Below are 552718 nucleotides of genomic sequence, written 5' to 3'. Positions count from 1 at the left end.
ACACAATACACCACATGAAGTCATACATTTTCCTGAACACATATCACTCTCACAGCATCCTAAAGTAGGTTAAACCATCAGTGGAACCATTGAGTCGAGGCTGTCTGTACAAATGTTCCCCTGATTCCTCTAACCTGCATGGAATTTTCTACTTTTTGCAAAGGAAGTATCTAGAAAGAGTTATGCTTTTCTTTTAGTCTTTTTTTTTTTGACACAGTATTACTGTATTACAGTCTAGACAGTCCTCAAGCTTGTAATCCTCCTGTCTCTGTTGCCTCCTATCTTAGTTAGGGTTGCCATTGCTGTGAAGAGACACCATGACAACTCTTAAAAAGGAAAACATTTAATTAGGTGCCTTACATTTTCAGAGGTCTAGTCCATTATCATCATGGCAAGACATGGTGGTGTGCAGGCAGACATGGTTCCTGATCTGCAGGAAATAGGAAGTTAACTGAGACACTGGTGTGGCTTGAGCATATATGAAACCTCAAAGCCCACCTCCAAAGTGACACACTTCCTCCAACAAGGTCACACCTACTCCACCAAAGCCACACCTCCCCATAAGCTCATGGGGGCCGTAAAATTACATTCAAACCACCACAGCTCCCAAGTGTCAGGATTCCCACAGCCAGATCAAAAGCTAGACTATTTTGCTAATCTATTTGCAGAAAGTTGGACTTAAACCTACAAATTTGGGTGCCAAAAATAAGAAACTAAGTCTGAAGGAAGTAGAACCCTCCCATGAATACAATCCTAGTGTCCCTAAGACCAGGGCACAAGTGGGAAACTCCTATGCCATGGGTCTAAACAGTTAATTTACAAAACAAGACACACTGATCCTCCTACTTTGGCAAAGGTACATATAAATGTTAACAATACACTCTCATTGTGATCTGGAAAGCCAAATTACATTTTTTAATATCTGGAGGTTTTCCTCAACTTGGCAATGGTGCATTTTAAGAAAATTGTGGTGACACACACACCAGTAATCCTAGCATTTGGAAGACTGAGGCAGGAGAATCTCAAGTTCCAAGCCAGCTTCGACTCCATAGTAAGACCTGGTCTCAAACAAACTAAAACACACAAAACTTAAGCCATGCTGAAATGGATTTAAAGGTTATGAAGAATCAACAGACTTCATTTTCTATCAGTTTTTAACTAGAATGTAAGTCCTCATGAAAGACATGTGTACTGTTCAAAGCTGTATCTCTTATGCCTGACACATTGTGGGCATTCAGATGTATTTTTTAATTAGTGTGGTTTTTTTTTCCTGAAGAAATTTTCTAGACTCTGTTTTCCACTCACTGATAAAAGTGAAGTAGTGGGGGCAGCTAGGGACCTTGGAGAAATGGTTTAGAAGTAAAGTGATCTGTGGTGGGTTTGCTGAGTAACTCAGAAATGCAAAGGCACTGTGGTGGCTTTGTGATAGCCAGACTTGCCTTGGTATAGAGAACTTTGTGTTTACAGTCTCCATGTTTTCTGTCTTCAGCCAAGTACTAGGATAATGAAGTCCTAGAGATGCTTGAGACTAACATCTTTGGTCAAACCTCAGGCAACTAGAGGGGGTACCCCGCTTAACTCTTCTATATCAGAAAGTGATTTCAAACTGTTCTGGAGGCTGAAGGAACTCAGTGCTCATGGGTCACATGCCTGGCCATGCTTGAAGCATTGCTGAAGTCACCTCCAAATTAATTTTGGCTAGTAATGGGTACATAAAGTAGCTTCTGGCTTTCTCAGGGATGCACCACTTAGGAAGCCTAGCCATGGGCATTTGCTGACTCCCAGCTGCAACCATAACACATAGTGTGTCCATTACTGTAGCTGAGCAGCAGTCCCTGTTTTCCTGAAAAGTGATGACATTAGAGAGGCAATCTCCTGGCAAGAGATTCTGGCCAAATCATTGGTTTGACAAATAATGACATAAAAGCATCTACAGGGAAAAATCTAAAACCATTTACAAATTATGCTTCAAGCAACTTAATTTTAGGAATGGAAAGAAATTACAATGTTTTCTATTACAGTGTACTTAAGTTCCAGCTGAGGCCTGGAGAGACAGGAAACTGGCTGAGGTTGCACAGTAACCAGGAACAGGTTCCAAAATGCCCCATCTAGTAGGAGAGGATTTGAAAGTCAATGACTGAGGGGACACACACACACACACACACACACACACACACACACACACACACATGCCTGTTCTTGATCTTTGCAATTTCCCTTAGTGAACTTTCATTGTTTCGTAGCACCCACTAGGATGTCTCACTGTTTCTCAAATAACATCCAAGTTTGTACACACAGTGGCCCAAGAGAACACTGCTATTTTTCACAGTGGCTGGATTGATCATAACCTTGAGGCCATTCTCTTTGGCTGTTGCATATGTAAGCCTTTGGGCCCAGAATCGTAGGACTCAGTCCCTACAGTGGCAATCCGAATCGTAGGACTCAGTCCCTACAGTGGCAATCGACTCCATGGTCGTCAGATGTAGTCTATGCTCATCTTCTCACAGGGAAGAGCCTGTGTCTGCAAGAAGCCCCTTAAAGAACTTAATGTGACTAGCAGGTCACAATGTTTGCATGACTTTAGAAAACAATCCATTTGTTTGATCTTTACAACATCTCTTGAAGTATCCAGGTTTTCTCAAGTTGACTTTGTAAGTGGAGAAAGTAGGGCTCACAAAATTTGAGTGACTTGTCCAAGATGACATAGCTGAACCCTAGTATTCTTGATTTTTTCCCTTTTTTCTTTCTCTTTCTCTTTTTCTTTTTTCTTTTCTTTTCTTTTTTTTTTTTTTTGTTTTTTTGTTTGTTTGTTTTTCAAGACAAGGTTTCTCTGTGTAGCTTTGTGCCTTTCCTGGAACTCACTTTGTAGACCAGGCTGGCCTTGAACTCACAGAGATCCGCCTGGCTCTGCCTCTCCAGTGCTGGGATTACAGGCGTGCACCACCACCACCTGGCTCCCTGGAATTCTTGATTTGGGCAAATGAGTGGGTTTTTTTTATTTAAATCTATTTTATGTATATGGATGTTTATGGATGTTTTATCTGCATGTATTTATGTGTCTACATGTATGTCTGTGCATCTTGTGTGTGCAGTGCCCATGGAGGCCAGAAGAGGACACTGGATGCCCTGGGACTAAGGGTACAGATGGTTGTGAGCTGCCATATGGGTACTGGAAATTGAACCCAGGTCCTCTGGAAGAGCAACCAGTGCTCATAACCACGGAACCATCCCTCTAGCCCAGAGAATGAGTGTTGTTGTTTTTTTTTAACACTTCTTGCCCACCAAGGTGATTTCTTTGTTTGGCCAAAGTTGGGTATTACTTCTGTCCCCAACTAACATAGAACCTAAATATCCCTTCATGGTGCCATCTCCACTATGCCCACTATTTATGCCTGTAGCAACCCCAGTGATGTTTGCAGGGAGAAAGAGTGCCACCCTTTGTAGGATTCAGAGCCTTGGCTCACAATGAAGATGGACTGTTCACTTCTGCGTGTTGCATGATCTACACAATGGTCCCTTCTTTGACAAATTAGAGAGAGGCCACCAAATATGAAGGGACTTGTTTATGAGCTGGAAGATCTTCAATAGGGTTTGGGGTAGAAGGTTTCATGATGGGAATCAAGTTCAGTGAATTCCTTTAAGTCAACTACTTTCATTTGAAAAAAAACAATTAAATGAACTTGCTTTCAGAATTGCCAGTGTTGTGTAGTTTTCTGATTAGACTATTGTGTAGGAAGGACTCAATGTTGGGAACAACTTCAACAGATAAGTGCCAAATGGTAGGCCAAGAAGACACCACTCTTTCCAAACTTGGAGGCCTCAAGGTCCTCTTCTAGTCCATCCTCTTCTCACCAAGAGGAACAGAAATGATAGACTGGGTCTGTGTTATAAGAGGAGATTTGTAGACTGGCTTTCACCATAGGATTTGAGTAGGTCAACAGCCAGCCATCTACAGGCTCTAGAAGCAGAGACGTAGTAGCTGCTTCCTCAGTCCTGATCTGTTACTAAAGACATAGAGGATTCCTGGAGAGCTGCTGGTATTCAGTCTGCCTCAGAGGACAGAGATGCTGCAGTCATGGCAGTGGAGGATGGCAGCCCCAGGAGCAGCGGAGGATGGCAGCCCCAGGAGCAGTGGAGGATGGCAGCCCCAGGAGCAGCGGAGGATGGCAGCCCCAGGAGCAGTGGAGGATGGCAGCCCCAGCAGCAGCAGAGGGGCAGATGCGCTTAGGAAGGAGTAAAAGCAGAGGCAGGCAACACTGCCTTGCCTTGGACCTCTGCATATCTGCGCCACCGCTGGAAAGTGCTGCCCACTCTGGGAGTCAGTCTTCCCCCTCGGTTAATCCTCTTTGGAAGGAAACTCATAGGCACACCCAGATGTCTATCTTCTAAGTGAGTCCATTCACAATCAAGATTAACCATTACACTGTCCTTTCCTTGATGGCTATTCCTTTTCCCCCTGAACTAGAAAGTAACACATGTTTATTGCAGTGTTGGAAAATGCAGCTAAACATAAAGATACTTAAGCACTTTCAATTAAAAAAAAAAACAAACAAACAAAAAACTACTGTTACTATATTTGCAGAGTTGACTGTTGCCAACCCAGGATTAATGTTCTTAGAAATCACGTCATACCCAAATTTCATAAAAAAGTCAAGACATTACATAAGCCACAGATTCTCTTGCCAAAAAGGAAATTTTAGGGACATGCAACTAAATGTGGGAAGCAAAGCTCCATGGGGATGGGAGAGAGCATGGACAGAGGACATCTGCCCTCCTCATGTCCTGGCCATCTGCAGTTCAGAAGGATCATGTGACTAGTTCTTCCTGTGATGGGAAAGGACAGGAAGAAAGGAGACAAGAGTGATGCAGATATGCAGATACAGATAAATGTTGAGATTAAGCTGAGCTCTCACATTTCATAGTGCCGGCATTGTAATCTGCACAGATAAAATACTATGTGTAGGTTCCACAGGGAAGTTAAACGGGCTGACTTAGCACCAGGCTTCCAATTGGATGAAAAGTTGCATCAAGAGGAAAGGTCAGTTTAGCTTATGTGTTCGGGACTTTTTTTTTTTTTTTCAATAATTATGAGCACAATTTATCCTGCTGTGGGCTGAAGGGAGGTGAGCTCTTTAAACGTGTGAAATCAAACACTGGTGTAGAGATCAGGGCCTTGTGACACACTGAACACTGCAGGGTGATGGGTATGATAAAAACAGAACTGCTCTGACTTCTTCACCCTGGCCACTTAGACCCTCTACCCAGCCATGCTCTGATGAGCAAGGAGTCTCAAAGTTTCTCCAGAAGCTCTCCTCTGTGCAGTCAAACCACTAAGGATGTACTGAGCCTGTGAAACTGGCGACCCAGGAAGCCAATCCATCACGCGCTGGAGTTAATTTCCACATGGCCATAACTAGTCTTCCTGCATGGACACCAAAATATGAATCTCTTCTGCCACATAACAACTCTGACAATATTTCATGTGTTAAATTTGCTAGAAGTACCGCATAAATAAGTAAAATGGGGGTTTCCAAATGTACCCCTTTATCATCTATCGAGTTCACCAGAATACTCTCTGCCCTGCAGAGATTAGGGTTATACTGGTCTGATAAAAATGGGTTGAAAAATGTCTCTCCTTTTAATTTCCAAAATGATTAATGCAGCATTACTGTTACTGTTTCCTTGGTGTTGAGAGAAGTCACTATCAAGCTAGCACATTCTTGCAGTCAAGAATTTTCTTGTTTCCTATAAATATTTTGTTTAATTATGAATTTAATGTCTTTTCTACATAGGGAATAAAGATAGTTTTGGCTTCGTCTTATTTTTGTTTTATAAAGAGTATTTCTCAAGAAAAATTTCCAGTTAAACCAAGTTGTTTGGTTTGTTGATGTAAGGTTATTCGTATTATTCACACTATGCCCCTTTTATCATTTAAGATCTGTAGGATCCATAACTGTGATTCCTCTCATTCCCAATATTGCCAGTATATATTTCCTTTATTTTTCCTGATCTGTCTAATAAGGTCTTTATTGGTTTTGTTTATTAAAAGGGTGGGTTTTGGCTTTGTTAATTTCCTTCTTTGCCATCTGCTTTTTAATTTCACTGATTTTTGTCATCCCCTGAGCCTGGTGTGGGGGCTGTGTGCACACCAGGTAGGAACCCTATCACTCAGCTCACTCTATGCTCTTTATTCTGTTTCTTAACTTCCTTTTATTTAGCATTTTCTGTACTAGTTTTACAGTTTCTCCTTCTTTTATATTTAATAAATTTATTTATTTATCTTACATCTCAGCCACAGCTCCTCCTTCTTCTTCTCTTCCTAGTCCCTCCCTGCCCCCCCCCCCCCCCCCCCTTTCCTCTCTCAATTCTGACCCTTCAATCCACTCCTCTTACCATTTCTGTTCAGAAGCGGGCAGGTGTCCCATGAGTGTCAACAAAACAAGACATATCAAGTTGCAATGAGACTAAGCATCTCCCCATGTATTACGTACGGCTGGGCAAGGTGACTCAGTATGAGGGGTAGGGTCCCAAAAGCCTGTAAACGAGTCAGAGGCAGCCCCTGTTCCCAACTGTTAGAAGTCCCACAAGAGGACCAAGCCACACAACTATAACATACAAGCAGAGTGCCCAGGTCAGTCCCATGCAGGCTCCCTGGTTGTTGGTTCAGTCTTTATGAGTTGATTGTGTGAGTTTTCTTGTATCTTGAGGATATAAAACTGGGTGGCTAGGGAAGGGGCATGGATCTGGGAGGGTGTGATGAAATGCATTATATGAGATGTTCAAAGAACTAATAGAAAGTGAGGAAAAACCAGGAGTGTATACTGCTCTTGCACAGGACTTGGATTTGGTTCCCTGCACACACCTCAGATAGCTCACAACGGCATGTAGCTCCAGAGATCTTAAGCCCCATTCTGTACTCCGTGGCATTTGCACTCACAGAGCACATACATGCACACACAAAAACTGAAAATGATAAACATAAGTCTTCTTAAAGGAGTGATATGATGTCAGGGAGCCTGAGGAGAGTTTTGATTCCAGGTACACATCACTTGGTCAGGAAATCTAGAATAAATCCTGCAGTTCAACCATCTGACAATGCATTGATTCCACATGCTATTTCACAGCCCATTTTAGAGGTGTCTGTTCAGTTCAGATATTAAATTTTCAATGAGGTGCTATCTTTGTGGTGAAGCCTGCCAATAATTTATGAATAGTATTTAGCACCATTCCTTCATGAAATCACCATCAATGAAAGACTTCCCGTGAAGATGTGACCTTCACTTGGGTTCCATATTCTCTCTTCCAGCCAAGTTAAACTCATTACCATCTCCCTCCTGGGGAGACTGGGCTAACCCCCAGCATTCTCCTGCTGGCACATTTTGAAGCTGCCACCTCTGGGGCTTTTAGGTTTCAGGTCCCCCATTTAGTAAGAGGCTTTCATTAAAGTTTTTTGTTTTTTAATCTGGGATGCACCATCCAGTACATAGGCTTGTCACTGGTCCCTAACTAGGCTGGATGACAGGGCTGACCCTGTTCTCTTCTCAGACCTAAATTGACATAAGACTTCCCTAATTCGCAGAGGGTCCTCACTGGGGGTGTCCTCCTGATGTCATCATGTGTTGTGATGCTCTGTATCCCCCAACGGGCTCTGCTGGATCAAGGATAGAATAGACACTGTGACCTTGGGGGTGTCTTTCTGGTCCTGCTTTCCCAACTTCAGGAGCTCAGGGGGTAGAGCTCATGATCCAGTCCAAATCAGTCATCGACCGTGGCATGTTCTTTGTTACTGAACGCTACTACAGGGTGAGCACTTGCCTTGGCTACTTTTATATCACCTTCACACAGACTAGAGTCATTGGGAAAAGGGGATCTCAGTGGAAAAAAATGCCCCTACCAGATTGGCCTCTGGGGCATTTTCTTGATTAATGATCCACATGCATAGGATCATCTAACAGTGGGTAGTGCTGTTTCTGGGCAGATGGTCTTGGTGTCTAATAAAGAGGCTGAGTCAGCATGGGAAGCAACCCAGGAAGTAGCATCCTCCATGGCTTCTGCTTCAGTTCCTACTTCCAGGTTCCTGCCTTGAGTTGCTGCCCTAATTTTCTTTGATGATGGACTGTGATGTGTAAGTGTGAGCCAAATATATCATTTCCTCCCCAGGTTGCTTTTGGTCAAGGTGTTTTATCACAGAGTTAAAAACCCTAATTAAGACAACACTCACCAGTCCCAAATTTGAAACTTACAATGCTCTGAAATCTAAAATGTTTGAGTTCTAACAAATAAAGAAAGTTCCTTTGGTTATGTCTCAGACCATAACCAAAAAGCATAATTTTTTTCAAGTATTATGGAAAGTGGGCTTAAGGCACTATGTTTACAGTGTGTATGAAACATAACAAACTTGTTTAGACATGGGTCCCATCCCCAGATGTCTCATTATGTAATATGCAAATATCTCAAACTCTGACATGGCCAAGAAGCCCATCATTGATGAGATACCAGGTTCCTGTAAAGAACTCGGAAGTTATGAACTTTGGAGTAGGAAGTCAAATAAGATCTTTCACTGTTTTGTTTTGTTTTGTTTGTTAAGAAGTAGGAGGAGAGTTGCTGGGTACTAACTGAAATGACTTTTTAAATGCTCCTTAGATACATAAAACTTTCAAGTTTACCACAATCCCAGAGATGCTGATGTCTACAAACTCTGAGCCTAGGAATGAGTAACCTGAGGGAACTCGGGCAAAATAAATCCATCAGAAAAAACTGGGATGTTAATCTGTGCCACACTTTTCATTCAGCAGTGGAGTGTGCAGAGGGCATCTTTTCTGCATGGATACAAAGAGGTGAAGGACAAATGGATGATGCCAGCTCCCTTGACTTCTGACCTACTTTGCTACTTTTCCCCATTGTGTCTTACTGATCCTGGCAAACACCTTCCCTGTAGCTACCATATTTACTTAAAAATCAACCACCACAGCAAATATAATCAATGCATAGGGTAGACCCTGAGCCATAAAGAAAGTAATAGAATGTAGTCACTTAAGAAAAGAAGTCATGTGTTTATGTATGTTTTCAAGTGAAATGGCTCTTTTTACAGGAGTACTTCAGTACTCTATGCTATTAATAAGATATTCTGCATCATAAGCAGGGTGGATAGGGTTACACATGGGCTACAGCACTTCACAAACCATAATGTCACAGATCTAGCCCTGGGAAATGCCTTCATGGAGGTAAGAATTTGCACATTTCTTTCCAAAGCCGAACAGCCATCTCTCTCAATGATTCAATCTGTCTTTCTTTGATTCTTTGCTTTTTCTTTTTCCTTTCTTCCTTCTTTTCTTTGAGACAAGGTCTCACTGTAGCCCAAGCTGGCCTTGAACTCATGGCAATCCTCCTGTGCTGGTTTCCCAAATGCTGAGATTGTAGGAGTGAGCCACCACATCTTGTCCATTGGCCTTCTTTCCAGATATCTACTGACATCTGCAGTCTTCCAAATTCATAGATTCAGTTTTCTTAGTTATTGTTTCTATTGCTGTGAAGAGGCACTATGACCATGGCAACTCTTATAAAGAAAAACATTTCGTTGGGGCTGTCTTATAGTTTCAGAGGTTTAGTCCATTATCATCATGGCAGGAAATATGGTGGGCTGGCAAACATGGTGCTGGAGAAGGAGCTGAGAGTTCTACATTTGGATAGGCAGCAGCAGGAAGAGACGATCACACTAAGCCTCACATGATGATTGTAGACCTCAAAGCTGACCCACAGTGACGCACTTATTCCAGCAAAGCCACACCTACTCTAACAAAGCCATATCTCCTAAGAGTGCTATTCCCTGTAACCAAGCATTCAAATGTATGGGTCTACGAGAGCCATACCTATTCAAACCACCACACTCAATAGTTCTCTGGTTATGATTCTTGTATGTAAAGGTTTTATTCCATGGATAATGAGGTACACTGAGCCAATGTCTCTGGCAGGTTTTATTTAAGGAATAGTGACTGAGATGGCCCACTCTGAAGGTCAGAAGCAATCCTGACTTAATTATATATCAATATATATATATATATATATACACATATATATATATATATATATATATATATATATATATCCTGTGAGCTTGTGGGAAAGTGTTTATACTCATACCTGTTGTTTTGTATTCAATACAGTGGCTGCACCTTAAGCAGTTGCTGTCCCAGCCGGCGATTGCAACTCTGCAGCTATCAGCAGTGGTTCAGCCACATGGGCAGCAACCAGGCGGGAATTCTGTTTCTCTAGGCAACAGCTCTATCATGGCTGCTAAAGGGAACTTTATCTAGATCTCAACCCCTCTACAGAACTCAGGAATCAAAGATTGAGGTGAAATTGTGCTCCCTCAGAGAGGCTGAATAGCAAGTAGCTAAACCTTATCTCCTTGCTTGTGTCTCCCAAAAAGGGCACCCTTCTGTTTAGCCCCCACTTAAGAACCCTAGCTGTTAGGATTCTATACATTTGCAGTTGACTTAAAAAAAGACAGACATGGACCCCTCACCCTCTCTTTCTGTTTCCTCTCTGCTCTCTGCTCTGCTCCCTCCCCCCATCTTTCTCTCTCACCAGGCCTGGTCCCCTTCCCCACACCCACTTTCCCTCCTAATAAAGCTTTAAAAACTAACATTGGGGTCTGCCGTGGCCCGTGACTTTTCCACCAACCAACCAGCTGTTGTACCATCACTAGCTACACATGGTTTCTCCCTACCACTTCCTGTCAGTTGCTGACTCAGCCTCCTGACCCCAGATTAATTTTATTTAATCAAACAAATGTAACAGGTCTTGTATCATTAACAAAAGCAGCAGAAACAAATGTAACACACCTTTACACAGTTAAAATAGTATTCCACAACACAGTATTCTCCTGAACAGCCTTCAGGAGACTACAAGCCTGGCAGTAAGGCCTCTCTGAGAACACCTAAGCTTCAGAAGCCATGCTCCTGACTGCCAGCATGTCATAAGCAAGTCTGGCCCAGCTCAGCCTCTCCTTCAGGCAAGCTGGACCTATGGCCACAGTGGCATTTGTGTTCTGACTAGAAGACTCGCTCTCCTTTGTACGGTCTGTGGCAGTGATCACTATGTGTGTTGTTTTCTTTTTTTCCACAAGTATTCAGTTTAGTTTGTGTTTTAGTTTGATACAAGGTCTTGAGAAGCCCAGGATGGCCTCAAAATCATGTAGCTAAAGCTAGCCTTTTTTTTCTGCCTCCACCACTCAAGTTCTGAGGTTACAGGTGTGCACCACCACACCAGATGCTTCTAAGGTATCCTGCATTGTCTGAATTTGCTTTCTTGTGCCCTAAGAATTCTACTGGTCATTGTGACTGTGATCTATGGATCGAGTGTGTTCACATTTAAAAATCTGTTGGGGGTGCAGAGATGGCTCAGCGGTTAAGAGCACTTGCCACTTTGCAGAGGACCTGGGTTCAGTTCCCAGCACCCCCATGGAGACTCCCCACCTCCTGTTCCAGGGATCCAATTCCTTCTTCTGGCTTCCTGCATGCACACAGTGCAGATATACATGCAGACAGACACTTATAACACAAAAATAAATAAATATTTAAAAAAATTAAATATAAAATCTGCAAGGTCCAGAGTCCTAGCTGCAGGGATCCCACTGATGCTTCCAAACAACGGGACACTGGAATTGACAGCAGTGCTGAAACAGTTGAATTAATATAATGTTTTTACATTTTTTATTTTTGACACAGGCCCTCTTTTCCTTTTGGCAGATTGGCTGATGCTTTTTCCCTCATCCTAAAACTAAGAGGCACTTTGTGCAAGTCTGTCTTTGACAGGGTTTCAGGAACCTTGATGGAGGACGTCAGTGTCAAAGCCAGGCAGGCAATTTAAAGGCCACGTGAGATGATTTAAAGGCCATCAAGAATCAGCTGGCATGGGGAGATCTGGCAAACCTTTGCAGGGACCCATCAATATCATTTCCATTTTCAGTCCTGTCATGAGAAGAGACCCCACAACAGATTCGGAAAGGCTGGCGCTAGTGCTGTTTTTAGACACTTCCGCAGCTTCTCCTGACACACACACACTCCTTCACTAGTTTATATTGAACCAAAGCCAACCTATGGGTGGCTATTATCACACAGCCCTGTTAACTAAGCATCGGGTCATTTGCCATTACACAGTTTAAAATATATTTATTTTATTTTTAGGGTGTGTGTGTGTGTGTGTGTGTGTGTGTGTGTGTGTGTGTGTTCCTGTGCACGTCTAAGAGCAGGTGCCTGTGGAGTGCAGAAGAGGGCATCAGATCCCACGGAGCTGGATTTATAGGCAGCTCTGAGCCACCTGATGTGGGTGCTGGAAATCCACCCCAGGCCTTCTACAGGAGCAGCAGGTGCTCTTAACTGCTTAGCCACTGCACCAGCCCATGTCATTATACATTTGTAAACATTTTGCTTTATACTGAGATGCCTCAGTCACCATCCTTTGTCTCCTTGGCATACTGGAAGAGAATTGTACCCAGCCAATGGATTCTTACCCTCAGCAAATCTTACCTCAAGACTCACTAAAGGTGGTACCCATTACCTACCCACAATGCCCCTCTCAAGTGTAACTGAAGGAAACTAAAGCAGAGTTGAAGGTTGCTCCGATAACACCCAGATCTCTCCCAGGAAGGATGATGTTAACACAATTCACTCCTGTGAACCTGAGCACTGAGCATTGTGTAACTAGGTAGGTGCTGCCTGCATGGATATTGGTTTAAGAAAATTACTGTTTGGCATCAGCTATCACAACATGGTATTAACTTCAATAGCTAAAGACTTACAGGGTTTGGACTTAGAATATTCTCATAAACATGACTTCTTCCTGTGGTATTGTGTCCCCCCAAAAATTGTGCAGGCTAATAAACTTATCTGGGGTCAGAGAACAGGATGGCCACAATATTAAACATGAGGCTAGGCAGTGGTATCACATGCCTTTAATCCTAGCATTCCAGAGACAGAAATATCTCTTGATCTCTGTGAGTTCAAGGCCACATTGGAAACAGCCAAGCATGGTGACTCACACCTTTAATCCGAGAAAGCGAGCCTTTAATCCCAGGGAGTGGGAGCAGAAAGAGAAAGATTATATAAGGCGTGAAGACCAGAAACTAGAAGCATTTGGCTGGTTAAGCATTTGGCTGGTTAAGCTTTTAGGCTTTAGAGCAACAGTTCAGCTGAGAGCCTTTGGGATGAGGACTCAGAAGCTTCCAGTCTGAGGAAACAAGACCAGCTGAGGAACTGACAAGGTGAGGTGGCTGTGGCTTGTTCTGCTTCTCTGAAATCTTCCAGCATTCACTCCAATAACTGGCCTCAGGTTTGTTCTTATTAATAAGACCTGTTAAGATTCCTGCTACATCTTCCCCTTTGTTCGGGATGTTATGTTGCATCCAGAACCTGTGACTGACCACATTTCAGGACTGGCTTAGACTGATAGGCCAGTGAGGCAGAGACTACCTCTCAGTTCAAAGTGCCTCCAGCTCGGTGCTGCTGTGGTGGCACTCAGTCTGCCTAACTGTCCTAGCTTCCTGGCTCACCTGGATTCCAAATGAAGCCTTAATGTCTTGCAGAGTAGGGTGCACATTATTGCACATGTATCTAGGGACTCAGTCTAGACGAGGCAAGGCCTTGGTTCTTTTCTTCTGCTCAAACAGCAAAGATGGGGACACCGTGACTAAAATCCCCACTCCTGGCAAGTGTACCAGTGGGATACTTTCCTTGACAAGCAGTGGAAAATCCATCTCAAATGGGCTTCAATTAGGACATTGACCAGCTTATATCATCATGCCAGAGGCAGGGTGGCTCCCAAGTGCATCGAGTCCATGACTCAACAATGTTCTATCACCTGTGTCCCGTAACCTCTCTGTGGTAGTTAAGTACTTTTCTAGTTGCTCTCTGGCCTTGGGACAAGAGAGATTGTTCAATAGTTAAGTGTGCCTACTGCTCTTCTGGAGGACCTAGCAGTTCCCAGCACCCACACAGGCACTCTCCCATCACTATTTCTTCTCCCTCCATATCAGATCAGGGTCAGCACCCAAAACATGAAGCAGGAAGCCATTGAACATTTCAGCAAAGAAGTCACATACTGTGATCACAGTCATCTGAAATCTCTCTTCATTTTATCATCTTAACATCAGTGGATGAACACCAGAGTTGAAAAGTTTGCCATCCCACAGTTCATCTCAGTTGGGATAATTCAGCTGTGCTATCAGCTCAAGGCTGGTGTGAAGTGATGGATCAAAAGACCATCCAAAGCCCAGGGCTGACTCTGTTCTCACTTAGCAACAGTCTGGCCTGGAGACATGTGTGCAGTAGGTTGTGCTGATGGTAGGAGAGAATGAACATCAGGTTCAAGGCTGTAAAGGCTTCTGAAGGCAAGAGCACCCTCTGAAGAGTTCCCAGGAAGGCAAAGATCAGATGACAGAGCCGTGAGTGGATACACAATGTGTAGTCGCTCAAATGACTTAAATCTAAGAGCCTACACATGTGCCATCTAGCCAACCATTTTGTCATTCAAAGGTAACGCTTGTCCTGACGCCCTGTGTGAGCTCTTTGTAGTCTAGACATGGTATATTCTTCATTTCCATCATTAGAATCTCTCTGTGTCTCTTTCTCTGTCTCTCTGTCTGTCTCTCTGTCTCTGTCTCTGTCTCTGTCTCTGTCTCTGTCTCTCTCTCTCCCTCTCTCTCTCTCTCTGTGTGTGTGTGTGTGTGTAGGTATGCATGTGTTCATATGTTCATGTTTATATATGGAAGTGCTTGTTCATATGCGTGTATATGTGGGGGTCAGAGGTCAACCTCTAGTGTCCTTTTTTTAAAAGACAGATTCTCTTGCTTTTACCTGGAGTTTCTGAGTTGGCTCTACTGAGTGGCTAATGATCCACAGGGATCTGCCTGTCTCTGTCTCTGTAGCACTGGGATTAATAAACATATACCACCATTCCTGGCCTTTCTACAAAGGTTCTTGGTATCAAACTCAGGTCTTCATGCTTGCATGGCCAGCATTTTACTGGCCATCTCCCCAGTTCCAACAGCCACTATTAGTATTCTATTGCCCCATCATAGATTACCATAACGTTAGTGGCTTAAAATCACATGGTTATTGTCTCTCAGCTCAAAGTCCAGGCATAGTATGCCTGCCCTCTCTCCTTATATCCCCATGAAGCTGAAAATAAGAGGTAGCTGGGCTGAATTCTCAACTCAAGCCTGATCTTAACTAAGGAAGCTTCACTTCCAACCTCATTTAAGTTGTTGGCTGTGTACATAAGAGAGCTGGGTTTCTAGTTGCCATAGGACCAAGGGGTCTGTGTTCCTGGTGACTGTTGGCTGAGGACTGCTTAGAGAAGTTGCTTACAGGTCCCTGGCTTGTGGCCACCTCCAATTTCAAAGCCAACAGTGAAGAAACTTCCTGGCATTCAATCTTTCTCATGCTCCCAATCTCTTTTTATAAGCCTAGAGCTTTGATATGGTCCACATGATTGCATTCCAGCTCAGACAGATACTCTCCTTTCTTAAAGGCACATGTATCACCTGATCTCTGGAGTGCACAGAGCACACTGTATTCAAAGCAGTAGATTATGCTGTGTGCATATGCCAAGGGCTAGGAATCTTAGGTAACACCCACAGAGTCCAAATCCCTTGAGGGCTGGAAGTAGAAAGAGAATGATCTAGAACCTAGCACAGTGCCTTGCCATCGATACAGCTCAACTAAGACTATTGATCTGGAAAAAGACATCTCTACCATTCTATTTAAAATCGCCTCTCACTCCTGCCACTCAATGTCCCCTCATTTTCTTTATTCTCAGCACTTGTCACAACCTGACACATGATTGTCCTTTACCCAGATATGTAGAATCAGAAGTGCTACATGTTCAAGTCTGTAATATTTATATGTGCAGAATTAAGTATCTTGGCTATGACCCACAGATGACATGTTTTATGCACAGAACTGAAAGGTAACTAACTATATAATATTTTAAGATAATTTTGTATATGAAACAAAATTTCATGGTATGAAATCATTACTGTGGTGTCATGTTGATACTTGAAGAGCCTGCTAAGTCACAACATTTTGGATTTGTAATTATTATCTTATATAAGTATATATATATATACATATATATATATATATATATATATATGTATGTATATATATATATATATATATATATATATGTGACATATTATATAAATATGGTTTTGCTCACTGTCTGACTTCCCACAATTCAATGGAAGCATCTTTGAGGCATGGACCTTTTATAGTTTATTCACTTATTTTGTGTAGATGTGGGTAGGCTTGACATTCTTTTTGTTAAGTCCTCAGCCAGAGAAACAAGGGATCTTAACCACTGAGTTTTATACACATAAGAACAAAAAGAGTCTGTAAAATCTCCATCAAAACACCCACAACCTTTTTCATTCCCCAGAATTGAAAGTCTGATCCTTAGCTTCACATGGAAATACAGAGGCTTCAAGTGTCATGACACTATTTGGAAAAGAAAACAAAATTGGATGATACACTCTCTGATGTCAAACTCACTATTGGCAGTGGCCATGTCAGGGGAGCAGCAGGTGACAATTGAAGTTCAATTGACGTACTTTCCTTGCTAGATCCCATTGATGATCAAAGGTGATGATTAATTCATTGACCTCAATCTTCTGATATAAGAAACTACTGATGAATGAGTATATACCCCAAAGATTCAAAGTTCAGCTGACTGACTGTCAGACCACCAGGAGGTCTCTCTGAAGGGAGAATTTCATTTAGGCAAGGCCATGGGACTATAGACCTGGAATGTCTTTTGCTTCTGCTGTGCCTTTACATGTTTTCTGCTATCATCTTTCTCTGGTACCTGGCATGGTGTGAATGGGTATGGGGAGATCCCAATTGCCTGTTTTTATCTCATGGAAACATCCCATTCTACTGGGCATTTTTACGGTAGATTGTCATGAAGATGATCCCTTCCTAAATGGTACTGTCTAATTGATAATAATCAAGATAGATTATATGGAGTTTTGATTAATAAAAATAATACAAGGATGTTTCACAGCTAAAGCCTACAAGTTTCTTATAAGGAGCTACTTTAGATCACAGCTCAAGTTAATGATTAAGAAGAATGATTGGGTCCCCAGGAGCCACGCTGGCTCTAATTCTCTTAATGCTGAAAAGTTGCCATTATGGGTTTTGGTGTGCACCATTAGCTGAAACAAAGCTTCAAAGTAGCTTCAGGTTAGACTAGATGTTTTGCTAATAGTTTTAAGATAACAATCTAAAGTTCACAAGGACATATAGCTGAGTTGTCTGATTCATCAGGCTAGGGTCGAAAATACCAAACAGCCTAGCTGTTGCTAGCTGATGCACTTTCCTTGATCCATGTGGTTAATGATCAAAGGTGATGATTAATTCCTTGTACCCATTTCTGACCTCAGTCTTCTGATATAAGAAACTATTGATGAATGGGCTATGTGCCCTGAAAGATTCAAAGTTCAGCTAACTGACTTTATATATAAAAGTTTAGGTATGTGACTCCTTTAAAATTCCTTATAAGATTACATTTCAAGACAGATAACTAAGTGATTGATTCTTTTTTGTAACTGCAGTTTGCAGCCTGCCAACAAAAGAGTTGGCTGAGAAAAAAACTTCTTTGCTTGCTTATGATTCTGTTAACCTGTGACAAGTTACTTAGATGTATTATATGTGGGTTATTGGGATGACTCTGTTTTTAATCATGTAAGGGAGATGAAAAACATGTTTTTACCTGTATTCATCACAATCATTTACTTGAAAAATGGAATGTAACCTCATTGTGATCCTTGTATTGCCTGAAAGATTTTATTGGGTTATATAAGCTATAGAGGGAGAGAGGAGGACAGAAGAAGAAAAACAGAACCGATAATAAAGAAGGAAACCATCAAGAGAGCATGTGAAAGTCTTTTTCCCCTGACCTCCTCAGATAGAAAAGTCTGGTATGTGCCAATGCTGTGGATTTCCCTTTGAGCACTGTGTTGCCTGGAGGTTGGACCACCAGGCGGTGATATACTATAAAGTGTGTTTCTCACAACAGTGTGGTTTTGGTGTCAGGAAAAGCACATAGACAGTGGATAAACAGAGAAACAAATCCTCACAACTATGGCCAATCAATTTGTAGCAAGTTTGGATGTAATTGGCTCCCATAAGCTCATAGGGAGTGGCACTATTAGGAGGTATAGCCTTGTTGGAGTAGAAGTGACCTTGTTGGAAGAAGTATGTCACTGTAGGAGCAGGCTTTGAGTTCTCTTATGTTCAAGCTATGCCCAGTGAAGACACAGTTGCTTCTGCTGCCTATGGATCAAGATGTAGAACTCTCAGCTCCTTCTCCAGCACCATGTGTGCCTGCACACCACCATGTCCCACCATGATGATAATGGACTAAACCTTGAAAACCCAATTAAATGTTTTCTTTATATAAGTTGCTGTGGTCATGGTGTCTCTTCACAGCAGTAGAAACGCTAACTAAGATAGATAGCAGGATGACACAATGGGAAGAATGTTCCACAAACATTCCTGAGACAACTGGATACCCACATGTAAGAGAACAGAGTTGGACCCCTATTGTGCTTATTTCTGCTCTTTTGGAGGGCCTGCCATCCAGCTCCCAAATAAATTATGCATGGAAGTTTATTCTTAATTATGAATGCCTAGCCTCAGCTTGGCTTGTTTCTTGCCAGCTCTTTTTTTTTTCCTCCCCCACACTGCCGACAGAGTTTCTCTGTGTAGCTTTGGTGCCTGTCCTAGATCTCACTCTGTAGACCAGGCTGGCCTCAGATTCACAGAGATCCACCTGGCTCTGCCTCCCAAGTGCTTTGCCAGCTTTTCTTAGCTTAAATTATCCGATCTACCTTTTGCCTCTGAGCTTTTCCCATTTCTTACCTCTGTAAATCTTACTCTTACTCCATGGCTTGTATTGTATCTGGGTAGCTGGCCCCTGGAGTCCTCCTCCTTTTCCCAGATTTCTCCTTCTATTTATTTTCTCTGCCTGACAGCCCCACATATTTCTCTCCTGCCTTACTATTGGCCAGCTCTTTATTAGACCATCAGATGTTTCAAATAGGCACAGTAACACAGCCTCACAGAGTTAAATAAACAAATGCAACATAAACAAAAGTAACACACCTTAAAATAATATTCCCCAACAGACCCCTGTAAGGAAGAATGAATTAACTATAAGAGCTAAAAATATGACACTTGCAATATAAAGCATGGGCTGGGAGTTGCATTCTTAGTCATCAATCAACAAAGGCAAAAAATAGAAAACTGGACTTCATAAAAATTGAATTTTTGTGTATCAATGGACATCATCAATAAAGAGGGACAACATACAGTACAGTATCTATGTGTGTGTGGTATACACAAATACACATGACCTGATTATATATGACTTGAATATATATGAATATATATTGAATAGAATACATATGACTTGAAAATTCATTTGGTAAATGTCCAGTATCTAGAATTTGCAAGTACTTCTTTAAGACTTATTTTATTTTATGGTATTAAGTATGAATGTTTTGCTTGCTGTATCATACTAAGACAATTTGACAACAAAAATCACACCAATTTTAAAAATACATGGAGGAAATGTGGTGATTTGAATAGCAACAGACCTCATAGTTTCATATATTTGAATACTTGGTCTCCAGATGGTAGACTTTATCCTCCTTGTTGGAGGTGTGTCGCTGGGGGTAAGCTTTAAGGTTTCAAAAGCCCACACCATTCCCAGTCTTCTAGTCAGTCTCTCTCTCTCTCTCTCTCTCTCTCTCTCTCTCTCTCTCTCTCACACTCACACACACACACACACACACACACACACACACACACACACACTTGTGCTTGTGGATCAGATTCAAGCTCCCAGTTACTGCTCCAGTGCCATGCCTGCCTGTCTTCCACCATGTTCTCTACCATGATGGTCATAGTCTGACCCTCTAAAACTGTAATCTCCTAGTCAACTCCTTCTTCTCTAAGTTGCTGTGGTCATGGTGTCTCTTCCGAGCAGCTGGAAAGTGACTAAGATAGGGACCATTGAGATGGGTCATCTAGTAAAGGTGCCTGTTGCTAATCCTGACAACCTGAATTCTATTCCTGGGTCCCACATAGTGGCAGGAGAATGCTGACTCCAATCCTTTGACCTCCACACATATGCTGTGGGGTATGGATGCATATGCAACCACACACATGTACCAAAAAATGTAATAAATTTTAAAAAAGACTTGAATAGATATTATCCCCAAAGAAGTTATATCATTTGCTAACATGAAGCTAAGGGGCCAAGGGAGATCACTCAGTGTATAAAATGCTTATTATGCAAGCATGAGTCTCTAGCATCCACATGAAAAGCTGGGTATAGTAGTGTGCACCTGTAATTCCAGACCCAATGACACAGCAATGGGAGGAATACTGGAGCTTAATGACTGGGAAGCCTTGCCAGTTCAGAGAAAGACCCTGATTCAAAAACAATAAGGTGGAAACTGACAAAGGAAAGCACTCTATGCCAACCTCTGGCCTCCACGTGCACACACACACACATTTATATCTGCACCCACATGTATATTTGCACAAACATGTACACATATATATGCTAAAAAGATCAGTGACACTGTCGTTAGGAAAATGCAAATCAAGTGGCCGGGAGGTAGCTCAGTGGGTGGAGTGCTTGCCCAGCAGGCACAGGGTTCTGGGTTCAGTTCCTTGCACTGTGAAGAACTGAGCATGGTGGTGTGTGCTTCGAATTGAGGCATCCTAGACACGAGGCAGTGGGAGCAAAAACCAAGTCATTTTCAGTTACAGTGAGAGTCTGAGGCCAGCCTGGGCTGACCAGACCCTGCCTCAAACACAAATAAATAAAATATTAGTATTCTCAGGAAAGTAAAGGAATACAAATCAAAATGATGAGATGCTTCACACCACTATAATGGGTGTGAAACTAAACAAAACAGAAAATACTGATGGAAAAATTCAGAATGGAGACCCTCAAACATTACTTACAGAAATGTAAAATATTGTTACTCTTGTATAAAACAGTTGGTGACAGAATTGAAAACAGTGTCTCAGGCAGATACTTGTTCACTACAACCAAAAAATTGTCAATCTATAGATGACTGGATAAATAAAATGTGATATATACAGGCAAAGGAATATTATTCGACCATGAAAAGGAAGGAAGTGGGGAGTGTAGAATGGTGCTGCTGTTCTTACTTAGTGTGCATGAGGCCTTGGGTTTCAGCCTATTGCTCAAATCCATTCCCTCCTTCCTCAGGTCCCAACAACAAACCAAAGCAGATTCCAGCAAAGTTCCCCTGGGCCATCAGTGAGGACAATTTTGGGAGTCCTCCCCTTTGATCATGGGTTCTGGAGAACTCAGGTCACCATGGCTGCAGGACAGTGTCTATCAGAACCATCTGCTAGCCTGATAAAAATATTCATAAGGAGTTGACCTTCAGCTTTAAGATCCTTATTAACACTCACTACCAAGTGCTCCTGGAAGCACTCCTCCACGTAACAAAACGTGTTTGCTGAGTGAGAGAAGGCATTTTTCTCCACTGAAATAGTTGCTGGTCTGGTGTACTGCCAACACCTCCCGAAACTACAAAGATGGAAGCTGTTAGACTTTTCCATGGATCGTGAATGATGAAAATTAAAAATAAAAGGATACAAGTCAAAGCTTTTTCCTAGTCACTAAAACTTTCTCTGCCTAAGACATTGCCCATATTATTCAGATGCCAGCCAACAAGTAACAAAGCCAGCAAACCCCACCAGCATCAAGTTTTCATGCATGCTCTTGCTAACACCTGCCCTCGGAGTGTTTCGTCTGCCGTCTTGTTTGTGGAAGACAGGTCTCATGCTGGCCTTGGAATCCAGGGTTGGGCTAAAGACTTCCGAGGCTTGCTCTCCCCAGTCACACTCAATGTACTAATGGTCACCTGTTCCACATGAAGGGGGCGCTAACCAGGACACCATTCCTTTTTTTGATGCACGCTGATTTTCACTGTTACAATTTTGAGGCAGGTCTCATAGAGCCCAGGCTGGCTTCAAGCTCACTCTACATTCCAAGTACTAGGATGAGAGGTGTACACCACTATGTCCAGCTTTGCTTATGATGTCTATGCTTCAGTACCTTTCAGTAGGTTTCAGAGGAGTTAGTGGTTGCCCAAGAAAGTAGAGATTTATTTCATATTTAAAACATTTTTTTTTTCACACTGGGGATAGAGCTCAGGGATTCAGCACTTGCCTACCATATGCCAAGGCCCTGGGTTCAATCTCCAATACTACAAACATAGCCTCTGTTTCTGTATATTTGTTATTATTTTTGTAACAGGGCTGTTGAGTTGGAATAGGGACAACCGAGTCACTGGTCACGCCGAGCTCCTTGTTAATTGTGCCTGCTGGGTTAAACTGCCCCTGAAGTGTGAATGCCACCATAGAACTAGATGGGTGTTGGGTACTGAGCTGTGCTTGTCCAAAGTTAGTATGCGGAAGTCCTAATTCCTAACACCTCAGAACTTGTTCTCTTTGGAAATAGAGCCTCTAAAGTTGAAATGGACTTAAAACAAGGTCATTAGAGCATGCCTTCATCTAATAAGGTGAATTTCCTTCACCAAGAGGAAATACAGACACACAGAGGAAAGACCAACAGAACACACTGGGAGAGGGCAGCCATTTGCAATCCAGGAAACAGGCTTAACAAGAAACTAACATATCCAATACCTTGACCTGGGATATCCAGCCTCCAGAACCATGAGACAATGGTTTTCTGTTGAAGCTACGCTGCTTGTGACACATGGCCACGGCAGGACCATGGGCAAATGCAACAAGCAAAGGTCTTCTGGGGAAGTGCACACTCAGGAAAAGGTAAAGAAAGCAGTGGGGAGGGTCATCTGGCCACGGTGTAAGTAGGACATCTGAGGAGCAAGAGAAGCAGAAGGACGCCTCAGGCTGCAGCATGTCTGGCAGTCCCTGACAGAATGCTGTCTGTTCTAGAAGTCCTTCCTCCTGGCTCTAACACCCTGGTCCCCCTCAGAATTTAGCTGAAGAGGCTCAAGGCCATGTGACTGGACATGAAACAGCAACAGACTTACCTACAGGCTGGGCTGACAACATTCACACTCCCCACAGTGTATTCTGGTGATAGGAACCCAGGCAGCTCATCTCTACTGCTGTTGTGTGGGATGAAAGACAGAGGGCCTGCCTCAGGTCTTTCCCTTCCCAGGGCCCCTTCTCTTCCCTGCCTTCCAGAGAACGAATGCTCATTGAGAATCCTCAGGAACCCAGCATGGGCTGGGGCGTCACAGGACATTAGAAAGTGAGGCAGGGAAGCCTTACCTGGTAGGGTTTAATGGGACATGCCTGTAATCCAGCATTTGAGAGACTGAGGCAGAAGGTCAACCTGGGATGCAAAATTAAAAGTCAGCCTGGGATACATAGCAAACTCAAACATCAACAATGCAAAACAATAAAACAGAGCTACAGATACCCCCATACCAAGGGATCCTGGAAACACACCACAGTGTGGATGTCAATCCGGCTCTTACTACCCTTGACTTGACTCTCATCGAAAACTATAGTGAACTTTAGCCCTTCCAGAGAACCATACAACCATCACACACACAGACACACACATTCACACACATACATAAACACACACCACATACAAACACACACACAGTCACTGTACAAATTAAGCACATGTACATTTTTTATTTTTGTTTTTTTGTTTTTCGAGACAGAGTTTCTCTGAAACTTTGGAGGCTGTCCTGGAACTCGATTTGTAGACCAGGCTGGCCTCGAACTCACAGAGATCCACCTGCCTCTGCCTCCCAAGTGCTGGGATTACAGGCATGAGCCACCACCGCCTGGCTGCACATGTACATTTAAAACATAAAATTTGACTCAGATGTGGTGGCACACACTTGTAATTCCAGCACCCAGGAAGCACAGGCAGGATAATAAAGGTTTATGTCCAACCTGAACTACATTCCAAGACAGTGTCTAAGGAATACCAACAAAACCAGGCAGGGTGATACACATCTTTAATCTCAGCACTCCAAAGAGAGAGGCAGGCAGATCTCTGTGAGTTCAAGGCCAGCCTGGTCTACAAAGCTAGTTCTAGGCCAGCTATGACTAAGTAGTAAGACCTTGTCAAAAAACAAAAACTCAAAACATCAACAAACTACAAGCAGCATAAAGTTAGAAAACGGACAGGCATAAAGCTATAACCCTCCCTCCCAAAAAAGAAACACAATGTAGGTCAATATAGAGGGGATTTCCTACTTCGACTCCACTTGGGAGAACACTGGCCTTTGGAGAAAGGCTGGAAAACAACACAGCATCTGGGTTCTAGCACTTTCCACGGCTTCATTTCATTCTTCTTTGTCTGTCTTTTGATTTCACTTCCCTTTCTCCCAACATGCCATGATCTTTCATGTCTTTATACATACCATTCCCTTTCTACACGCTCTTCCAGGTCCCACCTTGCCGACTGGCGCCTAGCCATGCCAGGTCAGTGGTGACAGCTCAGGTCCCATGGAGGGATCAAGGCTGGATTCAGGTTGAAAATCTTATCAGTTCTCGAAGTTTCATCTCCCTGACTGCCTTCAGAGCTTTCTTCACAACTTTCTCTTTGCATAGCTACATCCTACTCCAGGGAAGGAATTTCTGTTTTGTTTATGATTGTCACCCTAGCAACTATCATGGGAACTTAGGTCTTAGGGCTCGCGGGGCATTCAGCTGAGTCTGATGGATGAATGGGACTGCTTCATGAACTCTGTAAAAGGCCCCTAGACACTGTCATCAAGAGGTTGCTCTGAATGTACTAAATAGTTATGATGCGCTGCGGTTTCTGCTAGCCTGTGTAGACCTCTCATAGAGAGAAATGTATATTGAATTATTTCCTCACAGTGGTTATACATTTTTAATTTATAGTTTGTAACTCATGAAAAGATGAAGTACAACACAACCAGTTAGGAGGCAGAGCTGAGAAGATGGTACGTGTAAATGCACAGCCAGAGGTTCTTGCTCTAGCCCATTTTTGTGGCAGTAGAAGCTGAGATTAGCATTGAAGCCTGCTTTGCTTGACTGTAACAGAACAGCCGAAGCTGAGCAACTACTAAAGGACAGGGATTCCTTTCTCACAGTCGTGGGGGCTGGGAAGCTGAGGGCTGTGGGCCCATGGTTGCTGAGCTTTACGTGCCTAGCATTCTATGGTAAGAAGTGGAAAGGAAGAGAGCTGGAGGTGAGGAGAAGAAAGGGGCAAGGAGGAGGACGGAGGAAAAGAAGACAAAGGAAAGAGAAGAGAGTAGAGATGAGAAAAGAGAGATGGGGAAGGAATGGAGGAAAGAGAAGGGGAGAGACAGAGACAGAGACAGAGACAGAGAGAGACCCAGCTTTTTGTTGGTGACTCCGCCTTTCTTCTTCCCAAAGCACTCTATCACTGAGCTAAATCCCCAACCCAAGACCCAGCTTCTGAGGCCAAGGACGTGGCTCAGCTGGTAAAGATGTTTGCCCACAAGCCTGATGATCAGGATTCAATCCCTGTGATACACAGGGTAGAAGGGTGCAAGTTGTGATTCCCATAAGTTGTCCTCTCCTGCACACACACACACACACACACACACACACACACACACACACACAGAGAGAGAGAGAGAGAGAGAGAGAGAGAGAGAGAGAGAGAGAGAGAGAGAGAGAGGCATGCAACGCACACAAAATAAAAGTGTAATTTTTTTAGCAGTTTTGGATCACTGTCCTCACTCACACAGAATCACACTTTGAGAAAGAAAAAAAAGATTTGACTAAAAATGCTAAAGGAATGCTTACAAGATGTATTTCATCATTGTGGGTGAATGGTTGAGGGCCAAGACAAGGGCCTGAATTACTACAGGAGCATCTAGAGAACAGACATTGGAGAGCCCTTTGCCTACACATCGGGCTTTCTTAGCCTGATTTGTTGGGAGGTCAGGAGCTGAGCTGATTAAGTCCCTGTGTTTAATCTCATAACAGGTGGGCAAGGGTTGGGCATCTCCAGCACTGTGGCAAGTCACAGTGCCTCATGGGAACGAGGGGCGAGTCAGACCAGAATGTCTGCTTACACACCATCCTCATTAGAGACCCAGTGGAGGGTTCCTCTCACACAACCTTTGACTTAGTTTGTTACAGGAAATGACTCCAGAGTTGCCAACAGAAAGACAACCATCAATTGTTACTCAGTTCAGGTTAATCCTATGGAGTGAAGACAAAGTGTAACAAAGGTTTTCTTTCTCCAAGACAAAGATAAGATTCACAGAAATAATATTTAGGTTATTGACAATTGGCAATTACTCAGTTATCTGCAACTGAGTTCTGTGATCATGCATTTATTTAATTAGTTGAGCAACTATTTATTAAAAATTCATTATATGCTGTTACCACATAAAATGTAGGTATTTAAAAATAAATAGGGGACTGGCTCAGTCAATAAACTGTACTTGCATGGCAACCTAACATTGATCCTTAACACTCACATAAAAAGGTGAGGTGGCATATGTCTGTAGTCCCAGCCTAGGGGAGGTGGAGGCAGGAGGATCACTGGGCTCGATGGCCAGCCAGCCTTGCTGATTTGGTGAGTTCTAGGTTCAGTGATGGATCTGATCTCAAGAAATAAGGTGGAGAGGGATGGAGGAAGATGGCTGATGCCATCTTCTATACCCCCCTGACCACATGCATGTACATACAACATACTGGGATGGTTTGAATCAGAACAGCCCCATAGCTTCATATATTTGAGTTCTTGATCATCAGAGATTGGCACTACTTGACAGTAATTAGGATGTGTGGGCTTGTTGGAGGAAGTGTATCATTGGGGTTGGCTTTGGGATTTCAAAAGCCCAAGCCTGTGTTGATATTTTATTGTACTCTAATAAAATTTGCCTGAATATCAGAGGACAGAGCCAGCCACTAGATTAAACATAGAGGCTAGGCAGTGGTGACACACACCTTTAATCCTATTACTTGGAGGCGGAGATCCATGTGGATCTCTGTGAGTTCAAAGCTACCCAGGGCTACATGAGTTTGATCCAGTCTAGGAGAGAGAACCAGGCAGTGGTGGCACACACCTTTAATAACAGTACTTGGGAAGCACACATGCCTTTAATCCCAGTACTAGGAAGGCTGAGATAAGAAGTGAAATGGCTGGGCAGAGAAAGGCATATAAGGCCGGAAGAGACAGGAACTAGAGCCCCTTTCGGCTGAGGACTCAAAGGAAATCAGTCAAAGAGTTTGTGGAGTTGGTAATGTGAGAAGTGGCTGTGGCTTGTTCCTTTGTCTCTCTGATCTTTCAGCATTCACTCTAATATCTGGCTCTGGGTTTTTATAATAAGACTATGTAGGATTCATGCAAGGCAAGCCAGTCCCAGTGTCTTTCTTTCTTTGCTGCCTGCGAGTCCAAATGTGGAACTCTTAGCTACTGCTCCAATACCATGTCTGCCTGTGTGCTGCCATGATGATAATGGACTAAATCTCTGAAACTATAAGCCAGCCCCAGTTAAATGTTTTCTTTTATAAAAGTTGCCCTGGTCATGGCATCTCTTCACAGCAATAGAACACTGGCTAAGACAATGTTAAATAAATGAACTAGGATCAGAGATAGTTCAATAGTAGAGTGCTTGCTTAGCATGTACAAGGCTGTGGTTTCAATCCCTAGTACAATCAAATGATGATGATGTTGTTGTTGATGGTGGTGGTGGAGAAGAAGGAAGAGGAGGAAGAGGGGAGAAGGAGGAAGGGAAGAAGGAAGGGAGGAAGAGGGGAAGAAGGTTATGTAACTGGCTTGTACTTAGAATAAGGAAATTTTTTAGCAATTTAGCAATCTGGAGAAGGTAAGAGAGACATTCTGGGCAGAGAAACCAGATGTAAAGGTTCTATCAGGAGAATACAACTATGATACAAGGAGGGGCATTGTTGGGATGGCTGAAGACATGGGACATGAGAATGGATAAGAAGGGATGGCTGGGCAGAGTCGTCTGAAGCCCTTGTATTTCATGGAGAAGATACTGCAGGATCCTCAACAGATGGACCACCACCTTTTGCCTCACGTGGAACAGTTTATTGACTGCTGATGCCCTTAAGATGGCACTGGATCACCTGCTCATTGTTCCTAAGGGAGCCAACTTCCCATAAGACAAATGTGTCCCACTTAGGGCATGATGAATTAGTAACCTCCAACCCAGCACAAGGGAGAGGCACCACCTATAGGTGGCCGGGCAAGGCTTCCTGGGACCTTGGAATGAATCTAGAGGATAGCATGAGATGAAGCGAGCCCTTATACAGAACGAGCTCTGTGGAAGCAGGCATGTAAGATGGACCCAGACAAAGGCCAGCATCAACCCCAGAGTTGGTGATGGGTGACAGAGGTGAGCCTGAGTTGGAATGTCATTTGTACCCCCTCCAGAAGCTATACAATGTCTTCCTAGGGAGTTTGAGCCATACAGAAGGCACGGAACTCCTCAGGCTTTTTGAGCCCAGAATTTAGTTGTTCTTTAATAAGTTACCCTGGACAATGAACTTACACTTAGAATTTTTTCTTTTTTCATTCTCTAAATAATTATTTTAACCTACAACAAAAACCCAAACAAAACCAGAAGCAAAATGCATAACATAAAATTTGCCATTTTGACCATTTGTTAGCAAGTTTCAATCATTTCAGGGATGTTATCTATTTACACTGCTGTGCCACAGATCTCCTGAACCTTATCCAGAAAACCCAAACTCCATCCCATTACACAGTCACAACTGGTAACCCGCCAGTCACGGTGCTGATTCCAGTCTCTACGGATTTGCATTTTGTAGATACTTCATATAGATGGAGTCAGGAAGCATTTGTGTTTGTGACTGGTATAGATAGACTTTTCTCTTGGGGCCATCAGCTCACAAAAAATGACACAGAGACTTATTATTAATTATTAAAGCTCAGCCTTGGCTTAGGCTTGTTTCTAACTACTTCTTATAACTTAAATTAACCCATATTTTAAAATCTATGTTCTTCCACATGATCATTAACTCATCTCCACTGTGCCCATCCTAGTTATTCCACAACTGGCTGGTGACTCTGCCTGTCTTCTTCCCAGAACTCCTCTGTCCAAAAGTCCCACCTATACCTCCTGCCTAGTTATTGGCCATTTAGCTTTTCACTAAACCAGTCACAGTGACACATCTTCACACAGTGTAAAGGAATATTCCGCAACAGACTGGCTTATTTTACTCAGCATAAGTCCATCAAGGGTTATCAGTTACAGCCCGTGAAGATGGTTTTCTGGTTAAGGCTATATAATAACTAGCACTGCCCTCTGCCTATTCATTCATATATTCATAGACATCTGAGCTGCTATGATGCTGTAATGAACATGAATATCCAAATATCTCTGAGCACCTGACTTACCCCCATAATCCTTGCCCATCTTCTTCCCTTTGTCCTTCCTCCCTCCCTCCCACCCACTCTCTCTCTCTCCCTCCCTCTGTCTCTCGTTGCTACTCTGTTTGCTTGCTTTCCCCCTCTTGTCTATTTAGTTGGTTCAGGATGCCAGAGATTAAACCCAACGACCTAAACATGCTTTTACACTCTCCATTCCTAAGGCATACCCAGCCCCCATGCTTTTATCCACATGCAGTTCTTCAGTCTGTGACGGCTTAGCTTAGCTTTTAGACTTGGCAATGGTGTGAATGGAACACATTCAGTAGACACTGTACTTTGAATTTTGACCTTTCACCAAGCTATTGATGTACATAATACAACACTGTTTCACAACACTGGGCAGCGACAGGAACCAGCAACTCTCAGAGAGCCCTGTGATCAAGATGAGGGACAGCTAATACTCTGCAGTGTGCTGTGCAGCTAAGCCTGAGTGCTGGGAAGGTTAGGTGCATTGAATCGAATATAGTTTTGACTTACTGTGGGTTTAGCTGGGTACAATGGTGCATGCTTATAATTCCAGCACTTGGGAGGTAGAGGCAGGAAGATAAGGCATTCAATGTCATCCTCTGCTACTCAGTGAATTGGAGGCCAGCCTGGGATACAGGAAATCTTATCTCAAAACAAACAAACCCAAGAGTAGTTAGAATTTGACTTTATCACTAGTCAGAGGATCTACGTACTCTGAAATGGACTTTCTGGATCAGATGATAGGTACATTTTTAATTTTCTAGGGAACAGGATATTCTTTTCATAGTGGCTGTACATTTTACATTTCTACCAACAGTATTACAAGTGTTACAGTTTCTGCACCTCCTCCCAAGACTTGTTCTTTTGGGGGGTTATTTGTTCTGTTTTAGAAGTAGCTATGTTAACAGATGTGAAACGGTCTTTTTGTGTTTCCTATTTGTTTTTAAGTCATTAAACTTTTATTGAAGGGATTTCGTGTGTGATACCTTCGGTGTCCATCAGGGTCGCTGAAGTTCAAGACTTTTAAAGGCAGCCCTTTCTCAAAGAGTTGATGCTTATGTGGTTGTGCTAACAGCACAGAGACCTTCAGCATCAATTTCTTCCAACAATTTACTTTCAGAGACGTTTTAGGGTAGATCTATGTCTCATGCCAACACCCCATATGAGTTCAAATCATATGTGTTCCTATCATACTCAGAATGCTATGGATATGTACGTAGGGTATGCCAGGGTCAGAAGGAGGAGGAGGAAGAGGAGGTGAAAAAGCCGTGAGTCTTTCATCCTTAACTGTCTCATGGTTCCCCACAGGTGCAAGACACAGTCCTAGGATCAAGCAAAACCACAGGTTACTGTATGAGAAGTGTAGTTTTCTAAGAAGGTGTGGCCACTGCAGAAACCCTACCAGAATAATCCTCCATCTTTGTTGATTTAAGTTGAGCAGTCAGTCCCTGCCAATCCCTTCACTGCTTCTGCTTCCAGCCTCCCAGTCTGCACATCCTGCCCACTTTCCCTGAATTCTCCCAATCAACTTTTTAGAACAAACCGTGACCCCTGGGAATCCAAGCAGGGAAAAGTAAGGAATGACTAAAACCCTTCCTTTCCCAGTGCATTCTTTTTTTAAAAATTATTTTATATTTTTATGTACTTACTTACATGAGTGTGTGGGCACATGTGCACACGAGTGTATGGAGGTCAGAGAACAACTCGGGGCGGGGGGCGAGCTCTTCTTCTACCATGTGGGATGAAGTTGGGTGGTCAGGCTTGGCTGCTGAGTACCCCTTCCCAACCCACGCCTACCCTTCCCTGCCTAAACTCTTCCTTTTGCCCTTTATGTCAGGGAGGCTGAACATGAATTTAGCGTCTTTGCTAATCTCTGTGACCAGCCTTAACCATAGGACATGAACTCAGGAGAAGGCCTCTCCCTTGTCCCCTTGACAGTGAAAGTGGCATCTAGGTCCTCACAGGAGCAACTGCAGTCTGGCCAGCATATTGGTTTTGGCCTCTGTAAGGATCTGTTCTTACTGAGTACCCCATTATAGTTTTATGGTTTGGCCGTTAGGATTCAAGTCTCCAGTTGATTAGATAAGGAATTCCAACCAGGGCAGCTGAAGGGTGGAGGAGGAAGGTGTTACATCACAGCCCTCTCAGGTCTGCTCTGAGAAGCCCTCCACCCTCATGGAGTTCCCCTCACCAAGCATGTCCTTCCTTGGCAAGCGCTAATTCTTGTTTGAAAGTTTTCTGTGTTGAAATAAGAGGCCTTTGATTTTTTTTTTTCCTTCTGACCTTTTTTTCTTTTTATAAATTGCTGTAGTTAAGAGCCCCAGGCCAGATCCTGCCCTTAGCTACTATTTCTATGGCATTTGGATAACACACATAAGCAAACACTGAGTGAAGTTCATTACAAACTTTTAATAACAACTTCCATCTGCATCTCTCTTTAGTGTGTAGAAGACGTTTGCACATATAACTAACTGATCAGGGGACCCACATATGTACAAACACTGTGATCGATAACACAGAAATTAGTCCTGTCTTATGGAGCAGTCAAGCCTCAGAGGAATCTTATAGCTGGCCCTGGGCCACACAGGCATACACGGGAGTCAAGCCCAGACCTTTTGATTTTTAAATCTGTACCGAGAAGGATTCTGTTTTGTATTGGTGATTATGGAATTATAAAAACACATGGAAAGGGGGGTTGTTAAATTATTCTTGTGTATAGTGCTTGCAAAAGATTTGTAAAGTATGGAAGAAACATAATCAAATGAAAGTAACTAGATTTGTAAAATTCAAGATGCAGGAAATAATCTTACAGAAACTATGGGGAAAGAATGTGAAAGATTGCTATATTCATTTATCTAGTCTTTGACAATAGTCTCCAGGAAGGGCTGAATAAGGAATGAGAGGATAAGTGGATGGAGCTACCTAGAGTCCTAGATGAGTTCTCCCAAGAGTGTGAGCCCAAACGGTTGAACTGTTGTCTCTACAGGGAGAGAGGGTAGAGGCAATAAGGGGATTGGCTTCTGTAAGGAGCAGAGATCAGGTCTATAGTCCTAGCACTCTGGAGGCTGAAGCAGGGGGATCACAAGTTCAGAGCCAGCTTGGGCTACAGAAGAGTAAGACCCTGTGTCAAAAAAAAAAAAAAAAAAAAAGGAAAAATTAAATAAACAAAAAAGAAAGGAAGAAAAGAGGGGAGACGTGTGTATGGAGACAGCGACTCCCTGGACCCCTGCCTCAGAATCACGTGCTTGGTTAACAAAGCCAACACTGTGTGGACGGCCTCTGCTTCGAGTTTACCATTTGTCCGTATTTTGATGTATTATTGATATTAGTCACCCCCACCAATTGATGTGGAAATCTCAAGGTGATCTAGGGGCTCCCCAGAGACTCTGGAAATGTCCTTGGGTTTTAAAACCGCAAGGAACAGACAAGAGCCACCTGGCTGAGTAGAAAGCTGCTGAGAAGGGGCTGGGTTACACTCTCCCCTCCCCAGCCATTTGAAAGTGGGACTTTTGGTTTGGAAGAGCAGCCCTCTGTGGTCTAGCCTTTGGGATGGGTGTGTGTGTGTTACAAACAGGGGGCAGGGGGTACAAACAGCAAGACAGGGGCACTGGGGAGGCTTGTAGGGGACCATTTGATGATCTCAGCAAGAGTAGCTTTTGTTAGCAATATGGCATTTGTACCCCCACATATGTAGATGGGAGTTACCATGATCCATGTTCTGACTCAGTGTTTGATAACGTAAACTATAAAATTCTAAATGGGCTGGACGGTGGTGGCACACACCTTTAATCCCAGCACTCAGGAGGCAGAGCCAGGCGGATCTCTGTGAGTTCGAGGCCAGCATGGTCTACAGAGCGAGATCCAGGAAAGGTGCAAAGTTACACAGAGAAACCCTGTCTCAAAAAACCAAAAACAAACAACAACAACAAAATCACATTTCAGTACAAATAAAATATCATCATACCCTGTAGCACACTTATCACTATTGCACTGGTGGACTCATGTTCCTGGCCAGCAGTGTTGTTGCACAAAGAGTCCCTAGCTGTGTAAGGCTGCTGATGACAGTTATCTCCCAGCAGCCTGAGGATGGCATCTGCGGGCACTCTCAGGGCTCCAGAATGGAGGAAATTTCCAGTTCAGTTCCAGATTGATTTCTTTATGTCTGTGAACAAGGCATATGGCTTGCATGACTTTCTATGAGAAGTCTTGTGTAATTCTTATTTTTGTACCTCTTACGTGCCAACTGTTTCTCCTCTGCATGTCAAGATTTTGTTTGTATTCTATTTTCTGCACTTTGTGTGTGTGTGTGTGTGTGTGTGTGTGTGTGTGTGTGTGTGTGTGTCTAAGCCTCTTGGATCCGTGGTTTGGTGTCTCTCATTAATTCTGGAAACACTTCACCCGTTATTGCTTCAATTGTTTCTTTGCCCTTTATAAACTCTCCATCCAATACCCCAGGTGTGTTACATTGTCTGCAACTTCTGCACAGTTGAAGGACATACTGTGTCCGTTGGTTTTTTGTTCCCACTTCTTTTCTCTTTACAGTTCAGTTTCAGAAACTCTCACTGATGTATCCACTGATCCTTTCCCTGGCCCTGTTTAGTCTCTCCTGAGTCCATCAAATGCTCTCTTTGCATCTGTTAGTGGTTTGGGTGCTGCTATTTCCTTTTGATTTTTACGTAGTTTCTGCTTTTCAACTTATTCTTCATCTGTTCTTACACGTTGTGAAACTTTTTATAACATCATTAGCATATTAAGCATAGTTATTTTATATGCCTTATCTCTTAATTCCACAATCTGTGTCGTATCTGATGTTTCTCTTTTCAGATTGCTCTTTTTAAGCATTTCTTGTCATATTTTTTGCATTATGTTAAAACCATGGTAATTACTTTCTCACTCCTGCTACCAGAATGTTAGAGACTTTCCTTAGGTCTTCATCTTGAGGGAGAGTGGAGTTCCTGGAAAACAAAATTATCTAAAGGGATGCCAAAGGCATCAGAACACAAACCTTCACTGTCAAAGAGATTGAGAATTTTTTCACAGAAAAGAAAATTTTCTGAGGGAGTCACATAAAAGCCAACTTACTGAACTCAAAAGTTTTTACCTGTTTTATTAGCAGATATTAATTATGCATGACAATGGACTTACAACACCTTCACACCTGTAAATAAAGCATTTTGACTTCGCTCAATAGCCATTACCCTCTTCTGACCTTCCTGCACTTCTGCTAACTGTCCCGTCTTCACGGCCAGTCCTGTTTCCTTCCTTCCTTCCTTCCTTCCTTCCTTCCTTCCTCCCTTCCTTCCTTCCTTCCTTCCTTCCTTCCTTCCTTCCTCCCTCCCTCCCTCCCTCTACCTCTCCCTTCCTCCTTCCCTCCCTTCCTTCCTTCCTTCTTCCCTCCCTCCCTCCCTCCCTCCCTCTACCTTCCCTCCTTCCTCTTACCCTTCCTTCCTTCCTTCCTTCCTTCCCTCCCTCCCTCCCTCTACTTCCCTCCCTTCCTCCCACCCTTCCTTCCTTCCTTTCTTCCTCGATATGCATAGCCCAGTGAATTTAATTAGGGTTCATTTACAGTAGCATGGACACCTTACCAGTGGCTACACCACTAAAGAAAATGTTTCTCCCAGGATGACAAGATGGCTCAGGGGGTAAAAGTGCTTCCACCAAGCCCTACAACCTGAGTTCAATCCCTGGACTCACAGGGTGGAAGGAGGGAACTAACTCTCACAAATTGTTCTCTGATTACTATGTGTGCCTACACACACACACACATGCACCTACACACACACATGCACCTACACACACACACACATGCACCTACACACACACACACACACACTTAAAAAATAAGTCTTTAAAAAAGAGAAGTCTTAAAGATATTTTATTTTTAAAACTAAAATCTTCTATATTCAAAGGGAAAAGCATTTAAACCCAGTTCACTCCTCTCTTCCACAGCCTTACTCTTGTGCCCCTCTGAAAGCCCTTCAAGTGCAACTTGTGAATGTCAGTCCCAGACAATAGCGAACACTGTAAGGACAAAGACATCTTTCTTCTTAACCAAAGACAGAATTCCAGGAACTGTCCACTGCCGAGGAGAGCAGAGCACCAGGACACTTGCCGACGACAGACCCAGAGGCCCATACCTGAAACCAGAGTTTAAGGCCAGGCAGATCTTTTCTAGAAAGACAACAGAGGGTAATTCAAAGAGGAGTGAGTTCAGAGACCGGTGCAAACAAAAACATTAGGAGGCATTTTACACCAAAAACTAATTTTAACTAATTAGTTAATTATGGAAATAGTGTCGTGACTAATTAATACGTAAGGGACAAAATGACACGCTATTAGGAAGTTCCTTTAAACACTTTTGAAGGAAGCTGGATGTAGTAACATGTGCCTGTGATTCCAGCACTTGAGGTGGGGGGGTCAGGAATTCCAGCACAAGGGTCAGGAGTTCAAGGTTATCCTCAGCTACATAGTGTGTATTAGGGTAGCCTGAACTACCTGAGACCATATTTCAAAAATAAATACATGCATACATAAATACAAAAATTTATAAATACTTCAAAGAAGGAATGAAGGGAAGTAAAGAAGGGAGAAACAGGAAGGAAAGAGGAAAAAATAGGTGAAAATATGAAAACATTATGATTTTTAATTTGGTAATGGACAAACACATATATAAATTATTTATTTCCCGAGGCTGTGACAACAAATTACTCCACGCTTGGGAGCTTAAGCAATATCAATTTAATGTCTCACAGATCGGAGGCTGGAGATGTGACTCCAGCTGCCCGTGAGGCCACCTCTCCTGGAGCCTTCTTTGCCCTCCCTGCTTCCTCCAGCTCTGAGCCTTGGGCTGTGCTGGTCTCACCCTGTGCATGGTCTGTGGTTACACGGCTTTCTCCTCAGTGTCTCTCTTCCCTGTCCTTCTGCTTCTCAGAAGAACATTTGTACACACTCAGCAGTTCCTGCCCTTGGGAGGTTGATGCAGGAGGGTAGCTAGTTCCAGGTCAACCAGGGCTACAGAGTGTAGCTCAAATTCTAATTGGTCGTAAGAGTATAGATATAGGGATAAATGCTGAAAGATCAGAGAGACAAAGGAGTCAACCACTAGAGAGACTTGTTTTTTCTAAAGAGACTTTTTACTTCTACCAAATCCTCAGACCAAAGAGGGTGAGTGCCTGTCTCCTCGCCCCTTATAGTACTGTCTCCTCCTCCTCCCTAGTGCTGGGATTAAAGGCATGAGCTTCCACAGCCTGGCTCTGTTTCTCTTTTAGACTGGATCAGTCTCATATAGCTCAGGGTGGCCTTGAACTCCTGATCTTCCTGCTTCCTCCTCCCCAGTGCTGGGACTAAAGGTGTGAACTGCCACTGACTGGTCTCTATGGTTAACTAGTGGCTAGCTCTGCCCTCTGATCTCCAGACAAGCTTCATTTGTCAGAGCACAAACAGAATATCACAGAGCAGAGTGAAACCCTGCCTCACAAAATGAAAAACAAGCAAGGAAAGTAAGCAGACAAACACAAAATGGTTGTCAACAGAGTGCTGTCCAGGCCACTCAGGAGATTGCCTTAAGATGCTTAAGTTAGTTTTGTCTGTACAGATTGTTTTCCCAATTAGGGTTATATTCATGGATTCTTGGGGTTAGGAAATAGAAGGGCCTATTTGAAAACCCCATTCAATACACTTCTTGGCATGTTATGTATGTTATTCATATCCCCCCCCATCCCACCCCCGACCCCACCCATGTTGTTTCTTCTTTCTCTTGGACAGGGTTTTTCTTTGTAGCCCTGGATGACCTGGGACTTCAGAATTCACTAAGTACATCAGGATAGCCTTGGCCATCCGGTGATCCTCCTGCCTCTGCCTCTTGAGTTCTGGGATCAATGGAAGGAGCGAAGAGGGTTTAATTAATTCTCTTTGACTTTCCACATTCCTCCTATGGTTAGAAAAGTGTGAATGGGCACAGGCAGGGAGGGACCTGAACACAGGTCTTTGTACATGCTAGGTGTATTAGTTACTTTTCTGCGATTGTGATAAAACACTCTGACCAAAGCAAGTTAGGGAAGAAAGGGTTTGTGTTGGCTTATGGTTCTAGAGGGATAGAATTCATTGTGGCAGAGAAGACATGGCATGGTGCCAGGAGCTGGATACTCAAAGCCTATATCCAGAGAAATACTTACTTCACAAGGCTGCACCTCCGAAAGATTCCAAAACTGCCTCCAAACAGCACCGCCAACCAGGTGTTCAAATATACGAGCCTATGGGAGACATTTCTCATTTGGGCCACCACAATGAAAACTACATTTAATCCAACTTCAACAATCCCCATAGTCTTTAACAGTCTCAACACTGTTCAATAATCCAGGCTCTTCTGAGACTTAAGGCAATCTCTTGACTGTGACCCCTCTAAAAGAAAATATAAAAAAACAACAACAAATTAAACGTAGCCTACATACCTTGGCACAGAATACACATTCCCATTCTCAAGGGGAGGAATGGGGCCGTAATGGGGAAACCCTGGACCAAAGCAAGACAAAGCCAAAACAAAACAGGACAAACACCAAATCCTGTATACAACTCCATCTCTAGTATCTGAAGCTTCAGTTTCAAAGGCTCTACCCCACCCTCTTCTCTGCCTACCACATGCATCTCTCTCCCTTGGGCTGGCTCCATTCCCTGTATATAGCTCTCCTTGGCAGATGCCTCTTGGCTCCGGCATCGCCAACATCTTGGGGTTTCTACTGCAACCCAATGGCCTGTAGGGCTTTCTCACAGGGACCCTGATCCTGTCATTTGTTGTCTGGCCTTGGTGGCTCTCTGAAACTGTGGGGAAAGAATCTATGCTCACCTCAGTCTTTCATCTTTCTTGTCTCCAAACCCAGGATCATGTGGGTGGCACTGCCAAGTTCAGCTGCCGGATGGGGGTGGACCCTCATCCCCTTGACTCCGGTGGCAGCAGCTTCTGTCTGCCGACACAACTGCTTTCTAGGCACAAGCAACCCCTTAGGCTCTCTTGCATAAACTGAAGGCTTAGCGGTGGAGTCGTGCCCTGGGGCATCTTTCCTATCTTTCCTGTTCAGAGCAGGAGGCCTCTCTTCCCTCGTTCTAATCTTAACAATGACAGCCTCTCAGCACGTGACCTGACTGACCCTTTCTAGTGCTCTTTGCTTCTCCAAACTGCACTTCCTTTTTCATTTATTTCTTCTTCCTCACTGTAGACATGGATACAAATGATCAGTAACAACCATGCCAGAGACTCAACATTATGCTGTCTTAGAAGTCCCCCCACCAGAGATATGAATCCGTTACGTTCCGATTCCACCTCAGGCAAGTTCTAGAACATGGAAAGAAGGCAACTAGTATGTTCTCTAAAATGTCACATGAATGGCCTCCAGCCCAGTTGCTACAGAGTCTTTCTTCCCCTTTGAAACCTCACAGGCTGGGCCTCCACAGTACACATGACTCTCAGCCTGTATCTTCCAGGATCCCCCCGCCCTCGCCCCCCAGAATCACCCATTAAGCTCCACTTACAGCATTTCATGGCTTTTCTAGCCCACAGTTCTAAAGTCTTCCACAGTCCCTGAAAACACAGTATGGCGAACTTCTTCACAGCCCAGCCCTGCCTCTGCTGGTCCCAAGTTCTGTATTTGTTTCTTCCTTCCTGCAGCCAAGAGCCCTCTCACCCCTCGGCCTCAAGCTGTGAGCCAAAGCAAACCCCCTTCCTTCTTTAAATCACTTCCTGTTAAGTGTTTGATTGGACAATGAGAAAAGTAATGACCACAGAGCAGGGAAGGCACAGTCGGCCAGGCACAGTCCTCCAGGCACAGTCGGCCAGGCACAGTCGGCCAGGCACAGTCCGCCAGGCACAGTCGGCCAGAACAGACGTGGCCTCCACATGGGCTGGGACATGACTTACTGAACTTGAGCAAGGCCAGACATTTCCTTGGTCAGTAATCCAGGCTACAAAGCAAGAAGAAGAGAAGTTAGGAGGAGGAAGAAGAGGAAGAGGAGAAGGGAGAGCCACAGGCTGATGCCAAGGTGGGGTTGTGCCTGTATGGTTAAAACTCCAGATGAAGAGGAGAGGAAACTATGAATAAGGAGAAGAAAGCACCCAGTAGAGAGGAGAGTTACAGGGAGGGAGGACCACATGTCCTAAGAGACGCAAAGAGCAGCAGGCCCCTGGAGCCCATTCCGGGCCAGCTCTTACTATTATATTATAATAACAACTCTCTCTCTCTGTGTGTGTGTGTGTGTGTGTGTGTGTGTGTGTATGTGTGTGTGTATGTGTGTGTATGTGTGTATGTGTGTGTGTGTGTATGTGTGTGTGTATGTGTGTGTATGTGTGTATGTGTGTGTGTATGTGTGTGTATGTGTGTGTGTATGTGTGTGTATGTGTGTGTATGTGTGTGTGTGTGTATGTGTGTGTGTGTATGTGTGTGGTGTGTGTATGTGTGTGTATGTGTGTGTGTATGTGTGTGTGTATGTGTGTGTGTGTGTATGTGTGTGTGTGTATGTGTGTGTGTGTATGTGTGTGTGTATGTGTGTGTGTGTGTGGTGTGTGTATGTGTGTGTGTGTGTGTGTGTGTGTGTGTGTGTGTGTGTGTTGGGTTGTTGTTTTGCTGAGACAGCGTCTCACACAGCCCAGGGTGTCCTTGAACTCACTCTATAGCTGTGACTCTCCCTGAACTCCTTTTCCTCTGCCGCCTCCTCCTAAGCGCTGAGGTCACAGGCACGTACCACCCACCTTGGTTAACTCTACCTTTCTCAAGACAGTTTTACTGGGTCTTTCAGCACTGAAAGTATCCAAGCTCAAATAATCTTTCCTCCACTCCATGACATGCTGAATTATGCTTTATTTGTTCAGCTTATGTTTCTGGCCAGAAAACACTTGAGATGTTAAATTATAACCAGAACAGGAAGTATTCTAAATCCCCACCCTTCTGGAAAAACTACTGTGCTTATCAAACTGGCAGGATACCTGTGCTGAAAACCTAGCCTGGAAGTCCAGAGTGGCAGTACAAGGCTGGGGAGGCAAGGATGTGGTAGGAGTCACAAAGAAGGAATGTCTTGCCCACCTCCAGCACTACCTCCTGATGCTTTTCTTTGCCTTGTTTCTCTGGTTTCGGATCAGAACCTGGGGCTCCTGTGCTACCTCCCATTTCAGATCCTCTCTGATGACATTGCTTCCCAGTGGCTGTACAAGTCACGAAGAGAATTGAATTCTCTTGCAAACACTTTGTCTCTACTGATGTTAGGGTGGAAAGAAGAAAGAGAAAAAAGAAGGTACCTGCTCTTTATTAGAAGGCTAAAGAGATGGGCTAGCAAAATGGCTCAGCGGGTGAAGCATCCACTGCCAAGCATGATGATCTGAGTTCAAACACCAGGAATCAATGATAGGAGACAGCAGATTCCACAGGCACACACACACATAAATAAATAAATTGAATATAAAAAAGAGAAACTGTTTTAAAGTGTATCAAATATCGTAACACAAACTCTATAACTATTATCATTATTGTTACTATTATTGAGACAGGGTTTCCCTATGTAGACCTACCTGGCCTGGAACTCATATTTAGACTAGGCTGACCTCATAGTTGTAGCAATCCTCCTGCCTCTGTGTGTCCCTACTCTGAGAACTAGGATTACTGGCATGCACTATCATGCCTAGATATATATATATACACACATAATATATTCTGTATAAAATAATGGGTTTGATATGACGTCTTCATATGTACATATCATTCTACTTTACTCCTCTTTACCCACTCCCTTGTTTCCCCTCTTACTTGTTTCATTTTGCTATAGTTTGAATGTGACATATATCCCATTGGTCACCTGTTTGAACAATTGGTCCCCAGCAGGTAGCATTGTTTTAGAAGGCTGTGGAAGCTTTAGGAGTTGGGGCCTTGTTGAAGAAAGTGAATGGGGATGGGGAGGACACAACATGACCTCATACTCCTGCCACCCTTCTTTCCTGACCAGGATGGGTTGTAGTTCCTCCTCCTCTCCTCCCCCTTTTTGGGTTTTTTGGGTTTTTTTGTTTTTTGGAGACCGGGGCTCACTGTGTAGCCTTGCTGTCCTGGAACTCACTGTGTAGACCAGGCTGGCCTTGAATTCACAGAGATCCACTGGCCTCTGCCTCCCAAGTGCTGGGATTAAAGGCGTGCACCACCACTGCCCCAGTTTAAGTGTATCCCTTCTTAACTCTTAAGAAGAAACAGAACCTCCCTCTTTAAAGCTGCTCCTTGTGAGATATTTGAGGACTGACTTTTGAGACGGTTTGCATACAGATCTCAGGCTGGCCCTCAGCTCACCAAATGTAGCCAAGGCTGGTCTCAAACTTACAATCTTGCATCTATCCCACATGCTGGGATTTCAGGTATGAGCTTAGTCACAGGAATCCACTGTCATTTCATCTCTTACTGTTGGTGGTTATTTATACTCTGACTATGGAATCTCTTGCTATATAATCAAATCCCCAAATAAGGGAAATTAGCCTACATCATTTCAGGGATAGTACCACATATAGATCCTTCTTTAATCACGAGTTTCTAATCCCACTTCCCATATGAAAGGGTGATGATGTAATCTGTAATTGTGTCTGCAAAGCTGGGAATAACCTGGGAGATTAGGAGATGCAGAGCAAGAACACAGATTCCTGCTTGGCCACGTCTGTCATTAGTGGTGCTGGGCGGAGCCTAGTCCTGACTCAGCAGGGAAGAGATTTCATAGGTCAGCACCATCTGTCTTCCACATGGGCCTGATTTAGCCCAACCTTGCTTTACACATTAGAAATTAGAGCCCCTGCAGCTTACAAGGCTCTCCAAATGCTACACCAGTTGTCACTGGCAGAGCAAGGACTGTGCATTCAGCGGAAAGTTGGTCTTTTTTTTTTTTTTTAATATAACATTCTTAAGGAGGAAAGGTTAATGTTTGGCTCACAGTAGATGACAGGACAACTGCTCAATGGCCTGTTTGTGCAATCAGGAGATGAGGTAACACTAGACAGCTAAGGCTGGTGCATAAAACATGAAACTTGGTGCTGGAGAGGCAGTTCAGCCATTAGGAGCATTTGCAGGGGACCAGGGTTCAGTCCCCAGCACCTACATGGTGACACAACCATCTGAAGCTTCAGCCCCAGGGGATCCAGCTCTCACTTCTGGCCTCTGCAGGCACCAGGCACACAGATGATATATGTATATATGCAGACAAACACACACACACACACACACACATCAAATAAAAATAAATAAATCTCAAACAAACAAAAATGTTAACTTTTCTTTTTATAGGCAGAGGGAGTGTACTCAAATAGTGATAAGAAGCATAGGAAAAAGCCTGTTTACCCTTATCAGATGTTATATACTGAGCATATTGCATGTGATATAATGATTAACACCATCATCACTATCAGTTTATGAGTGATGCATTGGGCTTTGATAACAGCTATGAAGCCCCTAGGTGGTAGGAATTCCCCAGCTCCATTGTAATCCCATGGAACCACTGTTGTGCATATAGTCCACCATTGACCAAAATACTGTTACATAGCACATGATGTGTAAGTGTTTTAATCCTACATCTTTTTGTTTCTTCATTGTATCCCCTTTGGGGCAGAGGCTATTCATTTGACCAAGTCCAATTTCCAATAGCATCTTCTATGCTTTTTATAAGTCATCTGCAAACTGCTTCCTACCCTAAATTTTGTTTTGTCTTGTTTTCTCCTACAGTCTTTGGAGTGTTAGCTTTCATGTTTAAGATTGCAGTCATTATTTAGTTTGTTGTACTGTGTGTTTTGAGACAAGGCCTCATTCTATATCTTAGGCTGGCCTTGAACTCTTGGCAATCCTTCTGCCTCAGCCTCCTAATGGTTGAGAATTTCAGGCATGAGCCACCAAACCTGGATTGTTTATTTTCAAATCATAAGTAAGAAAACAATTTTTTCTTGACCTAAGTATGAATGAAAGTAAGCAGGTAGCATGGGTGTATACATTTCTCTTTGCTTTTGATTATGCACATGGTATGACCACCTGTCTCAAGCTCCTGCCTTGATTTCCCCCAAAATGATGTACTGTGACCTGGAAGTGATTGTGCCTATAGGCTTTGCAGAATGAAGGTTGCAGAATAAAGGTCACAAACTCTATGGACTAAGAGCATTCAACCAATGACCAACTAGAGAGAAAACGAAACAGAAACTCCTGCTGGTCAGAAGGGGTCCAAGCGTGGAAAAAACCACCCTGTGGCAAGGTCTAGGAGTTTTTGAGTTATTAAAGAGGAAGATGAAGGCATTAGTGTAAATGACAGCTTTCTTTCCCAAAGGTACAGCTCTTCACAGTCAGTGTTGTGGATGGGCACCTTTGTCTCTTTTGGAATATCCAAGCTCCTGTGCTGTGGAATGTCTTTATGTATACTATGAATATATGTTGTTCTGGTTGGTTGATAAATAAAGCTGTTTGGCCAATGGTGGGGTGGAATAAGGTTAGGCGGGACATTCGAACTGAAGAGACAGAGGAAGAAAGGAGAGGCCAGCCCGAGGCCCAAGGAGCAACAAGATTGGAGCAGACCGGTAACGCCATGGCCACGTGGCAACATATAGATTAATAGAAATGGGTTGAGTTAAGTTGTAAGAGCTAGCTAACAAGAAGCCTGACCCATAGGCCATATAGTTTGTAAATAATAGAAGCCTCTGTGTGTTTATTTGGGACCAAGAGGCTTCAGGACATGGGTGGGAGAGATTCACCCTGATTTCAGGGCAGGGCAGAACTGGAGAAACTTGCGGCTACCCTTCAGAGAGCCTTGGGAGACTTTGGTGACTCCTGCAGGGTCTTATCCTCTGTCTTCATTCCCTGACACATTTCCTTCTCAAGGTAATGTCTAATAAAGGACACCTCTGCAAACAATGCTGAGTCATAGGCCCTGAGGAGCAACCAAAGCAGAATATGTTACCAACTGGATGGATTACCTACTTTTGGAGACTGAGCCTGGAAAATTCTTCAGAGTTTTTCTCAAAACAACTCTTGAAGACTAGGGAGATGGCATAGTGGGTTATGGGACCTGCTTCCAAGCCTAACACCTGAGTTCAGTTCCTCAGGGCTCCACATGGTGGAAGGAGAGAATCAGCTCCTACAAGTCATCCTCTGAACTCCACACACAAGCTGCAGCATGCTCACACCCACATCCACACCCAAGCAAATGTAACTGGGGAGAAAAACAGCTCTTGAAGTAACTACATAAAAACAATGAGAGCGACAGGCAAGTTAAACTCATTGGTCACCCCTGCTCTGAGCTGTTATTTTCATACCAACCCTCTAAATCCTAGTGTTCAGGTAGCAAGAACAGACAAGGAAAGACATGCCCAAAGACAAGCACACAAAGAAAATTTTTAAAAATCTATCTAACCCAAGGACTTGAGCAAAGCTAATTTACACTGTTTATCTTTAATGATCCCAAGGGACTGCTCGGTAGGAAGAAACCCTGAGTTGTTGTTTATGAGCAGGAAACCAATGTAAAGTGAGGTCGCCAATACAAAGGGGAGTCTATCCAAGAAAATTTCTTCCCACCAGCAAGTGAACAATCAACTCTGCAGCTACATGGAGAGGCCAGGAGGAAGCTGGACAGGTGGGCCCTGCCAGCTTTCTATTAGCAAAAAATAAGTTCTTGTAGAAACATAAGAGGAGACAATGGGTCAGAGAGCTCCCAGGTAGACCAAACTGTGGAGGTCCCTGGAGGCGAGCCAGAGAAGAAAGGAAAGATGCAGAATTTGGCAAGGGAGAGAGGGTGAGTGAGTTCGACGATGCGGACAAGGTAGTGCAGAGAAAGTAGTCGTAATTGTAAAGGAAATAGGGAAGGTGCACTGAGCAAGACCACACCCACTGAAGACTCCAACTCGGGGAAAATGGCCCTTCTTGAGAGAGGAGGCAGCCTGTATAGGGAATGCCACTGAAGAATCTACCTGATCAAAACCAGCTGCCTCGAGAAGTGTTTCCCCAGGAACACAGCAGCCCCTACAGATTTGACACAATGGGCCATATTGCTTACTGGGTTGGCAGCAGAACCTGGAGATGTCATTCACGTGGTACTGGCTTTGCAAGCATGCAAAATGCAACAGTTATCAGGTCATAGAGCTTGCACCAAGATTATAGAAACTCACTAAGGCCAGGCAATATACAGCAGGTTCAGATTTCCCAAGAGGCCATTTGCATAAAGCTATGAAAGTCAAGCCTAAATTGCAGTGGAAAATTAGGATATTGGCTAGGACAAGCCCTTGGGACATCTGCTGATCAAAACTGTAGGCACAGAATAGAGGTAGCCCAAGAGGTAGGTCATGCATGTTATGGGCAGCTGAGCTGGAAGGGTGGAGCCCAGATGATGCTACCACCAGCCCAAGGTGCCAGACTTGAAGCTGCATGGCTTGCTATTTGCCCTGCTAGGTTTTGGTGTTGCTCCAGTATGATCCTCCCTTGTTATCCTACTGTTCTTCCCTTTTTGAATGACTATGAATATATATATTTGGTTTTTCGAGGCAGGGTTTCTCCGTGTAGTTTTTGTGCCTGTCCTGGATCTCACTCTGTAGACCAGGCTGGCCTCAAACTCACAGAGATCTGCCTGGCTCTGCCTCCCAAGTGCTGGGATTAAAGGTGTGCGCCACCACTGCCCAGCGATTCCATCATATGTTGAAAATATGAAACTTAATTTTTCCTCCTCCTAGGACTCTTAATTAAGAGAGTGTCTTGAATCTCAGAAGAGATTTTGAACTTTGGGGCTTTTGAGAAATGTTAGAGCTGTTAAGATCTGAGGGCCTCTTGAAGATGAACCAAATGAATTTTGCATTATGATATGTCCACAAGCCTTTGGGATGGAACATCGTGATTCAAAAGTGATGTTCTGGGGTGTCAAGTTGGCAAGGGGTAGATTTGTAGTGATCAATCTTCCTTGTCAACATGACTAGATTTAGAAGCATCTAGGAAGCACATGCGTAGGCATGCCCATGAGGATGCTTCCAGAACAGTTTAACTGAGGATGGAAAACGTACCCTAAATATAAATGGCACCACCCCATGGATAGAATCCAGACCGAATGAAGAGGAAAAGAGCATTCATCTCTCCCTACTTCCTAATTCCAGCATGATGTGATCAGTGGCCTCACATGGCTGCCGCTACAGTCACCAAGCCCATCCAACAATGATGAGCTATATATACCCCAGTCCTTGAGCTCCAATAAACCCTTTGTTCCCTAGATTGCTTTTGTCAAGAATTTCATCACAGAAATGAGGAAAGCAACTAATTCACCATCTCTGGGCAGGGAAAATTGAGAGTTTCTATCACTCGCCTTGGGGAAGGCGTTATAAAGCCAGGAACAAATTACAAGCTGTATTATATATCATAATTTATATCTTAATATAAGATCTTGGTCAAGCCCTTCATTATATCTTACTATTGTTTCTGAGGTAATAAAACATGTTTACATATGTTTTAGTCATGCCAGAAATACAACAGAGGATAAATTACTTCATCCCAGGAAGAAATTCATCCATTCATTCTTTTCCTCCTTTCCTTTTCTTTTCCTTTTTAGCAGAGTCTCATGTAGCCTAGAATGGTCTAAATTCACTGAGGATGATCTTGAACTCCTGATGCTCTTGCCACCTCTTGCTCTGTGCTGAGATTTCAGTTGTGTGTTACCTGGCAAGGAAATTTCATTCAGAAGAAAACCAACTAACTTTATAGAAAATGGGGTGGGAAGGGAGTGGGCTGCACAACATGAGCCGATTCATAGCCCTTTCCCGGGAGATTGGAATACTCCATCCTGCAGCAGAAGCTCCTTAAGTGGGAAGATAAACAACACAAAAAAGCTTCAGGAAGTCCCTGAAACTGACCAGATCACTAGGCCCCTCCCTGCCAGAATAAACAATAAAAGCTGAGAGTCCCTCTCAGACAAGGAAGCTGAGCTCAAAGAAGACTCTGAGACCAGACCAGCTGCTTGGAAGAAGCAAAAACCAGCCAAGCTGCCCGTAAGACCAACTGAGTCACTTGGAAAGCACATTCTCCAACCTGTTGAGATGCCTGCAGGCTGTGCAGTGTGCTCCAGGTTCCCACCTTTGTGAGCCGTCACCCATGTGGGCCTTGGTGATTCAGCTATCTTCGAATTATTTCTGCTTTTTTAAGTAACCCCAATAAAACTGCTTCACCACGTTGGATTTTGGCGGTGTCCACACTTTGATTTGTCATAGGTTCCCTATCAGGGGTGAGTAGGCATGTGTGTTGCATCTCCCGAGGAAAATTTTTGTCACACAACACTACCATCATCAGATGGTACTAGTATAGGTAAGATTGACCTTGAGCATATTTTAAGGTGCTATAGTTAGCATAATTTTTTAATCCCCCAATTCTACTGCATTACCCCATTTTGTTGACCTCTACCTAAGGCCTTACTGGCAATCTTAATTAGCAGAGGACTGCCGAGGAGGAAGAGGAGGAAGGATGCTGCTCCGGTGGTTCGGTGCCGTATGGCAGCACCAATGGCTTTGGTGCTGCAGTCATGCTCGTGGGTCTGTAGGAGAGTGAAGAAGGTGCTTGTGGGTGGGCAGGTCCTCCAACAAGGTATCCAGTGTTCCCTTTGTTGTCAAAGTGAGGTTTCCAGAGAAAAGAACCTATATCCAGGACTGGCAGTGGCTAATGATTTGGCCATAAAAGAGTCTCAAAACCCAAAATGACCTAGAGTAAACTAAAACATTGAAAAGAACAGAAGGAACATTGTAAAAACAAAACTATACTTAATGACTTCAGACCCATAAGAGAAAACAAGAGCAAGATAATAATAATAAAAAAAATAATGATGATGATGATGATGATAATAATAATAATAAAAGAATAAAATTCAGGAAAAGGTTCCTGGAAATAACAATAAAATAATAATAATTATTATTTAATAATAATATTATTAAAATAACCATAACAATAAGAGGCTAGTGATTTGGCCCAGTGGGTAAAGATGCTTTCTGTCAAGCCTGGCCACCTGAGTTCAATCATTGGTCCATATCATTGGCACTGGAGGAGAAGACCAGAAGAAAATAGGACCACACTGCACATGATTGGTGCACTCATATAACACTGGAATAGTCAATAAGCAGGCAGGGACTGCTGAGCAGACCAATGTAAGACTCACTGGGGTTGATTCAGGCTCCCCCTAAAAAATGATTACAGATTATGTAATTTTCCCCTCCCTAAATTCTTTGTGAGATCAACTCCACCCATATGGCTCATAAATATCTCTCTCTATTCAGTGAATAAAGCAAGCACTTTGAATGATCAGAGATTAAATGTCTGTAACACGTTGGGACCAGAATGCTCAGTGTTAATCAGGGCTGTTAAGTAAACGGTTCAAGAGTTCTTCTGCACACAGCCAGCACATCAGCAATGAAATGGACAGGCCGGGTCTAGCCCAAAGACACTCAGGGGAGCCTAAGTCATCTGTCATCCAAGACACATTCCAAGAGGGTTGTGCATCCTGCAGGCCACAACATGGAAAACTTGGTCCGACCAGACATCAACAGCTCCCTGAAGCACCGCAGGGTTGAGTGGATGGCATCACCCTGAACTATGAGAATGAACCCACAAACTGAATTTCAACTCTCAGATAACACCTGATTTCTCCAGACTATCTGATTTCCTGGAGGTAGGGAGAGGAACACTGACAGCTGAATTCCAGCACTGAAAACAAGGAGACTCCAAGACAAGAGTGAAGGTGTACCTAGACTCAAGGGTGTGTCTATTCATCAGTCATCAAATAATCCTGCTTACCTACAGGTGAAGTAGACTGTCTGCCTAGGGGACCAGCCCTAATGTCTGGGTACACCCCTGTGATGCTCAGGTTGAAACGACCTCTTTGAATTATGGGTCAGACACCATTGTTCTTAAGATGAATACTCCATTCATTTGTGCCATGTGACCACTAAAGACAAGAAGTTCTAACTTACTGTCATACACACTTAATCATCTTTAATTGCATCTTGGCAGTGAGGAGACAGAAGGCCTTATTCAACCCAGGAAAAGCTCTCCCTTATAGAGTAATGAGCCCAAGATCCAGCACAGCACTAGTGCTGTTACAGATGGCTATAGGGGTGGGGGCAAGAGTGTATTACCAATGAATGCATTGCATGCCTGTAGGGATAGGTAGCTTGTGCTAACTCAGATCCAAGAAACAGATGCCAAATTCAGATTAACTGTGCATGGGTTGTGTTGGGGGAATGTGCGTGTGAGAGATAAGAAGGGAAACCAGACAGGCTGGAAGACCCATCACGTCATCATGAGAAAAGACCCTGAGGAAAGAGGGGATGTTGGGCAGAAGTGTCCTGGTGTCATTAAAGGAAGGCCTGTGCCTTGTGTGGTCACAATCTATAATCTAGCTCTTGGGAGGCTGAGGCAGGAGCACTGATAGGAGTTCGAGGCTAGGCTGGCTTACATAGTGAATTCCAAGCCAGCCTGGGCTTCATAGTGAGAAAGAAAGAGAAGGAAGGGGAGGGGAGGGGAGGGAAGGGAAGGGAAGGGGAGGGAAGGGCAGGGCAGGGAAGGGAAGGGGGGAAGGTTCAGCAAGGCCAGGCAGCTAGAGAGACATCCTTGTCATTCAGAACTGGCTTGCTGCCTGTCCGGCATTGACCAGGAGTTGCAGCCCGGGAGATGGCATCCTCTCAGCACAGATAACTAATGGATTTCAGAGCCTAGCTGCTGGAGCCATTGGTCAGGTGCCGTTCCCTAAGTTGGAGGTATATGAGGCATAGTCTTATGGCCACCTCAAAGCAGCCTACAAGTCAAAACACATATATGTGTGCTTACAATATAAACTAGGCATATATTGGTGACTGGTGAGAAGCATGAGCCACAACCAGAGCTGTGCCATGGCATTCCTTCCAGAAGGTGAGCAGATCTGGGTGTGGTGGCAAATCCCTGTAATTCTAGCACTTGGGGCACTGAGGCAGGAGGATTGTGAATTACAGGCTAGCTACAGGGAGACAGTTATAGGCCAGCCTGAGCTAAATATCGAACACCATCTCAGGAAACCAAAGCTCCCTAAACAGCATCAACAACAGAAGCTCAGGGACAGGGTTCCTGCTTAGCATACATGAAGCCCTGGGTTTGAATGCTAGCACTGGAAGGGGATGTCCATACCTTGTGTGTGTGGGGGGGGCAATGATTGATGGTTCATACCTTGTGGGGGGGGGAGTGATTGATGGTTCATACCTTGTGTGTGGGGGGGGGGCAATGATTGATGGTTCATACCTTGTGTGTGTGTGGGGGGAGGCAATGATTGATGGTCCATACCTTGTGTGTGGGGGGGCAATGATTGATGGTCCATACCTTGTGTGTGTGGGGGGAGAGGCAATGATTGATGGTCCATACCTTGTGTGTGTGGGGGGGAGGCAATGATTGATGGTCCATACCTTGTGTGTGTGGGGGGGCAATGATTGACGGTTCATACCTTGTGTGTGGGGGCAATGGTTGATGGTTCATACCTTATGTGTGTGTTGGGGGCAATGATTGATGGTTCATACCTATGTGTGTGTGGGGGGGCAATGGTTGATGGTTCATACCTTATGTGTGTGGGGGGGCAATGATTGATGGTTCATACCTTGTGTGTGGGGGGCAATGATGGTTCATACCTTGTGTGTGGGGGCAATGATTGATGGTTCATACCTTGGGGGGTCAGTGATTGATGGTTCATACCTGGGGGGGGGGCAATGATTGATGATTCATACCCTAACTGTGAGCATAGCCTACCCTTGTGCTAATTCAGCACTTAAAACAAAGCAAAGCAGAACTTTCCTTGGCCATCTCTCCCCAGTAGTCAAATCTGACTCAAAAGGCTGGTGGTCATTATGGTTTGGACTTCGGTTTCAACATAGGAGGAGAATCAGGTTTTAGCAGATGGGGAATTTTAGAATATTTTCCCCCAAAGAACAATTCACCTGTTGACTATATTGTTCTGGGTGGAGCATGGGTAAATTTGTGTGAAAGTCTTGAATATCTGCCTATTAATTTTTATAACTAAATGCAGGCCAAACTCTGACTAAGATGGATCTGTAGAAGATCAAACACTAATGGAAATTCACTACTTGATAAAGGCAGCATTTTCCAATTAGTAGAGAAAAGGTCACTTCATAAATTGTGTTGAATCAACTGGTGGCCATCTGGGAAAGAAATTTTTTTTTGGATTTTTACCTCCGAAGTTATATTAGAATCCATTTACAATGGATTAAAGATTTGAATGTTAAAAAATGAAAGAACTCGGTGATTAGGAAATAGATCAGTGGTTGAAAGCACTTGCTGCTCTTGCACAGGACCCACACTGTAGTTGGCAACCATCTGAAACTCCAGTTCCAGGGGATCCAGTGACCTCTTTTGACCTCTGTGGGCACCAGGCATGGACATGGTGTGTATATATATATATATATATATATATATATATATATATATATATATATATATATATATATATATATACACATTCCAGCAAACACTCATAAATATACAAATAAAATAAATAGATTGGAAAATACTTCAAGAGAGAAGGGGGTGAGGAGGAGAAGAACATGGTAGCTGGAGAGATGGCTTAGTGGTTAAGAGAACATGCTGCTCTTGCAGAGAACCTGACATTGATTTCCAGCATTCACATGGTGGCTCACAACCACCTGTAACTCCACTTCCAAGAGATCTGAAGCCCTTTTGTACCCTCTGAGAGTATGAAGCACAAACATGGTGCATTCACATGCAGGCAAAACAATCATATACATAAAATAAATAAATACATCTTTAAAACATAAATAAAAGAAGTGACAGGAAATTTTAAGCACAAGATAAAGGACTTCTAAAATGTAAAGCAAAATCCAGATACCAGGAAAAGATAGAAAAATTAATTTGGGTTGGGGATTTAGCTCAGTGGTAGAGTGCTTGCCTAGCAAGTGCAAGACCCTGGGTCCGATCCTCAGCTCAAAAAAAATCATTAATTTGATTTTAAAAGGCCACTTATGTGTGTGAAAATACCTTAATCAAAAACATAAACACAAACTGTGAAAGACAGTTTGCAATTCCTGTCGCTAAAATCTGACTTCCCTGCAATAGAACGGAACCACAAATCAGTGAGAAAGGGCATTACTTAAATGGAGAAGAGGGTAAAGGAGACGGGCAGATACAGGGGCATACAAGAGCTTCCTACAGATAAGAACACCTGACTTGGTGCCTAATCTTAAAAGTGTGCTATGGAGCTGGGGACCTGAACTCAGGTCTCCATGCTTGTGTGGCAAGCGTTGTACTGACTGAGGTTCGTTTTTTGTTTTGAAACAGGGTCTCATGTGGCCCAGGCTGGCTGGCCTGAAAGTTCCTCTGTAGCTGAGGATGACCTTGAATTTCAGGTCTACCTCCTGAGTGCTGGAATATACAGTGTGCTAAGGTGTCCCTGGCCCAATTGTCCCCCAAGCTCCCCCCACACAGTTTTGGTAGAAGACTCCCAAACTCTTCTCAAGTTATCTTAACTTCCTGGAGTCCTTCGCTTTGCCTTTGGGATCACCAGACGGATGAAGAATGATATCAAAACCAACTTTATTATGTTAGGAATGATCACCACCATTCCACAACTAATTCCTTTTTGTTTCTTGAGTCGGTGTCTTAGGAGATGCAGCTGAGGTGAGCCTTCACTTGCCAGTGTGAGTGAACCTAGAATGGCAGTGGAAACGTATCTGTGGGCATGTTTGGAAGGGCATTTCCAGAAAGGTCTAATGGAGGAGGGGGACTCAGCTTGAATGTAGGCAGAACTGGGGTCCCAAACTGAATAAAAAGAAGAAAGCAAGTTGAGCGCCAGCATTCACCTCTGTTTCCTGACTTCAGATGCACTGGAACCAGCTGCCCCCTACTCCCACCGCCATGTCTTACCCACCATGATGGACTGCATACTCCAACTGTGAGTCAAAACGAACCCTTCCTCCCTTACGCTGCTTCTGTCAGGTGTTTCATCTCAGCAATGGGCAAAGTAACTAATGCAGTGGTAGCCCTGGCTGGCGTCAAACCCAGGACCCTCCGTTTAGGGGAATTCTGTCTTCTGAGTGCAGGGATTAAAAGTGTGTGTCCCGGCATCTGGATTAACAATGGACTCTGGAGAAAAGGTTCTGGTGCAGGACGCTCTTCATCTTCCCTTCATGGGCACACCTTGCCCACCAGCCCATCTTGCAGCAAATGTCCTACATGTACCCATTCTAACAGACGTCACGGTAAGGCTGTGACCAAGCTGGAGCTGCACAACAGCTCTGTCTAGGCAGAGTTCATTGGGGCTGTGACCTCATTCCATTAACAGCATCCTGAGAGGCAAGGGGGCCCTGTCACACACACAGCTCTGTGGGGGTCTTCTATTGCTGTGTCAGACACTGATGAAACCATCTCACTCCTGATTGGTAGAGACTCTGAGATTCCTATAGCTTGGGGGGAGGGGGCTGTTACTAATGTAAAGAAACTGTGTCTTTAATCACCTCTTTCTAAATTCCAGGAGAGGAGGATTATCCTATGTACATACAGAAGAAGAACAATTTTTGTTACAAATCACCAAAGACACACTAAGGCACAATTCTGACCCTCTTTCCTTGTACTTTCCCAAAGTACATTTGGGGATTCATGTAAGTGAAACATTTTTGTTGAACCTTCTGATTTCTTTGCCATGGTCATGTGTTAACTACCCACTTGTGTCTGGTCGTGAATTATTGACAACATTCTCTTTAAAACGTAATTTGCTCTGCACTGGGCTTACACATGACCTACTTCAGGCTCATTGGCTAGACTCTTAACTCACAAAAAGCATCTATTTATTGTGCACTTATTGGCTATTCAGTATTGGGGTTTCTCTTTCAAGATGTAGATTTGCATTTAGTTTTACAATATTTATATTTGGTTTTACAATATTTAAAAACATTTACAAATTTCTGTTTATCAAAACCTCCAAAAGAGCAATTTGCTACATTTATAATTGACACATCACCCTTCCTGTCTCATTTTTATGCCCATTTTCTAAGGAAAGGGAGGCAAACCTTAGGTATTAGGGCACTTTTAAAATGGGAAATTTAATTTCACAACCGAAATGCTATTATTACATGTCATAAAATCAACAGCAATTCCTTAACCATGATCACATATTCGGTCTGTGAAAATTTCCTTACTGGTCCTCACATACTTACCCTCAGTAGGTGTGTTTGACCAAGGGTCCAGTGCTGCACACGATATGTTCTGTGAGCTTTGAGCTACAAGGTCTTGCAGAAAACCTGCCACTCATCTCTCTTTTCTTAAAAAAATATGAAAGTGTTTGGACCTTGTATGTCAACAGTCTTGTAAAGCATGGAAGCAATTAATCTAAGTAGCTACAGCCTTTTGAAGATCAATAGTTGTTGTACTTCGTTTTGCTCACCGCGAGAAGCCCTTCACATAACCAAGGAGAGACTCCATAGCCTCACGCTTGCCTCCTTCCCATCTATTTTTAGAAACACGTCTGCAGGCTGCCACACGTGTCTCCCTCCACAGCAGTGCGGAAATGCCATCTTCTGAAGAGAAAAGACACATTTTAGAGTTATATTCTTTTCACTCATTTCAGAATTTTGGCAAGGCCCCCCACAGTGACACATTCTAAAATTACAAAGCCATACCTGTGGCACTCCTTGGAAGACAGAGAACCAGGAAAGAAAGCCGCCCCAAGGGCCTGGTCGGGAAATCAGAACACCTCCCCTATCCTGGGAGGGAAACCTGGAGAAAGTGTTTGCAGATTACTGAGTTCCTTCCTCCTGAAAGATAGGAGCAGCACCAGGTGAAGATGTGCAGGAGGGTTTAACCAGACCCTGGGGGCTCGAGTGTCTCATTTAGAGGGGCAAGCACATCTGAGGGAAGCAAAGGGGTCTTTTCACTCTTGAGAAAAGGGAAATGCTGGTTAAGTTACAGCTGCTTTGGGCCCAAACAATATATACATAGATCCCAGCACTTCACTGCTGAGATTGCTGTGACGGCTGAACGTCCTGGGGGACTAACTGGAGACAGATACGGCCTTTCTGAGTCCCCTCAATGCTGCCTATTGAATGTTGGCTGACTTTGCTGACTAGAGATAGTGTGCAGGTAACCATGGCTAGTTGTGAATTGATGAGTGCTGTAGCCACATCATGTCTAGAAGACAGCCCTTCTCAGCCCTGCTCCCCATCTTCCAGCTCCCCATCCTCCAGCTCTCACGTTCTCTCCACCCTTGCTCCACGATGTTCCCTGAGCCTCGCTGTTGGTAGATTGATACAGATGTCTCATTTAGGGCTGACCACTCAGTAGTTACATATTTTCAGCACTTTGATCAGTTCTCATTCTCTGTTAGCCACTGCAGAAGAAGCATCTCTGACCATGGCTGAGAGCAATACTGACCTATTAGACAAATAACATAATTTAAGAGCTGGGTGGTGGTGGTGGTGCACGCCTTTAACCCCAGCATTTAGGAGGCAGAAGCAGGTGGATCTCTGTGAGTTCGAGGCCAGCCTGTTCTACAAAGTGAGTTCCAAAACAGCAAGAGCTACACAATGAAACCCTGTCTCAAAAAACTAAAAACATTAAAAAGTCAGTTTAATATGTCCATCTTGTCAACCAACACTGGTAGGTTTTCCCTAGGGTCTATGATCTCCTGAGCCAGGAACTTTTGACGAGGCTTACAGTGGCATGAATAATTCCCTCCTGTGGAGCAGGCTTCCACTAGTTATTTTACACACACACACACACACACACACACACACACACACACACACACACACACAGAGAGATTAGATTGTGTGTGTGTGTGTGTGTGTGTGTGTGTGTGTGTGTGTGTGTATGTGTAGAATATGACATACTTCTGGTCTTAGTTTTTGGAGGAAACTCCATGCTGTTTCTCATAATGGGGCTATCACTTTACCTTCCCACCAACAACGTGCTAGCTTTCCTTCAGGTTCTCACTAACACATACTAACTCTCATCCACCTGACAATAGGCATCTTAGGGGTTCCGTGTGATGTCTCATTGTGGTTTTGATTATCTGATGTTTAGTGATGCCCAGCACTCTCCCAAATATCTGTTGGCATTGGTCCTCAGGGAGTATCTATTCAAATACCTTACTCAGTCCTTTCCTTTCATTTCTTTTTTCTTTTTGGAGGGGGCATACGATCAATCTTAATTTTTTTTTTTTTTTTTTTTTGCAGCTTCTATTTTTGCAAACTTGCCTACTCACTAAGACATGTCCCCCAAGTCAGTATTTTCAGTGCTTTTGAACTCACTCACAATCAGGACTTTGACTCACCTGAAACACATTCCCAGTGAAATTCACACGAAGTGCCCTTTTCACAGTGGATCCGGTATTGCATTTTTGCTGCTGATTTTGCTGTTTAGAACCCTTTGTGCATTCATTCATCAGGTCATTGAATTAAATCAGTTCATTTGGATTCTTTTTTCTGTTAAGTAGTATTCTCTTAATTCCTTAAAGAGCTCAGAGTCCAGCCTGAGAAACAGACAGTTAAGTCAGTTTATCACAATGGGCCCTGATCAGTACAGCTGACAATTACCAAGCGCTCACCATAGGAACGCATGATGCTAGGCATGTTATATTGTGTGATAATTATTTTTTTGTGTGTCAACTTGACTGGGTCCTATAGAGCCTCAGCATTTAAACAAACATTTCTGAGTGTATCTGCAGGTGTTTCTAAAGGGGATTAGTATCTGAACTGGTAGATGGAGTAGAGGACGCATCGTTCCCTGCTACCGTGTGCAGGCACCATCCAATCCACTGAGAGTCTAGATAGAGCAAAAGGCCAGGAGGTTAAATTTGCTCTCCCTACTGAGAGGCTGGGCCCTAGTCTTTCATCCTCTCACTGACATTAACGAGTTCTCAGAGCCTCACACTTGAAGAGGCTTCCTGAATTTCCAGCTTGCACAGATCACATCATCAACGCCTAAATTTCCATAACCATAGCAACTGATTTCTTAAAACAGACTTCTTTAATTCCATTGGTCTTGTTCTCTGGAGAGACTTTATCTCACCTCATCTTTACAATAATTCTGTAAAGTAGTCTTATTACTAGTGACATTTTGTAGGTGAGGAATTGAGACAGCAAAGTCATGCAACTCACTCAAGGTCACACAGCAGGTTCATGGATGATGCTGACTCAGCATGTTCATAGATAATGCTAAAACCTGCTGTTCCTTGGGCCTGCAGTTGTAGTTCAATTGGTAGAATGCTTGCCTAGCATACATAAGGCCCTGGGTTCCATCCCCAGCACTGTACGAATGAAGCAGGGTGGGGCATACAAGTAATTCCAGCAGTTGGGAGGTGGAGGTAAGAGGGTCACAACTTCAAAGTCATCTTTGGCTGCACAGGAAGCTTGAGGCCAGGCGGCATACAGGAGATCATGTCTCAACCCCACAGAAGAAGGCTGGTGAGAAGGGTCAGCAGGAAAAAGTGTTTACCACGAAGTCTAATGACCTGAGTTTGATCCCAGAATCCACATGGTGGAAGAAGAGAATTGAAGCCCATGGGCTGTCCCCTGACCTTCACACAAGCGCTGCGGCATGTGTGTGCCCACCCACACCACCACACTAAATAGTTCAATATAAAGCAAAAAGTACCTCGCAAACAATTTAGGATTTTTGTCATTTAAAGAGAGGTTCAGGGACTGGGGAAATAACTCAGTTGGGCAAAGTTCTTGTCATACAACCATGAGGACCTGATTTTGATTCGTAATACCAATGTAAAAGCCTGGTACGTTATTGTGTGACTGTGATTGCAGCATGGAATAGACAGGGACTGGAGGCTCCCTGGCACTCCTGGCAAGCCAGCCAGTCTAGCTGAATCAGTGTGCTCCAGGTTCAGTGAGAAGCATTGTCTCAAATATTAAGATGGAGAAAGATTCCTGACATTGACCTCTGGACTTCATGTACAAACACACACACACACACACACACACACACACACACACACACACAAGAAATTCAGTCATCCTTAACAGCATAGAAAGTTTGACTATCTAGCCTGGGAGACATGAAACCTTGCCACAAACATACAACAAACAAACCGATGGTGGCTGTTTCTGAACAATGATAGACAAGGGATGTATTGCTAGATCTTTCTACACCCTCAGAGATTTGGACCATGTGGGAGGTCATAGGACATGCTGCTGATGAGTGGAGAAGTGAGAAGAATCCCTGAAGAAGGAAGGAAGGACAGCTGGGTATCCAGAGTGGCCGAGGATCCCAGAAGCAGGAGTCCCTGGATAACCTCATTGCTTGAATATTGTGTGTGGATGTTGTATTTGTTTTTTCTGTCCAATGCATAAATTAACCTTTTGGAGTGAATTCGGCAGTAGACTAATACAGCATGTCTACGGAAGTTAACTGCCCACTGCCGCCACACACAGAGACTCAAACCCTCAGCTTTCGTTCTGTCCTTCAACACTCCAACTCCCTGCCCCTGGCCCTCTGGCTGCCTACCCGAGCCACCTACCCACCTCCTTCATGCTCGTCTATTTTTCTTTTGTGTTTGTTTGTTTTTCTGAGACAGGGTTTCTCTGTGTAGCCCTGGCTGTCCTGGAACTCACTCTGTAGACTAGGCTGGCCTTGAACTCAGAGATCTGCCTGCTTCTAGTTCCCAAGTGCCGGGAATAAAGGTATGTGCCACTACACCTGGTTGTGTGTCCATTTCTTGTGCCCAATGGACTTGGTGTTACCAATACTTTTGGTTCCTCTGTTTCTGCTGCCTTTATCGCTAACCCCTTCTCCACACCCTCACCTGAACAATTGTGACTGTAACCGACCCAAATTCATTGAGAAGACAAGACACAACAGTTGACCTTTGTATTCATATGGTCTCCATCTGCGCATTCAATCAACAGTGTGTTAACATATTTTAAAATTGCGTCTGTACTGAATACATACAGATGTTTTTCTTCTCATCATTACCTAAACAATATGGTATAGCAATGGCTTAGATAGAATGTACAGAATATTGGGCATTAGTAATCTACACTTTATAGTATAGAGGAAGGTATGGGAAGATGGGCTCAGTTCTTAAAGTGCTTGCTACACAAGCATCAGGACTGGAGTCTGGGTCCCTAGAATGTCAGGCACTGTGACCCTAGCCCTGGGGAAGCAGTGACAGACAGGGGATGATGCCCTGCGCTAGGGGAGGTGGGGAATGGGGCGGAGTGACTAGCTGAACTAGCAGGGATTGGGCAGCTCTGGGTGCAACCAGAGATCTGTCTCAGGAAATAGCAAAGTGGAGAGCCATTGAGGCAGACATGCAATTGTCAATTTAGGGCCTCCATGCTCCCATGTGCACATACACCTCCCCATACACGTGTATCTACACACATACAAATTCACATATGTACATGAATACCACACACATATACATAAAAATTGAAAGTGTGTGGGAGGATTGTGAAGGTTATATGCAAATACTGTTATTTTAGATAAGCAATGCCAACATCTAGAGAATTTAGTGTCCTCAGGGCTTTGTGGAACCAGTTCCCCATGGAAACTAAGGGGTGACTGAAAGGGCAGGCATAAGCACAAGACACCCCAAGACCAAGTTCTCAGCACAAAGGAGATTTATTTGCCCCAGAGAGACAAAGGGCAGGGAATAAGAGACAAAGGGAAGAGGAACAGGGAGAGGAGAGAAAAGGGGTGGGGTGGGGGTGGGGTGTGTGCTATTTGCCCTGCAAGGACAAAGAACTGACTCTGGATAGAGAGGAGACTGCCGTGCCCATAGGCAAACGGCTGTTTAGAAAGGGAAAAAGGAAACCTCCTGTTAGGGTGAGGGTTAATTTTAATTGGGTGTGTTAGGGTAGCCACAAGGGGGCTTCTGATTGTTGCATTTCAATACTTTGATATCTGGATCCTGGTAGTCAGCCTCAGGAGGAGGAAGTGGCCAAATAAGGGAATAGACCTTGGTGGCCAGCTTTAGGAATGTGATCTAACAGTTTAGCAAGGCAGAGGAATGGGAGAGAAGTGTAAGACAGAAACTATAGGTGCCATGTTTGCTGTGCTCGGGCCTGCTAGAGCCCCGTCAGTGATATACAACTGTTACATCTGGTATAACTTGATGCCCTGACTGATTAGCTGGTACCCGGAAGTGGGACAAGATGGTCAAATACAAACAAAGCCCAAGGCAGCTGGGTTTTGTTAAGATGTCCAAACCCATCTAGAGAGAGAAGGAATTAAACATGCAGAGAATGGGATAAAAGCCCATGTGGCTTAAAGAATCGAGGGCAGTAATCGACATTTCCAGCTGTCGAGTTCCTGGCTGAGTCCTCCACCAAAGAGACGTCTCCCAGCACCTGCCTGCCAGCTTGAGTGAGCCTCTGTGGCTTGTAATCCAGTGATTTCCTGAGGAGGATAAAGCCCCGCCTTCCCTTGCTTTGCAAACAAATGCCCCTCAGCATCCCAGTATGGCCATTAGTAGATCCCATTTGTTGTTAGATGTGGGGCGGGGCGGCAGTACTAACGCAAGTGGGTAAGAGTGGAGTAAGGGCATTAAGTCTTTCATTTATTCAAATCTTTTCTGGGTTCCTGACTGGTACCTTCCTATTTCATGGGATGCCAGTGAACTTTTGGGTTGATGGGAGTGTTTTTTAGAGCATCAGAATGAAGAAAGACTAGAAACTCATTTCTAACCTTTCCTCTATGAGGGCTTTGAGAAGTTAATTCCTGAAACCATTAAGAAGAAAAAATATGTGTGACATTGCACACAAATGTGGGAGATATCAACACAGAAGTTTGTGAGAGGATGCCCAGAATATGTGAGAATTTGAGGGGCTTTTTATGGCAGTGATTATTATAATAGCTTTATATTTCATAGAAGTATCAAGGGTTTCATGGTTCAAACAAGCAATCGCTCAGGTACTGGAAGAGGAAGTGACGTCTTTTGGGGTGGGAGGACAAATATCGTGTCTCATGTCTGAAGCACCATGCCGTAAGTGTTGTATCTGTGACTGATAACGGCCCCAATACCAATGTGTCTCAATTCTCCACTGCATGGCAAGTATTTATATGTGGACATGAAATACACAGTCTTTGGAATGGTAGTAGACAGTCTGGAGGTTTCAGATGAACTGGAGGAGTCACCAGTAAGATAGAACCTCTCAGGGGTGTGTGCATTAAGAACATTACTATCTGTGCCAAGCTCAGTAGCTTCAGTAGACCTGGACAAATACTGGACAAGCTGCTCGTTGTAACACAACCATCGTGGTTTACCCAGTTTTGATTCTGTCAGAGACTGTAATCCTTTTGATGTTTACATTAATATCATTTCCCTTTAAGCTCTTGATACTCGGGGGAGCCCCACAACTTCTACCCTCATTCTTAAGCAATTCTGCACCACTGCTATAGTCTTCTCCTTCCTCTGTCTACTTCTCTCCCCAGAGTCTCACTATGGAGTCCCAGCAGGCTTCTAAGTCTTGATCTCCCTGCCTCCATCTCCCCTGGTAGAATAAGAATCATGTACCACTATGCCTGGCTAGTAACTGAGTTCTCACTGGGGCAATTTCTAACCTGTAGTCTTCAGGTCAGAATAAACCCTCATGGCCAGTTCCAAAGCATTCCTAGAGTCCACATTCAAGAACTAAGACTGTTCTCTTTCACAGAGGTCTACAGTTAATGTGACAGGGTAGCCCAGTCAAGTTATCCCATCTACAGGCATCAGAGTGTCCCAAGCCTGGGAAACCTGTTTGAGGAAAGAATTCCTGTTTCCACAATTCCAAAGGCTGCTCAGCAAGATCTGAGCTTCCTGGTGAGGTCTCTGGGTTTATGTGGCTGCTTAGGACCTCTGCACTGGGAGAAAGTGTGGCCCTTACCTAGATAAGCTTCTGGTCCCTCTCAGAAGAGGGCAGGGAAAGAGACCTGTGGTACAGATGGTCCCTAAGTGACCAGGGATGTCCCCTACTCCTTCTCCTCACCTCCAGCTTAAACATCCAAATCCTAACAGGGATGGGCAGTGGGGGAGGGGTCCTAGTGACTGGGAAGGGAGCTCCTAGTAAACTGTACTAGTAATCTTTTTGTCACTGTGCTGAAACACCCAGCAGAAGCAATTTAAGGAAAGACAAGCTCAGTTCTGCCCACGGTCTGGAGGCTGCACAGTGTGCTCCAGGTTCCCCATCTTTTGTGAGCCGTCACCCATGCTGGGGTGGACCCTGGGGATGCAGCTCTTCCTGCATCGGTCCTGCTCCTGTGTGTGACTCCAGGGAAACTCATTGACTCTCCAAGTTGGACTTTGGTATCATTCATCCTTTGGTCCGTTGTGGGTTCCCTAACTGGAGAAAGTAGATGAATGTGTTTCATCTCTCCAGAAAAGATTTTCACACAGCAGATCTACCTGAAGATCCAGTTATACCAACCACTCTTGAGCATATGCCCAAAGGACTCTACATCCTACTACAGAGACACTGACTCAACTATGTTCACAGCGAGAAATTGGAAACAGCCTAGATGTCCATCAACAGATAAATGGATCATGAAAATAGTACATTAATACAACGGAATATTATTTAGCTATTAGAAGATGAAGTCATGAAATTCACAGGTAAATGGGTAGAACTAGGAAAAATCATCCTGAGTGAGGTAGCTTAGACCCCAAAAGACAAATTCTGTGTGTTTTCTCTTATATGTGAATGTTAGCTTCTAAACCATCAATAGGCATGCTATAATCCACATAACCATAGAGATTAGGTATAGAGTTAGGGACTAGTGGGGAGAGATAGAACTAGGAAGGAGAAACAGGACATTTAGTTATGGGGAGACTGAAATGGGAGAATTAAATGAAGATGGTGAGGGAAGAGGGGCCTAAGGGGGGATATAAGAGGGACACTAACACTAAGAACCATTTGAGGGGCCATGTGGACACTTAGGAGTAATATGGGTACAGAAGCTTCTTAAAATATATGCATATAAGAAAGAAATCTAAATGGAGTCAATAAATAATAGGGGAGAGAATGCCCCAACTAGACATGTTTACCACAAAGTGAAACCTCCAGTGCTAGGAATGGTTACATCTAATTGAGTTGTTGGCCAGTGGGGCCCCATGGAGAACCCTCAACAGCCAAGGCTATTGCCTGCCCTCCACAGATTGATGCTAAGGCTCTATTGCTGAAGACAATATCTATGCAACTCATTGAACACAAAGAAGTTGGGTTGGTGCCTAACTAGAGTTTTTATTCCTACTGACTGGTGTTCATGGTGCTGGAAAGTATTCTGCACACCAGAGGAGAAAAGTGACCACCAACCCAACTACGAAACGTATAATGGTGACCTGTCTGCATGAAATGCTGGTATAATAGTGGCAAAAATGTCATAGGAGTAACCAACCACTAGCTGAGTGGATTTAAGTTCCATTTCATAAGATGAAACCCCTGCTTGATACTGCTCAGGTGGCTGAGAACCTGAGACCAGATGAGCCTAGAGGAAAACAAAATACTATTGTTCTGCTAAAGGACCATAGCAATGAAAGGACTTCTAATGACATTCTGCTAGATCCATAGGTCAGTATCTCACTCAACCTTGTCAAAGAAGCTTCCTCCTGCAGGATATGGGGATGAATACAGAGGCCCACGACTGCACAATGTGCAGAGTGAGAAACTTCCAGAACACTCACTCCTAATGGGATGTCTCCATCAAACTCCTCCTCCTAGGGCTCAGGGAACTATGCCCAAGAGGAGGTGTAATGTTCATAAGAGCCAGAGGGGATGGATAACACCAAGGAAACAGTGTCTTCCAGACACAACAGGACTGACACTCATGAACTCACAGAGACTGTGGCAGCATGCACAGGGTTTGCACAGGCCCACGCCATACACAAGCTCCCATCTCTAACCAAGAAAGCTATCTGCAGATGACAACTTCTGGCAAAAGAAAAATTAGTTTTCTCCAATGGAGTTTCACTGCATATACAAACCATATGAAGGGCAGGTCCCATGCCCAGCAGTAGATGGTCAACACAAAATGAACTAAATTGTATTTATGTAGATTTTTTGTTTCATATTAGTTTGGGCACTTTTTATCTTACTTGTCTATTTTTATATTATGGTTTGGGGTTTTGAGTTTTTATGAGTTTTTTTCCCTCTGTGTATGTTTCTTGTGCTTTTTCATTTCATTTCTTTTCTTTTTTAAGATTTTTTTTTTTTTTATGTATACAGTGTTCTGCCTGCATGTATGCCTGCAGGTCAGAAGAGGGCACCAGATCTCATTACAGATGGCTGTGAGCCACCATGTGGTTGCTGGGAATTAAACTCAGAACCTCTAGAAGAACAACCAGTGTTCTTAACGGCTGAGCCATCTCTCCAGCCCGTGCTTTTTCTTTTTAATTCTGATTTTTTTCCTACCTGTTTGTTTTCTAAAAAGAGAGGGAAACAAGGTGTGAGATTTGGGTGGATGGGGAAGTGGGGAGGAACTTGGGAACAATGGAAGAGTGGGAGCCATGAAAAAATATATTTTCAATGTAAAAACTTGTATGCCTAGTAAACAGATTTTCAAATCTGGCATAGAAACCATTGGGTAAAGTTTTGAGTGTTCAGGAACAGGTGAAGAGATCTCACTGAAGACTTACAGCTGACAGGGTACTACGACATTTACCTCTGATGCCCCGATGTGGACCTCAGCATGAGTGGGGAGACAACGGTATCAGGAAGATGAGTTTCAATAATTCTCCTGATACAAATTAAATGTATATTGTTGGAAATGGCAGCATTTGTTGAGTAAAGTTTGGAGGGAAATTGTCAGACAAGAAAAGAAAGAAAAAGAAAAAATGCTAAAGTCTTCAACGTCCGTTGTCGGCACAAAGTAAAGAGCTGTTGGGTGATCTTTTCCTTTCCTTCAGCCCCAAAGCCAGCACTGCACCAGCTATGAGAACAGAGCCACACCTTACGGTGATAGACAGTCAATCAACCCAGGCCTTGGAATGCAGAGGACCAGAGCAGAGCCACACCCTGTGGTCATGGAAGTCAATCCGCCTGGGACCATGAGAGCAGAGCTACCCCTGCGGTGACAGACAGTCATGGGAAGGAGGTACTGAGCTTTGTTTTTGAAGCCACCAAGATTGGGAAGTTGCTGGTCACCACAGAGAACTCACCCTAGATGGATGGATACAGTTGCTTAAGCTAGATTTATAGAAAGCCTCTTAGGAAGTATTTGCTTGCCCTGGGATTACCTTTTGATTCTCTGCTGACTTAAGCCATTAGCATTTTTTTAGGTCATCCAGACAGCCTACTACTAACTGAAATAACTTAGTCTCACAGAAATCAGGTGACCCGAGAGTCTCTGGATGCTTACTGTCAAGTTGTCCTCAGAAACCACAGCTTCCCTGTTTCTGAAGTAAACCTGTACCTGCTAGAACTTTCCAGTTAATAAGTATATGCAAGAGCTTGTAGGCAAAGGCCATCCCACTGGCCGGCTCACATCTGCCATCATGGTGGGCTTTAGGAAATGCAGAGGTAGTTTTGAAGAATGTTGGGCCAGGCTGTGTTGTGGGGAGCAGTCAATGTCTATCTCATAGCCTACCACCAATCTAGTTATTGGTGAAATTATTAAGGCCACTCCACGTAGTTAAAAGGGAGGTTTATTTTGTGGGGTAACTTACAAATGAAGGGGTAGGTTGCAGGGTCTGGCAAAGGTATAGCGCAGTCCGGCGGTGTTCTCTGGAGAACTCGGTCTACCTCCAGCATCCAGGGTCCCGGAACCCAGAGAGAGACCTCCTCCCGATCCTTGGTCTTCTGCTTCCTCCTCTGCCCTGCCTTGTGGGCGTGACCATTACCGAAGCCTCAATGGGGGTTGGAACTTCCAGGCCAATGCTGGGATGGCTATCCACTACATCTAGTTCTTCTTTTTGGGGAAGAATACCTCTCCTCTACCCAAGAGCCCCTGATTTTGAGCTTCCTTTCCCTAGACTGACTCCAGAATAAGCTACTATCTGTCCAGCCTCTAGGTCAGTGGTTCTCAACCTTCCTAATGCTTTGACCCTTTAATGTAGTTCCTCATGCTGTGGTGATTCCCCCAACCATAAAATTATTTCATTGCTACTTCATAACTGTCATTTTGCTGCTGTCATGAATTGTAATGTGAATATCTGATGGTCTTAGGGGACCCTGTGAAAGAGTCTCAACCCACAAGTTGAGAACTGCTGCCCCAGAACCTCCCTTGCTTCTGTGCTGATTATTTCAGCTAGCTAAGCAAGGTTAAGAAACGAAAAACAACAACACACCAAATTAGAGAGTTACAGGTTCTTTGTCGGAAGTCTGCCCATTAGATCCCTGGCCTTCTTCGACAGATAACTTTTTGAATTTATGCTTCCATCTGCCTTTGAGGACTTTGGGGGTGGGGTGGGGACACATACCTTACATCTTACAATCAAAGCAGCTTAAAGAGCCCACTGGACAAGAGGTTTGTCTGTGGCCCCCAGTGGATACTTGGCTGTTCTGGGGAGCTCTAAGTATGGTAGGGGAACATTATCCTCTCAGGGGTGGTTTTAAGGTCATAATATGGCATACCGTGGGAACTTCAGAAATATGATAGGTGCCATCTCCTGTGAGTAATCTAGGCTCACCAAAGGTAGAAATCCTAGATGAATAAATAATAGTTGATGTTAGAGCTGTTATGATGTCTCATGTGTTAGGAACACTCAAGCTCTTGCAGAGGGCTGGGGTTTCACTCCCACAACCACATTTGTGACGTTTCTGGCCTCTGCAGGCACGGCACACATGTAGTTGCTTACATCCATGAAAGTAAAACACACATGTGAAATTTAAAAAATCTTTTAAAAAATAGTGGATGTGATGGTGGTGGTGATGCTGATGATAACGGTGATGCTGATGATAGTGATGATGATTGTGGCGATGCTGGTGATGCTAATGAAGATAATTATACTATTTGATATTTAACCCTTACCACATGCCAGATACCGCTCTTAGTAAATGTGGTTCAGCAACATAAGCGCCATAATTGTCACCGTTTTCGAGGTCAGGGAATGGAGGGAACGATGAGATAAGGACTCAAACAAGGTCACACAGTTTGCAAGTGGCCGAGCTGAAGTGTACGTCTGGGCTGCAGAACCCCTCAGTGGATTCTTTCTCGTCCTGATCTTGGTCCTTGCCACATCCCATCACACTTACCATGTATGTATCCAATTCCACTAGCCCTTCTCTGAGAGGGGCTCAGTGAAGGAGAGCTGAACTCCAGGTGGAAGGGCAGAGTCTGCACTTGTCTGTGGGATTCATTGACACTAGTCATGTAACACTCACTGTCCCCTGAGCATCTCATGTCTTCTCAGTTTCAGCCTACTTTCTCAAGTTAACGATACCCTCTCTGTAAAGAACCTAGAGTCAAGGGCATGGTTCATTCTTGGGAGCTTCTGTTAGTACTTTTCTTATTGCTGTGGCGAAGTACGCAGAAGACGTAGCTCGGGAGGGGAATTATTCTGGCTCATGGTTTGAAGTGATACAATCTGCCATGACAGGGAAGGCGTGGCAGCTGGAAAGTGAGATTACATCGTGTTGGTACCCAGAAAGCAGAAAATGGTGAATGCCGGTGCCATCTGGCCTATTCCATTTTCTTTTAGGATTTGGTCTGGGACCCCACACTTTGGGGTGGTGTTGTTCACATTTAGTTCATCCTCTCTGGAAATGCCCTCACAGACACACCAAAAGGTGTGCCTCCTAATGCACCAGATACATCTCAATCCCATCAAGCAGACAATTAAAATGAACCATCCAAGGGCTTGGATTCGAAGGCTGCGTGGTTTGCAAAGGTCCAGAGGGTCCTCTTTCCACTAAATGTCCCTGGACGACTGCTCCGCTGTCCTCTTTTGGAGCAGTTTTCCCTGGCCTACCTGGGACAATGACGACACAGCCATGCCACAGCCCTCAGGGTGGCTTTCAGGAGGGACCAGCCGTTCACCGTCTGTGATGGCAGCTTCGCAGGTGTCAGCTGATCTTATCCCCATGGGCCTATGGAGGAGCTATTTCCACCTACCATCACCTCTCCATCCTCTTGTTTCAAATTAGGAAATCAGGGCTCAGAGGAGTCCATCTGGATTCGATTGTCCAGAAAGCGAGGTTTCCGGCTTCATACCTGCCACTCTGCGTACAAGAGCTCTACCCTTACTCACCACCCTCTGACCCTCAGACTTGGATTCCCCAAAGAGAAGAGTCTAACAGATTTCGTGAGGCAAGAATTACAGTCCTGAGCAGGTAGGTGGATGGGTGGAGGGTCACGCAGCACAAACACAGCTTGCAAGGAACCGATGGGTGGGGTGTGGAGGAGGAAGGAAAGGCAGTTCTCAAATGGAATCTTCTTCTTCCTTGTGTGGTTGGAGTCCAGATTCCCCACTTGTTACTCATGAGCCAACTGAAGATTAAGCTGTTCCAGGCTCCATGTTAGTGAGTGAGGGGAGACAATGCTTCTGAAGCCTTTCTTTTGTATAGCAAGCTGTCCAGGGAGACTGGCCGGAACAGTGGAAGAACATAGTATGTGACGTGACGTTTTTCCAAAAAAAGGGTTTTAACAAGTAGTTCCTGTTCCACACGTTCCTCTTCAAGGATAACTTTTGACATTTCCACAGAGATAAGGGGCTTCGGTCCTCTGCTTGAATCCAAGAGGCCTGTGATGATGGCACAAGTGCTACCACTGGATTTCTGTGGTTAGGTCAGCAAAGGTGAGAGAAATTCCACAGGCACCTGAAATGCTTACCCTTGGAACACAGCCTCCTGCGTGGTCAGCCTTCTATCACTGTTGACAAAATACCTGAGACAGACAATGTATAAGGAAGACTTACAGTGTGCAAGGTCTGCTGTCCTCTCTGCTTGTGAATCTACGGTAAGGCAACCGTCACTGAGCTTGTGTGGCGGAGCAAAGCCACGCATCGGGTGGTGGCTGTGAAACCGTATGGAAGGAAGAAGGGGCTAGCTAGCATCCTAATGTGGTAACAACCCCACTGCTCTGACTTCTTCCCACTAGGCTCTAACACCTAAAGGTTCCCTCAGATCCCAATCTCAACACCTCCAGGTGACCAGGCCTTCAACACACGGGGTGTGGAAGTCATTCAAGATCGAAACTTTATACCCACCTGTGCAGAGAACCCATAGAGAAGAAGCTTGAGAGGAGACATGTTTCCTCAGCTCTATGGCTCCTGTCGCCTGCTGTTCCAGCACCAGCTGTATACACTCATGATCAGGCAGAACCAGACCTCTTCAAGTTCGTGACTCACTGGAACTGGCGGGACTGTTATGGCTGTCACCAAGAGTTACTAAAGTTTGAGTGGGGGTACGTCTCTCATCCCACATGTACACTGAGTTCCAGAAGTCTCTAGAGGGACGTGAATGCCACCCGCAAGTATCTGAAGATGTGATGTGTACAGGAGGTAGGCTTGGTGTATGTAGCTATGACAGGCGGCACTGAGAGCCCACGGGGGTTTTGTAGAGGGACAATGTGGTGCTTCACAGAGGCCTTCTCTGGGGACAGAACTTTCAAATGAGTCACCTGACAGTGTGCTTGAAACCGGAGTTTGGTGGATGGCAACCTTCGAGGACCTGAAGAAAAGCCTAGCAGATTTCCAAAGATACATGCAGCTCTTAAAAGTCGCAATTATTTTTTATTATGTTTATTTTAGTGTGTGTGTGTGTGTGTGTGTGTGTGTGCACGCGCAGAGGTACATGTGACGGTCAGAGGAATTGATTCTCTCCTTCCACTATGTAGGTCCTGGAGTTCGTAGCCAGGATTTCAGGCTTTGCAGTGGGCATCTAGATATAATTTTTTCCATATTTTTAAATGTTATTTTATGTACATGAATAGTTTGCCTGCATGGCTGTAGGTGTACCACAGGCATGCCTCGTGCCTGCAGAGTTCAGAAGAGAGCATCGAATCTCCTGGAACTGGATGGAGTTAGAGATGGCTGTGAGTCATCATGTGGGTGTTGGGAATCAAACCCAGGTCCTCTGCAAGAGCAACAAGTGCTCTTAACCACTGAGCCACCTCTCCAATCCCCAAGACATCATCCCATTCTTAATAAGTAAATAAAGGGGCTCTGAATGGCACATATTTAGCAAACTCTTTTCAGAAGAGATAAGAGTAGATGGGGCCTTTCATGTCTGAGAAGGCTGGAGAAGTAAGGCGGGCCACTTACATAGGAGCTGTTTAACCAGTGACACTTAGGTCACACCCCTCTCACCTGAAGACCTCTTCTTTCCCACTTAAGGGCCTTTCCTGATTGTGAATTCCTTTGCTTCCTTCACTCCTCACAGCCCATGGCTTGCTAAATCACTCCACTTTCATCTCCACAGCAAGAGTGCTGCCTCTGTTTTGTCTGCTCCATTTGCAACACCATTGACTTTCTTCATACCATTGCAGCCTCTCCTCTGAAAGTCTGCAACAGCCCTCTCAATGAAGAGAAGGCTGCGAGTGAATCACCTGGAGAGATTGCCCCCGTGTGGCAGTGCCCCCTTTCAAACCCATTCCTCTTAGAGCAGAGACCATTTCTCAACACAAAAGCTGTTGACGATGGGGCTAGTGTGCTCAAGGCCCTGGGTTTAGTTCCCAGCATTGTTAAAAATTTTCTTGATCAAGTCGATAATGAAAGAGAAGAAGAGAAAATGGAAAGGAGGATCCCCATCCCCACCCCTCTCTGAGACATGGTCTCACTGTAACCCAGGCTGGCCTGGAACTCTTGTTCCTCCTGCATAACGTCTGGAATTCTGGGATTCATAGGTGTGCACTACCATGCCTGGCTTCTTGCACTTGTTTCTTAAGATTGTCATAATATGGCTGGCGGTGGTGGCCCACTGCTTTAATCCCAGCACTTGGGAGGCAGAGACAGGTGGATCTCTGAGTTCAAGGCCAGCCTGGTCTCCAGAGCGAGTTCCAGAACAGAAAAACCACACACACACACACACACACACACACACACACACACACACACACACAGACTGCCATAATATACCATGAACATTGTGGTATAAAACAAATATCAACATATTGTTTCCCAGACCTTGGGAATAGACTTCCAGTTTCAAGGTGCCAGCAAAGCTCTATTCTTCTGAAGGCTGCCGGGAAGAATTCCTCCTTGTCTTTCCTCGATTTTGGGAGCCCCTAGCAGTCCTCAGCATTTCTTGGCTTCTGGCTGCATCTGTCCAGTCTCTCTTCATCTGTCCCTGGCTTCCTTCCTGCATATGTGTGTGCCTGGACTTCTCTCTCCTTTCTTTCACAATGGCACCAGTCATTGGATTTAGAATTAATTCCAAGTCAGTGTGACTGTATTTTAACTTATTTTTTGCAAAAACCTTATTAGAGATGAGGTCCCACCCACAGGCTCTGGTGGATAGGACTTCAATGTATTTTTTAAATTAAGGCCTTCTTTATTTTTATTTGTGTATGAGGATTTTCCTGCATGTGTGTGTGTGTGTGTATGTATGTATGTATGTATGTATGTATGTATGTATGTATACACACACACACACACACACACACACACACACACACACACACACACGCCTGAGGAGGCCAGAAAAGGGCATAGGCTGCCCTGGAACTGGAGTTACAATTGGTTAAGAACAGCTGAGTGCTTGTCTTCTGAGAGAGCAGCAAGTGTCCTTAACCCCTGAACCCCTCTCAACCCCTTGGATATATAATTTTTATTGTTGTTATTCTTTAAAGAATTGATTTTTATTTTCTGTGTAGGAGTGTTATGCATGCATATATGTCTGTGCACCATGTGTGTACAAGTGTCTGTAGAGGCCAGAAGAGGGTGCAGAATCCTTGGGAACAGTAGTTACAGATAAACTAGTTGTGAGACGCCAAGTCACGAAGGTGCTGGAAATTGGATGCAGGTCCTCTGGAAGAGTAGCCAGTGCTGAGCCATCTTGCCGGCCCTGGATGTATCTTTTTTTCCTTGATACTCAATACTCTACAACTGCCGCTGTTGGAAAGTTCAGAACAACAATCTAGCACAGGGAAAGCATCTTGTTTATTAAGTGGCTCTGGACGAAAGTGAACAGTTTTGAGAATAACGGCAGGTAATGTTCAATAGGGCCAGCCAGGGATTTAAAACAATACAAAAGCATACATAATTGGAGAATAGAAGTTTAATTTCTTGGCAGCTGGATGCAGGAGAGTATAGGAAGTAGAGCTAGGAGGTTTAGGGAAGACGATATCTATCTCAGTAATCCAAAAGTGAGATTTAATATGTCGAGTTAGACTGTGAGCCCCAGAGGCTTTGTGAATCCTGTTGCAGAAATAGCCCAGGGCCTTTAGCCAACAGCCTACAAAACTGTTGTGTGTGTGCACGTGTGTGTGTGTGTGTGTGTGTGTGTGTGTGTGTGTGTGTGTGTGTGTGTTCAACACACATTTGTTAGTAGGCTTGTACTACTAGGAATGGAGGGGGCAAACTGCAATAAGACCCCCCCTTAGATGGCCTGAGTTAGTTGGTCCTGAAACAAGGCAGAGGTGACTAGGAACACGAGCAGTGTTTCAAGTCAGGCTTTCTAGGAGCTGGAGGTGTGTGATTCAGTGGTACAGCGGTAGACCGCATCCGCAAGTCTGCCGCATCACAGGGCACCAGTTGGTGACAGACTGAATCCCTCATATTTAGACCACCTGCCACACGTGGTTTACCATAATAAGTATTTCTCTGCCCTCAGGAAACAGGGCGAACAAAGCTGTTCAGCTTTGTGTGGTCTCTAGAGCACCGCACATCAGGACGCTCTCAATAAAACTCCCCATAAAGCAGTTCGAGTGAATTTGGATATTCACGCAAAATTCGAGATTCTCCGGAGCCAAGCTCTGGCTTTTAGCGGGTTTCAAAAGGCCTGGCCCAAAGTAAGCGCCGCCCTCCAGCACTTGTTGAACCAAACAGTGAATCTGCTTCCCTCGGTTCCTCCCAGGCTGGGAGGTCTGGCTTTGGCCAAAGCACCCACCGCGTTGCGGTTACATTCTTACGTAAGAGTTAATGAAGCCTCCCCGCCCTCCGGACCCCTCCCATTGCAAGGGCGCAAGGGAAAGAAAATAAGCGCAGTATTTACAAACACACGGTTTCGGTGGTCCATTTCAAATTCATCCCTAATCTCGGTTCACCACAAAGATCTTAAAATACTACTCTAAAGCTCGGTGTGGGGCGCCGGGAGGCGGCGCGCTGGGGATTTTGGGGGAGGCGAATGGATGGCGTGGGTTAGGCCTGAGCGCCCGGCATCCGTTCCAAGCCCCTCATACCGCCTCAGTGCCCTGGCTGTGAGGGTGACAGCTGTCCCTGAAGGTGACTCGAGCTCCATGCGGTGCCCGTGAGGTTCCCATAGGCTCCTGAGCAGGGAAAGCAACGGTACTCTTCTCCAGGCCCAGCTGCTCAGAGCCCAAGGCCGATCGCCTTTGCAGGGCGCCCCTTCCCGGGTCCCAGCTGCCCAGAGCCCGGGGCCGCTTGCCTTTGTATAACGCCCCTTCCCTGGTCCCAGGTGCCGGGAGCCCGGGGCCGATCGCCTTTGTAAAACGCCCCTTTCCGGGTTCCGGGTGTCCGGAGCCCGGGGCCGATCGCCTCCATAAAACGTCCCTGCCCGGCTCCCAGCTCGCGTTTGCAGCGGCCTTACATCCCGGGTGCGGCCCCCGGGGCTGAAGATGGCGACGCTGCCCGGCTCCCGGTGGCCGCGAGGGGCCGCGGTGCTGCGCGCACGGCCCGGCCCGAGCGGCTAGAGCGGCGCCTGGGCCCGCGGCCTCCTCCCGCTGCCGCGCCCCGCCCCGCGCCCGCCCCTCCCCGGGTCCGGCCGTGCCCCGCGTCGCGCTCCCCCGGGATGGCCCGCGCGCCTCGGCGCAGCGTCTCGGAGCTCTCGGCGGAGCGGCGGCGGCCGCGCTCGGGGGGCGCGCGGCTGCGGCTGCGGCGGCGGCGGCGCGGCGCTTGAAGGGGCCGCGTCGGGCGGAGCAGGGCGCCGCCAACATGTCGGATACGAAGGTAAAAGTTGCCGTCCGGGTCCGGCCCATGAACCGAAGAGGTGAGCCGCTTTCCCCAACTCCTTTTGCATTTCTGCTCCGGCCGAGGGCGGGGGTGGGGGAATGCAACTTTGCAAACTGCTGGGCGGCGGGGGTCGGGGACACCGGGGTGGCCCGGCGTGGCCCCTGGTGGAGGCGGCGCCCAGGCTCCGGCCGCGGCCACTATGTGCCGGGGGCGCCGTCTCCTTGCCTGCCGGGACGAAGCCACGCGCGCCGGCTGCGGTCGCCGATGCTCCACTTTACAACGTCTCCCTGCCCCTGTGCTTTCAGAGCTGGAGCTGAACACCAAGTGCGTGGTGGAGATGGAAGGGAACCAGACGGTCCTGCACCCTCCTCCTTCCAACACCAAGCAGGGAGAAAGGTAAATCCCACCCCGCCGGCTCCTGCCAAGTTTGAGCCAGGAAAACCCGAGTGCGCTCTCCCATTGTTAGCGAGGTGGCTTCAAGTTTGTCCCACGCTCATATGGGAAGCGGTTGCAAGTGCAGGGTCCCCCTCCTCTCTCTGTGTCCCTCTCTTCTTGTCCCTTCTCATCCAGAGCGGTGTCCCCTAGGCAGGGAATCCTGGCCAGAGTCAGCACTCCTGACTTCCAGGCTCCCAGAAGGGACCTGATGGAGCCCTGGAGATGTGTAGAACAGGCCACATTTTACAGATAGTAAAACCGATGTCTGAAGCGTGCAAATGACCAACCCAAGGTCGTATTGATGGAGTCCAGCGCCAGCGATTCTTACGCTAGCTTATTTGCCCCCATTAGCAGAACTGCTTAGGGATGTTGTATGTGAAAGGGGGGCCGGGAGCCGATAAATTAAACACCCTGGTACAAGGCTAGGTCTTTAAAAATCTTTAGGTTGTTGGAGGCGGTGAGTTGAGATGGTGTCTGAAATTAATGCAGGGATTTTTATTTTTAAGGAAACAAATAGAGCCCTGATCTGGAGCTGTTTAGACACGGGGATGGGGAATGTCTAGAAGGGGGGCTGCATTTTCTTGATGGCAAGGCATTTGCATTTGAAAAGTCGTAACTGTGGGATCCTTATTAATTCTTCTGTGTTCCATGCAATGGTATGGGGAAATGCCCTAAAATAATGTGAATATTTGGCATTTTTCTGGTAAGCCCCTGAGAAGAAATAGGTTGGAATTCATTCAGTATGGCATTGTAGGAGCTTGTAAAAACAGAAAAGAAAACCGAGATTCAAATTCAGCTTGGAAATGAGTATGAGTTTGTCTCTGAACATCACCTGTTGATTGATGCTCTACATAATGAGTGAATTTTGCTCTTCAGAGTTTCCTTCAAACAGACTGTGAAGTAGGGGTTGTTACTTTATTGCTAACCGAGGCAGCTGCTTCCTTCTATAATCGAGCTGTGTTACAGCCCAGCCTTGCTAAATTTGGGGTAAGACTGTTATGAGGGAGAAGATTGGGGATTCTTTGCTTTTAGTGTTGAGCCTAGCATGTTTCATTCTCTTTGCAAACATTCTGCTTTTCCCTGGAGATTCTTATAGTGACATTTAATGGCTAAGTTATTTTAAAGATGTGTCAAATACTTTTATAGAAATGGATGTATCCTTGGACAGTATTTTTAGACACGTTAAAATATTTACAGTATATTTAGACCTATGGATAGCAGTGTAGGTGGTATATTTTATGATGGGCATAAATAAATTTACAGATTTAATAGATGCCTCTATCATATATCTTTTTTTTTTTTTTTCAAAACTGGATCTTGTTATATTATTTCAGAAGACTATTTCTTTGGCTCTGGTTCTTCAAGGCAGCCTGGGGAACAGGTGGACTATTTTATTTCCTTTTAGGAAGCTAAGGCTTCAATTTTACTTTATGGGTTGGTACCCAGTTATCACTCATCCCTATTCTTTAAATATTTTCAACCATGAATGTGTTTGTTTGTGTGTATATGTGTGTGAGAGTGAATGTGTTCATTCATTCATTAGTCCGCTCATCCATTCATTCTGAGATGCTGGGGATGGAGCCCAGATCCATGCTGGGCATGTGCTCCCAACCACTGGCATTGGCTCCTCTGGCCACTTTTAAACCCTAAGGAATGCCAATGTCATCCACTGTTGAAGGAAGTGAAGCCTCATCATTTGTGTATAGAAAAAGGTTTAGTTTTGTGGAATTTGAAGAGAATTGATAACTCTGGATAGTTGGTGGTAAATGCTAAACTATCACTTGGTCATTCTTATGGCCACTGTATTAGATCTTTTAAGTGAAGATTTGTAGAATATGATCTGGGCATTTATCCATTGGCATGTTTACTTGGGTAGACCCTTATCTGGAGCTGTAAGAATTGCATGGAACTGTGGGGTGCTCTATTGTTCTGGACTGACAGATTCGATTTTTCATGTGGCAGATGAGTCTGCCCAGGTACTTACTGAGATAACACTACACAACAGGCCTCTGTTCAGGTCAGGATGACTGTCTTTGCCAGAATGAAGACACCAAGTGCATTTTGATGTCCACTCTGCAGCTGGTTTCGTATTTCTTCCAGGAAGTTCCCCTTAAAGCAACAGTGCATTTAAAAATAGAAACAATTCCTCCCTTGGGCTGTGGCTTGGGAATCACATCTGTGCTTTATGGTATATTTGCAATTCATGTCTGTCGATTTTTTTTTTTTTTTGTGATAGAGCTCAGGCCAGGACAAGGGTGAGTGGGTAGAATACTGAGAATGTAATTAAATCTTCCAGGAATTCCCAGGTTTGAAGTGTAAGAAATCCTTCCATAAATATTGGCAACTTGTTGTCAGGTTGAGAAGTAGTGTTTTTCTGAAGTTGCAAAAGATTACCCATGCATTCACAGAAGCTCCAAATGGTCAAGGTTTTCAGTCTTACCAGTAAGAACAAGGGAGAATAAGTACAATGACTTCGAGGAAAATGAACAGGCTTCACTTTCGTATCTTTCTTTTAGGGGATAGTGTTAGGGAAGACCAAAAGATCAGAGGACTTCTCAGGCCAAAGATGTTTGGTTTGATGCTGAAATTCCAGCATTATAACTCTGCATGCGGGCAGGTCCTTAGCTGGCCTTTCAGACCATTCATCCATGTGAAGTGCCAAGACTTGTCTGGCTCATTTCTTGTAATGTCGTGGTACTGCTGTTAGAGACACACAAAGTTCCTGCCAGTACCAGGCTTGGCCCAGGAGTTGTGGGAAAAAGAGGAAAACATTGTACATGCACTGTGGTGATTGCAGAGGTGTGTGTTTGTCAGTTCCCTGCTCCTGTCTTGCTGTGCACTGAGGGCAGGTACTGTGCACTGCTTCTTCTTGTGCCCAGGCCCCCACACACAGCTGCCATATGACAAGGGCTATAGTTGCCACCCAAGGTAGGCAGCGTGCTGAGGTAGCTGGCATCAGGCTGCTCTTATGTAGGTTTACTTTGCAAGATGAGGCCAAAGTCCTTCGTTAAGGAAAAAGTATTCCTGGAGACTGCTTCTGGGCAAGTCTCGGTGTAGGAATATAGGGTGAGGAGTGGGATGCCCTGGCAAGGGAATTTGCCTGGGGTGGGGATTGAATGAGAATCCCCAGTTTGTCCATCTGGGTGAAATATGCCAGGCAGAATCTTCTCAGCTCTGCTGGTACCGTCCTTACCTCCACACCCTCTTACTCTATTTTATTCTGTTCATTTTGGTTTTTATGAGACAGGGTCTCATGTAGCTCATGCTAGTCTTGACAATCGTGGGGGCTGTCCTTGAACTCTCAATCCTCTGCCTTTGTTTCCCAGGTGCTGGATCACAGGCCAGTGTTACCATGTCTGTATAGGAATATATCTGTACATATACACAGAAGCATGTATCTTGCTTCTCTATATTTAAATAAATATTATTATGTCTTTTAATATCAGTATAGGAAGACTCACTTGTTTTTACATCTACCCTGGATGATAGTAGTAGTTTTAAAAGATGTAAGTCGTTGGGATATGGATCTGACTCTTACTGCTATCAGCAAAGTAATATAATAAAACACATTCCTGAGGAGATGCTGTTAGAATTTTATGTCAGTAAATTGGAAGTGAAGCATCATATTGATGTTCATATCTAGTCCTAGCTGAGAAGGAAAAAGAGCAGTCTGACTGGGACTTTGATCCCAGCTTTGGGAAGCAGAGGCAGGGGGATCTTTGTGAGTTTGAGGCTAGCCTGGTTTATATAGTGAGTTCTAGGCTAGGAAGGGCTAATGATGAGATTCTGTCAAAAAAAAAAAAAAAAAAAAAAAAAAAAAGGCAAACTGGGTAGACTATAGGCTCGTAGTAAGGGAGCATAAACATTGTTCATTTCTACCCATATTGCAAGGTGCACAGTGGACCATGGAAAATGTATGAACACTTCCTAGCCAACTACAGTGTGTTCCAGTTCACACGTCATATGATGCATGTTTCCAGAATGGTTCCTCTGTTGAAGAAATTTTAAGTATTATTGACAGCCATACAAAATTAGCAAGACAGATCCCTAAGTGTCAGCAGGGTTCCACATTATGAGGGTGCAAGTTCTGGTCTATTTTGTGTTGTTCTCCCCCCCCCCCCCCCGCCCCCTCACCCTGGCTTTATTACAGAGTTGGTTATATGAATACAAGGTGAATTTAGGTTTCGCTAGTCCAGGAGGACACATTCTTCTCACCTGATAGTGGAGTCTGGAGGAGAATGACAATGGAATGTTTTTACCAGCTGTCAACATGTCTAATTTGTTTTAAAATAAGGTTCATTAAAACCTCACTTTAAAAAAAAAGAAGACTCAAAGCAATTATCATCTGGCTTAAAGTGATTAAAAAATGATTTGGGGGAACTCAGTGTGGTGGTTGTTAACTGTGATTCCAGCACCCAGGAGGCCAAGGTGGAGGGTCACCTGGAGTGGGAGGTGGCTGTGGATTACAGAGTTCTCTGCAGGCCAGGTCTAAGGTGAGACTGCCTGCCTCAAAGTCATCAAAAGAACGGCTGGGGATGTGGCCACACGTCGGGTTCCATCCCCAATGCTGCCCCCCTCACGCTTCAGACTAGAATTTATATTATGAACCTGTGAGTATGCGTGTATTGTCGGGCTCACGGCAGGACACTCCTAACCGTGTGCAGTGGCCGTCTTATTTCCTAATTCATTTAAAAATGGTGGTTGGGACTTTTGAGTTTTTTCCACAACTTACTAATAAGTCACAAACATCTAGTCTGAGAAAGAAAACACAGGTTTAGTAAGATTGTGGACTCTGATTTGTATTTTTTAAATTTTACACTGTTTCTTGCCACCCCCACCCCCCCCCCCCACCATGGTCTTGCCGTGTAGCCCAGGCTGGCTTAGAACTCACTGGGAAGCCCAGTTGGCTTTACACTCATGCTCCTCCTGCCTCCAGAGTGCTGAGACCTTTGCACTGCCTTCTGGGAAATTTCTTCTGCTTGTCTTCCAAAACTTATGTTCATTTTTTTTTTTCTTTTCTGCCATTACATATTTGATTTCCAAGATCAGCTTTTTGGGTCTATTTTCTTAAAACAGTGTCTTGTTTGCTTGTGGTCTTTTCCTGTCTGAGGATGCTCATGATCATTTGCTCTGTGTAGTCTGCCCCCTCCTCCACAGTGCATTTTGTTTGTTCTGGTCCCCTATGTCAAAGACATCTCAGCTAGGCAGCAGCCTTACCTCATCTGGACTCTGGTGTCTGTGGGACAAGGACGTGGCCTTTGTCTTTGTTTTCAGTGCTCAGCTTCTTCATTACTAGCACTCAGAAAGCATTTTGTAAATTCTTTCTGCTGGTGTGATTGTTCACTATTCAAAGCTTTGCTTACCACCCTCCTCCCCCGTTCAAATAAGAACATAGGTAAAGGCTCCAGGTGAGCGTGGCAGCTGCTTTGCATAGATTCTAGTCACTCCCATTCATGAGGATCATTAGTTGTGCTTAAGACAAAATGCTAGGGGAGAAAACCCCCCTTTTAATCTTGTTTTTGTATTGCTATGGCAAAAAATTTCACTAAGAAATTGTTTTATCCTTGTTAATTTAAGAGGTGTATGCCTATTGGGCTGTAAAGGGGGGAAAGGCCCTAAGACAATCAGAGTGGCACCAAGCTGGCTAGTGTACTGTTTTACCTACCAGTCAGCTGCTTCTGGCAAAAATGGAGAGATAAATCGGAAACTTGGATTGTTTTCAGCTGTCAGTAAAAAATTTCACATGCCGTGCACTCAAATAAATTAAAGAAAATTTACAGCAATAAGTTAACCCTAATAGTAGGCACCCCAGAGACAACAACGTTTCTCAGAATTATATAACCAAAGCTGCCTTTCCCCAGATCTTCCTGGGAGCCAGAGCAGAGGTGGTGTTTATGTGTTTAGAATTTAAAGCTGTTTCCAGAACATTCTCTGCAAAGGAAACAGACTAGCTGAGAAATGGCCAGGACACACAGAAACACTCAGATCACTTTGTATCTCAACAGTGTGAGAAATTAACTAGAACTGACCGGAGTGGTCAATAAGGAAACAGTGCTGAAGTTTGTATGCAAACATTTTCAAACAATCAAGAGTTGACTTAGCTAGGAGTGTTGATACATGCCTATAATCCCAGGGCTCTGGAGGTGGAGGCCGGAGGATTAAGTGTTTAAAGCCATCCTTCCCTACACAGCCTGGGTTACACAAGACCCTTCCTAAAAATAAAATTAAAACTAACTTCAAATAAATAAACAAACAGGGTTGACCTGTGAGATTCATCAATTGTCTTTTAAAGGAAGATCATACTATAAAATCTTTCAGGAAATCGACACTTGAAAACTATAAAAAGAAATTCCTCTTTGAAAATTAGTTTCAATGGTGTTATTACTCAAGATAGTAGCAGGCAGAGAGTCAGGTTTTCATATCTTTCTCTAAAATTTCCATTGGAAAAAGAAGTAACTCTTGGACTTGTTGATTTGCGGTTCAGAAGGGAAAGTGGGGTGGTTGTCTTTCTCTTTGGAGTCCTGAGAGTGTCATTCCTTTTGCCCTTCTTGGAAGCTGCCACCCTCCCCAATTCTTCTGCCCTCTGTGGCCCGGCACTCTCAATTCTAAGTTCTAAATAGAAGCCCCACCTAAACGGTCAAAACGTTAACAGCTAACTTTCTCTTCAGAGTCAGAGAACTCAGGGCAAGATGGCCAGCCCCGAAAGAAGCTCGGTTCCTTTGAACCCACCTAAGCCTCTCAGATCCTGGCCTTTGAGTGGTGGTCAACATCACTGGTTCACGATAAAGCTCCTGAGAGCTCACAGGTCTGAGTACCTGTGCTAATCACTTTTGTGTAGTTGCTATGAACAGAATACCTGACCTGAAAGACCAAAGTGGCAAAATGTTTATATTGTGTAACAGTTTCTGAAGGTTTCAGCCATTGTGGCAAGCAAGGCGTGGCAGAGATCCCACAGCAGGAATGTGTGCCAGAAGGCAGCAGGCCGAAGGGGTGGGCTCTGACCTTCCAAGGCCCACCCCCTAACCACCTACTTCTTCTGGCCAGGCACCACTTCCTAAATCTGCGCTAGTAAATTGCAACATGTAGCCTTCCTCCTGCCCTGCTTCTCACTTCTCTGGCCCCCCCGAACCCATCAGTCCCCCAAGATGGAGCTCGCACACTGAGCTCCCTGCTTCCCAAGATTGTGGCCCTTCAGTAAACCGGATTCCTTCTTATCAACTCCCATGTCTCAGGTATTGGCCTTTTAGTGCTGACTCACTCTAATAACATCAGAGTTCGAGAATGAGATTGTGATTGTATCCCAGGATGATACCATGACCCCAGGAGACTGGTTGTTCAAAGTCATGGATAAAGGGGAATTATTTTCCAGACTATCCTCACCGTGCTTTTCATATTAAAGCACACTCATGTGTTTCTACAGAATCTCGTCAGTACTCGAATATCTTTGACTTTATATAAAGCATAATAGAAGAAAGAAAAAGTCACAATCCTAACAAATCAGCCATTCTGCCTTTTTCCTTGCTTCTTCGACATGAATATTTTCAGTTATAATTTTGTAATGATTTCATTTCATTTTCCTGCTACATGGCTTTCACAGTTTTCAATTTGATAATTAAATAGTTTGTTGCGTTTCACTCTTTTTAGCCATTTCCATATTTTTAGAACTTATGGTTGTTTCTCTCAGTGATTGTATAAATAACAGTAACTTCTTAACTGAAAGGTATAGGGGCTGGAGAGGTGGCTCAGGCCTTAGGAACACTTACTGCCCTCTCAGAAGACCTGGGTTTGGTTTCCAACTGCAACATGGCAGCTCATAACTGCCTGAAGTACCAGTTCTGGAGGATCTGTTGCCTTGCTTCTGCCCTCCTTGCCCACCTTGCACTCATGTGAAACACATAGACACACACACACACACACACACACACACACACACACACACATAATAAAGAAATTGGAGGGGATTTTTTTTTCAAGCTTGCTAACACAGACACCCATCTTAGACATGATATACCACATATTATTCTTTTTCGTTATAATGAAGGTAAAAGTTGATGATCTTTAGAGCCACAGATGGGTGAGTTTCTGACCAGTTACCAGGTGACCCCATGCTTGCTGATCTGAACCTTGCTTTAGGAACTTTGGTTAAGGGAAAAACAAAAAAACAACAACCCACAAAATCGATTAAAGCACTGCTTAATGAAATTTCCTGGAGAACAGAAATGTTCTGTGTCCCCACTATCCACTAGACTTACATGATTAGGAAGCCCTTGAGATGTGGTTAGTATATCTGAGGAACTGAACTTTAAACTTGGTTTAATTTCGGTGAACATAAGCAGCTATGTGCGGCATGTAGGTACTGTACTGGGTAATGTGGATTAAGAGTGTGTGTGTGTTTTTTTTAATATTATTGCTTTATGTATTTGGGAGTTTTGCCTGCACATATGTGTGCTGTGCACGATGTACATCCAATATGCAAGAATGCCAGAAGAGGCTTTCAGATGCCCTGGAACTGGAGTTAGAGACACTTGTGAGCCACTGTGTGGAAGCCGGGAGTCAAACGCAGGTTGTCTAGAAGAGCAGCCAATGAGTTTAACAGCTGAGCCCTTTCTGTAGCTCCAAGACAATGGTTCTTAACAGTGACTGCACACTCTTCCCTGGGGTGCTTACATATAGATGCCTGGTCCTACCTGCTGAGATTCTGGCTCCATTGAGTGTCTTAGTTAGGGTTGCTTTGGCTGTGATTAACCGCCATGACCAAAAGCAACTTGGGAAGGAAAGGGTTTATTTCACTTACTCTCCATCTTCGAAGGCAGTCAGGGCAGGAACCTGGGGGCAGGAGCTGATGCAGAGGCCATGGAGGAGTGCTGCTGCTTACTGGCTTGCTCCTCGAGGCTTACTCAGCCTGATTGCTTACAGAACCCAGGACCCACCAGCCCAGGAGTGGCCACCCACAAGGAGCTGAGCCCTCCCACATCAATCAATCAATCAATAATTAAGAAAGCGCCCTACAGGCTTGCCTACAGCCCAGTTATAATGTGAGCTTTTTCTCAGTTGACTTCCCTCCTCTCAGATGGCTCTAGCTTGTGTTGTCAAGTTGGCATAAAACCAGCCAGCACAGTGAGCAATACTTTACCTTGGGCACTTTTAACAAGGCTTCCCAGGTATTCCAGTGACTGTCACTTGACAAACCTCTTTCTAGATGCTGAAACAGCCATGCTGTCGCATCCATGGATGCTGTAGTTCCTGTCACTGGAGAGTAGCCATCCCAAGCTCAACTAGTTGAATGTTCAAGGGAGTTAATGGTTTCAGCAACTGCCTCTAATCAAAAATGCCTAATTAAATCGCACTTCTCTTACCTCACAAACTTGATGCTTTTCGTGAGTAGCCACTGTTGTAAACTATTAGCCTAGTTTAACAAGCCACGCTGTAAGCCCGGTTTTCCAGCCCAAGGACTCTCCAGCCAGGTGTGTCTGACTGCAACCCTCAGCGGCTGTTTTACTTGAGTTGGGGAGAAATGGGATGGACTCGGTAAAGTCTCCTGGGTGCCGTGAACCTGCTGGATGCTGACTTTTGGAAAGACACGGGTTCTTTTTCCAGGTTCAGTTCTTGGGCCCCAGTTCCCTGCTTCTCTGGTCCTCTCTGGTATTCTCAGTTGAGGACCACTGCTCAGATCTGCACTGTGGTGAAGTGAGAATTCTGGGTGCTGCCTAGTACTGCTGCTGCCATGATCTGTATCTCTGAGTCAGCCACGGACGGGCCACTTTTGCCTCGAAGTTTCTTCATTGGTACCGTTTAAGTCTGGACTAGATCATCTGTAAGGTCATGTTGGTTGTTGTTTTCCAAGTTCTAACATCTGGATTTGTCCATGTAAAATATTTAAATACAGAGCCAAGTCAGACAGAGTAGGCAGCAGACACAGCAGCTGGAATGGGCTGCCTTTTAATTTACGTCTTGTTAGAGTGTCAGGAGTCCTGAGGAGGACAGCGAGGCCATGGGCAGGAGGCTCAGCTGGTGTGCAGTAGCTGAGGCTTGAAGGTGTCAAGTGAAATAAAACAGCCACTAGCTCCAGACACCGAGGTTCTTATCATCTAGCTGGCCGGGGGCCTGGGGCACTTGCAGATACTGCATCTGTCTCCTTTCTTGCTAGAAAGGTGGCTTTCCCGTGTGCCTATATAGGATATTATAAAAACCATTTGATTTGAACTTTCTAATTAGACATGTATGTATGTGTGTATGTGTGTGGCCGTTTTGTGCAGTAAGGTATAGAACATTATATAGGTGTGTACTAAATGATGTTCTCAGACTGTTAGCATAAAGAAGCTTCCTTGGGCAGCTCACTTGCTCTGGCTGGACGGTGAGTCATCTCCCCCTCCTCCCAGAACAAGGTCTTATAGCTCTGGCTGGCCTGAAATTTACTGTATAGACCAGGCTGGTTTTGAACTCACAGAGATCTGTCTGCCTCTGCCTCCTAAGTTCTAGGATTAAAAATTAAGGCCACCATGTCCAACTCTCGTTTTGTAAAAAGGAAAAAAAAAAGGTCATTTTCTGTTTGTTTTTAGTTTTTAACGTATGTGTATGTGTGTGGTGGGTGGTCTGTGCACATGCAGTGCAGGTAACTGAGGAGGCCAGAAGAGGACCTTAGATCCCCTGGATCTGGAGTTATAGGTGGTTGTGAGCCAATGAACATGGTGCTGGCAATGAAACTGGGATCCTCTGCAAGAGCAGTCCATGCTTTCAACAAAACCCGGTTGTTTTGTTTCTGAGGGTTTTGTTACAACCCTATTAAACTCTAGTTTATCCCTAATATTTCTACACTGGATCTCAGCCAAAGAGCAGAGGAGTAGTGTCTACTAGTATTTACTGTCTTCTGTTATTGGATGTGTGTGTGTGTGTGTGTGTGTGTGTGTGTGTGTCCGTCCGTCCCCACGCTTCTACTCTGGTTTATATACTTACTGCTTTTTGTTTTTGTTTTTGGTTTTGGTTTGGTTTTGTTTTGGACAGGGTCTCATGTAGCCAGAGCTAGCCTCGAGCTCTCTGTATAGTCAAGGATGGCTTGAACTTCAGAGCTTATTGCCTCTACTTCCTGTGAGCTGGAATTAGAAGCCTTTGTCCTCTTCTGTAAGCAGGATGGAGGTTGGTTCCCCGCGGCCCTTATGAGTCTGGTCTGTAGGTGTGAGGAGCATTCCTGCTGTCAGGCTCAAGGAAGGCATCTGTTTACCATTCTGTGAGGGAGGAAGCAAGTTCTGGACCTTTCTTTCTTTTTGGGGGGGAAGCCGAAGGAAGCTTTTGGGAAAGGGAAGCTTTGCCCTTTGCGGCCCGTTTTTTTGTGCTGGCTCTGAGAGACACTCCCTAGACTGCACACCCATAGCCGGCAACCACAGACATTCACATCCCTCAAGCTGAGAGACTCAGAGGATAAGCAGGGTGGCTGAAGGATGGTGAGCTATGCAGGCCTTCTGTTTGGAATACTTTTACAGATAGATTTATCCTGAGCTCTGGGTACAGCCATGGAGCTTTGTGTAGTTTGCTGAAAAAAGGTAAACAAGCCTTTAAAAACATTTTACATTCTAATCTGGAGTTTAACGAAACAGTCCACAATCGATGCTCTCCATACCCACCCGTCTCACTAGCTCAGCTCGATGGAGAATGTTTAAAGATCTGTAGCTGAGGGCTGTAGAGACAGCTCAGCAGTTATGAGCACTTGCTATCGCCCAGAGCACCTATGACTCCAGTTCCAAGGGATCAAGGGATCCAAGTTTCCTCTCGGGGAAATTACATACATGTGGCATATGCTCATACAGACATATGCACCTGTACATAAATATAAACTAATGGATGCCTCTTCTAGATGATCCCTTTGGTTTTCCAGGACCCACTTCAGGCAGCTCACAACCACCTGGAACTCTGGCTCCAGTGGAGTCTGATACCTTTGACTTCCTTGGGTACCTACACACATGTACATACTCCCATACAGATGCGCACATGTACATAATTAATAAAAGTAAATCTTTGAAAAAATAAATAAAAATTTTATATATATATATATATATATATATATACACACACACACACACACACACACACACACACACACACATATTTGCTGTTCTTGCAGAAGACAAGCGTTCCATTCCCTGCATCTGCATTGGATGGCTTATAACTACTTGTGACTCTGGCTCTAAGTGATTTGACACCCTCTTCTGGCCTCCACAGACTCCTGCACACACACACACGTACACATACAATGCACAACAGCATATATACATTCATTTAAAAATGCTAAGTCTTAAAAAATTTCTAGCTGGGGTTGTGGTGAGAGGCTTTAAATGGACTCGGGCTTTGGTGTCGTCTTCCTTTTCCATTTTCTACCTCTAACCTCCTCTATTTGTGCAGCTACCTGGAGCGCAGGACTCACGGTGCCAGCTGGAATGGGATGGTAGAATGACTTCGTGGTGATGTGCTGGTGCGGAGGAAGGCCCTCAGAGAGTCCTCCTCTTGAGGCCATCGCTTTCAAAAGGGAGTGGGAGAGTGGAGTAGGGCAGGCTTTTCAAGATAGTGGTGTTCAGTTAACCAGCATAGATGGATCCAGTTTAAAGGTCTGAAGTCTTCCTATAGAGTTACAAAGAGAGAGCAGGTAGGAAACTCTAGCATGGTAGTGCTTGTTTTCAAAGTTGTCTTGGCGCTTTGAAGTATTGCTGGCTTTGATGGTCAAGTTAGTCTTTACTAGTCTACGTTTTTTGTCATGATACACAGTAGAGATGAATTTTCTAGAACTGCCTGTCTACTGTTATCCTAAGTCGTCCAAAAGGAGCCACTATGCCTGGTTCTTTTTATTGAAAATTTAACACATTCATTTTCTCCTTTCCTGGATACTGAAGGGAACATTAGTATAGGTGGCCCTGGACAGTGGTCTGCAGTTGGAGTTCCCTGATGTCTACTTTGTTGACCAGCAAAAGTTTGAGTTTCTTGGGTTCTGTGGGTCCTTCAGGCCATTGCAGAACACATTGTTATAGAATTTCACTTCCTTAAAATGTTGACCAGTAGGGTGTGGTAGCATGTGTCTGTGGTCCTAGCTACTCAGGAGGCTGAGACAGGAGGATTGCTGGAGCACAGAAATTGGAGGCCAGCCTAGGTAAAACAAAACAAAACAAAACAAAACAAAACCATGGAGGGCCTTTATTCTGGTCTATGTTGAATTTTCTTTTAATATTTTACATTTGCTTGTTTATTTTTGTGTGTATGTGGCCATATCACTGCATGCATACAGAGGGCAGTCTGGGGAGGTTGGTTCCCTCTTTCCATCTGAGGGATTAAACCTTGGTCATCAGGCCTGGTGGTGAGTACCTTTACCCACCTAGCCATCTCTCCAGCCTGACTTTGGATTTTTAAGTGCCAGACTATGTCTTTCTATTTGTAATTTAATGTATTGAACTAAGCCATCATTTGCAAAATTGACCTACGCAGAATTTTTTAAATCTATTTTTGATTTTATGTATATTGGTGTTTTGCCTGCATATATGTCTATATGACAGGGTTGGATTCCCTCGACTGGAGTTAGAGACAGTTGTGAGCTGCCAGGCAGGTGCTGGGAATTGAACTCGGGTCCTCTGGAAGAGCAGCCAGGGCTCTTAACTGCTGAGCCCTCTCTCCAGCCCCTAAGCAGAATTAAATTATTGTAAGTTACCCATGGACAGGTTGGACATCCCTTGATGAAAATGTGTGGGACTGGGATTACTTCAACCTTCTGATTTTGCTGAGCTGCACAGAGCTTATGTCACATACTGAGGCATCTCGGGGATGAGGCCCAGGTCTAAGCACTGCATTCATTTGTTTATTCTGCACTTTATACACACAGCCTGCAGCTAACTTCATGCACTATTTTCAGTGCACATGTGATTTGCCTGTGACCTGTCTCATGAGGTTAGGTATGCAATTTTCTGGTTGGGACATGGCCACCCTCAAGTTTTGTGTTTGGACTATTTGGATTTCAGATGTTCATGTTAGAGCCGCTTAATCTGTATCCGAGCTGCAGCTTTTATCCTGGATGAAGAGAAACTCCATGTTTGTCTTTTGCAGTGCTTTTGTGTGGAGATCAGTGAGATGTAAGACCAGCATTATGCAGTGCCCTCAGGTGTGTGTGATGTTAACCTAGACCCTAGAGGTATATCCGAGCTTTTGTCCTTGGGTGGCCAGGCTGTCATCTACAGATTTAACCCCTGAGAACCACTCAATAGTTATAGAAAATATTCATACAGAAAAAGCAACTTTACAGTTCTGAAGTGGACCACATTTAGTCATCCTTGCCACATGCAGCTGGAGGCATGTTGGACACATCTGGGTCCAGAAGTGTGAATTTGGGAGACAGGCTGCTTTGCTAAGTCTGATTGTGCCATGCTCTAGCTGGAAAATCCAGGACGGAGCCCTAACATGATTCTCAATGCCTCGGTTTCTACAGCTAAGTGGAGTAATGAAAGTGTAGACAGTAGAGAGCTGTGAGGCAGGCCGTGAGGCACAGGGTGTTGACAGTTTTATTTTTACTCTCCGGGACACGTGAGGGTCGCTAACCTGGCTTTGCTTCTCCTGTGGCTTCTTATTCATTTCAGGTTTAAGAAAAGAAGTTCTCTAGTACCTAAAAATAGCAATAAAAAAGAGAGAAAGCCTCAGTGAAGTGTAGTATGGCCTGCTCCTATAATCCTGGCACTTGGGGAACTAAGGCAGGGAAGTTGCTGCCAGTTCAGGGCCACTTAGGCCACATAGCCTCAAAATAAGGGTTAGGGTGAATAAAGAGAATCTCACAAGTTTATCCGTAAGTCTTGTGGTTTTCTGTTGACCTTTTATGTAAATAAAGCATGCATTAAAAATATTTTATTGGGGTTGGGGATTTAACTCAGTGGTAGAATGCTTAAGGCCCTGGGTTTGGTCCTTAGCTCTGGCAAAAAAAAAAAAAAAAAAAAAAAAAAAGTTTTATTATTTTTAATTATGTGTATGTATATGGGAATATATTGACTGAGTGCAGGTACATTGGGTCCCCTTGGAGCTGGAGTTACAGGTGGTTGTTAGCCGCCAGTGTGTCTTAACCACTGAGCCCTCTCTTTACTCTGCAGCATGCATTTTAAGGACTTCTATCTGGTCTGTGATCAGACACATCCTGCTTCTCAGCTGATAGGCACACTGCTTCCTCCAGACTGGGCACAATGTGTTTGTAGAGAGGGACCCACCTTATTTATGGGCATTCCTGTATCTCAGGCAGTTGGCAGTCATTCATTTAGGTGAATTTGTAGCTAGAATCTGTGTATGAATGAATACCTGCCAGAAGGAAGTGTTCTTAAGGAAATGTGTGTGCATAAAGAATGAAGCTGGAGGGCTGGAGAGATGGCTCAGAGGTTAAGAGCACTGACTGCTCTTCCAGAGGTCCTAAGTTCAATTCCCAGCAACCACATGGTGGCTCACAACCATCTGTAATGAGATCTGACGCTCTCTTCTGTCTACATAATAAATAAATAAATCTTAAAAAAAAAATGAAGCTGGGATGTGGGGGTCCCACAGCCTGGCTGGTATGCAGAGTACTCAATCCATGCATGTTACGGCCTCCCTTCCCTCTCTGCCGTGTGTGTGTGTGTGTGTGTGTGTGTGTGTGTGTGAGATCTTGGCTGTATTCAGACTTCATGGTTTTGTAAATGAAGAGCACAGGTGTACTGGCTAGTTTTGTTTGTTTGTTTTTGTCAACTTGACACAAGCTAGGGTCATCTGGGAGGAGAGAACCTCAGCTGAGAAGATGCCTCCATCAGATTGGCCTGAAGGCAAGTTTATGGTACATTTTCTTGACTAATGATTGATGTGGGAGGGTCCAGCCCACTGGGGGAGGTGCCACCTTCGGGCACACCTGGGTTGTATAAGAAAGCAGGCTGAGCAAGCCATGAGGAACAAGCTAATAAGCAGTGTTCCTCCACGGCCTCTGCCTCAGTTCCTGCCTCCAGGTTCCTGCCCTGCCTTCCTTCATGATGGACTTGAAGCTGTAAATAGAAATAACCCCTTCCATCCCCATGTTGCTTTTGGTCTTAGGTTTATCACAGCAGTAGAACCCTAACTGATAGGACAGGCGTCTGGCTCTGTAATTCACTTCGCCTCTCCTTTTCCTCACTGAGCTGCCCCTCCGCAGTCTCACCTTGGGAACTAGCATGCTGGGGAACTGGGACAGAGGGTAGAAGGCAGACCACGGAATGAAGAATAATTCAGAGAGAGAAGAGGCCTGGGCCATGATGATGTAGACTTCCCAGCCTGTCCTCCAGGTTGCCACCCAGAGGCAGCAGCAGGCTGGCCTCTGGGAGGTGAGGTTGAGTTGTGTCTGGTCCTGCAGCTGACCGGGGAAAGACATCTGCGGTATACCTTAGTTCACCTTGGGTTTCCAATCAAAAAGAGAAAGCCTTGAACTTGTCCAATTATCCTTACTAATTAGCGGCTAAGCAGAGCCTGTCAGAAACCGTATCAAGCATGACACAGAGCGCATGCGTTTGTTTGCATGGCTGGATTCTGAGAGGAGAGCCAATGCTGGTCTGGAAATAAATGAGTTTGATAGCTTATATGCCTCCTGCATGCAGTCTGTCTGCTTCGATGACTGGTTTAAAAAAAAAAAATCAATCAAACTGTAACCTCTGACTTACACATTTGGATCTTTGACAGCTTTGGACTTGAAGGTTAGTAACGGGGAACCCCTCCCCCAAGCCTCTTTGCTGAATTCCTTCTAGTCAGATCAACAGTAGGTTGTGTAGGAGCAGTGAACAGATAGGTAGAGCCACTAAAAATCCATGCACCTGTTCATTTGAGCATCACTGCGCCCCTCCTCCAGCCACATGGCCAAGCCCTGTTGCCTTTGAATAAAAGACAATAGCCTGCTCTATGAGAGAAGAACCCCCTTCTAGAACCCCTGGCAGGCCAAGTGCCTTCTGCTGTCCCTTCTCCTAGCAGTTGGTACATGCCTGTGCATGGCAGGTGCCTTTTCTAGATGCTGAGAGATGGAGTGCCCAGGACCACAGGTCTGCGGTGCAGTGATCCTCAGACTGTCTGTCATGTCATGTGGCCTTGGGAAGCCTCTAATTTCTACATTAGATTATTACATAATAGCGGACTCTGCTGTTGTGCGGCTTTGGGAATCATAGCAGGATGGGAGGCTGGTAGCTTCCTTAAGCTTTCTGTGGTGTTGGGGATTGGCTGTGGTGCTGTGTGCCTGTTTGGCAAGCGCTCCACCACTGAGCTAGCTGGAACATGGCAGTACAAACGGTGCTCTAGAGCTTGATGCCGCCACTGACAGTCACTGCTTTGGGCTGACAGGCAGAAGCTGACACCGCTTAGCACTCCGGGACATAAATGATGGTGATTCCAGCTAAAAGGTCACCCAGTGTTTGGCAAAAGTTCACATTGTAAAGGTTTACTGATTTCAGAGCCTACATGGCAGCCCCAGCCTGAGGTTTGTACGGGAACTAATGGGAGAGAACTGTTCTCTGGGCAAAGTCATGAAACTAGGAATTCATTTCCAGGAAGGCCCAGGTCGATGATGTCTTCTGACCTAGGGGTAATTTGATGGAGTGAAGACTATATCCTTTTGGCTTGGGCATTCCTGTGAGCCTCCCTTGTTGTGGGAAGAGAGGGAAAGAGAGGAAGAGTTGAGAGGAAAGAAAGACTGTCTAGCTGTCAGCATGTCTAATGTGCTCTACCTGGAGTCACGGCCTGTGAATGTCATGCCTGCTGCCATCTTCCTCCTGGGGGATGAGGACATCTCTGGGCACCTCTCACCGTGCAGTTCCTAAGTGGCAGTTGGATCTATGTTCATATTGTGCACGCAAAGCAAGCTTGCTAAAGCTTTATGCTCTTGTCTGCAGCGTGCATGCCAGTGATGATCCTGAACTTGTCACCCCCCAGGGTATTCTCAGCATTGTGGGAAATTCTCAACATGCAGTCCAAGAGTGTACACTGGCATGGAAGTCACATGAGAGTGACATGCTGCAGGGAGAACTTAGAATCTGTTTGTATCTTTAAGAAAGCCATTGGTAGACGTTTCTGTCTTTATTAGTACTTGACAGAGTTGATCAAGCAAAGTTTTACATTCATTTAACAGGCCCCTTGCCAGTAAGTCGCTGGTGATACATCCTGCAGTAGTTATGAGACATGAGCAGCATCCCATGGCTGGAGGTCACAGCAGGAGAGCAGAAGCCTGGGGCTAGCTGACAGCAGGCAACCACACTGAGATAGAGCTCTGGGAAGTGCTGGTGGCCTGTGGCAGCCTGGATGCTGGGTGCTTCATGCCCTTGGAGATGAGTAAGCGATGTCTTGGCTCCTGGCACCTGTAGTCTTTGTTAGGAAGTCTTGGATTATTTCTCCCTACCTGGGCAAATTTGGTTCCCCATCTTTTCTGGGTGGTTCAGTGTGAGTTGTGGTCTCTCTGTCTTCCCTCACCCCAGCACTTTTCAAATGACAAAGCACTAGATGAAATGATTCTAGTTCTGTTGTTGTTGTTAGAGTTGGGAATCAAACCATGGCTTTGCACATGCTAAGTATAGTTTCTCTTTCTAAACTGTATATAGAAGACTCAGATCTTCTATTATTACTATTATTATTATTATTATTATTATTATTATTAATTATGCTTAAACCTAACGATGCCTGAATGGCTTTTCAGGAGCTCACAGCTAACATCTGCCTGTGCAAAGGAAATGAATGGCACCTATCCTTTTTTTTTTTTTTTTTTTAGTAACTTTGTTTTTAATGTCATTTGTTCTCATTGTAACCATGGCACCTTTGAAAACTTAGGAAATACAGGTTGGAGACAAAATACAGTTTGTTCAGCAGACTGTCAGCAGTTTAATGCATCGCATGGTTGATGTGTAGTAATGTTTACCAGTGGGATGCATAACTCCTTTCCTAAAGCTCTGGAAATGGTTGCCTGGAGGCGTTAACAGTGTCTAGCTGGGCAATTCCGTGTCAAGTTTTCTCTCACGCTTTCATTAGCATCTCCTTTCGACAAACCTTTCTCCTCAGACTACTTCGCTTCTGAGAAAGAACTCATACCACAGGGAGCCCAGCCCCCGCCAAGCCGGACTGGGTCCTGCTGGACTGTTTGGGGTTTTCTGTTGCTCCTACTGAAACAGTGTTAGAACACTAGCCAGGAGCTTGTTGCCCACCAAGGTGTGACTCTTGGTACTTGACCTTGCTAAAGCTGGGTGACCTTGGGTGAGCTGCTTCTGCTCACTGTGCCAGTGGCTTCTGCATCTTCAAGTCAGCTGAGGTGCTGATGGCTTGTGTTAGCTCTTTTAGTGACTTACTCTGCATGAGAACCAGAGCCCTGAGGCAGAGGGATGACACAGAAGCAGTAGAATGATAGGAACCAAGATCCTTTGAAGTAACTTTTCACCGTTATCAGGTGAGAAGATTCCCCGGGTGACTCTGTGCCTGGTCCCTGTGGAAACTGCCAGGCATGGCATGTGTTTAGAGTGATGTCATGGATGCTCCGTTTATTAGTCACCCTCTCCTTTTTTGTTCATGCACAGACTGTCATGCTTGACCCACAAGACGCTGTGTGTGTGTGTGTGTGTGTGTGTGTGTGTGTGTGTCCCCTGTGTTTTCTTCCCCGTCTTCCCCCCTCCTTCCCTTCCCACCCCCCTTTTCTTTTCTTTCCTCACTCTTCCCCTCTTCTCTTCTCCTTCCTCTTCCTCCTCCCTTCACTCCACCCTCTCCCTTCTCCTCCCACTCTCCCTTTTGAGACAGGGTCTCACATAGCCCAGGCTGGCCTTGAACTTACTATATAGCCAAGACTAACTTTTAACTCCTGATCCTTCCCAGTTCTGGGCGTACAGGTGTGCCCTACTGTGCCCCGCTTGAGTGCTTTCTTCATCCTGTTCCTTTAGCTAGTCTTCAGAACTTTGGGATTTGCTCATTGTCAAAACTGTGCTCCACAATCTCGAATACTTACTTTGTCAAAATATATATCCCCTTAGTGAAAAAGAAATCAGAAACAAACTCTGAATGGGCACACTAGGCTGTTTCCCAGGTATACTCAAGTTCCTATGTGGGGCCACCTTAGAGGAAATGAGAAAATACACATAATTTTCATGAGTTAACATTGATGGTTTACACTTTAGCTCCAATTCTGTTTTTCTACCTACGTAGGCACAAAATTTTAACCTTGTGCCAAACTAGTACATTAAAAAATTACATTAATTGGCTGGAAGGTTGGTGGCACAGAGACAGGTGGATCTCAGTGAGTTCAAGGTCAGCCTGGTCTATAAAATGAGATCCAGGACAGGCACCAAAATTACACAGAGAAACCCAGTCTCGAAAAAAAAAAATACATTAAAGTGTGTGTATGTGTGTGCACCACGCTCAAGCGCCTGGGAGAAGGTGCTTGCATACCATGGCACACCTGTGGAGTTCAGAGGACCGTTTGCACCATGTGGATTCTAGGGATTAAACATAGATAGACATCAGGCTTGGAACCAGGAGCCTTAACCTGCTGAGCCATCTCTCTGGGCCCAAATCAGTACCTTTTAATTTGTTGACTTTGTGGTTATTACATTAATTTAAAGTTAGTACTAAAGTGAATGTATCTGTTACTATACAGATGAATCTAAAATAAACAAGGCCCAGCCCGATGCTGGGTCAGTCAGGAGGGTGAGCATCACAGGCATCTTGAGTTACCCTGGAAACGCCCGCTAACGAAGCACGGTCAGATTGCTTTGTTTTGAGTCACTTGTAATATTTTTCCCCTTTCCTGCTGCTAAAAAGAGAATGGAACTTTTGACTCAGTGAAAGCTATGTGAAATTTTGTAAAGACCAGAAACCAGTTTCTGTGTTTGAAGTCTGGGTTCTCTCAATAATTGCTGAAGTGCTGGCTATTGAAATGGCCTGTTGGAGACAGGACAAGAGACAAGAGCTCTAGTCTTCCCACATTTATGTTTCATATTTGAAATCTCTCTTCTGGGAGAGTCAAGTTTCAGATGGTTTATATGCTTGTCCCTGGTGAAAACATTTCTCCTTCTTCTTCTTCTTTTTCCTTCTCCTCCTCCTCCCCCCTCCCTTTCTTTTTCAGTACTAGAGTTGAATCTAGAGCTGGTGGGTGCTGTGCAAACATTCTGCGTGTGAGTTCTTTTTAGTTATTTATTTATTTTTAACTTTGGACAGAGGCTCACTAAATTGCCAACACTATCCTTAAATTTATAATCTTCCTCCGTTGGCCTCCCAGGAACTGGAATCCTCAGTGTATACCACCATACATGCTGCAAATGACATTTCTTTACCACCAAGTTACATTTGTCTAAATATCCAAAGATTCAGCATGACTTAGATATATCCAAAACAACACTAAGAAGTATTAAGGGAAATACTTAGTAATGAATTAAGTGTTTAATTGCAAATTAAGTATTTAATTAATAATCCAGACTCCTAGGAAGCCTGTGGCCTAACATTTAGGACACAAGCACTTTGCTGGATGTCCTACTCTTTAGGATTCTAAAACACAATTGGATGGGATAAACTCAAGGCCAGCCTGAAGCTGTGCAGATGTAGTGACCCCTATGTGTGTGCAGCATTGGCGAAGTACCGCCTCTGCTTACTTCTGTATTGAGAAAGCAGCATCCTTGTATTTCTATGGAGCAGCACCTCCCATATTTTACTTCTTAGAATAACTGACATTTTCCGTGGTCTTCATACATCTGTTTTCCTTGTACTTTACCCCAGTGGCTCACTCAGTAACGTACTATTTATTGTTTCCATTATTTTACCATTTTTCTGTAGTATAGAATAGTGTACAGTGAACTACACCCTCAGCTGATGATGTCAACTTTCCAGAACCACAGAGAAGATTCATTAGGCCACCTTTTCTGGCCAGCAGATGATCACAGCTTGTGAAAACCAGAGAACTGGCCTTACCTCAACAACATCAGCATTTTGGTTCTTTTTTTTTTTTTTTTTTTTTCCAAGTTTTATGTTCTATATGAGGATTAATGGGCAGCTGCAATGTAGGCAGTTAAAACAGAATTGAAAGGAGTTAATGGAACTGACTTGCCCTAACCTGAGTAATTAGGTCCTGATAACAGACTTTAAACCCAACTTTACTAAGGTATAATTTACCTAAGATAAAATGCACCCATTCAAGTGTGGCCTTCTTGAGTGTTTAGAGATGCACGTACCCTGTAGCCACTACCAGCATCAGGGTTCTGGACACTGCCATACCCAGTTTCTGGGACCCGCGTGAGTCATTGGCGAATCATCTGCCATGTAAAAGCTTCTCTACTCACAGCCCTCAGTACAACACTCTCCTCTCTCGTCCTCTCCTGAGCATGCTCACATTCTCTTGTGCTCGCTCACTCTATCTTCCCTTCTTCTCTCCTGTGGTAGGAACTGAATCCAGCAGCTTGCACATCCGGGACACACTTTACCATTGAGCTTCATTCCCAGCACTGAACAACTTTTCTCTATTTCTCCTTCCTCCCTCCCCTCTCCTCCCCTCTTCTTATTTATGTATTTATGTATTTATTTGTGTGTGTGTGTGTGTGTGTGTGTGTGTGTGTGTGTGTGTGTGTGTTTGGTTTTTTTGTTTTTGGGGTTTTTGGGGTTTTTTTTGACAGAGTTTCATGTATCCCAAGCTGAGCTAGAACTCACTTTGTGTGTCAAGCTGGCCTTGAACTCCTGACCTTCCTGCCTCTACCTCCCAAATGCTGAGATTCCACTATGATACCCAGTGCTTGTCATGAGAAGCAAGCTCGCTGTTATCTAGACTTCCTGGTTGTGTAGTTAAACTCTGTGGGATAAAGATCGTCTTTCTGCCTGTTGAGCAGGACAGCAGGTAAAGGGACAGAGAGATCTGCAGTTTAATCATCAAGTCAACTGCACCCGCATAAGAAGCTTTGGGCTGGTGGACAACCAGCCATCAATCACATTGTCATTAAGAAGCCAAAAGTAATGGAAAAAATCAAACATGAGTCAAGCCGGGTATGAGTCCAGTTGAGTGGACAGCTGTAAGCTTGGCTGTGTATGTCTTCTAACATATGGAAGCCCAGAGAAAAGTGAAAAGGGAGAAGAAAGGACCACAGGGGAATTTACTGGGCGGAAGGTTCCCTGAAGCACATGTGCAGACGGAGGCAGGCATGCCGTCCACCCCTTCCCAGGCATGATGTTCCCAGGGCTGGGTGTCCACCCATCTACAGATGCAGCCCTTTACTTCTCGTCCTGGCTTGCTCATCGCACCAGGTAGAGCCACTGGTTTCCGGCCCCGCCTCCTGGAACCACCTGCTGCCTTTTCTCTCTCTAGACTTGCTGCTTCTTCTAAAGTCTCAGTATTTCTAGGGAAAACATGACTTTTGGTGGCTATTTGAAACCTGTTCTCCAACTTTTTGCTTTATGTTCATCATCAGTGATAAGACATATCAGTGTCTGGGTCCCACAAGAGAAGGAAGAACTTGCCAGTGGACCCATTGAACTTTCTTAATTGTTAGGCGCATAGTTTCCACACTGTTACAGGGAGGAGAAAAAGACAGTACCATCCGAGTCTCACTAATCTGGAATGCTTAGGACTGGAAGTGTTGCAGATTTGGGAATTTTTTTTCCAGATCTTTGGATGTTTGCTTGAATACAAAACAAGATAGGAATGGGAGCCATGTCTAAATAGGAAGCTCATTTATGTTTGTATATATTTTATACAGATAGCCACAAGGCAATTTTATGCATAAAAAAAAAAAAGACAGAGTCTCACTGTGTTGCAACTATACAGAGTTGGAACTCTGTGTAGACCAGACTGGTCTTAAAGATCATACTGCCTCTACCCGCACCCCCCTACCCCCCCCAGTGCTGGGATCAGAGGTGTGCGCCACCACACCTGGGCACCACCACACCTGGGCTTACAGTATTTTTAGTGTGCCTGCATTTGGCAGCACTGGGGATCGAGCCCAGGGCTTTATCTGTGTGAGACAGGCATTATACACTCCTGAGCTCCAGCCCCAGCCCTGTGTGTGCATTACAGCTGTGATTATATCCCATAAGGTCAGGTGCTTGGAGTGGGAGGTAGAGCTCAGTTGTGGAATGGGTGCTTTGTGTGCACAAGTCCTGAGGGTTTGATCTCTAGTGTGAAAAAAAAGATAAAGTGAAAAAGTCTTGGGTTCTTGGAGTATTTCAGATTTTGGATTGTGAATGTGCCAGCGGTACTCTGAATTTATCACTTGATGATGACGTCAGCAAGGACCCCTCAGCTGCCATCACCTCCCATTTGCTATGTCTACTGCGCTATTCTAGGGAGGATGCACAACTCTGTGTTTCACTTACTTTCCTAGGGCTGTCTCTGAGAATGATAGTTGGAAATGTCTCTCAGGGCAGGGTGTAGCTCAGTGGTAGAGCCCAGAATCATGAGGCCTTGGTTTAATCCACAGTGCTCTAAAACAGTATTTTAAAGTCCTGTTTTGTGGGCAGAAAAGTGTTTGTTTCCATGTCTGTAAGTGCTCTACACCAATGTGCTTGGTGCAGATGGAGGCCAGAATAGGACCTGGATTCCCCAGAACTGGAGTTATGAATGATTAGGAGTCAACATGTGGGTCCTAGGAACCCAACCCAGATTCTCTGCAAGAGCAGTAAGTGCTCTTACCTGCTGAGCCCTCTCTCCAGCCCCTCTAAAACAACCTATGCCCTGCTGAGAGATGCTAATCTAATATATCCATGGGGGAAGAAGAGGTGGCTTCTCTATACCCAGCCCAACTGACTGATACTCCTCCAGCTAATACCATTGAAGGTTATTTCTCTACAAAGGCTATTTATTTGTTGGCTAGCCTGATCACATTTATAAAGTTCATTTAGACTATAGGAAGAAGAAAAGTTGCTTATTAGGGGGAGAGTTTTGCTTAGCAAGGTATATTGATATTGATTTCAACACTTATTCTTAGTTAACTTCTGTCTGCAGACACGTGGAACCAGAGGCAGATTCATCAGTGTTTCCCATCAAAGCAAAACCTGAAATTCTTTTTCACACCTTCCTGTTCAAGAATGCTTTATTGGTTTTGTTGGTTTTTTTTGTTTTTTTTTTTTTTAACTTTTAAAGGCATATTTTGCCCTTGAGTATTATCTTTTCCTCAAGATTCTACCTAGTCGGAGACTCTCACCCCGTGAAGGTCGAAAAGCCTCAGATGCCACTTCAAACGATGCACAGTGTAGCTGCCTAACTGCCCTCTTACCCTCTTGGAGAGCATGCTGGTTGGTGGCCGCATGGTTGGAGCTTTTATCCAGTGGGGACATGGGTTGCAGATGCCCCTGACTTTCACACTGAGTTTAGGCTAAGGCGGAGTTTCAGTAAATTCAGTTAAAAGTGACCTTCCCCACTCGATGATGAGTTCTCTTTACTTAAACAGACCTTGTCGAGACCGACTTGTTTGGGGTTGTTTACACTGCCTGCCTGTTTCTAGCCAGTTTATTTTTCTAAGACTACATTCTTTCCTCTCCTGCCTTCCAACCCTTGACTCTCATGTGCTCATACAGAGAAACATCTGGTATTCCGAGAATTTTATTTTTGGTGGCAGTTGGATATTTTACAAAACCTTTTGTGTGGTATCTCCAGATATAATGCAGGACAATTGATGGAGTTCTCCAGATGTGCAGAGGTGCCCGACTTTGTTAAGGGTGTGGCTGAGCTTTCTTGCAGCTTTGTGACTGCAAATGATAGTATCTGAACCTCTTGGGAGGCTTCTGCCAGCCTGCCAATTGGAGTACCAAAGTGTCCAATCAGCACTGAATGAATGATAAAGTACTTGTTGCTCCTTATATGGTGACCTTGTAAGGTGACACAAAGACCTAGTAAAATGTGCTGTTGTAGTAATGAGAGAGAGAGAGAGAGAGAGAGAGAGAGAGAGGGAGAGAGAGAGAGAGAGAGAGAGAAGTACCTATGTAGACCAGGAGAGGGCAGAGCTAGAGTTGCAGGGTATAGGGATCCACCAGATGGGAGTGCCGGAAACTGAGCTCAGGTCCTCTGAAAGAGCGGCCAGCCGGAGAGCCATCTCTCTAGCTCCTTGTTTTGTTTATATAGTGACCTGTAAAAAGGTCTGGGAAAGCCTGCACACAGACAAAAATTTTTAGTTTTTATATATTTTTTAAACAGGGTGACATGAAGGCTAAGTTGGCTTTCAAATTTTTATGTAGCTAATGATGACCTTCAATTCCTAAATCCCAAATTCTGGGATTACAGGCCTATGCTACTGTGCCTGGGTATAATTTTTGAAATTTACATATAAGTGATATAAAAATGTTAGCTTATTTATGTACTGTTATAACTTGATTTTTTTTAATTATATATTGAATATATTGAAGAGTATCAGTGATAGGTTAAAACCAGTTTAGTGTTTGGGGATTAAAGAAAAAGCTTGACAGTGATGAGATAAAATAATTGAAATTAAAGTGTGAGAATAAGTTGCACAAGAGGAATTAATTGGGCTCATCACATCATATATTCAAAGTAAAGCTGAAGGAATGGAATTAAATTCTCTGATTTGAAATACAGGAATAGTTGATTTCTTAAAAACAAGTATTATTAGAGTGCCCAAATGTAGTCCTTGCTTTCAAAATTCAAATAACAGCTGTTCTATATTTATAGAAAATACTTTACTATTTATAGCTTGTGAACTAATGTTATAAGCAACAACTATCTATGTATATGGATATTTATAGGTGTTTTATTTAACAATTTCAGATACCCAAAGCTCTCATAATATCTAGGTTTTTAGAAAGTAGATATATATAGTTTGGATGCATGCTTCCTTGGGCACTGTACAAATATAGACATTCTGTTTTGTTTTGCTTTGTTTTGTTTTGGGGACAGGGTTTCTCTGTGTAGCTTTGGAGCCTGTCCTGGAACTCGCTCTGTAGACCAGGCTGGCCTTGAACTCACAAAGATCCGCCTGCTTCTGCCTCCCAAGTGCTGGGATTAAAGGTGTGCCCACCACTGCCCGGCTGACATTCTTCTCTTTTCACATTAAATCTCTTTCTCTTTTCTTGGAGGGGGATCCTGCTTGGGGAGATCAGAGGACAACTTGAAGGAGTTAGCTTTCCACTTTCACCACATGAGAGACCTGGAGGAATCAGCACAGGCTACTGGGCTGAGTAGCAAGCCCTTTAACCCACCTAGCCATCTGGCTAGCCCCCAGTATAGACATTCTTTAAATTATTTTTAATAATGTTTGTGAGTGTAGGGGAGAGATTATGTGCACATACTGACAGTGGCCAGAAGAGGGTGTCAGATGCTCCTGGAACCAGAGTTACAGGCAGTTGTGAGCTACCCTTTGGGGGTGCTAGGAACTGAACCCCCAGTCCTCTGCAAGAGCAGTGTGTATGCTTAACGGGTGAGCCATCTCTCCCCAAATTCGGACCTTCTTAAAAGACTTTGGAACAAGTACTTCTGCTGAAAGGAATGCAAGAGCAGAGGAAAAAAAATTCAGAGAAGTTTTTGGAAACAAGCCCCAAGAGGACTTGGGTTGGCTTGAGGATTCTGAAGTGATAGCAGATGAAATGACTGTCACCAGAGACAAATATCAGTGGGTGAGCGTGGGTGGTGACGATGCCTTGGTCGGCTTTGCCACAGGAGAGCTTGACATGTAACTACAGAAGCCACAGGCTCCGCAGAGGGCGGTGTCTGTCACAGGAAGAACATCCTATGTCTTCTGGGTCCGCATGGGGTTACTGGACAGACAGGTTCAGTAGCAGGGTTTGGTGACAGCTTTTAGAGACATTTCACCATTGGCAATGTCTCCTGTGAATGTTTTCTAGAGGGAGGCGGGCTCCTGACCTCAGGCTGTGCCCTTGAGGCTTTCCAAATGTGCTTGTGAAGCTACTGTGACGTTGAACTTCATGACATTGAAGAGGGCAGGGATGTGTGGGGGCTGGGACCCTAAGTTACTGTCCCTGCTGTGCTAGTGACTGCTCTGCACACATGCTGGCTGCAGCTGGTGATAAATACTACTTCCCCTATATTATAGAGGGATAACTTGCCTTCCTCATTAAGATGCTATGGTTTTTGTATATTGGAACACTATAGAGTTTCCATCTCGGCTCCTCTTTCAAGGCTAGGGACAAGGTAGAAAATGGGTAACACTTTTTCCTACTTAATTTGTGAAGAGGTGGCCTCTTTGAGGCCCTCTAACACAAGGGTGAGGCTCTGAAGCAGGGGTGAGGCTCAGAAGCAGTGTGTATGTGCTGGGTTTTTTTTGTTTGTTTGTTTGTTTTGTCTTCAGTGTGGGTCTGTCTTAAAAGTAGCATGGAGCAGCAGCGGAAGCAGAGACTCTGGGTCTGAACTGTGTGCACTCAAGATTGACTTTTCAGCTGTGTGACTCTGGCAGGTTGCCTGTCCTCACCAAGCCTCAGTTTCCTCATTAGTAAATGAAGATGTGCACATGGGTGCAAAGCTTAGATGAGTTTCAGTGCTCAAGTGCTTGGAGCAGAGCCTGGCACTGGCAACAGCCTAAATTAGCTTGCTCTGTGTCATCCCCCATCCGTCTGTCCTGTCGTTGCTCCCTTAAGGCAGTGTGAAGAAACAGCCCACTGTGGTTAGGATCTGGAAAATTTGGAGATCAGGTAGGTCCGCTCATGAGGACAGCAGTCTCTATCAGTAGGATTATCATTAAATATAAAGGATAGTGGTTGATGATGATTCAGTTTGCTGGGATGTATTGTATCGATGAAGATGATGAACAGTAAATAGTATAAGTTAACCTTTTAGGTTAATGTGGGGAAGCGCATGGCCTTGAACTCTCCAGGCTGACTAGGGACTTTAGAAAGAGTCACAATAGGGAATTAACAGGTGCTTAGCATGCAACATCTTTGGTTTAATCCTAGTGACTGAGCCAGGGGATTCCAAGACTCAGGAGGCTGATACAGGAGGATTTTGTGAGTTCAAGGCCAGCCTGGGTATTGGATGAGACTGCAAACTAACCAACCAACTCTAATCCTACCTCCAGCCCCAAGCAAACAAATCTGGACCGTTTCCCCATGTTCTGTTAGTCAAACAGCCAAACCAAAACGATTATACCTCTTAGTGTACGGAAATGAGACAACATTTGACCAGGATGGATTCTTTATGTGTTCTATATAATTTAGTGAATGCGTGTTGCCTGTGTTCAAGAAAAACATTTGTTCAAGTGTATTTGTGAAAATTAAAGGGAGCGTTTTACTTGTGTGTATAATTTGCTCAGACATGCATCCTGGGGCAAGGGTAGAAGGGTCCACAGAAAGCTTTGCCTATTTGGTGACTGGGCTAAAAGCTTCAAAAGCAAAAGCAAGCTGATTGCCCAGTGAATGACTTGTACCGTAGATTTGTTAAGTTTGAACACATAATGACCCAAGTCCTGGTTCTAGCCCTGGCTTGTCCATGGATTGAGGGAGCTAGTACTAGTTTATAAACTACGGGAGTCTTCTTGCCCCGATATCATACAAAGAAGTGGGTGTTTGCCGAAATTTGACAGCAGGCAAACTCCTTGGTGTTCAGTCATTCACAGGCAAGTATTTCTTCCCCAAAGTACTATTTTTCATTTTTCATTACATACATATGAGTGTGGGTGTCCACAGAGGCCAGACTTGGATCCCCTGGAGCTGGAGTTCCAACCAGAGTTAGAACACTAGGAGCAGTGTAAACCCATAACGGCTGAGCTGTCTCTCCAGCCCCAGTGATGAGCAGTTCGCAAGTTTTAGAAATCCAACATTCTCTCTGTGGGTTGCTAGGGTTATTTAAGTATCTTTATGTATTTTGATGTTACATTTGTTTTGTTTTGGTTTTTTTTGTTGTTGTTATTTTCCTTTTTTTTTTTTTCATGAATAAAAGTGTATTTGAGCAGAAGATAGAAGCAGGAGGATTGCTGTGAGTTCAAGGCCAGCCTGGGCTAACAAGTGAGATCTTGTCTCTAAAACAAAAAGGGAAATACATATTTGAGAACTAGTAGGTAAATAATGATAGAGTCCCAAGATTGAGATGCCGTTTTTTGCATTGTCGTTTTTTCAGGTTCCCAAAGATGGGATAAATAGAGCATTTGTTAAAATCCTGTGGGGGTGGGGCTAGAAAGGGGCTCAGCAGTTAAGAGCACTTGCTGCTCTTCCAGAGGACCTAAGTTCAGTTCCCAGCACCCCCATCAGGTAGCTTATGGTTAACCACCTATGACTCCAGCTCCAGGCAATTTAACACCCTGCAGGCACCTTCATACACATGTGTATTCACACACACACACACACACACACACACACACACACACACACACATCTTTATTTAGTAAATAAAGGTATATTCCACGACACTCCTCTAGCAGGTAGCACATAGGAAAAGAATGTGTGTAGGGTCTGCTGTTTGTCCCTGTCAGTATCAGAAAGTAAATTTGACCAGTGAGTACCATAATCATGGTGCTTTGTTTGGCAAGTCATTAATAGATGGCTTTATCACTGTGCATGAATTTCGGTAGTTGTATTTTTAATCTTCCATTGCTCTAACCAAACACAAATGTTTGCCTTCAGATTCATTCAAATCCCCTCTCACTTGTAGGAACTGAATCAGCTTGCTCTTGGCTTTTCTTGTATTTAAAGTGAGGAAGCAAAAATTGTCAATTTTATGTTTACTGAGCTCAAGAGAAAAGAGCCTGTAGGCCACTCTGGGGCTTCTGCCTGATGTAATTTACATTTGAAAAAGGATTACAAAGGGAGGAAGATGAGGGAAACAATTAGTATTGTAGCTGCAGACTGTGTCCCCCCCACCCCAGACTCTATCCCCAGGAACTTTTGGGGTCATTCCTTTCTCATTCTCAATAGACGCTTGAGTTATGAATGGCCAGTAAACTGATTATAATTAATAATTGTTCTAGTGCAAGGCTTGCTTGAAGAAGAGTTAGCCACGGTAAATTTGTGAAGGCATTTTGCAGGAAATGTATCCTGACAGTAGACTATAAAAGCCGTTGTAATTATCAGTATCAAAGTCCAATGGTAGTGAACTTGCTGCCTCTCAACGCCGACTCATTTTGGCCCTCTCTCTTGTCATTCTTTTGGCATGAAAGGCTCGCTTTTTACAGTTGCAGAGTGATGTGTGTGTGTGTGTGTGTGTGTGTGTGTGTGTGTGTGTGTGTGTATGTTCGTTCATGCGCACTTTCCAAGGCGGTGCTTTCATCCACAAATCTGGAAAATAAGAACAAAACTGTCAAGGTAGTCTATGGTTGTGCTTCAAAACACGTTTCTTTTCTTACCCTGCCTTCCTTAAGAGGCATGCACTAAAACCCAAAGTTTATTTAGTGTCCCTGTCTCCAGCCGAGGTCTTTAGATTATCAGAGTTATTTCTATTACGGTGCCGGAACGTGTAAGTGGTGACCTATTATATCTGTGGTCTCTCCACAGCCGGAATTAAAATGTTATCAGTGGCTTTAATGCATAGCAGGAAGTCCTCTTTGTGTACACTATAAATACAAAGCAGAGGCTTCCCAAGGCTGTTAGTGTATGATCTATCTCACTAGTAGTTAACCTACCAGTGAGTGATGGTACACTCCGGTGACTTTTTCCATAAAGATTTATACTTGCAGCCATCCTGGGCGTGATCAGTTTTGCTATGCAAAGTACTTTTTTGACCCAGAGGAGATTAATGCAAATTTTTAATGAGCTGTGGTATATGGAGGCGATGAGAATCTTCTTGGTGTATATATTCTCCAGTCTTCCCTTAGGTTGTGTTGTATATGTGACTTGTGTATCACATTGATTATAATGTTGTAAAGAGAGCAAGAAGCTAGGCCAGGTAGCTCATGTCTGTAAAGCCCACACTTGGGAGACTGAGGCAAAAGGGTTGCTAAGAGTTTGAGGCCAGCATGGGCTAAATATCGAGTTCCCAGCTTAGGATATAGTGTGGAACCTGTCTCAAAAGAAAGAAAAGAAAAAGGAGAGCCCAAAGTTACTATTAGGTGAAAAATACCTACTATGGATTTTACTTCCAAAGAACCCACACTCCCACCTGCTCTTGCCAAGCCCTAATATGTTACAAAAGAACCAAAGAAGATCATGGCCAGCCCTGTGTCGGCATTTGGATGTCTCTGTCCGCATCCATACACAGCATACCTTATTTTATTGTCCAGAACCTTCGTCGTCGTCGTCGTCGAGTGAGTATATTGACTCTCGCCATCTGCCCCTGATGTGCACACATGTGGCTGAGCTGTTTGACTCCTGGCATTTTCCATTCTGAGAAAAAAAATTATTCCTTTTTTTTTTTTTGATGTGGAATTTGTGAACCTCAAGGTGCCTCTACCCTGTGACAGGCTTGTGGTGCCTATGTGGAGGTCAGAGGACAGCTTTGTGGAGCCGACTCTTTTTCTAGCTCTCTGGATTCGAGAATCTGACTCAGGCCATCATTGCTTTGCCTGCTCTGCCAGGCCACCCTCTGCCTTGGTTTTGATTTCTGTGTGTTGCGCATGTGTGTGTACAGATGTGCAGAGGTGAGGTGGTTGTGGGCTGTTCTCTAGTGGACTCTGCCTTAATCCTATGAGTCAGTCGCTCACCAAAGGGCTGGTAGCCAGTCAGCTAAGCTTTACACCCTTTTGTCTCTGACTGCAAGAGACTGTGTGGTCACACCTGACGTTTTATATGGGTGCTGGGGATCAGAACTCCGATTTTTATGCTTAGGTACTGAGTCATTTCCTCAGCCTCTGATTTTTATCTTTTTTTTTTAAATGAATGAAATTGTACTTTTAGCACCTTTACCACTTATTCGCTCAACCTTCTTGTTGAATAAATATTTAAATTAGCTTACAATCTACCTGATCTTGGTGAACGACTCACTCATATATGCGGTTTGAATATTGTTTTCACTTTACTGTAATTAGACAAGAGTTGGTAGATCAGGCTTCTTGAAATGCAGTAAGAGTGAACTAGCTTTTTAATTGGTTTATGGGGATCATATACTTGAGTTGCTTAATGGATTCCATCCTTGAGATGAGAGGTTAAAGCTTGCCGCACAATTACATATGCTCAGCCGTAGCCAATTAAAAACTTTGTCATTAAAAACTACAGAAATTCTTGCTGGAGTGAGAGAGACTTAAATATAAATAATTGTTGTTTGCCATCAAGTTAATTATGTGCCTATAAGCAAAGCCCTGTTCACACAGCCCGCTGTGAGTCTGTTCTGGAAAAACCATCCCCTGAGTCTGGCAATGGCAACAAGTTCATCATCGTCTTCATTCTTCAGGTGCATCTTGAAAGTGGGAAATGGGAATGGGAGGAGAAAGGCTGTGTGAATGGCCTTTGACCCCTCTGAGGTGGATCAGCAGGCTCACTCCCAGCCTTTCCTCCCCAGCGTAAAGGCAGCTGGACAAGTCACATTTTGTCCATAACACTTTCCACGCTCTTCCCTCTTCACTCAAGGGGCTTTACAAACCCGCAGGATTGGCCCACTTTGGGAGCTCATTAGAGCATGCAGGTGCTCAGGCCCCACACCAGGTGTGCGGAACTAAAATGCAGTATTTAAACAATTCTGAGTAGCACAGCTCTGGGTTCCAGGACAGCAGAACTTCAAGGGATTCTTTCTCTTGTTGTTTTGTTCTTTATAGAGGCAGGGTCTCATGTAGCCTTGAACTTCTGATCATCTCTCTGGCTTCCTCCTCTGGAGTGCTGGCAGGTGTGAGCTACCATTCCAAGCTTTTAATTGCTCTTTTCAGAAAACTTACACACGCTGGATTTTGTCTTCCTTTCTGTTGTAATGCATTTGTTTGTTTGTCTATTTATTTATTTATTTTTATTGGTTTTTCAAGACAGGGTTTCTCTGTGTAGCTTTGTGCTTTTCCTGGCTCTAGCTCTGTAGACCAGGCTGGCCTCGAACTATAGAGATCCACCTAGCTCTGCTTCCGGAGTGCTGGGATTAAAGGTGTGCACCGCTACCACTGCTGCCGCCACCGCCACCACCACCACCCCCCCCCCGGCCTTATTTTTATTTTTTTATTTTTTTGGTATTTCAAGACAGGGTTTCTCACTGTAGTTTTGGAGCCTGTCCTGGATCTTGCTCTGTAGAGCAGGCTGGCCTCAAACTCACAGAGAGCCTCCTGCCTCTGCCTCCCGAGTGCTGGGATTAAAGGCGTGTGCCACCACCACCTGGCCTCTTTTTCTCTTTAAAAAAAACAAACAAACATGCAAATAAAAAAGAAACATGGATAAAACAAAAGGAACAAACTAATAAGACACTAATACACACACACACACACACACACACACTTGCATGCACACACACACAAAAACCACACATAAAAACTCAAAATTGGAAACCATAATATTTGAGCAAAAGACCGGTGGGGTGGGAGTGGGGACCAAACAAAGCAATACAAGACAAAAATGTCCCAAAATAACCTTTGAGTTCATTTTGTGTTGGCCATCTACTGCTGGGCATGGGGCCTGCCATTAAGTGTGATTTGAATTCCCGGTGAGACTCTAATTTCTTAGTGAGAAACTAAGATTTCCCTTGTGAGTGGTTGTCAATTGGAAATAGCTTCTGGGTTGGGGGTGGGAGCTGCATCCACTTCCTCACCTCAGTTCTACGATCTCATCTTGTCTGGACCCGTGCAGACCCTGTGCATGCTGCCACAGCCTCTGTGAGTTCATACGTGTGTCAGTCCTGTCTGTTGTGGCTGGATGACATGTCCTTGGTCTTCTCCATCTTCTCTGGCTTTCAGTCTTTCCTCTCCCCTACCACATAGTTCCCTGGGCCCTGAAGGGAAGGATGCGATGGAGACATCCCATCGATGACTGTGTTCCCAGTGTTCTCACCTCTGCACGTTGTCCAGTTGTGGGTCTGTATTAGTTTCAATCTGCTCATAACTACAGCTCCATCTCTCCGTCTTCAGCTCACCCGGATTTTTAAACTCTGAAACCAAAGCCCCATGTAAACCTTTCAGGTGACAGCTTACTGGAGAAGAATTGTCTGTGAATCTTTTCCACTGTTTACCGTAAAGATGCTGGTAGAATGTCCCCTCGGAGAGTGGTGGCTGACACCTTCATCAAAGCAGCAGTGACCACCTACAAATGCCCCTAAAGTTGGGCTTGTTGGCTGTTAGTATCCCCTCTTGTCAGGGAGAGTCACAGGGCCTTCACCTGAGATTCTGGCCCCTCCCCCTAACACCATTTGCATGGAATTCTGCCCTAATAGCTCATGGCTCATGAGATTATATAGATTGAAAAGTTAGTGAAGGAGGGACTCCATTTATGAGGAGGTCATCATCCATGCTGGGGTGAGACTCTCAGGTGATGCCCCCGGAAGTAAGCCCTCCGCAATGCTCAGTAACGGAGCCAGGATTAGAAGGCCAGGCCTTGTTGCTGACAGCATCACATACTTTGGTGGCAGGACCTGGAGAAATCAGTCTGGGCCTGAAGTCCTACTCAGTGGTGGACCCTATATGCTACATTGTAGAAGTGCCAGGCAAGATGTGCCAGCTAGTATAGTAGTGGCATAGAGCATCAGGGATGTAACTGATTTTCTGGTTAAATTAAAGGCCCACTCTGAAGGGGAAAAGTCACATCTGCTACTGTGAGTTCAGCATGAAACTAATGGCTGGAGAGGTCATAGGTCCCAATAGGGAAGCGATTGCTATTGTTTTATTAAATGAGTGTGATGTGTCTGTCAAATTACCTTCTAAATATTTGTTTATTGCTGTCAGCCTTGGCTAGGGAAGCTGCTTTTCACAGTGAGTCTCTCCAGAGACTTGTAAACAAGTTAAGCTCCTGAGATCAAATGATGTGGCATGGTAGCCCAATGCCTGGCTAAGGAAGAAAGAATAGTCAGGCATCTTTGTCCTCCTCCAAGGCTTGGGAAACTCACGCATAATGGGGAGGAAAGAAATGAGAACGGGAGGAAGGGATAGGTGGAGAGATGTAGAACCTTATCTTCCAAGTAAAACAGCCATCATCTTCATCAAGAGACCCTTGCAATAGACTTGTTAACACCCTGACAGTCTCCCACAGAAGGAGGCGGAGAGCATCATTGAACCACCTCACCTGAGATGTTGGCCACTCCCTCCTGCACCTCTTGGCCATTTGTATGTAATTCTGTCCCAATTACCTGTGGTCATGTGGTCTCTCAAGATGTTATATGCATGGGCTGTGGAGGGGTAAGGGAAGAGGGAACTCCCTCTCTGCAGCTATGGGGATGTCAACATCCATGCTGAGTGGTATGGCTGCCTTGGGGTCCCCTAAATGCTGTAAGTAAGCCCAGTAAACTTATTGGCTCCCCGAGTTGGGTTGCAGCAATCAGACATTGGTTTGTTGTTGGGCCTTGTAAGGAGCACATAGAAATTTATGTCTCCCAGGGGAGGAGTTCTCTGAGCGGTGCTCAGGATCCAGGTCCTGGTCAGGACTTTCTTGTTTGATGGAAGTCATTGTCTCCTTATCAAGAGATCCCTGGTTCATGCTGAGACAACAGTGAGTGTGGTGGTATTGTGTTCCCCAAAATATTGTACACCCTAATAAACTTATCTGGGGTCAGAACAGCCACTAGCTATAGAGGCCAGAAAATAGTGGCACACACACCTTTAATCCTGTCACTTGGGAGGCAGAGATCCATACGGATCTCTGTGAGTTTAAAGCCACACTGGGAACAGCCAGGCATGGTGACTCATGCCTTTGATCCCAGGAAATGATGGCAGCAAGCAGAAAGGCATATAAGGCATGAGGACCAGGAACTAGAGCCTGGTTAAGCTTTTAGGCTTTGGAGCAGCAGTTCCGCTGAGACCCATTCAGATGAGGACTCAGAGGCTTCCAGCCTGAGGAAACAGGATCAGCTGAGGAATTGGCAAGGTGAGGTGACTGTGGCTTGTTCTGCTTCTCTGATCTTCCAGCATTCACCCCAATACCTGGCTCCAGGTTTGTTTTTATTAATAAGACCTTCTAACAATTCGTGCTACAAGTGAGTGCTTACCAATCCGGCCCAGCTGGCCACTGACTAGCAGTGATGCTTAGGGTGTCGTGCACACATGAAGAAAATTCAGCCGAGAAATTGTTAGTGTTCTACCTGTGAGTGTGTGGGGCACTCCCACACAGCCTCTGTGGGATTCATTTCCACTTCAAACGGTTGCACTCTCAAACTCTTAAAGATCTGTTTAGTAACAGTGCCTGTTGAAGGAATAATCAGCCCGAAGAGAATGGCCTTGAGGGGCTGTTACAAATACAAACACATCAAATGCAACACATTTCTCTGTTGTGTTGTGTGAATACATCCTCACGGCTTTGCTGAATACTGCATTTCAGAGATTGAAACGTCTGTTCAGAAGATAGACCCAGAATGCTTTATGTCTTCCTTGCAGGAAATGCTTTCTGCAGACATCTTCTATTGTTACAGTGTTGTTAATATTTGTAGCAGATGCATGGGGACCATGGGGACCAGGCAGCAGAGAGGGCGGCCTGGCATCCTAGTACATCTTAGAGTTTTTCCAAGATTTAAATTGTGTCTCTTTTCTTAATTGGAACAAATTAATGGGAGTCTTGAAGAAGGTTGTGCCAATATGATTGCCTAACGATTGCATTTATATTAGAGTTAAATGACCTATGTCCTTGTCTTCATGGGAATTATGTCATGCTGGGCTGTAACATTTCATGAGATGAGTTGGCTGCATTGAACTGGTTTTATGGAATGAGTAAATAAAAACTAATTGCGTACATTCCACTTGTAGAGAATAGCCCCCCCCCCCCTTTTTGGCTGGGTGCAGGTGCAGGTTCCGAAGGGACTTCGTTGATTCCTAAGGCTTTCCGTCCTAAGCTGACTGAAGAAAAGCCTCATATGCTGAGAGAGGTGGAGGAAAGATATGTTTTTCTTTAAAGTGTCATGTTGAATCCATAATTACTCCAAGACTAAGATATTAATTTCTGACATTTCACTGGATGTGGCTCCCAAATTTGTGAAAGGAAAAGTTATTCAAGCAGCAATGCTCCTTCATTCTTTGTATGAAGTTAGTTTTAGATCCAAGTCATAAGCACATACCTCAAGCCTGCCATGTTATATACTATGAGCTCAATTGACCACTATATAAAAAAGAGCAGGTTGGGGGAGGGTTCCTTTATTTGTGAAGTTTTTAATGATTTTTCTTTATTGTGTGTGTGTGTGTGTGTGTGTGTGAGAGAGAGAGAGAGAGAGAGAGAGAGAGAGAGAGAGACAGAGAGACAGACAGACAGACAGACAGACAGACACTGAGACTGGTTGGCCCTGGAGATCAGAAGAGGGTGTTGTGTGTTGGATTTCTTGGAGCTGTAGTTCCAGGCTTTTGTGGCTGCTGGGGTCTGAACTCCCTTCCTCTGTCTCCACCCTCCAAGCTCCAGGAAGATGGCATTCTTTTCTCAGTCTAGTCAGACCATTTTGGATGCATGTTTCTCTACCATTCCTTCCTGCCTTTATTCATTCACTGTGGTCTTGGGCGTCTTTGTTGAGCATTTAATTGTGTATCAGTCAGTCCATGTGCTCTGAGATGGTGTCTCATCTCCTGAATTCTAGTGAACACGCTAATGAGTAGCAATGTCTGAAGTGCAGATGCCTATCCCGGCAGTTCTGCTTCTCAAGCTGAAGTACCCAGTGCTGTTTCTAAGACATCTTTGCTTTCTGTATCTCCATGGAGAGGTCACTTGTCACAGCATCCAGGCACCACATTCCAATACACTGTGTCCTCAGGACTACAGGGTGAGCAAGCTTGGCTCAGAAGTTACAAGAAACATAGGGCCAAATTTGAAGTCACTTCTAAGGTTATCCCTACTCACCAGTCTGTTCTGTGGTCACAATGTGCTGTCCCCTGGGTTTCTGAACTGATAGGCAGTGACTATTCTTGCAATTACTGGATGGTCAGTGGCCAGTTCCCCCTTTTACCTAATAAATGCTACTCATTTCATTCTGAGGGGATGCACTCATCCTTACATATAATACACACATCTCCATGGACACCCCCCCCCCATGAATGTCAAATGAATGTCATGCTTATTAGGAATGAGATTTTCATTAATGTTACAGAAATCTGCCAGCATTTGGGTTTGTCACACTGGTGATTTGCACGGTGCTTATTTCTCTGAGCCTCACCAGATTCCACCTTTTATTTGTTGTATTTGTGTGATACTGGGGATTGAACCTAGGGCCTCATGCATGCTAGGCAAGCGCTCTACCCCTGAGCTGCACCCTAGTGCACTGAATCTCATGTATAATTTGGGGCAATAGCAGCCATATAACAGGATGGCAGTGATTTAGTGAGATGGTATATATGGGTACTTGGTACCAGCCTGGCCCCAAACCTGCAACCCCCTCTACCCTCTTTCCTTTTTCTTCTTACAGAATTGCTTGGAACTATGATACATCCATGTGTGTGAGATCTGAGGTGTGCATAAGTGAATTCTTGAGTGCCTGCCTGTGTGCATGTATACATGTGTGCACACGTGTGTGATTTTTCACCAACTTCCCCTGTGCACTCAATATAAGATAAAAGCAGATAGGTTTAAAGAGTAGGAGATAACTGCAATTTTGAGGTCCCTCTCTCCCCACCCCACCCCCTAGGTTTTTTTTGAGATGGGGACCCACAGTGTAGACCAGGTTGGCCTTGAACTGGTAGCAGTTTTTCTGCCTGGGCCTCTCAAGTTCTATGATTATAGGCATGAGCCACTGTGCTTACCTCTTAAGGGTCTCTTTTATGCTAATTAAACATTCAGAGTTTATCTTATTTTCTAATTTGACTGGAACTGAGTAATTTGTCTTCCTAAAAGCTTCATTTGTAGTAATCAGTGTAGGATAAAATGGCTTTTGGTTATATACCTGTATAATGTAAGAATATTTTTGTTTATTAGAAAGCAGTCTTATATGACTGTTAAGGAGAGCACCCCTACCCCACACCCATTTCTTCTCTTACATGCAGGAGAAAAGAGCTGGATTTTAAGAGTTGAATTTTCTTTGTTTTTTTGTTTTTGGGGCGGGTCTGTCTATGTAGCCAGGCTAATCTTGAACTTGTGATGTTCCTTCTGCTTCTTAAGCCTCTTGAGATATATACCACCATCCTTTACTTTAATTTTTTCAACATTTATTTATTTTTTTGGTGTGGGGGAGGACATGTCATGTGCCATGACGCATATGTGGAGGTCAAAAGACAACTTGCAGGAGTTGGTTCTTTCTTTTTACTATGTGGGTCCTAGGGATTGAACTCAGGTCATCAGGCTTAGCAAGTGCCTGCTGAGCCATCTTGCCAGTCCTGACTCTTTGATTTCTATGGAGTATAATGATTTACAGACCAGCTAGGGCTGTATATTGGAAGCTTCAGGGAAGTTCACACTTTTACCTCTGAAGGTTTGATAATTGATTTTGTTGTTTTGGTTTTTTGAGACAGTGTTTCTCTGTGTAACCCTGGTTGTCCTGGAACTTGCTCTGTAGGCGAGGCTGGCCTCGAACTCAGAGATCTGCCTGCCTCTGCCTCCCAAGTGCTGGGATCAAAGGTATGTGCCACCACTGCCTGGCCAATTGACTATTTTTAAAAACTAATTGACAGGAGAAAGGGCACATTCTCTTATTAATGTGCATAGGAGCCATATGAAGTGTGAAACTCCAAAGCCAGATGGTTGAGGCCTAATACATTTCTTATTAGGGGAAGAGAGACAGGGCATCTTTGGGTGTGTGTATGTGAGTTTTCAGGAGAAATTATGGGAGCTAGAGAACAGACAGTGAGTTGGAGAGAATCCCTCTGAGTTCCAAGAGTGATGTTGGAGTCTTCCTATGGCAGCAGTATAACCCTCCTGAATTAGTAAGGGGATTTGAAGGACAATTGTGTCTGTCTTGATGGATCTGGGGTACATCTAAGGTGAAGAAGAGAAACTCCCAGAAAGCCCCCTCTGAGCTTCAGGGGAAAAGGAACCAGAGACTATGAAAATGCAGGTTGGCTGAGGTCGGAGAGTGCGACTGACCAACTCGGCATGTCTGAATGCCACAGCGAAAGACCCTGGGTTCCTAAGCCCAGGAGAAGGCCACCCAGGACAGAAGGGCTGCTTCCAGAATCTGCTTGCAGGACAGTGATGCCCATGCACAGCAGAGTCAGAGCTGCTCCAGGGGACCCCGGCATTGAACTTCCCGCAGTGACCTGACTATATGGGGGGTTGGGGAGAGGGCTCCGCTGAACTGACCCAGGTCTTCAGCTTCAAACTGGCTGTGACATTTCCTCAGGACAACAGCTGATGTGGAAAAGAAAAGAAGAGAAGAGCCGAGAACAGGGGAGGGGAGAGAAAAGAAAAGAAAAGGAAAGAAAGAGGAAGGGAGGGAGGGAGGGAGGGAGGGAGAGAGAGAGAGAGAGAGAGAGAGAGAGAGAGAGAGAGAGAGAGAGAGAGAGAGAAGGAGAAAAGGAAAGCGAAAGCTTACAAAACCACCGAAAGATTTATGTTGGAGAATCTGATACCCGTAGAATAACAGAGTAAAAGAAAAAATAGCTTCAATCTCACCCCATTCAAAAAGAGTCACCACTAACAATTTAACCTCTTTTTCAGGTCAATGATTAAGATAACCAAAACAGCCCCAAATCAACTTGATTTATTGATTGTTTATCTTGGATCGACAAGTATAGTTGCTGCAGGCCTTAGTGAGGTGGCCTGCTGTGGCCCAGCTGTCAAGGAGTTTGCTTTCAGATTTAAGTCTGTACTCTAAGGGGTCCTGATTGCAAGGCAAAGGAGCCTTGTGAGTCTCATATTATTGGTGGAGTTTTCAAGATCTGAGCCTGGGCCCTGGTAGTCCTAACAAGGCAGACAGAGCCACCTGTCCCCAGTAATGCCGAGTTAAAAAAAAAAAAAAAAAAAGGCAGCAGGTAAAGGAGGTTTATTCAGTGTGGCAATATTGGGAGCTACTGGCTCCCAAGCAGTTTGGGAATGTCAGAACATCAGGATCAGGTTTGAATAGAGGGCAAAACAAGAGGTATGCAGTAACTAAGCAGTGCTGGTCCAGATGTGGTCCTACCCACCATTGGCCCATCATTGTCTCAGCTGTTGTCTTGCTAGTGGCCTGATAAGCTATTAAACTGTGAACTCTCTTTCTGGAACACGTGTTCCTAGTCCGGCTGATGCCGGGTTCCAGCCTTTCCCAGTTGTTTCAGTTGTGGGGTGACTGAGGACAGGGACACAAAGGGCTTGCTTTAGAAGAACTTCCCTCCTTCCAGGACCACCACCGTGCAGTCTTTACATATGGGAATTGCTGATAAAAATGGAGCCACACATTATGTTGGGTGGTGGTCATATTTTCTTAAAATTTATTTACTTTTTATGTACACAGAAGAGGGCACCAGATCTCATTACAGATGGTTGTGAGCCACCATGTGGGTGCTGGGAATTGAACTCAGGACCTCTGGAAGAACAGTTGGTGTTCTTAACCTCTGAGCCATCTCTCCAGCCCCGATGGTGGTCATATTGACATGCAGTTGGCATGATAGTGTTACTTCCGTTGTCTTTAGTGTGATGAGGAGTTTGTGTTATAAGAGTGCTACCTGCTGGGCATTGCTTTCCTTTGACTTTCTAGTAAAGGAGCACAGAGAGCAGGAAGAATTCAAAGTTCCTAATGGAGGAGCAGAGACCTACCTAGCTTGGCCATAGAGAACTTGCCTAGCATGAATTAAACATAGGAGTTCAAGTGCAGACACCACCAAAGCAAAGTTCTATTTAGAAGTGGGTTGGCACCCGGCAATGGTGGCGCACGCCTTTAATTCCAGCACTCAGGTAGAAGAAGCTGGGTAGATCTCTGTGAGTTTGAGGCCGGCTTGGTCTATAAAGTGAATTCCTGGAGAGCTAGGGCTGTTACACAGGGAAACCCTGTCTCAAAAAAAAGGAAAAGAAAAGAAAGAAATAGGATGGCATTGAGCCTCCTTTCCCCATGCAAGCTCTGGCATAGACAGTGCTCTTGCCCAAGGGCAAGTGAGGATTGCATGCTACACCCTTTGCCCCCACCTCACAAGAGCACATCAAGCCAGTTCCCTGTGGCCAGTACACAGTCGTGTAAGAGATCAAATGTAGCTTTCTTGGTTATGATGTAGAAAATCTTCCCTAGATTTTCCCCCAAAAAATGCTTCCTTTATTCTTTTCACATAAATGCTTATTTCCCCCCTATTCTAAGTAAGTAAATAAATAAATAAATCTCGACCCTGAATGACACCGTGTAGATGAAATTGAATTTCAAAAGTCAGCTCTTGGTTTCTAAGAGAAAATAAAACTCTGATGATGTGTTGCCATAGTTACGCTGCATTGTCCTTCCATAAAACAGGGCTGAGGGGATATGTGAGAAAGGCACTTGATGAACCCTGGGAGGTGCCCGTGGCTCTGAAGCCACCTGAAAGGTTACTGCTGAGCTAGCTCATGGGTGAGCTAGTCAGAATTTTCCATCAGAAGACAAGCTTCTCCGATGTTTTATGTTGCAGGTAAAGATGGGTGCAGGGAGCATGGGCTTGCTTCTGCCCTGGGGGCTTACAGTTCAGTACCCAAGAGCATGCCTGCAGAGGACTTTCCTGTTTGGACTGTCCACTGGAGTTTCCCAATACACTGTAAACTTGTAAAAATTCCAATTGTTGCATTACCTTGACCTCTGTTCCCACCTTAGCTGCCATCCATCCACTTATTGTCCTTATTCAAACACAGTACTGGAGACTTTAGGTTGAGTGGTCTTAGCTTGTTATTGCTTGGGTGGTTTTTTGTTTGTTTGTTTGTTACTGTGCATTTTGTCCAAAAATTTCTTTTTCATTTTGGAGACAGGGTCTGTGTACCACAGGTTGTCCTCTGTCTCACTGTGGAGTGGCGGATGACCTAAGACTTCTGATCCTTCTGCTTCAACCTCCTGAATGCTGGCATGGCAGGCATCTTTAAGAACGTCCTAGAAGCAGCATAGCTTGGGTGGAGGTACTGGATTGAACCCAGGCTCTGTTATGACCCACAATGCTGTGGCTTTGTTTGAGCTGCTTTGAATCCTTGGTCCCTGGCTGCTGCCTCTAGAAAGAGATGGTTGTAGTACTCACTGTGGTAGTCACTTACTGCTAGGATTTAGGATTGACTTGTATACTTAATTCTCACTTGGTTTAATTTTCTTAAAATTCAAGGTGTGTTCTCTCCCTCTCCCCCTCTCCCTGCCTCCCTTCCTCCCTCCCTCCTCCTCCTCCCTCCTCCTCCTCCTCCTCCTCCTCCTCCTCCTCCTCCTCCTTCTTCTCTCTCTCTCTCTCTCTCTCTCTCTCTCTCTCTCTCTCTCTCTCTCTCTCTCTTTCTCTCTCTCCTTGTTTAAACAATCTTTTGTTTCTATTTTGTGTGTACTCCAGGCTAGCTGGCCCAAGAACTTCCTGACCATTCTCCTGCCTCTGCCTCCATCTTGCTATAGGAGCACAGATGTGAGCCCCAGCATCTGCTCTCCACAGCTTTTTATTATGTGTGTGTTTATGTGTACATGCATATATGGTGTGTGTGTGTGTGTACATGTTACATGTTACATGTACGTGTGGAGGTCAGGAGACAATTGAGAAGATTCAGTTCTTTCCTTCCACTATGCGGATTGAACTCAGGTCGTCAGGTTGCATAGTCAGCATTGTTTAAACCCTCCAAACAGTCTTGCTGGCCCAGTTCTCATTCAGCCTAACCCACCTTTCTGGTGCTGCCATGTCCTGGTCCTGTAGGTGTATTTTGTGGTTTCTGGAATACTAATGATGTTTGCAGGCACTTGTGTGGTGCTGGGGATGAAAGCCAGGACCTAATACATGCTAGGCAAGAGCTCTGCCCCAGACCTTGGCTACCCTTTGTCCTCTGTGTCTTAGGTGGGGAATCTCTGGTAACACCAATAATATTATTGACGTTCATAGCAGACACTTAGCTGGACTCATGCATGCATAGATGGGCTGTTGCTCCAAGCACTTCATGCAGTCATTTAATCCCCATAAAGCCCTGGGAAACCCACTAAATGGGGTTTGGGATTTGCCCATGGCTTCTGCTGGAAACTGGTATAATCAGCTCTGAGCCCTGGTACTCAGCTCTGTCTGAGTTTTAACCTGGAATGCCTTCCCTTCTGTGTCTGCCATGCCCTCTTGTGCTTCTTTGGAGTTGCTAATGCAGATGGGTGCAGTTGGAATGTCTTCTTTTTATTAAGAGGAAAAATTGCTCAGTGGCACATGTTTTGCAGGTCCCATCCAGGTAACTCTTAAAGTCACAGCAGCTAATCATGCCATGCTTTAAAAAACAAACAAAAAAAACCACAAAAAGACAAGGTCTTGATATGTAACCCAGACTGGACTTGCCAGTGGTGGGGTTTATGGTGTGCTCCCGTGCCTGGCATTTCCCACTTCCTCCTCTCACTCTCTGTTGCACTGTTCTGTGTGATACTGTACCGTCACTGGGAGCCTTGAACTTGAAATGCACCTGACTCCACCTCCTGAATAACTGGAATACAGGTGTGAACCACCACACTCACTCCTCTTAGTAGTAGAAGAGGAGTCTGAGGCCCAGAAAGGTTTAATGACAAGGCCAAGGTCACAAAGTGTGGTTTTTGTTTGGTTGGTTGGTCTTTGTAGTTAATGGGTTTTGGTTTTGTTTTCTTGTAAACTAGCAATGATATACTTGAGTTTTCTTATGAATTGATTCTTTCTTCCAGTTAAGACAACACTGTTTCTTACCTTAAGGGAAAGAAAGTCAAAGCTTGACCCTTTCTTCAGCTTTACTGAATTATAGTTTTGCTAGAGTTTGTAAAAAGTTTAGAGGACATGGTATTCTAGAACTAGAGAAAATAATTTGCCAAGCACTAAATCGCGCTCAGCTTTTGCTACTGGCTCCCTCCCATCCCATTTTCTTCCTTTCTGGTCTCAGGCACCCTCCTTCCTAAGTCTCCTGCTGTGACTGAGTCCTACCCGGCAGTATGAGCCCCATCCGAGGACTATTTGGTGATGTTCTGTTATGCTTGGGGAATAGGACACAGCCAAAGTGTTTAGGTGACAGTTCCCATGTGTCACATTGACAAGCCAAGAAGTGTTTGTTCAGTGCTGGAATGTTGGACAGCAAATCAGGTTTCTAAGGAACCAAAAATAGATCTACGGACAGGGATGCAGAGAAGCCAATGCAAATGCTCCTTATTTTAAAAATAATCTGAACACCTTATGTAACTGCTCAGATGTGGCTAAAATGGCTTTCATTGGACCCTAGCACTGCTAAATGACTTTTGTATTCGGCCAACAGTGTTTTGGTCTGGCTGGCTCTTGGTGTTTAATTGCATTTGCTATATGAACCATTTTGCAATACTGCTGACCCGTGTGCAAGGCATTCAGGCATACAGTAAAGTGTTTATGCAATATTTAGGTGGCTTTCAAAATAGGAACTTGGTGCCAGGTAGTTAAATTTTAAACACTATGTGCTCTACATTCCCATTTTGGAGAGAAAGGAGTTCTGTGCATGTGTATCTATCTGCATGTGTACATGTGTACACAGAATGTAACATGCCATGGTATCATAACCTTGAGGATTTGTTAAAATACATGGCTGTGGGACTGCAGAGATGGCTCATTGGTTAAAAGCACTGGCTGCTCTTCCAGAGAACCCGGGTTCAATCCCCAGCACCCTCATGGCAGCTCATAACTGTCCAGTCTTATCATATTGGCATTATAAGAACAAAGACTCCATGGTGCATCGTATTGTCCCTGGTCTGGCCACAATATAGCCATATAGGAGGACTTATTTGAGGCTGGAGCAATGGCCTGGGGGTTCAGAGAACTTACTATTGGTGGTGTAAGTGGTGGCTCACAACCACCTGTAACTCCAGTTCCAGGGAATCTAGTGCACTCTTGACCTCTGTGGAGGACTCCTGCGTGCATGTAGTGCACATATTTACACTTAGGTGGACACATCAAAAAATAAAAATAAATCTGTTTTTTAAAAAGGACCTTACTTCTCCCAGCAATCTCCTCCATCAATTCTTGTTAGTGAGCACATGTGTTCGGTAGATGTTTAGTATAACTCTACTTAGAACAGACTCTTGGCCATGCCCTGAATGTCTCCATTGAGGCTGTTTCATGTGTATAAATTGTCTTTAATAGCCCTTTGGAAGGGAGAAGCTTTCTTCAGAACACGAAAGAAGAGTGGAGAATCTGTCTGAGGTAGTAGAAGTCATGACCAAGATAATAATTCGGCTTTTGTTATTGGCTCAAAAGCCAATAACAAAAGCCCAGCACCAGAAATAACACTGTCATGGGAATGTCTGGTCCTGTGGTCTCTGGATTTGCATGTGCATATGCTGCATTCGAGGACATCTCAAGAGCACCATGTCTCCCATAAGCTGTGTGTATGTATATGTCTCATTGATAGTTTTAGGGAAGCCCCATCTCAATTGAAAATAAGCTTGTATATCAACTAGTTGGGAAAACACAGGACTTAGAATCCAGAGAAGTAATGTTTAGATTTGAGTCTACCAGATTTCAGGCCAGTCAGTTGACCTCTTGATTTGGGCCCTCATCTATAAATGGAGATGTCAGCTTTGTGAATGCCATGGATTGTCATAAAGACCAGGTGATCCCGGGCCAGAGAGCACGTTAACCCCGCTGAGCCCTAAGTCAGGGAGTGACCCCAGCAGCAGGATCAGCACCCACTGCCACCCTCTTTGTAGAAACGGATTTATCTCCCCAGTCTCCTGTCTTGAGGAAGGTTCTGGCAAAGCTTGGCAGGTCTTAGGTTCTGGTCTGCTTTGCACTCCACCCAGCCAGCTTGGCAGTGACACAGGCTGTTGACTGACCGGTGAGGTCAGTCGGCTTGAGGAAAAGCAAGACAGCATCTGAGCCCTGTTTTCCCTGATAGCACTAAGTTCTTTTCCTAAGCGGGCCTCCAGGAAGTTAAAGTATTCACTGTCTCCATGGAAATCCCTGAGTCTGTTACATAAAATGGATCCCTCACCTGGGGAATGTGTTTGTCATTTCCTTGCCCACTGGCCCCATCAGGAAACTGAGGGCTTAGGCACTTTGTGAGTGGTCTGTAAGGTAGCTCACAGTCTCAGGCAGGCTGCTGGCAATTTGTTGACTTTCTAAGTAAATGCTCCAAAGTGGCTCAGTGACCGTGGATGAAAGTTTAAAATGAATTGTGACTTTTGCTCTGGTTTCTGGCTTCCATGGCACATGACCATAATCGGGGCAGCAGGCCATTCATGCCAACCTTCCCAGGGCAAAGTCAATACATGTCATACATGGTGTCTCCACTCTGTGGTCCCCCTTTTCATCTTTTTCTTTAACTTAGGTTTCTTTAGAGTCTCAGGTGGCAGTTACCTGATAGTCTCCTCTCTTTTACCTATGTGTCCTTGATGACTGTCGGTCATCATGGTGGTGGGATTCATGTGCAGGTGAGCCTCAATGCAAGGCCTCATCACTGACAAACAGGACAAGGTAAGACTAGGTCCTGGATTGAGCTTTACCCTAAAATGGATGTTGTGCTTTAAATGTGAACTGTCCCCTATGGGCTCTGTGGTGATTTGAATAAGAATGGCCCCCATAGGTTCTAGTCACCAGGGAGTGGAACTACTTGAGAAGGATTAAGAGGTGTGGCCTTGTTGGAGGAAGTGTGTCACTGAGGGCTGGGATTGGAGGTGTCTGTCTGCTACCTAGAGATCAGGATGTAGCTCTAAGCTACTGCTCTAGTGCCAAGCATGCTGCCATGCTCCCCACCAGGATGGTAATAGACTAAGCCTCTGAAACTGTAAGCAGGCCCTGCCCCCATTAAATGCTTTCTTTCATAAAAGTTTCCTTGCTCATGGTGTCACTTCACGGCACTAGAACTCTGACTAAGACAGGCTCATCTGTTGGAACACTTGGTCCCTAGGCAGGAGTACTCTTTTCAAAGGATGAGGAGCCTTTAGGAGGTGAAGCCTCTTTGGAAGAAGTGGGAGTGGATCACTGGAGGGAGGATTTGGGGTTTAACAGGCCTGACCTCACTTCTTGCTCACTCTCTGCTTTCTAAGTTCTAATGTCATGTGACCAGCAGGCTCTGCCCTGCTGCCATGCTTCCCCCTTATGATGCCTGCACCCCTTCTTAAACTCTGAGCCAAAATGAAGACATCTTCTCTTAAGTTGCTCCTTATTAGATATTCCAACAGCAACAAGAAAACAAATACAGTGTTCTTGATTCCAGTCATTACAAAACAGTTAAGAGTAGAAAATTAATTATGGGCCAGATGTGGTGGGACATACCTATAACCCCAGCCATTGAAAGGTCAAGGTGAGGTCATGAATTTGAGGCCTGTTAAGACATCAAAGACTTTGTTTCTAAAAACATGATGATGATGATGATGATGATGGTGATGATGGTGAGGAAGAAGATGGTGACAGTGCTGATGATGGTGATGATGATGGTGATGATGATGTATTACTATGTTTTCTTAAAGAGCTGTTTTGTTTGTTGAAGAAATTTTTTGAGTCACTGCTTGTAACAGTTCATTCTAGAATGCTCACAGAGTCCCACTGTTCATAATCTTTTTTATTATATTTTATTTAATGTGTGTGTTGTGTGTGCACATGATTGGTGCACATGTAGTGGTCAGAGGGCAGCTTTCTCTTTCTATCATGCAATTCCCAGGGGTTAAACTCAGGTTGGTGTGGGGCAAGCACCTTTACTGCTGAGCCAGTCCTCCAGTCCTGGCTTGTAATCTTGTGGTTAGCTTTTGTGTTATCTTTAGTATCCCCGATCTTACTTTAACACCCCGTCACATTTCTATTATCTGCCAGGCTTTCTAAAGTCCCACTGAGTGGTGAGTGTTACCCAGGCCATTCTGAAGTTGAAGGTCAAGATTTGCTATGACCCTGGCTATGCTTTTGTGCTGTAAATATCCTTTTAAACATGATGAAATTTTTGAAAGGTTATCTTGTAATGCTGTTTGACACATGTGTCCTTCCTCAAAACTGGAAGATGCCTTTCTTACCTGGTGCTCTGCTGTTACAGTATCATGGGCATTGTGATGTAGACCACAGAGAGCAGGTGTTGATAGGGAGGCCCAGTGTTGCTTTACAGTCTGCTTCTAGTGTACAAGATGTAGCAGAAGAAAATAAATCTTGAATTTCCTCTTTCCTTCTTGGTCCTGAAAACTACTTTGGTCAGTGACATGTAATGTATCATGGCTCCTGTGGCTTTTGGTAGTGACAAGTGATGTCCCCAGGTCCTGAGCTGCTCATTTTCTCCTGCCCTGCTCCCCACCCCACTGAGAAAGGGTTTCTCTGTGTAGCTCTGACTGCCCTAGAACTTGTTCTGTTGACCAGGCTGGCCTCAAACTCAGAGATCAGCCTGCCTCTGCCTCCCAAGTGCTGGAATTAAAGGAGTGTGCCAATACTGCCTGTCTTCCTGTGGCCTCTTCTGACTAGTGTGGAAAGATTCCTTTAAGTTTCAATGGAGAAATGTTTGAAGTGTTTTGGACATTTTGGAAAACAAACTCCAAGAATGTGTTCACATACTACCTGAGCTACGGAGACACACACACATGTGAGGTCATCATGGGACTTTACAGGAACCAAGTCCTTCAGCTGCCATCTCTGTTAACAAAAGATAAATGTTTTCTTCTCAGAATTAATAGCAACTTGGCATGAAGACTGATTCTTCTGCGCTCAGGTCTGCCGCTTCATCCTGCGATAATTGGTTTGTACAGGCTGTGAGTATGGCAGCCTCTCATGGCGCAGTGTCGTCAGTCAGGGTCAGGATAGGAATGATTGATGTGTTTAATAAGCTCAGCCATTTGTGCAGTGCCTGCTTGTCTTCTTCCAGAGTGTCTTCCTCATTAATTACTGATTTCCAGGTCTGACATTCTGGTGTCTCCTACTTCATGAGCAGACCCTTAGGACAAACAGCACTACACCTTTACCATTATGTTAGTAGGTAGCTGCCTTATTCAGAATGAATGAATGCTGTGGGCCAAACATGTTCCTTAATTATTGTGGTGGAAAACTTCTTTTAATTGCAATGTACACTGCATGTACACACACATGCCTGTGTGCATGCACGCACACACACACACACACACACACACACACACACACACACACGCCTGCCCGTAGGCAGTGGATAACCTGCTCCTTCCCATGGATGTTGTTTATGTTCCCATCTCATCAAGCTTCCAGGGATGTGTTGCTTTCTCTTGGCAGCATCCCAGAGATGGTCTCTTCAAAGTGAGAAGGCCCTGTATGTGTACACGTGTGCTGTCTGATGGACCGACCACTCTCACCCAGGTTCAGGACCTGCACATCTATTTTGACCTCTCGCATACCTACGCTGGCTGCTGCCTCCGTCATGGACCTATTTAAGTGCATCTCAGAGTTGGCACTTTTATAACCGAAGGCCCTCTTTGCTCCACTAAATCTCCCCCACGATCTTTACATAGTAAAAGACAGCTCAGTTTTCATTTTATTGAGGGGGAAGAAGTGATTCCTTACTTTTATTTGTATTTTTTGAGGCAAGATATGACTGTGTAGCTCAGACTGGCTTGGAACTCACCATGGAGCTAAGCTAGACTGACATTTCTGACAATCCTTTTGCCTCAGTCTCAGGTGCTGGGGATATAGACACGAGCCACCATGCTCCACTTCCCTGGCTCTTCTTGACCCTGCCCACTTCATACCACCTCACCAGCAAACTGTTTGCTCTACTCTTGCACATCTGTGGTATCACCGTGTCTTCTCATCTCCTCCAGCCACATCTTAGCCTGTGTGCACCCACTGGCTCCTCTAGCTTGGGTCTTGTTTTCCCAGAACAACGCTGTATGGATAGATGTGAGGCTTTATGTTTCCTTTCTTCTGGAGAGTATGTTTAGAGGAAGGGAGGGGGATAATTTGGATCAGATGTGGACCGTGTGTAGGTGTTCTCAGGAGTATATCCATGTGTGCTCTGTGTATCTTCCACTCCGCGTATCATCTTCCGCTCCGCGTATCTTCTGCTGTCTTTGATGCTGTGTGACGTGAGGTGCAGGCAGAGCAGATAACCTAAGTTCCTGTAAAGATTTATTGCTGTCACTCTTCTGAAACACCTAAGCATTGTTGTGCCCAGCTACAACCAGCAATCAGAAAAATTTGGACCTTAATGTACACCCTAGGCTAGCTTTGAAGTCACAGCAATCCCCCTGCCTCAGCCTCCCAAGTGCTTGAGTTACACTGTCTGTCATCACACTCTGCTGTAGCTTGCCCCTTCTGATCCTCTTCTTCCAAGCTATTAATGCTGTCCTTCCCAGAGGTCTTTGTCCTTGCTCGGTAGTGTTGATAACCATTGGGCAAAAGCATCTATTAAGTCCACCTTCAGTGCAAACTTCATGTAAGAGAGACTGCCCTTGGCAGAAATTTTATTTATTGGTATAGATATTTCATTTTGACCCATCAAGTCCTAGTACTACAGAGTTTACTTTGAAAAGAACTTCTATCGATTAATCCAAGGAGAAATGTCAGCTTTTTTTTTTTTTTTTATCAGACAAAGGTCACAGCTATCCATTGAACTTTGAGTTGACAGCGTTCAGAATATCCTGTGGGCACATACCACAGTTCCATATTGTACAGAAAAATCCTCAAGTTACAAGCAGCTGTAACTAGTCTTGTAATTAGTTGTCAGGAAAACATTTCAAACCACGACCAGATCCTTGTCTACTTTGACTGTGTGATGTTTCTCGGCAATCTAATAAATCAGACCTCAAATGTGTAGTTGGCATCTCTGCCCATAGTTCCTTACAGTTTCAACATATAAAAGTGAGTTTAAATTCCAGGATCAGACATTAAAATAAAGCATTCTATGCAGCCTGGTGTGTGGGTGTTGAAGGCTTGTGGCACGGCCTGGGCTGAGAGGGCTGTGGCTATTGGAGGGGCGTCTAAGCAGGTGCACCCTAGTGACTTGGGCGTTTTCATCTTCACTAACCCCCAAGATAAGAAAGGAAGACTTCTATCATGTCTGCATCTCAAATGTGGGAAAGAGCTGACCGGAGACTTAGGGGGCTTTGGGAGAGCATTAAGGGGCTTGTGTGGAATCTTTCTTAGGTTTGGGAAGAGTCTGCGCCTTAGGCTGGTCCAGGCAGTTGAAGCAGTTTGTTGGAGAACCGTGTTCTTTACTGGAGTCACTGTGAAGAGGGTCCCCTTTAATTATCATGTGTTGTCTGTCCACATATATGAACAAAGCAAATACAGACTACCTACCACCACCACAATCCTGGGAGCAGTGCAGGATACCCTCCTGGTGTTTCATCCAGGGGAGACTTAATAGAATTTCCTGTCTTAATTGTGAAGACTTAACCAAATTCCTGGGCCGTTCTTGACTTCACTGGGGTTAACAAATCTCTAATAATTGAATTCTCCTGACCCATCTACTGTATGTTTTAAATTTGTTTTTTTATGAAGACTTAAGGAGTCACTAAAAAAAAATTTTTTTTGAGAACATTATCTTTGAAAGTGTGTGAGCCATGCTCAGCTGAAGAGTAACAGCACAGACATGTACCCACGTAACCCTGTGTCCAGCTGGAGAAACAGCTAGTCTTCAGGAAGAGGGGGACACTAAGCTGCACCCCCCCACCCCACCCCTGCTAACCCGCTAACCTGACTTTGGTATCCGTCGTCCCTTGTGCTCTCAGCAGCATGGTTGTACATTGGACCACGGTCGCCCAAGTGGTTTATTTCTAGTTTTGACCTTTTTTCTTTTTAAGTCTTGTATAAATGGAATCATACCAAATACCGTATTCAAAGACTCTTTCATTCAGCATTAGGTTTGGGGGCTTTTTTCAGATAAGATGGGGAGCCATGCTGTAAAGGATTGTGTTATACACAGTGTACATGGGATCAGATTATTTCTCTGTTCTCGTGGCTTTTCACTAGTTGTGTGGCGAACAGTATGAACTCTGAATTTTTCATGTCACGTGGCCTTTTCAACCTGCAGGGCAGTTGACTCCTCTATGGCCAGACCTCTAGCCCAGGGTGGGAATTTCATTACTCTAACTGTGGACGTTTCTTTTTCTTTTTTCTCTTATCTTTTTTAATTTTCAGAGAAAGGGCTGTTTGGGGTTTTCTCCAGCTCATGACTTGAGTGTCATCCGTCTGAGAAGAAAGCTCCATTTCTGCAAAATCTTCCTCCTCTTCTCTTTTAGTATGTATGTACATGTGTATGTGTACAGATGTATGTGTATATGCGTGTACAGTGCACATGCACACGTGTGTGTACAGGTGCGTGTGTACAGGTGTGTGTACAGATGTGTGTGCACGTGTGTGTGTACAGGTGCGTGTGTACAGGTGTGTATGTGTGTCAAAGCCAGAGGTTAGCGTTACCATATTCTCTGTTCTTTGAGACAGCTCCTCTCACTGGCCTGCAGCTTACCGAATAGGCTTGGCAGGATGGCTAGTGAGCCCCAGGGAGCTGCCTGTCTCTTCAGCCACCCTGGCATGGGAATTACAACTGGGTGCTACCACACCCAGACAAAGAAGTATTTATTTAGTGCATGTGTGTGGGTGTGCATGCCACAAAGCATATGTGGAGGTCACAGAGCAAGTTGTGGGAGTCAGTTCTCTCTCTCATGGGATCTGGGAATCGAGCCTGGATCACCAGGCTCCATGGCATCTGCTGATGCTGTTTTTAAATGGGTTCTGGGGGTGGGACTCAGGTCCTCACACCAGCTCAGGAGGCCCTTCAGTGACTGAGCCGTCTCCCCAGCCCAAGCCCTTTCTTTTTGCATCTCCCTCTAGGGTTATTACTCAGTTCTAAGTTTAAGGTAGTCAGGGGCCAGCTCAGAACCCCAGAGGTGCAGGCCGGGTGCACAGGAAGACAGCGAGATTTTTTTTCTTCCTGTTCTTGGCCTTGCTGGCCTCTCCTCCCTTCCTCTCTCCACCTTGTTTCTCCTCACTTTTGGCAGATGTTCCCTTCCATTGTGTCCTCTCTGAGGGAGCCAGCAAAGGGGCACACCCATTGTTGCATTTTGAAACACCCCTATAGAAGTGACCACAGCTCTAATAAAACATTCAGCTGTTTGCGTTTATCTTCAAATTCAGAAAATTCCAAAATGATTACATGAAGGGGTTACTCATTGTTAAAATGTAGTTCTGTGCATAAGATTATTCTCTTTATAAAGCAAAGACAAGGAATCTATTTTCCCATATTATCTGGCTGGTATTACCTGGGATTTGTTCAGCTTTCCTTGTGCTGGGTGAGACAACTCCTTACTGTAGAGGCAAAAATGGCTTTAAGGAATAATAAAATTAAGTCAGTTTATTTACTGCAGAGCTTTCTGGAGCCTTTGGTATACCATCCATTTGTGGGTGCTTCTGTGGGGAACAGAGGAGGGACTTAAAAACCTGGCTGTTTGCTGAAGTGCCCCCCTGCCCCCCAGCCTGCCTTCCTGCCACCAGGCATTCTATCCTGGCTCTCCTCTCAAGGTGCCCTGAGACAGACATTGTTTGTATGTCTTCTCTTATTCACATTGGTTTCCACTGGCCAGGCTTTGGGGTTGCCTGGAATGTTTTCTAAGGAAAATGTGACCTTTCAGAGCAGACTGTTTTCAGTTCACTTTTGATTCAGACCATTTATCCCAAAGAGTATTTTACCTTTAAATGAAAGTAGAGTGAAGACATAGTTTTGCATAATGATGAATGAAGTTTCAGCTTTTAAAGAATATTCGGGGTTCAAGAGTTGGCGCTAGGGTTAAGAATGCTTACTGTTGTTCCATAGGACCCAGATTTTGTTACCAGCACCCACATGACAAATACCCGTAACTCTAGTTCTAGGGAATTGGACACCCTCTTCTGACCTCTCTGGGCACCAGGAACACATATGGTATGCATATACATGCACATAAGCAAAACATCCATGTACATAAAATAAATCTTTAAAGAATATTCATTTTCTTTGGACTGCTATGCCCACAAATGTAAAAGAATCACACACAACACACACACACACACACACACACACACACACACACACACACACACACACAAATTGGACTCAGACTTTTTTTTCATTTTGTGACTATCTAGAGAGGGATTTCGTGCAGAAAACTGATGAAGATGGCTCTTCCTTATGAGTGTGTGTGTGTGTGTGTGTGTGTGTGTGTGTGTGTGTGAGAGAGAGAGAGAGAGAGAGAGAGAGAGAGAGAACAATTCTTTAAAAATTTAATAAAGGGGGGCTGGAGAGATGGCTCAGAGGTTAAGAGCATCGACTGACTATTCTTCCAGAGGTCCTGAGTTCAATTCCCAGCACCCACATGGTGGCTCACAACCATCTGTAATGAGATCTGGCGCCCTCTTCTGTGTGCAAAATAAATAAACAAACTTAAAAAAAAATTTAGTCCGGGCGGTGGTGGCACATGCCTTTAATCTCCCAGCATTTGGGAGTCAGAGCCAGGCGGATCTCTGTGAGTTCGAGGCCAGCCTGGGCTACCAAGTGAGTTCCAGGAAAGGCACAAAACTACACAGAGAAACTCTGTTTCGGGGGTGGGGGGGGGAAGACTGTGAACTTGGTGGTTAACCAAAATGAAATGTTTTTTTTCTGCATTGGTAAAATACGCACTCCTATTTTATATCAACATGTGTGGTGGCATCCTCCTGATACACAGTTTTGAGATTCCTTTTACCTGTGCATTTATTTTCTGTAAACATTCTCTCCCACACCCAGGCAGTAAGCCAGACCCAACAGGCGAGTGTCAGCCAGCCTTGTCTAGGCAAAGAAGAGGCCGTGCCTACCACGTGCCTGGTGTGGAACAAGCTAGGGCTTTTTAAACTTTGTCTAAGAAATGCTTGTGTGGCCCAGGATATGTAGGTATGTACCACAGCTATATAAGTTAGGCACTGAGTGAATAATAAGTTTGGGTTATGCATATATTTTTCTACATATTAAAACTGAAAGCAAATTTGTGCTCTGAGACTGATGCACTTGTCTGTTTTTTTCAAAAGATTAAACCTTCCTGAATATTTGACTCAGGGAGCCAAGCATCTTCATTGATTTTCAAAGCTGATCAATATTTTGATTTTATAATTGTCACGAATGAGAACACTGCTTCATATAAACACACAATACAGAATAGCAGATGGATGTTTGGAGCCATTTCAGAAATTTTTGGAAATTCTCTTATAACCCCATGCCAAAATTTATTTAATGATTTAAAAAGAGAAAGAAAAACTGAAATTCATGCCAGCAGCTCAAGCAGCAATTTTTAAACCAAGCATTCTAACCTGGAACAACTCAAAGATACACTCATGTGATACTTATATGCTGAGGAATGAGAGCAGGAATATAGCACAATTTAATCCCAGCACTCGGGAGACAGAGGCAGGTGGATCTCCGAGTTCAAGGCTAACCAAGGCAACACAGAGAAATTTTGCCTCAAAAAAATTAAAAAAAAAAAAAAAAAACATAACACAAGTATTTGTTTTGGAAAATTATCCCCCTTTTGTTTCTAGAAGAGCAGGAAACTTTATGTGTGCAAAAAAGACACGTCAATGCCTGACACACAGTATTTTCAAATCCGGGCCACAGTGTTTCATGCAGAGTCCATTGGCATCCTGTGGTGTGCTGGCATGCTCCGTGCAGTTTTATGTTGTGTGTTCAGAACAGAGGCTGTGGTAAAGTCACAGGATGCAACCTGAGCAAGCCCCAGGAAAACTCAGATTGGCTGCACACTTGATTTTGAGTTACTATTTAGTAGTTGCATGTTCAGAAACCTTTTTCCATCGTCAAGCTTTTTGTGACCCCCCCCCTATAATTTATGTAACCACATACAGGGTTGCAACCCACAATTCCAGAAGCTGGAGATAGACGACAGTGAGCCAAGCAGACCTGATCATCACCCTGGAGCAGCTAGCTATAAAGTGGGGTGGGTGGCATTGCAGGGACAATAATCATGTCCGAGCCCAGGATGAGGAGCTTGGGGAAGGTCTCAAGAGATATGTGTATACATGCCATCATTTGTGGGAGTTGGTTTTCTACTTCCTCCATGTGTGTCCTGGGGATTTGAACTCAGATCTTTGGGCTTGACAGCCAGTGCTTTTCCATGCTGAGTCACACTGCTGGCACCTGTGTGCTTACTCTTACGGGCAGTTCACTCCTCTGAGAAATGAGGCAGTCATTTCTACCTCCTGTTCAAGTGAGGACTCATAGATAAGGTGTCGAGACCCATCTGCAGCGTACAGAAAGTGCTCGTAATGTCAGCGTCAAGCTCTCAGAGATGGTGAGGTAGATGAGGAAATTTTTCTCTTGTCACAGATACACAGCAGAGTCTCTGGTGGCCTCACAGGCCCCCTGACAGCTCTGTGAAGTTTAGGGGTACAGTGTCCAGCTACAGAACTTAAAAAAAACAAACCACCTTCCCCCCACCCATCAATTCAGAGCATTTACCAGTCTTCCCTTTCTCTTGATGTTTTTTAAGGTGGGGTGGAAGTTGCCATGTAGGCTGTTTGTTGCCTGTTTGCAGATAACTCAGGTACAGCAGAGGAGAAGCTGGCCTCTTGTTCCTACTCAGGCTCAGTTAGATGAGAAGAATTCTCCTCAGCTGGGAGTTTACATAAATTTTTCTGTTCTGAATCCCCCCCTAAAAACACAAAGCAAAACAAACAAACAAAAAACTTATGGTTGGGGATTTGGCTCAGTGGTAGAGTGCTTGCCTAGCAAGCGCAAGGCCCTGGGTTCGATCCTCAGCTAAAAAAAAAAAAACAAAACAAAACACATTAGACAAAAACCTTATACTGTTGTTCGAATCTTAGATGGTCTTTTTTTTTTTTTTTTTTTTTTTTTTTGGTATTTTGAGACAGGGGAGACAGGGTTTCTCTGTGTAGCTTTGGAGGATGTCCTGGATCTTGCTCTGTAGACCAGGCTGGCCTGGAACTCAGAGAGATCCGCCTGGCTCTGCCTCCCAAGTGCTGGGATTAAAGGCGTGTGCCACCACCGCCCTGCAAAAAAAGAAAAGAAAAAGAAAAAGAAAAAAAATTCTTTTTTAAGATTTATTTATTTATTTATTTATTGTGTTCACAGTATTCTGCCTGCATGTGTCCCTGCAGGCCAGAAGAGGGCACTTGATCTCATTACAAGTGGTTGTGAACCACCATGTGGTTGATGGGAATTGAATTCAGGACCTCTGGAAGAGCAGTCGATGCTCTTAACAACTGAGCCATCTCGCCGGCCCCTTTTCTTTGGTTGTTTTTTGTTTGTTTGTTTGTTTGTTTTGTTTTTGTTTTGTTTTTTCAGATCTGAGGACCGAACCCAGGACCTTGCGCTTGCTAGGCAAGCGCTCTACCACTGAGCTAAATCCCCAACCCCTGAGATGGTCTTTTAATAAAAAAAAAAACAAACAAACAAAAAAAACCAGAGCCAGATATCAGGGTGAAAGCTGAAGGATCAGAGAAGCAGAGCAGCAGCCACTGGTTCTTACCTCTAGGAAACCCTTAGTCTAAAGAGAGTGAGTTCCTGTTTCCTCACGCCTTATGTACCTTTCTGTGTCCTGCTACGTTACTCCTGGGATTAAAGGTGTGTGCCACCACTGCCTGACCTCTGTGTCTAATTTAGTGGCTGGTTCTGTCCTCTGATCCCCAGGCAAGTTTATTGGAGTGCACAATATATCACCACATTGCACAAATCATGGAATTCCTGCAGGACTTTCAGGAGCCTATGTAATACTGAAGAATTCCATCATGAAGGCTTTCTTTGGGTTCATGTTGGTGGTTTGCCTAACAGGCAAATGATTTGTTTGTGTTTGACCACATAAACAGCATGTGCAAATGAGATGTTTGTAATTCATTGGAAGTAATAAAAATAATGTGGGTGTCACAGCTGGTGTGCCAGGGTGGCATGGTGGGAGGAGAAATCTGTAGCTGCCTTTAGTGATCCTAAACCTTTGCAAAGTGGCCTCAGACTTTCCTGCTTGTGACTTCTGGGCCCCGTGTTACTCCACATTCTTTTTTTTTCTGCTGTGGATGGAATTTAAAATAGATCTGTGGATCTCTCCTTTACTGTTTTTCAACATATTTAGGTTTAAAAATCAAGATGAATCATGTGTTGTCTTGATTAAACAAAAACAAAACCATGTACATTTTAACCTAGAGGATGACGTGGCTGTAATGCTAACTACCGGTGTGACTTTTGTCACAGGCATGTCACTGGCACCTTCATTTGCAGCTCCCAGGTCTGTGTTGGAAATGGGATGAAAAAATGACATCCTGCCAGGTCAGCATGCCTCCTAAGATCTCACTTTGTAACAGACATAATTTCCGGCCGTGGTGATTCAATTCAATGTGACCTTGAAAGTAGATGGTTCTGCACAGATGTGGTGTGGAGTAAGTGGGCTGCTGAGTCAGGGCCTCCTGGTGTGGAGCCCTCAAGTGGCCTGTCCTGCAAGCTGTCAGAGTTAAGCAGCATCTGGCATCAGCAGTGGCAGGTGGAGAGAAGGCATTTGTGAGTAAAAGAAGTTGCTGGTAATGGAGGTGCTTATGGCCTGTGTGATGTGCATGTTAAGCTGATTCCTCCAAATTCTTCCTGAATATTAATTCAGTTAACCCTCACTGTGCCTTTTATGTGACAGCTCCCCCCACTGTCACATAAATACCACGTCCAGTGTCACCTTGCTGCAAAGTAGTGGGCTGAGACCAGGTGGAGCCCTGCATCAGCATCTGTGCCTGTGCCCAAAACCACTATGCTGGGGGCAGGCTCTCTCTAAAGGTCACTGTGGGTCTTAACTTGGACCTGCAGGAGCTGTTTCATGGAGTCTGGTGTTGGTTTCTGACTCCTTAATGGAGGAGAGATAAAAGGTCATTCAGTGGCAGAATGCTTTGCCTCAAATGTGAGAGGCCCTGGTTTTGATCCCCAGTACTGCAAAAGGGATGAATATTATTGTGATGGTATCGAGGGCAAGTGATACAAGATTTCATGTGAATGGAAAGTTAATTTGGAAATAAAAGTGATAACAGAAAGCTAAGAGGCACCATCCATCCCAAAAGGCCCGATTAATTGGAATGAAGTCTTTAGCAGCAACACATAGGCTGAGATGCATTGTATTCTGAGAATGACCTCAGAGAGTGCTTCCCTCTCGATTGGTGGTAATGACTGACAGTCATGGTTTTGAGATGGTATGCTTGAACTTGAGTAATCCTCCTGCCCCAGCCTCCCTGATAACTGGGACTGCAGTCACATGGCAACACACCCAGCTCACTTCTGCTTGAGTCTAGTGTGTGTGCTCTGTGCTTTCTGTCATGTTTTGCATACACCACTGTGTGATGCTTTTGGAGAGAAGCCAAGAAAACTGCCCGAGACCCATGTTATCTCTGCTTAATTTTGTTTTGTGGAAGCCCAGTGTGAGTTCTTGCTAGGTTTCTCCATCCTTGGGGAATCGTAGCCATGGTGATCATGCGCAGGAACTTGGAAGTTGCCAGTGAACACGCCAAAGGGATGCTCCACAGGGACAGTCCTGGCCTTGCATGTGGGCTCACCTGGCGCCTATGACTCTTGGCTGTGCTGTTGGAGAACTGATTTGGGTGTTGTTCCCCTTGATAATGTTTGGGAACAAGACAGAGAACTAGTCTTGATGCATAGCCACTACACAATACAGTATCCTATAACTGTAAAAGGTGCCATGTGCTTTGTGGACCCATTTCAATTTTGGGAAAGTACATAGAAGACACCATGGTCATCTTTATTTTAAACTAATATCTTGTGGATGTATTCATACACATTCACCCATGTTTTGAATTGTATTGTAAACTTTATTAATCACCTGAACACAGACAATGAACTAATGAGTTCATTAGCAATTAGAAACAAACAATAGCAACAAAAAGTTTTGGAAGAGGAAATGCTGCTTTTGTAGTACAAGCAAACATCACTGTATAAAGTCTGCTTTACCATTCAGTCCCAGATGTTTGAGACTCGCTTAATTCATTCTTTTCTTTTTCGGTGCTAGAGATTGAACTTAGGGCCCCCACACATGCTCCATACATGCTAGACAAATGCTCTACCTCTGACCTCTGGCCTCTGCCCTCCCCACCCCTTTTAGCTTTAAGTTGCCCACTTCTGTTCTGACCTCTCACTCTATGGCACAGGTAAGCTTTGAACTTCCAAACCTAGGAAACGGCCTTCCACCCAGTGCTTCAGGAGAAGTCTGCACCAGGCTGTTTCTTTCTACCTTGTCATCTCAGTCAGTCATGACCTGGTAATTTGGAAGGTTTGAGAGGAGGGCCACTGGGACATCATCCACGATAGAAAGCGGAGATTCATCCAATCACTAGAACTGTTACTCACATGCGCTGGGGGGGACTTCAAGATTTCATCTAGGTTGGCCTCCCCAGCCCTCCTTCCTGACTAGTTCTGTGTCTGTATCCACCACAGCCTCCATGGCTAGCCCTTCAGCTCCTGCAGACTGCTAACAGCTGGCTCAATCCATCCTGGATGAGGGCTGAGCCCTTTCTTTGTCCAACACATCCGTGTTCCCATGCAGACCCTTCCATACTCTTCACCTTCTCGGGCTCAGCCAAACCCACCTTTTGGTTCTTTGAGATGAAACGTGATTATAGAGACACAGGCAACTGTTTGATCTCACCTGCCTCAGAACAGTCACCCTGCCGTACATCTGTCCCCTCTACTGGATGGAACTTCCGGCAGAGCAAGTGCTGTCTTCCTGCTAGGCACTTCCCAGAGCGGACTCACTGCTCCAAGAGCAAGTAAAGTGCCTGTCGCTGCATGATTGTATTAAAAATGTGAAAGTCAGTCCATTGGGAGGAGAATGCCTTAGGTACAAAGAGCCCATGGTGTATAAAGTTTAAGTGTACTGGAACTCTAGATTTATGGTTTGGAAAATGTATGGAAATTTTCCAGAAATCTGCCCTGGTATCAACTTCCTCTAGCTCCCTGCTCCTACCTGTCCTTGCTATTCTGAGGTCAGAGTTTCAGCGTCAGTCAGTTTACTCTGAAGCTTCAAGGTGGGGGAAAAGGAGGAAAAGGTGAGGAGGTCTGAAGTTGTGTAGTAGTTCCCAAAAGGAAGAATCATAGGGACTTCCCCCTTGGATTACCTTTCCCATCAGTATGTCGTCAGGGCTCTGGCTGGGTGGACAGGATGGCCCTGGAAATAAGGACGTGTCTCTGGGTAATTCTAAGTCACATTATTCCTTATGATCTCTTGTCCCAGCTCTCTGTGGCTATAAGGTACTTTAACATACAGATTCAGAGGTGGAAAAGGAACACTCAAATATACGAGATATAAAATTCAAAGAGGTAACAGCCTGGTCATCGAGATTGCTCAACAGGTAAAGGCACCCGCTGCCAAGCCTGATGACCTGAGTTCAATCCCTGGGACCCACATGGTGGAAGGAGAGAGCCAACTCCCACACTCTGACCTCCTGCTCCACTCCCAAATAAATCAATCACACTCCCCCACACATGCACATATAGACACACACACACACACACACACACACACACACAGAATTCACCCAGAGCCTGCCAAGTGTAAGTGCTTAGGCTGAGGACAATAGGGAGGGAGGAAGGAATATTCTCAGAGAAGGAGATGTGAAGTATGGCTGTCCAGCTGTCTGGCTGTCCTTGTTAATCAAATCTGCTCTCTACTCTTGGTTGGTGAGGCTTATTTTGTTTCTTAAGGATGAATTGGGCACTGGAGAGTGGCCAGTAGTACACACACCTTTAACCCAGAATTTGTTGAATGCTCCGTTTGCTAAGAAGTTGCCAGCTAGTCTGTATCTTGGGCTCATAACTTTAAGCCTGAGAGTGGGCATTCATTGCTTATCAGCATGAGTGGGTTCTGTGAGAATGATCCCGTGTCATTTGAACACCATAGAGTGTACTCACACACACTAAGGTGATACAGTGTCCCTGATGATGCAGCCTAATGGGACCGTGTCCTCTGTTGGTTTGCATGGACCTGAGTGTTAGTATGTGGTGCATGACTGTACTTAGCATGGAAGGTGCTGGGTGTCTGTCTTATTCACCCACATTTTCTCCTTTGCCATATTGTGAAAGAGAAAACTGGATACATTAACACTTTAAAGGGTTTTCTAGGGCATACAGGGATTTATCAGTTGAGCTATTCCAGATGGAAAGTGGTTTGGAGTGCTCCATCAAAGCAACATGAAGAGAAATGTTTAGCATGAACACACAAGCAGAGCAAAGAAGCAAAGCTTGAACAGTTGCTGCTTTCATCTGCTCTGACAGAAAGTCCCTGATAATACAGCTAGTTCTCAGTCATCCTTGTGGAAAGGGCTCAGCTTGCTTCATTTTTCTTATATAGAAACTTGGGGCATTGGCACTGTCTCAGCCTTAAGGCCTCCTTTGAAATCATTTTTATCTCTAGGTTGTACTATCACAAAATTTCCAGCCCCCAAAGATGGCATGTGTACTGTATTTTATTATGGTGTCAGTATTACTCATCAGGGGTTAAAAGCATGCATTGCCCCTATAGAAGACCCAAGTTCCACATTGGATAGCTCACAACTGCCTGTAAACTAAACCCCAGGTGATCTGATATTCTTTTCTGGCCTATGCATTCACATGCACCCCTACACACATATACCATAATTAAAAAATAGAATAAGCCAGTGTGGTGGCACATGCTTTTAATCTCAGCACTTGGGAGGCAGAGGCAGGCTGAACTCTGAGTTCAAGGCCAACAAGGTCTACATAGTGAGATCTTGTCTAAGAAAACACACACACACACACACACACACACACACACACACAGAAGGAATTTGTTTTTTCATCATAGCCACAGATGAATGACATATAGCTGTTCCTAATCAACTGGTTGAGTCTTTAAGGTATATCTGTCTGGATAGAAATCATGGGTAGAGGAGGCAAAGCTCTTCCGCTCTTGACAACCCAAGTCATGAATGGCCAAGGCCTAGCATCTAGACTAACAGACCCAGAAGCTAATAACTTCAAGTAAAGAGTGCTTTCGGGTTTTAAAAGTTCAGGTTGGAGCCTTCTTCCTCCGGGCTTTCGTCACCAGTGGCCTCAGCACTTGGCAGACACTGCAGCCCTTGGCTTCCCGCAGCAGTGATTGGCAGCAGCAGCCAGCAGCCCTGGGTGGTACATGCCTTCTAGTGCTAGAGCTCCCCATCGGGCTTCGGGTTCTAGGATCCGCAGTCTTACTGTGGTGTGAGCACTCGAGGCAACCTGTGTCAACACTGCTCATTTCTACAATGTTGGTGTCGTCAGCCATTGACAGAGGCTGTGGTGTCACAACCCTCAGGCGTGGGGTGCCTGGGACCCCTGGTGTTTAAGGTGCATCTCCTTGGAACTGGGGCCCAGCGTTCCCTTCGTCCTTTCTCACTTGACCTCTACTCTGACATCCTTTACTGACTCCATTGTACTGCCACCCTCCCCCCATTTACCTGGTCACTCTCTTAACTCTTCAGTTCAGGGGGTCTGCACAGGAGGGTCTGGAAAAGTGAGTTAGTCTGCTTAGATAGCCGGAAAGGAGGTGTCCGTCATCTTTAGAAATCAAGGTGAGCTTCCATCCAAATGAAGGAGTTTATTTGCACCAATCACAAGCATAATCTCACATGCAAATAAAGGGTGATGTTTGTTCCATCATAGGCCTTATTATGGGCACCAGGAATAGTGCCCCCCTTTTGGCCGGGGTGAAATAGCTGCTGGACCTACTGGGAAATGATGTCCAACCCACTGTGCAGATACAGAATGGGGCCCAGGATAGCTACAAAAGCAGCCCGACACAATACTCAAAACACTATAAGATTTGTTTTGTACTGGATTGCATGGTTCTCCAGCATGAACATTATAGATATGTAGATATGACTCAGAGAATCCAAGGGTTCAATACCTAGGCTTGTGACTGAGAATGGAAAAAAAGAAGAAAAGGCTATGTGAGCATTTTGAGACAGCTTGGCTACAGTGTAGCTTTCTCCAGGTATGCATGGAGTTTCAGAGTCGCCAGGTTGACATGGGGGTGGACAGTGACGCCTCGGCAGGTAGTCAGAGTGACTTCAGCACCAGGCAAAGTTCTGACAGATATCAGCCAGGGAAGTAAGCCGTACCGAGTCCAACATCTTATTTGCAAGAAGAACAGCCAATAAAGGGGACACTTAGGAAGCCAAGTACAGTGGTGCGTGCCAATAATCCCAGAAGTGGACAGGCAGAGGTGGAAGAACTCCAAGTTCAAGACCAGCCTGTAGTACACAGCAAGACTGTTTCACAACAAACAAACAAACAGCCCACAGCTGGAGTGCTGGCTCAGCAGTTGGAGTACTTGCTGCTCTTACACACCTTGGGTTCAGTTCCCAGCATCCACACAGGTGCTCATAGCCACTAGTAACCCTGGTTCCAGAGCACTGGGCTCCTTCTCTGACCTCCACTGGGACTGCACTCAGACTTGAATGCAATTACATATACTCAGGTCTACACACACACACACACACAAAGAAAAAGTAATATATAAAATGAAACATAAAAATAAAAACTAATCATTTATGTATTTTTTTAAAGGCCATGGGGAATGTTGCATGTACAACAAAGAAAATGGCTGATTAGCAGCGAGTGATCTAACAGGACCTAACAGTGTGCTAGCAGGTGCCTGGGTCTTCCAGTTTGTCTCACAACCTCTGGGGAGTCGGGCATCTTGGCCACCCATTGCCTAATTCACACTTTCCAAAAGCTTATCAGTTAATAATGTGTGGTATATAATGCATCAGAAGACTGCTTTCTTTTCTAATGAGTGTCCGTTTTCTAGACCAAATAGCGAGTCAGTGTGAGTAGCCCCACATGAGTCTGTGGCCCCCTTTTCCTGTGGCCCAGTATGCATTCATTCGTAAGCCATTCTTCATCACAGCACAGAAAGTGGCTGGGCTGTTAGTTTTCCATGATAAATTCCTGTCTTCCCAAGTGACAGTAATGCACTTTTCAAAGCCCCTAAAAGGCTGGTATGAGATTGGTTTTTCCAAGATGCATAAAAAAAAAAAAAATCCTATTGGAATATCAGTGAAGAAAGGAGAGAGAGGAGTATTTCTGGCCAGCTAAGTACCACTGGCTACAAACCAACACAAGGTTCTTTGGTGCTGGCCACGAGCATTGTGGGACTGCAGCGGGCCCCGTGCTGTGACGACTCTGGAGGGCTCCTTGAGGTTCTCTTTAGCTTGTCTGATCTCATTAGGGTAATTGGTTCACCATAGCTAAGATGGGAAATTGTGGGGTTGGCCTCAATAGATTCTGTATCCTCAGATTCAGCCGACTACAGATCATAAAAATTCAGGGGAAAAAATGGGCCTGTACCAACTGTGTAGACACTTAGATTATTCCCTTAACCATCCTGTGCAATACCTGTTTGCCTAGCACTCAGTTATATTAGGTAGTCTAGAAGTGGTTTAAGTAGATAGGAAGATGTATGTGTGTAGGTTATATGCAAGCACTGTACCATTTTATGTACGGTAATTGAGCATCCATGGATTTGGGGATCTATCCCTATGGATACTCAGGGACAACTGTATTCTATTAACTTGACATATGTTACATCATGTGACTGCCTAACATAACCCAAGTGACTTTCTTTCGTCAAATAAAGGGGTGATTTAAAGAACTTTAAAAAAAAAAATTAAAACAAGTACAACAAGCGGCTTCATTCACAGTGTAGGGCATAAGCTCTCATTCTTGTTCTCGAAGCACAGAAGGGACGAATCCAGACAGTCTCCACTTAAGGAAGAGCTCTCAGCAGAAAACTCAAGCTTTGTGTGTAGAACAAAACTTCTGGCTTTCTTAGAATTAAAAGCACTTGTACATTTTTGTGGTAACATCCACACTGCTTGTCTTGTTTGGGTGGGTGGACTCACTCATATATTGGGACTGGCCTGGTAACAGCTGGAGATACCTGTTAGATCAGACAAAAAAGTAGAAGACAAAATCGAATTCCCACTGTGCCTCACTGCCTGTGGTACTGGCATAGGCATACAGGCTATTACCTTCTGGCTAATTCATGAAATTCCAAGAGAATGATGCTTCAGCTCCAACACAAGTAGAACGCCGTGATTTTCTTGACTTGCATTCAGAAGTCTAGAACTGCCCACCTGTCTGTGAATCCATGGACCCTCTTTCTCCACTTCTGAACTCTGAATTTTTCAAGGGGCCCTTAGAGTTCTATGGAAAGTGTTGAACCTAGTGCTGGAGAAAATGCAATGTTATTTTTGCCTGTACCTTTTGATCCTCATGCCTCCTGCCTTGAATTTATATTAAATTAATTAACTCACCTCCTTTTGAGACATCATCTTGCTCTGTAGTCCTGGCCACCCTGGAATTTGCATAGACGACACTGGTTTCAAACCTGTGGCAATATCCTTGCCTCTGTGCCTTTCAAATACTTGGATACAGTTGTGAGGTGTGTACCACCACACCTCAGCTTAGTTTTCTGATCCCCATGATTCTGATTGCGTGGAGGCATAGGAAAAGCTCCCCATTTCTTGAGAATTATTTTACATTCATGAATTGGTATTATAAGAGTTGATCAAGAATAATTACATCAAGAAAGCCAAGAACTATTGTAGGATCATACACCCTAGAAATCAAAATTTTACATGTAAGGAAAATACTTACAAAGCACATCAACCTCATATTTTCTTACTTCCATTTTCAGTGTTTCCTTTGTGTATAATTTTAGTCGTTTCTGAGTTTTTGACATGCAAAACTAAACATTGCAGAGCTGATGATGTGGCTCAGTAGTAGAGCATTTTCCTAGCATAGGCCAATCCTTTGGTTTGATTTTTCAGCACTGAAAAAAAATTAACATTATGAAAAGTCCTATGTGGTTGATATTGGGGGAAGGCCAGAACTTGTTTTAAAAGTTCTCTTCAGTGTTGAAATAGGTAAAAACTTGTCATCTAGAATCATGTTTTTGAAATCTGAATCTTCATATATATTAGGGTATATTGTATAACAATGGAAAATATGTATTTCAACACTAACCTACAAAAATTTAAATATGAGGTTGGGGATATAGCTGAGTTGGACAAGACTGGGTGTAGTATATATTCAGGGTGGTTTGGCCCTAGGCGTAGCTCAGGTGGTGGGGTGTTTGCCTGTCATGCACAAAGCCCCAAGTTTGATCCACAGCTCCACATGAATCAGTTACAATGGTACCTGCCTATAATTCTAGCCCTAAGGTGGTAGAGACAAGAGAATCAGAAGTTCAAGGTCAGCCCTTGTCATTCCCAGTTTAAGGACAGCCTGGGTTACATGAGACCCTGTCTCAAAGAACTGAGGTAGGAGCCAGGAAGATTTACATTTAAAATGGATTTAAGAGACTTTATCTCTGTGCAGGGATGGTTATAGTATCTCTATATCTCCATATTCTTTTGCTACCCTTTCTTAGAGTCATTAGAAATATCTCTCAATGAATGTCCAGATCCATTCTATTAGAGCAGGGTAGATGCTTATTTTATGTCCTGCACAACAGAAACAGGTTATTGCTGCAGGCAGTTAGTTATGTGTGATTTTTCAGATCCCATTACAAAGTTGCTGAATTTGTTTTTGTTTTTTTCTTTTCTTTTTCTCTTTCATTGTTTCCCTCTGATGTGGCCATTGTGTTGACAACCTTCTGTATCTCGGCTATTGAATTTTTTTCTTTTCATCATGAAGAAAACCTCCCAAGGTAAGTACTGGCATGGAAATGGGCATCAGTACTGACTTAGTATGCATTTAGGTTCCTAACTCATCACAGGAGCCCATGGAGAATCCCTGGCCACCTGGGAATTAAGACTGACATTCTAATTTAAAATGTACGCCTGAGTCAACAGTTCATGTTGGTGCTGGTGTAAGATCAGTATGTTACCTACTCTACAGATGCTCTCACCCACTGTTACATTTGTAGAAGATAATTGAATCTGTAGACCTATCTTCTGGGATTGGTTCTGTCCTGTTGGTATCAAAAGGGAGCTTAGCGAGAAGGAGGAAGAGGAGGAGGAGGAGGAGGAGGAGGAGGAGGAGGAGGAGGAGGAGGAGGAGGTGAAGGTGGAGGAGGAGGAGGAGGAGAAGGTGGAGGAGGAGGAGAAGGTGGTGGAGGAGGAGAAGGTGGAGGAGGAGGAGGAGGAGGAGGTGGTGAAGGTGGAGGAGGAGGAGGAGGAGAAGGTGGAGGTGGAGGTGGAGGAGGAGGAGAAGGTGGAGGAGGAGGAGAAGGTGAAGATGAAGGTGGAGGTGGTGGAGGAGGAGGAGGAGGAGGAGGAGAAGGTGAAGGTGGAGGAGGAGGTGGAGGAGGAGGAGGAGGTGGAAGAGGAGGAGAAGATGGAGGAGGAGGAGAAGGTGGAGGTGGAGGTGGAGGAGGAGGTGGAGGTGGAGGAGGAGGTGGAGGAGGAGGAGGAGGAGGAGGAGGAGGTGGAGGTGGAGGAGGAGGAGGAGGAGGAGGAGGAGGAGGAGCTGGTTCATAGACTGAGAGTATGGAGGTGTTGGCATGACTGTGCTGGCTAGTTTTATGTCAACTTGATACAAGCTAGAGTCGTTTGGGAAGAAGGACACTCAATTGTGAAAATGTCTCCCTTAATACTGCCCTGTGGGCAAGTCTGTAAGACATTTTCTTAATTAGTGATTGATGGGGGAGGGCCCAGCCTATTGTGGGTGGTGCCATCCCTGGGTGGGTGAGCCTGGATTCTATAAGAGAGCAGACTGAGCAAGCCATGAGGAGCAAGCCAGTAAGCAGCAGCCCTCCATGGCCTCTGTATCAACTCCTGCCTCCAGGTTCTCATGCCCTGCCTTCCCTGATGATAGACTTCAAAGTGTGAGCTGAAATAACCCTTTCCTCCCCATGCTGCTTTTGGTCAGGGTGTTTTACCACAGTAATGACTAAGACAATGGCCGCTCCAGAAAGCAGAAGAATAAAAACGGGTTCCCCAAGGTGAAACTTGGTAACTTGCTTAAACAGACAGACTGTCTTCTGCTATCAGAGTTCTTAGCTGATCTACTAGTGACTACTAGTTAGAGCTGTCCTGCTGCCCCAGCAAACTTTTGATGGCATTTTTACTGGTGGAATCCCCAAAAGTTCAAGAGTAAATGGAGTGGGCATAAGAAGGTATTTGAGTGACAGCCCTGAATAAGTGAAGGCTGGTGTCTTCACCAGGGAACGTGTTGCTGAGTGTTAGAGAGTTGTTTACTTCCATGAGTCCCCAAAAATTTCACCAGCCCTAGCTAATGTCACTGATTACAGCCATGCTACCTAAGATAGGTTTAGGGCAAACTCTTTCTCCATATGGTCAGAATCTAGGACACGTGAGAGCATGGGAGAAGAGAGAAGAGAAAGGCTTACTTCATAGCCCTGGAGCTATGAAGAAAACACTCAGTATAGCTCTTGGATTATGGAAAACCAATAAACTGTTATTTCATGCTTTATATTTATTGAAGCCATCTTTCATATTGTCTTTGGCACTAAGAGTTTGAACTCCAGCAAGGAAGGCATGCACTGAATAAATAATAGGAGATGTCTTAAGAAAGAGGAAGTGGCGGATGCTCCTGAAGTGAGCTGGGCCAGTCATCTCAAGCCTCCCTGAGTAATTGCTGGGGTAGTTATAATCCCTAAAATTCACAACCTTGAAAGTTTTCTGCTCCTAGAGGATATATGTCCCTTTATCTTATCTGTTTCTTTGGTCCCAGAAGTTTCAAAGCATATAGTCATCCTGGTAATAAATTAATTTTGTTTCCCTCAAAAAAGCCAGTGTGAGCCGGGCAGTGGTGGCACACACCTTTAATCCCAGCACTTGGGAGGCAGAGGCAGGTGGATCTCTGTGAGTTTGAGGCCAGCCTGGTCTACAGAGTGAGTTCCAGGACAGCCAAGGCTACACAGAGAACCCCTGTCTAAAAATAAAAAATTAAATAAAAAAAATTAAAAAGCCAGTATGTTACTGGAACCATGGAACCACCCATGGCTGCCCAGGAAAGGAAAAGCATTGAAATTGGCAGGGCATAAAAACAATTTTAACAATCACAACTACTTTCCACCCAGAGCATTCTGATTGTGTTCTAGCCTACATACATAGTGGGATGCTAAAAATCATTCCAAAGACTAGCCATGAAATTCTCAAAACCAAAATTAATGGTAAATCATATGTTAAAGAATATATCTTTGCCAGGCAGTGGTGGCACATGCCTTTAATCCCAGCACTTGGGAGGCAGAGGATGACAGATCTCTGAATCTTAAAGTGTATTTAAAAGTATTCTAAAATATACTTCATACATATATATCTTTAAAATACTTGTGAGCCACTATCTATTCTATGAGGGACATTTGGGAAGGCTAAAGATTGTCTTGAAAGCAAATAAGTGATAAAATTGAGTAAAATAGATTAAGGACACAGAAGAAGCTTTAGGGCATGTGTGTATTGAAAGCAAGTGTGAGAAGCAGATGCTTTGTGAGATGATGAGATTTGGGTCTCCATGATCACAGACCCCAGGACAGACAGAGCAATTCACCATAGCTAATGTTTCAAGTAGGAGCAACTCGTACATGAAGCACACTCAGTCTTGGCATTGTGTTGGTGGTGGGCTGAGTATGTTTGCAATATGAAATCAGTTGTGCCAGGGTCATGGGAGCCAAGTGTGTGAAGTTCATAGGATACAATTTCCCATCCTGACCTTGCAGTCAGAAATGGCATACCAGAGAATCAATATCACCTCCTCCATCAAGTTCAGCTGCAAACACTTAAAGCCTTTGCTTAGGATGCTGACCTAAGTTCAAGCCCCAGAACCCACTCACATGATGCAATGAGAAATTGGACTCCCAAATGTTGTCCTCTGACCTCCACATATTTGCCCTGGCATTCATTTACCCACCCACATACATACATACACAGATACATAAATGTGATTACAGTTCTTTAAGCCTGTGCTTAAAGAAACTGGAGCTCTGTCAGGGTTAGTGAGGGATTACTAGATGAAGGTCCAAATTTAGTGTTTCATGTGCAACACTCAAGTAGAAACAGCTTCAAGGTAGAGCAAGTTCCTGGCAGCTTTGTGGGGCAGGGAAAGGTAGACGGGTCCTTGTCACACTGCCAGAGCTAAAGTCCTTGCTAAACTCCCTTAGCTATAGCCAGCACAGTGGGTTGAGAACAGGCCTTGGGTGGCATGCAAAGGTAAAACAAAAATGAATCAGCCCTCAGGTGAATGACTGTCAGATCTAAGTCATTGTGTTACAGTGTGATGGCATTGTCCTATAATCCCAACGCTCAGGAGGATGAGGCAGGCCAAGCTGTTCAACACAGTGAGACTCTGAGTTAGTAAGATAAAACAAAAGCCTATAATGCCAGCCCTTAGGAGACAGTGGCAGGAGGATTGCCACAAATTCAGGGCTATCCTGGTCTGCATAGCCAGTCTAGACCAATCAGAGCTACATAGTGAGATCCTGGCCCTGTCTCAGAAACAAACCAACTAATAAAAACGGATAAGCAAAGCAAACACATCGCACACTAGGTCCCTTCATAATCCAGGAAGCCTCAAGGACTAAAGTCACATGACATCAATCCCAGAATTCAGGTGCCTAGAAACCAGAGGAGGAAAAAAATGTAACCCCATGTCATTGAGGATTCCGCAGCCACCTTTAAGAACATAGTGTCCAACCCTGTGGGCGTATCTCAGTGGCAGAGCACTATCCTGGTGTGCACAAGGTCCCAGGTTCCATCCATAGCAACACAAGGCAAAACACAGAGGGAAACACATCAGAGCTAAAGAAGGTATAGACAAGATCATAAGAACCAGCAGAAATAAAAGTAAAAAATAGACTTACACATGCTTCCAATATCAAATTGTCAGGCCCAAACTTTAAACAAACTTGTTATGTTTCAGGAGATTTAAAAAAAAAAAAAATTGAAAAATGTTAGCAAGAAATGGATGTTACTTAACTCAAGAAACCAATAACCCACTATAAATTCTCAGTCTGAAGCCAAAACTGGAAATTTAGTGTTGGGATTCCATAGCGCGTAGATCAAGCTAAAAATAGAGGCATAAGGAACAGGAAGATAAGTTAGTAGATCATAGTGAAATGATACTAAAGAGACAACGGGTGTGGAAGCAGCTGAAGAGCCACATTTTTAAAAAGTAAACTCAGATCTTCCATTCTTTGGAAAAATTCATTCAAGATGGATCGTAGACCTTGATGTAAAATGCCCAACTGGGATGCTTTCAGAAGGTAACGGAGGAAGTGATGTGGCTTGGTGACGACCTTTCAGAGACAAAGCAGGACATAAGAGAAAAAGATGTGGTATTTTACTGAAAGTTGTAGTGATATTGCCAGTGACAGTGTTAAGTAAAAAGAAATGCTGTATCCTGGGACAGATATTAGGAAACACCCAGTAAAGGATTTGTATCCAAATTATACAAAGATCTCTTAAAACTCAGCGAAAAAAGATAGAAAGAGGCCAGGCGGTGGTGGTGCACGCCTTTAATTCCAGCACTCGGGAGGCAGAGCCAGGAGGATCTTTGTGAGTTCGAGGCCAGCCTGGTCTACAGAGTGAGATCCAGGAAAGGTGCAAAGCTACACAGAGAAATGCTGTCTCAAAAAACAAAAAAAAAAACAAACAAAAAAAACAAACAAACAAACAAAAAAAACAAAAAAAAAGATAGAAACAGAAAAAATGTCAATTTAAAAATGGACAAAAAGATCTGAGTAGGCATTTCCCTAAAGAAGATACATGGTGTCAAATAAGTAAATAAAGTTACCATCATGTCATTAGAGAATTAACATTAAAATGACAACATACCACTGCACACCTATAGGATGCCTAAAATCTTCAAGTCTCATAAAACCCAAATGAAGGTTGTGGAGCATCGGGACCTCCTTGATTGCTGGCCCAATGAGGTGGATGGTCCAGGCATTCTGGAAGACCCCCTGTAGCTTCTAAAACGCCTAATTTTAGATCCTTACCACGTGACCCCAGCGACCAAGCTTCCAGGTAGTTACCCAAACCAACTGAAAGTTTGTATCTACTGCACACAAGTGTTTATGATGGCTAGATTCATGGTGGCCAAGTACTACAGCAATGACGACCTCCAGCAAGAGGATGGATGATGTATCCTGGTACAGTCTTTTGTTACAGTATTGTTCAAGGAGAAAGGAGAAATGTGCTATCCACCCACAAAAAGGCACTGTGGAACCTCCTGTGCATATTAATAAGTGTAAGAAGCCAACCTGAGAAGGCTCGATGCTATAAGATTCCATTGTTAATCCATGCTGTACTGGAGTAGCCGAAACTACGTGCTGATTAAAAAAGATAAAAAAAGACAGTGGTTCCTCAAGACAGTGACCACAGCCCAGATACACTACTCAGTGAGCAAGCGAGGACAGACAGGCCAGTCAGCTGGAGCAGGTTATGCCTCCCTTGCTAATGGACAGGGCCACAGACAGAGTATGACCTCGTACCCCACCCCAAACGTACCTGATCTTTTGGCTTTTTCTGTCTGTTAAGTGTCGACTTTTATAAGGTTCTGAGTGGAGAAGTGTTTGTCTCAGATACTGCCCACCTCCCTGCCATTTAAGACTTTGACCTGATGAACACTGCAGTGTTTATGGGAGCGAGGTCTGTTTCCCTCGAGAACAATAGCCCTTTAGACAAACATGGAGCCACTGGTTTATATGTCTGTAGATTCAGAAGAAGAAAGAGCCTTTGTTGTCTAAATGTCAGGGCAGGAGAGGTGTGTCTGTCTGTCCTAGTGGGAAGGGAGCATTGCAACTGCTTGTTGGGTGAGCCATCTTTTGGTAAACCTGATTTTGGCGGGCACTGGTACACGTGGAAGAGAAAGGTTGTTCTATCTTTTGTGTTTTATTAGGCAAGTTAATAAGAAGGAGGCATTTGGGAAGAAATTAAAACTATCTGCCAATCATCTTGTTTAGGTCACACCTCTTTTTAGTCAATTTACTCATTGTAAATTTATGAACAAACGATATCTTATAGTTTACTGTATGACTTAACAGTTCAACCTGTCAATTAATTTTCAGTTTAAAAAAAAAATGGTGTGAGGCTCAACCTCGGGGCTTTATCATACGGTAGGCAAACACTTTAGCAGTGAACAATGCCCCTGCCCATATTGTTTAAAGGAGTTCATTGAAGACCAGGGTTTGGTGGTATGTGTGTACCATACCAGTACTGGGGGCCACAGCAGGGGATCTAGTGTTTGAAGCTAGCCTGGGCTATGTAGACCCTGTCTCCAAAAACAAAGGTATGCTGACAAACACCAAAGCTGGCTTTATTAACATTTCTCAAGAAGGAGGACTGTGCACAGTTCTGCCATCTGAGATTTGCTTTTGTTCGGTCTGGTCTTTGGTTCTGTGATGATCTCCTGTTTTGCTGAGAACAAAGTACTGGGCCAGGCTGTTGAACGTGCACTATGTGACTACTGTGCCTTGAGCCGTCTAGTAAGTATAAAATACAGCAGTTTTCTAAGGTTATACAAGGGTGAAAGAAAAAAATGTAGCACAAATATTTAGGATAAACTAGGTTAATTAAAATGTTACTACAACACGTTTGTCTTCCTTTTGCTTCTAAGTATGTCATGAAAACAGTTTGAATTACCTTTGTGGTTGGAGTGCTCTGCTCCAAAAAAACACTTCACTTCGTGGTGACCCAGCAGTTGCAAGCACCTGGTCTTAGCTTGGGCTGGTTTCCTTCCTGGTTAAACTTCTGCCCTGGTGTCTGGGTCTCAGGGTCCTGCTGTCCTGTGAGCTCAATGACAGCCTAACCTTCCCTGTCTACCAAACACCCCCCCACCCCAGAGTGGCCAAGACACCAGACTCTGCTCTCTGGAATTCTGCGTGGTGTGGATGATCAGTCTTGCATGGTGTTTTCAGTCACAGAGGATGGGCTTTGCTACAGCCATCTGTCACCACTGTGGTCTTCATGACTTCACAGGAAGAAAAGCTCAGAGCTGAGCATGGGGCTTCAGGATGGCCCGCCTGTCCCTGTAAAGTTTCTAGATGCAGAACTTCAGGGTAGGAATCATGATGTCCACAGGGGCAGAGATAAGGAAACCATTGATGTATGTATGTATGTATGTGTGCATGTATGTATGTATGCTGTAGGTTTTTGGCTCTTTTGGGGGACCCCTTACCCAGCTCACAGATAAGACACACATGGAGGCTTATTATTTGTGAATGCCCAGCCTTAGCTTGGCTTAGCTTAGCCAGCTTTTCTTAACTTAAATTATCCCATCTACCGTTTGCCTCGGGGCTTTTCCCGTTCTCTTACTTCTGTAAATCTTACTCTTACTCCGTGGCTTGCTGTGTAGCTGGGTGGCTGGCCCCTGGAGTCCTCCTCCTCTGGCTGCTGGAGCTCTCCTCCCAGTTCTCACCTTCTGCATCTTCTCTCTGCCTGCCAGCCCCACCTGCCCTCTCTCCTGCCTCGCTAGTGGCGGCTCTTTATTGGACCATCAGGTGTTTACACAGGCACAGTAACACAGCTTCATGGAGTTAAACAAATGCAACGTAAGCAAAAGTAACACCCCTGAAAATAATATTCTACTACAGGTGCGTTAAGAAGTCATGAAAGCTGGGAGTGTGACTCAGTGGGGGAGCCCCTGCCTGGTGTGCACGAGTCCCTGGGTTCAGTCCCCAGTGCTGGGGTGGGGGAAAGAAAAGGAAGGTGGTGTGAGTTGCGCACACTTTGGTTAGCGTAGGGCGTGTGAGCATGCAAAGCTAGGAGAAAGAGGTAGCTCATAATCTTAGAGTCGGATCTTAATCCTGTGGGCCAGGAGGATTATTGAGGGTTCACACATATTCAAGTCATATGGGCGGTAGCATGCATTCAAGAAACTCACCTGGCTGCAGATGCAGGCTGCACCATGAGTAGAGAACCAGGGTAGACAGTAGTGCTGCTCTCGTGCACTGTGACTGCCTCGGGTCGCCCTGCTCATGCCAGGGGATGCAGCAACAACACCCTCAGTGCTCAGTGCTCGAGACAACAGTGGTCTGTCTCTCTAAGGTTAGTGTCAGCCCGGGTCGCCTGTGGCTTTAGTCTGGGCTCCAGTCTGAGGAATCTGCTGCTGTCTGGGACTTGCTGATGCTGTGGCAGTGGCTTCAATCCAGTCGCTCCTCAGAACCTTCGGTCAGTGCTTTGCTCAAATACACATGGCCAAAGGTGTGGCCAATCTGGTATCAGTGGGGTCAGGAATACATTCCTCTTCTGCAGGTCTGACAGGTAACATGGCTGCAGTGGGAACGTGTAACCCTTTGAAGGAGGGTGGGTAGACGTTTGGAACAGTAGTACAATTCTTTCACACTTTGTCATTTCTAACACATGTTTAAAAATTTCCAAAGCCTTCAGAAACACATCACTGTGTATTTTTGTCCTGACCTCTCTTCACACTTAATGTACACCACACCCGTTCTGTGCCTGGTTTTATGGGAGCCAATTGTTCTCTGTGCTCTGTGCCCGAGGATACCCATAGATGCCAATGGTGGGGTACCAGATTGCTTACTTCTCAGCACCCAAAGAGAAAATCATCATCTCCCTTTTCTGTCAGCCAAGGTCCAGCTTCCTATCCAGAACAGTAAAAGTCTCGTGCACCAAGGAGCGCTCTGGAATCCTGCCTAGGTCATCCCCAGCAGAGTGAACTCTCCTCAGCCCTTTCCTGTGTCTACAATCACTGCAAGCCTCAGGACCAGAGTCTGGGGACGTGGTACCTTGAAGCCAGCCTGGCTTCCTCTTCTCTCTGGTAGTAGACACTGGGCTTTATCCCTCAGTATGGAAAGCACATTAGGTGAGCTCTTTCGAGCCAAGCCAAATACCACCCGTGTTAATTGATGTCGGGGTGAGTTTTATTCTTTCTTTTGTGATAGGCAGCAGTGGCCACTTGTCAAGATGGTGGACAGGCTGTGAACTGCAAGCTTAGATGCTTGTGACTTTCATCAATGTTTGTTAAAGAAATGCTGCTTTTAAAAGTGCCCACTTCGCCTTTTGAGTGCACTATTGAAGTAGTTAATCAGGGTGTGAGAGAACCAATAAAAAACACCCACAGACCGATGATGTGGCGCTTCTCCCCACCCCTTTGCAGCGTGAACTGATGTTGGGAGTGTTGATAAACACGTAAACGTGGGCTCAACAGAGCAATCAAAAGAGTTGGAATTGCCTTCATGACCATTGAACATACACCACTAGTTTACAAACACCAGTGTTAAGTGGATGCCCTATGTTGCTGTTAAAGCATTTGGGATTTGGGAGAACTATGTAGTTGCTATTTTCAAATTTCCTTCATGGTTGGATGACAATATGGATGAGTTCCTGAAGAAGCCACTTTCCAGCTCCCCTCTTATTACATTGAGTCCCCATCTGTGGGAGTACTTTGCAGAGTGTTGTTTCCTCCTGTGGGAGATGATGAGGGCCCTGAGCTTGTGGGCACAGCTGTTAGCTGCTTTGAATCTTGAGTCAGACACCATTGACTGTGTAACCCAAGACATAGTATGTAGTTACAAGCGTACATGAAGGAAATGATTAATTATACTGTGAAAAGGCAACAGTGACCTGACAGACTTTTAAACAGGAAAGGAGGTCTGTCAACAGACCTGACTAGCGAGGCTGGTGGCTCTGGTACTCATCTCCCTCGCTGGTGGCAGCTGTGTTCAGACACAGGCTGAAGTCTGTGGTTGGTCCAATGACTTCTACAAACAGTAGCAATGAGGACAGTCCTAGAGTCAAACAGGCTTCCTGTGCAGTCTCAGGATGAGATCTCTAAGGGAGGTTTAACTTAAAATCATAATAATATAATAATAATAGTAAATAACTAGCATATATTTGTTACATATAATGATGGGCAACTCTTTATTTTATAATAATTCTGACGGGAGGAGGAGGAAAGATTGAAATGTCAACATAAAATGGAATATAGAGCGTTCCTTGTCTTTTGGTGTGACTCAGTTCTCACAATACCACGTGGTGAATGAGGACAGACCAAAACATCTTTCTTATTGTCATCTCGCAAAGCTACAAAGTTGTTTTTGTTGTTGTTGTTGTTGTTTTAAAGAAAACAAAACAGGACCCTGGCAAGCCCACCTACAACAAGGAAAGTGGAGCTTTGCAGAACAGTCTTGGGCACAGATATGAGATAGTGCAGGATGCGCTGTGAATGGCAACTGGGTCTACAGATGTGAAGAGGGGGTTCACTGTTCAAAAAGGCGAGGAAGCCAGGGAAGAGGAGAGAGACCCATTCCCTCATACAAAGCAGAGTGACTCCACATGGAGCACACTTCTTAAGCACTGAGCACTTTAGATTTGGGAGCTAGGAAGTCACGTGTTTTGCACTATATAGAGCTGAACAGTTACGGCAATGCTTTTTGCATGAACTTTCTAAAAATGTGAGCGTTGTCTTTCCCATAATTGAAGTGAAAACAGGTCTTCACTGTCTGTATTGATGAAGAGTTTGCCCTCGCTGATCCATGCTCTTATATGTGAAAATACAGATTCATAAGCTTGTCCAGATAAGAGAAAATTCACTGCCTTAGTCAGGGTTACTGTTTGATATGATGAGACACCATGACCTAAAGCAAGCTGGGGAGGAAAAGGATTATTGGCTTACACTTCCACGTTGTAGTTCATCACTGAAGGAAGTCAGCACAGGAATTTAAACAGGGCAGGAACCTGGAGGCAGGAGCTGATACAGAGGCCATGGAGGAGTGCTGCTTACTGGCTTGCTCCTCATGGCTTGCTCAGCCTGCTTTCTTATAGAACCCAGGACCACTAGCCCAGGGGTGGTACCACCCACAATGGGCTGGGCCTTCCTCCATCACTCATTACTTAGGAAAATGCTCTACAGGCTTGCCTGCAGCCTGATCTTATGGAGACATTTTCTCAGTTGAGGCTCCTCCTCTCAGCTGGCTCTAGCTTGTGTCAAGTTGACATAAAACTAGCCAGGCACACTCATCCAGAAGCTATTCTAGACTAAATGCAAATTAACAGTCTTTTTGTTTGATGGATCATAAAGCATGAGAACAAAGCCCTTGACCTCTTAGCAGCTGATAATATAGCAAAACAAAGGGAACCATACATGAGGGAGTATGTGTCTCCACATGCACAAAGCATGATTAGGCAGGCATGGAGTTCAGAGGAATTAGAAGTGTTTCTAGGCTCCTGAGGGCTCCAGGGGCAAACGTGCTTGCTGCCAAGCTGGATGATGTGAGTGTAATTCCGGACCCAGGCACAGGCAGAAGATCACTGATCCACACTTGGTGTTCTCCAACCTCCACAAGTGTGCTATATAGTACGTGGGCCTGCACACACACATCATCCACACACATCATCATCATCTACACATCATCATCATCATCATCATCATCATCATCATCATAATCATCATCATCATATTAAAGCTTTCATAAAGCAGTGACATTTAAATGATGTTGGAAAATTGAAACAGGTTTTGACTCAGGCTGCAAAAATGGATGTTTACTTTCCAAGTTTTTCTCCATGTAAACTTTAATATTGTGCCATAATACACCTTAGATTAATCATTTTCCACCTGGGAAAGTAATGAAAGACAAATTAAAATTATTTTGAAAATAATTTGTTTGGGGAATGGGTGGATGGGGTCCTGTGTCCCAAAGGTGAGGTTCGTCTTGAACTACTGATCCTCTTGCCCCAACCTCAAGTGCTGGGGTTTCAAGAAGTGCACCATTTGCCCAGTCATTTGATATTTTTAACTAGATTTAAGCAACTATAGGACAGAATATGTAACTGACAAGTATCTGAGACTCGAACTGAGAGTGACTGCTGGGTCTTATTGTTTCCTGAAGTAAATATATTGTAGTTGGAGACTTTAGTGAAGGCACAAAACTAGACAGGATCAAGGAAGGCCACAGAGCGGCTAGAGAGTTCTAGAGAGATGGCTCAGCAGTTAAAAGTGCTTGCTACTCTTGCAGAAGATCCAGGTTCTGAGGTCACTTCCCAGCACCCACATCAGGCAACTCACAACTGCCTGTAATTCCAGTTCCACGGGAATCTGATGCCCTCTTCTGGTCTCTCAGGATACTACATGCACATGGTGCACTTACACATTGTAAGCAAAATAGTCATACACATCAAATAAAAAATAGATTTTTTAAAAAGGAAGGAAGGAAAAGAAGAATGCCACAGACTCCATACAGCTGAAGTGCCTTCACATTTGGCTTTTATTACTTTGTTGAGATGGGGTCTTGGCTTCTCTGTGTAGCCCAGGCTGGCCTAAAATTCTTGACCCTCCTATCTCAGCCTCCCAAGTGCTAGAATTAGAGGCATGTACTAACATTGCTGTCTCTCATTTTGTTCTGGATTAGAAAAATGGTTGCAGACCACATTTCCCAGAACGCTGATGCCTTCTGCTTCTCCCCAGAATGTGCAGGATGCTTCTTTCAGGTTTTTTTTTTTTTTTCTTTCTAACCACAATTGAATTTTGCTGAAATGCCATTAGAGATCACAGTTCTCAATAGGCAGGGAGTTTGTACGGCATGCTGCTCACAAATTCTGGAACCTCCTTACTTCAGGATATATGTCACTCAATGAGTTTGTCTTATTAAAAACAGCCTTAGCAGCTTTGTTAGATGCTCAGTGGTTCACAAAAATGCAGAGCTAATGTTTTTTTAAGGGCCCGATGGAGCTGGAGCAGATGTACAACAGGCTGCTAGGAATTCAGTGCTGGCATGAGTTTTACACATGGGGAGCTGAGAGGAAAGAGTGGGATTTTGCTGGAGACAATGACTTTCTAATTTTAAAAATAACCGGAGAACATCTGTACCTTTGGCTCTTTTGCTACTTGGAAAGGTGTGACTAGCTGGTGTCACTCGGCAGTGATGAAATAGAACAGTCATTGTTTGTTGTTGAGGCTATCACTCATTATCCCAGGCTGATCCAGAACTTACTATGTAGCCCAGGCTGACCTCAGACTTACGGCAATTCTCCTGCCTCAGCCTCCCAAGTGCTGGGATTGCAGGTGTGAGCTGCCACACCCAGCTTCTCTTTTTATACATTTGCTCAGCTGTATCCAGGCTTTGAATGTTTCCCATCACCCCACTTTGCAGTTAGGATGCACTCGACTTCTCAATGAGTCATTAGAAGACTTTAGGAAGCTCGAGTGAGGGGTGTTAGTTCTGAAATGATACATTTCTCTAGTCTGTTGTGATGTCATGGAGTTTCAGTGAAATGAGTCAGACTTCAGACTTCCTCCTGATAAATGTTTACTAAAAATGAAAGCCTACACTCCCTAATTGTCTTGAGGGATCACTATCCTAAAGCGCCTAGGACCAACAGTTGTGAGACTCAGGGCATTGCACAGCTAAAGGACAGGCAGAGAACCTCTGTATCTTGCAATGCCTTCAGAGCCCCTTCAGCCATGGTAGCATTTTAATATTTGTCTAGACTTTAAAGAGGAAATATGGAAAATGAATCTTTGTGTTATTTCTATTTGAAGAAACAACTTCAAGTAATTAACTGTTAGAAAGTGTTGTGGAATAGGCAATGATTGTCACTGGCAGGGGCACCCTCCAGCTTGGACTGGATCTCATTTTATTTCAAGTAGTGACCATGCATATGGAGACCAGTAGATTGATGACCTCGGTATGCAAGACAGCAAACTGTTAAAAGTCAATCAGAGATGGGTATGCCTGCCGCTCTGCATAGGAACTACTAAAAAGACTCCTTGATCCAGAGGGTACCAGTCAAGATATTTAAAAATTGGAAAATGGCCTCTATTGACAATTTGCAGTAAGACTGGAGAGCTGACTTAGATGGAAAACAAGGAGGATGCCCTGAGGTGAAAGATAAATATTATCAGACTTCATGGAAGGGGGAATCGTAGAATCTCCATTTCTGGAAATGTTTTCAAACAACACAGACCTCTTGGGAGCAGTGTTGAAGTTCAGTCCTGCCCAGAGGCGGAAAGATTAGCTGGATTATGCCTGTGTGATCTTTTGAGTCCTCGAAGGGACTCTGGAAGGCAGTAAACATTCTTTACTTCATTGGTTGAAACTATTGTTTCATACCTGTTCATCTGAAAGTCGATTTTTGTGGGTGTATCAGTGTCAAACTTGAAACTGGAGTCAATGTTTAAGTTATGTGTATTGTATATGCCTGAATCTGTGTGTGGTGATAAAACTATTGTAAGCATAAGTTAGACTTTTACTTTTTGTTTTATTTGTGTGTATGTTTGAGAGAGGAAGGCAGGAAAGAGGGAGAAAGAGGGAGGGGATGAATATAGGTATGATATGTGGCATATCACTCTCCCTTATTCCTTGGTGATGGTCTTCCACTGAACCTGGAGCTAGGCTGGTAGCCCCAGTCATTCTCCTGACTCTGTACCCACCCTCTGTTGCTGGGGTTACAGGTGCAGGGGACCACATCCAGTTTTTTACATTGGTCTTCATGCTGACGCATTGAGCACTCTATCTACTGAGCCATCTCTCCAGCCTGTCTAAGTCTTTTATAATATAAAAAGTACCTGTTTCCTTGCAAAGTTTCAATGCCGTTAATCATCCGATAAATAATTCCAAAGCAATGAATATAAATATTGCAGGTTTCAAAGATGAATTAGATTGGTTCCTGCCTTCAGGGAACTTACCGTGCAAGTGGAGCTGGAACATTCACAGATCATCCTCCTGTGTGTCCAACCTGCAGCCTCAGGCTTGTGCCTGAGGGTGCGTAGGGGATTCGACCCAACACATTTGTTCATGACAGTGGCATGTCACTATATCAAAAGGTCGGGCAAACCTGTGTCATGATTAGTATATAATAGAAGAAACTGGTATAGGAGCAGAGAATAGGATTCAGCAGTGTTGTAAGATTTCAGAGAAGAAAAAAATGAGTGTGTGTGTGTGTGTGTGTGTGTGTGTGTGTGTGTGCGTGCGCGCGCGCGCACGCTTTGATTGTAACCAAACAATGTTTTCTGGAGGAAAATGCTTTGGGCTGCCCCTTCAGTATGAAGCTTTTTGTTTGTTTGTTTGGTTGGTTGGTTGATTGGTTGGTTGGTTGGTTGATTGGTTGGTTGGTTGGTTGATTGGTTGGTTGGTTGGTTGGTTGGTTTGGTGTTTGTTTGGTTTGGTTTGGTGTTTTTTGGTTTATTTTTTTGTTTTGTTTTGTTTTCATTTTGTTTTTTTGTTTCTTCGCCAAGACAGGGTTTCTTTATGTATCCCTGGCTGTCCTGGAACTCACTCTGTAGACCAGGCTGCCTTGAACTCACAGAGATCCACCTGCTTCTGCCTCCCTGAGTGCTGGGAGTAAAGGCGTGTGCCACCACTGCCCAGCCAGTATGAAGCATTTTGAAGGGTAGAAATAAAGAAAATGAGAAGAGAGCGGGCCTGTGACTAGTCATTCCAAGAGGACATGCTCCACGGGGCGGGATGGAACAGGGAAAGTGGTTGGCAAGGAGCTGGTGCTGTCCTGTCTGGGCCGCCTGGCTGCGTTTGCTCAGCGCTCGTCCCTTCTCGTGTTGAAGCTGTGGAGGATCCATGTGCAGGTGAAAAGCCACCCTGTGCAGCTGCAAAAAGAGGCTGTGGAGCCATCCCCGAGAGCTGTGACTCTGAAGCCAAAGCTGTTTGTTATGAGTGCTCCCCAAAAATGAATTCCAAGAATCGAGATGGCCACACATTTAAATGGTTCTTTACTGAAGCACCCCCGAAAGCTTTTGCCCTGGGAATCGGAAATAGGACAGTCTGTGTGTGCAGTTCAGCGTGATTTCATCTTCCTACGTGGACGATCCCTTGGAACTTGTGTTCCTTGGAACACGGTCTGGGAAGTATCTTCTGGGCTTCAGGTGACAATGCTAGAGTGCAGGTAGTGGTGTTTGTGTGGAAGGAAAGGAGGAGTCAGCACTCCGCAGCAGCCGCGTCGGGGGCTAGTGCCTGCAAGAGCAGATGGCTGAGTTATCTGCAATACTCAGCCAGGGATGGTGCGTTGTAACTGAGGAAAACGGGAATCCCAGATTGTGAAGTGGGATGACCTTCACTGTGCTAGAGATGGTAGCATGGAGAGCTAGGAGTAGGAACGGGTGTCAGTAAAAATCTACCTGTATAATGTTACTTGAGAAGGTATGGGAGAGCCAGTGTAAAGGTTTCTGTGCTCACTACTAGACTTGGAGGGGGAAGGGGATTCTTATTAAATTATTTTTTAATAAACCACATGTTAATATGTTTGCCTGTTAGAAGTCTGGATAAACCGTAGTTTCCTTATGAATTCATAACTGCAGGGACTTGCATCCAAACCTCTGCTGTTTCATTCATCAGATATTAGCAGCTCTCCTCTCCTCTTCATTGAGTATTTCCCCAGCCTGATTTCCCTCCCAGAGCTCATTCTTAAGCTTAATATTTTGTTCTTTCATTTAGGTGTTTGCCTTTGATTATTGCTTTTGGTCCATGGATGAGTCAAACACAACAAAATACGCTGGTAAGTTGGCTGCTTCGTTTCGGCCCCTGGCCGCCTCCATTATGTCTGTTTTCTCTGATTGTTCTGGAGTTTTCCTTCCTCCATGTGTCTCTCACCACTCTCGTTCTAGTGGGTGTGTTTGGAAAGCTGGCAGTCTGGCTCTGCCACGTTCTTGCTGAGCAGCAGCCTTTGACTAGTTTTGAAAACCTCAATAGAGAGGTGCGTGTGATGGTGTGTACCTGTGACCCCAGCATCGCGGAGGCTGAGGCAAGAGGACTGCCCTGAGTTCGAGGCCAGTTCAAGGCTGAGCTATATAGCTAGTATTAGGCCAGGCAATGCTATATAATAAGACTCTCACTGCATCCCACCACCACCACCAAAATTTCAAAACCTCATTAGGTTTGTAGTTGTTCACCTCCTAAGGATGTCATTGTCCTCAGGGATACAACCAGGTCCAGCCTAAACTTGACAAGTTTTAACTGCTGTAGAAAACCTGAGGGGCTACAGTTGCTGAAGGGGATATCATAGAGATGGCACTGAAAATGAGCAGAGAATTATATATAAATAATAATTAAAATATAATTAAGCCTAGAAGGGAAATATGATAAGTATTGATGTTAGGCATATGTTAGATCACTTGATTTAGCCATTCCAGAATGTATACATATATTGAAATGTGTGTATAACACCATAAATACCAGTTTTACTTGTTAACTTTTAAAAAAACAAAAACAAAAAACAAAAAAAACCCAAGTATACGATTTGAAGAGGAATGTAGGAGGTATCCAGATATGAAGTGTCATGGTACCAAGGCAAGTCCACAGACCTTGAGGTCAGATCTGTGCCCTGCTTTGACTCCTTGGGATAAGTGCTTAATTTCTCTGTGCTCCATCCTGCTTCCTCTTAAGTGGGAATGGCAGCTCCTGTGCACCTATGTCATGTGGGTGCTGGACAGGTTAACTGGGGACCATAAACGCTGACTGATGGAAGATGCCTGTAAAGGGTTTTTGTAGGGAGGGGGCTGGACATTGTGTTAGCAGGGGCCTGAGGAGCCAGTGTAGAAAGGCAGCGATGACAGGAAATTCACAAAACCAGGCTAGGAAGTAGAGACCAGTGGGGTGAAAAATTGAAGCTGTTGGCACGGACTGCTCCAGATGATGTGAAGAGGAATCCATTTTCCTCTCTCCCGCATCCTCAGCACCTCAGCGTGTCTTCTGTTACTGCCTACAGATACCACTGTAGCCTCCTACATTGTAGCGCTGGGGGTGGAGGGGGGCACAAACGTTCTTTTCAGCCAAGTACAACTTCATTGGATCCACATGAGAAAATATCTGTGGAATTTAGTATCTGATGAACACTATGATTGGAATCATAAGAGGCTAAAAATGATTTTTAATGTACTGACAGCCTAAAATGTGCTTTTGGGTTGCATGGTCACTTCAAATACTATGTCCCAGTTAACCTTCAAATGAGGTCTCTTGATTCATAGAACAATGGGTCTTTACAATGCTGGGGGGAGGGGTAGACTTTTCTTATTCTGCAGATAGCATTATTATGCAACTATTATGACACTCTTAATGAAAGGCAAAATTTGTGGTTGCTGTTCTCTCGGGTGTTTGACTGTTACACAAAATCTGTGTGGAAACTACATTGCTCGTGGATGAGGTTTTTGGTTCCTGCACCAATTTGATTTCTGTTTTCTTCACTTAAAAGAAACAGCAGTTCTTAACTGTGAATAGAAACATTAAGATGGAAGCATTCATTCTCTGGTGAGAAGTAAGGGACAGGGAGAGAGGGCCGCACATTTCCTGAAACCAACCTATTTGTCAGGCTCCATGAATAATGGCCGCATTGAGACTGAGGCTCTCAAAGCCCCTCTCAAAACCGGGGTCTAGCAGGCCGGGTGGGGGTTGGTAAATGCATGGACTGAGCGAGCCAAAGATGCCAGGGCTCTCAAGTGTCGTGTGCTGTGTCAGAACATTAAATCTTCAGTGAAGTTTGGCTGTTTATTAAAAGCTATTGCAAGATGCTCTACCCTCTGACTTCTCAACCTAAGTTCTCTGGATGTGAAAACGGCACTTCAGGGCTTGGGTGAAGCAGTTAGAATGTGAACGCTTGCATCAGACTCTGGGGTTCTAATTCTTGGCCCCCCACCTTTGTGCTGGGTGTGCTACTGAATCCTTTTACCTAGTACTTGTCCCGTAAAACGGGTCCTCATAGGTTCATTGTCTCTGTGACAGTGGCCAGCATCAGTATGTTAGCAAAAAAAAAAAAAATGCCCTGGCCTGGGATTCATGGCACCTGGTTTTGCTACAAGCTGCTAGGCTCTGGTGAGATAAAGATAACCCTTTCTCCTCATCTGTGGTCAGGATGAGGTAAAGGAGGAGCTGCAGCCATGCCTCCCATAAAGCTGAATCATCCATTTTGTGCGGGCGGCACAGCTGTGGCGACTTCTCAGAGGCAAATCAAAGGCCGGTTTGTTCAGCCATTTGCATTGCATGGGACTGTCCTTCAGAGCATTGTGCCCTTGGAGTGTCTCTTCCTCCTTTTGCCCTCTTGATTGGGTTGGTATAATAATGTTTGGCAGGTATTTTTGAGTCAGAAGCAAAAGTCTTTGTGATAGGAGTAAGTGGGAAAAAAAGACAGAGTAAATAGGCTGCAGAGTTAGAGAGCTCAAACATGGCCTCTCTACACAAAGCCATCGCTTCCCCCAACCAGTGTGCAACCACACATAAATCTCATTAAAAGTTTATAAAGTGACTGCATTAGAGTCAATAGTGATAAATTTGAGCCATCTTAGTAAATGATTGTATCTTGCTAATGGTAATTAAGATCTTCTTGATGAGGAATCAATGCATTAAAAACGTCATTTCCTAAAGTGAGCCCTGTCAGTAGATAAGTGATTTCCAACAGCTTTGTTGTTTACATCCTGCCTGCTTATCTTTAAGTCTTGCTGCAGGTATGAAAAGCAGACTGGAGGCTGGAGAGATAGTTCATTGGTTAAGAACGTTTGCTGCTCTTCCAGGGGACTCAAATTTGGTTCCCAGCACCCACCAGGGTGGCTCACTATCTCCTGCGACTCCAGCTCCAAGGGATCTGATGGCCTCTTCTGGCCTCTGCAGGCACCGGCACACATGTGGCATGCACAGACACATAGCACATAAATAAAAATAAATATTTTTTAAGGAAATAAAGAATAGAAGTCTGATAGTGTTATATGTGGGGGGTCAGTGTGGATAATATTCCTTACCCTGGGAGATTCTGAACATTGGCCTAAAAATTATGTAGTCTTTCTTGCCATATGGCATGTTGCTCAAATTTGCTGAAGCCATGTGTTCTCAGGCATTTGTTGATACCTCACAACCTGGAAGAAAAGGTGTCCAGCTGACTCCCACTCTCCTCACTTTGTTCATGCTGTGTGAGGGTAGAGGAGTGCCTTCGGGCTGAGGGCTGAGTCGCAGGCCAGTAGCCATATTTGATTCTGGTCCCATCATGGGGGTTGATGTGCTCAGAGGTCAGAGTGGTTAATTTCACATTGCTTAAGGAAAGCAAGAAGAGGAAGACGACAGAGCCTGTGTCCCCCAAAATTAATGTGCTAAAAGCCAATGTTTGCCAAACTAGAACCAAATTGTCAGCAGACTGGCACAATATGAATTTGTCTTAACATATTTAGGCCTCAGTATTTGACCATTGAAGTGCTCTCCTAGTAACTACTTGGAGGAAGCCCGGGCTCTCGGAGTCAGGCTTCTTGGGCTCAATGGAAGGCAGTCCTTCACTATCAGGAATCGGAGGATGAATCGAGACTTCCAGCAAGTTCTGTGCATTCAGAAAACAGCTGATAATTGTAAGCCATTATGTAAAGCTGTAAACGTTCTTTGTGTGGTCATCAGGAGCATTAATGGATGGCTGTTTAAACATCATTAAAGTAGACATGTATTGCACATGATGTCTGCCGTCCCAAAACCCACTAACCAAATGAAAAACTGGAGCACAAACTCTTTCCAGGATTTATTTTTTTCTTACTTTATAAATTGTCTTGTGCACATGGCCAGTTTTTTTAGTGACTCATCTTCACCAAGTGGTTCCTGAGCTCTTGAAGCTTTCTTAAAATCAGCAAATTTTCATTACATTTGTAATTGAGAGAGACAGAGAGTGATAGACACACACACACACACACACACAGAGAGAGAGAGAGAGAGAGAGAGAGAGAGAGAGAGAGAGAGAGAGAGAGAGAGAAGTTCAGAGGGCAGCTTGCTAGAGTCAACTGTCAACTTGCTCCTTCCACTATGTGAGTCCTGGGTTGTCAGCCTTGGCAGCAAGCACCTTTATCTGCTGAGCTATCTCAGTGGCCCAGAAACTCTTTTGCATTTGTTTTAATTAAAGTATATCATCACAAAGACATCCAATTGACATAAACCAGCTTGGAAGCCAATCCAACTCGCCCTCTATAAAACATGCCTCAACCGGTGGAGGCTGGGGGATTTTGCCTGCCTGATCCTGTGTCAGTTCAGGTCACTGATGTTAGTGAACCCCCAAACAGACACGGACGGTTCAATTCAGGAATATTTAGTTAGTGAAGATGCCCAATACATAAACGAGCAAGCTAATCTTAGGAACTTTTAAAACGTAGATACATATGTATATTTACACATATAGCATATATTTATTATACATGTGGTTTTGGTTTTTTCCTTACATTTAATGCCTACCCCACCCTCAGCTCCCTTTTTCATTTTGGGACAGGGTCTTGTGTATCCTGGGTTGACTGTGTTTGAAGCTGAGGATGACCTTGAACTTTTAATCATCTTGCGCCCACCTCCAAGTGCTGGAATGATAACCACACACTACCACGACAGGGTTGGCCTGCACTGGTGCTGGGACCCGGGGCTTTGTGCACACTAGCCATACAGTGTACTGACTGAGCTGCAACCATCCTGCAGATGTCCTTTTGAGTCCTACCCCAGCCCGCCTCTTTCACGATCTCCTCTTTCTGACCACATCAATTCCTTAGAGTATTTGTTGGCACCCAGAAACGCTACTTAACTTCATTGTGTTTGGAGGGCAGATACCAGTAACTGTGCTTAGAAAATACAGTCCATATGCTGCTAAACCCTTTACATGTAGGAGGGGATGTAATAACAAGAACATGCAATAAGATAGGAAATACTATTGTCCGAATTTTCGCAGATGAGAAAATCAAGGGTTCAGGAAGGTCCTGCTACCTTTTAGAAGTGAAAATAGTGACCAGTGTAGACTGAGTCAAAACCAGTGCTGCATGCTAGTGATGCATGCAGATTCGACTCCTCTCCTGGACACCTCTCATCTCCCTCAACCCTTAGAGGAGTTTTGTTAAGTCCTGGTGTGGAGCCTCGCTGGGAGTGCTAGTAATCATATCCTCCCTCCAAGCAAGTGTTGTCCAAAGTCCTGAGCCCGTGTGCTTGGCTGAGCTGTGTTTGAACGTTTCCTCAAGAGCTGTGAACGCCATAGCCATGAGTTCTAGAAGAGACAGTAGGCCTAAGTCTGCTACCTTATTGGAGAGAGCAGTTGTAAACCGCTTTCAGAGCCAGGGGACACTTCTTCGTCAGCAGCCGTCTGTGTGGAGTCGGGCTTCCCAGTTGAGCGAACAAGCTGTTTTCTTTTTTTCATCCTTGGCACCAGTGGCCGGGGAGGAGTTCTCTTGCCCCCTCCCTGTGAGTCAGCTACTTTATCCAGCATCAAAAAAGGAGCCCAGCTCAGGCTCAGCCCCAGCAGTGTCCCAGGGTTGGAAACATTGTCTGGGTAAGTCACTCCCTGCTCGGTACAAGTGACTCTTCCCCAGGCTGCAATGCTGATAGCACTTGGAAGCCGCGGTGGAAAATGCCCTGTGGTTTACTTTCAGCTCATGGCCCAGTTTCTCGAGTCCCCTTCACCAGGTCCCTTCATGGTAAACTTCTGAAGTTGATTCAGAGTTAAATTTTGCACCTCCAAGTTGAGTCTTAAAGTCTTTGTTCCTTTATCTGAACTGTAGTTTGGATTCGTTAACTTAAATATGGCCTGCAGTCTCTGAATGTGAGAAATTTTGTGAGCTCCACACACCAAAGGCCTTTGAGGAAGGAATTTGCTTAAACCCCATCCAAATAAGGCCTTTTTTTTTTCTCCCTTTGAGGTATGCAAGCAAGACCTGTCTGTTCTTGTACCATCCAGGTGCTCTGATTTGGAGCTGGGCCCCTGCCAAGTCCAGACTCATCAAAATGACCATGGCTGTCAGCCCTGTGTAGAGGGGAAAGCACCTTCATAAAGAATGACGCCGGGGAATTGCCGCTTACAAATACACAGCCAAGCTCCCCGACTCCAACTCCAAAGGGAGAAGAAGGGGCTTGCGGGATGAATTAGATTTGGGGCTGTGTTTGTATTGGTTAGCCGCCATGGGCATAGGGAACCTGAGGCCCAGGCTTTGGAGGCCCCAGTTCATGACTGATGTCCCCATTGCTTTGGAGAAAGACCACATATAATGGCAGAACTGTAAGGTAGAATAAAACCTCTTACCTCAAGGCCAAGAAGTAAAGAGGGACAACCTGAGGTTCCAAATCCTCTTCAAGGAACCCCCTTTAGGTTCCTACCCTCTAAAGAGTCTACCATCTCCCAACAGTACTACCCTGGACAACAGTCTTTAACTCGTGGCCTTTAGGGCATTGAAGATGTCAGCTATAGAATCACTGTTCCCATCTTAGATGGTCTTCCTTATAGAAGGAGATTCTATTTGTGTGTTGAGTGTGCTGTGCCCTGCTTACAAGTTTGATGACTGTGATGTGTCTGTGTGTGCTTCTTAAAATGTGGATTAGAAACATGGGTCATACCCTCTCTTTTCAGTCTCCTGCTTTCTAGGCCCCAGCCCATCATGTTCTGTCCTGTGTATCATCAGTGGGCAGATGTTGGGCATGGGACTACTATAGCTCTTTCCCTTGTTCCCTGTTCTCTCCTATCAGGACCCTGCTGTGTAAAGACTAGGATCCTTGCCTGGTGACTGGGAGGCCATTGCTGCTGTTCCCATGGGGTCAGGTGATGCCGGCATATGGAGACCTAGTGGTGTTGGCTGTTCAAAGATCTGTATCATACGTGACTCAGGGTTGGGTGACTCAGACTGTGACTCTGCTTGCAGAAATCCCACACTGGGGCTCCTGTTACCGCTCTGACATTGTGTTACAGGTTTCCCTGGGCATGCCCGTGTTTTATAACTTGTCCACATGGTGAGAGGAGGTCCGATTATAAGCCCTGAAGGAAATTGGCATCGTTGTCGTGCTTATTAACAGTGAGGTCAGACACGGCATGCCCTGCAGACTCACCACACCAAGCATGTGGAGCTGACGTCTCCAGAGACACCTCCTCCCTGGCACTGGTTCTGCTAAGAAGTCACAGGCCTCTTGGGTTTGACAGTCTTGTGGCTTTGCTCTGTTGGTCTGGGTTGGGAACAAATACCCATAGATCCTCCTGTTTCCCACAGGACTTCTGCACCTCCCTGTAGGATTTCCCCTAGAAAAACAGCACTCCATTCTGCTTGAGTGTAAACTGTAAACTGTAATTGGGGAACATTCAGGGTGGGGATATTGCATCTTTTACGAGATCTGCCCAGGCAGGATTTGTGTTCCCTGATTCCCACCATGCAGCATAAACAGCTGCTTTTTTTTTTTTTTTTTTTTTTTTTTTAATGAGCCAATGTTCAAAAAGCAATGGGTAAGTCATTTTTTTCCTGTGCTGAAAGAGAATGTTAGGTTCAAAAAATATGGAAGTAAACAAAACAAAACAATTTTTTTTTAAGTTAAAAAGCCTCGCAGCTGGGGATGTAGCTGAGTGGTAGAGCGCTTGCTTACCAAGCATGTGATCCCGCATTCAGTCCCCAGTACTGTAAAGGGGGAAAAGGCCTTCATTCATGTGGGCCCCATGGGTGGTTGTGTGTGTGTTTGGGATGGATACAGGGAGGACTTTGATGATTTGGTTAACGGTTTGGATCTTGGCCACTTCCACAGCGATTTGTCCTGTATAGTGGTTCCCTGAAGGGTACTGAACAAAAGAATTGGTTGAGCATAGCTGTAGCCCAGGGTTCATGTGTTCACGCAGCCCCAGGGTGGAAAAATAATGAGAAGTCCGTAGAATTGGTCCCATTCACCGTTTTTTTACTGATGCTATTTGTTAGATTGTGTTCTTTCCCCTTGCAACTTTCTATCCTGTACCCTATGCCTTAGTGCTCTGACCTAAATTAAGATGTCTGTTTTCTTTTGTCTTCCCCAGGTGTGTGTATGTGAGTGCACATGCACATACACCCACACCCTCTACCTGCCTCCCACCACTCACTCTTAAATGTGAGAAACACTCCCCTTACATTATCAGTGCCACACCAGGGGACCCTGAAGAAAGCTAGAAAAAAAAATGGCAATGGATGATTCCTTTCTAAGGACTGCTGTCTTACCTTCTGTTCTCTCTCCCTCAACACTAGGATGCCTCCCAAAACTCTTGCAAAGATGGAAGGAAAGGTGATCAACTGATGCTTCCTTCTTTCTACCAAGCTATTGATGTGATGATAAATCATTATAGAAAAATGACTAGGGGCTGGAGAGATGGCTCAGTGGTTAAGAGCACTTGACTGCTCTTCCAGAGGTCCTGAGTTCAATTCCCAGCAACCACATGGCGGCTCACAACCGTCTGTAATGAGATCAGATTCCTTCTTCTGGTGTACATGAAGACAGAGCACTCATATACATAAAATAAATGAATAAATAAATAAATCTTTAAAAAAAAATTTTTTTAAAGAAAAACGACTAAAATACATCCCAGGCTTTGCACTGACCAAGCCCTGTGGCAGGAGCCTCTGTAACCCATCCTGACATCCGCGCATCCCAGAGTCACTCAGCTGATGGGAGGCAGTGCTCACTCACAACTAAAACAAAAAAAAATGTGAGTGGACACTTGTATAATCTGGATGTGGAAACTGTGAGCAAAATAACATAAAGGAAAGAGAAAAGATTTTGGCATTAGGAATTTTGTTTTTAGAGCTGGCACGGTACACGCCTTTAGTGTACCCAGCACGCAGAAGGTAGAGGCAGGCAGATCTCTAAATTCAAGGTCTTTGAGTTCAAGGCCAGCCTGATCCACAGAGTGAGTTCCGGGACAGCCAGCATCTATCATCAAGCATAATAGCCTAGAAAATGTAACTGTCTTCTAAAACCATATGAATATACTCAGTGGAACTCAGGCTGGGTAATATTTCCCATGCATGTTTATTGTTACGATGCCTAAGAAATGACTGCGTCAGTAAAGAAGTAATTTTTATTTTTGAAGTTTCATTTATGATCATGTGTGTGATGTATGCCTTTAATGTGCCAGAGAACAATTTTCTGAAGTTGGTTTTCTACTTCCACTCTTACATGGGTTACGGGGATTGAACTCAGGTCACCAGGCTTGTGTGTCAATCAATCACCTTTACCCACCGAGCCTGATTTGCAAGTTCTTAAATAAAAATGGCTCAAATAGTCCAAACATATTCTACTGACCTATCTGTTCACACCCATCTGCTTGTTTGCCAGAGGCAGACTCTCAGTCTTTAGGACTTACTGAAACAGTCATACTTTGGCCAAAGTATAAATGGAAACAATCAATTACTTCTTTTTAAGCTTAAAGAACAACCTTTCAGGGACGTAATTATCACTGATTAGGGAAGGAAAGGAGCCTCGGTTAGAAATACGTAAGTCTGAGAGCAGCTGTATCAACAGGGACAATTCAGCAAACATGAATGCCTGCTGCATGCCTTATGCTTGGGGGAGTTGCAGCAGACTCATCATCATGGTTTGATAGTTGAAGCTAGAATGACAGACAGACAAACAGACAACTGTGGGATTACCTATGAAGGTTTATAACACCATGGAGACCAAGGATGAGAACCACTGACCGGCAACTCATCAGTGACCCACAGCACAAGTTCCTGACTATGGCTGAATATCCAGCTGCACTTCCCAGCAGTAAGGTCTTGCTAGATGGCAGGCTTTCAGACCCCAGTCACCTGTCATCATATGTATACCTGCTCTGTGTACTGTGAGGATCCACCGACGGAAACCTGTAGCGTGTGACTACAGATAAGACCCTGGATGGGGAGTCCTTCTCTTCCTTCTTCTCAGAAACATAAATACAAGGTAGATTCGTCATGTATTATGTAGTATTTCCTGGAGTTTGGGCATAGCATAAACTAAAATTCATTTTTTGTTTGTTTGTTTGCTATTGTTATTATTGTTGTTACTGCTATTGTTGCTTTTAAGGCAGGGTCTCAGGTATCCCACATTGGCCTTAAACTTGTTTTGTAGCCAGAGATGACCCTGAACTCCTAGTCTGCCTCCCTCCACCACTCAAGAGCTCAGGTTCCAGACAGGTGCCAAGTGAATTTACTCTTGAGGTAATAGAGGGGTAAGATCAGAAGTTCAAGGCCACCTTGCATCAAAAAATAAAACAATAAATAAATAGCAAAATAAAACAAAATAGTTCTTGCATCTTTATATACCAGGGAATCCTTTGATTATTTTTCATGTGATTTTAGCATACATAACCTGATTTGTTGGATGTTTTTTCCAACTGATTAGCTTTGATTTCTATTCCAGCCAAGGAAAAGATGTTATGTTACTTGCCCTTGAAAGCAATACAGAGACTCCTCCCATGTCCAGCCTGTCCAGGGTCAAGAGCAAAATTTGGAAATCCTACATTACACTACCTGATCCTGGAAGAGATTTAAAGTGCTGGTTTATTAATAACTTAGAGATGCTGTTCTCTGAGTCCTTTTCTCAGCTCAAACTCGGTCTCAATCTGTTTTGTGCTGTTCTAAGGGAATCCCTGAATCTGGGTAATTTATAAACAACAGATCTAAGAAGTTCCAGATTGAGGGGTGGCGCCTGCAGAGGGTCTGCTTGCTGCAGAAGGCACCAGGCGGTCAGGGAACGAGAGGCGCTGTACAAGTACTTCTTTGTCAGGACTGCCTGCCCACAAATAATGACATAGAGACCTGTTATTAATTAGGAAAGCTCGGCCTTAGCTTAGGCTTGTTCCTAACTAGTTCTTATAACTTAAATTAACCCATATTTTTTAATCCTCATTTTCCCACATGGCTTGTTACCTCATCTCTGTACAGCCCATCCTGTTTCCTCCACATCTGACTGGCGACTCCGCCTTTCTTCCTCCCAGAGTTCTCTCTGCTCAGAAGTCCTGCCTGTACTCTTTTGCCTAGCTATTGGCCATTCATCTTTTTATTACACCCATCACAGCAATACATCTTCCTTCACACAGTGTACAAATATCCCACAACAAAGGGCCATCCTTGGCTCGCTCACAAACTCACTCCTGTGATCACATTACCCCATTCATGAAAGCAGAGCCCTGGTGACCTGCCTAGTCTTCTCTTAAAGGGCTCACGTCTTGACACGCTTGCTCTGGGGATTGAATTTCCAACCAGGGAACATTGGTGGACACATTCAAGCCTCCCACTTGCTTGTTGTTTGAGCAAACCTAACAGAAAGTCACTTGAGGGGAAAAGTGTTTAATTTGGCTTGCAGTTTAGAGGACTACCTCCCATCATGGTGGCAGGAGGTATGGGGATGCTGGTCACATTGTATCTGAAGTCAGGGAGCTGATAGAAATGAGCACTGTGCACAGCTTGCTTTCTTTTTACTCAGCCCAGGAGATGGTGCTGCCCACACTCAAGGTGGATCTTTCCTCCTCAGCTAAACTTCTGGAAATACCCTTAAAGGCATGCCTAGAGGTTTTTCCATGGTGACTCTAAATCCAATCAAATTAACAACGAAGATAAACCAATACAGTATTCTTGTTTTGTTTTGCTCACCCCCCCCCCCCCCCCCCCCCCCCCCACCCCTGTCAGAAGAATTGAAGTTGTGAGTTATGGCCAGGTAGCTAGAGCTCCTGGCCTGCCTGTCTCCTACCCCTCCCTAGGGTTGGTTAATCATCATGGAAGAGCAGACAGGATTGATGTGGTCAGCTACTTGGGCTGAGAAGCTTTGGAGTAGGCTTGACTCTGGCCAAGGACCACAGGCAGTTCTAGCAAGCACAGCTGAGCTTACCCTGAATCCTCCCTAGACCAGGCTCAGCTCCAGACTAAGGCCTGCCCTGCCCTTTGGAGTGGAGCCCGGAGAGCATATAGAATAAGGGAGGCCCTTTGAAAAAAGTAGGAGCAGATCCTGGTGTATATGAAGGGAGCCCAAGAGCCTGTAGCAGACTGTGACGTAAGAGCAGGGCTTGGAGTGTGTCATAGACCATGGTACCGGCAGCACCTTCCTGTTGGAGGGCTTGTACACACACACTTCACAACACACTGTGTTTTAGAAAAGGCTGTTACAGTTCTATTTGCTTTAAAAAAAAAATCTCTGTGTTCTCTCAACATGTTTTGAGTAAGCTGTATACTAAACAGTAGGTATTAGAAATGGAGAAGTAAGACAATGTAAACTTGGAATCTTTTTTCTGATTCTTGTTGCAAACTTTGACATCCCACCTTCTCTTTCTCATTCTGGGTGTCTCATGCATTATGATGCAGATGACACTTTACATTCTATTTAACTACTGTGACATGGCTTTCCCTATTCAATATTGCTTCTTAATATTACAATTGCAGAAGGAAGTATTTTTTAATTTTTAAATGTATTATTTTTAATTCTGAAATGTGTACATTTAAGACATCCGCTCCCATACTAGTAATGGGTGTTTAACTTGACGCATGGTGAACAATGTGCAGACCATCCAGGGTCATGTGGGGGGTGGGGATGTCACTCAGATAGAGGCTCACAGTGGGCCAGACTGGAGCCTTATTCCCTTCCAACGTCAGGTTTTCTTTCAGAATGGCCACTTGAAATTTTCTCAACAGCGGCTTATAAATGATGTCTTTCTCTACAACTCAGCAATATTTGATGTTGCCAGAATTTCACTTTTTGGCAGCTTAGTGGTTGAAGCATCAGCTTTTATCCCGTGTTGACAGTCTTTGAGGAATCTTGTCCTGCGGTCTTGACATACAGTAAGGCAGTGCTAAAATCCTATCCAACTTCCCATGAAAAAGAAATACACAACCAGTAATAACTTGCAGTTTGTTATTTTTGAATATGAGATTTTCAAATATACTGAAAGACAAAGTGATTAAACTGACTCATTCTTTCAACAAATATTTATTAAGCATTTTATACAAGACACTAGGATTACAAAGATAAAAATATTGTCATCTCTGACATCAGGGTGCTCTCATGCCAGAGCTGGAAACAGTCCCTAAATCAGTAGTACCTGTAGATGCTCTGAGAGCAAATGTTCTAGAATGTTCTAGAAACCATAGGAGTATGGCATAAGGAAGTGTAATGTAATTCTCTTTGTTGTTGGGAAGTTAACGTCAGGAAGTCAACATGCCATCTCGAATGTTTAATAAACATGCCGTAATACACTCTGTCCCACTCCACCTTAGAGTAGTTCATGGGAGAAGCCCCAGGAGCTATGGCAAGGATTAATGAGAGAGAACTGGTCTTTGTCCTCATGTGAGAACACACATGAAGTGGGCCTGTGAATCTACTAATGACAACGTCTTAGTTCCTTTTCCTGATGCTCTGATACAGTCCCCTGGTCAAAGCAGTTTGGGGAAGCAGGGGTTTCTCCCAGCTCCCAGTTCCAGAGGAACTCCATCATCACAGCAGGGAGAGCATGGCAGCAGGGGCGTGAGGCCCCAGACCACATCTTGCTGGCATTCGGGAAGGAGAGAATAATGAGTGGTTATGCTTACCTCGCTTTCTCCTTTTTATTCAGTCCAGGATGAATACCAGCTCATGGGATGCTACTGCCCACATTTAAGGTCCACCCCAGGTTAACTTAAGCTAGACAGTCCCTCAGAGGCATGCACAGTGGCTTGCTGTCTAGCGGATTCTAGATCCTGTCATAGAGACTGACAATCAGTATTAACCATCACTCACGCCCACTGGTGAGCAGTTTCTCAGCAGTTGATTGTGCAGGCACCTTGCACGGTGAAGAAGTGGACATAGGAAATGTATGCCATGGTTCTCACTATTTGGAAACTGAGTCCAGGTGGGGAGACAAGGCAGTTCCTATTGAATAACATTTAGATGGGATTTCTAAGCAAAGGAAACCAAGTTTGACAGTGCTTTTATCCAGCCTGCTGACAAGGAGTGGAAACTTTAACCCCAGAGAAATGTCAGAGGACGCAGTATGGAATCATGACTTTAGCCAGGTATTCAGCTATAATTTAGGAGCAAAACTGATATTGCGAGCCAGGTGTGGTTATCCATGCCTGACATCTGAGCTACTGAGCAGGCTGGGGTAGGAGGGGCACTGGGACTTGTGAGTTTGAGATGAACCTGGGCAGCATAGCAAGACCCTATCTGCATGAAGCTGCATTTGTTCAGCCCTTAGATGTAGCTGTAGAGTAAGCATTGTGTACACCTTTCAATTTTGAGAGGAGAGCATGAGAGAAGGTTGCACTAGCACATATCTAGAGGGCTGGAGAAGTGACCCAACTGTTAGGAGCACTTGCTGCTCTTGCAGAAGACCCAGGTTCGGTCCCCAGCACCCACATGGTGACTCACAACTGTCTGTAACTTCAGTTCCAGGGGATCCAACACCCTCTTCTGGCTGCTGAGGGCACTGCACATGTGGTATACATATATATGCAAGCTAAATGCTCATACACATAAAATACATCTCTTTAAAAAACACACACACACATCTCAACACAAATCACCTTTTTTAATTTTACTTTTAAATATCTGTTTGGGGGCTAGGTAAGTTGTTCAGCAGTTAAGAGGGCTTGCTGCTCTTAAGACGATACATCACGTGGCTCACAAGTGCATGAAACTCCAGCTTCAGGGAGTCGGATCCCCTCTCCTGGCTTGTGTAGGTACCCACACATGCACGTCAAACTAATAAATCTTAAATGTTTGTCTTCTTTTCTAGGTCAAGAAGTCGTTTTCAAGTGCCTCGGGGAAGGAATTCTTGAGAAAGCCTTTCAGGGATACAATGCTTGTATTTTTGCATATGGCCAGACAGGTAAGATGTTACCTTTATTGCAGTCGATGATATGAAACAAGTGTTTGAAAGGATGTAGGTCAGTGGATGAGTGCTCTCCTAACACATGCAAAATCCTAGATTTAATCCCTAGCACTTAATAAAATTAATGAATTAATGTTTCCTTCTCTTTGTTTTTTGGTTTGTTTATGGTAGTAGGGATTGAATCCAGGACTTCCTGTGTGCCAAGCATGAATTGTGTTCCACTGACTCATGCAATCAAAAGTATCCCACTTTTTGAAAATTCACCATTTCTGGTAATTGCCTGATTTCAGTGTTAGTGAGTGTAGCTAGTTCCAAACCATTAAGTGTCATTTTCCTAAATTATAGTTTTAACCCACATTTGAACTGGAAAGCTAATCACCAGTGTCTCAGTGTAAATGTTTTAGTAGAATCAATACAAAAATTTTTAGAAGCCTCCCTCAACCGTGAGACTTCCACATTTCTGACTACAGAAATGATGGTGGGTTCTAATGAGGCAGGGGGAGCAATTGGTCTCGATGTGCAGATCCAAAATACAGTTATGATCCAGCTATTATCACTCTGAGCTATTGCTCCTTCAAAGTGGAAATAAATAATAATTCTTAATAACACTTCCTCCTACCCCATCACACTACAGCTACAAGAATCCAGAAAGAGAATGCAGATAATGTAGTATGTGATAAGTCCAACAGTGACAGCCTGTTCATGTTGCTTAGTGTACAGCTGGGATTTTGCTGTGTGTGCAATGTTGGATCCCCATAAACCTTTACCAGAACTAAGAAAATCACTCATCTTGTAGAAGGCTTGCCTTATAGGCTTGTGGACTTCACATTAATCACCAGAACCCGTGTAGAAAAGCTGGGCATGACGGCATGCACTTGCAATCCAGAGGCAGTGGCAGATAGATTTCTAGAGTTTGATGGCCAGTCAGTCTTGTTGTATGCCTGGCAAGCTCTGGGGCCAGAGAGAGACCGTGCCTCAAATAACAAGGATGACAGGAAAGGAATGACACCCAAAGGTGACCTCTGCTCTCTACACACACAGGCGCTTTCCATACTACCTCATGGAAGGTGGGACTTTATCAGGCTTGCTCTCCAAGGGTCCATTGGTAGTGGTTGCATTCCTGGGCACTCATTCGTACACAATGGATCATACCAACCTTTTGAAAACAGACCAGAGGTTCTAGTGCAAAGGAGAAAAGAGTAACTGAGTAAACATTGTTTAGGGATCTGGGTTTGAGGTCAAGCTGACTCCATTTTTTCTATATGGCTTTTGCTGTTGAACAAAAGCACCTTGTGTTACTGAAGCATTCAGCTTGCTTTTTCTCCTACCCTTCATCTCTCTGCTCGCTCTTTTCCAGGCTCCGGAAAGTCCTTCTCCATGATGGGCCATGCTGAGCAGCTGGGCCTTATCCCAAGGCTCTGCTGTGCTCTGTTTAAAAGGATCTCCCTGGAGCAAAGTGAGTCACAGACCTTTAAAGTCGAAGTATCATATATGGAAATTTATAATGAGAAGGTCCGGGACCTCTTGGACCCCAAAGGGTAAGTGGGTGCTTGAAATAAAGCTTGAAAATCAATAGAATAGAGTTAATGACCTTAAAATTAAAATTGCAAGGGTGTGTACATATTTGAGCCATTGGTCAATGCTCTGATGTCAGTTCGTGTACTGAAGTGAGGAGTTTCCCAAAACTTTCACTGTCAGTTGTATGCAGTTTATGCTAAACTGTGTGTAAAGTTAGTCACATTGCCGTGTCAAAAGATTTTTTAATACTGGTATCATTTTTTGTCACCAGGGACAATTCACTAAAATTAAATTACAGGAGCTGGAGAGATGGTTCAGTGGTTAAGAGCACTGGCTGCTCTTCCAGAGGGCCCGGGTTCCAGTCCCAGCACCCACAAGGTGGCTAATAGTTGTCTATAATTGCAATCCCAAGGGATCTGTTGCCCTTTTCTGGCATCTGTGAGTACTGCACACATATGATGCATAGACATGCATTCGGGAGAAACACTCATACACATAAAATAAATGAAATAAATATGAATTACAGAGTTGAGTGATGTGGTACATGCCTATAATCCCAGCACTCAGAGGCTGAAGCAGGAGGATTACTGCCTGTTTGAGGCTGTCCTGGGCTGCATAGTGAGTTCCAGGCCAGAGTTATGTAGTAAGACCCTGTCTCAAAGGAACAACAGAAAATTGTGCTACTAATTACACATTGGTCCTTACATTCATGATGGAAAATGGCAACTCTGAATTGGAAATAAAGCTGTGGGAGGATTGTAGCTACTGCTCTTCCCCTGGTTATGTGTTGGGAGCATGTAGGGAGCTCCTTAAGAGTCTTGACTGGCTTGAGCTCCCACACTCATTCCAAACAATTTAGGAGATGCCAGTGGAACCCAGGCATCTGCATCTTTCAAAAACTAGGTGATGCTGGCTATGGTGGCACATGCCTTTAATGCCAGCACTGGGGAGGCAGAGGCGGGCAGGTCTCTGAGTTTGGAGCCAGCTGGTCTACAGAGCAAGTTTTAGGACAGCCAGGGCTACACAGAGAAACCGTATTTTGAAAAATCTAAGCAAACAAAACAAAACAAAAAACTAGGTGATTAAAAACTAGATGAGTTTGATTCCAGGTAAAAGTTTGCTTTGATTTAAAAGTAATAGATTGTTGGGAAAAAATATAGAAAGGGCATATGTATCTTATGAACTATAAGAAATGAAGCTGACATTTAATCATACCACTCAAAAATAACCTTAGTTAACACCTGAGTATGTCTCCCTGCTGTGCTTCAGATCTGTGCCATGTGTGGATATGCTCCCATCCTCAAGAATTTCACAAATGGCAGTCCAGTGTTGTGACTTTCCTATGTAACCTGATGACCACATCCCCATATTAAATACGTTTTGGTTGTTTTAGCAGCTCTGTGATCTCTAACATTCCTGCCCACTTCCCACTGCTGTGGCTCCAAATGACAGTCAGAGTTTTAACAATAATATTATAGACATCAAGAATGTCCCCTGGTCATCAAAAAGTTTGTGTTTACTTGAAAGAACCACTAACTGCTTATACATGAGAATGTTTGTGAGGTCAAAGAATAACAAAATCAACCTCTGCCTACTGGTCACTTGTCTTAGAAAATAGAACCTGACCAGGAATTCCTAATCTTCCTTTATGTCCCTCTAGACTCCTACTCTTTTCCCCACTGATCCACAAGGTAAATGCTATTAGGAATTTTATATGTACCATTCTCTTTCTCTTCCATAGCGTTTATCCATGATTTTGTACAATTTTAACTTTTTATAAACTGCACCAGCATATATCCATTTCATTCATTTTTCTATATAGGACAATAATGTGATAGTTTTTACTGTTTTTACTACTGTTTAACATCCATTGCATGATCAAGCAGTTTGTCCCTTTTCTCGTCACTTGCGTGGATCATATTTCCTCGGGATAGTGCTGCTCTGAGCATCCATACGCAGGCCTCCTGGCACATAGATACAGGAGTTTCTAGAGGATTCATCTGCTGATAGGACTTCGAGTCACAAGATAAGGAGGCACCTGTTTCACTTAATAGAGCACCAACAGTGTGCAGGAATTCCAGATATCAGCATAAGGGCCCCTTGATAGTATGCTAGGTTACTTCTTGCTATTAAGCTGCAGTACAGCATCTGGTTGGTAAGGAGAATGAGCCCACTTCTGGGCTGTATACATCACAGTAGCTATCTTGAAGATCAGATTGGTTGGTCTCTGAGTCCAGCAGAGTTGCTATAGTTACCTCGAATTCTCATCCTTAAAAGTGAGATTAAAAGGGATAGCTGAAAAATGCGTCAGAAACTTTGCCAAGACTTTCAGAAGCACCAGGGATCTCCCACATCTGAGAGACGCCAAGCATTAACTCTTTGAAAGACGGTTAAATACCCCATGCCATGGAAAAGACGGCACCTGCACTGCAGGAAAAATCTAATAGCTTTACATTTTAAATCTCATTTGTCTGATAAACGTCTCAAATGGATCCCAAATCAGAGGTAACCATTTAAAATTCTCAAGAGCCCTAAAGGGGCAGTGAGATGCCTCATGGGATTTGCTGCTGGACCCAATGATGTGAATTTGTTCCCAGGGTCCCATGTGGTAAAAGGGGAGAACCTCCTTTTCTGACATCTATATGTGTACCATCTCAGACACATGAGTGCCCACACAGACAGAGACACATACACACACATACATTAATTAGCGCCCCAACGTTGCCATCAGCAGAGCCAGTTCAAATATCAGACATCAGTGGCTATAACTGTATTATTACCGGATTTTCTGTATAAAATTGCCAACATATGGCCAACATAAATCAGCGAAACTTGAAAAAGTAAATGAAAGTTAAAAATATTTTATTGTTGTTCAGTATTTACTCAAAAATTTTAACCTTAAGAGAGAGAAAAAAACATGGAGCTGGATGGGTGGGGAGGAGTTAGGAAGAGAGGGGGAGGGAGAAGAATATGATCTAAGTGTTTTATTTAGAATTCTCAAGAGAATAAATAGGGACATTATCAAAAAGAATTTAAGATGTTCTTGATGAAGAACATATGACTTACCCATCTCCTCACACAGGGGAGCCCAGCCTAGGTTTAGCTGCTCTGACTTTTCTTGGGATGAGAGAGAGAGAGACATTTTAAAATAGTATCTATGTTTGAAATCAGAGTCGAATGCGTTTCTCACATTGCTGTTTTGTTAGTCCATGTAAAGTGACTATTAGAATACCTTCTAATCACTGAAAACCTTTTTGAAACTGTAATCTGAATTTCCAAATGCTTAGGAGACAGCGAGTGTGTAAGAGTCATTCAGTCGGGTTCTTCTCCCCTCCAGGAGCAGGCAGTCTCTTAAAGTCCGAGAACACAAGGTCCTGGGGCCATATGTAGATGGTCTGTCACAGCTGGCTGTCACCAGCTTTGAGGTAAGAGTCAGAGTTGTCATTAAGGCGGGAAGTCAGAATAGGCAAGCCTGTTTTTGTATGGATATGTGATGGCATAGTGATGCCATTCACGATCTCAGGGTACAGACTAGCACACCCAGGGAGGCATGTCCTTCAGTCACACTTCCGGATGCCTGTTGTAAAGAGTTCACAATGAGGCCACAACATCCAGTGACCTCAGGTTACTGAGTGTTTCCCCTCTTGCCTCTGTTGAAACATCTCCCCAAGGTGGTCATTGATATCCTTCTGAAGAAATCTGGTAGTCTGTGCAGTATTTGGCAATTAACTAATCTACTTCTTGTAGGCAGACCCTGCTTTGATTTCTAACACTCTTCACCCTGCTGGCGCCTGCTTTTCTGAATCACTCCTTTACCCAGGAATTGATCTGTGTTCCTCCCTGTCCTTGACCTTCAAACCAGACGTAACGCTCTGCTATGATTTCTGTAGTCATTACCTTGAAGTCCTACAGCACAGACTACTAGTTCTTTTGCTGAAGAATGCTGAGGAATAAGAGCATGAATAAATAAACAAGCCCCTCTATTTGCTTACAATACATAAGAGATGTAGGAGACCCAGTGTCATCTGAGACTTAGAAAAGCTAAGATGAAGATAGGATCAGCATCCAGCTATTTAAACAAAAACATATTGTATTTCTCATGTTAGATTTGGACTTATTCATTGCTTTAAATGCACTGAGGTTCTGATGAGAATAAACAGCCTTTCTGACTCAAAGGTGCCCAGTCAGCACTTTGACTAAGCCCATTTTCCAGCTAATGGTGAGGGAGCTCAGTCCCTGTCATCTTGTCACATATGACTAACAGCCAGGAAACTCCATCTGCATCTACTGCTACCTCTCCCTAGATACGGGGAATCTTACTTAGGTGACCTCCGTGAACTTCAGCGGCTTGGTGTGTGGAGAGTTTCTTCCATAGCATTCATTCAGCAAATGTTTTCTAAGCGCCCACAGGCTCCAGGTGTACTAGGAATGAGGCTACCAAGATAACTGAGAAAGTCCCCTGCTCTTGCAGATGCAGGGGACAGGCAGCCATGCCTGGTGACAGGTATAGGAGAGTTGGAATTAAATGAGGTAACTACTGTTCTTGAATATGTGTAGTGCTCAGTAAGGGTCTGCTCTTCTGGAACGTACGAAGGAGCGAGTGGGATGTTAGGGCAAGAAGTGAGCTAGGGCAGAGGAGGAGGAAGACTCTGTGTGGGGAGGAGGCACAAGCCGTGCTATGTGGAAAAGAGCCTGGCTGTTTCTGTGGAAGGGGATGGCAGAGGCATGGGATCATACTGAGCACACCCCTAGGGTACAGGGTGTACCTCTGTGTTTTCTCATAGTGCTTTCTTGGTCTTTGCCTTTAGGACATCGAGTCATTGATGTCTGAGGGAAATAAGTCTCGGACGGTCGCTGCAACCAACATGAATGAAGAGAGCAGCCGCTCCCACGCTGTGTTCAACATCATCATCACACAGACGCTGTATGACCTGCAGTCTGGGGTGAGGGATGAGGCAGAACCTTCCAAAGTTGGGGAGCTCAGAGTGTAAACAGGGGACGTGTTTCATGACTGGATTCAGAAGCTGAGAACTGAGTGTTATCGTCTTACCATTTGTGTTACTTAATTCACCTAAGTTGTTAGGCTTTCCTTTCATACTGGCGTTTTTTAATTGGTGTTTTTAGGACTGGGGATATTGTTCAGTTGGTAGACTGCTTGCCTAGCATGCATAAAGCCCCGGGTTCGATTCTCCAGTGCTGCATAAAACCTAGAAGTTCAAGGCCATCCTCCACTTCTTGAGACTCTGTCTGGAAAAAAAAAAAAGTAGATTTTGTGTGTAAATATCCTAACTAGCATGATGACATCTCCATAAAACTTCTAAATATGTGTTCTTTCTTACTAAAATTTCCCTAAAAAATTATCAAGTCTATTTCATGGCTACTGAGGGATGCTAAAAAAAAAAAAACAAAAAAAAAACTACAACATTCAATCTAAAACCCACATCTCAAAAAGGTAGAATTTGACCTGAATGCAAAGGAGCTTCATGTGCTCATGTTTCCTCCAAGGTGAATAGAACCTCTAACTTGCGACTGCCCTGGAAGTCTGGAAACTTTCTCCCCATCTGCAGAGCAGAATGTTAGAGTTCTGCACTGTTTTAAATTTTGACTTAGGGGCTCAGAAGATGGCTTAGTGGGTAAAGCCCATGCCATACATACATGGAGGCCAGAGTTTGGATCCCCGTAACCCACATCAAGTCAAATGTGGTGGTGCACATCTGTAATCCCAGCAGTGAAGTGAGAGGAGAGAGCAGAGATAGAAGAATCCCAGAAGCCTGTGGACCAGCAAGCCTGAACCACTGAGGCTAACAAGGGAGAGCCTGCTTCAACAAGGTGGAATACACATGTGCCATTACAAACATGCAAAGTCAAAAGATTTAAGGTTTGCTTTCCTAGGAAGTGATTTGCTGGCCAACCTAACTGTGATTAGTATCCTGAGCGCTTTGTGGTGTTGTGGACCATAGTGTTGATCCATATGTCAATATCCATGTGACTTTGCTCCATGGCTGTTTCTCTCTTATTTCCTGCCATTAGAACTCGGGGGAGAAAGTGAGCAAGGTGAGCCTGGTAGACCTGGCGGGGAGCGAGAGAGTGTCGAAGACAGGTGCCGCAGGCGAGCGGCTGAAAGAAGGCAGCAACATTAACAAGTAAGGTGACTGGAGCAACCCGGGTGCCTTTGGGTCTGTTTGCTTTGACTTTGGGGGACGCGTTGCCTGATGAGGATCCAGTGGTTCTAATGCAAGGTGGCTTAAAGTTTGTAGCTTTGGTAAGCCAGATGGACAAGCGGCAATCTGCCATCATTCCAGTGCATGACATGTATTGAAGTCAAGTCATGTGGTGTAGCCCAGCCCCCACCCCCCTGCCAAGTGGTACAATGCCTGTGTGTATTATCATCATGTGGACAGCTGGGCCCCAGCTCAGGGTGGCTATGGTAATCCTTACTCTTATTGTCTCTTTGATTGTAACTGGCTAAAGTGACTGAAGGGGGGGGACAGTATATGTGGGCTCACAGTTAAAAGGCCATCATGGAGGAAAGCATGGAGACAGGAGCAGTCAGTCCCCTGGCTGTGACAGTGGGAGCTGGCTTTCTTCAGAATGGGTGGATCAGGAAGCAAAGAGTGGGCCAGAGGCAGGACACTGCCATAAACTCCCCAGGAGTCCACCTAAAGCTTCCACAACCTCCACACACAGCACCACCAGTTGGGGACCAAATGTGGAAGCACATTCAAGCCCTCCTAGGGGTTCAGCTCAGGATCTTTCAGGTTTTCTGGGACAATGTGTAGATGTTGAGTAGATGATGACAACCCACAGCTCACTAGAGGGAGGCATCCAATACTTGGCGGTGTGCTGGGCTGTTAAGCTGGCATGCTGGTTGGGGCAGGTGTGTTCACTGTTCTTGACTCAGTGTTTCCACCTGAGGATAGCTCTTTTTCTGGTGTTTTGTTTTGTTTTTTGTTTTGTTTTCCAAGACAAGATTTCTTTATATAACAATTCTGGCTGTCCTGGAACTCTATCTATAGACCAGGCTGGCCCCAAACTCACAGAGATCCACCTGCCTCTGCCCTTGCTGTGATTAAAGGCATGAGCCACCACCACTACCTGGCCCAACTGAGGATAGTTTTATCTGGAGCTAGCCCCACTGTAAGTCAGGGAGAACTTGCAATACAGTATTGGATAAACCTCAAGCCACAGTGTTGTAGGGGAGATCATGTCACAGAAAAGCCTGCCTTAGAGTCCTTTGTAAAGCTGATGCTGTTTACCTATGAGTGATGTAGATGAGTCTAATGGTTACTGAGTAAATCCCATCCTGGAGTCTGTGTGTGTGTGTGTGTGTGTGTGTGTGTGTGTGTTGCTTTGCAAAGTCTGAGAGAGAGCATAGTGGTGGGAGATGGGTTGGAGTTTTCTAGAGAAACAAGGAACCTAGGAAGGAAGGACTCTGCCGGATCTTGATAGCTCCTGAATACAGAAGCTCCTGAAGACTCTTTGCTCTCCAAATTGAGAAGGAAGAGGTTTTTGTATCCAAAAGTATGTTCAAGACCAGGCTGCCCAAGGTTCATCCTGCATCCACTATTTAATAGATGTGTGTATCGTGGGCAAATGACTTAGCCAGTCTGCCCCATTTTCCTCATCTAAAAAGGGGAGATTGAAGAGTAACTGCTTCCTCAGATTGCCAAAAATGAAACACTGTCATGTATTTAGAACAATGCCTGGTGTGTGGTTTGTACTGAATAAATACTAATTACATCAGTACTGCTTTTCTAATTAGCATAATTGCTATTATTATTCCAAGTCCTACAGAAAATAGTTTATAGTTGTTACCTCTTTGTGTTGATTAATTGTAATTTGAGGTCTTGTCTTGAACAGAATGTGACAAGCGGAAATATATTCAGGAGCATGTTCGTGCAGCTTGACATTTTAACATCATATTGGCACAGAAAGTTAGAAAATGATATGTGAGGCATCACCCCCATTATCAGATGACACAGCTGCACACGCTGGGAAAGTCTCTCCTTTTTAGGGGGTTCACCTCCCAGTTATCCTATCTGGGGCTCTGAGAAGGCGGGGCTTTGTTATGTTCCATGACAAGGCATCACAGGAGGCTGGGATGGACCAGCAGCTCTTCTTCCTAAGATCCCAGAAAAGGGTAAGAAAACAGACAGGAGGATGGTGTGTGTGTGTGTGTGTGTGTGTGTGTGTGTGTGTGTGTGTGTGTGTGTTTGTGTGTGTGTGTTTGTGTGTGTGTGTGTGTGTGTGTGTTCTTGCAAGTTATTTATTTCTAATGGCATTGTAGGCCTTCCTGCTGCTGTGTGAGGTGGGACCTCTGTGTTCAGTGTTCCTTGTAGCTTTCTGAGTGCGTTCACTTGTGCCCTTTTGTAGAGGGCACAGAACTCGTCACTTTGTGTCTGTTGATACAACAGGTGGTTTAAAGACTCATAAACTGATGTTCGGAAATCTTGTCAAATGAAAGCCCATCAAATATGAGTTATGCATGGTTGCTGTGCCGTCCCTACAGTGGGTGCTGGGAATGCAGAAGGACCTGACACACTGTGATAGTGAGGACAATACCAAATAGCTCCACACTGTCGATTCCAAAACTTGTGGGGATGGTACAAGGCAAAGGGATTTGGTGGGTGTAATTAGGGTCATGTCTTTGAGATGTAGAGATTATCCAGGCAGACCCTGTAAGGCTGCTTACAAATGAAAGAGGGAAGCAGGTGAGCCGGAGACACAGCAAGTGGAACGAGAGGCGTGACTTTGTCTCTGCTTGAAGATGGAGGAAGGGACCGTGAGTCAGGAATGAGGGTGGCCTAGAGAAGGCAGGAGAAAATAGAGCATGGAGGCTTCCTAGAGCCTCCCCCCCCCCCAAGGAATGCAGACCCAGCAACACCTTGGCATTAGTCCAGTGGTAGGCAGTCTGGGTTTCTGACCTCCAGAGCTGTAAGATTATAAAGCAGTGTGGATTTAAGGCATGACGTCTACAGTAACATGTGACAACAGGATGGTGACCTTTGAGGGAGCCTCTGGGTCAGGAGAGGAAGAGCATCACCACCCCGGAAGCAGAAGGCACAGGGTTTTCTTGACTAGGCCAAATCAAGATCACTCCACTCTCATGATGTAGCCTCCAGACTATCGCTCTAGACTGTTCCTGCATCAGTCATCTTTATTTCCTGACATAATGGATATTTTCATATTTATTAATAGAGACTGTCCAAGATCCCTCTAGGGGTCCTGTAGTGTATAATGTAACAAATACAAAATTCGGAAAGACTCTGAATTTCAAGACACACATGCACTCCAGGATCTCAGATGAGAGATACAAACTTGAACTTTGCAGACCCATTTTAGCAAGTGTGTGATGATTAGGCGTTGACTAGAACATGGGCTAAGTACGTTGCATCCCTGGCCTTGGGAGATAGAGCGGGAATAGCTTTGGAGCTGATGTGCTGGTATGTGAAGAACAGTGAGAAGCCAGCAGAGGTGAATGACAGTGGGGTCGGGAGTGGGGTCAAAATGGGCTTCCCAGAGGAGTCCCTGCAATTTCCTGGTTATCCAGACCAGCTCTGTGGCCTTCTCTCGGTTTCCTGCACTGTAAAACGTGACTAAGGAAGCTGTCAGACATTCACATTTACTGTGAACACTCGGCCAGCGGTTTTTTGTACTTAGTACAATGGCTGGTACACAGGAAGCTGAGTATGTGCTAACAATGTTTAATAAGATGAAACTGTTCATAGTCCCACAAATGGCTTTCTAAGCCTGATGATCAGTGACCAGCCGGATGCTAAAGCTAAAAAAATTGCTGATGTGCTTCCTAAATGCACTCTCAGCCTCCCGGCCGGGCTTCTTCACACACAGCATTAATAATCCTCTTAAGCGGGCCTGTCAGCAGCTTCATGGGGACTTCAGCATCTAACGGGCTGCAGATACAGGGACTTCACCTCGCCCAAAGCTCTTAAGTGCTTTAAAGTTTGAAGAATCAAGGCACCAAAGGCAGCATGTGGCTGCCCTGCCCAGGAATGAACGGGATGTAGTTCATCTATAGACATTATTCCCGGGGATCCAGGGTGAGAAGTTGTCCATCAGAATGCCAGGCTGCAACTCCACCTGTCTGAGACAGTGGGATGGAGAAGCCATTTCCCCACCGCTGGACTCTTGCTGCCTCAGTTTCTCTGCAAACTGATTTAGTTTATGGAGCACCCTTCCTAAGGCTCCTAGACTCCGTCCATGGTTCCCTCACCTTCTCTCAGCCTTGGCCACTCCCTAGAAGACAGTAGTGGCCACTTATGCATACTATTCCTAGTCTGGTCTCCATCGCTTCTGTGGTGGTAAAGTCACCCTAGTTACTCAGGAAGCTAGGGTAGGAAGACACAAGTTCAAGGCTTGCATGGGCTACAGAGTAAGTTCAGGACTAGCCTAGACAACTCAGGGAGACCCTGTCTTAGAAGAAAAAGAGAAAAAAGGCTCACCATGTGCAAGGCCCCAAGTTCAGTCCCCAGTTCTGCCAAAATAATTAATAATAATAATTATTATTATTAATAAAAATAATAATAAATGTCCATTAGCATTTCCAAAATTGGGTTCCACTCAAGAGATACTCAAATATATTACTTGTATGATTAGGTCCTACAACTTTTTATAACTTACAAGCTTAATAACAGTTTTTTCACTTTTCCCTCTTGGATACTTTTCCTGGTTCGTGTTTGTTTTGTTATGGGAGAGCTTGAGCCACAAGCCGGCTGCCCAGGAGTTCGAGCCTTTTCCTGACTGCCTGTCCTCTTAATGACTCCTCAGAATGACTGTTGCATAGTTGTTGTTTTTTCTCTTTTGGGAGCCCTCTACCCAGTTCCCAAATAAATCACTCATGGAGGCTTAATCTTACTTATAAATGCCCGGCCTTAGCTTGGCTGGTTTCTAGCCAGCTTTTCTTTTCTTTTTTATTAAGAAATTTTCTATTCATTTTACATATCAACCTCAGATCCCCTCTGTAGTTAGAGTTTTCCTGCCTGGCCCACAGTCAGGACAAATCTCTCTCACCTGCCAGGCCCACAGATGCTCAGACCCAACCAAGAAAGCACACAAAACTTATATTGCTTACAAACTGTATGGCCGTGGCAGGCTTCTTGTTATCTACTTCTTCTATCTTAAATTAACCCATTTTTATTAATCTATACTTTGCCACTTGGTTCGTGGCTTACCTTACATCTTTCTTGTCATGGCGGTGGCTGGCAGCATCTCTTTTCTCCAGCCTTCCACCTCCCAGCGTTCTCTTCTCTCTTGTCCTGCTTATTCTTCCTGCCTGGCCACTGGCCAATCAGAACTTTATTTACACAGAGCGATATCCACAGCACTTCCCCTTTTCTTTTTTTTTTTTTTTTTTTAAAGGAAGGTTTTAACTTTTACATAGTACAATTACATATAACAAAACAATCATCAAGCAAGAATTACAGTTACAATATTAAAGAAGATATCCTATCTATCTTATATTTGTGAGTCTAAGGTTTTATATCTAACTTATCTTTTATCATAACTGAGGAAATTATAACTATCTAGCCTTCAACCACATCAAAGACCTCAGAAGGATATAATACTACCTGAGAACCAGGAGAAGGATGTAAGCATTTTTCGGGAGTCTTGCAGGGTAGACAGAGACAGCTGGCAGCCTGGACAGTCACCTAATGTTCCTTTGTAAAGTTGGGGCATTTGTCTTCAGCCCACAGGGGTAGAGTCTCTTGGTCACTTCTCTCAGTGTCCTGTACTATGTCTGGCAGTTTCCTCTGTGAAGCAGGAACCTGAAGGACCATTTTGTCAAGCGAAGTTTAGTGGTCACCTTTCTATAGGTCCTGCATGTCCAGTCGATCAAGCAGTCCAGGCAAGAACAGTTTCTTGCCCAAATGGCTATTTTTGCCAAGGTGAAGATAAACTCCATACAAAGTGTCTTCAATGCCCATCCTCCTCTCTGAAGTAAATTGGTGCTGCCAGGAGCAGACATGTCTCACTGTCCAGAAAGTCTAAATTTTAAAAATATTTTAAATGCCATATTCTGTAGGTCTTTGAAGTATTTGAAGATTACCTATCTATCTGAAATATCTCTATGTATACCTAGAAGACTTAACTAACATGGCTATGAGTATGATTATCATAGATGACTAATTATCAATCTATTTTTAATTATCCATTACAATTTAAAATGAGCTATATAAACATAATACCTTAAACAAGAGTAGAAATATACACACAGTATAACAAAATTAACTTTAAGTTTGTATCAATAGACTAAAACCTATACCAATATAAAACATTTTAAACAAGTTGTTGCTCTTTAGAAGTAAGTTCCCTAATCTACCCATTCATCCTATTATATCAATATCATAACCCCTTTTCTTCTTTAGAAAGAGATCTCATTTATAATCAACCTGCTTTAAATAAAAATATTGGGTTTTTTTCTGTCCCACACCAGAGGGCTCTTCTGATTTGGGACACAAGAAGCTCTTAACCTTCTCTTTTAACAATGTGCTTGGGTTTAGAGAAGGAGTGAGCCAATTCCATCTCCAAAGCCAGCTGGGAATTTGGGTGTAGTTTTTCTTACTACTTCCTGTTGGAGGGGGGTGCTGTATCTTATGGGGACATAAAGAAAATTTTAGGATTATGGAGTAGTCCATGAGGGTAAACCTCTGAGCCAGTTGCCTTGAAACCATTCTGGATGTCGGATCATCTGGGCCATGGTGTCATCGGAGACCTTTCAGGTGGTCTTGGCTGATCAAACCTGATGTATCTTAATCTGGAACAAATCCACAGCCTCTGGCTTTCTGTGGAAACAAAAGCAGAGACTCTTTTCCAAAGCAACATATCCTTATATCCAAATTTTGAAGTCAAGGTACCTTTAAAATTTACATTTTTGTTTAACTCAACAGCTTTTACGATCAAATCTTTTTCTGCAGTTAAAAATCCCAAAGACAACACAAACCAGATTCTCTGTGTAATATCCATCTTTGTAAGATTGAAACGCCGCTGTGGTTGCTGGCTCCGCCCACCTCAGCTTCCCAACATGGCGGTGGTACAGTTTACTGCCAGCTCTGGGTCTGGAGCCATGTGTACCATCAACTATCAGAAGCAGTTCTATCAAAGCATCGCATAGCCCAGAAACCCTTTTTTTTTTTTTTAACTCGCAAAGGCTAAATCCAATATGCAGCAGAGCAAAGTGATGCTTGTAGACTCCTCATTCCCGCCACACTGCAGGTCAGATGCACACGCCAGGAACCTGCCATAGTAGCTCAAACCGGCAGGCTGCCACTAACTTGAGAGAGACAACTAGGAAGCTGTTTTTAGCTCCATTTTAGAATCTTTTTTCTCAGGTTTTAGATGGAAATTCTTGCCAACACGTTGGGCGCCATTTGTAGTTAGAGTTTTTCTGCCTGGCCCACAGTCAGGACAAATCTCTCTCACCTGCCAGGCCCATAGACGCACAGACCCAACCAAGAAAGCACACAAAACTTATATTGCTTACAAACTGTATGGCCGTGACAGGCTTCTTGTTATCTACTTCTTCTATCTTAAATTAACCCATTTTTATTAATCTATACTTTGCCACTTGGTTCGTGGCTTACCTCACATCTTTCTTGTCATGGCGGTGGCTGGCAGCATCTCTTTTCTCCAGCCTTCCACCTCCCAGCGTTCTCTTCTCTCTTGTCCCCGCCTATTCTTCCTGCCTGGCCACTGGCCAATCAGAACTTTACACAGAGCGATATCCACAGCACCCCTCCCCTCCCTCCTTCCCCCCTAACCCTCCCTTCCATCCCATCCCCCCATCCCCACCTCCTCCAGGGCAAGGCCTCCCATGGGGAGTCAGCAGAACCTGATACACTGAGCTGAGGCAGGCCCAAGGCCCTCCCCTGGACCAAGACTGTGTAAGGTGTCCCACTATAGGCAGTGGGCTCCAAAAAGCCTGCTCATGCCCTAGGGATGCATCCTGATCCCACTGCCAGGAGGCCCCTTAGACTAAGCTACACAACTGTCTCTCCTACACAGAGGGCCTAGTCCAGTTCCATGCAGGCTCCACAGCTGTTGGTCCACAGTTCATGAGTTCCCACTAGTTTGGTTTGGTTGTCTCTGTAGGTTTCCCCATAATTGTCTTGATGCTCATAGAATCCCTCTTCTCTCTCTTTAGCTGGATTCCTGGAGCTTACAGCCTGGTACTTTCACCAGCTTTTCTTAACTTTAATTATCCCTGTACTTATTTCCTCTGGCCTTTTTCCTTTTCTTACTTCTGTAATCTTACTTTTACTCCATAGCTTGCTGTATAGCTGGGTGGCTGTCCTCCTTCTCTGGCTACTTCCTCTTTCCTCCTGGATTTCTCCTTCTATTTATCCTCTCTGCCTGCCAACCCTGCTTGTTTCTCTCTCCTGCCTCACTATTGGCCATTCAGCTCTTTATTAGACTATCAAGTATTTTAGATAGGCACACACAGTAACACAGCTTCACAGAGTTAAACAAATGCAACAGAAACAAAAGTAACACACCTTAAAATAATGTTCTACAGCCGGGCAGCAGTGGCACACGCCTTTAATCCCAGCACTTGGGAGGCAGAGCCAGGTGGATCTCTGGGAGTTTGAGGCCAGCCTGGTCTACAGAGCAAGATCCAGGACAGACACCAAAACTACACAGAGAAACCCTGTCTCAAAAAAAACAAAATAATAATAATATTATTATTATTATTCTACAACACATCATCTATGTTGAGTTCCTTGGCTGACTCCCAAGCAGTTTTAAAGGATTGGCTTCTGTGATAGCTCTCAACTGGTCACTATCACCTTCAAAGTGGACAGTGTGAGTGGAACCTGGCATCAAGAAAGGTGTGAGTGGCTACCTCTTCTCTCATTCCTCTGGACTTCCCACTCACAGGCAGATTCCTAGGATAACTGTTCAACTTCTAAAGGGCTCTTCATCTTCAAGGCCCTTGTTTCCTTTGCAAAACTTTTTTCAATTTTTCTTTTTACTTATTCTTTGTGTCTTTCACATCATGCATCTTTTTTTCTTTTCAAGACAGGCTCTGCCTCCCCAGTGCTGGGATTAAAGGCGTGCGCTGCCATCATCTGGCCACATCATGCATCCCGATCCCATTCATCTCCCCGTCCCTCATATCCACCCTCTGCCCTTGCAACTCCCTCCCCCTAGTAAAATAAAACGTAAGAGGAAAAAAGGTAAAATCTTGTTATGGAAGCTGTGGTGTGACACAGTGAGTCATCTTTGCAAAAGTTTCGACCTACCATTGCACTTAGCTCCTTAGCCGTTCCTGGGCCACATGCTCTGTTGATGCTGCATGCTGTCTTGACCGCCCCTCTACTCTTGAGCTTGTATAAGAAAATCCTCCAATTTGCTTTTTGTCTAACACCATCTCCAAATATAAAATAAGTATAAAATTAATAACAAGAAATAAGTAATCAGAGAAGAAGAAAAGCCCATTAAAATGATGGATAACATAAATACATTCCCTAAGAATGTATTCCATATCTAACACGAGATTTCAACAATGCAGAAATCTACTTGCTAGGGACGAATTCCAATGATTAAAGTTTTAAGGTATAGCAAGAAGAAAAAAATGGAATTGCAACTCAGAGTCTTCCCTTCATCCATTATATTTACTACAGCAACCTTTATTCTGATTTGGTCCTCTCTAGTTTGTCTTTTAAAACAAAACTTTTTTTAATTCATGCGTCTGTGTCTGTGCATGGTCCTGTGCATGCAGTTGCCCACAGAGGCCAGGAGCGGGCTTGGTTGTGAGTCTTGGCGGGTGGTGCTGGGGATTCTTTGCAGGAGCAGCAAGTGCTTAACCATCACATGATCTCTGGAGCCCCTATTTGGAAACCCTTTTGGACCCCAGCTTCTCCATTATTATATATTAGGCGGGTTTTTAATTTTTCCTCCTGTAAGTAGCAAGATTTGAGGGGAGACTGTGGGTGGAACTCAAGAAGAACAAACAGCTCCTGAGGCCCTCATTCATCCGCCCAGTGCCACTAAAACCTCAATGGAAACAAAGCCAGGGCTGTTTATACATGCTGTCCCAACCTAAGGTTCTTCCTTCCTCTGCACCCAGCTCCTCCCACTTCCTCGTCCTGCTCAAGAGCTGGTAAAGAGATCCAAAAAGATTAGGAGTTTCCTGACCGAAGACTAGGAGACAGGTAGAATTAAAAAGAGCTCTAGAGTAAGCGTTCAGCCTCTGACATTGAGGAACAACTGTTGCCCCTTACCTCGTCCCCAGCGCTGCCCTTGGCTGCCAGCTTGAGACAGGGCTCATTCAAACCACCACATGAGTTAAACACCAAAGCATTGCCAGTGTTTCTCAGAAAGCAGCTTATATCAGATCACCAGGAAAGCTCATCAAATGCAGGTGGTTAAGTCCTGCTGGAGTCCACCCTCCAGCAGCTTGTGGTGGGCCCTGAAAGTCTGCATTTCTGACAAGCTCCCAAAGATGGTGATGGTTGAGGTCTCAGGAGTGTGCTTTGTTAATGATGAGCCTAGACAGCTGACTGTGGATATCCTTGGGTCTTGTCAACTGCAAGGAGTCATAATTTTGTGTGTGTGTGTGTGTGTGTGTGTGTGTGTGTGTGTGTGTGTGTGTGTGAGTGAGAGAGAGAGAGAGAGAGAGAGAGAGAGAGAGACTTCTGCAATTGTCTTAAGAGTCCTTGAGTATTACACATGCTCCTCTGAGTAGCCGAGTCTGAAAGTCTGAAAGCAAAGCCTTTCGCTGTCCTCTGCTCACACAAGTCTTCGCCTTTGTGAAACTGTGTTAAGCCTACACTGAATCATGTCACCAGCTTTAAACACTGAGTTACGGGGAAGGGGAGGGGAGGGGAGGGGGGGGGGGGGGGGGGAGGGTCCTGCAAGGTGCAAAAGCAGAGGCCAGAATGGCCCAAATTTGACCTGAAGAGTATGTAATTCCAGATTTTAATATTTGGAGTGAATTAGTACTTTCTAGTATAATTTTATAATTGCATGTTTTATAAATGCATGTACATTTTATAAATTCTGCAATTAAGCATAATATTTTCTTATAGAAATTCTAATTCATTATTTTAGGTTAATGGGTTACTTTCTTTCCTTGTTCTTGGCTCCAGGAAAATTATTGGAGACATTAACACACTGTCGATTGTTTGCATATTTTATTCTCTTTTTCTAGAAAGATGGTTATTTGGTAAAAACAAACATCCCGCAAAGCTTAATTTCATTCCTCTTGTGGCAGATCACTTACAACGCTGGGCTTGGTTATATCGTCACTCGCTGACCAGGCTGCTGGCAAAGGCAAAAACAAATTCGTGCCTTACCGAGATTCAGTCCTCACTTGGCTTCTTAAGGTAATTTGTTGACCTGGGATTTGTTTTTATCTAAACTGGGCTGTTTCCGATGTAAAAGCTGTGAAGAAGTGTGCGGAGCTACCAAAGTACACACAATACTGTCGTCCTAATTCTTCATGGTGCACAAAGAACACAGTTTTGTAGGGAGCATGGGGATGGCTAAGCAGGTAAGATTGTTTGCTTGAATACGTCTGTGTACCTGAGTTCAAATCCCCAGCACCCATGTGAAAAGTTGAGTGTGGAGATGGGTGGAGCTTGTTGACCAACCAGCCTAGCTTAAACAGCTGGCTTCCAGTTCAGTGAGGGACACTATCTCAAGGAAGTAAAAGTGAAAGAGAAAGACATCTGACATCTTCCTCCTTCCTCTTCGTGGACATGCCCACGCACACGCACTTGTGCACTCGTGTGCCACACAACAGCATACATACGCAAATTAACTCTCCTTACTATTTTTATTCTGTTACAGTGTCCTTTGTCAGGTACTATTTATTGATACAAATATAGACAGACCACGTTTCTCTTTTTATAAAATGTTGTGCAATGTGGTAACACATTTTCACCTTGTATTCTTTTTTTCCACGAACAACAAAGTCACATGTGGATATTTCCTCTCTTGTCACATCTGTCATGAAGTGGTCTTCAACAGGGTGCCATCTGAAATTCTTTACAGGACAATTTAGGAGGGAACAGCCAGACCTCCATGATAGCCACGATCAGTCCAGCCGCGGACAACTACGAGGAGACACTGTCCACACTAAGATATGCAGATCGAGCCAAGAGGATCGTGAACCATGCTGTAGTGAACGAGGACCCCAATGCCAAAGTCATCCGAGAGCTGCGTGAGGAAGTGGAGAAACTGAAGGAGCAGCTCTCGCAGGCTGAGGTACCATCAGTCTGCCGTGCCCTGTCCTCAAGTGCCTTGACCTGGGTGTCTGATGGGCGAGGGCTCGCCGGCTTACAGCCCTAGGTTCTGTCTGTGTGACTCAACCTTTCAGTGTCTGTTAGCATCTGCTCCAGGCTAAGGAGCATGGTGAAGAACGTGACTAATGCAGACTCATGCCCTAGCAGCTGGCTGACAAGGAGGGAAGTGAGGTCATTTCTGTCGCTACCTAATTGTTTGCTTCAGTTTCGTCACTTGGCCTTTGAACTTCCAATGGGAAATTCTAAGAACAGTGTGTGTGTTTTTAATTAACACTGTAGATTGTTTCCATGAGGCTTTTGGAGATGTTGGGTATCCGTTCCTCATTCTTGGAGATTGGGTCTTGTTGATGGATGGGTTCCTAATTGATTACTATAGCCACAGGATATTTATGGATGACATTATTGATTTCTGTCTTACTGACAAACAAATCTGCTTAAATAATCTTTTTCCTACTTTGATATTTCAGAGATAAACGTTAGCAATTTTTTTCGGTCTTTAAATGAAACACCCACTAGCTATTATTGCTTTTCTTTCAAAGAGAAACAACCATGTCCTCTTCCATTTACTGTGATTAGCAGAATTCCAAGGCCCATGCTGACAGTGCATGACTTCATTGCTTCAGAAAGACTTAATACTTGCTGAGGGAGAACATAAGGATGCTGAGATGTAGCCCATAACTGTATAGAACATGCCTACAACTGCATACCAAATGTGCAGGTCTTGTGTTCAAACTCCAATACCCTAAACAAGAATACCATTATATATGTACTGTATGTAATGCTAGAAATATTGTGAAAGCTTGTGTTTCTGATTTCATTTTTAAAGGCCATGAAGGCCCCTGAGCTGAAGGAGAAGCTTGAAGAGTCTGAAAAACTGATAAAGGAGCTAACAGTGACATGGGAAGAGAAGCTGAGGAAGACGGAAGAGATCGCACAGGTGGGCTGATGAGTTATCCGGAAACACTGAGGTTTACTTCACCTGGTATCCTAGACAGACACCTGCCTCCTCCAGAACCCTCCCAGGCCTCGTTCTCTCTGCCGAGCTCATTGGAAAGCAAGCTTTGAGTCTCTCCAGTCTGCATATGGTCCTGTGCTGCTGGAATACTCCACTGAGTAATCAAGGCTCGGGGGATGCCTTTCCCACTTTCTGTTCCTTACATGAACAAAGGTCCACACTAGGATTTGGTGGGTTTTTTGTTTTGTTTTGTTTTGTTTTGTTTTTTTAGATCACTTGGCAAAGTATGGCATTGAAAGCTCTGATTGTCAGGAAGTTTTAAGACATACAACACAATAGTTTTCCAGCATTTGATTCCTTATTAGAAATTCCATATGAGCATCTAGTAAAATGGACTATGCGACAGGGGTAATACAGCAGGGGTGTGTGTTTGGGATTCCTCCATGGTGCGATTCATGAGCATTTTACTTCTGTTGACACTGTCACAAGCTACCACTTGTCTCACAAGAAGATAAGCTTCCGTGAGAGGAGGACTTTTGTTTTACTAGCTGTTATGTCCCCAGCCATAGATCAGTACCCATCACATTCTAGACTATTGCATAAGTCTTTCATGGGCAGGTGGACTCAAGGCCCATCATTACACGGTCTCTACCTGTTCTTCCAACTCCACTCCTATGGCATTCCCCATTTGCGTGGAGTTCTTGTGTCCTGAAATCATTGACCACTCCTCAAACAACTGATCTTGCTTCTTGCTATGGAACTTCATCTAATGCTCCAAGAATTATCTCACACCTATTCTGAGCCCATCCTGTTCTCTAAACTTTCCATCATGATGCCTCCCCTTGGAAACCATGCAGGCCTTTGTAACCCTCCACGGCACACTGTTATTCCTTTGCATCCTAGTTATGTGGTCTTGTCCTCTTCTCCAGATTTTTAGTTTGAGAGTTGATACTGTGTGTGATTCACCCTTGGTGCCCTGGGACACTGTCGTGTCCTATACTATAGGCACTTAGCAAACTTAGTTAAGCTGAATGTGTCATCCCTTGGCATTGTCCCCAGAAATAGTGACTTATTCTTTCCATGGATACATCTTGTGAATAGAACAACAAATGGTCTCTGCTTTCGCCTGTTTCTGTGACCAGGAGAGACAGCGGCAGCTGGAGAGCATGGGGATCTCCCTGGAGACCTCCGGGATCAAGGTGGGGGATGACAAGTGCTACCTCGTCAACCTGAACGCAGACCCTGCCCTCAACGAGCTTCTGGTTTACTATTTAAAGGTGAGAAGGTGTGTGTCTGATCAACAGACCACTGTGCTCCTGCAGCCTCCCCACAGGACCTGGATGCCTGGTCCCATGATTTTTCTTTCTGTATCCAGCTTCACCCTGGGTAGAAGTAAGACCATAGATAGTAGCTAAAGTTATCCACAGTCCCACCCGGGCCAGCAGCTACTCTGACTCAAACACACAGAGGCTTATATTATTTAAACTGTTGGGCCTAATGGCTTCTTGTTATCTAGTTCTTATATCTTAAATTAACCCACATCTATACATCTATACCTTGCCACGTGGCTCACGGCTTACCAGTATCTTACATCTTGCTTTTCATGGTGGCGGCTGGCAGCATCTCCTGCCCCAGCCTTCCACTTCCCAGAATTCTCCTCTCCCCTTGTTCCACCTATACTTCCTGCCTGGCTACTGGCCAATCAGTGTTTTATTTATTAACCAATCAGAGCAACACATTCAACATACAGAACATCCCACAGCAATGGATGGTGCAGTCCCTCATCACTGACCACAAGAAACAGCTTTTGTTTTACCTAATGTTCTTGAATACAGGCTGCACAGAGACATAAATGGACAACTCAGGGTACACCTGTTGTACCCCAAGTGTAAGGTGGCAGAGTTCTAAGGTGTCAGGGGTCCAAGAGACCATGAAGATTCTTCATTGTAACTCTAAGGAGGTCTCAAATCCCACACAAGCCTAGAGAGACTCTAGGCTAGATTCAAGAGCAAAGCTCTTCCAAGTCTGTCTCAGCTCTGACCCCATTATCAGGAAAGGACTTTTGTGCTATGCTTCTTCACATATGGCCTTTTAGCATTGGCACTGTGGCCTCAGTGTGCACTGGCCATGCTGGGGACATCTCTGCAGTGGGTTTCCAGACTTCCTGGCATTAGAGCCCATGTACATTTTTTTTTTTAAATCTGGAGCTGAGGACCGAACCCAGGGCCTTGCGCTTGCTAGGCAAGCTCTCTACCACTGAGCTAAATCCCCAGCCCCCCATGTACATTCTTTAAAAGTATCAAGGACTCCAGTGCACTTTTGTGTGCCTAGGTTATAGCCATCTGTATGTAGGGCATTAAGACTGGGGGTGCTGGCCAGGTGGTGGTGACGCACGCCTTTAATCCTAGCACTCGGGAGGCAGAGCCAGGCAGATCTCTGTGAGTTCGAGGCCAGCCTGGGCTACCAAGTGAGTTCCAGGAAAGGTGCAAAGCTACACAGAGAAACCGTCTCAAAAAACCAAAAAAAAAAAAAAAAAAAAAAAAAAAGACTGGAGGTGCTGGAACATAAACACACAGCTGTCAGCTCTCAGAGCTCCCTTGCCACTGACCAGGCACCTGCAAAAGCCCTGCCATTCATGCGTGATAAAATGAGAAAGCAGGAAGAAATAACGTTTAATGTTTTTCCTAAGTACTTCTGGCCTCATGGGTCTCCTGAAATGTCAGATGTCAAGGGTTCTTTGGCTACATTGGTAGAACTACTAGGCAATTTTATTAAGCAAGAAATGGGACATCAGAGCCAAGTGTGGTAGCACATACCTATAATCTCAATATTTGGGAAGTGTAGGCCAGAAGGTTTGGGAGTTCAGGATGATACTCTACTACTTAGCAAGTTCAAGGCCACCCTAGGCTATGTGGGACACTATCCCAAAGAGGGAGGAAGAGAGAGAGAGAGAGAGAGAGAGAGAGAGAGAGATTGATTTGAAATAGGACACTTGATTTCATTGGTAAAGGATGCCCCAACTGACAAAGGGAATTCAGTTGACCATCAAACCATATTTAATTAGATCATACACAGAGAGAGTGTGTATGTTATGGTAGTTTATTTATATGCCAGAAGAGGGCATTGGATCCCATTATAGATGGTTGAGAGCCACCATGTGGTTGCTGGGAATTGAACTCAGAACCTCTGGAAGAGCAGCCAGTGCTCTTAGCGGCTAAGCCATCTCTCTAGTAGTTGAATATAGTAGTTGAATATTGAAATAATAGTCAAGGATTGGGTACCTGGAGTCTTTCTACATTTATTTGATTTGTTTTTATTTATGTTATATGTGTGTGCCTGCTTATCTGCATGTGTATAACATGCATGAAGTGCCCACAGAGGCCAGAAGAGGATATCAGATCCCCTGGAACTGGAATTACAGGCAGTTGTAAGCCACCATCTGGGTTCTGGGAACCCAACCCACATCTTCAAGAATGGCAAGTGCTTTTAATGCTGAGCCATCTCTTCAGCCCTGGACTTGGGTACTTTAAGGCAACTTACATATACTGTACATTGTAGTAGGCAAACCTGCCAATGTGCAGGAATTACCCTCTTTGAAAGGCTAAATAAGCACCTTATTAAGGATTTTGATCCCTGGGGGTATATAATATGCAATGGAGAATAAACTAGAATTGAAGCAGGGAGCCTCACTCTCCTAAGATCTTTTTCCTTCCACTTTTTGCAGAGGTAGAAACATGTTACAGGTAGCCCTTGATCTACTGAGACTCCATGAGTCAACTTAGGATCTGTTACTTAGGGAGAAGGAATTGTTTCTGAGCTGGGGGCCTGTAAACCCAGGGTCCTGTGTGTGGCAGGCAAGCACTATGCTACAGAGCTGTGTCCCCAACCACAGCCATCTTAATTTGAAAGACCAAGTGTTACATTTCCACCATTGCATACAGAAGTAATGCCATAGTGGTTAAATACTTTGTAGAGCTATGTAGGAAGCTGCTCTGTGAATGAGCAGGGATGTGCAGTAACTGAGTCTCCAAAGAATTCCTAAGACTCTAAGATACTAAAAACTACATGAATATGTACATCATATAATAACCACAGCCTTCACCACACTATGGAATGTTGATATTAGAACTGTTGATGTGTGCCAGGCGGTGGTGGTACACGCTTTTCATCCCAGCAATCAGGAGGCAGAGGCAGGCAGATCTCTGTGAGTTCAAGGCCAGCCTGGTATACAAAGCGAGTTCCAGGAAAGGTGCAAAGCCACACAGAGAAACCCTGTCTAAAAAAAAAAAAAAAAGAAAAAAAAGAAGAAAAAGAAAGAAATGTCGATGTGTGTGTGTGTGTGTGTGTGTGTGTGTGTGTGTGTGTGTGTACGTGTACATACATACATACATACATACATACATACATACATACATACATAGAGGTCAGAGATTGATGTCATATCTTCACCAATCACTTTTCACCTTAGTTTTTGAAATGGGGTCTTTAACTCAACCTGAAGCCTACTGGTCAGCTATATGGACTGGCTACAAAGCCCTAGGGAATCCCATCTCTGCCTTCTCAACATTGGGATTGCAGACAAAACCACCATGTGGGGCTTTTCGTATAGGTAGTTACTGGGCTATGTTGGACTGAGCCATGTCCCCAACACTGAGATGGGAGGGAGGGATACTAAGATAAAACTCTCCTTGAGACTGCTTTTTAGTAGTTCTGAAATGTAGCCCTCTTAAAAAGAATCCAGTCAAGTAGGTTGAATAAATAATATTGTTGGGCTGGAGAGATGGCTCAGTGGTTAAGAGCACCGACTGCTCTTCCAGAGGTCCTGAGTTCAATTCCCAGCAACCACATGGTGGCTCACAACCACTTGTAATGAGATCTGGTGCCCTCTTCTGGCCTGTAGGGACACAGGCAGGCAGAATACTGTGTACATAATAAATAAATAAATCTTTTTTAAAAAAAATATTGTGTTAGTTTTGTAAAGAGAGGGAGAGAGGGAGGAAGGGAGAGAGAGAGACAGAGAGACAGAGAGGGAGAGAGAGAGGAGTGGAAAGGAGGAAAGGAAGAGAAACTAAGGCTCAGGATGGAATGACTTGCCAGTACCCACTTAAATAGTAACTATTCAATCCAGAATTAGAACTCAGTGTCTGCTACCGCTAAGTCCAATTTTCTTATGTTTTAAAATGATACCTAATCATTGTTGATACAGGAGCAGGTTTTGGTAGAATTTAAACATTTTTTTATTTTTTCTTTCTTTTTTCTTTCTTTGATTTTTTTTTGAGACAGGGTTTCTCTATGTAGCTATGGCTGTTCTGGAACTCACTCTGTAGACCAGGCCAGTCTTTAATTCAGAGATCCACCTGCCTCTGCCTCCCAAGTACTGGGATTAAAGGTGTGTGCCAACCACCGCCTGAGTTTAAACATTTTTTAAATTTTTCATGGTAAACTTTGGCTTAAGAAAAATATCACTGTATCCATCCATCCATCCATCTACCTACCTACCTTCCTACCTACCTACCTACCTATCCATCTATGTGGAGGGCATGCACGCAGCATGTAAATGGAGGTCAGAGGACTATTCTCCTTCTACCATGTATGTCTTAGAGATTGAACTCAGGTCATCAGGCTTAGTGATGAATGCCTTTGTCCACTGAGCCATCACGCTGGCCAACGTTTGCCTTCTGATGCTTCAGATCTCCTGTGGGATTCATTTCATATAGTCTTGTGTGCACTGCTGATTTATTCTGGTTGCTTGTGACCATTTCTGGTTGAGTTACTTGTGAACTTGGTTTTCCCTCTTCAATTCTGTGCTCTAGGATCACACCCGGGTGGGTGCAGATACCTCTCAGGACATCCAGCTCTTTGGAATAGGGATTCAGCCCGAGCACTGTGAGATCGACATTGCCACAGATGGAGACATCACTCTCACGCCAAAAGAAAACGCGAAGTAGGAGACATCCGTGGAGGCTTCAGCCTCTCCCGTGTTTTCAGAAGGATGCTGGCCCTTTCCCTTGGCTCGCTTCAGTTACATTAAAGTTAAGGATACGCTGGGTATCCTAGCGGGTTTGCTTTCTGATTACAGAGCGTGTATTAGTTACCGTTCTCAATACCTTAACCAAAAATGCTTGGGCGGAGGGGTTTATTTTGGCTCACGGTGTGAAAGGGTACAGTCCATATGGCTAGGACATCATGGTGGCAGGCATGGCTCTTGAGCGTGACAGTGAGAGCATGAAGCAGCTGGCACCATCACATCTGACATCAGGAAGCAGAGAGAAACTGACCTATCCAGACACAGGGTAGCTTTATCTCCTAAGATCCACCCCCAGTGACCTACTTCCTCTAGTGAGGCTCCACCTCCCAAATTCCACAACTTTTGGATCCAGCACCACCACTGGGGACCACCTGTTCTAGAACAGGAGCCTGTGGGGTCATTGCGTATTCAAATCATAGCAGTATAGTAATTTTGAGGAGTAATAGCTTTGTCTCTATTAGAGTTCCTATTGCTGTGAAGAGACACCAGGACCACAGCAACTCTTACAAAGAAAACATTTAATTGGGGTGGCTTGCTTACAGTTTCAGAGGTTCAGTCCATTATGACCATGAAGGGGAGCATGGCAGCACGCAGGCAGATGTGGCACTGGAGCTGAGAGTGCTACATCTTGCAGGCAACAGGAAGTTGACTGACTGTCACACTGAGGGAAGCTTGAGCAAAAGAAACCTCAACGCCTGTCCCCACAGTGACACACTTCCTCCAACAAGGCCACACCTCCTAATAGTGCCGCTCCCTTTTGGGGACCATTTTCTTTCAAACCACCACATTCTGCTCCCTGACCCCAAAAGGCTTGTAGCCACATCATAAGGCAGAAAAATGCATTCAGTCCAACCTCAAAAGTCTCCATAGTCTATCAGTCTCAAACTTATTTCAAAGTCCAAAGTCTCTTCTGAGAGTCATGCAGTCTTTTTAACTGTAATCTTCTATAAAATCAAAATCAAAAAACAGATCACATACTTCTAACATATAATGACATAGAGTATACATTACCATATCAAAGCATAGGGAAGGGAGCATAGTGAGGAAATACTGGACCAAAGCAAGACTAAAACCAGCTGGGTAAACTCCAAACTCTACATCTCCATGTCTGATGTCAAAATGCTCTTCAGATCTGCAGTTCCTTTCAGCTTTGTTGACTGCAACACACTTTTCTCTCTTGGGCTGGCTCCACTCCCTGTTAGCATCTCTCCTGGGCAGCTATCCCACAGCTCTAGCATCACCAGCATCTTGGGGTCTCCAAGGCAATCCAGGCTTCGCCTTCACAGCTTTAGGCAATGGCCTCTCCGGGGAATAACCCTGACATATGCCTGGCCTCAGTGGCTTTCCTTAGTCACAGAGGTAAATTCCATATCCCTTTTCTTCTGTCCTTAACTCTAAAGCCTGAACTACATGGCTGAAACTGGTTCTGCTGTGTCCTGGGGCTGGAACATGACCCCCTCATTCAATTACATCTTCGCCATTTTTCTGTTTTTGATGGTTTCCTTCACTGCCTAAGCTTGGCTATCCTTGAACTTGCTCTGTAGACCAAGCTGGCCTCAGAATCAACCCCAAACTCTTTACTTTAGCCTCAGGCAGACTCTTTGGATAAGGGCAAAAGCAGCCACTTTCTTCACCAAAATATCACAAGAAGGGGTGCTAGGCAATGTACTCAAATTCTCCTCTGAAACTCTTGAGCCAGTCCCCCACAGTTCAAATCACTCTTAGCACTGCTGTCTTCCATGCTCCTATGGCCCATTAAGCGGTGCTTAAAGCATTCCACTGCTTTCCTAACCCAAACTCCCAAAGTCCATATTCCTCCAAACAAAAGCATGGTCAGGCCTGTCGGAGCAATCCCCCAGTTCCTGGTACCAACTTCTGACTTAGGGTTTCCATTGCTGTGAAGAGACAACATGACCATGACAACTCTTACAAAGGAAAACATTTAATTGGATGGCTTTACAGTTCAGAGGTTCTGTCCGTTATCATCATGTTTGTTTGTTTTCACTATTTGCTGTATTAGCAAAGCCTTAGTAGCCAGGGTTAGACCATGACACTGAAGGATGTATGTTTTCATGTATGAATTTCAAAACTTCAGGCTTCAGAGTTCTATCAAGCCCAGGACTCCACTAATGAGAGATTGTATGAGAAAGTAACTAGAGGTAATAATATCTATATCATCTTTTCTCATCAGATTTCCCTGACAATCCTTTAGGGAATTTATTTTTAACTACATACCTTCCTACACCCATATTTGTTTCTCACTTACCAGTAAACATTTTTTTTTCTTTCAGTTTTTCCAGACAGGGTTTCTCTGTGTAGTTTTGATGCCTGTCCTGGATCTCGCTCTATAGACCAGGCTGGCCTTGAACTCACAGAGATCCACCTGGCTCTACCTCCCGAGTGCTGGGATTAAAGGTGTGCACTACCACTGCCCAGCTTACCAGAAAACATTTTTAATGAGCTGTTGAATATGTGTATTTTTGGTTTTGCAATGCTTTAATCTCTGTGTATGGGTGCGTGCGTGCGTGCGTGCGTGCGTGCGTGTGTGCGTGCGTGTGTGGTATGGAGTGAAGATCAGATCACAACCACAGATGTTGGTCTTCACCTTCACCTTGTTTGAGGTAGAGTCTCTTGTTCAGTGCTGTGTACACCAGGCTAGCTGGCCTGGGAAGCATCCAGGGATTCTGTCTCTCCTTCCTTGTCTCCATAGGAACGGTAAGATTACAGATGGATGGCTACCCCCAGCTTTACGTGGTTCCGGGAATGTGAATTCAGGTTCTCACACTAGCTTTGCTCAGTGAGCTATCTCCCAGCTGCAGTCTGTAAATGTCGACAAACCACCTGTAGTGATGTTTTGTAGCTCTGCAGAAACTCACAGAGTTGGGCATCACTCTTAGTTTGCAACCCATCCTGGCTCATGGCCGAGAGTGTGTTTCTGTTACTCCTTCAAATGTTCCCCGAAGTACATCCATTAGGAGAAAGTTCCCTGTCCCTTTGAGTCTTGGGACTGCTGTCTTCCATCCCCGGCATCTTCGTTTGTGTCGCTTCAGATCCTGTGTAAATGGCACCCTTGTCTGCAGCACTACCCAGCTATGGCATGGTGACAGAATCTTATGGGGAAACAACCACTTTTTTAGGTAACAACTTCATGTTCTCTAGTATTTCCATTTACATTTTTTCTGGTGTCTAAGTATAAATCAAGCTGATTTTTATCTAATGATGACAACCCCCACAGAATTAATTTACCTAAGAGGAAACGGCGGGATTGGCTGAAAGACTTTGAAAAGGAAGCAGGTCCCGCAGAGCCTGACCTGGATGCTGCAAGCGAGTCTTCCTCAGAACCAGACTACAACTATGAGTTTGCGCAGATGGAAGTCATTATGAAAACCCTGAACAGCAATGGTAAGATGGGAGCTCCAGCGGCGGCTCTTACCCACACCGTTCCATGAGGGACACGGATATAGACGCAGAGTCTTCCTAAAGTTTAGACACATAAAGCCAACATTTTCCCACAGAGGCCATCGGCAAGGAGCAGCGTCAAGACAGCATAGAGAACTCGGGCAGAACCAGAGAGTCGGCAGATGGCCCCCTTTGGGGACCTCTTGTTCCCAAGCCAATAGTGATAACATTTCCATGGTCTCAGAGTATTTACAGAATCGGTTTGACAGACCTTTTTTATTTTTTTAATCAAATTTTCCATCATTGATATTGTCGTTTCTGGAAGAGTGAAAAGAATCCCCAAGAAAATATGGATCCAGAAATTTTGAATAAAACCTAATAGATATAGAAGGTAATATTTACTGTAAACTCAGTGGGAAATTACACTTCCGAAGAGACTTACTTAACAGGTAGTCTCAAGCACCTTTGATAAAAACGATGCTTAAAGTGAAATGTTCTCCAGACTCTTTGCCTCACCTGCACACACACACACACACACACACACACACACACTCTCTCTCTCTCTCTCTCTCTCTCTCTCTCTCTCTCTCTCTCTCTCACTTCCTGTGTCATGCTTACTTTTCCTGGCTCTTCCAGTGCTCTGTCCCTCCACAAGTTCCCCTGAGTGGTACTTCCCTCCGAGGCACACACACATGCTCTGCTGCGGTGCAGATGAGCTGGTGGCTGTGGTGTCCTCAGAGTTCCCTCTCCTGCTAGGTGGCTTCCCGACTGTAAGCCTGTCTGCCTGGTGGTCCTCCCCATGGTGGTCCTACTTGAAGACCCTCTTCCCCCTCCTCTGGTTCCAGACGAAGCTGGTCCACCAACACTGGGACAGAGGTTCTTAACTGTTGCCTTGGCATGTGGGAGCCTGGCTGGCTTTCAGCGGGGCCGCTGAGGGGCGTGGCGTGCTCACAGCTTTGGCAGAGTCTAACAGGCAGTATGGGATGAAGCGAAGGTTTTCAGGCTGACCATGGGGCTTCGTGATCATGACTGAGGACACCCCAACCATCTTCCATAACTGTTACCTTGCAGGTGTCTTTTTTCCTACACACCTAGCCACATAGGAACGTGTCCTCGGTGTTACTGCTACTGTCACTAATGGCTTCATTACTGCAGGGAATACCACACAGTTCAGGGCAGTGACACTTCCAGATGCAGCCTCCTCTATCTCAGTGATCACCTAGAGTCTCTGGAGTAAGTACTGACCTAAACCCAGCTCCTTTGGATGAGATGTAAAAGAGATGCTGGGGAAATGGCTCACCAAGCTAAGGACTTGCTGTGCACGCATGAGGACCCACGTTCAGGTCCAGGTATAAAAACTGGGTGAGCATGGCAGCCCACCTGTCACCCAGTACATGGGAGGTGGAAACAGGATCCCTGAAACAAACTGTCCAACTAGACTAGCTGACTTGGTGGGTTCTGGGTTCGAGTGAGAAACCCTGCTCTAAATATGAAGAAGTAGAGAGCCATACAGGAAGATACTTGAGGTCAGCCTCAGGCCTCCACATGCATGTACAGATGTGTACCCCCACACAGGTCTGAACATTGATATACACGTACACATTCATACATATTGTGTATGTATTCATACATAATGTGGCATGGATTGAGATGGCAGGCACCTGTCATTTGGCCCAGTGGCCCTTGGCTTGTGTCCTGGGCCATATCAGGGACAGGTTACCTTGCCAACTAGGATCCATTTTATTTTATTCATTTTTAATAAAAATGAGAGATACTTTATTCTGGAGCCATTTTGAGCAACTATGATCCAGGGACACGTATTTAGGTTACCCTAAGTTCCATGTTCCAACATGGAAACAGTTTCGTGACGCTTTAGCATTTTTACAGAACAGAGAAATTCATAAATCAAGGCAAGCTTAAAACACATTGGTGGGTACACCAGAGAGGCAGGTACAGCAAGATGTTCACAGGATATTCATTCAGACACAGAGGCTGGCAAGAAATGGCTGTTCCAGAAGGCTAGAACTCACCCAAGACCAGCAGCATTCCAATCTCTCCACAGTACTGAAATTCTAATCAGCCAGTCTCTGCAGACACAGCTTCTTTCCAGGCATTCTCTTTCACAGCACCCCCTGCTGGTCCAGTACCGCATTGCGTGCATGTGGGAGCACGTCTGTATTAAATATTATAATGTCCTTTGTAGCTAGAAATCTCTTTCCTAGGATCTGATATAAATGAGACTGAGGAGTGGGCAGGACAGCAGTCTTCAAGAGAGAGGAAAAGTCATTAAAGAAATTCCTGGATCATTTAAAAAACTATTAGCCATATTAGAATCTCTTTTAAAAGAGGCTGTGTAGTATAGCAAAGGCATCACACTGATCAACAGGGGAGAGAAATATTATCAATGATTTTCCCAGGCTCTGGACATAGATCACTCAGTAGTTTCATTATAAAGACCTGAATTCAGTCTCTAGCACCCACATTAAACAAACAAGCAAAAACAACACACTGAAAGCTAGGGATAGTGGCATGTACCTGTAATCCCAGCCCTGGAGAGACAGAGACAGGGCGATCCTGAGGCTTGATGGACTTCCAGTCTAGACTAACTAGTGAGCCCCAGGCTAGTGAGAAACCCTGTTTCAAAACATAAGGTATAGGGGGCGGGGAGAGGAGGAGCTGGGAAGCTGTCTCAGCAGATAAGGGTGCTTGGTAACAAGCCTGACAGCCTAAATTTGACTCCCCAAAACATATATGGTGGCAGGAAAAAACCAACCCCTCCACACAGGTGCCACAGTATGTATGCATCTGCACACACTACATAAATCAATGTTTATGTAGTTCAAAGGCAAATGGTCCCTCAGAAATTACACCCAAGATTTACCTCTGGCCTTCACATGTGCACATTGCACATGCACCCCCAAATACAAATATGCGTGTACACACATACACACACACACACACACACACACACACACACACACACACACACATAAAAAAAAATCAAAATCAAATTTAAAGAAAAATAGGAGAGAAATATGTTTCCACAGTGAGTAAGATCAGAGGTAAAGCAGGACCTAGCCCCTGAGCAGGGCTGTGTGTGTGTGTGATGAGGAGGGAACCTGAGCGTCCTGCTTGGGAGGCTCGGGTGCAGGACTGAGGTGCTCTCCTTTCTGTATTTACATCTCAGTCTGTGGCCCCAGCACAGCCTCTGTCTCTTCGGCTGCTGGTGCTGTTTTAAGCAGCCTCAGTCACTTGGCCTCTACTTTGACAAGGAACCTGGCTTGAGATTCTGATGCATCAGCCATCAGGGTCACATGTGTTCTGCAGCATAAGAAGCAGAAATGTGGATTGAATATGTGATTCAGGACCTGGGCAGTAAAACTCAATGGTACGGTTCTCGATTAGTGTGAACAAGACCCTAGGTTCACTCCCAAGTATGTCATTCAGTATCTCTTCACAAAACCCTGTAAAACAGTTTCTCAATGGCAAAAACTGATGTTACTTTGAAGAAACAATGGGTTTTAGAGCAATCTAGTTGTTTATCTTGAAGACTCTGTTCTTTGTTGAGTGCTAATATGGAGCGACTTCCAGAATGAGAGCCTTGAATGGAGACCTGCTTGTCAAGGTGACATCTCACCCTCACTCGCCAGCCTCAAAACGTGGGGCTGCACTTGGTTGCCATTTGACCTCGGTCATCTGTATGATTTATCTGAGCCCCAGTTTCTTCAACATTACAGTGGGGATGTCATTTCCCTGCATGGATGGAGGCGGGTCTGCAGGGTCCTTTGGAGGTCATGCATGTATGCAGAGTCAGTTTGCTCCCTGCCCTTGAGATGCAGCCAGTAAAATCACGTTGGCATGGTAGCTGTCGTTTTTACTAAAACAACTTACAAGTGTCTTGCAATTATATGAAACTGCTTGTTTTTGCTTTGTTAACTTCATTTTTAAGGTTAGCATGTTCTCTCCTCATACATGCTAATATAGAAACAGGACTGTTTGTGTTTATTGCACAAACTGATGGGACATTTTGGAAGAGTCTGTCAATAACTCCTGAATCACTGTCCAGATTCTTTCTGGACACTAAACTGGAAACAGTTGAATAGGAATATAGCACAGGTTATCAAGGAATCACAGGCAAATGTATAAATGAACGTACAAGGAAGAAATTACACCCCACACCAGTCTAAAGATGCATCTCCCTCAGCCCCCAAGGACTTCTGGGAGACACTCCCTGTGATTGACAGTTCTCGCCTGTACCATGTGGTTGTCAGCATACTGATTCTTTGCAGGCTACTCATTTATGTTGTGACTTTGCTCATGTGCCATTGTCTGGATCTGGCATGCAGCTCAGTAGTTATTACCACATTAGTGCCCTGCCCAGCCAATTGGCTCCTCAGAGTCAGGTCCCACTCACACCACACCTATCCATGGTGGTGCCAAGTTTCCATCTGTTGATATGTCTGTACCTGCTTGCCCAATTGCAAGTTCTAGATCCTTGGACCACTAAATTGCCAAAGGCATGCTTTTCTTTTTCTTCTCTCTTGATAAAAGTTAATTGCCCTCTTAGGAATTAACGCCTGAGAAATTGCCATGACATATACCTAATCAATATTTTCAAACATATGCTGTGATTATTTCCTCCCCATTAAGAGAAATTCAAGAGTAAGGAAGTTTGTGGCAATCAATTGGAAGCCTTTTTGTCACACACATGACATGTTAGAGTGTAGAAGTCATGTGCTGGAAAGATCAATTCGTTCAAGTTCCTAGCTGTGTACTGTCCTGGATTTCACAATGGCTTCCCATCCAGTTCCACCCCATCAAGTACCAGGAGGTTTGTGATACACACAGGAAAACATGAGGATGCGCTCATCACAGAAGAAGGTAACAGTGAAGGTTTATAGTTAGCAGTTAGCTGAAGTGTTACCCAAAAGCAAACCAGGAGGATTTCTGTGAGCCCTGAGGCCTGTCACAGAGAGCACAGAACCAGCTAGATTCTGAGGCAGGAGATGTTTCTTGCTGAGAGATGCCCTGCCCTGACTGACACTGGTGTGGACTCCTCTCTTTTATCAGCTGCTTCCAACCCCTTGCCTCTTTTCTCGGCTCACCAGATCCAGTTCAAAATGTGGTTCAGGTCCTGGAGAAGCAATACCTGGAAGAGAAGAGGACCGCCCTGGAGGAGCAGCGGCTCATGTATGAGCGTGAACTGGAGCAGCTTCGCCAACAGCTCTCCCCAGAGAGGCAGCCGCCGAGCAGCGCCTCCGACCGCCTGGCTTACAGCAGCCAGACAGCCCAGCAGAAGGTGACCCAGTGGGCTGAGGAGAGGTAAGAATGGGGCCAGCCCGAGTCAGGAATGGGGGCTGGGGCTGGAGAGGCCTGTGAAGGGAGCACACACCTGGAAGAAGGAGACTCCAGGCCCACTTCTCATTTGGCCATTGGTGTTTCATTTCAGAGACACGGCCTGAGACTGTCACGACAATGTCAGCTACTGTAGACCACCCTCGTCCCAAGATCCCTAGTCCTTTACCCTTCAGTAAAAACAGTGCCAGGGTAGAAAAGTTAGATCTGTGGGCCTTAGGATAGCAGTTTGAGTGATCCTTTAACAACAACAATCTGAATATGCAGACAGAAGGTAGGAAGATTTTTTTTTTCTTATAGAAGGTTTTGGTGCTTGGAGCCAGACCTTTCCTCATGCTAGCCATGTCTCCTGCCTCTGAGAACACCTCTCCTAGCCCCAGGTTGCAGATGGGTGGCTTGGCAGAAACAACGCAGCAGAGAAAAGTGAGGAGTGTTTGGAAGCGTGTGAGCAAACTGTTTGGTCAAGACTGGAAGTGATTTGTAGAGGAGTCGAAAGAATTCAGTCTAAAAGCATTTGATTGGGCATGAGAGAGACTACAAACAGGATGTGAGAGATGATAACCAAGGATGCTTGGGTTTTGACCTCTGAGAGAAGCAATCCCCCTGCTAGACTTGAGCAGGGGGACCACACCAGGAGCAGACTGAGGAAGGCAAGTGTTTATAAAAACTATCAACTAGCAGCTGGGCCTTAATAATGGATGGATGGACGGACGGGTGGATGGATGGATGGATGAAGGAATAGATGGAGGAGGGGAACAAAAGATTGTGGCATCCCTGGCTGTCCTGGAACATTCTTTTGTAGACCAGGATGGCCTTGAACTCACAAAGATCTGCTGCTCAAGTCCTAGAATTAAAGGCATGCACCACCTTGTGCGGTGCCTGGGTATTTTTGTTGGTTTGTTGGTTGGTTTGTTTAACATCAACCCTCAATTCTGTCCCCAGTGGTGGTTCTCCATGTCCTCCCATCTGTGGACGAGAGAGGAAACTTCCCACAAGGGGTTTTGTTTTTGCTGCTGATGTCCACCACCCTTTTCTGACAGGAACAGAACTCTAGTTGACTTTCACCTGCCTGTGCTTTCTTTTCTTCAATGCCACAGGGATGAACTCTTCAGGCAAAGCCTGGCCAAGCTTCGAGAGCAGCTAGTGAAAGCAAACACTCTGGTGAGGGAAGCCAACTTCCTAGCTGAAGAGATGAACAAGCTCACTGACTACCAAGTCACTCTTCAGATCCCTGCGGCCAACCTCAGTGCCAACAGGAAGGTAGGCATGGCCTAGGGAGTGGGAGAGCAGGAGGTAGGCTGGCAAATACTGCAGACCGGAGTCCAGAGCTCATCTCTGTGAGCAGGTCCTAAGGGGAACCGGGGTTGGCTCTGTAAGCCTTCGAGTTGGTCTCTACCCCCTGGGGAAGCGTGCTGTGTAAGCAGTGTCCTTAGAGAGAATGGGAGCAGAAGGCGGGGGATGATTATGCCTGTTTCCTTCATGCAAATGCCCCTTCTGCAGTGGTCTATATGTATGCCTAGTTGGACTGCCTTTCTAAGAGTGAATTCTCTGAGGAGGAGAGACACCTTTGAAACCTGCTATTTATTATTCCACATATGGAGCTCCTTGCGGCCATCTGGAAGACTCCTATCATTTCAACTTAAAGAAATTTTCCTGTGAGAGACAAACCTGGAAGAAAATAAATTTCTGTCTATTTTTTTTTTTTCTAACCGGCTAACAAGCTAGAAAGGAAAGTTGAGTGTGGTGAGTGAAGAGAAGGCTCGCTCAGTTCACCACTTGCTGCTCTGCCAGAGGGCCCAGGTTTGGTTCCTAGCACACATGGTGACTCACAGTTACCTGTAACTCCAGTTCCAGGGGATCCAATATTCTATTCTGGCTCTGGGGCACCAGGCACACATGTAGTCGGAGAGCTTCTCTCCAGCCCCCGCCAAGCCCTGTTAGTCCAACAACCCACTTATAAAATAAACACACAGACATTCATATTATTTAAACTGCTTGTCCATTAGCTCAGGCCTACCATTGTTTAGCTATTACTTTTATATTTAGACCATTTCTATTAATCTATTCTTTGCCACGTGGCTCGTGGCTTACCATTACCTTATCTCTTTCTTGTCATGGCGGCGGCTAGCAGTTCTCTGCCCCAGCCTTCACTTTTCCTAAAAGACAAACACAAACACACTTCCCCAATACTAATTTTGGGGAGGTTCCCTTTTGGCAAGTTATATCTGATTAAATGAAAAGGCATGTATTAATGGTATAAGTTAGTTTAAATTGGATGGTCATGTTGGTTGATGAACTATCACCTCCTCTAATTAAAAGGTCTCTCTTGTTCAAATCGAACCTTTATCAATTTTGATGGTACCCACAGCTTATCTTCTCCTGCAGAAACAAAAGCAAAACCTCGTCCCCAACGTAACACATATCCTGGTTTCCATTCTGAGGTCAGCACACCCTTGAAGTATATAGGCTGATTTAATTCTGCAGTTTTTTCTATTATCCAATGTCTCTCTGCAGCTGTTGTTCCTTTCTCGTTAGCAATGAGAAAATTCAAAGTTAATAGAGCATTATGCAGTCTATTTCTGGGGGTTTTTGTTACCCCTTTCTGTTTATTTATCATGTCCTTTAGAGCTCTGTTGGATCTTTCTATAAGGGTAAGGTTTTCAGCTCTCAGCTATTGCTCTGACCTCTTGGTTATAAACTCTGTATTTTGCTCTGTTTCTTATTTAACAAGACGGTTACATCTACACACACACGGTGCACATATATGCATGGAGGCAAAACACACACACACACACACACACTCACACACACACACACACACACACACACATATATATATATATATATATATAATTTTTTTTTTAGAAATTTAAGAAAGCTAGGTAGGAAGTATCTTATTGGGTTCTAAGGCCACAGACATAGGCATGTGCATACCTTCAGGCTATGTACAAGGATTCTGTGATAGATAGTAGTCCCTTTATTCTTTAATATTGATTGATTGATTGATTGATTGAGGCAGGGTCTCATAATCCCAAGCTGCCCTTTACTTTGTAGCTAGGATGACCTTGCACCTCTGACCCTCCTGACTTTACCTCCCAAATGCTGTCATTACAGGCATGCACTACGTCTGTTTTAGGTGGTGTCGGGAGGTAGATACGAGGGCATTGTATATGCTAGACAAGCCCTCTATCAGCTGAGCTACCTTTCCAGCCCTCACAGTGGCTTTTATGTAGCAAAAACTTGAAGTACCCTTGCAATTGAATAATATGATGAATTCTTATGCTACTACTAAAAAAAAAATAGTGTGTGCATGGGTATACCTAGAAGAGAAAAAGAAAAAAGTGGCCAGAATATTCCCTAGGTGGTAATGTTTTACCATCTTTTGTAAACTTACAGCCTCACTGTCATGTAGAAAGGAAAGTCAAAATCATGTCCACTTGATTTTTCTTCATTATACAGAGAGGGGCAATAGTGAGCGAGCCAGCCATTCAAGCCAGGAGAAAAGGAAAGAGCACCCAGGTTTGGACCATCGAGAAGCTGGAGAATAAATTAATTGATATGAGAGACCTTTACCAAGAATGGAAAGAAAATGTCCCTGAGGTAAGAGAAACAAGGCAGCAAGGAGATGTGGCTGTATTCAAACCACAGATGAAATGCTCTGGTCATTTAGGGAGATAAAATGTCATCCTTAAGGAGTGCCAGGCATGGTAAGATGGCACACAATTCAGACAAGTGGAAGGGGCTCCAGGAACACCCAGCGGGTCTTATTTGGCCTTGTCTACACTGCTTCTCAAGTAAATGGAGGAGGAAAGAAGTTTCTCCATGATGTTGGTCTGTGTCCTGGACTGGCTGGAGCCAGTGTGGATTTCGTCTTCATCCAAGTCTATGCATGTGCCCCGAGCTGTGTGTGCCCTGAGCTGTGTGTGCCCCGAGCTGTGTGTGCCCTGAGCTGTGTGTGCCCCAAGCTGTGTGTGCCCTGAGTTGTGTGTGCCCCGAGCTGTGTGTGCCCTGAGCTGTGTGTGCCCCAAGCTGTGTGTGCCCTGAGCTGTGTGTCCCCCGAGCTGTGTGTGCCCCAAGCTATGTGTCCCCTGAGCTGTGTGTGCCCCAAGCTATGTGTGCCCCGAGCTGTGTGTACCCTGAGCTGTGTGTCCCCCAAGCTATGTGTGCCCCGAGCTGTGTGTCCCCTGAGCTGTGTGTGCCCCGAGCTGTGTGTGCCCTGAGCTGTGTCTGTCCTGAGCTATGTGCGCCCTGAGCTGTCTGAGCCCCAAGCTGTGCTCACAACTGGGTAGATTTCTAAATGTAATTGTAGTGCATGTAACGTTTTGTTTTGTTTTTAACATTTGACATTAGTAATAGAAAGGAAATTTTGGTGCAAGTTACAGGGCATGACATGAAACAGGCTGTAGGTATGGTAGAGTAAAGCTGAGGCTTCTCTGCATGAGCTGTGCCTGGCAGACATGTTCCACTCATGTGGGCATGATTCTAGTTTTACTTCTTGTCTATTTCTATAAATGTTTCCTCTAAAGGCATTTTTAGTGCTGGTTTGAAATAACATGATTTAAGTTGATGCTTTGTTTCCTGACCTCTCACTCAGTGGCCTACTCTACTTCTCAGGCCAAGAGGCTCTATGGGAAGCGAGGCGACCCTTTCTACGAAGCTCAGGAGAATCACAACCTCATCGGTGTGGCTAATGTGTTTTTGGAATGTCTCTTCTATGATGTGAAACTTCAATATGCAGTACCCATCATCAGCCAGCAGGGGGAGGTAAGGACACACCAGCCCCTAGAAAATGACAGACATGAAATTTTGTTCATCTCTGCTTTGAGGAGATCAAGATGCTCTGTGTGCATGCATGCATGGGTGTATGTGTGTAGGAGCTGGTACCTTCCAGGGATAATTCTGCTCTGGTGACCACCAATGCTTTTCCCCATGTTAAAAATACAACCTGAGAGGCCAGTGGACCCTGTGGCCAGGCTCTTAATCTGGAGTCCCTGGCAGACTCTGGGTATCTGAAATTACATTAAAAATGCACTCAAGGCTCAGAACTCAAACACTTGCCATGTGAACCTAATGACCTGAGTTCATTCTCCAGTTCTCAGAGTAGAAAAAGAGAAAGGGCTTCCAAATATTTTCCTCTGACTGTCACAGAAGTGTGCTGTGCCATGCATGCGTCACACACACACACACACACACACACACACACACACACACACACACGTATTCGCTCTTAAACAAGCACCGTAGGAAACACTGCACTGCTGTGTCTCGGTCCCTCTTTCCCTCGTTCCTTCCACCCCATGATTCTCACGTCTCAGATACCATCAGCTGATTCCTCTCTGATCTTGGGCCTCAGCGCCAGCTGCTCTGTGGAAGCTGGGTCTGAGCATTAAGCATAGCCACCCCTTAGCCTGGTGTGGTGGCTCATCCCTGTAATCCCAGCATTCAGAAGCTGAGGCGGGAAGATCATGTATTTGAGCAGCCTGAGCCATCTCAAAAAGGAGAAAGGAATACTGCCAAACTGGACCCACGCCAGCACAACACTTCCACATTCGGAAATATAAATGCTCTAATAAAAAATGACCTGAAAAGAACAGTTATTTAGGGCTGGGGAGATGGCTCAGCGGTTAAGAGTGCCTTGCTTCCATTGTCGAAGACCCACGTTCAAGTCCCAGCTCCTGGGTCAGATGGCTCACAACTGCCTATGACTTCAGCTCCAGAACGATCTGATACCCTTGACCTCTTTGGGTGCCAGCACTCAAGTGCACGGACCCTCACACATACACATAATTAGAAATAAATAAATAAATTGAACAAAAGAGTTGTTACCTAGAGACGAGAGTGGGGATGCATGTGCCTATGATAGAAGCACTCAGGAGGCTGAAGCAGGAGGATTGTGCAGTGAGGTCAGCCTGGGTTATATAGTGAGCCCTGTCTCAACAAACCAAGACCACAAAAACCAGCGAACGGAAGAACTGCTTTCCTGCACCTGTCCAGCTTGGTTCAGTGATTCCTTCTGGAATAGGAGCCCACTACCACCCCACAGAGCCCTTTCTCCTATAGCTCCATGTTACATACATCCACGTCCCCCAAGCTAGTGGACCGTGTCTGCCTGGTGTTGGAAGCAAGTTTCTGCCCCCATCATACATTTATCCTATGCACATCCAATGCCCATATGTCAACTGCTTTATCCTGTTGTTCCTGGGTTCTGATTTCTCTGCTGTCTATCTGTTCGCTGGCAGCAGACCCTATTCCTTTCCTTGGTGTCCCAGGAGGCTAGGTCTTTGATGGAGTGAACAGGTTACCCAAACACACGATCAAAGAAATGCATATGTAACTAACTATATAAACATTGCAAGACCGAAGGTTCCAGTAGAATATGATCGATCCCTTGAAGCCATACCTTGCCTAAGCTGAGGAAAATGAAAACACCTAAGGATAATCCTAAAAAGCCAGTTGGGAGGGGACAAATTTGGCTCCGAGTAAGAAAGGAAGGTTGCAGAGAGGCATGGCTCTGGGAGGGTGGGTTTTGGGTCTCCCTCCTGGAAGTGGCTTGGGAGGGAGGGTCTCACACTGCTGGAGATGGCCCCAGGGTATGCCTTTGAACTCTGAGGTGTCCTGTTCCTTGATCCAGGTGGCCGGGCGTCTCCACGTGGAGGTCATGCGTGTTACTGGGTCCGTCCCAGAGCGAGTGTCGGAGGATGACTCTTCGGAGAACTCTAGTGAAAGCGGAAGTCTTGAGGTCGTGGACAGCAGCGGAGAAGTCATTCACCGAGTCAAGAAGCTGACGTGCCGGGTGAGGGGACAAGGATCAGAGGGCTCATGTAGACCCCGGCAATACCAGACTGTATGCACAAAGGTTCCCGAGTCCTGCATCCAGCACAACAAAAGCCAAGCTGTCTGACAAGGGGCTGCAGCTCTGAGCTGCGCTTCTAGAAAAATTTTCTCATGACCATTGTGTGACATCACCCAAACGTGTTCCCTCTGTCTTCAGTATCTAGGCAAAAGTGGTTTCAGGATGCCCTCCACATAGCCAGATCCACAAGTATGCAAGTCCCCCCTTATACACAATGGGCTGTGTTTGCATATCATCTATGTACATCCTTCTACACACTTTTAATAATCGCCAATAAGATAACATGTAGTACAGTGCAAATGCTGTGTAATAGTTATATCACAGTTTTAGTTGGCTTTATTTTTTAAGATTTATTTTATTATTTTTTATTTTAATAGATTTTTGAGGCAAGGTCTCTCAATTATGTAGCTCTGGATGTCCTAGAATTCACTATGTAGACCAGGCTGGCCTCCAACTTACAAAGATCTGCCTGCTTATGTCTCCTGAGTGCTGGAATTAAAACTGTTCACCACCACACCTGGCACTAGTTGGCTTTAGTTTTCTATATGACACAGCCTAGAGTCACCTGAGAGAGGAATTGCGTTGGTGAAATTGGCTGGTGTGCCTGTATGTGGGGGGTTGTCTTGATTGTTAATTGGTATAAAAGATTCCAGCCCACCGTGAGAGGCACCATTCCCTTGGCAGGTTGTCCTGAGCTGTATAAGTAAAGCTAGCTAAGCATGAGCTAGCCAGTAAACAGCATTCCTCTATGGTTTCTGCTTCAGGTTCCTGCCTGGACTTCCCTCAGTGATAGTCTGTGTCCTATAAACTGAAATTCACCCATTCCTCCCCTAAGTTGCTTTTGGTCATGGTTTTTATATCAACAGAAAGTAAACTGTAACAGTTGCTTTGAGAATAATGACAAGATAAAGTCGACATGTGTCAGCGTGATCCAATTGTTTGGGGTATGGCTGATCTATTGGCTAAACCACAAATGTCAAATCTATAAAGAGAGAGAGCCATGTGTGTGGCAGCGTGGAGAATATATTAGTGAATTGCGTTCTTCTGATAAAAGTTACATCTGGACCAGGAACTTGGTCATCAGTAAAATTGTACAGGAATGTGCTTTTTTCCTTCATGAATAAATAAATAAATAAATAAATAAATAAATAAATAAATAAATAAATAAATAAATACCAGGAACTTGGTCATCAGTAAAATTGTACAGGAATGTGCTTTTTTCCTTCATGAATAAATAAATAAATAAATAAATAAATAAATAAATAAGATTTTACTTAAGATTTGAAGATGAGCCCATACACTAGACATGATGGCGCACATCTTTAATCCCAGCACTCAGGAGGCAGAAGCAGGCAGATCTCTGAGTTTGAGGCCTCCATGGTTTATAGTTTTAAAAAAAGGGTGGACTCAGTCTATGTAAGGCCTTAAGTTCACTGCAAAAGATAGGTGATGGATGGATGGATGGATGGATGGATGGATGGATGATTGATAGAGAGAAAGATAGAGAAATAGATAGAGAGATCGATAGATTGCAATGAATGGTCTCAAATATTTTCAAATGGGTGACTGATTTTATTCCCTCTTAGAAATGATGAACTATGGAAAGACATATACTTTAATGTTTCTTTTATGAGAGCTATAATTTCTTTTTTTTTAATCTCTTCAGGTGATAATTAAAGAGGCAACTGGGCTACCTTTAAGCCTCTCGAATTTCGTCTTCTGTCAGTATACATTCTGGGACCAGTGTGAGTCTACAGTGGCTGCCCCGGTGGTGGACCCGGATGTGCCTTCCCCACAGTCCAAGGATGCCCAGTACACGGTGACCTTCTCTCACTGTAAGGTACAGATGCAACCACAAAATGAAGTTCTTGGCTAGAGGTGGCACTCTATGATGAAGCGTGTGCTTGAGGCTCCTGGGTCAGCTCCCGCACCAAAACAGGCACAACAGAGCCAGCGTCAGCTGCATGGTGGGGATGGGGTTGGGCACCGACTTTCAAAACTCTACGTTTTTGCTGTGTACTCTACAACATTACATGTAATTCTGGTGTTTGAACAGGACACCTTCCAATCATGTGGAACCTTTTCTTTCTTTCTTTCTCGATTATTTACAAGGGACCAAAGGTCCCTTATTAATTTTTTAAATGTTTATATTATTATCCGGCAGTTTCAGAAGTTTAGTCATTTTCCTACTCAGTTCCCTTCTCGTCTCCCTCCCTCTTGTCCTGAAAGCTTTCTTCTCAGTGAGTCGACTCCTACTTTCTCCTCTGCCTGTGTCACCCACTGGGTTAAGAGTTTCTTGCCTGAGCATGGGGGGAGGTTATAGGCTACCACACCACTGAAGAACATGACACGCCTTCTCCCCACATCCATGAAATTGTAACAGAGTCCTGCCCTGTAGCTCAAGCAGGCCTGGGACTCAGGATGTGACCTGCTCTGCCCTCCAAATCATGACCATCCTCCTTGTCAGCCTCCCAAGGGATGGGATTGAAGGCAGGAGGCCCCAGGCCTGGCTGAAACTACTTAGAAGTTCTCTCCAGATGCAGTGGCTCCTGCCTGTAATCCTGGCACTCAGGAGGCTGGCGCAGCAAGATCACACATTCTAGGGCAGGAGATCCTCTCTCAGCAAAGTTTTCCTTGGAAGGTTTTTGGTTTCAATTGAACATAATATCTTCCTGGACTTTGTAGAGCTCAAGTGTTCTTCGTTACAAATTCAAATACGTAGGGACTATATAAAAATGAAATCAGAACAGTCTTGACTCACAATCTTATTCTACATATATTACCTTTATTTTTATTTTTATCTTCTGAGATGGAGTCTGACCTTGAACTCCTGGGCTTGCTCTGTCCTCCTGAGTAGCTGGGACATCAGTTGCAAGTCCATGTGCCCTGCCACATATTTTAGTAAGCTATTTTCTGTGTTCTTTCCTTTCTTGCCTTTGTGGCTTTCACCTAATGATTTCTCTAAGATGGACTCTGCCCCATGTGAGACTTCTTCCGGACGACCTGTCAGACCACTTCTCTGCAAATAGTGTCTGTTCCTTCTGACTGTAGCTTAGACAACACATTCCTGTGACCACCTATAAAACCTCATATGTGCAACACTGCTATTTCCTTTGCTGAAAGTAAATAGCTCAAATTGCTTTTCTTTCTTTCTTTCTTTCTTTCTTTCTTTTTTTTTTTTTTTCAAGACAGGCTTTCTCTGTGTAGCTTTGCGCCTGTCCTGGAACTCGCTTTGGAGACCAGGCTGGCCTCGAACTCACTCACACACCAAAAGGTGTGTGCCACCACCGTTTGGCCCTAAATAAGCAAATCTTTATTTAAAAAAAAAAAGAAAGAAGCCGGGCGGTGGTGTCGCATGCCTTTAATCCCAGCACTTGGGAGGCAGAGGCAGGCGGATCTCTGTGAGTTTGAGACCGGCCTGATCTACTACAGAGTGAGTTCCAGGACAGCCAGGGCTACACAGAGAAACCTTGTCTCCAAAAACAGAACAAACAACAACAGCAGCAAAGATTTGCTTATTGATTCATTCAGTGTGTATGAGTGTTTTGCGTGTGTTCTCTGTGTGTGCCGTGTACATACCTAGTGCTCCCAGGGGCTGGAAGAGCATCAGAGGCTCTGGAGCTAGTGGTACAGGTAGTTATGAGCTGCCAAGTGGGTGCTGGGAACCCAAGTGGGGTCCTCAGGAAGAACAAATGCCTTAAACCATTGAGCCAGCTCTACAGCCCCAAGCCTACATTTCTTGACCCATATTTGCCAAACCACATTCATAAAATCTTTAGTTATCATTTTTTTACCTGCAATATGTATTTTTTCACTACTTAAGTTAGCATGCCAAGTCGTGGGCATTATCCTACATAGGAGTCCTTATACCTTGTTCTAATCCGTCCCCTCTCCTCCTGCTTTCCTGTCCCAGACTCTTCCCACACACACACACACACACACACACACACACACTCTGGTTTCTTTCTCCTCCTAAGTAATGCCCCACCACCACCACTTTTGTTACTCTTTTATTACTGTTTTCCTAACAGTCTTTTAAATATTCCCTGTCCTTCTTTGGATCCGCAGAGCTGTTTATATCAGGAAGACACAGGCCGATTTTAAATGTGTGCTCTTTGGTAACTGTGTAAATACACATGGATCCCAAAGCCCCTGGGTTCACAGTGTAATTTTAGAGGTTGTTGGTTTGTTTTGTTTTGTTTTGTTTTTCACTTCTAAAGTACGTAGATTGAACTCATTGACCATTATGTTTCTTTTCCTTCTAAAATTCTGGGTCTGTCTCCAGATGAAATAAGAAAATAGATAGAATAAGCTCCATCCACTTAGTAGCTCTTTCTGGAAATGAGTCGTGGAATAACTGTGCCCGAGTCTCTGCTTGGGCTCCTGAGGAGGCTGGTGGGAAGGAAGTGGCTCAGCTTTGGGCTTGCTGAGTGTTCTGAGTGACCAGCCCCAATTTTCAGAGCGCTCTGTCAATTTCCACAGCTGTGGGTTTGTTTTTTAGAGTGAGGAATTGAAGCAAGACACACACACTCAAGAGCAAGAGCCTAGGCCGTGAAGAAATCAGATAGTTCAAGTCCCTAACTCAATAAGTCTCCAAGTGCAGGAGGGTCATCTGGAGGTCAGAGTGGTTCATTGGAGCTGGCCGTGAGCCAAAGTAAGAGAATGCAGATCCTAGCTGTGCACCTAAAGCCAGAAGATTGCGTTCAGCTTTCTTGATTAGAACTGAGTCACCTCCTAGATCCCTTCCAGATAAAATGTCCTGGGCTCCTTCATGCTTCCCTGCAGATCAGAAGAGATGGGTTTAAGGTTGAGAGCGGGTAAGTGGGTGCCATTATGCCCAACAATCAGTGTGCTCTCCTGCCTTCTGCTTGACCCAGGACTACGTGGTGACTGTCACAGAGGAGTTCCTAGAGTTCATTTCCGATGGCGCCCTGGCAATTGAAGTGTGGGGCCACAGGTGTGCTGGGAATGGAAGCTCAATCTGGGAGGTCGATTCACTCCATGCGAAGACAAGAACATTGCGTGACAGGTTGGTTCTTGCTGCAGGCATTTAAGAACATTGCGTGACAGGTTGTTCTTGCTGCGGGCATTAGACCCAGGGGTCAGGAGCAGCTCTGGACCATAAGTGAGAGGGGCAGCCTCAAACCCTGGGGCTTCAAGAGTTGCTCAACCTTTGAGCCCATTTCCTCCTCTGGAAACTTAGAGTGCTAGAAGGAAGAAGCCACCAAACATCAAAACACACTATGGGTAGTGAGTCATTGCAACCAGCAAGACTGAAATAGTTGCTGTATTTATGTGAAAACAAAATCCTTGGTTTTACTTCACATCATGCACAGACACTACTACAAGATAATCATATGATTATTTCTAAAGTTTTTCTGACATTATTTATGTAATGAAGGGCAGAGCAGAGCCTGCAGGAATCAGTTTCACCTTCCACCAGGTGGTTCCCAGGGATTGAACTCAGGTCATCTGGTTTGAAGGCAAACCCTTTTACCTACTGGGCTATCTTGTTGACCCAAATCATAAATTTAAAGGCAAAGCAAAAATCTATAAATCTGGTAGAAGAAAATAGTAGGGTATCCTTTCGTAAATTGTTAGTGCTTTTTAGGTTTTTTCGAGACATGGTTTGGGTATAGGCTGGGCTGGCCTCACATTTACGGCAGTCTCTTGCCTCAAGCTCCCAAGTGTTGAAGTTGCACATAGGAGCCACCATGCTCTGAGATTTTGTCATTGTCATTGTTGATGATGTTGTTTTAACCAAATGCTCACTATAGAACCCATCTGGCCTCAGACTTGCAATCCTCCTGCCTCAGCAAGTGCTAGTATTACTGGTGTGCACCATGCTGCCTGGATGGGGTGGTATTGTTACAACTTGGACATAGTCACAGGTTCTCAGGCCACAACAGCCTTAGGAGGGGAAGCTTCTGGGTTGGACTTAATTCTACATCAGAGGCATAACTATGAAAATCAACAAGCCACCACAATCTAAGGGAAAGCTCCCAGTGTGGTTTTTTTTCTTTATAGCATTTCTAGAGACTGAACGTAGGTCTTTCCACATGCAAAGGAAGCACTCTACCATTGAGCCCTAGCCCTAAAATTGGCAATAAAGTTAGTCATTTGCTTCTTCTGTGACCCAGCAACCCCACACCTGGGTGCTTACTTGCTTAATCTGTGTACATCACTAAATGTAAGTTTAGTTAAACAGCCTGCGAGTCCATACCACAGGGTTGGGTTGAGAGTTCATCCAGGCAGTAATCTGTGAGACGTCTCAGTGACGGACGTTTATTACAGTTTGCTAACGGTGGCCCTGGGTGATGCAGTGGTTGTTGGGATGTGGTTTTTGCAGGTGGAACGAAGTAACTCGAAGAATAGAAATGTGGATCTCCATATTGGAACTGAATGAGCTAGGGGAATATGCTGCCGTGGAGCTTCACCAGGCGAAAGACGTCAATACCGGAGGCGTCTTTCAACTCAGACAGGTATGCAGGGTGTCTGTGTGTGTGTGTGTGTGTGTGTGTGTGTGTGTGTGTGTTTCACTCTTAGAGTTTCTAGGCATACCCTAATTCTTTGGTGTTTCTATTCTCAAATTATTTCCCTTGTTTCCTTCCTCTGTCCCCATCCCCATCTCTGGCGCTCTGGCGTCTTCACTGCCTTCACATCTACAGGGTCACTCCCGCAGAGTGCAGGTCACAGTAAAACCTGTACAGCACTCAGGGACACTGCCACTCATGGTTGAAGCCATCCTGTCAGTATCGATCGGCTGTGTGACTGCACGGTCCACCAAGCTGCAAAGGGGGCTGGACAGTTACCAGGTAAGACACTGGTCTGGGGTAGTATGTACCAAAGACTGGGGGTGTAGCTTGGTTGGAGGGCACTTACCGAGCTGGGTTCTAAACCCAGGACTTCAGAAATTTAAACAATAATAATAATTTTAAAAATAAAGGGTTTACAGAGATGGCTCATCAGTTAAGAATGTATACTGCTCTTACAGAGAACCCAAATGCAATTCCCAACACCCATGTTAGACAACTCATTAGCACCTGTAACTCCATCTCCGAGGGATCCAGTGCCTTCTTCTGGCCTCTGAGGGCACCTGAACTTACATGTGCATACCCACGCTCAAACAGACATACATACACATGATTACCAAGAAAATATTTTACTTGAAAAATAAATAGTAATTTAAAAATCAGCGCAGAATTAAGGGAACTGATGTACAATGGAGATCTTATTTGGGAGTTCGCAAACAGCAGTCACCTTAACTGTGTATCTTTCCCAGCTCACATCCCCGTCTGTTGCCTTTTTTCTAAATATGAAATGCTGTGTTTGCTTAGTTACTTAGGAATGTTTTCTTCTTCAAGCTATAGTGGTCGCCTGCTTTGGGCTGCTTTTATTTTACATCCTGCCCAATATATGTGAACAATACTGGTGTCCCAATCCACCTGCATTGCTATCAGAAAATTGTTTCTGTATACTATCGCTTTAAACCAATCTTTACTGCTCTTTTTTGTTCTTATAAAAACTGTACATGGGGGCTGTAGAGATGGCTCAGTGGTTAAGAGCACTGGCTGCTCCTTTAGAGTTCAATTCCTGAGTTCAATTCCCAGTAACCACATGGTGGCTCACAACTGTCTATAATAGGATCAGATACTCTCTCTGTCATGCAGGAATACATGTAAGTAGACCACTCATATACATAAAATACTTATATAAATAAATCTTTAAAAAAATAAAATAATAAGAACTGCACACATGATCATTTTGTCCATTAAATCTCCATCCTCGCAGTCCATTGTTCTCATTAAGAAATAAAAAGATGCTGGCCATGATGGCACATGCCTGTCATCCCAACACTTGGAATGTGAACTCAGGAGAATTGGAGTTCAGAATCATCCTCAGCCTCAGCTACATAGTGAGTTTGAGGGTAGCCTGGGCTACATGAGACACTGTGGATGGTGGGCAGTGCAGAAAACTAGTCTGTGCTCTGGGAGAAGAAACTTCAGTAATTATCTTCCTACTGTGGCTTGGAAGAATGTATGTGCTTCAAGGGACTGGACACAGTTGAACCAGGGTCCCCTATAGTCAGATGTGGTAGAAAGCATCTCTCCAACTTGCCAAAGAGAAAATATCTCCCATCAGTTTCTCTGAGGTGTCGGGGTATCAGCCCAGCCAGTCCTGAGAAATGGCTCATCTTCTACCACAGTTTCTCTTTGGTCTCATGGTGTTGGGGCAGATTTTTCTGGAAGCTAGAGCTGAATGAAAAGCCCTGGGCTTTTCCAGACACTGCCCTCCTCCTTCCTGACTCCACTTCCCTGCAGCTCAAAGGCTGCATGCTTCCTGAGAGCAAGAGCAGAGGCTAAGGAGATAGGGCACGTGGTCCAGGACGCTTCTTTACCACACTTGTGTGTTTATAGCCTATGACTATAAGGAATTAAGGAATTAAGCTATGTGTGTCCTCACTCCAGGGAAGTCCCTCTCAGAGCCAGTAACTTCCAGGGTGGCCACAAGAATTATTTGGTAGCACAAGACTTATAGTCAGGAGACCCAGATTTTCCTTCCACTTCCTAGTTCACTTAACTATTGAATTTTTTCTTTTCTAAAATGATAAAATCAATGCAGTAATTCTCAGAATTTCTTTCTGCAATGAAACTGTGTGGCTCAGTCAATCTCCAGAGTAAGATAAACCATAGAGTTCTTTGGCTGTGACTTCCAAAATGAAAATCACCAGCTTTGCTAAATTTCAAGCCCATTTCAAGGGCTTTATAAGAATTCTTTGTAGTTTTTTAAATTTTTTATTATTTTATTTTATGTGTATGTTTTGATTGCATGTATGTCTGTGTAGCACATGCATGCCTGGTGCCCATGAAGGCCAGAAAAGTTCCCTGAATCACTTGAAAATGGAGCCATAGATGGTTGTGAACCACCGTGAGGGTGTTGGGAATCAAACCTAGGCCCTCTATAAGAGCAGCCAATGTTCTTAACCACTGAGCCATCTCTCAAGCCCCTCCCTATTTGTAGTTTTTTAAATAGCTGTACCTCTTGAGTTAAAAATTACTTTTATTTTATTTTATCTTATTTTTTGTCTGGGCATGGTGGTGTATGCCTTAGGGGAGCAGAGGTGGTCTGTTCTTTTCTGTAAGTTCAAGGCCAGCCTGGTCTACACAGTGAATTCCAGGCAAGCCAGTGGGAGACATATTGAGGCACTGTCAGAAAAAATAAACAACACCAAAAGAACTGATTATTTGTTAAAAATGTGGATTTAAAAAAATTAACTGTAGCTCGGTGCTGCATGCTTTCCTAAGAGTGTGCTACCCAGGCTAGGGTAGTGGTGGCTGTTGTAAAACACATGCTTATTATAAAATTATAAACATATGTGAAGGCCTGGGCTCAGTCCTCAGCACCTCAAGAGAAAAGCTTAGTATGAGCCATATAGCATCAAGCTGTGGTTATTTGATCCCTCTTCCCATGGTCAAGGTCATATCTACAGACCCACTGTTGGCTCAGTACTTTACAATTATTCTGTCCTGATTGCTGAAGTCAATGCAATGTATAAGGTGGTGTTAATGCCTGAAAGCTCAGGCTGGGTCTTGTTTGGTGAAAGTACCTTTGTAGTCTAAAATGTAATGTTAGGGGTTGGGGATTTAGCTCAGTGGTCTAGTGCTTGCCTAGCAAGTGCAAGGCCCTGGGTTCGATCCTCAGCTCAAAAAAAAAAAAATGTAATGTTATGTTATTGTTGTCTGTTCTTTGACCTCCGTAAAGAAAATCAGCTCCAGATCAATTCTTTCAGCATTCAGCTTCCACTTAGAACTGCTAGTGGTAACAGCCAGACTTTGAAAAGTCATGTATTTTGAAGTGTACATGTGCAAAAATAATTTTAACGACTGTAATATTTTCTCATGTCATTAAAAAAGATTGTTATAGCTGGGTGCTGGCGCCTGCCTTTAATCCCAGCACATGGGAGGCAGAGCCAGGCAGATCTCTGTGAGTTCGAGGCCAGCCTGGGTCTACAAAGCGAGATCTAGGACAGGCACCAAAACTACACAGAGAAACCCTTTCTCGAAAAAAAACAAAAAATAAACAAACAAACAAAAGGTTGTTATAAATTTAAATAAAAGTTTCCACTGGGCATAGTGGAGCATTCCTGTAATCCCAAAATTTGGAAGACAGAAGCAAGAGGACCACTGTAGGTTCAAGGCCAGCCTGGTCTCCGTAGTGAGTTCCAAACCAACCAGGACTGCAAATTGAGACCCTGCCTGTAAAGAGACATTGATGGTGATGACAGTGACAAATCGAGGGATCTGTAGTCTCATTTCTAAGGAAAATTGTCTCTCCCCAAACTCTTGTGTTCAGTGGGGTTCTTTCTCTTGCCTAAGGTTTTTAACCAAAATTGTTACCCGGTGTAATTATTGCAAAATGTACCCATGCCTTTGGGGCAATTGTGGTCCCTCTACAGACGACACTGGTGACCTGTGCATTCCAGTGGCTCAGCTTCCCCTGAAGTAGCCAGCACAGAACCTTCCATGCCCTTAGCCTGGATCCCCAGGCGTTCCTTTGGCAACTTCATCCCTATGAGCGATGATCTCCAAGAATGGCTGCTGGGGATGGTGCCCTGAGCGGCCACCATCTGTGTGAACCATGGATTAATCATTTTATCCTCTAGAGTCTCAGTGAGAAAAGGATCTCTAACCCCTTCATAGGTTAGCCTCTGTCTAGCAAAGATCATCCCAAACCAGGCAGTCTAACCGGAATACATGTGGAATACAGTGGGACAAGGCCTGGCCCAGGATGTTCTTTTCAATCCTTATCTAAGAGAATTCTCTTTAAACATATTTGTTTTCCTTACTTTAAAAAAAAAAAAAAATGGGAGTGTTAAAATGACTCAATGGGAAAGGCACTTGCCTCCAAGCCTGACCACCTGAGTTTGAGCCCTAGAACCGACATGGTGGAAGGAGAGAGATGATTCTCAAAAGTTGTCCTCTCTCTCTCTCACACATGAACACATAACACACACACACACACACACACACACACACACAGAGAGAGAGAGAGAGAGAGAGAGATGAATTTAATCCTTCCTAACTTATCGGGATTCAGTGAAATGCTTTATGGTGCTAATGTTGTGTGAGGCATCCATTGTAACATGTTAAATTATTTTCCCTGTGTGCTGTTTGAGAAAGCAAAATGCATGTCCTTTTTGTTTATTTTCCCCCCAGAGAGATGAGGAGGATGGCGATGATATGGATAGTTATCAGGTATTGCTGCCACTGTCAATCCTGTGCATGGGGCACAGCTCTTGCTAATCGCCAGCCTTCGCAAAGCAGAGCCCAGGGAGGTGGAAACAGGGCCACAGAGTGAGAACATGCACTTTCTCACTTGCTTTGGCCTGCTCTGTATGTGATCAAAAACACAATATTGTTTCTCTCAATGTTCCTGTTGACTCCAAATCTGTAACCAGACACTGCATTGTTTGTTCTGCCGGCTCCAGTGGCCATGCTGGGCGAGACCATGATGGCTGTATTAAGATGAATGATCTCAAAAAAACACACTGCTCTCTGTTCACAGTTTTCTGGTCCACTCTTGTCTTTCTCTACTAAATTGCACTTTGCCTATCACTTATGGAAGATTAGTGTTACCCTAAATGCCATTTGATTAAAAACAAAACAACGCTTTTATTGGGCAACCAGCTTGGAGACTGTACGCAGACCTTTGTTTTATTTAACCAATTCCCCTCTTGTTAGAGTCAAGCTTAGTTCATTATGCTGATAATTTAAATAGCAGTGTTCTCTTGTTGGAAATGGAGAAAAGGGGATGAGCACATGTGGCATAGGTACGCAGTCAGCCTCAACTAGCCTGACAACCATGGATGATGGTGGGGTCATGGTCAAAGTAGTCAGCCAAGATGAAAGTTTCAGGCATGAGTTCCAGTCCTTGTCCTGCTTTCCCATCCCAGTTGAAAGGATGGGTTCTCAGTGAGTCTTCTGTATGTCAGTTGTGGGGACATTGTAGGAAAAGCTCCCAAGTTCCCGCTCTTAAGTATCAGGTCATCGTTGTTAGGAGCAAGGCCAAGGAGCATCCGGGGTAGAATTGGTGGTTTTTCCTTCCCTACTCACAATTTTACTAAGAAAGGATGGGAGTGAACATAGACGGGGGTGGGGGTTGTCAGCATCCCCTCAGGTCTCAGCTGTGCCATCAACTAACGTCTTGTGGCTTCGGGCATGCTTCCTGCCATGTTCACAGTGGAGTCCAGCAGCTGCTTCTGGGAGTTCTTCTAGCATGGCTGACTGCATGTGGAGTTTTTGCATGGGAGATTTTTGGTTATCCTTGTGGTGGCGGGCTGTACAATCTTTGCAGCAAATTTAAAAGGTTTTCTGTTGACCTATTCTTTGCATTTCAGAAAAATCATGTATTAATAGTAAGGCCATTGAACTCTGAACTACATAAATACCTGTCACTCTTCTTACTGTTTGATGTTCTGGGCTTTGAGCTTTGCTTATGGTATCCTCCTGCTTGAGACCACACATCTTTCAGTGAATTGCTGCCATGCAGATGCACACAGACAAGGGTGTGCACACATGCAGCCTAAAGTCATCTTGCAGCATAAATATCATCCTGCTCTAGCATCGTTTGAGCTTATCTTGCCTTTCAGTGTAACTATCCTTCTGATCCAGGGGTTCTGATTTCTGGGTACCAACATCCATGGTCAGCATGGCATAGTCTATGACCTCTGCTTTCTCACATATTAATTAATCACTGTGACATTCAATGGCCTTTCCTAATGAAAAGTTCCCCAATCTACTTAAATATCTTTTTTATACAAAAGGAATCATTGTCTACACATTCTCTGGAGAAAGAAAAATCTTCCCTCTCTTGTTGTCAGGAAGAAGACTTGAACTGCGTGAGAGAGAGATGGTCAGATGCACTCGTAAAACGACGGGGATACTTAGATGAACAGATTAAAAAAGTCAGCAATAAAAAAGGTACGCGATGGGGTCCAGGCGATGGCCCAGCAGATAAAGGCACTTGCCGCCAAGCCTGGCAGCACAGGTTCAATTCCCAGAGCCCACATGATAGGAGAGAACTGACGCTCACAGGCTGTCCTCTCACGCCACATGTACTGTGACACACTTGTCCCATCCCACACACAAAATAAGTAAATGTAAAAAAAATATAGATGGGATTAAACTCTCCCAGGAGTAGTAGCTTTTTTCAGTATTTTACAGTGTCAATCATCATCATCCTTGTGAGCCATATTTTAATCCCAGCTCTTGAGAGACAGAGGCAAATGGATCTCTGTGAGCTCAAGGCAAGCGAGTTCCAGACCAGCCAGGGCTACATAGTGAACCCCTGTCTCAAATAAATAAAAAGATGGATGGATGGATGGATGGATGGAAGGATGAATGGATGGATGGATGGATGGATGGATGGGATGGATGGATGGATGGATGGATGGATGGATGGATGGATGGGATGGATGGATGGATGGATGGATGGATGGATGGATGGATGGATGAAGAGCGAGAGAGATGGATGGATGGGTGGGTAGATGGATGGATGGATGGATGGATGGATGGATGGATGGATGGATAGATAACCTTGTACTCTCAACTTGACTTCACAGTCACTCAGGGTACTTAATGCTTTACCAGTACATGTGGATGTTTCTCCATTTCATGTCAACAAAATTCACCTTGATAAACCATCTTACCTTAGTATGTGGTGTGTGTGCCTAGGCCACTGATGAAAATTCAGTGAGTATACCCTGGGAAGCCCAGAACTGAGTTAGGAGCACGAAGATGTAAATATATATATATATATATATATATCCGGTAAAATCCTTTTCACAATGAACATTGAGAAAAATAAAAGTTTTGCAGAGCAAGGTATACAATGCTTATAAATCCCCTGTCTTTGTAACATGGCTTATCATTTTATAAACAATATCACACCCATTAATAAACTGGATCATTCCAGCGAGTATGTATTCCTAACCCTTTCTCAGATCCAGCACTAGTAATACAAACCCCTTTCTGGCCCCTGTCCCTACTCTGTGTATTTCTTCTGGCCTCTGCTACCTAAAGCTGATGTCACATCCTATCCCTGTCTGGATGTCCACGCTTGATCTTCAGAGCCTCACTTCCTTCTTTGGAATATGGTAGACATATAAACCATTTTGGATATTCCAGCGTGAACAACCAACCCAGATGTGTTACCTTTAACAGCTGCCCTTCTCTTCTGCTGTCTCTCATGTCTTCCTGACATTCCACAGAGAAAACAGAAGACGACATGGAGCGGGAAGCCCGGCTGGTGGAGCAGTGGGTGGGGCTGACGGAGGAGAGGAATGCAGTGCTGGTGCCTGCCCCCGGCAGTGGGATCCCAGGAGCACCTGCTGATTGGTAAGGCACCCTTTATGCAGGTCAGGCAGGGTGCCGAACATTGCCTATGACAGGAGCAGATAGCTTTCTAGGATCAGCTAGGTTCAGCTGAGGGAAGGGCCACCCGTCTCCAGCATTCCCTTCTATAACTTCCCCACCACGTCCAGCTTCTTCCAAAGGTGACCTGACTGGGGGTAAATACCACATTCCCCTCTTCCTCTGAATGAGCAACTTGGATCCCGTTTCCTCCCTCTAGACTGAGAAGGAGATTTCAAAATACACTGGGCTGGAAGGTGCCTTCAAAAAACACTGAAAAAACAGCTGGGCATTGGTGGTACATGCCTTTAATCTCAGCACTGGGGAGGCAGAGGCAGGTGGATCTCTGTGAGTTCAAGGCCAGCCTGGTCTACAGATAGAGATCCAACATAGGCACTAAAACTACACAGAGAAACCCTGTCTCAAAAAACCAAAAAATAAAAAAAATACATGTAGGCAAAACATTCATACATCTAAGAATAAGAAATAAGTAAAACATTTTTATCTATTTATCTATCTATCTACCTATCTATTTTTAATTAATCAATTAATCTATCTATCTAATTATTTATTTATTTTAGAGACAGGGTTTCTCTGTGTAGTTTTGGTGCCTGTGCTGGATCTTGCTCTGTAGACCAGGCTGGCCTTGAACTCACAGAGATCTGCATAGTTCTGCCTCCCAAGTGCTGGGATTAAAGGCGTGCGCCACCACCACCCGGCAATAAACGAAATAACGAAATACTTTTTTTTTTTTTTTCTGCCAGAGCTGAGGACTGAACCCAGGGCCTTAAGCACTCTACCACTGAGTTAAATCCCCAACCTCTAAACAAAATACTTTTAAAGAAAAGAAACAATTCCAGCCATGGAGCAGGACAAGGGTGCTGTTAGATGGAAGGGGATGGATCAGAACCTAGAGAAAGTAAACCAAAGGAACAGCAACACAGAAAACTCAAGGGAGTGAGTACAGCTTGTGAGGGGAGGCGGTGTGCACAGCAGAGACCAGGCAAGCTCATTGCTCACACTGGCCCAGCTTCATTAGAACCACCGCAGAGGGCTCTTCAGGAGCCTTGGTCATATGCTTCCTCTTCTGAAGCCAATCTAGGGTAGGACCTAGGGTGACATTTTATGAACACTCAAGACGACGTGAGGCTGGACAACATCACATGAGAGAAGCTGAGGTGAGGACGACTTACGAGGGCTGGCTCTGAGGAGCAGTAAGGTTGGAAGGAGCTGACTCCTCACAGGGAGCAGCCTGCAGAGAGACTGCACACTACATACAGGGTCCTAAAGGTGGAAGCTGCATGCGGAAGCAGCAGGATGAAAGTTCTGTGCCTGCAGACTCAGGTTCTCTCACTTCCTGGAGAAGACCCCGGAAGTGATACCACTTCCATTATTGAGAGAGATGGAAATAACACTAATGCGTCCATTTGTCCAGAGCAGATCTGGACGCGTGTATTGTGTTCAAAGGGGATGTTGGATTTTCTCCTACCAAGTCAGCGCAAAGGCTGAGGATGTAGCTCAGTGGTAGAGTGCTTGCCTCACATGGAGGCCCTGAGTTTGATCCCAGCACTGCAAAAACAAGACACAAGTAAAAAGGCAAAACCCCCAAACAACAACAAAAAAATCCAAAGAACAAAAAAACAATATATAAGTAAGTGTCCAAGACATGGTTTTGTAGTGAGAATGAGAGTTAGAAATCAAGAGAGCAGTAGGGCGGTGGTGGTGTACACTTTTAATCCCAGCACTCAGGAGGCACAGCCTGGTGGATCACTGAGTTCAAGGCCAGCCTGGTCTACAGAGTGAGATCCAGGACAGGCACCAAAACTACACAGAGAAACCCCGTCTCAAAAACCCAACAAACCAAAAAACAAACCACCACCAAAAAAGATCTATTTTGTGTGTTTTTTATTTTTTGGTTTTTCAAGACAGGGTTTCCTCTGTGTAGCTTTGCACCTGTCCTGGAACTCACTTTGTAGACCAGGCTGGCCTCGAACTCACAGAGATCCACCTGCCTCTGCCTCCCTGGCTTGTGCCTACATGTATTTTATATGTACCACATGTGTGCCCGATATCTGAAAAGGCCAGGAGAGGGCATCAGATCCCCTGGAACTAGAGTTACAGAGAGTTGTGAGTCACAGTGGGGTACTGGTAACTAACCTGAGTCCTGAAAGAAGAGAAAGTGTTCTTAACTGTTGAGCCATCTCTTCAGCCCCTGGAACTATTTCTTGAAAGGCTTCAAAGAAACTTTGTATCAGATACTCACAGCTAATGCATGACTGATACTTCTTTTATGTGTCACAATAATTCCCATGACTTGTGTCAACCATGAGCGTCAAAAAATGATGTGTTTTTATAGCAAAGTTTACTTCTTAGAAATGATAGGTGCTTGCTGTTAAGCCTGACAGTCAGAGTTTAATCCAAGGACGCCTGTAAACTGTCCTCTGCCTTGGTACATGTGCCCCCTTCACACACAGAGACACATACACAATAAGATAAACATAACAGAGAAATGTGATGGGGTGACATGTGTAGGTCCCAAAACCCCACAGTGGGTCCTTCTGTTTCCATGGCTCTGCAGCATTTTATTAATTAAAAAAATATAAAACACACATGTTCTTATGATTAAATGTTGTTGTTGAATTTAGGGTCCCACCTCCTGGAATGGAAACACACATACCAGTTCTCTTCCTGGATCTGAATGGTAAGTAGGCACTTAACCCATCCCAGGGTCATCAAAGTCAACTAAGATCTTCACCTCCTCAGACTTGTGTTCTTTGGGTACATAAATCACTTTGATAATTACTGATGTGATACACTAGGTGAAAGATTGGCTCTGGACACATCATAAGCATGGCATATGGACACTGGAAGAGAGATGTGGGTGTCTAATCTCACACAAAGCACCCAAGACATTGAAAATTGCAAAGAGGAACACAAAGCGTGTGCTCTGGGATATTAATGATTGACATCACTTTCAAAAGGAGTGACCCTGGAGACTGTGTGTTAGGCTTGGCGAGGGCTGAGACGTTCATGTCTGGCTAGTACCCTCTGACCTCAACCCTCAAGGTTGGGAGAGGAAGAGAGGGTAACAGACTTCCATGACGTGACAGCAAGAGAGAGAGGAAGCAATAGGGGGCATCCCAGGAGAAAAGGCTGTCATGAAACCCATTACTTTTTAGGCTGATTTTTTTTTTTAATTAATAAAAAAAAGTATAGAATAAGCCAGGCAATAGTGGCACACACCTTTAATCCCAGCGCTGGGGAGGCAGAGGCAGGCGGATCTCTGTGAGTTCAAGACCAGCCTGGTCTACAGAGTGAGATCCAGGACATCCAGGGCTATACAGAGAAACCCTGTCTCCAAACAAACAAACAAACAAAAAGTATACAATGGGAAAATTAATTTTCAAGGCATATTTTAAAATGTTGTTCTTTGCTTAAAAACTTACTTTCTTTGTCCTATCTTCATCTTGTGCCTTGAACTTGGTCAGCGGATGACCTTAGTGCCAATGAGCAGCTGGTGGGTCCCCACGCATCGGGTGTGAACTCCATCCTGCCCAAGGAGCATGGCAGTCAGTTCTTCTACCTACCCATCATAAAGCACAGTGATGACGAGGTAATTTACCCTCAGGGCTCTCTTGGGGTCTTCACTAGAGCACACAAGCCCTCTCAGCCTGATAAACTTCTGATAGGGACACTGAGGGCTTTGAACAAAATGCCACCTGTTACCATTCAAGATAGATGAAGGAAGAAATCTATTTGGTAACAGCAAAGAGAATTGATTTTCTTTCTTGGAGATGTCTCGTAGCATACTCCTGTCCCCTAACATTCTGCTACTCACAGGTTTCAGCCACAGCCTCCTGGGACTCCTCGGTGCATGATTCTGTTCACCTGAATCGGGTCACACCACAGAATGAAAGGATCTACCTGATCGTGAAGACCACAGTTCAGCTCAGCCACCCGGCAGCAATGGAGTTAGTGTTACGGAAACGGATCGCGGCCAATATCTATAACAAACAGGTAGTGACAGGGCTGACTTGCCATCATGTGTGCAAGGGAAAAATTATTTCCTGTGTGACATCATGCTTTGTAAGCACCAGTAAACAGGCTTGATAGAACCCATAACCATGGTGTTTAGGTGAATACCACAGAAGGAAATGCCAGCCCCAAACTCATTAACTTTACCATGTTCACTGGCTAGGATATCCATAATCTTTGGGGTTGTAAACATGGATCAGCAGTTAGGAGCACTTTTGTAGGGGAAAGTTTTCCTGTGTCCTGCCTGGTCTCGCAGCTGCAGTCCCAAGTATACACACAGAGGTTTATATTACTTACAAACTATATGGTCTATGGGTCAGGCTTCTTGCTAGCTAGCTCTTATAACTTAACCCATTTCTATTAATCTATATGACACCACATGGCTGTGGCATTACTGGTCTGCTGGCATCTTGTTTATCCTTGGGCGACGGGCTGGCACCTCCCCTGCTTCTGCCTTTCTTCTTCCTGTCTTTCTCTTGGATTTACCACCTGGCTATAACCTGGCTCACCATAGGCCAGTGCAGCTTCTTTATTAACCAATCATAGCAACACATATTCACAGCATACAGAAAGACCATCCCACTACACACTTGCTGCCCATCTAGAGAATTTGAGTTTGTCAGGTGACTCACATCAGATTGTAACTCCAGCTCCAGGGGATCCAACACCCTCTTCTGTCCTCCTTGGGCACCCACACACACACATGCACATACCCACACACAGATTCACACAGACGCAAATGAAATAAACCTTTTCTTTAAAAAAAGAATTTAGGCTGGGTAGTGGTGGCACAAACCTTTGATCCCAGCAGCTGGGAGGCAGAGCCAGGAGGATCTCTGTGAGTTCGAGGCCAGCCTAGTCTACAGAGCGAGATCCAAGACAGGCACCAAAACTACACAGAGAAACCCTGTATCGAAAAACAACAAAAAACAAAACAAAACAAAACAAAAGAACCTACAAGACATGCAGCGGCATCTGTAACTATCTCGTTAGTGACGATGCTGAGACAAAGCAGACTTCTGCTGCCTTGCCAAACCCCATGTCAGAGGTACTGTCAACAAAACCCCGCCCCCTAGGCTCTTCAGAATGTTCTAGGAAAGCTGGCTACACCCTGGAGAGATGAAGGGCAGTTAGCACAAGGGAAGCAGACACAATCCCAGAACCCCGGGGATGGGATGCTACCCCTCTGCCAATCACAATGGCACTTCTGCTCTTCATGGTCTCACCGTGTAGCTTTAGTTGGAATGCCCTCTGTAGGCCAGGCTCACAGAGATGAAGAGCTCACAGAGATGCTCTGGGGTGTCTCTGCCTCCTGAGCGCTGGGGTTGAGGATGTGCATCACCACACCAGCCTGAGACAGGAAGTTTTAGAGAGCTTTATTACATTTGTACATTTATTTAGTGTGTGTGCACTTGCATGCTGCAAAGCGTGTGCAGAGGTCAGGACAACTTGCAGGAGTCAATACACTCCTTCCACAAACTCAGGTCATCAGGCATGGGGACAAATGTCTCACAGAGCCATGTTGCCAACCACAGACAAGATTTTCGGTTTAGTATCTCGTTTGGTTGTATTGTTTTCTGCTCTTTTCTTATTTTATTTATTTATTTTAGTTAGTTACTTGAGAAAGGCCTCATTCAGTAGCCTAGACTGGCCTCAAACCCATTATATTCACTGTGTTACCCAGACTAGCTATGAAACTGATAAGGAATCCTCCTGCCTCCGCCTCCCCAGTATGAGGATTTTAGATGTGAGACACCATGCCCACCTCATTTAAGTTCAGGGTTTTGTTTTCTTTCTTTCTACTTTGTTGCACTTACCTATACTACTTGAATCACCATCACAATACTTTTCCAATTTGCAGAATGTGAAGTAGATTTGTCTTAGATTCGACACACAGTTTAATCCGGCTTTCCTTTCCTTTTTTCCCAGAGTTTCACGCAGAGTCTAAAGAGAAGAATATCACTGATAAATGTATTTTACTCTTGTGGAGTGACCTATGAGATAGTCTCCAATATACCAAAGGTAACGCTCACTGTTTCTTCAGATGTCAGTGTGTAAGAGTGTAAGGGGAGTGTTGGTTCAGTGTGCTTTGAAAGCACGTCACAACACTTAGGAAAACGTCATTCATAGAAAAACAGTCGCTTCCTTTCTGTGCCTTTAGGCAACTGAGGAGATTGAGGACCGGGAAACACTGGCTCTGCTGGCAGCCCGGAGTGAGAATGAAGGCACTTTGGATGGAGAGACGTATATCGAGAAGTACACGCGTGGTGTGCTGCAAGTGGAGAATATTCTGAGTCTGGAGCGGCTCCGGCAGGTGAGGCGCTGACTGTCTAGTCCTGAGGATGCAGTCGTCAGAGGAGGAATGCTTGAGTGGCCATTTGCCTAGTGAAAGGCTTTGACAAAAGTTCGTGTGTGCGTGTGCGTGTGCGTGTGCGTGTGTGTGTGTGTGTGTGTGTGTGTGTGTGTGTTGTACGTATGGTGTGTGCATATGTGTGAGTGTGGTGTGTGTGTGTGATGTGCTTGTGTATTTGTGTGGTGGTGTTTGTGTGTGCATGTGTTTGTGTGTGGTGTGTGTACTGTATTGTGCTGTGTGTGTACATATGTGTATATGGTGTGTGTGTGTGTGTAATATGTGATATGTGTGGTGTGTGTACTTGTGTCATGTGTATGTGTGGTATGTGATGTATATGCCTGTTTGTGTGTAATGCGTGAGCATGAGTGTGGGTGATGTATGTGGTGTGCATGCGTGCGTGAGTGTGCATGTGTCGGGGTGTCTGTGTAAGTATACATTTGTTCGTTTTGATATAGAATCTTGCCGTGGAAGCCTGCCTCTCTTAGATCTCAATATGTACACTCACCTGTAGTTGGATGTTCCTTTGGTCCCCCAGCTCACAAATAACAACACAGGGACATATTATTAACTATGAAAGCTTGGCCTTAGCTTAGGCTTGTTCCCAACTAGCTCTTATAACTTAAATACAGTCTGCCACATGACTTGGTTACCTCTCCTCTGTACTGTATGTACAACTTCTTCGGTCTCTCTCTGGCATATCCTGCACCTAGATTCATTCCAAGTCTGTCTGTCTGTCGTCTGTCTCTCTCTCTCTCTCTCTCTCTCTCTCTCTCTCTCTCCTCTCTCCCCCTCACTCCCTTTCTCTCTTTCTCTCTCTCTCTCTCCCCCCTCTCTCTCTCTCTCCCCCCTCACTCCTTCTCTCTCTCTCTCTCTCTCTCTCTCTCTCTCTCTCTCTCCCTCTCTCCCTCCCTCTCCCCGGAAGTCCTGCTTATTTTCTCCTGCCTAGCTATTGGCCATTCACCTTTTATTAAACCAGTCACAGTGACACATCTTCACACAGTGTAAACAAATAATGTGCAACACTAACCTGGTCTCCACCTTGTGGCTGTCCTCCTGCCTCAGCCTTTCAAGTGCTGGGATTACAGATGTGTGCTACCACACTCAGTCCCCAAGCACTGTGTTCAAATGATGTAGGTATGTTATGTGGCTTAATGGTCAAGATAACCCTTGGATGAAAGTACTGGTGTAGTCGGGCGGTGGTGGCGCCATGCCTTTAATCCCAGCACTAGGGAGGCAAAGGCAGGCGGATCTCTTTGAGTTCGAGGCCAGCCTGGGCTACAAAGTGAGTTCCAGGACAGGCTTCAAAACTACACAGAGAAAACCTGTCTCAAGAAAACCAAGAGAGAGAGAGAGAGAGAGAGAGAGAGAGAGAGAGAGAGAGGGCGGGGGAGGGAGAGACAGAGAGAGAGAGAAAGTACTGGTGTAATTCATTTTTCCAAAGAGAAAATCAGGGCCAGGAGAAGCTGCCCAGCATGGCAGTGATACAAAACCGTGTAGAGCCTGAGGAGATTGACTCCAAAGTCCTTGTTGATCCACTGTTTGTCATTTTATTCCCAGTATTCAGGCTTCTGAGTTGCCAGTGGGACATTTGATTTAAAATAATGAACTCAGAGTTGGTAGAGTGTTTGCCTCGAATGCTTGAAGACCTGGGTTTGGACTCTAGTACTGCGAAAACTGGGCATGGTAGTAGGTGTGCACTTGTAATCTCAGCATTTGCCAGGGGGAGGCAGGAGGCTCAGAAGTTCAGTTATCTTTGGCTGCATAGTGAGTTCAAGACTGTGAGAGCCCATATGAAAAAATATAATAAATAAAAAGAACATACTATACTCAACACTAGTGCAATGAACAGATATGTAATATGTGCATAGAACATACTACACATGGTGCAATGAACAGATATGTAATGTGTGCATAGAACATACTACACTCAGCAGTGGCGCAATGAACAGATATGTAATGTGTGCATAGAACATACTACACTCAGCAGTGGCGCAATGAATATATATGTGTGCACACTCCTTCGGACCAGAAATTGACCTTACAAACTTTAGGATGTTGGGTGATTAGAGAGATGGAATTGTGTTTTTCAAAACAATCCCCTTTTCTGTAAAACACGCTGACATTGCCGCACAAGTAAAGTGCAAGCACATCGCCTCTTGGGGTGTCCTTCTTTTGTTTCCTGCACACTCGCATCAATTCATAGCATGTCTGCTGCTCAGCAGCTTTCCTGGCTTGTGGTTTGAATTTTTAATGTTTTTGATAGGTTGGGGTTTTGTTGTTGTTGTTTTAAACACATGCAGTCGGGGTACCAGTCAGGGTAAATATTGATAGTGTGTGTATACAATGAAGTGGGTTTTTTTATTTATTTTATTTATTTTTTCCTATTATCAGCTTGATACAGTACAAATTCTTATCCTAATCATGAAATGTTTCATTGAGGCTTGCCCAGTAATTGAGTAAAACCAAAACTTACTTTAAGCCACAGTCATCCTAGGGTCCTCCCTGCTAGGTAGCCTCCCTGGATCTGTGGGTTGCAGTCTGATTGTTCTTTGCTTTATATTTAGAATCCACTTATGAGTGAGCACATACCATGTTTGTCCTTCTGGGTTTGGGTTACCTCACTCAGGATGATATTTTCTAGTTCCATCCATTTGCCTGCAAACCTCATGCTGTCATTGTTTTTCTCTGCTAAGTAGTACTCCATTGTGTATATGAACCACATTTTCTTAATCCATTCTTCAGTTGACGGGCATCTAGGTTGTTAATGAAGTGGTTTTTACATTTGTGTTCTGATGCGACAACCCTAGCTGCTGTCTCTGTGGTGCTGTGTGTTTACAGGCTGTCACGGTCAAGGAGGCACTCTCCACCAAAGCCCGGCACATCCGGAGAAGCCTCAGTACACCGAATGTTCACAATGTGAGTACACGCTGGCAGGGGCCTGCTGCACATGGGACTTGCTCTAGGATTTAGGGATGTGGGTCTGGGACAACATGAGGTTGGGGCTAAAATGGTGGGAACAGGGCACACAGTCCCAGAGTAGGCACCCCAAAGTGCTGACCTGACTTTCTGTAGGGTGGTGGGGGGGTGCCCAGCAGACAGCCAGGCTCTCCTAGAGATTTGCCTGTACTGATCATCTTTCTCAGTCAATTCATGTAGAAAGCTCCCTTGACAAAGGGCTTCTAGCAACAGAGAAGCAAGGGCAGATTAGTGTAAGGACCACTTCAAAGTGGTCCCTTCCCAGGATCAGCAGATGAAGGTGCTGCTGTGTTTCCAAGGAGAGCCTGGGATTCCTCCTTCCTGATCTCAAGAATTGCCAAAAATGACTTAAAACTCAACAACTGTCTTAGAATAGGCCACAGAGCAAATAGTCACACTCACCACTGTACCAGTTACTTCTGAACACAATGCACGCCTTAGAAATAGGTAATAAGGGGCTGGGAGACACCGCAGTATGAAAAGTGCTTGCCACACAAACACAAGGACCTGAGTCTAGATCTCTAGCATCTATATAAAAGCCAGGCATGGGCATGTGCTCTTATAACTCTTGTAACAGGGTTGCAGAGACAGGTAGATCCCTGAAGTATGCAGGCCAGCCACACTAGCCAAAAATAGCAAGTTGTAAGTTTAATTAAAGACCCTGTCTCAAAAACGTAAGGTGGAAAGCAATAGAAAAAGACACCTGAGCCAGGCGGTAGTGCACACGCTTTTAATCCCAGCACTGGGGGGCAGAGTCAGGAGGATCTCTGTGAGTTCAAGGCCAACCTGGTCTACAGAGCGAGATCCAGGACAGGCACCAAAACTACACAGAGAAATCCTGTCTCAAAAAACAGGGGGGTGGGGGGAGCACTGGCGGCTCTTCCAGAGGATCTAGGTTCAATGCCAAGCACCCATATGGTAGCTCACAACTGTCTGTAACTCCAGTTCCAGGGAATCTGAGATCCTCACACAGACATACATGCACCAATGCATATAAAATAAGAGTAAATAGTTAAGAAAAAAAGAGAAGAAAAAGAAATTTATATTTAGAAAAATTTAAAAATAGAGCTGACTATAGTGGGGACACACCTGTAATCACAGCATTCAGTAAGCTAAGTCAGGAGGATTATGAGTTCGAGGCCAGCCAGGGCTGCATAGAAGTGTTAAAAAAAAAGGAGGAGGGCATCCTGATCAGTGGTATGACATCTTTTTAATGTACATGTGTCCCTGAACCAAAGCATAAAGTCAAGAAAAAACACTTGTAAAGCAATTTTTTAAAGTGTTGATTCAGAGCCGGGCGTTGGTGGCACACGCCTTTAATCCCAGCACTCGGGAGGCAGAGGCAGTTGGATCTCTGTGAGTTCAAGGCCAGCCTGGTCTACAGAGTGAATTCTAGGAAAGGCGAAAAGCTACAGAGAAACCCTGTCTCAAAAAACAAAAAACAAACAAAAAGTGTTGATTCAGTATCTGATCAAGGCTCTAGTTAAGTCCCAAATGAGGAAAACTTTACAGGAAAAATGTCACCAGAAAGAAGCAACTAACAGAGTCTAGCAAATAAACTTAAAAAACAAACAAAGCCCTTTTATAAGACTGTCCTTTGGAAAAGTGGAGTTGGCAGCTTGAGTGCCTCCTGGTGCAGCTCAGTATCTGTGCTCTAGAAGTATGTTAGGGAGATGCTCAAAGATACACAGACTGTATGCAGAACTAACTGATACTAAGCCAGCCATGGTGGTGGTACATGGTTGTTAAGGCAGGAGATGGGCATGTTGAGGCCAGCCTGGACTACCTTAGTGAGATGATGTCTCCTAAAACAAAAACAAACAACAAAGAGAGTGGGGGTGGGGTGCTGAAGCCAGGGCATAAGGATACAGCAGCAGTGGACAGAGATGGCGGAAGATCTGTCTCAGCGTGTTTTGCTTGCCAAGGTTCTAATCAGTCACACACACACACACACACACACACACACACACACACACACACAAATAAAAATGTTAAATTAGGTTTAAATAGTAGAAGCAGCCTAAATAGCCATCTGTAGAAGAACGGAACCCAAAATCATTACACTATAAAACACCATGCATAGTAATATAGCACCTAACAAAGTATAAAGTATGCAAAGTAATACTATTGGTTATTTATGAGCATATGTCCAGGTGTAATTATAGAAATATGTGTGAAAGTAATAAACCCCGATTCGAGAATAGTCATGATGCCTGGTGGGAGAAAACAGGAACAAGAGAGAATGGTCCCAAGGCTTCAGCAATATCTGTGCCGATACAGTTCTAGATTAACAAGAAAATTCATAGGTGTAAGTTGTACATGCCTGTCATCCCAGCACTCAGGAGGCAGAGGCAGGAAGATGCTGCAAGTGCAGGCTGCCAAGGGCCATAATGAAACCCTGTCTCAAAACAAGATGACTATTAAATATGTGAATCATATTGGTAAAAATGTTTGTCTCTTACAGGTCTCTTCTAGCCGGCCAGATCTCTCTGGCTTTGATGAAGATGATAAGGTATGTATGTTAGGGTGAGCTAGCATATCAACACTTTCTAAGTTTTTTAGAACATACTGTGTGAAGCCAGGTAGTGGTGGCGCATGCCTTTATTTAGTTCCAGCACTGAGGAGGCAGAGCCAGGTGGATCTCTGTGAGTTCGAGGCCAGCTTGGTCTACAGAGTGAAATCCAGGACAGGCACCAAAACTACACAGAGAAACCCTGTCTCAAAAAACAACAACAAAAAAAAAGAACAACATACTGTGTATGCGCAGGTGTGTGTATATGTGTTAAAGATTTATTTTATGTCTGTGTTTGCCTATGTGTATGTCTGTGCACTATTTTCATGCAGTGCCCACAGGGGCCAGAAGAGAGTACTAGAGCCCCCTAGAACTGGGGTGACAAATGGTTTTGAGTCTACTTGTGGGTATAGAGAGCAGAACCCTGGTCCTCTGATGAGCAGTAAGAAGTGCTTTTAACCACTGAGCCATCTCTCCAAAAATTTGTGCTTAAAAGTTTACACATTTGAGAAACATAATCTTTAGTTCTTAAAGGCAGCAACTCCTAAGGTGAAATGGATGCCTATGATGTGTGAGAGTTTCCCTTTAGCCAACTAGTGGCTGTGGCTATTTGTAGTTTATCATCTCAGGCTTAGGTTAAATAACCATGCCATCTACTTGCCTTGGATGCCTCTCCAGAAAGAATTATGGATAGAAGGGCTGTCTTTTTTTTTTTTTTTTTTCTTTTGTCAGCTTGATACAGTACAAATTCTTATCCTAATAATGAAATGTTTCACTGAGGCTTGCCTAGTAATTGAGTAAAACTTATTAGAAGCCACAGTCATCCTAGGGTCCCCCCCCTGCTATGTAGCCTCCCTGGTTCTGTGGGTTGAAGTCTGATTGTTCTTTGCTTTAGTGAGTACATACCATGTTTGTTCTTCTGGATTTGGGTTACCTCACTCAGGATGATATTTTCTAGTTCCATCCATTTGCCTGCAAATTTCATGCTGTCATTGTTTTTCTCTGCTGAAGTAGTACTCCATTGTGTATATGAACCACATTTTCTTAATCCATTCTTCAGTTGACGGGCTTCTAGGTTGTTTCTAGGTTCTGGCTATTACGAATAGTGCTGCTATGAACATAGTTGAGCATGTATCTTTGTGGTATGATTGAGCATTTCTTGGGTATATGCCCAAGAGTGGTATGTCTGTGTCTTGAGGTAGATGGATTCCCAATTTTCTGAGAAACCGCCATACTGATTTAGAAGGGCTGTCTTTTTAAAAAGGGGTTTTATTATGATCAGTCTACATGAGTCTATTAAATGGGTAATAGAATTTACTAAGATATTTGGGGTTGGGGATTTAGCTCAGGGGTAGAGCGCTTGCCTAGCAAGCACAAGGCCCTGGGTTCAATCCTCAACTCAAAACAAAGATACAAATTGAGGAAATACACTCACAAATACAGAATGGAGTAGACAGCTGAAGTTGTCCTCTGATCTGACTGGTGCAAATCCACCTGCAAGCAGGAACAGGGAGAAGAGTCATGTGATCCTTCTCCAACTCCTTATAAGGTCAGTCGGTACAAGGGCAGGAAGCACCACCTCCTTTGGGCTGTGTAGCCCAAAGTCATGGGTGGAGCAAATACCACAGCAGGTTTTGTCTGGCTGTTAAATTATCCAGTCACCACAGACTTGTGTCAGATAAATACAAGTGATGGCCTTGGTGGGGTGTGGGGTGTGAACGGGCTACATAGGATTTCAAAGCATGGTGGTTGGTCACCCCTTTAATCCCAGCACTTGGGCCAGGCAGATGCAGGCATATCTCTGTGTGGTTGAGGTCAGCCAGTGAAAGCCTATCTCCTAAATAAATTTTTTTCATTATATTTGTAATGATTTTATTAAATCTTAAAAAAGAAGCAAATGGGGGTTGGGGATTTAGCTCAGTGGTAGAGCGCTTGCCTAGCAAGCACAAGGCCCTGTGTTCAATCCTCAGCTCTAAAAAAAAAAAAAAAGAAAATGCTAACATTTGCTTACTCGATGGTTTTTGTTTTAATTATGTTATAATCATCATTATCACATATGTTTAAAATGTTTTGCAATAAACATTAAAAAAAAAAAGGGCACATACTAAAATTACAAATTAACTTAAAAAAATTACAGGCCAGGTTGGGGATTTAGCTCAGTGGTAGAGCGCTTGCCTAGCAAGCACAAGGCCCTGGGTTCGGTCCTCAGCTCCAGAAAAAAAAAAAAAAAAAAGAAAAGAAAAAGTACAGGCCAGGCTATGGTGGCACAGGCCTTTAATCCCAGCACTTGGGAAGCAGAGGCAAGTGGATCTCTGAATCTGAGGCCAGCCTGGTCTGCAAAGCAAATTCCAGGACAGCTAGGGCTATATGCAGTCTCAAAAAACTAAACAAGCAAACAAACAAAAAATTACAAGAGTTAGGTACAGTGGTACATGCCTTTCAGCCCAGCACTTGGGACGCAGAGGCAAATGCATCTCTGTGAGTTCGAGGCCAACAAGGACTACATAGCCAGACCCTGCCTCAAAGGGGAAAAAAAATGAGGAGGATAAGAGAGGGGGAGGGAGGAGAAAGAAACAAACTGAAATACTGGCTGCTTTTTTCCCATTTTTTTAAAAGTGACTTCATCACAGTTGACCTATATTTTACTTTGCAGGGCTGGCCTGAGAACCAGTTAGACATGTCTGACTACAGCTCCAGTTTCCAAGATGTTGCTTGCTATGGGACTTTACCCAGGGACTCGCCTCGCCGGAACAAAGAAGGTGTGGTGAGCCAGCTTCCGGTGAAATTCCACTTAAGCAGCTATCTTTAACCAGAATACCCCCTCATTCACTTACTGGATTTCTTTTTGCTTTGTGTTATACATAACAAAATAACAGTTGTGCATGCGTGTTTGTAGTGCTGGGGACCAAACTGAGAACCCTGTGCATGCTCAGCAGGCACTTTCCAGCCTAAAAGAATACTCTTGTTATTTAAAATTCTCCAAATCATTTTTCAATTCATCATGTTCAGGCCTTGTTTTGAGACACACATAAATTCTCATTCGTTTTTCTTAACTGAAAGAATATTTCTCTCTCATCTTTCTATATCCAAATGTTTAAGGAAATCTGGTTCAGATACCTAAGACAGGTTCATAAATGATAGCAGAAATGAATTTGGTCAGTGGAAACATTATTATGTAAAAACACAGTCTCCTAATGCCTTGAGGAAACCAGCAGTCTATAGAAATGTAAATCAATTACTAATTTCTATCTTGTACTTTACCAACCGAAAGTCAACAATCAGTGTTGCAGGAATTAGAAAGAGAAGGGAAGGAGACGGAGGCCAGACAAGGGAAGAAATCAATATAGTTCCACAGAGCCAGGTAGCCCAAGGAAAACAAGTGGTGGCTCATGCCTTTAATCCCAGCACCCAGGAGGCAGAGGCAGGTAGCTCTGTAAGTTCAAGGCCAGCCTGGTCTACAGGGCTATACAGAGAAAACCCTGTCTTGAGGGAAAAACGATTTATATATATGTATATATGTATATTTTCATATATATAAAACCATGGAAATAATATATAGCAAATACAACATTGAGTGATGAATGTCAGAATACACATGCTTTATAAAGACCTTGGGAATTCAGAGGTGGAGAGTCAGCTTGAGCTGACTTGGTCTAGTAAGTGGAGCTTCAGCTGGATCTTGAAAAGAGTTAGGGGGCTGGAGAGATGGCTTGATGGTTAAGAGCACTGGTTCTATTGCAGAAGACCCAGGTTTAATTCCTAGCACCCACATGGCTGCTTAAAACCATTTGAAACTCCAATCCCAGGGGATCTGAAACCCTTTTCTGCCCTCCCTGGGCACCAGGCATATATGTGGTACACAAACATACATGCAGACAAAACACCCATAATAATAAAATAATTAATTAATAATAATAAATTTTATCTCACTGACCAGCCCTTTAATAATTCCTTGTAACTTTATAGACTTAGCTTTATTCTATTTTATTGTTATTACCTTTATTTTCCTTATAGTCATGAGTTGGGGGTGTGAGTGTGTCACAGGATGACTTGGGGGAGTCAGTTCCCTCTTCCCACCACGTGGGTCCTAGGGATCGAACTCGGGTGAGCAGTTTGATGGCAAGCGCTTTGCCTACTAAGCTGTCTCACCAGCCTAATGTATCCCTGTTCTTGCCTCCATCCATTGGAATGCTGAACGAAGCGTTGGCATATTATTTTCGCTGTTATATCAGATATTACCATGGATGGGGGTATTAACTTTCCATCACTATGACAAGCTACCTGAGAACAATTAACTTAAGGAAGGAAGATATATTTGAGCTCATGATTTCAAAGGTTTTGCTCCAGGATCAGCTTGCTTCATGCTTTAAAGCAAGGGAAGAGCAGACATAAGAGTCAGAAGGGGCTGCAATGGTGGCCGCTTCTCACCTCAAGAAACAAGGGAGAGAACCAGAAACCGTACCCTTTGGAGGCATATCCCCAGTGACCCTACTTCCTCCAGCTCAGCCCATTCAGCCATGAACTCGTCAGTGTATGTCTCCATTGATGAGGCTGGCACCCTCATGATACAATCACTTCTCAATACATCCTTAGGCTGGGGACCAACACTAGGTTACGGCCTGGCTGCCTGTGTGCCTGTGAACATGCTCTGTTATCTGTAAACTCCTGTCCTTTTTGTGTTTCTCAGGTTGTCCATCCGAGAATCCTCATGCCTTAACAGTCAGCCCTTTTAAAGCATTCTCTCCTCAGCCACCAAAGTTTTTCAAACCCCTAATGCCTGTAAAAGAGGAGCGTAAGAAAAGGATAGCCCTTGAAGCGAGACCTCTCCTAAGCCAAGAGGTAAATGCCTGACTTCTCTGCGCTGTGCCAAACAGAACGGGATGATGCTGTCTTCAGAGAGCAGTGGTTTGCAGTCACGTGTTGGATGCTGCATGTGGACATGCATGGGTTATGTCACTCTGTGGAGCCCATTCCCAGAAGCCTTTTTTTTTTTTCTCAAGCATGCAGGGCTGTGTGGCAGGAGGTTTTGATAATACTGCCATGGTTTTACTTCTCTGCATCAATGGTGTTTGGGTCTTTTATATCTTTCAAGAGAGAAAGAGATGCCCAAGAGGTATTTTGAAAACATGACCAGCCTTTGTGTATTTACTTGTTGATAAAACTAATGATGTGTCTTGCCACAGAATATGTGCATTCTGGTTAGATTTCCCCAGTAGTTTAACTCTGATCTGTAACACCGGCTGCTTCGTTACTCACACGTAATGAAAGTGGTGTTGTTGCTATTTCTAACATGCACGTACTTAGATATTTGGCTGTGATCGTCTCTTGTGTGTGATGCATCTGTGTGTCTTAACCTTTGCAGAGCATGTCTCCATCTCAGGCACATAACCCTGGCTGCATTGTACCCCCAGGAAGCAATGGCAGCAGCATGCCAGTAGAACACAATAGCAAACCTGAGGAGAAGATTGTAAGTTCTGGAATGTTTCTGTCATATTGCCTGGTGGTGGGTTGGAAGCCCTTTTGCAATCTGCCTTCCAAATGCTTTCAAAGCGATTAAGACATGTGCGGAGTCTTGACTTTACAAATGAAATGTGACTCTTGATAATGACGATTTGCATGAATGTAACCTTGACCTGTGATTTTTCTAAATGTTCTATTTTATTTAACTCATTTTTACATCGGCTGAAGTGTCCTTAGCTAAGGGGGGGAAAGGCACTTTTGAGGGCTCTGGTGATTATAAAGGAAAGAATAACAAGATCAGTTTAACTAATACCAAAAATCTCTCTAATGTGTCTGTGCATATTGCCCAGATTCTGAAGTTAATCTACCTAGAGGAATTGCATTTACTTGGCGTAAGTAATCCTGCACTTAGCTGTGGGTGTGTTTGAAAGTTTTCTTGTGTTGCTGCTACCAAGATAACTGTATGGCTTATAGCCGCTCTGCAGCCATCATCAGCCCCCATCCCCATCCCTCTAGTGCCAGGAGCTTTTGTTACCTTCCTGGCAAAATACAGTCCAACCTGGTTGTTCTCAGCCTGACTTGTAGAGTGGCTTATCTGTACACTCACCACAAGTAAGGTGGAACACTGCCTGCAAAGTTCCAAAGCTGCACCTTCAAAGTGCTAGAAGAGACAGCTCACACCTGAGATGGAAAGTCCAAGGCCAGCCTGGACTGTGGAGCTCGCTCCTGTGTCCGGGTAAATGCATAAAATAAAACATTTGAAATGTCATTTTTCAAGCACCATTTTCCCTGGTACTTTTGATTGTAAGTTATACCTCAATTTAAAACCAATTTTTGTTTTTGTTTTTCAAGACAGGGTTTCTCTGTGTAGTTTTGGTACCTGTCCTGAATCTTGCTCTGTAGACCAGTCTGGAACTCACAGAGATCCACCTGCCTCTGCCTTCTGAGTGCTGGGATTAAAGGCATCCGCCCATCACCACTCAGCCCATTCTTTTTTTTTTTTTTTGTATGTGGAGCTGAGGATCGAACCCAGGGCCTTGTGCTTGCTAGGCAAGCACTCTACCACTGTGCTAAATCCCCAACCTCTTTTTCTTTTTCTTTTTCTTTTTCTTTTTTTTTTTTTTTAACCTGTAGGTTTATAATCCTGGAAAGAATATTGTGATTTTTTTTTTCTCTGCTTTGACTTTCCTGTGGCTTCCTAGCCTGGGGGGGCAGGGTGGGGGTGGGGACGGACACCAGCCTGGGGCCAGAGGCGGCTGTTTGATGTTCCCTGCTGCCTATGTGAGGAGTCTTGTTACCCAGCTAAACAGGGTCAGATCCATTCATGGGTGCATCAGTGTGCGATCCATTAGCTGCACCATACATTGTGCAGACACTAACTGCATCTTCAGCGGGTCCTGCAGTGGGTCCTTCAGTCATCTGCATGCTGAGCTGCTAACTGGGTCATAAAGTGATGACTCAGGAAAAGGCATACCCTTCCTTATGCACTTCTGTTTCCGTTTGTCTGTCCCAGCTACTGATAGGACAGAGGGTACATGCTAGAGACTGCTCCTTCACCTCCATGGGTCTGAGTCCCCCACTCAGCTCACTGTCACCTGTCTAATTGAGAACTGCTGGATGCACTGAAAGGGCTTTGCCTTTGCCCTCAGATTGTCTGGCTGTGTGTCTGACCCGGGTTGTCTGTTGCCTGACATGACTCTCATCCCTTGGGTTGTACAGACAAAATTAAAACCATTTATTTTGGTCCAGCACCCACCAGAGACTGCCAGGTGTTCCTTCTGGTACAGTTCACACAGATGTGCAGTTCTCACAGATGTGCGGTCCTCATGGATGTGCAGTTCACATAGCTTTCCCATGATTATTTTCCTGGCTTTCCTTTAAAGAGCTTTCAACAAAGCCCATTCCAGCAGGCAGAGTGGAGGACAGCATCAGATTCTCTTGACCCAAGCCACCTCAAGCAGTCCTTAGGCTCTGTGCGACCAAATGCATCATGTGTGGATACTGAGCAGGGTTGAGAAAGCTGCCTCTGCTGTCCTTAGAGAAACAGCTGCTGACATGCACCGCCTCAGAAAGGCTGTCGAACTACTTTGTTCTGTCTGGCAGTTCTTGGGATGTTTTGGTAAAGTCTATGTGCCTTGCCTGTTTGAGCTGGGATTTTTATTTTCTTTAGGCATTTTCATTTTATTTCCCTATTAAAAGTAGACTCGAGCTATTTCCTTCCAATGTTATTTGGTTTTGTTTGTTTTTTGATACAGGGTTTCACTCTGGAGCCCATGATGGCCTTGAACTCACAATCCTCCTCCTTTGTCCTCTTGGGCATAAGATTGCAGGCTTATGCCACCACAGCTGGCTACATCTGACTCTTGTAGCTTGGATATCTGATCACTTAGAAAGATATACAGGTGTGTTCCTCAGTCTGTATAAATAAGATTTAAAAAAAATATATATCATGTTTTTTAGTCTTTTATTTGTATCCCTTATTGTGGTACAGGGTATTGGACCCAGGACTGGTGTCAGTCAAGCTCTCCCTCACTGAATCATCATGACTTTGAAACAAGGTCTTGCTAAGTTTCCCAGGGTGGCTTTAGTCTCTCTGTGTAGCCCAGGCAGGCCTCTGACTTGCAATCCTCTTGCCTCAACCTCCCAAGTAGCTATGATGACTCGTGTGCACCACCATGACCAGCTTGGAACTCATCTTTATGTTTTAAGTCATGAGGCACAGAGAATAGGAGTAAGAAAGTCAGCCCCTTTCTCTGTACCCACAACACTGCTCTCTGGTCTTGCACAGGCAACATACAGCCTTCTCTCATCTCACTGAAGAAACAGAGGTCTGGAATGATAGAGCAGTTTACCCCAAGTCACATAGTTCCTGAGAGTAGAGGCCAGACGCCCATATCCTTCAGCATAACTGAGTGCGGTTCAGTGCTCAGCCTCTCAGCTCCTGAGACCATCAGAGAAGTGTGGGAGGCCCTGGCAGGCAGCCCAGAACTCGGGCCATTTCTGGCAAACCTCCACAACCCGATTGGAGCGGCAGCAGACAGTTCCCCTGTGTGACACCCCTGCCGAGAATCACTGCTTCAGTAATGGGCTTCGTCTCTGTTTTAAAATCAGAGCGTTTGGTCTATAGAGAAATATCACCTTTGTGAATTAAATGGGAACACATCAAATCAGAAAGGCAATAGCAGGTTGGGGATTTAGCTCAGTGGTAGAGCATTTGCCTAGCAAGTGCAAGGCCCTGGGTTCGATCCTCAGCTCAAAAAAAAAAAAAAAAAAAAAAAAGAAAGAAAGGCAATAGCTACAGAGAAGCCTGAGAGTTTTGACTCTGTGCTCCCCATTTAGGTGGGGTTCTCACCTCTTTTGCTTTGAAGTCATTTGTAGGCAGGTACTCAGTTCGGTGTCCTTAAGATTCAGTAGTAAATGACACTTTGGTGTATTCCATCTAACTGAAGTCTCCCACCGTGCATTGTAAGCCAGAAAACTTTTTTTCTTTCTTGAAAGCATTTCATCAGCAAACTTTCAATCTCCTTTTAAATGTTGGAAAACGCCATGCAGTGGTGGCACACATCTTTAATCCCAGTACTCGGGAGGCAGAGCCAGGTGGATTTCTATGAGTTCAAGGCAAGTCTGGTCTACAGAGTGAGTTCCAGGACAGGTACCAAAACTACACAGAGAAACCCTGTCTCAAAAAACCTAGATAGATAGATAGATAGATAGATAGATAGATAGATAGATATTAGGAAACACTTAATACCTACTGAGGTTTTGGTCTTGTTTTCTGGTATAAGTTATCCTTATGTCTTGAGCCTGTTTCCTAGTTGAACTTCATCCCTAGAGTTCACAGACCCTTCAGATTTCCTGGAATTACTCTAATCCTTTAGGAATAATTCTTAATCTTAGTGAGTTTGTTGCATTTCTACTCATTAAACTAATGCCATCCAGCAAACAGTATTTTAGAAAGATGAAAGTCTCAGGCCACTAGCCCTCATCTGCAAAATTGCTTTTCCTTGCACGACAAATCATTTTTTTTTAGAGGCTAATTGTATTGGGTGCTCTTGGGCTTAGAGAATTACATTATTTTTGCTAGCTTAAATTAAACAAATAAAGAATAGTAAAACTTGAAATTCAATTTTCAGTCTAAATATGATGAATACAGAATCTAAAACTACAGGAAAGGGCTGATGACCGAGACGGTCTGTCCAGACTCTGTTCTTTTATCAACATCAGTGCACAGGAAAGGAACGTCCCATCCCATATACATTGAGGGCGGGGTTCTTTTCTTCTCTTTTTATTTTAATTTTTAAAATTTGTTTTTCGAGACAGGGTTTCTCTGTGTAGCTTTGGCGCCTTTCCTGGATCTCACTCTGTAGACCAGGCTGGCCTCAAACTCACAGAGATCCGCCTGCCTCTGCCTCCCCAGTGCTGGGATTAAAGGTGTTCGCCACCATAGCCCTGCCTCGTCTCTTTTTATAATGCTAATGATCCAACTCAGTGCCTTGCATATGCTGGCAAGTACTTTACCAAGAAAGCTACACCCTGCTCAGCCTGTATTAGTTACTTTTCTCTTGCTGTGATCAAAAGCCATGACCAACGCAACTTATTTAAAAAAAAAAAAAAAAAAGCATTTAATTGGGCTTACAGTTTTAGAGGGTTAGGATCCATAATGGCAACATGAAGACATATAGCAGGAAGAGCTCAGAGCTTACATCTCAGACCCTAATCACGAGGTAGAGAGAAATAACTGGAAATGGGAGTCATTTGAAACCTCAAAGCTGGCCCGCGGTGACACACCTCTTCCATAAAACCATACCCCCAGCCCTTCCCAAGCAGTTCCACCAACTGAGACCAAGTAGTCAATCATGTGAACCTGTGGGGGCCATTTTCATTCAAACCGCAACACAGCCCCCACCCAGTCTTTAAGATAAAATTTTATTACGTTTATTTATTTGTACCATGCATGCATATGTGTGGATGTGCACATGCCAACAGCACATGTGTGGAGGTCAGAGGACAATGTGTAGGAATTGGTTATCTCTTTTCACCTTATGAGTTTAGGTCTAGTGGCTTGTCAGTAAGCACGTCTATCCACTGAGCCATCTCACTGGCCCTACTTTAATTTTAAAAAAGAAAAGTTACTTAATCTAAAAAGCAACCAGTGCAGTACTTATATCCTAACCAATCCTGATGGCCTTTACTTTCATCCCTGCGGAAGTAGAGGCAGGCTGATCTCTGTGAGTCAAAACCAGCCTGGTCTGTGTAGCAACTTGGAGGCCACCCAGGGCTGCACAGTGAAACCTGTCTTAAAACAAAACAAGACACAAGGGCAAGGTGAGCATTTCCTCGCCAAAGATTTTACTTTGCTAGTTTCAAAATCTTTATCATTGATATTTAATACTTACCTTTTAGTAGCCAAGGAATTAAGATTGCTGATTCTTTCAACTAATGTAAGGTCACTTTTCCCCACTTTGGAAGAGTTTTAAGGATTAGACCCAAGGCCTTGCATGCCCTCAACATGTGTCACCAAATGTACCTCCAGCTCTCAGTTAAATATTTTAAAACTTTGAAAAGTAATGTTTAAGTTGAAGTGACAATGAAGAAATTAACTTTTTTTTTTTTTTTTTAGAAGCCAGAGTCTCATGTAGCCCAGGCTGGTCTCAAAGTCACTGTGTAGCTCAGGCTGATCTCAAAGTTACTATGTAGCTGAAGATGACCTTTCACTTCTGATCTTCAACTTCTGAATGCTGGAGTCTAAGTCTGTGCCACCACACCTGGTTTATGTGGTGCTGGGGATCAAGCAAAGCTAGGCAGGGACTGAGCTATACCCCCAGGCCTATTAAACTATTTTGGGGATGTTTAAATCTCATAAGATGAGATACAAAAAAAATATTGCTCCAAAATTCAACAGATGAAATTGATATTTATTTATGAATAAATCTGTCACATCTCTCCTTTTTCTCATCTATGCATCCTTATGAGGAAGGCAGATGTTTAGGTCCTGAGTTTCTACAGTCATCTAGTTACTAAAATTGTACAGACGTTTTGAGTAAGGGGAAAATAAAGCTATTTCTGAGGTTTCTAAGTTAGTAGAGCTCAGAACTCTTCTTGGAATAAGGACCCAAAGGTGTACCTTACTAAAGGAGGGATCATGTCCCTTCTCACTCAGCAATGGTATTCCCAGCCCTCAGGGCAACAGAAGGCATGCAGGGGGAACTTGCCAGATAGTTCTTTTTTTTTTTTTTTTTTGAAATGAGGATCGAACCCAGGGCCTGTGCTTGCTAGGCAAGCGCTCTACCATTGAGCTAAATCCCCAACCCCCAGATAGTTCTTAAATGAAACTCACATATTAAAATCATTGTTTGCTGGGCATAGTGGCTCACACCTGTAACCTCAGCATTCAGGAGGCTAAGGCAAGAGAAAGGGGTTGCCATGGTTTTGAAGCCAGGGTGAGCTACATAGTGAGTTCTAGGCCAGTCTGGCTACAGAGTAAGACCTGGTCTCAAAAAACTAATTTGTGTCTGTGTGTCTGTGTGTGTGTGTGTGTCTGTGTGTATATATATTTTATATATATAATAGTGATGTCTGCTGTATTGTTGAGTATGTAGGAGATTAGCTTAAAATGACTAGATGGTGTCAATTATTTTTCCACTCCATATAAAAAAATATCAGGCTAGCAAGACAGATGGTTCAACAGGTTAGGTGCTTGCTGTCAATACTGACAGCCTGAGTCTGATCCCTGAGACTTGCTGTAGAAAGAGAAAACCAACTTCCACAAGTTGTCCTCTGACCTCCATGCATATGCTGTGGCACGCAAGTGCAAACACACACACACAAACACACACACACACTTTCTCTAAATACAGACATACGTTAATAAATAATGCTTTTATTTGTTTGTTTGTGTTTTGTTTTGTTTTGTTTTTCAAGACAGGGTTTCTCTGTGTAGTTTTGCGCCTTTCCTAGAACTTGCTTTGGAGACCAGGCTGGCCTCAAACTCACAGAGATCCACCTGCCTCCCAGCTGGGATTAAAGGCGTGCGCCACCACCGCCCAGCTAAATAATGCTTTGTAAATGTCCTTAACAGTATTTATAAGATACAGGGCTAGAGAGATGGTTCAGCAGTTAGGAGTACTTGTTCTTTCAGAGGACCCAAGTTCAGTTCCCATATGGCAGCTCACAGCCATCTGTAACTCCAGTTCCAGGAGATCCAATGTCCTCTTCTGGCCTCCTCAGGCAGCAGACACTCACGTAGTACACAGACATACTCCCAAGCATACATGACACTCATCTTAAATACTTGTAAAAAGAAATTTTAAAACAAAACAAAGGTATCATGTGTTTGGCAGAGCCTGAGCTGATACCCGCTTTTGTATATTTACCAATCTTTGCCAGATCCCAAGCAACTTAATGCTGGAGAATTTTCTTCCTATATCACGCTCTGCCTTCCTTGTTTCCTAGCCAAACCTCTCTTTGATCCTCACAGACCCAGGACAGCAGCCATTGATGAATTGTTAGCATGTTTCTGGGTTACACCATTTAGTGAAATACTGAGTACAGAGTTCTGAACTTTTCTCTGGCCTCATAAATAACTTTAGAAACTTGCCTAGAGGGCCTGGATCTCCTGCACTCTGCTTCCCTGGGTTGAACATTGTCAGACCAAACTAAGGAGGCCACTCCTCTGCTCAGGCAGGCCATGCCTCCGCTCACTGACTGATAAGAGGGGAGATGTCACAGCTAACATTTGCCCTTCAATCGGTTCCTTTTCTTAAACCAGAGGTAGATGGCCTTCCAGTGAGCACTGAGTAAACACAGAAGAAATCAGTGCATTCCTGCTAGGCAACAATGTGCTTCTATTCACAAGTCTCTGAGAAGAAGATACCGCCATAGATGACAAGATTTGCCTAGCCTTACGAAAAAAAAGCTAGGGGGGGCTGGAGAGATGGCTTAGTGGTTAAGAACACCGACCTCTTCCAGAGGTCCTGAGTTCAATTCCCAGCAACCACATGGTGGCTCACAACCATCTGTAATGAGATCTGGTGCCCTCTTCGGTATACATAATAAATAAATCTTTAAAAAAAGGAAGGAAGGAAGGAAGGAAGGAAGGAAGGAAGGAAGGAAGGAAGGAAGGAAGGAAGGAAGGAAGGAAGAAAGAAAGAGGCTAGGTCTAGTGAGTGATATCCATAGTTCCCTGCTGTGGGAGGTAAGGGAGGAAGATTGAGCACTCAAGGCCAGTCTGCATAAGGAATTCAAAGCTAGCCTCAACTACAGGAAACAAATGGACCAGAGGGGGGACATGGGATGGGAATGCCTTTACTAGCAAAGTGAAGTATGTCTCAAACAGACAGTTGCTATAAAGAGCTAATGACTGGCTTTGGCTTCCTTTCTGTAGGACTCCGAAGAGGAGGAAAATGAGCTGGAAGCTATTAACAGGAAGCTGATGCACACACAGCCTTATGTGCCCGTGGAGTTTGCTGACTTCAGTGTTTACAACGCCAGCTTGGAGAACAGGGAGTGGTCCTCTAAAGCGGGCCTGACAGACTCAAGTATCTCAGAGAAAGCAGTGTCTCGGAGCCCTACCACCAGCAGCCTCACCAGTGGCTACTTCTCCCACAGTGCCTCCAATGCCACTCTGTCTGACATGGCAGTCCCTTCCAGCGACAGCTCAGACCAGCTAGCCATCTCCACAAAGGAGGCAGAGTGTAGTGAACAGTCTGGATCATCAGCTGCGCCTGACTTCAGACCAGCTTCAGATAAAGAGCCTGCAGAAGTAGAAAAAGACTTGGGGAAGGACACGACAATCACCGTCCCACCCGAGGAAAACAGTGCCTTACCCGAGGGGAATGCATCACCCCAGAGCATCCCTGTGAAAAATTCCAGAAAAATTCCGTGCAGGACTGCGTCATGTTCAGAACTGGATGCTGGCCCCAGCAAAAATGGCCAGCTAGCCAGAGAATTCTGCCCAGGAGAGGTGACTGTGGAACACACTACAAACATATTGGAGGACCATTCCTTCACAGAGTTCATGGGTGTGTCTGATGGCAAAGACTTTGATGGTTTGACAGGTGGTTCTGTTGGAGAACCCTCTGGAAGGAGGGATCTACCAAATGAAACAGACCATAAAAGTGTCCCAGATGGACCCCCAGTTGCTGATCAGCTGCATTCCAAGATAGAGAAGGAGCAGGTAATCATTCCCAGAGGTGGCCCTTTGGGTTCTGTGTTCTCAGTGAGCACAGCTTACTGGCCACCAGCCCACCAAAGTTTCTCAGCACAGTGAGATTTGCCGAAGAGCTTCATCTGACCTCTGTGATTAGGAAGATGGGTCCACTGCAGAGTCACGTCAGACTCAACAGTCTATCTTCACGGGTTAACTCAAGGCAATCTGGTAGCGTCTAACCATATTTCATCAGTTCTTTGATTCATTGGTTATCATAGTCTCCATTAGTATTGTGTCATGAGGACCTGAATTCAGGTCTGCAGCAGCCATGTAAAAGCTAAGCATAGAGGTTTGCCTCTGTAGCTCCAGTTCTTGGCAGGGAGGTGGAGCAGAGAGGTGAGTTGGCTGGCCAGCTGGCTAGTTTAGAAACATCAAGCTCATAGTTTACTGAAATCCTGTCTCAAAAATTAAGGTGGCTAGCTGTGTGTGGTAGGGCATACCATTAATCTCAGCACTCTGGAGGCAGAGACATGTGGAACTCTGTAAATTCAAGGTCAGCCTGATCTACATTATGGAGTCCCAGGACAACCAGGGCTACATAATAAGACCCTGTCTCAAAACAAACAAACAAAATAAGAAAGAAGGAAGAGATAGAAGAAGATCTTCCACGTGATGTTCATTGGTGTGCATGTACACACACACACACACACACACACACACACACAGTCACACACACACAAAATAAAAAACAAAAAAACATGGGCTAGATTAGTATAACTCAGGAGTAGAGTGTTCAAGGCTTTAAGTTGTGTCCCCAGCACCATAAAACATTATCTGATGGGAGGTGGTGGCACAAGTCTTTAATCCCAACACTTGGGAGGCGGAGGCAGGTTGATCTTTTCGAGGCTAGCCTGGTCTACAGAGCGAGTTTTAGAACAGCTAGGGCTGTTATACAGAGGAACCCTGTCTCGAAAAACTAAATACATATATATCAGTAACTGTGAGAAACACAGATTTTCAGAGATGCTACAATACAAGGAAAAAACCACAAATTTTCAGAGTGGAATTGACCTTTTAAACATTGGTGCCCTTAGGTGGAAATGCACGTATTTCCAGAGCAGTTGAACTTTGAGCTTTGGGTGTTTGACAGAATTGTTTAATTTTCCACACTGGAGCAAAATGGGTTTCCTTAAGGAAAAGTAGAATACATAGATAGATTTTCAACTTCTAAGTATTGTCATTTCTTCCCACTCACGTTTCCTTTTTAATCCTATGCCTGTGTAAGCTACAGACACATCAAGACTCAGCAAAACAGAGTTTACCAGACAAGCCAGAAGCACCAAAGCCTGGTAAAGGAAGATAGGACAGCCACACCCATGGTGCCACTCCCACTTTTGCTGGCAGTCACTGTCTCCATGCCTCTGGACCACAGCTCCAGACAGTGCACTCAGAAATTCCGGGCCTACTACTGGCCTGGAACTCTGGAATTCAGGCCTCCTGCCTCTGCCTCCCAAGTGCTAGATTACTATCTAAAAGCCCTTTGCCTGGGTAAGGGAAGTCTGTTAAAGTCAGAAAAGGGTTGCCCTGTGTTAAGACGGCTAGTGGCTGGGAACACAGACTAAGAAACTCATTGTTCATCTTGCATATTGCAAACAAATGTGAATTTGTGCCAAGTCTTCCGTGTCCTTCACACTGATCCTGAAGCCAGTCTGATTTTTTTTTTCCTTCTGTTTCATTTGTTGTTGTTGTGTTTTGGTTTTGAGACAGGGTCTCTAGTCTAGGCTGGTCTTAGACTCCCTAGATGTGAGATTGACTTCACACTTCTCATCTCCCTGCCTCCCTCTGTCCCTTGCTGGGATTACAGGCATTTGCTACCACCTACCATTTATACTATGCTAGAGATGGACCCTAGGACTTCCTGCATGCTAGGTGATCACTTTACCATGGGTGCCACATCTCCAGCCGTTTGTCTTGATAAATTGGTTAGATCTGAGTTAGATTTGCTTCTCAATCCTAAATACTCCCTAGAGGACGATGGGGAAGCCAAATTGCTTCACCCTCAGGAACTGCTCCACCCCCTAGGCCCTGCTTCATAAGGAGTGCAGCAGGGGACATGAAGTTTGCCCAAACACAAGGGATGTCATAAGAGGAGATAGGATGTCCCAGGTCCCATTGTGAGAAGCCTGGCTTGTTGAAGAGGAAAGAGAGGATGTCGTCTTTGTTGCCCTGATGGATCAGCACACAAGAAGGAAGAGTTTCATTGTGGAGCCGCCTAGAATATTGAGTCCTTGCTGAAGAGCTTGGTTCAAATGTGTAATATAAACCAGGAGTGGCGGCAGGCACACATCTGTAATCCCACTACTCAGGAGGCTGAGACAGAAGGACTGTATAGGGTTCAAGACCAGCCAGGACTACATAGTGAGACCCTGTCCTCAAAATTCTAAAATAAACAATGCACAGAAATGTTGGTTGCAGTCAGGCGGTTGTGGCACATGCCTTTAATCCCAGCACTCAGGAGGCAGAGGCAGGCGGATCTCTGTGAGTTCGAGGCCAGCCTGGTCTACAGAGCGAGATCCAGGACAGGCACCAAAACTACACAGAGAAACCCTATCTCGGGAAAAAAACAAAAAAACAACCAACCAACCAGACCAAAAACAAAACAAAACAAAACAAAAACAAAAACACAGAAATATTGGTTGCATTAGAATAATGGCATGGCAGTTTTCTATTTCTTTCCTTCTCTCTCTCTCTCCCTCCCTCCTCCTTCCTACTTTCTTCCCCTTTCTTTTGGGATAGGAAACTCACTATGTTGATCAGGCTGGCCTCAAACTCACAGAGATCCACATCTTCTGTTCCTAAGCTCTGGGACTAAAAGTACACTCTACCACACTTGACTGACTATTCTTTTTCTTCAAAAAGAATTTTGTGTATCTGAGGAGCTGGCTTAGCTAGTGAGGTGCATGCTACATAAGCATAAGGAACTGACTTCGGACACCCAGCACCCACCTAAAAAGTTGGACATGGAGGAACACACCTTTAATTCCAGCACTCTGGAGACAGAGGCAGGCAGATCTCTTGTGAGTTGGAAGCCAGCTTGTTCTACATATTGAGTTCTAGGCAAACTAGGGCTACAGAGTGAGACTCTGTCTCAAAAGATGGGGTGAAATTCTACTGAGGAACACCGGACACCGAATTCTGCCTCTGTACCTGTGTACAAGTACCCTCACTCACAAGTACAATGTGAAAATACCATCCAAGGGCAAAAAAAATATTTTATGTTAGGGTGTCTGCTATATTGGAGGTGGTTATGTTTGCAGTATGAATTGGGTCTAGGGCCTCTTGAATGCTAGGCAACTGCTCTACCCATAAGCTACAACCCCAGTTTGTATATTGATTTTCCTAAGTTGTTTTGACAATGTAAGTCTATTTGAGAGCTGAAGGCATGATATGCAAGCATAAGTGTCGGAGCTTGAGACCCCAGCACCCATATAAAAGCTAGGCATGGCTGGGTAAGTCCATAATCCCAATATTGAGGGGCAGAGACAGGAGGGCGCTGGAGTTGCTGGCCAGCTAGCCTGTCTGAATTGGTTTCAGATTCACCTCTTAAGACCTGTGGGTGGGTGTGGGGGATGGGAAGTCTTTTACTCAAAGGGATTTCCTCATGCACAACAGGCACATGAAGTAAACTGTGTACACACACATATACCATAAATACTCATATACAACAGCTGTTTAAAGGACTGAGAGTGTAGCTCGCTGGTGTAGTGTTTATTTAGCATGCATGAGGTTCTAGGTGCAACTCCAAGTACTTAGGGGATCTAAAAGGAAACCAAGGTGGACGGTGGTGGCGCAGGCCTTTAATCCCAGCACTCAGGAGGCAGGGGCAGGCAGATCTCTGTGAGTTGGAGGCCAGCCTGGTCTACAGAGTGAGTTCCAGGGCTGGGAAGGCTACATAGAGAAACACTCTCAAAAAGAGAGAGAGAGTGGGAGGGAGGGAGGGAGGGAGGGAGGGAGGGAGGGAGGGAGGGAGGCAGAAAAAAGAAAAGAGAAAAGGAAAAGAAAAAAGAAACCAAAAGTCAATTTGGGAACCTTTCTTCTCTAAAACTTTTTTCATTTTAATCATTTTAATGTTTGATTCTGGAAAATAATGAAGAGATAGACTGGGCTATCGAGTTCATAGGTTTGCACGCCACCTGGTTTGAGGGGGATTGAATACGGACCACTCTGTTGTCATAGTTTTCGTTTTCAAACTCTCCTGCAAGTGGAGACAGTGTAGGAGTATGTGTGGAAATCACTTAGAACATGGATCACTTCCCACAGATGCTTCACCCAGTTCTCTGAGCTTCCATAATGAATTCAGTCTGGTCTGACCCCTCAGGAAGCCCCTTGGAGGATGGGTCCTGTGCAGTGGTGGGGAAGTGGGGACAAGGAGCTTGCACTCACCAGCCTCTGTATTCCAGGAAGCCTCGGCCACTTGGTAAGAGACAACCAGGCATCTGCAGACCACAGCTCGGCAGCTAGCTTCACCGGTCACACCCCGGGATGACTGCTGTGACTCCGCTCCACCTCAGACCAGCATGGGGGAGTCCTGCACTTCCCCTCCACGGTGGGAGAAGCAGCACTTTGTCCCACAGTGAATCACAGCCTCTGCTCTTTCCAGAAAGGAAGAGAACCGAAATCTTACCTGAGTGCAGTATTTTCCTTTATACTTCCTCTGTGTCCCCACTGTGTCAAGACCTCCACAGACTCCAACTTTATTCTTGTACATTTTTAATCAGTTCTTACTGCAGACTCTGGAGTCAATGCTCTGACTTGTTTTTTTTTTTTTTTTATAAATAATATATATTATGTATGTGAATTGTGTATCTATGGTATGTCTGTTCAGAGACATATCTGCACATTAAAATGCAGATAAAAGTGATTTGTCGAAAATCACAAGGTACTGGACTTTGTTACAAAGCGACCTGATGACTGCTTTGACAAGAGCAGATGAAAAAAATATTTTATTATCTAAGAATGAGGTTCTAAATCCCTCTTCATAGAAAAGGTTGCAGGCGCTGTTCTTTATAACCAAAGAACTCCTATGAGACCGAACGTCTTTGCTGTCCACTCTTGTTTTGTGTGAGTCTATAATCTCACTTCCAGTCTGGTGCCATACTACCCTTGGCCACCCAGCCGTGCGCTACCCTCTTCCCTGCCCCATTTCCTAAGCACACGGAGAAACAGCTGTCTATAACCTTTGGTCTTCCGCCTAGCCTGATACCTGCTGACTTGATATTGACCATTGACAGTGGCTGGGGCTCCTACTCTAGCCTCGCATTTCCCATGCCCCATTCAACCCATCTAAGCAGGTGGAATGCACAGGGCAGTTTTACAAGAAGGAAACACAAAGCTGTCCCAAGAGTGGAGGAGGGGTGCTGGGGGAGGAGTCTAGATTTGGGGCTTCTTTATCAATTTGTTTCAGATTGGTAGATTCCGTTGTGGTGTGGTTTTGCCATTTTTGCTTGATTCTGGAAAATAATGAAGAGATAGACTGGGCTATCGAGTTCATAGGTTTGCACGCCACCTGGTTTGAGGGGGATTGAATACGGACCACTCTGTTGTCATAGTTTTCGTTTTCAAACTCTCCTGCAAGCGGAGACAGTGTAGGAGTATGTGTGGAAATTTTTACAGAAAATTTTATGTACTTATTCTGTAGATGCCTGTGCAGTGGACCTCTGTGTACAGCTACACCTGTGTCGTGAGAGGAAGTGAGAGAGCATGTGTGCAGCCTGCTGTACTTTTTTTTTAAGTTCTTAGCATTGGTGAGGGAGATACGGGAGATTTTATTGAAAAGCTGCTGTTTTGTGTGTATAGTGAGCTGACTGTAGTATTTTACTATTATCTGTTTAAAGACAGAAAGAAAAGCTGTAATTTATATTCCCTCTCAACTTTATTGTATTTAATTGTTACAGATGTGTGTGTGTGTTTTAGAATACAAACTGTCTAATTCAGATTTTAAAAGATTGTCTGTTCTTAATAACATTACCGTGGGATGGGGTCAGAGTTCAGAGGATAAAGTGTTGCCTGTGCAAGCATGGGGACCTGAGTTCAATACCCAGAACCCACATTTAAAAAAAAAAAAAAAAGCTGGGCTGGGTGGTGGTAGTGCACACCTTTAATCCCAGCACTCAGGAAGCAGAAGCAGGTGGATTTCTGTGAATTTGAGGCCAGCCTGGTCTACAGAGCGAGACAGAACAAGCACCAAAGCTACACAGAGAAACCCTGTCTCCAAAAAACAAAAACAAAATAAATAAATAAATAAACAAACAAATGAATGAATGAATGAATAAATATTAATTTAAGAGCTAGGCATGGTGGTGCACACTGTATAATCTCAGCCTCGGAGAGGCAGAGATAGGTGGATCCCTGGGGCTCACTGGCCAGCCAGCTTAGTCTCATCAGTGAATCCCAGACCAGTCATTGAGGACTTAGTGTCACTGAGGTACTGTCCTAGGCACATACTTTGATCTCATCTGACAGCACGGGTGCTATGGGCACCAGAGTTATTAAGTGTTGGGTAAATGGAGCACCAAGGCAGAGGTCGGCAATGGAGCTGTGGCAAAGCCGCAGTTCAACCCACATCTCGGCCGGCCTCTGCCCTTTGTGTTCTGCCTGATGCATGACTTAGAGGGGTCCCCCTTGAAGAGGGCAATTCCAGGAGGCGGCAGTGTGTGGTGTGATATGACAGACTGCCCACGGACCAGCAATTCAGGGGGCTTCTGGAGCAGGTAGGACATGAATTGTCTCCAAACAAATCTTTACCACAAATTGCAGGACCTGTGGACCACCTGTGGACCAGTGCTTAAAGATATCCTTGCCATGCCAGGTGGTGGTAGTGCACACCTTTAATCCCAGCACTCTGGAGGCAGAGCCAGGCGGATCTCTGTGAGTTCAAGGCCAGCCTGGGCTACCAAGTGAGTTCCAGGAAAGGCGCAAAGCTACACAGGGAAACCCTGTCTCAAAAAAAAAAAAAGAAAAGAAAAAAAGAAAAAGAAAAACAAGATATCCTTGCCCAGTCTTTGTAAGAAAGCAGCTTTTTTTGAAGTTTCTGGGAAATCGAGCCAAAACTCTGTATATCAATGAGTGCCTGATGTGGACCTCCAGGAGAAAATAGACCAAGGGACCGGAAAAACTCATTTAAATCTTATTCAGTAGGCTGAGGGAAGAAAGCAGTTATGTGAGCTATTAGTAAATACTCAAACAGTTTAGGGCAATGGGGAGATTGCTCACTCAGCAAAGTGCTTGGTGTTGAAGCATGAAGACCCAGGTTCAGATTCCCACTGTTCCTGTAAAAATGTTGGGGACAGCAGCATTGACTTATGGTAACAAAAGAATTGTTTATAAAAATACCTCTCAGGGAGAGCTGGAGAGATGGCTCCGTGGTTAAGAGCACTGACATATCTTCCAGAGGTCCTGAGTTCAATTCCCAGCAACCACATGGTGGCTCACAACCATCTCTAGTGGGATCTGATGCCCTCTTCTGACATAAAGTGTACATGCAGTAGAATATTCATACATAAAATAAAACTTAAAAACAAAATTTAAATGCAGACAGACAGACATTATCTTCTAAATTATACTGCCCCAAGCAATAATTATTTTAAAAGACACTATTGGAACCTTAGAACATTGGGGAGACAACTAGTTATCTATTTATATGATTAAACTTTATTTAAAAAGTCAAGCTTTTGCCGGGCAGTGGTGGCGCACACCTTTAATCCCAGCACTCGGGAGGCAGAGCCAGGCGGATCTCTGTGAGTTCAACGCCAGCCTGGTCTACAAAGCGAGTTCTGGGAAAGGCACAAAACTACACAGAGAAACCTTGTCTCGAAAAACCAAAAAAAAAAAAAAAAGTCAAGCTTTCTGGTCTTGTAATAACCAGATCTTGACTTACATAATATATGTGTATGGGAGTTTTACCTGCATATATGGTCAGTGCGCACATGCATGCTGTGCCCCAGAAGGTCAGAAGAGGATACCCTGACACTGGAGTTACAAATGGCTGTGAGAAGCCACATGGGTGACTGGACTCAAACTGTGGTCCTCTGGAAGAAGGCCAGTGCTTCTAACCACTGAGCCATCTTTCCAGCACCCATGAAAAGATCTTGAAGGAAGATTGAACAGGAGTCCTTACTGCCTTTTCGAGTAAATGCCAACAAGAGTATGATTCTGGCATACACCTGAATAGAAAACTTATTCATTCAGTCCAAACTTCCTGTAGTATCAGTGATACTCATCTTTCTGTAATGTACAGCTTATCTCACAGATTAAGAACCAAAAAGAAAAGGCGAAGACAGGCATGGTGACACATGCATATACTCCCAGCACTTGAGAAGCAGAGGCAGGAGGATCACAGCTAGTTCAGGGTCAGCCAGGGCTACATGGCAAGACCATGTCTCAAAAAAAAAAAGAAAAACCAAAACCAAAAAAAAAAACCAAACCAAAACCAGCACTAAATCTGTAATATCCAATTCATGTCAGGTTTTCTCCTGATCTAAAGAAAGATCAGCAGTTCCAAGGGCAACAGCCTCTTCAGCAGAGGTCCTGAAGCTCACTGTCCCTGTTGCCCGTGGGGAGACAAATTCAGAAGATGCCAGGGAAGAGCAAGAGGTAAGACCTGCCCTTTTGCACAGCCTGAATATAAATGAAAATGAAACCCCAAAGTCTAATTTCAACCTGCTTGTCATATGTCTCTAGTCTTCTGGGTCGGGGGGAGGAATACAGGTTTGAGAACCAATTGTTATGTTTTCAGGATAAGATGTGTACAGGTGTAAACTAACTTCTTTGCACATAAGTACACATACACATGCACTTGCATACATGCACAAACACATGCATGCACACCTTGTGTTCTGAGACACTCACCCACCACTGTGTAGTCTCGGTAAAACAATTCTTTCCTGTCTGGAGGCTCATTGGGTGCCTGTACTGCCTCATGTAGAAGACTGTAGCTTTCCAGAAGACATAGTCACTGTAACCTGAGCCCAAAATCTTAGAGGTTTCTTCATGCTCAGAAAAGAATTCTGGAATCCTTCATGGGCCTTGTTCATGAAGATGTTGGGAGACAGATAGGTCATGAAGATGTTGGAAACTAATTGATAGGACAATGGAACTTGTGTTGGTGAAAAGAAAAAGAAAAAAAAAGAAAAAAGAAAAACCAACAGTTCTCATCTTACAAGGAATAAGAGATAGTTTATTCTGGAGACATTTTGAAGTTACTCCAAATTCCATGTTCCAGCGCGAAAGTCAATTTGTGAAGTTTTACAGAACAGAGAAAGTCATAAATTGAAGCAAGTTTAAAACACATTGGTGGGTACACCAGAGAAGCAGGTTCAGCAAGAGAAAGAAGCTTTTCTATAGGCCCAAGATGCTATCTGATGACATTTTTAGATTTGGGCTTAGTGGAAGCTAGAGGTCTGTTAATAGACATCTAAAAGGTTTTTATCTATTAGTCACAGGATGTTTGTTCAGACTCAGAGGTGGGCAAGGAATGGCTGTTCCCGAGGGCTAGAACTAGCCCAAGATAAAGTAACTAGCCTTTGGACCTTCAACATTCCAGTATCTCCATGATAGTGAAATTCCAATCAATCCATCTGTAGACACAGCTTCGTTTTAGGAATTCTCATTCATAGTTGGAAAAGTAATGTTTAAAAAGGTTAAGTTTTGAAAGTTTCTGAGAGACTATATAAGATTAACTTGGCAATTAAAAAGTTGGTTTGGGTTTATCATAATATTAACCAACTGACCTCACAGTACCCTAATGCCTTGAGCTATTTAGATTTTTGTTCACTTATTTTGTTTTTTTGAGACAGGGTCTCTCTGCATAGTCCTGGCTGTCCCAGAACTCGCAGATCCTCCTACATCGTTTTCCCCTGGGATTAAATGTGTGCACCACCATGTCTAGTGAGCTATTTCAATTCTAACACCTGGAAATGGTGTTTATGACTACTGAAGGGTTACTTGGAGCTTTGTCTCCTAAACTTCTGCCCAAGTCAAATCATGGAGATGCTGTTTTTATTTTTATATCTATTTATTTATTTTATTGGTTTTTCAAGATAGGGTTTCTCTGTGTAGCTTTGTGCCTTTCCTGGAACTCACTTTGGAGACCAGGCTGGCCTCAAACTCCCAGAGATCTGCCTGCCTCTGCCTCCCAAGTGATGGGATTAAAGATGTGTACCACCACCACCCGGTGCTGTTTTTATCTATCTATTTATTTATTTATTTATTTGTTTGTTTGTTTGTTTGTTTTGTGCATGTGTGTGTGTGTGTGTGTGTGTGTGTGTGTGTGTGTGTGTAGCTAAAAGTTTTCCTCAGGTCCCGCCTAGCCCTGCAGTCTGCAGCTGCTTATAAAATAATCACTCAGAAGCTTATATTAATTAAAACTGCTCAACCATTAGCTCAGGCCTACCACTGACTAGCTCACTGACTAGCTCTTACACTTAAACTCAGCCCATTTCTGTTAACCTATATGTTGCCACATGTTCTGTGGCTTTGCCTGTGTACCATTACATGCTGCTTCCTGAATGCTGGGCTGGCATCGCCTGACTCAGCCTTCCCCTTCCCAGAATTCTCCTTGTCCCGCCTATACTTCCTGCCTGGCTACTAGCCAATCAGTGTTTTATTTATCAACCAATCAGAGCAACATATATTCACAGCGTACAAAGCATCCCACAGCGTTTGTGTGTATGTGTGTACATGTATGCTAGAACATATGTGTGGAAGACTGTGGACACCATGCTGATGCCATTTTTTTCCTTCTACCATGTAGATTCTGGGCTCAAACTCAGGTCCTTCCTCAGTTTGGTGACAAATACCTTTACCTACTGAGCCAGCTTACTTGCTTGAGTTTTTCTGAAATTTCTCTATATGTCAGGCATGATGGCTCAAGCTCATAATGCTTTCATTTGAGAGACTGAGGTAGAAGACTGTTCTGAGGTATAAGTCAGCTTGGGGTACATAGGAGTTTCAGTCCAGCTAGGGCTCCGAGTAAGACCTTGTCTTAAGAAAAAGAGAGAAAAGCTGGATGTAGCAGAGGCAGGGGAATCTCTGAGTTTGAGGCCAGTCTGATCTACTGTACTAATTCCAGAACTGCCAGGGAAGGCTACATAGAGAAACTTTGTCACAAAACACACACACACACACACACACACACACACACACACACACACACACACACAGCAGACACACACACAAACACACACACACACACACACACACACACACACACACACACACACGGAGGGAGGGAGGTAAAGTAGGAGGGGGAGGAGGAGAGGTTGTATGTCACTGTCTTCCTAGTACAGCAGGAAGTTTGAGGATCAACAGATCCAATTTCCTGGATTTTTTTTTTCCATGACAGAGCTTCTATGTAGGCCTGCCTGTCCTGGAACTTGCTCCTTAGACCAGGTTGGCCTCAGACTCAAGAGATCTGCATGCCTCTGCTTCCTGGGTGCTGGGATTAAAGGTGTGGCCACTGCCTAGACAATTTTCTGGAGTTTTATGATTTTTTTAAAGTGAGCAAATAAGCTCCAGGTCTGTATGATTGGTTAAACTAACCCTCCTTGTGAATCAGCACAATCTCTGCAGTGTGTGGTTAACCACAAATATGACAGGCCTACTTAGTTAACACCAGAGTTAGAATATTAGGCCACAACAACTGCCAAGCTATGAGAAACTGCCCACCAATGAGGATGTGAAAGCTAACTTCCCTGCCACTTGCCCTTGGGGCTACCTTGATATAAAGATGCAGTTTACCTGCGTTTTATGCTAGTCCTTGTGTGTGCTATGTTATACATTTGTAACCAGTGCAATATATTAGTGATATAGTGGATTATCCTTAAGTTATTGGTTCATTGCAACAATTAGCATCATCTTACACAATTTATTTTGTGTTTGAAACAATGTCTCGTGTATCCTAGGCTGACTCTAACTGTGTAGGCAAGGATGATCTTGGACTTCTCTGACCCTCCTAACCTGACCCTACCTCCCAAGTGCTAGAATTATGGACATGTGCCACCATCTCCTGTGTTTGTGGTGTTAGGGACCAAACCCAGGTAATCATGTATGCTACGAGAACTCATCTCTCCTCCCCAGCCCCATCTCATACAGTTTCTATGGATCTAGAATTTGGAAGTATGTAAGTCTGAGAAGGTCTGGCTCCAGGCTCGTGAGGTTACAGTCAGCCTCAGTTTTCTGAAGGATTTTGGAGGAGGAGGAGGAGAAGGAGACAGTTTTAGGATGGTCCACCCACACAACTGGCAAGCTATACTTCCTCATCAGACCAGCCTTTGTATAGTGCTTATATGTCCTCGCACCACACACATCGCTTCCCTGAAGTGAGTGGCTCCAGAGAGCAGACAGAAGCTAGGATACCTTCCATGACCTCGTGCTAGAAGGTGCACTTCTAAGACACTCCAGATTAGCAGTGAGATTCTTATGTCTGGCTCTGCTGAAGAGGAAGATAAGTGGACTGACTATTCCTTTTCAAGATCGCGGAGAACCTGTAGACATTTGGAAGGCACCATCAATGAAGTTACATAGCTGAAAACCTGGGGCAAAGCAAAGTTTACCAAAATGAGTTCAACTCTTAAAACTTTGATTCTTAAAAAAAAAAAAAAAAAAAAAAAAAAAAGACTTTCATTCTTAGAGTCCAGGATGGAAAAGAAAGCCTTATTCCCATGAAAGACCAAAGAGAGAGATGCCAGGCATAGTGGTGCAGGCCTTTAGTCCCAGTACTTGGGGGGGCAGAGACAGGCAGATCTCTGTGAGTTCAAGGCTGGCCTGGTCTGTATAGTGAATTCCAGACTTTGCAGGAGTCGATGCTCTCCTACCATGTGAGTTCCAGAAATTGAACTCAGGTCATAAGTCTTGACACCCTTCCCTGCAGAGCCGTCTCATGGCAGGGGTCAGCTAACAGATTCTAATGAAGACAGACTTCTTTAAAACCACCACTCCCCCACTGGGTTCTACTCTGATGTTGACAAATATTTAGTCCAAGAGTCAGTTTCCCTGCCTGCAAAGTGGGGCTAATGGCAGTATCTACCTCTGAAGACCATGCCATTGAAATCCCCTGGGCTGAGTAAATAGGGACTGTGCAAACTCTGGGGGTTGCTGAGACCAAACAAATGCACCTGCCCTGCTTACAAAGCATGCCATCCTGTGGCTTACCACTTTTGGTGTAAATGACATACCCTTCTTCATGGGTGGCTTAGCTTTTAGCTGTCACCAAGCCATATTCCAAAACAGAACCAAAAATGAAAATTCATCCCCAAACTGAATGGCTGTATTAAAAACCAGATAGACACTGAAGGAGTATCCACCTGCACTTCAGGTCCAGTTAGTTGAAAATTCAAGAATGAGTGAAAATAACACTTTCAGCAAAGACAAAGAACTCACTCCTAGATGTCCCAACAAACAACTATTTGAGTTAAAGGAAAAATTACAAAAACATCACATATGGCAGGGTGGCAGGGGCGCACACCTTTAATCCCAGCACTCAGGAGGCAGAGGCTGGTGTATCTCTATGAGTTCGAGGCCAGCCTGGATTACATAATGAGTTCCAGGACAGGCACCAAAACTACACAAAGAAACCCTGTCTCATCAATCAGTCAATCCATCAATCAACCACAGGGGAACATAGTGATGGAAAATACAGAAAAGAAGCAGGTTTACACCTGTAATCCCAGCACTCAGAAAGGCCAAGACAGGAGGATTGCCATGAGTTCAGGGCCAGCCTGAGCTACACTAACAACAACAGGGGGAAAGATATGGAAGAGAGATGAAGGACAAGGTTGGCAAGACTAAATACACACAAATATCAGAAGACATGATTGAGGAAAAGCAAAGAGAGAAGCCATCATGACTGAAAACTTCCATACCAAGGGAAGGAATGTATTCTTAGATAAGGAAGTATTATAAATCCCCAAAGAGACAGAATTGTTTGAAATCCCCAGTCATCAAAGGTAAGTAAAACACATTAAAGGCATTCAGATTCCTGAAGTGGTGGCACATTCCTATAATCCCAGTGCTCAGAGGATGGGACAGCATGATTGCCAACTTCAAAACCAACCAGGTGGACATAGCAAGACACTGTCTCAAAAGCAAAAGCAAAACAATGTTATCCAGAGAGGATTAGCTGTAAGTTAGTAACTTCTGGACCGGCAACAGACTTCTCAAACCTCCAGTAAGAGGGATGCTGTGGTGGTACAGGATTCCTCATGAATGTATTCATTTGCAATTTATGTGCTAGTTAGTTAAAAATTCAAGAATGAATGAAAAGAACGTTTTCAGCAAAGATAAAGAATTAACACATTACAGATGTCCAACTAAAACAACTGTTTGAGCTAATATTTGAAAAAGGAAAAATTACAAGAAAGTACTCAAAACATTGCATGAGAAGATAAAGTGATGGAAAATAAAGAAAAGAAGCAGGCATGGTAAGTGTGGAAGAGAATCCACTTGCATTCAGGTCCCAGTTAGTTAAAGATTTAGGAATGGCCGGGCTGTGGTGGGCACGCCTTTAATCCCAGCACTCAGAGGAGGCAGAAGCAGGTAGATCTCTGTGAGTTGGAGGCCAGCCTGGGCTACCAAGTGAGTTCCAGGAAAGGCACCAAAGCTACACAGAACAATTCTGTCTCTAAAAACCAATAAAACAAAACTTAGGAATGTCTGGGCAGTGATGACACACGCCTTTAATCCCAGCACTTGGGAGGCAGAGGCAGGCGGATCTCTGTGAGCTCACCTCGGGCCTGGAAGGTCAGCCTGGTCTGCAGAGCCAGTTCCAGGACAGCTAGGGCTGTTACACAGAGAAACTCTGTATCAAAAAACAAAAACAAGAACAAAATCCTTAGGAATGAGTGAAAAGAACATTTTCAGCAAAGAAAAGGTGTTAATTCATTGTAGATCTCCCACTCAAACAACTATTTGAGCTAGTACTTTAAAAAGGAAATTCTTTTAATTAAGAAGTAAACAAATGATTTTTTTTTAAAGACTAGGTTTCACTATGTAGCTCTGGCTGTCCTGGAACTCTCTATGCAGACCAGGATGGCCTAGAACTCATAGAGATCTGCCTGCCTTTGCCCCTTCTCATGCTGCTAGACAACACGCTCAGTTAGAGTCTTTTTTTTTTTTTTAATTTTCTGTGTGTGTACATTTTTTAAGTTGACCACAGTGTCCTCATAAACCAGAAAAAGTGTTGGATCCCTTGAAGCTGGACTTAGAGGTGGCTGTGAGCTGCCCCATGTGTGTGCTGAGATCTGAACTCAGGTCTTCTGTCAGAGCAGCACTCTTTCTTCTTCATATTTATTCATTTATTTGTTATTTTTCTATTATCATCTTGATACAGTACAGTGAAATGTTTCACTGAGGCTTGCCCAGTGATTGAGTAAAACCAAATCTTATTATAAGCCACAGTCATCCTAGGGTCCCCCTGCTAGGTAGCCTCCCTGGTTCTGTGGGTTGAAGTCTGATTGTTCTTTGCTTTATATCTAGAATCCACTCATGAGTGAGTACATACCATGTTTGTCCTTCTGGGTTTGGGTTACCTCACTCATGATGATATTTTCTAGTTCCATCCATTTGCCTGCAAATTTCATGCTGTCATTGTTTTTTCTCTGCTGAGTGAGTAGTACTCCATTGTGTATTTGTACTACATTTTCTTAATCCATTCTTCAGTTGATGGGCTTCTAGGTTGTTGCCAGGTTCTGTCAGAGCAGCACTCTTATGTTGAGCTATATTTCTAGTCCCAAATAATAAGAGTTCTAGAAACTACTCAAAGCAAACAAAATAAAAACACATTCTAGGGGTTGGAGAGATGGCTCAAAGGTGAAGGGCACTTGCTGCTCTTCCAGAGGACCCAGGTTTGGTTCCAGCACCCACATGACAACTTAAAATCATCTGTAACAGCAGTTCTAGGGCATCCAAAGTCCTTTTCTGACCTTTGCATGAAAAAAAATGCTCACACACACTCACACACACACACACACACACCATTTTTTTTTAAATTTTGTAACAATTAAAAATACTAGGGCTGGAGAGATGGCTCAGAGGTTAAGCACTGACTGCTCTTCCAGAGGTCCTGAGTTCAATTTCCAGCAACCACATGGTGACTCACAACCATCTGTAATGAGATCTGGCACCCTCTTCTGTATACATAATGAATAAATAAATCTTTAAAAAAAATACTAGAATTTTAGTCAAATAATGTCCATTGATAAAGTCATCAAATTTTGACTTTGAGGACATAACCTGAATCCTCTGGGTCTTAACTTCCTATGATAAGACATAATAGTGAATAAATATAAATTCAATAAATGAATTAATAAATGAGAAACAGCAAACAATGACTCCCAATAGGACAACTCACTCACAAAGGACAGGGATTTTTTTTTTTAATGTTTTAATGAGAATGGATGTTTTGCCTGTATGCATGTCTCTATACCACCTTCATGCCTGGTGCCTGCAGAAGCCAACACAGGGCATCAGATCCCCTGGAACTGGAGGTACAGACAATTGTGAGCTGCTATGTGGGTGCTGGGAACTAAACCTGGGTCCTCTGGAAATAACAGCCTGTGCTCTTAACCTCTGAGCCTCCAGCCCCAGAACAAGGACTAAAGTGCTTTCTGCATTGGGATGAAGGCCAGAGTTTCGTTGTTGTTGTTGTTTGGTTGGTTGGTTGGTTTGGTTTGGTTTTTTTTTTTGTTTTGGTTTGGTTTGGTTTTTCGAGACGGGGTTTCTCTGTAGCTTTTGGAACCTGTCCTGGACTAGCTCTGTAGACCAGGCTGGCCTCAAACTCACAGAGATCCACCTGCCTCTGCCTCCCGAGTGCTGGGATTACATGTGTGCACCACCACCACCCGGCTGAAGGCCAGAGTTTAATCAGAATTTAATTCCCAAAATCCACACTATAAAGAAAGAAAGAAAAATAGTGAGTTCCAGGCCAGTTAAAGGTCTTATCTCAAAGAACAAGATAGATCAGTCTAGAGGAACAACACCCAAAGTTGTACTCTGGCATTTACTGAGAGAGACAGACAGATAGACAGACAGACACAGAGAGACAAAGAGACAGAGAGAGGTCTAAAACAGCACAATTTCTAATCAAGAACTCACTGGGTGAGATATGCTAATAAAACTTCCCTAAATTGGAAATTCCTGGTGGCTGAGTCCTGGAGCAGCCCCAAGGCTATCCAAGGAGTAGTAGCCCAAAGCAAACTGTCTGGTGTGACCTTATTTTGTCCTGTTACCAACAGGGTTTACACACACACACACACACACACACACACACACACACACACCATCCCTCACCCCAACCTCAGAACCAAACATCTCCATTTCCAGATGGAACAAAGCCCAAACAGCATGCATGCTTAGAGGGGAGGTGAAGAGGCTTTTCACTTGTGAGGTCTGTGATTTCTTTGGTACCTTCATCTCTGGACTAACCTTTCAGAGGAAAAAACATTCTGCTAAGGACAATGCTCTTCTTTATTCATGCCAGCAGAGTGCTCTGTTGACAGCCAGCTCAGTTATGACACTTCCTGGTCAATCCACTGGCAAGAGACGCCAGTACTTTATTGTGTGAAACGAAAAGATACATTCGCAAGAGCTTAAGCCAAATAGTTCTTCAAATACAGGAAGACATTAGCCTTACATCTCCATCTCCATTTCCCACTCAGCATCTCTCTGTCTCTTTCTCTCTCTGTCTCTCTCTCTCCCTCTCTCTCCTCTCTCTCTTTGCCCTTGGCTTTAGTTAATGTGAAGTATTCTGATGTCACAATAACACTACCTGAGCTGCTAAGTCAATAAACACAACTGATCTCTGTCAATATCAACAGCCATCCCCAGGGGTGAGTCTTCCCAGCCATGGCTTGTGAGTGGTTTTCAGTTAGTGGATCCAGTATCAGCCTGGACGGACTCCTGTGGGTTTCGAAGCGGCATAGAACTCCCAACCTCCTTTGGAATCAAACAGAGTTTGGGGGACGAGACTTGGCTGGCCTGGTGTACCCTACCCAGCTAGAGAGTTCCTGGAGACCGCTGGGCTCAAACTGAGAGGAGGGCTAACACAAACTCAAGCAAATTAACACAAGTAATCTCAAAACAGCCTTATTCTGTAATTTAGCTACTCTGGGTACATACATGATTTCTTTGGGGGGGGGGGGCTCAAGACAGGGGTCTCTCTGTAACAGCTCTGGCTGTCCTGGAACTCACTCTGTAGACCAGGCTGGCCTCGAACTCACAGAGATCCGCCTGCCTCTGCCTCCCGAGTGCTGGGATTACAGGTGTGCACCACCACTGCCTGGCTGTACATACATGATTTGCTAGACTCATTTTTCTTTAAGTGTTTCCCAAACTGGAGTGACTGGGACATTTATATTTATGCAGGTGATTCTCTCTAAGAATGAAACAATGTTTCTGTCTCTAAGGAACATTTTACATTTGGCATGGGTCACAGGTAACATAATAACATATTTGGCTCAGGGAGCCAGACGTAGTGGCACATATCTATACTCCCATAGGTGTAGGATGCTGATTGGTGAGTTCAGGTTATGCATGGGCTACCAGCAAGTTCAAGGCCAGGCTGAGCAAGTCACTAAGAGCTAGTCTCAAAAAAAAAAAAAAAAGAAGGTGGGCGATGGTGGTGCATGCCTTTAATCCCAGCACTTGGGAGGCAGAGCCAGGCGGATCTCTGTGTGTTCGAGGCCAGCCTGGGCTATTAAGTGAGTTCCAGGAAAGGCGCCAAAGCTACACAGAGAAACCTTGTCTCGAAAACAAAAAAACAAACAAACAAACAAACAAACAAAAAACCACCAAAAACCTAAAAGAGGAGTTGAGGTTTGAGAAGACGGCTGAGTTTGGATCCCCAGCAACTGTGTAAAAAGCCAGGAGTGGTGATGGATGCCCATCATCCTAGTTCTGGGAAGAAAGAGACAGGATGGAGCCTGGGGCTCACTGGCCAGCTAATCTTGCTGAATCAATGAGGCCATATTCTGTGAAAAGCTTTGTCTTGAAAACTAAGTTAGGGAGCAACAGAGGAATATAACTGTATACACATGTGTACATGTGTAAGCACACATGCAAACATGTACACTCACATATGCTACATACACACATGTAGGTAAAGTTTTTCCTGCCCCACGGCCATTCTCAAATAATCACTCAGAGTCTTAATATTAATTACAAATGCTAGGCCAATAGCTCAGGCTTCTTTCTTTTTCTTTCTTTCTTCCTTTTTTTTTTTTTTTTTTTTTTTTTTTTTTTTTTTTTTTTTTTCCGAGACAGGGTTTCTCTGTGTTGATTTGGTGCCTTTCCTGGAACTCACTCTGTAGCCCAGGCTGGCCTTGAACTCATAGAGATCCACATGCTTCTGCCTCCTGAGTGCTGAGATTAAAAGCATACGCCACCACCGCCCAACTCTCTGGAGACAGATCTCTTGGAGCTAGGGAGGTGGTTTATTTGGTAAAGTGCCTGCCTTATAAGCATGAAGACCTGAGTTCAATCCCCAGGACCAATAGAGAGAGACAGAGACAGAGATACAGAGATACAGAGAGAATTGCCAGGCATGTTGGTAAGTGCTTGTAATCAGTGCTGTGGGGGTAGAAACAAGATTCTGGGACTTACTGGGCAGCCTGTCTAGTCAAATTGGTGAGCCACAATTTAGTGAGAGAGTCTGTCTCTAAACACAAGATAGAGGGCTGAAGAGATGGCTCAGTTGTTAAAAGCACTAGCTGCTACTTCAGAGCACCCTGTTTCAATTTCCAGTACCCAGGTAGCTTACAAATATCTGTAACTCCAATTTTATGAAATCCAATGGCCTTTTCTGACTTCTGTGGACACACATGTGGCACACCTGTGGTATGCATACATACATGCCGGCAAAGCATTCATACACATAAAGTAAAATATAAATATAGAATGCTTTTTAAAAAACAAAGCAGCAGCAACAACAAAAAAGTGGATATTGCTGTAGCACCCGCCTGGTGTCTCACAATTGTCTGTGACTCCAGCTGCAGGGGATCTGATACCCTTTTCTGGCCTTGTGGGCATAAGGCATGCACATGGTACACAGATATAAATGTAGGCAAAACATTCACACATATAAAATAAAATAAATTTTTATTGTTGTTGTTTGAGAGACAGGGTCTTTCTATGTACCCCTGACTATCCTGGAAAAAAATAAGTATTAACTCTTCTTTTAAATTTATAAAAATAGAGATTGTAGCCATAGAGTCACATGTCATGATTCAGGATTTTAAATTCTGGAAATTATTGATTTTTTTTAAATTCAGCTGTCCATTTTTTTTGACTGTGTATATGTGGCTTCATCTTGGCATCCCGTTCTTCTCTGCATCCCTCTATTAAATGCCATGATATACATGAGAGGGGTGAGCTTAGTTATTCTTCAAGAATAACTGTTTCATCTGCTGTTCTATTGCACATCAGAAGCCATTGGCCCACTCCCTGTTCAGCTGTCTTCGAAGAAAAGGGCACGGTACCTTTTACAGATTGCAAAGGCCACTCACTTCAGTGATGGTGCCATATTGTCCTGGCTTCAGAAGATGCCTTTTGTTAAAGCCACAACCACACTTGTTTTGGCAAGAATCAGTAGTCCTTGGTTTCATGTCCTGTCTGTCCTGTTTGTCAGCAGTTGATTCGAGGATACTTTGTTGTCCAGTGGCTAACTTTTGCCACAATTAAAGTTAACTCCATATGCACTTTCTTCAATGCCCATATTTTCTCTGAAGTAGATTGGTACTGCCAGGAGCCTACATGTCTTATAGTCATAGCAAAAAAGAAAAATTCCTAAGTTATTAAAACATTTTGAATGCCATATTCTGTAGGTCTTTGAAGTATTTGAAGAGTACCTATCTATCTGAAATATCTCTATGTATATCTAGAAGACTTAACTAACATGGCTATGAGTGTGATTATCATAGATGACTAATTATTAATCTATTTTTAATTATCCATTACAATTTTTAATGAGCTGTACAAACATAATACCTTAAACATAAGTAGAAATATACACACAGTATAACAAAATTAACTTTAAGTTTGTATCAATAGACTAAAATCTATACTAATGTAAAACATTTTAAACAAATTGTTGCTCTTTAGAAGTAAGTTCCTTAATCTACCCTTTTATCCTGTTATATCTATATCATATCCCCTTTTCTTCTTTAGAAAGAGATTGCATTTATAATCAACCTGCTTTAAATAAAATAGTGGTTTTTCTCTGTCCCATACCAGAGGGCTCTTCTGATTTGGGACACAAGAAGCTCTTAACCTTTTCTTTTAAAAATGTGCTTGGGTTTAGAGAAGGAGTGAGCCAATTCCATCTCCAAAGCCAGCTGGGAATTTGGGCGTAGTTTTTCTTACTACTTCCTGTTGGAGGGGGACGCTGTATCTTATGGGGACATAAAGAAAATTTTAGGATTATGGAGTAGTCCATGAGGGTAAACCTCTGAGCCAGTTGCCTTGAAACCATTCTGGATGTCGGATCATCTGAGCTATGGTGTCATCAGAGACCTTTCAGGTGGTCTTGGCTGATCAAACCTGATGTATCTTAATCTGGAACAAATCCACAGCCTCTGGCTTTCTGTGGAAACAAAAACAGAGACTCTTTTCCAAAGCAATATATCCTTATATCCAAATTTTGAAGTCAAGGTGTCTTTAAAATTTACATGTTTGTTTAACTCAACAGCTTTTACGATCAAATCTTTTTCTGCAGTTAAAAATCCCAAAGACAAGACAAACCAGATTCTCTGTGTAATATCCATCTTTGTAAGACTGAAATGTTGCTGTGACTGCTGGCTCCGCCCACCTCAGCTTCCCAACATGGCGGTGGTACAGTTTACCGCCAGCTCTGGGTCTGGAGCCATGTGTACCATCAACTATCAGAAGCAGTTCTATCAAAGCAGCGCATAGCCCAGAAACTCTTTTTTGTTGTTTTTGTTGTTGTTGTTGTTGTTGTTTTTAACTAGCAAAGCTAAATCCACCACACAGCAGAGTAAAATGCCGCTTGTAGATTCCTCATTCCCGCCACACTGTAGGTCAGACGCACACGCCAGGAACCCGCCATAGTAATTCAAACCGGCAGGCTGCCACTAACTTGAGAGAGACAACTAGGAAGCTGTTTTTAGCTCCGTTTAGAATCTTTTTTCTCAGGTTTTAGGTGGAAACTCTTGCCAACATGTTGGGCACCATTTGTAGTTAGTTTTCCTGCCTGGCCCAGTCAGGACAAATCTCTCTTACCCACCAGTCCCACAGTCGCTCAGACCCAACCAAGAAAGCACACAGAAACTTACATTGTTTAGAAACTGTATGGCCGTGGCAGGCTTCTTGTTATCTACTTCTTCTATCTTAAATTAACCCATTTCTGTTAGTCTATACTTTGCCACATGGCTTGTGGCTTACCAGTGTCTTTACACGTTGCTTTCATGGCGGCGGCTGGCGGTTTCTCCTCCCAGCCTTCCTGTTCCCAGCCTCCTCCTCTTCCTTGTCTGGCCTACCCTATCCTTCCTGCCTGGCTACTAGCCAATCAGCACTTTATTTATACAGAGTGATATCCACAGCATATTTCCACAAGGAATTTATATGCATAAGTATTTAATCAAAGTCAAAATAAAGTACATCAACAGAAATACCTAAGTTATCATTGTGTTTCTACATATAAACACATGACAGGGACATAATTAATATTTGTGGAATAGTGTTTTGACAGTCTATTTTGCACTAACCTTATGTGTATATGTCACTGAGGAGTTAAACCTGGGGTCTGGTGCATGCTGGGTGAGCATGCTACTAATCGACTATTTCCCCAGCCCTACACTATGTTTTCAAAGTATGTACATATAATTCTGTCTGTAGTGTACAATTCTCACTGTGGTATATTCACTCAGGGGAAGAATTGCTGATTAGATTACCAAAAAAGGGGGTGATTTACTGTTTGCTGCTAACATAGCAATTAGTACACAGTCTGGGGACAATTGTTTTAAGAGAAGGGTAGCAATGAGGGTATAGCTCAGTACTATAGCATTTGCTTTGTATGTACAATGCCCTGCATTGGAGCCCCAGCACCATGTGTGTGAGTGTGTGTGTGTGTGTGTGTGTGTATGCACATGTGCCATAGGCATATATGTATGAGGGATTAAAATGTTTTAACACTAAAAGGTAATTTTTACAAATTTTAGTTTGAATTACCTTTCCAAATGCACAGGGAAAATGCTTCATGTAAAGCTTACAAAGCTGGCCACAGTAGCTAACATTTATAATCTCAGCACTCAGTGAGCTGAGGCAGTAGCATTGCTGTTATGGGAGTTTTAGGCCAGCCCTGTGAGACTTTGTCTCAATAAAATAACAGAAAAAAGGAAATAAACAAATAAAATTTATGGAGGGAAGTAAGCAAATATAGCACTTTGTACAAATATAGATTCTCCCATTCAATAGACAAGTAGGGGCCAGGGAGATGGTTCAATGGGTATAGAAGCTTGCTGCCAAGCCTGACCTCCTGAGTTCAATCCCCAGGACCTACAACGGTAGAAGGAAGACCTGAGTTTGGCAAGTTGTCCTCTGGCTTCTACATGTATGCCTTCTCATGTACACACACACACACACACACACACACACACACACACACACACACACACAGAGAGAGAGAGAGAGAGAGAGAGAGAGTAATTAAGTAAGTAAATGGAAACAAAGTTAAATTCTCAATTTATCCAGTTTATGTCTGGCACCACGGATGTAAAATGCTAGGAAACATGAAGTGACAGAGTAACAGACAGGAGGGTCCTTTCTTGGCGATGGATTATTTACCAATCCTTCATTATTTATGAAGCCCGTAAGTGACACCCAGCCTCGTGGGACACCATTCCCGCAACAGTTCACTCCTCTTTCATTTGTTGCCTCTGCAGCTTTTGAACCGGCTCACCAAGCAGCCAGCCTGGACTGGCCGGACTGACTTATGGCGGAGTAAACAACCGGTGGTGAGTCAGGGTGGCCGTGGGCCTGGCACAGTTTTGAGTTGTGTTTTGAGAGTGGCTTGTGGGGACTCTGTCAGAACTCAGCTTTCTCACCTCAGCCTTCTCTGTTTTCTTCCGTCACTCCCTAAGTGTTTCTGTATTTCTTGCACACAGAGGAAGACATTCGCCAAAAATCGCCAGACACAACCAAATGAGCCCGCCTCTCCGGTGCGGATCTGAGTCAGAATGCAGCCCCGAACTGTGTTTCTGTCGTTGTTATTTTAGCTTGAAGCCTGCACGGAAAGTTTCCAGAAAGCTTATTTCCCTCTGTTTCATTTTGTTTTCGTTTTAAATACTTCTTCAAAAGCCCTTCTGCTAAAATTAGTGATGGAGAAAATATAGTGGGGAAGCCCAAACCAAACCTTCAGAGAAGGCACAGGGCTGGCTTCTGAGGAAGCACAGTTTTGTAGGCAGCCCCACCCGCTTGAGGAACTAAGGGAGCCGCATACCCAACCCTCATCACAGGAAGAGAAGAGTGGGGCCCTGCCCTGGTGACCTCCTGGTGCCTTTCTACCAAAGCTGCAGCCTTAGTCTTGGGCACAGACCACTACTTCTTTGTAGAAACAGTGCTGCTGAGCCTGGACTCGGGGTTGGGGGCGAGAACAGCAGTCATACTCAGGTATTAGCAAGCATGAAGCTGAAGCTGATGCCTCTGTGCTTCTCCTGGGGAACCCTTACAAGCCACTGCTAATTCACTGAGGCAGCAACGTTTTATAGCCGTGCACGTGAAAACAAGACGCAGCTGTTTATATTTTAAAGCATTTAAAGTATGGGTCGTGTCTAGAAAGCGTCTTCTGTGTGGCAGAGCCTCTCTTGTCTGCTTGGGTGTTTTTCCTTTTCGTTTCCTGTGCATGTGTGGTGGGACCTTTGCTTTGGTGTGTGGAAATCTCTCCCCTTAGCTGGGTCAGGGTGTTTACCTAGATTTTTCTCAGGGGTTGTAGTTGCCTTTAGTCTGCTTGGGAATACTGATCCTGCCTGTTAAACACTGAGTATAGAATGAAACAGCTTTACCCCACTTGGCTTTGGAGACTATTGGAAAGTTCTTTCTGTGGTCTGATCTTTGGTTTTGAAGAACCATAGTTTTGATAGCTCATGATCCCCTGCTGATATTTTTGTTTTGTTTTGTTTTTGGAGACAGGGTTTCTCTGTGTAGCTTTGCGCCTTTCCTGGAACTCGCTCTGTAGCCCAGGCTGGCCTCGAACCCCCAGAGATCCGCCTGGCTCTGCCTCCTGAGTACTGGGATTCCCCTGCTGATCTTATAATGGACCCAGAGAAAGGGAGCCCTGGTGAAGCTCCAAGAACATACATGAGTTATAGTTTTTTTAATTTTTTTTTCTTTTTTTGAGCTGAGGATCGAACCCAGGGCCTTGTGCTTGCTAGGCAAGCGCTCTACCACTGAGCTAAATCCCCAACCCAGTTTTTTTAAATTTAATTTTATTTTATGTGCATTGGTGTGAGGGTGTCAGATCTCCTGGAACTGGAGTTACAGACTGCTGTGAGCTGCCGTGTGGGCACTGGGAATTGAAATCAGGTCCTCTGGAACAGCAGCCAGTGCTCTTAACTACTGAGCCATCTCTCCAGCCCCTGACTTATAGGTTTTGACTTAAAATCCTCTTAATTGGACATTATGTGTGGACAATTGTTATAGTCAATCAATGTGCCTCCCATAAGAGAGAATGACCTAACTCCAAACTTCATATCAGCCCACTGTGTGTTTTCTTTTGGAGAAAGAAGCCAATGAAAATATAACTAATAAGTGTTCAGAAACCCTGTCTCAAAGGAAAAAAAAAGTTCAATTTCTGCTTATTCTGTACAAAGGGGGAACTTACCAAACAGGAAGTAAAGAGGAAAAATAACATATACGTACTGCTGGCCTCCAGTTCGCCCAGTTGTCCTGAGTTATTGGAGGTTAATGAGCAGCCAAAACTCCTAAGCCTACTGTTTTTGGAAACGTTTGATATCTCACTATGTCGGCATTTTCCTAAGTATTCGTCTAGGCAAACACATGTTGCAGGATATTTAATCACACTGTATGAAGATTTCTCTGTTTTACCTCACCTGCCTAAGGCACCTTCTGATTGGTTTAATGAAGAGCTGAATGGCCAATAGCTAGGCAGGAGAGGATAGGTGGGACTTCTGGGCAGAGATAGGAACTTGGAAAAAGAATCTGGCACAGCCAGACGAGGAGGTTGTTGGACATGCTGTAACCTTGGGTGACTATCCAGGCATCCACCTGTCTCTGTCATTTCTACAGTTTTGGAAGTTAATTGCCCTCCACTTCCTTTTTTAGGTTGGGAATACAAGTTACGATAGAAAATAGTTTAGGTATAAAACTTTGGACTCATTGAGATAAGATAGATAATAAAGTACTTTCTCCAAAGTTGCCAAATACAAATGAACTGCACATTGTGAATGTAATTCTCACTGTTCTTATTGTATATAGTTTTACTGTGTTAGAGTTAAAACCTTTCATTTTTTTTATTTAGACAAAAAGAGGGGAAATGTGGGATATTTCATCACACTTTGTCACTTTGTGAAGATATCTCTGTTTTACCTCCCCTGCCTAAGGCATCTTCTGATTGGCTTAATAAAGAACTAAATGGCCAATATCCAGGTGGGACTTGTGGAGAGAAATAGGAACTCTGGAAAAAAATCTGGTGTGGGGGTGGAGAGGTTCACCAGTGAGACATGAGGAAGTTGGACGTACAGTATGGAGGAGAGAACCACATGGCAAAATGTAAATGTAATATAAGTGGGTTAATTTAAGTTTTAAGAGCTGGTTGGGAACAAGCCTAAGCTTAGGACAAGCTTTTGTACTTAATAACAAGTCTCCATGTCATTTTTCAGGAGTTGGCAGTCTAAAGAAAGTACAGTTACAAATATGTTTATTCTTGGCCTATATAAGGGGAAATGAATATGAACTCTTTAGTAAGATTTTTTCTTTTATTTCTCTCTTTCTTTCTTTTTCTTTTTTTCTTTTTTTTGTTTGTGTTCCACAATTTCTTAGGCTTCCCCTGTTGAAGAGCCCAAGAACTGTAAACTGTAGATGTGCTGTAGAAATTATAAAATTATATTTATTTATGTGCGTGTGACTGTGTATGTATGTACATGGGACATGCATACCATGACACATGTGGGGAATTCAATGTCTCAAAAAGTAAAATAAGGGATTGTTTGGCTCTGTGGTTAAGAGCACTTGTTGCTCTTGCAAAGGACCCAAGTTCAGTTCCCAGTACCTACTTTGGGCAACTCACAACTGCTTATAACTCTAACTCCAGGAGGTCTGATGCCCTCTTTTGGTCACAGTCCCTGCCCCATCCCCCTAACCCCCCACAAATAAGTAATAAAATGTGTTTGTAAACGGGTAAGATAAAACAACCACAAAACACACAGTGTCTAGGCTGGGAGCTAAAGGTACTTGTTGAGCAAGCCAGATGATTCAAGTTTTATCCCAGAACCCATGGAAAGGTGGAAGGTGAGAGGTGACTTCAGAAAGTTGTTCTCTGACCTCCACATGTGCACTATGGTGTGCTTGTAACTTCTACCCTGCTCCCTGTGTTGTACACACACACACACACACACACACACACACACACACACACACACACATGTCAAAGTTTTATACAGGGTTGCAGAGGGCTGGGGTGTAGCCTGATGGTACAGTGCTTGCCTAACAGGCTGGGTTTAACCTAGGTGCCCTCCCCGCAAAATGAAGAAGCTTAACACCTTAGTGTTGACAGACTGAAACTGGAAATGATACAGATTTATGCTCCCAATGTTAACGATGAGTCCAGTGTTTTAATATAGCTGATGATTAATATTTTATAAACAGTAAAATTGAACTGAGCCAGTAGACTGCTTGTCTGTTGGGATGGAATCCATAACATGGATTAGCATTTATAGGTGATTAGTGTTAAGTGCTAGTGATTGGTAGAGCATGTCACATTAAACTTTTAGAGAATTGCCATGTGGTAGGTTTCAGTGTACTCTGTGGATATGGGTTGTTTTACAGCTTTATGAAATAAGATGCTAAGACTAAAAACTGATAGGTTCTCAATAGATAGTTTTCTTTTTTAAGCTACTCTTTTTAAAATTCTATTAATTCATTTTATTTTATGAGTGTTTTGTCTACCTGTACTTATGTACATCACATATATCACAAAGTGACCACAAAGGTCAGAAGAAGGCATTGGATCCCCTGGAACTGTAGTTAGAAATAGTTGTAAACTGCCATGTGGGTGCTGGGAGTCAAACCTGGGTCCTCTGCAAGAGTAGGAACTGCCCTTAACCACTGAGTCGTCATTCTAGCCTCAATATTTTTTGTTTGTTTGTTTGTTTTTTGTTTTTCCAGACAGGGTTTCTCTGTAGCTTTGGAGCCTGTCCTGGACTAGCTTTGTAGACCAGGCTGGCCTTGAACTCACAGAGATCTACCTACCTCTGCCTTTCGAGTGGAGTGCTGGGATTACAGGCATGCTCCACCACCGCCCGGCTTGTTTTGTTTTTAAAGATTTATATATTATGTATACAGTTTTCTGTCTGCACCACGTATCCCTGCAGGCCAGAAGAGGGCACCAGGTCTCATTACAGATGGTTGTGAGCTACCATGTGGTTGTTGGGAATTGAATTCAGGACCTTTGGAAGAGCAAGCAGTGAACTTAACCTCTGAGCCATCTCTTCAGCCCCTCAATAAATAATTTTAAAAATGACTTAATCTCAGCTGCTGATTCAGTACCTGTCCTAAACATTAGCATGAAACTGGTATTGTAAATTTAGTCATTGTTGCATCTACTAAAACTGAAATTTCCATTATAATTTAAAATATGCATAGATTAAACACCTTCTCCATAAACTCAAAAACACCAATCATGCATAAGTGTCACATGAAGAAATAAAAATACTCCCCTTGAAGTCATTTAACCAAGAGCCAGTTCAGGTTGGAATTCTCTACTGCCTGCCTGTTCCTTGTGTCTTCCCTCCTAACAAAGGCCTTCTGCTCTGTAGTCATTGAACTGCACAGAAAGCATTGCATGGAGAAGGAATGGTGTGCTTAACAGAAATTGTTAACAGAGTTTTTTTCACAAGGGATTCAGCCACTGCCTCCAGCTGACCCCAGATACCTGAGCCAGATAATGAACAGTATTACAAACATCTCTGCTTATCAGCCAATACTCATAAATGGACATTGGTTTTAGAAGATAGCTTTCAGCCCGTGTTATTTACAGCCCTCAGCAAATGATACATATGCATTGTTCTGGGTCAGGGGTGTGACTTAAGACAACAGCTATGCATTAGCTTAGGTTGTAAAAGTTGATTACAAGGGAAATCCAAGGTTGTTAGGTTGGATGTTACATTGTTCTGGCAGAGGCAGGCCAAACAGTTTCAGTACACTGTAGAGCAGCAGTTTTAAGTCTTAAGTGACTCCTAGGTGCATTATTAACTCTGGCTGTGAGGTCCAGCAAAAATCCCAGCCTCTTAGACTATAAAAGGTATTTTTATTTTAATTCATTGCCAAAAAAATGTGTGTCACGTTGCATGTTTATTCAATTCATGATATACTGCAGCCTAGAAAACACTGATATATGGAGTTGGGAAGAGGAACAATTTCATGACTATTGTAATCATGAGATAGGTATAATTAATTAAAACTTGACTATAGTCTAGTTAATTCATTCAGTCTTAAGTATCCCTTTATTCCCTATAGGCAGAGAACTTAGTAATTAATGAGAGTATTTTTAATAGAATCTCTTTATTCTTTTTTATTTCTGTGCTTTCAATTTATTTTATTTCACATGCATTGGTGTTTTGCCTCCACATATGTCTGTGTGAGGGGTCAGATCCCTTGGAACTGGGGCCACAGACAGTTCTGAGCTGTCATGTGGGTGCTGGGAATTGAACCTGGGTCCTGTGGAAGAGCAGCTAGTGCTCTTAACCCCTGAGCCATCTCTCCATCCCAGTTAATGAGAGTATAATGATGTACATTTTAACTACCTTCCGATCACCATTGCCTTTCTTACTCTAATATCCAACACAGGAAACATGCCCCCCCACATACCCCAAAGTACCCAATAACTTCCTAGAATCTGGGTCCCATTGTAACACTTTGAGCCTTTGTGCATATAGAAGGATAAACCAGCCACTTATTTTTCTCTTCTGCTCTTTATTTTGATTTTTTGATTGTTTACTTTTTGAGACAGGGCCTCACTGTGTAGCCCAGGCCAGTCATGAATCCTTATTTTTTCTGCTGTTACCTCCTACATGCTGGAATTATAGCTGTACATCACCAGATTGGGATTCTTTTTATCTTTCTATTTAATGAAATCCATGGTAGCAATTATCACATGATGCCGTGTGTATCAATCTAACAATAATCTGATGGACATAATTAGCATGAATACACATTGTAGTTCAGACTTTTTTTGTTTTTTTTTTGAGAGGGTGCAGTTCTTATTTTATTGTATAGAGGGTAAAATAAATACATAAAACTTTATAATTTCTTGTATTTGCCATCTCTGAATATTCTATTGGCTGGGGTTTTTTCCTTTGAAAAATAAATGAAGACTAATTTTCAATCCAGGTTGGGCTTAGACAAAATTGTATTTCACTTGTAATTGCTATTCTTCATCAATCAGAAAAAGGCCAGCAGCATATTTGCTGATTTGTGATTGACAAGGCAGTTACCAAGTTAAATGAGAAAATAGAAAAAAATGTTAGCTTCCTATCTGTTGGTAGAGAGAGACCCTGGCAGTAACTGGCTTTTGATGAATTGAGATAGCTCTGGACATATTGTTTGTTCTGGCTTTAAAAACCAGTACAGGAGGGTTGGGGATTTAGCTCAGTGGTAGAGCTCTTGCCTAGCAAGTGCAAGGCCCTGGGTTTTTGATCCTCAGCTCAAAAACAAACAAACAAACAAAACCAAAAAACAAAACAAAACCAAACCAGTAGAGTTATAATGTGAACTTCTTTGGAGTCATTGTTTTCCTGGTTCAGCCTGCAATGAGCTAGTCACACAAATGTTAGAGTATTGTGGTATTGTTCCCTTAATTTTTTTCCCTCTCTACATCAATACTTGGGAAATTAATTAAATAACTGAGAACAAGGGATGTGGCCTTTTTTCATGTCTCCTTAAATTCTACCAACCTTCTATTTTGAAATCTTGTCTGAGTTTGGTCAAGTTCTTTGACAGAACCTTTCCTTTATTTCTTTATTCTCTCCCGATATTTTTGAGAGTGGGAGAGATAGGGTCTTGCTGTGTAGCCTACAATCTTCCTACTCATGTACTTCCTCCTCAGTGCACGGATTTGTCTGATGTTACTTCTTTTCACAACTTGGCTAAGATTGTCCCTTCCAAGAAACAGGTGACATCCTGTGCTGGAAACTTTGATTCTGACAGGTTGCAAAAGAAACTGTGGCCAACAATTCTTTCTTATATGTAGCCCTGGGGAGAGCACAAACCTGGAGCATGTAGGTGGATCAGGACAGGGAAGGAGAAGTGAAGTCTTTTCTTCTTCTTCTTTCTTTTATTTTTTGATTTTTCAAGACAGGGTTTCTCTGTGTAGCTTTGGGATTCTGTTCTGGAACTCCCTTTGTAGACCAGGCTAGCCTTGAACTCACAAAAATTGGCCTACCTCTGCCTCTGGAGTGCTGGGATTAAAGTGTGAACCACCACTGCTTTGCAGGAGAAGTGAATTCTTTTGATCATCTTTGGTACTTGTCTCAGTGGCTAAGGACAGACAAAGCCTGTACCAACTGGTTACAGCATAGGTCTTTTATGTGCCGAAAGACATTATGAGTGCAAAGGTACTGTAACTTTTGTTTTACTAATTGATTTTAATAGTGATTTGAATTGTACAATTGGGGGGTACAATTGTACACTTTTGGTAGCTGACTTCTTGTTGGTACTCAGCGCTTTCTATCTGAACAGCTATTGTAAGCAGAACCATGTCCCAATTGAGGTAAATATTCATTCTATTTGCAGATGAGGAAAGTGAAGCTTAGAAAGAGGATCAGTAACCTCCCCAAGGCCACACAGCTAGTAAGTGACAGATTTAAATAATCTATTTGATTTTATAGTTGTTATAAACTTAGAACAATGATCTCAAATGCAATATTAAGTCCGTGATTCTTCACAATTGATTCTTATCATTTAGTTACTTATTTCAGCTCTTATGGAAAACTGGGTTATAGTCCTGGTTTTGAGTCTCCTACTTGATATTCTTAATGGTGCCCCTTAATTCTCTGGGTCTCTATATAGTCCATCAAATGAATAGGCTGGATTACATGGTCACACAGACCTTTTGTCTAATGCCTGCTAGATTAACACTGGATTCACTTTGAAGGTACATTGTTTATTCACCTTCCTAATACTAGCTGAAACAAATATATATTTCCTAGGAATGTATTAGTCACCCGTACTTAATGTGTGTTGATTGCATAGGTTATAATTGCAATCATTTACTGCGTTTCTTGTATACCAGGAAATCTGAGTGTTCCACACAGATGACCGCACTAGCTCCCCACAACTTTGTAAGGTGGATTTTAAAGCTCCTATTTAATAGAGCAGTTATCTAAGGTCAAGTATGTAAGTAGTGAAGCAAGCCAGAATGCCAGCAGCCTGTGGGTTGACAACAAAGCCCTTACATGTTTAATGAAACAGTAACAAAATCGTAACTATTTTTTGGTTTGTTGGGACACAATCTCACAGTGAAGCCGAGGCTAACCTCTAACTATCCATTCCCGTCTGTCTCCCAAGTGCTGGGATTACAGCACATTAACCAGAAGCCGAATGCCTTTTCTACTTGTTATTTAGGCCTAGGGATCACGGTCACTGTTAATTTAAACGCAATTTTGTATTTTCCCCCCTATTTTGATACAGTATCATTCTTCGATTTTACTGTTTACTTCCATTCCGCTTATAATTGATGAATGGGAGGAGATTACTATTTTCATGTAGAGTGCTATTCTGAATCTAGACAAGCAGCCAACTGCCGCCAAATGACCCGGGCTTTTGTGCCTCTGCGGCGCTCCGCGGGTGTTCTTCCGCGACAGGCTGCCTTTCCGAGGATCCGTGTTCTTGCGCGGAAAAAAAAAAAACCAAAAAAACAAAAAACTATATTTCCCAGAGGCCCCCGCGGCCGAGAGCGCGGGCTCGACCAACCCTTCCTTCCTTTGCCCATCCCCCGCATCGTCGCAGCGTGATGATGCAAGCGCGTCGGGCGCCGAGAACTGACGGTGTTCTGGCTCGCGACCGCGGCGGCGGCGGCCTTAACAGCGGTAATAGGCGCAAGAGCGGCGGCGGCGGCGGCAGCGGCGACGCCTGCAGGGACGACGACGACGGCGGCGGCGGCGGCGGCGGGGCGGGCGCAGCGCGCACAGGGGAGGGGTAGGCGGGCGGCGCCAGCGGCCTGGACTGCGGCAGCGACGGCCAGGGCGGCTGAAGAGGAGCCTCCAGCAGCCGGCGGTCGAGCTAGGCCTCAGCGGCGCCCGGAGCAGCTCGCGCCGGCCTCGGCGGGAGATCTCCATAGAGACGGTGACAAACACAGACGCGGGGGTCCGCACGCGGCCGGCGGCCCGCAGCCAGCTCGGGGCCCTCAGCCGCCGCCACCGCCTTCCTCGCCGCCGGCGTGCGCGCACTCTCAGTTCCCGCTCGCTACCTCGCGGTTCTCGCTGTGTCTGTGTGTCGCCTAGGGCCGGGCGGGGGAGGCCTTCAGGCCGCCGCCTCTGCCTCTCCCGCCCGGGAGCGGGAGCGGGAGGCCGGCCAGGCTCCACCATGGCCTCCGGAGCCGGAGGCATCGGAGGGGGCGGCGGCGGCAAGATCCGGACGCGTCGTTGCCACCAGGGGCCGGTGAAGCCTTACCAGCAGGGGCGACCCCAGCACCAGGTACGGGACCCGCACTCCGCGGAGGCTGGGCGGCCGCAGTGGGGGGCGGTGCGAGGCCCTGGCTCCCCACGTGGAGAGAGGGCCAGAGGGCCTGAGGCTGGGCCGGGGTGGCGACGGGAAGTGGGCAGAGCCGGGCCGGGCCGGGCCTGGCGGCGCACACGTGGGGTGCGGGCGGCCTCTCCCAGCCCTCCCGCCCTGGGGCTTTCCCCTGCGGGCACAGGGCGGGAAAAGAAAATCCAGGCTTCGGATACTGGAGTTTCTTTTTTGGCGGGTTTTGAGGTTTTGGTAGGATTACTCAGACCTCGCGAGGGAACAAGGGAAAGAGATGTGCTAACAGGCCCATCGTTAGCAGGCTTTATTTATTTATTATTTATTTATTTTTCTTTCTGGTGTTCCCGGGTTCAGAGTGCGTGGGGAGGGGGCGCTGTTCCCTGGATCGTGGAATAATTCAGTCTTAGCTGCATTAAGACATTACTGTTGTCCGGTCCTTTCATCTTGCTGGCTGGCCTTTCCAGATCTGAACACACTGTCTTAGTTTCCCGTTCTCTTTCCCTCTTAACCGAGTTATAGTTACTGTGGCACTGAGGCATTTTGAAAGTCCCTCTCCACTCTTACGTCTGGTCTCTGCTGCGTGATTCTTCCTTCCTCTCTTCTCTCCTCCCCGCTCTGTAGGCCAGAATCAGCCATTCTCTACACTTCAGCAGTTCTCCAGCTCTGATCTAATACACCAAATATTTTTAATACTGGGCGTTTTCTAGAAGTTTGAGGTACTTTGGGCACACCGGGAGTGTGGGTGGATTTAAGTAGTTTAAGCTACCGTATGCCTTCGTGGATGTTTATAATTTTAAAAAGTTGATTCCTGTTGTAAATGAGATGATTGAGTCTGAGAAAAATTTCATTGTTTAAAAATTGCTTGTGAGAATTAAGCTGTTAAAAACTCATTGTAACAAAGCCACTTAAAGTACCTTGGTGAACTGAAGGAGGAAGTGTACATTTTAAGTTTATTGAAGAAGTCCTAATAACTTGTTCCACATTGTTAAATGTAGACTTTGTTTTATTCTGGATAGTGCTGAAATTGAATACTTGGCGTTTTGTTTGGTAATGTTAAATTGTATCACTTTCGACAGTTTAAAAAGATATGAGGGAAAGCTTTGAATAGTAAATGCTGTGGTTATGTAATCAGTAATTATTTGCCATTGGTTGGGAGAGTTGGCACTATTACCACTTTCCCTAGATATGTACAGAATGCTGAGGAGCAGTATTTTCAAGCAGATTTTAAGATTCAAATCAGGTCACAAGCCTGACCATTTTACTTAACCTAATATTGTACAGTAGAAGTTAAGACAGGCATGCTTTTCTCCTAAGAATAACGAATCACCTTCAAATGCTTGTTAAGGGAAAATGAAAAAAAAAATTGAGCAGAGAAATGGATGGCTTTGATAGAGTTTAGAAAGGAGCTGATATAGTCTTAAGTGACAGTTATTTTAAAATATACTCAGGTAAAAATCTAACTTGGGAGAGAAGATGCCTAACAACTAAAACCCAAGTTTTAGTCCAAATTTCAGGCTGTATCGTTTTAGAGCTTAGTAGTTAAGTCATCTGAAATACTAGCTTCTTGCCTCAGCTGTTTAATTTTTTCCCGCTGAGACTGAATTTTTCTGTGTGTAGCCCCAGCTATTAATTTAAAATGGAAATATATCTTAATGTTGAATTGGGATTAAAGATAACTATTTATTGATTAGCAGATTCAATAGTGACAGAAATGACCAAAAAGTATTCAGGGTTACATAAAAGAATACATCTCAGTTTTTGTTTCTGTCTTAAAGTAACTAACTAGTCTTAGCTGGAACTTAGTGGACTTCATTGTCATCTGCTAGCAGAGCTTGTCAACTGGATGTTTGGCAGCAGCTGCTGAGTCATCCTGGATATAGTAAAGGAGCTTCATGACATGGCATGTTTCACACTAATGTTTGATAAGCGTCCAGGGCTTCTGGGCAAATGAAAAATGAAACCTTTGGTTGTGTCGTAGAAGGTTAGTTAGAATAAGAATAAGCAGGCTGGCACTATTAGTGGATACTGGACAGCGAATGTCAGGTCAAATACTCCATGCAGTCAGTCACCCGGTACCCGTGACTCCTGTATTCACTTGACTTCTAATTTCCTGTTTTGACTTCTGGTTTAGCTCTTCTGGGAAATGTCTAAACTTTTTAGCATTTTTCTACTTTTAACTTACCTTTTAAAAAAATGTCACCTTGCTTGATGTTGTGGAGCTAGAAAGTTACTGTCTTGCTCAATCAGATAAAGGGAGTCACTGTTAAATGTAGAAGGAGCTGGTTGTAGTGGCACACACCTGTAATTCCAGCTATGAAGTCTGAGGCCAGGGGATTTTTTTTAAGTTTGAAGCTGGCATGGGCTTCTTAGTGAGTCTTGAAAACACAAACAAACAAAACAAAACAACAACAAAAAGAGTTTAGATCAAGGGTTGGTACTTTTTTGGTTTTTTGAGACAGGGTTTCTGGAACTCGTTTTGGAGACCAGGCTGGCCTCGAACTCAACAGAGATCCGCCTGGCTCTGCCTCCCGAGTGCTGGGAATAAAGGTGTGCGCCACCACCGCCTTGCGGTACATCTTTTTAATAAAGGAACAAAGCTATTTTGAGGCTGTGTGGCTGCCCAGTCTTTTTTATGGTTCTTTGGCAAATGCAAAGACCATTTTTAGCTCCTAAGAGCAGGCCAGAGGATAGATTGGCCCACAGTCACTGAGTTTGTAGAATCTGGTTTATGTGAGTGGATCCTTTTTATTTTGGCATTTTGGTTTTTTCTTTTTCCCTTTTTTTTATACAAATAAGTATGTCTCGCCTAACATTTGATGACTAAAGAGTGTTCTCAGCTTTGAAAAAGTACTATTTCTCAATATTTTATTAATTCCAGATGTCACTAAATCTACTTTCTATATTCCAGATGCTTAATGCTTTTGGTAGATATAGAAGCAGAAATAATTGGTTTGAAAACATTCTGATGGAATCACATGAGTTTGAATCCCTGTTCTGCCCTGAATTGAACAGTGAGAAATCTGCTTAATTATGTCATCTGAATATTGAAGATTGCCGAGAGTTAAATGACATAAGCACATCTGCAGTGGTATAGTTAGAACTCACTTGAAATTGTGATTAAATAGAGCCTTGAAATATAGTATTTTTAAGTTGTCTATGCGTTTTGCTGTCTTTTATTAGTTTTTTTCTCCCTCGGGTTACCCAAGTCTTTTCCAGAGTACTAAACTTTTCCAGATACTAAACTTTTTTTTTTTTTCTCCCCCTCAAGACAGGGTTTCTCTGTGTAGCTTTGCGCCTTTCCTGGAACTTGCTTTGGAGATCAGGCTGGCCTCGAACTCAGATCTGCCTGGCTCTGCCTCCCGAGTGCTGGGACTAAAGGCAAGCGCCACCACCACCCGGCTCCAGATACTAAACTTAAGATGTTTGTTTGCGGAATGATAAAGTTAAGCTTTATCACTGAAGTGATCTATTGATGGAAGGGGATTCCTCATCTTCCCCACCTGTTTAAACAGTTGAATGTGGTCACCTACTTAAGCCAGGAAGGATAGGCTGTCAGCCACCCTGTTTCTGTAAGGATGGAAGGTAGGTTCCCTTAGCTCCAAGCCAGAAAACCTCATATATAGCACCAAAACTTTATCACCGTACTTAGTTTTTTTTCTCAAAAAGTACCAGTCACTTAAGAACATAGGTAGAAAAGTTCTGAGTGTTGGTTGAGAAATAGAATTTTTTTTTAAAATTTTTGTTTTTTCGAGACAATTTCTCTGTGTAGTTTTGATGCCTGTCCTGTATCTTGCTCTTTAGACCAGGCTGTCCTTGAACTCAGAGATTTGCCTGGCTCTGCTCTCTAAGGGCTGGGATTAAAGATGTATGCCACCACCGCCTGGCCAAAAAAAATTTTTTTTCTTGTGGTGAGAGATCCCAGTGTGTTACCTTACCACTTTGCTTTTTAGGTTTTTAATATAACAAAAAAGCTCCCAATTATGTCTCTGTTTCCTGGAAAGTCCTAATGAGACAAGTCTAGCTTGAAATAAAAATGAATCCTTTGGTCAGATACCACTAAAGACAGCCATTTTATTAGGTACAGGGTATTGGGAATGTTGCAATAATTCTGTATTTTCAACTTGTTTGCTGATGTAGAGCTTCCTATAATTCCGAGGTAGGCTAGAACACTTCAAGTAGCATGAGTTGGCCTTGAATTGGCAGTTCTGCCTGTGCTCAAAAAGCAAAAAAGGTGTGTTTACATACAGTACAGTCTTGATGTTTAGACAGTTTATTATCAGAGAAAGGGTAGAATGCCTTTTTTATCTATAAATATTTCAGTTTGTTTGTACTTATTTTTTTCATAGTGTGGTTTCAGAAATAAACTCTTAGTCTCAGTATTGAAATGTGGGTTATAAGATAGCTCATGCTGTGGCCATGAATGGATTATGTTTTTCTTTGTTGTATTTTAAGGTTTTTGATTTTTAATTTTTGTTTTTCCAAAGACTTGCTTTTATTTGCATATATGTCGTGTGTGTGTGTGTGTGTGTGTGTGTGTGTGTGTGTGTGTGTGTACACGTACGTACACACGCCCCTGTGGAGGCCAGAAGAGAGGGTATCAGAGCTCCTGGAGCTAGCGTTACAGGCAGTTGTAGGATACTCTGACAGACATGCTGGAAATTGAACTTGCTACCTCTGAAGAAACAGCAGTTACTCTTAAGCCATCACTCCAGCCCCCTTTTTATTTTTGAGTCAGGGTCTTCCTATATCCTAGGCTGGCCTGAACTCACTGTCACTGCCTCTGCCTCCCGAGTGCTGGGATTAAAGGCATGCACCACCACCGCCCAGCTCTAAACAGTCTTATTAAATAAGAAACACAGAGCCAAATAAAGAGTTAAAAGTCCAAGAGCTCACAGCACTAGTGAATAGCCTTTAGCTTACCAGCCACTGCTGTTCTCCTGCTGAGAAAAGAGAGCTACTTCCTATGTGTGTATTGAGTTCTAAACCCAACCACATGTCTTGCTCACCTCCTGTCTATACAGACCTCCAGGTCTCTATGGTTAGTACTTGGATTAAAGAAAGGCATGTGTCACTAAACTGGCTATATTCTTGAACACACAGACTCTGCCTGCCATGTAATTGGGATTAAGGGCATGTGCTACCACTGCCAGACTTCTGCTGAATGGCTTGCTATTAGCTCTGACCCCTAGGCAATTTTATTTATTAATATACAAATAAAATCACATTTTAGCACAAATAAACTATCACCATAGTGGAGGACTTGAAGTAGTTGCTTATCATGTAGCTAAAGGCTGTAGATAGAGCATTTTAGACCAGACTTCACTATTTCTTCACTAATGACTTGGAGTCATTTAGCCTAAGAGTTGGGTTACTGAAGCTTAAGGATGTTAGTTTTAATGGCTTTAGGTCAGTTTGTATTATACCTTTCTTTTTTCATTCTTTGGGCTATCATTCACTGTGAGTCCTCTTGGGCTGAGGCTAGTGTGCTGGTTAAATTTTAGTTGAGAAAATGAAGCTCTCTTAAGTACAGTTGCTGCATGCTAGTGACCCCTTATTGTAACTCTGACTTTCAGTTTGTTCTCTGATCTTCAAGATACTTAATGCTTCTGTATGTGACTTGAGGTTAAATATAGTGCTGTTTCTAAGCTGTTCTAGAATTGCTTTATATGGGTAGGAATCATAAGGATCTTTATTATTATTATTAAGAGATTTTCTATGCATTTTACATACCAACCACAGATTCCCCTCACCTCCCTCCTCTCACCCCTCAATCCCCCCCCCCCCCCCCCCCCGCCCCACTCCTTCCTACCTCCTCCAAGGCAAGGTCTCCCATGGGGAGTCAGCAGAGCCTGGCACACTCAGCTAAGGCAGGTCCAAGCCCCTCCACCCTGCACCAAGGCTGCTCAAAGTGTCCCACCATAGGCACTAGGATCCAAAAAGCTGGCTCATGCACTGGGGATGGGTCCCAATCCCACTGCCTGGGAGCCCCCTAAACAGTTTAAGCTAAATGACTGTCTCGCCTATCCAGAGGCCCTAGTCCAGAACCATGGGGGCTCCACAGCTATTGGTCCACAGTTTGCGTTTCCACTAGTTTGGCTGTCTGTCTGTATATTTTCCCATCATGATCCGGATGTCCCTTGCTTGTAGAATCCCTCCTCTGATTGATGGACTCCTGGAGCACTGCCTGGTGCCCAGCCGTGGATCTCTGCATCTGCTTCCATCAGTCATTGGATAAGGGCTCTATGATGACAGTTAGGGTATTCAGCCATCTGATCACCTGAGTAGGCCAATTCAGGCACCTTCTTGACTATTGACAGTATTCTAAGGTGGGGTCCTTCTTGTGGATTCCTAGGAACTTCCCTAGCACCTTGTTTCTCCCTATTCCCATGGTGTCTTCATTTAATCATGGTATCTCTTTCCTTGCTGTCTCACTCTGTCCCTGTTCCAGCTTGAACCTCCCGTTCCCCTATGTTCTCACTCCCCATCCCTTGCCTTCCATTACTCCTCTGACCCCCGTTTTTTCCATGTAGACATAAGGATCTTTCATATTCTGAGAAGCTCAAGGAACTCCACAAAAAGACTTTCCATCCCATGATCTTGCTATAAGCTTATAGAGATCCTCTAGTCTCTGCTTCATAAGTCCTGTGTTTGTATAGTTTTTAAAGTATAGTTTATCTTGTAAGCTCTTTTAAGTCTTGCAATAGGAGGATGAATAATTATTACTCTATGTGTGCTTTATAAACATTAGGTTTAGGTCCATAATTCTCTCAATTAATACTATATAATAAGATGAAAATAGGGAAATGATGAATTTGTGGTCTTCAGAATGAATGAATGTTCTTAGAACCGTGGCCTTAACATATAGATCTGTATTTTTGTTTAGAGACCACATAGAATATTATTATTATTTTATTATTATTGAGACAGGGTTTCTCTGTAGCTTTGGAGCCTGTCCTGGAACTCGCTCTGTAGACCAGGCTGGCCTCACAGAGATCTGCCTGTCCCTGCCTCCCAAGTGCTGGAATTAAAGGCATGTGCCACCACTGCCCGGCAGAATATTAATTTTGTTATACTTATCAATTGTTATTTATACCTTTCCAGATAACAAAGCAATTACTATTAGTATTCGAGTATCTGTTTTCAAAAAGATTTTTTTCCACCTTTTCTCTTGATAGAATTTATAAAACCTAGTTATGTTTGCTTCCAAAGTAGAATTATGTATTCTGCCTTGACTTTTTGTAGCTACTGAGCCCCTCTTTTCTTTCTATGATTCTCTGAAATCTGATTAATGCTGCTTTATGTGAGAAATTTATGCCTGAGATACTTTATCCCAGCTTGCTTATGCTTCTTTCCTTCATTAGTAAAATTGTCAGCACTTGTTTGTGTGATCCCTTGAGAAGTACTTCCATGGTATTTCATTTGATTTCTGTCGTCATTCCAGTGGGCACTTCCTACTGGAAGGGATGTTCTTAAGAATAAGTCAGAGAAAAGGGAGGTTGGTATTTAAGTTCTGCCATACATAGGTCCAGTATGCATGGCTCATGCTATTACTCTGTCACACACTCATGCTTGTATCTTGGGCATGCTACTTAATGGCATTGTCTCTCTTCATGGTTTGGTTTTCTTAGAGCACTGGGGATTGAGCTCAAGCAAATACTACCAGGGAGCTATGTCCACGAAGCTATATTCACAAAGTGCCATATTCTCACTACATAAAGTGGTTTGATTGATTGTATTAAATTGACAAATATTTGGAAATTGCTTAGAAGAGTGCTCAGATTCCACTAAGGCTGCAGTGAGTGTCAGCTGTAGTATTATGTCTTGTTTTTCCTTTAGGAGCTGCCATCCTAAAGCTAATTGCTCAGATTTTAAAGAAAATATTTCATAATATAAACATTTTACCACCAAAAGAGGTCTTAAGTTATTTCTTGAGTTTGAATTATGTTGGATTAGTTGTCTTATTTCCTATTTTAAGAGGGATTCCTTTTATTCTATTTGTTTAATTTTTTTTTTAACTTGTAGTGCTAAGGAATCTAAACTCAGGCTTCAAGTATGAGAGGCATGTAGTTTACCAGCTGAACTATATCCCCAGCTTTTTTTGTCTTTCTTGAAGAATATGATACAAAATAATTGTTGAAATGGTTTATATTGTGTCTTTTAATGTTCTAAGGTACAGAATGATGAAAACATTTACTTCCTTTTTAGCACATTTTGTTGGAAACACTTGTGTTTTGCTTGGCATGGCCTTCTGTAAGTACTTACTTACGAAGATAAATTTTCTAAAATAGTCTTATGTATGTTTTCTCCAACAGGGCATTCTTAGCAGGGTTACAGAATCTGTTAAGAATATTGTTCCAGGGTGGCTACAGAGATACTTCAACAAGAGTGAAAATGCGTGTAGCTGTTCAGCAGATGCAGGTGAAGTTCCACACTGGCCGGAAAATAGAGAAGATGAGCAGGTGATTTATGCTGCTGAGGATAGCACGAACATTGACGATGGGAGAATCACCCCCGAGCCCGCAGGCAGTAACACAGAAGGTATATAGAGCATGGGTGGATATTTGGTGACAAACAGACTTTCATGTTGAATCTTAAATCTTTATATTACCTGGTTATGGTATAGTCTTACTGAGTGGTAAATAAATCCTGTATAGGTATATGGAATCAGTTTTCAACTGAGTATGTTTTACTTAGCAGTCTTAAGAAATGATAAGTTTGTGTTTATGTGCACATGGGCCAGCATGCCACTCTGTGTGTGTGTAGGTGTGTAGGTAGGTATGTATGTAATATCAAAGGATGGCTGTGTGGTGGAGTCAGTTCTCTTTTCTCCTTTTACATGAGTTTCCAGGCGTTGAACTCAAGTCACCGGGCTTGCATAGTAGTCCCCTCTATCTACTGATCCATCTTGCTAGCCTATACCAGCCTTTTTTTTTTTTTCCCCATTAAGGGAGACTGATAAATCAGTGAAAACTACAAGCATTGATAATTGGATTTTCAACTTGAAGTTTTATAACTTCAGTATTTTGTGGCTTTTGGCAAGACTATTTTTTTGACGCTGTAAAAATACTTACTTTTCTGTTCATGTTCTGTTACTTTGGAGGAGGGTTGGGGAGTAGATGATGAGGATGGTATGTTGTTGATCACATCTAGGTCCTGTGTATATGTTAAGCAAGGACTCTACCACTGACCTAATTTAATGTGGTTTTGTTTTTACTGTGTTTTGATAAATGTTAAAATTTTTTTTTAATAACTGACTTAGATGTATGGCTTGTTACTGTTGGTGTAATTAGAAACATATATTCCTATCTAGTTGGCCTGTAAAGAGAAATAGTGAAATGGTCTTGAAAGAGTGGTTACTTTGAAGAAAATTATAAGTCTAGTGTTCATAGATTTATAACTAATCATAGTCAGAGTTTCCATTGCTGTGAAGGGTTGATTTTCATTTTACAGCTTACATCATCCAAGGAAGTCAAGGCAGGAACCTGGAGGCTGAGTTCAAGGAGGAATATTGCTTACTGGCTTGCTCCTCATGGTTTTCTCAGCCTGCTTTCTTATTGCACCGAGGAATACCATTCCCAGGGATGACACTGCCCATGGTGAGCTGGGCCCTCCCTACATCATCAATCAAGCAAATGTGTTAAGCTGGGCATGGTGATTCATGCCCTTTATCCAAGAACTCTGGAAGCGGAGGCAGGTGGATATCTGAGTTTGAAGAGAAACCCTGTCCTCCCTCCCCCATAAACAAACAAAGTATCAAAATGAAATAAAATGCACCATAGGCTTGCCCACTCTGGTGGGTGTATTTTCTTAGTTGAGGTTCCCTTTTATCAAATGACTCTAGTTTGGGCCAAGTTGACATAAACCAGGATATTTAGTAGTACTCAGTTTGGCATAGTCTTTGAAATTTTGCTGTTTTTTATTAGAAAAATTTGAATTTTGATATCTGTACTTTTCATAATTTCTTTGAAATGTTACCAGCAACACCACCAAGGCTTTATCTGATTGATTGCTTCAAGTCCACTTTCTTGCCATCAAATGGAGCCCAGACTTTCTGTTTTTTGATGAGATTTCTGGTCAGCACTAATGTACCCATAGTAGCACAAAGCCCTTTCTCAGTTTGATGAGCATATTAGTAAGGACTAAGTAACCTGAGTTTCTAATTTTATATCTGTAAAATTTTAATTGTGTGTATTTTCATGAACATAATGGAATTAATTGGAACTTAGATTTTCATTAAATTACTAAATTTCTTACGTAGATCGTCTGTTATGTATGTCTTTGTAAATTTTGAATGTAAATTATGGGGGGAAAGTATAGAAGAAGATGCTACAGTGTACTCCCAATGTTGCCTCTTAATGTTGGTAAGGTTTCACACACTGTTAGTGGAATAGACCAGTAAGGAAAATTTCAAGAACGTATATGTTAAGTTTTCACTGAGATGAGACTTAAGGCCTCTGTGCTAATAATAGAACATAGGTCTTTGCCCATGCCAGGCAAGCACTCTAACATTGAGCCCTCTCTCTGACCATTTAGAAGCAAAGAGGGCAATTTTTTTATTCTTTTTCAAAACTCAGCAGCAGTTTTTCCTCTCCACTCTTTAGATTTGATCTTGCCTCCTGTTTTAAAACTTGTCAGTCCCAGATAGTTCTTTCTTTCTTTGCTTTTTCTCAAGGCATTTATTTATTTGATCTGCAGTCAGTGTGTGGAGTCAAGTCCCACTGATAGCTCTCTACAAAGGTGAATAGAAACTGTACTAGATCTGAAAAATGTGAAACATTTAAATGTAAAATGCATTCTCAAAACAATCTTAGATACATTTGCTGTTCAAGTAGTATAAAAATGTGGGAAGCTTAGCTGGACATGGTTTACTAAATAGGAAGTTTTGCAAATAACTTTTGTTACTAGTTAAGCTGGAGAGTATTGAACATTCAAGTAACTCAGCAATAACAGAATTATGCTGTTTCAGGTTTTTTCCTTATCCCATTCTGCCCAGGTACCTCCTGTGTTGACTTCTGTATGTTGTATGAGTGTGTACATGTTTGCGTATGTGCCTGTGACATGCATGTGCAGATTAGAGGTGAACGTTATGTGTCCTCAGTTGCTCTTTACCTTTAAAAACAACAACAAACAAAACTGAGATTAGCTGATTAGCTAATGGATTCTCTTGTCCTTTGCCTTCCCAGTGGGGTTACACTTTACTCAGCTCTTTTGTATGGATACCAGTGATCCAAACTTAGATTTTCATGTTTACATAGTGAGCACAGTTACCACTTCAGCCATCTACCCCATGTTGGTTCTTAATGTTGGTGAGGTTTCCTCCACTAGGTTAGTGGAGTAGACCACTAAGGAAAACCTGAAGAGTAAACATGTTACATGAGAATTTAGGTCATGAGAGTTCCATAGTGGCATATCTAGTAAATGAGTCAGCAGTGAATTGTACTTGGGCAACTGCTTGATTTATTCTATCATGATTTATAGTTGTCTTAGTTAGAAATACAGCATTGACTATGTGAATCTGTAAATCATAGTGATCATAGGGTTGTTTCATCCTATGCTTTTTGTCTAGCTTGTTGTGGAAGGGAAGGAGCCATCTTTCTCTAAGCAGTAAAACTACATATACTAGGTTGAAAAGATGTCTGCTCATGCTAGAAATGGTCCTGTCACTTTTGCCTATAGGATAAATGGATGCAAGGTCAGAGAATGGGATGCATCAAAGGCACTATCTGCTAGAATGAATTACAACAATTAGAGCACTTGTACCCTAAGACTCATTTCAGGGCAGATGAGATGACTCAGTGGATTAAGGCATTTGCCTACCAATCCTGACAGCCTGAGTTAAATCTCAGGACACAATGGTGGAAGGAGAAGACTGACTCCTAAAAGTTTTCCACTGACCTCCACAAGTGAACTATGACACATACCCATAAATGGAATAAATAAATGTGTATATGAATACAGATCATAATCTTTATTTGTGTGTGTGTGTGTGTTTGGGCTTTCCTGGTGGCTGAATCCAGAGCCTTGTGCATGCTAGACAAGTGCTCCATTATAAAGCTACATCCTATTTTAGCCGGGCGTTGGTGGCGCACGCCTGTAATCCCAGCACTTGTGAGGTAGAGGCAGGCGGATTTTTGTGAGTTTGAGGCCAGCCTGGTGTACAGGAAAGGCGCAAAGCTACACAGAGAAACCCTGTCTTCAAAAACAAAAACAAAAACAAACAAACAAAAAAGCTACATCCTTATATTTAATTTTTAGATTTTTTTTTTCTTCATGACAGAGCTTCTCTGTGTAGCCTTGACTGTCTTGGAACTCGCTTTGTAGACCAGGCTGACCCTGACTCATGTAGATCCTTCTGCCTCTGCCTCCCAAGTGCTGGGACTAATGGCATGTGCCATTACATCTGGCTGGGCATTGCTTATGCTAGACAAGTTTTTGTGATGTTTAAATGCCAATACAAGTAGATTTCTATTATGTTTTAGCTAATATTTCTCTTAACATATTTTGTTATAGATTATATTTAAATCAGTTTAGATATTCTACTGGATTATATCTAAATCAATTTAAATATTCTACCAGGTTGTTTTGTGTCTATATGGTGCTGGGGATTGAACCAAGGGATTTTTATGCATGCTAGGCAAGCTCTTAAAAACAAAAACATAAAAAAAAAAAAAAAAAAGAGAAAACCTCAAGAAACAACCTTCTTTTTTTCCTGATGTGTTTCTCACATTTAAAGAAATCTTCGTGGGCTGGAGAGATGGCTCAGAGGTTAAGAGCACTGTCTGCTCTTGCAGAGGTCCTAAGTTCAATTCCCAGCAACCACATGGTGGCTCACAGCCATCTGTAATGAGATCTGATGACCTCTTCTGGCATATGGCAAACTTGCATAAACCTGTTTACATAATAAATAAAATAAATCTTAAAACAAAAAAGAATTCTTAATTGCCGTGTTTGGTATACCTTGTTTTTTAGAGACTTTTTGAATTGTGGTAAAGTGTTTATATTAAACATGAATTTTATCATTTTGTTATCAGTTATAAATGTGTAGTTGGTTGCACTTAAGTATATAGGCCTAGTTTTAAGTATATAGGCCTTGTTTGCAGACATTGTCTTGGAACTTTTTTCATCTTACAAAGCTGAAAGTCTCCATGGAACAGCCTTCCCACCCCCTCCCTTAGCACCTGTCATATTGTTCCAACTAGAACTTCAATTCTGGGTCTCGGGTATCCCTGATCTAATAGAGCAAGGTTGACCTTGAATTCTGAACCTCCCAAGTGTAGGAATTACAGGTGTTTGCTGCTGCACTCCTTTTATGATACAGTGCTGGAATTTTGAGTCCTTGTGTGCTAGATAAATGCTTTACCAACAGAGCTATCCCGTTCCCCTTGATTTTTCTTGTGCTGTTTTCCATGGTTTGAAAATAGTTGTTCATGTGTCTTCTCTAGTTCTGTACATGTTTATGTTAGAAGAGCTAGTTTGGTCTTACTTAACTCCATTCTAAGAGGAATCCTCCTTTTGGAACTTGAAACATGATTCGTAGTTCTTGAAGATATACTGGAAGATGGTTAAAAGAAATTCTGGAAAAGAAGAATAAAGAGAAGTTGGGAGGTGAATAATTTTAGGGGGAGTAATGAAGGTACAATATTTAAAAATGCAGGGCAAATTCAGAAATGTCTCAGCCGTAACAGAGATTAGGGAAGGAAGCCTTTTGAAATCGATGAGCGTGAAAGTGACATCTCATCTGTGAGGAAAATGAGAAGTGGTTTAAGAAGTTATTTTAGGACACAGTAAACACTTGTATAACTGGTGTTATATCCTAGCTGGAGTAAAGAGTAGACACTGTATTGTATTACAGTGTAAGGGTAGCCCACTCAAGAATAAAAAGTCATGAATAGGTTTAGTCAGCTGGGAACAAAAATAGTTGTATTTCAGCTCTCATACATCACATCCTGAGTGATGTAAAGTCTGTCTTACTGAGAAAGCGTATTACTTGCTTTGAAGTCCAGGCTGACATTAAATGTGCAAAGAAGGTAAATATATTGGGCTAGTGGAGTGCCTTTTCTCAGCTTTATTTGTTACTCTTCTTTTAAGAACCTTCGACCACCAGTACTGCTTCCAATTACCCAGATGTGTTAACCAGGCCTTCTCTTCACCGGAGTCATCTGAATTTCTCCATGTTGGAATCCCCTGCGCTACATTGTCAGCCTTCCACGTCCTCTGCATTCCCAATTGGCAGTTCTGGGTTTTCCCTTGTGAAGGAAATTAAAGATTCTACCTCTCAGCATGATGATGATAACATCTCAACTACCAGTGGTTTTTCTTCAAGAGCTTCTGATAAAGGTATTCTTGTTACTTAGATGGTAAATAGTTGTGGCAGTAGGGATAAATTTCATATATTGGGGTTTTTGTGTGTGTGTTTTGGGGGGGAAAGTGTCTCACTGTAACCATGGGTAGTCGAGAACTTGCTCTGTAGATCAGGTGGTCCTTGAACTGATGGAGATCTGCCTGCAAAATGCTAGGATTAAAGGAGTGTACCCCCATCTTAGTTTAGATGTTTGTTTTTGTTTTATGTTTTAAGATTTATTTTTAATTTATGTGTATGTGTTTGCCTGTAGAGTTTTTGTGGGCCAGAAGGCATCAGATTTCTTGGTACTGGGATTCAGGTAGTTGTGGGAAGGTGCTGGGAACTAAATCCAGGTCCTTTACATGAGTAGTACATATTCTTAATTGCTGAGCCACCTTTCCAGCGCTTCTTTAATTTTAGTTTTAATTTTCATTTTTCTCTATGAAAATCTAGGCCTTATGATCTTAAAATTGGTGGTTACTACAAATTACACATTTTTGTTCCAGATATAGCTGTTTCGAAGAGTACTTCCCTGCCACCTCTGTGGTCCCCCGAAGCAGAGCGTTCTCATTCACTCTCACAGCATACTGCCACCAGCTCCAAAAAACCAGCATTCAACTTGTCTGCCTTTGGAACACTGTCCACCGTGAGTACTAACTATGTTGGCTATAATCACAGTGTCTAGTATTTTTGTTTATAATTTATCACTGTTTCTGTGCAGTCACTTGGGAATTCTTCAATTCTTAAAACAAGTCAGCTTGGAGACTCTCCTTTCTATCCTGGCAAAACGACATATGGTGGGGCAGCTGCCGCTGTGAGACAGAGCAAAGTACGCAACACACCTTACCAGGTTAGTGTCGGGAGGATTGTTGATGAACTCCCCTTGGTTACCAGATACTGACTGCCAGCACTTCAAAGACCTGTGAGAGTACGTGAAAAATCTAGAACACGAGAACACTTTTAATTGTAGTGGACATATTGAATATTAGTGTGTGCTTTAGGAAGTATGAAAATTTCACTCTTTAAAATGAGATAGGGTTGGGGATTTAGCTCAGTGGTAGAGCGCTTGCCTAGCAAGAGCAAGGCACTGGGTTTGGTCCTCAGCTCTGGCAAAAAAAAAAAAAAAAAAAAAAAAAAGATAAAAATTACACATAAAATTTGCCGTAATCTTAGCATATTGGAATTGTGATAAAACAGTGTTGTCACTACCGCTATCCAAATGTTGGGGGAAAAAAACATTTTCATCAAAACGAACCATTATCTTGGATATTTCCACAGTTAGCTTTTATAGTCATCCTCTGGCAGCCCCTTACCAGTGTTTCTGTACTTTGGGTTTTTTCATAATGAATTTAGTCATACAGTTTGTAGCCTTTTGAATTGGGCATTAATCTGACTTAGTTTGAACACCTTGATTCGTTTTTTAAAAAGATTTATTTATTATGTATACAGCATGTTTAACTGCAGGCCAGAAGAGGGCACCAGATCTCATTACAGATGGTTGTGAGCCACCATGTAGTTGTTGGGAATTGAACTCAGGACCTCTGGAAGAGCAGTCAGTGCTCTTAACCTCTGAGCTATCTCTCCAGCCCTCGGTTTTTTGTTTTTGTTTTTGTTTTTTTTTTTAAAGATTTATTTTATGTATATGAGTGCTCTAACTGCATGTGTGACTTTATGCCAGAAGAGGGCATCGGATTCCACTAGAGACAGTTGTGAGCCACCATGTGGTTGCTGGGAATTGAACTCATGACCTCTGGAAGAGCAGCCAATGCCCTTAACTGCTGAACCATCTCTCCAGCCCCTACCTTGGTTCCTTTTTGATGCTGGTAGTGAGTTACAGATTATTAGTAAAAGGATACTAGATTATTTCCAGTTTTAACATTTATTTTCATCTTCCTTGGACATATAATCAGGAGTTGGATTGATCATCACATGGTTAAGTACATAATAAGACAGATGTTTTCTGATGTCAGTACCTGCTTGCTTTCTGTAATATTACAGCAGTTGTATTGTGTCCTTGCTCACATGGAGAATTGTCAGTTTTTTTGTTTTAGCCATTCTAATAGAAACACAATGGTAATTTCAACTTGTGATTTTAATTGCCTTGTCCCCAATGACTAATGATGTTGAATGTCTTTTTTAAGTGTTTATGTTTTGGAAGTATGTTTTTCTTTGACTTTGACAAATATTGTTCATTATTAAATTGTATTGTGTTCTTGATGAATTTTGAGGGTTTTTTGTGATCTATTTTTTTTTTTATGAGATGTGTTTTAGATGTGATAGTATATTTTATTTTTCTATTGTGATTTTATGCTTTTAGTATCTTTTATGAGATATCATATATAACCCAGTGTCACAGTAGTTTTATTTTAAAAATTTCAGTTTTCTTCCTTAGGCCTTAATTCAGGTCTTAATTATTTTGAGTTGATCTGTGTCTCATAGGAGGTGTGTACCAACATTGATTTGTTTTACATTTGAGTATTTGTTGTAAGTACTGCTTGTTAAAGGCTGTCCCTTCGCCACTGTGTTAACTTTGCATGGGGGATGTTTTGGGACTTGTTTTTTTCTGCCTATCCCATTGTCTGTTCTTAACACCGGTACTTCCTTTGTGATAGCTATGATGTAGAGTAAGTTTTGAAATTGTGTTTTTTTTTTTTTTTTTTTTTTTTTTTTTTTTAAAGACTTATTTATTATGTATAGTGTTCTGTGTGCATGTGCACCCACAGACCAGAAGAGGGCACCAGATCTCATTACATATGGTTGTGAGCCACCATGTGGTTGTTAGGAATTGAACTCAGGACCTCTGGAAGAACAAAGCAGTGCTTTTAACCTCTGAACCATCTCTCCAGCCTCCCCCACCCCTTTTTGGTTTTTTTGTTTTTTGTTTTTTGTTTTGTTTTTGGAGACAGGGTTTCTCTGTTTAGCTTTGCGCCCTTGGAATTCACTCTGTAGCCCAGGCTGGCCTTGAACTCACAGAAATCTGCCTGCCTCTGCCTCCCGAGTGCTGGGATTAAAGGCGTGTGCCACCACTGCCCGGCAAGTTTTGAGATTGGTAATGCCCGTTCTTTAATTTTTTGTGATACAAGCTTGCTTTGGCTTTCGTTGGTTCTTTGGTTCTGGGGATTGAACTCTGAGGGCTGTGAACATGTTAGGTACTCATTTCTGCTCACCTGTTACTGCACATCTGTATAAGCCTTCAGGCAGCATCAGGCTTTCTGGTAAAAGGCTGAATGCTGTCCACCTGAGGTTAGGAAAAGAATATAGTTACTTTACCTCTGTTCCTGCTTAACATCAGGCCGCAGCTTCTAGTCTGTATAGAAGGCATATAAATGTACCAGACATACATATTGGAAAAGAAGTACAATACTATTTCTATCGAGCACAGTATGTTTACATTTCCCCCCAAAGCTGCCATAACTAAGTACATAAGCTACCAGGCTAATATGTGAAGTCATGCATATTAGCAGAATTAGAAATTGGACAACTTTTAAAGAAATAATCATTTTGTGCTTTGTGGTAGTATTTTCCTAAGGAAGGAGCTATGTGAGCTGCTTCTTAACAGGAAGATAGGAAGGCCTATTTCATATATGAATTAAATGTATTGAACTAATAGGATTGTTTAGACTGGCCAAGCGGTGGTGGTGGCACACACCTTTAATCCCAGCACTTGGGAGGCAGAGCCAAGAGGATCTCTGTGAGTTTGAGGCCAGCTTGGTCTACAGAGCGAGATCCAAGACAGGCACCAAAACTACACAGAAGAAATCCTGTCTTAAAACCAAAAAGAAAAAAAAAATAAACAAACAAATAAAAAATAAACACACACACATACACACAGAGATTGTTCAGACTGTTTACAACTAACAAATGGCATGAAATACTTAAGTATAAATCTAGTGATACAATACATCCAAGGTCTTTGTGCTAACTGCTAAAGGATGTGAAAGAAATTCCTGTATAAGTTTTACTTATTTGCATATTAGTGTGGCATTTAAATTTTACAATAGTACTTTAAAGATAGGAGAGACTACATGGAAGCTTTTGTATTCTATATGTCCTTAGAATCTTTCTCAATATAGATTTCCAAACATTTGAAATTTGGTGAGTTTTTATGGTTTTGTTGTTGCTTGTTTTTACATGCTAAGGGATCAAATATAGTGTCTTGTTTGGCAGGCAAGTACTCTGCCTATGAATAACACCTCCAGCCCTGTAAGTGACATTCGGATGTTACCTGTTACTCCTTTCATACAGTTTAAGAGCTAGGAAACATACTAAAGATTCATAATTTGGTTCCATTTATTGATTTACTAAATCCAGGCATGAAGCCAGAGGACTATATTGAAAGAACAGTCTTGTATTTTTCTGGTAGATATTTGAATGTCTTTGGCAAAGTCTGTAGTCTCAACTACAGTTGTTAACAGGCACCAGGTTCTTAATACTTATATACAATATTACAGATCTTTTGAAAATTGAATGAAATATTTGACATAATTGAAAAACATTGTTTAAAGCACTTACTGTAGTTCTACTTTTAAATATAATCTATTTATAAAAGATTAGCCTGGCCGATCAGTGGTACCCCGAACCTTTAATCCCACCACTTGGGAGGCAGAGTCAGGTGGATCTCTCTGAGTTCTAGGCCAGCCTGGTCTACAGAGTGAATTCCAGGACCATATAGAGACCCTGTCTCAAAAAATGAAAGTGGGTAAAAAAAATTAGGCTTTTATATTAAGTCATCATGCTAGCTATCTTGGGTTTGTGTATTCCATGTGGTTGGAATGCTGCAATGCATCCTTGAGAAAAGTGTTTTTATTGAAATTTGTAAGCCTTTCAGTGTATAAAGGTCAAAGTTTTCTTCTCTAATCCCAGTTTTAAGATCCCTTAAAGAAAGCTTATTCCCCCTTTTATTTTAATATAATTGTGCCATTTCTCTCCTTTCCTCCTCCCCCATCTGTTTCCATCTCCCCTAATCTCCTCTAAATTTATTGCTTCTTTTTTTCCCCTTCTTGTTATGTGTTACTTGTATGTATATGATCTCAGGGCTGACTGGTGTTGGATAACCAATTGGTGTGCTCTTCCTTAGGAAAAACTGTTTCTCTTGATCTCAGCAATCCTTAGTTGTTTGTAGTTAGTTAAGTCTAGACTTAAGGCCTTGTGGGCCTTTCTCCTTTTATGTTGGAATATCATTGGTGACATCCTTTGTAGTACGAATCTAAAAAGGTCTTATTAATGAAATCAAACCTGAGGCCAGTTTTTGGGGTGAATGCTGGAAGATCAGAGAACAGAACAAGTCACAGCTATCTCACCTTGCTAGTTCCTCAGGTGAGCCTGTTTCCTCAGGCTGGAAGCTTCTGAGTCCTCATCCCCATGGCTCTCAGCTGAACTGTGCTGCTCCAAAGCCTGAATACTTCTCCAGTTACATGCTTTACTAACCCTGGTGCCTGGTTTTCACGTCTTATATATCTTTCTACTTTCTGCATTACTCCCTGGTGTTAAAGGCTGGGTTTCTGGGATTGAAGGCGTGGGTCACCATGCTTAGCAGTTTCTAAAGTGGCCTTGAACACAGTGATCCACCTGGCTCTGCCTCCCAAGTGCTGGTATTAAAGGCGTGCACCACCACCGCCCAACTTCTGCTATGCCTATACCCATTTTCTAGCCACTATTTTTGACTTTGTTCTAGTGGCTGTCTGTTCTCTGACCCCAGATATGTTTATTTCGGGGAACATACTATTTTGGGGAACACAATACCACCACAATCCTTTTTCAGGCTATGTTCAGTCAGCCACATTGGTGAGACTTTATGAGTATAGCATCTCTTGACATTTCTAGGAGACACAGTCTCAGAACAAACTCCCTGTTCCTCTGCCCCTGCAATCTTTTCATCCCCTCTTCTACAATGACCCCTGAACCTGAGGTGTAGTAGTTCTGTTGTAGATGTATCAGTAGGGTCTGGCCTCCACAACTCTGCACTTTGATGGGCTGTAGTTGTTTGTAATGGTGTCTCTCTTGCAGAGAGAAGTTTCCTAGATGAAAGGTGAGAACTACATTTACCTTTGGGTGTAACTATAGATAATTAAGAACATAGTTAGGGATTATGCTGGTTTAGTAAAATGGTGGTTGTAGATTCTCCTCCAAGACCCATTAGTTCACCAGCCTTGGATAATTGGCTAGGTTTCCACTATGAGGCATGATTTCCCTCTTGTTAAGTGGGCCTTACATCCAATTAGAGAGCTGTTGCATACCATTACTGCACCCTTAGGGTTATCATTCCATCCTGGTAATTGTGGTTCATACGTATCATAGCTAGATGGGACTTTTGGTTGCTTCCCTCCTTTGGAAGCTGGTCCTCAGGGGGTAAGCTTTAACATCAGATGTAAAGCTCTTTCTTTAAGAAATAGTCTGAATATTTTTGAAAGTCTCTTTGTTATACTGGCTGTGGTAAACTAAGTCATACTGATGAGAGTGATACGTTTCTACTACATTAGAATCTACAGTCTTTTTTATTGTTCTTTGAATTTTAATTAAATAGTATTTAATACTCAGTGTTAATGGATGTCTTAATTTGTCATTGACTTTTTGGTTTTTCGAGACAGCTTTTCTCTATGTAGCTTTGTGCCTTTCCTGGAACTCACTTTATAGATCAGGCTGTCCTCAAACTCACAGAGATCCACCTGCCTCTGCCTCCCGAGTGCTGGGACTAAAGGCATGTGCCACCACTGCCTGGCAAAGATTTATTTACTTATTATGTATACAGTATTCTGCCTGCATGTGTCCCTGCAAGCCAGAAGTGGGCACCAGATCTCATTACAAGTGGTTGTGAGCCACCATGTGGTTGCTGGGAATTGAACTCAGGACCTCTGGAAGAGCAGTCGGTGCTCTTAACCACTGAGCCATCTCTCCAGCCCGTCATTGACTTTTTAATTTAAATACTTGGGTGTATGGGTCAAGGTATTGCTACAAATTTTATGGAAAAATTTTATGTCCTATTCCCATCATGGACCATATGGATAATTTTCTTTAGAAGAGTGCATGGTGTTTTCCTGTTTGTTTTCTTCAAGACAGGCTTTCTCTGAGTATTCCTGGCTATCCTGGAAAACTGGCCTTGAATTCAGAGATACTCCTGCTTCTGCCTCCCAAGTACCGAGATTAAAGGCGTGAGCCACCACTGCCCAGCTGCATGTTGTCTTTTTATTTCTGATTATTAAAGTAATTCCACAGTTTGAGAATTAGAGTTTGATAATTGTATAGCCTGTCCTCTCCCAGAGATAAGCCATTGTTAATATAATCTTGTTTTATTTTGTATTTCTATTTTGTATGAAATAAATATGTACCTAGGACTGTATGTTGCAGCAAGTCATGGACTATTATTTTCTAGGCACCAGTCAGAAGACAGATGAAAGCTAAGCAGCTCAATGCACAGTCTTATGGTGTGACGAGCTCAACAGCACGGCGCATATTGCAGTCATTAGAGAAGATGTCAAGCCCTCTTGCGGTAAAATTTGAAATCATAATGAAATAATGCAGCAGAATTTGAGTTTAGTGAAAAAACTCTGATTTTTATTAACTTTTTGTTTATTGTAATGTTAACAGGATGCGAAAAGAATTCCATCTGCTGTTTCTTCTCCTCTGAATTCTGTACGTTAACTTTTAAATTTTACATGAAATGAGAGTCGATTTTTCAGTTTCCTACCTATTCTAATACTATTTCATTTTTTTCAGCCTCTTGATAGGAGTGGGATAGACAGCACGGCTTTTCAGGCCAAAAAAGAAAAGGTAAGCTATCTCAAACGTCAGCAACTTTGTTGTGTTTACAGTTAGCAAGGTGTAGATTGTGGTCACCAGGGAACATGTTTCAAAAAGGAGCTGTTTTGACAGCCTTGGGATGAGCAACATAGAAAAGTACATTCAGTGTTTCGGCTGTTTTCCATCTTCATGTTTATGACAGTGCTTACGGCGTTCTCTTAATTTTAGGTAAATAAAATGAAGAGTGGGAATTCCAATGTTTAGTCATTAGAAGTGCAGTAAACGTATCCCCTCATTGAAATAGTCAGTTTTGAAGAATTTTTATTATCCAACACATCAAATAGAACTTCATTTTGTTAGATATTTCATCAGCTGAAATACTAGTTGAGGATATTGGAGCTAATAAAATATGCAATGTAAATATCTTGATGCCTTTTAGTTTAATTTTGTGGATTAAATTAGCTTTTGAAACTATTGTGAAGAAGGTTAGTGCTTGGTGATGGTGTTGAAGAGGTGTCTCCTGTCTTATATTTATAGCTATTTTAAGTGTCCTCCAGGAAAAGTAGATGAAAGAATTTAACATTAAGCTCTCTAAAAGTCATTACTAAAATTATCATCTGAATTACTTGTGGAGATTAAATGAGATATTGCTATATGTCATATAATTATTCCTACCAAATATGGGGCAGGAAGAAAGTTAGGTTTTTTTCCACTAAAATTATCATCTGAATTACTTGTGGAGATTAAATGAGATATTGCTATATGTCATATAATTATTCCTACCAAATATGGGGCAGGAAGAAAGTTAGGTTTTTTTCCCTCCCTTGGAAGAATATTTGAATTTCTAGGGTTACCTAGATGTTTGTAGTTAGGTAAGAGGGATTTGTCTGCTTTGAACCATTGTCAAGCTGTAAATATAAAATGTTAACTTTCCTCAGACTCCCATTTTATATCAGAAAAGTAAAGTTTTAAGATTGTGCCATAATATAAATTGTCAGTGAAAATACTATAAGTGTTTATGAGTTGCTGGGTATTAAAAAGCTGTATTACAGTATTGATTGTGTATCACATATAACAAACTTTCTCATAGAAAAAGAGAGTTGAGGATTTGAGGAGAGAGCTATAGGAGCTTTACAGAAAGCTTTGCCCTGGAAACCAGCATTGTTGACAGCTGTTGCTGAGTGAATGGCCTATGCATGATAGTTTATGGACGCAGTGGGTGTTCTAGACTTTATAATTATCTTACACCAACAAGACTTCCCATATTTCAGTGTAGCAAAGGACTATGAGCAAAACACTTGGGTACTTAGACATCAAAACCAGTCATGTCACAGTCTGGAAGTCTTAATATAATGCTTTATCAATTAGACTCCTAATTCCTTTGGTTTCATTTGTTTTTAAAATAGTGGTAAACCACTTTGTAGAAAAAGATTTGCATATATGTTTATGAATTTGAAAATTTTTATAACTTATTTAAAAATCAATTAACCTTAAAAAATTACTCTATTTTGTGTGTGTGTGTTTTTCTGCACATATATGTGTGCCTTGTGCCTTTAGAAGCCAGAAGAGGGCCTCATATCCCCGAGACTGGAGGCGTAGATGTAATGTGCCATATAGGTGCTGAGAACCGAACTCAGTCCTCTGCAGAGAAGCAAGTGCTTTTAACTACTGGGTCATCTCTGGCTCCTGTGAAAAACTATCTTAATTCCCAGTGAAAAGAAATAGAAACAGATGTTTGGGAAAATGGAGAAAAAATAAGTTTTAGCCATGTCCAAAATTCATCTTGGCTAAGGGTAGAGTTGTTCAGTTGTCTTGACTATTGTACAGTTTCATTTTGTGTGGGTACATGTGTACTTGTGTGAAAATCCTGCAGAATAGTTTAAAATTAGATGTATGTATATTTGCATATTAGTAGATTAAATGCCTTTGGTTTATCTTTTTTTTCTTTTTGTTATTTCAGTCTGCCTATTTCTCTAGGAAATAGTCTCTAGTTCACATTAGCTATTTCGAAAAATTTTTTAGATATGCTACTGATCAATAAAAATGTTTATTTTTGATTTCTGTTTTCTTATAAGGTGGACTCTCAATATCCCCCTGTTCAGAGACTAATGACCCCAAAGCCAGTTTCCATAGCAGCAAATAGAACTATCTATTTTAAACCGTCTCTGACCCCATCTGGTGACTTAAGGAAGACTAATCAAAGGATAGATAAAAAGAACAATGTGAGTTTGTTTGTTTATTCTGTTTTCTTAAGACAGTATCTTTTTATATAGCTATGCTGGCCTGGAACTCAGTAGATAACTGGGCTGACCTCACATTCATGTCAGTTATACTGCTTCTACCTTTTAAGTGTTAGATTGTAGGTGTGCACTACCACATCTGTCTGAGTGTATTTATTTTTTACCAGTTTATTTTCTTCTTGAACCAGTCTTTGAATATTGGCTGGAATGAATATGTAAATAGAGGACCTCTCCTGGCTTAGTCTAGTAATTGTATGATGCCTGTTAACTAGTGAGGAGTTAGAATTGGGATACTTTAAAAGTAGCTTTCACCTAGATCACAGCCCAAATTTGTGTGGGCATATTTTATATATTCATTGCCCAGATAAATTTTGTTAAATTTATTTATCTATGAGTCTTATTTGTGCTGCTGAATTCTAAAAGGTTTCAGATGTTATATCTTTTGACTGAATTTCTCCTATGTTAACTCACTTTAAAAAGAAAATATTTTTATTTTATTTTATTTTTTCGGACATGGTTTCTGTGTGTAGTTTTGGTGCCTGTCCTGGATCTTGCTCTGTAGACTGAGCTGGCCTTGAACTCACAGAGATCTGCCTGGCTCTGCCTCCCGAGTGCTCCACTCTAAGTTCTAACTTAATTCTCTCATCTTAGTTCTGCTCCATCTAGGTTCTCATCCATCTAGTTCCTTCTCATCTTAACTCCTCCCCATCTCCTCCTCTCTCATCTTGTTTTTCTTCATCTGGCCCTTCCTCATCTTCCATCTTGTTCCTCTAGTATTCTCTTCTATCCCTTCAGTCTGGTTCTTCCCATATAGTTCGTTCCTCTCCAGTTCCTACCCAACTAGTCCTTCTGTTCTCTTTTCTCTGTCTTGTCCTCAAGTCCTGTCTCCAAACCTCCTCTAAGTTTCCTTATACCTCTGAGCTCCCTCATCTCTCAGGTCTTCGGTTTTAAAACCAAGCAAAAGCAATCCTTTGGCTGAGTAAGGTCACCAGGCTTGAGTTCTTGCAGGGTCATAAAGTCAGACAAGAGGTTTCCTCAGGGAGTGACCGTCAGGCTTTCTTTTACAACCCAAAAAGGGAGTGGTAAAGGAGGTCAATTGAGAGCTAATGATTAGTTAGTATATCAAGAAAAGGGGATTTATGTGCTCACACTACATCCCTAGAAGTGGTTAGGTAAGAAGTTGGGGGTCTGTAATGTTAGTAAGGTTGTATAAGAAAGGAGGGTCTCAGCTTAAACTGCAAAAGAAATAAAGCTATCCTCCTGACCTAGGAGACTGGCCTTGTTTCCATAAGGATGTTACCTTAGTTCGGGAGACCATTTGGCCTTGGATGTCTGATACGTATTTTAGATAAATACACTGTTAGTAGTTCTTGGAAGCAAACAGCATACAAGAAAATCATTGTAGGAACCAGCTAATATATATACAAAAGCTAAAATATCACCAAGACTTCTTAAGCCATGGCTTGACCTTCAGAAAAGTGACCTTTGGAAAAGTCCTTGACCTTTCCAAGTGTAGCTTTTGTGATAGCAGTTGGATCCCATTACACTTTCCTACGGCTTACAGCACTTGTGTACTCGCTCATCTTCATTCATTACTCGTTAGCATTTTGTCATTAAGATTCCCTTTTGAAATTTCTGATTCTCAAGATTTAAAACTTTCTTCATTATTGCTATTGTTGTTATTAGTGTTTGTAATTAGTCAGACCTAGGGCCTTAGGTTTGTGAGGTAAGTGCTCTGCCACAGGACTACATCTCAGCTTGTAAGAAAAAAAAAAACAAGATTTCACTATATTTGCTTTAATTTTTTTCTCTGCTTATCCTACAGATTAGGACTTCCCATATGTAATACGTAATAGCATTCAGACCCAGTAATGAATGTTGGTACACAACAAATCTACAGGTTTTATTTTAGATGTTAAGCAGTTGTCCCAAAAGAAAAATGTCCCAAGATTAGGACTTGTAGTTGTTGTGTCTTTGTCTCTGTCTCCATTATCCAAGAACAGTCTTGAAAAACAAAAGTCAGTTACTTTGTAATGTCCAGCAGTGTGAGATTGTTCTGGATGGACCTAGATTCTGATTATTCTTGGTTAACCACTGAAGAAGGGCTGGGTGGGCTCTTCTTAGTGCTCAGGCATGCCTATTTTTGATCTCATTAGAATTTTTTTTGTTTTTTGTTGTTTTTGTTTTTTCCGGAGCTGAGGACGGGATCTAGGGCCACTGAGCTAAATCCCGAACCCCTCATTAGCATTTTTGAGAATTCTTGCCTGAAGCTGTTTGTTGATTGCACTGTGGTGGATCTTTAATTCCATTGTTCTTTCTCCATGTAGTGGTTAACCCTTTGCTATAAAGAAGAATTTCTTTTCTGTATTTGATTTACTTCAACTGAATTCTGAATTTAATGAAGTCTAAAAATACTTGCTTATGTCTGCCCTGCCCCCCCATTGGCTTTGAATAGAATCTTTTATGCTCTTTTACTGTGACCCATCATTTTTTGAGCACCTCACTTTTTAACTTTATTTTATGTGCATTGGTGTGAAGGTGTCAGATTTCCTGGAACTGAAGTAACAGACAGTTATGAGCTGCCATGGGGGTGTTGGGACTTAAATCTCGGTCCTCTGGAAGAGTAGCCAGAGCTCTTAACGGCTGAGCTATCTCTCCAGCCCGCACCTCACTTTTTATATTGCAAGGTAATTCAGAATCTTGGACATTTCTAGCTCCCTATTCATGTAACTGGCCATTTGTACAAGAAGCCTTTGGTTCTTTTCAGTGAGAGGAATTTACATCTCAGAGAATCTGTCCTTATTAAATTACATGTGCATTTAGTGTGCAAGAAGGAAAGTGATCCCCCCCCCCAAGTCAGTGGGAACTTTGTACTAGTGTTTTGGTAAATACATGTTGAATGACATCGTGTATACACACACACACACACACACACACACACACACACACACACACACAGCCTCTCACGCATAAAGTAAGTAGTACAGTTGTAACTCTTGGTTAGTAGAGAACATGTCTAAATTACATATTCCAGGACTTGTTTTAAAAAAAAAAAAATCACCAAATTTCTTTTGGGTTTTCGAGACAGGGTTTCTCTGTAGCTTTGGAGGCTGTCCTGGAACTCACTTTGTAGACCAGGCTGGCCTCGAATTCACAGAGATCCACCTGCATCTGCCTCCCGACTGCTGGGATTACAGGTGTGTGCCACCACCGCCTGGCAAAAATCACCAAATTTCTAATTCCAAATATTTATAGGGTAAAGCATGTTATTAAGAAAATTTGAAGCTATGGATGTAGCTTTCAGTGGTACTTATCTTGCATGTGTTAAGGCTCTGAGTCAATCCTACCACCAAAAGAGAAAAAATTTAAGCCAGACATAGTCATTCTGTAATCCCAGCACTTGGTGGGTGGAGGCAACAGGATCTGGAATTAAAATCTAGTCAAATACTCATACTGAGTTTGAGGCATGCTTCTCTTATTCCTATCCCACCCCTACAAAAAATTATGTTTTAAATAAAATCTTCATTCTATTTTTTTCTTCAGACTATAAATGAAAAAAATATCTCAAGACAAAATAGAGAGCAAGAAAGGTAATGTCATTTCATATACAATTAAATTTCTTTATATTTATTTTGTAAGGTTCATATTTATAATCTCTAAGATTAAGAAAATTAAAAGTATACTTAGGGGAGCATTGAGATGACTCAGCAGGTCAAGGTACTTGCTACCAAGCCTGAAACCCTGTGTTCAATCTCTAGAGCTCACATAGGGGGAACAGAGAATTGACTTTCCACAGCTGTCCCATTACCCTCACAAGCTCTCCATGTGATGATCATGTGTGCTCTCATGTGCTCACACACATGCACAAAAGAAATGTAGAAAAGTTTATGTTTTGCTATTTATTGATTGTCTTGTTAGCTCTTCTGGTAGTTGAATATTCATTTAACAATTCTGGGACAAAATAATATATCAATTGTAATTTTCTTTTTATTTGCTAGTGGCTTTTCATACCCCAATTTCAGTATTCCTGCAGCCAACGGTTTATCTTCTGGAGTAGGTGGTGGAGGTGGCAAGATGAGAAGAGAGAGAACACGCTTTGTTGCTTCTAAACCCCCGGAGGAGGAGGTAGGCTCCTATTTTATAGAACTTTGACATGGTGGTGGTGAGGTGAGACCCACAGGAATGGGACTTGGGAAGACTTGGATTGAAAATTATCCACCATTTGAAACCATCCTTTAGACTGTGCCTATCCAGAACCTGACCTAGGAGCCTTAACTTCATGAATTGCATAAAATAACTTAAAACAGAAACACCATTTTTTTTTTTTTTTTTATGTAGGTTATTCCCATTCAAATTATTTGATTCTCTGGACACTGCCTTAGGGTTTTGCTTATTTTTCAAATGTACATTGTATTGACACTATGTACTTTTGTTAGCCCCCCCCTCCTCTCCCTCCCTCCCTCCCTCTTTCTCCCTCCCTCCCTCCTTTCATTCATTCATTTTTGTTAGTCTTCTCTCTGTGTGATACTTCATGTTAAATGGAACGATGGGTTTTAAATTTCTCTGCTATTTATCCTTTGTGCAGATTTACTACAATTAATCCATTCTCTCATCAGGGTACATTTGGGCTGATTCCCAGTATGTGCTAAGGTGAATATTTATACACTTCTCCTTTGCCATGTGCAGTTTGGTCTGGAGGATATTTACCTAGGAATGGGACTGTTGGACTGCAGGGGTTGGCACATGTCTTTAAATGTGTTTGACTTTACTGTATTCCTCTTCACAACACGTCACATGATCATAGGTGGACCGTCTAGTTGTTTGTTTTGTTTTTCTTTACTAGCACTGTTTCGTTTGGACTCATTACTGGTGTGAAAGCTATAAAATGTCATTGGGATTTTATTTTTCATTTTCTTGTTTAATGGGAAGGAGTCGTTTTTTGTATGTGTTTTGTGACCATTTAAGTTTTTCTTTATTCATATATTCCCTATTGGATTTAAAAAAAATTTTAATTAGGATGAGTTCTTGGCCTGATGAGGTAGCTAAGTAGGTGGGAGGTACCTGCTACAAGTCTGGTAACCTGAATTTCAGCCCTGGGACCTATGTGGTGGAAGAAGAGATTTGACTTCTGTGGGTTGTCTTTTAACTGCCACATGTACTCTATAGCATGTGTGTGTGTACACATGTGGGAACACACACATACAATTCATATACAATTTAAAAAGGAATTGAACTTGGATGTAGAAGGTAGAGACTAGTTGAAGACTGGTGAAGTTGACTGGAGTTGGCTCATTTACTACTACCTTTTGAGTTGAAACAGCTCCCATTTCATTCAGTCTTTTTTAGAAAGATTTATTTATTTTCTTTATGTATATGAATGCTCTATCTGTATGTACACCTTTGTGCCAGAAGAGGGCATCAGATCCCACTATATAGATGGTTGTGAGCCTCCATGTGGTTGCTGGGATTTGAATTTAGGACCTCTGGAAGAGCAGCCAGTGATCCTGACCACTGAGCCATCTCTCCGGCCCCCATTTCATTCTTTAAGAGTGATTTCAGCCAAACTAAATCACTTAAGGCTCTTACCATGCTCTAAGAAGATGTTCAACTTACTAGTTCATTTAAATTTTGGATTGTAGGGTTTTTTTTTAATTTTACATATATGGGTGTTTTGACTGCATGTTAGGTCTGCGCCATGTGCGTGCAGTACCTATGAAGGATAGAAGAGGATATCAGATTCCTTAGAACTGAAGCCATGGACAGTTGTGAGCCACCATCTGTGTGTTGGGAGTTGAACCTGGATCCCCTGGAACTGCTCTTAATCACTGAGCTATCTCTTCAGCCCCAGGGGAGTAATGCTTTGACTTAGTTGTTTCTAATTAAAATTTCTCATTATGCTTATTGACCCCTAGTGTTCTAGAAGTATATATAAAGGTTAAAACTTATATTTAATTGATAGGTGAATTTTTTTCTCACGTGTGATTGTGGGCACACATGTGCCAGGGTTCATGTGTAGAGGTCACAGGACATCCTCAATCATTGATTTTTTGCTTTCCATTTTGTTTGAGACTGGGTCTCTCTGTTGTTTGCAGCTGTGTGTGCCAGGGTAGGTGGCTGGCAGAGTTCTGGGAATTCCTGTCTCCCATTTTGTCATGGGAGCGCTGAGATTATAGACTGCCTCTGGTTTTATGTGGATTCTTAGATTTGAATACAGGTCCGCACACTGGTCAAAAAAGTGCTTGCCACCGAGTCATCTCCCCAGTTCAGTTTATGTTTGACTTTAAAGTTGGATTTCATATCTGTGTTTGGTTTTACAGCTTGTTGTGGGAGTTTTTTCACTCTCTCATTTTCCTGGTTGGTTTTGTAGTTGTGCATTTCGAGCATCAGAAGAATAACTTTGGCGGTTTATGTGCTGTGCCGTATAGTGCCCTGCCCAGAGTTGGGATTCTATAAGTAAAGGGCCCACTTACTGGTCTGGAGGTTTTTTTCTGCTTGCCACTGGAGTATTGTGAATTGACAACATGTCTGCCTTATTGAAAGACAACTTGAGCTTTGAATGCCCTTTGATCATAAACTATGTATAATTTGTTGGTTTTTTCTTTTTTTTAAAGCTTTGTTTTTTGTTTTTCCAAGATAGTGTTTTTCCGTGTAGTTTTGGTGCCTGTCCTGGATCTCATTCTGTAGACCAGGCTGGCCTTGAATTCACAGAGATCCACCTGGCTTTGCCTCCCGAGTGCTGTGTATGCCACCGCTGCCCAGCTGATCTTTTTTTTTTTTTTTTTTTTTTTTTTTTAATTTCTTAATTTATGTGTTGGGGAGGCGCACATGTACTTGATTGTACTCCCAATACCCTATATGGCTTTGTTTCATAGTGGAATCATAAATGTACAGAGGAAGACATTTTCCCCCCATTTAAAAAATACTTACTGGGGGGTGGGAGAGGGTACATGTACCACAGTGCATGTGTGGAAGTTAGTGGACAACTTTTAGGAGTCGGTTCTCTTTCCACTTTGGGCTCTGGGGATAGAACTCAGGTTGTCAAGCTTCTGCTGCAAACAGTTCTACCTATTTGCTGCCTCCCCTCTCATTTTTATAAACTAGAAAATTGGTGCTGAAATTAAGTTACATGGCAGTTGGTGGCACAACTGGGAATTGAAGTCTTTAGGTTTTTTTTTTAACTCAAGAGCTCTTGTTAATATTGCATGGGGTCTATTTTCTTTCTTCCTGTTTAAACTTGCTCATAACTACGTCAGTTCTCCTTGAAAATAAGTAGGTAAAGCATGGCATAAAAGATGACATCGTCACAAAACATGCTGTGTTTTAGGAAGTGGAAGCACCAGTGTTACCGCAGATCTCTCTACCAATCAGCAGCTCCTCACTGCCTACATTCAGTTTTAGTTCCCCTGTGATCTCAGCTTCTTCATCGTCACCGGTCAGCTCTTCTCAGCCATTACCAAACAAGGTACAGAACCATTGTATGAGTGTGGTGACTTGTGGTTTACTCCTTTACTCCAATACTTAAAGAAAAAATGGCTTTTCATTGTAAAAATCAGTAACTCAAAACTAAGAAGAGAAAAATATTGAGGAATTGGTGCTAGGAATTGATTCTAGGGCCTTTTTCATGTTGGGGAACCCCCCCCCACCCACAAAAAAACCCAAGAAGTGGAACCGGTGTTTTATTATATTTTAAAATGTATATTTACAGTGGGAGTATTCCAATCTCATCAAGTCCATGCACTAGACCAATAGTGAGAAAATTGGTCTCCAACAGTATTTCCAGTTCAGGAAAAAGCAGTTGCTAGTCAGTGATTTAAGAAGTCAAAAGTATTTTAAATTTATATGGAAAGAGTGCCTTTATTTCTTTTTTTTTTTTTTCCTTCCCCTCAGACCTGAGGATCAAACCCAGGGTCTTGTGCTTGCTAGGCAAGCGCTCTACCACTGAGCTAAATCCCCAAACCCCAGGAGTGCTTTTATTTCTTTGAAATTATTTTCTTAAAGTCTGTTTTACCATTCAGTCTTCTTACTGTCTCTTTTTCTGTCATTCCTCACTACGATGGAAAACCCAGGTACAGACCTCTCTGGCCAGCACTGGCAGTCCTATGTTCACATTTGCATCTCCCATTGTAAAATCTACACAGGCAGATGTGCTACCTCCAGCATCTGTAAGTACCGATCAAGGACAGTTCATTATTGATTTTTCAAAGCCATAGTGTTTTGTTTTTAAATCAAACCTAAGATTTAATTAGTAGTAAAGCACTCCTCCAAATTAAAAATTGGGTGTACAGGAAACAAATGTATTCTTTAGTACATGTTTAGATATGTGTGTGCACATCTTCTCTGTGTCATTTGTGCTGTTACAGTGAAGATGTTTTGATTTCATTAGTATTTTTTCAGTTTTTCCCAAAGAAGGACATTCATTTGCATTCATTTATATTCTAGAAATTTAACATGGCTTGAATATAGTATATATAGTCAGTGTTTTCTTGTAACTTTAGACTCTCCTAAAATGCTGATTGATTGCTGTCTCCTGAAGATTAGAAGATGAAAAGATGCTGACAGTTGCATCATAATTGCATTTAAAATCTCTAAACACTTTGAATCTTGAACAATTCTGTTTTGGGTATTGTTACACTGTGTGTGTGTGTGTGTGTGTGTGTGTGTGTGTGTGTGTGTGTGTATATATATATGTATGTATGTATGTATGTATGTTTCTTTGTAATTGGGAACTATTGGGTAAGAATAATAAATACATGTAATGTTCCTGTTGTATAAACTTCCATCATCTTTTACGTATTGTCTAGGTTTTTTGTTTTGTTTTTTGAGAAATGATCTTACTGTGTAGTGGTGGCTGGCCTGGAGCTCATTATATAGGCTGGGCTAACCTTGAACTCACATAGATCACCTGCCTCTGCTTCCTGAGTGCTGGGATCAGAGGCCACACTTGGCTTGTTTTCAGGGTTTTGACTGTATACTTTTTTTTTTCCGTAGCTAAGTGTTAACAGATAAATGTAGTTTTCTTGCATCATTGTCCCCCAAACATCATTTTTTTTTTTTTAAGATTTATTTATTTATTATGTATACAGTGTTCTGTCTGCATAGACACCTGCAGGCCCAGATCTCATTACAGATGGTTGTGAGCCACCATGTGGTTGCTGGGAATTGAACTCAGGACCTCTGGAAGAACAGTCAGTGCTCTTAACCTCTGAGCCATCGCTCCAGCCCCAAACCTTATATTTTTATAAGATGCTGTTCAAAAGCTCAAGACCTGGGGATTAGCATCTCTTGAATATTTTATGTAATGCTTTAAAAGAAGAAAATGCATAAACAGTTAAAAATGCTGTCAAACTGACAATGCTGTTAATATAATTTTTTATTCACTGAGTTTTTCATTAATTTATTCGAGATAGTATCCGGTTATGTTGCCTAGGGTGACTTCAAACTTGGTTCAAGTACTTTCTTTCTTAGCCTCCCTGATTTGGGACTAGAGCTCAGCATCAGTGTACTAGGTACTTGGTTTATGAGTTCTAAATTTAGGAATTACAAAATATGAAAAGCTATCTTATTTATGACCAGTGATATTTAGCATACCTTTTGGTGTAATGTAAAATTAAGTCCTGTTATTTGTTTCATGATATTTTGACAGCTGAAAAATACCTTTTCTCATTATAGATTGGATTTACATTTAGTGTGCCTGTTGCGAAAACAGAACTTTCTGGCTCTAATAGTTCTTCAGAACCAATTTTAAGTAGTTCAGGTAAGTAAAAATATGCTTCACAATCTTTACATAATAAAAACAAAACCCATATGTTAAGGGGAGCACTTCAGTTCTCCTTTGGTCATTCTTGAAAGTGCTTTCATTTGAAGGAAATCAGCTCTGAAAAGTTAGTGTAAGTTATTCTGGCAGTGGTTTTTCCCTTTTTAAAAATAATTAGCGTGAGTCATTTTTAACTGTTGGTAAGCTTGGTTTATTGTGTGCTGGCCATAATAATGCATTTATGCACTATAGTTAGTCAGAATAAGACACTAAAATTTTTGTCACATCTTATATCCTGAAGGCTTATTATTGTAGTTGTGGACCTAATTGTTGAGGTTTCTTTCACTTCACATACATTTTTAGTTATGCATTTTGCTGGTTTCAGATTAGTGATGCATAAGTTCTGAACTGAAGAAACACTGCATCACTAAGTGAATGAAATTAGTCAGATCCTCAAAACAGATTTTTGTGGTGGTGGTGGTGGATTTTGGTGTTTCGGAAATAAGAAAGCATCTGAGTTAATTGCCTAGGTAAAGAATTTTGAGCAAGGATATTTTACCCAAGAAGGAAAAGGAAGCGGCGAACCAGGGATCCGAGCAATGGACTCACTTGCATGTGCTTTGTCATGAGGCTGGAGAAGTTGCATTAAGTCTTAAAAGCCCTTGCCTTCCATGCTGAATAAATGGCTTGATGAATACACACATACACACACCTACCTGTTCTTGCTCATGCTACGTGCTTACTCTAGCCTTAGTTTTTATTCTGATACTTCGTTGTCTTTTCGGGGGGTCGTGTTTTTGCTTTTGTTTTTCAACAGGGTCTCTACCCATCCCCTGCTGTCTTAGAACTCACTGTGTAGTCCAGGCTGGCCTCCAACTCAAAGAAATCCTCCTGCCTCTGCCTCCTGAGTGCTGGGATAAAAGGTGTGTACCACCACTGCCTACTGCCCCCCCCCCCCCCCCCCCCACATTGGTGTTTCTATGAGAGTGAGTGAAATAGTAGTTAAGGGGTGACAGTGGGATACTGAGTAAGAGCACATGCAATGTTGTAAGTACAGACATCAGTTGGGGTTCTGGTCCTATCCACAGTATTTTTCAAATATCTACTCAAAGGCCTAAAACCCCTAGATCCTGCCTTTAAAAATGTATATTATTAAACCAAATAGAAAAAGTAGTTAGGACATAGAAGTTAAGAGAGGTTTTGGATTTTCTAGGCATCTGAACAATAGGACCCATAGACAACGGAAAGGGCCCAGAAAAAGTTTGTCTGTGCTCTCCCAAATTGGATGAAACAGGTCTGTATCATAGAAAGTAGCAAGCAATTTCAGTTTCAATTCTTACCATTAGTTATTTTCTTAAATGTTACTATGGACTTGAAGAAAATCCTTGAATTGAGCAATCTTAAGACTAGTTTCAAAGACAGAAATTTCGTCTTTCTGAGTTTTACTAATGTTTTAATAGTAGATGACTGGCTTTGCATTTTATTGTTTTTTGAATTTTTAGGAGTTGGTCATAGATATATTTATGAGTGGAATCTTTAGAAGTATGTGTTCTTGCAGCACAACCATTTCTCACAACTTTTATCATTTAAAGAAAGTGATTGAAGTGTGTGGATGGTGGCGCAGTGCCTGTAGTTGCGAGTTTGAGACCAACTTGGACTGCAAGTTCTCATTTCAACATTTCAAACAAAACAAAAACAATATGTGGAGGTCATGAGTAATTTTGTGAAAGGAGCAAGTGTTTTCTTTAATTCCTATTTTTCTTCCTTTTTTTTTTTTCTTTGGAGACAGGGTTTTTCCGGGTAGTCTTGCGCCTTTCCTGGAACTCACTTTGTAGACCAGGCTGGCTTGGAACTCACAGAGGTCTGCCTGCTTCTGCCTCCTAAGTGCTGGGATTAAAGGTGTGCGCCACCACCCAGCTAATTCCTATTTCTGTCACATTGAGTACTGTCCTGCTAGCATCTCCCGACTCCCAAATACCCAGCAGCTGCTTCCCAGATTACCACAGAGGCTTATATTAATTATAAATGCGTGGCTGATGGCTCAGGCTTATTACTGACTAGCTCTTACATTTAAATTAACCCATTTCTACTAAGCTATGCATCCCTAGGTGGTCTGCGGCTTAGCGGTCCTTTGGCATCCTGATCCTTGGTGGATGGCTTGTTTCTGCCTCATCTCCACCTTTCTTCATATCTGTCCTCAGTTTGATTGTACTGCCTAACCTTATCTTGTTTCGCATTGGCCAAACAGCTTTATTATCAACTAATGAGAGCAACACATATTCACAAGCATATATATAGAAGGACATCCCACAGCAGAGTACATTTCAGGTTGTCCTTAAAAATTTGCTTTTGCTGAGAGTAGTGGCTCTTAGAAGCACTGGGGAGACTGAGGCAGGAGGAGTGGAAGTTCAAGGCCAACTGTATTAAAGTTAGCTATGTATCTCAGAGGTTGAGAGCACTGGCTACTCTTACTCTTCATTTCCCAGCACCTACATGGGATCTGACTCCCTTTTTTAGCCTGCATGGGCACCAGGCATACATATATATACGTGCAGGCAAAGTATAAACATAAAATAAATATTAAAACTAATAAAAAGTTACTTTGCCTTATGTTTACTAAGTTATGATTGTAAAATATGAAAGCAAGGTCTGACAATCACTCATCCAGCTATTATCAGCATCTGCTAATCTCTAGATAAAAGTTTTATTTTCTAATCTGCTTTACCACAGTTATACTTTATGAATAATTTTTGTGGAGTGCATAGCATTCTATTGTCTCTATCTGATAATTCATATAACAAGATTTTTATTATTGAATATTATAATGCATGTTTTTCAGTAGTATAATTAGAGGATATTTTTAATCATAATATGGATTTCTAGATGTGAAACTAGTTGAAAATTGCTTTGGTTTGTTTTTTAAATTGCTGTTTGATCAGATTGATTATATCAGGCATTGGACAAACTTCCCATTTGTCATGTCTGGCTACTGCTTCTGTTTGCCTTCCAGAGAACTCATGGGCTGATAGTTGTCATCTTTATTACCTGTTTCTCTGCAGAGTAGTTTGTGAGGGAATGTACAATGTAAGAAATAGTGTTTTTACGGGGGCTGGAGATGGCTCAGTGGTTAAGAAGAGCACTGGTTGTTATTCCAGAGGTCCTGAGTTCAATCCCCAGCAAATACATGGTGGTTCACAACCCTCTGTAATGAGATCTGGCGCCCTCTTCTGTATACATAATAAATATATAAATCTTTAAAAAAAATAGTGTTTTTACTTTTGCGATGGCAGTTTGTTTAACTCTGCTCTTTGTTATTTGTCCATTATTTTTGAATTGGGGTGAGTTTTTCAGAGTTTTAGAATCTGATCAAAAAGTTGTTTTGAAAATAGTTTTAACTCAACTCCACTGTTTTTTCCTCTTGGCTCAATAACCTATAATTTAAAAATTACAGCTCAAGATAACACTGTAGTGAATAGTTCAAGCTATAAGAAGCGAAGTGCCACTTGTGAGGACCCTTTTACACCCGCAAAGATCCTGAGAGAAGGAAGTGTTCTAGACATTCTGAAAACCCCTGGTAAGTGTGGCTGCTCTTGTGATAATAACAATCTCTCTCTTTCTCTCTCTCTCTCTCTTTTTTTTTTTTTTTTTTAATTTTGAGCTGACGATCGAACCCAGGGCTTTGTGCTTGCTAGGCAAGTGCTCTACCACTGACCTAAATTCCCAACCCAATAGTAACAATCTCTATTGCAAACTTATGGGGTCATGAATGTTGTTAACAATTTAAGTTTTTTTTAAAAAAAAATACAAGTAAATGCATAATGAGGTAACTTGTGAATCTACTAGATATTGTGCTGTATAAATTCTGTCAAAACTTTCACTTAATTCTCTGTCATTCAAGGACTCCATTAATAGGGAAATCTATCCCTAAGTTGTGAATATAGAAAGAGAAGATGTCACCTTTTTTATTGTTGTCTTTCTCTGACAAAAGCATTGAACTACCGTCTCACATCAGTCTTTTGTTTGCTCTATGTACAACTGGGCTGTTTGCCAGTGCAGCATATTTGAAGGGTAATGCTCAAGTCTTGAAAGTTAGAGGGCAGTGCATTGTTAATTTTTTAATTAACCTTTTATTTTATTTTCATTTTTACTTATTTACTTACTTCTTAATTAATTAATTAATTAATTAATTAGAGCTGAGGATCGAACCCAGGGCCTTGCGCTTGCTAGGCAAGTACTCTACCACTGAGCTAAATCCCCAACCCTTAATTAACATCTTTATATGTACTCAGATATAGAATAAAACTTCAGTACATCTCTAAAAACCTAATGATCGGGTCAGGCTAACATAGGTACCTAACTTGAAGAGGATGACTAGAAATTAAAAAATAGAAATACATTTTCAATTTGAAATCAAAAGAGAATGTTCATAGTTTGAATTGTAGTGAATAGTACTTGGATGTAAAGCTGTTTATAAATAAGGAAACCTAATAGCTCAGAAAGAATGTAGATTTGCTCAGTAGACATGTTCAGTATTTAATGGATTAAGGTTTAAAAAGCAGCCTTGTTGTCCTCTATAACAAGGTTCAAAGAATTAGGTTGTTTGGGGTCAGTTTCCTCCCTTTATAGATAGTATATGCTGCCTGCACAGCAGGTATGGCTGAACTCCAAAGTACATGGACTAGAACTACCCATTATCAGGCGGGGCCAAAGGTGTAACTTTTAGAGCTACATTTTTTTCTTTCATAATCGTGTCCCCTTTTATTTAACTAAACTTTAAACAGGAACAAATTGAGTCTTCATTTGGATGGAATTGGGAAAAATCTATAGTGGAAGGAAACAAACCATGCAGTGGCTCTAGAAAATTGCTTCTGGGATTTTACCAGCCTGACTGATTTGCAATTAAACCCATAAGTGATAGGGAACTGCTGATCATTGGCAGTATTCAGAAGTCCATAGATTGTATTTCCTTTAGGCCAAAAGCAATTCACTGGGTTCTTTATTTTACTTCTTCTGAATTCAGAGTCTCACTATGTGATCCTGGCTGGCCTGGAAACTCATTGTGTCACTGTGTTAACTAGGTTGTCTCAAACTCAAAATGATTTGCTTGCTTCTGCCTCCCAAGTGCTAGACTTAAAGATGTGCCCTACTATGCCCAGCTGGATGATATCTTGATACCATTAGAAAACCTTTACCAATCTTCTGAGTTTCTCTTCTGTGGCACTAAAGGCTGGAGGATCAGATCTCTGATGGTGGTGGTGTATGCAGTGTGAAAGGTAGCTTGTTTTAAGTGAAGATATTTCCTAGCCATGCGTCAGTAGTTCAGTGAATCAGCTTAATGACAGATGCCCTACTTCCAACCCATACATAGTTCCATGTGAATATTTTTACTTGTCAAAATACACCTTTAATTTTAACAAATTTAAAGTACTCCGAAATTGTATCGAAGAGAGATTTAATGCATTTGACTTGTATTTATGTCACTACAATTCCTCTTCGTGAGGATAGATTAGGTCTTAATCACTTTGTGTTTCTAGGCTTGTCCAGAGGGTTTGTCACATCTTTGGGATTTTCATCAAACTATGCCCTCTTAAAGTTTACTGTAATTAAAGATGATCCTTGGTCTAGGCTTGGTGGTGTTCACTGTAATTCCAGCACTTAAGAGGCAGGAGGTGATGAGCTTAAGGTTGACCTCAGCTAGATAGTGAGACCCTATCACAAAATAATAGCCTTACACTCTCCTTGCATATTGGACGGATCTGTCAGATAGGTCCTGTCTATTTGACGCAGCCAGAGTTACTGAAGGTACCAAATACCACAGCAGTGGATTAACACTAAGCAGCACTCAAGAGATTATAAATATTGCAGTCATTGGACACAGCCATGAGAATACCTAGAAGGGATGGATGAGGAGGAAGGCTAAGTGTAATAATAAGTTCATTGCTACAGGGAAGCAGAATAAAATGTGGACAGCAGTGGTACTTGACAGTAAGTTCAAATGAGAGCATCAGACTAGAAAGTTTTAGAGGGAAAAAGTGATGTGTATGTAGTGTAAAGATTACCTATTTTTATATTTATAGAATTCATTCATTTATTTATTTACTTTGGTATTTTGAGATAGGGTTTTGCTGTGTGGTTTGGTGCCTGTCCTGGAACTTGCTCTGCAGCCTAGGCTGGCCTCAAACTCAAAGAGATCTGCCTGGCTCTGCCTCCAGAGTGCTGGGATTAAAGGTGTGCGCCGCCGCCGCCGCCGCCGCCGCCGCCGCCGCCGCCGCCGCCGCCTCCTGGTTGTGGTGGTGCACGCTAGTAGGATTTGCTGAAGGAGGCGGAGACATGGGGATCACAAGTTTGAGACCAGCCTGGGCTACACATTTTGGGGTCAGCTGTTAAAGGCTAGACGCACAATCAAAAATACTTACAGAATTTTAAGTGGGTTTAAATGTCATACATACCCATATTAAGTATGATTGAGTAAGTAATTAAAAAAAACTTTCATCCTTCGGTTGTATTAACCCGGTAATAATGTAAATGTTTTCCTTCCATAATAATATTGCAGGTAATGCTTTGATGAGAGCCCCACTGCCTCATTTTAAAAGAACATTCTTTTTTTCCCCCCCTGTAGGCTTTATGTCACCAAAGGTTGATTCTCCTGCTGTTCAGTCCACCACTACAAGTCCGGTGGTTTATACAAGACCAGCAATAAGTACTTTTTCTTCTAGTGGAATTGAGTTTGGAGAAAGTTTAAAAGCTGGATCATCATGGCAGTGTGACACATGTCTACTCCAGAACAAAGTCACAGACAATAAGTGTATAGCCTGTCAAGCAGCAAAACGATCTCCGAAAGAAACGGCTAAACAGGCTGGAACTGGGACACCAAGCAAAAGTGACAAACCAGCTTCTACATCAGGGACAGGCTTTGGAGAGACATTTAAACCAGCAGTAGGAACTTGGGATTGTGATACCTGTTTAGTGCAAAATAAGCCTGAAGCAGTAAAATGTGTAGCCTGTGAAACACCCAAACCTGGCACTGGTGTGAAACGAACCCTTACATTGGCGGTGGCTTCAGAAAGTCCTGTGACTGCTTCCTCTGCTAGCTGCACTGTGACTGCTAGTACACTAGGATTTGGAGATAAATTCAAAAGGCCTGTGGGGTCTTGGGAATGTCCAGTATGCTGTGTTTGTAATAAGGCAGAAGACGATAAATGTGTCTCCTGTATGTCTGAGAAACCAGGTATGTTTTACAGCTGTATGGAATAGTTTTGCTCATTACTTAATAGGACATTTAACTGTGAAAGTTAATAACAATCCCGCTGTTGTAAACGGTTTCAGATGAACATTTCTTTTTACACCTTAAATTTTTAAAAACTACCTTGTGGTTTACAGTAGACTACCTGTTCACTCAGAATAGTTTGTGAATTGGTTCATTCTATATTATACCTGCTTTTTCTGTGTAGTGTTATTGGAAATATTCCTCTTGTGATAAGTGACATGCTTGACAAGTGAAGATGCTGAAAGCTCAGAATGGGCAGTCTTTTTTCTCAGACCTTCATGCCTTGTCTTCTTTTGTCTGTAGAAATGAGGATGGTGAGTGGTCATTTAAAGAAGGTTCTTTAAGAGGTAGGCAGTCATGCTTTATGCTAGTGTCTGTTTTTTACTATTATTGGTGCCATCTGTAGCCATGTGCTGTCTAACAGATTGTGCAGTGATTGTAATTAATTAATTGGTAAAAAACTCGTAACTTGGTTAGAGAAGTAGAATTTTGTTTGAGGCCTTTTTTCAAAACCTTTGTTCAAAGCTAGAAGAATTACTACAGATTCATTTTAAAATTTGTTTTGGAAGTGTGTGGTAGTATGGACAGCAAGTAACATGTTTATCTTAGGAGTTAGGACTACTATTTTTGTTACGTTAGCTGTGGGTGGGTATGTAGATTACTTCTGTAATGTAAGGCTCTGTTACTAGCCAGATTCCTTGCCTGAGCTCTTGAATCATGTCCTTCTATTTCTAATTTCTTCTGGTGTCAAAAATGAGCTGTCAGAATCCTCATTCCAAAATATTTGACTCTTCCCATCTGACACCGTCTATCTCCTCACCTCAGAAAAGTCATGTAGGAAAGCAGAACTCTGAATTGACAAATGGGTAATGAAACTTTGAACTAGGAAGTAAATTATGAAGTAACAACAGAATCCCATGTTGGTAAGAAAACAACACCAGCTTTACTCTGGGCACAATGCCCTGTTACTTTTAGCAGACGGATGATTCGGTCAAATTTTAATTTTTTGATTAAATTTAATTTTTTCTTAACTAGTTTTTTGCTGGTCTAGATTTTGCGCGCGCGCGCGCGCACACACACACACACACACACACACACACACACACACACACACACCAATCTTGGCCTGGAATTAGAAGTCACCTGACTTTGCCTCCAGCCCTTGTTTTATTTTGAGGGGTGGAGGGTGGTTCTTGTGTGTATATATATTTGTCTCTGTTTGTGAGCACACATGTGCTAGCCTGCAGAAGCCAGAAGAGGGTATTGGATTCCCTGGAACTGGTGTTAGAGGTGCTATCAGGAAATGCCAATCCTCTGCAAGAGCAGCAAGTACTTTTAACTGCTGAGCCATGTTTCTATCCTCAATTTGTTTTAATTTTTAAAGTTACTCATAAGATTTATTTTCTTTGAGTGTTTTGCCTGTGTGTGTATGTGTTTTATGTATGTATGCATGCATGCGTACGTGTATGTATGTATGTTTGTATGTATTCATTCATGTGTGCTAGGTCAGAGATAAGGGCATCAGATCCCCTAGAACTAGAATTAGGAATGGTGAGCAGTGTACTTCAAGGTAGCAGAATTTGGAAGGCCATCTTAGGAAGTTTGTGTGAGTAATATAAGTGGCAGATAATGGTGATAAGGAATCAGACGGTGGAGTTGAGTAAGGGAGGATTTAGAACTGTGTATGGTTAAAGACAGATTAATTTCAAATTGCTGAAGTTGGTGTTCAGATATATATGTAGCTATATCACGAGGGACCATAGATCCTTAGGGCTGGATACAAATTTAGGAGGTCATAGGAAATAGTTTGAAGTCATGGTAGTAGGTATGAGTTGAGTGAATTGAGGAATAGGTCCTCCAGACTGAACTCTGAACTTATGGGTCTGGAGGGAATCAAACATTGGTCTTGGATGAACCAGACAGGGAAAACAGCTGTGGCAGAGTAACCTGTGAAGAAGGTGTGAAGAATAAGAGCAAGTACTCTAGTAAGGGTCCTGGTCCTAAAATGATGGTCAGGCTGGGAAGAATCCCGCAAATAGTTTCTTCTGGATGTGACAGGGTTGTTGCACTTATGAATCCTCAGTGATAGGCTGCTTGCATAAGACCCGCACAGACCATACATTTTAGTCAACATGCCAGCACAAGTGGGAGGTGGGCCTGCAAGGTCCCACCCGTCTGCTAACGGCTGCTGGGGGAGGGAGACTGTTTCCTTCTGGTCTGAGCCCCCTTGATGGGTTCTCATGTCCAAGTGGTTAGCCTATAATCATGAACATGTGGGTAATACTTAGTATGTTTTACATACATCTGTGTACAGTTATAGAAGAGGACACACATTTTTAGGGAGTCACGGGAGGACTTGGAGTGGAGGAGAGGTAGATAGGATGAAAACATTGTACTCATGAAATTCCCCAAAAGAAATGAGAAGACTCGAATAGCAGAGAATCACACAGATTGATTGTACTTGGGAAGTGCATTGGACTGGGGTCTTCGAGAAGCTTCTAAAGAGCAGGGAAGCATGGGTTTCGGGTAGAGATGGAAATGGTTACACTGGTACTGAAGCCATCAGTGAAGGTGAGACCTTGTCAGGTGTGTAGTAAGTCAATGGTTGCCAGCAGTTTTGCTGGCACAAGGAAAGAGAACACATTTTGAAATGCAGAGACTGTTCCTGTAACTATGGGAGGAGAATGACCAGGTGGAAGTTGTAGAGATCGGGACCCAGGGATGAATGGATGGCTCCTCTGAGCTCTTCCCTCTTTGACTCCCCTTCCTGTGTCAGTCTTCTCACAGACGTGTTGGTTCTGCCAAAGATTTTGCCTTCATTTTTTTCTTACACGTTTTTGTTGTCTTCCTCTTTTGCACACTGAAGATCTATCACTTTCTGGTTGTGTTGCCGTTAGTTTATCTTTATGTCCTGTAACTCAGTTACAGTAATGAATACCTACAAAATAGCATCTAGCGAGAATGTGTGAAAGTAATAGGCATGGGGCTGAATTATAAAGTAGATTATGTCTGTGGAAAAATAATTTTCAAAGCCAGAGATACATTGAGATTGACAGTGTAGATGGCCATGCATTTTGTGCATTGCCTGAAATTTACATTTTGTATTTTAGAAGTCTAATAGTTGAAGGTATTTGGACATTGTTAAGGACGTGTGGCCCTGGCTGGCCTGAAACTTGTTACATAGGCCAGACTGGCCTTGAACTCATAGAAATCTGCCTGCCTGAGTCTTAGAGTGTTGAGATTAAAGGCCATGTGCCAGCAAACTTAGCAACAATTTAGTTTTATAAACCCTAATTTTTCACACTTTCTTTTTAAATGTATTTACTGGGAATCAAATTCAGTTTCTTATTTTTGCAAGGTATGCACTTGACTGACTGAGCCATCTCTTGGTCCCTAGTTTGTGAGAATGATAGCCTACCTTTTTTTTTCTCATTCCATATGTGTCTGTGTGGGCTGGGTGCATGCATATGGTATGTGTGTCTGTGGTGGCCTGATGTTAACAGGACTCTTTTTGCCCTATCTTATTTTTTGATGCTGAGTCTCAGTAAAACTGAGAGCTTGCTAACTAGGTTGCTGTGAGGAGCCCTTGTTTTCATCTTCCAAGGCTAGAATTAGAGGTAGAGTATGCCCACCCAGCATTTGTTATGTGAGTTCTCAGGGATCGGAACTGTGGTCCTTTTGTTTATTTGCAAGCACTTGAACCACATCATCCCAGCCCCAAATTTTAACAAACAGAGAATAGTTCAAACTTGAACTTGAGAGGAGGGGTTAGGGGGTGTTTAATAGGACGGTTTAAGGAAATTAGAAAATGCATAGTCAGTGGTATTATTAAGATGGTATTATAAAAGTGAGTTCCAGGAGTTTAGGGCTACACAAAGATGATACGAGAATATAAATTAAAAATTTCATCAGTTTCTCCATTGCTTTTAGGTTCAGTATCTGCCTCAAGTAGCAGTCCTGCATCTGTCTCTCTGTCTTCTGGAGGCTGCCTAGGATTGGATAAGTTCAAAAAACCTGAGGGAAGCTGGGACTGTGAAGTGTGCTTAGTGCAGAATAAAGCAGACTCTGCCAAGTGCATAGCGTGTGAAAGTGCAAAGCCAGGCACAAAGTCAGAGTTCAAAGGTAAGACGTTGGTGAAGACGCCCCAATGCCTAGTTAAAAGTGAAGTGTTTTTAAGGTACCTGTTCTCGGAGTAATTATGTAAAATGCGACATGATCCTTGGGAGTTTTTGTGTGTGTTTTGTTTTTTACTGTTACTGTGGATGTTGGTCAAATCAAATTAGTTGCACCTCAGCATCATGATGCTGCCTGTGTATCTTGGTAAGAAACTTTGTGTTACTCAGTTTCCAGGTTTGGGTATGAACTTGACTCTGACATGATTACCACCCATAGGATTTTACTGTAAGTCATTTAGCCTCTGAGTATGTCTTGAGTACAAGGGAACTCTTAGCAGGCATGGTGGCATGCATGTCATCTAGCATTTACATCACCCAAAAGCCCAGCCTTCTCAGTATTTTAATACATAAAAGTAAAGGAAGAGCCTCACATGGTCACTGATGCTAAATATATGGAGGCTGGTATTTTCAGATTTTGACAGCTCATTTGAGGTCTTCCATGTAGAGTTTGAAGTTGTGGAAAAACTTAGAAAAGGGAATATTTTAGAAATTTTAGATCTGAAGATCAGGGAATCTCTGAATGAAGTTAGCCTCCAACAGGGGAATGTGGAGGGATTTCTATAGGGTAGGCTTTTTTTAGAATTTAGTGGCCTTCAAACATTGTAAATCAAAAGTCAAAGCTTTGATCACACCCACTTTATGTTAGTTTACATGACTGAAAGTTTTTTTTATGTTAGTCTACAAGATTGGCATCATTGATAGTTTATCTGAGGATAAAAGTTCATAGAAAAGCTTGGCTGTCCTTTATTTTTATTTATGGGTGAGTAATGTGTGTCTGCCTTGCCACCTTCTAATAGGCCTTGTTTTGAATCAGTCAAGTACTTCATACTCCGTTTCTTAGCAACAGAAAAGCACCTTCGAAATAGACTTTGGTCTTAATCACTATAATGATGTTTATCTTTATAAATATTGCTTAATTTCATCTTTTTAATGCTAAATTTTTTTTTTGTTTTTTGGGGGGTAGTTTCGAGACAGGGTTTCTCTGTGTAGTTTTGGTGTCTCTCCTGGATCTCACTCTATAGACCAGGCAGGCCTCGAACTCACAAAGATCCACCTGTCTCTGCCTCCTGACCGCTGAGATTAAAGGCGTGCACCACCACCGCCCAGCTCTGCTAAATATTTTTAAATGCTTCTGTCAACAACACAATATTTAAAAATTGTGATCAAGGGTAACAGAAAATTTATCTCCTAACTCTACTGGCTCTTTTTCACCTTTTTGTCTCTGCTAACCATGGCTAGCGCAGTGCTGTACCTTATGAAAGTGCTTTCTCCCGGTCCTAAGCATACTCATTGCCATTCGAGTTATTCTGATGTCCTTTTTTGTCGCAATGTTGTATATCACCTGCCTTTTCTGTTCGTCTTAGTTTTTCTCCCAGTTACTTTTGGCGTGTCTTGTTTTTCATCCTTTATTTATAGTTGCCTGGACCTCACAGCATCTTGTGTGCCTGAATTTATTATAAGATGAATTCCAGCCCTAAAACTGTTGAGTCTCAGAGGGTATATATATGAGTTAGATGTTTTTGTGAACATTGATAGATTATATTCCAACAGTTTGGATGCTGGTTTGGATCTCTCCCTACAGGATAGGGAAGTGCCTATTGTCCTAGCATCCTCACTGACACGTGTTCTATCACAGTTCTAGACCTTCCAGTCTTAGAGATGGGAGTGGCATATAAGCCTTTTTAGAGTTGTCCTATGATGGGGCTTGCAGGGGTTATATTTGCTAGGATGACCATATTAATTTGGTGTCTCTGTGTTTTCTATTTTTGAAGGCTTTGGGACATCTTCATCTTTAAATCCAGCACCCTCGGCCTTCAAATTTGGTATTCCATCAGCCTCTTCTGGACTTCCTCAAACTTTTGCAAGCACTGGAAATTTTAAATTTGGAGATCAGGGAGGATTCAAATTAGGCACTGCATCTGACTCTGGGTCTACAAGCTCCATGAATACAAACTTTAAATTTTCTAAACCAACTGGAGATTTTAAATTTGGAGTGTCTTCTGATTCCAAACCTGAAGAAATTAAAAATGACAGCAAGAATGATAGTTTTAAGTTTGGATTTACTTCTGGCTTAAGCAACTCAGCTTCTTCAGCTCCATTTCAGTTTGGGGTATCTACTCTTGGGCAGCAAGAAAAGAAAGAGGAGCTCCCTAAGTCTTCATCTGCAGGCTTTAGATTTGGTTCGGGAGTTAGTAACCCCCCTACTGCTGCTACTGACACCACAGTGACCTCAGAGAACAAGGGCACCTTCAACTTTGGAACCATAGAAACTAAGAGTGTCTCAGTGACTCCTTTCACATACAAGGCAACAGAATCAAAGAAAGATGATTCTTCTGCCACCAAGGGTGGCTTCCCATTTGGTAAAGTGGAGTCTGCCTCTTCTCCATCTGCCTCAGTGTTTGCTTTGGGAAGGACAGAGGAGAAACAGCAAGAACCTGTTACTTCTACTTCTCTGGTGTTTGGAAAGAAAGCCGACAACGAGGAGCCAAAGTGTCAACCAGTATTTTCCTTTGGAAATTCAGAGCAAACCAAAGATGAGAGTTCTTCCAAGCCGACATTCAGTTTCAGTGTGGCAAAACCATCTGTGAAAGAGTCTGAGCAGCTGACCAAGGCCACCTTCTCATTTGGAAATCAAACCAGTACTACAACTGGTAAGTGCCAAAAAATTTAGTTTTGGCAAGTCACGTTTGATACCTTGACATGCAGGAAGTCAAAGAGGGCCAGAAAATAATGGAGGATATTGGTTTTGAAAGTCTTGAGGAAAGAGCTCAGGTTTTTCTGTTTTAATTGAACCAAATACCCATGGTTCTGATGGGATATCTACAGACCTATTTTTGAGAAATACAGCTGTAATAGAAAGTGCAGAATAGGGGGCACTTTATATATGTCTTTCTGTAACTACCTGTAAACAAAAATTTAACATAAAATTTTCCCTGACAGCATGCATCAATTATAAAATGTCCACATTCCATCTATTGTACAGCACTGGACCTGAGAACTGGGGAAGTAGAAAGAGTTTTTCAGGTTGTAGATTCATGATTACCATGGAAAAATTAAAGATTTGTTCCAAGTTGACAATCAGTAGTTGTACAGCCATAACCATGACTTGTATTTGCTAAGCTTTCTAATTTCCAAAGGCAGCGATGCTGAATAAGTATCAGAGCATAGAAGATGAACTCATTCCAGTTCTTAAGCTAAGCTACTTCTGAAATTTGTAGGGAAAGTGCATGAATGCACAAGGAATTTGAGAAGTATGGTAGGCACGCAGGCATTAATTAATGGTCCAGTGACAGCGACAGCAAAGGGAATAGATGTGTACATTGTTAATTTAGGGTGCCACAGTAGTGACATTGTGTACTAGTTAGGAGGGGTTAGCAAATGCTCAAGTCCAGTCAGTGCTGTGAGGAGGTTGATTTGTTAGGGTGCCGCTGCTGTAATAAGACAAAACTGAACAGCCAGACACATAAAAGTGCACCTACTTCCATTGTCTGAATTTGGTTTATGAATACAATATCAAGTTAGATTTGGATGTGAGGCTCTGTGTATTTCCCATTCAATTTATATACATAGCCACAGGACTTTTTATTTAATGTTGAAAGAAGACAGGTGCTTTGACATTTCAATGTGATAATAGATGTTTATTTGATGAGTCAGACTATATAAAAATAATCTTAGTTTATATTATAGGACAATTTTTTAGGCAATTTGTTCTTAAGGATTTATGTTTGTTTCTCAATTATTGTTTTGCAGATCAAGGTGTAGCAAAGCCAGTTTTTAGCTTCTTGAACAGCAGTTCCTCTAGTTCAAGTGCACCAGCCACTTCATCCAGTGGTGGCATATTTGGTAGTTCCACCTCTTCCTCCAACCCTCCTGTGGCAGCCTTTGTGTTTGGACAGGCCAGCAATCCTGTCAGCAGCTCTGCCTTCAGTAACTCTGCAGAGTCAAGTACATCTCAGTCTTTGTTATTTCCTCAAGATAGCAAAGCAGCCACCACCACATCCAGCACTGGCTCAGCTGCCCCTCCCTTTGTGTTTGGACAAGGAGCCAGCAGTAACAGCACTGCATCCTCTGGCTTCAGTTTTGGAGCTACCACATCAAGCTCTTCAGGTACTTCAGTGATAGGAGGGGAAAGTGGATTTCATAGTTGAATTGGTTTTGCTCTAAGTGTGCCAGTGGCAGCACATTCTTGCAGGTTGTAATCTTCTTAAGTGGCCTGATTGCCTCTAAGTCACCTGTATCTGGAATGTAGTAAGTTTTCATCTGTGGGGAAGTATGCAGTTTATGTTCAGGTTAATGAAATATATTTAACTCTTAAGAACAATTTTTTTCAAGCTGGGCATGGTAGTACATGCTAAAATGTAAGTACTGAGGAGGCAGAGGCAGTTGGTTCTCTGTGAGTTCAAGGCCAGCCTGAACAGCTAAGGCTGCACAGAGAAACCCTGTTTCAAAAAAAATAAAGAAATAAATAAATCTTTTTTTTTTTTTAAGATTTATTTATTTATTATGTATACAGCATGTATGACTGCAGGCCAGAAGAGGGCACATGGTTGTGAGCCACCATGTGGTTGCTGGGAATTGAACTCAGGACCTCTGGAAGAGAGCAGTTAGTGCTCTTAACCTCTGAGCTATCTCTCCAGCCCAAAAATGAATCTTAATTGTAGGAAGAATATATAATTTTTCCAAGTTGCCTTTTGACATGTCAAATTCTTGAGCAGCTAGATAGTGATAGTTGTTGTAGGATGTGAGTTCTCACACAGTGATGCATAGGAAGTCGTACATCATTTTAGAAAAAAAACTGTTGAACCTACGCTGCAAAGTGAGTTCCAGGGTAGCCCGAGGAACAGTATAAGATCCTATCTTAAGTACACTTCTCCTCCTAGTAAAAGATTGTTGGTTGCAAAGGTGGAGAGTATTGTTATTTGAAGTTTTTGTTAAACTTGTTATAGTAAATAGTATCATTGTTCTAACCATTCAAAGCCTTGTGATCAAGGTAAGAGTCTGGAAAGTGGCTTGAAATTGGTATGTGAGTTTAGAGTTTCTCAAGGGTGATCTCACTACAAACCTTGATATTGTTGATTTAAGAATTTCTTGGTCTCCAGGATCCTCCTTTGTATTTGGCACTGGACATTCAGCACCATCTGCCAGTCCAGCATTTGGTGCTAACCAGACCCCAACGTTTGGACAAAGTCAAGGTGCCAGCCAGCCTAACCCTCCAAGCTTTGGCTCGATATCATCTTCAACAGCACTGTTTTCTGCTGGTTCCCAGCCCATACCACCACCTACTTTTGGGACAGTGTCAAGCAGCAGCCAGCCTCCTGTGTTTGGGCAGCAGCCTACTCAGTCTGCATTTGGCTCTGGGACAGCTCCTAATTCCAGTAAGTTGTGCAATGACACTTGGTATCTATACTTTGAGTCTGGTATCTTAAAATAATGTTTTTCTTTTAAACCATGAATGTATCCTATTTTCTAATGTTTTATATTTAACACAACATTGAAGTGTGGTGTTTAACATTCACGTATAAAACATTGCAGAATGTTCGTCACTGCATTTGGTGGCATTAGTGTGCACTGAAAGTGTTTCTTCCTCTAACTTGGTGTGGCCTGTGTTCCACCCCATTTCTCTAGCTGCAGTGTGGCAGTGCTTTGATGTCCTTTGGGAAGGGAGTCAAGGACCTTACTTGTGATGAGTTGTCTCATGGCACTGGGATAATGCTTCCGGTTCCCTCTGCATAGCTCATCAAAAGTTCTTGGGGCTTTTTAAACACAACTGATTGCACCGTATTTTAATTTGCTCTTTCTAATAGAAATACGATCTCATGAAAGAGTCAGTGTGGAAGCTTACATGTGTGTACAGACAGCCGAAGGCCACATGCGATCAGAGGCCATTTTGATCATAGTCCTCTTTCTTTGCTCTGTGACCATTGTTCTTTCTCTCTGTCAGTTGGACTCTTAATATTTACTGATAACTCTAGAAAACAAAGTTTTGCCTGATACTTACCTATACAAGTGGGCTCTTGATGTATGCAGTCTTGCTTGCTTCTTTGGCTCTTAAATTTTACATGCAGTGCTGTTGCATAATGGTTTTGTCACTGCTGCAGAGTGAATCACTGAATGGCGTGTCTATCTATTTGCTGTTGAGTGGTAGTCAGTTTGGGCTGTTAGGAAATATTGTTTTGCATGTTACAGAGGGGAGGATATTGATCTTTGGGGAGCAGACGTGTTTCTCTTAGTGATGCACTTTGAATAAAAAGGTATGCCTTGCATTTAAAAGGTATTTATTACAAACTTACTACTGGGGTATACCAGTTCACATGCTGCTACTGTTGGATGACAAGTATCATTCATATTTAGGTCCTATGTAGTTTCCCTTTTTGTGAATTCTTTGTTTGGTTATTGGTTTCTAAAGGTTCATCTTGTATTCTCTATTTGTACTTCGCTCATGTGTGCCCTAACATTTCTCCTGTTTTGTGACAGCCCTGGCTGGCCTTTATATCAGAGATTTCTCTCCCTTCTGCATCCTGAGTGCTGGGACTAGAGGCGTGCATCACCACGCCTTGCTAAGATCTTAATTTTTCACATGTTTAATATGTCCAGGTCAAAGTCAATCTTAAACAACACTGCGTCATTAATGGGATATTTCTGCTTAATTTGTATAGGTTCTGTTTTCCAATTTGGCAGCAGCACTACAAATTTCAACTTCACAAACAATAATCCATCAGGAGTGTTCACATTTGGTGCAAATCCCAGCACGCCTGCAGCCTCAGCCCAGCCCTCAGGTTCAGGGGGCTTTCCATTCAGCCAGTCTCCAGCATCATTTACTGTGGGGTAAGAGATGATTTTATTTCATTGAGAATTGACATTGGTAAAGGTGTCTGTTTCTGAAAGTAAATCAGGCCGTAATATAGTTTGGGTTATAGTAAACATTACCCAATATTAGTTTATGATATTGTAATTTTGAGGATTGAGTTATAATGTGAGACAAGAGCAGCAAGTTATAGGCCAAGCATAGCAGAAGGTGTTTACTTGTAACAACAATATTTTCCTTACTTTCCTCCTCATTTTATTGCTGGCCATGTTAAGTGGTTATGCGCCCTCTGTTTGTCCTGAACATTATGTCACATAATGTTTTATTTTTCACAGGTCAAATGGGAAAAATATGTTCTCTTCTTCCGGAACTTCAGTTTCTGGTCGCAAGATAAAGACTGCTGTTAGACGCAGGAAATAAAGGTCACAAAGGTGTTCATACCCAACAGTTTTATCAACAGCTGGTGCCTGCTTTCAGATACTGGATTGTACTACATGCTGGGCTTATCTGAAGTCAGATCTGTCTAAGGATTTCTTTAATTTTGGAATTGTACTCTTTTTCTCTTTATGGAAGTCCCATTCCCATATCCCATTCTCTTTTGAAAATAATAGCTAGACTGATGACTTGATTCTTCAGCAGAAACATTTTATGATCCAGCACATTATTCACTGATTGGCATAGTCTGGCTGTACCCAGGAATAGAGCCTGCACGGTGAATGGCTTTGTATAGATCCTGTCTGCACCGCTATGTGTGTTGATAAAGCGTTAATGGAACGCATTGAAATTGTAATTATATCTGGGGAATTCTGTATAGATTAGAATCCTGTATAGATTAGAGGACTTTGAAATGAATGATTTCTATGCGGAGTTTGTGGTGGTGTATGTGTGAAGTGAGTTGGATGTATTGTGCACAGGAAAATTCTGATAGAGAAAGCCTGATTAAAGAATGGTCTATACTAAGGACTTGTTAGATCTAGTTCATTCTCCATTTAATAAGTATATGCTATTTCTATATTTTCATTCTATCGACTGTCTTGCCTTTTTCATTATTTTATTATGAAACTTCTGTAAATACAATATTGTTTCTGTACTTTTTTGGCATAACATAAATCTGTGAACTTGAAATTTTAATTTTGTGTTAGACATATTTTTGTTGTTTGTTTAGTCATGTCTCAGATTTTATTATGTAAATCCCATTATTCAAAGTTGCCTAAATCCATTTGGAAATCTTTAAAAAAAAATTGGGGATTCTTAAAGTTGAAATTATTGGCTTTTCTGATCCAGTTTTGTTTGGACCAAAAACCAGTATTGTACAAAGTATTAAGCATATATTTTTATATTTACTGAAATGGACTGTGGTGACTTTGGATAATAAGGAAAAGTTTAATATTAAAGCCATGTTTATTACCGTATAATTAACATGTTAAACCATGGGATAAATGCCATCAATAAAACTTTATGAAGCACGTTTTGCTAATAGTTCTCATAGTGAAGGCACAAAGTGTTAATGGGAAGGGTGGCTGATTAGAAATCCCAAAGAGTATAATCAGGCAAGGCCCAAGAATGACCAGTTTGCAGTATACAGTAGAGCCTCTGCTTTCTGCCTACTGCTATCTTTTTAAGTTGTGTATGTAGCACCCCTTTAAAAGTTGAAAATAAACACAGAACCCTTTGTTTGTACTTTTAGCTTCCCTGCTAGGTTATCTAGGCAATGTTTATTGCTCACCTTCTTGGAGATATGGGGTGGGGTTGGGGATTTAGCTCAGTGGTAGAGCGCTTAAGGGCCTGGGTTTGGTCCTCAGCTCCGGGAAAAACAAAACAGTAACAGGCCTTTTACTGCATTGCTTGTATGACTAGACTTTTTGCTCACTTAAGGTCTAGGAAAGAACTCTTGGGCCAGCATGTCATACTTTTTGTCTTCATTGTAATTAAGGGTGGGCATTTATTGTTTGTGCTTAATTTGTCACACTTCAGGTTAGTTTACATTGAGAATTTCTAATGTTTTGTCCTCATGAAAAGATGTTTTTCTTACTAAGATAGCTTAAGCCATCACATGATTTGAGGGTAGAGCTTTGTTTTTCTAATGTTCTCTTTAATATTTACCTGACACCTAACGCTGTTTAGAGCCTGGTGGTGAATGCTGGAAGAAGTAAACTGGGAACCTATCTGACCTCACAGGCCAATTCTTAGCCATGATCTAGGTTCAAATAACTGCAGCTTAATAGGGCATACTCTTCTCTAAAATGTGTAGGAAATAATTTTGTATCCCCCCTTTTTAAAAGCAGGCTATTAAAGTCCTACTAAGGCTAGTTTGTGAAAATTGGGTTTTGTTTTGTTTTGTTTTTTTTTTTGGTTTTCCAGTCTAAAACTGTTCAGATCTTGAGACTTGGTTCTTGGGTTGCATGTAGTTTCCAGTCATGGTGGCAGCCCCATCTCTGGGCCTGTCTCTCCTCCGGCCCAGCAGTGGTAAACACTTCATTGGATTGGTCGAGATTGAGAGTGCTTATTAGTGGGATGTGTAAGTGTATGTTTTAGGGCATATCCCCAGAGATTGACAGACTGGTTTTAGATAATAGTCTATCATCAGGTCTGGGTATGTCACTTTAAGCATTTAAGTGTTGGGTTGTTTATAGTGATTATAATTTCAGGCCTTAAGGAAAAAAATGTAATTTAGACAAATTCCTTTTTACAACTGATGAAATGGTTTATTACTACAACTAGCATTTTTATAGGAAAGATTTAACCTGGGAACTTGTCTTCATTGTTATACAAGCTTCTTTGGGCTTGTATAAGGATTGAAATTCAATGGAAACCAACACTTAACAATTTTATAAAGGGTAGCATGAAGATCTTCTATAGCAACTATATGATGAATTTAGTCATAACCCTTATTTCTTTGTAATATGGGGCTATCCCTCCCCTTCTCACTTTGTTTTTATTCCTCCAAAAATCCACTGTAGTCCCCAAATACAGTTTGTAGCTTGGCTTAGAATAGTAAATTGTCCGGAGCAACACTTTGACCTGGCTGCATTAAATAAAGTTTGTACATATACCCTTTAATGTCTAAAGATAGGGTCACACTGTAGCCCAGGCTGGGATTAAATTTGTAGCAATTCTCCTGTGTCAGCCTCCTGATTTCTGGGTTTACAGGTAACGTCCACAATCAAGTTACTGCCTTTCTTGAAAGGCATTTCATAAGGACTAGTTTATAAAGGCTTTTCCCATTAAGACTGAGTTTAAATCTAGTCATCTGATTGTTGTAATGCTAAAGGCTCTGAGTGCCTACCAGTGAGTTTAACCTGTACTTTTAAAATTTTTCATAGGTGTTTGGATAATGCAGGGTCTTACATATTCAAGACAAGTGTTATCAGCCCCATTAGTTTAATACACCGATGTTGCTGTTTGTTTTCTTAGTAAAACTTGTCAAAGAAATAAGCAAAGACAGATAACACTGTTGACATTTATTGAGACAAAAATACAAACTGGTGACATACAAATATTAAAAATAGAATGTTGAGTTTTATTTATAGGTGGATCATTAGATAACTGTTTGCAGGACAAGCCCTACTATAGTGAACTACAAGGAAGTATGCACATACCAGCTGAAATGAGAATCTTCACCCAGGCCACGAGTAAGAACTTTGGTCTTTGGTTATGTGAATGGAAGGTTGCAAGAGCTGAAACAGTACTTGTCAGAGTCTAAGAATACTGTTAATTTAGGCATTGTTCTCAAAGAAACAACGAGAAACTTTAACTGCCTCATCCTCCAAGTAAAATTTCAACTCCTTCACTTTGTCAGAAAGTCGGGTGTGTAAGTGAAACACTCAAATCACTGATGTAAATGAGTTCTTTTATAGTTAAAACTTTTAAGATCTTTTGAAGATTCATTTTTGAGGTGTGCACAAAGTGGCCCTCAACTAGGATGTCTTCTTGGAGATTAGACGGTGAATGCTTTGTAGGGAGAATTAAGTCAGTGCTAGAGAAGGAGTTGGGTTATGCTTTAGAATACTGTCTAGTGGCATATATGGTCACAGAATGCTCAGTAAAGTAAGGCCTGTCATTGCACTGTTACCTACCTAGAAGGTAGACTATCCTACTCACTAAGATCTAGCCACTCCAGAACACTTTCAGTGATGGGTGACGAGACTTTCTCACTGCCTAAATCTCTTTCCAGTTGTTTGGACTGAATGCAGCCACAAGACTCCAGTCCAGCTCATGGTACGCACACTCATTTAAGAACATCTTCATTTCTGACTTCATTTTTGCCCCTTTAGGATACAGCTTCAGCACTAGACACAGGAAATCAGTATTTCTGTAGTTGGAAATACTCATGTTCTATGAAGGAAGCTCCATTTTACAACCCTATGAGGAAAAAATGTGCAAGGTTCCCTTTTCTGTTTAATTCAACTGTTGGTTTTTTCAAGATAGGGTTTCTCTGTGTTGCCTTGGCTGTCCTGGAACTTACTTTGTAGACCAGGCTGGCCTTGAACTCACTTAGATCTACCTGCCTCTGCCTCCCAGGTGCTGGGATTAAAGGTGTGTACCACCACTGCACTCTTGAGATTTAGGGTGCTGAACTTACAACAGATTGAGGTTTTATTGTAGAGGCAACGCAATACTTTTATCTTACAGTCTGTATGGCACAACTTGAATCCACAGCTGGATCTAAATGACTTATCCATAGCAAATTGAAATATTTAAACTATATAACAAATTGGACTAGTTTATTTTACTGTATAAATAAAAATATCCTCAGTGAAAAGTACAATAATCTTTGGGTAGAAACAATAATCAAGCACTCCAGAGCTGCATGGGTGAAGCACATTTCAACTTGAATTCCCTTATCAGTGGCAAAAGTAGTGTCCATACCAACTTCTTGATTTGTAGTGTAAGAGTTTGAAGAGCCATAAAATCTTGCCAGAGCCACAAGCAAATGCTCTACATACTGCTCTTGACAAGTAATAGGGCTTCTGTGAAGTTGGATTTAATTTAAATAAAATAGAAATGATGGTTTATGAACTCTTACAATAAGATATTAGATTCTTAAAGTGTCTGTAGACATTAAATGCATTTTCACAGTTTTAAACGTCAAAAGTCCACTGAAAATGGATGCAGTAATAACACATGGATTATTCTTGCTATTTAAATTTAAAACCTATTTATACAATTTAGTGTTTCTTGGGAAAAATCACACAGTGAGTAAGAAATAAAGTTTAAACTATAAACAGCCTGCTAATTGGGACACAACAAAAGCACACAGACATAAACCCGATAATGTTACACCATCAGAGCAAAGTACAATGACTGTACACAAGTTTGCTTTAACATTTTCCTCCCAAATTTCATCTCTAGCAGGCCCAAAATGAGCTTAGAGAAGCTAGAATAATGTCCGGAGATGATACTCTGCCTTGCTTTAGAGAGAACAATTCATTATGGGAAAACTGCTAATATTTCACAGGCTACTAGTATTTAGAGTTATTCACAAAATACTAAGGAGGTATTAAGATACCTTGATGCTTTGACAGTCATGGAACTGTATAGAATATAATGCCTTAGGAGTTTGCTTATACAGAAATAGAATCTACAGGTACATTTCATAACACTGGAGAGCACACACTGGGAATGTTTGATGGATGTTTCCCCCACATATTTATAGTTGGTTTTTAGGGCACATGAATTCTAAGCTGAATTTACATTGAAAGTTCATATTCCCATCCCCACCCTACCCCCACAGAAGGCAATTACTAACTTACCTTTTTTTTAAGTATCAATGATATGACTCAATACATTTTCATCATCATGAAAATTCTTGCCTCCAAATACATAAGTAGTAAGAAGCTGCAGAATTCCACCACCACTGCAGTGAATTCTAGAACATCCTGGAGGCATGAGGTGAGGGGACTGATAGGCCTTCCTCACTAGCCCTTTTCTCCAACACTTGCCATGGAGCCAGCCAGTGGTTTGTTGAGTTGATGCTCTTTCTCAATGCCCACACAAAGCAACTTCCCTAAGAAGAGTTGTGGGAGTTAGGTGTTTATAAAACACAACTGGACAATTACTCTAGGATAAGCGAAAATAAAATGGAAAATTTGAAGCTGAAAATGTTTCCAGCAAATTTTGTTTATCTTAAATGTTAAAGTATATATTTGTCTATATTGATTGAAATCATTTGCTTTGTTGGCCTACAAATATTTAACACTTGAATTTAATAAGTTTTCCTTCTGAAAAGGTTCTTAACATTTAAGTGCAGTCAACACTTTCAGAACAGTCTCCTGCATCACACAGTAGTGACTGCTCTAATTTTTAAAACATCAATTAATGTAACCTAGAGATACTATACTGATGGCCTTGATACATAATTTAGTCTTGTCATCATTATTCCAAAAAGTGGAATTCAGGGCTCTGAGGCATCATCTGGCCCCATTTCTTTTTACCACAATGGTTCCTGCTACAATGTCATAGGCTGTTCGATTGTGCTGAAAAAACAGCAGTGTGATGAAAGCAGGGAAAAAAGAAGCAATAGAAAAATTCTTGATCAAAGCTCGTATGGTGGACCTAAAGGAAGCAAACAGAAGTAGCAAGTCAGGTCATATTAGTCATTGCCAACTGGGTATGTTGTTGAGGTCTATAACATTCAGAGCACAATTCAAACAATATAGTCGAACTACCTGCTCTACTCCTAAAGAAAGCAATGTACTTTGGTAACAAACATCTCAGAACATCAACAAGGAGACAGCACACAGGACTTTGTATTTTGTCCAAAGACATTTTCCCTTTGCTTACCTTTTCCATAGTCATATATTCCCATGGGTTTCTATATTCTTCTGAATTGGGTAGGCTACTGCAGTTCTACTTTCTATTTTTTTTTAATCTGAAACACAATCTGTTCTTTTGTCCATTTTCTCTTATATGGGCTCCAGTAATTGAAGTCTTAAAAAGCTTTCAACAATAGCTCAAAATAGAGAATTATCCTAACAATGTTAGTTTCTGCCTGTTGGTGGCTGAATCTGCAGACTCTGAATCCAAACTGGCTGGTTTCACATTCGTTTTCTAATTACTAGTGCTCCACAACTGCGAAAATGAGATCAAAATGCTATGTTAAATTACTAAAATGCATGGTATCTGAGAAGCACTCAATAAACACTAACCATTATTGGCTCATTAAAAGAAGTAGTCAGAGCTGGGTAGTGGTGGTGCATGCCTGTAGTCCCTTACTCGGGAACAGAGATCTTTGAGTTTGAGACCAGCCTGGTCTACAGAGTGAGTTCTAGGACAGCAGGGCTACACAAACCTTGAAACACCAAAACAACAACAACAACAAAAGCCAGAATTAAAACACAAAGTTGTAAGGCAATGTGTATATGCCAGTAAAATCTAGCCTGCCTCTGGAGCCTTGTTTGTGTTTCCCCTGAATCATTCCTGCAGCATTTCTAGCCAAATTTTGTTTGTGCTACCAGCACAAACTTCCATCACCACTGCATGCTTAAAGGTGCTGCATGCCAAAGGCCAGCAATGAAGACTACAGGCATTCTGTGCTCTACAGCTAAGAGCTGAAGTCGGGATAGGGTTGTAGTGGGTAGAGAGAATAAAGCTAGGCACAGAGCACTAAGAACACCCAAATATCTTACCATTGACACACATTTCATAAAATTATTTTGGACATGTATGCCAAAGGCAATGAGACATACAAACTTCCATATGATCACAGTGTACACTATGAAGAACCCGTAACAGGGTATTGAATATAATCTTGCTGCTTAACAAGGAACTCAATCTGACTAATGTATAAATGACCTTGAGAATGCAAAACTTGGTGCACTGTCACACACTTCAAACACCTTGAAGTCAACATGCAGCAGAGTGTGCCATGACCAGTTGACTGACCTCAAATATATACAGTAGAAGATGACTTAACTATATTCTTTTTGCAAGTAGATTAAGATAAGCAAAGGACTTACGTTGTGATGCTAACATTTGAGGAAGGAATCACTAAAACCCGACTTGGAGCAATGAGTACCGATGTATCACATGTCACAACTCGAAGACCTAGCAGGAACTTTCCTGGCGTAGCTCCCCCTGCTCCCCAAATGCAAATTATCTAAGAAAAGAAGGACAATTTTAAAGATTTACAATTTTTTTTCTATTAAATCATTTCATTCTTTATAAACCATCACGTTGGAGGGCCAAGTGTGGTAGCAGCACCTTTAGTCCCAGCACTTGGTGGGTAGAGGCAGATGGGATCTCTATAAGTTCAAAGTCAGCCTGGTATGCACAGTGAGTTAAGGCCCTGTCTCAAAAATAAAGTTACACAATTGTATAGAACACTAGACACCTAACAATTTAAACAGGCTGGTGGAACATGCCTGCCAACCCAGAACTCCAGAACTTGGTGAAAGATGACTGGCAAGTTTGGGGCCAAGCCAGGCTACACAATGAGGCCCTGTCTCAGCAAACTAAACACTATTTAGCTCAGTGGTAGAGCACTTGCCCTGGGTTCGGTCCTCAGCTCAAAATTATCAAAAATTATCTACTGCATATTTTTTGGCTCATATTTTATGAAGTTTCACAGATAAAATACATTATTTCTACAACCAATCTGTAAGTATATTTTTGGACCAAAAGCTACTTATAAATGTAATTTTATTTCTAAAACTGAAATGCATAACAAAGCAATTATTAAATGTCTCCTTTCAAAAAATTAAAATTTTTTTTTTACTTGAAAATGTTAATTTTAAAAATTGTGAAAAAATGCAAATGTGAAAGAAGCTTGAGAAATTCTCATTCTTTTTCTTGGTAGAAATCTACAATTACACTATCAAAGCAGTGTTGGCTTCAGTCAGCAGCTTACCTCATAGAAACAAACTAACAACCTGTATATAAGCGCCACAATCATCATTTTCTGCAAATCTTCCATGGATGTGTCTTCATCGATTTCTTCTATTATGTAGTGCATGGCAAACTTAGAGATGTCCCTGCACAAAAAGAAGAGTTTAGGGTTATACAGAACTAGTTACCAGGTCATTGTACCGTTTTTCCCTGAATAGTGTAAGTCATAAATTTTACATGAAATTCTAAGCTGTTAGGTTCTCGCCATCTAACTGCACAAAATACCCATGAGTTTAGTTTATTCAACAAATAGCAATAGGTAAATAAAAGCAAAAGGTGTGGTTATGTTTGTTGGTGTATTTGTAACTCAGTGGTAGAACATGTAAGACTCCAGCTCTGAGGACATGGTCAATAGTTTTGTCAACTTGAAAGGATACCTGGGAAGAGAGAACCTCAATTGAGAAAATGCCTCTATCAGGATTGGCCTTTGGGCAAGTCTGTGAGGTATCTTCTTGATTAGTGATTGACGTGGGGAAGGGCCCAGCACATTGGGTGGTACCACCTCCGCGCAGGTGGTCCTAGGTGCTACAAGAAAGCAGGCTGAGCAAGCCAGTAGACAGCATTCCTCCATGGCTTCTTCAGTTCCTACCCCGACTTCCCTCAATGAGACTACAAGCTGTAAGATGAAATAAACCCTTTCTTCCAAAGTTTTTGATCATGGTCTTTATCACTGCAACAGAAGGCAGACTAGGACAGCAAGGGAATACTAAATGTCTCAGCTTTCACTGAGATTCTAGCAAGGAAAACAGAACAATAAAAAACAATAAACAGGGATGCCAATTGTGTCAGGAAACCAGAACACCACGAAAAACAACCAGTTATACTGACACTTGTGCAGACTTCTGAGAAATGACATGTCCTACAACACAAAGAATGAAGAGAAGCCAGCCAGACAAAGAAGATGGAAGAAGCTCTAGAGAAAGATTGGCAGGAGAGAGCAAGCCTTGAAGCAAGTGGTAGGGCTCCAATTTCTCTTGTGTGTGGACTGTGATTAAGACTGGGTACCTGTTGAACCATGTGATGAAATTCAGACTTGTCAAAAGAAACTACAGCAGAGTTAAGGCTGGAGAGGTCAAGTTCTACAAATTGTCTTCTGACCTCCAAATAAAGAAAAATGTAAAATAAAAATAAAGGCTGTGTGTAGGGCTGGAGAGATGGCTCAGGGATTAAGAGCTCTGGCTGCTCTTCCAGAGGTCCTGAGTTTAATTCCCAGCAACTGCATGGTGGCTCACAACCATCTGTAATGACATCTGGTGCCCTCATCTGGCCTGCAGGGATACATGCAGGCAGAACACTATATATGTAATAAATAAATCTTAAAAAAATAAAATAAAAAGGCAGTGTTGGTGGGTAGTGGGGAGTAGGATAGGAGGAATTGCAGTAACGCCTGACAAGGGCCCTAAGGTTTAATTAACAACAGTTTGTATCTTAACTTTTTTTTCCTCTCCTTGGCCTTAACTTCTCATAAACCTAATGAATTTCTACCTTAAGGTTAACAAAAACAGTCAAATTCAATGTCTTGCATATAGATAATGCTTAGTAAATGATAGCAGCCATTCTTCAAAGACTTTGAGTTTTTCAAATAAATGGCATACTTGGCAGTGGAGTGAAATTTGCTCAACTGTAAGCAACCCCACTGAAATGCCACTAATTGATTATTAAGAGTTCACCTACCACAGGCTCTCTGTGCTTTGGAAAGAAATATATTTGTGTGTGTGTGTGTGTGTGTGTGTGTGTGTGTGTGTGTGTGTGTACACAAATGTATGCTGTGTGTGCAGAAGAGGGGGTTGGATCCCTGGAGCTGGAGTTACAGGTAGTTATGAGCATGAGCTGCCTGACATGGGAACTGAACTTGGAACCTCTGAACAAGCAGCAGATGTGCTTTCATGTTAGAGACTTAATAGGCCAATAAGGAAGCCAATAAGTTCCTGGCTCACGAGAATGGTCAACAGAAACAAACCAGGTCTGGAGACTCCTTTTACCTATTAAAATTTTTTTGAGATAGGATCTAATTGTAGCTCTGGCTGGCCTTGAACTCAAATTTGTCTGCCTCTGCCTCCTGTGTGCTGGGATTAAAGGTATGTGCCACCAAAGCCTCACTCTTTATCTATTTTCAATAGGAGACTTTCCCACAGATCTTAACATATTAAGCTTTCCTCCTTTGTTTCTTGCACCAACAAGGGGCCGTGGTGATAGCTCAGTGAGTAAAGTGCATGTCCAAACATCAGGATCCATCTAAAAGCCCATATACCAAGGTGTAGCATGGGGGGTGGCATAGAGATGGGTGGATCCTGGGGACTTGATGGCCAGCCAGTCTAGCTGAAATGACAAGCCCCCGGTTAAGTGAGAGATTCTAAAAAAAATACACTAGAGAGCAGAAGACACCCAAAGTGGACCTCCTGGTCTCCATAAGTACACACATAAACATACAGCTTTTAAAAGTTAAAAAAGCCGGGTGGTGGTGGCACACGCCTGGAATCCCAGCACTCGGGAGGCAGAGGCAGGCGGATCTCTGTGAGTTCGAGGCCAGCCTGGTCTACAAAGCGAGTTCCATGACAGCCTCCAAAGCTACAGAGAAACCCTGTGTGTGTGGGGGGGGGTGGTTCATGGAGAAATCCTGGCCCTGGGCACCCATCACCCAGAGTCACTCATGGGCATGGACAGATTTTACAAAATAAGATCTCTAAGTAACAGCTCCAGACTCTTCTGTGACCATTGTTAATTTACTTTATTCCGGGTTGGGGATTAAGCTCAGTGGTAGAGTGCTTGCCTAACAAGCACAAGGCCCTGGGTTTGATCCTCAGCTCCACAAAAACAAAACAAAACAACAACAAAAACTTACTTTATTCCACTGAGATGCATGATGCTCAAGACAATGGTTGCTTTTATAAAGAAGAGAATAAAGAAATCCACCATCTCTGCCATAAATCTGTGTGCCAAGGATGGAATGACATACTCTCTGCCTGTAAATTGGGGGAGAGGAGGAAAATGAATCACTCACACAGGCTTAAGAAAACAAGCCAAATAATGGAGGGGCTTGACATTACCTTTAAAGTCAAGGTCCAACTTAATTAAAAAAAAAAAAATTATAGCATTGCAGCAGCCAATGGCAATGATTCCAACAAGAGGACAAGTGACTGAAATATCTAATGATGACCAATACCAGTATCCTAGCACTCTGGACCTGGAGGCAGGAGAATGACTGCAAGTTTTGCTAGAGTAAGATTCTAGTCACTACACAGAATCAAACAATATTCAAGATCAGTAAGTGTGGGCCAGTCGAAGCTCATTATTTCTATTCAGGTCAATCTCCTTGCAGTTCCACTGTCCTTACACAGCCCAAGTCCAGGTGACTCCTAGTATTCTAGTCTCATTCCTCCAACAGTGGGACTTGCCACCTGCGTTTAGCTTCGGATCTCTCTTTCCAGAGCATGGAGATCACCCAGATGATAGTTTGATAAGCATAGGTCTCTCTACACAAGGGAAGGACTAGTGCCACCAGTAAGGGAATATACTGGTAGTGCCAGGTCTAAGGGAAGAACAATTGGCATTGCCTCACAGTACATTTTTGGAATTTAAGGCCTGGGCAAACTGTATGTTACATATCTCAAGAGCGAGCATACTTGTTCAATGGTCACTCCTTCAAGAGACTCCTCTGCCAAGGCATGGACTGACACAGAAGTCTTAATGCGAGTTCGAGGCTAACCTGGCTACATAGTGAGTTAAGGTTAGCCTAGACTACAGGGTGAAATCCTTCAAAAATAGTAGGAGTAGCAGCAGTCATTTTAAAAAGGACCGTGAGCCACCTGTAACCCTAACACACGGAAAGTGGGGGCAGAAGGCTCAAGAATTCGAGGTCAACAAGGGCCGTATGAATCCCGGTCTAAACCTCAAAACGAATATAAGCCTCTACTCCGCCCCTCCGAGATCTCACCCACCCACCCACTCACCCAAACCCCGTGCTCACCCGCCTGCCGCCCGGCGTCGCTCGCCGTCCGTGCAGGGGCCGCAGAGCCTACCCTGGTCGCGGGGGCCGCCCGGCCGGATGCCTGGACGTGCGGGGCCCGGGGTGTCAGGCCCGCGACGGCGGTCGGGGTGGCACCGCCAGTGGCCGCCCCCGGCCCGGGCCCGGGCCCGGGCCCCGCGGCGCTCAGGAAGTAGAAGGGATTGTAGTAGGCGAGCTGCGGCGGCAGCGGCGGCGGCGGCGGCGGGGGCGGGGCTGCGGGCTGCGGGGCGGCGGGCGGAGGGCCGCAGTAGGCGGGGAGGGCGGCCAGGCCGCTGTGCCAGGTGAGGTAGCCGCAGTAGGACTGCCAGAGCCATTCGTGCACCTGCCGCGAGTATTCGCGCGCGCTCAGACGCCCCGGCCCGTCCGACGCCTCGCAGCCCCCCGGCTCCTGCGGCCCCGCGGTCCCCTCCCGGCGCTTCCGGAGCTCAGGCGGCGGCGGCGGCGGCGGCTCCGGTTCCGAGGCGGCCGGGGCGACGGTCGCGAGGGCCGGGGGCCGGGGGCCCGGCGCGGCGGGAGAGCCAGGCCCGGAAGGGACTGGCTCGTGGTCCCCGCCGCCGCCGCCGTCCTGTCCGGGAGGGCGGCTCCGGGCTTCCTCGGGCCCCTCTGCCATCGTCTCCTCGGAGGCACCCTCCGCGCTGCCTGTCACTGCGCCGTCGCCCTCCCTCGGCAGCCCCTCCGCAACCGCTCGGTAGCCACCACAGCAGCGGCGGGCGTCAACAATCCGCCGCCGGAAGCGGAAACCCCTCCCCTCCGGCGCGCTTGCGGGGGAACCGGGTAGGTGGTGGCACTGCTTGATACGTTGGTTCCTGGTTATGCAACGCCTTTTTGACTGCTCTGTCGTATGTTTTAATCATAAACTGTGACATATTCGTTAACTTGACATGTCGCGGCACAACATAACCTGTGTGATACAGTATACGCGCAGGACACTGTGAACGTACTCAACTAGGCTACATCCTTGAGGCATTCGACATCACTCATTCTTGAGAATTCCATCACCAAGGCCCCTACAGAGGATCCTGTGGGGTTGGACGGTGTTGTCCCCCGTGGAACTGCATCCGAATTACCAGAATTTCCAAGAGGGCCCAGATCTCCAAACACAGCGTTTTCTTCTTGCTTAGCACCCTAGTCTGTGTATGATTCGTCTTATTTTCATCTATGCCACACCTCACATACTTACATCTTAATACACTTTGCTGTGTTAAATGTATAAGCCTGTTAGGGGTAGCAGTGTGCCTTTGTATCTCCAGGGCCGTACAAGGAATCTGCAAGAGCCAACCATGTGAGAATACTCGATGATAATTGTGCTGGCTAAGATTAACTTGATACAGGCTAGAGACATTTGAGAGGAAGGAACCCCAACTGAGAAAATACCTCCATAAGACTGGGCTGTAGGCAAACCTGTAGAGCATTATCTTATATAGTAATTGATGTGGAAGGGCACAGCCCATTGTGGGTGGTGCCACCCCCAGCCTAGTGGTCCTGGGTTCTATAAGAAGGCAGGCATGGAGAGCAAGCCAGTATGCAGCACCTCTCCATGGGATTTTCATTAGCTCTCACTTCCAGGTTCCTTCCCTGTTTGAGTGCCTGTCCTGATTTCCAGCAGTGACGGACTACAATGTGGAAGTGTAAGCCAAATAAACCTTTTCCTCCCCAACTTGCTTTTGGTCGTGGTGTTTCAATCCTAGCAATAGAAACCCTAACTAGGAAAATGAATTAGTCGTGTAGTTACTCTGGGAGACAGAAAAGGCCTAACTTTTGTCCTTAAGGAACTAACAATCTATTTGGAGGGAAAGTGTTCCATGAAACACTTGAAACCCTATTCAAGGTCATCACTAGCAGCAGGTAACACAGCTCAACATCAGCAGCTGTGCAACATCAGCAGCTGTGCAACCCGAGGCTCTCCCTTCAGAGTCTCAGAGAGCTTTACTTAGGTACAGCCCAGATTCTTAAACTATGCTGCATAAAAAGAATTTCATAAGGAGTTAGAGTTTATTTATAGGAGAAAGGACATAGGCAATGGAAACAAGTGTGGTTACTAAGAGATGGATGCACAGGTAATAGCTTCTGCAGCAGCTGGCTATGTGAGTGATTTGGAGAGTTTGCCATTAACTTCTTAAATGATGTGATCTATAAGACTAAGAGAAAAATGTGTGGCTATATTCATTTTCTTATGGAAAAATCTATATACAAGTGAAAATTTAAGATAGTGTATGAATGTACTAGCAGGCTTACATGTGAGAAAGAAACATAATTAAAACAAGATCATAGATCATTCCAGGCCTGATAGTGCAGTGCCAGTATGTACTACCCAAGGTAGGAGATCACAAATTCAAGGCCAGCTTTAGCAACTTGCAGAGAGAGAGAGAGAGAGAGAGAGAGAGAGAGAGAGAGAGAGAGAAAGGAAAGAAAAGAAAAGAAAAGGAAAGGAAAGAAAAGAAAAGAAAAGGGAGGAAAGAAAGAAAGAAAGAAAGAAAGAAAGAAAGAAAGAAAGAAAGGCTAAGGATATAGCTCAGTGATTGATACTTGCCTATAATGTGTAATATGTTGGCCCTAGTTGACCTTCCAGAAAAGAGGTTAAATTGTTTCTTTCTTTTTTACCCTGAGTATAGTTTGCTACCTAATAATATTAGTTTTATGGAGAGAATATAATTTTCTCTATACACTTTCTATATAAGGATGTCCCCAGACATCTAGATAAAAAACTCTTGTTTCTGTCAGTAAGAGACATGACAATTCAGGTAGGGGGGCAGAGGGGATTTCTTCCTTTTCTATGTTCCCTTAGCTTTGTCTTTCTAGTCTGCCCCAAGACTGTTCGAGAAGGCTGTGGTAGCTCCAACTACAGTGGCTTATGTCTGACAACTTGGTTTCAAAATCAATTCAGAAGAAAGATTTCGTTGTTGTTGTTCTGATCCAAGAGATCCAATCCAGTACCTCATGCATACTAGGCAAATTGTCTGTATTTTCTAGTTGTGTTTATTTATTATAATAATAATTATTGTGTATATATGATGCATGTGTGTGGAAGTGCATATGCTACACTGCGACTTTGTGGAGTCTGTTTTTCTTTTTCTAACTTTACAAGAGTTTCAGGGATCAAAGTTAGGTTGCCAGGCTTGGGCAGCAAGTGTCTTTACCCATTGTGCCATCTCTGTCAGCCCAACAGACACACTCTTTATCACTGAGCTATGTCTTCAGCTACAAAGACATTTGAATGTTTAAATAAACAATCCTTGAGTGATGAGTGGGGAGGCAGCGATAGCAGGAGTGAAGAAACACGGTCTGGAATGAGGGTGAAATATGATTATTGGGGATGGAGACTTTGTTTTGAATAGCTGTGTTCTCATGGTATGTGATACAATAAAGAAATTAAGAAAATAATATAAGACAACAAAGAATAAAGAACTCTCAGAAATGAAGTCAGATAATCAGAGAAGTGTAGTAGAATTGTTAGAAGTTCTTATTAATAAAATCAAACCCGAGGCCAGTTATTGGGGTGAACGCTGGAAGATCAGAGAAGCAGAACAAGCCACAGCTATCTCACCTTGCTAGTTCCTCAGGTGATCCTGTTTCCTCAGGCTGGAAGCTTCTGAGTCCTCATCCCCATGGCTCTCAGCTGAATTGTGCTGCTCCAAAGCCTGAATGCTAAACCAGCCAAATGCTTCTAGTTTCTGGTCTTCGTGCCTTATATAATCTTTCCCTTTCTGCCTCGACTCCCTGGGATTAAAGGTTCGATTTCTGGGATTAAAGGCGTGTGTCACCATGCCTGGCTGTTTCCAGTGTGGCCTTGAACTCACAGAGATCCACCTGGCTCTGCCTCCCAAGTGCTGGGATTAAAGGCATGCACCACCGCCCAACTTTGGCTATGGCTTACTCTTCCCATTTTCTAGCCACCATTTGTGGCTCTGTATCTTGTGGCTGTCTGTTCTCTGACCCCAGATAAGTTTATTTTGGGGAACATACACTATTTTGGGGGAACACAATACCACAGAGAAGAATTAGAAACAAATGAAAAGGTTATTTCAGAAAACCAGAAGGAATGTAGCAAATATAACACACAGTGCCTGAAGAAGTCGAACTGAAATCAAATAGGAAATGCCTTAAGTCAAAAGAAATGCAGAGGGGCTGGAGAGATGGCTCATCCATTAAAAGAGCTTTGTGCTCAGGCATGAGGGCTGGAGCTTGGATGCAGCACCCATATAGTAAGCAGAGTGTCATCTCATGTACAGCTGTAACCCGGCTCTGAGGGGACACAGAGAAGGGGTTTGCTGGCTTCCCAGCCTAGCATTCAAAACACAAGTTCCAAGTTCAGAGAGTGATCCTACCTCAAAGGAATAAGACAGTGAATGATAGAGGAGGACCTATGATACTGTCCATGTGTGTGCACAGTCACTTACACAAAGCATCTACATGTACATACATGCAAAAGAAAAAACATGTAAATACTTGAAAGAAATGAAATCAAAGATAGGTGTAAACTACCCCTCATGAAGACTGAGGCAATGAGTCAGAAACCAAAATAGATAACAGAATAAATACAATACAGTATAGCACAAAAGAACTTTTCCTGAATACATTTGAATGTATTATATAGAGAGCTTTTACATATTTTACTGGTTGTATGTATATTGCATATAAATATGACATTCTGATAACACTGAATGAACAAATGACCTAGATTTCCTTTTAAAAAGATGGTCAGGGGTTGGGGATTTAGCTCAGTGGTAGAGCATTTACCTAGCTGGGTTCAGTCCTCAGCTAAAAACAACAACAACAACAACAACAACAACAACAAAACCCACAGAGGACCCAGGTTCAATTCTCAGCACCCACATGTCAGCTCACAATCATCTGTAATTCCAGTTCCAGTGGATCTGATGCCTTCTTCTGTCCTCCTTGGGTACTGCACACACAAGTAGACAGACATATATGCAGGCACCCACACACATAAAATAAAATAAAATAGTATGTGTATGACAATTTTACCTGCATGAATGTCTGTACACCACATATATGCCTGGGGTTCATGAAGGTAAAGAATGGGCATCAGATACTCTGGAACTGAGTCAGGATGTGACTGCTGAGAATTGAACCCGGGTCCTCTGTAAGAGCAAGGAGTGTTCTAAACTTCAGAGACATCTCTCCAGCCCCATTATCTGCTTTTAAAACATGAGTTTTTTCTGAAAATTGATTATAGCATGAGGGTCAGTAACTCATTGGCCAGTGAACTATGTTAGAAGGGTGACTAGTAACACGAAACGTTTAGTTACTTGTAGAGCTAACACTAAATGGTTATCTGCATCAGTCAGGGCCTGGAACCACACAATGACTTGAACAGGGAGCAGTAAGGAATTCTGATGGGACTGAAGGGAAGGGGGATTGGCTAGCGAAAGCCGAGCTCTGTTTGCAGAATCCTTTCAGCCAGGAGAAGGCCTGGGAGAGAAAGCCTCAGTATGAAGCAACTATCTTTCTCCTGCTGTTTGGGTGCCCAGATCAGACTCTCATCATGGACAACACTCTTATGAAAGCTGCAGAATGGAGTAACGACTTGTGTCTTTGATGTTCAGTCTTTTGATTTTTCTTTGCCTTTCAAGTTTATTTTAGTGTTATTTTCAATGGGGTCTTGCTATGTAGCTTAGTCTTCTAATTTCTTGCAACCCCTTGCCTCAGCCTCCAGAATGCTGGGATTGTAGGCTCATACTACCACAACTGGGTAAATAGCTAATTATTTTTTAACCCATGTTTGAGTCCATGCTTTCCTAGGACTTAAAAGAACATTCTAGATATTTGGGTAGCAAAACACCTGTTATTTGATTATGAGACTTCTTAGTTTTAGTGAAATAAGCAAAATTTTTAAAATTTATTATTCTATTTGAGTAATCTTTACCAATGACATTTAATAAGATCCCCAGTGCACTGAATAAAATATTTAACTTAAAAATAATTTGATTTCTGTACTAACTTGTAGAAAAAACATGTAGGGATGGCATCTTTTTCCTGCGTAACTTAACTTGGTGTGAAATGCTGTATGAGGCTTTTCTACTTCACCCCTCCCCCACCTCCTTCTTCCTGGGGTTGCTAAGCAATATTAAGACACTTACCTATTACTTTTAGTATTTTATATGGTAATAATAACAGTAATAAAATAATATTTTTCCTTACTGTGAATTTATTGAATATAGGAATCTAGGGTGGTTTATATTTGTGTCCTCATTCATAGCAAGCTTTGTTAACTCTGAAAAAACATGTCATGCTCAATCTGTCACCTGCTGCCTTGTGTAAAATAAACATACAGGACTTCAGGCAACCAGTAGGGGGAGGAATTTCCAAAGCTAATCACTTTCTCCAGCCCTGACTTCAAAAACTGAGAATCTTGAACAGGATTGACTCCAATCTCTGTTTTGTTTCTCCTCTCCTCTGTTCTCCCCTCCCCTCCTTTCCCCTCATTTTATCCCCTACCCTCTTTTGTTTGAGACAGGTTCTCATGTAGCCTAGGCAGGCCTTGAACTTGATGTGTATTCAAGGATGACCTTTAACTTCTGGTCCTCCTGCCTATGTCTTCTGAGCACTGGGATTGGTGGTGTGTGTCACTGTGTCCAGTTTGTGTATTTCAAACCCAGCTCTTGTCTCTATTTTATTCTGACAGACTCCAAGGCTTGTTTGTTGGTTTCATGTTATACCCATATACATTGCCCATGAAAAGCATAGTTTTATGTACTAAGCATGACATCATAGCCAGCTGAATGGGAGACAATACATGAAGAAAATGCCTATCCCATAAGGAAGAGGGGGAGAGAGAGGGGGAGAGAGGAGGGGGAGAGAGAGAGAGACTCAGAGAGAAACACAGGGAGAAGGAGATTCAGAGAGAGAGACAGAGAAACTTAGAAGCCCTGGTGACATGGTAGAAAGTATTAGGTTGTATGAAAAGACCAAGAGAGCTGACTTGGACCTAGTTAGCAACAGAAAAACATGAATGTAGCTCAGCCATAGAGTATTTGCCTAGCATGCAGAAGACACCGGGTTCCATCCCCAACATGATGGGGGAGTGATCATGAAGGACATACATGTATAAAATAAAAGGGTTGGTTCCAATGAATGTGGAAAACACTGATCCGCACCTGTTCTTTCCTTTAGTCACACTGGAAGCTCGTCACAGGGACAGCACAAAGTTCTTGATCTCAGAGATCAGGCCAGCCAGTCCTCCGGTGCCTAACTCACATATTTCCCTTGGAAGTTCACCCTTGACAGTGGCTCCACCCTCTTGAAGGCCTTCCTAGTCTCCCTCTGAGGTGGCGCTCACTACTAGCCTGAAGGCCCCTCTCCCCTGCTTGGTTGATATTATTCTGTTTATTTGTTTGTTTGTTTGTTTTTGCTGTGCTGAGATGGAAACAAGGGTTTCATGCATGATAAGCAAATGCTCTGCCACTGAACTATATTTCCTTTTAAAAAATATTTATTTTCATTTTAAAGTGTGTGTGTGTGTGTGTGTGTGTGTGTGTGTGTGTGTGTGTGTACATAGGCATTGGTGTCTTTGGAGGTCAGAGGAGAGCCTCAGATTCCCAGCAATTGAGATGCCAGAGTGCATTCTGAGAACCAGACTCCTGGGTTCCTCAAGAGTTACAAGCTGCCCTTGGCCTCTGAGCCTTCACTCCAGTCCTGCAGGTTTTCCTTCTTACAGAGCTTTACCACGATTGCAAATGGAAGGGCCATTGCCTAAAGCAGTGGTCCTCAACCCGTGGGTCACGACCCCTTTGAGGGATGAATAAACTTTCACAAGGGTCACCTAAGACCATTAGAAAACAGAGATGTTTATGTTGTGCTTCACAACAGTAGCAAAATTACAGTCATAAAGTAGCAACAAAAATAAGTTCATGGCTGGGGGTCACCACAACATGAGGAACTGTGTTAATGGGTGGCAGCATTAGGAAGACTGAGAACCACTGGCATAAAGGGTCTGGAGTTGTGCCTATCAGTTTAAACCCCCATGTCATTCATTAAATCATTGCTCTGTTTTTGGCCTGCCTTGCTCTTGAAGTCAAAAGAATGAAAACAACATAAAACACCCCTACAACTACTTTGATCTCTTCGGGGCCTCTATTGGCATAGTGTGTACAGTGTTGTCTAAGTTTAATACAGCGGCTGGCTTTATTTGAACGAAATCTCAGCACCATCTTCCTTTTTCATTCAACAGGCTACCCACCCCTGGATGAGTTTTTAAGCCATTAAGGTTCTGTGTACAGGACTGGGAAGCTAAGGCTGGAAGTATCCAGTTTTGGTGAGATTTGGAGAAAGGTTCATTCATGATTGAAGAAGATAAATTGCATAATATTTTAAACAGATAACTTGCCAAGACTGAGCAAAATTCAAAATACCCAAGCCCTGTCCCTCAGAAACCCTCCTTTTAGGAATCTACTATGTAACAGAAATATTAGCAAACCAAGCACGTTCCTCCAGGGTTATTTATAAAGATAAAGCAAGGAAAAATCCACGAGATTGCCATCAAAGATCCGGAGTAGCAGGCAGAAGGACAGAATGCTTTATCAATACACTCAATAACCAGCTCTCTGAAGGTAACACAGTCTCACACATAAACGTTGTCATTGTTAAGAAAAGGAGACATTACAAGTGCAGGACATTAAGACTAAGCAAGGATATATATTTTACATATAGAAATATTTTTTGTTTGTTTTGAGACAGTCTCGTAAATCTCAAGCTTAACTCAAACTTGCTTTGTAGCCGAGGATGACCTTAGACTCAGATCCTTCTGCCTCCACTTTCCATGTGCAGGATTATAGGTATGCACTACCATATGGAGCTGGAGATATTAATTGACAATGGATGTTTGATTAATTTTAAAATGTGTTTCATAAGATACTGGAGAATCTATTTACTAACTGGCACTTTGTACTTTACATTAAAAAAAAAAAAAACAAAAAGCCATATTGTTTCTTGCTTGCTTACCGCTAATCTATTTTTAATTTGAAGCTTGCTATGCGCAGAGAATGGTAGCTAATGCCTTAATCCCGGCACTTGGGAGGCAGAGGCAGGTGGACTGCTGTGACTTAGAGGCCAGCCTGGTCTATATAGGAAGTTGCAGGACAGCCAGAGAGCTACACAGGAGACCTTGTCTGACTGTAACAGACTCAATGCATAAGGAAGCATGCTTATCTCTGTCTCCCACTGGATTCGCCTGAGGGAAATAGGTGCTTTCACAGTCTTCACGACTTTTTTAAACATAAAGTAACATTTGTTTTAACTTTGGCTTCACTGACAGAAAAATAAAACCCTCCAATTTACTGCAGTGCTGGGGATGGAGCCCAGGTCTTCATTCATGCTGTACGCACATTCTGCCCAGGTCTTCATTCATGCTGTACGCACATTCTGCCTAGGTCTTCATTCATGCTAGACGCACACTCTGCCCCACCGATTCATCCCCTCAGCCCTGATTTTTTTTTTTTTTTTATGTTTATTCACTTACTTGCTCTGTAAGCCTTAATCATGTTTGTTTCTTCCCCTAACTTTTAGGCTAGAATGCTTGCCATTCTATAATCTATTGTAGAAGGAGTTCTCGTTGCTACTTGATTGGAATTGCAGTAGGGTTTTCCTCTTTGGAGAATTATTTAAAATACGAATTGAACTTCTACACTGGGGGCTGGAGAGATAGCTCAGCGGTTAAGGGCGCTTGCTGCTCTTGCAGAGGATTGGAATTCAGTGCCTAGTACACTTGTTAGGTAGCTCATGATCACATGAAACTCAAGCTCCAAAGGGATTCCAGTGCCCTCTACTGGTTTCCACCGCACCTGCACATACTAAGGTCCCAAATCTATGTACTTCACATATGTCAATCAAAAGATGAACTGTCCTGGTGACCATAACCAGATCAGGTGAAATCTTCAAAAGAGAATTCAATGCATTTGCCATAAATGTTGTTTCACTGCATGTTTCTGATTTTGTGACTCACTTTTCATTTGTCTATTTAATTTTGAGAGAGAGAGTCTCTCTATTATACATGTCTGGCTGCCCTGGGACTCACTACATAGACCAGGCTGGCCTCGAACTCATAGAGCTCTACTTGCCTCTGCCTCCTGCGGTCTGTTAAAGGCATGTGCCACTGTACAGAGCTCTTTCTCTTTGCTCAATCTTTTAACATTGAGATATTTTGTGTTAAGTTTTGGTTTTTAAAGAGAAGGTCTCATCTAACTCAAGTTGGCCTTAAGTTCACTGTGTAGCTGAGGTAGCTTTGAACTCCTGATCTTCCTGCCTCCATTTCTTGAGCTCTAGAAATGTCTATGGTCTACGCTTGCCTGGCTGATACTTTGTTTTAACTGAGGCATTTAAAAAGAGAATATGTGCATTTTTGACTTTAAAAAAATTATGTGATATAGTTTATCATATTTATACTTTCTGTTCTATCATAGGTTTTACTTTTTATCTTGTTCTATAATTTAGGTATAGTCTATTGTATTTTTACACTTTGATATATAATTTATATTTCATTATAAAAAAGGTGCAAACAATTCACATTCTGAAATTAATCAGCCACAAAGACGGTACAGTCAAGAAGAGCCATTCAAAACAGAAGCCGTAGAGCTTCGTGTTGGACTTTTTTATGATGCTTTAATGTTTCCAATATCTCCACTTTTTTGTATTTTTGAGGTTACAATATAATTACAACTTTTCTCCTTTCTTTATTCCTTTCCTCCAAACCCTCCCATATACATCCCTCCACACTCTCCTTCAAATTCATGGCCTCATCTTTCATGGATTGTTATTGTATGCATATATGGATGTACATGCATATTTCTAAACAACCTGCAGTCTGTATAATGTTGCTTGAATGCATGTTTTCAGGGCTGACAGTTTGGTACTGGACACAGTTGGGTGTGCTCTTCCCTGGGGAAGGCCGCCTCTCCATTTCCCAGCTCTCCTCGGTTGCCTGTAGTCCATTGTGTATGGTTTAGGCCTTGTGGGTTTTACCCGTCCACTCTGGCAAGTCCATCGGTGTCATTCTTGGTCTCAGGGAACCTGGCAGAAGAAGGGTGGAGTCCATCGGTGTCATTCTTGTAAGAGGATCCCCTGATCTTCACAGTTGGCTGTGAGACTGTGTCTGTTCATAATATCGGAAGCTACAGCCTTCAAGTCTCAACAACATAACTGCACATTGGATTTTATACTTTCACTGTTGAATATAATTTCTATGTAATTAGCCACCATCAAAACAAAAAAATCTATAAGTGTTAGAGCTAGAGAAAAAAATGGCTTTATATCCTCTTTTATAAAGATATGGAGGATACTTTTTTTTATTTTACCTTTTCTGGTGTTGTAGAATGTATGCATTTAAAATATTTTTAGAATTAAAAAAATAATAATTGTCTTCCTAAAACATCTTTTTTGGTTTTGTATGTGTTGTGTGGTTGGCATATGTTCATGTGTGTATGTGTGTTCTCATGGATGTAGGCAGTGTGTCTTGCATGTGGAGGCAGGAGGTTGGTCTCAGTTGTCTTCTTAGAGCACTCTGCATTTCGTTTATTGAGGCAGGGTCACTTGCTGAGCCTGGAGCTCATGTATTCTGGCTGGTCTAAGTAGCCATCTTACCCTAGGGATTCTTTGTCTTTATCTCCAGAGTACTGGGATTACTGCAGCCCACCACTGCCACCTGGTTTTTATATGGCTGCTGGGATCTGAACTCTGGTTCTCACATTTGCGTGGCAAGCCCTTTAACTGTCGGGTCGTCTCCTCACCTGCTAAAGCATCTTAAAGTATGTGCAGTTGTGTGTGTGTGTGTGTGTGTGTGTGTGTGTGTGTGTGTGTGTGTGTGTGTGTGACCATGACAGCATGCACAAGACCTGGACAAGTTTAAGCCAGACAAATATTCTAGTCCAGAGAAGGGGACTATCAGGGACTAGGGGGTCCAGTCCCTCAACAATCCCCTCCCAGAGTCTGGGAAGAATCTACAACCAGCTGATAATTAATCTTTGATGAAAAGAAATGAATCTATGTACACAAAACTCCTTAGTCCATACACTCTATCATTCTGTCAGTTCCTTCTCTACAAGCTTATACTCTGCTCTCATTTTTAGCTCCTTTCTTGCCCAATTTCTCTTTACATTTATCTGCTGTCCCCTCCAGGTTCTATCTTAATTCTTTCATCTAGTTCTGCCCCTTCTAGGTTCTCATCCATCTAGTTCTTTCCCATATCAACTCCTCTCCCATCTCCTTCTCTCTCATCTTGTTCTTCCCCATCTAGCTCTTCCTCATCTTCCATCTCGTTCCTCTAGTACTCTCTTCTAGCCCTTCAATCTGGTTCTTCCCCATCTCAATTTGTTCCTCTCAAGTTCTTACACATCTAGTTCTTCCATTCTCTTTTCTCCGTCCTCCAACGCCCTGGAAGTCCTGGTGTATATACACTTACAAGCAGTATTCCCTTGGCAGTGCAAAGCCAGGCTTCCAGGGTGATAAGAATCACACAGAGAGGCAATTACCATTAATTATCATTTGCAACCCAAAAGGGAAGTGACCAATGTGGAAATGAATTAACTAAAGGCTAAATTCTGGTAATATCTAAGAAGAGGAAACTTACGTGCTCCACTATAGTCTTAAATGTGATTGGTAGAAAACGTTAGGACTCTATAAGTTGCTAGGTCAATGGGAGAAAATAAAACTGCCTTCTTTTTTCCTGTGGCTCCTATGTGTCCAAGCTATCTGCCGTTTTTCTGCAGGATGGGGGAAAGTGTGTTCTGTCGCTAGGCAACCTGTGTACAGCTAGATGCCTCTGGTGATTAAGGGGAGATCTGGAACTAGAGGTAAGGTTTGGGAAAGAAGGAAGTAAAGCTTAATTGGCACATCCATCAGGCCTTCTCAAACAGACAGCCTGGATGCTTAAGTCTGTACTTAGAGAGTACAGAGGTGTCTCTGATAAGGGACTTTCCTCCATCTGGGGATGGACCTGGCCGGATGCTGCCAATGATGATAATTACAGGGAGGTTTGAACTGGGGTTCTGGCTGAGCATAGCTGTCAGCGCACAAGGTTATCTAAATATTCCTAGAAGTGATTAGGTAAGGAGTTAGAGGTCTATAAAGTTAGTAAGACTGTAAGAAAGGAGGGTCTGAGCTAAATTGTGTAAAGCTATTACTTAAGGCCCACCTGACCTCAGCAGTGTCTCCTTGTGGAATTTACCTTAAGTCAGGAGACTTTCATGTAGACTGTTATTACTGCTAGTTCTTGAAAGTGGCTAAGGGAGATATCTGATTCCTGAGAAAGCCTTTCCTGAGGCTGTTCTCCAAATACCTGGAATGTGTATGTCCAGAGAGTGATCAGTCCACACTGTTAGCCCTTCTAAGGGAAAAGTCAATTGGGAAAACTATGAAGGCACACATGATTTTTTGTAACAGAAGACAGCTGATATATAACAAGCCAAGTAACACCAAAAACTCCTTGGAATTTGGCTTCCTCTGGAGGAATTCCTTGATCCCTCCAGGTAGTGACTTTGCCATAACAGCTGAGTTCTTATGATATATTCCTGTGGCCCGAAGCAGGGGACATGGATACAAATTCCTTCCCCTAACAAAGAAGATAATTGCAATTGAAAAATCTGCTGGGAAAGGGAAACTCAGTTTTCTCGTGTGTACTGACACTGGATGTATCAACCACATTTCAGGGAAGGCCTCATGCCCAGGAGCAGCTGACCAACACAAAATGGACTCCATTTTAGTGTATGTATGTGTGCTTTTTTTTGGGGGGGGGGGCTTGGCATTCTTTATCTTTTAAAGTTTTGTTTGCTTAAAAAAAGCACAGGCCTGTAATTCCTGGGGGAAGTTCTGATGAACATGCACCTGCTGGTGTGACATGGCTGTGACATTGGTCCAGGTCATCTTCTCTCTCTTTCTCTCAAGTTGGCTTTAGAAAATTTATTCAGTACATTTTGATCATAGTTTTTCTCCTTCTGTAGCTCTCCTAGATCTTCCCCACCTCCTCACCTGTGGGATGACTCATCCCTAACAGGCTTGAGAGCCAGCCAGCTTAAACCAGTACAAAAGATACTTTCTGAGAGCCAACCTGGGTCTGCCTAAGGGCCTTAGCAACAGCAGCTGAGACATGATCTGGGGTGCTCAGCTCTAAAAGGCACTTTTTTCTCTATTAAATTTTTTTTGAGAATTTCATATTCGAGTACTATAATTTACATACTTTCTAACCCTTTCTCTCCCCCTCCAACTCCTCCCACATCTCCCCATTTCCTCTTAAATTTATGACCTCATTTATTATTGTTGTTGTGATTACTACATATATATATATATATATATATATATATATATATATATATATATATATACTCATCCATGGAAAAGGCTGATATTCCCTCTCCCAGCAGCTACTAGTTGTCCACAGCTCTTCATCTAGGGCTGAGGCCTTGAAGGTTTTCTCCAGCCATCTCAGCATGTCAACTGGTGTTGTCACTACATTGCTAATTTTTAGGTGTCCATATTATTGCAATGTCATGAATGTGGCTTTCCTGCCATTCACAGGAGATTCTCAGCAGACATCTTGGTCCTCTGGCTCTTACGATCTTCCCATCCTTTCTTCTGCGATATTCCTTGGGCCTCGAGTGTGGGGGTTGTGTTGTAGATGTATCCGTTGCAGCTGGGAACCCTGGGACCTTGTTATAAGTTGAGACTATTTCTCTCACTCAATGTGGAGCTTGTTGACTGGCGATGTTGAATGGCTTGTGCTCTACCTGGTTCTGCTTCCCCAGGAATTACAGTCCTGTGCTTTTTTTTGATGTGGGTTTTGGGGAGCTCAACTGGGGTCCTCATGTTTGCACAGTAAGCACTTTATTCACTGGACTATCTCCCCAGCACTGATTTTGTTTTAAAGGGTTACATCATTCTTTAAAGTAGTGTTAGGCATTGGTCGGATGGGCATACCTCTGGTAGTTCCCAGATGGAAACCAGATCATGTGACCCTCATAGTGACCTCTGTCTGGTGAATGCAAGAACACGCTGACTTTCTTAAAGGATTAATGAACTATGTGCCTACTTCTTAATTGATGACAAGCTATTGGAATTACCTCTACCTCATAGGACATCGAATCCTTTTTGAGGAAAATAGACATCTCCTTCTGTGAACTGTAGAGGAGGTTAATTTAATTAGAGAAAGTGGCTGTCTAGCCAGTTGGTAGAAGCAGCATGCAGAATGTAGGCCATATTGCTGGCATTTTAAATGCTAACAAGTGAGAGCACTGTTGATCACTCTGTGAAGCAGATTTTGGTTGTTGACAACAGGGCCTCGTTCCTTCTTCCATTCGCTGCTTGCAGGCCCACCACGGTCTGTCCTGTCTTCTCATCCAGGTGCATGGCTGCAACTGAGTACAAGAAACAGACCAACAAACAAAAACCAAAACTGGCCAGGTGTCTGGATCACTCAGATGTTCAAGTTCGGTTTCCTGTAGATATGCAAGGTTAGCGTCCTACTGATTAAATTTGTCAAATAATTACTGACATTTATGCTTCACTTTGCCATCATAAACAGTGTCAAGTTGATAACAGTATAGGGGATTCCTGGGGAGTCATTCAGAGTTTCTATGTATCCCAGATCGGGAAGAACACACACACTTCCTTTAAAAACTATATTCCAGGAAACGTGCACATATGCATGCATGCGTGCCTGTGTGTGTGTGTGTGTGTGTGTGTGTGTGTGTGTGTGTGTGTATGTGTGTGCATGTCTGCTTGCTTGTGCATAAAACAGGCACATGTGTAGGACAGAGGACAGCTTTCAGGAGTTGAGTCCTTCCACTTCCTACTGTGGGTTCCAGAGATGGAACTCTGTTCCTTAGGCCTGTGCAAGGGCATTCACCAACTGAATCACCCAGGCCAACCTTTCTCTGGTATTTTGGGGGCAAGACAGCCCAGGCTAGCCTCAATGTCATCATTTGCCTACCTCAGACTTTCAGTGCTGAGATTAGAGGAGTATCCCACCACACCTGGCCTTTCCCTCTGAAGTATTTTTACTTGGCTCTTATAACTAGTTCTCACAATGTCTCCCCATCTTTTAGCCATGCCACAGGAGAGGTCTTCAATGTCCGTAAAAGAAGACCCGTTTACTGGAACTTGATTGCAGACAGCAGCTGTGTTCCTGACACCTGTGGTCTGTGTCCACCTGACTCTGACATTGTGTCACAGCTTTGAGACTTGATCAAAATGCAGGAAGGAGGGCAGCTGTGGGCAGGGCAGCTGCTGGGGGACATGTGTTGAGATGGTCAGTCCTGCTAGGTGATGCACTTTGTTCATTGTTGTGTGGCCATGACTGTGCCCGTGGGGACAATAAACAAGGAAGAAGGGGCCATTAGTCTTTGTAAGTCTTCCTAATCAACTCTACACAAATGTTATAATCATAAAAAGATTTTCCCTGGTAAGTTTACTGCTGTGGATATCGCTCTGTACAAATAAAATGCTGTTTGGCCAGTGGCTAGGCAGGAAGTATAGGCAGGACAAGAGAGAAGAGAATTCTGGGAAACAGAAAGCTGGAGGGAGACACCGCCAGCCGCCGCCATGAGAAGCAACATGTAAAGACACTGGTAAGCCACACGCCATGTGGCAAAGTATAGATTAACAGAAATGGGTTAATTTAAGATAGAAAAGGTAGATAACAAGCAGCCTGCCACGGCCATACAGTTTATAAGCTATATAAGTTTCTGTGTGCTTTCTTGGTTGGGTCTGAGCAACTGTGGGACTGTCGGGTAAGAGAGATTTGTCCTGACTGGGCCAGGCAGGAAAACTCTAACTACAGTTTACTGACTCTCCAGTACAACTAACCAATTCATAAGGTTATCATTAAAAGTATTTTAAGCAGACATGGTTTCTGTTTAGTTGCCAGAATGAATTATTGATCTTAGGGAATTACCAACTGACTCTATCTATCTATCTATCTATCTATCTATCTATCTATCTATCCATCCATCCATCTACCTACCTACGTGTCCATCCATCCATCTATCTATCATCTATCCATCTATAGCTAGGGTCTTACATAGCTCCAGGCTGGCTAGAAACTTGCTAAATAACCAAGGATGACCTTGAATTTCTGATCCTCCTTTTCTTTGCTCCTAAGCTTGGCCACCGTATCTGTTTAATGTAGTTTGAACCCAGGGCTTCATTCCTAGGAGTCAAGAACTCTACCAACTGAGCTACCTTCTCAGCATCAGCTCATTTTTTAAATTTTATTTTGTTTTGTTTTTTGGGGCAAGGTTTCTCTGTATAGCCCTGGTGTACCCTGGGCTGTCCTGGAACTCATTCTGTAGACCAGGCTGGCCTTGAACTAGGAGATCTACCTGCTTCTGCCTCCCAAGTGCTGGGATTAAAGACATGCATCACCACTGCCCAGCTGGCTGATTTAAAAAATATTTCAGTAATGTTGGCAAATGGAATTTAAAAATTGGCATTATGGTTTAATAAGGGATGTATCTTTCATTTGGTTCTTTGGTTCATAATGAGGAATCCTTTTTAAAAAATTGTTATTGATGGTTTTTGTTTGGTTATTATTTTGAGACATGGTCTTCTGTAGCCCAGGCTGACCTTGAACTCACTAGAGACCTGACCATGACCTTGAAAGCCTGATCCTCTTGCCTCTACCGACCAAGTGCTGGGATTCTGGGCATGTGCCACTACACACTGCTTCTAAATGCAAAGTGTGAGAAGAACGTGGACTTAGATCCCAAACATCTAAAGTTGCAGCTTTAGGCAAAAACTTATCTTTGACTATGAAACCAGACTTTGTGCTGGAGGGAAACCTGAACACAGGTTCTTTTGGGCAAACATTACCCTTTGTTCCTTGTATGTTCTGCGCCAAGTTCCTAAACAAACAGAGAAACAGAAAGGCAGCTGGAGCAATCTGGGTGAACGGCGGTGGTATGATTCCGTCTGGCTTCTCTTCTATGCAGAGCAGACAGAAGCCTCATTATACACAGAATTCCTGTAACGTGCTCAAGAAGGCTAACCTTATAAAACCAGTGTGTCTCCATCGCAGGGACAAAAGCCCTCAAAATGGCTGTTAAAACTGTGTCTGTACCTACAGTGGTACAGACAGTACCAGCGTTTTAAAATAAGTTCTTTGTAATGAGCATGTTTAATGAGACTCATTTTTGGAATATTTAGCTCATGAAATAATTCCTAAGGAGCTGGTATCAGAGACAAGGACGCCACAGCTGCATATCTATTGACTGACATTTTCAGTTATATGCCACAAAGACATCCTGAAAACACACATCTAAGACTGAACCATGAACCAGCCATGATGGCTCATGCCTATTATCTCAGTGCTCATAGGGCTGTGGTGGGAGAATTGTCAATCCAAGGCCAGCATGGGCTAAGTAGCAAGTTCCAGTTCAGCCCTAGCTACAAAGACTATCAAGCCGGGCAGTCGTGGCACACGCCTTTAATCCCAGCACTTGGGAGGCAGAGGCAGGCAGATCTCTGTGAGTTCAAGGCCAGCCTGGGATACAGAGTGAGTTCCAGGAAAGGCACAAAGCTACACAGAGAAACCCTGTCTTGGAAAAAAAAAAAATCAAACACTGTATTAAAAAAGAACATTGAACTATTTTTCCCCATTTTCGCTCCCTTTCCATGTGTCCTACCACAGGAAATAGGTAATTATAAATCTAGGATGGAAAGATGGGGGGCCTGTTCTGGTTTAAGTGTGCACGTTCCCCCATAGATTCAAATGTTAGAATACTTGGTCTCCAGGAGGTGATGTTGTTTTTGAAGATTATGGAACCTTTCCAGGAGGTGGAGTCAGGCTAGGGGATGTGGGCCAGGCCTTGAGATTTGACAGCCAGGCCTCTCTTCCTGTCTAGTTCTCTGCAATGTGTCCAGCTACCTCACATTCCTGCCGCTACACCTTCCCTGCTGAGGTGGACTGTATTCCTTAAACCTGTAAGCCAAAATAAACCTACCCTTCTGAAATTCTTTCTTATTAGGCATCTAAACAGCAAGTGACTAACACAGTAAACTGGAGAGGTGGCTGAGGAAAATTGGGTAAGTGTAGGAAATGCCTGTGACTATAGCCACAGTGAGAGGTTGGGACACCAAGAATAAGGAGGGCTGGAGAGATGGCTCAGAGGTTAAGAGCACTGGCTGTTCTTCCAGAGGTCCTGAGTTCAATTCCTAGCAACCACATGGTGGCTCACAACCATCTACAATGAGATCTGGTGCCCTCTTCTGGCCTACAGGCAGAACACTCACTGTCTACATACTAAATAAAATAAATCTTTAAAAAAAAAAAAAAAGAACTGGGGAGATGTGCTGTGGATATCACTCTGTGTAAATAAAGTGCTGATTGGCCAGTAGCCAGGCAGGAAGTATAGGGTAGGCGGGACAAGGAAGAGAAGAAGGCTGGGAACAGGAAGGCTGGGAGGAGACACTGCCAGCCGCTGCCATGAGAAGCAACATGTAAAGACACCGGTAAGCCACAAGCCATGTGGCAAAGTATAGACTAACAGAAATGGGCTAAATATAAGAGTAAGAGCTAGACAATGGTAGGCCTGAGCTAATGGCCAAGCAGTTTAAATAATATAAGTGTCTGTATGATTATTTTATACGTGTGTTGTGGGACCGCGGGGGCTTGGTGGAACCTGGAGAGAAGCTCTCCAACTACAGAGATGGATTCAGACACAAGTAGATGTGAGAGTCATCTGCCGAGGTGATGGACTGAAGGGAGACAAAGGAACACCGAATAACTAAAGAGGTCGAGACGGAGAAGGCAGAGATCCACTACACACAGGAAAGGGCAGTGTCTAGAACTGTACTGGTGAATGGGAAGTAGCCACCAGATCTGGTGACTGTCAAGCCCTTCAGAGAGATGCGGGATGGTAGTTAGAGCTAGCAGAGACAGCCCTCACTTGACCTTGTTGCTTCTCCTTGTGCAAGAGGCAGGTGTCCCTGGGTCCCAGCTTCCTCCTCTTTAACATGACAGCAGCCCTGGGGCAGAGTCCTGCCTTCTAAGAAGGCGATGTAAACATTTCCAAAGAAGGAAGGAATAAATGACTTACATGGTATGCATTGCTTATTATTTCACCTCAAGATGTTTTGCTGTAAAAGGGGAGACATTCAGAAGCAATTTACCTGGGTTGGGGGCAGTATTATCCAGGAAAGGATTGATGAGAAAGACTTCCTTTGGGATTTTCATTTCCATCCTGAGACACTGAGGAGATGTGGAAGGAAGGCCCTTGGTCCTTGACTTTCTACCACTTGTTTTCTTTCCTTTTTATTAAATTTTTTAATTTTTAAAAATTGGGCTCCATAAGGCCATTTAAATGCAAATATGTAACATTCTGACCGTGATTTTCACTTTGACTTTTAACATTGTAATTTTATGTGTACATGTGTGTAACTGAGTGTGCAAGTGCACTGAATGCATACAGATGCCCATGGAGGCCAGAAGAGGATGTTGGATCCCTTGGAACTGGAGTTACAGATGGTTGTGTGCTGCCATGTGGGTACTGGAACCAAACCTGGGTCTTCTACAAGAGTAGCAAAGCTCTCAACTGCCAAACCATGTCTCCAGTTTCATTTTGACTTTTTTTTTTTTGTTCAAGACAGGGTTTCTCTATGTAGCTTTGGAGCCTTTCCTGGAACTCACTCTGTAGCCCAGGCTGGCCTGGAACTCACAGAGATCCGCCTGCCTCTGCCTCCCCGAGTGCTGGGATTAAAGGCGTGCCCACCACCGCTACTACCCTCCTGGCTCATTTTGACATTTTAAAAAGTAGTTTTGTTTTTGCTTATTTGTGCACGTGTGTGTGTGTGTGTGTGTGTGTGTGTGTGTGTGTGTGTGTGTGTGTACTGGCATGCATAATCATGATTAATATGTAGAGTTCAGAGGACAACTTGTCTATGTAAGTTCTCTCCTTCTACCACATGGTTCCTGGAGTTCAAACTCAGGCTGCCAGGTTTGACATTAAGCGCCTCTGTCCCCTGAGCCATCTCTCTGGTCCTGTAATTTTTTTTCTAGACAGTGTTTCTCTTTGAACCCCTGGATGACCCCAAACAAACAAGCATGCAAACAACAATAATAACAGCAACAAAAAAAACCCACCCAGAATTCATATCAGTATTTAAACAATTAGTTTTTACTTAGTGTAAGTTTACTGTTCAAAAATGATATTTACTAAAGCCACATTATTCATAAGGACAGAACTTTTATAGCAAAACCATGAGACACAAACATCAGTGCTCTAAATACTATATGGATATAGAAGCTATTCAAAAATGAACATGGTATTCAGAGGCTCTCATAGGCACAATCTAGACACTCCTATTGGCTCCCAAAGCATTGTGCTGCAGCGTGTCAAGTAACTGCAGGGTTCCCAGTGCTGTGCAGGGAAGAGCTATGGAGGAGGAGCGTCACTTCTCACTGGAACCACCTAGTTCTAGTACTCTCCAGACTAGATCACCGGAGCAGGGCAGAACGAACATCGCAGGAAGCGACCGTCTGGCTCTCCCTGTTCATCTTGGAGGCTGCTCAGCACGGCAAGCCTGGTGGATGGAAGAGAAACTCATTTCTAACAAGCGGGAGAGACTGTGTGGGGTGTCGGGAAATATGAGTGACTTCAAAACTGGAACGCAAAGGCTGAGCCATTCTTAGAGCAGAGCTATGAGGCATTACACAGCAAAATGAGGATCGCATCCCCCTCCTGCCATGTGGCTTCAGGATATGCAGACAAATAAAGAGTTTTCAAGTGACTCAGCAGAAAAATAAAAGACAAAAAGTTAGATTTTCTTTCTTCCTTCCTTCCTCTCTTTTGGGTTTCTCTGTGTAGCTCTTGTGCCTGTCCTGGAACTCTGTAGCCCAGGCTGGCCTTGAACTCACAGAGATCCACCTGGCTCTGCCTCCTGAGTGCTGGGATTAAAGGTGTGAGCCACCACCGCCTGGCTAGAATTTCTTTTGTTTTTCACTAACTATAAAGGGTGTATAGTTTTTTCCAGGACCAAGAAACTGAGTTTGTTCCTTAAAATTTTCCTCTGTGTGTGTGTGTATGTGTGTGTGTGTGTGTGTTTATAAAACATGTATTGAAGTATGTATTCATGCTGACAGGATAGCCATGCCAATAAAGGTAAACATGTAAAAATTAAAAATAGAGTCATATTTTTCAGGGCACAAGACTATTTTCTCATATTAAAATTGTCTAGAAGGTAAAAACATACAGAGATTCTCTAAGGCTTCATTTTTCAACTAGCAATTAAACCTAATGAAGAAATGAGCAGGGATTTTCCTTGTGAGTTGCGGTGTCCACAATATGGTGAGAACAGAATTCTTTCTCCTTTAATTCTTCTGTGCTCATGTAGAACTAAAATCACACACAAATCATGATCAAATGTTAAATATTTCAAAATGCCCACAAAAGCACGCCAGAAAGGACACTGTTTCCACAGCACAGAACTGCAAGAAGCTGACACAGAGGCAGGGGCTGTGGTGAAATCTAGTTCCTATTAGCTACTTGCTTCTGTTGGTTTGCTGGAGGAGACTCAGGGAAGGCTACCTCCAGGATGTCAGGCCATAATTTCCGCGGGTTCGGTGACCAGCTTGGATCCATCCCACACTGTCTTGAACTGCTCAGGAATGGGAAATTCTCTCTGGAAGAAGTCGAGAAGGGCAGTTATTTTCATGAAAGGTTCCTTTTGCAAACAGGTAGAAGGCTGATGGATGTTTTTTGACGGGTGAACAAGACTGTATCCAATCCTAATATGTACCTTAGAGAGGTCCCAGTCACATGCAGACCTGGGTATTCTGTGACTGCATGCCGGGGTCATTCTGACAGTTAGTATTTACAAAGAACCAGGCTTGCTTTTGGAGACAGGTCTCACAAACCCAGGCTAGCTTTGAACTCACTATGTACTTGAGTGAGGCTGGCCTTCAACCTCTGAGCCTGAGTTTTGGGATTACAAGCATGTGCCAATAGGTTAATGGGCTGCTGGAGGTAGAACCCAGGGGCCTCATTTGTGGTAGGCAAATACTACAACTGAGCTATACCCCAAACCCCAAAGTAGGCATTCTTATGAGCACCAGATACCAAACTCAGGTGATCTCCAAAGATCCCATGAGCTCAGTGCTACTGAGATATCATCTGCTGGGAGCAGAGGCTTGAGACGGTTAGCAGCTGGCCAGGGATAGCAGCACCAGTGAAAAGCAGTGTGTAAGCCCAGGCAGTCTCTCTTAGCCACTGCTCCCCATCAAACCTGAACATACATCGAGTCAGCCTGTGAGCTTATTAATTCTGATTCGGCAGGGCTGGGGAAGAGATTGGGAAGATCTGGTCACCAAACTCTCAGGAGGCATCAGTGTGTGAATGAAGCCCATACCTGTCTACTCTTTGAGACATTGTAAAAATGTTCTTTGGGCATGAGAACACACACACACACACACACACACACACACACACACACACACACACTCATGCCCCCAGCTCCGGCTTCTGGATCTTCACTGGACTTCCTGTACAGTCTTGAGAAGTGATCTATTTACTTATTTTGCTACAATGAGGAAAGATTTCTAGAATGGAAGCTTCAATACAAAAATCAAATTGTTTTTGATACAAGGTCTTATGCTATGTAGCCCAGGCTGGCCTTGAACTCATCATGATTCTTCTACCTCAACCTCTCAAGTACTAAGACTACAAATGTATGTCACGGTCTTCAGCTTACAATAGAAACATCTTGAGTGATGTAATGTGTGTGTCTACCTGGCATCATTTCTGCTACTCTTGTTCAAGTGTTTGTTCTCAAGTGGACCGCTATAGGCCTTGAGTTGGGGATGGAACCCAGGGTCTACTGCATGCTAGGTACATGCTGGGTCATGCAGGGGCCTCTTTGATAGTAAGGTGCTACAGCATCAAAGGGACTGATCCCTTCATCACTCTTCTCTGGGAGGTTGCTTTGAAGCATGCCCACTGTCCATTCCGACATTCTGTCATCCAAGGCAGAGTCTGCACTGCTCCTTCCCACCTCCTGCTGGAAAATGTATAAAGAGGTCCAACAACTTGAGGGAGCAACTGATCCAAAGAGGCAAGACTACATTTTAGTACAAAAGCTCAGGCTTGGATTATATTCATTCTCTAAGCCAATGGGTCTCAAGCTGGGCTCCATACTGGAATCCACCTGAACATCTTTAACAATTACAGATGCCTGGTAACATGCCCAGAGACCAGCTTAATGAGATTGAAATGCTCATCCAAACCCCACTGCTTGTTGTAGCTGATCCAGTTCCCACACAACTGAATGTTCTGCTGACACACCTACAAAGGCCAGGGACGGCCCAGCATGCACACCGCTGTCCAACTCTGCCGCCCTTCTGTGTTGGCTGAGAACCCACAAGGGAATGCCTGCCTAGCTTAAGGTTAGAGTCTCTGTCCCCAAAGTGGTGAAACAATGCTCACTGTCTGCAGAGTAGCATGCCTGAGACTCAAATGAGGAATTTGAGCAGCATGAAGTCTGTGTGGGCAGAGCTGAAGAAAGCCCTGATGGGTGTGGGTAATCTCTGCTTGAGGAAATCAACCTGTCTGGATTGCTCTCCAGATAGCTGCTAACTGACCCATCTGGCTTGTGTGGCCCCTCCCCTGAAAGTGTGCTTGTTAAAGCTTTTGATTTGCTGCCTCTTCCTGCCCCGCACAGCTAGAATTCTCCATGTGTTTATTCTCCTACTACTTCCATGCAATAACAACCAGCTGATATGCCATATTTCAGAATCCAAACAACAAAAACGGGATTTATTCAATCACTTTTTGTTTTTTAAAGCTGTTTCATTGGGGAAAAGATGTAAAGAAAGGAAATTCTGCCTGAATTACTTGGGCTAGTGTTTCTAAGTGAGGAATTCAATGGGCTCATAGTATGAGAACTTACTTGGGAGTCCGCTAAGAAACAGGATTCTGGGGCTGGGGAGATGGCACAGTTGGCAAGGTGCTTGTATGCCTAAGCAGGAGGACTTAAGTTTGAACCCCAAAACCCATACACAGAGCAGATGCTACATTGCATGCCTACAACCTAAGCCCTTCTATGATGAGATAAGAGGAGGAGACAGACTAACCCCCAGAAGGTCAGGAGTGTGGCTGAGACAGTGGTGACCAACAAGAAACCCCATCTCAGATAAGGTGACAGCTGAGGTTTTCCTCTGACCATCACACATGTCATGGCATGAGTGCACTCCCCCACAGCATGTCACAAAGAACTCAGATTCCGAGCCCCATTGTGAGGCTCCTGAATCCAACCCTAGGTTTTTCCAGGGTTTGGAGCCCACTTTTCTGCTGAGATCCCAGCAGATCCTTATGTTAAGAGGATCATAACATTTTTGGCTTCAGTGCACAGAAACACGTAAGTCTACTGACTATCCCTTCTCCTTTCTTCCTCTCAACCCCCAAAGCATCTCTCTCCATTTGCTTACCTCTGTCAGAAAGAAAACATTTAGTCCTACATAAAAAAACTCAGATGCAAAGAGCTGGCTCATGCAAGGACCAATTAGCGGAATGTCTCTGGACAGAAATGCAGGGGCTGACAGGAGAGGGGCCACATGGAAGGTGCTCCCCCTGTTCTTTGACCCGCCTACAGATGAAGCTCATCAGAGGGCAGCTGATGAGCCACTCTCTAAGGATGCTAATGTGGATGTGCCACATGGATGTTTCTGGACAGGCTTTTGGAAGGCACTTACATAATCGTCACCCTGAGGGATCAGGACATTCATCTCAGATGACTTGGCACTCACGATCTCACAGTCTAGTGCGTCTTCACTGAGGTACAGGTGGCACCCTTCTGTCTTATTAATGGAAATTGTTGGCACTCTTCCCATTACCTGAAATGGGGGGTGGGGTGGGGAGAAGGAACCAAGGCATCAAAATAAAAATCACCATGTGCGCGTCAGTGTGTCTGTGAGCAGGATAGGTGTCATTTGGGGACAAAATGGAAGGACTATACAAGGGAGAATCCTAAACGCTCAGGGTCTCTTTCTTGAGATGAAATTAAGGAATTAATTTGGAGGCAGCCGCTAAAATGTTCAGAAAAGCCTCACAATTCAGTTAGTGAATCTGAGATGGGTATCTGATTTCATGATAAGAGAAACAGGATTCATTTGCTGAAAATGTAAGTTTTGACAGTTATCTGTGAGACTGGGGCTCAAACAAATATCCATACAGATGCTGCACAAGGAGATTAAGTTTGAATAGAAGCCAAGTAGATTGTTGCCAGACTTTAGAATAAGTAAGAAATGCTACCATTCTTCCCATGTAAGTCATTTGCTGGGTAAGAATCTCAGGGCTGAAGGTGAAGTTCATCTGAGAAAGGTGTCTACACATTTCAAAATGTATTCGTTTCAAGCCCAACCACGTAGGTAATCGGGGCCCTGTGCCAGAGCAGGCAGAGCTTTGTACTGTTTACAAATATCGAAGTCCGGTAAAAATGTGGCTCAGTTTTAAATTTCTCCTTCTACAATCGGTTTCCAGACCTGCTCCCCTCAAATGTCCACAGGGATATACGGCTCTCCCAAAGACCTTATTACAACTCTAGAAGTTTCCTTCTTCTAATGGTAATTAAAGCAATAAAGACATCTCTCCTTTCAACCCGAAGAAAAGGCTAGTTTGCAAACCAAAGGAACACTGCTGTTGCTGGTGCAGGTGCCCAGTGAATTCCTGGGGGGCCGGTTGTCTAGCCTGTCACCATGCTTCTCTCTCTCCTTCTCTTGCTCCATAGAAACTGGACACTGAGTTGGAATTGAACCCCAGACCGGGAGAAAGGTAGAGAGAGCTGGGTAGTTCAAGGTCAGGTAAGTACAGGGCTCTGCTTGAAATAAAATAGTGTGTGTGTGTGTGTGTGTGTGTGTGTGTGTGTGTGTGTGTGTGTGCATGTATATATATGAGTATGCATGTATATGTGTGTGCATGTATTTACATGTGTACACATGTATTTATATGTGTGTATATACATGTGCATATGTGTTTTAAAAATGTGCCAGTAGTCATGTTTTGAGAAAGTCTAAATTTGCTTATGTTATAATAAGGAAAAACATTTACAGGCCAGCCCCAAACACCATGGATACCAGCAGCCAAGAAAAGGAGAACCATGAGCTGCCAGTGTGTCCTAGACGAATGGCTTATAGTATTATTTCTCCCTAGTAATTTAAAAAATCTCCACTGACTATTATTGTCTGTCTTCCACAATCTGTATGTTTTCCTAGGACATTTTGTCAAAAATAAGATTACTAGGCCAAATTACATGAACTTTAGCTTTTCTCTTTAAAAAAAAAACATTATTGTAGTAAATCCGAAAATATACAACTCACCCATTTTAAGCGTACAGTCGGCTGCTATTTCATAAATGTACAGAGTTGTGCAATCAGGACTACAAGCCACTTTTAGAATGGTTCTACCATTTTAAAAATATCGCTAATGGCCACTCACAGTAGGTCCCCATCTCAGCCCCAGGCAGGTAATCCGATTTCTGCTTCAGTTGTGCCCAGGCCCTTTGAAACAATTTACTAGGCACTTTAACTATATAATGGAACTCTCTTGGTTTGAACATCCAAACATTCACTACATGTTCAATCAAACGTCTTTTTCTCATCTCTGAATTGCTCCTTTTACCTCCCTGCACAGGGACCCAACAGTTCATCTTTCCAGAGGCGACTGTTCACAGTGCAGGTTCACATCCTTAAAGAGTTACAAGGTTTTTCAGGCATGGAAACAAAGAGTAATAGAATAACACTTCCTGCAGCAACCTTATCAGCCTTACATTTTCGTTATTCTCTTTTTGGTGTTTCTGAAATATTCCTTCTCTTCCTTCCCTTCCTTCCTCCCTCCCTCCCTCCCTCCCTCCCTCCCTCCCTCCCTCCCTCCCTCTCTCCTCACTACCAGACCAAAGATGGCTTTGGATTGTTGACCCTTCTGCCTCTACCTCCCAAGTGCTATGGGCACAAGTGTACACTGTTACTCTTGGCTTTAATGTGTTGGCTTGTTTTTGAGACAGGGTCTCACTATGCAGCCCTGGCTAGCCTGGAAGTTGCTATACAGGTCAAGCTGGCCTCTAACTGCAAGGAGTCTTCCCAAGAGCTGGGATCATAGGTGTGCAGCACACACTCAACTTCTATTTTGTTTTGGTTTTCCCACAAGAACGAAGATCTCACAGTATCACTGAAGACCCTGGACACCTCCCTTTCCCTCCCTTTCTCCTCATTCCTTCCCTCCCCGTATGGAACTACTCTCCTAGTTGTTTCCATAGTTTGTTTCCTGTTTTTGTTTAGGATCTGTCTATTGGGTGAAATGCCCGGGAGGGTACCCTGGCCTGTCATAAGTATGCTTCATGTTGAACTAGTTTGCACACTCTTGATGTGGTTTTTTTTTTTTTTTTCAAGACAAGGTTTCCCTGTGTAACTTTGTGCCTTTCCTGGAACTCACTTGGTAGCCCAGGCTGGCCTCGAACTCATAGAGATCCGCCTGGCTCTGCCACCTGAGTGCTGGGATTAAAGACGTGTGCCACCACCCACTGGCTCTTTTGATGTTTTTTAATGAATGGATTTATCATATAATACCTGCCATCCTATAACTTACCCTTTTGCTCAGTGCCTTTTTCTTTTGCCTGTTTTTGAAATTCATCTGTTTTTTTTTTTTTAATGCCTATAGGTATAGTTTATTATTCACTTTAATTGTTGAATAGTATTCAACTAGGAAGATTTGTTTATTCATTTGTCAGTTGATGGACACTTAAATATATATATATATATTTAATTGCCATTACTACGACACTACAATACATGCTTTCCACGCTTCCTCAGTCTGTCACTAGAGCTTTACTGTGTGGACATAAACATGTAACAACTCAGCCACAGGCTATGGATTAGTACATGGCGCCAATTGTCCTACAGAGAGTGTACCAGGTTCACTCTGTCACTTGATGTATCAGGGACTCCAGTGCTCCACTTCTATGACAGCTTGTACATCAGACATTGTAGCAAACTATTAGTCTTGTGCTTACAGCCCCTTTACACATTAGAATCTGTGAATGTGGCACTCTGCAGAGCAAGGACATTCTGAATGTAAAAGAGATAAGTGTGGAAAAGAAATCTGTGACTGTGGGAGTCGTTTACACTCCTTGTTCTGTTAGGCAGGCTAACCTATCTTCATATGTATGTGTCAGCCACTTCACTCCTGGAACTCACTCTGTGGACCAGGCTGGCCTTGAACTCAGAGATCAGCTTGTCTCTGCCTCCCGGGTGCTGGGATTAAAGGTATGTTATTTTTGAATTATGTGCATCACACATGTGTAGGTTTGTGCATGTGAGTGCAGTACTTTCCAAGATCAGAAGAGCATATTAGGTGCCCTGGAGCTGGAGTTACAGGCAGCTGTCAGCAGCTTAGTTTGGTGCCTAGGAGGAACCAACTTCAGATCCTCTGCAAGAGCAGTATTTGCTCTGAACCACTGAGCCACCTCTGCAGACCTACTTTTTCTTGTTCATTTAGTTTCCAAATACATTTCAAGTTCCTTTTTCTTTTTAAATAAGAAATCTTGTTGAAGTATTTGAGTGCCCCTGGACTTACAGATTAAGGAGAGGGGGGGGGGAGGGAGAGAGAGAGGTGTGCTACTGGTATCTTTTTGCTTATTCAGTTTGCAACTATTCTGTTCTTCATAAACATGAATTTTTTGGTACCCTTTGGTCTTGTTGCCATTTTGAATCTTAGCTTGCATTACATTTCCTAATGCTTATTTGTGGTGTCAAGAAATGATGTTGATTTTTTTCCCCATGGATAGTGTAACTAACTGTATATGACTTTAGTTTTTCGAATCTTTTGGCTTTTATGTAAAACAATCATTTTATTGTCCTATAAAGACATTTTTATCTCTTCCTTTCAATTTTACTTCTCTCAATTATTTTTCTTATCTTATTGCTGAAGTTAGGCCCTTTTAATGCATGATTGATTTGAAGTAAGGATAGGAAGAAAGCTCTTGCTTCTGATGTCGATGCAGTTCTTGTGAATGAAATATGGCCTTGGCTGGAGAAGTGCAAGGGCTATCCTTTGTTTGATTACAGCATGTAGCATAACTTCCTTTCCCTAGGATTACCAGATATGTACATAGAGCTGGCATTCCTACCCAGGTTTCAGGATAGCCAATCAGGGCTGTTTCCATACAGTGGGCATAAACACCACCAACTTCTTGAGTGACAAGGTAAATATACAAATGTAATACGTACAATTAAATGCATTCTAATTAAAAGTGTGAATGGAGAGAAGCCCGGAAAGAGAAAGATTTGTAAAACTGAAATCTAATCTTGTCAGTCATCATGAGGAAACACCAGATTGTAAAGGGTAATTAACAATATGCAAATGGTATTATCAATGAGAAAAGTTGGACTTGGCCCAAAGTCAGAAGTCCTTTAGATTTCTGTGTGTTGTATAAGCCTATCCAATAAAATCAAAATTACTAAAGGAGTACAGATTTTCTCTTGTTTCTGAAAATCCAATTCCAATCCTACTTCCTGGGTTTTTTCTGATTATCTCACAGATTCTATACATTTTCCCCATTCTTCCTCAGGGCCATTTTCCCTGTGGGAGAAATTCTCTTTAGCAGGGGACTATTATTATCCTAGGATAGTCTCTCAATATCCTTTATTCATATGGTAGCTGATTCATCCAATCATGAGCTCAGCAACATTTACTGGGTGCACAGAGTATTCAGGTGCTATATACATCTTCAGAACTGTAAGGACTGCATAGCTGCCTTTGCTTTCTTTTTAGTGCTGTGCTGTGGGATGTTCTGTATGTTAAACGTGTTGCTCTGATTGGTTAATAAGTAAAACACTGATTGGCCAGTAGCCAGGCAGGAAGTATAGGCGGGACAAGCAGAGAGGAGAATGCTAGGAAGTGGAAGGCTAAGGCAGAGAGGACACACTGCCAGCCGCCATGATGAGAAGCAGATGTTAAGATACGTTGTTACCGGTAAGCCACGAGCCACGTGGCAACTTACAGATTAATAGAAATGAGTTAATTTAAGATATAAGAACAGTTAACAAGAAGCCTGCCATGGCCATATAGTTTATAAGTAATATAAGTCTCTGTGTGTTTACTTTGTTGGGTCTGAGCAGCTGCGGGACTGTTGGGTGAGTGAGATTTGTCCTGACTGTGGGCCAGGCAGGACTGGAGAAAACTCCAGCTACAGTGCTGTAGATAGAACCCAAGGTGTTATGTGTGCTTGCACTGTGGGCTGCTAAGCTAAGTCCCCAGCTCATTAGCCATCTGTGAGATAGAGAGGGTAAGACGAGTGTTTGTAGTACAAAATGGGAGGGAAAAAAGGTGACTGAGAATAAAGACAGTGCTTCCCCCGAGAGGTGATGATGGAGCTGTGTTTAGGAAGAACAGGAAGTGGATGTTTTCTGGGTGGATACTGGGAATGAGTCCCTTCCTTTGTGCCCTGCAGGAGGATGAGTGGTCCATGCAGAGCCATGACAGCGCAGAGCTTGGCTGTAGAGGCTGCTCACCTGGATCTGAATGTCCTTGGAGTTGATCACTTCCACAATGCCCACCACATTATCGAACACCAGGCCGAACTTCTTGCAGTTATCTAAAAGGGAACAACGAAACTCCAGTAACTGCACATGGTGTGTTTCTGTAACACAGCTCATCATCACAGCAAACGCACGGCCTGAGTTTTGCCTACCAACAGTGATGGAATTTACTTTTCCCTTTATCTGAAGAGTGGATTTTTCACACTTGAAAATGTAAGCCACTTGTTTCAGCTCAGTCTCTGAGATGACAAGGTCATTCTTGTCCTCTTGGTATTCCTAAAAGTAAGGCAGACATGGTTATTAAACACACAAAGAAAGACAGGCTGAATCCACTGAGTGCTGACATCGCAAGAGGCGTCAACAGAATTCCTGCCTCTCGTGTACTTTCTTCCAGAACGTTCTCCATATGGAGACACCTCGAGGTCTTAGCTGTCAAATGTAATGATGGGAGTGGGTGAACCATGGCTTGAAAGTGGCTACCTGTTTGCCAAGAGTCAGATGTTAGCAATCCTGCTAGAGGGCGGGGCTGGAGCAGGAGTATGGTTGCTATGGAGACTTGGATGCTGACACTCTACTTGCTGTGTCCATCAGGAGATGGAACTGGTGATGTCTAAACAGTGGTGTAAGCTACAGTATCTATTCAGTTCCTTGCAACTTTTCCAGGGACTTTTTGTTCCTTAATCTTCAAGGAAGCTCTCTGGGTCAGTAGTGAACTCCAGCTATCAACCATCTTCAAAGCCTGCTCATACAATTAACCCTGAGAATGGTGAGTGGCAGCAGTGGTTTATGGTTATGAATGAAACAATCAACCCATCGGCACAAGGCACAGACTCCCAGGACCACATGTTGATGGCTTCTCCCATGTCTGATTAAAAGTTATGGAAATCAGTAGTCATGTTGATAAAAAAAAAAAAAAAAGCATATTGGCAGTGGCTAGGGGCTAGAGGGTTAGGTCCTGCAAGATGAAGAGGGGGTCTGTGGTGAATACAGGGGCTGGAAACACACCAGTGTAAACACACCCAGCACCATAGGAATGTGCACTTAAAGATGGATAACGGTAAATGTTATATGCATTTTTTAACCACAGTTAAAAAATAGTTCTAGAAAGCAGAAAGAAAGAATGCATGGGAGCTACTGAGGAAACAATATGCAAGCCAGAAGCTGCTGGCTTCTTATTCTAGCTGGGGCTTTCTCATCCTGGCATTTCACCTAGAAATTGCCATGTCTCTGGGAAGTGGTTCTAGCTGCGTAGGTGTTTAGAAGTCAGTTTTAGCTGAGTGAATCAGGGTCAAGGTGGAAGGTTTCACTCACCACTCTCCATTTCTTCCCTTCCAGCTCTAACACTGGAGCATGTTTCGGAGGAGGATTGGATTTTGGAGATGTAGGGCTTGGAGTGTGGGTTTTGGTTGGAGATCGAGCTTGTCCTTGAGCCCTCAGGCTGGGGTTCTTATAAGTCTTCTGGTCGTCTGTGACATGCCGGAGCCCTGGGAACACAGGACGGTTAGTTTCAATTGTCAACTTCCCCTAACCTGGAATTGCCTGGGAAGAGACTCTCAACAAGAGACTGTCTAGATCAGGTTGGCCTGAGGACATGTCTGAGGGGGTTTGTCTCGACTGCCTTAATTGATGTGGAAACAGCCTATAAATGGGTGGTGCCAAAACCATTCCCTGGGTTTTGGACCTTGGACTCTGTAAGAGCAGAGAAAACTAGCTGACTGCTCAGCATGCATGTATTCTCTCTGCTCATGACTGTGATGCGACCAGTTGCTCTAAGTTCCTGCCTTGACTTCCCCACAGTGAGGGACTGTAAGCTGGACACTTAAGCCAAATAAATCCCCCCTCCCTTAAAGTCACTGTTATCAGGGTATTTTTAAACAGTAATAGAAAAGAAACTAAAACAGAGGGTGGCAAAGTGTAGGTGCATTTCTTCCCATCTCATGAAAAGGGAAATACCCACCATGTAAAGCACAAGAACTTTTGGTATTACTGTTTTCATAACACTCCACTGCTCAAGGTCAATATGAAGAGGCAGCATTTTGTGTAAGCTTAGATTGAAAGAAACATTGTGTGTATTAAAAAAAAATTGAGCATTGTTGTTTGGATGTAAATGTCCCTCAAGGCCCATGGAAAATTTGATCTCCAGATCATGATGCTTTTTGGGGGTTGGGGTGTGGTGGAGCTGTGGAACCTTTAGGTTTGATTGAAAGTTGATGAGGTGAATCCTGGCTGGAAGAAGTAGGTCACTATGTACAGGCCTTACAGTTTCATAGCCTGGCCCCACTTCCCATCCACTCTCTACTTCCTGTTTTACCAAGATGTGAGGAGGTAAAAGGTCAGCTCAGCTGGATTTGGAATCACCTAGGAGACATGACTCTAGCCATGTCTGGGAGGGAATTTCCAGAGACTGAACTGAGAAGAGGAGATTCACCCTGAATATGGGTGGCCCTGTGCAGTGGGCTGAGGTCTCAGACTCAACTAAAAGGACAGTGTGAGCTGAGTTCCGGTGTTCATGCCCTCTGCTTGCTGACCACTGTGATGGGAGCAAGCAGTCCTGTATTCCTGCTGCCACACCTTCCCCTAGTGATCCTCTCAAACTGTGAGCTAAAACCGATCCTACCATGAGTTGCTTCTGTGAGGAATTTGTCACAGTAATTAGAAAAGAAATTAATACAGTGAGGCACCCCGCCTCGCCCCCCCCCAGCAAAAAGAACAAAAGAATCCCTATAAATCCTCAGGTCATCTTACCCCAAAGACTTCTTGGCTTACTCACAGCCAAATCATTTGCTAGATGTGGTTTAAAAGGCTATATGATACCCCAGTTAGTATTTCTCAGAATACAGAATGAGCTTTAGAGTTAGAAGTCCATTCCTTTGCTTTGCAAGTGAATTTCAGAGGGACCAGCAGAGCAGCTCTGAGCTAGGGATACATTTGGAAAGTTTGAGTTCTTAGCTTGCAGCTCCATATAGAGGGCTCAATCCTATTAGTTGGGCAAAACAAACAAACAAAAACCAAAAACCCTGCAACACACCTTTTAGTAACATGACTATATTGTTTAGCATGCGTGTACTAAAGATCCTGATAAACTGTAAACATTTGCATTTAAAAAAAATCAACTATTTGCCATATTGCAGGACAGGGGTACTAGTCACCATTTTTTATCTCATTTGATCTTGATGACTTAGTTTTGGAGGATGGTGGGGAAGTACTGGTACTGAGGGGGTACCACTCACTGGTCAATTGAGAACACAGAGTCTCTGAGTTCTTCTTGCTGGTCCACGTGGCAGCCCATGGAGCCTATGTTCCTGGAGCTCCCACCTCCCAAGGGCAGCTCTTTCTCCCTGTGTCTAATGGGGGTGGAATGATGCGCATTTCACTGGGGCCCCCGGAGAATCTACCTGCTTAGAGCCAGTGGGAGAGGGGAGCAGCTTTGAGGATTTTCTTACCTTTTGTGATGGCTTCTCCCTGGTTAAGCTGGGCAAACAAAGCTGAGCGAGAAGGAGAAGACTCCTCATTTTTACCCTCATTCTCAAAAAGCGGAGGTGGCCCAGGAGGGGGTGGCGGTGGAGGTGGTGGTGGGAGACCAGGCCCAGAGGAGAGGACAGAAAACGCGGATGCTGTGGATGCTGCAGGACCCTGTGGGAGACAGAGGATGGGAGCCGAGGCTGAAGCTCTGGGCGGGATTCAGGGAGTGGAGATTCTGCAGCGGGGTCCCAGTGGCAGAACCGAGCATACAGTCTGTCTGGTGGGCCCTGCATATTTAGGAATGCCACTGCCAAGTCATCAGCAAACAGCCACAGTCCCAAATTCATGCTCAAGGCCCTGGATAAGAATGAAACCAGCCTTGACTATTAGAATCTCTAGAAAAAGCAGCTCACAGGATAAGAAAATGAACTTTTTTTGTGGACAGGAAACCACAACCACTAGAGAGAGAAACAGAGAGAGTGGGGGAGAGAAAGAGAGAGTTACCAGACATTTAGAGCACTTTTGAGAGGGTAAAGGGAGACTGAAATTCTCTGGAACTCACTTCACAAATGTGCATGCCTCAAACAACGACAAAGGCCATCTGTGGCCTGGGTGATTGTCAGATCCAGAGGTAGAAGGCACCTGGACCCTCTGACTGCTCTGCGAATGTTAAGGTTGATAGGCCAATAGCAATCAGACCCTTAGCCACGGCTGGCATGCATCCTCATTTTTTTTCTGCTGTGTGGCGTGCAGTCTGCAGCTCCAAGTTCTGACAAACCCAAATGGCAGGACCAGGAGGCATGAAAGAGGGGACTTCCTGTCTCTACGATGGCTCGGCTTCATTGATGGGTTAGAGAATCACTCTGGAAACACATCTCTGACGTGTGTTTGAGAAGGGAACACCAACCCTAGGGGGTGGCAGTATCACTCCATGGGTTGGGGTCTGGACGGAATAAGAAGGAGCTGAGCTCCAGCGTTCATCTTTCCGCCTCCAACTACAATGCTTTGTGACCAGCTGCGTTCCGTGCCCTCTGTCTTCCCCACTGTCAAGGGCTGCGTCCTCAGACTGCGAGCTGTATTAGCCCCTCCCCCCCAAGCTGCTTCTTGTCAGGTGTTGGGTCACAGCAAAGAGAAGAACTAAGGTAGACCCCATTGATGATAGTCCCAGAGGACTTTTCCCGTTGGTTGTTTGGTGTGAAGGGACACTATGACTAAGGCAACTCTTAGGAAAGAAAGCATTTAATTAGGGGTTTGCTTATAGTTTCGGAGGGGTAGTCCATTTCCATCATGGTGGGGAGCATGGTGCAGGCAGACAGGTATGGTGCTGTAGCTGTAGCTGAGAACTTACATCCTGATCCACAGGCAGCAGGCAAGAGAGTGAGATGAGGCCTGCTGCCTTGGGCTTTTGAAACCTCAAAGTCCAGGCCCAGTGACACACCCTTCAAAAAGGCCACACCTCCTAACCCTTCCTAAACAGTTTACTCACTGGGAAGCCGACATCCAGACACATGAGCCTATGGGAGGTATTCTCATTCAAACTACTTTTAATTATTTATGGGAATGCCTGTGTGTCTGTTGGTATATGTAATAGGTCTCCTGACACGAGTTTCCTTGAATCTGGAGATACAGTCAGTTGTGAACTGCTTGACATGGATTCTAGGAGTCAACTCAGATCTGGAAGCGCGGCAAGTGCTCTTAAGTACGGAGCCATCTCTTGTTCACATTATATTTGTATATACTGATATATAGCCACACACCTATGAAAAGGAATTAGAAGCCAATTAAATTTCAAAGAGGCAGAGCCAGGGGTAATGGGACATGTCAGGAATTTCACTACTCAGGGTCTGAGGCAGGAGAATGATTAGGTTCCGGCAACCCTGGGCTTATTATATGGAGATAAGTTTAGACCACATAGTGAGACCCTGTCTGGAAATAAGATGTAATGGCCAACTAAGAAATTGGGAGAGACAGAACAGTTGGTGCGTTTTCAATACCAAATACAAAAATTAAAACATTATATAAGTACTAAATGCTAATGAGAACAGCATAATCTTATTTTCATAAACAACTTGGTATTATGAGATGTCAAAGTCAGGAAGTTTTAATCTTCAGTTGTCTTTTGAAACAGCTATTTCTGAGTACTTACATAATCTCTGTTCAGCACAGAGCCGCTGTGAACAGAAAAGATCCTTCTCTCATTCAGAGCATGTGTCTTTGAGCCCCAGCAGGCTGCAGGCTCCTCTCTGGAACCACGGTTTGTTTTTGTTAGTTTCCTAAGGAGGAGCACCCTGACTCTGCCAGGATTCTGGGCTCAAGCAGAAAATGATTTCACAGTTCTTGAGACCAGCCAATTTTTCTCCCCAGGATCCTAAATGATTTCTCTCATGGAACCGAGGTGAAATGGGAGGACTTGCTCAGACTCACAAAGGACACACAGTACAAGCTTTGCGTATCAAGCCATATTCCAGGCCGTGGTGATAGACACTGAAAGCCACAAAGTACTACTCTTTATCATAGCTGTGCCATTATTCAGATAGTCAGTGGAGGACCATTCCCCTCCCCCAACTTCTGAGAACTTGTGCTTTGCAGGACTCCTGCTTTGTGAGAAAGGGAGCCTGCATCCTAAGATGTAGATGGCTTCTACATCTCAGAAACACTGCTCTCTTCATTCCATAATCCAAGAGCTGGGAGATGACACACAGCAACAAAACTACATCCCATCTTCTGGGGGCGTTGACACATTCAGATGGTTTGCCCAGTGACAGCAGATAGAGGGTTTACTGAGATAAATGTGGAAAATAAAATCTCCCAACTCAAGGACGCCTGGGGCCTGTGAAATGCTGCCGTGGACGTGCTCTTCTGAGGTACAGCCTAATTTCCACATCTTTCGCTGGGTATCATCAGGCTCTGGTTTCCAAGGTTACTTTGTGATTAGCATGCAGGGGCTTTACTGAACAGTGGACTTGAAACCAAACTGATTAGGCCTTCCCTGAATTGAATCTCTTCGGGCTGCCCCCAGAACCTGGGAGGGGAGGAACATATCTGTGCTGGCCTCCTCTTTCTGTACCATTACAGACCACAGCCTCAGCACTTTCCACATCCTCCTATGACCTGGCATCTAGTGGGTAGTGGCCAGCAAAACTGATCCCACCTGACACCCAGTGAAGGAGAGAGGAACCAGGCACTGGGGGTTGAGAAAGGACTCTCAGATGCCAAATGTTTTTGTTGACTTAGTACTTACTGACTATCCAGTCAGGAATCAACTATGCCTGGGCTCATACACCAGCTCTGCCAGCTCTATGCCAGGGCTCTTAGATTTATTGGGACAGTTGAAGTACCTACGGATCTGTTGAAACCTCCCAAGCTCAGGCTGTGTGGCAGAAACACTAACTGAGGAATGGAAGCAGGGTAGGATACACACTTGTGTGTGTGTGTGTGTGTGTGTGTGTGTGTGTGTGTGTGCACTACTCTAGGAGATTGCAGTGTGGGGACAAGTGTGGGAACAACCACCCTGTCCTATGGGCTGAGATGAACCGTAAATAGGACAGTGTCACCTGGGCCATACTGAATTTTCTCGGACAGAGAAGAAAGCAGGAACTCACAAAAGCTGTTTGCATTCAACAATGAACCAGCGGCCAATGTCAGAGGCATAGTTTTAGCACATGTCTGTTGATTTTAAAGCCTTCTTTACAGAAATCCTTTATCTATATTCACATTGTTTTTCCCCCAGAGATGGTCTCATGTAGCCCATGTTGGCCTGGAACTCACAAGGTAGCCAAGGATAACCTTGAACTCTTGATTTTTCTGCCTCTGCCTTCTGTGATCAGGGATTACAGGTGTTCACCACCACGATCCAGCTACATTAACAAAAAGCTTACACTTAATTAAGCGTGTGCTCATGTGGAGGTCAGAAGACAACTTATAGGAAGAGTCAGTTCTTTCCGCTCCCATGGGTTCTGGGAGTGATACTCGGGTGGTCAGGCTTGGCAGCCACCTGAGCCTTCCTCTCTGTTTTGTTTGTTTTAAAATCACTGGTCCATGTGAAGTTGGGAGGGGACGGGGAGGTAAAGGGTGAGTCTGGGAGGACTTATGGAGAGAAGTTGGGGATGGGAGTAAATATGATCAAAATACATTGAAAACATGTATGGAATCCTTAATGAATTAATACAAATATTATAAAGACTAGAGGCATGAATTACCTCGTGAAATAACTTTTTTTCTGCATCTCTGTTTAGAATTCATGTTACCGAGTGTGGGGAGCACAACAACCTTGACTTAGGTGGGTTTTGTTTTTGTTTTTGTTTTTGTTTTTGTTTTTGAGACAAAGTCATGCTATGTAGCCCAGGCTGGCCTCATGCTCTTACTCCTCCTTCAGTCCTCCTAGTGCAAGGACCATTGGTGTGTGTCACTTGCCTCATGGGCCTCTCATACCTGCACTCGACTATCATCTTATGAATGGCCTGGGATGGTCTTCATTTGATGGGGGAGATTAGAACTCTTGGTTTGGGCATTGGCCCTGCAGTATCAAGTCGACTTTCACACTGGCCTTGCCATGCTTTAGGATTCTGTTCTAAAACCTAGCCTCCTGCCCATTAGTTCTGTGCTCACTGACAACAGGGATGACAACTTGTACCCAGTCCCTGGATCCTGATGGAGTGTTCAAGTTGTTGTGGGATGAGCTCTCGATGTCTAGAGACTAGAGATTGAAAGTCAATGATCCTCAGCATGCCACCTTTGAAAAATGGCCATAATTGGAAGGGTAACTGACATACCAGACTGGACCAGAGCATGATCACCAGGGCCTTGGGTGCCCACTGACAGCAATGGGAATGGAGGCTGTAGGCACTGGTGGTGGTGGTGGGGGAAGTGAGGGAGTTCAGAGGACAAGGCACTGGAGTGTGGGAGCCCACAACTGACTCAGTTTCCCAGTTTGAATCTGAAGTCTACTCTGAGTCAATAGAATTCAAGCTTGCTTGCTCCAGGGCTGTGAGAAAGTCCTGATTAGCCCACAGGAAGGAACACACTATCTAGCTAGATGTAGGCTACTGACACCAGCCAGAGGTACATCGAGATAGAAAATGAAACTGCCTGCTCCTTGACGCAAGGCAGGATAGATAGAGGTTGAATGCCTGTGCTGTGCATTGTTCTACCTGTCCTTCAAGACTGGATATAAGCTGGCTGTGAAATAAACTCGGGGGTTGTCCGGCATTGACCGGCAGACCTCTTGACTCTCTTCTGTCTTCTTCATTGTCTCTACAATCCACATGCCGCTACCCAGCTACCCAGCTGACTGTTGCAGGCTCCGACACTGAAGCAGGACAGATTTTTTAGCATTCTTCAGGATTTGAGTTGGTTCTGCATAGAGGACATAGATAGAGAGCTTGCCAAGGGGCAGGTCTGTCTGGAGGTGTCTCTAAAGACACAGGTCTTACTTTGGGAATCTGAGGGGGATGGCACTGAAGAGGGGTCCCTTCCCTGCTGAGTGCTACCGAGTGGAGGCTTTGGGATCAGATCTGTGCAAAGCAGCCACAGGATGTGTGGTCTACTTGCCAATTACCTGAATATTCTGGGCATTTCTCAAAGTTTTTTCTTCCTTTCTCTCTTGACACCCCTCTACCCCCCTACCCCCCCCCCCCCCCCCGTGTTTGTGTGTGTACAGGTTCAGGCTTTGTTTTTCAGGAACCATCTACCTTGATTAGGTCAAAGAACAACTTTCAGGGGGCAGTTCTGATCTTCCACCAAGAACATCACAGAGCTCAGACTCAGGTCATCTGGGCTGGTGGCAGGTATCTTTGCTCACTGAGCCATATTGCCAGTCTTACTCATTCCATAGCTTTTACCCTATAACATGGGCCTTGAGGAGGGAAGCTCGAATCTTCATGCATGCAAGGCAAGTACTTTATTGGCTAAGCTACTGCCCCAGCTCAAAGAAAGCTTTCATTAATACATTCTTTTATGATATGTTTGACTTGAACAATTACTTTCATTTGATAGCTACAGTGCAGAGTCAGACATCTCAGTGCCCAGAACCCAAAGAGGTGAAGTCACGTGACTGGATGAGAAATTGATGCTACTCTGAGAAATACCCATCAATGAAAACCGACCACAGGGCACACTGGTGCACAGCTATCGTGTACATAATGTAGGCTAGATTGTAGGTAGTCAAAAACTTACACATGTCCCATGTGCAGTGTGAGATGTTTCTTGTTTTTTTGCCTACAGTTCATGGCTTTAAAAATGGTAGAGGCAGCTGTTCCCAGGACAGTGACATCAATTTAGAAAGATTTGTAGAACATTAACTTTCTTTTAAAAGTCTTTGTGTCAGAAAAAAAAAAATCCACAACAAAAACTCCATAATCAAACATCTAGCTGAGAAAATGACGCTGAGAACTGAAGGTGGGGACCTCAGTGTAGGAACTCTGAGGAAGTGACAGTGACCCCTCCCCCCAAATGACTTAAGCCTTCTTTCTGAGACCCAGGAGAGGAGCCTCCAAAGTGTCTCAGGGTCTTCAGGCTGGGCATAATTAAAAAAGGAGCGTCTACAAAAGCCATGTAACAATGGCTTGCCATTTAGGAGGAAAAAGAAGTGGTACACTTACGATTTCCAATGGCTGCATTCCCGGTGCAAAAGTTCACTTATGTTGCAAGAACACGGCACAAAAATCCCAAATGAGGCTTTTAAGGCCTATTAAGATTAATTCTGAGAGCAGATGTTTGATTATGGACTTTTTTTTTTTTTTTCTGGCACAAAGACTTTTTAAAAGAAAGCTAATGTTCTACAAATCTTTCTAAATTGATGTCACTGTCCTGGGAACAGCTGCCTCTACCATTTTTAAAGCCATGAACTGTAGGCAGAAAACCAAGAAACATCCCACACTGCACATGGGGCATCTGTAAGTTTTTGACTACCTACAATCTAGCCTACATTATGTACACGATAGCTGTGCACCAGTGTGCCCTGTGGCCAGTTTTCACTGATGGCTGCTTCGAAGAGCAGTTACTACTCATTTCATTTCTTTAGGGATCAGACTTTAGTGTTTGGAGTTTCTGAGACAGGGTCTTACCTTGAATAAACTATATAGACCAAGTTGGCCTCAAACTCCCAGTGATGCCCCTGCCTCGGCCTCCCAAGTGCTGAGATTACAGGTGTAAGCCAGTATGTCAGACTCTTAGAATTTAGATTTTATTAGAAAGGGAAATTACTTCCAATTTTAAGTAGAATTCACTATTGCTCTATGGTGGCCATTCTATATAGTTAATATGCATGTTTGTTCCTCCCAACACTTCTTCTAAATGAACCAGTCCATTCAGATATAGTCTAAACTTACATCTACACAAGCTATCAAAATTATTCCCATTACCCAGCTTTTTGAGCTTGTAGAAAGAAGGGCCAACAGGGCTCGTTTGGGTGGGGCCAGGGAGCCAGACCTAGGCTGCCCTGGCTGAGAGCTGGACCATGCCATTGGGTGCTTTGTAAATCCCTTAATCCTGAAAAGGAGAGGTAAAGGGAATTTAAGCAAAGAAGAAATGTATACAGGCAGCATTAACCTCCAACTCTGAGACGAGGTCAGGCAACCAATATTGTGGTTAGTATTTTTACCCTCATTTAAAAAGCAGGGACCAAGAACATAAAATTATCACGTGATCCTTTCTTGGAACAGGTGGATTATGTTGCTTATAACAGGGCATTTGCTGAGACTTCCCTTTTATGAAATAGCTTAGTGACAGTAATATTTTGAGCCACCTGTCCTTAAAGTATTTGTGGAGATGGTAGATAAAGACCACAGGAATGGAACAGCTGACGTGTTTATGGGTCTTATTTCTCCCCTCCCTCCTTCATGGACACACACAGTTGGTTCCCTTGTTTCTGGGTAGAATCTCTCTGGCTGTCCTTTGTTAAACCATCTTGGCCCATTAATCATGCAGCCGACCATTAATAGTCTCCAGGTAGCGCTGACAGCTCACGTGTGCCTGGTCATCCCCTCAGATGTTTATAAGTCCCCAGGCCATTTCAATCACATTTATGCTACCACAGGAACACATGATGGTTTACAGCTAACATTTTATATAAAATGGTGTTGATTAACTTTTCTAAAGACAAAGAATTCTAAACAACCTGATATAATGTAACATATGAAGCATAAGAGCAACAAACCTCTCATTTCCATAATAGGAGCCAGTGGCTTTCCCCCTCCCCCATGTAGATCTGGCTCACCATGTAGCTAAGGATGATTTTGGACTTTGAGTCATCCTGTTTCTACCTCCCTAGTGCTGGGATTACAGGCACGTGACACTATGCATAGTGTATGCAGGGCTGGGGTTTGAACCCAGCACTTCTTTTCTTTTGTTTTTGTTTTTCTTTCTTTTTTTTAAAGTTTATTATTTATTATATACACAGAAGAGGGTGCCAGATCTCATTACAGATGGTTGTGAGCCATGATGTGGGTGCTGGGAATTGAACTCAGGACCTCTGGAAGAGTAGTCAGTGCTCTTAACCTCTGAGCCATCTCTCCAGCCCCTGAATCCAGCACTTCAAGCATGCTGGGTAAGTACTCTACCAATCCAGTCCTTAAATAGTCTTCTAACCACAAATTCATGATTTAGGGCTTTATTATTATTTTATTTTATTTTATTTTTTTGGAGACAGGGACTCCTGTAGTCCAGGATGGCCTGAAATTCACTGTACACCTTAAATGTCAGATCCCTCTGCCTCTGTCTTTCAGATGCTGGGTTTTTTAGGTGTGCAACACATGCCTGGTAACACTTATTTTACACACACACACACACCCCACCCTGAGACAGGATCTGGCTGTGTGACTGGCTGGCCATGAAACTGGCTGTTAAGAACTAGTTCCCAGTGGCCCTTCTGCCTCTGTCTCTCAAGTGCAGGAATGACAGGTGTGTGCCCCTGTGCTTGGCTTTATGGATTCACTTCTGCACTTTGATCAACGGTAGTGAAATCAATACATTTACAAACTAAAGAACTTCTTCGACAATCTGCAGATTTTACATTCCCATTGATACCATAGTTCCATTACAGTTCTAACCAAGACAGATGATCGTGAGGCTAGGGAAATGGCTCTGTGGGAAAGTGTGCTTGCTCTGCAGGCACAAACACCCGAGTCTGAATTTCCAGCACCTACAGAAAAGATTGGGTATGACTGTGTGTGCCTGTGGCCCCAGCACTGGGGGAGCTGAGACAGGCTAGTCAGCCTAGCTGAGATGGTGAGCCTGGTCCAGGGCAAAAGAGACCCCTGTGGTAGAGGAGGACACCAGAAGTCCTGTTTCGGTCTCCATATATTTGCAAATAGGTGCACATCTTCACACACTCAGATGCATGTACCACACACCACAGCACAGCATGTTCCACACACACAGACAAGAAGCCAACAAAAGACTGCAGAGAGATTGCATAGTGTAAAGGACAACCATCCTCACAAAAGAAGTGCAAGCCAATGTGATTTATGACTACAGGCTGAATTCTCTTTTATCACTTATTTGGATTTTGAGACTTCTGCCAAAGAAAATAAAGGCCCTGGGAACCATTCCAGGAGAACAGAATTGTTAATGACATGACAGAGAAGTGCCATGCAGTATTTTAAGGATATGTTTATTAATAACTTTTGGAAAGTCAATTTAAAGACGATCTTCTATTTTATTAATGGCTATTGAATATTGTGGAAATTTCTTATTTCCACTAAGTCCTAATCCTTATATGCGTTTGCTATCAAAAGATGGGCGCACAACTTTGAGACAAAATGGGGCCCCCTTAAATTAGTTCTTTTCCGAGTCAAGGCTGCAAACAGCTTTTTCAAAAAGATGTGAAAAGGAAGGTCATTAAGAACCCCAATTGCAGGGTAAGGATGTGGCTTGGTTTGAAGCATACTTGCTTAGTAAGATGAAGCCTGTTTTTAATCCTCAGCACTGTACAAACTCAAATCTCCAAGCCCCAAACCTCAAAATTTCACCCTAATTTCTCCTGGTTTTGCCCTTCCCTATCCCAGAAGATTATCCTCCTGTGGATTTTGTAGGTTGCCCCTCTGGTGACATGGACAAATCAAAGCATTGGCAACTGATGAAAAGTAAAATAGAATAAATGAAACCAAGTCACTTCAGAGATGGAGTAACAACAGTTTTCTAGTCCAAAACACTCTGAGAGAGACATACACAGTCAGTACCAGTAACATTAGATTTGTGCTTGATGTGTGTTTAGATGAGCCCTTTCAAAAATGTAGGAGGTAACTTTTGTTCGACATGCCCCAAGTAGAATTTTTTTGCTAAGAGTGGACCAGGCCATGCCAGCAGAGATGAGACACACTACACAGGGGTGCCATCTAATTCACTCATGCGATCTAGGCATTTGAGAGAAATCGGGTTGGTAAGTGGCCTTTGTTAAAGAGTCTGAACTTGCTTTGCAACTGATACCCAGACCAAATCTGGAATCTCCAAGTTGTCTTTCTCTTTGTGACTACCAGCATCATCAACATAAAAATATAAGTTCTCATTAAAAAAGGAAAAATAAAATTTCCATGGGAAAGTTTCCCAGAGTTAAAGATAGCCAAGTCTACCCATCAAAGAGAGCTGGCTGGAGAGCCCACGGCTGGCTGAATGCCGAGAGTGACGTGCGCCTTGACTCAGCTGGACAGCAACTACATTCGGCTGGATGAGCCTAACTCCATCACTGAATTAAAGGTTTTTTTTGGTTTTCATTTGGATTTTAGAATCCTAAAGAAATGATTATGCTGTCTTGAAAGACCAGGGCTTCGTAAACAGCAGACATGAGGTCAAAGGCAAGTTAAACACCGTTAGGGAGATTATTTACATCGCATATGTATTTTTACCTAATTTTTAAAAAAATGAAAAAGCCAGAAATGTTATCTCTTGAACTTCAGAGTTGCTTAACATGAGCTTCAATTCCAACTCCAAATTTCATGGGAAACGGACAACTGATGCTCGAGTGTCTTTCTCTTCCCCGCCCTCTCTCTCCCCACTTCTCCCTCCCTCTCTCTTTCCTTCCTTCTTTGCAGTGCTGAGGCTGGAACACAGAGCTTCAAGAATGCCAGGTAGGTGCTCTACCACTGAGCAATGTGCTCAGGGATTGCAGTGCACTCAGTACACATGACAGGTATAGCAGACTGTGGATAGGGATCACTGCGAAGTGTTTTATGAAGGGTTGTTTTACATTTACAGGATAACCAGTATCTTCTGGGTATCTGTTTGTTTGTTTGTCTGTTTGTTTTTGAGACAGGGTTTCTTTATGCAGCCCTGACTGTCCTGGAACTTGCTCTGTAGACCAGGCTGTTCTCGAACTCAGAGATCTGCTTGCCCCTGCCTTCTGAATTATAGGACTAAAGGCGTGCACCACCACTGCACAGCCCCATCTTTCCTTAAGAAAACATTTTTTGTTTAATGTGATATCAGACGCATTTTCCTGAGTTTATGTCATTTGAAGATGAGAGACAGATGCTGGCAAGGGGAAGGACTGGGCAATGTTACCATTACAGCACAGAAATAAAGACATACAGTCACCTGGCTCATTACCACTGGATACAGCCTGTAGTCAATGAAGCAAGACTGTAGGTCTCAGTGGGAGGAAACCTGATCAAAATGAATGCAGCTGGATTCAGTGAAAGTGGGTGGGCAGTCCCTGCTGGGGACCCCAGGTCCACTCTTTTTAGTGTGCTCATAGCCTCAGAGCAGAGAAGACACTTCTGTGCTCCCAGACAGGTGTCTAATTCTCTACCCCACCCCTCCATTTCTTAGTTTAGAAGGTTGTTCTAACTGGAAGACTCTTATAGATCCTTCAGGGTTCAACTCCAACAGCCTTTTATAGGTATTTTGTTTTTGTTTTTTTCAAGACAGGGTTTCTCTTTGTAGCTTTGGTGCCTTTCCTAGAACTCACTCTGTAGCCCAGGCTGGCCTCGAACTCACAGAGTTCTTCGTGCACCACCACCCGGCCCAGAAAGGATTGTTTTAGATGACCTTAGTCTCATTTCCTGTTGCTGTGGTAAAATGCCCTGACCGAAGCAATTTAAGGGAGAGAGAGTTTATCTGGCTCACAATTCCAGGTTCTACTCTATTATTATGGGGAAGTCAAGGTGGTGAGCAATTGAAGTAACCAGCAACACCACATTCACTGTCAAGAGCAGAAAGGATGAACTGATGCACGCACATTTGCAACCAATTCACTTTGTTCTCTTGTACAAAGTCCAGGATCCCTTACCTACGGAATTGCGGCACATGTGGGTAGCCTTCCTGCCTCAGTTAACACAAGATAACCTGCCACTGACATGCTCACAGGCCAACTAGATCTAGGTAATCCCTCACTGAGACTCTTTTCTAGAGTTCCTCTAGATTGTATCAAGTTAGCCACAAAAACTAAAATCACAGACCCTGGAAGATGAGTAAGATCCTTGTCACAGGGTATCAGGGGAAGGAGATACTAGGAGCAGGGGACATGAACATTGGCGTTATAATAAACGAAGTTGTTAATGATCACATAAGTACACAATCATATCACATTGTCCTTCCAAAGCTCACCTCCTGATGATGTACATTTTACAAGTCACTAGTCAGAAAGGTATCTTTTAAACGTCCTTCAGTCATGGGGTATCCACTTAGCATCAGGCGCTGTGCTGGATCCTCAGAACCCACCCCCTAAGTGTCCTCCATATCTATTTGTGAACACACACATGAAATAACCATCCAGACTTTGTACTCTGCTCTGCTTTTCTGGACTGAACAGAGAGTTATTTGAAGCAATATCTACCTTGGTGGTTCCATGTATTTTATCCACTGGAATGGCTTAAACCTCATTTCTATAGGAGGCTGATTTTCTACCCCATAGTATGCTGGAAAGGATGAGTTGATGGCTTTATCTGCCACACTCCTATCTTTGAGCTGTGCGATCCCTCCTCCTTCAGGCACTCCCATTATAATGACATTTCTCCTGCTACGTCACTCCCATTACAATAACATCTCTCCTGCTACGTCACTCCCGTTATAATGACGTCTCTCCTGCTATGCCCAAGAAGCTTTCACTGGAGTCCAGGTGGGGCTTCCCAATCTTGGACTTTCAGTTTCCCAAACTGTGAGCTAAAGAGCACTTTTTTATTTATAAAGTACCCAACTTGGAGTGTTTTGTTACAGCAACAGAAAATGAACAAATAAGCACATTCATATCTATAGTAGAAAATACTTTCTCCTGGATGCTTCCTTAACCCACAACCTTTTGATAGCCTTGTGGTATGATAAAGAAAGAATGAATGACAGGACATTCCCAGTTACACCATGGCTTTCAATATTATAAACAAGGAAACCATTTAATTTATTTTTGACACATAAAAATAAATCATTTGGGGCTGGAGAGACAGTTCAATGATTAGGAGCACTGGCTGCTCTTCCAGATGACCTGGGTTCAATTCCTAGCATCTACATGGCAGCTCACAACTATCTGTAACTCCAGTTCCAGGAGATCTGACACCCTCACAGAGATATGCATGCAGGCAAAACACCAATGCATATCAAATAAAAATAAATTCATTCTTGTGGCAGGGTCTTGCTATGCTGCTCAGGCTGGCCTCACACTTGTAGAAATCCTCCTGCCTCAGCCTCCCGAGGGCTGAGATTACAGGTGTGAGCCACCGATGCCCACCCCAAATTATAGATCTTAACTGAGTGTGTCTTACTAACACACTCCCAGGATAACAGCTTAAACAAGCTAGGAGTTACAATTAACTTCTGACCCCTGGAACTCGAGACTTTGAGTTCTTGGTTGTGAAAATTTTCTAGTAAACAAAATAATCTTTACTATTAATCAGACAGTTTTAAAAGCCACTACTATTCTGATTTATGGAGAGAGACAAATACCCTAAAATATTTATACATTCTTATCAACAAACACTAAACCTCAAAGGTACTTTTGAGTGAATAGAAACAGTTATAAACGAAGAACTCAAAGCTCCGTAGGTTTGCTAATTCTACATGGAACTGGAAGTCACAGTCTATGGGCCATACTAGCTGGAACCTGCCAAATACATCCGAAATGACCCATTATGCTGGCTACTGACAGCATTTTCAAGGTCTCTCCCAGGCCACTATGGTCTCATTGGTGGCCAGGTCATCCTCCTTACAGCTTTGAGATCTCACCTCTATCTTTTCATTGTCTCTTTGATAGATCCTTTAAGCAATGGAGGTCCCCAAGGTCGCCTTTTCTCTCCCTTCCTCTCTTAACTGATGGTTGCAGGCAGGTGATTTATAGCACGTGTGCTGGGCTTTCCCTCTTTCAGAGATGCCTCATGGGCTCCTCAAACAACAGGGCATCAGGAGTTCTCCCCCTTTGCTAGCAGCTGTTCCTAGGATGTCCCTGTTTTTATCACTTTCCTGGAATTCTAGATTGGAAACTTTGTGATGAGATTTGAGTTCTCTGCTAGCTTCCCTCCCACTCCCATTCATCTACCTGCTGCTCCATACCCAGGGCCTCTGGGCTCTTTCCTTTTTCAAGTATCATATACAGTTCAAAGCATTTCCTACATCTTGTAACTTTCTGCTTAACAACCTACAGTGAAAGTTACAATCCTTGACTCTACCTATGCCCGAGCCTTCTGAGCATTACTACAAAGTTGCCTTCACCAGCTCTGCAAAACTACTAGCCTTTAAACTCTGGAAAATGCTATTTGTTCAGACCTGATGATGCCCGCACTGAACTCTGCTCAGAATTACCCTTTTCTTTATTGTCTGCTAGAGCATCCCTACTCATGTCCTCCAAAGCCCAAAATGTGGGTCCCTGTACAAAGCTTATTTTCCGGTATACTTTTGCACTGTTGAACTCATTTGCATATCATAATGATCTTGGGGATGGGGAGGTAGCTCAGTTGGTAGAATGCTTGCCTAGCAGTTACAAAGCCCAGGTTTAATCCCAGCACTGCATAAACTGGGGGTAGTGGTGCATATGATCTCAGGACTTGAGAGGTGGAGGGAAGGTCAGAAGTTCAAGATCATCCTTGGCTTCTTAGTAGGTTCTTAGTCTGGAATACAGGCCTGTCTCGAAAACAAACAACCAAACCACTACAACAAAAAAGGAATGATCTCCCTATAGTAACTGCTTTGGGTCAATGGAAACATATTAGGGTTTGGCTTTGCTGAGAAATCATCCAGGGAGTCTTGTCAACTGGAGGTTGTGTTTCAGGAGGGCACAGGTGGGGCCTTGGAGTCTGAGACATTGATCTAGCAAGGGTCTGGGCTGCTGCTGGCACAAAACCACACTGACTATTAGATGGCAGGCACCTGTCTATCTTCCTGGTCTACCATCTAATAGTCAGTGTGGTAGACATGTCTGTCACACATCAGCTCTGCAGCTAGGATGTACATTGCAGCAGGTGACACCTATGCCTGCCATGTCATTTACCTGTCAGTATTTTTAGCACCTTTCTCAGATCTTGGTGCACAGTGGATACCTCACAAATGTTGGACTGGCCTAGAGGTCTCTTTGAAGCCAACACAGCCATTCCGAGCCTGCCTTCATTTGTGTACATGGGGCTCCTTTGTTTATTGGTGGGGATTTAACCCACTTTGATCAGCATCACTCTCATCCAGCTGCCTCAGGGGTTCCTTGCCTTACCACGGAGAACACCTGGCAAACTCAGTGCAGGTTGAAAGATTCTAAGTGAAAGCACATTCAATGTGCTGAGCTTAGCCACACAGCACAGTGCAGATGGGGTGGATGTCTCCTTGTGGTCCAAATTTACAACATAAAGTTCAGGTGTCTACTGGTTTTGCACCAACCAAAAATTGAAAAATTATTGTTGGAGGCTAAGGACACAGCGCAGTGGGAGAGTGGATGGTTCTCATTGTGTTGGGGGGGGGGGCTTGAGTTTTATCTCCAGCGTTGTAAACACAACAACAACAACAACAACCCCCAAATGAAACCCAAACCCAAACCACAGAAACATTTGAGATAGGTGTAGTGGCACATGTCTATGCACTCAGGAGGCAGAGGCAGGAGGATTGCCCAAAGTTCCAGTACAGCCTTGTCTACATAATGAGTTCAAAGTCAGCCAGGCAGGGACACATAACAAGACTGTATCAAAAAACAGAACAATAAGCCAATGAAATGGTTCATCAGATAAAAGCACCTGCCCACCTAGGTTCGATCTAGGGACCCACAGGGTGGAAGCAGAGAACCAGCTCCTGCAAGTTGTCCTCTGAGTTCCACATTGTGACATGTGCATGCATGCACACACATGCTAAATAAATAAATAAAATTGAAAAAATAAAATAATGACCCTAATAAAAACTTAAGTTGAATAGTGGTAAGACAGGGAACTGTCTGTGGTTGGCTGCCCAAGGACCCCAAAGAGAGTTAGAGGCTTAAGAGCAAGGAAGTCTACCTAATGCAGCTGTGGGCAGGTGTTTTGGCTAGGGCTACTATAGGAGCGGGCATCAGAAGAAGACAGCAGTGAGCTTTGCAGCGGTGACACACCATCTGAGGCCCAGCCACTCTCTGACTAATACACCAAGGAGAGATTTGTACAAGCTTTATCCTGAGGGAACCAGAGAGGCCAGAAGACCTGCAACTCACAGGACATACATATTTAACGACACACTGTAGAGTCTACATTATTTATAGTACGTCAGGATACCCTCTGGCAGATTTTAATTGGATCACAAGTGAAGGGTTAGACTGCTGCTTTGTTAATGGACATTTGGCTTTGTATTGAAAAAAAAAGAAAGGAAAATGGCTACCTGGGAGGAAAGAAATGATGCCTAGTGGCTTGCTTTGGGAAAGAAACCGTCCGTGGTTATCATTTTAACCCACAACTTGCATTTTCCTGATTGTTCATGGGAGGTTCTGATGGATGACAATTAACATCCTGGGAAGGTGTTTAAAATCACATGGCTGACATAAAAACCAGATCCAGGGCTGATGAGACGGCTAAGTAAAGGCATTGGGGTTGAAGAGGGTAAGTCTAATGGCTTGAGTGTGATCCCTGGACCATGGAGAGGTGAAAGGGGGGAGCTAACGCTACACGGTGGTCCTCTGTGCTATCTGAGTAATCCTGGTGTGCCATCACTCACACACACACACACACACACACACACACACACACACACACACACGACGGGGGTGGGGGGAGAGACAGAAGACATACATACACACATACACAAGAGAGACAGAGACAGAGACATGAGAGAGAGAGAGAGAGAGAGAGAGAGAGAGAGAGAGAGAGAGAGAGAGAGGAGAGAGAGAGAGGAGAGAGAGGGAGAACTGTATCACACAGCTAAGTGTTGTGACATGTGTTTGAAATCCCAGCACATGGCTGGTGCAGGCAAAAGATGAGGAGTTCAAGGCTAGTCTCGGCTACATAGAGAGTTTGAGGCCAGCACAGGCTACATGAGACACTGTCTAAAAACAACCAAACAAATACATGAAGTAATATTCATTAAAACCACCGCACACGTCTTTCTACATCCATCCATGTGGTCTTACTTTACTTTGCAGATAACTGAGCCCGCTGCTAAAGCTCAAGTAATTTGGAATACACAAAGAGGGCAGAACTATGTCCACAAGCTCCACACCGGAGTGCCAGTAAGCTCAGCCTATGAACTGATCTTGTTCATGGAATTCTTGCGGCGATCTGGACATTTCATAGACAAAGTTCAGTCGACTGTGTAATTACAAGTGTGAGGAGCAGGCTTCAGTTTCTAGCTGCAGGCACCTGGTTCAAAAGCCTTCCCAGTGGTTCTTACAAATCTATCCAACTTCCGGGGGCTGGCAGACATCGGCACCTCTACCAGGTTTGTGCCAAAAGATCAACTTGGTCAACAAAGCGTGCCTGAACCTTATCCCAGAAGAAACAACACAAATCAATATGGAAAGACTCTGGGATATGGAAGCTAATGGCAAACTCAAGTCGTTCTGGTTTGGACTGCTGTGAGCGAGGTCACACATTGGCTTCATGCTGAGGAAAATCCAAGACAAATGACCAGATTCCACTGACTGAAGTAAATGTAATAAGAGACACAGAAAGATGACTCCATGGTGGCTTCCTCTGAAGCCCCAGACACTTTGGCTCCCACCCCAGCACACTTGTGCCCACACTTACTGCCCACCCCAGCACACTTGTGTACACACTCACGTCTCCCTGACTGCTGCCCCAACAATTGCTGCCCTCAGAGTTCCACATTTCTCAGTGACAAGTAGACAGGTGGGGCAGCAGCTGCCTGGCACAGCTGCACTCTGAAGGCCAAGGTCAGGAGGGGGGCAACTGGAAAATTCAGTCCCAACTGCTATCTTGGAGGCGGGGTGGGTATTTATTAGTACAATGCACCACTGGAGGGACCCCGGGTCTTTAGTAGTATACTAAAAGACCCAGAGTGGAAAATGTCAAAATGCAACTTGAAAACGAAAGAAAACCACAATTCCTCAAGATCCTTGAGGTACTGCACACTCATGGCTTTGTGCAGTGTGTGCAGTGTGGCAGTGGGCTGTCTCTGTGAAGACACAATGGGCTGGTGGGATAGCTTAGTGGGTAAAGGCACTTGCCATGCAGAGCCAATAACTTGTGTTGAATCTCTGGACCCATGGTGGCAGAGGAGAACTGACTCCCCCAGAGATGACCTCTAACCTCCACACATTCCTCTCTCTCTCTCTCTCTCTCTCTCTCTCTCTCTCTCTCTCTCTCTCTCTCTCTCTCTCTCTCTCTCACACACACACACACACACACACACACACACACACACACACACACACAAAGTAAAAAGTAAAAGCCTGAGTCCTGTGGTGTTTTGCACCAACACCATGCCTTTTCCCAGTCTTTCTGATCCTTGTTTTCTCATAAATACAGATTTTTTTTTTTGCATACTTGTGATCAGTAGAAAAACAAATGAAGGGATGGGTCATGTTTATTTTTTGTTCCCAAGGACTATTTGATCTGATAATTCCAATAGTCCCATCTCTGCAAGAACTATGTACCTGGCTTTCCCATTAACGTTGTTGGACTAGCAAGTGAGGAGAAATTAGTTTGACCTGTGCAACAGATTGTACTTGGGATCTCAAACAGTTTTTAGTAATTTAAAATAGAAATTGAATTTTCAAATTAAAAAGTAGAATATACTTTAAAAAGACTTTATTTTATGTGTATGAGTTTTGGTCTTTTTAAAAAAGATTTATGTGTCTATTATGTATACAATATTCTGTCTGCATATATTGCTACACCCCAGAAGAGGGCGCCAGATCTCATTATAGATGGTTATGAAACTCCATGGGGTTGCTGGGAATTGAACTCAGGACCTCTGGAAGAGCTGCCAGTGCTCTTATCCTCTGAGCCATCTCTCCAGCCTGAGTTTTGTTCTTACAGAAGTCTGTACATCACATTGACTGCCTGGTGCCCTCCTTGGGAGTCAGTCAGAAGAGAGCAGCAGATCCTTCTGGAACTGTGCTTATGGATGGTTGTGAGCAGCTGTGTGGGTGCTGGGAATTGAATCTGGGCCAGCTGCAAGAACATTGGTCAATCTCTCTAACCTTATAATATACTTTTTAAAGACTTCCCCCTCAAACTTTAGACAATGAGCATAAAAATCAGGAGAAATAATGAGTCTATTTTTTAGACAAGGAGGATAAAAATCAGGAAAAATCATGGTCTATGCACAAGTCTGGAAGCTTTGCAAAAGACTGCACATGTGTGATTCTGAATGAGCATTTTCCTCTTGTAACTACTTCACATTTTAAGTATCTGGTTAAAACTGTCATTTCACTGTCCCATGGAAGGAACAGCACAGGGCTGGGAGTGTGGCCGGGTGCTGGAGTGTGTGCATGGCATGCATGCACATTTACTGTTTCAAATAGAATTTTCACATGGCTTAGAACCATATGCTCCATAAACAATAGCTGCTCTTAGTACAGCATTCTGTGAGGCCCAATTTGCTCTAGGGATCACCTATATTTTATGTAAATATATAACATGTCTTATAACATTGTGTTTTAAAATGGGGGATATGATGTATTTAGAGATTGTGAAATTGGTTTTGTGAGTTTAAGCAAGAACTTTATCAAGAGTTACATAAAGGATAAGCTGTCTGAATACATTGTATATGGAGTTTAGGAAACTTGTTTCAGTTGTATGCATGGAGCATGTGTCTATAAAGTATATCTCTTATTGAGTTGAATAAAATTTGGAAAGTTACTCCAAAGCGTATATTCTTTCCCACCCCTCGATAATAGGGAATGAGCCCACGCCTCACATGTGCTAGGCAAGTGCTCTTCCACTGAGCTACATCTCCAGTCTCTAGAAGCATGTATTTTTAATGAACACAATAAAGTGAGTATTCATTCTAGAACAAAGGAAAACACTTACATATTTTTCTATCACTAATAATCAGATCTTCTCTTTTATATTCATAGAAATGATTGTCTAGCTTTATATGTGGTATTAAGGGTATTCAAACCATTTAAAAGAAGTTTTCTTCCCCTTTTTATGAGTCTCATTAGAGATTTAGCATCTGTTGACATTATTTTTCCACAAGTGGATTGCCATTCCCCTTCCATTTGTCTACCAGAAAACAATAGTGGATCCAAGGACTCCTAATCTTCAGCTTATTATTCTCCAGTGTGGCTTATCCCCATGGCCAAGATGTGACAATCTCCCTTTATGACACACAGATTTATAACAAAATAGGTTTTCATTTCAAACAGATAAGAATGGTAATCGGTCTACAAAACACTCACCCATTCACACATCCATCCCCTCCTTCTTAAAACCCTTTAGAAATGAAATCTCTTGTCCACATCACCCTGTTTAGTCAGAAGAAAAAGAGCCAACTTAGTTGAGTTCTGTGTGGTTCATTTCAATGCTGCGGGGGTGGAGGGGCAAAGTAGGAAACACAATGAACATCAGTCTGGAGGGGCTCACTTCTAACATTTTGTACCTCTTGGGGGACACTTGGAGGAACCCCATGTGGCGCTGAAAACTTGAAAATCGCAATCACTTCAGTATTGAGTCTGCTGCCCTCTGAACTCACTGAGGGCTGTGTCTTGGAGTACAGCTGTCAGGGGGACATTGGATGGAATTCACAAATGTGCCACTTCATTTTTCTCTGGTGAAACCATTGGCTGTTTAAAGATGATATTCATTTTGAATGGAAGGGGCTTTCCATGGAAAGTAAGTAGAGAGACTCCAGGAGGTAAGGAAGGTCCCAAGGGTCCCAAAATAGACAATGGATATACTTGATACCATTTGCTGAGAATGCACTCTGAACACTAAATCAGGAGCTGGGCACAGAGAAGCTTTTCTAAACAGGTGAGGACAGAGACCATAACTGCACTAGCTAAGGTATACTCAAGAAACAGGACAAGCACAGAGGAGAAACACCACCCTTCAGGGGGAGCTGGTGAAGAGCAACAGATGTTATTCAAAGCTGTGGTGTTTAAATTGAGGCATGGGGAAGATATAAAGGTGCCTACCTCTGGGAACCTAAGGTTATATGCACAATGTCCATTCAGGACATTGCAATTGAGGCAAAACAGTGTGAGTACACCAAATTCAGAAACAGCAGTTTCTTAGCTTTTAGCTAAGCCAGTGGTTCTCAACTTTCCTCATGCTGCGACCCCTTAATATAATTTCTCATGTTGTGGTGACCCCTTCCCAGACATAAAATTATTTTTGTTGCTACTTCTTAACTGTAATGTTGATACTGTTATGAATTGTAATATAAATATCTAGTATATACGCAAAAGGTCTTAGAGGGCCCCTATGAAAGGATTGTTTGACCCCACGGGGTCACGGACCACAGGGTGAGAGCTACTGATGTAAGCATTTGATATGCTTAGGATGCTACAGACAGCCAGAGACTGCTGCCATGCTCAGTGAGTTAGGGAAGAGCCCAGACAGGGCTGGAGAGGAGGCCAGGGCCACTGTGGTTTCCATACGTAATTTAAGCAGGAACACACGGAAGCTGGGCTAACCCCACTGCTAGGACACAAAGTGCTAGGATTTAGCTGGAGATATGGTCTGGTTGGTGCAATGCTTGTCTAGCATGCATGAGACCTTGAGTGAGGTTCCCAGAACTACAGGAATTGAGTCTGGCGGCAAATGCCTGTGATCCAAGCACTCAGGGGGTTGAGGCAGGGGAATGAGAAGTTCAAGGTCATCTAAGGTTATCCAGGCTGGCCTAGAAGGTAGGAGGCACACTGTCAACCCTCCCCTGACCAAAAACAAATACACATAACCCAAACAAGACAAAAAACACCAGCACGATCTGGCTAATATAAAAGATTGTTCAATAAACTTTGCTACATCAAAAGAAATATTCAGAACTTTTGATTGGTATTTTATTTATGACTATACCCATTTTCAAAGCTCATGTCCCCTTTAATTTCTGCTTCTTAATGCCATCTTGGTGCTTGTAAACCGTTGTGCTTGAGCTGAGCTCTCTATGGTAAGTGATGGGCTATTCTCCATATAATCACCACCCAGGCTAATCTTAATGGCTGTGGGAACCACTGTGTTAATTTTCTGTTAAGTTTCTTATTAGCATATATTAATTACATAAAGATAGTAGGTTTCATTATGGCATTTTCCTAAGTACAGATGTTTATCATGTAGTCTGAATACAGGAGAAAGTAGTACTTTTGGTTCTGGCTTATTTCCTTTAACATGGTGGTCTACAGTTCCATCCATTTTTTCCTTCAAATGATATGATCTTGTCCTTCTTCATGGCTGAATAATACTCCCTTTGCAGGCTTATCATAGACAGCTTAGCCCCCTCCTTTATATATGCCATGAAGACAGTTCTCAGGGTTTCCTCAAGGCAATGCTGCTTCCATAAAGCTTTCATCTTATCTTGAGCTAAATTCTAAAGCTTATGATTATTAGGCCACATGTTTTCACGGCTTTCTGACGCTCAGGTGAAAGGCCACCAGAGGGCCTGGCACTTACTGTTTTGCTCCAAGTGAGGCCTGTGGTGTGGTGCTCCTTAATGTAGGTCTGAAGCTCGCTCCAGATGTTGAGATAGGACTTCACCCAATCCACATGGCGCAGATCACTTTTGTCACAAAAGACAGTGAAGGAGAACAGAGTTAGGTTAGAAAATACAATTTCATACTCCGTTATCTGGAAGCCAGAGCTCTGGACCAGTCCAGAGCAGCTGTCCTCTAGCCAGAGGAGAACACTGGGAAGGTGGGTAGCCCTGAGTGCTCCAGAGAAAAGCAGGAAGATGATGAGTGCTCTGAGCTTCAGGTATGGGGAGAGCCACAAAGAGGGGGACCCCATGGAGCTGACATAGGAAGTGCGCCATTTATAGTGGAGGTGACTATGGAGAGCAGAGTATTCCTTCTGACCTTCTTCCTATGCAAAATAAAGAACAGCATGCTTCTAGGAGTGGGGACAGCACAAAAAAGAACAAAAGGGAACCATGTCATTCAGCTTGCTTTCTGTAATTCAAGAGTTACTTGGTTTTAGAAGCATGATTGGCTAGAGACTTCTTCTCTCTATGAGTGATGAGGAAGTTGGTATTATAAGAAAAATGTTTTCTTATCAGCAGGCAAGACCCCATACTTCTAAAGTGACTCTCACTGAAATATCTTAATTGATACTTCAATTAAGTATCTCTTGACAATGAGAGCTATGTGGAGCTTGATCAGATTTTGTTTTATTGAATGAAGAGCTAGTTGAAAGCTTGCATTAATAGGGTTAGCACATGGGATTGAGAGAGCTGTTAGAATAGGCCAATGGTGGCATTTCTTTCGTAAAATATATTATGATTAATTCCTTGGGAATTTCATGTTTGAATCACATGCATCCCCCTTTGTGGCATTTCTCTGGGCGATTTCTGCCCCCAGAACTTCTTTCCCCCATTTTGAAGGAAGTGGTGGTCAGCAAATGAGAAAATGGAACTGGGTTTCCAGTTGGCAAAAACTTGATGATATAGGTAGGCCACTAATCTGAAGGTAACCATAGAAGGAGACCTCTTGAAAACATTGTTTTCCTTGCAATGTTCTGAGTGCCAGCAGCATGCCTAAAGTCTGCTGCAGTAAGCCAGAACACTAGGGAAAGTGAGCAGGGAGGTGATCATGGCTTGGATGAGATATGTCCCTCACAGAGCCATATGTTTGAAGACTTGGTCCCAATGCCCTGCCATTGTTTTGGGAGGTTGTGCAACCTTTAAGAGGTGGAGCCTACTTGTAGAAAACTGGTCATTGTAGGGTGAGCCTATACCTCCACTTCCTGTTCTATCTCTGCTTCCTGACCTGCCCAGAGGTGGGCAATCACCCACCACTTCAGCTGCCAAGCCAGCCCTGTGGTCATGCCTTCCCAGCCATGACGCTCTGTATTTCCTGAACCATGAGTTAGAATGAACCTCTCCTGTCTTAGGTAGGTTCAGTTGGGTATTTGTGATATCAATGAGGAAGCAACAGGCATAAGGATTGGAATCTTGATCACTCTTCAAAGGGGAAGACTCGGTTCGGTTTTCTTCTACAGTTTTAGATTTGTTGGCTATATGACTAGAATCTGTGAGGCTCTGCCTCACATTCATGGTTAAACCCCCCAGAGTAAGTGGAGCTTCCTAGGTCTGCCTCATTAGTCTCTTGTTCTATAAGGTATATACTTGCCTTCCTGGCACTGAGTGGGCTGAGGCAGGAGGATCATGAATTTGAAGTACCCTGGGCACAGGAAACGGTGTGTACAATAGCTGTGAGAGAGTGAGACTCAACTGCAATGTAAATCAGAACTTGGTTTACATACACGCTCTGCCTATGCAGATGTGTCTCATCTGTGTGTATCCCCTTATACAACACACAGACACGACAATTTACACACACTAGAGATATTGGGTTATACATCTGACATGGCTTCTACTGAAAGTTCTAGCAACCAATAAGTGCCAGATCTGTATAGGCAAATGAGTTTTTCTTTTAACCACTGAAGTGTTACTTTGACCTGGAGAAAGTTCCAGAACTTTGATAAATTCTAACAACCAATGAAGAGCAAATCTATGTATGTAAATGTGTTTCTCACTTAACCATCACAGTATTATTTTGACTTAAAGAACATTCCAGAAACAACTATAGGAAGGAGTGACTTCATGGTGTCTTTTACCCGAAGTTAGTCTCTAGGAGAGTAGTTGAGCAGGATCCAAACACATGGAAGCTGAGGAAGTTCCCTCCAGTTTCATTGGCTCTGGAAGTTGTGAAGTCACACCTTGGCAAACACTGCTCTGTTCATATAGAGTCCTTGGCCCACAGTCCTTTTGTTCCAACCATAGGGCAGCCTGTCTTTCAGCTTTCTCCTACAGGCCACGTGGGCAATGCAGAGAAGGTCTTGTGGGGAACTTGGGGGAACTACCTACAGATGGATGCTGGGCATGTGAGGCTCCCTATAATCATTAGTTCACCAGTATAAGATATTCAAGGGGGACCAGGATCCAGATGACCCGATCTGCACCTCTGGTCACATTTCTCTGGCTTATTACATCTTTTTCGGGTATTCTGATGATGTAGTGCATGGTGATGCTGCCTGATTATTTTATATTTAACATGAGCAGTTGAGATCAAGGGGCAAAGCCTGAGCTGGGACGCTTGGCACGGGCTTGTAGTTACAACCACAAAGGAGGCTGAGGCTGAAGGATCACACTTGAAGGTCTGCCCGGACTCTCTCTCTCTCTCTCTCTCTCTCTCTCTCTCTCTCTCTCTCTCTCTCTCTATATATATATATATATATATATATATATATATATATATATATATATATATGTAGAATGAATCCTTGTATTATAATTCTCTATACCTCACAAATATGTTACCAATATTCTTATACAGTGAATAAATATTGATTTAAAAAATAGCTTGGTGTGGTGGTATATACTTGCCTTCCTGGCACTGAGTGGGCTGAGGCAGGAGGATCATGAATTTGAAGCTAGTCACTGGGATTCATAGTACGATCTTGTTTCAACACCCCCCCCCAAAAAAAAAGAAAAAGCCTCCTAGAAGACATCTCCTCCCCCAAAAAAATTCCACTTAAAAAAAAGCAATGCAAATTTTGAATGGGTACCATCTCGGCCAATGGGTTAGAACATGGTAGGTATTTATATCTGCTATCCATTTTTCTTTTTTTCTTTTCTTTTCTTTTTTTTAAAGATTTATTTATTTATTATGTATACAGTGTTCTGTCTGCATGTGTCCCTGCAGGCCAGAAGAGGGTGCCAGATCTCATTACAGATGGTTGTGAGCCACCATGTGGTTGCTGGGAATTGAACTCAGGACCTCTGGAAGAACAGTCAGTGCTCTTAATCACTGAGCCATCTCTCCAGCCCATGCTATCCATTTTTTTATGTTTTGTGTAAAATGTGTCTTCTGGTTCTGATGCTCAGGTCTGCATTAGTAAGATAACCGAGGTGGTAATCCAGAGAACTCAGGTCCTCTGGTTTCCTTCCATCTGAGCAGTCTGAAATAAGGAAGAGATGTCCCCAGGAGGCCCCGTGCTTGGTGACTGATGGCCACTTCTGCTGGCTCCACGTAGGAGCTGGATGGGGAACTCCTCGAGTCCAGAGCCAGACAGTGGGAGACCATTACTCTTATTTCTGTCTCAGTTCCTTCATTAGTCATCAGGGACTGGCCCTGGCCCACTTAGCCAGCTGTGCCCTCACTGCAGGATGAGGACTCTTGTGACAATCTGTAAATAGGTTCAGAGACATTTTCCTAAACATCTCCTCCACCTGGTCTATCTCCATTTGACTGTATTTTCCTTCTGACCTCCGATCATTCTCTCTAGGCTCCATTATCTGGGCTGTTGGATACTAGTTCTTTCCATGCTGGTTCTCCAGACAAAACCCCTCGGTTCACCTGTCCTTTCAACAGCTGTTGAGTCTTGTTCAGACAAAGCTGTCTGCCCACTAGATCCGATTTCAGTTCAGTTCAATCTGGTTTTGTTCCCTTTGACCTGGCTCATGGTCTCACCTCTCTGGGGTTTGGACTCCCCCATTCCTTCTGTGTAGTCCCTCACTACCTCCACTGTGGTCGGTGGAAGTTTCCACTGGCGCATGCCTGTAATTCCGGCACATGGGAGACTGAGACAGGAGAACAGCCATGAGTTTGAGGCCAGTCTGGGATACATCAAGAGACTGTCTCAAAGCAGGAAAGAAAAAAGTTGCAGCACACAGGCTCATTCTTTAAGTACAGAAATCTATAACATAGTGGTATGTGGTCCAGTGGGGACAGTTATTCCCTGAAACAGAACTGAGGCAGCTTTCTTTATAAACGGGTTTGTCGTCTAGGAATCTGATGTCCCTCTCTGTGTGGCTTTCCCTACAAAACTGGAACGTTAAAATGCACTTTTTGTTTGTTTTTTGAGACAGGGTTTCTCTGTGTAGCCCTGGCTGTCCTGGAACTCACTTGGTAGCCCAGGATGGCTTCAAACTCCCAGAGATCTGCCTGCCTCTGCCTCCCAAGTGCTGGGATTAAAGGCGTGCTCTACCATGCCTGGCTAAAATGTATATTTTAAAGATTTAAAAAATTAAAAAACGTATGCTTATATGTGTGTCCCCCTGTGTGGGTATGTGTAGGTGCATGTAGGTGCCTGCAGACGCCACGTGAGGGTGTTTGGTCCCCTAGAGTTGAAGTTGTGAACTGCACAGTGCAACCAAACTCTGGTCCTCTGGAAGAGCAGAAACCGCTGCTAACCCGAACAACCCCCAGTCCCTTATTTTGTTTTCTTATTACATTTGTTCATGTAACTTTTGTGTGTATATGTGTTGGTATGCACTCCAAGGTGTGCATGTGGTGGTCATAGGACACCTATGGGAGCTGATTCTTTCTACTGTGTGAGGCACAGGAATTGAAATCAGGTCAAAGCTTGCTGAGTCTTCTCAGCGGCCTATTTATTTTTTGAAGACATGGTCTCATGTGGCTCAGGCACATCTCACATTTGCAATGTAGCAAAGATGACCTTGAATTGCCTATCCTTCCGTTTCTGCCTTCCAAGTGCTGGGTCACAGGTTCCAAGCTCAAATATGGGATTTTAATCTCAAGGTTACTCAGTGTGCCAATGAAGAGTCTGATGAGGACAGGAACTGGTGATTAAATATATGTTACATTTTAGGAGCGACAGGTAGTCAACAGAAAACACAGCCAGTAAAAGAAGGTACATACCTGTGTTTGTAGTCCTTCAGGACCCTGTTAGTGTAAAAGGTGGCAGCGTCATTCATCTCCTTGACATAAGGACCAGGTTTGGGGGACTGAGAAAACAGGACCGTCACCCAAGCATAGAAGAGAAAAAAATAGGATAAGAAAGAAAATACCTCTAAGAAGCAGAAGAAAAGCAACAGAACACTGGGTGAGCATTCTGTAACGGCTGGAGAAACATTTTCCCATCTCAGAGTAGGAAGCACTGGGCTTTCACAGGCTCAGAGAGAGCTGGCACACCCAGCCTGGAAGGGGCTTTCCTTCAGTGCACCAGATGGAGGAACCTGAAGGTGGCCCCGGAGGTCCCCGAACATGTGACGAGGTGGAGGGTGGCATTCCATCCAGACTCACCACAGCTATCCACCCCAGGGCGGGGATGCTTTCGCTGACCGCAGAGAGGTGGTTGAACATGCTGCTTCCCCGGTTTTTCTCTCGGAAAGTCTGTATTTCTTGAATCTTCTCCGAGATGGGTTTCAGAAGGACGGCCACTTCATTCTGTAGGCAAACGTTGGGTTGGTTACTGTGGACAGACAGAACCCTCTGTGCGCACTGGCCTGAGAGGACCACCCAGGGCTTGCCATGGGTTGGGGTTTGAAAGGAACACGTGACCTTCTTGCAGAAGAGGGTCGTTTTCTTCATTATATTAATGAAACATTTCTCCCCATCCCTAAACTCTCTCTTTCTTGTATTCACCCCACTATTCTCTGTTTCCCTCTCTCCTTCTCTTGTTCGTTCTTTCTTGGCAGTATTAGGGACCAAACCTAAACCCCCAAGGGCATGCTAGGCAAGCACTCCAGCAGTGAGTGGGGCGGACTTTGTTACGATGATACAGAACAGTCTTCGGTATGCCCGGGTTCTACTGTTGTGGGTTCAACCGACTGTGGGTGGAAAACAGTACAGTAAACAGCTTGGGTGACAGACAGATCTGATCCAAACAAGAGCAGCAAGAGCAGCAACAAGGCTGGACATGGTGGCTTATTCTTGGAACCCCGGCACTTGGGAGGCTGAGACAGGGGGCTTACTGAGGCTACAAAGTGAGACCCTAACAACAAAGGCAGACATGGTGTGGTGGCTCACACCTCTAATCCCAACACTTAGGAGACTGAGGTAGGAAGACTACTTGGAATCTGAGACCAGCCTGGCTAGAGGGTAAAATCCTGTTCCTACCACCACCCAGAAAAGGCCATCATGATTTCATGATTTATCCTATTTTATGACCTTAGCCCGATTCTTTCTACATGGTCCTCAGCCCATGCACAGTCACATTCACTTCTGATTAATTCAACAAATGATTTGTCTAGTGACATTAACATGATTTTCAAAACTATGTGAGCAGAGTTACCAGGTAGCACAGGGACGAGAGCCCCACAGCACCATGGCTGCTTTGAAGCCCTCCCCTGTGACTGGAGTGTTCTCTGCTTCCTCCAGGCACTGAAGAGCCAGATACAAAGGTGGCGGGTCTGTGTGTGCACATGTGCACCATGGAGACAGCAACAGCCCTGCTTTGCAGGAGCAGTTCAAATGCTTTCAGGCAGATTTTACTCAGTCTTGTTTGCAGGAGGGGAAGCAGAAAAGCTCCTCAAAACTCTCTCATTAAAAACAAAACAAAACAAAACAAAACCCCAACATTTCAGAGCAATGCTTTCCAACCTGGCCTACACACTGGGGCCATCTCTCCCCACCAAATACTCATTACCTGGTCTTGGGAAGGACTGGGCAGGATTGGGAAGATTGGGCAAACTCCCTAGGTGGTCACAGTCACTGCTGCAGTGGTGTGTCATACGCCAAAGGGCAGTCCTTTGGGGCAGGAGCAATAGACCATAGGGGAAGAAATGACGCTCAGCCACAGCGGCTCCTAGGATCTGCTCTGACTATAAAACCCTTGCTATGTCTTCTAAGGAAGATGCTATACAAAGAGGCTTTGGAGTTAGAAAGATGTTGTTTCAAATCTCCCCTCTGCCACTTACCATCCACGGGGCCCTGAGCAAATCCCTTTAGCTGATTGTTGATTGCATCTGGCACAAATGAAAGCTAATGACCTCTACAGCCTCTAGGTTACAGGAGATGCTGTATTTTAAACCTCTGGCCCCAGGGAGGTAACACAATAATTTCAAGTGATGGTTACGGCAACCATGTAATAGCTCACATCAGAGAAGTAGTATGTTTCTTGTTCTGTGACAAAATACTTAACAAGAAGCAACTGAAGAGAGGAAGCCTGGAACTTTCTGTGTAGACCAGGCTAGCTTCAAACTCACAGAAATTCTCCTGCCTCTGCCTCCTGATGACTGGGATTGCAGTGCACATCATACCAGGCTTGTAATTTTAATCTTTAGAAAGCAAATATTTCTCTCTCTAGGGACTTTTTCCTCAATTCAGATTCAATCACTGGATCAAAAGGGTGGTACTTGTCTCCTCAGAGGCCAGTGATCTTCAGCTGTGGCAAAACCATGCAGAAGGCCCCTGCTTGCTCTTAGCACTTGGCTAAACCGCAACATCTTTGAGAAAGGCCAGAATATCTAAATTGCTGGTGGGACCTGGCCTCTTGCCCCAAGAAGAGAAAGAACCAGAAACTGTGTATGTACAATGTTGGAGAGATTTATTAAGACCAACTCTGTTTATCTCTAACATCCTAAGAACAAATTGAATTCTGAGGAGACACAGAATTCTGGAATATATTTTATATTGGTTATCTGATGGGAACATCATAAATATCGAGAAACTTTCCTTTTTGCCTTAATTTGGCAATTGTCCAAAGAATTTTCATCAGTTAAAAAAAAGTCAAGAGAAGAAAGAGCAAGTCCTGTTTCTACCAAAGCTAACAAACGCTTTACCCTTCACTCTGTGCCAATAGATCTGCTCTCGTGCTGGAAAGTGGTTTCTCTCTCCCAGTTCACCCCGAACTCTCATAGCTGGACTAAAGAATACCAGAGTGAACACGAGACTTCAGTCAAAGCTTAGTGTGCAGACGTCAGTGGAAGAGCAGTGTGGGAGGACCTCAGACATCCTTCTACCTGCTCATTAGGCATCTTCTAGAAATACTGAATAAATACGGCTGAATTGCTCTGATGTCAGTTAAGCTTACAAAAGCTCTTTCCACAATAGAAAGAGATTGTGTGTGTGTGTGTGTGTGTGTGTGTGTGTGTGTGTTGACAGGAACTGATCCCAGAGCCTTGCACAAACTAGGCAAACAGTCTACCTATTAAGCCGAATCCCCAGTAAGGCATCCTGTATTGTTATTATTATTTTTATTGCTGTGTTTATGAAGGTTGTATGTGTATATGTACATATATGTTATGTATGTTGGGGTATGTGTGGGTAAATGCGTGTGTGGGTGCATTAGTGTGTGCATGTGTGAAGACCTGGAGTTGATGTTAGGTGTCCTCAATTGCTCCCCACTTGCTTATTGAGGTAGGATCTCTCATCGAACCCAAAGCTCACCAGTTCTGGTGAGTGTGGCGGCTGCTTTGTCCCAGAGCCTCTGGTCTTGGCTTTGTGAGTGTTCTGATCATAGGCAGCCATTAAGTCTGCCCAGATTTTGATGTGGGTTCTGGGGATCTGAACTCTGGCACTCATCCTTGCCTGGCAAGTGGGCGAGTGCTTTATGCACTGGGCCATCTTCTGAGTCCAGTGTCCTAGTTTTCCATGTAATTATTTTCTTAGCATGTAATGGTGGTGGTCTCAAGACACAGCTCCAGGGGCTGGAAACGGGACAGCAGTCGGTGGAGTGCTTGCTGCACAAGCTGGAGGACATGGTTTGCATCTCCAGCATCCGCAGTTTTAAGAAAGCTGTGTGTGGCTGCACCTGCCTGTAATTGCAGTGCCCAAAGGATGAAACAAGAGAGGATGTGGGCAGCACAGTCGCCTGGCCAGTCTCAGGAGCCAGCTGCAGATCCAGGGAGAGACCTTGCCTCAAAAAAATAAGTAATCGAGGAAGACGCTCTTGGTACACACATACACCCATATATGTACACACGAACTCACACACAAAATACACGGCTGGTATATTTTGGAATGATTTTAAATTCTCTCCAAAAGAAAACAACCAAAAAAAAAAAAACAAAACCAAAAAAAAAAAACAAAAAACAAACAAACAAAACAAAAAAAACCAAACAAACCATGTTTCCTGCAGGTTTCTGTTTTCAAAGACAATTTCCTGAAAGAAAATAAATTTCAAGCTGTGAAGACATGCCTCCAAATCTTTTCTGTCCCAGGTGTCTGTGGAACAGACCGAGTCACACATGGCCCTATGGGAAGGGAAAGAGGCCAGTGAGCAAGGCCATGTTTTTGTCCTTGGAAGCCTATCTCAGGACTGTGTCTTTACGACCTTTGCATACTCTGAACTTGAAGAACGGAGCTCTGCTATCAGCTCCATCTCCATTTAGCTTCAGAAGGAACTGGATTGTTTTGCAGAAAGTAAAATGGAAGGGTTTTTTATCAGCAAGCTTCGAAGAGACTACCCAAAAAGGCAAACTGAATCTCTCAGGCAATTCTGTAAGAGAAACAACAAAATGAACCTTGACCTTAAAGATGGGCACAGAATAGCAAGAAAACTGGCTAGTTACTTCTAGAGCCAAGGGTTCTTTAAAAAAAAATTGCATTTTTATTTATTGATTTTGTGTGCATCAGGGAACTTCAAAGGAAAGTCTGTGGGAGTCAATTCTCTTTCCGCCATTCAGTTCTGGAGATAAACTCAGGTCACTGTGCGGAGGGTAGGGTCTTTTCCCTCAGAGCCAGTTTGCCAGCCTTTGGAACACAAGGTTCTTTTAAAAAATTATTTATTTATCTTTAATTTTTAGTGTATGTATGTGTAGCTATGTGAGCTTATGTGCCTCACATACATGCAGGATTCTGCAGGGGAGAAGAGGACATTGAATTCCCTGGAATTGGAGTTACAAACAGTTACCATGTGGGTCCTGGGAGTTGAACCCAGGTTCTCTGGAAGAACAGCCAGTGCTCTTAATCCCTAAGCTATCTCTCCAGACCCAGGAATGCATGGCTCTTTTATAGTTTTATGTCAAGTAGAAAATGACCAAGTCATTATGTAAAAAAAAATTCTTTTTCCGATTATTAAATTAATATTTGCTCACTGGAAACACTGGAAAATATAGATGGGAAATACAAGTAAATACAGAATATTCTAATTCCACCATGGGGAAAATTTCTATAGGTGGGGGTATTATAAATGTGTTAAAAAATAACGATACAATACAATAATGGTTGTTCAGTTTGGTAGGAGTCTTTGGCCCAGAGAGTAGCTCCACACCCGTGCACACATGGGCATTAAGAACCATATTTAGTGGGTTATAAAAACAAGACAAAGCAGAAGGAATGACGCAGGAGGTGGATGGGTTGGAAAAATATGGGGGGATGGAGTTGAAGGACTAAAATGGGAATATTTCATTATATACAAGCATGTAATTCTCAAAAATAAAGAAAAACATTTTTTTTTAAGATTGTAAGAGCCAGAGATCAGGGAGTTTGCTGTGAGATTGTGTCTCCTAGCAACATCAGAAGCTACATTCAGAAAGTCTCAGCAACATGACCAAACATCACCCAAACGTGAGCCGAACAAGGGTGACACCAGGGACGATGCCAGATGGGTCAAGAAAATGCCCACGAGGCCGGAACTCTATACCAAGAACTATAGGCAACAGAGGAAGGCTGGCAAAGGGAGAAGTGGTCTTCCCCAGGGAAGGGCGTATCAACTGTTCATCAGGGTCAAAAGGTCAGACCTGAAAACACACGTACAAGTAACAGGATATGGACTGAATTGGTTAGATTTAGGAATATATATGAATATATATGCATGCAGTAACTGAGTGAAAAAAGAGGCTATGAATGTGGAGAGGAGGGGAGTACATGGGAAGGTTTGGAGGGAGGAAGGAAAAGGGAAAAATATTGTAATTATGTTATAATCTCAAAAAATTAAAAAAAAACAACAAAGAATGATTTTGAGTTGAATTCAAGCCATTCAAACCAGCAAGCCCATCAATAGACAAAACTCCATCAATACACTGCTAGTGAGTTGTACTGGGAAACTTTCTGTCGTTGTGACAAAATGCCCAAGGGAAAACAACTCAAAAGGAAGAAGTATTTGTTTGGCTCAGAATTCCCAGAGGTTTAAAGGCCATGGCTAGCTGGCTCCACTGCTTTTGAGGCAGGTCAGAACTCCACTGGGGAGGCTGGGTGGGATGACAGTTTGAACAAAGGACCACCTTAGGGTGGTGGGGACGCATGGTGATGGGGGAGAGAGGCAGGATCCCAATACATTCTTCACTGGCATGCGCTCAATGACTACTTCCTGAAACTATGCCCCACTTCAGAAGATTTTCACCACCTCAGGTGCTACCAGTTGAGTATCAAGAGTTTAACACACACCACACACACACACACACACACACACACACACACACACACACACACACACCTAGCCGGGCGGCGGTTGTGCATGCCTTTATTCCCAGAACTCAGGAGGCAGATCTCTGTGAATTCGAGGCCAGCCTGGTCTACAGAGCGAGATCTAGGACAGGCACCAAAACTACACAGATAAACCCTGTCTCGAAAAACAAACAACAAAAAAACAAAACAAAAGAGTTTCGCATACTCCAGATCTAACTATAGCATAGGTACTGTGAGATCTTCATCATTTAGAAATGATGGTTTCAGACAAAGGTGGTACTATTATAGCACAGGAATTTAAGCAAAATTTGGAGTCTGGGGATTGGTTGGATGTAGTGCTTGCCTGTACGTATGCATGTAGGTCTGGGCATGGTGGTGGGCCTGTGATCCCAGTACTTGGAGGCAGAGGCGGGAGGATAAGAAGTTCAAGGTTGGGCTGGATTTGTGGTTCAACAGTTAAGAGTGCATACTGCTCTTACAGAGGGCTTGAGTTCAGTTCCTAACACCCATGTCAAGGGTCTCGCAACCTCCTGTGACTCCAGCTCCTGGGAATCTGACATCTTTAGTGCCCATGGGCACCTACATCCATGTGCAATGCCCCCTGCCATTTACATAATTAACAATCAAAACAAATCATCAAAAGTGTTTAAGATCATTTTCAGCTACAAAATGAATTCAAGGCCACCACAGGACTCATCATATCTCTACTAAAACACACAAGCATACATGCACACACCACACATACACACACACACACACACACACACACACACACACACACACCAAAAAACAAAAACCCCAAATCCTAACAACTAAAAAAATAAAACAGTAAACTTTTGACTCTTTTCTTTTTGAGATGAAGTCTCATTCTGAGTCTCAGAATGGCGGAGAGGTTACTTTGTAGCCCAGGCTGGCCTCACACTTGCTGTAATCCTCTTGCCTCACTTTCCCAAACTGGGATTACAGGTGTGAGCCACCAAGCCTGGCTTAAAATCTGGACTTTGTATATGTGTGTGCATGGATTTGTGTGCATGGATTTGTGTGTGTATGTGTTTATGTGGGTAGATCTGTGGGTGCATGTGTGTGCATGGATTCGTGTGTGTATGTGTGTATGTGTATGTGTGTGCACGTGGAGGTGAAAGGTCAATCTGTGCGTCGTTCTTCAAGAGCCACTCCCTTTTGTTATTTGAGACAGGATCTCCCATTGGCTGGGAGCTTCCTGAGCAGAAGAAGGTAGCTGGCTGGCCAGTGAACCACAGGGATCCTCCCGTCTCGGCCCCCAGGACTGGAATTTTAAGCAGGAGATATCATGCCTAGCTTTTTCACATAGGTTCTAGGGGTTGACCAAACTCAGGTCCTCATGCCTGTGTAGTAAACCTTCAATCCACTGAGCTACTTCCCCATACATCTTTTAGTGATTGGATCCTACTGCATTTAAACCTCTAGAAAATCTCTAGCAAGCAGTATTTCTTAGCAAACCACAATACCAAATATCAACCAATATTACTTTGGCTTTTACTAATCTTTAGTTCTTATTTTTGAGTACCATAACTGTACATGGTATTATAAATTGTTGTCACTATATTGAACAACAACACATTTCTTGAAATTTTAAAAATATGGGTTACAGAAACACCTTGTTGTAGGACCAATAACCCAGGGAACAGGGGGTGTGATTCAGTTTACGGAGCTCAGCTAGCACCAGTAATGCAGTTCAGTTCCCAGCACTGAATAAACAGGTGTGGTGGTATACATTTCACAGTCCTAACACGGTAGGCTGAGGCAAAACCACGAGTTCAAGGTTGCCCTTAGCAACATAGCTGGAGGCCAGCCTGGGCTACATGAGCCCTTATTTCTAAATAGCAAAACAAAACCAAAGACTTACATTCCCTAAGAGTCTTTCTTTAGGAATAAAACCTAGTAAGAATTTCCCACTAGGGCATTCCCTGCAAGCTGCCAAGGGGTTGGGTCTGCCCATGCTTCTGACTCAGAAACTTTCCCTTTTTCTTCTCTTTTCCTCTGTCTTTTGGATGTTGCCCTAAGCCTGAGTACAAGTTCTCAGGTCCTCTGGGCTTCTTCTCTCTTCTTGACTGCTCGCTATCTACCACATGCATGGCTGACCCCCACGCTGATGAATTTAAGTGGTATGCCTTTTCTCCTCTTTTCTTCTCTATTCTCCATCTGCTGGCAGCTGCTATGATTTAGTTTTCCTTCTCTGCTGTTGGCATCTTTTCAACTCTAGATTGTCCTCCAGTTTCTCTTTGAAAAAAAAAAAAATAAAGATTTCACCTTAGTGACTTAGTCTACCGGGGTGAACTGTTATATGTAGTTACACCATCATCATCCTGATGCCTGGAGGGAATTTTGTTTTTGTTTTTTTAAACAGATGTAATAATTGAAAAAAATTTATGTGCATGTGTGTGTGCCTACATGGGTTTATGTGCACGCATCATGTGTGTCCCACCAGAGGGTGTTGGATCCTCTGGAACTGGAGTGACAGGCGGTTGTGAGCAACCTGATGTCGTGGCTGGGAATTGAACCCAGGTTCTCTGCAAGAGCAGTAAGCACTCTTACTTGCTGAGCCATCTCCCCAGCCCCTGGAGAGAAGCTTGTGACACCCACACTCTTGTACCTAACTGCTCCATGAAAAGCTCTAATGGCATATTACACTCATAAGCAGATTTTATTTCAGGAACAGCCTTAGCTTTTGTTTATAAAGCAACATCAAAAATAAAAAGCATAGAAAACCATGATGACAGGGTCACATGATGACATCTCTCATTGGCTTTTGACGAAGAGCACCTGGAAATGAGAGGTCAGTGACAAAGCACTATATAGCTATGACCTGGGGGCTGGCACTGACGTTTGATGTCAACTTGTTCCATTTTCCTTACAATGGTTGAACTTACGGTTACAAATTGGGCATTTTCTGTAAAGTATTCTCTGTGAAAATGTTCTGCAATTCCTCAGCCAACCTTCTGAGGCTTGCTGGCTCATTACTGTCATCTCAGTGCTTAGAAGACAGAGGCAGCAGGATCAGAAGTTAAAGGCTAGCCTTAGCTACACAGCCAGTTCAAGGCCAGCCTTAGCTACATTGTGAGTTCAAAGCCAGGCTAGGATACAAGAGACCCTGACTCAAAAAACCAAGAAGCGGAACAAAAGTAAGTGGAACCAAACAACCAGAGCACAGTTCTATTGACGTGACATGGGGGCCGTAATTTTCTCTAAGTGCTCACCGCCAAACACTTTTCAGGTGAGTGGGTGTATGACAGAAGCAGCCAAATTCAATGGCTATGCAAATATTAAACACAGTGACCCACTCTGGTTTGGGTCTTCACCATATCTCCCAAGCAACAGTGAGGGTCAGTGGTCAATCCACACACACACACACACACACACACACACACACACACACACACACACACACAACACAGAGCCCTTATACTAGCTGCTCCTTCAGATTAGGATTAATAGCTTTTGAGATACAGGTGCATGTAGAATATGTATAGTTCATACTAGAGTAGGATCCTAGGGCTATCAGATGCTAGGCTGTTCTGGTAGGCAAAGTGACTACAGTGAGTACAAGAAGGCAAAAAGACCCCCAGTAAAGAAAACATGTATTTTCCATTCCTGCACTGGTGTGCTGCCTAACAAGAACACAAGACACACATGGAATCTGGTGTCTCTCTCCTACATCAGGACTTGACAAAGTGGGCAAAGGCCAGATTCATGGCGGGGACATGGAATGAATACATTATTTGGGATCCAAGAAGGAAGCAGGGAGTCTTTATTGAGCTATGACAAATAAGGACATTTAGATTCCGTGGCGAGAGAACACAGAAGCAGGAAACCAAGTTAAAAATGAACTTAACCTGGCTATCCACCGTCAGCCTAAAAGAAGAGACAAGGAGGCCGAGAACTTGCATCCTCCATTTCATTATTCTTTCAATTACTGGATTGGTTGAGCTGAGAGAACAACACTGCTATGCTACCTGGGACATTCCCTCTGGCTGCTGACAGTGATGGAGTCTGTAATCACCTATACTTTTACTTTGAGGTTGTACACACTGCAGCTGGGAGGCACGAGGGCTTGCCACAGGACTTCGCCAACCCTCTGGCTTTGCACACTGAAGAAAAGTGCCAGAGCAGTTTCAGTTCACCAGCTTTAGAAAGCCAAAGGCAGTATACAGCAAATACAAGTGAGTCCTTTGAATTAGGAAGAATATAAAGGCTTCTGAAAGGCATTTAGTTTTTTATTTTGCCGATATCCAATGAATGCTGGCTGCATGCCATACAGCGCACTGATTGCTTGCCCACCCGTTTTTCTCTACTTTCTGATGATGCATCTCAGCTTAAACTACCCCAGGCCCCATCTGGAAGATTCTGGCACAGTCACATGTCTCCAAGGAGCCACTTTCTCTCCCCTGGATTAGTGGCTATAATGAAAGCATGGGCAGATCTAGTCTCAGAGACTCATGCAGAATGCCACTGAGATCACATCAAGCTGTAGCAACTCAAGCAATGTAAGCAACTTTAGCAATGTCCTAGGAGTCTTAAAACACCCCAAAGGCTAGATCAACCATTATCTGACATCAGACCTGCCCATCAAATCTTAGTGTCAATCATCCTTGATCAGAACCCACTTTCGCTGTGAAGAATAGCACAACCATTGCAGGATTCTGTTGTTTTTCTTAAGCCTTAACACAAACACAAACAGGGCATCCTGGTCCATTGAGTCCAGAGAAGGGATGCTGGGTGTGACATCCCTCTTAGGTGGGCTTGCCAAAGCTTACTCCTTTGCATCATTTGATGTTTCCTTACCATCTTTGCTCACGGAATTGAATTCCTCCTCCTTCTTCCCTCCGGTATTCTAAGGACCATAGTTCTATGGAACACGTCTACAGGAAGCCTGTGGGTGGCTGGAGGAGCCACAGAGATCTGTCAGTTGCTCACCCTGTTTGCGCTCAGCCGCCTCCTCTTTTGGGTATTTTCTGTCATTTCCATGGAGATGCTCTTAAGGGCATTTCATGGGGTTAAAGAAGCTCCCTGCTCCCCCTGCCACACAGCTCCTAAAGAGTAGCTATAGGGTTATTTTTTAAAAATTGTTACATTTTTACCACACACAAGCAAAAACAGTTTCAGTAATTTTTGACTTAAGAACATTAATCAGAATTTATTTAAAAAAACAAACCACAAATTCCAAATATCTGCATATTTTCCATCTGACCTGTGGGATACATTTTTATAATTCTATATGAAATGATAGCAATTGAAGTGGCTACAGGTACACGTTTTTCAATGATTTGTTCTGGCTGGCATCTGCCTCATCCATTGGAGACTCTTTTCCAGAGCTGTCATCATCTGGGAGTGAGGACGTCGCCCTTTTCTTTTTCTTTTCTTTTTTTATTCTGTTCTTTACTTCCATCTCTGCTGTTATTGGTGAGACCTTCTTGTGCCCACTTCTAATCATCCCCACCTATGGCAGTGTCAGTCTTTCCTCTTTCATCTCCTACGTTCTTTGTTTGTTTGTTTTTGGTTTTTTGAGACAGGGTTTCTCTGTGTAGCTTTGCACCTTTCCTGGAACTCACTCTGTAGACCAGGCTGGCCTCGAACTCACAGAGATCTGCCTGGCTCTGCCTCCCAAGTGCTGGGATTAAAGGTGTGTGCCACCAGCGCCCCACGTCTCCTACGTTCTTTTTCCTTATCACCTGTCCTTGTGTGTAACAGTCAACTATGAAGAAGCAACAGCACAAACCTGCTGCATTCTCTGCAGACTCACAGCCAATGGGAGACTTCGTTTCCAAGTCTGGGCTGGGAGGCTGCAATGGTTAACTTTAATTGTCAACTTAATGAGATCTAGAACCACTTGGAGACCGGCCTCTGGGCATGCCTGTGGGGATAACCTTCACTAGGTTAGTTGAGGTACAAAGACCTGCCTACTGTGGGCAGTACCATTCCCTAGCATAGGATCTCCAAATGGCAGGAAAAGGAGAGTGAATTGGGCACAAGCTCTCGGCTTCACGGCTGCGGGTGCCATGTGACCAGCTGCTTCAAGCCCTGCTGCTGTGACTTCTTGGCTGTGAAAGACGGACTGTAGCCTCCAACTGTGAGCCAGGATAAACGCTCCATCTCTTGAGTTGTTTTATCACAGCAAAAGAAAAGCAGTAAGACAGGTATCCTTGGAGATAGCCGAGAAGACCTGCATAATTAGAATCCTGTGCTTTTCTTGATTTAAGGTTACTTTATTCCACAGATCACATGACTCCAAATCTCTTTTTTCAGTTCTCTCTCTCTCTCTCTCTCTCTCTCTCTCTCTCTCTCTCTCTCTCTGTATGTGTGTTTGGTGTGTGACTGATACATGTATTTGTGCACACACAGAGGCCAGAGGTTGATGCTCATCTTCCTAAGTTGAGCTCCACCTTGCATTTTGACACAAAGCCCATCACTGAACCTGGATTCCATAGATTCAGCTAGCCTGGCTGGCCAGTGAGCTCCAGAAAGCTGCCTACCTCTACCTCCCCAGTGCTGGGATTACAGGCATGGACCACCACTCCTAGCATTAGGTGGGTGGGTGCTGGGAGTGCAAACTCAGGTCCTCATGCTTTTACACTAGGCAAGTAACAAACTCAGTCATCTGTCCAGCCCTGCTTTTAAAGTTTTTGTTAGCATATATTAATTATGCATAAGATGGGGCTCACTGGGATATTTTATACACACACACACACACACACACACACACACACACACACACACAGACACATGATGTACTTTGATCATACTGTTCTCCCACCATCCTTTCTTGTCCCCTACCCCATTCCTGCTGTTCCCCTTTATCTTACCAAATAATGGGCTGTTTTTTTAATTAGTTTTAACTGTCGTCACCTTGACAGAGCTTGGCATTACCTGAGAAGGCAGTCTCATTGAGGGACTGCCTGGATCAGATTGGTCCGTGGGCATATTTATGAGGGATTATCTTTATTGTTAATTGATGTAGGTGGGCCCAGCCCACTGTGGGCATCACTATTCCCTGCCAAGGTTGTCTTAGATTATAAGAAAGCTAGTGCTTGCTAAGCCTGTAAGTCAGTAAAGAGCATTTTGCCATGGCTTCTGGGTCAAGTTTCTGCCATGACATCCCTCAATGAAGGATGGATATAACCTGGAAGCCTGAGCCAAATAAACTGTTTTCTCCCCTAAGTTGCTTGGTCAGAGTGGTTTTATCCCAGCAACAGAAAGAAACCAGGACAGATTCCCTGATAGGTGCGGCAGATTGCTTGGCTTTGTCCACCCGTACACCTCTAAAGAGAGTGAGCCTGTTGTTTGTTACTGTTTGTCCCTTCACTTAGTAAGTAGACAAGGTGCCCTGTGTGTGAGGCCTGGGCTCAGTGGAATTGACACACAAAATTAACCATCACAGAGGGAGACCGACCAAGAGCTGTGGTCATAATAACTCAATTCTATACCACATGTTAGGTGTTAAAAGCCACTGGGGGTGGGGGGAAATAGTTCAGTGGTAAGGTTCAGAAATATCCATGGGATGGGGGTGGGGGATGAGTTACCTCAGTTGGTAGAGTACCTGCTTGAGGCCTCTGGGGTTCCACCCTCAGCACTGCATAAACTGGGGTAATGGTGCTGAAATTCCAGAACTTGGGACGCGGAGGCAGGAGGATCAAAAGTCCAAGGTCATTCTCAGTTATATAATGAATTAGAAGGCAGCCTGGGGAGAGGAGGGGAGGGGAGGTAAAGGGAGGAGAGGTAGAGGGAAAGGGAGAGAGGGGGAGGGAGATGGAGAGAGAGGGAGGGAGATGGGGGAGGATCCAGTTGTTTAAAATAGGATGGTCTTCAGATTTCACCGAGAAAGGGACAGCTGAAGAACTTAAGTGGAATTGACCACGTGGGTGCCCGTGGGAAGAGGACATAGCCACTGTGAAGGATCTAAGGCTGGCAATTGTCTCCTGTGTTCCAGGAATAGCAAGCAACAAGTGTGACTGGCATGGAACATGTGGGAAACACGGCGGTGGGGGAATGTGAGGTCTGAGATGATAAGGAGGCGGCAGAAGAGTATCTGTGCAAAGGAGTCTGGCTTTCATCCGAAACACAAGGGAATGGCCACTGTTTGCGGCGGGAGACATGGATGACTTTCTTTCCCAAGAATCGTCTGCATGCTGTCTGGAGACTCAATTGTGGGGGCAGGGAGGGGAGCAGGGAGATCATCTTAGAGATCACTGCAATTCTTGGGGTTGGAGTGAACATGGTGGAGCCAGGAGGAGCAGAGTCCAGGCTGGATACAGTAACAGAGTAAATGAGCAGTGGAGAGACTCATCCCTCTAACTGAGCAACCACGAGGATACTGTCACTGTTGGCCAAGAAGAGGGAATAGCAAGAGGATTATACTGGACAAAATATCTGGATACTCAGTGGACCAGTCAAGTTGAGATGCCGAGTTCATCATAGCAAAAGAGCAACACATAATAATAAGTCATTTGACATGTTAGCTGTTAGACATGGAGGCACAATTCACTAACATCATTTGCAATAAATGCCAATATCTTCAATGTCCCATCCATCCCACCTTACTCCACTCAGTCCCCTTCTAGTCTTTGCTAGTGTTTTTTTATTTCTGTTTTATGTCTTTTTTTATTATATGAGAATACACCTCCACCTCTTCCCCCTCCCAACCTAGCATGCCCATTTAAAAAAAAACATTCAGAGTCCACTTAGTGTTGCCCGTATGTGCATGGACCATTAACAGGAGCCTGGACAATCTCCCAGGAGCCATATCCCCGAGGAAAACTAACTCTTTCTCCCCCCCTCCCACTTCCCCACAGCCATTGGTGGCCAATAGTTTCTCAGCCTGAGGTGGGACTTCATGAGCCCATCCTCAGTCTTTGGTGGTGTTTTGGATGGTTTGATCCTGTGCAAGTTGTGTGTATCCCAGCAGTTGTGAGTTCATATGTGCAACTGAGCTGTCATGTCTGGCCAACCCTGGTTTGCTGTAGATGTTTCCTTCCTCTGGCTCTTACAATCTTTCTCCTGTGAGGAGCCCTGAGCCTGCTGGGGGACAGGATATGCTGCAGATGTCCTACTTAGAGCTGGACACTCTGCAGTCTCTTACTCTTTGCATGTTGACCAGTTGTGGGTCTCAGAGTCAATCACAGAGAAGCTTCTTTGATGATGGCCTTTGCTTGGGCACACCTTGAACTTTCAATTCACTACACCCGAGGCATAAATTGTTATGCATTCCTCCCTCCAGCCAACAGAGTTTCAGTGTTATTCTGTTCAGTGTATTAACGGATTAGTTACTCCAGTTTTTAGTACAATCCAGTTCCGCTTTAGTCTAACAGATGTGTAAGTGGGCTGCATTTTCCTGTGCTCAGTATAATCCAGTTCCAATCCAGGATGCTGTAGTGTGTAAACTTCCTGCTTCTCACAGCAAGGATGGAACTCCTGGGAACTATCCATCATGGGTAGGCTTGGGGACCTTTTCTCCTGGATATGGATTGTGTTCAGTCACCACACTCCGACCAGCAGCAAAGGTTTGAGAGATCGATAGCCAGAGTTTATGGGTACAGTGTGTGGCTGGTGGTAAATTTATATTTATTAAATTCCCAGATCAGTTATTAATTATCTTCTGAAACTGGCAGGCTTATACAAAGATCAAATCTTTGAACTTGGCTTCAGCAGCACTCAATTTTTACTACTTGAGTCAATGGACAGAGGTACAATGTTTAAGATGCTTGGCTTACAGAGCCAGCCATGTCATATGAGCAGCAGCTTGGCCGGAACACAGCTCACATTTTTATAGTAAACACCATGTCCTGTAGCAGACGACAGATTGGACGGATGAATGAACAGAAACTAATGTTGATGTAATGAATTAAAATGAAGCTCCAAGAAAGTCAGATACGATCTAGGGAGCAGAAATAAAACACATCCAATGTAGATGGTTTTCCTTTCCCAGCAGGTATTAATTGCAAAATGCTTCTTGGTAAGGAGTGAGATGTATCCACTTCTTTTCAGGGCTGGGGAGGATCTTGGAGGAGTTGGGAGAGGAAGAAAGGATCAAAATGTATTGTATGAAAAGAAAAATCCTAAATAAAAAAAGAAATACCCCATCTGTAGAAGGTAACATTTTACTTCATTTTGATGTATATGGTTAAAATTCACGAGTGGTATAGTTTTATTTCTGTTGTTGTGATAAAATACCCCAAAGAACCTGTGGCTTGGCAGATCATAATCCCCAGAGGAGAATCCACCACTATTACTCCACGGAATAGACATAGCATTAAACCAACTCCCACTGACACGTCATTACACATAGATCAGTGTCTCTGCCTCCCAATCTGTGGCAAAGCAGCTTCCATTTGCAGTAGATGGTGATTAGCACAGAGGGTCAAGGTGCAGAGGACAAGAGGCCATGGAGTGCTCAGTTCTAAATGGAACACGCAGATGCTCAGTCACAGCCAACCAGGAAGCTGTGCCACCATCTCAGACTTGCAGTTACACACATCATCACAGAAAATGATGTAGCTCAGGATACAGCTAGCAGAGGCAAGTGTGTCAGCAGCTTGGGATACAGCACAATAGAGCTTGTTCTGCGTGCCAGGTCACCTCAGTCACTGGAGTTTGGGTCTTCACTCTGAGTTAATAATATGCATATGGCAGAAAGGATAGGTAGCAGCAGATGCTCCATGCTCCTGACCCTTTTCCCTGGACTCCCAGAGGTACAGTCAGAGGTCAAGAGTGCTAACTCATCATACAAACTGCAACAGAACTAAGGCAAATCGGGGTTTTCTAGAGCTGTTCCGATGCAATCAACACTGCTTCCCCACAGAAATGTATAGTCTCACAGTGACTTTGTAGTTAAGTATCGGTTTCACTGATTTTGAGCAGGGGAAACTGAGATTTAGGCAGATTTATCATTCCCTTCTCCTCCCTCCTTCTCCTCTCTCTCTTGTCTTCCTTTCTTCTTTCCATCTGCTGGGATCAAGTCCAGGGTCTTGCCCATGCTAGGCAAAGGCTCTATTGCTGACCTATACCCTAGCTTGATATTTCATTTTAAAGATTAATTGTGGCTTGTAATATGCATATTTTCCTTAATCGGCATAAAACTCATTGAAGTACTATGAATCACCACATCAACCACAATTCACATGTTCCTGGCTCTGAAGAAATCAACAGCTCTGTAAAGGAACAGTCACCATGGTGCTTGTTGGTCAAGCCACAGAAAGTTCAGGGATAAGGACACTGGTCTAGAGGGAGGGTCAGACAGGCCAACCCTGTCTCATTCTTTAAGGATGAGAAGGAATCTGAGGGAAAAGGTTCCTGGCTGAGAGAATAGCATGATTAAGAATACCTTGGGGGTCTTCTGAGGGATGAGGCAGTTAACCTGGACAGGGATGTGATCTTGGGGATCCCTGCTTGTGTCATCAAGAAATATGGAGTCACTGAGGAGCCCTGTGTGGGTTGGTTAGAAGTTTAGGGTAACCAACTGAGCAGGTAGGGGACATTTACTGACAGTTCAAAGACAGAGGCAAAGACCAGTCAAGGCAGTTTGAGGAAGGCCATGGCAAGGGGAAAGAGCAGGGACAGATTTGGGGGCAAGAAAGGGACAAGGGACAGAGCTCCCTGTATGCATGATGATGATGAATTCTGTATTTTTTTTTTCTGCTGTGTCTTCAGCATACCTAAGCAACCCTAAGCACATCCACAAACTAGCAACCTGAAATGGATTCAGCAGGTTATACATGTTAAGTACAGGTGTGTGTGTGTGTGTGTGTGTGTGTGTGTGTGTGTGTGTGTGTATGTGTGTGTTTGTGTGTGTATTTGTGTTTGTGTGTGTGAACAACAATAACAAGGAAGAATAGGTCAATAATTTGATAGGTAGCTGTGAGGGACCTGGGAGAAGTGGGAAGGGGAAAGGTATGGATAGAAATGATGCAAATACAATCCCCCTCCCTTTTTTTTGGAGACAGGGTTTCTCTGTGTAGCTTTGTGCCTTTCCTGGAACTCACTTTGTAGACCAGGCTGGCCTCGAACTCACAGAGCTCCACCTGCCTCTGCCTCCCGAGTGCTGGGATTAAAGGCATGCGCCACCACCGCCTGGCTGCAAATACAATCCTCTTGTATGAAATTCTCCAAATAAATGTAAATAAAAAAGAGAATGTGAAAAAATGAATGGGGTGGTGGTGGGAGCTAAAATGATGACTCAGCAGTTAAGAGTGCTTAGTAAGTACTAATGAGGACTAGAGTTCAGATCCCAGCTCCGAGGCATCTGGCCCATGCCTGTAGTCCCCATTCTAAGGGACCTTAAGATGGAAGAATCTCTGAGGTTAGCTGGCTTTCAGCCTATCAGAGGAGATGTGAGTCCCAGGTTCAGGGAGAGACCCTGCCTTAAAGAAATAGGCAGAGAGAGGTAGAGGAGTACACCTGAGGTTTTCTGCTGTTTATATTTGCACAGGTGAGCACATATCTATATACATGTGCGCATACAGACATAGACATATAAATTAATCTACAAGATGCATGACTATTATAAAAACTAAGAATGGAATACTGGGCTTGGCAGATGGAGCCAGGAGAGATTCCAAGGTGCTGTGCTTGGAGGTTGCTATTAAACACTTCAACTGCCATCTGCTAAGGAAATCAAAGGAACCTGCTGGTTCCAGAAGCTGAAGAGAGGTGGTGTGCATGCTCAGCAGTAGCTCAGGGGCCAGAGTGACCATCAGAGTAATATACTATTAGAACACAAAGCATGCTGGAAGTCCACAGATGTGTAATGCAGTTTTGGGAGTGCATTTCCTCAACTTTTTATATTTCAAATATACATATTATTAAGTGTTGTTCTCATCCAGTCCCCTATCCCACTGCTCTCCCTCAATCCTCTGGCTTCTCCTTTCTCCCTCCCCCCAAAGAGTTCCCTCTTGTGCTTTTTGTGTGTGTATACAAGAAGAGGCACATGCATGTGTGTGCCTACATGTCTGTGCCCATTTGTCGGTCAGAGATTGATGCAGGCTGTCTTAGTCATTCTCTGCCTTATTTGTTCATTTTTATGTGTGTATATATGTGTGGTGTAGGTGTATGCATGTTTCCATATATGGGTACATTTGTGTGGGGAGCATCTGCACATGTATGAAGACTAGAGGTTAGGGTATGTATGTACCATGAGTGGTGTAGCTGGATTCTATGGCAGTTACTTTCCTTTTTTTTTTTTTGAGAAACCTCCACATTTATTTCCATAGTGGCTGCAACAGTTTACAATCTTGCCAGCAGTGAATAAGGTTTCATTCCTTCAGACTTCCATCTTTACCTGAATCTTAATGAGAATAGTCGTCAGTTAGGCCTTTGGGTTATGGGCGAGAGGAAGAGATCCTTAGTATCTAAAATCTCAGGTGACAGTTTTTGATAGCTTGGTAAGGAACATGTTGAGGTGTTTTTTGTTTTTTGTTTTTTGAGACAGGGTTTCTCTATGTAGTTTTGGTGCCTGTCCTGGATCTCGCTCTGTAGACCAGGCTGGCCTTGAACTCACAGAGATCCACGGGTTCTGCCTCCTGAGTGCTGGGATTAAAGACATGAGCCACCACTACCACCCAGCATGTTGAGTATTTTTATGATGTCCTTCATAATACTTAAATATAAAATTTTTTATCTATGCTTCTTTCCTAAAATATTCAAATTGAACTTAAATTAACAGTCAACTAGAGCTTAAATTACAATGTCTGGGAGTTTCACATTCTGTTCTTTCGTAAAATTCTTCTGGCTTCTTGGGTTTTGATGACATCTGGCCACAAACATAGGAAATTGTGTATGAGGGACTTTTAAATCTTGGACTTGAATGCCAAGTGTCCAGTCATTCACATATTTCCAGCAGTGAATAAAGTTCCTATTTTCCCACATCCTTGGCCCCTGGGGGTGTTATGGTACCTTGGACCACAGGAGCACAAAGTTGGCCTTACCCCTTTCCTCCTCCCCTCCCCTCCTTGGATCCTGCCTGAGAGATGAAAGCTCTTAGCAGGCTCTGCTCTCTGACGAGGAAGGGAAAGAACACTCAAAATACAGAAAAGGAGGTCGGTGGAAAGGCTGGGGTGGCATTGCAGTGTTCCTTTTTAAATGACTTTACTGATAATTACTAAACCCTGCTGTGGATATTGCTCTGTATAAATAAAATGCTGTTTGGCCAGTGGTCAAGCAGGAAGTATAGGTGGGACAAGAGAGAATTCTGGGAAGTGGAAGGTTGGGAGCAGAGACGCTGCCAGCCGCCGCCATGACAAGATGTAAGGTACAGGTAAGCCACGAACCAAGTGGCAAAGTATAGATTAATAGAAATGGGTTAATTTAAGATAGAAGAACTAGATAACAAGAAGCCTGCCACGGCCATACAGTTTATAAATAATATAAGTCTCTGTGTGCTTATTTGGTTGGATCTGAGCGACTGTGGGACTGGTGGGTGAGAGAGATTTGTCCTGACTGTGGGCCAGGAAGGAAAACTCTAACTACAAAACCCTTTCTTTATCAATGAGCCCTTAGCCATGGCCAGTAGAAAGCCTCTCAGGGCAAGATGAGTGGGTGGGAGGTAGGCCCTCACATCACAGCAAAGGGTGTCATCATGGGTGCTGGGAAGGGGAGGCTCACTCACCATATCCACTGGGTCCCTGGTCTGGCCCCAGACCTGGTTCCCAGAACCAGCTTTCTTGGGATGCTGTGTCATTAGTGTTAGTGACTTTTCTCATCATTGTACCCAAATACCCGAGAAGAAACAATGTAATGGAGGAGGAAGCTATTTTGGTTCATTTGGGGAAATGCAGCTCATGAGAGGCAGTAAGGCACGGCCACAAGAGGGCAAGGAAACTGGTTAACTGGTCCACGGTCAGGAGATGGAAAGAGGACAGGAGAAGCGGAGTAGGGCTGGGCTACCAAGCCCCAAGGCCCATCCCACAGTGACTCACTTACCCCAGCAAGGCTCTACCTCTTAAGTTCCACAATATATCAAAACAGTACCACCAGCTGTTCAAATGTGTGCATATGGTGGGGTGCATTTCATATTCCAACTACCACAATCACTAGGGCTGGCTGGGGAAAGTGGGTGGCATCAGTAACCAGATGCTTGTGTTTTATTGAACATCTGGGGATGTTGATCTCCCCATCTGTCTGTGGAGTATAACATTACTACCTAGCATGACACTGTAGAAATAAACTTACAGGTGATAAGAAAAATTTGAGATCTCTGCATTTAAAAGTTGCTCATAAACATTCATATATGATTCCATCAGTATTTCTATCAGGACCAGGGGGACAAAAATCCCTCCCTAGGACTGAGGATCTATTACTCTTTCTATTTGCTGTTCTGCTCTTTTGGATGGGTAGAGAGAAAGACTACACAGTATCATTTGACTTTCGCATTTTGAATTCATTTCAGAGGCTGTCCATAGTATGTTAATAAAGACCCATTTCCAAAGAGAGAGGAGAAAATGACATCTTTGACTAGGGACAGTATGTGGTCAAAGAAGCATCAGGATGTGAATCCTAAGACAATGGTACAATGTACCCACCTTCTGGAATCACAATAGCTCCAGGTGTCCCAGGCAGGTGCTGACTACTTTAGAAGCTATTTTTTCCCATGGGGTTCTTATGTGAGACACTTTCCTGCTCAGTCCCATGTACATTACTTGCATGGTCTCGGTTCCACAGCAGCGCTGCCCTCAGAACCCACACCACAACACGTATGCTCAGACCCATTTATATTCCACTTGAACTTTCAATTTGTAAGCCATCCAGGGAATATGTTAGGTAGGGGTGAAATGGGAGGTGTTTACAAACTGGCAGTGAAACATGATATTTATCCTGTCAGTTGAAATGAGTCTGGCAGATGTAGGTTTTTGTTAAAACTAAAATTAGGTGGCATATCACATTACCCTGGGCGATGCCACCAGATGTATAGCGTGCGTCTGACAAAGAGGCAGCCTGTGGTCATTTGAGCCAGGCTGTGGCTTTCTACATTACCTGAGAGGAAGCCCCACCCAAGTCAAGCACACAGAACCAAGCTTGTCAGGCTCGTGAAACTGAGGTGGCAATCGTTGGTGTCTGTCTTTCCCTGGCCACGGACATCATCACTATCAGAGAAGTGTTTCAGGGAACAAAACGAAGCGAGTCAATCAGCTTTGTAGTGAGAACGACCCTGAACCCCCAATCCTCCTGCCTCCCAAGTGCCGGGCAAGTACCACCACTGTGGCTTACTTTTTATTTTAATCCACAACGGTGCTTCCTGTCTCAGACCACTGGACCATGATCCAACTACACAGTCTGGGCATGCATCCCCTTCTCCTCAGCACTCTCTACATTTCTCATTGGATGTACATAGTCCAAGTAGGAGGGGCCGGAGGACAGACTCCATGGGGCTGTTTTCCGGGGCAAGCACCTCCGTTTTTGGTTTTTGTTTGTTTGTTTGTTTGTTTTTTCAGGATGCTCCTGTGTATAGTTTATGACTATGAACGCTTTTTATATTACTGATCAATGAGTTAGTAGTTCCTGGTCTGAAAACAATATTGCCGACATATCAGATACAGAAATCCCAAAAATGCCCTTCAGGTGGGACTTTCTGAGGGCTCTGTAGTCTAGGGGCTGGAGCTGGCACACGAATACACTCTATCAGGGGGTCCTGAGTTCCATGATGGTATGAACACTCTTTTCTCCATGCATTCCCCTTTTGTATGTGTTCTTGTCTCTTTTGTACAGAGCCTAAGCCCCATGTAATCCCCATCCAACTGTATCCTCTGCCATCACCTTGTCTGTACCCTGTAGCACTCGATATATTTTCCTGCACTGTGGCCAGCAACCTTTCCTCTGCATTTATGTGTTCACTTGTGTGTGATGCATCTTAGGGAAGATGTTCATGAGGCTGTCTGTCAATACAGGAAAGGAAATAATGATGAAAAATTAAAAATTAGCACTGGATATCATATGCCCTAGACTGATAAGAATGAATTTTATCAGTGGCAACACTTTGCTGGGTCATAAGCTACAAGATCACTGGAAGACAGGAACAGCAACCCATAGCTCACACACTGTGACAGGTTTCATAACCAGTGAACCAGTCCCACAAATAAAATGCCATCATTTGACAGCTTGGATCCTTAAAGAAGATGAACAATTGGCCCTGGGCTACCCACCTGAATGAACAGCTAATGCCAACAGCTTCCAGACAGGAAGGGAATAAATGCCTGTCACTATGGAGGAATGTGTGGCAACAGGAGCATGGATAACTGGCACAAATCAGGGCATCTACACCCACAGACAATGACAGGAAATGTTCTCTGACAAAATTAGTATTGTGGGTTGCATTACTACCCAGTCCCCAAGTTCATATGTTGACAGCTTAACCCCAGGCATCTCAGGACCTTGGAAACAGAGAACACTGATATTATCAGTTGGGAGATGGACATGTTGGAGGACAGTGGGCCACTGATCCTATGTGGCTGTGGCTATGGTTTCAATGTTGTCTCTTCTGTAAGTTCCACTGAAATGCAATTATGTCATAACAATATTAAAGGTAGGACCTCAAAAAAAGTTATTAAAGCATGTGGATCCCATCTTTATTAATGGATTAATGCTACTATTCTGGGGAAGGATCCTTATAGACAGACAAGTTTGGCCTCTGGTGCCTTTCTCTAAACTAAGTGATGCCTTCTATTGTGTTATAACCTAGTCAAAAGGCATTCACCAGATGTTCTGGACATCCCAGTGTTCAGAAATGTACAGATAAACTTATGCTCACTGTCTGTAATTAGCAGTACAAATGGTCTAAGACAAATGCTATGCTTTTGAAAAGGGGAGATTTGGACACAGAAACATGTATATAACAGGGAATACTGGGTAAACTTGAAGACAGAGATCAGAGACAGATGTGTTTATAAGCCAAGGAACATCACATTGCCCAGGAGATGGCCCTGAAGCAAAGAGTCTTCCTGGCACCATTTGTGACTTCTAGACCTAAGAACTATAAGAGGAGAGATTTCTAACATGTGGGACACTCTGCTGGTGGTGCCTGCTGCAGCAATGTTACATGTGGGACACTCTGCTGGTGGTGCCTGCTGCAGCAATGTTACATGTGGGACACTCTGCTCATGGTGCCTGCTGCAGTGTGCTACAGAAGTAATATCTTAGGGCATGGAGGGAGGAACCCCAGCCTTTATGTTTTTCCTTCTAAAAGGTCTTTATTTATATCCTAGGCTGTCCTAGAACTCACAAACCCCCAGTCTCAGTTTCCAACCACTGGGATTACAGGTGTTTAGTACTGGTCCTAGCTACTACTCCAAGTTTTAAAGGGCATGGATACCAATGGTTTCATGAAAGAACTGTGGTAAGTACAAACTTGGAGAAAGGACAGAAAGTGAGCCATAGTAGTGAACTGAGACAGAAGTTTGGCTTGGACCACCCAGAGAAATGCTCTTGATGGTCTCCCATTTGAAAAAAAAAAAAAAAAAAAAAAAAAAAAAAAAGCAACATCAACAAAGCCATCAAAATGAAAGTTGTATTTAATGATGTGAGGATAATACTTTAATTAGTCTTCTTTCCTGAGACTTTGTAGCACACAACTTTTGGGCAAAACTCTTGACTAAGTTAAGATGTAGTACTTGGCCTGTGACCATTGTGTACATTTGGAGGCAGAGAAGATGATTTTAAGACTTAAGCAATGGGCCAACTAAAACATCAGACTGGTCACCAAAACCAGATGTCCATCTTATTGTCATAGTGGATAATTATTCCACTGGACAGAAATAGCTTGGCACAGTGAAATGGCTCTTCAGGTAAAAGTGCTTGCCTGACAATTGAGTTTGGTCCCTGGTTTCCACAGTCATGTGGCCTCTCCAACACACACACACACACACAATTTTAAAATTAAAATATTAAGGGTATCTTGGTGAAGCAAATAAATTAGAGTATTAGTCAAAGATTAATATGGTAGGACGAGGGAGGCTGGTAAATTAAGAGAACTCCAGAGGATCTTGGGTAATGAGAATAAATGGCAGGAGACAAATGAGACTTCTTCCTTTTGTTTCCTAGAAGAGAGCCAGTTTCATCAGTGAAAATAAATTCAAGCAATTAAAAATTTTTCCCTGAAATATATCAATATGAACAAGAGAAGAGGATGCCACTGACAGTTATCCTAACTCAAGAAGAAATGAAAACTGAGATCTACCAAAGCACCCACAGAACTGAAAAGAGAGGACAGGAGAAGACATGAAACATTGACGACACAGATTGTGGAGGCAGGACATGGGCAGATGAGGTCTCAAATGGTTAATGTGGGGCCAGAGAGATGGCCCAGTGGGTAAAGGTGCTTATCTGACAGACCTGCAGAGCTGAGTTCAAGCCCTGGATTCCCATGGTGGAAAGAAAGATTCCTGAAAGTGCCCGCCCCCCTCTCTCTCTCTCTCACACACACACACACACCTTAGAAGGCAATATGAACAGTCCCAGTTTAATTAATTATTTTTAAAAAGGAAATTCACTGAATGAAAATAAAGTCAACAATCTGTTTTTTAAAAGAAATAAATTCGTACCAAGACACTGTGCTAGATGGGTTGGGAAAGGTCTGTAATTTAACCTACTGATGTGATACCAGAGCAAAAAATACTCCAGGTTCTTCCACCTAGTGAATTCTGCCTATCTGGCAAGGCTAGGCTTAAGAGGCCCCATTCCCTGTGACCTCTTGTCCAGCTCCCCTGACCCCTCGCTTCCTCGGGTCCCTACCAGCTCAGCATTTATGGCAAAGCACTCAACACAATGCACATGGTTTGTTGATCTCCAAGCATAGGTAACAAAAACATGGCGATTAAAAGGAAAGTGTCATTGACCAGGAGGAGAAAGGAGGGTGTTCCACCCACCATCCCTTCACCCAGCCAGGTGTATTCGGTCAGAAGACTTAGGTTGCCTGGAGAGGCGGGCATACTGGGCCTGCTACAAACAGTGGATGCCAACACCACCCTCTGCAGTCTGGAAGCTTCTTCCCACAGGCTACAGGAATCAGCAGCAGGATTTGGGATTAGTGGTGTTTTCTGCTTGTTTGCTTTGTTTGGTGATAGCTGCTGAGAGAACTGGGGACAGACTGGAAGAGAGGGAGCTTTGAGGCTGGGAGCAGACAAAGGCCACTCCACAGTGTTTGCCAATGGGAGGTGGAGTGTGCTTTTCATGTGCTTTATTTCAGTATTAAAATCAGCAAGTTTGCACTGCGTTCATATCAAGCAACAAAAAAGAGCCATGGCTTCCTTTTCTCCCCTGCTCTGGCGCCCTTCCTCTCCCTCCTCTTCTCCACTTTCCTTTTCTCTCTAACTTCCTCCGTATTTCCTTCATTCGTTGCTCTCTTCCTATTTTGTTTTTTTTCCCCCTCCTTTCAGAACGAGGGTAAACCGGAATAAAGTGAAGGTTTGTGATTCCAAAGAGCTCTAGGCCGAAGCACCATCAGGACACAGGGTCTTCATGCAGGAGTGCAGGGAAAAGGAGCCAAGGGCTAGAAGGGGCGCTAAGACAAGTGGCTGGGAGCTTGGGGTTTCACAACCGGGGAGAGGAAACAAAGATGAGAGACCGGCTGAGGGTGTGTGGCGTTCTAGACCATCAGCATATGAGGTTCACTCGGGACACCAGAGCTTAAAGTGAAGAAGCCCCTCTCCCTGGACACACACAGTGGACACCATCAGCAGGCCAGTGACTAGCCCAGTAGAAATGGATGAAAGGGAGCAGCGAGAGCCCAGGTGTGCTAGGGGCTTCTCTGGTGGTAAGGAAAGAAGGTGAGGGGAAACTGACCGGAGTAGACCACTTAGAATTATCCCACTATAAAAGAGAAGAAGAAAACTTGAAGTTGGTGGTTCACGGGAGAAGTTCTTCAAGGAGGCTGCTTCCTGACTATCCCCACATCTTCCTGTCCCCACATCTCCCCCACCACAGTAGACGTTACCTCCAAACTGTTAGCCCAAGTAAGCCTTTTCTTACCTAAGTTGCCGTTGTTGAATACTTGATCAGAGCAAGGAGAAAAGCAAATAAAACACATGTTTGGGGCCCTGCTGTAATCACTGAGTACAGGGCAAGCATTCATTGCTCAGAAATACAGAGCAATCACACTCTATTATGTGGACCCCTCCCTGATGCTTCTGGGACTCCGCCCATGATTACTCATTGTATATGGCAATGGTTAAATGGATTGAATGCAGAGAAAATGGGTAAGCCAGAAGAGTCAACGTTAGAGAAACAACTCAGTTTAGGATAACCTGACTCAAAAGAATGGGAAAACCGAAGCACAGGCAAGAAAAGCAGCTGGCTGACATGTTACACGAGTGTGGGCAGTCCTTCAGCTCTGCTCTCTTAATAATTAACTCCTACACGTTGCTCTTCCTGCCTTGGAGGCTGATGGACAAAGAGGCAAATTAAGGGCAGAATGCTTCTGAGGTGCACAGGGCTGGCTCAAGCCTCCCTCCTTTATGTCTTCCTATAAGCCACAGGGATATAACTAATGCTTGCACGCCCGCCATTGCTTTGGCCTGGCTCTTTTCCTGTTTAAGCTTTGAGAGAGAGAAAACCAGGAAGTCCTGAGCCCAGAGAGCCTTCCCCAAGCAAGGTCTTTCTGGAAGAGGCCTCTCAATATTGAGATCCTGTGGTGGTTACTTTTGAGAAGGCTCATTTGATCTCAGATACAGCATCGGGGAATTACAAAATGATTTTTTTCAATGTCTCTGTTTAGGCTAGAGAGATGCTGGTCAGGAACTGAAAGTAAGGATAAGCAGCCAGCCACAGAGCTGCACACCTATCGTGCTCACTATTGGGAGGCTGAGGCAGGAGGATCATTTGAGCTCAGGACTCTGAAATCACTGGGGACAAAGCTCCTCCTCCTCAAAAATGAAACACAAGAGTTCTAACATTTGCAGGGAAAGAATTTTAAAGATACTGATGATCAATGAAATTTTTATAGAAAGTCTTTTGGGATTCTGAAGAGCAATATTAAATTATTATTATTGTTGTTATTGTTATTGTTGGTGTGTGTGTGTGTGTGTGTGTGTGTGTGTGTGTGTGTGTGTGTGTAAATCTGGAGTTCAGAAAAGGCTTCAAGTCCCCCAGATCTGGAGTTACAGATATTTGTGGAACACTTAGCTTGTTACATAGGTGCTTGGATTTGAACTCTGGTCTTCATGGTTATGTAGCAAGCAACCTTAAATATGGAGTCCTCTTTTCTATCCTAAATTATTACTTACATGTTTCAGATGGGAAACTTAAGTATATAGAATTTTTTTTCATTTTTCACTGTATTATATACGCTTTGTTCAGTCTGCACTAAGGGCTGGATCAACAGCAAGGATCACAGACTGTTCTTGATCCATGTCCAAGCCTGACCAAGAGAAACAGAACGAGAAGGTCACAGCACTGCAGAGAGGAAACCCCTGCAGGTCACTGACCGTGGCATGTAGGAAGAAGGGGAATGTGAGAAAGACCCTGGAAACCTGGCAGTGGAGACACTGGCAGCTTGTGCATGAGCAGAGGCCGCCCCCCCCCCCCCCACCACCAAGTGCATTCAAAGGTCCAGGCAGAGTATCCCAACATCACATGTTCTCTCAAACGAAATTAGCCCCAGTGCAGGAGGGTTTTTCAACAAGTGTCCCATAACTGTCTAGAAATGAGCAAGTCACACGTCCTCTGTTAGGTGTGATTCAGACTTTTAAAACACATTTCATATGTATGTATGTGTGTGTGTGTGTGTGTGTGTGTGTGTGTGTGTGATAATATGAGTGAGAGAGTGAGAAAGAGAGAGCAGGTTCACATGCCACAGAACATGTGCAGAGGACAACCTCAAGGGTCAGTCATCTCCCACCATTTGTGGGAGTGTCCCTTTATTGTTCTCCACTGAATACAGCAGACTAGTGGCTCATGAGTTTCTAGGGGTTCTCCTGTGTCCACCTTCCACCTGCCACGGGAGCACCGGTGTTACAGATGTTTGCTGCTGGACCTGGCTCTGTGTAGGTTCTTGGTGTTCAACCTCACGTCCTCAACTTGGCACAGAAGCATTTCTTCTTGAAGCCATCTCTCCAGCCCATGACTTTCCTCAAGCTCATCTGCAGCTAAGGACGACATATTAGGATCTCCAATAACCAATGCAATCAGTGTATTTATAATGGCGTTTGGGACTTGGAGCCATCTTCCCTACTTTAAGTCACTGTAAAAGTCTGATCGTATCTTAGCTTGTATGATGTAGGGTTGGCCTGCTCTGTGCTTTATTTCTGGCTGGCAAAATAAAGTTTCAAATTATAGCCATCTCCCTATGGGAAAAGATAATCCAATTTATGACTTTCCAAGAAGAATCCAGTCCACATTCAACTCTAGGACACTCAGCCAAAGAAAATGATGGGACCCCCGTGGTTCGACTCGTTTAAATCCAATTTGTGTGATGTGCTGGCCATTATTCCATCGAGAGAGCCCATCTGCACAGAGATGGGGTAAATGCTGAGGTTCTGTGCTGCTGTTTCTGTAGTCCCTACTGCACCATTACCTGCTCTGGAGGCCAGATACTGGACACTTCCAGCAACTTCGCTGCCACAAGAAAGCATCATTTTTCACAATTTACATGAAGACTCCTCACAGGGAAGAAATCCTTTAATTGGCACTTTTTTTCTCCTGTAGCATTTAAATATCAGGCCAGCTGGATCCCCACAGCCCCTGTGAGTTTAATCAGCACGCTCTCCCTAGAACCTATAGTCTATAATCACCCAACATGTGAGCTACATCTGTCACCCAAATCTGGTGATGCTCGTCTGTCATCGTTAGCGCTCCACGTCTCGAAATGAATCATCCCACGGCACCTCGGACGCTCTCATTTTGTAAAAGGGTCGTAAGGGAGATGGTGTGTTTGAGCTGAGGCGCCTTCCGAACACCACAGGCTTATCGTCCTCCTAATGCTCCCTTACCTCAATTCTTGTGAGCAACATTCCTTCAAGGCTCTAATTATGTGACTACTATACAAGTACAATTCCCTCAGCTGTACTCCAACTTGATATTTCAGTCCTTACCAAATATACCTCCAAACACCAGTTTTTCTTTTTTGGTGTTATGTGTCTGGTGTGTGTGTGTGTGTGTGTGTGTGTAGTAATAGACAACTGGATGACTCTATATAAAAATGTCACTTTGCTCTGCTCCCCTGCTTCAGCCACTGTGGTCCGTTAACCCAGCTTTTATTCTTCAAACCAATCCAATGTGACCAGGAACCTGAGTCATCTTTGTATTAAACTTGGCATCAAATAAAACATTGCTAGGACTACAGTGTGTCATAACAACAGAGACACATTAGCTTGAAGGTCCTTGAAGCTCTTAGCCTGTCCTGTTGAGGAGACAGGAAATGTGTACAGAACAGTTAACGGGGGGATGTTTCCCAAATGACAAGTCATTTGTGTGGTCACAGGGAGTGTTAACTACCTAGCTGCCAAGGAAGTTCAAGGCTGCCGTAAAAGAGCATCAAAAGGTAGACACGGCCCCGGGGATATGACTTAGCTCATAAGATGTTTACAGTGTGGATTCCCAACAACCTACATAAAGGCAAGGTGTGGTAACACACATCTGTAACCCTGGAACTGGAGGCAGGGGAGAGACAAGAGGGTCCCTGAAGCTCACTGGCCAGCTAGTTTAGCAGAAGCAGGGAGCACCAGGTTCATTGATAAACCCTGCCTCAAAAAACAGGGTGGAGGGCTAGGGAGGTGGCTCCATAGATAAAACAATAGCCCACTAAGCATGAAGACCTGAGGAAGGGTTGCCACCAACCTCGTAAGAGTTGGGTGAGTGTGGCAGTGTGTCTACAATCCTAGTGCTCAGGGTGCAAAAACGGGGCCTCCAAGGACAACTGGTTAGTTGGACTACCTGAGTTCAATAGTTGAGATTCAGCAAGAAACTGCCGCAGAAAATGGAGAGGCACGGAAGAGGACATCTGCTATCAAACTATGGCCTTTGGGGCCTTCATGTGCATTTACACACATGTGCTCCCTCATACATGGTAACACATATACACAAGGCAAACAGACTTCACATATGGACATACTCAGACCAAAAAAATAAAAAATAAAAATAAGATGGAGAGCAGCTGGGGAAGAGAGCTGATGGTAACCTCTGCCTTTCACATGTATGTACACATACACATGCACATGCATCTACACAAACATTTACACAGAGGACATTAATATGTTTCTTAATGTATGAGAATGCTGGGGGTGGGGTGGTGGGGTTTAAAGCACAATAACATCAAGATAACTGCAAAGCACAGGAATTTGTTTAAAAAATCTGTATTATATTTTATTTATTTGGCATGTGTATGTGTGTGCACACATGCATGTGCACATGTGCTACAAGTTTTTAGGGGACAGCTTTCTTCTTTCATCCCTCAAGTTCCGGGGATTGAACTTGGGTCATTAGGTTCAGAAGCAAGTGCTTAACTTACTGAGCTATCTCACTATCCAAAAACACAGGAATGCATGAACCATGAAAAATCACATTATCAACAGCCTTTTCTCACAAAGACAGTAATCACACAAATGAAATAAATGATATCCAAGTGCCAGGGGCTCTGACTACCATGGAGCAGGCGTCCAACAGCTGTTTTTTTCTTTTTTTTTCTTTTTCTTTTTCTTCTTAAGCTCAGAGAAAGAAATTCACAGGGTTGAGGAAATTAAGGAGGGTTGGAGTCTGAACAGGCCCTTTGCAAACACGGACAGCAATTGCTTACAGGCACATCTACCTCAGAAGGGATTCCAGATAAGGAGGCATGATTCCCATAGCAGTTAACCCACCAAACCTGACCAAAACATTTTGTTTTCTTTTTAGTTTACAAAAGGGAATAACAGTTGGGGGACATTCTCTAGGTGTTCGCCACCAGAAACTAAATATTAAGCTTTGCTGGAGAAAGAGACATGGAGAATAGAAAAGAATTAATTAATAAGTTCTCTCTCAGAATTTTCTCTCAACTGTTTTGAGAAGTTCTCTATCTCTCTCAAACAAATGAGCATGAGGATTCTCTAGTATCCAAGTCAGGAAATAAGTTTTAAAAATGCATAAAAGGAACTTTGGTCTTTATTCTCCTGGCAAGGTTGGGCCAGTCATTTTCACTCTGGAAGACACAATGTGTCTCAATGAGTTGCATGGACAGCAGTTAGTTTCATTCTGAAGATGATTATATACAGTTTTTCCCAGATTATTTGTAATTTTAGGACTCAGAGAAGCTGCATTTTCAATTAAGAGTTGACGATCCACTTAAAAGCATGGTATGGTGAAAGGCTGGTGGGACACCCCCCCCCCCCCCCCCCCGTTGGTGTACATAAACGCCAATATCAAGTGGTGGTTTGGTCATGTGACCTCCCACCAGCACACACAAAGATAGAACATGACCATAAAAAGCAATGGACTGTGCCCTGGCTAGCTAATTCATGACAGCAGATCCAGATCGGAATGCCAGTTGGAATTCCCTTCTCCTTGCTGGCAGGGATCGCATACACAGCTTTGTACAGACGATGAGGCTCTGTGCAGAAAAGACCACTTCTTTTCTGGCTTGCTGAAGTAAGAGCCAAGAAGTGGATCTGAAGAAAAGGCCCCAGCAGGCTCTTCCAGGGCATTTAAGACTGGGTGAATGAATCAGCAACTTCTTTTTAGATTTGATTTTTGACTCAGGCCTTAAGAGAAAGATCTTGTAACCCTTCCAACTTTTCCTATCAGGTTTACAATGACAGGCAAGAGGCCATTTAGTTTTGCATTAAAGAATGATAAATAGATGATAATTATTTTTATAAAGATTCCAAAGTGATTTTGATGTGGAACAAGAAAAAAAAAAGGATAAAGGAAAATGCCTTGGTTAAATAAATACGGTTTTTATCCTTTATGTGGCATTTATCACCAAGGCTGCTTGGCATTTTAACAAATTTAGGATGGAGTAGTTGATAGAACAAAGGACAGCATCTTTCTCTGTGAACCTTCACCCCTCAGATAACCTCCCAGATCCCCAGCGTGGGATAAGCTCCTCCCTTCCTTTGACAGCCATTCATTATCTGATCCAGGTCTTACACAAAGAGAGATGAGCTAATGTGTGTTTTATCAGATTAAAAACAACAACAAAGCCACCCTGAGTGACAGTTCAGCAGGACAGGATCTTAGCAAATCCTTTTTGCCTCCACCCCCTCCCCACCACCAGCTTCCAAATAGCTATAAAGCTACCAGTCTCAGCCAGAGCTCACAGCTCATCACCGCTTTATGCTGCTAAAGCAAACAGTCTGGGCAGAAGACTGTCAGCATCTCTCTTTTCAGATCAGCCTCCCCACTGCATCCTGATAAGCCAGTGATTAGCTTTCCTTTTGGGATTCAGTCCTGTCTGCTTAGCTTCAGGCTGTCAACTGCAGCAGACCCTGATAATATCATACAACTGACGCCTCTCTTTCCTTCCAGGGTGTTTTATTCTGCATGAACCGGCATCTATATCCGATGGGGGCAGCAGCCTTCAATCGCTAGCCAGGGTGCAATTATCAAGGTCATTTTCGGGCCATGTGTAGCAACATTCGTATGAAAAGCAGAGGCTTCCTTCTGCCTTGTTTCTCTGTCTACAACATGAAACACTGCCCATAAGGCTGCTGGTTATAAAAACCAACCTGCTAAGCCAGGCACAGTGGTGCATGCCTATAATCCCAGCACTGGGGAAACTGAGGCAGAGGAATTGCCATGACTTAGAAGTCAAACTGGTATATATAGTGAGTACCAGGCCTGCCAAGGATGCACAGCAAGACTGCTTCAAATCAAACCCAAACCAAGTAATATCCAGCCCTCTATCAGGAAGACATGTTTTTTTTTTGACTTGTTGCATGTGTATTTTATTTAGCTTAAGCTTGTATGTTTCTCCAGAAATTAAAAGCATGCATTACTGCCTGTGGGTGCCTTTAAGTTGATCGTGAAGGGAACCAACCCCTTCAGCAGTAACAGTGAGGGCAGAAATGTGCACATATTCATGAAATGAGCACCTTGTGCCAATTTGAGAAAGAGCCACCAGTTAGATTTGGAGGTGCTGTTCCTCAGAATGGTCCACCCAGACTGCTTGGAAAAATGACTATGGAATGAAAATACAATTCAGCACGATAGCATAGGTAAAACATGAACATGTTTTACTTTTTTTTATTTCTCTTATAGTTTTTTTTTTCTGTTTTCAAGATAAATGAAAAAATATTTTAAAATTCCATTAAAATATGGGTGGCTCATTCTATTTAGTGCCTGATATGCAAACACAAGGACCTGATTTGGATCCCCCAGGACTCATGAAAAAGTCAGGTGCAGTGTTGTGTACCTGTAATCCCAGTGTTGAGGGGGTAGAGATAAAAGGATTCCTGGGGGCCCATGGGACAGCCTACATAGCATAGTCAGGAAGCTACAGGTTCAGTGAGAAACTGTCTCAAAAAAAATGCAAAGGGAAATTTAGGAAGATACTGGATGTCAATCTATGGTCTCCATACCCCCCTCAACCCCATCCCTTTAAAAGAAAAAAATCCTAATTTTACTTATTGCATTGTGTTCTCTGTCACACGGGCCCTGAGAGCAGAACTTAGTGAAACTAATCATGGTTAAGTCCTTCAAGATTTAGCAGAGATGCTGTGATGTTTTCTGGGCATGGGTTTAAAAAACACTTTGGAGTTTGGCTTTGTTCAGTCATTTGCTTTTCCCTTACAATTTCCAGACCTGCCACTAACACCAAGTAATTTACCCCAGACATGCCCTGAGATCAAAGCCACATAACTACTTTAACATTATAAAATACTGTGCAATGATGCGACTTCTTATGGCCCCAGTGAACCACAGACAGACAAGGATGGACCCACTACATGGGAAAGAAGCTACAGTTATTTGTACACACACAGCTCTATTCATATACAAATGTAATAAACACATTCATTGGTGGGATTTTTAAAGCTGTGATGGTTAATTTTCATTGTCAACTGGATTTGGAGTCACCTAGGAGACACAATGTTGAGAGCATGTGTGAAGGTATGGGAAGATTTAACTGAGGAGGGGAGACCAAGCCTGAATATGGGCAGCACCATTCCACGGGATGGGACTCCAGATTGAATAAGAAGGAGAAAGCAGCTGGGCGGTGGTGGTGGCACACAACCAGCACTCGGGAAGCAGAGGCAGGCAGATCTCTGAGTTCGAGGCCAGTCTGGGTCTACAGAGCTAGTTCCAGAACAGCCAGGGCTACAGAGAAACCTTGTCTCAAAAAAGCAAACCAAACCAAACCAAAAACCAAAGAAACAAACAAAACAAGAAGGAGAAAATAAGCTGAATGACAGCATTCATCTCTTTACTTCCTAACTGCAGATTCAGTGTGCCCAGCTGCCTCATACTCCCACTGTCACGCCTTCCCTGCCAGGATGGGCTGCACTCTCCTACTGGGAGCCCAAATAAATCTTTCATTCTGACTTGAAGTTGCTTTTGTTAGGCGTTTTGTTATAGAAATGAGAAAAGCAACTAATAGTAAAGTGTTCTTTGTCTTTTTTTGGATGGCTGAGGAAATGGAGTACCAGCCTAGAAAACCCTTATGAATATGGAAAAACAATACATGTGTTCTGTGATAGACTTCTCTACAGCCAGATCAAGTGACCCACTCTAGTAGTCTTAGATACTGGAAAAACTTGGGAATTCTTCCTTCTATGAATACGAATGTATTAAATTTTCTAGCTTCCCTTGCAGCTACAAATGGCCATGAAACTAAATGAAGGTGACATATGCTGCTTCCAGGCCTGGCTCACTAAAATGTTCTTGGAACTAATCCTGCATTGTCTTTCCTAAGTCAATGCTGAGGATCTAACAATGGTGAAGGACTCAAGAGAGCAGAATCTCACTTCCTGAATGACCAAAGGATGAACCATCACAAATACCAGAATAGACCTTCTATAAAAAGAAAACATCTGCTCCGGTGAGCCTTTGAGATTTGGGGACATCTTACTAAAACAGTTGGGTTATCCTGACTAACTAATCTTGGACTCTCTCTAAGTCACCTGACCCTTTCATGCTTTTTCTCATCTAATCCTCATGACCCTAGAGATCATTATTTATATTTCAAAGATAAGAACACATGGCTTACAAGCTTTAATTGCCAAACCCCAGGCAGGCTACTTAATAAGCTGGTTTGGCTAGAGTGCCTCAGTGGAAACATTTGGTGGATTTAGCCTGGTTAATTATCCAGCAGCTACTTAGAAAAAGACAGAAGATTCTTAATGTCGAAGACTCAGCAACACTTTGTTATTTTCGTGTTTGGATTAGTGGAGTTAATGTGTACAAGACCTGGGATTCAAGTCAGGGTGGGCCAAAGTCCTAAGTTTCTACTCTTGAATACCCTTATAGATTTCAAGCTGGGTGTGCCCAGTACCATTCGGGACACCCAGCACTAGGGAAGTGGAGGCAGGAGAATTAAGAGTTCAGGCCAATTTTGACTGCATAGCAAGTTCAGAATTAGTTTGGGCTATATGAAATTATATCAAGAAAATACACACACAAGTACACACACACAATTCATTTCCTTAATTGATAGATAAGAACATAAATATTATACGTCATTATGTGATAAATATGTTTCAATAGATACATACATTTTATATATATATATATTATAATGTTTAAATGAAGGTAAATGCATCTATCTCTGCAAACATTTGTCGTTTGTTATTAAGTCTTTTAAAATCCCAGGCATATTTACAGTTCCTGGAGTTCTGTAGCTCTCATGAACCTAAATGATTAGGTGAAGGTCCTACTTACTGCCTGCAAGGCTTTCTTGCTTGGTTTAAAATGAGTGAATACTAACAAATTTAGAGGATGTTTCAAGCAGTAGCAAATCCTTATGAAGGTGTGCTGAGCAGAGAGGCTGTGCTGAGGGGTAAATAATCAGAGATGAGAAGCAGCCAGCAGGAAAGCTCTGAGTCACCTTTCCATTCTTGTTTTTTCAGGCTGTGCACACAATGGAAGGAAAGAATGTGGCCTAAATTCCTGTTCTCTGCAGAGGAAGGCACTGTTTCATCTTAACATGGAAGTCCAAGGAATGGGGTTGCAGCTCAGAGGTAGAGTGTTTGCCTAGTATGCATAAGGTCTTGGTTTAATTCTCAGCACTGGTGATGAGGACAAGTTCAAATAAAGACAAAGAGAGACAAGAAAGAAGAGCTACACACACACACACACACACACACACACACACCCTTTGACAGGGCCTCACTCTATAGCCCTGGTTGGCTTGGAACTTCTTATGTAGATCAGGCTGGCCACAAACTCAGAGATCCACCTGTCTCTGCCTCCTGAGTACTGGGAGTAAAGGTGTACCATTTCTGGCCTGGAGAAATCTTCTTGGGAGAATAAAATCTAGAAGACAGAACTACAATTTGGCTATAGGCAGTGTACTCCAAAGGTCCTCATGAAAAGCTTGGTCCCTGGGATGGCAATATTGGCAAGTACTGTAGACATTTAGGAGGTAGGGCTTTATTAGAGGGCCTTAGATCGCTGGGAACATGCCCTTCAGAGGGCCTGTGGGACCCTCATTCTCTCAGCTTCCCAGTTCTGGATATGAATGGCTTGCTCAACACACACTCCCATCAGTGCCCTCATCTCAGGCCCAAACCAATGAGGCCAATTGATCTTGGACTAGAAGCTCCCAGATCATGGTCCAAAGAAAACATCGCTTCCTTTTGTGAGTTGAATGGATGATACAGTATTTCATTATAGAAATGCAAAGCAGCTGGCTGGCATCCAATGACCATGAATCAACTTCTGTGAAGCTGAAAATTTTAGTTTCCCCCATATATCCATGCACATTAATCCTACACACACACACACACACACACACACACACACACACACACACACACACACACACACTATTGGCAGGTTTTCAAAGCACATGAATACAAGAATTGCTGGGGGAAATGTGTACAGCATATGCCATAAGAAGGTGTGTGGCGCTCACACACAGTGGCTGTGGTCGCCACATCCAAGTCCTTCCCACCCACTCCTGCAGATTAATCAAGGCTGGATGGTGGGGCCTGGGTGGGGGATATCTTTCCTCCCATGGCTGCAGAGTTCCCCTGGTGATGTCATCCTTAGGAGCATCACCCTTCTTAGGCAGTGGAGGCAATGGTCCATTAAAGGCTACATGGGTAGCTCAGGCTGAGACTTGGTGGTCACTCATGTTAGAGGTCATTAAAGACTGTTGCTCATCTCGTCCAGGTGAAAAGAGATGTTTCAAGGCCGCAAATAGAAAACGTTACTTCTTCCAATTCGAGTAGCCATTATCTACAGTTTTATTTAGACACAAAACTATAAATGTTTGTGCAGTGCACCTTATGTGCACTGTCTTTGTAAAGGACTTGGAGTGGTGTTATGATTTGGGTACAGTTTGAGTGTGGTTCCAGGAGTTCATGTGTCAGGAGCTTAACACTCAGAGAGATGTTGGAACCGGTAAGAAGTGATAGGTGGTGGGGAGTAACTGAGTCCCCTGGGAAGCTGCCTTCAGAGGGATTTATCCCCAGTACCCATGTAAGAAGAAGCCAGTGGCATACACTTACAATCACAGTACTGGGGAGCTGAAGGCAGGCAGATCCTTGGGGCTCATTGCTCAGCCAGCCTAGACTAATTGGTGAGTTCTAGGTCACTGAGAGATCCTGTCTCAAAAAACAGAAGGTGGTCAGCACCTGAGGAACAACACCTGAAGTTGACCTCTGACCTCCATATGTGCACACACATGCATGTGTATACACACACACACACACACACACACACACACAGAGAGAGAGAGAGAGAGAGAGAGAGAGAGAGAGAGAGAGAGAGAGAGAGAAGAAAGAATGGCCCCTCTTCATCAGCAGCTCCTCTCTTGCTCTCCCTCCTCCTCTCTCCTCTCATGGTCCGGTTTAGTCCGCCAGCCATGTTCAGCCTGGACTCTTCCCTCTGCCTGCTCTTCCCCTTCCATCTACAATCAAACTCTTCTCCATACGTGAGGAGCAAACATGGCCTCCTCCTTTGGTTCACTTGTCTCATCCACCGGCAAGTTCTCCGGGTGATGAGAAGCAGCTGGAAGTGACTGAAATGGATCTGAGCTTGATGGAGGATGGGGAGAGCAAGCCACACTCCACAGGTCAGCCTGGGCCAGCAGGCTCCCTGCTACTTTGAGACACTTTAGAACTGTGGGTTCCCGGGACACACTCCAGACTTACTGACCTGGAAACTCTGTAAATGAGGCCTAGCTGTAACCTAACAACCCTTCAGGGAATTCTCATACACACCAAAGCTTTGAGGCACTCTGCTGGATGTCAGTGAGAGGGGAAATTACAGCAGTATCCTCTCCCTCCTGGAACAAGGAAGAAATCACAACACAAAGGGACAGATAGGCCATGGCTCCCATGAGAAGGTGCCATTTTTACTGTGGTAATAATTTTTTTGCTTCTAGAACACATACTAGGAAGACCAATGCCCAGCCTTATACTGTTTTCCCAGCTTTGATGTGACCTCCTGAATCTGCCTTTTGTCAGATGAAGTTCCAGCATAGTGCTTTGGGTTAAGAGGAAAGGAAGTAGAGGAAGGGGTCAGACAGAGGGGTGGGCACCAAACCAAACCAAACCTAAAACCAAAAAAACCTCAAATAGCTCTTTTAATTTTACCTACTGATCCTGTTGGGCCTTGCTACACCAGGAGCCAGGGAACCAACGCTCATGGGACATTTCAATGCATACCTCCCTTAACACCATCTTTCTACCTTTTACCAAGAATGCAGCAGAGCAAGAAGGGAAAATGGTAGATATCCAGTACACCAAGCCAGTATCCTTGACCATGGCTTGTCTTGGAATGCCAATGTCCCAGTGCATCAGTTCACATGAATATATTGTAAGGATTATGTCCTTAATTACGTTACCAGCCTGTGACAGCGTCCCAGCCAAAAAAGCGGACGTGCCCTCTGTGCCCTCTCTTTTCTGCATTTCTCCTTCCATATTCTCCCCCCTCCGTGTGCTCTCGCTCGCTCTCGCTCGCTCTCTCTCTCTCTCTCTCTCTCTCTCTCTCTCTCTCCCCCTCTCCCTCCCAATAAAGCTCTAGAAAGGTAACCATGGCTCATGACTCCACTGGCATGGCCGCCACAAGCACTTAACCAACATATATTCCCTGTTCCCTCTCTTCTTGTGCTAGAGAGTGAACCCAGGGCCCCACTCATGCTCAGTATATGTTCTATCACCAAGCTACACCCAAGCCCCTTTGGTTTGCTCATTAGTTCTAGTCATCATCTGCTATTTACAGAGTGAGCTTTCTCAGTGCAAAATGGCAAGGTCAATGGAAAGGATTCTTGTTCTAGGCTTAGAGCACCCATGCAATGGAGCCCCAGAGAGGAAAGTCTGCTCTTCCTCCACCTTGGACTCAATGGAAACCACTTCTCCCACTTCAGGCAAAGGCGGCAGGCTAAGGCAAGAGTCTACAAGGCATTTTCACTTTTCTATTGCAAAGCTGGGATGGAGAGGCCAAGAAGTAGAGTTTATCTAGATTGGAGTCTGGGAGATATCCATGTTTTCAGACCTACCCAGGTTTTGTGGTAACTTCTTTTACACAGAAGGAAGAGGAATGTCCATCTCAGGTGGGGTTTACAACTCCAGTTTACAAGCTAGAATCACTCATGGAGCCTTAATACTAAAGCCAAGACCATTCCACAGACCAATTAAGTAGGAACGCCTTGGGGTGGGACCCATGCATTGGTACTTGGGATGGGTCACCCTCAAGGTCAACTTGACTAACTTTGGAATCACCCAGGTGACACATCTCTGGGTGTGTTTGTGAGGGTGTTTCTAGAGAGATCTAATTGAGGAGAGAAGACCCACTCTGAATGTGGGTGACACTATCCTATGGGCTGGGATCCCAGACAGAATAAAAAAAAAGAGAAAGCTAACTGAGAACCAGTATTTGTCTCTCTTCCTTCCCCATTTGTGGATACAAGTGACCATCTGCCTCACACTCTGCCACCATGCCTCCCTGCCATGATGGGCTGTACCCCCAGGCTGGGAGCCCAGATAAATCCTTTCTTCCTTAAGTTGTCTTTGTCATGATCTCTGTGACAGCAACAAGAAAAATAAGTAAAATTTTTCCTTAAAAAAAAAAGCACAAGACTTTCACGAGTCCAAATCAGGCAAAGTTCCAGCACTAATAAGGGGATGTCCCATTCCTCATCAAGAAGCTATCTGTAATTGACAGAAAGGAAAATCCATTTCCTCCAGCTGAGTGTCCCTGGGTATGCTTTTGTTTGGTATTTTTTGTTTTATTGATTTTGAAGTGGTGGGGGAAGGAATACGATCAAAATACATTGCATGAAAAATTAAGTTGATTTTTTTTTAAAATGAAAAAAAAAATCCAGATGACTTCATCTTCATGGCCCATTCCTTGTCAGGGAAGGACTTTCTAGAGATGATTGAGGGTATCAGCAACTTTCTTTCCTTGTTGCTGTCACAGAGGTCATGACAAAGACAACTTAAGGAAGAAAGGATTTATCTGGGCTCCCAGCCTGGGGGTACAGCCCATCATGGCAGGGAGGCATGGTGGCAGAGTGTGAGGCAGATGGTCACTTGTATCCACAAATGGGGAAGGAAGAGAGACAAATACTGGTTCTCAGTTAGCTTTCTCCTTTTTATTCTGTCTGGGATCCCAGCCCATAGGACAGTGTCATCCAACTTTAAAGGAACCAAGTCCTGGATTCCCAGGAGTTTGCCCAGTGCAACCTTTTCGATTTTAGGAATTCGCTTTAGAAGTCAGAAGCAACAATTGCCTTTGAACTACTTTGTCATAAGGATATTCAAATTTTCTTTTTTACTGATATAACTGTTAACAAGCCTTAGACACAAGATAATCAGAGGAACAATGGTTCCTTTCTCATCTCCTGATCGCTGTTAATAGATCTACATTTTACTAAATGATTTCATTATTACATAAAGAGCCTGGTAAAAATGTTATTATGAAGTTGGTGAAGGGAATGTGGACATTTCCATGATACCATGTTGGTAGCCTGGCTACTGGTGGTAGGGTCTGGGTTTGGAGAATGGGGGAAGGTAGTATTTACATCATGTACTGGAAAATGGAAAAGATTCCGTGACCATCACTTTTCTTAACATCTGCTCTTAACTTTTTCATTTGTACATGACAATTTACTCTGGGTATCACACAGAACCATTATGATGGATTAAAGGTTATCAAAATTACTACGTGGATAGTACTGTTGCAGTGAGAAGTAAATCTTCTAATATCTTTGTGTGTGTGCACACTTGTGCTTGTGTGTTTCTTGGAGGCCAGAGGACACTCTCACAAGTGTTATTCACTTTTTTTGGAGACTGTTTTTCATTGCCCTAGAGTTTGTAGATCAGGCTAGCCTGGCTGGCCAGTGAGGCCCACGTATCACCCATCTCAGCTTCTCAGAGCTAAGATTACCCATATACAATACCATAATCTTTTTTTTTTTTTTTTTTTTTTTTTTTAAACATGGGTTCTGGAAACTGGTCTCAGTTCCTCATGCTTGCAAGACAAACACTTCACTTACTGAATTATTTGCCCGGTCCTTAAATATCTTTAATCTAAAAAAAGTTAACCCACATTTCTATGGCAGAGAATGGCATGGTGGGATATACACAGGTCCTTCAGACTCACAAAGTTTCTAATTATTATATTATAGTTGGAGCACCCCTCAGGAGCTTACTGAATGGTACTGAGTCTCAGACCATATTCAAGACCCAGTGAGTCAGAAACTGCAGTGAAGTTCCCAAGCCATGGCCAGCACAGGGCACTGGGAAGTGCTGAGTCAGCATATCATGCTACTTAGGATGCAAAAGCCACCAAAGGCACACTGAGGATTTCCAGGAAATCAAAGACCAGCAGCCCGATCCAAGGGCAATGCAAATTTGGAACCAAAATTAGGGCAAGCTTTTTCTTACTCATGAAAATAGGAAAGAACAAGGTGTAGATGTCACATGCAAATGTATCTTTAAAATAGTGATGTCCATTGTCATTGTATGTACTTGGCCATAATCACAATTTATCAGTAATAAGAAGATATACTATAGGGGCTTTTGCCGTTGAAACAGGTATGAAGTATGATACACACACACACACACACACACACACACACACACACGTGCACACACACGTGCACACACACACACGCATGTGCGCACACACACATGCACATGGATACACACATAAACTTGTCACTATATATATTTTACATTTGTCACCACAGCTATAAAGATGGGAGAAATGCTGTACGGCAATCTAGATTAGAGATAGCATTAAGGGAAATGGCTCTTCTGGTTTCCTATTTGAGGCCTCAATCTGCTGGCTCCCTAGGCAGTCCTGTTTGTTATGATACCCTCTTACCTCCTGGGGTTGTTGGTACTGAGAGGCCATGAGAAGGAAAGCACGCTGGGCCTGGAAAGCACTGTGTACCATTTCCGCCTGCAAACAGAAAAGATGGCAGCAGTTTCAATGTTTGGGTTCTAAACAAGTACCAAACATATCGCTCATCCATCCACTCCACCGCAGCAGTGAATATAACCATAAAGTACGCAAACACATGTTCACATAAAAACTTGTGAATGCACAATCACACCATCATTCTTCATAATAGCCAAAATGTAGAAACAACCAAATGTCCATCAACTAATGAGCAGATTTTTAAAAAAAATGACTTAGCCATGAGATGGTCTATTATGCAGCTTTTAAAACAAAGTGCTGTCACAGGCTGTGACACAGGCAAGACTTCAAAACATTATGCTGAGTGACTGGAGCCAGTCACAAAAGAGCACGCCTGTGTGATCTCATTTATAAGAAATGTCCAGAATAGGCAGCTCTATAGAGATAGGAGAATAATGGGTGGCAGGGGCTAAGGGAAGAGGGATGGGGAGGAAACTGCTGACAGATCACAGAGGATTTCTTTTGTGGTTGATGAAAGCGTTCTGCAATTAAGGCTAGGGTGATGAATCAGTTGGTAAAGGGCTTGCCGCTGCGCAAACTGGAGGACTAGCGTCAAGCTCGCAGAACACATGCGAAGAGGCTGGGCATGGTGGTGCTCGCTTGAAATCCCAGAGGTGGGAGGCAGAGACAGGCAGATCGCAGAGGCTCACCAGCCAGCCTAGCCTACTTGGTGAGCTCTAGGCCAGTGAGATCTTGTCTCAAAAAACAAGATGGATGGCTCTTGGGAAACAACACAAGTTGACCTCTGGCCTTCATAGGCACCCACATCCACATAAATACCCAGCCATATGCATCCATATAATCTCCCTATGTTTCTCCCTCTCTCTTTCCCTCTCCCTCCCTCCGTCCGTCCCATTGCACATATAAACATGGGGGTGGTTCTTGTTCTCCAATCAGACAGAGCTGATGGGTTTTACATCTTTCTGACTATGTTAAAACCCTCAGAATCATACTCTCTATAAGTGTAACTATTAGGATATATGAATTGTATCTCAAGCTATTTGAAAGGCTTGACTCGTGGCTGGGCATGGGAATATACACTTTAAATCACAGTGCTCTGTGAGTTTAGGGTCAACCTGATCTACATAGAAAGTAAGTTTCAAGGCAGCTAGGGATACACAGTGAGATGGTGCCTTAAAACAAACAAACAAACAAAAACAAGTTTGGCCATCAAAGTTTTCAAAATGTGTCTCACTGGGACCTGATCACCTGGATCCACTCCCACCTCTACCCCCAACACAAAGGACTTGTACAGGTGGAATGCCCTGAAATACACAGTCATTTTTTTCTCATCTTCGATTCATAATTAAATAGTTCTAATTAAGTAGAGTAAGAAAAATAATTTTAAATATCTATACCATCTACAATTAACCTTAGTTAGCTACTCAGCATATTATTTCTATGTTTTAAGAAAAGCCACAGCACTGTTTTAGTAAGTGGAAGCAACTGATGTGTGGGGTTATATGTGTATGTGGTATATGTTTGTGTGGGTCCATGTGCACATACAGGCATGTGTGTGTGTGAAGGCTCAGGGTGAATGTCGAGTGTCTTCCTCTGTTGCTCTCCACCTTTATTTTTTGAGACGTCAGGCCTCTCACTAAACCTGATGCTCATCTATTCTAATAGGCTGGTTGGCCAATAATCTTCAGGGATTTGTCTCTCAGCATCTAACCTGCACCCCTCTCCTCGCCCAACAGGGCTAGGATTGCAAGCACAGCTACTGCGTCCAGCTTTTTAACTGGGTGCTGGGGATCCAAACCTAGGTCTTCATGTTTGCCCGGCAGGCACTTTACTGACTGAACCCTCTCCTCAGCCTCAGATCATGTTTTCTTCTTTTATTTTAAGGCAGGATGTTTCAACGATTGAAGTTTTACAGAAATACCAGACAACCTTTACCTCCTGGGCCTGGAAATGCTGAGTTCACTGGGATCACATGAATAGTGTTTTGTTTTGTTTTTTTCCTTGACAATAGATACAACTTCAATAAGTCTTACATACTTATTGGTTTTTTTTTTGTTTGTTTTTTTTTTTTTTGGTTTGGATTTTCCAGACAGGGGTTCTCCAGATGGGGGTTCTCTGTGTATCCCTGGCTGTCCTGGAATTCACTTTGTAGACCAGGCTGGCCTTAAACTCACATAGATCCACCTGCACCCTGACTCCCCAGTTCAGGGATTAAAAGCGTGCATTACCATGTCTGGCATTTAAAAAATTTGTTTTTAATACACAGATCACTTCTGCGCTCACTGCCTTTTCTTTCTTAATTTAACTCAACTCCTCTTTTATTTCCTTCTTATGGTTTCATCACCTAGTTTTAAAAAGCTCTCAAAAATCATTTGATAGCCCTGTCAGTGTCTTAGTGTGTCTTACTTTGATCAAGTCACCATGGGACATTTGTTTCTGTGCCCTGGTTTACTTTCTTTAAGGGCGCTAAAGTTTGGATCTAGAGTGGCTCCCCTTTGTGCGTGTGTGAAGGGCTGGCTCCCTAGCTTGGAGGGGTGTTGTGAAAGTGGTGAGACTCTAGGGTGATTTTCAGGTTGCTGGTGTCCTTGAAGAGGACTCTGGTACCTCAGGCTCTTACAGCTCTGATTCTATCACTCTGCCATCGTCAACTGTCTTGCCTTGAGACTAAAAGCCGCAGAGGCACTGACTGAGACCTCGGAAACTGTAATCCAGATGAACACTTTCTCCTGTTTAATTTAATATGTTAGGTATTTCATTGCAGTAATAGGAATTAACACAAAACATGAGCCTGTGCCCTTCTGGTTCATTCTGACACTGCCTGCAGGCACCATGCTGGCTCTTTTGATCTTGCTCATTATTTTGTGTGTACACTGATACTTAAAACTGTCTCATAAAACATGGGTGATTCCTTTAGTCTCTTGTAGCCATACTGGTTTCCTTTCTAAGCAACAGTTGGAAAGCAAAATCTTTATGATCTACCTCTTTTTATAGGGCCTGGTATGCTATGGTTTAGAAGTAAATATCTCTCACAGGCACGTGTGTTTAAACACATGATTGCCAGCTAGTGGTACTGTTTGGTGAGGTGGGGATTAGCTAGAAAAAGTGGGTCTTTGTAGGGTGGGTCCCAAGGCTGATAGCCTGTCATATCTGGGCTCCGTCATCTGCAGAGATGTGAACAAGCAGCCTCGTATGCCTGCTGTCACAGCTGTGAGCTGCTCTTCTTTTCATAATTTCCTCACCGTGGTGGGCTACATCCTTAAACGGCTAGCCCAAACAAGCCCTTTTCCCTTTAGTTCCTTCTTGTCAGACATTTGGTCACAGCCAAGAGAAAAATAATGCACACATGATGGCAAGGAGCCATCAGAAGGAGATGCTCAGCAGAGGAAGTGTCTAGTTGTTAGAGGTTTTGGGTACTGTTTGTCCTGGGGATTTTGTCCATAACCTAGACTGAGACTCACTCCATCTACTTGGGACACATGCCATTTGGATGGTGTAGTCCAATCAGGTTTTAGCTCATTTCTCCAGAGCAGAACCTAGACTTGGAGCTTATACATCTACAGAGTGAAGTAGCCCGTGGCTGTCTCTTCTGTTTCATATTACCCTTCACTGACTTCATTTTCTCTACGGCAAGTCTTTACAGGATGGGAAGAGTTAGGAATCAAACTGTTCATCGGTCAGTTACTGACACTGTCCTAGATTATGGAGTTTTTGGTTGGATTATTATAGAGAAGTGTTTTTATTGACAGGTCCTCATACTGCAGCAGTATGATTTGGAACTCACTGTAGCCCAGGCTAGCCATAAACTTGCAGCAATCCTCTCTTCCCAAGCGGTGGGAAGACAGGCATGTATCTTCATGCCTGACCTTGGATTTCGTGTTTTAGAGTAATTTTGTATTCACAGTGAAACTGAATTCAGAGTAGCATTCCCATCTGCTATCCACCCCTACCCCTACACACACTTAGTCCCTCCCACTTGAGAGTTCTCTCTCATTTGCAAGGTTCCCCCCCCCCCCCCGTTCCTCTTGGCTTTTTGCTCATTTGTGGAATAGAAAATACTTTGCCTGAAGGAAGCCTCCCTGAAAAGAATGATTCAGTCTTATGTACTCTTGAGTTATACTAATGTTAATACTCTTTTTGTTTACTAATTTCTTCTCTAACCTGCTCCTGTTAGCTTCCTGTCTGTTTGGGGCAGTTTCTACCTCTGCTGAATTGGATTGGACTTTCTGATATAAAAGGTGGGAATCAATTTCATACATTTTCAAAAACACATTGCTACAACAGCAATGGGAAGATTAGGTTAATTTCATTCCCACGTCAATATTAGGCTCTTTTCTAAGCTGGAAGGGTAAATATAACCAGCAATGGTGAATCTCTGTTATTCTAGCTATTATTTTGCCAAACTGATGTCTGGCAATTTTTACAAAACACTCCCAGTGTTTTTACTTTACCATAATTCTCATCTAAGGATTTTCTTCCACCAAGAAAATGTTTGAATTGAAATCAAAATTGATAGGCCACTTATTTCAAAAATCACAAATCCACCCCATCATTAACATAACAGACCCAGTCTTATGAATGTTTTCTATAAGTCATTTTGAAGTTCACCACTGTCCCTTCTTTGTCTCGGTCCTCTTACTGCTGAGGCTAAGTTGTTTAAAAATCTCATATATCAGATCTCTCTCAGCAAAGAGTAGAGTATTAAAATTTCACCAGCCTGGAAGCCATAATGACTCACGAATATGAAGCTTCGAGCTGAGATGCCTTTTCCATCAAAACACATTTTTGGTGCCTCAAAAAGACTCTGTTATTGTCTAACGACCACATAGCTCAAAAGGACTACCAAACACAACTTTCTACGGCTTGGCTATAAATAAAATACCTGCCCTTCTCTCAGCAACGGCAACGCAGAGGCACCATCCCCATCTAAGACAAGCAGTAGACTGATTTCCAGTTGCCATGGTAACGGTGATTCAGGATGGCCCAACTTCGACAGTTGAACTGGCAGCTCAGAGGTGGCATTAGCAATATTTTTTTGTAGTCATCCCACAATGAACACTGCCATTAGCCTTTTCTGCTTTCCCTAGTGACAACATGGAGCCTGCTGCTTGTGAAGTACTTGGTTGGCAGGTCTGACTAAGGAAGATGGGCAATTCCATTAATTAGCTCCTTCCTGAAAATGGCCTTTTGCTCCACAATAGGGGCTGGGGTTGGGGTGGTGATCCATGTCAGATCTTTCTTTTGACTTATGTAGAAAATGCCTTCCTGGGGGCTTGAGATCCTGCTCTCAGTTCCCTGGAACTCTGGGCATAGTCAGCAAACTCAAATGCACATTCATTTGGAATTCCATCAGTTTTACAAGTATTTACAAATTTGAGATGTTCTGATCCATTTGCATCTTCGTTCTGGAAAGTTCTGTTAGTTCCCTTCACCAGATAGCAATCGATTTAGGGGTAATTTTTCTGAACCTGCTGAGTCTGGTGACTGGAAAGGGAAATGTTTGGCTCACTCAGGCTGTTGCACACACTATGAAAGAAAAAGTCAAACGTAGGGACTTTGGGGATGGACAAATGGCCAAGGGTTTAAGGGATTTTGCTGACTTTGCCTATTATGCTTGTGCAAGGCACTGGGAGCCCTTGAGGGACCTTTGAAGGAGACAGGCTCTGTGATCTCCAAGCAGGGAAATGTGTATCCAACTGTCTGTGTGTATGTGTGTGCAGAAAGCATTATGGCTATTCTGCTAAAGGTATCAAGGCATGATAACTTATTTGAAGTCCATCATTGTTAGCACTTTGGCAGCTGGGGCTCTCCAAACAGCTAGAGGACCCTGTTCTGTGGTTGTGGGAGAAGTACTGGAGAATGAGTCCCTATGATCACTTGAAAGCAAGTTTGGGGGCAGGCAAGCAGACAGCAGCTAAACATGACTTATTTTCATCTAATCCTCTTGGGAGAGAGCTGGCGCCCTGGGGAAGCCCAGCTGATCTCTGAGTACTCATCAGGGCTTTGTAGAGTTTCTCTGGAAAAGCCCCAGACTGCAGAGTCCCATGCTCATAGCCAAATACTCAGACACAACTCAGGGAAAGGGCAGGGGCAAGACTTGGAAGATGGAAAAGCATCCTCTAGCCAGGACACTGTGCTGAAGCCATGTCTAGAACATTCTTCCCCAGGAGCAGAAGGGAAAGGGAATTGACCCTCTGATTTCCCTGATCAAGGACAAGATCCAGGGTATCTGTTCCCCCAGGGTTGTGACAGTTGTGACCAGGTCCTGGGCAGGCCATTGATAGGGCAATCCCCGCTGGCCTCCCTAAATCATCTGCCAATGTTTTACATGTATAATTAGAAATACTGCATTCCAGGGCTGTTTCTGCTTCAGTCTCCTATATCCTACCCTGAGGAAATCCCTTGAGTTTTAGCTAGTGAAGAGACAAAGAGGGAGCTGACAGATGGATGAGAGGCAAGGACAGCTTTCACCTGTTTCAGGATTTGTTTGAAGCAAATTTTGCAGTCATGAACATGAACTCCAGCTCACAAAAAACTCCATGATAGAAGGCACCCGGGTTGACATGTTACCAACATCAGGAGAGGCTTAAGCCAGTGTTCTGTGTCTCCATTGAGTATGCGCGTCAGTCAGGTGGTTGGTTAATCTCACCTTAGTGCTTAGGTTTGTTCAGAATTCCTGAATCAAATCTGCAAGCAGTCCCAAGCACCACATTCTTTGAGTCAGGGTACCACACAGCAAAACCTCTGGATTAAAAGGTATCTAAACTCCTTTTTCTCTTGCACATCTACTTCATTTTCATCAGTGGCTGAGTTGGCAAAATAACTCAGAGGGCATCCACTTTGGAACCATGTACTCATCCATCCAAGGGGGGTCATGTCACTCAGCCCTTGAGGAAGGATAAAGGTGTTTGCCCAAAGTCAACAGACAATAAGCAACAAGTTGAGACATGAATCCCTTCATCCATCTCGTTCTTCTTTTTTAAAAACAGGGTCTCACTATGTAGCCCTGGATGGACTGGAACTCACTATGTAGACCAGGCTGGCCTTAAATTCACAGAGGTCTGCCTGACTCTGCCTTCTGAATACTAGGATTAAAGGTGTATATTACCACACCTAGCTAAAAATTTTCTTTTTAAATGTTTTTATTTGTGTGTTTGTATATGAGTAGGTGTGGTGTGGTGTGGTGTGTGTGTGTGTGTGTGTGTGTGTGTGTGTGTGTGTGCATGGTATGGTATATATGTTGTGTGTACATGTGTATAAATCACATGAGTGTGTGGACACTGTGTGAGTGTGTACACATCCAGGAAGTAGAGAAAGACTCAGGTGTTGTCCTTTATCTTTTCCTCACTTGCTTGGGAGAGGGTCTCTCACTAAACCTAAAATTCACTATTTGTTCAGGCTGGCTTGCCTCGAGCTTCTGGAATGTGCTTGGCTCTGTCAATGCAGGGGTACAGACAAATGGAGCCAAGCCTGCCTTTTTACATGGGTCTTGTAGATTTAAACACAGGTCCTCATGATTGCATGGCAAACACTCTTACCCACGGAGCCTCTCCCCAGCTCTGGTGTAAAAATTTCCAATTTCTGATTCCTTCTTATTCCCAAGGGAGGGGCCCAAAGTACAGAAAATGGGCAAGTTTGGCAAACATGAATGGAATCAATGCAGGTCCTAGCGGCTGGATATAATTGTGTCAGACCAACAAACGTTCTAAAAATTACCAGCAAGGCTGATTTCAGGTTTTCTAGAACTTCTGTAATGAAAGAGAACACTTGGACATAAGCTAAGCTAGCTTTGGGAAGTCTCACTGCTCAGAAGTATTTGTAAGAGCTCTGCATGAGTAGTTTGCCTCTGTGCTGAGTACAAGACAGTCTCAGAATGGAAGAGCACAGCAGACTAGTGAAAGGAAAGATAAGAGCCTTGGGGAGAAATGTGCTCACGGTGCTTGGGAACCTAAGTCAATGGCCAAGGAGGGAACCCCATGCTCTCCTCACACCATGCTCTCCTCACACTCAGAGCATCCTCTCACTGAGTCTCTCACCATCCCACCAAAGGTTCTTGTTTCTTGTAAAGGGTTTGGATAGAGTCCAGAAGGTTGTCTGGCCTCCAGAGTCCTGCACAGTCACACCTCCATCAACACTTGGGCCATAACTTCTGGTCAAATATTCTTTGTCCCAGTCAGGGAAGTCTCCTGAGAGTCCAAGAATCTTTTTTTTTTTTTTTAAGGAGTTTGGGACAAGAAACACACTCATAAACTCTAAGCCTGTTGTTCATAACCTTTTCATCTCTTTGAGAAAGAAACCAAGCCCCAGGGAAGCTAATGAAGCTCCTAAGGTGGTCAGCAAGCGTCAGGTCTGAGTCAGGTCTGTAGACACGGCTACTGTCCTTTTTTAGACAGGTACTAGTTTTTGTTGTAACATTGTGTAGCCATGTCTTCACTGCCTCCTCAATGACAGAAGTCCCCAAAGAGTCAAGAATTAATTTTTTTGTCTTTTTCTGTGAGCCACATGGACTCGCATACAGTAGATGACTCACAGTTATTTTCTGCTTGACAAGAACTCCACTTACTGTGTTCTATATTAGTTCTTAGGAAATTAAGTCTGGAAGCCATCTTCATGGTGAAGGATCAAAGAACAATAGATAGAGATGATGCCCATCCTCAAAATCAGGGCAGATATGGACTTCCCAGTTATCTTTGGCACCCAGATAGCACTGACAATATCAGTAGGTTAAGAAGTACTTCCTATCTATATAGTGATATTTTATTTGTACTGAAATGTGATTTTATTTGTTTATTAATAAAGTTGCCTTGGGGTTAGAGCAAGCCATAGCAGAAGCTGGGCTATGGTGGTGCACGCCTTTAATCCCAGCACTTGGGAGGCAGAGCTAGCCAGGATCTCTGTTCCCTCCTTGGCCATTGACTTAGGTTCCCAAGCACTATTAGCACATTAATCCCCAAGGATACAGTCAGCATGGTGACACAGGCCTTTAATTTCAATACCAACCATAGAAGACCTGGAGGTCTGTATAGACAGGCAGTGAGGAGGAGGTCATGTGGTTGGGTTTACAACCAATGAGAAGGCAGAACAGAAAGTCTATAAAAAAGAGAAAAACACAGGAAGTAGCTCTTGTAGAGAGGAAAGACAGAGCAGCAGTGAAGGGTAAGGTTTTCCGCTCTTGCTCTGACCTCTTGGCTTTTAACTCTGCAATTGGCTCTGTGTTTCTTATTTAACAAGATGGTTACATCTACATATCTACCCTTAAATAGAAGCATTCTTCAAGATGCCTGAAGTGCTTCCCACCCTACATGGTGTTGTCTTGGCTGCTTCTCTCAACCTCACAAGTGTCTCCTCAGAGTCCCACTCTCTTTGGATCTCCAACTTTACCCCATTTACCACCAGACATGACAGTTACTTAAGAACTGGTGGGCAGATGGACACAGAAATGGGTTGGTATGGGTAGGATGTGAATTGAGGGTAAATTATTAATTGCTCAGACAATAGTGATGATTTATAAGAAGTTGGTAGAAAAATAACATGCCTTTCTATCCTTCTAACTACCACGATTGAGAGTTTATGTATCTACTTTCTCCTACTACTTTATTTGAGGGCAGGAGCAGGGGCTCTTGTAGCCCAGGATGGCCTCACACTCCTCATCAAAGGACGGCCCTGAACATCTGAGCTTCCAGTTTCCACTTTCTAAACATGCTGGGGATTCAAACCTGGGGCCACATGCATGTTATGTCGGCATCTACCAGCTTGAGCCACATTTCTCTCTACTTTTCAGAAATGAGACAAAGCTTATTCAATTTCTGTTTTCTGATAACACTATGTATTATCCATCCTGGCTTCGTCTTTTTGGCAACAGAACATCTCCTGGCGATATGTGGGGGGGCACTGTGAGCAAGGTGGGGAGTGTGATGAATGTGGTAGTGCAGTTATGTGGGGGAAAAAGAGGGTGCGCCTGTGATGTGGGTGGCTCATTCAGCTACCATGATAAGCATGGTTTTTACTGGCATTGTTAAAAATAGCCAAGCTCTCTAGTGATGTGTTTATCTTCACAGCATAAGGTTTTGATTCTCTCTGCTTATTGTTGTCATGCTTATCTGGGGATGGTTGGAGGTGCTTACAAGGAATGGGAGGAGGCTAAGGCAACACCCCAAATGACCCCTCTACAGTGTTATAGCAAAAAATAAACTTAGGAGTACAGAACGTTTCTTCGTTGTGACTTTTGGTTCTCATGGACTTTTGCACCATAAGTCATCTCTCTTGTCCCACTGCCAGTAGGAAAGGGCGCAGAGAAGCCAGAATCACCTTCCACAAAGGGACTTACACATATGTTGGTGCTGAAAGTTGTGTTTGGGGCAAGTCAGAAGCTAAGACACCAGACTGGTTGTAGATGGCTGGAACTGCCCTAGTGAAAGAGTGTGCCTGGCCCGATCACTTCCATCAGCATCTTTACACAACCAGATGCTCAGGATGCCTGGGATGCTCAAGACCTCCAGTGCTTGGAATGTGTCCCTTGTTCCTACATGGTCAGCAAAGATGATCATGTGGTTCTAACTTTGGAAAATGATTGATTTGTTTGTTTTTAATTTTGTGTGTATATGTGTTGTCTGTGTGGGGATATGTGTGCAAGAGTGCAGGTGCCTGTGGAGGGTGGAAGAAGGCATGAGCTCTCCTGCAGTTCCAGACATGGTGAGCCTCCTGACATGGGTGCAGGGAACCAAGCTCAGATCCTTGCAAGAGCAATAGTGGCTCCTAAACCCTGATTTATCTCTCCAGCCCTGTGTGATTCTATCTTATGAGAAGAAAACAGGATTATGCAATGAATGTTTCGTTTGCTTGGTTTTGAGAGAAGGGCTCACCATGCAATCCTGGCTGGACTAGGACTTATTATGTAGACCAGGCTGGTTTCCAATTTATAGAAATGTGTCCCCAGATGTTTGGATTAAAAGCATGCACCATGCCTGGCAGCTATGGTGCTCGCCTTTAATCCCAGAACTCGGGAGGCAGAGGCAGGTGGATCTCTGTGAGTTAGAGGCCAGCCTGGTCTACAGAAAGAGACCTAGGACAGGCACCAAAATTACACAGAGAAATTGTGTCTCAAAAAACACAAAAACCAAAAAAAACCCAAAACCCCAAAATACACCACTATGCCCAGAATAATGAATGGCTTTTAAGATTTTGAGAAATATCCTTATAAATAATACCAATTACCCATGATACTCACACAAGCTATCTTTAGGTGCTAGGATTATATATAAGTGATTTCTTCTCTCCCTCTATCAGTTGTCATGCTTCCCCATATTAGATTTTTTTAAAAGTTATTAGGAAAAGATACAACTGAATAAAATAAAGAGTTACTATTTATTTTCATAATAGTTTTTTTTTTTTTTTTCGGTCAAGTGTGGTGGCATACACCTTTAATCTCAGCACTTGGGAGGCAGACACAGGAGGAACTCTGTGAGATTTAGGCCAGCTTGTTCTACAATAGTGAGTTCCAGGGCAGTCAGGACTACATAGAGAGACCCTGTCTCAAAACAAACAAACAAACAAACAAACAAAAAAACAAAAATAAAAACAAAAAACAAAAAATGAAAAAAAAAGTTTTTTGAGGGGCTGGAAAGATGGCTCATCAGTTAAGAGCACTGGTTGTTCTTTCAGAGGACCAGGGTTCAATTCCCAGCACCCACATGATGACTCACAACTGTCTGATATCTCTAGTTGCAGGGAATGTTATGCCCTCTTCTGGCCTCCATGGGCACTATATTCATGTGGTATACAGCTACACATGCAGGAAAAACACACATACATATCAAAGTTCGTTCATTCATTCTTTCTTTCTTTCTTTCTTTCTTTCTATCTATCTATCTATCTATCTATCTATCTATCTATCTATCTATCTATCTATCTATATTTCTTTGAGCACCTGCTATGTACCTAGCAACCAAGTCAGGTATAAATCAGGAGAGATTGAAGAACTAGCCTGCCTCCATCTTAGGCTTAAAAGCTGTCTTATAGTAAAGACAAACTAGGATCATTCCTGTTTATGATTAAACCTGTTTCTCAAGAATTGGGCCATGCCCAACCTGTAATCTTAACTATAAATGGTTCTATACTGCCTCTTCCAGGAATGGCATTTGTCTCAAAAAGTTAATAACCACCTTGCAACCCTACTTTTGTTTCAAATGATTGTTATGGCTACCTGTTGTTATGATCACCTTTCAATTATGTCTTTGTTTCAGGAGGTATGACTAACTTGTTATGCTTATGTTCTGGTCCCATAACTCTATTTTGCCTGCCAAACCCCCTATATGGAAAGCCCCTACCCTTGAGCTATAAAACCCTTGTTTTCCTCATATCCAATGCTGACCTCTCAAACACATCCTTAGGGGGAGGCAGCACATGTACACAAATAAAAAAAAAAGCTTCCTTTAATTGATTGCTTTCTTTAATTAACTTGACCACGATGATTTGGATTGGTGGCCTTTCTCCTCCCATCTTTAGGATTAACAAAACAAGATGTGAAAGCAGAGAAAAATTCACGCATGTGAGTCATAAGCAATAAAGTGTTTGCTGTAAACACATGACAAGCACCCAGACTGGACAGGAAAGGGCTGTTGGTATAATCAAAGATGGGTGAATGAAAAGCAAGCTCTTCCATTTGGTCAGTTTGACAAAACCAGCAAACAAACAAACAAAACAACTGAGAGAAAACAAACCCAGCACTGGCATTCACCTTCTTTGCTTTCAGACTGGGAATGCAAACCGACCACCATGATGGACTGTGTCTCCTCAAACTGTGAGCCAAAATAAACCCTCCCTTTCCTAAGTGGCTTTTGTCAGGTTTTGTCACAGCAGTGAATCAGTAACTAACACAATGTTCTTTCTGAGTAAAAGATTTCCTTCTTCCCACACCCCACCACCATAGGGAAGCACTGTGTGTGGTACGCAGTCACTCCCATCTCTCTAAATCATTCTCTAACTCTTGGGAACAATGGAGGTTCCAAAAGACTTACATCTCAGCCACGGCTGCCTTTCTGAAACATCCTGTGTGTGTATGATAAAATGAAGCTGAAATTTACAGCCTGACTGGGGTGGGGGTTGGGGCCTGAAGCACTAATGTCACACTCTGCTTACTTAAAAAAATATGTTGGCTATGAGCCATTAAATCATAAAGATGAGTTAATTTAAAGACCCAGCCTGCTCAAATACAATTGAGTCATGGTCATTTGCAGGCTTTGCCTACGCCAAATCATATATCAAAAAGGCAATTACTTTCTATTAGGTAATTGTTATAAATTAATATTTTTACTGCCTTTACAGTTTCTTGAGTTTCTTTCCCTCCAGTTCTATTCCCAGTGGCAGAGGAAGGAGGCATACCTACTGAGCAGGACTGAATAGAGTTGTGCCATCTAGAAAGGAAAGCCGAGTAGGTAGACCAGGTAAGTCAGTGTTAGCCTACTAGGGACACATTATTGAGAGAAAAAAAAATCATTCAGGCACTGATAATAAGTGGGGGTTGGATGGGGGATTTAGCTCAGTGGTAGAGTGCTGGCCTAGCAAGCACAAGGCCCTGGGTTCGATCCTCAGCTCAAAAAAAAAAAAAAAAAAATGAGCATTATTCCTCATTCATGGGACTGTTGCCTTGGCAACTTCCAGCTCACAGAGGTATTTATACCAGCCCAGTGGACAGTTTTGACACTAAGGAACAGCTCTCATGTGTCTGTCTGTATCTATGCCTGGAATCTTCTCTGACAGATCTCGGCTGCATTTCTCACCTCAGCTAGGGTGACCTCGACATCCTGCCAACCCCACCTCAAACACATCATATCCAACCCCCAAAGGGCAATTTAAACAAATTTCTTGATACATAGAACAGATCAAAGAAAGGTAACACGATAAAATGACTTCTTTGCAAAGAAGCATGATTTATATGAGTTGTTTTTCATTTTCCTGAGTATCTAGAAGAATTTGTAACACGTTTTAAAATCCAACATCATGAATATTAATGTGCATTCAAATTACGCATTGTTTTCCTAGAGCTTTTATTTTCCTAATTATCACCAAACAGCCTAGTGCACTTTGAGCCATGTGAGAGCGTGGGTCAGTACAACAATGTGTGGGAGGCGAGGAGGATGAGGCAAGTGTAGCAGGGAGTGCCTGACATCGGCTTACCATTCCCAATAACAGGAGCCGTCTATGAGGAAACAAGTGTACAATTACAAATAATGTTTTTGAAAGGATACCCACTGTGATTTGGTTAAACGTCACAAAGCACAGGGACACAGTGGGGCTGGCAATGAGCTAAGGTACATAGTTTAAGAGGGTCCCTGTCCCTTAGGTCATCTTAGGCTTGGTTCAAGTGTCTCAACCTAGTTGGGGCCTTGCATTCTTTTTTTTTTTTTTTTGTTTGTTTGTTTGTTGTTTGTTGTTTTTTGTTTTTGTTTTTGTTTTTTTTTCGAGACAGGGTTTCTCTCTGTAGCTTTGTGCCTATCCTGGAACTCACTTTGGAGACCAGGCTGGCCTTGAACTCACAGAGATCTACCTGCCTCTGCCTCCCGAGTGCTGGGATTAAAGGCGTGTGCCACTACCATTCGGCTTGCATTCTTATATACACATTAATGAGGCTATACACAATTGTGACTGTTCAAATCAACTGAGCATAACCATGAAAAAAATATTATGCAGTCAACAAATGATAATATAGACAGAACTCCATGTACTGACATGGAAAGAGGTTTTGAACATATGGCCTACGTTAAATAAGTAGATTATGAAAGTATATACAGAGAAGTCTGAAATTGCAGTAGAAACCAGTAAAGAAAGAGTTAAAATTAGTGTTTCTCAGGGCCTGGGAATAGCAAAAGAAAGGAACACCATTGTGTGTTTCAACTCATTTGCTCTTCTGACAGGCAGGAGTAGTGTTACCAGTTTGTGTTCTAAACAGAACCACGCTCCCAAACTGACTTCATTTGTGTAGTTTGGCCCCTTTCCAAATTCTCTCACTTGTTTCCCTAACACTTAAAGAATCAAAATACTTTATCAACATGTTTAAACCAATTCTTTTGACTTAGGGAGCTAGCAATGGTTTCATGGTTGATGGCTCTTGGGTCCATAAAGGTCTGTAAAGGACACTTGACTGCTTTAAGGCCACAAAGGAAAGTCAGGGACAACAGATCACTCATTCTAGAATGCATTATGGCTCTAAGCTTTATCCATTTTTTTTTGTATTATTTAAACCTCTCTCTCTCTCTCTCTCTCTCTCTCTCTCTCTGTGTGTGTGTGTGTGTGTGTGTGTGTGTATGTGTGTGTCCATATGTCTGAGCAGGTGATCATGCATGTGACATGTGTGTCCTTGGGTGTCATTTTTCTCAGGTTCTGTCCAGCTTGCATTTTGAGACAAGGTCTCTCACTGTGACCCAGCACTCTGATTAGGCTAGGCTGGCTGGCCAGCAAGCCCCAGGGATCTGCCTGTCTCCACTTCCCCTAGGATTACTATCATTATATTTGACTTTTTACATGTGTGGTGGGGATCGATCTCATACTTGCAAAGTGAGCATTTTAACAACTGAGCCATCCCCTCTAGAACTCCTTAAACAATATTCTCATCCAACATTTCATTTATGTCCCTAAGTAGAAAATAAGTTGTGAAGGATTAAGCCTGTGATTGCTTATAGAGAAGGGAAGGGCCTTTATTATGACAGAATTACTTAGGAGAGAGCAGAGTGATGTAGATGAGAAACCATGAACTTCAACTTCACACAGGCCTGGGGCTGCATGCTTGTTAGGGTTTTGCAGCAGACGAATACCTTGGCAGATCTAGGTGAAGGAATGCTACAAGGATCGCAGCACACAACAGACCTCATGTAAGAGATTTATTGTGGGGATTGAGAAAGGCTACCTCTGAGCGGGGGCAAGGCAGTGTAGGTGATGGTGGTGACTTTATAAAGGGTATGCGACTCATGGTGACAGTGGAAGTGTGTTGCATTTGGTGGCTGGGGATGATGTGGCTGCTGGCACTGAGTGGCTGAAGGTGGCTGGGGGAGCGCCTAGTTCCTAACAATGGTCAGTGCAGGTGACCCAACCTCTTCAGCCTCCTGGCTTTATCTCAAAAGCCACCTACCTTAGGAGATCCTTCCTTCCAAGGATCAAGTCAAATAATGTTTGCTAATAGCAATGTAGTGTCCAGCAGGCTTCAACAAGGGCTAGATTCCTTGGCAATCAATCACCTGTCCCACTAACCCAGTAAAACAAATGAAAGATCGGGAGATGAAGTTGATCTCTAGTGGCTAGAAAATTTAGCTAGGCACCCAATATTGTTCATCACCAACCAGGTCCACCTAGCATCAACCCTCAGATTTTCCCATAAACACTTGACTGTGAAAAGTCCCTGTCAGGCTAGAGAGATGGCTCAGTAGTTAAGAGCGCTGGCTGCACCCACATGGCAGATCACATCTGTAACTTCAGTTATAGGGGATCTGACACCCTCACACAGACATATATGCAGGCAAAACACCAATGCATGTGAAATAAAAACAAATGTTTTAAAAGTTGAGTAAAAAAAGACTGATATTTTCAAAAAAATAAGAAGAAAAAAAGAAAAAAGAAAGGAAGAGAGAGAGAGAGAAAGAAAAAGAAAAAAAGAAAGGAAGAAAGAAAGAAAGGAAGTAAGGAAGAAGAAAGAGCGAGCGCCTTGCCATAAAGACAGGCTGCCCAGCTGCACAGACACCCAGGCAGGCAGTCCTACGTGCTGGGTGAGGGACGCTTTCTGGTGCTCCTTACTTTGTATTGCTGTTGGCGTTCTTAGTAAATTCCATTTCAAGTGATACACAGCTTCCAAAAATCTATCTTTAGAATGCACTAGTCTTTCTTCTTCTTCCAATAGTAGTCCCGAATGCTTGCTATAAAACATACAAAGACATGGACTTTTAGAAAGCGAAAGATTTTGGTAATCCTATCTCCAAAAGATGGCCACTGTCAGCAGTCCAGGGACTATCCTTCTAGACTTGCTTTTTAATGAGACAAATCTTTCTTCCTGCACGGACTTTCTCCTATCCACACTGCTTTTAATCCCATTTTGTTATCTGCAGACAATCTCTTTCCTTGTCCTTTTTGTCCCACGTGTGAATTCCAAGATTAGCCTCACAATGGTTACCAGGCATCAAAAGCCATAGGGCTGCACTCACACAGGGAAGGCAGAGGCTAGTTTGGTAGTGAAAGTGCAAAGTGCCCAGGCTCCCATTCAGCTGAAAGCATGCTGCCTCTCCACAGAAACCCCCACCTCTTCTCCTTTCTCTAATTAAACGCACAATCCCCTGGGTATCAGCATTCATAATAAATGACCGTTTTCATTCAATGTTATTGTCATTTAACCAAAAAGCATGGTGGGAAGGATTCTTTCCTAGCATTTTGTCAAACACAAGGACTGCCTGGAAAATTCTGTTCTTCTTTTTAATTGCTGGTCACAGATGTGTTTGTAAAAATTAAAATATCAGAAAAAAAATACAATTTAAGTAAACTTGACAAAGTCTCAGCTTTTTTTCCAATTACTAAATTTAGGACGCTTCAAACCACCTAGTGGGTTGCTGTCAAAGTCTTCAGCATCTTCCAGGTTCTTAGCAATCAGGCTTGGGGCAGTACCATGTGCACAGTGCATACAGGGTAGCCCTGTGTACAGAGTAGCCCTGTCCATGGCCTGGCACACCATCAGTGGCTTCCATTAGGGCTTGGGGCAAATGACTCCCAAGTTGAATTTGGCTAGGAGGGAAGAACCTGGCTGGAAAGCACAGGATATCTGTGTTTGGATGTATTGAGACAATCTACTGGGTTTTTCACTCCCTCCCAGGTTTACCATTATAGAAACACATTCAGCTACGTTCTCATGAAAACCAGGGAGATTTGATTATTGGAAAAACATAGGGAAATCCAAGCTCAGAGTTTAATTTCTTAACCTACACTTCCAGACTCTAGAGTTCCCTCTTGCCTGATAGCTATCCTTTTGAATATTGATGTTGTGTGTGTGTGTGTGTGTGTGTGTGTGTGTGTGTGTGTGTGAGAGAGAGAGAGAGAGAGAGAGAGAGAGAGAGAGAGAGAGAGAGAGAGAATGAGAATGAATCATGGCAAACCCAAGACCAAAGAAAGAAACCAAACAAAATTTGATTTCTTTTTTTGTTTTTGTTTTTGTTTTCAAGATGGGGCTTCTTTGTGTAGCCCTGGCTGTCCTGGAACTCACTCTGTGGACCAGGCTGGCCTCAAACTCAGAGATCTGCTTGTCTCTGCCTCCTGAGTGCTGGGATAAAAGGTGTGCACCACAGCCACCACTGTCTAGCAGTTGATTTCTTTTTTAACTCTGACCTTCACTTGGAAATATCACAGAAATAACTTGTCTCCATTTGAGCTCAGACGGCTTTATTGGCAGTGTTTATTACCATTCCCTATATTGGTGAGTTTGCTCCTTACTTAAGAATTCTAATCTTGCTTTCTTAAGCTGCCTGAGAGCCAGTTTTTCAACTGCTCCCTATCTGCCCTATCTGCAGCTACAAAACAGATAGGAGTGAAAAGATCGGGAGCTAGTAGGTTGCCAGAGCATGGGTAAATTCAGTGTGTGTGTGTGTGTGGGGGGGGGGTGTTCAACCTCTGCAGAGATACAAAATCCAACTCTCTCTTTTTTTTAAATACTTTATTGCTAATTTATGGGCTTAAACATCTGGCCTTGGTCATTTTTTAGTTTTTGGATTATTAGTCTAGACTTGGCTTAATTCAAATAATCAGCTACAGCAAATCAACCCATCTGCTGATTCAATTACATATCAATAATTTGATTCATTCACTAGTCTTACTTTTCTGTTTAGCAAACTCTTATTAACATTTATTGTGGTCCCTGTGCTAGCTCCTGAGAGGTCTGCAGGAAAACTGCTTGCTTCTCGAATCTTGCAATAGCCCCCAGCATTCAGCAAGTGGATCTGAAAAATTGCATCTAACTAAAGCAGCTAAGAGTCAAATATTAGCCTTTATGCTCAGCACTTGGGAGGTGGAGGCAGGAAATTTGTCATGAGTTTGAGGCCAGCACGTGTTACAGAGTAAGGTCCTTCTTCAAAGAGTTTTATGGAAGGTCAACACATTTATACATCAAACACACATGAGCAAGAAATTATTAGTTTGTTGAATATCCTGTTCAATCACTAAGGTATTTATTTGATGTTTTAAAAAGACTCAACTTATAACATGTTAAGAACATTTATACGTAAACATATATTTATGAATATGCATGTGAACTGCCATGTTTTAAAACGATCCAATCATTGTTAACCTACTATCTAAGTACAACTAGAAAGAGAAAACTATGGTCATGATCAGTGAGCAAAGTTTGCTGTTGCTGTGTGCACAGTAACAAATCTACAGACACGTGCTCTTAGAATCAGAGTGATTCACAGGCCAGGTACCGGCACAGTGGACAGACAGTGGGTTTTCTTGTGTGCACTGAATATGGTACTATGATGAATTTTTGTGAGAATGACATGTGGGTTTCATGGGGACAGAACAAGATTATCTAAATGAAATTAGAATATAAAGAAGTCATCCCGTTAGGACTAAGCATGAACACCCAAATCCTCCAGGCAAGTGAGTGTATCATTCTAAAGTCCAGATAGAAAATAACAGGATGTGGCTCAGTTGGTAGAGTGCTTGACTAGCAAACACGAAGCTCGGGGTTCAATGCCCAGTGCTCAGTGAAACGGGCATGGTAGCACATACCTGTAGTCCCAGTGCTCAGGAGGCAGAGTCGGGAGGCTAGGAAGGTCAAGGTTACAAAACAAAGAAGGCCAAGGCAATCCTTAGCTACTAGCTGAGTTTGAGGCCAACCTAAGACACACGAGACCTGGTTTCAAAAGCAGATAAACAACAACAAAAACCAGAAAACAAAATTAACAAAGAAGGCAAATGTTCCAATCACTGGCTTTGATGTAGGAAGCCTGAAGGAGGGAGGAGAGGGACACCCAGGGTGGGTGGTGGGTGGGTGGGGGCAGCAATGGAAGGAGCACTTCCTTTGTGTCCCTGGTAGTGTGACTTCACTTCTGATTACCCAACGAGAGGGTAATTTTCAGGAGAAAATTCTAGGGAAAAATTTGCTAGTTACCTACAAGACTTTCTTTTTATGTTAAAAATTCACTGTACACATGAGGACATTTTCGTGCACTATGTATCATCTGTTGAGCAAACTCTCCCATAACCTCCTTTCCTCCTCCCCCTGTATACCCCCCATCAGTTCCCTTTGTTTCTCTAGACAGTGCGGCTTCTGCACACAGGCACACATGGTTTTATATATCTCTAAAATTAGGAACCACAAATAAGAGAAAACATTCATTCATTTTATGAAACTGCCTTCACCTATCTAACACGACTATTTATAGTTGCGTTCTTTTCTTTGGAATAACTTTCATCTTCTTTATGGCTGCAATAAACCCCCATTTACATCTCCTGCACTTTCTTGTCCCTTTTGCTGGTGTGGACACCTACACTGCGCCCCTGACTCAGCCACTACGAAGAGTGTTGCAATAAACTTCTGAACTGTCTACACATGCTGTTCTTTTACAGAGTGGCACCATTTATCCAAGATTCATCAGTCTACTTTCTTTCTAGGTTCAGCTGAAAAGCTATCATCTCTCTCTCTCTCTCTCTCTCTCTCTCTCTCTCTCTCTCACACACACACACACACACACACACACACACACACACACACACACACACACAAAACACCAGGGCATGCTCTGAATTCATCCCTGTATATATATGTTGGCTGCTTATTTTGCTTAAGCTAGTGAACCCAAAGAGGAATGGGGGAGCCAGTGCCATAGTTCCCCAATAGGATTCCTGATGGCATCCATTGTTATATACGAAGATTCAAAGCTGCAGAGACTTCAGAATCTGATCCACACCCCTCACCCCGATCCTGCCCACTGTGAAACAAGTCTGTGGCCAGTTTGGAGAGGCAACCTGGATTTCCTCCACTAGTGTGACATTCCACTCACATGGATCTCCAGCTCTGTAGAGGACGGGACTCTTCCCTCAGATTCAGCAGTTGTGGTGAGGATTCGGCTTTGTCTGGCTTACTCAACCAAAGAATTCAATTGCCCCAAAACAATTTATCACTAAAAGTAGTCCTGCCTGTGGGGACTAATTTCATTGTGGAGGCTCTTCCTTTCCCAAATAACTCATTCGTACAGGCCAAAAGGGTTATGAATGGAGTGAAAGAAACAGGGATCACTACAGGGATCCTTGAGCATTACTATGTGATTTTTTAATTAGAAAATCTGAAAATTTAGTTAACATATATAATAGAAAAAAACAATGTAATTGCTATTTTAAAGTTAATTTGAACATATCTCCCTCAAAAGCGACACAGTATGCCAGGAGGTGGGAGCTCACACCTTTAATCTCAGTATTCAAGAGGAAGAGGTGGGGATCTCTAAGTTTGAGGCCAGCCTCGTTGACAGAGAATTCCAGGACATCCAGGGCTACACAGAGAAACCCTGTCTTGAAAAATATTTAAAAAACAACCAACTAACAAATAAATAAAAAGAAGTGATACAGTTCAAATCTGTAGGCTACACCTTAACTCAATGATAGAAAATATCATTTTTATTTGAACAGGAGATTTAATGTAAGAATAAATTATATAAACTGCCTTAAACATAAAGAAGGGACCTAAAATGATGATGTTATTTAATAATATAATAATGATAAAGCTTTGAAGTCTACACTGTTCCCAGTCCAGCTCTGAATTCTTGATCTTCCTGCCTCAGCCTCCCAAGTCCTGTGATTCCCACTTGGCTGTAACCGTCATGCTGGGTATAATGTGTAAGCCCAGGGTACATAGTCTGTGAAACAAATAACTGTCCTATGGCTCATAAAGCTTCCTATGTTCCTTTGTCAAACATTTGGAAAGTAACACTTCAATAAAATCAGTCCTCTGAAATATAAGATAGGCTCAGAATTAGGGGCTATATTATCAACTATCACGTTAAACACTTAAAGAGAAAAGCCATATGCTTGTCTCCATTTATGGATGCCCAAGCCAACCTTTGACACAACATAATATTGCTGTTGCTTACATAGAGGAGGCACAGATTTGGACATTAAAAATGATTAAAATGATTATACTGCTCAATGGGTTAAGGGGTCTGCTGCCAAGACTGATGACCTGGACTCGATCCCTGAACCTCACATGGTGGAAGGAAAAAACCCACTCCATAAGCTATCTCTCTCTCTTTTTATTTTTTATTTTTTGTTTTTTTTTTTTTGAGACAGGGTTTCCCTGTGTAGCTTTGCGCCTTTCCTGGAACTCACTTGGTAGCCCAGGCTGGCCTCGAACTCACAGAGATCTGCCTGCCTCTGCCTCCCGAGTGCTGGGATTAAAGGCGTGTGTCACCACCGCCCGGTCATAAGCTATCTCTTGACCTTATGTTTGCAATGGCATGCACCCACCCCATGTAAATTAATAACTAAATGTTAAAAAGTGATTACCCTGGGCTGAGGAATAGTCCAGATGTAGAGTGCTTGTCTAACATGTGTGAGATCATAAGTGTGCATGCACAAATGCATGTACACACTGTTTGGACAAGCCATATGGTGAAGAAATCAAATAGCAGCAACTGTTGGTGAGAAAGGGAAGGAAGAAGCGAAGGAGAGTTTTACATCGCAGGAAAGAGGCTGGTGGGAATGTAAACCAGCCTACTCCAGCTACCGCAGAGATCAGTACAGAGGTCCCTCAGAAATGTTAAAGGAGAACGCAGCTATCCTGCTCCTAGGTTTGGGACATGAGCATCTCTAAAGCAGCACACCACAGAGATACTCACAGGCCAATGTTTATTTCAGATGAGTCACAAGAGCCAAGATGGATTGACCTAGGTGCTCATCAGCAGATCAAAGGAGAGAGAAAATGTGGCACTAGACACACAATAGGACTTCATTCAGCCCTAAGGAAGGATGAAATTATGATGTTTGCAGGAAAGTGAATGTAACTGAGATTATACCAAGTAAAATAAGCCAAAATTGGGAAGACAAATATTGTGTGTTTTCTCTGATTTGTGGACCCTAGATTTTCTGTAAGACATAAAATCATTTATATATGTGCCATGAGAGCAGAAGAAGATTAGGGAGATGGAAGGGATTAACAGGAGGTGGGAAAAGGGGGCATGTGGGGTGGACAAGGTCAAAGTGCACTCTATACTTGAGTAAAATCTCTTATGAAATACACTACTATGTGCAATTAATTCATCATTAAATAGATAAACCATTATCACTATCTTATTACTACCCTATTAAAGGTGCTGGAAAAGACAAACACATTAAAGACATTGAAAACTAGGGCCGAGAGATGACTCTGTGGCTTTACAAACCCGACAGCCTGAGTTTGATCCCCTGGACCTTCATGGTAGAAAGAGAAAAACTGGCCCACAAATTGTCTTCTCACTTCCACATGTGAGCTCTGGGACCCAGACATCCCCCAGACACTTCCTGCCACTTCAGTGGGTGATGCAGAAGAGGCAAAGGTCAAGGGTGCTCATGTTATCACGGCCCATGACTCAACAAGAACTCCAGTGGCGACAAAGCCTTAATCCCTTTGCCAGGACTCTGTCCCCTCTGTGCCCCTGGAACACACCTCCCAACACCTCAAGAATTAAATTTCCTTTCTAAGAACTTTTAGGGGGCACTTTCAGACCATAGCAGAGTGGAAATGAGATGGGCAAGGAAAGTGGGGTGTGCCTTAACATATAGCTTTTCCTTAAATTATATTAATGAATTTATCTGTCATTTATTTAGTGTGTTGGTATGCATGTACCACTTTGCACATGGGAAACTCAGTGGACTTTTGAGAGTCCTTTTTTCCCCACCACGTGGGTCCTGGGGATTGAACTTGGGTCATTAGGCTTGTAGGCGAATGCTTTTGCCCACTGACTCATCCCACTGGCCCACACCTAAGCTTTTCCTGACTGAATAATAAACACATTGTTTATTCAAAAAGTTAAACTCAATTACTAAAAACAAAAGAAGAAAAGCATGCATGGGATAGTTTAGAACCCGCCCCCCTACACTTCTATAAACAATGCTCATTAAATTTAATTGCCTCCAAAGAGAGGAGGGAGGGAGGGAGGGAGGGAGGGTGGGCAGGGGGAGAAATTAGTCGAAGAGGAAGGAGTCAGCAGGAGTGGGAAGAAGACAAGAGAAGATATAGGGATGAATGTGGTTAAGAGACACTATATGTGCATGTGGAAAATGTCAAAATGTAACCTTTATGTATACCAGAAAGCTAAAGCCACAGGTCTTTTCTTATCCTCAGCTACTGACAGGCCCTGATTTGTTCCTCCAGCAGGATATTTGGTGGCAGCTAATTTCTGACAGACAGACAAGGCAATCCTGGTGGTTGGTGGTGCCTGCTGGCCTTTCATAGATGTTTTTGTTCTGAGTTCAGTTTCTTATTGGTCATCCCTAGAACTCTAGGTATGATCTGAAACTGGAATGCTCAGCAAGAGCTGGGTGGAATTTGGTTAAAGTCTTTTCTAAGTGAAAAATTTGCCAACTGTAGTTGCTACTTTTGTCCCCATTGTACTGAAAATTTTGACAGGAACAACTTCAGGAAGGAAGGAATGGTTGGCTCAATCTCATAGTTTGAGGAGGTGCAGTCCATCGGGGTGGGGAGCCATGGTTGTGGGTGTGTGTGGTGGCTGGTCACATTGTGTCTACAGCCAGGAGATGAAGGGAGATTAAGACTGGTGCTCGCTGGGCAGTGGTGGCGCACGCCTTTAATCCCAGCACTCCGGAGGCAGAGGCAGGTGGATCTTTGTGAGTTTGAAGCCAGCCTGGTCTACAGAGCAAGATCCAGGAAAGTCGCAAAGCTACACAGAGAAACCCTGTCTTGAAAAAAACAAAAACAAAAACAAAAAACAAATACAAAAAAACCAAAACTGTTTTCGGGCTTGGCGGTGGTGGCACATGCCTTTAATCCCAGCACTCTGGAGGCAGAGGCAGGTGAATCTCTGTAAGTTGGAGGCCAGCTAGCCTGGTCTACACAGACTGAATTCCAGGACAGGCTCCAAAGCTACACAGAGAAACCCTATCTCAAAAAACAAAACAAACAAACAAACAAAAACAAACAGACAAACAAAAAAAGACTGGTGCTCAGCAAACCTTTTAAAAACTAGTCTAGAACGTCAGCCTCTGGGACAGTGCTCTTACATTTAGGGTGGGGCTTCACCCCCTAGGCAAATTTTTCTACAAACTCCCTCAGAGATATGCCAAGTATGTGTCCTGATGGTGACTTTAAATGTAGTCTGTGTGACAGTGAAATTTAACCACCATGCAACCTAAGGCTAGCAATCTAACAGGAGGGGGGTTGTGAGTCAAAGCCTACATCTGGAAGCCAAGTATGCCCTCAACCCAGAATTAAACGTCTCCATGCTCTTGGAGAGAGATGTTAATAGGCTAGTGTGCAAGTGCTCCTGAGTTCTGTACCTCTGGAACCAGCAGCATGCTAATAACTGGGCTGGACTGGATTGTGTGACAGAAGGACATGAAGACCTCCAGGGTCATTACTGCTCTGAGGTGATGCATGAAAGCCATGAGGTAGGAGACCCCTGCCCCTCCCCAACCCTGTGCCCACCTTGTTTCTTATGAGGAGAAAGGTCGTGGGAGCCACAGCTGCCCCCAAAGTCAAAGCAGGCATCAGTTAAAGTGACAGAGGGGACTCTGGGATCAGATTCCCAGCTGTGCCGCCAAGTCTCTGCTGTCCTTTAATCCACCCCCATGTTACTTATTTTCTCTAGGGTATAGATTAATGTCTAGAACATGGATAGACAGGTGGAAGGAGAGAAGGACGGGAGACAGAGAGAAAGAAAGAAAGAAAGGAAGGGAGGGAGGGAGGCAAGAGGAAAAAGTGGAGGAGGGAGAAAGAAAAGAAAATCAGAGAACGGGAGAAAGGAGGGATGGAACACGGGGAAGGTAAAGGAAAAATAACAGAGAAAAGGGATGGAGGGAGGAGGGGGGAGGGGAGAGAGGGGGACAGAAAAAGAGAGCTAGACCAGGGAGGGAGGGATAGAAGAAGATATAATTGGGATGCTACCCAAATGTTTTCTTGTCCAGACATATGTCCACAGCATGTAGGAAGCCCGGAGTCAGAATTCCTGATGAGATCAGGTTTTGATATTTGCCATTGGGAGAAGCTGGCTTGTGATTGCTAAAACACTATGTGTAGCAACCTTACTAAAGGCAAATGTTTAACTTAATTACAACAACACACAGGAAAACAGAAGTTAACTGGAAGACAGCACGGCTGGAGAAGAGGGTGAGGGAAGCCTCTGCCCCTCTTGGACTCTCTGCTAGGCAGCATGGCATGAGATGAAGCAACCATTCTATAGATGAATTCAGCAGACAGCTGTGGTGTAGTGATGAGCAGCATCAACAGTGAGGTTCTGTGGGTGTGTATCTGTAACCCCAGCACTCAGAGGGGAGGTGGACATTGGAGGAACAGGAGTTCAAAGCCAGGCTCAGCTACGTAGCAAATCTGAGGCCAATCTGCATACATGACCCTCTTGTCTCAAAAACACAACCCCAACAACTATCAATGCAGTCTGTCTAGTAATTGTCTAAAGATGCTTATCCTATGAGGTTAGGGAAGACAAAGAAAAAGCCTGGCTCAGACTGTGTCTACATCGTATGTGTACATTGTGCTTAGTTTAATTTTACTGTCTTTTTGTTTAAATTGCGATTCTCTTATTTTATGGAACAATTAATATGGGATCTTTTCTTTTAAATCCATTTTAATCAAGAAAAGGAAATAAATATTCCACACCCAAGAAATGTTCAGGAAGGACTCAAACTTTCCAGCTGTCATTGGAAGCTGCTTTGCAACCATCAAGTCACTCAGCAATAGGCCTATGATTAGTTCCATAAACTGGAAATCACAATGTCACTGATTTGGTTTGTTTGTTGAGTAGTCCAAGCTGGCCTCAACCCCACCAACACCAGTGTAGAGCCTCCTGCCTTCACCTACAAAGTGTTGGGAACTGTGTAGGCATGTGGGACCACAGGAGGTTAATTTGGTGTGTGTGTGTGTGTGTGTGTGTGTGTGTGTGTGTGTGTGTGTGTGTGTGTAGGGGGCACAAATTCAGGTCTTCATGCATGCTAGAAAAGCATTCTACCAACTCTACCAACTGAGTTACATCTTTAGCTCTACAAAACTTTCGTTAAGAAACACAAACAACACATAAGTTACACCCATTCATTGCTAACGGGCCATGACTTCCAAGACCTTGTTGATGATATATGGACTTCGTTTGCAGAGGGCCAATTCCTTTCATGGCCACAACCATATTTACCCTAAAGATCTATTATAAAATTATGCATTGTTTAATCTTCCAACGGAGGCACAAGCTGCGTCATTGTTCTCCAGTTGGAGAGTAGTTTAAATAAGCCCTCTGGTTTATGTCGCACACAAGAAGGCTTAGGCAGAGCTAATCTTTTCTAAACCTGTTATGTTCTTGGGTTCAGCAGAACATCCTAATTGTCACCATTACCTCCCCCCTTTTGTGGTCTGTTCTGTCAATAGACTATTGAGTGTTGGGTAAATTAAAGCTGGACTAGCAGCCAGCACATGGAGACAGACGTTAAATCATGGCCTGGCTGCCTGTACTCATTATCAGCATCTGTGAAATAGCTGCTAAGCTGGGGACAGGATTGAACACGATGCATGTTGGTATCCTTCTCAGATTTCCATACTGTACAATCAGGTATGTGAGGTTTCCCTTTTCTAGGCAACAGGTGTGTTCTTGGAACAAAGTTCAAACCCCCACTTTTGGCTTGTGAAAGAGGTGGCAGCTGCAGGCTTAACTCCAATGACACAGGGCCCTGGGAGGGTGCAGACCTCAACTGCTTGTTAAAGCAACAGGCAGATGGGCTCTGGCTTCTGCACTTCTGTGTGCCACAGAGCCAGAGTCTAAGTTTTCAGATGGCAAGTCTCTCTCTCACTTTCTCTCTCGTTGCTCTCTGCCTCTCACTTCCTGGATATTTTCTTTTCTTCCTCTCCTCCTTTCTTTTTCTTTCCCTGTGTTCTCCTTTCCTCCTTTTCTTCTGGGCATTCCTCTCCTCTCCAGCCCTCCCTTCTTCCCTTTTCAGTCTTCCCTTCTATTAAAAAATAAACCTAACACGTGTAAAACATTCCATATTCATTATTGAGAACATATTTTCATTAGAGTCACACTGTTTACAAGCTGATGAGTGGGGAGGAAAGAACCCTTCATTTAAGTCCAATTACACTTACACCTCATTTTATTCTCAAAGGAATCCAAAGGGACTGTTTACTATGCAACTGGAAGGTTCACTATGCAAAATCCACATTTTGGAAAGTTGTAAACTCAAGTACTTATTTCTAAGCCTCACTGTTTTCTGGATAAAGCATCTACCTAGGGTTTGTAAGATATTATTAGCCAGAGATCAGATGTACTGTCCTACCCCAGAAACATAACGTCAACAACTGAAGGTCACAAGTCGGGAATCACCATGACAGCATCAGTCGGGAGCTTCTTCATACTGGGGTAGCACTCCTTTGTGTAGTGAGCTTTCAGGAAGATTGTGCCAGCAAGCATGACAGGGTATCTGTGGCAGACAGATACACTGTGATGTGATGTCACCAGATCCCTCTGCAAGACCAGAGGGTGCGGAATAGGCTATCAGCAGAGGAGGAGCAAAGACAGAATCCTTTTCCGTTATTTTTCCTAACTTCAAACAACTTTATTTGAGCATCAGATTTTCTATAAACCTACGCTGAAAGTGTCTTTGCCAGGATCGTCCTGATGGAGAGACACCTAGAGGGAGGAAGAGTTGGCATTTTATGCTCTGAGACAGCCTGAAAAGCAGCCTGATGCTTCCCTTATCCTCAAGTTTTTAACTGGTCTGACTTGCGTTTTTTGCTAAATGAATGTAAATAATGACTAAGTGCTGGGGAATAAGACTGTCTGTCGCTAGCAGACCAGACACGCACCCGTAACAGTCTCTTCCAATAGGGAATTCCCAGATTCTATGATTTTCCCTTTCTCCCCAAGCCATGAGAAGATAAAACATAAGAAAATTTGCATTTGTGTGTGAGAACTAGAAATGGGATCATGGGGGTGGATGGAAGAGATATTAAGAACACAAAGAGAGAGCAATGGAATATTGTGACATGAAAGCAGAAGGTAGGGACAGTCTGAGGAAGAGAACCACCCAGAGGGACAGGAGTAATGGAGAAGGTCAGCAGGGAAGGGGACAAATTGGAACACAGTATAATGATGCACAGGTATGAAAATAACACAAGGAAACATGTTACTTTGCAAGGTAACTTAAAAACACAGTAAGAAAAGGGCTGGAGAGATACCCCAGCTAGGAAAGGGTTGGCTTCACCAACACCATGTTTGATTCCTGGCACCCATGTAAAAAGCCGCCATGTGCACAGTCATAATCCCAGTGCTGGGGAGGAAGAGACAGAATGATTCCTCGGGCTTACCTGCTGGCCTGCCAGCCTAGTTCACTTAGTAAGTACCAGGCCCCAGTGAGGCACCATCTCAAAACCAAGGTGGATTTCACCCAAGGAAAGTCACCTTGAGTTGACCTCTGGCCCCACATACATGCACACACACCTGCATGTGCAGTCATACACTCATGAACACACACACATGATAAAACGGCGAAAGCACATTGCTGTCTTAACCATTTTGGTTTTGAGCCTAGCCTTTAATGGCTGAGTCATCCCCTCTATCTCCACCTTAGCCATTTTTAACTATATGGTTCAGTGTTGTTACATTTGAGCTGTGAGATTTCTAGTTTTTTGTTTTTTGTTTTTAATCATAGAACTGAAAGGTCACACCCATTAGACAACTCATTGCCTCTCATGCCTGCCTCTGGTTATCTCTGTGGTGATACATTGTGTACCTTAATGAACTTTGCCTGAAGATTAGAGAACAGAACAAGTCACTAGATTAAACGTAGGGGCCAGGCAGTGGTGGCACACACCTTTCATCTTAGCACTTAGGTGCCAGAGATCCACCTGGATTTCTGTGAGTTCAAAGCCACCCTGGATTATTTGAGACTGACTCAGTCTAGGAAAAAGAAAAACAGAGTCAGGCAGTGACACACCTTTAATCCCAATACTTGGGAGTCACAAGTCTTCAATCCCAGCACTTGAGATCTCCTGCCTTTGCTTGGGAAGCACACATGCCTTTAATCCCAGGAAGTGATGGCCAGGCAGAGAAAGGTATATAATGCGTGAGGAGACAGGAACTGGAGGCTTTTTCAGCCTGAGGAGTTGGTGAGGTAAGAGGTGGTGGCTATGGCTTGTTCCTTTGTCTCTCTGATCTCAAGGCAAAGTTTATTAGGTTATACAATATATCACCACAGATCTCCATCCCGTTCTCTGTCTCTATCAGTTTTGCCTTTTTGGATATCTCATATAGATGGACTCACCCAATGGACTCCTTTCTGTGTCTGGTTTATTTCCCTTAGCTCACCATCCTCAAAGTTGACCCATCTTTTAGCACATAACAGGATTTTCTCTTCTAGAAGCTGAATAATCCTCCACTGGACCTAGACAACCCACTTCCTTGATGCGTCCATCTGTCCACAGACACTGTGTCCATCTGTCCACAGACACTTCAGCTGCTTCCACCTCTTGGTTGTGACTCATGCTGTTCCAAACTTGAGCGTACAAACACCGCTGTGAAAGTCTGTTTACATTGCTTTGGGGTATGGGCTCGAACAAGAGATCACATGTTTACTCTACTGCCAAACCATTTTCTCTAATGGGTGCACCATTTTCCATTCCCACAAACAGAACCTGGGGGTTCCGATTTCACCACAGCCATGCCAACACTTTCTATTTTCTGATGGCAGAAACACCCTAACAGGTGTTACTAATAGCCTCGGTCTGACCCCGAGGAGGAAGGGTATCTGAGTCAGTTCTGCTGAAGGAGCTTTTTTTAAAGTGAAAGGAATCTACCCTAATCTCTCTGTCTGGTGCCCTCTGTAGCTTCCTGTCACACCAAGCATACAAGGAAGTCCTTTACTGTGACTAATAGGTCCTATCTGGCTCTGGTTCCAAGCTAACTCTCTCCCCAATTCACCTCCCCAGTAGCCTTTTGCTCTCCTGAGAACAGCTTGTCCCAGCGTCCTCTGGGCCTTTGCTCTAACCCTCTCCTCTGTCTGGACCACTCTGCTCCATAACTACCCCACTACTCCCTCTCTCTAAGATCTCTGCTCAAGCGTTACCTCCTGAGATACAGCCCCTATACCAACAAGCCCAATTCCAGAATTTTCCACATCATTGTCTACTTCCTTATTTTTTGATCAAACCTATAATACCTCAGTTGGTTATATAGTTATGTATGCCTTTTATTTCCCAAAGGTAAAAAGTTCTGTGGTGGGGATGGGGCCGGACTCTGCTGTCTCATTCATCCGAGAACTCCCGGCTTCTAGAACAGTACCTACTTGATGCCTGACTCAGTAGACACTTGCAAGGCAGATACAGAAATGATTGCATAAGTGAAGGGAAAAACAAAGGAGACATCATGATGCCACTGGGGTTGTCTGAGGGGCAAGGAAGTACTCACATGAGTCTCCACGTCCCCAGCAAGGACTCTGCTGTTCTTTAAGAACTCGGCCACCATACTGATCACCAGCTTGTCAAAGGCCTCCACGGATGGTGCCACACCTGTCGAAGAGAGCGACTCGGTTACTCCCTGGCGGTTTCGTGGAAAGCTTGCCACAGGTCATGTGAAGGTTGATTATCATCACTGTTACACTCACTTATTCACTCAGGTGTTCCCCACGCACCTGAGTATTTACTCAGGAAAATCCTCTTTGCCCTGTTCCCTCCTTTCTCAGTAAAGATTTTCCTCAACATCACTCATTTGGTTCTCTCCTGGGACCGTTTCCATGATTATCAGCTCATCTGGATTTAGAACCACTAAATGGACACACCTCTGTGTTTGTCTGTGGGGGAGCTTCCAGAGACATTTAACTGAGGAGGAAAGATGTCCCTAAATGTGGGTGGCATGGCTGCTGTCCTGGACTGAATGGAAAGGAGGACGTCAGCTGAGCACCAGTGTTCATCTCTCTGCTTCCTGACTGTGGCTGCCACGTGACCACTGCCTCCTCCTCCTGTCACTGAGACCCCTGGCTTGATGGGCTGTGCCTCAAACAATGAGGCTAAACAAACCCTTCCCCTCCCTTAATTGGGTTTTTATCAGGCATTTTGCTACATCAATGAGAAAAGTAACTAGTGAATCCCCAAGCCCAGTGAGGTAAGCAGGGATATCACCACAGTACATATAAGGGGGCAGAGGTGTAGACAGAGCAAGCAACAGGTCGGAATTACAGACCAAACAGGCAGATGCCCAAACTGAACTGACCCAGGTTCCCTGAAGTCGCCACCTCTTCCTCCATAGCTCTCCCAGATACAATCCCAACATATAGCATTACCCAGAGTCCCCAGGAATTTGGAGGACAGTGAACTCTGGGAAAGAGGGGGAACAGAGCTAAATCCACTAATCTGCTTCCTCCTTTACTTCCCGGGGCAGAGCACATGGGCAGAAGGAGTAGGCGCATCATTATGGATCGATCTGTACAGAGCATGATTAGCCGATGCACTGTGCAAGTGGAAGGGCCAGCAGGCCAACCGGCGTGTTCCGTTCCCTCCTCTGCTTTTTAATTAACTGAAGAAAATGAAACCAAAAAACTAAAACCGTCACTTTGCTCCCTTAATATTGAGGAATTTATCCTTGCAGTTTATTAAAAACCAAACTAAAGCCCCTTTCTTTTCTCAAATAAGTCATCCCTGCACACAAAATGAAGAGAGAACTTCCTTTCCTTTTTATCCTGATTGTCCATTTCCACAGCCCCAAGAAGGGGTTGGAGTGGGGGTGGGGGTGGGGGGACAGTGACTGTCAGCTCCCCACACTTCAGGCCACACAACTCGGAGGCAGCCCCTTGAAGGGGTGTTATTCTGTCACTCAGTTTGTCACTTGAGGGAGGTGTGAGAGGTCTCTGTTTTGCATTTAAAGGGGAAGAAAATTTCAGAAATGTGATGTTGCTGCCTAGCAAAAGGTAAAAGGATGAAAGAGAATATTTTTCCAGCTCCCTTTCATCTCTGGACTCTGCTCACACCTCCTCCGGGCAGCCTTTAATGGTCTGGTCTTCGCCTGGACTGTATCCTTTGAGCCTCTCTTAAAGCCTCTTCCACTCTGAATGGTTATGTAGGCAGAACAGAGATGCTGTAGGATTAGGACTGTGTATAATTCATCAGAGGTTTCCTGCACCCAGGACCATGCTCGTCTCACGGGCAGGAATGCCTAAGTATGTCTCCAGCTGTGAAGCTGAACCTGTCCAATTGTCAGGAAAACAGAACAGAAAAACAACAACAACAAAAACCAAGCCCCAAACTTAAAGTAGAGAGGTTCTTGATGTTTGAATGGTATGTGCTTGTAGCGGCCTGTGTTCTTCCTCAAAGCTTCCTTGAAAGTGTAAAAGAAATAGCTTTCTTTAATATAGTGCAGAATACAGTCACATAAGATATGGGATAATAAGACAGTATCTATATTTAGGGGGAAACCCAGTTAATTAATTAGTAAATATCTCACACAGTCCTCCCGCTTCAGTCTCCCAGATGCTGGGATTCCAGGTGTGCACCACCACAGCTGGCTAAGAGGCTGCTTCAGGGTTTAGGGTCACCAAAACTGACTAAGAAGAGGAAATGACATTACTTCAGATTAAATAAAATGTTTTAGGAATGGGTACCATTCAGGAGCCTCCCTAATTACCCTTTTGCTAATTACCCCACTTCTAGTGAAATAAATTGCCAGCTAATTATTCCAGCAGACCTTTGTTTTAATAACTGACTGGAAACAACTTGTTGTATAGAACCTATTTGTTTAAATGTCAAATAATTTAATTTTGTGCCCTCCAATTTTATTTAGCCGATTAACTTTCTCAGGACATTTATTTCTCTTTTGTCTGTATATGTGCATGTGGTATGTGTGCATATACGTGTACAGGCTTGCACACATGTGAGTGTACATGCATGTGCTTTTGCATTTAGAGGTATGAGGCTGATGTGAGTGTATTCCTCAGTTGCTGTCCACCTCATGTGTTGAGGCAGGATCTATTGCTGAACTCAGAACTCAGAGATTCCCTGGACTCCCTGTCTCTGTGACCAGTGCTAGGATCATAGGCCCAGCTTTGAAATGGGTTCTGGGGATCTGAACCCTCTTTACCCACTGAGCCATCTTCCTAAACCCTCCCCCCTTTCAAATAAAGAAAATACATAGTTTTGTCTGCTACCATTTTGATTGTGTGAGGTTCAAAGTTTGGGCTTTCCCTCTTTATTTAGATACTCATTATCTTCAGGATTTTAACTTTATTTTATGCACTTACAGGTTTTTTTTTTTTTTTTTTTTTTATCGAAGGACAGAGACCATCAAGGACGTAATGAAATGAAGTTGCTGGAGACAATGGAAAGAAATTGCCATAGAAATGAGGCTTATGAGGTCCAGACACCAACCGAATGTGCTTAAGATGAAACCATGGGTACATCTTAGATGGGTGTGGGGGGCTCTGACCCACCCCAGGCTCTCTTTAAGCAATCTCTCCTTCCAATCTGTTTAGGTCACTTCTATTTTTAGCATGTTCAGGAGGAAAGACACAAGCAGTACATCTGAGATCACACAACATTTTCTGTTCTGTGACATGCAACAAGAGATACAGGTCCCCAAACACCCAGACTTCTAGAAGTAGCAAAGCAGGTCTTTCCTGGGGGAAGAGTTACTGAAATCTCCTCTTGCCCAAGGCTTTTCTCAGCTCTCCAAAACCTGGCAGCATTTAAAACGGGTCAGAGGAGCTGTGTGTGTGCGCACAGGTCAAGAATAGAACTGCAGATTCAATACAGATCACCCATTAAAATTTAATTTCAGAGGAGCAATGAGATTTTTAAGACAATTATGTACTATGCAGTATTTGAGAAACATTGATACAAAAAATGTTTCTTCATTTGAAATTTAAATTTAATGGGTATCCTCCATTTTTATTTCTTAGACTGCAATCTTATAGGAAAAGGAAGTAGAAAAACTATTGTAGTTAACTTAAAGTTTGCCATATGGGTTATCTGCTACTTATTGCTGGCTTTTGTCTGTGTTTTCTCTTCTTTTCTTTTTTCTTTTTCTTTTTTGGCAGAATGTCATGTAACGCAGGCTGGTCTCAAATTAGATATGTAGCTAAGGCTGGCCTTGAACTCCCTCCTCCTGTGTCTACCTTCTGAGCATTAGGATTAAGGTATGCACCAGCACACCTGGCTTAAAGAAAATCCTAACTTTCTATTTTTGACCCTACAGTTTTTGAAAATCTTTTAAGAAATGTATTTATATATGTATGTATGTATATGTATATGTATGCATGTATGTGTGTGTGTGTGTATGTATGTGTGTGTATGTGTGTGTGTATGTGTGTGTGTGTGTGTGTGTGTGTGTGTGTGTGTATGTGCATATAATGCGTGTGGGGGACACCTGTACAACAGTATGTCTGTGGCAATCAGGACTACTTCGTGAAGTCAGTTCTCTCCTTCCACCTGTATGTGGGTCCTGAGGATCAAACTGGGGTTGCCAGGTTTGTATGGCAGGCACTTGCATCCTCTCAATCATCTCTCCAACCCGAAAGCTCTTTTGAAAAAAGCACTCTTGGGGAGTGGGGAGGTCTAGCCTCGGCACTTGTTCCTACCTCAAGAGGCCTGTTAGTTAGAAATGATAATAAGCTGTGGTCATGGACTTGCTCCATCTTTGGCTTAACCTGGGACAAGACGAAGTCAAGGCTGCAGTCAAAATGTCCTTAATGTGAAAACCCACAGCACCGTAATTCCTTCCAATCTGCATTCTAACTGAGCATGCTCATTCTAGCTTTGATAATTACTTCAATGATATAGTTACACATTAAAACAAAAGAATAACACCCCTTTGGTTGTAGATTATGTTCTTTAGAGGCACAGATTTTTTTTTTTTTGGAGCTGAGATTCGAACACAGGGCCTTGTGCTTGCTAGGCAAGCGCTCTAACCACTGAGCTAAATCCCCAACCCTGGGGTGCAGATCTTGATCATTTTTGTGGACTATGAGTTGTTGAAACCTCTAAAGTTTGCTTTTTAAGCTGGTGCATAAAACCTGCATGTATTTGTGGGAGAAAGAAAATGCATCCCTTCACTTTCTTTCCCAGGGACTGCCGGCCTCTGGTTAAGGTTATGATCACTCCCAAAGGAAGTAGGTGGGATCTGAAAAAGCGGGAGACAGATGTTGGAAACCGAATGTCGAAGGCAGGATTAAGGGATCCACACAAAACCAGTAACAACATCAGGATATGGCCTACCTCCATTGACACCATTAACTTCTCTGCAGTCTCCAGGAGGCCCACGTGAACCTGCACACAGCTGCTCCAGCCGGCTGACCGCACATTCAAGCCTCTCCATCAGTGCCAGCATGTCCGCCATTCTAGAAGGACACGGGCAGAGAGACGATGTGAGCATTACTGAGGACCAGCAAGTGGTTGTCACCCCAATGAACAATGAGAGAAGATAAACACCACTCAGAATGGATTTTATTACCTCCCTGTCGTGAAAATATGTAAAGCTGAAAAAAGAGCTTACACAAAACGGAAATTATATTGGGTTCATTTTCTACTCAGTCAATGATATTTATTTTTACTTCTTTATTTGCGAGGATCTCTCTATGTAGCTCTAGCTGTCCTGGAACTTGCAATGTAGACCAGGTGGACCTTGAACTCAGAGAAATCCACTTGCCTCTTCTTTTCCAGTGCTGGGATTAAAGGTATATACTACTATGCCTGGATTTTTTTTTTTTTAACATAGTATAAAACCTAAGCCACAAATATTACCTAGATTTTCTCTATTTCCAGCTGTCTGCCTATATGCTTCCAATGATGTTGTATGACACCATTTTTGTATAGTGCTTACCTAAAAGCCACAAGCACACAACTCCAAATTAATATCACAAATGCTTACTAGCCCAAGTGGTGGGAACACATTTTAACTAGTCCCAGTAATTCTATTTAAGTGTGATTACCCAGGCAACTCTAAATCCATTGATAATCCTTATTCACCTAATTGTATGAAATGTAGGTTTATAGAATTGTGTATTGTTTAGCAAGCGAGAAGATACCATTACCTCTGGGTATTAATTATTATCAGTTTGTTTCAGTGTTTCTGTTGTGAAATTATCTTAAGTTATACTGATTCTGAATTATGGAGGTTTTAATTTAAAAGATTAAAGGTGGTTATTTTCCTTATGGAGGCTACAGATTAATTTTAGGTACAAGATAGTATTCAGTGGGCTGGTTTTTGGAGACTGGATCTTAAGTTATTCACTATTCTGCCTGGAATAGAGATGGAACCCGACTGAGGCATTGAGGATGAGAGTGGGATTGTGCATCTACCCTTTTCTGTTTCCAAACACACATTTAACTGAGTCCATGGGTAACATTACCAGTCCTGGACTTCCCATGCACAATCCTCTACACATCTGAATCCAGTTAACTTAGTGGTGTCTATGAGCTATATTTATAGACACTTACAACAACAGCCTTTGGTAAAAATCAGTCCACTGCTCCAAAGAGAATAAAACATACTTGCTTTAGCCAAGGGTCTATGGTTCCATCCACTCTTAGGAACTTTCCAACTTTTCATTCTGAGCAAAGGAGAGGCAGCAGGCTTCCCAATCACGGACACAGCAGCCCTCAAGCACGGGTGATCTGTGTCACCCTGCGATGCGTGAATATTTCAGATTTCCCCTGGAAGCCAGGAGAGCATGTATCCCTGCATTTTCAGCTTACATATGGTGATCACAGGTCACCACAGTTCCCCAAAGCAAGGCTAACTACATCTAAGCATGTGCCCAGCTCTGTACGTCAGCATCCAAATATCAGTAGCCAGAGATGGAGGCAGAACTCATGGTCTATTTTGGAAACCCATCGCTCTGGAAGCTGCCGGCAGCCACTCTTTCAAAATATGGAGCAGGACTCGCTGCACAGCTGAATCCAGCATCTAATCCCAAGGGGCTGCAAATTTAGAAATTTCTCAGCTATTCTTTCCCTCTTCACGTCAGAGCTTCTGATGTTGTTGCAACTGAAGGGGGAAAAGGAAGGAGAGGTTTAACCGAATCCTTTACATAATCTTGCAGGGGAACTGGGTATCTTGTAGGTAGGCGAAGGCCATTTGAGGAATGATGAAAGCCCCTCCAATCTTTTAATAGCTGCCCATCTGTTCAGCTATCTCAACTCGCCATTAGTCTAACTTGCCAAACGTTATCCACCATGGACCTAGTCTATGATAGCAGGGAAATGCATCTGCTTTGCTTGCCAGTTCCCCAGACCACGTCTGGCCCTCCCTGACCAGGACAAGCTGTTTTTGGATAGCCTGTTACATTTCACACTTGGGACTGCCTTCCCAGCCTGTGGCTTAATCAGACACCAACTGGTTCCAGACTCAAGCTATCTAATAGTGAGTGTCCCACATGTTGAAAGACAACAGGACTCAGTGTATCAACTGCAGGCCGAGGTAGATTGCTATGGAATGTGCTCCGAAAGCCACTCAATGCCACTTCATGTAAAAATCACCAAGTCATGTCACAGCCTCTCATGAGATCAAAACAGTTCATGGAAGGAGGTTGGGAAGATACCTCAAAGTTTAAAATTTTTGGAGCAGTCTGTTAGACACTTAACAACAGACCGAGGAAAGGCTATACCAAGATCCACATTAGCATGCCCAGGGAGGCTGATGGGGTCCGCAGGGGCCGTTCATCCCACCCAAACTGTCTCACTCTTTCTACATTTGACCCCAGCTGCTGTCCAGACCATCAAGAATAAGCAAAAAACACAGCTATAGATTCTCCACATTCCAGCCCATTTGTCTTGGCATTTCAAAATGCACTTAGCTGACTTTTGACAGGAGCTGGGAATTAAGAAGGGGGCTGGGGAGAGGCAGAGGGTTGCCACATCAAATGGAACATCAGGGAGTCAGACAGAAGTATCTGGACAGGAGGCCAGCTGACGGGGTGAGGGGGCAAGTTAGCTAGATGACAGATAGTCTAGAATCAGAAGTAGAACAGGAGGCCAGATTTCCAACTCCAGAATCAAGAGTCTGGATCAGATGGCGTAGCTCAAACATGGCTCTACAAAATTCTAGCCACCCACCCTGTTCATGTAGAAGGGATTTATAGGTGTCTCCCCATTATCTACAGCACATCAGACCAGAGAGGGAGGGCGTACCAAAGGAGAAAGTGTTACAATCTGACATTGCATGCTTTTAAGGTTGTTTTTGTTTGTTTGTTTACTATATTAATTTGTATGGATGTTTTGTCTGCATGTATGTCTATGCACCATGTGCGTGCCTGATGCCTGCAGAAGCCAGAAGGTGGCACTGGATTCCCTAGGGCTGGAGTTACAGACAACTGTGAGTTGCCATGTGGGTGCTGAGAATCGAACCCAGGTCCTCTGGAAGAGCAGCCAGTGCTCTTAACCTCTGATTCATCTTTCCAGCCCCTTGAAGATTTGTTTTAAAAAACTGTATTTGAGGGTAATTTTTCTTTCTTAAAAAACAAACAAACAAAACAGTCTCCATATGTAGGCCTGGCTGGCCTGGAAGTCTTCATGTAGATCAGGTTGGGCTTGAACTAGCTCTGAAGCCAAGGCTGACCTTGATCAGCTGATGTTCCACCCTCTGAAATTATTCCACATACACACCACTTTGCCCATACTTGACATTGATCTTAATTCCATGTGCGTTAATTTTTTAAGTATCACTTAAGGTTAACTATAATGGGAACCCCATCTCTGTCTATGCATCATTACTTTTCTTATTTAAACTTTCCCTTCACTTTTTCTACTCACAGTCGGGACTGTGTTAGCATTTCCATCCACTTACACAGTAAGCCATTGTTTTGTGTGTTTGGGTCTTCAAGCTCCTCTCTTAGTTCTTCATGAGCTATACAACAGGTTGTGGTAAGATATAGTTGATGTACTGTGTAATAGGACACTATCCTACTTAGAATTTCTATTACTGTGATGAAACACTATGACCAAAAAACAAGTTGGGGAGGAAAGGGTTAATTTGGCTTACACTTCTACATTGCTGTTCATCACTGAAAGAAGTCAGCACAGAAACCCAAACAGGACAGGATCCTGGAGGCAGGAGCTGATGCAGAGGCCATGGAGGGGAGCTGCTTACTGGTTTACTTCCCACGGCTTGCTCAATCCATCTTCTTATAGATCCTGGGATCACCAGCCAGGGATGGCACCACCCACCATGGGCTGGGCCCTTCCCTGTTGATCACTAAAGGAGAAAATGCCTTATAGCTGGATCTCATGGAGGCATTTCCTCAGCTGAGGCTCCTTCCTTTCTGATGACTCTAGCTTGTGTTGACACACAAAAGCAGCCAGTACACACACTAAACCTCATTCTTCCTCATATATGTTGATACCCATTAGCCAATCACCCTCTATCCCTTCCCCACCCTTCTTAGCTTCTAGTCACCACCATTCTGCTCTTTCCTGACTTGAGATCAATATTTTTAGTTTTCATATTGATCTGTGAACATGAGGTTTTGTTTTGGGGTGTCTGGCTTATTTCCCTTGGTAGGATTTTTTCCCCAGCCTATCTATTGGCACAGACAATGGGATTTATTCCTTTAATGACTGAATAATATTGAGTACATGCCTTCTCCTCATTTTCTTTATCCACGCACCTATAAATATATGCCTTCGCTGATGCCATATCTTGCCTCATTTTCTTTTTGTAAAATTTAAATTTTGCCTTTATCAAAGTGAGAGGTACATAGACTCAAAAAGGTATCATGTGATACTGTGGAATGTTTAGATCTAGTTAACCTTATCCACATCTTCAAATACTTATTTCTTCATGCCAAAAACATTGAGTATTTTTCTTCCACCTTTTTGCAAAACATAGTATGTAATTCTTACAAAAACACAATAGCTCCCTGCTCATGTCTTTTCATTTTGAGAGATAATCATTTTCAATTACTGTAGCCATTTTTCTTTTGACAATTACCTTTCCATCTCCAAGTAACATGATTTCATCTCTATGCCTTGTCCGGCTTTCTTTCCACCAGGGCACATAAGTGCACACATTTATTCATCTATCTATTTATATGAGACAGGGTCTCATTATAAGCCTGGGCTTGCCTGACACTTGCAGCACAGCCCAAGATGGCTTCCAATTCAGTCTTCCTGTCTCTGCTCCCCTAGTACTGGATTTCAGTGTGCACCAGTCATCCAAGCCTACATAGTTCCTTGTATCCATCTTTTTAAGTGTGCTGCCATAATTTTACTGGGGTCACAGTGCACACCAGCCCTCCAAGCTTACATAGTTCTTTTTCTTCCATCTTTTTAAGCATGCTGCCATAATTCACAGAGAGTCACCTCTGAGTTGTAAGGGCCACTGTGGTTATTTGTTGGCATGCCCGGTTTTCTACAGTTATTTTTAACAGCGAAGGGACACTAGCCTACTTGGGCATGTGGCTCTGGCAGGCCTTGCCCTTCTCCCCAATCCCATCTGCTTTGCTAAACTGTTAGATTACATTCCTAAAGCTAGCCACCAAGGTCTATTCTATTATTTGGCCATGTCTTCCTCCTGAGACTGACTGCCAAGGTCCAGCTATCAAAGTATTGAAATCCAGCTATCAGAAGCCCCCTTTGGCTGTCCTAATTAACAAGCTCAATTAAAATTAAACACCTCACCCTAATATGGGGTTTCTCCTCGTACCTCTTTAAACTGCCATTTTCCTATGTGCCATGTCTGGGACAAATACCTCTGCCCCATATCCCTTGTCCTCTTCCCCTTCTCCCTCATCCTCTGACTCCTGTCTTTGTCTCTTATTCCCTGCTCTCTGTCCTTCCGGGGCACATAAATCTCCTTTGTGCCAAGAACTTGGTGTTGGGGTGTCTTCAGCCTACTTTGAGGTTCCCTCCAAAACAGCTTCTTGTTTTTTCTCTTTTCTTTTTTTCTTTCTCATTCTATCTCTATATTTTTTCTTTGTCTTTTGAGACAAGAGTCTTGTTATGTAGCCCAGGCTAGCCTCAAACTTGCAATTCTCCTCCTCAGTTTCCTGAGAACTGAGATTATAGGTGTGTGCCACCTCATCTGGCCAAACTCTTAGTTTGTATGCACTTAAAAATGACCTCTTTGCTCTTCTTCTAGGAGTGTGAGTCTCCATAGAACAGAGCCGAGCACAATGGAATGTCTCTATATGTTTCTCACAGGGTGGATCCTGCTCTCATCTGAATGGCTGTTCTGTAGGCATGCTGTTCATCTGTGACCTGGCCTCTGGTGTCACCTTCTTTTATGAAGTTCCCTCCTTTCTTCTTATGCCTTATGGTATCTCTGTGTCTGAGTTTATGAATAAAAAAAGATGGGCTTCAAATATTTCCTGTAACAAGTGTGTGCTAGCCCATAGACTGTAACTGCAACAATAAAGAAACCTAGAATAAAAAAATATTTCCTGTAACCAGTGTGTGCTCTCCCATAGACTGTATTGCTGTGGTATGTCTTTTTGTATGCTGTGAATATGTGTTGCTCTAATTGGTTGGTAAATAAAGCTGTTTGGATTATGGCAAAGCAGCTTAGAGGCAGGTGGGAAATCCAAGAGACAGACAGGAAGAAGAAAGGCAGAGGCAGAGGAGATGCCATCCTGCTGTCCAGGGAGCAGCATGTAATGGCAACAGGTAAAGCCATAGAACATGTGGTGACATACAGATTAATAGAAATGGGATGAGTTTATTTATAAGAACTAGTTAGCAAGAAAATTGAGCCATAGGCCATGGCCATGCAATTTGTAATTGATATAAGCCTTTGTGTATTTACTTGGGTCTGAGTGGCTGCTGGACTGGGCAGGGCACAGGAAAACTTCCAGCTACATTGGCACCCAATGTGGGGCTTCATTTTCAACCTAAAACTTGAGAGAACTTAAAAAAGAATCTAAAAGGGAGCTAAAAACAGCTTCCTGGTGTGTCTCTCAGGCCAGCTGCAGCCTGCAGGCTTGAGCTACTCTATGGTAGGTTTGCAGCATATGAGCTTGACTGGCAGCATGGTGGATTCCTGCCAAGGTGGCTCCAAGCCGTACAGTACACTTAGTGGTTGATTTAGCTTTTGCTAATACAGACACATAAAAAGTTTCTGGGTTACACACTGCTGGAGGGAGGCAGGGACCCACTGCCTCCCAGAGTCAGCATGGCTCCCAGACCTGGAGGTGATGTGTCGAAAAGCTGAAATGGGTGGAGTCAGCAGCCAAGGCTGCTGCTTCAGTCCTAAACATTCAGTTTAGCAGTTTAAAATCTCTCGTGGTCAGAGAAGGATTATAGATTCACAGTAACTCAGATACAGAGGGAATAAAACTCTAAATGGATTTTTAGTGGAAGTGTTTAACTTTGCTTTGCTATGTTACTACCTATCCATGGGTGTCCAAGAAAGATGTAGAGCCCAGGACACAGGCAGTGAGAAACATGCTGGCCAAGTTTATGAAGACAGTCCATGTTACAGTGGCAAGAGTTATGATATTTGGAATGTTAAGGGGTCATTGAGAAAATCCAGCCAGTGGAAGAGATTTTTTAAATATTTCATTCTTTCCTGTTCCTTTACTTATTCGTCCAATATTTCTCCCATTCAAGTTCTAAAAAGGCCTGCTTAGCTCTGAGAGCAGACAAGGTCAGACAGATGTCTTTAGTGTGGTATGGCTGAAGACTTCTTCAACATTAAAAAGAAAAGCTCTAGGCTTATTTATTTTATTTTATACATATGAACCTTTTGCTTGCATGTATGTTTGTGCACTACTTGTGTAGCCAGTGCCCATATAGGTCAGATGAGGGTGTCAGATTTCCTGGAAGTGAAGTCACAGATGGTTGTGAGCCATGTGGATGCTGGGAGTGAACCCGGGTCCTCTAGAAGAACAGCAATGGCTCTAAACTGCTGATCCCTCCCTCCAGCCCCTTCTTCCAACATTTCTAACCAAGATTTTCTCTATAGACGTGTACTTCATTATCATACAGCAATGGCTCTGAACTGCTGATCCCTCCCTCCAGCCCCTTCTTCCAACATTACTAACCAAGATTTTCTCTATAGACGTGTATTTCATAAAATGAAAGGTGTAGTATATAATTAGATTGTTTTTGTTTGTTTTTGTTTTTTGAGACAGGGTTTCTCTGTGTAGCCCTAGCTGTCCTGGAACTCACTCTCTGTAGACCAGACTGGCCTTGAACTCACAGAGATCTGCTTGCCTCTGCCTCCTGAGTGCTGGGATTAAAGGTGAGTGCCACCACCCATCATTGTAATTTGATTTTTAATCGCATTTTTTTTTTTTTTGCCTAAATATTTTTACAATGACATTTTAACATTACAATAGTCCTTTACAGGGACTGGGGAGGTGGCTCGGTAGGTAAATCACATGCCTTGCAAACATGAGGAGCTGAGTTAGGTCCCCAGAACCTACATTAAAAAAAGCCTAGGTGTAATGGCATACACTTGTAATCCCTACTCTAGAGAGGTGGAGCCATGCTGATACCTGGGACTCTTTGGCTAGACAGTCCTACATGGGAAGTTCCAGGCCAATGACAGAATTTGTCTCAATAATATAGTGGGTGACATCTGAGGAATGACACCAGAAGTTGTCCTTTGGTCTTCAAATGCACCTGCACACAGGAACACACACACACACACACACACACACACACACACACACACACACGCATACACACCACAGAGAATTAATTTAAGAATTTAATATCTATAGAACAATTTTGGAAAAAACCACCCACCTTCCCTCAGTTCACATAAACCTCATGTTCAGTAGAGAAGGGCCCTTTGACTCCCTCCCTCCCATCAGGGCTAAGAACAGCTTTCACAGCTGCCCGAGACACTGGTCCCCCACAACAACCTGCAAATGGTGTGACAATAGCAGCCTATTTGTCCAGACTGCATCCTTAGTGGCTGTAAGGCATCTCGTCCAATGAAAGCACTCCGCATGCTGTCTTTTCCCTTAGCACGTGTCCGCCCTGTCGTCCAAGCAGCCAGGCAGCGTGCTTGGCCTGAGCTGCAACTGATCTCACCTTCCCTCCATCTTTCCACTGAGTCCAGCATGGTGCTGTACACCTAGAGAGATCTATAAATATTTTTGATCGACTAATGAATTGGCTTCCACTCGCTGCCTTTTCCTTACTGCCTACTCACTGGCACAGTCCCAGATCAGGCTGGAAGCCAGATATTCACAGGAGAAATTTCCATTTAGAAGTGGGAGCTAGGTTAGTCTTTGCTGTTTGGAACCACAGCGGCTTCCATGGCCACAAGTATGTGCTTGCTCCACAGCTCTTTTTTTCTTTAGATCTTCAATAATAATAAATATATATATATATATATTACATATGTATAATACATACATATATAATATATATTTTATGTTGTTCAAAAGGTTTATAAATTCTTCACAGCAAGTTCAGAAAATGAATGAAGAAGAAAGTTACTTTGATAATGTTTTCATGTCAATAGAAGAGAGTACGGTCTTTAGGGTTTCATGATAGCCAGTTCAAGGGTCCCATTCCTAGGTGAAAGATGGAGAAGGAATTGTGGTGAGAGATTCTCTCTGGTGATTGTGTGTGTGTGTGTGTGTGTATGACCACTTGTATGTATATGTGTGTGAATATAGGAGGAGCTAGGGTCAACTTCAGGTGTACGTTCTCAGAAGATGTACCCTTTACCTTTATGTATGTTGGTGTGTGTATGTGGTTATGTGTGCCCATGCAGTTTAGGAAGATAGAGGAAGTGGTCGGGTGTCCTGCTCTATCATTCCATCTTATTCCTTATGACAAGGTCTCTCACTGAACCCAGAGCTTCACCAGTAATCCTCCTCCTCCCCTCGTTTCCACCTCCACAGTGCTGAGGTTATAGGGGTGCATGGCCATGCCCTTCTTTTAACACGAGTGCTAGGGATTTGAACGAAAGTCTTCAAGTTTGCACGGCATGCATTGACCAAGCCATCCCCTTAGCCTCCACATTCCACTTCTGAGACAGGGTCTCTAACTTGGCCTAGAGCTCGTGGATTGGGCTAGGCTGGCAGGCTGGCAAGCCCTAGGGATACGCCTGTCTCCACCACCCAGCCCAGCTTGACATCCTGGGTGTAAAGGTACCACACTTAAACAGTGAGCACTTTACAGGCCAAGTCACCTCCTCAGCTCCATGGTGATTCCTTGAAGCACATTCAAATCCATAGGATTCTGTTCATGAGCCTAAGATTAAACCAGAAATTGACTTGAAGTGAGAGGAAGCTGAAGACTTTTCTTTTTCTTTTTAGCTGAGGATTGAACCCAGGGCTTTATGCTTGCTAGGCAAGTGCTCTACCACTGAGCTAAATCCCCAACCACAGCTGAAGCCTTTCAAACATTTCCCATGATAATGTTTGGACTTATAAAATAGTTCTCTGCAAAAATAAAGTCACAGTGGATGAACTTCTCCACAAGTACAGTAGAATTTAAAAATATCTGTTCAACTATCAAACCATCTGTCTTAGTTTAATTTTCTTAGGCATGAGTACATCAGTGACTTTCTTTCCTACCAGTCACTGAGGGAAGTCATCTTGTGACTCATTGTTAATTGATTCCCCCATCATCGTATTTACTCATTCACGCTTGATGGGCTAACTAGATACATTAGTTTTGTTTCGTTTGTCCCCAGCCTCCACTCTCCGCTAGGCACAATGGTCATATCTAGACACTTGAGTCTGAAATATCTTCCTTAGTGAGTAGTATTAGGAGGAGAAGGAAGTCAGGCAGGCTCACCAAGAGATGATGTTCATGTTACCGAGGAGCCCACCTTCATATTACTCACTTCCTCCTCTATGGAATGTTTCTGGAACCTGCTTTTCACCAAACAGCAAACATCAGTTACCATTTAGTTTGGGTCTTAAATGCCATACAATAAATGATGTTGAAGGCTTGATACCCCAGCCCATGGTACTGCTGGGAGGTAGAAACTTTAAGGGGTGGGGCTGAGGAAGTTGAAGGGATGCTGGACTGCCCCTTCCTGTCTTTTTTCTGTTTGGTATCTATGGGCTCATTCCTGCCACAAAGCACCATTCTACTACAGCTCTGAAGCGGGAAGGCCAAATGACCATGGACTTCCTTCCCTCAACCCCAATGCCTTGGAGTCTTTCAGGGTCCTACATCTTCCTTAAGGTACTGACTTCATGTTTTCTCCACCAATCCTGAGTAGAACACAGGACGACAGAGAACGTACAGTGATTAGCTCACAAGTTCACATTCCCTCCTTGGGACAGGTTCAGTCCTCAAAATCAACACCCATTGGCTTTGCAGAATAAGTCATTCTTTGAACTGAGACCTCTGACTATAAGAAGCTAGGTCTTGTCATGTGATAGAGTGAAACACACATTATGGGGATCAGAGAATCCTTGAGATGTAGCCCCTTCAGTGGCAACCCACATATCTGGTGCGTGACTAACCTGAGTCTCAGTTTCCCTGTTTCCAATGACTGAACTCAACTCTTTGTCATCACTCACTGACTTGAGAACACTGTTTGGGAACGCATTTTGAGCTGTCGTCTGTGCCGGCTGTTATTTTTCACCTCACTGCTTTGTCCCGAGGCTAACCTAGACTTGGGAAACTACACTGTAGTAGGATGAAGAGCTACAATTTCCAAGAGAAATCCAATATTCCTGGGAGAACAGGAGAGTATGGGGCAGAACCACAGAGAGCAGAGAGCTGAAGGGAATGCCCTGATTCACAGGATGTTCCAGCCTCACCCCTGAGTTGTGCCTATGTGGGACAACCCCAAAGTCTGTGAAACTGAACTATTACACACTTCTGCTGGAGTCAAAGACTAACCCCTAAGTAGTGCACACATGTGACACAGGGGCTTTGAAAACAGAGCTAATGCCTGGACCACTGCCGACTGCATGGAACACAGAGCTGAACTGATTGCCTGGTAAAACCAAGCAAAACCAGTAAGCCAAATGCCAACAGCAAAAATGATTTCCCAAGGGACCCAGGGTCTCATAAAGCAAAACCAGAATGTCCAAGATTCAAGTCAATATGGTTTGGCATGCAAAGGACTAGAGAAACACACTCAACCCTGAGAAAAGTCACCCTCAAAATGTCAACTATAAGGTGACAGAGATGTTGGAATTTCTAGAGACATTTGTAGCAGCTGTTTTAACTGTGCCTGACATGAAGCTAATATCCCGGAAACAATGGGAAGCCAGGAGTTCTTAACAGAGTCATGGAAACCATAAGAACATTCTAGAACTGAAAAAAAAAAAAAACTCTACAATAACAAAAAGTACACTGGGTAGGCTTGACAACAGAATGGAGATGGCTGAGGAAGGTGCCTTGAACTTGATGATATAGATGCTGTCTAATCTGATGAACAGAAAGGAAAAAAACACCGAAGAAAAAAGAATGGAGGCTGAGGGGCCTGTAGGGCCACACTAAGGGTCTAATTTGAGTGTTCCTGGAGCCTCATGAGAGGAGAAAGAGATTGAAGTAGAAATCCTGTTTTATGAAACAGTAACATCCTGGCATGGTGGCTCGCACCTGTTCTTATAGAACTCGGAAAGCAAGCGGAGGAAGAAGGACAGCCATTATTGTGAGGATACCCTGGGCTACAGAGTGAGTTCCAGACCAGCCTGGGTTTCAGGGTCTCAGACAGGAAAGGAAAGAAAAGAAAAAAGAAAAGGAAGGAAAGGAAAAGAGAGAGAAAGAGAGAAATATATAATAACTAAATATTTCACAAATTTAGAATAGAAGACATACATTTATAGATCCAAACAATGATGACTAATTAACACACACACACACACACACACACACACACACACACACACACACACACACACACTGAGTCTCTCCAGAGGAGAAAAAAAATAAAGATGAACAAGTGAATAAATAATTATCAAGAAAGAAAAGGCAGACAGGCAGGAAGGAAGGAAGGAAGGAAGGAAGGAAGGAAGGAAGGAAGGAAGGAAGGAAGGAAGGAAGGAAGGAAGGGTGATCCTTCTTTGAGAGGCGTAATAAACACCAAGACTGTTAGTTAGCAAATATCCCCCACTAAATCAGTAGCACCAGGAGTTAATCAGTACAAGGGTTCAGTCACAGCAGAAGGTGTTCTCAGAGTAACGTACCCCATGAAGCCATCATTAGAGAACAACACAAACAGACCCCTCCTCAGCAGTCATTTGTGACTTTGCAAAATTTCATTTTCTTTTGGTGGAGTTACACTTCAGTTCTGTTTGTCCTACAGGAGACAGTTTTAATTTTATGTATGCTCTGCTTTAATATCTTCTACCAGTTACCCCACCATATGTTTTTGTATCAAAAATAATAGTATAAAGAGATGGAGAGATGGCTCAGTGTTTCACAGCTTGTTTTTCCAGAGGACCTGGGTTCAATTCCCAGCACCCACACAACGGCTCACAAACATTGGCAATGCCAATCTCAGAGGATCTGATGCTCTCTTCTGGTGTTTTTGGACACTGCATGCCGGCAAATACCCACACACATGGGGAAAAAAAAGCTACGAAGCTTAAATTAAAAAACAAACAAACAACGCTTCTGCCATCGTTGTTGCTGTTATGATTCCTACAATCCAACTTCCCCCAAAAAAACCTTACAGAACACAGACACTACACACAAGTAATTACTAAGTATAAGCCAAAAGTATTTTATTGGAAACTCACCTCTTTTGGTAAGTTTTATTAAGTTATTTCATGAATGTGGGTAAGGTCACCTATTATTAAAGTGAGGAAGCTTGAGGACCAATTTTGTTTTGTTTTTACATCTTTACTCAAATAAAGAGACTGGAATGGATGAAAAAGGCTGTTACAGAAATATCACTCAAAACCTCCCCAAGAGACATGAGAAGTGTGGCACGGTGAGAAAATATCAAAAATATTTGAGTCATCAGTGTCAGGGGAAATGGAAATATAAATCTATCCCAAACTGTAACTATTCATCCATCTGGGTTATTTCAGCCACTCATTGTTTTTTATTAGGCTAATTTATATCTTTGTGGATAAGTTAACTTGTAAAAATAAAAGATAGAACATATAATTATTAATTATAGACATACAAAAAAACCAAATACATCTGCAGCACTTTATCCTGTGGAAGTTCCAGAGGAAGATGCAAATTTAACATCATTAAATAAATTCATTCTTGTATTACAAATTGTGTCTTTTGAACTGGATGGAAGGTCTTTCTGATTATTTTATAAGCTTAGAATTGTTTATTATTATTTGTATGATAGTGGTGGTTCTGTCCTTCTCAAGTTCACCCTTCATGACATCAGTGTACAGGTTGGCTAGAGTGTAGATCAGCATCAGTTTTCCTTAAAATGTTCTTTCTGACACTGATTGATTGGGTTGGGAGCCACAGCATACTTGGGGAACCCAGAGGACAACCTGCAGGAGCTGATTCTCCTCACCATGTGGAGTCCAAGTGTCAACTCAGGTCATCAGACTTGGTAGTAAACACCTTTATCCACCAGTGAGTCACTGTCTTCAGTGTTTTAAAGGAAGATTTAGAACTTGTACGTTTATAAGAGGATCCTCCTCTAGGAATAAGAATCACTCAGTGTCCTCACCCATCAAGCCAAACAAGCATTCTCAAATGCAGCCCCTTCTCTTCCCACTTGCTAGATTTTTGCTTCCTTGAACAGAACAATTTACTAAAGTGTGTTAGAGACAGAACTTCTGCTAATATGGATACTAAGATGAGCAAGAAGCTTTTCATAAGTAAAACAGAGAAGGAATTACAGGAAATAAAGTGAGATGGTTCAACTGTATCCATCACAAGCCCCTCATCAGGAAGAAGCATCTTAGGAAAAGTACACACAGACAAGAATTCACATGTTTCTTCTCTTAAAACACCACGCTCGGACACTTCTGGAAGGCTTCTGCATGGCCATGTGCACAGTCTGAAGATTGCTAAAATAAACACAGGGACCAGTTTCCGTCTATGGCTTTGGTGTGATTTGTACTTATAAAGCCCAAATTGAAATTGAACTTTTCACTGGAGCACTGCCAAGATGCAGGGCCTTTGGGAGGTAAGTAGGTGACAGGGTTGGGGGCACTCTCAAGGTCAAAGAGTGTGGGGGCACACTCATGATGAGTGGAGACTTTCATGAGAGTTTTGGTTTAAGTCTTGCAGGATGCCCTCTAGAGGGACAAGGTTAGTCACCACAGAGTAGGCAGTTATGGAGCCAGGCTACTTCACAGGCTCAGCCATCCCCCAGTCTACTTCTGTTCTTCACTAAAACAGCATGGGGCCCTCACCAGGTGTGACCACCTGGTCCCAAACTTCCCTGCAACAAGATCCAGGAGCCCAAACAGTCTCTTTTCTTTATAACTTACTCGGTCTTAGGTATTTTATGATGACACAAGAGCACTGAGACATAAGGCATGAAGAAGAAACATCCCCAGTTCTATACTACCCAAGGCTCTTCCACTTTAGCAAGCCCCTGTTAAACACTTTCAATTACTAAAGAAGTTTAACTAGCTAATGCTCTCTTTCCCCATAGAAGGACATTGGAAGAATCACTGTCCTACTCAAGAGGTCATTCTGAAGAAAGATTGGATACAGGAAGTGAAGGACTGTCCGCAGCACGAACTCAGGGTAGCTACCAGGTACCCATAACCTCCCAAAGGCTCCACTCCCAATACCAATAACTGTAGGGCAAGTAACTCAATATATGGATTTTAAAGGACAAACACAATGATTTCCAAACTGAGATTCTGCACAATGATCAGCCTCAGGTGCAGAGACAATGAGTCAAACTGAATTGCGTGCTTGCCAGTCCGAAAGCCTACTTAACTTGGTTCTGGAAAATCAGATTGGCCTGTGCAGTGGTGAACACTGAGTGCCAATCTGACTGGACTGGCAATCACCTAGGAGACAAATCTCTGGAAATGTCTGTGAGGGAGTTTCCAGATTGGGTTAACTGAGGAAGATAGTCTCACCCTAAGTGTGGCTGGTACCACAGAGGAGACTGGGGTCTCAGACTGAAGAAAAAAAAAAAAGCCAGCTAAGCACCAACATCAATCTCTCTCTGCTTTCCAGTTGTGAATGCAATGTGACCATCCTGTTCCTCCTGAAATGTCATCCCCACCATGATAGGTTGTACCCTCAAACTGTGATCCAAATAAACCTTTTCTTAAATTGTATTATGGGGTATTTTGTTACAGCAATGAGGCAGGTTAATAATACAGCCAGCTTTCTTGGTGTGGCCCCAGTTTGACTGATTCTTATTGCTAGAGAGTGCGGGGGTAGGGGGAGGTGGGGAGAGAAAGATCTCATAAGAACCAGACAGTCTATTGTGAACAGAAACGAAACAGAAAACAAGATAGTCAATCGGGATGCCACCCCAAGTATAGATCATTTGAAATGTGCGCCCACAGCTTAGACAAGAGCTTCTGCTCACTGGTACTTATTCTTGGCCCCGTGACAGCTGCCATCACACAGTGGTCATTCAAAACAACAAACAAATCTCCAGCAAATCCCAGAATTCCTCTGGATTTCCATGTTATAGCACAAAGTAACGGGTTATTTTCTCTCCAAATTAAGAGAGTTTTGGAAAGTCCCACTGTTTGAATATGGCGTAGCCCAACAGGACCCTCAGTGTTTCTCTGGCACATCAATCTTAAACACTAAGGCCACACTCCCCTTCTCCACTTGTTTGAGAGGTCAGCAAGAAGCCGGGACTATCAGATGATGTCTAGTTACTAGCTAGGGTAGATGAACACTTGTTCATAATAATCAAGGACTCTGATCCGGGGTTCCACAGGTCCTATGCAGGGCTGAATATCGAGAAAGGGGAAAACCTGTCAAATAATTTCTTAGTGAAAGAAGCCATGCTCTTTCCCAAGTGAGAAAATGATTTATAAAGACAAATACAAAGTGAGACTCCCTTGGACATAAAACTCACATAACAAAAAGCCAGTCTCATGGGATTGCACTCATCTGACACCCTTTATGCACCCAGCCATCTCCTCCACCACTGCTTGTGAACCTGTTTAGTGTTCCCATACTTCAGAAAAATAGTTGTTACAATCAGAATTGAAATAGACGAAACTCAGGACCTCAGATCTCATCATGTTATCTGGGGCTTGAGGAATGATAAGCTAGGCTTACATCGTCAGTGGAAATGTCACTAAAACTCCTAGCACAGGGATGGGGCATAGCTTAGGTGATAAAGTGCTTACCTTGCAAGCATAAGAACCTAAGCCCAAGCATGTCCAGAACCTAGTCAAAATGCCCAAACATGGTACTAGACACTTGAAATCTCAAAACTGGTAAGGCAGGTGGAGACAGATGGGTTCCCGAGGCTCCCTGCCCAGCCAGCCCAGCCTAGCGGGTAAGTTCCAGGCCAGTGAGAGACCCTGTCTTAAACACAAGTTGAATAGTGCTTAAGAAACAATATCTAAGGTTGTTTGTCTTCCATATTTGCATACACATGTGAACATGTGGAGGGAGGGAGGGAGGGAGGGAGGGAGGGGGGGGGAGAGAGAGAGAGAGAGAGAGAGAGAGAGAGAGAGAGAGAGAGAGAGAAGTATACACTCTTAAAACACATGGAGAAGGTCTCCAAAGCAGCAATCTTATAAAGGGAAAAGCTTCTATGCTTATCAGCTAGAGAAGGACCATAGCGATCAGGGAATATTTGTCAAAGATCATAACATGACTTCCATGTGACAATACAGATTATTGTTAAAAATGTAATGATGAATTTTAAGAAAATGAGAGTTAGCAGGGCATAGTGGCACACACCTGCAAACCCAGTACTCCAGAGATGGAGGCAGGAGGATCACAAGTTCAAGATCAATCTTGACTCTCTAGGGAGTATAAAGCCACCCTAGGCTACCTGAGATGCTATCTCAAAAACAAACAAAGAAAAAATGAAAATAACAAACAAACAAACAAACAAACAAACAAACAAAAAGTGATGGTGAAAAAAGGTAAGATTATATAAGCCTTTAAAATAAACAGAAAAAAGTAATAAGATCCAAATGATGGTTGTTTAGGATCTCATATACATGCTATAAAATTGCTTCACAATTTAATTGGGATGATTAACAGAAAAGTTGGAGGGACTGGGGAGCAGCACAGGGCACTGAAGGCAGAGAGCCGCACAAGCCAGGTGGCAGCCTCGTTCTCTCAGTAAAGCCCTCTGATTTCTTTAGTAGCCTGCTTGAGATGTAACTCACACAGCACTCAACTCATGCACTTAAAAGGGTCCAATTCAGTTACTTTTATAAATCTCACAGATCTGTTCAACTGTCACTGATTTCACAAAGTTGGAAAAGGGTAGAGGGTAGCGGTGGGCACAGGAGGAGTTAGGGGCAGAGACTGGGAGATGAATGTGGTAAAATACATTGCATGCATGTACAAAAGTCTAAAAAAAAAGACAAATATTATATTTAAAAATAAAGAAGTGAGCCGGGCGGTCGTGGCGCACGCCTTTAATCACAGCACTCAGGAGGCAGAGACAGGCGAATCTCTGTGAGCCTGAGGCCAGCCTGGGCTACAAAGTGAGTTCCAGGAAATGCTCCAAAGCTACACAGAGAAACCCTGTCTAAAAAAAAAAAAAAAGAAAGAAAGAAAGAAGTGGAGTGTGGTGGCGCACACCTTTAATCCCAGCATTGGGGAGGCAGAGGCAGAGGCAGAGGCAGAGGCAGAGGCAGAGGCAGAGGCAGAGGCAGGTGGATCTCTGAGTTCCAGGCCAGCCTGGTCTACAGAGTGAGTACTAGGACAGCTAAGGCTACACTAGAAACCCTGTATGAAAACCTAATAAATAAAATAAAAATAAAAACAAAGAAAGAAACCTTGTGGTACCCTTTTCACTTCCCCATCCTAACCAATAACCCATTTGTTGATAAAGATTTCTTAGAAACATTTTCCTAGGAGTAGCAGATTCATGCAATATGTGGTCTTTCGTGAGTTCACATAGCAGGATGCTATTGAGGTTTACCCATGTAGCATGTTACATACAGTACTGAACCCCTTTCTGTGTGCACACACATGTGCTAATGTGTGTGGAAGCCAGAGGCCAATGGCAGATGTCTTCCTCAGTCACTCTCCACTTTAGTTTTTGAGACAGGGTCTCTCACTGAATCTGTTTCCCCAGTGCTGGGGTTACAGGCACAAGCCACTGCAGCCAGCTCTTATGTGGATGCTGGGGTTCAAACTCAGGTCTTCGTGGCTGAGTATCAAGCCATTTCCCCAGTGCTGCCTTCCCGTTAATAATATCCCATTGCATAGATCGATCATATTTTCCTGTTCACTCATCAGTAGATGGGTATTTTTCTGGTGTTTCCATCTCTTAGCTGTTACCATTGGGGCATCTATGAACCTGTGTATAGTTTTTGCTGTTGTTCCTTTTTAAAATGTATTTTTATGTGCAGTCCTGGGATTTGAACCCAAGGCCTTGCTCATGATATACAAATGCTCTTCCACTGAGCTATACTGTTAACCCTGTGTATATTTTTCTTTTTCATGGCCATGTTTGTATTTCTCTCAAATACAGACTTAGTATACGTGAACTGCTAGGTCATACAGTCGCTCTGTGTTTAACTCAAGGGACCATGGTTTTTCAAATTAAACACAGCATTTATATTATCATCAGCAGTGTTTGAGGGCTGCAATTCCTCCACACTCTCACCAACACCTGGGATTATCTGGTTTTTTAATTACAGCCACACTAGTGAGTATGGCATGAAATATCACTGTGGCTTTGATTTGCAATTACCCGATGGATAATGATGGACATCTTTTTATGGCTTTAGTGGCCATTTATCATCTTCTTTGGCATATTTTGACATATTTTTTATTAGTAAATTAGAAAGGCTGTTTATATATTGTGGATCCAAATTCCTTATCAGATATACAATCTTATATACTTACACTTTGAAAGTTATCTTTTTACAACTCTTTTGTTCTACTTCTAAACTTTGAGATATGTTCAGGACTGTTCCTTTAAATACCGCATAGGCTTGGCATATTCTGATGTATAATACATAATCAATGAATTAAGAATAAAACTAAACCTCATAATAAAGATATTTGTTAGGAGATATGCAAAGCAAAAAACACCATCGTGTCTAAAAGAAGTTAATGTTGTTCTTGTGAGTGTTTAATTTCTGGGCATTCTTCAAGCAGTTGGAGAGTCTAGCCATCAGAGCCCAAGGTGGGAAGGAGCCGTCTGCTGTCAGAAGAAAAAAAATCTACTTCTCTCTGTGTCCTTCATCCCTCTAAACTAAGGATGGTGTGTGTGTGTGTGTGTGTGTGTGTGTGTGTGTGTGTGTGTGTGTGTGTATGTGCGCACGCGCGAGCGCGCACAGGGAAAATTGTTACTGGTGAAAATTAACTAAACTTCAAACTTCAATCTGTCAATGCAATGAAACTTGGTAGTACCATTCCTCTCCATAATCTCTGTGGCCACTTTTTGTTTTCTATAAATTTATTTTATGTTTATGAAAGTGTCTTGTCTACATATATGGCTGTGCACCATGTGTCTGCTCAGTGCCTGTAGAAGCCAAAAGCGGGTTGTGAGCTGCCATATGGGTGCTGGGAACTGAACCCAGGTCCTGTGGAAGAGTAGCCAGTGCTCTTAACTGCTGAGCCATCTTCTGCACCCCACCCCACCTCTCCTTGGTCACTTTTGACTTAAAATAGCCAAGCTGAGTAGTTACTCAACAGACCACATGGGCTGCAAAGCCTCTGATTTCCCAGCTCTTCAGTCAGGAAGTAGAGCAAGCCCCACATCATGTTCCAAAGCCTCCAATTTCCCAGCTCCTCAGCCAGGAAGTAGAGCAAACCCCACACCAAGTCCTATCAACAAGCCAAACACAGTCTCATCTCAACCACAAGTGGAAAAAACCCATTCCCTGCTTGCAAGAGTGGTTGGTAATTGTCATGATTTCTCACAGTCAGCTTCTTTTTCTTTTCATCCTTGTGTCCTAATTTTATTAAGGGTTTTCAGATTTGAGGACTCATGGGGAAACATGTCTTCTCTTGGAAAAAAAAAAAAGTACAGTCTTGTCAAGAAAGCATGCCCTGGCATCAAGCCACTGATAATTATTTCCACCAGCTTTTGGTGATCTCAGCGCAGAACCATGTGCGCTCTAACATGCTCTCAGCCCATAACCATGCAGAGCTAACAGAACTATCAGAAGTCCTCCCTGCCCTCAGCAGGCTTGTGTTCTAATTAAACCTGGCAAACAGAAATCACTCCAAAGATGGTAACACCACTGAAACCTTACATGAAGTGGTCCCAGCTATGTCACCAAGACTGCTGAGGCAATTTCCTGAAATGAAAAGATATCTAGCCAGGTATGGAGGTGCACACCAGGAATCCAGCATTCAGAAGACCGAAGCAGGGCTGTGAGTTTGAGGTCAGCCTGGGATAGTGGTGAGTTCCTGGCCAGCTCAGGTAGAGTGAGTGGGACTCTGCCTCACAGAAAGCAAGCAAGCTAGAGGTGTTGGTGCGTACCTGTAATCTCAGCACTGAAGAGGTTGAAGCAGGGGGATTGCTAAGAGTTTGAAGTCAGGCTAGAGTTTCATAGTGAGGCACTGTCCACCAACAAACCAAAGAGCCAAACAAACAGATGAAATTGAAGCAGGCAGTAAACGCAACAGTGCTCTGCAAGCAATTCTGATAAGCTAAGTTTTATCCTAAGTTTTCTGGGCTTTTGAATTCGCCTAACTATATCGGCAAAGGCTCTTATCTTGATTGCTCAATGTTCACCTCCACCTGGCCTTTTTGGATCCAATTCTTAATAACAAGTCCTGAACATCCTAAAAACACTCAAAGAACATTTGGGTTCCCATATTGCTAACGCACAGCCTCTTTGTGGTGCTGATGAGAATAAATATTCTCATGTGCATGGCAGACCATCAGCCTAAAGGTGATGGATGACAAGATTGCTGATGTCACAAACAAGCCCCTATGGGGCAGTCAGAGAGCAGCTGCAGGGTGCAGGGTACCGGGTTCAGAGCGGCCCCTTCAAAGCCTCAGTTGCGTTTGCATTTTTTAGAAGTGACTCATGGCCTCAAGTCAGGTTCTGCAGAGGAGCCAGATCTCTTTCCTTCTAGCACCTTCGGAGAGAGGTGGCATTGGCAAGATCCATTTCAATGAAAGCCACCCAGGAACCCTTGGGAGATTCAGAGCAGAGCAGTGGGGACCCCTCGAAGTTAGACCACCCCAGGGTGCGGTAGCTGTCGGTTGGCAGGCTATGGGTGTCCCCCCAGCCCCCGGAACTCGCGGTCCTCAGCGTCGGGCGAGCAGCTGGAGCGCTGGGTTGCACTGACCCAGATGAGGACCGCTCGGGCACCGTGTTGCCCACATCCCAAGTCCAGGCATCCCCAGTACTCGCACCTGGGTGGCCTCAGCTCTCTGAGCCCGCGTTGCCTTTCTTCACCGCGTCCTGGCCATCTCCCACCCGACCCGGGGCGCGCAACTTGCGAGCGCTCGCCCAGAGCCCAGGCAAGCCCCCCCCCCCCCCCCCCATCTCTCCCAGTCCCCACCCCGCGCTCTAGCCTGACCTGCTGCGGAACCCAGGTCCCGGCTTCGGTGATGCAAAGCCGGCTTCGGTCACTCTCGCCCTCCTCCCGCAGGCCCTGCGCTGCCTCCGCCTCCCCCCTGCACGGGAGCCCGAGCCGGTCACGCTGCTCGCGGGGAGAGTCGCCCGCGGCTTCCGGCAGCTCCAAATACAGACGCGCGCGGGAGGGGCGGGAGCGCCCAGCTGAGGGCGGGGGTGGCAATAAAGGGAGCAGAGAGGAGGCGCAGATGGGCCGTAGGAGAAGAGATGGGAGGGCAGAGGCGATCGCCAGTGCAAGCAGGAAATGCCTTCGTCTCTTCCTGCAGGTTTGCAAAGAGGTCTGAAAAGGTCTAGTGGCTCCTGGCTGTGGGGGATGCACAGTGACCCACGCAAAGAGAGGGGTAATGAGGTAAACTCGAATGTCCTCTAACTCGAAGAAAAGGATAAAGGGATGCAGACCTTGTTATCTCTTTAGATAGATTGTGGATCCAGGACAATTGATACTCCTTTACAATGTTGTTCAAAAGTAACTTATATACAGCAACTTTAAAAAGTCATCTGATTATTTAGAAACAAATATAACCCGGACCAACCTACTTCTGCAACTGTTTATTTGTGGACACCGCCCCTTCTTCTATATATATGGTTCATGCTTACAAAACTGGGAGCTTTTCCTCTCCGGCTAGCATAATTATCTAAAAAGGATTGATTTCCGATTTTCATTGGAGGTTATTTCAGTCTGGAGTACTGGACACGAAGCGCTTCATTGAATGAATGCCAGGGGGGACTGCAGATGAAGGGGAGTGGGGAGGAATGTAATAGCTTATGTTCTTTTTCTGTTTAATTTTTGAGGCAGAGTCTCAGTGTGTAGCCTTCACTGGCCTGGGACTTACTATGTAAACAAGGCTGTCCTTGAACTCACAGACATCCTTCTGCCTTTGCCTCTGCCTCTTGAGTGCTGGGATTAAAGGTGTGCACTACCACCGTGTCTGGCACTACAGCCATTCTTAAAGCAAACTCTTAAAACTGCGGTAAAAGAGACTCTGGCAATGTCATTGTTCTCTGTCAATGCTAAAGTCACATTTAATCCAGCTCTCTGTGTTATCAAAAGCACACAACTGTGAAGGTGTTCCTAGCACACTTTATTCTTAGCCAACAATGGTGTTCTGGGACAAGCACCTCTTCACTCTCTCTTGTCTGAAATAAAGGGCAACAGTGATGTAAACACTGACCTAAGGACATGAACCACAGCCTGAAGCCAGAGCTAGAGCTGTTCATATCCCATGTGTGCCTTCCATAGGGTAGCAGTCAGTAAATCTGTGATGAATAACAGACAGATGAGTGAGTGAATGGATAGATGAAAGTGTAGATGTAACTAACCATAAGCATTTAGCTGGTTAAGCTTTTAGGCTTTGGAGCAGCAGTTCAGCTGAGATTCATTCTGGATGAGGAATCAGAAGCTTCCAGTCTGAGGAAACAGATCAGCTGAGGAACTGGCAGGTGAGGTAGCTGTGGCTTGTTCTGTCTCTCTGATCTTCCAGCATTCACCCCAATAACTGGCCTCAGGTTTAATTTTATTGATAAGAACTAATAAGATTCTTGCTGCATCAAAGGGATATAAATTTAGAGCATTTGTGTCTCATGAATGCAGAAAAATACGACCCATTCTAATATGAGTACTTATTGTTCATTTACATACATGTACTTGAATGAACACACACTAATATATGGGGTTTGTGAGACAAGATCTTGTTATATATAAAACTCTCAGCCCCCAAACTCATGGCAATCCTCCTGCTTCCACCTCCTAAATGCTGAGATTACAGGCATTCACCATACCTGTAAGTACACTTTCAAAGCACCAACTTCTTCAATTACCAACAGAATGCTTCTTTTCACTTAATCCAGCCATCTTCTGTGTGTGGGAAATTGGTCCCAGGGCCTGCCACAGATAACAAGATCTGCAGATGTGTAAGTCGGCTGTGTAAAATGGCACAGCATTTGCATACTGCTGCAAGCTTCCTGCATGCTGATCATGTGCAGGTGACTTACAATACCCAATACAGTATAAATGCTATGTAGATATGTAAATAGTCATTATAATGTGCTGTCTGTGGCAGGGCAGCAAAGACAAGAATGATTGAAACACGTTCGGCATGTTCAGCATGTTCAACTCCACCCTTAATAGTTTAAATCTATAGTTGGTTGAATCCACAGATGTGAGCCCCATGGATGCAGAGGCCTGGTGGCAGATGTTCTATTAGAATATGATGTACCTTGGACTGTAGCAGGAATCTTAGAAGTTCTTATTAATAAAATCAAACCTGGAGCCAGGTATTGGGGTGAATGCTGGAAGATCAGAGAAGCAGAACAAGCCACATCTACCTCACCAATTCCTCAGCTGATCCTGTTTCCTCAGACTGGAAGCCTCTGAGTCCTCATCCAGAATGAATCTCAGCTGAACTGTTGCTCAAAAGCCTAAAAGCTTAACCAGCCTAGTTCCTGGTGCTCATGTCTTAAATACCTTTCTGCTTCCTGCCATCACTTCCTGGGATTAAAGGCGTGAGTCACCATGCCTGGCTATTTCTAGTGTGGCCTTGAACTCACAGAGATCCATGCATCCAGAAGGCTAGGATTAAAGGTGTGTGTGCCACCATTTTCTGGCCTCTGTATCTAGTGGTTGTTCTGTTCCCTGACCCCAGATAAGTTTATTAGGGTGCACAATATTTTGGGGAACACAATACCACCACAATGGACTATAAAATGGAGTAAGGCACAAATTCTGTCATTGGATTTATAAAATAACAAGAATGGGAGAATGTGGATGTAACCACAGAGGTAGGAAGATGATGAGAAATGCCCGAAGCATGCCCAGAGCTCCTGGACATGAAGATAAGAGGAGGCTGATGTGGGTCCAGAGAGCCAGGAGTGCTGTCTAAGTGAAAGCTGGCTTTTTAGGTGGAAGCAAGAACCGAAGAGAGAATAGTCCCAGAGCTCAGGCAGTTGAGCAGGAAGATGACAAGTTCAAACCAGCCTGGGCTACATAGTGAGTTAGAAGCCACCCTAGGCTGATGGTACAAGAGTCTGTCTCAGGGCGTGAGAGGGGATGGGGAGAGGATTGCAGAAGAGGGAAGGAGGGAAGGAGAAGGAAGATCAGGCCATCAAGGGAGCTCGATTTGAGGATTGAAGATGTGGAAGGAGCACAGGCTCGGATGATGGAGGCCTTCAATTTTACCCTAAGATATCAAACCGTCAGTAGTAGACACTGGGAGGCTACTAGTGACTTTTTTCTTTAAAGCAGAGTTGAGATAGAGATGGCCAATCCATGGTGCTTCACACAACCAGAGAGGAACAGCAAACAGGGGAGTCTTTGCCGTGGTCTGCACTTAGGCCCGCCCACCATAAGACCCGTGTATAGTGTGTCTCAAAGGGACAGACCTCCAAGGAGCCTTTCCTTTTTATAACTCTCTAAAAGAATGGTCCATATTTTCCAATCAGCCCTGAAGAGTCCAAGGACTCAGAGATGATGTTTTCTGAGATCAAGGCTGTGTCCACAGAAGCATCTCTGAGCCCTCTTTGTTGATAATGTTCTTGGTCAGATCTGTTTAAGGGTGGAGCTGGAAGGAAGGAGAAAGGGCTGAGTTTCCAAAGACTTGTTGACCCACCTGAGACTCCACTCCGATCCTGCCTTCTTCCTGAGCAAATGACCTCTTTACAAGGAAGCTGATGGGAATTCTAATAGCTTCAATGCTCCTCTGTCTATACATTTCTTCTCTGTTCACATTTCTGTTCTGTTTCATCCACTCTGTGCTGATCTGAGAGTCATAGGGAAAAAGAAGAACCTCAAACATGGAATGGAATCTCTGTTCTTCTTTACATATGACAAAAGTTCATCATGAACCCTTGTCTGTGAATCTCAACATAGTAGATGATTCCAGCACCTTAAAACTCAGCCTGGGGCAGGGGATGTGTCTCAGGTGGTAAAAATTCTTGCCCTGCAAGCTTGAGGACCTGAGCATGATCTCCAGACCCTGAGTACAATGCTGGATGTGGTAGTGCACACTTGTAATCCCAGGGCCTGGGGAAGGCAGAGACATGGAGAGCCCCAGGGCTTGCCAGCCACGCAGACTAGCTTATCTGTAGAACTTCAGACCAGTGAGAGACCCCCCTGTCTCAAAATAAAGAGGGACAAAACCCATGGTTGTCTTCTGACCTCCACAACAACTACACACACACACACACACACACACACACACACCCTGTGGTTTCCAGAATCTCCTGAGACTTTGCCTTAGTCTGTTTGTTGCTGTAACTGAGCTGTTGAGACTGGGTGACTTTGATTGCATATCCCACTAGATAGTTCATGAATAATAGAAATTTATTTCTCATGGTTCTGGAGGTGGGGAAGTGGGAGACCCAGCAGACTAGTGTCTGCTGATAGCTCATGTTCTGCTTCCATGTTGGCACTCTGGCTCACTCAGGGTCAGGGAGCAGAGAGGATGAGTGCTCCCACAGCCTTTTTTTTTTTTTTTTAAATGTTATTCCATTTATTTATTTAAGTGACATTAAATTGATCTAGTCCTTAAATGTTATTACAGTTATATATATAAATATATGCAAGCTTGTGCCACAGCACACATGTGGAGGTGAGAAGACAACCTGCAGGAGTTGGTTTTCTTTTCCCATGATGCGCATCCCAGGAATGGAGCTCAGGGTGACAGAGTTGTCAGCAAGCAACTTTTTCTATTGAATTACCTCCTCTCCAGTCTCTTTGTAAGAGCACCGATCCTATCCCAGAGGGCCTGAGCACTTTGGACTCCCCCATTTCATCATCTCTCATATTTTAATGCTCTAGCATCTGGTAGTAGGTCCATGTATGCTTTCCGGAAGGTGAGTGCATTCAATTCTGACAGGTTCCAAAGCACCTTTGTGTCTGATGAATTTGTAGGATGCTAACCACTGTTGAACTTGCTTGGTGAAAAATTCTCCCCTTGTAACCGTACATTAAATGGGAACCAGTGAGTCTTTTTAAATACTCTCAGCTAAGCAGCAGTCACAATGAGCCATGGAGATAGAGAAGGCCCCTTCATTCCAGAGTGCTCCCCCAAATGAAGCTATTCTAGGTGACCAGATCACTCTGTGAATTCTGTTCTACCCTCCTCGATGCTAAGTTCCATGACTGGATCACTGGCCTGTGGTATCTGCTTGCAATCTCTTTTGCAGGTAGGGTCTCTCCCAGGCCAAAAGAAAACACACAATGAACATAGCTCTTCCCCAAGGCTTTGCCGGTTCCCAAGGAAGCCAAGAGGAGGACGGTGTTGCTCCACTAACACTCCTTTTCTGGAGTCAAAAAACCAAACGAGTCCACTGCCAGTGTACTGTAGGACTTTGTGTTTTATTTTAACAAATTCCCAGGGGAAAATTACCAGTAGGCATTTATACCAGCAGATGATTTGAGAACATTTGTTCTACAAATAGTTGAGGTTATACTGTGCTGCTCACATCTCGGGTACCCAGAATGCAGCACTGTAAGCAAGCTGGATACCAACGCCATTGACCTTCCATCTGCACAGCTTCCACATCCAAGGATCCAACCAGCCTCAGATTTACAATCTCTGGAATAAAAAAAAAGGTGTAGGGAACATGCACAATTTTATTCTTGTTATTAATCTCTAAGTAATATTATATGGCAACTATTTCTGTGATATTTTCATTGACTGGGTATTAGAAGCAATCAAAGCATACTACAGGACAGTCTAAATTATGAGCAAATACTGTGCACCATTTTGTAGTAAGGAATTGAACATCAAGGGTGAGGATGTGTGCAAGGACCCTGGGATACCAAGAAGGAACTGTAATTGATAAAAAAAAAAAAAATTAAGCCATTACCATGTGCCTAGACTATCACCTGTTCTAAGTATTTTATGTATTCATTAACTCTGCAACCTCATGACTTGGATATTGTTATTATCTTCCATTTATAAGTGAAGAATTCCTCACAGAAAGGTTTAGCTATTTGCTCAAGATCATAGAATAATGTTGCCCGAGATTTAGACTCAGGATCCTGGCTGGAATCTCTTCTGATCAATACATTTTATAAAAATAAGAAAGAATAAAAGCTACCAATTTACCATATCATAAATTGTCACTACAGAACTAGATACCTCACCAATTATGACTAGTTTTGTGTATGTGTTATCAAGAGCTGGGGCTGGGGAGACCGTTGATAAAAGGCTTGGCTTGCCTGCCTCCAAATCCATGTAAGAGAGTTAGTTAGGTGTGGTGAGTTCTGCTTATAACCCTGGAGCTGTTGAGGCAGAGACAGGCAGATCCTTGGGGCTTGCTGGCCAGCCAGCCTCTCCTACCTGTTAAGATCCAAGGCAGTGAGAGACTATAAACTGCAAGTTTTCTCTCGAGGAGTGAATGACATCTGAGTTTGTCCTCTGGCCTCCACATACACACACACACACACACACACACACACACACACACACACACACAATCAATCTAGAAATAAGATTCTCATATCTCCTATTTACTGAGCTGATGTAGCATCCATGGGAGATTGATTCTAAGACTCAGGGCAATGCTCAGATCCTTGAGTATATAAAAATCTCATAATATTTGCATGTTAATTACCTTTCTTGTATACTTTAGTAATCTCTGGATTACTTGAAATGCTTCATACAGTAACTAAAGCTGTAAAAGTTACTATACTGTGTTGTTTAGAGAATAATGATGGAGGGGAGAAACATTTGCTCCTATTCAGTACAGATATATTTAAACTGTAATTTTGATGCACAAAAGTATAGTTTTCATACAAAGATAAAGTGAATGAGAATGGCCCCTGTAGCTTATATATTTGAATTCTTGGTCTTCTAAAAGCCCAGTCTTGTGTTCTCTCTCTCTCTCTCTCTCTCTCTCTCTCTCTCTCTCTCTCTCTCTCCTCTCCTCTCCTCTCCTCTCCTCTCTCCTCTCTCCTCTCTCTCTGCTTGCTGCCTGTGATCAGTATGTACTGCTGTAGTGCCGTGCCTGTCTGCCTGCCACCATGCTCCCTGCCATGATGGTCATGGACTCACCCTCTGAAGCTGTAAGCCAGCCCCCAATTAAATGCCTTCCTTTATCAGTTGCCTTGTGTTGCTAGCTCTACAGCTGGGATATCAGCTGTCTCTGATACCAGGGGGCAGGGGGTGAGTAGACCCTGTAGTGAGTAGATAGAGTGCTCTCTGTGCATGTCACAACTCTTTGTTTGCTTAAGGTGTGGCCCAGTGCTTCAGCCTTATCTGGCTCATAGGTCATGGTGTCTCTTCATAGCAATAGAGCAATAACTAAGACAGAAGTAGAACCCAAGGATACAGAGGGGGCAACTCTATACATGAGGATCAGAAAGACAGGGAGATTGGTAGTGGGGGTGTGGGGAGTCCTCTGGAGCTCATGAACTATGGACAGACAGGAGGTACTAAGTCTTTCCTTATCCACGCAAAACCCAGGATCCCTCGGCAGAAGTTAACAGCTCTGACTGTAGAGAATTCTTTCCTTCTCAAGGAGGGAAAGTTGGTAGCTCAACTCTTGCATCCTGATTCTTCTCCTGCCCAATGAAAGAGGAGTCTTGGGAACCCATGCCAAGAAGTGAAAGATTCCTAGACAAAGTTAAAATAGTCCAGACTTTTGTCCTGAAATTGTGTGTGTGTGTGTGTGTGTGTGTGTGTGTGTGTGTGTGTGTGTGTGTGTGTGTTGGGGTCTTTCAAAGATGTTCAGGTTGTCCTTAATCTCCTGGCCTGAAGTAATCCTCCCACGTCAGTCTCCCAACTAGCAGCTATGGCCCACAATGTGATGTCCAGCAATACTGAGACACCCTGCTCCACATCACATCTATCACCCTGTGTCCTTCACCACCTTCTACAGATACAGCCACTGGCTCCAGCTCAGTCACTAGATCTGTCACATGAAATGATCGAGTGTCACAGAAAACCGTTCCCCTTTGATGATTATACCACTTCGATGGTTATATCCACTCACAAATGGTTGGAGTCTGGAAGGTAAGGGTGCAGAAGAAGGATGGCTAATTATAAACAGAAGGCACCAAGAGTAGACTTCTTCAGGCTACAGATGCTAAAAATAACACGTTTCATTTATCTTGTGAACAGGGATTCTGAACTTGGTACTGCTGGCTAGGTTTCAAAGAATACTTTCAAGAAACCAGGCACAGTGGTGCATGCTTATAATTCCAGCATTCAGCATGTAGAAACGGGATTATCACAAGTTACAAGCCAAGAAGGAGTCCAAAGTAAGACCTTATCTCAAAAAATAAAAGAAAGGAAGTTTTTAACCTGCACATGGTTATTATATACATTTAGAGAATAAAATGTGGCATTTCAGGTTATACATAATATGTAACTGTCAGTCATATCAGGATGATTGGTATATTTGTCATCACAGGTATACATCATTTAAAAAAATAAATTTATTTATTTTATGTCCTGGCCACAGTTTCCTCTCCCTCTTCTCCTCCCAACCTCTCCTCTCCACTCCTTCTCTGTTCTTACCCTCAAATCCACTATCCCTCCATTTCTTTTCAAGAAAGGACAGGTCTCTCAACAAAACATGGCATATCAAGTTGCAGTAAGTCCCCATGTATTAAGGCTGGGCAAGGTGATCCAGTACAGAAAGTAGGGTCCCAAAAGTCAGTAAAAGAGTCGGATAAAGCATCTGTTCCCACTGTTAGGAGTCCTATAAAAGGACCAAGCTACACAACTGGAACATATGCAGAGGGCATAGGTCAGTCCCATGCAGGCTCCCTGTGGTCAGTTCAATCTCTGTGAGCCCCTGTGAGCCGATTAATTCTGTGAGATTTTTTGGTGTCCTTGACCCCTCTGGCTCTTATACTTCTTTCTCCCCATCTTCTACAGGATTACCTGAACTCTGCCTAATGTTTGGCTGTGGGGTCTGCATCTGTTTCCATCAATTTCTGGATGATGCCTCTCTGATGACAATTGGGCTAGGCACCAGTCTGGGCACAGATGGCCAGTCCAGGATATGTATCTGCTACTGCTAGGAGTCTAAGCTGGAGCCATCCTTGTAGATTCCTTTGCAACAGGTTTTTACCTGATCCCGAACTCCCCCCCCCCACTTTCCAGTAGTCTCTTTCAGTACTCTCCTACTCTGTGTGCCCCCTCCACACAGCCTGATCCCTCATGTTCCCATCCCCACCTGCCCTCAGTCCACTCATGAAATCTCTTCTAATTTCCCTTCCCAGGGAGATCCAGGTTTCCTGCCATGAACCCTACTTGTTACCTAGTCTCTCTGGGTTTGTGGATTATATCATAGTTATCCTTTATTTTATAACTAATATCACTTATGAGTGAGTACATACCATGTTTGTCTTTCTGGATTTGGGTTACCTCACTCAGGATGATTTTTTTTTCTAGTTCTATTTATTTGCCTTCAAATTTCCTGGTGTCCTTGTTTTTAACAGCTAAGTAATACTTCCTTGTGTAAATACACCACATTTTCTTTATCCATTCCTCGGTTGAGGGCATCTAGGTTGTTTCTAGTTTCTGGCTACTATGAATAATGCTGCTATGAACATTGTTGAGTAAGTGCCCTGTGGTATGAATGAGCATCTTTTGGGTATGTGCCCAAGAATGATATAGCTGGGTCTTCTGGGAGATTGATTACCAGTTTTCTGAGAAACCACCACACTGACTTCTAAATCTCATTTTCTTAAAACTCATCATTATATTTTTAACAATAATTTGTATTGTCACATGGAAGTCATGTTGTGATCTTTGACAAATATTCCCTGATCCCTATGGTTCTTCTCCAGCTGATAAGCATATGAGCTATTTCCCTTTACCAAGAATTCTGCTTTGGAGACCTTTCACATGTGTCTTAAGAGTGTGTTCTGGGGCTGGAGAGATGGCTCAGAGGTTAAGAGCACTGACTACTTTTCCAAAGGTCCTGAGTTCAATTCCCAGCAACCACATGGTGGCTCACAACCATCTGTAATGAGATCTGGTGCCCTCTTCTGGCCTGCAGGCATACATGCGGACAGAACACTGTACATAATAAATAAATAAATCTTTTGAAAAAAAAAAAAGAGTGTGTTCTCTCTCTCTCTCTCTCTCTCTCTCTCTCTCTCTCTCTCTCTGTTTGTATGTGTGTACACATGTTCACATGTGTGCACAAATATGAAAGACAAAGAACAACCTTAGATATTGTTTCTTAAGCACTATTCATCTTGTGTTTGAGACAGGGTCTCTCAATGGTCTGGAACTTACCCACTAGGCTGGGCTGGCTGGGCAGGGAGCCTCGGGAACCCATATGTTCCTTATCAACTATGAGAGTCCAAGTGCCTGGTGCCATGTTTGGGCATTTTGACTAGGTTCTGGACATGCTTGGGCTCAGGTTCTCATGCTTGCAAGGTAAGCACTTTTATCACCTAAGATATGCCCCATCCCTGTGCTAGAAGTTTTAGTGACATTTCCACTGACGATGTAAGCCTAGCTTATCATTCCTCAAGCCCCAGATAACATGATGAGATCTGAGGTCCTGAGTTTCGTCTATTTCAATTCTGATTGTAACAACTGTTTTTCTGAAGTATGGGAACACTAAACAAGTTCACAAGCAGTGGTGGAGGAGATGGCTGGGTGCATAAAGCGTGTCAGATGAGTGCAGTCCCATGAGACTGGCTTTTTGTTACGTGAGTTTTATGTCCAAGGGAGTCTCACTTTGTATTTGTCTTTATAAATCATTTTCTCACTTGGGAAAGAGCATGGCTTCTTTCACTAAGAAATTATTTGACAGGTTTTCCCCTTTCTCGATATTCAGCCCTGCATAGGAACTGTGGAACCCCGGATCAGAGTCCTTGATTATTATGAACAAGTGTTCATCTACCCTAGGTAGTAACTAGACATCCATCTTACCAAAAGCAATCTATAGATTCAATGCAATCCCCATTAAAATTCCAACACAATTCTTTACAGACCTTGGAAAAACGATACTCAACTTCATATGGGTAACAAAAAACCCAGGATAGCCAAAACAATCCTGTACAATAAAAGAACTTCTGGAGGTATCACCATCTCTGACTTCAAGCTCTACTATAGAGCTATAGTAATAAAAACTGCATGGTATTGGCATAAAAACATACACCAGCTTTTAATGTTGAAAACATTCAATGTTCTCTTTACTAGCTATTTGGAGTAGTTAAGCAAATGTGACCCATACTTACCCTACTGTGCCTCTATGCTGTGGATAGTTAGCAAATATCCCTCCTGTTCCACTGTATTCCTCTAGCCATCCTCTTCTTGCTCTGTCTGTCTGTCTATCCACCCATCATTCCATCCATTCACCTACCTTTTTAAAAATATTCTCTATGTAGGACAGGCTAGCCTTGGACTCCCAGTCCTCCTTCCTTGGCCTCCTGGGTGCTGATATTTAAGGTCTGAGCCACTACTTCTAGCTTGTGAAGGGTTTTTTGTTTTTTTTTTTTTAACAGACTGTGAACTCCACAAATTCCATGTTCTAGATTTATATATTTGTCATACACACTTGGCAGCAGATCTTTACAAACCCATAGATGTTTTTAGGACTCCAATGACTCATTGGAGCCATACCTAAACCATTTAGTTCATGGCTATCCCCCCCCCTTTTTTTTTCAGATGCCTTTGAAATACATAGTCTATTCATTTAATTAAAAAGAAATGATTCTCAATTTAAAAAAATGTTTTCACTTTTGAAGTTCCCACTGTTGATATTTAAAAGCTGGGATCTAAATCTCAGGTTTACTTTATGCCATTACTCAATGGGAAATAAAGGACGATGTTGGGCCACATGATGCTTTTTCTTCCCCCTTGGGATGTGTTCATGAATACTTTCCATCCATTCATTATCCTTTTGCTCTCAGACTGGGGACACCTGCCTCGGCATACTAGAACAGACAGTGCATGGCACTCAATCCTCAGTAAGTGTTTTCAGGAGTTGTTTCATGAAACAAGTTCAGATTTAAAGTCAGGACTTAGAGGAATGAACAAGTTTTGTTTGTTTGTTTGTTTGGTTTGGTTTGGTTTCTTTCTAAACCCATACAAGAAATAAGTTATTGGTTATTCACTATAAATCCAATTGCTGCAAAGTACGTGTATGGTGATATCTATTTGTGGTAGTTTGAACAAGAATGGTTCCCATAGGCTCATAGATTTGAATGCTTGGTCACCAGGGTGTGGCACCATTAGGAGGTGTGGCCTTGTTGGAGTAGGTGTGGCCTTATTGGAGGAAGTGTGTCACTGGGGGTGGCCTTTAAGGTTTCAGAATGCTCAAGCCAGGCCCAGTGTCTCTCTCTTTCTTCCTGCTGCCTGCCTATCCAGATGTAGAACTCTCAGCTGCCTCTCTAACACCATGTCTGCCTGAATGCCACCATGCTTCCTGCCATGATGATAGTGGAATCTGTAAGCCAGCCTCAATTAAATGCTTTTTTTATATAAGAGTTTCTGTGGTCATGGCATCTCTGTGCAGGAATAGAACATGGACTAAGACACTTTTGAAAAGATAATTATTCATGGCCAGTGAGATAGTTCAGTGGGTGAGAATTCTTGCTGCACAGTCTTGATGGCTTGTGTTTGATTCTTGGAACCCACAGTGTTAGGAGAGAACCAATGCCTGCAAGTTGTCCTTTGACCTCTACATGCACACCATGGCAGGATCATGCCCACACACACACACACACACACACACACACACACACATACATATACACACACACACACACACACATACACACACACACATACACACACATACACACACACACACACACACACATACACACACACATACACACACACACACGCACACATACACACACACATACACACACACACATACACACACACATACACACACACACATACACACACACACATACACACACACACATACACACACACACACACACACACACACACACACACACACACTAAAATAAAAATTGTAAAAAAGAAAAGAAAAATTTTATCCAAAAACCCATATTTTAAAACTCAGAGGTATTATCCAATGGAATACAAAAGAACTGTAAGCCAATGAAATGTAGAACAAGTACAGAAAAGCCACAGATTTGCTTCTCAGTCCTGTCTCCTCAGTGTAAATAAACTTAAAGAGAGTGAAAGTGGCCAAGGTGGATGGTTAGGCATGAGGTCCTTAGTAAGAAGGCCAGTGTATTTATTTTCCATTTGAATACAATGAGAGTAGTGACAATATCGATTACATCCAATGAGAGTCGTGAGAATTAGATCACATCCATCTACCATCCTAGTCAAACATCCAAATGTCCGTGGATTTGTTATGGTGTGAGTGTGAAATGCCCCCTCCATGCTTGTGAGCTTGAACACATGGTCTCCTTCTGGTGACACTGTTTGGGAGAGGTTGTGGAGCCTTTGGGATGTTTATTTAGCTGGAAGAAATGGATCTCGGCTGGGTGGTGGTGACTCACATCTTTAATTCCAGCACTCCAGAGGCAGAGCCAGGCAGATTTCTGTGATTTTGAGGCCAGCCTAGTCTACAGAGCAAGATCCAGGACAGGCACCAAAATTACACAGAGAAACCCTGTCTCAAAAAACCAAAAAAAAAAAAAAAAAAAAAAGAAAAGAAAGAAAGAAAGAAATGGATTTTTGGGGAACAGGCCTTGAGATACACAGCCCAGTCCCTCTTCCTTCCTTCCTCCCTTCCTCCCTCCCTTCCTTCCTCCCTTCCTTCCTTCCTCCCTTCCTTCCTTCCTCCCTTCCTTCCTTCCTCCCTCCCTTCCTCCCTCCCTCCCTCCTCCCTTCCTTCCTTCCTTCCTCCCTCCCTTCCTTCCTCCCTCCCTTCCTTCCTTCCTCCCTCCCTCCCTTCCTCCCTTCCCTCCCTTCCTTCCTTCCTTCCTTCCTTCCTTCCTTCCTCCCTCCCTTCCTTCCCTTCCTCCCTCCCTCCCTCCCTCCCTCCCTCCCTCCCTCCCTTCCTTTTTAAATTTTTTATTATTTTTTTGGGAGTGTCACACCATGGCCCCCAGTGCCACTCATCTCATCACCCCCCATATCTGCCTTCTACCCTTGCAACTTTCCCCCAAAAGAAAACAAACAAAACATAACAATAAAAAATAAAGATTTAAAAAAATCTTGCCATGGGTACCGTAGTGTGTCACATAGTATACCCTTTGCCTAAACAGCTTTGCTTGCAAGTGTTCATTGCAATGAGTCTTTGGACTGGTTCAGGCCTCTGGTTTCTGCTGCTCTATCAATACAGGATCCTCACTGAGACTCCTCTTGGATATCCTGTTGTTGCCCTGTGTCACAGGGGTCTTGCAGCTTTGTTTCTGCAGAACTGGCCCCTTCATGTGCTCCAGTTGTAGTTCATGGCAAAACTGCAAAATGGCTTATAAGGTCTTAAGTTTTATAATGTTGTGTTAGACCACATTCATGGCATGTGGCCCCATGGGCTGAGATTGGACCAGTCTGGTAGAAGAAATTACAGTTGTCCCCCAACTACTTTAAACAAATACGTCAGGGTTGGGCTATGAAACATTTATCATATTGATATATTTTCTCTTAACATGTATTGAGTGTATAGGTATATAATTGAATATACATAATTATAAAACAACCTACAACTTTATGGAAGTTCTAAGATGGCCATCTTAGAATGGAAAATTCCCAGGCTATCCCTCCTTCCAGCCAGGTATTTTCCTAATCAGGACACTTGCAGACATGGTTACTAAGAACACTTCTAGCTATCCAAGTTCCTGTCTGACTTAGTTCAACAGTCATGAACAAGAGGGATTAACTTCAAACCATTCTCCTGGCCTGACCTCAGACCTGAAAAACAATGCTCTACTTTCTATGGATTTCCCAGCTTTTAGAAACAATGCAATCCCAATTAAGTATTTTGTAATGATCCCTAAAAGCAACAATAATGCTGACTAAAAACCTGATCCTGTCTAACGCCTCAGGGGCTGGAGACTGAATCCAGCTGTTTCCTACAAACAGCGAGGGACAGGACCCTTGCTATGTACGCTTTTCATCTACAGAAAAGGAAGAGCTCGGAGGCAGCCACCTTGCCCATTTCTGGTCAGAGCAGAAAGCATTTGTCCCTCCCCGTCTCCACCACATTTTCCCGTCCAGATTAATTCCATCATCCTGTGACTAAAGGAGAAAATAACTCCCCAGCTGTCTCTGGCTTCTTTAGCTGCCAGCATAAGAACTTGATCCACAGGGGGACATTCCCGAGTTAAGGACAGTCAGTACACATGATGTGGGATACAGCACACAGATTTTTGATGGTGCTATTTAGAGGGTACCTCTGTTTGTCTTTCTAGGGTACCACAAATATGTCCAAAGCTACACTAAAGATTCTGCTTGTAGACTCTAAAATCACTGAACTTATAGACGCACGAAGTAGAATGGTAGATGCAGGGAGCTGAGAGGAGGGTGAGCACATGGAAGGAGAACTCTGGGAAGGAGCAGAGAGGAATTAGGAGGTGGGCATGGCAGCACATGGCTGTAATTTCAGCAATTTGGAGTTCTGAGGTAGGAGGATTGCAAGCTCAGAGCTAGCCTGGGTTACATAGTGAGACCCTGTCTCAAGCAAATAAAAAGTTAGATAGGAAGACGTAGTTCAGCAGGTGTATTGAGCAGTATGGTGATGAGAGAGAGTCAATAGTAACATGCTATCTACTCATCACTGAGGGAATACAGTGCTTATTCTCACCACAGATTATTGTGAGAATGTGAGGTGATGGGTATATATCAATGAGCTTCATTTAACCATGTCACAAACTATCTATCTATCTATCTGTCTGTCTGTCTGTCTATCTGTCTGCCTGCCTATCTATCTATCTATCTATCTATCTATCTATCTATCTATCTATCTATCTATCTATCTCCTATATCATTTTATCTATCTTTTATTTATCTTCCTAAGGTCTATAAGTATCATTTTCACATTCTTGTTGTTTTGTAAATAAACTATATCTTAATAAAAATGAGAGAAAGGGGTTGTTGCTTTCACATCTGCACTCCTGCACTCTTGACTGAGATCTCAGTGGCACAAGGTCATCACCTGTGGGGATTTATGTGCTGGAGAGTGTAGTTAGAGTTTTCTTGCCTGGCCCAGTCAGGACAAATCTCTCTTACCCGTCAGTCCCACAGTCACTCAGACCCAACCAAGAAAGCACACAGAAACTTACATTGTTTAGAAACTGTATGGCCGTGGCAGGCTTCTTGTTATCTACTTCTTCTATCTTAAATTAACCCATTTCTGTTAGTCTATACTTTGCCACATGGCTTGTGGCTTACCGGTGTCTTTACATGTTGCTTCTCATGGCAGCGGCTGGCAGTGTCTCCTCCCAGCCTTCCTGTTCCCAGCCTTCTCCTCTTCCTTGTCCCGCCTACCCTATCCTTCCTGCCTGGCTACTGGCCAATCAGCACTTTATTTATTTTAACCAATCAGAGCAACACATTTGACATACAGAACATCCCACAGCACTTTCCCTTTTCTTTTTTTTTAAAAGCAAGGTTTTAACTTTTATATAGTAAAATTTCAGATAATAAAGCAATTATCAAGTAAGAATTACAGTTACAATATTAAAGAAGATATCCTATCTTATATTTGTGAGTCTAAGGTTTTATATCTAACTTATCTTTTATCATAACTGAGGAAATTATAACTATCTAGTCTTCAACCATACCAAAGGCCTCAGAAGGATATAATATTACCTGAGAACCAGGAGAAGGATGCAAGCATTTTTTGGGAGTCTTGCAAGAGTAGACAGAGACAGCTGGCAGCCTGGACAGTCACCTAATGTTCCTTTGTAAAGTTGGGGCATTTGTCTTCAGCCCACAGGGCTAGAGTCTCTTGGTCACTTCTCTCAGTGTCCTGTAGAATGTCTGGCAGTTTCCTCTGTGAAGCAGGAACTTGAAGGACCATTTTGTCAAGCACAGTTCAGTGGTCACCTTTCTATGGGTCCTGTATCTCCAGTCGATCAAGCAGTCCAGGCAAGAACAGTTTCTTGCCCAAATGGCTATTTTTGCCAAGGTGAAGATAAACTCTATATGAAGTGTCTTAAATTCCCATCCTCCTCTCTGAAGTAAATTGGTGCTGCCAGGAGCAGACATGTCTTATTGTCCAGAAAGTTTAAATTATAAAAATAGTTTAAATGCCATATTCTGTAGACCTTTGAAGTGTTTGAAGATTACCTGTCTATCTGAAATATCTCTTTGTATACCTAGAAGACTTAACTAACATGGCTATGAGTATGATTATCATAGATGACCAGTTATTAATCTATTTTAAAGTATCCATTACAATTTTAAATGAGCTGTACAAACATAATACCTTAAACAAGAGTAGAAATATACACACAGTATAACAAAATTAACTTTAAGTTTGTATCAATAGACTAAAATCTATACCAATGTAAAACATTTTAAATCAGTTGTTGCTTTTTAGAAGTAAGTTCATTAATCTACCCTTTCATCCTATCATATCTATATCATATCCCCTTTTTATCTTCAGAAAGAGATTGCATTTATAATCAACCTGTTTTAAATAAAATATTGGTTTTTTTTCTGTCCCACACCAGACGGCTCTTCTGATTTGGGACACAAGAATCTCTTAACCTTTTTTTTTTTTTTTTAAACAATGTGCTTGGGTTTAGAGAAGAGTGAGCCAATTTCATCTCCAAAGCCAGCCGGGAATTGGGTGTAGTTTTTCTTACTACTTCCTGCTGGAGGGGGGCGCTGTATCTTATGGGGACACAAAGAAAATTTTAGGATTATGGAGTAGTCCATGAGGGTAAACCTCTGAGCTAGTTGCCTTGAAACCATTGTGGATGTCGGATCATCTGGGCCATGGTGTCATCAGAGACCTTTCAGGGGGTCTTGGCTGATCAAACCTGATGTATCTTAATCTGGAACAAATCCATAGCCTCTGGCTTTCTGTGGAAACAAAAGCAGAAAAGGGGATATGATATAGATATGATAGGATGAAAGGGTAGATTAATGAACTTACTTCTAAAGAGCAACAGGAAGGATAGGGTAGGCGGGACAAGGAAGAGGAGAAGGCTGGGAACAGGAAGGCTGGGAGGAGACACTGCCAGATGCTGCCATGAGAAGCAACATATAAAGACACCGGTAAGCCACAAGCCATGTGGCAAAGTATAGACTAACAGAAATGGGTTAATTTAAGATAAAAGAAGTAGATAACAAGAAGCCTGCCACAGCTATACAGTTTGTAAACAATATAAGTCTCTGTGTGCTTTCTTGGTTGGGTCTGAGTGACTGTGGGACTGGTGGGTGAGAGAGATTTGTCCTGACTGTGGGCCAGGCAGGAAAGCTCCAACTACAGGAGAACATGGGGGGTTCCTGAGGTGCTTCTCAAAAGTCCCACAGAACTTTTTGGTATGGTAATTGTAGAATGAATATAAGAGAAGGCAAGGCACAATTCTGGCAGGAATCTGAGTCCTTGCTTTGCACTGAATTTCTTCCAGTGCTGGTAATACTTTGGGGGTGGGGTGGGTAGGGTTTTATGTAGCTCAGACTGGCCTTGAATTTGCTGTATAGTTGAGAATGAGCTCAGACTTCTGATTCTCCTTCTTCTAGCTCTCAAATGTTAAGATTGTAAGTGTGTGCCATGATGCCCAGTTTACATGGCACTTCTTGCATGCTGGGCAGGCTATGTGGCTCTTCTTGCATGCTGGGTAGGTTATGTGGTGCTTCTTGTATGCTGGGCAGGCTATGTGGTGCTTTTTGCATGCTGGGCAGGTACAGTGTCAACTAAGCAACCAGCTTCTGTTCTAACTTTGGAGAGATCATACAAGCAGGAGACACTGAAGCCTCAATAACACAGACTAGAAAAGTGAAGACACCCTGACTCACCTGGCTGTGCATGGATGGGAAATGCATCAAGGATGCTTCAGAGAAACTGCCGCAGCTTGGGTCTTAAATGGCCTACGTGTTGAAGGCTTGGTCCCAGTAATGGCTGTTCTAGGAGTTTGCCCTTGAAGGGGTTAGTGAATTTGAGGTTAGCCTGGGCATACAGGAGACCCTATCTCCATCCATCCAAATAAATAATTTAGAGAGGTTCCGTTTTTTTTTATTTTAAAAAACAGCAAATATACAAATATTGCAATTATTTACTTCTGTAACTTTGGTGAGTGCTTATCTATAATATAGAAGACTATTCCAGTCTAGGAAGGCTATCCCTTGTCCAGTGTTTCAACCCCTCCTCCATTTTGGGACCCTTTGTACACACAGAATGAGATACCTGGAGAATACAACCCAAAGTTTCAACACAATATTCATTTGCTTTTTACACACACACTATAGACACAGCTCAAAGATCACTTTACACAGTTTTAAAAGCAGATTATCATGATTGATTAACTAATTAATTAATGTAAGTGAATGTGTGTGTGTGTGTGTGTGTGTGTGTGTGTGTGTGCATGTATATTTGTGTGAGTGCCACAAACATGCAAGTACCAGAAGAGGACATTGAGCTGTAGCTGTGGGGGCTGTGAGTTGCCAGATGTGGGTGCTGGGAACTAAACCCTGGTCCTCTGGAAGAGCAGCAAGTGCTCTTAACAGCATCTCTACATCCTCTCATCCAGCTTCACAGTGTACTTGGGTTTGGACCTAGCGTGAGATTGGATATGGAGTTTTCACTTGTGTCATTGACTTTCAGAACATCTGGGTTCTTGAACATCTTGATTTCCAGGTTTATGATGATGTAGAAGTGGATGAAATCAAATCACTAGAACTTGTGAGAAATGCCTGAGGATACAGTGGTAAACAGGGTTGGGCAGCACCCATGGCTCAGAGGGGAATGAAATGTTTTAATTCTAGTTTTTAACCTGATGAGGAAGAGGAATCCTGGGGTGAAAACCCAAGCTGATCCTGTAGATGAAAAAGGGACACATTTCTTACTTCTTTTGGAGGTAGCAGGGAAAGCCATTCTTGATGCAATAGAAGCCAGTCTCCAGACAGTCCTGAATGATTTCCTGCTGTCTCATAAAAAAATGCCAATGAGATCTATAAAGTAAGACCAGGCCACTCTCCATTTCCCAGAAGGGCCATATAACTGCAGTGCTATCCAGCCATGCTCCATGCTTGATAAGCTTTCTAGAAACATGAGCATATTTTTGAGCATTTTTATACTGTACACATTGGCCTAGAAGATCATTCTTAGGCTGGAGGTTCAGTGGATAAAGGGTTTGCTGAACAAGCATGGGGACTTGGGGTTAGATACCCAGTGTGGTAGCACACACCTGCACCCCTAATGCTGAAGTAGGGGAAGGGGAGGTAGGATGACTTGCTGGTCAACTAATCCAATAGGAATGACAAGTTCTAGGCTTAGGGAGAGACCCGGCCTCAAAAAATAAGATGGAGACCAACACAGGATACCAGAAGTTATCTTCTGGTCTCTACAGACACATGTGAGCATACATGTACACACACACACACACACACACACACACACACACACACACACACACCCTCACATGCAAGTGCATCCATGTACATCCACGTAACACTACACATACATCACACAAATAATAACAATAAAAGATGGTTCTTTAAAACCCGTATCTTAGGATCTAATAAGTCATGTTTTTCATTCATACTTCTATGATTGAGGAGGGATTACAGCATCCCATGTCTTCTCTGTTCATGTATTTTGCAAGATTTCTGCTAGGGAACTAATAAAGACTGTAATGGTGAGCAAGCATAATTCTAGAAGCAACCAGTGTCAGGAAGTAGCTGCCACGCAGAATCCTTCATCATTCCCTTGCTCTCTTCACCCAGTGTTCCAAAAATAGCAGCAACATAAGCCTTTCATTTATTTTGATTCTATCCCAAATCTCCATTGAGAGATTTCATCCCCACCCACTCATCCACCCATCCACCCAAAGACAGAGGTCTGGCTGCAAATAAGAGCAAATTCTGACACAGATCTGAATTTCCGTAGCTCTTCACAACACAAGCAAGAACTTTGTAGACTCCCACAGAGTGGCCCCAAAATAGACATTTTTCCACGGTCCACTGGAAAACTGGCATTTATCAGTTCAGGGAGATTACCTATTACATAAGGGTACATTCTGGAAACAGTTCTTCAACTCTCTGGCCAAATTCAGCGGTTGTGCCCCCAATCCCAGCTCTCTCCCTTTTACTAGAGTAAGAACTATCAGCCCCGGAATCCACTTGATTAGGGGTGAGTCACTGCAGCATCGCTGCTGTATCTGAAGACTCATAGCAGGCATAGTTCACTCAGACTTCCAGTTCTTGGCTGTATCAGTTTGTGTGCTAATGTAAGCCAATCATGTTTACACACCTTTAGCCAGTCTCTAGAGGGCGGAGTGGACGGTCCCAGAGAATGTGATGATGGAGAACTTGCTATCTGCTCTCAGTGCTTTTTTGCTGTTGTGATGAACACCAGGACCCAAAGCATTTAGGGCACTGAAGGGTTTGTTTCAGCTTGTATTTCCAGGTCATAGTCCATCACTGAGAGAAGTCAGGGCAGGAACTGAAGCAGAAACCTGAAAGCAAGAACCATTGAGGCATGCTGCTGGCTGACTCAGTCTCTTGCCTGCTCACTCACAAGCTCATGCCCAGCTAGCCTTCTTAGACAGCCTAGAATCACCTGCCTAGGGATGGTGCCACCCACAGTGGGTTAGGCCCTTCTGTATCAATTAATTATCAAGACCTCCTATCAACATGCCCAGAGTAGGCATTTCCTCAGTTGAGGCTTCTTAACTCAGATGATTCTAGGCTGTGACAAATTGACAATTAATGTTAATGAGGATACTCTCCAAGTTGACTGGAAAGGTTCAGACATGGTCCTCACTATCATTCCATGATGTATCCCTTGGAACAAAAGTCCTCGGCACATCTCAGTGAGGACAAAAGAATAAGGTAGCAATTTGAAAGGGAAGGAATGACAGCTGGACACATTTCTGACAGTGTTCTGGAACTGGCTTTGTATGATTCCATTCATGTGCAGTGTGAAGAGTAGGCAAATCTGTAAAGGCAGAAGGTAAATTGGTAGCTGCTACAGTCTGGGAAAAGAAGGCAATGGTAAGTGACATTTAATGAGTATTGTGATGGTTCATCACCATCACCAACTTGACTAAATTTGGAATCACCTAGGAGACACACCTCTGGTTGTGTCTGTGAGGGTGTTACCTGAGGAGGTTTAATGGATAAAGGAAGACACTCCCTGAAGATGGGCGACACCATTCCATTAACTGGGATCTATGTCTGAACACATAGGGGGCAATGCTGAACACTAACATTCATCTCTCACTATTTTCTGAGTGCTGGCCTGATATATCTAGCTGTTGCCTAACCATGCTTCTGCAGAGAACCCCCTTTCCTCCCCAGCTACGATGAACTAACTCTAAAATTGTAAACCAAAAGAGATCATTCATTCTTGAAGCTGATTTTTGTCAGTCTTTGATCAGAGTCAAGAAAAGTAACTAACACAGGTCTGAAGTTTTCTTTGGGGGGGGGGCGAGAAGATGTTTTAGGATTAAAAAGTAGTGGCAATTGAACAATTGGGGATATACTAAAGGAAACTGAACTGTATTCTTTTTTCCCATGTGCATGTGTATATGTTTTTGCCTGTGTGTTTATACATATGTGTGGGTGTTTGTGCACATGTGTGTGGAAGCCAGAAGTTGATGTCACATGGCTTCCTAAATCACTCTCTACCTTATTTTTTTGAGACAGGGTCTATTACTGAACCTGGAGCTCACTGATTTGACTAGACCAGTACCAGAGATGCCCCTGTCTTTGCTTCTCTAGGGCTGGATTACAGGCATCCACTATAACACCTAGCTTTTTTTCAGGGGTGCTGGGAATTGCATTTAGGTCCTTCTGTTTGTGTGGCAAGTGATTCATTAACAGAGCCATCTCGCCAGCCCCTTGATTATGTTCACAATTTATAAGTCTGTGCCATATGACTTGCATCTCAATGGACATATCTGGCATGGGTGAAATGTCTGAGCTGGTGAGATTGCTTGCTATCAAGCTTTACTATTTTCGCTCAGCCTGAAGTGGAAAGAGACAGCTAACTCTGAAAGTTGTCCTCTGACCACGTGTGCCCTGCCTCTACCCATGCACGCAGGTACACACACAACAAATATGTGAATGCCAATTTTAGGTTTATCTGAAGGAAACAACAACAGCAGCATGGTATGGAAAAACTCTCTTCTGAGCCAGTGGAAATGTAATCTGTCTTTTTTTTTTTTTTTTTTTTTTTTTTTTTTTAGTTTATAATGTTTTCTAGTTTCTATAAATGCTGCAATGGGAGCTACTAAGAACATGAACAAAATACACCACTAAGTAGATGTCAGTAATGCTGACCCCCATGTGGTCTTCAGTTAAGTATCTGACAGGACCTGGTGTGGCACACACATATGTTAGCCATGTTACTTCTCTCATATTGCACAGATAAAGGAAACTGTTTCTGCCACGCCTGTCAGATCACTTCTGCTCCTTACCCACCTCATGTTTTCAGGACAAGCACTGTCCCAAATGAGCCATCTCTCCAGACTCCCTATTTTTAATTTTCTGGAGAAAATACCTTACTGCTTTCCAGAATGGCTATAATAATTTATATTCCTATTGAGAATGTATAAGGGTTCTTTCTCCACAGCATTTGTCATTTGTTCACTCATTAGATAATACTCATTGTGACTGGAGTGAGATGGAGTCTCAGGGTGTTTTGGCTTGCATTTTCCTGAAGATAAGATAACAAGCATTTTTTCATACATTTATTGGCCATTTTTACTTCCTTTTTTGTTTTTCTAAGGATTTTTAAAAAAATTTATTTATGTTACATACTGACCAGTTTCCCTTCCCTCCTCTCCTCGCATCTTCTCCCCCAATATCCCTTTTGCCCCTCCCATCCCCCCATCTAATCCTCCTTGGTCTCCATTCAGAAAGGGGCAGGCCTCCCTTGGGAGTCCATAAAGCATGGTACATCAAGTTGAGTAGGACCAAGCTCCTCCCCCTGCACCAAGACTTGGCAAAGCAATCCAGCGTGGGCATTGGGTTCCCAAAAGCCAGCTCAAGCTTCAGGGACAGGTCCTGATTCCACTTACCATTAGGAGCCCCACAAACAGACCAAGCTACACAACTGTCACACACATGCAGAGGGCCTAGGTTGGTCACACACTGGCTCCCTAGCTGCTGGTCCAGAGTCAGTGAGCTCCCATAAGCTCAGGTCAGCTGTTTCTATGGGTTCCTCTGTCATAACCTTGACCCCCATGGCTTATAAAATCCTTCCCTTTAACAGGACTCCCAGAGCTCTGCCCAGTGCTTGGCTGTGGATCTCTGCATCTGCTTCCATCAATTACTGGATGAAGGTTCTATGATGACAATCAGGCTAGTCACCAATCTGATTATAGGAGAAGGCCAGTTCAGGCACTCTCTCCACTATTGCTAGGAGTCTTAGCTGGGGTTATCCTTGTGGATTCTGGGGAGTTCCCCTGGCACCAGATTTCTCCCTAGCCCCCAAATACTCCCCCACATCAAGATATCTCTTTCATTGTTGTCTCTGTCCCCATCCAGCCCAACCTGATCCCTTATGCTCCTATAACTCCACCCCTACCTCTCCAACTGGTCCCTAGTTTACCTAGGAGATCTCTTCTGTTTCCACTACCCAGGGAAATCGATGAGTCTTTGAGCCCTCCTTTTTACTTAGCTTCTCTGGGGCTGTGGATGGTAGCCTGGCTACCCTTTACTTTACAGCTAATATCCACTTATGAGTGAGTACATACCATGTTTGTCTTTCTGGGTCTGGGTTACCTCACTCAGGATGATTTTTTTCTAGTTCCATCCATTTGCCTGCAAATTTCATGATGTCATTGTTTTTTTACTGTTGAGTAATACTCCATTGTGTAAATGTACCACATTTTCTTAATCCAGTCTTTGGTTGACGGGCATCTAGTTGTCTTCAGATTCTGGCTATTACAAATAAAGCTGCTATGAACATTGAACAAGTGTCCTCGTAGTGTGATTGAACATCCTTTGGTTATATGCCCAAGATTAGTATAGCTGGCCCATTTTTACTTCTTTTGAGAAGTTTATGCTCAGATTATTTGACAGTATTTAGTTGGAGTGTTTTTGCTTTTAATTTAATTTTTTTCTATAACCTAGACATTAATTCTTTGCCAGATGAGCTGCAGAACTGGCCTCCACTCTGTGGGTTGTCTGTTCGGTCATAGCTTGCTCACTGGCAGTATGAAGACGCCTTCTAACTTTGTGAAATACCATTTGTTAATCCTTGCTTTTGTTTCTCTGGCTGCTAGAATCCTCCTCAGTAAATCACAGCCTGCCAGTATCTTCAACTGTCTCTTCTATGGTTTTTCCTAGCAGCTCTTTCATCTTGGATCTCACCTTAAGGTCTCTGATCCATTTTGGATTGCTTTGTGTACAGGCTGAGAGATAGAGGACTAGCTTCTCTCTCTGAACATTCTGTTTTCCCAGCACCACTGGCCAAAGAGGATGTCTTTTCTCCAACACGTGTTGTAGTAGCTTTGTAAGAAAATATCAGAGGTCTGTGGCTGCACTCTTTATTCCACTCCACTGATTGGTAGATCTGCTTCTATGCCCACACCATGCTGACATGATGGCTGTGTCATTTAGTTTGAAAGCAGGCATGACAACCTTGCCTGCATTGCCCTTCTTCCTTAGTATTGATTTCTCTAGTTGAAGTTTTTGTGTTTCCATGTGAATTTTAGGTTTGCTTTTCTAGCTCTACTAAGAATGGCTTTGATCCTTTCATGGGGATTCTTATAGTCACTTTTGGTAGTATGTCCATTTTAACAGTTTTGCCCTCCAGCTCCATGAAGATGAGAAGTCTTCCCACCTTCTAACACTCTTTTCAATGCCAGTGTTTGGCCAGTTTCATCATAGAGGTCTTTCACCTCCTTGGTTATGTTTGCACTGATGTATTTTATTGTATCTGGGGCTACTGTGAGCGGGATTTAATTCCTGATTCCTTTTTTAGCAAGTTCATTATTGACATATACCAAAACTACTACATTTTGTATCCTGCTATTTGCTGCATTCATGAGTTCTAAGGATCTTTTGGTGGAGTCTTAGGGTTTTCTAAGTATAGACTCTTATCATCTGTAAAGAAAGATTGATTAACTTCCTCCTTTTCTATTTGTATTCTTTTTATTTATTTTTTCTTTCCCCCAGTGCTCTGGCTTCCATTTCCAGTGCTCTATTGAATACAATTGGTAAGAAGCAGTGCCCTTGGCTTGTTCCTGATTTTAGAGCACATGTCTTTAGCCTCCCTGGCCCCTGTGATGATATTGTGCATGGGTCTGTCATAGATAACTTTCACTATGGTGACACAGAATCTTTCCATACCTGAATAATTCTGGGCCTCTGGCCTTGATTTGTTAAAATGGTCACATGATTTTTACCTTTGGTTCTATTTCTATGCTAAATTAACATTTATTATTTGCATGTGTCGAACCCTTCTTGCATCCTTGAGTCCTTCCATTCCTTTAATGCTGGGAATGAAAAAAATTTGATCATAGTGTATGATCATTTCATTGTGTTGTTGACTTCAGTTTGTGAGTATTTATTGAAGATCTTGCAGCTGTGTTTATCAAAGGCGTTAGGCTGTAGTTGTCTTTTATTTTTGTTTTCTTATCACGTCTTTGTAGAGTAATGCTAGCTTCATAAAGTGGCTTTGGGAGGGTTTCTTCACTTTCTATTTTATAGACCATTTCAAGAAGCATCATGATCGTTAATAGTTTTTCAGATGTCCTAGAAATCTAGCAATGGATCTTTCCCATCCTGGACACTTCTTGTTCTTGTTCTTGTTCTTGTTCTTGTTGTTCTTGTTCTTCTTCTTTTTTTTTGGGGGGGGTACTATTGATTAATGGTTTATTTGGGTTGTGACAGAAGTCAATGGAGAATCTACTGTAGACATAATACACACCTGCTTTCTTTATTTTCTCCTTTTTTATTTATTATATTTGTGTTTTAATTTTACACATCAGCCATAGGTTCCCCTGTCCTCTCCCCTCCCACTCCCACCCCTACCTTCCCCCAGCCCCTCCCCTCCATTCTCATCTCCTCCAGGGCCAAGACTCCCCTGGGGATTCAATTCAACCTGGTGGATTCAGTACAGGCAGGTCCAGTCCCCTCCTTCCAGGCTGAGCAAAGTGTCCCTGTGTAAGCCCAAGGTTCCAAACAGCCAGCTCATGCACTAAGGACAAGTCCGGGTCCCACTTCCTGGGTGTCTCCCAAACAGTTCAAGCTGTTCAATTGTCTCACTTATCCAGAGGGCCTGATCCAGCTGGGGGCTCCACAGCTTGTGGTTCATAATTCATGTGTTTCCATTAGTTTGGCTATTTGTCCTTCTTGTTCTTGTTCTTGTTCTTTTTTTTTTTTCTTTTTTTTTTTTGGTTTTTCGAGACAGGGTTTCTCTGTGTAGCTTTGCGCCTGTCCTGGAACTCACTTGGTAGCCCAGGCTGGCCTTGAACTCACAGAGATCCACCTGGCTCTGCCTCCCGAGTGCTGGGATTAAAGGCGTGCACCACCACCACCTGGCTTGTTCTTGTTCTTGTCCTTGTTCTTCTTGTTCTTTTTCTTGTTCTTCTTGTTCTTGTTCTTCTGTTGTTGTTGTTGTTCTTCCTCCTCCTCCTCCTCCTCCTCCTCCTCCTCCTCCTCCTCCTCCTCCTCTTCCTCCTCCTCCTCTTCCCCTTTCTCTTCTTCTACTTTTTTTAATTACTGGGTCAATTTCACTGCTTGTTATTGGTCTACTTAGGGTTTAAAAATCCCTGTTGGTTCATTGTGAGTCATATATGCCCAGAAATCTGTCCATTTTCTTCCAGATTTTTCAGTTAACTAATATATAGTTTTCAAAATATTCCCTAGTAATGTTATGTATTTCAGTGGTATCTGTTGTAATATTCCACATTTTCTTTTCTAAATTTATTTTTTTGGGTCTTTTTCTCTTTTTCTTTTGGGTAGTTTTAGTTAAAGTGTGTCAATTTTGTTTATCTTTTCAAAAAGTGAACTCTGCTACCCTTGAGATGATCACATGCCCCCATTCTATCCTATTAGGGAAGTATGGCACCTTTGTTGCTTTTCAGTTATGAACTACGTTATAGTTTTTTAAAAAATAAAATATTTAAAAGAGAGTAGGGTATTAAAATGCAATAATCCATGTAAAGATGGATTACACAGAGTCTAGATCTGTAATTTTTGTGTTGTCTTTAGAATTTTTCAAAATTAATTTTTATTTATGTATGTGCATAATGTCTGTTGTATGTATTTTTTATTTTGGTTTTTTGAGCCAAGGGTTCCTCTGTATAGTTTTTGGTG

General features: G+C 43.4%; 4 protein-coding genes and 1 long non-coding RNA gene across 7 annotated transcripts; 2 read left to right on the top strand and 3 right to left on the bottom strand.

The window, feature by feature from the left end:
- Positions 1-35322: 35322 nt before the first annotated feature.
- Positions 35323-39128, bottom strand: LOC118584772. 2 transcript variants are annotated; one of them, XR_004945051.1, is made up of 3 exons: positions 38989-39128; positions 37638-37863; positions 35323-35634 (listed from the first exon to the last, which is right to left on the bottom strand). It is a non-coding gene; the product is annotated as an uncharacterized LOC118584772 (long non-coding RNA). The 2 variants fall into 2 exon arrangements; XR_004945052.1 differs by lacking the exon at positions 38989-39128 and adding an exon at positions 38306-38525.
- Positions 39129-74243: 35115 nt separating this feature from the next.
- Positions 74244-259525, top strand: Kif13a (kinesin family member 13A). Its single transcript, XM_036186987.1, is given in 40 exon segments — positions 74244-74479; positions 74748-74838; positions 144421-144433; positions 161090-161150; positions 176091-176183; positions 177544-177724; positions 181042-181129; positions 182513-182647; positions 183735-183847; positions 194935-195046; positions 195717-195929; positions 196794-196904; positions 198065-198199; positions 202736-202866; positions 206001-206087; positions 206186-206352; positions 211458-211671; positions 212802-212964; positions 215164-215304; positions 216319-216468; positions 218336-218497; positions 220224-220397; positions 223435-223586; positions 224907-225039; positions 225226-225372; positions 229774-229812; positions 231438-231537; positions 232827-232953; positions 235614-235669; positions 236457-236581; positions 236809-236985; positions 238933-239025; positions 239165-239317; positions 242195-242272; positions 244797-244844; positions 247498-247603; positions 249532-249683; positions 250207-250311; positions 258688-259488; positions 259490-259525. Coding segments are annotated over 40 exon segments (5418 nt in total). The 5' UTR covers positions 74244-74424.
- Positions 259526-292796: 33271 nt separating this feature from the next.
- On the top strand, positions 292797-347435 carry Nup153 (nucleoporin 153). Of its 2 annotated transcripts, XM_036187096.1 has the most exons (22): positions 292797-293385; positions 301749-301974; positions 307525-307773; positions 308284-308423; positions 308499-308627; positions 315147-315263; positions 315362-315406; positions 315491-315544; positions 317590-317736; positions 321298-321344; positions 321753-321879; positions 325079-325216; positions 325821-325916; positions 327424-327508; positions 330960-331082; positions 334128-334736; positions 338706-338897; positions 340723-341601; positions 342701-343057; positions 344050-344325; positions 345607-345775; positions 346091-347435. In XM_036187096.1, the coding sequence occupies exons 1-22, from the start codon at positions 293275-293277 to the stop codon at positions 346173-346175; spliced, it is 4401 nt and encodes a 1466-aa protein (XP_036042989.1). In that variant the 5' UTR covers positions 292797-293274; the 3' UTR covers positions 346176-347435. The 2 variants fall into 2 exon arrangements, with proteins under 2 accessions (XP_036042989.1, XP_036042990.1); XM_036187097.1 differs by lacking the exon at positions 317590-317736.
- A 2893-nt stretch (positions 347436-350328) lies between these two features.
- On the bottom strand, positions 350329-359398 carry Fam8a1 (family with sequence similarity 8 member A1). Its single transcript, XM_036188642.1, has 5 exons — positions 358609-359398; positions 357484-357604; positions 354604-354727; positions 353714-353853; positions 350329-352310 (listed from the first exon to the last, which is right to left on the bottom strand). The coding sequence occupies exons 1-5, from the start codon at positions 359255-359257 to the stop codon at positions 352166-352168; spliced, it is 1179 nt and encodes a 392-aa protein (XP_036044535.1). The 5' UTR covers positions 359258-359398; the 3' UTR covers positions 350329-352165.
- Positions 359399-380756: 21358 nt separating this feature from the next.
- On the bottom strand, positions 380757-524624 carry Cap2 (cyclase associated actin cytoskeleton regulatory protein 2). Its single transcript, XM_036189137.1, has 13 exons — positions 524347-524624; positions 502096-502217; positions 497303-497403; positions 465618-465695; positions 422157-422300; positions 421773-421858; positions 416566-416671; positions 393613-393802; positions 391481-391653; positions 390322-390445; positions 390143-390225; positions 384332-384472; positions 380757-381267 (listed from the first exon to the last, which is right to left on the bottom strand). The coding sequence occupies exons 2-13, from the start codon at positions 502214-502216 to the stop codon at positions 381184-381186; spliced, it is 1431 nt and encodes a 476-aa protein (XP_036045030.1). The 5' UTR covers position 502217; positions 524347-524624; the 3' UTR covers positions 380757-381183.
- Positions 524625-552718: the final 28094 nt, after the last annotated feature.

The sequence above is a fragment of the Onychomys torridus genome, chromosome 5 (assembly GCF_903995425.1).
Source record: "Onychomys torridus chromosome 5, mOncTor1.1, whole genome shotgun sequence".
Lineage (NCBI taxonomy): Eukaryota > Metazoa > Chordata > Mammalia > Rodentia > Cricetidae > Onychomys > Onychomys torridus.
This window is presented reverse-complemented; position numbering and strand designations above follow the sequence as displayed.

Excerpts from the sequence above, each read along its gene's own strand:
- Nup153 (XM_036187096.1), top strand. The coding sequence starts at position 293,275 with ATGGCCTCCGGAGCCGGAGGCATCGGAGGGGGCGGCGGCGGCAAGATC. Across the intron at positions 293,386-301,748 it reads AGGGGCGACCCCAGCACCAG|GGCATTCTTAGCAGGGTTAC; the intron begins GTACGGGACCCG and ends TTTCTCCAACAG. Across the intron at positions 338,898-340,722 it reads CACAAAGTCAGAGTTCAAAG|GCTTTGGGACATCTTCATCT; the intron begins GTAAGACGTTGG and ends CTATTTTTGAAG.
- Fam8a1 (XM_036188642.1), bottom strand. The coding sequence starts at position 359,257 with ATGGCAGAGGGGCCCGAGGAAGCCCGGAGCCGCCCTCCCGGACAGGAC. Across the intron at positions 354,728-357,483 it reads ATGCATCTCAGTGGAATAAA|GGACATCTCTAAGTTTGCCA; the intron begins GTAAGTTTTTGT and ends CTTTTTGTGCAG. Across the intron at positions 353,854-354,603 it reads TGTTAGTTTGTTTCTATGAG|ATAATTTGCATTTGGGGAGC; the intron begins GTAAGCTGCTGA and ends TTCTTTTCTTAG.
- Cap2 (XM_036189137.1), bottom strand. The coding sequence starts at position 502,216 with ATGGCGGACATGCTGGCACTGATGGAGAGGCTTGAATGTGCGGTCAGC. Across the intron at positions 422,301-465,617 it reads AGTACCAACAACCCCAGGAG|AATGAAGTGGCCGTCCTTCT; the intron begins GTAAGAGGGTAT and ends GTTTGCCTACAG. Across the intron at positions 393,803-416,565 it reads GCCTCACTTGGAGCAAAACA|GGTCCTGCAGCATCCACAGC; the intron begins GTAAGTGCCAGG and ends TGTCTCCCACAG.